At 41.4% G+C, this 454,112-nt stretch overlaps 23 protein-coding genes, 2 long non-coding RNA genes and 3 other non-coding genes across 61 annotated transcripts; 18 read left to right on the top strand and 10 right to left on the bottom strand.

Annotated features, from left to right (window-relative positions):
* The first annotated feature begins 686 nt into the window (after positions 1-686).
* cd2bp2 (CD2 (cytoplasmic tail) binding protein 2) lies at positions 687-5,169 on the top strand. The gene is made up of 7 exons (XM_020094117.2): positions 687-809; positions 1,119-1,197; positions 2,727-2,859; positions 2,961-3,118; positions 3,199-3,784; positions 3,868-3,953; positions 4,895-5,169. The coding sequence occupies exons 2-7, from the start codon at positions 1,123-1,125 to the stop codon at positions 5,003-5,005; spliced, it is 1,149 nt and encodes a 382-aa protein (XP_019949676.2). The 5' UTR covers positions 687-809; positions 1,119-1,122; the 3' UTR covers positions 5,006-5,169.
* Positions 5,170-6,312: 1,143 nt separating this feature from the next.
* prr14 (proline rich 14) lies at positions 6,313-18,695 on the top strand. 2 transcript variants are annotated; one of them, XM_020094670.2, is made up of 11 exons: positions 6,313-6,441; positions 7,868-7,896; positions 8,068-8,177; positions 9,064-9,226; positions 9,330-9,395; positions 10,039-10,079; positions 11,326-14,235; positions 14,331-14,472; positions 15,040-15,149; positions 15,960-16,028; positions 16,951-18,695. In XM_020094670.2, exons 1-11 carry the CDS (start codon positions 6,324-6,326, stop codon positions 17,261-17,263), a joined length of 4,071 nt encoding a protein of 1,356 aa, XP_019950229.2. In that variant the 5' UTR covers positions 6,313-6,323; the 3' UTR covers positions 17,264-18,695. The 2 variants fall into 2 exon arrangements, with proteins under 2 accessions (XP_019950229.2, XP_019950230.2); XM_020094671.2 differs by having other exon boundaries at positions 6,334-6,441; positions 7,992-8,177.
* A 4,009-nt stretch (positions 18,696-22,704) lies between these two features.
* Positions 22,705-26,724, top strand: rusf1 (RUS family member 1). The gene is made up of 15 exons (XM_069524737.1): positions 22,705-22,859; positions 23,315-23,701; positions 23,782-23,859; positions 24,003-24,117; positions 24,569-24,614; positions 24,707-24,739; positions 24,849-24,954; positions 25,176-25,277; positions 25,428-25,498; positions 25,616-25,800; positions 25,893-25,950; positions 26,033-26,097; positions 26,202-26,330; positions 26,414-26,479; positions 26,570-26,724. Exons 2-15 carry the CDS (start codon positions 23,552-23,554, stop codon positions 26,653-26,655), a joined length of 1,290 nt encoding a protein of 429 aa, XP_069380838.1. The 5' UTR covers positions 22,705-22,859; positions 23,315-23,551; the 3' UTR covers positions 26,656-26,724.
* Positions 25,402-26,312, bottom strand: LOC138407684 (uncharacterized). Its single transcript, XR_011241011.1, has 2 exons — positions 26,079-26,312; positions 25,402-25,739 (listed from the first exon to the last, which is right to left on the bottom strand). It is a non-coding gene; the product is annotated as an uncharacterized lncRNA (long non-coding RNA).
* Positions 26,725-27,169: 445 nt separating the features above from the next.
* Positions 27,170-34,626, top strand: LOC109633964 (gypsy retrotransposon integrase-like protein 1). 2 transcript variants are annotated; one of them, XM_020094169.2, is made up of 12 exons: positions 27,170-27,349; positions 28,304-28,505; positions 28,676-28,694; positions 28,952-29,064; positions 30,229-30,337; positions 30,487-30,519; positions 30,603-30,635; positions 30,814-31,047; positions 32,106-32,209; positions 33,160-33,325; positions 33,422-33,470; positions 33,678-34,626. In XM_020094169.2, exons 2-11 carry the CDS (start codon positions 28,456-28,458, stop codon positions 33,464-33,466), a joined length of 906 nt encoding a protein of 301 aa, XP_019949728.2. In that variant the 5' UTR covers positions 27,170-27,349; positions 28,304-28,455; the 3' UTR covers positions 33,467-33,470; positions 33,678-34,626. The 2 variants fall into 2 exon arrangements, with proteins under 2 accessions (XP_019949728.2, XP_019949727.2); XM_020094168.2 differs by having other exon boundaries at positions 27,175-27,349; positions 28,676-28,708.
* Positions 34,627-35,226: 600 nt separating this feature from the next.
* On the top strand, positions 35,227-41,090 carry elob (elongin B). The gene is made up of 5 exons (XM_020094756.2): positions 35,227-35,390; positions 36,183-36,361; positions 37,877-38,011; positions 39,305-39,413; positions 39,617-41,090. Exons 2-5 carry the CDS (start codon positions 36,359-36,361, stop codon positions 39,727-39,729), a joined length of 360 nt encoding a protein of 119 aa, XP_019950315.1. The 5' UTR covers positions 35,227-35,390; positions 36,183-36,358; the 3' UTR covers positions 39,730-41,090.
* A 640-nt stretch (positions 41,091-41,730) lies between these two features.
* Positions 41,731-44,688, top strand: LOC109634239 (uncharacterized). Its single transcript, XM_020094594.2, has 3 exons — positions 41,731-42,275; positions 43,090-43,321; positions 43,416-44,688. Exons 1-3 carry the CDS (start codon positions 41,961-41,963, stop codon positions 44,126-44,128), a joined length of 1,260 nt encoding a protein of 419 aa, XP_019950153.2. The 5' UTR covers positions 41,731-41,960; the 3' UTR covers positions 44,129-44,688.
* Positions 44,657-47,255, bottom strand: LOC109634240 (uncharacterized). Its single transcript, XM_020094595.2, has 2 exons — positions 46,826-47,255; positions 44,657-46,057 (listed from the first exon to the last, which is right to left on the bottom strand). The coding sequence occupies exons 1-2, from the start codon at positions 46,917-46,919 to the stop codon at positions 45,447-45,449; spliced, it is 705 nt and encodes a 234-aa protein (XP_019950154.2). The 5' UTR covers positions 46,920-47,255; the 3' UTR covers positions 44,657-45,446.
* A 39-nt stretch (positions 47,256-47,294) lies between these two features.
* armc5 (armadillo repeat containing 5) lies at positions 47,295-53,737 on the top strand. The gene is made up of 8 exons (XM_020094593.2): positions 47,295-47,578; positions 47,841-48,246; positions 48,339-48,369; positions 48,791-48,901; positions 49,439-50,315; positions 50,437-50,996; positions 51,382-51,514; positions 51,772-53,737. Exons 2-8 carry the CDS (start codon positions 47,848-47,850, stop codon positions 53,231-53,233), a joined length of 3,573 nt encoding a protein of 1,190 aa, XP_019950152.2. The 5' UTR covers positions 47,295-47,578; positions 47,841-47,847; the 3' UTR covers positions 53,234-53,737.
* A 909-nt stretch (positions 53,738-54,646) lies between these two features.
* cox6a2 (cytochrome c oxidase subunit 6A2) lies at positions 54,647-56,139 on the bottom strand. The gene is made up of 4 exons (XM_020094446.2): positions 55,813-56,139; positions 55,413-55,488; positions 54,977-55,119; positions 54,647-54,894 (listed from the first exon to the last, which is right to left on the bottom strand). The coding sequence occupies exons 2-4, from the start codon at positions 55,486-55,488 to the stop codon at positions 54,805-54,807; spliced, it is 309 nt and encodes a 102-aa protein (XP_019950005.2). The 5' UTR covers positions 55,813-56,139; the 3' UTR covers positions 54,647-54,804.
* Positions 56,140-58,661: 2,522 nt separating this feature from the next.
* On the top strand, positions 58,662-62,946 carry LOC109634181 (microtubule-associated serine/threonine-protein kinase 3-like). The gene is made up of 10 exons (XM_020094478.2): positions 58,662-58,928; positions 59,234-59,319; positions 59,456-59,664; positions 59,751-59,889; positions 60,356-60,488; positions 60,614-60,779; positions 61,078-61,179; positions 61,458-61,672; positions 61,916-62,329; positions 62,648-62,946. The coding sequence occupies exons 1-10, from the start codon at positions 58,761-58,763 to the stop codon at positions 62,705-62,707; spliced, it is 1,692 nt and encodes a 563-aa protein (XP_019950037.2). The 5' UTR covers positions 58,662-58,760; the 3' UTR covers positions 62,708-62,946.
* A 9,530-nt stretch (positions 62,947-72,476) lies between these two features.
* LOC109633994 (uncharacterized) lies at positions 72,477-87,031 on the top strand. Of its 5 annotated transcripts, none has more exons than XM_069524726.1 (24): positions 72,477-72,643; positions 74,262-74,309; positions 74,534-74,560; positions 75,051-75,110; positions 75,202-75,234; positions 75,439-75,513; positions 75,644-75,727; positions 76,394-76,423; positions 76,694-76,738; positions 77,530-77,580; positions 79,005-79,679; positions 82,314-82,364; positions 82,491-82,538; positions 82,658-82,702; positions 83,482-83,535; positions 83,742-83,771; positions 83,896-83,931; positions 84,038-84,097; positions 84,395-84,439; positions 85,341-85,400; positions 85,755-85,829; positions 86,013-86,051; positions 86,367-86,423; positions 86,691-87,031. In XM_069524726.1, exons 1-24 carry the CDS (start codon positions 72,577-72,579, stop codon positions 86,693-86,695), a joined length of 1,800 nt encoding a protein of 599 aa, XP_069380827.1. In that variant the 5' UTR covers positions 72,477-72,576; the 3' UTR covers positions 86,696-87,031. The 5 variants fall into 5 exon arrangements, with proteins under 5 accessions (XP_069380827.1, XP_069380826.1, XP_069380831.1 ...); XM_069524725.1 differs by having other exon boundaries at positions 83,893-83,931; XM_069524730.1 differs by lacking the exon at positions 79,005-79,679 and having other exon boundaries at positions 83,893-83,931.
* A 196-nt stretch (positions 87,032-87,227) lies between these two features.
* On the bottom strand, positions 87,228-90,973 carry LOC109633970 (perforin-1). Of its 6 annotated transcripts, none has more exons than XM_069524735.1 (6): positions 90,824-90,973; positions 90,189-90,322; positions 89,055-89,591; positions 88,793-88,931; positions 88,498-88,709; positions 87,228-88,405 (listed from the first exon to the last, which is right to left on the bottom strand). In XM_069524735.1, the coding sequence occupies exons 3-6, from the start codon at positions 89,585-89,587 to the stop codon at positions 87,526-87,528; spliced, it is 1,764 nt and encodes a 587-aa protein (XP_069380836.1). In that variant the 5' UTR covers positions 89,588-89,591; positions 90,189-90,322; positions 90,824-90,973; the 3' UTR covers positions 87,228-87,525. The 6 variants fall into 6 exon arrangements, with proteins under 6 accessions (XP_069380836.1, XP_069380835.1, XP_019949736.2 ...); XM_069524734.1 differs by having other exon boundaries at positions 89,055-89,588; positions 90,824-90,956; XM_020094177.2 differs by lacking the exon at positions 90,189-90,322 and having other exon boundaries at positions 90,824-90,966.
* A 3,333-nt stretch (positions 90,974-94,306) lies between these two features.
* paqr4a (progestin and adipoQ receptor family member IVa) lies at positions 94,307-105,142 on the top strand. Its single transcript, XM_020094439.2, has 3 exons — positions 94,307-95,471; positions 98,913-99,131; positions 100,291-105,142. The coding sequence occupies exons 1-3, from the start codon at positions 95,198-95,200 to the stop codon at positions 100,722-100,724; spliced, it is 927 nt and encodes a 308-aa protein (XP_019949998.1). The 5' UTR covers positions 94,307-95,197; the 3' UTR covers positions 100,725-105,142.
* Positions 105,143-106,310: 1,168 nt separating this feature from the next.
* On the top strand, positions 106,311-115,382 carry coro1a (coronin, actin binding protein, 1A). Its single transcript, XM_020094724.2, has 11 exons — positions 106,311-106,677; positions 107,825-108,028; positions 109,457-109,579; positions 109,666-109,795; positions 111,042-111,223; positions 111,872-111,991; positions 112,649-112,753; positions 112,849-112,994; positions 113,986-114,043; positions 114,137-114,352; positions 115,064-115,382. The coding sequence occupies exons 2-11, from the start codon at positions 107,831-107,833 to the stop codon at positions 115,154-115,156; spliced, it is 1,371 nt and encodes a 456-aa protein (XP_019950283.2). The 5' UTR covers positions 106,311-106,677; positions 107,825-107,830; the 3' UTR covers positions 115,157-115,382.
* cldni (claudin i) lies at positions 115,063-119,066 on the bottom strand. The gene is made up of 3 exons (XM_020094725.2): positions 118,932-119,066; positions 117,389-117,521; positions 115,063-116,687 (listed from the first exon to the last, which is right to left on the bottom strand). Exons 2-3 carry the CDS (start codon positions 117,518-117,520, stop codon positions 116,187-116,189), a joined length of 633 nt encoding a protein of 210 aa, XP_019950284.1. The 5' UTR covers position 117,521; positions 118,932-119,066; the 3' UTR covers positions 115,063-116,186.
* Positions 119,067-121,358: 2,292 nt separating this feature from the next.
* Positions 121,359-129,894, top strand: ppp1caa (protein phosphatase 1, catalytic subunit, alpha isozyme a). Of its 2 annotated transcripts, none has more exons than XM_020094599.2 (8): positions 121,359-121,550; positions 121,810-121,920; positions 126,711-126,842; positions 127,110-127,340; positions 127,431-127,535; positions 127,626-127,849; positions 128,550-128,684; positions 128,997-129,894. In XM_020094599.2, exons 2-8 carry the CDS (start codon positions 121,866-121,868, stop codon positions 129,111-129,113), a joined length of 999 nt encoding a protein of 332 aa, XP_019950158.1. In that variant the 5' UTR covers positions 121,359-121,550; positions 121,810-121,865; the 3' UTR covers positions 129,114-129,894. The 2 variants fall into 2 exon arrangements, with proteins under 2 accessions (XP_019950158.1, XP_019950159.1); XM_020094600.2 differs by having other exon boundaries at positions 121,369-121,528.
* A 4,361-nt stretch (positions 129,895-134,255) lies between these two features.
* kmt5c (lysine methyltransferase 5C) lies at positions 134,256-148,064 on the top strand. Of its 3 annotated transcripts, XM_020094498.2 has the most exons (11): positions 134,256-134,631; positions 135,046-135,178; positions 135,606-135,771; positions 135,900-136,009; positions 136,152-136,315; positions 137,673-137,692; positions 137,902-138,038; positions 138,141-138,313; positions 139,165-140,169; positions 146,380-146,475; positions 147,594-148,064. In XM_020094498.2, the coding sequence occupies exons 2-11, from the start codon at positions 135,066-135,068 to the stop codon at positions 147,677-147,679; spliced, it is 2,070 nt and encodes a 689-aa protein (XP_019950057.2). In that variant the 5' UTR covers positions 134,256-134,631; positions 135,046-135,065; the 3' UTR covers positions 147,680-148,064. The 3 variants fall into 3 exon arrangements, with proteins under 3 accessions (XP_019950057.2, XP_069380825.1, XP_019950056.2); XM_069524724.1 differs by lacking the exons at positions 146,380-146,475; positions 147,594-148,064 and having other exon boundaries at positions 134,259-134,631; positions 138,141-138,301; positions 139,165-146,023; XM_020094497.2 differs by lacking the exons at positions 146,380-146,475; positions 147,594-148,064 and having other exon boundaries at positions 134,260-134,631; positions 139,165-146,023.
* A 2,733-nt stretch (positions 148,065-150,797) lies between these two features.
* Positions 150,798-230,754, top strand: shank1 (SH3 and multiple ankyrin repeat domains 1). Of its 9 annotated transcripts, none has more exons than XM_069524719.1 (27): positions 150,799-150,953; positions 151,074-151,225; positions 173,528-174,094; positions 188,288-188,491; positions 189,060-189,131; positions 189,545-189,653; positions 192,507-192,661; positions 193,318-193,485; positions 194,285-194,401; positions 195,337-195,414; positions 195,968-196,034; positions 196,286-196,455; positions 197,923-198,044; positions 198,727-198,875; positions 200,498-200,611; positions 201,656-201,731; positions 214,441-214,523; positions 214,653-214,777; positions 215,407-215,542; positions 215,657-215,737; positions 218,902-218,928; positions 219,046-219,102; positions 219,280-219,395; positions 221,016-221,139; positions 221,777-225,305; positions 225,781-226,671; positions 227,276-230,754. In XM_069524719.1, the coding sequence occupies exons 3-27, from the start codon at positions 173,579-173,581 to the stop codon at positions 227,361-227,363; spliced, it is 7,374 nt and encodes a 2,457-aa protein (XP_069380820.1). In that variant the 5' UTR covers positions 150,799-150,953; positions 151,074-151,225; positions 173,528-173,578; the 3' UTR covers positions 227,364-230,754. The 9 variants fall into 9 exon arrangements, with proteins under 9 accessions (XP_069380823.1, XP_069380820.1, XP_069380818.1 ...); XM_069524720.1 differs by lacking the exons at positions 150,799-150,953; positions 151,074-151,225 and adding exons at positions 172,266-172,458; positions 172,695-172,790; XM_069524721.1 differs by lacking the exons at positions 150,799-150,953; positions 151,074-151,225 and adding exons at positions 172,280-172,342; positions 172,695-172,790.
* An 868-nt stretch (positions 230,755-231,622) lies between these two features.
* LOC109634131 (uncharacterized) lies at positions 231,623-233,570 on the bottom strand. The gene is made up of 4 exons (XR_002203036.2): positions 233,483-233,570; positions 232,573-232,620; positions 231,945-231,988; positions 231,623-231,751 (listed from the first exon to the last, which is right to left on the bottom strand). It is a non-coding gene; the product is annotated as an uncharacterized lncRNA (long non-coding RNA).
* Positions 231,817-231,906, bottom strand: LOC138410022 (small nucleolar RNA SNORD88). The gene has a single exon (XR_011242818.1). It is a non-coding gene; the product is annotated as a small nucleolar RNA SNORD88 (small nucleolar RNA).
* Positions 232,056-232,146, bottom strand: LOC138410021 (small nucleolar RNA SNORD88). Its single transcript, XR_011242817.1, has one exon. It is a non-coding gene; the product is annotated as a small nucleolar RNA SNORD88 (small nucleolar RNA).
* LOC138410020 (small nucleolar RNA SNORD88) lies at positions 232,702-232,792 on the bottom strand. Its single transcript, XR_011242816.1, has one exon. It is a non-coding gene; the product is annotated as a small nucleolar RNA SNORD88 (small nucleolar RNA).
* A 1,779-nt stretch (positions 233,571-235,349) lies between the features above and the next one.
* LOC109634321 (protein kinase C and casein kinase substrate in neurons protein 3) lies at positions 235,350-251,488 on the top strand. 3 transcript variants are annotated; one of them, XM_020094747.2, is made up of 10 exons: positions 235,350-235,489; positions 238,597-238,664; positions 244,560-244,716; positions 244,913-245,148; positions 246,499-246,654; positions 247,423-247,598; positions 249,053-249,173; positions 249,302-249,372; positions 249,500-249,579; positions 250,237-251,488. In XM_020094747.2, exons 2-10 carry the CDS (start codon positions 238,605-238,607, stop codon positions 250,347-250,349), a joined length of 1,170 nt encoding a protein of 389 aa, XP_019950306.2. In that variant the 5' UTR covers positions 235,350-235,489; positions 238,597-238,604; the 3' UTR covers positions 250,350-251,488. The 3 variants fall into 3 exon arrangements, with proteins under 3 accessions (XP_019950306.2, XP_069381209.1, XP_069381210.1); XM_069525108.1 differs by lacking the exon at positions 235,350-235,489 and adding an exon at positions 235,691-235,931 and having other exon boundaries at positions 250,237-250,759; XM_069525109.1 differs by lacking the exon at positions 235,350-235,489 and adding an exon at positions 235,802-235,924 and having other exon boundaries at positions 250,237-250,759.
* A 17,577-nt stretch (positions 251,489-269,065) lies between these two features.
* On the top strand, positions 269,066-299,336 carry syt3 (synaptotagmin III). Of its 2 annotated transcripts, XM_069525143.1 has the most exons (13): positions 269,066-269,393; positions 273,986-274,135; positions 275,860-276,267; positions 281,413-281,808; positions 283,410-283,518; positions 284,051-284,227; positions 289,536-289,662; positions 292,760-292,978; positions 294,413-294,533; positions 296,518-296,689; positions 297,394-297,523; positions 298,529-298,622; positions 299,081-299,336. In XM_069525143.1, the coding sequence occupies exons 3-12, from the start codon at positions 276,120-276,122 to the stop codon at positions 298,616-298,618; spliced, it is 1,689 nt and encodes a 562-aa protein (XP_069381244.1). In that variant the 5' UTR covers positions 269,066-269,393; positions 273,986-274,135; positions 275,860-276,119; the 3' UTR covers positions 298,619-298,622; positions 299,081-299,336. The 2 variants fall into 2 exon arrangements, with proteins under 2 accessions (XP_069381244.1, XP_019949683.1); XM_020094124.2 differs by lacking the exons at positions 269,066-269,393; positions 273,986-274,135 and adding an exon at positions 274,142-274,358.
* Positions 299,337-307,302: 7,966 nt separating this feature from the next.
* On the top strand, positions 307,303-326,522 carry med25 (mediator complex subunit 25). Of its 6 annotated transcripts, none has more exons than XM_020094786.2 (20): positions 307,346-307,492; positions 308,664-308,813; positions 308,906-308,951; positions 309,054-309,178; positions 309,290-309,388; positions 309,868-309,988; positions 310,166-310,322; positions 311,585-311,703; positions 311,854-311,929; positions 312,231-312,493; positions 314,085-314,186; positions 316,893-316,978; positions 317,074-317,131; positions 317,255-317,362; positions 317,992-318,168; positions 322,344-322,454; positions 322,673-322,744; positions 324,311-324,481; positions 324,591-324,711; positions 325,963-326,522. In XM_020094786.2, the coding sequence occupies exons 2-20, from the start codon at positions 308,668-308,670 to the stop codon at positions 326,064-326,066; spliced, it is 2,262 nt and encodes a 753-aa protein (XP_019950345.1). In that variant the 5' UTR covers positions 307,346-307,492; positions 308,664-308,667; the 3' UTR covers positions 326,067-326,522. The 6 variants fall into 6 exon arrangements, with proteins under 6 accessions (XP_019950348.1, XP_019950345.1, XP_019950347.1 ...); XM_020094788.2 differs by having other exon boundaries at positions 307,350-307,492; positions 316,896-316,978; XM_020094787.2 differs by having other exon boundaries at positions 307,350-307,492; positions 322,347-322,454.
* Positions 326,523-333,833: 7,311 nt separating this feature from the next.
* lrrc4ba (leucine rich repeat containing 4Ba) lies at positions 333,834-368,157 on the top strand. Of its 3 annotated transcripts, XM_069524486.1 has the most exons (4): positions 333,834-334,598; positions 339,661-339,752; positions 360,045-360,587; positions 363,926-368,157. In XM_069524486.1, exons 3-4 carry the CDS (start codon positions 360,342-360,344, stop codon positions 365,882-365,884), a joined length of 2,205 nt encoding a protein of 734 aa, XP_069380587.1. In that variant the 5' UTR covers positions 333,834-334,598; positions 339,661-339,752; positions 360,045-360,341; the 3' UTR covers positions 365,885-368,157. The 3 variants fall into 3 exon arrangements, with proteins under 3 accessions (XP_069380587.1, XP_069380586.1, XP_069380588.1); XM_069524485.1 differs by lacking the exon at positions 339,661-339,752; XM_069524487.1 differs by lacking the exons at positions 333,834-334,598; positions 339,661-339,752 and adding an exon at positions 339,854-339,894.
* A 24,426-nt stretch (positions 368,158-392,583) lies between these two features.
* Positions 392,584-431,010, bottom strand: mybpc2a (myosin binding protein Ca). 2 transcript variants are annotated; one of them, XM_069524483.1, is made up of 29 exons: positions 430,953-431,010; positions 428,181-428,198; positions 424,657-424,671; positions 423,924-424,007; positions 423,637-423,785; positions 421,519-421,636; positions 421,231-421,279; positions 417,528-417,584; positions 417,279-417,448; positions 416,903-417,035; positions 414,648-414,772; positions 410,338-410,443; positions 408,273-408,442; positions 406,606-406,771; positions 406,019-406,125; positions 405,898-405,927; positions 404,819-404,958; positions 404,414-404,573; positions 403,002-403,106; positions 402,640-402,828; positions 402,367-402,501; positions 401,098-401,265; positions 400,532-400,620; positions 398,756-398,951; positions 397,504-397,643; positions 395,878-396,037; positions 394,092-394,228; positions 393,264-393,450; positions 392,584-392,976 (listed from the first exon to the last, which is right to left on the bottom strand). In XM_069524483.1, the coding sequence occupies exons 1-29, from the start codon at positions 430,993-430,995 to the stop codon at positions 392,942-392,944; spliced, it is 3,381 nt and encodes a 1,126-aa protein (XP_069380584.1). In that variant the 5' UTR covers positions 430,996-431,010; the 3' UTR covers positions 392,584-392,941. The 2 variants fall into 2 exon arrangements, with proteins under 2 accessions (XP_069380584.1, XP_069380585.1); XM_069524484.1 differs by lacking the exon at positions 428,181-428,198.
* Between the last annotated feature and the right edge of the window lie 23,102 nt (positions 431,011-454,112).

The following is a 454,112-nucleotide window of genomic DNA, read 5'->3' as shown; positions in this document are numbered from 1 at the left end:
ATACAGTGCATCCCCACAGTATGAATCAGGTGCTAAAATCAAACTCCAGACAACGCATGTATTCAGGCAGGAGAAGGTTTTGAATTCCTGCACTCTGCATCTGAGGTTTATCAAAACAAACATAATACAGATATGTCTGTCATGGACTTTGGTCAGGCATCCAATTCAAGATATGAAACAACAAGTTTACGAACAAATGAGACTGACAATTAGACGGTAACATTCATAGAACCGATAGATACTTGTTTCTAATTACAGTAATTTTATTTCTGAATGCTTTCCTGAATAATTAAAGAAAAAAAGAGAAAAGAAAAAGTAGAAACAAAATATAGAGTTTCCAGTGGTATTACAACTTTTATTTTCTGATTAACAAAGATAATAACGCTCCTATCACAACAAAGAATAGTAGAAAACCCTGAACTGCATTCTCGTAAACAGTTTTAATATGTTTTTTTCCTCTGGAGTTATGTTTTAATCTCAGTTTCTATATTTATGTATTATTTTTACTTTTATTTAACATTATCTGGCCGTTTTTCTTCTCCGTGTATCTGTAAAGCATGTATTACTATTATAATTATCAATATAAATATCGATTGACTAAGATATCGGTTACAGTCTTTTTATATTCTCAGTTTTCTCCATTTCAGGAGACGCCTGCATGAACTTCCATTTAACTCCTCACCAGATGGTGGCAGCAAATCTCCATGCCGCTGTTTGTCAACCATTACTGACGTTTACCACAAGCGAAGAAGAACAACACAAGCGAAGAAGAAACTAAAACGAGGGCTGGCCTGAATTGTTTTGAAAAGGTTCTGGCACGTTTTACTGCTTAATATCATTTTATACTTGTTGTTTATTTTATGTTTACACTTGTTATGTCCAGGAGTTTGACACGAAATGTTTAGACGTGTGAGACAGTGATAAATACTGTGATCGCTCTGCGTGCGCTGTTGTATGCTAACATTTAGCCACAGAGCTAAGTCACTGTTTACCGCTCATATTCACGACGTTTGAAGAATCGTGTGTGGAAACGTTACAGTGAAATCTACGCACTGACGCTGCAGCTCACGCTACGTGACGTTCAAACATTCAAGGAGTCGTTGTCTTGTCTCCTGCAGCATCATGCCGAAGAGGAAAGTTCGGTTTGAGGACGGGGACGGAGAGTTAGAACTGGAGGAAGAACTCCCAAACAAAAAGGTAACTGCGTCCCGATCAGGTGTTACTATGTTTCAATGGTAAACTCAGGATCTTTGTGTTTTAAATGTCGAGCACAATCAACGGGGATTATTAACATATTTATATCCTGCAAATTGTTTCACCGATTTCTGTCTATTAGAATTGTAGCTACGTTATTGAGTTTGATCTTTATATCTGATTAGTGAACTTACAATTTCATATGACGGTTAAATGCTGCAATTAACTTCATGCACAAGATCCATTGTATAGCCCCATACGTTTGTCAGATATGAGTCCAAAACACACCTTGTAGCCTCCTAAGGGAACTGCTTCTGTGAACCTAAGAATATACTTCTTAAGATAGGTTGCACTACAGTGTATTTAAAATCATGATTTAAAAAGTTGACCTGAGGTAAACACTTTCACATCATATCCATCTAACTTGACAATGTGCTCTACTTGCATGTCTTGTACACATTACAAAGATTATACCACGTCGTGATCCATGACGTAAACTATGACTAATTCATTTTGAAATGAGATGTCAAGAGTATCCAGACTAAACCAGCTGATGAATTTGTGTGTATATCTAATTTAAAACACAATATTACATTAAATATTCATCTTACTGTCTTTAATCCAAAGAATCTAAACCAATACCACCTTATCCTTAGCTATATAGAATGTGACCGCTCACCCTTTTCCATCTGCTCTAAAGCTTTGGTCAGTGATAACTGAGTGGGGTTGTATCAACCTAATTGAAACACTCTCTGCATGTTGCTTTGTTATAAAGTGGTTCAATAGAATTGTTCTATTGTTTCTAGAAGTGTTTGCATAAGATACACACCGTCCTGGACAATGTCTCCCACCCTCTCCATGAAGTGCTGGTCAAACACAGGAGCACATTCAGTGCAAGAATCAAATCAAATGCACCACAGAGCGCCACATGAAGTTATTCCTGCCTGTGGCCATTCAACTATACAACTCCTCCCTCTAAAAAAATCTGAGTCAACAGACTGGAGTCATTACAAGCACATTCATTTGCACTAAATATCCAATGTACAGTACGCACAATATTGTATATATTTCACATTATTATATTTTTATTTTTAATCTTATATGCTATATTTCTACCTTTCACTTGGAGCAGTTGTAACAAACACAATTTCCCCCTGGGATCAATTAAGTATTTCTGATTTCTGATTGACTGTTGCCCAACATAGTTTACAGATAGATTTCCTTTGAGTAGTCTCAGAATGTGCAGAGCCAAAACACTGCCTTACAAGTGATGTCCACCCCTGTCTGAATACCAGCGCCACATCTGCTGTGTTGCTAGCAAGTGTTTTTCAAATATGTCACGCATGAAAGAGAACCTGTGATAGAGACAATGATATAACCTGGCCTATTGTCACAGCTATCTAGAAGGCTATCATTCTGTTGGTTTGTAATTGTCACATGGATCCACGTGATATCTTCAAATCAATCAAGTCAAAACAATCGTCAGATGGTTACATTTAATATTTGTTATCTTTCTTTTCCTGTTGAACAAGACTTGTGAGGTCGTCACTGGACCAGGCTCCAGATTCAAGGGTAAACATTCCCTTGATAGCGATGAAGAGGATGAAGGTGAAGATAAAAGCAGCAGCAGCAAATATGATATTCTGGCCAGCGATGATGTGGAGGGTACGTCCTGTTAATTATTCCTTCTGTAACTATAAAGCTACATATCAAGAGCTGGTCTCATTTAATTTAATTATTATTTCCTTGATTATCTTTGTTTTCAGGGCAAGAGGGAGCAACCATCGATTTCGACGAGGGTGTTTCTATCACACCTTTCAACCTGGATGAGGAGATGCAGGAAGGACACTTTGACTCAGAGGGAAACTATTTCGTCAAAAAGGAAGAACAGATTAGAGACAACTGGCTTGACAACATTGACTGGGTAACGACATCCTGGGCACTATATCATCATGTTTGAAAACTTTCCAAGCAATCTGCAATAACATCTGTTCCTTTCTCCAGGTGAGAATAAAAGAACAACCTTTCAAGCAAAAGAAGAAAGGTCTTGCAGCTAAACGCAAACGCAGAGCAGGTGACGAGGATGAGGCAGAGGAAGAGAAAAAGAGAGAGGAGCAGCAGGCTGACAGAGAAAATGAGGAAGAGGAGGAGGAGGAGGAGATGGAGCCAGCTGAGGACCCCCTTGCATCCTACACTCAGCATCAGCTCACAGAAGCTGTGGTCGAACTGTTGCTACCCGGGGAGACAGTTGCCACGGCGCTCCGTCGGTTAGGAGGCCTTAAAGGAAGGAAGAAGGGAAAGCTGAGAGAAGAGAGCGAACCCACAGCGGAGACCAAAAGGGATGCAGAAAAGCTTGATAAGCTCACAGCATTAGCTGACAGACTAGTGGGATCTGGGATGTTCGAAATTTATCAGCAAACATATGAAAAACTGGCCTATTTGATGAAAAGCATGGGTGGTAAGAAACCAGCTGTGGGGCAGAAATCCAGCGGCGATGAAGAGGAAGACGAACTTGACATGTTTGCAGATAAATTTGATGAGACACGTGGCGGCAAATCAGAGGACAAAGAGGAGGAAGAAAACCGAAAAGGTTACACAGTGTTACTTGAGTATGATTCTCTTCACTTTCAAGATTATGCTTGTTTTGTTTAATTAAATGTTGTCCTCCTTCAGTGACTGATGAAGTGATGTGGGAGTACAAATGGGAGAATAAGGATGATTCAGAAGTCTATGGCCCTTTCACCAGTCAGCAGATGCAGGTATTTTCTTGCACTACCAATATTTTCTTGAGTTCGTAGAGAATACGAAGAAAGAACAAACTAATGTATCTTTCCTTTGTGGAAAAAGGTGATTTATATTGTTTTCTGTCACAATAAAGAAGCAAAGTTACTTTTTTGAGTCAAGGGCCAAAAGTCATAAGGATAATAACACTTTTAATATTAAATTTTTTGTATTATGCTGTTATTATACATTTAGATAGACTTTCATAGATTAAAGAAAAATGTGATGCTGAGCTATGCAAAAATTAAAAAGAAAAGACATTAACCATTTAAATTAGCTCAACGACTTTTTTCATTTTCTTAGTTGATTTTCTTAAATGTGATTTCCATCAGTGTCAGGTAAATGGCTTATAGTAGCAGTCCAGGGAATGAGATGCCAAAAATAGACCAATTTAAACTGGTTTCTGTCCAGTTGATTTGGTCCGAATCTTAGCCTGATGGTTATGATTACCAAACCAAGAATTTGCATGTGGGACACTATTGTTCAGCAGCAGCAAACTTAAAATAGATGCAAGTTCAATATGCGTACCTATATTGTTTGCATATACTTGATTGTGGCACTTGTTGAATTTGAGTACATTGTTTTCTCAAAACACAAGATGTTTGTTGGAATTCATATAGAGTATTTCTTTTGGCTTGGCTTTTCATCTCAATCAAACATATACTACAGAGGAAGAAATAAGGAGATTAGAAAACAGTGGATTGCAATTCTGTAGAGTTCAGATCAAAAATTGGGAAAGAGGTCACATCTTAAAAAGCTTTAAATGTGATGATGAATGCTTAAAGTTGCAAACTAATGTACCTTCAAACATGAGTAAATCCCATTATGTTAGATGACTAGATTATTGGCTTGCAGTCTGGCTCTACCTTTATCCTCAATCCGACGATGGGTTTTAATCTTCTTATTGTCTGTTTTGCAGGATTGGGTGGATGAAGGCTATTTCAGCAGTGGCGTTTACTGTAGGAGGATCGACCAGGAGGGATCTCAGTGGTACAACTCCAAGAGACTGGACTTTGAGCTCTATACATGATTCATGTCCACCATCAAACTGGCACAACCGTGACGATCGAATCAGCGTTCACGTTTCACTGAATTCTCCTGCTTTGAGCTTTTATCCAGGGCTGTGGCGTCAGATCTGTCGTTTAAACAGGAGCCTCTTTATGTCGTTTTTAAATAAATGATTCATGTATGTGGTGTTGCTATCTGCCATTCAGCTTCTTTCTTTAATTCTAATAGTTTATATGTCCATTCCACCAAGACATCACATTCTCAGTTATATTTGAAAGATTTTTAAAATAATTATTTTGCCATTATAAAGTATTTATGACTGGGTACTTACACTGGTATAAGGAAAAGACGCTACTACTGTATATAAACCTTACCATATGTTTTCAGCGGAGTAAAATTCTCACATCTTCAGATTTTCAAATACCACTTTTATTAGATTATAACTTCTTTGCATGTAGATACTGATACATCAGTGTTTCCTACAAGGACTATCAGAATTTGTTTTATTTTTATAAAATATTAAGCCAATCCAATTTACATACTGTTCTTTAAAGGTAGCCTTAGCCAAAGATATATATCTATAATTCAATCTGGACAAATTTCTAGTCAACCAATTGATTAGTTGATTGAAAATAAAGTAATTGGTGATGATTGAGTAATTTGCTTATGTCATTTTTAAACAAAATGGCCCCCAAAAACTATGTCATATACATATCTTAAATGTGAATACTTGGTGGCCTCTGAACTTTCTGTAACAGTTAACATAACATTTTAGGTTTTTGACTGAAAACCCATCACATAATGATTTTCCCACTCCTGTCTGAAATTGTATAGACTGATCAATGCGTAAATTACTAGAGAAAGTCATATTTGGACATATGGATAATGATGATATTTCATTAATAATGGAAAAACTCACCTTGCTGTAGGTTACTTGACATATTTACATACTAAAACGAATTTGATTTAAAAAATCAAACTATAATGAATAACCAGGATGCAGCAGTAAGTGATTTTGGCTCAATATGGAGGATCATAGTTGATATTGTATTGAACACATGTTAAACTCTGTTGATCATCCTGGAGTGTGGGGCCCCTGAGGAGTCCATCCTGGGGTGTGGGGCCCCTGAGGAGTCTGACTCGATCATTTCACTCACTTGATCTAATGGAGGTGTCTTAAGATACTGGGTCATCCGGGGACGTAGCGGAAGACCACATTTCTTACCAGCTTTTAAGTCTTCGTGCTCCTATTGGCCGACCTCCGCCTACGATCCCTCGGTGTCCTCTCTGATTGGTCACATTTCCACAGGCGGAAAGCGGGATCGCGTTGTGATTGGCTGATGCGTGTGACTGGTGGTTGGATTCGTAAAACGGATTCATCAGAGTCCCTGCAGGGCGCCGAGCGACATGTCTTGTTTACGGTGAGGATCGACCCCGCGGCCCAGCTCAGCGGCTCCGGTGAGTTTGTTCAGTGTGGGTCTCATTTAAAACACTCGTGTGGTTTCACCACGGGCTGAGATTAGACTCGCTTTCCCCTGAAAAGGCGTTTGGACGCTGGGAGGAATGACAGCTCCCGGCTACGGCTACTACCTGGCTCTGAAATTGTATGTACATTGACGGTGAATGTCGGCGTTAGCCAAACCATGCGATGTTGGCGGGGCGTCACAGTGGAGCTCTGCTAGCTAAACAAAACACACGGCTCGTGCTTTTTCTTTATAAAGTCCGCTGTGCAACTCACAGTAACATGTCCTGTTGCTAACGTGCACTCTCCTTTCTAAAACTTTGAATGTGAAACGGTGTCTATTCCAGCAAGTAGACCCCGCTCAGTCTGGGTCAAACCGCCACATCTTGTGAAAACATCAACTGAACCGACTGAAATGAGCTTGAACCAGATGTGTGTGGCTATTATGAGTCAGGTTAGTGAGCAAAGCTAACAGATGAAGCTAACTTTTCTCCAGTGATCCCAGGCTGATGATGTGACAATGACCTCAGTCGCTGCTTAAATCCAAAACATCTCATGCTGTTGCCTCCTGAGCGAATTACTGTTTTGATAGGGATTATTAATGATTATTAGTTTCATATTTCAGTCTACACCGTGGACTGTGATTAGCAAACAATCTTGGCTAGGCGTAAATGTAATTCAATCAATTGTTTTAGGAATAAGATCATTTATCAACTTAATGAAACACACTTATGCTCATTAAATTGAATATCTATGTGTCTATATCAATATGATTTCAATTCCCCAAGAATGGTCCCATAAGTACACTTTAGCAGCTGTATTGTGCCATTAATGTTTATTTTTTATCTTAATTCTTTGTTTTTCCAGCCTTTGTAACATATAGGACTTGGCACATGATTAATATTATTAACTATCAATATTTGATTTTCATCAGTATCAATATAACAAAGGTTCAATATATTGATATATTGCTTATGCATTGTGAAGCACAGTGAGGATGTATAATGCACTAACTAATTATCCTCAGATTTGTAAATTGATTTGCTGTTTATCAAGTGTTTGTCAGCAAGAAGAGTTTAAAACTACGACCTTCACTTCACAGGTCTAGCAAAAAACACTCTTTAAATTTGAAAGAATAATGTGGAACTATTTTGATAATCGATCAATCATTTTTCAGCACATATGGCAAACCCCTCCCAATTTCCAGCCCCTCAATTAGGAGCATTTCCTACTTTTGTGTGTTTTATGTGACAGTAAACTGAATATCTTTGGCTCTTGGACTGTTGATGTATAAACAACATTGGGACGGGTCATTTGGAGCTTTACAAAACAATGATAGTCAATCGATAAGACCCTGGTTATTTTACATGTGAATGTTGAAAAATAAACCATCAAGAAATTCTGTTTTATTCTTCATTTTAGAATTAACATCCATCCCAAAGGCCATACAAGTAAGTGAAGCCTAATCATTAAGACCTATTGTGAAGTGCTTTTACATTGATATGATACCTTGCATGTTTGTTTTTTCTATTGTTGTTATTTGCAGAGAAAGCCAGAGAAGGAGAAAGAGAGAGGGCAAGGGCACAGGAATGTTGACTTATCCCACTGACTTGCTCCCTCAGATAGTTTGTCCAATGGATGAAGATGCCATTCCCCACAATCCTTTCTGTAGTGCACCTCCCCACAGTGAACCTCCACCACCTCTCCTCCCCCTTTCCTCCGTCACTCCCAGGTATAGTTGTCCCGGCACCTTTTGCTTTCCTTTGCTGTCGGTGTATTTTTCCCCTTCTTGCTTTTTGGCACTTAAATAATTTATGGACATATGTGGTTAGGATTGCAAACACCTGTGAGTAGGACACACAATGGAAATTTTCATTACAAATATTTGGCGACATGCACACCACTATCTTTAAATTTGAAAACGCATCGACTTTGCTACAGATACACCTGGCATCCACACTACTACAGAGCTTTAGAGTTGCTAAAACAGAGAAGTTTGGAAATAGTGCTGGACCCGTTTTAGTTTGAAAACTCTGGGACTGTTTTTTTAGTCTGGAGGAAACTATGACATAGACACTTTGTACCACTTGCTGATTGGGTCTTTTTGGTCAAGACGTAGCCCTTGTTGATTCATCAGGCTCCTATCACATGGTCCCTTCCAGGGGTAGACAAAGATTGTTTAAATTTGAAAATGCTGTTTGGATGTAGTGTTATAAAACATTTAATCGTAAAATTATTATGTCTACTTTATTCCTTTATCACAAACTATCTAACCTATACAAAAAGCAAAGGACATTGTAAAGGGTCCATGTTCAGTTGATAGCCCCACCTCAGCTGAAGAAACGTTTTTTTAAATACTCAAGTGGCAGAATCTACTATTAGAACCTTATTAGTTTACGATTGGGTAGCAATGATCTTTAACATTATTACTACTTGTATTTATTCCTCATATATTGCCTCAGTATATGTCGTCTCAAGCTTTGATATTGAAAAATGCTTTTTTTGATACTGATGCATCGTGCATCCCTGACACTTACTGCTCTGCCTTTTTCCTCTCGCTGTATATTAAACAAGAAATGCTCCATGTTGACTAAAAGATTTGTCAAAAATCCCTCCAGCTGTACGAATGATGAAATATCTGGACACAGGAGGAGTGGTCGTATTCAAGGGAACAGAGCTCAAACACCTAAAAAGCAGAGCACCTCAGATGGTGAAGCGACTCCGCAAACATCTAGACAGAGTCCGTCCCCTGGCAAGAGACAAAGAGAGAGTGGAAGCATGGTAGAAGTTTAACTTAAAACAAATTTTAAGTATTTTTTTAGACTTTCTTGTGTAATAAATAGTCACTGCTCATGCTTTGCCTGTGCCTCTCTCTGATTTGCAGGTGCAAGTGTCCCAGTCCAAGCAGCTGAAAGTAGAATGCACACATGTATATCAGAAACAAAACAAGGTCAGTTTTATCATTCCCTGCTTGACGTTCTCTCATAGACCCTTGCTGTATCCCTGTAAGGTTCTCAATCTCCTTCTTAATGTCTGTCTGAATACACTTGATGGAGTTTGTTCTGGTGTTATAAGGCTGATAGTGTCTAATCTGTTTGTGCAGCAGCTTTAACATAGGCCTGTGTATGGCAACACTGGTGACCAGTACAGTGAGCAGGGTGTGAGGGTTAATTGAGTGATTTTAATCCTCCTTCATGGTCTGCTGCATCTGACACAGACAAGCAATCGAGTATGTGACCTACTAACGCACAGACTGTAGATACGAAAGTATCTTTATTGTCTCCTCTGTCCTTATCAGACAACGCAGTAGCTATAATAGCTTTATGTACAAGAACCTTCACAAATGACTGAATGGATAATTGTGTAATTTGGCTGAAATTAGCACCAAACTGAGTGCCACACATCTGAACAGGAGTAAAAGGGAAATTTGCGACGAGGCAAAAATAAATATGTCAGGGGCATTTGAACAATTTCCCAGTAATCATGATTGTGTGCTGCTTTCTTAAATTTTTATGAACAAGGTTTGGATAATGAGTTTATAATGCTTGTTCGTAGAAAACTGAATTTTTGAAATGTTTGTGTTTATTTTGCAGGATGGATTTGATATTAGTCTTGCAGCAGAGCACCAAAACTCGTAAGTGTGTGATGGCTAATTTGTTATTTATGTGGAGAAACGACTCACTATTATGTTATTTAAAAGGTCTAGATATTTATTTGTTTGATTTCGTAATAATGGTGAATGAGGAACTATAGTTGAATGGCTTTCATGACTGTGACTAACTGTGGTGCAGACATGGTTTGATTCTGACCCATGATCAAAAAAACTAAGTCAACGTATTCATATTGTTGAAGGTTTTCATGAACAAGGAACTTGTGAGTATTAGGAAGCCAGATTCTCACTCTTGTATTGACACAGTACATCGATGCTTTCATTATGGAAGCACTGATCTGACACTGTTATTGGATATTGGTCCAGTACTGACTTAAATAGCTGGGCATCATTGACAATGGGGCTGATCAATTCAACTCAGATATACAACGTGTTCGTAATACGTCACGCCTCAGCAGTGTTAGTGTTCACAAGCAGCACTTCAACCTGAAACATTAACACAGGGAGCAGAAGTAAATGTTAAATGTGCTGATCTGTTACTGACTCACATCGTCCTTCAAAGAGATTATGTCAGATGGAGAGTCTGCGTAGTGTGACTGGTTTTGTGCTTACATTCACCAGACTCATCTGTGGTTGATCTATTCATTTCATCGCTGTTTTTTAATTTTACAGTTATCATACTATAATTATAAGATGCACTCACTACTGTTGATGTTGTGTGTGGTATGCTGTGTGTTGTATGTTGTTGAGATGGATAAACATAGTTATTTGAATTTAATTGAATTCAGCGGCATACCTACCCACTGCCACACTCACTAATCTTAGCCTTAACTATAAACTCAAATCTGATTGAATTCAGCTCCTTGCTGATTGTGGGTAAACAAAAACATAGGGGCATGTGTTACTTTGTCTTCATCAGTGTCCACTTTAATAGTAGGACAGCTGAATACTGACCACAAATGTCTTGATCATGTTTAATATCACATGCGAGGTGAACCATATTATATTGTTCAGAACTTAAATAAGGAGCAGAGTACATTACAGGTTATCTATTGTATTTACTCTATCTTCCATTAAATGAATTACAACAATTCTCTTAAACAACCTGAGGAAAAATAACTCTACAAAATAAATGCATTTTAATAATTAATACTGGTATATTATGTTGTATCTGTCACAGCACATATATCAATATTGGAACTGTGAATAATGTAATTGTTATTTTTTTGAATATAATGACTATTCTTCCCCTTCTCCTTTTTTATTGTAGACAAAAAGACCAGAAAAGCTCCTGGAATGAACCAAAAGTCTCTGTTGCAGAAAATGTAGTCGAGCAGGTGGCTGACAACACCACACAGAATCCTGATGCTTCTAAATCTGACATGGGTTCATGGGGGGGCTTGGCTGTTGAACATGCTGTTGAAGATGTCTCTGCCCCAAAGGGGTGGGTCATCGGGCCATTGTTTCAGTCATTCAAGTCGAAGATGGCCAGTTTCACAGAGATCGTCATGAGTCCTGTTAAACTCTTCAGAGCTAATAGTCCCCCGCTGTCCATGGACCACGGAGCAGACGGAACATCCGATGATGAGCTGAGCAACATGTTTCAGCCAATAGGAAAAAGTGAGACTGGGAATCAGGAGGATGAAGTTTATCAACAGAGGCTTAGTAATGAAGAAGTTGCACAAAATGTGCCAACCAGCTCCCTTAAATATTCAAGAAAATTAATGTTTGACATGAACAACTCTGAAGAGGCAGAAGAATGTGCAATAACTCTTACAGAAAAAAACTTGCCTGATTCTGGGCCTTTGCAAGACATTCCCGGAACCTGCAGTGTCTCTAAACAAGTTTTAGAATCTGTTGGGTCAGTCGTCAGGTGCTCCACACTGTCGCAGGCCTCCCTCACTTTAAGTGCCTCACATGAATCCACTTTGAAGACGTCCAGTGCAGTGGAGGTGCAAGGAAAACAGGCTGTCCGTCCAAAACCACTGCTCAGAAAACGCACAGGAAATAGATCTGAATTTAAAAAAGTGATCTCCAAGCCTTTAACATGGGAGGTCAAAAAAGAACAGTCAGAACCAGAGGTCAGTGACGAGCAGCTTTCTCAAAGAAGCTCAGTCCAATCAAACAAAGCCGCCTTGACTCAGTTGTCATCTTCTTCCGTCTGTCAGCTTGACACAAACAGTCCTCAGCCTGATGATAATATTACGAACATTGAAAGTTGCAGCTTGGAGAGACAAAGCCTCTTTAATAACTTGAATGACAGTGCTACTGGAAGGACACTGAAATCCACGTTAGAAACTCGGCAGCTGGAAAGTCAGATAAACCCTGACACTGATGAAGCTGCAGGTGTTGGGCGCTCAAAGAGGGGGCTGAAACTTTTTCAAGAAACGGTGAAGAGGAAAAAACTGAAGGATTATACGTGTTCAGATGATATAAAAAACCAGAAGTCGTTAAAGGTGGTTGCAGAGAATGGCATATTAAGGGGGCTGAGACCACCAAGGAAGGAAGTTGGGTTAATGAATACCACTGTATACGGGGAAGAAACACTGAAGCCTCTTAGAAAAAGACAGGCTGCATCATCAAGAGCAAATAGGAAAGGAAAGGTTGGACAAGAAATGCTTCCTGTGATAAATGAAGCCATGTCAAACACACAGATGGAAAACTCCCCTGATGCTATGTTGGTTTGTTCACTGGATAAAAGCAGTTGTGTGTCAGAGAATCACCAAAATGGCAGCAGCAGGACGAAGCCCAGTGGCTCATGCAAAAGACTTAAAACAAGGTCAGGTTATGGTAAACCTGATGTGAACATTGACAGTATGGATCTGGAATCCACTGTGGCAATCACCTCTACTAGACAAGGGCAGCTAGAGCCGCTTTCCGACGTTTTCATCCATCCTGATAAAAAGCAGCTTCAGAGCAAGTGCAGGAACACAACCAAAAAACCAATAAAACGGAAATCGCCAATCCAGGCGAGTTCAAAGACAGAATCAGACAGCACTTTGGTTTCTAACCTGTCAATACAATCAGTGGTGCCCTTTGAACTCACACCCACAGATTCTAAAGCCTCTCCGCCCATTCATAGGGAGGAGATCTTGAAAACAGGACTGAACCGTCACAGTGAAAGACCCAAAAAGGCTTATAGAGGTGCTGTTAAATCTTCTGAGTCAAGTGAGACCCAGGAGTCAAAGCAATGTTTTGATAACCTTCATTTGATAACCAAAGACTGCCAGTCTAAAGGCGACAAAGGAAAAAGCACAGTGGACCCAGTGTATTTTGAAATGACGCCTTTTGAATGTAATCCCCAACCCGATTCTTCCCTCGCTCAGTCTCATTTAGAGTGTTTCGTACAATTAAATAAAAGGGTCAAGCGATTCACAGACGGCGGTGCAAAGAGTCCTCCTGTGCCAGATGAGGTGTTGCTCTCTCCCACTGAAGCCAGTAATCGCTGCAGCGTCAGTGTCTCTAGATTAAGGTTGAGTACAGGAAGAGTTAACATTAAGCCAAGGAGAGCAGATAACCAGAGGAGAAGGTGCAGAGTTTTGCGAAGTAGGACACGTAAAGGTGAAGAGATGACTAACTCGATCACAATGGAGGATGCAGATCTGGTTACAGGGGGTACTCGCTCGTCAGAAAATGACTTCACAAGGGGCCTGTTGCGCAGCTACTCGTGCCCAGAGATCCTCTCCCTCCACCTCTGTGACACGCCCTGGACGACGTCCGTGCATTCCCCACATCACAGCAGGACTCACTCGTCCCACCAGCATCAGTCTTCCCAAACCCCTTCTGTCCCTCACACCAACAAGTTCCTTCGACGAGCTCGCCGCCACACAGTCTGCAGCATAGAGGTGGAGAGGGAGATCGCTCCCTTGTGTCTTCGTAAGGAGGTGTACCCATCCAGAAGGTCTGCCCAGTATGACAGCGTCAACCACTTCCCTTGTGCCACACTTTCTCCCAGCACTTCCCTCTCTGTTCTTGCGTCCTGTTTCCTCTCAAGCCCACTGGCTTTCCTATCCAAGAAAGTTGACAGCAGAGGAGCCGCTGCCAGCCCCAGCACTTCCTGTCACATTTCCTCTCCCATCTCCTCTTTGCTGACGTCCCCAGTGGGCTCGTCCACAAGGCACCTTCCAGGATTCCTTCAAAGAAGCGACTCCTCTCTTGCTACCTTGGATTCTTGTATCAGGTAACACACTATTTAAAATCTCTAAAAACAAGATACCTCATGATAATGCAAATGATTCTCAGGTAGACTCAAACAGTCTCTGGTTTTATTTGTAGTGGAAATCCTCTGGAGTGTGAGACTAAGAGGAGACAACAGAGTGAGGAGGAGGACGATGGTGAAGACACAAGTTCATCCAGTCACGAGTATGAAGATGTTGGGTTAAGAGAGGAAAAGGCTCTGTCTGATTCTGAGATCAAGGTATGTACTAATTTACATTAGCATAAGACATTCTCACATGACTGGTGTGACTGTGTATGATTTTATATTCAATCCCCGTGGATTCCTTTATTCCTCTGTCTGTAAACGTGCACATTTGTTTGCATATTTAAAAACGTATCGATGGGGAGTGTGATTATATTTAAATATTTATCAAGATTCGTGTCAAATCCTGACCTAAATTGTATAACTTGAATTGTACTTTGTCAACAACATTTTGTAAAATAAGAATGAGATGAGGTTGGATGAAATATCAGTAATCGTAATAAGTTATTGTTTGGAGATAAGAGAAATGAATGACAGCTTAATAGTATTGAATTATTATTAGATATTGAGGTCTGAATGTAGAGATCGACAGTGGTTCATTGAGAGAAAACTTTATATTATGTTGCTGGTGAACAACAATTTGTAACTAAGAGGCTTCTATAGCACATTTGATTTTTTACACATAAGCCTTGCCCATTGTTTTACTGTAGATGCCACACTTGTTCCATAGTATATCTGTCAACAAGGATATTTTCAGTTTTATGATCTTTTATTTTATCACAGGTGGTGCAAAAGCGCGAGGAACGAGGGAAGGTTTCATCCATCAGAATTCGGAAAACTTTACCCAAACCTCAGAATAACCTGACACCCATGGGCCTACCCAAACCCATCAGGTATGTACTCCATATTCATTTTTTTAACTTAAGGACAATGTGTGATAAATAATAAAACATTACAAATTACATTCAAACCTTTTCTGGGTTTACACACTTTGTGAAACATCGGTAAGTCATTATCACCATCATCATTATCCCCCTCCATCACTTTTTTCAAGTGTATTCCCACCCTTCCTCAATTTTCTTTGTTCCTGTAAAGGTCTCTCTGCAAATACTCATTTCAGTTGCTCTAATTCTGTTTGTGTTTCCTTTCTGATCCACTTCTGTTTACCAAAGGTGCTCATTGTTGTCAAGTCAACAAATAAAGTGGATGTCACTTACTTTTTGACCCCTCCCTGCCCCATAAGTGCAAGAAGCAAGTTCAGACACATCTGTAAACAAGCTAACATGGCAAATTCTGAGGGAAGCAAGATAAATCATCATAACTCACATGTAAAAAGAAACATTTGGAAAATGGAAAATCTTGGGCAATGTAACCTAGATTGTTTCACTTATAAACAAACACTGGGTCCTACACAAAGCGTGCACTGGTTAATATGGGGTTTAAAGATGCAGCCTCTTGTGTTTAAGTGGTTAGATCATTTAAAACAAAGTCCCATTTTCTACACTCGCTCCCTTTAGCCTCAGTCTCTCCTCTGCTTCATATTAGCAAATTAACTCATTAAAGTAGGACAAGCTCCTAATGGATCACTCTCTGACCTACCCTTTTAAAGTGAATCTTTGTCAGTGTCAATACATGTCTGTTTTCCATTGAATACTTTCTGATCAATACTCAGACTGATAGATTTCCATTATGTTCCACTGCAGGCTGAAAAAGAAAGAGTTCAGCTTGGAAGAAATTTACACCAATAAGAATTTCAGCAAACCCCCCGAAAGGTAAGCTCAGCATTAGACACGTGCAGGTTGAATGATGCACATGGAGGACACATACTCCTTTTTTAAAGGTCCATTCTTAAATATATGCAGTTGATCCACATGAAATTCAGCTTCACCCCAATTTCCCTTTAGACTTTGGGAGAGTAAAACTTTATCAATGGCTCTATGCTGTGTTTCTACACATCAAGTGAAATCTTAAAAAGGCACAACCTTTTTTGCTTTCAGACATTTAGTGTGTTTAAATAAATTGAATTAAAACTTAATTACACAAACTGCAAATGTATGACATTGTACAAAAAGGTTTCAAAGAACAATAAATGACCCTTATCCTCACTAGAAGGCCCAAAATAACACCGTCGGATGAATTAATGACAAATGGTCCCAATTAGTCTGCGAATTGGAACTGTATACAGTGTACTCTGTTATTTCAAATATAATTATTGTGGGAAGAATGCAAGAATGTTTGTGCAGTTACACACATTCACAGCTGGGGGCATTTGCTGTGTACAACCAGTCTGACCTGCTGAGCAGCTGTGCTAAACAACAGCACCTCAGCGATGGTATCGAGGGAGGGGCAAGTACCCAGATTTTTCTGGTCACAACCCTGCACCTATCATGTTCTGATCTGTTTATTCTAATCTTTATATAGGTACACAGTTGTTGCAGATGATATGTAAGAAAGCAACATACCTTTTTTGATAAGCTAACAGGAATTAAGGAACCTCTGCAGTATTATTTGGGACACAGTTACAGTTTCACAGTCCTTAGTGAACAGGGGGCGGCAGGTGCATCAGCGCATACTTACCTGGCAACATACTCTGTATTGGAAATTAATAAATGTAATTTGTTCATTATCATTAGTCATTTGTGTCCCTTAACTTGCTGTACTGACTCACTGAATGGAATATGTCCCGTCTTTCAGCCGGCTGGAGACCATATTCGAGGTGCCTCTCAATCGCCGGAATGGTTCCGAGTCCTGGTTTGGCCAGAGACGTTTCAAACGCTTTTTAGAGTTCCTGGAGGTTGGTGAAGCCAGAAAACCAAAGAGGCCGCTAGTTGGTGTGGGAAAGGCCACGAGTTCATCTTCCAGGACGAGACGAGGGGGCTTCACAAAAGACGAGCCATCCCTCAGTGTGCAGGATGTGGACTCACTACTCTGTGCCAAGCTGGATCAGCTGAAGTTGTGGTTGATACATGATGATGAGAGAAAGACAGCTGCATCTACATCTTTTTAAAAAGTCACTGCAGTGCTGTTCATAAGACTCTTTCTAATGTATTTTCAACATGAAGATTCACATGCGAGTCTTTTAGCACAATCAGTGTTTTAATGTTGTAGTGTCATGTTTTTATTGAAGAATGGCATTTTTTATTCTTTACGATGTAGCCTGCAATTTGAAGAATAAGTCATAGCACCATAAATGTATTTCATCCCAGAAGTTATCAACATGCTGGTTTAACGCATTATACAGTAAGTAGCTTTATCGTCATTATAGCACTCAAACTACTACCGTCCGTTTCCCCTGTCCGCCACTTTACCTCCGCGGTATTCTCAATGTAAGCACGTGTATGGTATCACCGTATTTTTTCCATTTTGCTCCATCTCAGACTTCCACCTAGAGCATCGCAAATCTGCACAACCTCCCTCCCTCATCACATTACTGTAACGCTGTCTGGTTTGAAAGGCAGCCGTCTGTTAAAGAAGTGGTGTTGAAGCATAGTTGTAAGTTCTTTTATAAAGGCAGCTATTTTTAAAAGTTAAATGCTGAATATAACTTTGAAACATGCCAGCAAGAGATTTGTTTTGCCCTGCAAACCAATTTGACAACTACGTTTCTGTAAAGTCTGAATACAAATTGGTAAAATCGTTTTATTCTGCTCAGGGCCGACCCTGTTCAATCATACAATTATTTGTGTTTGTAAATTTATGGCTGAAGAGGTTTTTGTTGTATAAAATGTAACATGGAAGCAAATCAGCACTCCAGAGAGTGTTAATAGTGTCCAGATTCCACTGCTGATTGTGTTTTTATTACCTGTGGTTCTCTCTGGATTGTTTTCTGGTGTCTATATTTTTATTTCAAATGTATCTTCTTGACAAATTTAATTTTCTTCTGCCAAATTAAAATAAAGTTGCCTTAACTGTAAGATTTTGTTTAAATACATGTTTTGCAGGCATATGTATTTGTAAATGTCGCTGTTTCTTAGGTGGGCACATCAAGATGTTTCAAACATTGGAGAGCACTTAAGTTTTAGTAATTTTTATTATAAAATTGTCTCTGTTACATGTATGTATATGGTACAGCATATTGATACATTCAATATTAATAAACTTAATACACTTACAATGCAATAATGCCAAGATAATGTTGGTACAACAAGAGCAGGGTCTCCTAATGTTCTGACGAAGCACTGCCATGATCTCTGCCTTTTCATATTTACAACAGACCCAGTCCTCCATCAATACGTTTGTTATGAGTGTTAAATTGTAATTGCAATTAAAATATTAAGGATTGGGTCATTACTTAGGAATTTCTAATCTTTGATATATGTGTCAAGTTGTTTCATGTCTCAAACTATCAGCAATGTTAAATTTTGTATGGTGATTTCGATTTGTCCATATATATTAAATAAATATTTCAGCGTGTAAGAAAAGCTAAATTGTTAACACTATTTTCTTGAGTGGTTTCTTTGTGTAAAATATGAGGATGTATAAGCAGAAGCAGAGAAGGAAACCTGGAAAGCAACACACGAAAAGCTATAGCAGTGTTTCCTTTTGTGTTGCATGTAAATACCAGTTTCTTCACGTCTCCGTGTTTTATAGCATGAGCACCCAGTCCACTGTCCAAAGTCAGAAAGAGCCACTCCGTCTGTTATTGTCCATAGAGGTTGAACAAAGTCAATCAGTTTTTCAGAGTTGCAAGATATGAGACCAGCGCCAGCAGCACGGGGATTGAGGCCAAACAGCAAAGCCACACTGCGATGGACCAGATGCTTAATTTTCTTGCCTGTCTTAAAAACATTGCTGCTTTCTCTGGATCCGCTGTTTTCTCAGCCTGTTGGAGTGAAATCAAGACAATATGTTGTGTTAAGTTAGGTTATGCAGTTATGTAGTTTATCAAGTCTAAATCTGGTTTTATGAACATAATTTGACCTGTCGACATTAGTTTTACTCCCACAGACCCCCCCCTGCTATACATTTTGAAAATGTGTTTCCCTTTTTAAATATTTATTTTCTCTTCTGATCTCATCACAACCCAACATAAGGGAAACTGATAATCATTCCTCTAACAAAAATTATATCTTACATCTTTAAAGGTCCATGTTTTTCAGAATGGACGCACTAAACATCTTTTGAGTTCCTATGACAACTAAAGGCCACCACAGGTTCTCTTTCATGTTTGGAAGGGAAGGGTGAGGTGAGGGGTTTACAGCTGCAACTTGCAACTTCACCACTAGATGTCACTGCACTCTACACACTGAACCTTTAATTTAGCCTTAAGGAGCCGATATTGATCAAAAAATGGCCCTATCATATGATTTCATACAAGTGATGTCATCAAGAAGTCAAGTAAAGTCATGCACCATGTAGTTCATCACATTATATAGGACTTTAGGCATAAAACAAACTATAGACATAAAATGTATAGATCTATGTTTCATATCATAACACCAGGGTAATATATGGAACATGTTGTTTTCTCTCTTTAATCTATTTGAAAAGGTGGTCCTCAGAACATTCATAACAATCAGAAGTGGGCCTTGAGTTACAAAAGGTTTAGTACCCCTGCACTACATGACATCATCATAACAATATATGAAATATAACTAAGCACTCTCTGATTGGGGCATATACAGCTTGCACAGGGTCTGCATCGGCCCCTGATGCTTTTCATTGAACTTGTCTGACTCAGGATGCTGGAGCCTCATACAGCTGAACTGAGGAGGAGTGTGACCTCTGCAGACGCTGTGCAGGACGAACTAAAACCCCTCTCAGTGCACATGAGGGCATCCAGAGCACATTGAATTCACCAACATGAACTGCATGAGCTGTTTCTGCAGAGGTAGTGAGAGTGAGCCTGGCTGCAGGACTTTAACTGACGACATTTCATTTTCTCAACATGAGGAATGTGCAGCTTTAGGCTTTAGACACTGTGACTGACAGAGTGAGAGAGGAAAAAAAACAGGAGCAGAAAAGAAGAGTGAGACAACAAAGCACCTTGACTGAATGTATCAGTGCTTTGATCCCGATGCAGGAGATCCCACAGATGATGCTGCAGACGGCCAGTTTCCTGTGGTACCTGTCATCACAGCAGGCCACGGCGTCTCCTTCATTGCTGCAGACCTCTACTCTATCTTCAGCCGAACCTGGCGTGGTGTTCAGTGGTTCCATATCCATTGCTACAGACGTCTGAGGTATTTGGTTCATCTCTGAAAAACATAGCCCATGTTTTTAGCAATACCACAATTCCTAAAATCTCCTTATTTGAGTTTGTAAAAGCACAGAAGAGTTTTGATTCCTCTGCATCGCTGCTTTGTTGCTTTCTCAAATAACTCAAGTATTCAACTCAATAATGAGTTTCCTTGTTTATCTGAGGACAAGCTGTGTGTAGGTGAATGTTTATTTGATTACAGGTATTTATGAATTTAGTGTTCCACGGATTTTCAGAACAATGCACATGACCTCACATGTATTATGACTCATCTGCCTCATGGATCGTATTTTATCTATTTATATTGCTGCTCACATTCTGAAAATACTATGACAGAGTACTGCTTTGTTACAGTAGTATGACTCCACATTGATTGACTGTACAAAGTAACAAAACTCCCAAACAGAGGGGCCCCAACGAGGCACAAAGGGAAAACTTTTATTTCCACTTTCTGGCATCCGCTCATGTGCTATGTTCAACTTTTGTTTTCAGTTTCACCTGCCATTTAATATCGCTTCACCGAATGAGACAATTTCAAACAACTCTCAACACATCCTTTGAGAATATTCAGTATAGCAGTTTCTGTGAGTTCCCGGCATGAAGCAGAAAGTACCCTGAACATCCACAGTTTAAAGCCTCCCCACAAAAATAAAAAAATACACGGCCTGAGAACCTTGTGTCTTTGCACTTTGAACACATCGAAACCTCCTCTTTGATTAAAAAGCTGTCATGGAGAAATGAAAACATAAAATGCTAATTGATCTTATCTCTCTTTCAACCACGCTGGCATACTCTGAGTGTTTGTCACTGAGTGAACAACAGCGTGTGACAAATGCAGGGCTGTGAATCATTTGTGTTGAGAAACTTCTGGTTTGTGTCTTCAAGAGTTTCTGTTCTTTAAACGTACACGACACAAAAGCTTCACCGATAAACCACTCATAAGGTTTTTATCTGACAAAAATGAGTTAACAATGACAACCTGACCAGATGTCAAAACACTATTAAACCTCCAAAACCAAATTTGAACCTTTAAGTACAAACCTGATCCAGTTTGAACGGCACTGCACCGAATCCGCTCCTCAGTCTCAGTCCACAAGCGTTTCTTCGGTTTATCCAGTGTTTTACAGGATAATATTTAAGCCTTGATATTATAGTTGGCAGGTGAATCGTCCTCTTGTCCCCAGTTTAAGGTGACACCTGCCACATGAGGGTTTTCTTTTCTTTTCTTCGTTTAGTCAAGAATTCCACATGTGCTCATCCAAACACCGCTCCTGCCTCTGTAGTGGGAATGACAAGCCGAGGCCGACCTGTCCCTGTGTCATATAAGTTGCTGAATGACAGGATTGAGAAGTGGGGGGGGTGAAACTGTGTGAAACCTCCACGCCCATTTGAATGTGGTTGGCCTTTTTCTTTCTACCCCTCCCACACAGATTTGTCAAACCCTTTGTTCAGATGGTTATATTATATTCTGTTCCTTGAGTCAGAACTTCCTCTCTCCTTCGTTCGCCGTTACAACTTTTCCCTCGTGTCTTTTCCTTACCACATTCCTCAGGACCCGGGGAAAGGTGTGTCTCCACACGTCTTGCCTTGGGGTGAAACTGCCACAGTCTCGACTGTTTGCTAAGTTCATGTTGGAGTCGTAAACAAGACACTGCATGCTCTCTTTTAATGCTCATTACTACAGAAAGAATCCCTCCATCTTTCAAACTCTTGTACTTAATCCAAGGGGTCGGACGAGGCCTCTTGTTGTGCTTAAGCGTTAATAGTCACCTGCCTTCCCTTCGCTTTGATACCCAGAGATAAGAGACAGAGTGTTAACTCCACCTTGGCGGTGTGATTGATGAATACCAGACTGCATTTTTTCAGTGCTGACGTCACCCATTGTACACTGTACCACCTCATGCACAGCTGGGTCTTCCCTCATGGAGAACAGCAAGAGCATGAGGTCTGCTGTGCTGTTTCATCCTATCAGCTCCTATTGACACCCAGGAACCAGAAAGACATGACATATTTCTTGTTACCTACAGAATACTCAATGATTTAGTAACTTTTACTTTGGCTAAAACAAATATTTTTATCTTTGAGCATCCAGACAGCAAACTATCTATCTCTACTGGTTATTCTTAAAGGGGGGTAGAGGGGGTTGGCAATCCCAGCTGGCATTGGGTGAGAGGCAGGACACACCCTGGATGAGTCACCAGTGTGTTGCATATAGAGACAAAACCATTCACGCACACGTTCATTTCATGCATGTCTTTGGACACAGTAGATAAAATGCAAACATTGCGACAACATGTAAACTCCACACAGAAAGGTCCCGGACAAACCAGGATGGAAGCTTCTTGCTGTGACATGGTGGTTACCCCTTGGCCTTGTCTTCCATCAACCAAGAGTTCAAAACCAAGTAATGATTTCTAATATCTTACCATTATTGTATACCCTACTCAAGTAAATAGATACATACATACTTAATAAAGTGTTAACACTTAATTAACAATTGTAATAATTCATTTTGAAAACATATATCACTGACTGTCCGTCTTTCCCCAAACGTGTTGAGAGAGAGATATTTTATATTTTGATATCATACATCATGTATAATAAATATGAATGTAGTTATGACCCCGTGTTTCTTCTTCTCGCTTCCTTTTATGTGTAGTTTGATACTTTTACATCACATATATTTATGGACTGTTCTGACATTTCATACATTATTTTTCATGTAATTAAATTAAATTGGAGATTTTTGTATTATGGTTGTATATCTCTGTTTGACTGGAGATGCAGCTGCACATTTCGTTGTCAGAAATAATAATCATTTTAATAATGAACCTGTTGTTTGAAATGTTCGACTCTCAGGTCACGTGCATGTTGGAGCACCGACTGTAACTCTCTCCACCAATGAGCGATCCCCAAACTGTGAAGGCGGAAGAAAACACGGAAGCAACACGGACACGTCGACTGGCTGCGATAAAACGCGTGTGCGGTCAAAATGAACGCTCGCTAAGCATTCCCCGGTGTTTGTGAGACCACAGTGTTGTTCTGTTTGTTAGTTTATTCACATTCCGTCTGTTAGTTCCGCTCCCAGCTGCCTGAATGGAGAAGGACAGCGAGCTGCTTCTGGCCACAGAGAGATATGGCAGCGCGGGCTCCTGGAGGTATTCAGTGAAAGATGGAGCGGTAGAGAGAAGGAGAGAAGGCAGTGAAGGTGCTTCAAGAACAAACTCTATCGTTGGAGTGTTTAAAGTAAGAAAGATTTACTGCATGTCCGCGTCGAAACACTGACTCTTCTACTGGTTGCTGACATTTAAATCCTTGGATTTCAGAGCGTGTTTCTGCCTCAAGGCTACCCAGAGAGCGTCAGTGATGACTACCTGCAGTACCAGTTCTGGGATACAGTGCAGGTACATCACAAGATCCACTGAGAGCTGCATCATCTCCATCAACCCCCCCCCCCCACCAGACTGAAACTCTCCCCCCACTCTCTCCTCTCTCCCCCCTCTCTCCTCTCTCCTCTCTCCCCCCTCTCTCCTCTCTCCCCCCTCAGGCTTTCTCCAGCTCTCTGTCTGGGACTCTGGCCACTCAGGCGTCTCTCAAGGGGGTCGGTGTTGGAGACCAAGAGGCCACAGTGGCTGCAGCCACAGTCACCTGGTTATTGAGAGGTGATCCCTTTAAAAAAACAAAACCACACTCAGCACACCTCCACCGAGGGCCCCTGTCTCGCTACATAAAGAAAGTGATTGGCCCCATTGTCCATACCCACACTAAAACCACATTTAAATCTGCTAGATTTTTTACTTGGAGCCACACCAAGTTGCACAAACTCATAGATATCAGTTCTCAAGATATGGTGGAGATTTTAATAAGATCCATGAATCATTTCCTCTGAAATTTCTGAAAATGTCAAAAAAACTATTCCTCGCTCTACATCTAGATCCACAGTGAAATGTATTCAGTTCTTTCCCTCCTACCACCAAGTGTGGTGGACATCTGTAATCCTTCTGACACACAAAGAAACCAATGGACAGCCTCTTAGTCGTAGGTAATCAACCATTAAAATGACAGTCCTCTCGGATCTTCACTGCATCTTGTGAAATTGTGTTCCCCCTGCAGATGGGACGGGCATGTTGGGAAGAATCCTCTTCGCCTGGCAGAAAGGGTACGCTCATATTTGTGCTATTAATCTATTCAAACAAAAGCTTAACAAGTGTCTCATCCTTTCCTGGTGGAATGTCTTTGTTTCTGTTACAGGAGTAAACTGGACTCTGAGGCCAAAAAATGGAGGTACTCTATGGACGATGTACAGACACTGTACCTTGAAGACTTATGGAGTCTAAACATTATCGTAAACCCACTTGATGTCACAAGTTCGTTGCTGTCCTCGTCTTTCCAGGCTTTTTGCTGATGTGCTCAATGACACTGCCATGTTCATGGAGATATTGGCCCCATACTTCCCTGCTTTTTTCATCTCGATTGTGTGTATCGCTGGGATATTCAAGGTGAGTTTAAATTAATTTAGTCATCCGTGATTAATGATTAAAAAACTCAAAATTACTATTTCTAAAGCTGAAGAAGTTGTAAGTTACTGAGAACATGAACTTTAAATCTTAATGGTCAGAAGTCAAATTTGACACAAATGATGATTTTCTTTGTGGTGTTAATTATGTAATTAATGTGTTTTTGCTGAAAACAACTGAGCTTATGTGTTTGTCTTCTCTAGTCCATTGTTGGAGTTGCAGGTGGAGCGACCAGAGCTGCTTTGACGGTTCATCAGGCACGCAGAGACAACATGGCCGACATCTCTGCCAAAGATGGAAGTCAGGTACTTTCTTTCCAAAAGTTTTTGTCTCTCTGTTCTGTTTGATAACCCTGCACCAGGACCTGAAAACCAAAAGATTCATTTGATTTATGTTCAAGTAAAAATGTTTCAAAAAGACTGATTATTCTTTTTAATGTTTTTTTATTTTCCCAGGAGACGTTAGTGAACTTGGCAGGACTGCTGATCAGCTTGATGCTCATTCCCCTCGTCACTAATAATCCAATGTATGTGTGAATTCATTTGAACTTGAAATCACGAAGACATTTTAATTATATTCCGGAGTCTGTTGCTTCTTTAATGTCATCTCCCTCTGTCCTCATTCCCTCCATCTGCCCCCTCAGACTGACTCTCAGCCTCTTCTTCCTCTTCACCATCCTCCACCTTTTTGCCAATTACAAGGCTGTGCGTTCGGTTGTCATGGAAACCTTCAATGAGGCACGGCTTTCAATCGTGTGGCAGCAATACCTGAAAGACAAAAGAGTCCTGAGTCCACAAGAGGCCAATCAGAGAGAGACAGTTTTCTTTGGTAAAATAAATTAACCCACATTTCCTATTGTAGTTGCAAAATGTTATTTATGCACATTGAAAATTATTAATTGTGTTCCCCCCCCCCCCCAGAGTTTAGGAAAACAGTGCCAATCAGACTTGGAGTGAGGCTACAGGAGATTGTGCAAAGGTAATTTCATCTACCAGTTCTTATATGAAGAAAAAGCACACACAGTAAAAGTTGAGAAAGTTTTTAACTTACTATTTATTAGCCCAGAAGATCTTCAGATGGCTTTGTGGAAAAAGAACATGCCTTACCTCTTAGGAGTGAGAAACGGTACGTCAACGTGAGATGACATCTTTCTTCACTGACAGAAATTGTGTTCAAGAATCGTGTTAAATACTTTGAATGTTTTTAAGTCTCCTGTCGTCCTTCCTCAGGGTGTGTATGTGTTTGTTTGGGACCAGAAGCGTCGGTACATGATGAAATCAGAGCAATGTGTCATGCTGTGTGGATCAGCAGCAAGTTAAGCCCTCCAGCTTCCAAAGAACCTGTTACACAACAGCAAAGTGAGTCATTATGGCACAGTTACAGTAGTAGAGATGCTTCAAGGTTACGAATGTTAAAACACAGCAAACTTGTTTTTTTAAAGGTCACTGGGAGATGGTGCATGAGAGTCACAAGCTGATTGACACTACTTTTAATCCGTTTCTCAAAGGTGAGTCCACACAAAACAGTTTATAACTACCAGTAATCAGCGTGATCTTGTATATTTTAAGAATCATGAATCTGCTCAAATATTTTCCAGGTGTAGAAGCTGCAGGATGGGACACGAAACGAACTCTGCTGGACTGGGATGAGTGGAGGGTCACGTGGAAATCTAAGAGCAGCTGAGCTGTGAGGCATCTGCAGCCAATTGTCACTGTTTATATCACATCTAATAAACAATTATATTTTCATGTGCATTCTGTTTGATTCAATCTGTGTCAATGTCAGTGTGGATGATACATTTAGAAGGAAATCTATATTTTGTACATTCGTATTTAGATTTGTTATGAGTTAATTAAACACAAAATTGTAGAATCAGAGAGCAAAAGTCATTATTTTAATTATTTATTGAAAAAAACCAAAAAACAATTCCATCCGCCAGAGGACGGGGGCGACGTTGAACCTTCTTCAACCAACAAAACAACACGAAGAAGAACAAAAGATAAAATGGTTGTCAAGTTAGCAGCATCCAGAAGGGTAACAGCGGAAAAAGGTTTAGGCTTAGACAGTAAACTATATGTGGTGTTGAGCGATGTTGAATGTAGAGGATTTAATACTAAAATAAAAAGATATATATTGCTAAATATATTTATATACATAGATACGATACGGATTTTCAAACGTAAACCAACATTTCAAACTTGTGAGGCTTTTATTTCGAAGGCTTTAGCCGGATGTGTACACCCTTATTGTAGCTTTCATTGCTCGTTCAGAAACAACTAAATCAGTCTGTCTGCTGGTGAACGGTGTTTAAAATGGGGAGATACAAATGTGCCTACAACTGCGAGAGCTCCAGTGATTCAGATGTAAAGTTCTTCAAGTAAGTTTTCAATTTAGCAAACATCTGTAGACATAAACCAGGAAGTAGGAAGTTAGCATAGTGAGGTGAATGTAAGCTAGCAGCAATAACATTAGTTAGAAGTGTGATGCAGCTCGTCTTTAAGTTGTATTTACAGTAAGTACGAATTTTAGAAAGTATTATCAAATGTTCTAATGTACTCTGTAGGTGAATTGACTCGTACAGTCTGGGTAATGGAGGACAACCCGCATAACTGCAGGCACTGTGTTGTATTTACTTTACTCACTGTTGTTTTCATTAGACCTAATCAACCAAAACACAAACGTGGTTGGATCCTCAGGAATCGAAATGTATGGAGGGAAATGTACAAACTCTATGTAATGAAAAAAGAAGTGTAATATTTGAACTGGACACAAATAAGATGGATGCAAAGATTAATAAAGTTAAGTTCGTCACTTAACAAGATAAGATGTTTTTATTTTCCAGAGTGAACAGCTCACCCAGGTCCTCAAATCAACAATCAGCCAGTTATCACAGCTTCTTTTAACTGTAAACTGTGTTTAAACAACTGTTTACACTGACTCTGCTGTTTGTTTACATCCAACACACCAGGCCTCACTGTACATGTTCAATCAAGCTGCATCACATTTCACACACTCCCAGATATCAATGTCTGTTTTTTCCCCATTAAGATCCATGAATTATTCCTTGGGAAAACGTTGTGGTGAAAAAAAATCAAGCAATGTAAAACAACAAATCTGGACCTGTTCTGGATCCACACCAAAGTTTTATGGCTTCTTCTCTGACCCCATAATACATCCTTCCATCAAGTTTCGTGGAAATCTGCCAAGTTGTTTGTTTGCGATCTTGCTTTGAAACAAACATATAAAGAAACAGAGTGGGGTGAAAACATCAGGTTATCAGGTGCAGGACATGGCTTTAGTTTTGTTTCAGTGAGTTTGTGTGTTACAACAGGTTTCCTCTTTACAATCCCCGGAAACTGAAGAAATGGCTCGTCAACATGAAGTGGAAGGACTGGACTCCGTCCCGCTTCTCTGTCCTGTGCATCAGTCATTTTGAGGAGCAGTACATCGACAGAACAGGCAAAAGTGTGAAACTCAAAGAAGATGCAGTCCCCACCATATTTTCACCCCCTGACAACACACAGACAAGGAGGGTGTGTATTAACTTACTCAGCGTCAGTGGAACCAGTTAGAAATAAAAATCAGCTGATCATTTGTTTGGGAAAAATTGTTTCATGTCATCTCATTTTTAGTTCTAAACACAAATTCATCTTCATCTGTTTTTAATAATTAAAACTAATATTTATCTTTCTCCCTGTTGTAGGCCTCCATCAAAACCAGAAGTAAGAGGAACAAAGTGAGATTTGAGACAGTTTGGGTTTTTAAGCATGTTGCTTCATTTTCTCAAAATGTATAAAACAGCTTTTGATCAAATGGATCTTACTTAAATCTTGTTTGGAAATCAATGACAGCAAAATAAGTGCTGTCTTTATTTCAGCCATTGTTAACTTCAGCACCACAGAGTCAGTATAATAGTTTATAAGCTTTATTAATACCAACTCGATAACATTCAGTGTGTTTCGTTGTTTTCTGAATCCAGACACATGCCTCACAAACAGATCCTGATCAGTCTCAAGCAACCACCCCTGCCAAAGCAAAGAGAACTGTCCAGAACAAGGAGAGCAGTCAAACAGAGGAAGTGGAGTCTGTGGGGTATGTTATTTCTCAACAGAGACACTTTAGCCCTCCATTGTTTTACTTTCTCTATGTGTATTATGTCAAATTTTATATTTAAAACACACCAGATTACAGAAAACAATATTTAAAGGTTATATATATGATCATAAAATGACCATGACATGAAAATCAAGGAAGTTGATAAGTTGAAATACTGGCTGCTGCGACAGTTATGCTGCAGCTAGTCGATTCATTTTTTCTTTATATTGCTTGAAATCCTACTTTGCGTTTTGGCCTGTTGGAGCCACAGGCAGTTGGATACCTCAGGGTGCCAGATAAGATACAGGCAAACACACTGTGGAAGGCAAATGTACTGAAGCAAAAAAAAAACATAACATGGAAAATGAACGCACTAGAGCTGGAACTACTTTACAATAAAAAATGGTGCTAGCTCTTGGTATAAAATGATAGTAAAGCCAGTAAATGTTCTGACACTTTATAAGGTTAAATGAGATGTTTACTCAGAACACAATAATACATATTTACTGTTAAAGGATTGGGTATAAGATTTTCTGTTGGTGCAAATTAAAAAAATAACAACAAAGGCTCCAAAAACTGAAGCCAGATCAGGCTCATAGATTGTAAATAAAGATGGACAAAAACATCTCTCCACTTCCTCTCACTATCAAAGAAATGAAGCCAAAATATCCCAGATATGAATGCTAACATCTTGCGTATTTGGAGTCAGAGTCTGCACAGTAAGGATCGGGGGATGGAGCCGTGGGAGCAAGGTCCTGTTGAATCAAATGTTGGAGTCTAGAGTCTAGAGTTAATCTCAGCTGTCAATTATGACGTTTAATCACGTTTTATATCATCAAATAACTAATTAGAACCTGGAAAAAATAACAATTGAACAAACATCAGTGTGATAAAAACTTCAATGGATTAATAATGATCTTTGAGACACATTAACCAGGTCGCGATTAAGATGCTTTGGCTTACCTTCTGGAGAGCAATCATTCCACACATCTTTATTTACAGTCTATGATCAGGATCCACTGCTGCCTTCCGGCTGTTATCACTCCACTGCTCGCTGGATCTACAGATTTGTTTCCCTGGATCGACAGATTTGTTTTAAAGGCTGTTCTGCAATAATTGTTTCCTCTTTAATGTGTTGAACCTTTCTGTTTCTATGGTCAGAGACAAAGACTCAATCAAATCTGACAGATGGAGGATTATAGTGGATGAAGGGCTGATGAATATTGAGTCATTTCCTCATTTCTTCCATGGAGATTACTGCGTCCCACAGGTAAGAGCCATGAGTGCAGATATTACATTTAGTATAATTCAACTGATTAGTGTAAAGGTGTATTATTTGCTAATTCATTATGGACAAATGAATGCACATTCTGTTGTCAGATGTTTACATGCCTAATTGGACACATTTTTTTCCAACAGGATATTCAGTGGGCTCCAGATGATAATTCAAGTGTAAGTAGTCTACTTTAAACTTTTAAAATACAATATTTAATGCAATGTATTTTAATCAAATGTTTTTTCTGTATTTGTCACAGGCAGAATGTAAAGATCCTGAAAATGTGATCGAGGTATGTCTGTTGCCTGAATGAAAGTGTTTCAGCTCAGCTTTATTAAATATAATCAGCCAAGGATTTCATTGTGTAATGATATCAATCAGTCAGTGTTTATTTGTTTAGCCCATATTCACAAATCTTAATTTGTCTCATATGGCTTGACATGATATGAAATCATGTTGTTTGATTCCAGGTGAAAGAGCCGTGGCAGTGGCTTGGTCTTGATGTCAGAGGACCCCTGCCCCAAACACTGAATGGGCACAAATACATTGTGACTGTGACAGATTACAACTCCAAGTGGGTGGAAGCCGTGCCGATGCAGTCGTGCCTCCCTCCGCATGTCGCAAAGCACATCGTGGACATCATCAACCACTTTGGGTACCCGCTCAGAATCCTCTCCAGACTGCCTCATGACATAGTCCACAAAGTGAGTGTATGACTGAACCACACATGTCAGAAGAAGTAGAAAACTATTTCATATCAAAATCTTGCATGAGACTGGCAAATATATATAAATATGATTTTCATGACTGAACTGCCTGAAAATCAAATGAACACATATACCTCATGTAAGCCAGAGTCTGTCATCTTTTATTGTCCGATGCCCTGAACGCTCAGAGGTTGTAAACACTTGTACGGTTGTAAAGAATCTTTCCCATCTCTACCATTGTTTGAATGCTTTTATTAGCAATTATTTCTTGGTTAAAATAAATGACAGGGGGTTCCATTTCCCCGTTGCAACAACAAGGGTTATATGGCAATATGAAACATTAGATAAAGACCATAAGCTATTTGAAAAGACAAATAGTCATGTAGGCTCAGGGGGGTTTCTGCTTGAAACCAATAGGAACTGCCGCAGTGTGGAACAAAAAGCGGAAGCTCTACAAAATAAAAAAGAAAAGCCTGATAATGTGGACAAGCAGTGGTGCACTGACCATCAGGACTTAATCAATCAGACTGTAATACTTTGGGAAGTTTTTTAATAGTAGGCTGATATGTGAAATAATTTTGTCAGTAAAACCCTACCCGATTTTAAAATCATAGTTGTTCGTCTTTAAGTATCTTAACTTAAGTCAAGTTTTATGACATTAGCTGATGCTCTGCATCAAAAGCTAATTTTAGAGCTCTCCAACAAAAGTCCCAGATCAAAACATCTAGATGATCAAGATCAGCTACAGCCAATCAGAGCACAGGACAGGGTGACTAAGAATAAAAATCTAATAGGTATGAACTCTGGCAGGGCCACTACTTTATTGACCCTGTCATTCTCCGTACCGTTCCTGTATCTGTGTGCCTATCTTCTGACATTTGCATGAGTGTGCTGTGTATGTATGTATGTTCCTGGACTGACCTCACTGACCAATCACAACTGAAGAAAACTGTAGAGGAGAGGTGGGGAGGTCTTAAGTCAAATCCTGTGATAATATTGTACCTGAACTGCCTGTGTCTGACATAGATGTGTGTGTGAATGTGTCCTCATGCCAGATCAACAGAGAACTGAAAGATCAGCTGAACGTCACCGTCGCTCTTGTCATCTATCATCAGCAGACAGGCACCGCAGATGTGATCACACCGCAGCTGATTAACAGGTCTGTATTAATAATGTACTATAAAAAATAAAAATGAGTGCACCCCCGCTTAATATAATTTAAATTAATAACCATTTGAAACTTCCCCCTTACATTAAGTGTATTATTTGTTTTCGGCATTTATCAATAAACAACTTAGATAGACTCCATTGAAAATATGGCTCTCAAATAACAACCTTGATTTTCAATGCGCGCACATTGCATGTGGTGGGTGTAAAATTTTTACAATTAATTTTATTATCTCATTGTACTTCAAGATATAATATATAGCAATTATTCATAAAAATGCCTAAAAACAACTGGACCCATGTTATATATATTGTAAACGTCTGTACTCCATTATTTCCAGCAAGATAAGATAAGAAACAATAATCATTTATTAGTCCCACAACTTGCAAATCTGCTGTGTTGCATCCCCAAAGAGGACGGTGGAGGAAAAACGTAGTGCTCGCCAGATCACCAATTATTCACTGCTGTTTTCTGCAAAATGTGAATAAAACTTAAATAAATTTTTCTAATCCGAGAGCCTGATTTGAACATCATTTAACTATGTGTTTTATTATTGTTTGCATTGAGAGACCCCTAGTGGCCAAAGTTACATATTGTATGTTTAAGGGAATTACTCATTTTATGTATGTCACAGTTACAAATGTTCAAATTCAGGGCAATATTTATCATCCTGACTAAACTGGTGTTGCATTGATGCATCTCCCAGCTTAAAATTGACTTCATATTCAGTTAGACACGGGAAAATGAAAAATACAGCGGAGAAGGACCAATAAATGGGCCCAGAGTTACAGAGGACATTACTGATGCTGTCGCTCCTCAGTGAAATATATTCTGCTCAGTTTGATTTTAATTACTTCTGATGTTTCTGAGAAAACTCCTGTGTGTGTCTTTCATCATGCCTTCAAGTCAACGCTGTCATTTTTCTAATCTTCTCCATACAGGATGGTCAGTGATCTAATAGAGGAGCATGCAGCTGACTGGGACGTCTACCTACCCGCCAAGGTTTTCAGTCTGTGTTTCAAAGAGCATCCAGTGACCAAGCAGAGGCCTTTTTCCATGCTCTGCTGTAGAGGACTGGAGCCTGTCCAATCCCCAAGAGGACTGGACGTAAGTGTAGGCTTTTAAAGTTTTCATGTTTGGAGGAGACGTTGTCTTATAGAAACTGTTAAATTAATTTTGTCTTCTTGCCTCGCTGTTCCACAGTTTACTTATTCCAAGATCCAAGAGAGTGCTTTTGTGGTGAGATAGATGGGTGAGTTGAATAGATAACAAGAACCAAACATGTTTTAATATAATACTTAACATTTCCCTTGGGTGGTAGAAGTTGGGGAATGTCTTATGAGTTTTTAGAGGTGTTTTTCCTGAAAGAGTGAATTTGAAGACAATCTCAGAGAAGTTTGAGAAATTTTACAAACAGTTGTTAAAAGAGTTACAAAAAAAAACTATTTTTCTTTTACAGGTCAATGAAAGTGGAAACCCACTCGGACTAATAACTAACATGGAGGAGGAATATTATTGGGCCATGGAAGTATTCTGACTTAGTCGAGGATCGTCGTGCTGAGCTTTGCTGTGCTTCACTTCATGGCTCCAATTTAGGAACTCTGGAATCCTGTTTTTTTTTTTTACCTGGACGAGGACATTGCTGACAAGAACAGATCCTGGATATTAAGCTGCAATTGTCTACATTCTCAACCTTTTAAGTCCAAAATATGTTCTGGTTTTAACTCTCTTTATTTTGGTCCATTAAGTCTAAACAAGAAAACAATTTTCAGATTTGCATGGTTTTTTTGTTCACGGGCCTTTTTTTGTAGAGTGACCATGTTTTCTCTGTGTCTTTGGGTACACTGGCTTCCTCCCACAGTTCAAAGACATGCAGACTGGGTTAGGTTGATTGGAGATTAAAAATGAACTGTAGGAGTAAACGTGAGAGTGAATGGTTGTTTGTCTCTGTATGTTGGTCCTGTGATTCGCTGGTGACCTGTACAAGGTGTACCGCGGCTCTCGCCTAATTGGGATTGGCTCCAGCTCCCCCCATGATTCCTCAAAGGATATGCGGAATAGATAATGGATGGATGGATGGATGGATGGATGATATTGTACGACCATAAACTGTAAATGTACAAAATCTAGTAGAATGACAGCAGCAGACAGTTTGTTACCAAGAGCAGGTGACCAAGAGTCCATGGATTTCTATGATGAACAAAAGTGGAGAAAAGTGATGTCCAGGTTGAGACTGATAGTTACAGCATTTTGTTTTACATTAGGATTTGATTGTATCTTGTGAGCTGAGTGGTTCTTCTACGTCAGTGATAGTCCAGAAATTTGAAATGCCCAATTTCAAGCTGCTGTGCAGGAATTAGTTTTTGTAGTTTTTGTCTATAAAATAAAAAAATAAAAAAGTCAATAAACTTTCCTTTCTAGAAAAAGAGGGATAGACAATAATATTCATGTGTAATCAATACAAATTCAAGATCAGTTGTTCAAAGTCAGAATACATGAGACATCAGATGCGTCAATAAGTCGATATGAGTCGATATGTGGTGTCCAGTGCTGCATTAAAACTACAGTATCTCAATGAGAGCACAGCTTTAAGATCATGTGTTCATTTTCTAGATGTCACCTGGTAAATAAACATTATACGATTTATTTCACAAAAATAATTATTTGAAATTGTATGCTTATAGGCTGATTTCCCCACAGACATTTTGATGCCATTGCAAAAAAAAAGCACAAGTGCCAGTGACAATATTAATTAATTAAGTTTAAGCTTCTAAGTAAGAGCCAAAATATCGGGAAACTGAAACGACTGAATGGAATTCAGCCAACATTCATTCGATTAGTCATGTGAAAATGTCTGCTTTGTTTGTATCTGCTGCTGACCAGCAGACCAAATCACAAACTCCACAACGTCACAAGATTAAAAGAAACTGTCATCCCAAATGTCCTGTGACACCTCGCCTGATATGTGCGTGTCTGTTGTGCTGATGTGGGCTCAGCTGTTCCACTCTCTGGTGACAGCTGCTGTCAGGCTGAGAGGAGGAAGGGAAGTCCTCTCACACAAAAACACCTGTTTGTTTCACCAGGGAGTTTGAGGTATTTCATCCTACAAAACTGAAAAACTGCTGAATCTAAAGGGAAGAATCATAGTCCTCAAATCTGATCATCTAGAAAGGTAATCAATATCCCTAATTTCCACAAGGGGACTGTTGGGCCTCAGCAGATGTATGTGTTCTACTTAATGACATTCTAGTTCTACACCTGATTGTTATAATAAAAATAACAAGTTCATTTATATAGTGCCTTTGAATACACAGTTCCAAATTAATGTTAAAGGCAAATGATAGGAAACAACAAAAATGAGTGATGCATGTTCTTATCTAACCATGTGACTTATTTAACGCTGCCATATTAGAAAGGTCTTTTGAGTAAAATAAATCTGGTTCTCAAACTAGGGGTTGGGATCCTCTGGGGGAGGGGCCACAAGACGATTGAGAAATCAAATATGATTTTAAAACAAAGATATGTCATTAATAATAGTTACTTAATCAAAACAATACTAGTTAAATGTAAAGTAAATCCATGTGAATCATCATAAATCATCAGCCTCATGACTTTCTTTGTCTCCTCGTGACTCCAGAGCTGACAAAGACAGAATAATGACAGCATCAGTTGCAGCCTCTGGCAGATTTTTCTTCTTTTTTTTTAACCGCACCACAGGAAACATTGAAACGTGCAAACTATTGAGTGAACTAGTTCAGATAAATATCCTTTTAGAAAAATGGGGTTCAGGGGCTGAAAAGTTTGGGAACCTCTGCACATTTCCCCATTGTGCGACTAATAAAGGACTTCTTATCTTATCGTAAATAATCATATTTGTGGTTAAGTGTGCTTCAACCACATGAGAGACATTTAGAAAAGTCGTTTTATCAAACACAATAACACACTTGTTCTATTTCTCCACAAGCTCAACATGTTGGATGTTTCTTTAAACCATTGCTGACTCGTGGATAAGGCTCTCCCTCGCCCCCTGCTGGCTGGTGCTGGACCGGCCGCTGTCTGTGTCTGAAGCCCGATGCCGCTGTGAGCTGTTGTCGCTGCAGTGGAGGCGTTTTTTTTCCTGTGTGCAGCCAACCGCAAGAAATGGTGAGTGAGGAAAACAGAAACATCTCGTAGTGCCGCGGCCCGATGACTCCGCAGATCGACTTTAATCCGCCACCACGTCCTTATCTGCGGGTTCAAACCTGTGCCGCCAGTGGCCGAACGATCCCCGTCACTAAAAGCGACCGTCCAGGAGCTGCTGCCTTTGTTTAGCTAACCTATGCTAAAGGAGGCTAGCAGACCTGCGCTGGCTAATGTCAACACGTCAGTTCACGCAAACAGGACGTGACAGTACAATGTTCGGGTCGCTCGTAGATTTGGCGGAGAGGGTCGAGATAACGTCATTATGAAGACGTGACAGCTCAAGCAACAAACTTTGGTTTTTCAAGACATGCCTAACTAGCCGCTAGGAAGCTAGCTAAAGTTGGCATTAGCTGCTGTGGCTCGGCTAGCGTTATCTACGAATTAAATACTACTTAATCATATCAGGGAGTGGTCGGCGTGAAGATGGTGGTTGTAATGTTTTTCGGGGTTGTAACATTCCATAGCTTACGGGGTCTAAAGTTCTCATCTCCTGTTTTTTGAAGAAGCGACAGTAGCTAGCAGTCGGCTAATCGCTGTAGCTTAGCTACCTCGCCATGACGTTAGCTAGCAGCTGCAGCAGCACCGTGGGTCTTTAAACGCCAGGGGTGGAGAGATTGTAGTAACGTTACGGAGGAGGGCTGTGCTGTACATTTACCAACTCACTAAAGCTGCTGTCAGTGTCAGATTCACCATCTGATGCCTCACAGCGTCACTCTGTGTCACCTGGCTGATACAAGGACTTCTAAGTTATCAGCTACCCAGTTTTACTAGTTTACATTACGTTATCTTGAGTTCACACTAATGTATTAAGGATCTGGGTTCCTCGGATCCCTCTATGGTTTGGTGGCTCAGTGGTGAGTGTACAGAGCAGTTTTCATTGAGATCAGAACCACCACACATCAAGTTGGACACCACTCCCAGGCTTTTCACCATTATTTGTTAATAAACCTTCTATCTGATGATGGCAGGCCTTGTGCTGATTTATAAACTCAGTGACAGTTATATGTGTCCTGAGGATCGGATCACCGGTCTTAAGCGTGACTATAAATACCAGGTCTTAACATTAAATTTTTTGGTATAAATGATTACATGGCAATATTTCACTGTAGGAAGCGTAAAATAGTTTTGATTCATTGTGAAATGGTTGTGAGTCAGAGGAAGTCAGCTGAGTAGGAGCCGAGGTCCATTTGTGGCCCAGGACACGTGGACACATTTGCGTTCTAACAGTGAGACGAATGTTGCCAGAATGTGATCAGATCTCAGAGCACAGTTAGGATACATTTGGGTGCATTCAGACCTGAACTACAAACTGATCAATTGTGATCAGATCACTCAGGATGAATGTTAATACCAGGGTCAAAAATAAGTTATTCCACAGTCGTCATACATCATATTTGTTTTTCTGATGTGAATGTGCTTGGGTGTAAACTGTGTCTGAATTCCACTCTTCTCATCTGTCTCCTGATCTCACCCCAGGATGTGTTTCTTATGATCCGACGTCACAAGGCGACCATCTTCACAGATGCCAAAGAGTCTACCACAGTCTATGAACTGAAGCGCATTGTGGAAGGCATTTTAAAGAGGCCACCTGAAGATCAGAGACTTTATAAGGTGAAATAAATGAACCTGAAACATCTTTTCAGTTCAGAGGGAAAGTTGTTGTGTCAAATAACACAAATTGCATCTCCAGTGATTCATACATTTATGAATGACAATGAAAAAGTTTGACCATGTGTTTATAGCAAACAACTTTGTTTATTTGGTTCATACGCACCCATTTGTTTAACAAGTTCATGTAAGTTTAGAGCAATATTAGTTCAAGGAAAATGTAGAGGTGTGTAATATGAAAATATATCATTTGAGATAGGGTGACATTTTCAGTGTTTCAAGAATCAAACCGATTTGTTGTATTGATTTAATGGAAAATCAATAATCCGTGAATGATACTTGGTTGATTGATACCTTTTTCTTTCAGCTTTAAGTGTGAGGATTTGCCTCTTTTCTCTCTTATATGACAGTAAAATGAATAGTTTTTGGTTTGACATTGAAAGTTTTATAAGGTTTCAGAACTCTACCTCTTTTTTTAGTTCCCTTTAATACCTCTGGTTATACCAGACCAATGTGTGCTATGTTCAGACCAAGGTCGTAGGTAATATTTTATTTTAACATGCTGTTGCTCATTAGAGAATTTCTGGTATAATTCTTTCTCCCTGACACTGATTCTAAAACCATCCGGCCATCCCATACCAGTGCTTTTTAAAAAAAAAAATAACAGCTTGAATAACATATTTTAACAGCTGTATGCTGCTATGCTGTATGAAAGTGATGATTGCTGTTGTTGTTTTATGACCAGGCTCAGGCTAAAACCTCTGAAAAACAAATACATACAGAGAAGAAATGCCATAAAACTGGTTTGACAGACACAACTGAACGACAAAACAAATAAATGAATTTAGGAATACACAACCATTACTTCTTTTAAGTGGCTTCAATCTGAAGTCTTGCAGTTGCTGTTTTACTAGTTGGACGTTACTCGTCAGTGGTAGTACATCACAACTGCTGTTTTCGAGTGGTGAAGAAGAAGTTATTTCCAGGAAAAGAAAAATGCAGTTTTATCTGGATAAAACTAATATACTTTTAAGGTGTGGTGCTGTATCTGAGGCCTTTCCAATGCTTTTATCAGTATATCTATTTTTTTTTAGTTTGTTAAATTCACAAGATACAAACATGCCTGTTTAACTATTTTATTGCTAACAACTTTTCCAAGGATATTACAGAGAATTTATCAGATTATATCATGATATCCATCTTGATGTTGCAGTTACCAACATGATTTCTGAAAGGTTAACAGTAGTAATGTAAAATGTAGTTAATGAACTCTACTCTGTTTGTTTTCTTCACCAGGATGACGTGCTGCTGAACGATGGTCAAACTCTTGGAAATTGTGGCTTCACAAATCAAACGGCCCGACCTCAGGCCCCAGCCACAGTGGGGTTAGCTTTCCGTCTGGGTGGTAAGTAATTCACACTTTAATCAACCCCTATGATAGACCATTTTCAGTCAGTGTTGTAGTCATTGCACCAATTAGTCACTGTTTATTTCATGCCATGGTGTTACGAGCTCCAATTATCTGCTCCGATCTGATTTGCTCTCCACCTGGTGTCTCTTCTCTCCCTCTCATTGCTGTCACGTCAACCCTCTCTGTCGTTCTCCCAGATGATTCATTTGAGCAGCTGAGGATCGAGTCCTTCTCTACTCCCCCTGAGCTCCCTGACGTCATGAAGCCCCAGGACTCTGGCAGCACAGCCAACGAGCAGGCTGTACAGTGAAGGGAGGGGGCGGGTAAAGCAGAGGGACGCACAGGGGGTCTGAGGGAGGACGCACAGGGGGAGGAAGGGGCTGAATTTTGGGGAAGCAATGCCTCAGCGGGGTGAATTTTACCTCACCTGTCTTCAGCTGGGCACAAACAATTACAAACACTGATTCCCCTTGTTGTAAATGTCGGGGTGGGTGCTTCAAAATGGTTCATTTGTCCTGACATCAGAGCGCATGCTAAATTGATACTTTCACACAAGGCCCTTCAGAGATACCTGATGGACTTGTCATGACACTGTCAGTCATCCACAGGATTGGTAAAGGCTGAACATTAAGAATCGTACCTCGTATTTAATGAATTCTAGTCTTTTTTTGGGGTAAGGCTAATGCTGCCTTACTTATGTTTTTTATTTGCTGGCTTAAACGTGGGAGTTGATAAGGTGTGACATTTTTAGCCTTTTATGTTTGTGTGTTTCTTTATTAAACTATTACTAGAATTTGACATGTTTTTGGTCTTTTGCCTGGATATGTGTTAAGACAATAGGTAGGGGTTCGTGAATTTCTAAGTTACTATCTGTATTTCAAGACCTTTTGAACAATATGACTCGGAAATGAACTGGATTCACTTGTCAGCAGGGGATCTGGTATTAAGGTGAAGATTTCTTGGTACTTTATCTGTCAGTAGTTGTAGTTTTCATCCCACGACTGCTCATATAGAGACTTAATGTGCTCAGTCGTGAGTATCTACAACTTATGTAATGCTGGTATGGACCTGGTGTTTAAAAGGAAATGTGCCACAGACAAAGCAGCAAAAATATTGATTATTGATTCATTTCCATAATTAACAAAGGTGGGAACTAACCAACTTTCCTTACCAGTGTTGATTGTAACCAATGAAATCAAGTAGATTGGATTTTGTTGACTTCAATCATTGGTCCTAATTGGTCACAGTAAACATGAATATGTTTCAGTCGGACAGAGAGATGTGTGAAGAATTAGGGAACGGTGTCTGCAGGTTGTGGGCTGTACATTTCACTCTCTGTTTTCACCAGAATCACTGCCCTTTTAATTTTAGTTCATGTTGCAACTTGTGTTGTGTCATACACCATCCCTGACTTCACAACAGTACGTGAGAAAAAGAAATGAACTCTTATGCACAACAAAAAAATCTAATTAAAGTGTATAGAAAATGGTCATGTGAGTCATCTAGAAAACTACAAGAGTCCTCCATTAGTTACCACAGGAAAGGATATTCTGACTCGGATGTTGAATGAAATATCAAAACAAAAGCATTTGCAAATTGAGGCTGTTAAACAGTGGGACATGATCAAAGTTGCACTTGTAACTGACTTAACATTAAAACAACTGTTTTTCACCGTTGTGCACTGTGGTGTTTTTGATTGTAAAGTCAATGGTAAATATATATTGTGTCTTAGTGCTGGGATAAAGTTACTGCTATATGCTATAAATCTAGTGCACATGTTGAAGCTGGTTTGATGTGTTTCAAATAAAAGGCCCCCATTACCAGTCATAGGAGGCTTTGCAGTGTGCAGACGTTTAGATTTAAGACAAGTTCTAACAATTTTTAATCAACTTACATTAGGGGAACCAGTAGTAATAAGACAACCATGCACAAAGATGCAACTGAAAATCACTAATTTCTTAATTAATAGTTTGGTCAATAAAGGTCATAAAAGCTCATCACAATATCCCAGATACCAATTTTGTTTTAGTCCACTTATAATAATAATAATAATAAATAAATTGTATCTGTATGGAACTCAGACACTAATAAAGATTTAAAAGATTAAAAGAAATGACTAAAAGGCAAACTAAAAACAGTCCTCCAAAGCATACTGATCATAAATTTAAAATAAAAAAGTTTGATAAATAATAATAATATTCTGTTTGACTTATTGAACAATCAATGAAATGTTGCCGTTTAAAACTGATTTATAAAGTTACAAAATGTATAAAGTAAATAAACAAATACGTTTTTGACGATTCCGTTTTGCAAACGGTGATTTATAAATGCTCACGGTTCCTAAACGCAACTCGCATCAACTTTCCTTGTACTCAGACGGCACTCAAACGCAGCATACGTTAGCTCGTCAACTAGCTTAGCAGTGTGCTAACAACAACAACAACTGTACACACCTCGTGTTTCTGCGACAAGCGACAAAGCCGATAATCCGTGGTCTTACACCGACTCGGGGGAAGTGGGTTAAAGGATCGCCGTCCACTGATGGACGCCAGTGAGTGTGTCTTATCGGCGGGGAGAGCCGTGCTGGACATGGTGGGGCGGGAGTGGCAGCCCCTCTCTGCGGGCGAGCTGGAGCAGCGGCTGGACCTGGCGGTGGAGGAGATCCTGGAGGCTGAGCTGTTGTCCGAGCTCAGAGCCCAGCCTCCTCCGGCTGTGTACCTACACGTACTGCAGAGTCAACCACACGTGGAGCCCCAGGTTTTACACACAGCGGCGACAGCATGCGGGCCCCAAGTGGAGGAGACCCCAGCAGAGCCCCAGGGACGACTGGAGTCTGTGGACAGTGCCGCGGTGAAGGTGATCATGATGTCCTCCAACATATCTGAGACTCTTTAAAGAACAATCTGTCAAAGAGAGTTTGGCTCCACTTGTTTGCACATACACTAAACACAGGGTTCCCCCACGTGCTTCCTACAGGACTTTGGGGGCCGCCAGGCAAAAGGGACTAGGGCCCCCTACACACACGCACACAAAGCGCATGAGTCCCATAACCGAATGATTGTTATAGTTCAAGACTATAACGGTGTGTAAAATACACATAATAGACTGTATTTAAAATTGGACGTGTCTGTACTTCCTCCCATTAACAATACAATGACATCATTTGGAGCCAGAGGACTGGAGCCCTTGATACCTGCCGACCGATGGAGTCAGTCTCAGCTGTTTTTATTACCTCAAAACGAGCAATTAAATTTAAACTAATTTAGAAAAGTGAACAGTTGGAGTTGAACACACAAACAGAAACAATCAAAATTGTATTTTATATTTATTTTGGCGTTTTGCTTTGGTTCATGTACCATCCACTAACATGGAGGTGGGGTTAATGATCTATACTGAAGCCAGCCACCAGGGGATGATCGAGATGCTTTGACTTGACTTTCAAGGAGCTTTCATATCTTGATACACCGTTTATGGTGCACATTAGTAATAATGAAGCAGTAATGTTTTAGTGCAAACCTCTTAAGTAATTAGGCAACTGTATCAGCTTTTAAAAATAACTTTTTGGGGCCCACTGTGCTTGTAATCCAGCATGAATCATACATTTCACCTGATACTTGTTGAATCTGCTGATGTTGGCTAATGTAACAGGATTTTCTTTTTGTTTCATTAGTACATCACAGACCTGCTTCACAGCTCCAAATCGCGGGCTCGTTTGGTGGGTCGGGCTCGCCTCTCTCTGTCCCACACCATCCTGCTGTCCCTCACCCTGCTCTCTGAGCGTGTGAGCTACGGCTCAGTGTCCCGCCGCTTCCTTGTGGAGAAAGGAAACATCCACAAGATCTTCTTTTCTTTCTGTGAGCGTGTCAACACACTGGAGGAGATGCAAATCAGATGGCCAGTTGGTGGGTTGATGACGGAGGGGGCGGGCAATACAATGTTGTACATGATTGCAGAAACAGAACATGATAATGGTGATATTTTCTCTGTATTCTCCAGGTGAAGATGCAGTGGACGTCCTTTTCCCGATCTCCATTCAAGTGAAGGGGCAAGAAGACGGAGAGCAAAGTGTTCCTCAGGTGCTGGGAGTGTTGGGACACACTCGCATCCCTATCCGCCTGCCTATTGGGAAACATGATGTGGAGAGCACAGTGCCTGAGGTGAAGAGGATGAAGGAGGAGGCCCATCCAGACTCCTGGTTAAACCTTGAGCTTTTATGTGACCGCAGAGGCCGGTTCCTCCATTGCAGAATCAGTAAAGGATCAGACATCGACAGAGGCAGTGCTCTCAGAGACAAACTTCAACAGCATCCTGAACTGATGCCTCCAGGCTCCTGCCTTATAGCCAGAGCTGGTTACACACTCACAACTCACATTTTAACTCAATATGTCACAAGTCAAGGACAGAGAGAGGAGCTCTTCAACAAGACACTGGAGGAGCACTTTCACATTGCGGATCAGGCCATTGCCAACCTGAGAGCCAGATTTCAGAGGCTAAGGTATCTGGATATTGGGAGCTACACTCGAGCCAGAACTGTTGTGCTGACCGCCTGTGTGTTGCACAATGCGTTTTTGGACATGGGATGGGTGGTTCAAGGAGAAGTGGAGAGAGAGGAAACCATAACCCAAGAGGGGGAGGGAGAAGTGGATGATGAAGGCATATGCAAACGTGACGCCATTTCAGATTTGTTGTTGAAAAGCTTTGAATCTTGATGACATCTGTAAAGCCATTTTCAGAAATGTCCTCTGGGTAAAATCTGGAGAATTTGCTAGACGGAGTTTACCCAGGGTTTCCCTTTCACCCATGCACAATGTAACAGGAGGTTCTCTGCACAGAAGTGTGAGATGAGAGATGAAGCAGCCAGGTGCAGCAGACAGAGGCAGGAAGTGATGCATTATCTCTGCTGCATAGATCACTTGATTTTTTTTTTCCCCAGCAACCCAACACGGTCGTCAGCTCTTATCACCACAAACTCTCTTGACATTCTAGTCTGTGGCTTCTACAGATATGTCACAGCTTTACCACCAAGAGATATTTGTTTTATTTTTGTTTTTTAAAATTTTCCTCAACCCCCTACTCCCCTGCTGTGTTCGACTTCTGCACATATCGACTTCCCCTGGATTACCATGGACTTTATGGGTCAGGCTGTGGAGCGTCTCACTCTGACATTTCACTCCAGAGAAAGTACAGAGAAACTGCCAAGTTCTTCAGTGCATGTCCAAAACAACTAGTGTTCACTCTCCTGTAAAATAAAGTTTTATTTTAACAAAAATCTGTCAGGGTCTGACTACACAGACACACACACACACCTAGTCTCCTATCTACAATCAGATAACAGGAAAAGGTTTGCTTATGAAGACTTTTCATTGATTTCTGAACTAAAATGATTTACGCCACAAATATGTGAGTTATTACTGTGGCTTATCATCATGGGTATGTCAAATATGAAATACATTTTTCAAGAAAAAAGAGGTTTCTTGGTTTGAATCTTGGCATGACCATTGTCTGTCTGTGTGGTGTTTGCATGTTCACCCCATGTCTGGCTTCCCCTTACAGTCTAAAGAGACGCAGATTAGGGGTTGATTGGAGACTCATAAACTGTGAATGCGAGTATGAACGGCGACCTGTGGACCTGGGTGAACTCTGACTCTTGCCCAATGTCACCTGGAATTAGCTCCAGCAACCCTTAAAAGGATTTTTCATAGGGAGTTTCACCTCATTTGACATAAAGCATATAAAAATAAAATATGATCTGTCAATGCAGAATTAAGGACTAATAAAAACTTTTCTGTAACTAACATGGTCCTTTGGTCTGATATTCAGTTCCTCACATGCTCGCATGGCCAGACCTCCTGTCCCAAACTATTTTCCTTGAAATATGTTTAGCTTCACAAAATCTAACTACTGTATAAACTGTAAGAGAACACATTTGCCAACATGTTAAATTTCTAAAAACATATAATACAAAGTTTTCTCTGAACAGTATCATAAAAGTTTTTGGTAAGAAGTTCAGTTCCACGTCTCATTTCTTCAGGCCAAATGTCCGTCCTTCGAAAGCTGTGTGCTGTTCTGCTGAGCCAGGTTGGAGATGGCCTGGGCCAGGTTGTTGATGGCCTCTATCTTTCTCTCCTCCAAGGCTTTCTGCTGGGCCCACATGTTCATCTTCCTCTCCTGCAGCTCCATGTACAGCTGCAGGACGTCCTGTGGCGGACGGGCAGGGCAGGGAGTGGCTGTTGCAGGAGGTGTGGGGAGGATAGGGATGAACTTCTTGCTGGCTATGACCCGTCCTACTTTAGAGCCGCTGAGATTTGCTCTTCGCTGGGCTTCAACCTCCTCCCTTCTCTTGCCCAGGACCTCATGCATGGCCTTGAAGAACTCCCAGTGGACTCTGGCCTCCCCGAGCCTCTTGGCACGCTCTGCGTTCTTCCTGTATGTTGCCAGCATGTTTCTCCATTTGAGATCACACTCGTACGCCTTCACAGTGACATCCGTGACCTCCGACTCCCTCAGTTTGGCATTCACCTTTTCTGCCACCATCTCCCAAAGTTTCTTTTTCTTGCACACTGGCTGGTCAAAATCCTGATCCATTTCCAGTCGGGTGTTGATGAGGTGCCATGTGGCCTGCATTGTCCAAATAAATTCTGCACAGGAAAACAAAGGTAAATCATGTCAATTATAAATATATTTTTAAGACCAGTAAAGGGCTAAATGTCTCTGAATACCACGGTTGTCCTCAGCCGTTTGAAACTTAACCGTGTCTGAGAAGCATTGTGTACTCGAAATTCGAAACACAGGCACAGGCAGCGGTGGTCTTGGCTGCCAGGAAACTCTTGAGGCGAGAAGTCCTCGACTTCAGATGAGATTTCTGTCTGAGCAGTGTGTGTATGAGACTGAAGCAGCCATGTCTGAGAACATGGAGGGACAGGAGAGACTGGGGGACATCTCTGGAAAGTAGACAATGTGGTGGTTCAGGGGTTCAGCATAGATTTGAAAATGAGCCCACCTTTCCAGATTCCCACTCAGAGCGATCGCTGGTGGCGGGGGCCGCCCACTTTTTGGCGGTGTAAACTTTTAAAAAATATATCAAAATGTAGATGTCCCAAATGTTTACTGCACGCCAGCATCGCAGCGTCCAGGACAGTGTGAAACACTAAATTGTGATGTGATGATAAAATGGCGTTTGTGTGTTTACAGTTAAACACACATGTAGGTGTCTCTTTAAAGTTTGATCGTTTCTCTGGCAGTCTGAATGGAACATCTATGTGAAGCTCTATGTCATCAGACAATCTCTAGCTCTGACTCATGTCGTGAATCATGGTTGATGACTCCGCACTGAGCGCCGACAGCGCACTCATCGGGCCCTCCTCGCTTCATGCACCACTGTTTCACTTCAAGCTATGAATACGAACCTGCTTTAGTTTTATCTCCATCCACACTGGACACCACCGCCTCCTTCCCCTCCACTGCAGCGCTCTGTATGACGATGGTCTCGATCACCTCCATGTTGTCAAAACCGAAACCATCACAGTTAAAGTTGTTTATTTATCTATCGTGGAGTTTAACAACCCCTCGGAGGCACCGATGCAATTCCTCGCGTTGAGTAAAACGATGAGAATAACAACGTCGCTTTGCATCATGGTACGTGTAGTCTGTTTTTTACCGAAACACGAAGGCTTCTCTGTAACCGCGTCGACCAATTGAACTACAATCCCTTAACGCCCGGAGTTATTCAACGTAGGCCACCAATGCTCGCTGCCACTGGGAATGTAGTTTTCCTTAGGAGTGGAAACACATTACTGTCGCCAATGACCAGCGACGCTTTGAACTACAATTCCCATGACGTCTCTTACCGCCCCACCTCCTCGCTCCCTGCTCACTCCCTCAACCGCCCCTGTTTAGTTGTTTGGCTAAAGATGGCGTTAGCGGCTAACGCAGGCGATTGCATTCTGTTTCACAAAGATTATTCGGCCAGTGGTGACAAAACATTGCCGCAGTAGAGCTTTGGTTCGTCAGGTGTTGTGCAAAAAGATGGTACACTGAGAAAATACACGTCCACCACGCAGAATAACGCTTGTTCGGCCTCCTCACCATGTAGGCCTGTTTTGTAGGGAGTGGACCGAAGCAGCTGGAACTCCATCTCCCGACAGCGTCCGCGGCGTCAGGTGGTACAACTTCAATTCTTCATGCTGGTATCTGTAGTTCTCTGACCACAGCTGATTGTGTTTTTGGTCTAAACTTTTTTTTTTTCGAATAAGAATGAACTGGCAGTAATAAGAACATATTTCACCCGCAATTTGCTAAGTATTTTTAATCGTTATTTTGTAAACATGTCATCGCTGAATGTTTGACTGGAGGCCTTCACTGATGCCTCACTTTGTTTATAACCTTAGACGAAACTAAGTGACGCGGTTTTCTGACTTCCAGAGGGATCATGGCTGCAGCATCTGTGCAAGGTGAAGGGAAACAGTCTCGAGCAGCCTCCAGAGATGGTCATGCATCATCACCATCAACCCCAGAGTCCTCTCTGACCTGGTGCTTGGCTCACCTCTACAAACCTCGACCAGGGGCAGACCATCCCGGGAGTGGCAAGACAGACGCAGGTGGTGGCAGAGAAACGGACAAGAGGTCCAAAACGTCTCAGTGGAGAGCCCTGCTCACCATCCGCATGCAGCACATCAAGGGTGACGCTGGCATCTCCAGATTCAGGACTCAAGGGGGTCTCCCTCCCCTGCTGGACCTACTCAAAGACCCAGAGTGCTCCAGGAAAGTACTGGACCTGGCTCTGAGCATCCTGGCAAACTGCTGCACCGAGCTGAAGACACGTATAGAGGTAGAGCCTAACAAATAATTACTTTCTAAAGATGTTTTGACTAAAGAAGTAATTAAACATTTTCACGTTCAATTTTTTCCTTTTTATTCTAGGTGCGTAAACTTGATGGAATAAATACCATAGGTGAGTGATTTTATACATTCTCATGTCTGAAATATAATTATCAAACCTTTATGACAGAGAAGAGTGAATATTTTACACATTTTAACTGTTAAAGTTATTAGAAATAACTATGAATAAAAAGAAAACAAAATACAATCAAAACTTAAACAAGTTTAAATGTAAACAACGTAAAATATAACGTGAACAACGTAAAATATAACGTAAACATCATTAAAAAAAAAGACAGAAATGCATAACTTTTCCTTAATGTTTATCCTGTAACATTAATATTTTCATATCTAAAATGATGCTAAGTCTGTGAAAGGCTCACATCACCCTTTTTATATCGGCCAACCAAAAAATTGGTCAGGCTTTAGTGTTTCAGACATTAAAGCCATGGTATTTTTCTGAAGATTAAAAAAATATTTCTTGATTCTGTCAGTGGGGATCCTGAAGAGAAATGTGGCCCAGGAGACCATCCAGAACCGAGCGGCCCGATCTTTGGGGAACTTGGCCATGGATCCAGAGAGCTGTGCACTCATCCACTCATCTGGTAAGTATTAAAGGATAAGATGTTCACAATTTCAGTCACATTGTATCCCATTCTTGGTATTCTGCTTATCATTGGTAGACAGACATTCAAACAGGGTAATCACATTTTATATTATTGTCACTGTATGACAAATTGTGATGACAGTAACAGATGAGACTCATACTCAAGAATTAGGTTACCCATCCAGTAGGTGTGTGCGATATTTATTGTCTACAAGTATCTTAATTGTTGTTTCAAAAATGTGCGTTATCGAGATGCTTCTTTTCTTTGTTTTGTATTTTAGTAAAATTAATGTGTTTGGCTCTTGGGCTGTTGGTCGACAAGACATTTTGAAAATGTGTTCATCTCCATTTCCCACAGCCACTTACCATAAATGTTCAGTGGATGGAAATAACATATGTGCAATACATCCAAATATGTTATTCTCTCATCATAAGATTTAAGTCTAAGGAGACCCTGAGGTCACACGTATTTAAATTGGAAATTTCTTTTCAAATGCCAAAAGTCATAAAATAAACCATTCTTTTTTTCATATAGGTGGTGTTCCTCTTCTCCTCCTCTGCGTGTCTCTTTCCTCTGCCCCGTCCTCCCCCACTGCTGCTCTACCAAAAGAACCCTGTCCTAAACTGGAGTGTGCTCAGTCGGCTGCTCGGGCGCTTGGCTACCTCTCGGATTCTCCCTCGAACCGCCTGTCTTTGCTCACCCAGGGGACCTTATCTGCTCTCGCTCCTCTCATCGCTCCAGAATATCCCCTGGGGCTGAGGCGGGCGGCACTAAAGACCCTACACGAGCTGACCCGGGGCTGTGGCATTGAATGTGCCAGGGAAGTGTCCCGCTCTGGGGTCCTTGCACAACTTGGCGTCATGACATCAGGGGAGGCTGGAAAACCTTTTGAGGAGTTGGCACTGAAAACTCTGGCCAACATGTGCTCCCAAGGCTGCCTGCGTCCTCTGGTGGGGTCACTGGGTGTCATTCAGAAGTTCACAGAGGAAGTCAAAAAGGACCCACTGAAGTCAGGAGTCTTCCTCAAGGCACTGTGCTTGTGCTGCAAGGAGGCGGTCAACCGGGCCAAGGTTAAGGAGAGCGGTGGACTGGAGGTGTTAACTGGCTTTTTGTCCGCCCATCAGAATCATCCTCTTTCCTGGCTCATCATTGTCGCTTGTGTAGACTTTGTTTTTGATGAATCTGCCATGGAGCAGCTGCAAGAGTTAGGGCTGGTCCCTCTGCTTATAGCACGACTAGTACAGCTCACCAGAGGAGAGGAGCAATGTGCTGAGAAGTTGGATGTGAGCACAACGTCAAACATGTCTCCCACTGAGCTACTGCCCACAGCAGGCTTTGACTCTTTTGACTTTCCTGCTCCTGAGAGCTACAAGAAGGAGGAAGCTGGTTCGTCAAGCTTTCAAAGCCTCAGGTATAGAAAATGAAACACACTTCTTTCTTTTTGTATTTTTCCTGTGAGTGATTGTATTATTTTTACTTTCCACTATTGTTCATCCACATCTTTATAGTGCTCCCTCTTACTTTCTCCCCAGATCCTGGTTGGTGTCTGAGGGACTCATCTCCTCTGAGGGTGAGCTGTTGGATTCCTCTGGTGTTGATGGAGAATGGGGCAATCTTCAGATCCCTACGTCTTCATCCCTTCAAACCTCAGCCCCATCAAAGTTCTCATCCCCTCACAGAAAGAGGCAGCGGGCTCATTCGACAGCTCCTGCGACTAAGGTCACTCCTGACAATCTTCCCTCTACTCCCCGCCCGATGGCTTACCACCACCCTTACCACCCTGAACCCTGGACCACCGAGTCGCCCATCCTGCTGCTGCTGTCATGCTTCTCCCACGCCACAGATCCAAGCGCCGCTCTGATCAGCTCAGGCGTCATGTCTGGCTTGCTCTGCTACCTCACCCAGCACCAGGACCCCAGCAGCAGGTGCTTCCGTATGCTTTGCAGACTGAGCTGCAACCCAAACTGTCTGCAGGCGTTGGTCCGAACGGGATCAGTGGGATTGATATACCACTATCTCTGTCAGAGAGAGGGAGGGTTTGAAGGGGAAGAGAGGCAGACGGACCGAGTAAAAGCCAAAGTTAAACAACTAGGTAAGATGAATATCTTAACAAGGGAAGAGTTGATATGCAGCACTATTTTAGAGTACATTATTGAATTAGTTGTTCCTGCTGTGCAATTCAAAATTTGTCATTGGCATGTGTATTTTTAAGGGCCCAAGGAAGTGCAGTGTCAAATTAGGTGCAATTTGGATGCATGATATGTTGAATATCAATAAACTATGACTAAACAGGTGAACAGCAAGTGGTGTTGTCGATCACAGCATCGCCTTCATGACATTAACAAATAATTCTGTTTGAATAAACAGGTGAATGGTAGGGTTGGGTATAGTTTGGGTTTTTTTGGTGTTATCCTTTTGTGTGATATTTTCATTTTGTACATGACCAGTTTCTAACTGTTTGCTAAATGTCTGTGTAGGTGTTGCACTTCTCACTAATCTGCGTGTCCAGTGTGAGTCTGGCTTTGGCTCTGGGGTTCTTGCACATGTGATGATGTCCGGCTCCGATTCGGACAAGATGAACTGTGCACTGTCTCTGCCATTTATCAGCAGGTGAGTAGAGGAAGTGCTTTGTTATCATGAGATTTTCAAAACTGAAAATTAAAATTCCTTTTTTATATTTGACAATTTAAATTAAGTTCATATCCTGATAAAACATTTTCTTTTGTTCCCACATAATCTTTTTCTGTTGTTAAGAGAAAATTGTTGCAAAGGTATCAACTAGTGTCTGCTTTAAGTTGATGAAACTTGCGAACAGCAGAAAGAGAGGTTTGTATTTTAACTTAATGGACTGTCTTTCTCTTAAACAGCAACACATCCCTGTTGAAGAAACTTCTTTTGGACGGTGGTGGGTTGCTCTTGGCTCTGCAGCCACTTGGATGTGATGATGAAGATGGTTTGGGTGAAGACAACCCTGCTGAATGTGGAAGATTGCTTTCTGACTTTAATTCACACCATGCAGGTCAGACCTCTCAGGTCCACTCACTCTACTTTTCTCTCCTGAGTGAATGCCTGTCTGCACTGACAAGTAACATGAAAACTGAACTTGCCAAAAAACATGTAAATCTAGCTGTAACACACTCAGCCAGTAAAGTTGGCAGAGTTTTGCCACCTCCCTCAAAAAAGCCTCGGCTAACGGACAAATGCCCTTATAGTCTCTCAAACTTTGACCTTCGCTTGCTGCTGGATGACGGGACTCAGGTCCCAGCGAATAGAGAGGCTGTGGCTGGGGTGGAGGGGACAGAGAGTGTGGGCTCTGAGTACTTTAGGGCTCTGCTGAGAGGCGGATTTGGAGAAGCTCAGGGTAATGCAGGAGAACCCATCCGCATCAAGGATGTCAGCACGGGCATGCTACTACCAGTGCTGCATTACCTACATGGATGTCGTCTCACCAAGGACAGAGAATCAACAAGGGAAGAGGATGAAGGAGAGAGGGGCAGACAGTGTCACATCTTTGACTCATTGTACCTTGAGGGACTGAGGAGCAGAAGCCAGTTAGCAGCAGACTTCCAGAAAACACCTTTGGGTGAGATGATGATTGGAGCTTGTAGATTTTTGGTGACAGAGTTGCAGAGAGAGTTGGAGGATGTCTGTGAGTCGTGTCTTCTGTCTTGCGCCACCAAGGCTGCTGCTACTAGAGCTGATCTGGCTCCTACAGAGGACAACCCTGAAAAAGCTGCAGCTCAAATGGATCAAGAATGCCAAGAGTCTGCCGAGGAGAAACTGACTCAGCGAACATCTGAGCTAGAGCTGACCGGTTTTGAGATGCAGACCGAAGATTTACCAGGAAAGGCAAAGAAAGCGAACAGTTCCCCACAGCAAATGCACAGTAAAAAGGTCTCTTTTGTTGGAGCAGTTAAAAGAGGTGTCGGTTCAAGTTCCAAGACAGTCAAAAGTGTGAGTTCCAAGTCAAGCTGTGTGTCAATTGTGGACAAATCATTTAATTTAGAGGAGTCAAAGTTAAAACAAAAGAACCTAAATAAAAGTTCGTCCCAGCTTCTGAAATCAGCAGCTCAGGACTCAGACACTGATGCAGGAGGTGGGGATCTGGCTTCTCTCCTCCTACAGGTTTACTGGTTTTCCCAGCGCTACAGTTACCCAGCACTGGGCCGGGCCTGTTTGTCTCTGCTGCTGGGTAGTCAGGACTGTCCTCGACCCTTCTTGTCCTCCTCCCTCGCTGCTGATTGCCTCCGCAGACTTGCCAGAGAGGCCGACTGTGCAGAGACTCTGAAACAGGATTTACTAAGTTTGGCCACAGTAGCTCTGAGTTGAGCAGGGAGTTCATAGGCCACAGATATAATGGGGCTTGATATACAATTATTTTTAAGTTATCATTGTATTAAATTTATGAAATAACATGATAGTACATGTGCAGGAACTAATCTGAGGAACATGCTGTATGAATTTCTCCAGCATTAAAAGAACTGACCCTTGATTTATTTTCATAATTTTATTGTATAAATGGTATAAAGTATAGCCTGTGCCAGCATGAAACCATTTTGTTATAATTTACCAGTGACAGATTAACCTCTAATGACATGTGTATTGTGATTATTTTTAATTTAAAATTTTTTTTTTGGACAAAGTCTAAGCACATGACTACAATGCATCTGATAAATGTCATTTAGCTGGAAGTACTGGAATTGTCAGGGTTGATAAGGAGCCAGTTGTTTATTTTGTACATAGAGATTATATGGAAAAAAGCAGATATACAGTGCATAGGTTTAAACCTGCTGCATAGAAATGTATGTCTCTGAATATATTGTTGGAACATCACTTTGCTCTCTGTTTCTTATTGTTTGAGTGTGTGGAGTTTCTTATTGTTTGAGTGTGTGGAGCTTCTTAATTTTTGAGTGTGTGGAGCTTCTTTTTGTTTGAGTGTGTGGAAACTGAATGGTGGCAGCAAGCTGACTGCATGGCTTTAGTGAACATCAGTTGGTCATAACAGTTGTTGGCTTTAACTTGGCATACATCCACAAAGGCCCAACAGTCCCCTTATGAAAGCTACCACATTTCAATATCTCCAGATTTTAATTTAAATTTTTCTCTGAGAAATCAACCAAACTGTTCTTGCAATGAATAAGAAAGTGAGAAGTAATTCCTTGATCCACCTCCTGATCTGGACCACCAAACACTAAAATGTAATGTTTTCTTTGCTGACCCATACTGTATCCTTCCACCACATTTTGTGGTAATCTGTCCAATAGTATTTGCATAACCTTGGCAGAGCTAATGATTTTGTGTGTACCACAATGTCAGCCTCGATCGGTGTTAATATTGTTAATAATGTGTTAATAATCTCCCATGATTAATGGACTAGTCGGCTACTTTATGAGGATAGTTGACAACTACTTTATTGCAGTAGTCGTGAATACCCTATTTGTAGGACTATTTGTTTGGTTTCTGTATTTTCATGGGATTTTGTTATACTTAAAGCAACCTGATGCTTTAAAGCCCATAAATGCTTCATGTGAACATTTTTGAATTTGCCAACCTCTAGTGGTAGTTTCAAAAAGGGCCTAATGAAAAAGCGGTGCATTCAAATGTAAAACCTGATATAGTTGAAAATGGTCTGTATAATGAAATGTAAAATTATTCTTGTCCCAGAAACATATTTAAGACCACTTAAGTGTTAATTAAATTGAGTAATACTCTCAATTAAAATAATGAAAAAGGACTCATTAAGACATAGCACAAAGTAGTTTTATTCCTGTCTGGGTGTACTGCTTGATGGCGGTACTGCTTGATGGCGGTACTGCTTGGACCCCTGGTCTGGATAATTAAGCCGAGTACACTGCAGGCTGGAGTTTCTTTTTAAGTATGCAGCAGGATGCGGCTGCCCCTCAGTGATGGATGCTCTCGTAGCCGTCAGGCAGGGCATTAGTGTGAGGGTTGTGGAACAGACTGTGGTTTCCATCGCCCCAGGGAAATTTCTGGAGGGGAGAGATCATTTCCTTATTACTAGGAGTAAATCATGCTGAAAATGTGAGAGTGCGAGGGCCAGCCGGGACTTACCTTGGTGCGGATACGCAAGTGGGGATACGGTACAAATTCTGGCTGCTCATGTGAATGAGCCTGGCCCTTCATGTGAGCATTGAGCCAGCACACACCGACACCAGGCAAGGCCAGCACAAAGCTCATGATCTTCCAGGTCTTTGCTGTAAAAAAAAGAAAGCTGGCTGAAGCGCAGAACGCAGCCTGACAGTATCTACTGGAACAAAGCAAAAAACACATTAAAGTGACTGTGTCTTCATGAAAACCCATATCGGTAATAAAATAGGTTGGTGCCAAAGTGCAGGATTGTGCAGGCTGGCTGCCAACTCTGCAGCCATTTCACTTAAGGAAACAACTACAGTAAACACGACTCGGTGCAGCTGCTGCAGCTCTGGATCTGGAGGCTTTGTCCAGTTTGGTTGCATTTGATCGAGCAAGTCGGTGAAGACACACTGACCTTTTCCCTCATGGCTTGCATGTGACGCTGCAGCCAGTGCACGACGAGCCGCCACAGCCACTGGAGACACAGACATCTGTAGAGGACACAAGAAATATTAACACTTTGAGTTGAAGATACCCTTTAAAATATCACACCAGGATGGTGACAATACACTTTAATGTCATGTAAAAGAAAACTTAGTTCATGCTTATGTATTTTGAATATTACAGGAGCCTTGATGAGCTTTACTCTGAGCCAAAAACACAACAGCTGAAATGTCGGGTAAAAGGAAGCTGCACGCACTTGTTGAACAATATCTATATCTAAGGGTTGCGGCGAGGCCTACTGGTGTTGCTGTGAATCAAGAGTTGTAACAACTCTTCCCAAACTCATACAAGAAAGTCAAGTGAGAACTTACTTTTACTCAGCTGGTAATATTGTGTGTGTTTTGATCCCCTCCTGTTTTTCCGTCCAATCCTCCTTTTTACGCTTGTTTGTCCTTCAGTCTGTCCTGAGCTGAACTCACTGTGTCAGACTCCTCCCTATTTCAATCTGTCTCTATGCCAAGAAGCAGTTTATATTTGGGCAAGTGCAAAAGGCGGGCTGATGTGTGACTAAGAGAGGGAGGAGGTGTTTTGCTGCTGTGGAGGACGTCAAGCCTGCATTAACAGGATAAAGAAAGGACAGAGGGCTGATAGAACCTTGTTAATGGCCACTGTTTGGCATAGTCAGTGAGTCTGAAGTCACTTTTGGTTTCAGTTATGGAGCAGCAGTGACAGACAGGCAGTCCTCTGTTGTGGGGCACAGATGCAAAATTATATATTTTTTGTTTTGCATTTTTGAATTTATTTGTCAACCATAACACTGATATATGGTGGCCCTCTGGGTCAAAACATTACACTGATAAGATTGGCAAATATGAGGCTTTCACTGATGTTTATGTTGGCTGTTTAGCCGGGGCGGCTATGGCTGAGGGGTAAAGAGGTAAAGCGGTTGCCGTCCAACCCGTTCAATCCCAGTCTTCCCCATCTGCATGCCAAAGTGTCCTTGGGCAAGATAAGTGCTGCCCATAGATGCACTGTATGAATGGATTAAAAAACTATACTGTAATGCGCTTGAGTTTTCATCAAGATTAGAAAAGCACTATATAAATACAGACCATTATGTTTATTTTACAGAAATAAAAATATAGAAAAGATTTGTATTTTAAAGAAATCGTTTAATTTTCTAAATTCTATATCAACTAGGGCTGCTAAGCAGCATTGTGTGGACCTGAGCACTTGCAAACTCGGGACCTGATGTGACCGCCGGGGAGGGCAGATGGGGACCGGGTGAAATGGCTCCGTGTTGCATGCATTTTGTGCACTAAGGGAAGGATAAACTCTTCACTTTCTGCGTCCGTCACGCAACATCGAACCACACCCACTAATCTTGGGAAAATTCAATGTAAATCGAATTAATGTAGTAATAATAAGTAGTTGTAAATCGAGGCCTACTTCCTGTTGACAGAAGTTGCCGCTATCACAATCACTACAAACAGACTAAAAGATCTGTTCAGGTCAGGGCTCTGATTAAGCAATTTGGGATTATTTTTAACTCCACTGTTAAAAATAACTTCCTGTTTCATGGCGAATCAGTAGGTGGCTGTTACGGCGTTCTGCGTTTTCCTTGGTACCGATTAAGAGTTGGGGGAGTCTCTCTTATTTACCCACAGGTGAAGGAATCCTTCACCTCGTCTTTATGGGTGATGGCCTGATTGTGTTTTGGTCGTTAATGAAAGACTGGTGGAAGGTTCAGTTCGTTAGGCTGTTTTTCTTTGTTTTGAAACTGTCAGTCAGAGGTGTAGGGACTAAGATTAGGAAGAGGGCTTGTTTTTGGTTCATTTTATGAGTTGGTGTCACCCTCCACCTGTTACCATCTGTGCCTGAATTTTGTTCATTGTTGTTTATGCAAATATTTAGCACTTTAACAATAAAAGGCTGTGTTGCCAGACACCATGGGCACTGTGTTGCTTCCCTTTTCTCCTGGACAAAATCAGAGTTGTAACAGTGGCGCTATGACCCTGAGTTAATATTGACATATGGAGCTGTTCAGGCCTAGACTTTCGGGAGGCAGACATCTCGGCATTTAAAGTTAAACTTAAAACGTTCCTTTTTGATAAATCCTATAGTGAGGGCTGGATCAGGTGAGTCCTGAACCATCCCTTAGTTATGCTGCTATAGGTGTAGACTTCTGGGGGAACTCCCATCATTCACTGAGCACTTCTCCCCTTCTCTCTCTCTCTCTGCCCCCCCACACTCATTTATTTATTTTAATACATGTCAATGACTATGTCACTTTGTATTCCCATAGTCCCTCTCTCTCTTTTTCTCTCTCATTTCAGATATCTCTGACCCAGGAACGTCAGGAAAACAAGTACTATCATTATTACGATTATTAATTACAATATTTCAGTATTTAATTATTATATGAATTGTTCCTTTTATCGATAATAATTAATAAACCTTTACGCTGTTATTGTTTACATTTTAACTAGTCAGATCTGATACCTGATGGTGCTCAAGTGTTCCAGGTCTCTCTCGTCTCTCTCTCTCCCCTCCTCCCTCTCCCCACTATCATTCTCTCCCCTCTTTTCCAACCATCTCTCCTCTCCTCCCCTTTTTCTTTGCTCACTCCAACCGGTTGAGGCAGATGACCGCCCACATTGAGCCTATTTCTGCCAGAGGTTTCACCCTGTTAATGAGGGAGTTTTTCCTCCACAGTCGCCAAAGTGCTGCTCATTGTGGGAACTGTTGGGTTCCTCTATATTTAATACAATTTTAAGGTCTTGACCTTCTATGTAAAGTGCCTTGAGATAATGTATATTATGATTTGGCACTATACAAATAAAATTGAATTGAATTAAATAGAATAGAATTGAATAGGTTTTAATTATGGTGCCGACAATGGACAATGCACATATGGAGCTGTTCAGGCCTGGACTCTGATCATGTGACAGCATTTTGAGCTGATTGGATAATGCACAGAGGAGTTATAATAAATCCCTTTTTTTTGGCGAGTCATCAAACTTTGACACCACGCCACGGTCACACCGTGTGACGTACACTAAAAATCTAGGTAGTTTAAATCTCCATGTTGTTGAGATGAGACTCCCAGAAAATCATAAACGTTCAGTGGTGAATAGAAAGCATTACTGCCATCTACTGTCTTCATCTCAAAGTATAGGTCCTAAGATCTTCACCTTTGATCATGCCATTGATCCTATTACTTTATATTAAGACAGACGTTTACTAAAGCACTTGCATACGAGAGTCTGAAGAATCAAATATACTTTCTTATTATTGTTATTGTGAAAATTCAACCCAAATGTGCCACCAAGACATTATGCTGCCTCATGGCACCAACACCATGCAGTTCATTGACCTACAGCTGCTTGAGCTGGCTGGAGAATGTCACTCTACAATCAAGAGTGGTATGGTCAGCACCAATGACTTCTTGAAACTGGACAAGAAACTGGAGAAGCTTCGCTATGAGGTTGGAATAATTATCCTAGTTGTTTTTTAACTACACTGTCATTTGTCTTTAATATTACTATACTACTGAACAATACAGATTTAGAAGTAGTTTGTGACTACGGGTGGTTTGTGGACTTAAATTTCATGTATGAAAACCTTTCGAATTCCATTTGTATAAAATGAAAAAAATGCAGGGTTATCAGGATAAAACTGCTTTCTCTTTCTTCATCCACACCTAAAATTCTCCACCCTCAAATATTTTACTGCATGTTGTTCATTCCTTTATATCAGTACGTTTCTTAATCTTCATGTATCTGATTTCAGACCCGCTCAGCCTACAGTCCTCCTGTCAGAAAACCACAGATGAGTGACTTTGTCAAAATCAAAAATCTATCCAGCGGAGACTTTGGGTACGTAAAATTCTTCTTGTGTTTAAACAGACTCTTCAGATAAAGCCCTGAGTCAGGTTAAAGTTGCATAGAAGATGAAATGAGGATTTGATGTTTTAGAATAATCAATTGCTTTAAATTCCAATGTTTTGTCCAGGTCTGTGGAGCTTGTGAGGCACAAAAAAACGAGTAAGTGTTTTGCCATGAAATTGGTAAAGCAGAAGAGATTGAACATACCTATAGATGTCCAGGAGGTGTTTTTGGAACGCGACATTCTCACCTTTGCTGAAAACCCCTTCATTACCTCATTGGCCTGTTCATTTGAGACGGACATGTACCTTGTACTTGTAATGGATTATGTTGAAGGTAATGACATTTCTTTGAGCTATGTGACACACAAACACCTGCCACTATCTGTCTGTATATTCTCATGACTCCATCTGTCCTTGTAGGTCTGGATTGTGATTTTCAGCTTGATGTCTTGGAACGTTTTCCAGTGGACATGGCCCGATTGTATGTGGCAGAAACAGTCATGGCTGTCAAGTACCTCCACAGGCTTGGTATTGTGCACAGAGACCTCACACCGAAAAAGTAAGTCCTCAACTTGTGCCATTAAGTCAGCATTTAGCACATTTGATATTTTTCAGATTCTGTTTTCTAACATCTTGTTAAGCCCCACTCTTTTTGGTTACTGTTACTATGCCTGCCATAATTTCAATTCTTGCATGATACAGTTTATATTGTAAACAGTGGAAAATGCACCATTTAAAATATTCCTAGGTGTTAAAAGTAGACGGAAACAGCCCCTCAAGTTTAGCTGGCAACATTGGTTTAAACCAGCAGAAGTGTCAAGTGTCATTGGTTGATTTAATCCACGGTGCAGCTTTGATCATTTTTAAACCAGCTATCAGATATCATCAGCAACCACATCTAAGAAACTTTACTTCTTTTGATATACACACACACACATATATTTAGATATTAGGTTTTCACTCAATTTTAGCTTCATGCTTCAGGTCACCTCAATCAAACATTTTTCTGGTTGCTTCCTTAATAGCATGTTGATCAGCGCCACAGGTCACATCAAATTGACAGACTTTGGAATTTCCAAGATTGGTCCAGTGAACATAACAACAGAGCGTCATCAAGAATGCCTAATTGATATTGTCAGAGAGTTCACTGACGAAGAGGTCAGTCTCTTTTCTTCTCCATTTATTTAAAATTCTGTTTATCCACTGTTGTGTACAATACATATGTGCTGTAGTGCTTTTCAGTAATTTTCTCTTCTGTTATGATCCATAATTTTCTCCTACAGATGCGTGGAACTCCAGTGTACATGGCCCCAGAAGTGATTCTCGAAAAGGATTATGGGAAGCCTATAGACTGGTGGGCTCTAGGCATCATTCTGTACGAGTTCCTGTTTGGCTATACACCTTTCCCTGCAAGGTGCATGGAGGGAGTGTTTTTGCGAGTGACAACTGGTAAGAATAAGTAGTTAAATTTATGATCTTTTCATATTCATCTGCTGTACATTTATATTTCTAGCAGTTCTTCTTCAAACCTTCTGTATCTTAAAGCCAATTAAAAAAAATCCCCCTATTTAACTTGTCCATAAAACTCTTGACACACAACTTTCAGTTATTGTGTTGATTAGAATAGCGATATTACAGTTTGAATGATTCTTTTTAAGGAAATCTACTTGGGGCTTTTGCCAGTCCCTGTAGTTGCATAGATAATTTAACTACTTGATAACACGACTAATATTTGTATCATATTTAGAAGAGCTCACTTGGCCAGAGAGAGAGCTTGATGTGACAGATGATGCCAAGGACCTCATATTCTCTCTCCTGAAGAAGAACCCTATGGAGCGCCTGGGCACAAGTAAGTGGCAGCTTTCACAAATGATGGACATGTGGATGAATACCTCATGGTTTGGGATGCACTACATCTCACAGGAATGAGACTAGTCTGATGGACCTCAATGAAAAGGTCATGAACAGATAGACGAGGTCTGGAGAACTGTAAAAAGCTGCAGAGGCCTAAGAATGTGTTCTTAGAACAAAGGAAGATATCAGTGGGGCTAAGGAGGTGACATCGTAAGCAAGCCCCAACATGTGTTGATATACAAACAATGTCTGATTGTTGTTCTTCTTATCCAGGAGGAGCACATGAAGTGAAGAACCATCCATTTTTTCAGAACCTCGACATGAACAACCTCCTGAGTGAGGTTCCTCTGTACATCCCCCAGTTGGAGTATGGGGATACCTGCTCTGAGAATGTAGGCGAATCAGAGGTTGATGTTCCTTCTGTCGATGAAGATGAAGAGAAGGAGGACAATATATCTTTCAGCTATTTGGCCTTCCGCTTCCGAAAGGTAAAGTCTTTATCCACTGCTGTTTGAGAGTAGTTGAATCTATCTCTTACTATTAGATACTCACTGATTCAAAATACCTGAGAGGAATCAACTTATTACAGAATTTGTGTGAATCACCAGTGTATCATTATTCAGGACCACAGGCATAAAGAGCATGCAAATTGAGATTGTTGTGTGGTTTTTCATTCAAGTTACAATTAATCCTTAACATGATGTTAAACTGTGTTTCTTTGAAACTTTTAGGCGTATGACAGCCCTACACCAATCAAGCAGAGCCATTCCTCTCAGCTAAACCTCAATGAAGGAAATATCCAGGAGTCTGCTGAAAGCCTGAATGAAGAGGACGACACAACCTCCAGTGGAGAAAATTTCGAGGATGCAGTTGAATACCTTGATGATGAGGACGACATGACCTTTGATGAAGGAAAAGTAGAGAAGGCTGCTGAAATCCTTCATGAAGAGGAAGTCATGCCCCACAATGAAGGAAATGTCAAGGAGGCCACTGAAATCCTGCCTCATGGCACCTACTCCATGTGGTGCATTTATCTACAGCTGCTTGAGCTGGCTGGAGAATGTCACTCTACAATCCAGAGTGGTATGGTCAGCACCAATGACTTCTTGAAGCTGGAGGAGAAACTGGAGAAGCTTCGCTATGAGGTTGGAATAATTATCCTAGTTGTTTTTTAACCACATTGTCATTTCTCTTGTCATTACTATACTACTGAACAATACAGATTTAGAAGTAGTTTGTGACTACGGGTGGTTCGTGGACTTAAATTTCATGTATGAAAACTCTTGAATTCGATTGTATAAAATGAATTTTTTTTTAGGGCTGTCAGGATAAAACTACTTTCTCTTTCTTCATCCACACCTAAAATTGTGTGATGGTAAAAATTTTAAAGTAGCAAAGACGATGAAATAAGGATTTGGTGTTGTAGAATAATCAACTGCTCTCCATTCCAATGTTTTGTCCAGATCTGTGGAGCTTATGAGGCACAAAAGACAGGTCAGAGAGTAGTTGAATCTAAGACATGACCTCCATTAAAGGACATGATGAGACAATGAGGAGACAGGGGATGGGCAAAGGAGACAAGAAGCGGAATAAGAAAAGTCAGGAAGAACCAGAAAGTTTCACCATACCTCCATCACTCACTTTCTCCTATGGCTGTATTGATAGACATACTTCTTATGTGCACTTCAATTAAACCTAGCATAAACTGTTAAAATGTCAAAAAAAAGACCAAAAACCATAAAACAATTAAAGACATTGAGAACACTGGAGATCCTCATGTGATATGACACTTGCCTACATGTTGACTTTTTACAACTTCGCTGCGGTCTATTCTACATTATCACATGACTCACTGCTCATGAATCTGACTGCACCCATCTTCAAATTCAGCTATAATTTGGCACAGTTGTGTCGCTTTAATGTCACAACATACACACAGACACACCTTCCTCCACACTTTGTTTAACCGTGAGCCGGTCAAAGATAAAGGCGGTTGTGAAATGTGAATCAAAAGCATCAAAATAGTCCTTCTCCAGCTGATTAGTCTCGATATCAACCAAATACTAATGTATTATTACTTATGTTTTCCCTGTTACCCCTATAAAAAAAAACCTTTGCTGAAGCAACTGTCCTTTTTTCATGAAGGCTAAAGTAGATCCTTAGCACCTGAGTAACATTTTGCAACAAGAGCAAAAAAAAAGAAACTATTCCAATACCAACAGTCAGTGTGGATCTCGTCTGCTGCAGAGTAAACGTGTCAAAGACAGTCTTTGTCTCATTATTAAGTCAAATAATGGACTTGAATATATTTTGTTAATACCCAATGATAGAAAAGAAAGCACTTACTTAACAAAACAGTGTCTAAATAAGAAAATTGAGGGTTGAGAGTTAATTCTGAATTTGAAAACAAACAATAGTCAAAGGAAAGACAGTGAGACAAAAAGGAAATTCAAATGTATGTAAATTTAATTTAACTTGTAAAATGAGGCTTATTTCCTGTGGGCAGTAGGTGGCGTTATCACTACATACAGACTAATAGATCTGTTCAGGTCGGGGCTCTGATGAAGCCAGCCTGAAGTAAAAAAATCGTGGCAAATCAGTTGGTGGTGCTATGACCCTCTTTAGTTTTGACTAAGGGAGCTGTTTAGGCTGAGACTTTGATCTTAGGTTTTAATTATGGTGCTGATTGGACAATGCACAGTTGAGTTAAAAAAAAATAATCTTCCTTTTCACAGTGAATCAGTATAGGTGGTGCTATGACCCTGAGTTAATATTGACATGTGGAGCTGTTCAGGCCTGGACTCTGATAATGTGACAGAATTTTGGGGCTGATTGGATAATGCACAGAGGAGTTAAAATAAATCCCTTTTTTTTGGGTCATCAAACTTTGACACCACGCCACGGTCACACCGTGTGACGTACACTAAAAATCTAGGTAGTTTTAATCTCCATGTTGTTGAGATGACACTCCCAGAAAATAGTATACGTTTATTGGTGGGGTTGAAAGCATTACTGCCATCTACTGTCTTCTTCATATCAAAGCATAGGTCCTAAGATCTTCACCTTTGACCATGATGCCCTTGATCTTATTACTTTATATTAAGACAGACGTTTACTAAGCACTTACATACGAGAGTTTGAAGAATCAAATATACTTTCTTATTATTGTTATTGTGAAAACTCAACCCAAATGGGCCACCAAGACCTTATGCTGCCTGATGGCACCAACACCATTTGGTTCATACAGCAGCTTGAGCTGGCTGAAGAAATATTCGAGGATGCAGTTGAATACATTGATGATGACTACGACAGCTCCAGTGAAGAAATATTAGAGGATGCAGTTGAATACCTTGATGATGAGGACGACACCTCCCGTGAAGAAAAATTCGAGAATGCAGTTGAATACCTTGATGATGAGGACGACATGACCTCCAGGGAAGAAGTATTCGAGGATGCAGTTGAATACCTCAATGATGAGGACGACATGACCTCCAGAGAAGAAAACGTCGAGTATGCAGTTGAATACCTCAGTGATGAGGATGACATGACCTCCAGAGAAGAAAACTTCGAGTTTGCAGTTGAATACCTCAGTGATGAGGACGACATGACCTCCAGAGAAGAAAACGTCGAGTATGCAGTTGAATACCTCAGTGATGAGGATGACATGACCTCCAGAGAAGAAAACTTCGAGTTTGCAGTTGAATACCTCAGTGATGAGGACGACATGACCTCCAGAGAAGAAAACTTCGAGTATGCAGTTGAATACCTCAGTGATGAGGATGACATGACCTCCAGTGAAGAAAACTTCGAGGATGCAGTTGAATTGCTTGATGATGAGGACGACATGACCTCCAGTTAAGAAAAATTTGAGGATGCAGTTGAATACCTCAATGATGAGGACGACATGACCTCCAGTGAAGAGAACTTTGAGTATGCAGTTGAATACCTCAATGATGAGGACGACATGACCTCCAATGAAGAAAACTTCGAGGATGCAATTGAATACCTTGATGATGAGGACGACATGACCTCCAGTGAAGAAAATTTGCAGTTGAATACCTTGATGAGGAGAATTTCATGTTTATTGTATTTTGTCCTCTTTCATAAAGAGTTTTCAGTTCAAGTTTAAACTGTGTTTTTGTTATGTTTTTGAATTCATGTTTTAAGTTTGCTCCCTGTCCCCTCTGTGTCCCTCGCTTGTGTCCCACTCTGCTCCTTTCTGTGTCCCACTCTGTGTATCACTCTCTGCGTCCCTCTCCTGTGTACCCCTCCTTTTCCCTCGCTGTGTTCATCTCTGTGTTCCACCCTGTGTGCTTCGCTGTTCATCCCTGTGTTCCTCTTTCTATGTTTCACCCTGTGTTCCTCTCGTATTCCCTTCTGTGTTCCTCTGTGTTCCACCCTATGTTTCTCCTGTGTGCTTCGCTGTTCATCCCTGTCTTTCCCTGTGCTGCTCCCCTGTTTTGCCTGAGAGCATCTTTTGAGTTTTTGAGGATTTCTTTTAGTTACGTTTGCTCTGCCTTAAAAAAAGGGACACCTTTTGTTACATTTGTTACAAATGTTGAGTACTTGCTCCACCACTGTTCGATGACTTAATTTGTTGGTTAATCAGAGTTACAACCTGTCATTACTTGTGAAATAGTATAATTTGTATTTTGAAAACAACTGAACATGCCCTTTTATTTGAATACAAACAATCCACCAGATGGGGCAGTGTTGCTGTGAGTAAACACTCTGCTTTGAGGGAACTTGGATTATCAGGATTTACTTCTGCAGATTGAAGGGTTCGGGAGTTTATTATTTCCACTGCTGCAGTGACTGTTTAACCTCAAAGTTAATTTGTATTGTGCATTTAGATTTTGGTTGATTTCAAACAATTATCATAAAAATAAGTTAGATAAATGGTGGCATCTTTGTGTTTGTGTGATCTTCACATTTTTAGAACTGCTGTGTCTTTCCATCCATCCGTCTGTCTGTCTGTTTGTCTGTCGTTCTGTTTGGGCTGATTCAGGCTGCAGTGCAAACAGAAGCAAGGGCCAGAAATGATGTCAGCCAGTCATGCAAGCAGCCAGTCTGGACGTCTGGCACTTGTGTTATTGTGGGCAGATGTGAAACCCCATCTCACTTTGATGGCTCTGCGCAGAGACGTGCACTGGCGGACAGACATGCAGAGGTGCAATGTGCATGTGCAGCAGGTGTGCTGCTGCAGCTGCTGAGGCCCTCCAACCATTTTATCAGATTTTCACATACTGTATGATGTATATGCATTTGTGATTCAATACAGGACAGTGAATCTGGTTGTTTTGAAATAGGGAACACTATGAAGTGAGCTATGAGGGAACAAACTAAGATCCCTGTATTATCCATAGCACCTATCCATTAGGGCTGCTGACATTGAAGTACCCGAGAGCACATAACATGCACACTCCACACAGGATGGCCCCTGTCAAATCAGGGTCTGAACCACAGCTCTCCAAATGTAAGGGCAAATCATTTTCATCTGCCCCTGGTGGTTGGCTGCAGCATAGGTAATAAATCCTGCCTCCCCCATATCAGCAGATGGGACATCAGCCAAACCAAAGAGTCCCTGCCAACATTTTCTTAAAGATGGTTTCTGTTATTTTCTGTAGTTCTTATCACATTGCTGATTGTTCAAGTATTATTTTTGTGGCAAATTTGGTTTTAATTTGTCATTTGATTCTATAATAACATAACAACAAAGCTGAGACTGACCTACGATTGGTCGAGCATGTGTATTGACGGGAGTTCACTAAAGTTGCTCCACAATCACAACTGCACAGTCTATGGCTCCAAAAGTGCAAGATGTCAGCATTAATATCCGGGATATTTCGGATAGTGGTAGGAAGTGGAGATGTGTTGTCCATCTTTATATACAGTGTATGGTTTGAACCCAGAGCCTTCTTGCTCTGAGGCGGCAGTGCTTACCATCACAACGCCATTTCTTTTAACTCTACGCGTCTCCTTATAACTGTAAAATGTAAAGTGATGATGTGCAGCTTCCCTCTATTTTTCATGACTTCCACCCCTCCAGTGTCCACACCTTCCTCCTGAGCTGAGTTTCTCTGTGTTGAACACAGCAGCTCTTCTGTCGCCAGGATGACGGGCGGCCTCATACAAAATGAACTGATTCAACAGGTTTTCCACTTGAACCGGATGAAGAGCAGCACTTCCATCAGTGGGTGAGTTAATACGCACACAGCAGCCGGAGGAAACGTTGTAGACTCAACACAGCAGAGTGCGGACACACCGAGTGATGTGTAAATAAAAAGCAATCACAAATTAAATAGACGTCTATTTTTTAATATTATGGTTTTCTTTTCCTGACTGTTTCTTCTTTGATGCCATTAGGTTTACAGAAAAGAGGGATTTAATTGATTCATAAATTGATAAAAGTAAGACTTTTAAACTGAGTTCATGTGGGGTTTCTCTCCACAACATCCCTTAACACCCACACTACCCTCTCTGTATACATCTGACGCCATGAGAGAGACAACTGTGGACTGTGTGCAATGCAGTAAGTGTGTGTGATGTTGGACCGGAGTGAAAGCAGCCTGTGCCAGTTGCAACAGTCTGTGCCGTCTCCCCCCTTGTAAGACTGTGCGGCTCTCGCTTCTCTGGGCACCTCACCATATTGCTGCGTTCACTTCAGAGGAGCTCACATCTCAGCGCTTTGTTGAATTTATACTGGTTTTGGACAGTGGTGTCATGGCAACCATTCTTCTGGTGCATTGAAATCATTGGGATTACAGTCGCTGTGTTTGTATTTTTTCAAACCCACTTTGCCTTTGAGATCAGAGTGATGGTTTCTTCTCACAACACAATATTTAACTGGAACCATAATAATATATTTTAATCAGAAGTTATTTAGAGAATAATTCATGAGTTTTAATGATCCTCAGGCCAGTTTCTTCTTGTAAAACCTTCCACTTAATGATAGTCATTGGCTTCTTTTGACAAAAGGCTAATGTTAACTTACTATTTAGAGGTTATTTAAAAAAATGGTAAAAGACACATTTCTTAACTGACTTCCTGAGAGAGTTGATTTCGTGATACCTTCAAGAACAAAATTATTTTTGGCTCCATCATTAATTCATTGTAAGTTAGGTTGAGCCCTCACCACCCTCTGACTTTACTAAATCCAACACTTTCAATAGCAGTAATATGTACAACTAGAATACCTCCACCAAGGCCCAATAGTCCCTTTGTGAAAGCACATTCAAATTCACTAAATCCAGATTTTTATCTGGATCTACTCCAAATTGCATGCACTCATCGATATATGTCCCTTTAACATTAAGATTCATGAACTATAATCTGAGAAATCAATGAAAATGTTGAAAAATGCCAATTTTAAAGTAAAAATAATAATCCTGGATCTGCCTTCTGATCACTAAAATGTAATATGTTCTTTCTTGATCCTTACCACATCTCTTCCAGGTTTCATGGTAATCTACTGTCATAAAAGCAAACAAACAGATGAAAACATAACCTCCTTGGCAGATTCATTGGTGATATGTAAAGTGTATACATTGTTTATCATCTGACGTGTTTTGGCCTTAGTATTTGGAAAGCTTGAGACCTCACCTTATAATGATGTGTCTCCCACATTTACCTCTCTCCTTATCGCTGTTGCACTTAATGGGTGTAATAATGTAGCCACTTTGTTATTAATTTTAAGATTACACTCGCAAATTTATTTTAGATATTCTGTCATTTAATTTGTGTAACATGACAAAACTTCTAAACACTTTTAACCAAATCATTTCATCGTTTGCCTCTTCCTCAGAATTAACAGAGATCACCAATTAAGATGAGCATGGTCTTTTCATCAAAACACAACAGACACACACACACACACACACACACACAAATGTTAGATTCCAGCGGTTACACTAACACCTGCACAAAGCTTTGCTCCTGCATGATCGCTCTGTAGTATTTGGGATATGCTACATGGACCTGAAGGCTAAACATTAACCCTCCCAGGAGGTAGCCCACAGTCTCTTACAACAGCGTTAAACCTGCAATAAACACTGATGCTCCAAAAACAAACAAAACAAATGACCAGGAAATTAAAAATTCAATTCAAAGACCAGTATGAAGATTCACTTTATGTGCACAGGTTATGAATGTTTCCAACTTCCTGATGAAAATGACATGATGCAAAGCGTGGGAGCCATTCAATTTATATTTACACCTGTGGATCACTAAGGTTATCATAAATGTAATTAAGGAAGCTAAGATGTAGCTACTTTATTAAAGACTGTGTTCCTGTGCACTGCCCAGTCTGTGTTTATTTTCCTATTTGTGGTTTCAAACTCTCTGTGGAACATTTTGGTTTATTTTAAGTGAAAATGGAACATTGGAGTCCATTTCAACAGCAACTGGTGAGCTGTATTCAGCTGTGTATGACATTTAACTGGGTAATTTAGTGTAAGAACAGATGAAAACCAACCTCACTGAGGCGCAAGTGTAGAAAATAGTCCCAAAAAGAAAATTAGGTTGTTGGCACCATTACTCTCAAGTAATATTGTATAAACATAAACTTGACTCCAAAAAGTATGGTTCGACGCTTAGACAGTTAATCCAAATATTTTCCAGAAAATAAAATGATTACTTTTATTCACTGTAAAGCTTTATAGGAGCTCACCGGTCCAATCAGTGCCCCTGCTGAATAAACCTCTTTACGCCATAGTGTTCCTCATGTTTGCATCTCAATTGCCTGATTTATAGATGTAATTGTTTGTCCTTGGAGCACATGTATTTAATGCCTCATGTAAACATGCAAAATGACCCAAGCAATTTGCACGTGAATGTATTTGAAACACATTCATAAGAGGGTCTGGGCAGTTGGCATGTTAATCATAGAAGCTGACATTGTGGCACAAACTGTAATTACCTCTGCCAAGGAGATTTTGATTTCATCTGAGTCTGTTTGTTAGTTAGCAATACAGATGTTCACGAAACTTGGTAGAAGGATGCAGAATACTTCAGGAAATAATCCATTAAATGTTGATGCTTTTCTAGGTCAGGGGGTGGATCCAAGTTTTTCACATTCTTTAACATTGCAAGATGTTGCATTTTTCAATATTTTGTGGGTTTCTCAGAGAATAATTCATGGATCTTGATGTTTAGGGGACGAGTATGTATGAGTGCATTTGATTTTGAGGAGATAACTGGTTTCATAAGGGGACGCATTCAATCAAGTAATCAAGTCATTATCTGCCATAAGCCATATGTAGTCACATCTGTAAGTTTACCAACAGGATAACTCCATGTTAGCATGTGTTAAAATAATCCTGGCTCTACCCTAAACCCTCAACCAGTAACCAGCCTGTTGTTTCAGTTCAGAACAGCCTTTCTCCTCTTTCATTGTTAAAGGACACATGAGGACAGGACACACAGATTGTAATTCCTATACATTGGTGCGCAGAGTGTTTCTAATATAAAAACCACAGTGAAAACTGTCGTCCAGATGTTCATCTGTTTTCCAGTTAATGAGCCAACGCTGTCTGCACCTCTGTCTTTCAACCATCAGCTCTTCTTCTCAAAGCTTTGACATTTCGTCTTGAAAAATTGCATACACTCTCCTTATGGATCAGTTTTTTATTTTTTATGAAGACATCTCAAACATGCAGACGGATAAATGTTTAGAGGGGAATCATGGGTGAGGGAGTCATGAGTCAGATGTGCAGGGTGATGTTATTGTCTTATGCTCGGTACCACCAGGGAAGACGATGCGGTGGTCTGCACATGTGACTTCAGTTCTCCTCAGGTGGACTGAAAACAACTGGTCTCTCAAAGCAGAACTGTCGTATGTGGTTCTTGCATTGAGAGCTACTGTGCTCGAGTTTAAAGAGAAAATTTAAACATTACACAAAGAAAGGTTTTTGAACAACGTACCTCCCACACTATACGATGTGAAGATCCCACAGCTCTGTGTTGATGCCACCATGGGCCGCTGGTTCTCGTGCACACTCTCAGCAGACTGTAGTGACACACTCTGATTTCCCTGAAGAGCCCGGTGAGGGTTTACACCCACCATGAGATTACAATGAGGGTCTCTAGAAAATTATGGACAATAATGGTGTTTTAATTGAGGCCTCAGGTGTCCCTCAACATACGCATTAACACCATCATGATGTAATATTTACTCTGCAATTTCCGCAGTATGTTTTCCTCACTTGGATATTTGCGCTGCATAAACATTATGATTGCTCTCACTCATTAATTTCCCAACCGGTTTTCAGGAGGTTTCGTATTCGCAAAAAAAAAATCCAACAAAAACTCATCTGTTGTTAAACAGGTGTCGATGCAGGCGGGTTCATTCGAGTTCAACCCATCCATCATAAAAAATAAATCCTAATTTATTTTTCCTGGATAGTGTATTGGCTTTATGAGTGTGTCTGTGAGGCTTTTTTTATGTCTGCATCTGTTTTTGTCTTGCTTTAAAAAAGAACCACTGTTCATGGTGCTTTTCCGTCCTAAGAGCTGTACAATCATGGAGAAAACACTGTTGTGTGTGTAGATCCTCCACTGAGGTGCTATGGAAACATCCTCATGTAGGTCACCATCAACTGATCTATGAACAATGAATGGTGTGTGTCAGCTGCGACCCTTAAGAATAAGAAACACAGATAATAGATGGATTTTTTTCTTTCACATTTGCTTTTTGTAATCCTTTTCACCCGTGTATGTTACACAAAAACTACCGAACCGACCACGTGGGTCCTGATCGGGGGGCAAATCTAGGATTTATGCATTACTTTCGCTGACATCTATTTTTCATAAAATTGTTACCCCCAGGGAATAAATCGTGGACCTTTACGTAATCAGAAAAGGGATATTCATGAGTTTGTGAAATTTGATGCAGATTGAATTTATGGGACCTGTTGGGCCTTGGCAGAGGGATGTGCTCTACTTTCTCATTAATCGCCTGGAGCACGCCACACTGCATTTCACCACACGAGTACATTGTGAAGCACATGTGACAAATTAACTGCTGAATCATGGATCCCTGAGTTCCTTTCAGGTAACAGATCAACAAGTGGCAGAAAGGTCAGACAGAAATGCATACATGCCAAACTAAGAGAGGGTGTGAATTTTCAGGTGCAGGAGAAAATAATAAATTTCAGTTCCCTTGTGTGTGTGTGTGCGTGGTTTCTCAACTAATGTAAACGGCACAGAATAGGCCCAATCAGACCGGTTTGTGTATGTGTCAGTGGGAGTGTATCAGAGAGAAAATCATATAAAAGACATTAGGGGCTGTCTGGTGTTTAATACCCATCCTTCAGTTTGTGTCTCGACGTGTCAGCTGGTTCCTCTGCTCTCGGTGCTGCAAACGTTTTGTTTTTTGTCTCCGCTCTCCTCCATCATGCTGTTTCGAGCACTGCTCCAGACTTCGCTGGTTCTCTGGTTGGTTCAGCAAACTCTGCAAGGCGGTAAGAAAGACATGGTATTTCAACTCTGGTTGTATCCTGAAGAAAATTACGGCTTTATGATCTATTCTCTTCATTTTTTGTCTAGATTATAGTTCTATAATACAATATATGCTTTTCTTTGCTGTTGTTAAAAAACATCTACTTGCATCTAACACACATTTGATGGAGTTTGCATAGACATAATATATCTCGATATTTGATCCCCCAAAAAAAATATTTGACTGAAAAGACAATATTGCTGCAAAAGTCAAAAAGTTGCTGAAATATACAAAATAATTTTGACTTTATCAGAATAAATAAAAAAATGAATAAACAATATAATTATAGTAGCACACACAAACCTACTTTGTCTTCCTTATTTCACTGAATATAGTTATTAATTATAAGTTATACCAACATAAAAATGTAAAATTAGCCAAGAAATGTAAATGTATTTATTTATTATTCTGATCAGGTAAAAATGATGGGTATCATTATTTCCCCCTAATTTTCCAAATACGTAATTATTATTCAGTTCTCAGTGGTAGGTACATGCATTTTAGTCAGTACCAAATTATTCCTTTTTTTATGAATAGCTAGAAAATGTGGACATTTAATAAAAATAATGTTTACATACTGAAACTATTTGGCTAAGAGGACAATATTGCTGCAAAGTGTGTGAAAAGTAATGTAGTCAAGTAATTTGTTCTAATATGTGGTTTGTAACATATAGTACAAATATGATGTACAGTTCTGTTGGATCAGTGTCTTCAATGACTCTCTCTCACTCACTTGTTAAATATCACTTGTGTGAGATGGAGGGAGAGAAAAGTGCTGAGCTCTGTAACATCAGTGAGCCCTGCGCCAAGTCCCCACATTTCATCTCAACTTATTTCTTTGAATCACAAAGATCCAATGAAAAGGTGGCAGAGGTGGTAAAATAAATGTGACGACCAATTGTGAGAAGAACAGGCACCACAGAGCTGTCTGTCTGCCTGCCTGCCTGCCTGCCTGTCTGTCTGCCTGCCTGCCTGCCTGCCTGCCTGTCTGCCTGCCTGCCTGTCTGCCTGCCTGCCTGCCTGCCTGCCTGCCTGCCTGCCTGCCTGCCTGCCTGCCTGTCTGCCTGCCTGCCTGCCTGTCTGTCTGCCTGCCTGCCTGCCTGCCTGCCTGTCTGCCTGCCTGCCTGCCTGCCTGTCTGCCTGCCTGTCTGCCTGCCTGCCTGTCTGCCTGCCTGTCTGCCTGCCTGTCTGTCTGCCTGCCTGTCTGTCTGCCTGCCTGCATGTCTTTCTGCCTACCTACCTGCCTGCCTGTCTGTCTTGCTGACTGCCTGTCTGTCTGCATACCTGGCTTCCTGCCTTCCTGTCTGCCTGCCTGTCTGTCTGTCTGTGTTTTTGTCTGCCCACCTGCATGTCTGTCTATCTGTCTGTCTGTCTGCCTGCCTGCCTGTCTGTCTGTTTGTCTGAAATTTTAATTAAGTATTAGTTATCACGCTATGACAAATGGCATTATGTTATTTGCCTAAACTGTTCTGTTCTGCATATTGTCATATGATCTTCTATTTTGGCTTTGATGATAAATTCAAAGAGCACATTTTAACAAACTTTGATGGCACAATGTTGATGTGTTTTAATTTTTTCAGGGGTTAAACCTCAGAGTGTATCCTGGGGGAGAGTACTGCCAGCCAGAGGTACGTCACATGTGCCTTTAAAACTTTAAAAATGTTTTCACCTTAATCACTGTGTATGAGTTTTGCTGCTAATTACACTCAAGTCAAAGGTCTGTTATTACTTTGGAATGCATCGGTTGTGATTACTGTATGTATGTAAATTCAAATAAGAAAATAATCATTTTCTTTTCATGTGAAAGTTGCTCATGAGTGCATCACCTGTGTCTGTTTTGTTTTTTCTTCAGGTGTCGGTGTTGGAGTAAAACCAGGAGGTCAGTGGTTTTCTCAGAATGCGTGAAAACTCATGACTGATCTGCAGAAATGTTAAAATCAAAACCATAAAACGTATGGATGCATGTTGACTATTCAACTCCAAAGTGTTAATAAACCAATCAATTCAATATAAATTAAGAGGAAACAAACGATAAGAACAAATTGTGGAAAACAAAACAAAATGTGGTAATGATTATATCTTTTTTTAATCAATATAATCATATATGATTATAAAAATAAAACATGACCTGAAGTGCTCTGATGAAGAAACTCAAAAATGGAAGAAAAAAAGACTTTTTAAAAGAATTAAATGAGTTTAAAAAAATTATAATTCTGTTGTTATGAATATTAATTATTAAATAGAATGTCATAATAATAGATTGAGTTTGAATTATTTTCAAAACTGATTGTTTTAATGACAAACATTACACAATTCATTCATATGATAATGTTATATTTTAATAAAATATTGAACATTTTGAGCTTCAGTTGCAGGTGCACTTGGAGCTCTAGGGAATCGTTATGGCAACAAAGCGATGAAAACTGGAAGTACGTCAAACCTTCTGCACTCTGCATCTTCTAACATTAGTTTTCCTTCAGATCAGTCATGTTTGTATTTTCTCTTTTCTTCAAACATTAGTTGGACGTTATCCTGGGGCTCAGCTCGGTCTTGGTAAGTTTCATCAGTTTACCTGTGTGACCTCAGAAGCAAAACCGAAACACAAACATATGTGGTCATTTTGTCCTGTTGTATTTGAGGGTATTGCAAAGTGAAAAACTCCTCGCTGGGGCTCCTCAATCCAGTTCTGCAGCAGAGATTCAGCTTGTCCTAATTCTCGATCGATTCTGCCGTCTTTTCTTTTTATTACTTTCACAGGGGGTTACAGATCTCATGGATTAGGAGGAAGAGCAGGCCTGAGACAAGGTGGATATGGAGCCCAGGGAGCTTATGGTACATCAGTGTAACAACTTATAAAACCCTCAAACCCTACGATCACTTAATTTCCAATGATTTTGACTTCTGCTGTGTATGGCCAATGAGTTCAATGTGGTATATTTTTTTATGTTTCTTGTGATTACAGGTGCCAGCCTGGGCACAGGAATGGGTCTGGGGACTGGACTTACTAATGGAATGGGACTGGGCTTGGGCCAGGGAGGGAAACGAGGTAAGAATGATGTATAAAGGAAGATGCCCTCTTCCAATTGATACTTAATGTAAATGTAGTGACTGAAATGAGATTGCAGATACAAGCGGCCCAAATTGAGTTTCCTCTGTCGGACGGCTGGGCTCAGTTTTAGGAGACATGGGGCGATGAGAGGCCTGTCGTGCTCCTTCAGGTATCTTCTCAGGACACCATCCATTGGAGGTTTTCTAGGTTCACGCAGAAGACCAGGGTAGACCCAGAACTCACTGGAGGGATTAGATATCCCACCTGGCCAGGGAATGTCTTGGACACACCCTGTGGAGGAAAATAGATGGATGGATAGATAGAAGTTTTATAGAAAGTAATAGTGAATATACACTTAACACTCACGGTGTTGTTTATAAATAAAAATGTAATTGACACCAAATTCCCTAAAAACCTGTTAATATCCTCATCTTATTTAAAGTAGTGTCCAACTCGAAGATGTAAATCTCAAAGGGTGCAATAAAAGCACACATTTAATCATTTCAAAAAGAGGATTTAAAGACTTTACACTAAAGCATGTAATTGTCAAAAAGTAAAGTCACTGGATGATCTGTAATGTTTTAGAGGAAAAAAAAGGTTCTCGCATAAACAGTAGAAATCTTTGTAAATAGAAACTAATTCTTTGTTTTTCTGACTTTTCAGTTTATGGTGCTGGCCTCGGCACTCTGCCAGGTGAGTGATTCCACAGTTTGTTTTATCGATTTCTGTGCAGTGTTTTCTCAGATGAGAGTTAACACAGAGAATTACACCCTCTGTAAATGCTCCACTTGTTTGTTTGATAAATCTCAGCCGAGTGGCACTTTATCATCGTCTGTGAACACGATGTCTGGGGCAGGCTGCATCTTCAGCAAATAAAACACGTGCCCTTGTAAAACAGAGAAAAATCCAGGGCTTCTGGTCTCTCCACGTCCTCTGAACTCGGCTCTTTGTTTTTCTTGATAGGATATGGGGCTGTGGCTGGCATGGGCTATCCTGGAGCCCGACCAGGTAGGTGATGAATCATGTCTCACCTCGAGAAACGTGACTTCTTCCATTCAGTTTAGATTTGTACAGGGACACTTGGGTTGGGATGCTGAGAGAAGATCTATAAAATGCCACGTGTGATATTGAATTGAATGGTCAACAATTGTTTTAGTTTAAAGACATTTTATATTTCAGCAGACAGTTAACTTAGCTTTATGGAAATCAAAGGAATCAGTTGTTTTATTTTTGAGATATCTAACCCACTATTACCATCACTAGAATGTTTGTGCATAACAAAATCAATGTCACATCTCTGTGCATCGTATAGAAAATACATTGAATGTTCTAAAATGAAATCAAATGTTATTAAAAAAAATGATAGACCTAAAAACAACATTCAAAATACAACTTTAGTAAATCAAATTTGTTTTATACTGAATTGTTTACAAACTTCTGGCTTGCAGTTACAGCCACTTGCAAGTAGAGGAGGTAGAGAGTGCTGCAGCCCGAGCAGCACTCATACTTCATTCTTGGATTTGAGTTTAAATGAATCACCCACACTAACTCACACTCATGGTGTTAGTCATGGATAAACATGAGACTTTTTAAATGAAATTATTTATCATCTACATCAAAACTATATCCAAAACCTTCCGCTTGTCTCCTTCCAATGAGCTGGATGCCTTTTATTTTATCACTGTTACAGAGATGCTCAGCTTTTTAAACCCTTTAAAATCTAAAGACTGCAAGTGTATGTGGCCACAGTGTTGTTTGTCAGTGAAATCAGTGACAGTCCCCTTGTCTGCTGTTATTAGGAATTGGACTTGGGTATCCCACTGGACAGAGGGCTGAGGAACAAGTACCCGGTAAAGCCTCTACCACAGCCACCTGTGGTGTTTTTGTGTCTTTATTCTGTGTCCAAGATTCACATGCAGATGTGAGTGTTTCATACAGTCTGTGTTGCATGTTGCATGAGTTCTGCTGCTCTTACTGCCACAGGTCCAGTCTATGAGTTTATCAGCCTTAATGATTGCAGTGCACTGAGAGCTGTGGTTTACACAGACTGAATGAGGCAACTGGAAAACAGGTTCTGTTGAATGCATGCACCCCACAGACTTTATATATAGACAGTAGGCAACAAATCTCCAGTTCTTCCTATTGTACAAAAATTAAGCCAATATATCCCGATATCGAGGTCCGGCTACACACAACCAACCAATCACAAGTCAGTCTCACCTGTCAATCATCAGGTTTCTCTCCATTTTAATATAAATATTAAAAATATTTATTTGGAAAAATAAAACACTTCAGTGTGAAAAGAACTACCCAAAATGACAGAAAGCATCTTTGTGAAAATTCTATTTAATGTGTGCTTTGACTTTTTAGTTTGGTCATTGTCCTGTCTGCTAACATGGATAAGGCAGGGTTATTGACCTATACTGCAGCCTGCCACTTTGGGGGGGGGGGGGGGGGGGGGATTTAAATGGTTTGGCTTAACATTTGGGGAGTGATCATGTCATCCATCTTTATATAGAGTCTATGACACACACTCATAACCTGATGATAGTAAGACTAAGAGGATCCTTTGATCATTGAGAGAGATGCATTTTGATCCTTTCAAACACCTTTTTTTGGATGCATAGAATATCAGGTTCCTGTGCTTTACTCTGGTTCTGGTTCACAGTCAGTGATTATAGTTTGAATGCAAAATCTCCATTGATAGTGTTGTGAAAACTGGAATTCTTTAAGTCTATTGTCAAATGTTTTTGGCTTTTAAAACGTTTTCTGTGTACTACTTTAGTCTTCTGCTTTTATATCCCATCAGTGTCAAAGCTTTGTTTCTGCTGCACACTGATGTCTGAGTAAGGCGGTGTCTTTGTCTTGTGGTGTTTTTTATGGCATTTCAACTGTTTGAGGTGGCAACACTTTGTTGTGATGTCATGTTGTATGCGTTGAAGTCATTGCACCGATGCAATGAGAAGTACAATATTTGTCCTTCCGAAGCTTCAGTTGCGTCTTGTCTTCTTTCCGTCTCAGTTCCTCATTATGCTGACGATTCTAATTTCAGCCATAATGGATTCTATTGTTTCTTGATTCAGTCTTGAATGACCTCTTTCTGAGTGACGATTACTCAATGGATCATGTGTTATATTGCATTGAAATTCAAAGTAGACTTTGAATTAAAACACAGTTCTGTCACTGGCCACTAAAGTGTGCTGTTGACCCTCAAAGAAACACTGTTGTCTGTGAGCCACGAAGAAGTCACGAATGCATGATATTTTTCTGCCAGGTGTGTCTGCAGCAGATTTGGGTGGAGCAGAGCTGGCCAGTCTGGGCCAGGCTATTCAAGATCTGATGAGAGAAAAGGGCAGAGCACTTGCTCTCTTGAAGGGGAAAGGAGACAAAGGTCTTGTTCCTGAAACACCAGTTGGAGGTGGCAGTATTCTTGGTCCTACTGCACCTGAGTTACTTGCAGGAGGAGATGTCCCAAGCTTTGAACCGTTAGTAAAGTCATCAAGTCTTGGATCCACAATCCCTCTTGATAAACCGAGTAAAAATCTTGGTCTTGCTGCTTCACAAGCACGAGGAGGAGAGAGTCATGACCCTATGGTCTTGAAAAGAAAGAGCACCACAGGCCAAGGAGTCATACTGGCAGCTGGAGGAGTAAGACAGCAGCTACCTCTGAAACAAGACAACACCAGAAACCCAGTCTATGCCTCCTCTCAGGCACAGAGTGCTGGAGATTATGATTCATTGATTCAACAAAATCAGCGAACCCCAAATTGTGGATCCACTCGTGATTTGTCAGAGATATCAGAAGTCAATCACCATGAGATTTTGGGATCAGAAAGGACTCAAGGTTTTGTGCCCCAGCTTCACTTTGGTAAAGGCAACAAACATCTTGGACATGCAGCTCCACAAGCACAAAGAGAGAAAGCCTATCCACTGCCTCAAGATCTCACAGGTAATATACTCTCTCATCCAAAGGGTCAGTGAACTGGAAACTATTGACCTGCTACAGTGGATGGGCAAGGTGTCAGGCACCTTTGGCTTGTGACTAAAGACATTAATGGGCTTAGGATCTATGGAGCTGTTGCTGTAGAAAACGATAGTGGTTCTGGACAAACTGAGGAACTTGAACTGGTAGTACAAGTTGAACCAAAAGTTTAGGCGTTGCCTCAGTGGAAGGGCAGGAAGCTTAAGGCATTACTGCCAATGGTCAGGAAGCAAAGCACCTTAACTCTCAGTATCATAAGCCAAACTATGAGCAATGCTTTCTTTTGTTTTCCACTTGGGTAACGACAGATAATTTTATTTGCCTATATAAGGTTTCCCATCACTGATATTTTTCCCCTTTAGATTAATTTCTTGCCATCATCTTTTTCAGGTGTCTAGGCAAATCTCTTCTCAGATTACCCTTTTGACATGGTGGCCTTGTTTTTATAAACATTAAAACCAGTACATAGATCATATAGGTTGCATTTACACTTTTGCAACCTAGGAAGCCTTAAAGTTATCCAATGCTGTTAGAGAAAGTGTGGTGAAGAAATCCTTTGTCTCACCCATGGCACATGATCAATGCGAATACTCCGTCTGTTTACCGTAGTTCAGTCATTGTCCAATTAGCTGCACAAAATGTAAAGTGTCTTCTCCATCTTGCATCATGATGGCAGAAAACTTTACTGATTTCAAGTACGATAACATTTACTTGTATCCAGGATGGGAAAACCAAGGTAAACGCATTCTATCCGACTAACGGAGATGTTTTTAAAAGGAGTTAAGTGTAAATAAAAGTATTAGAATGTTTTCTTGATATTTATGTGGATATGTATCACATGAGAGTGAAACCCTGAAAAACAGACATTGGTGTGATCTTTCAATCACTCACTTGACTTGCGTTAATGTGCAGGCTTGTTTGGGATGACACTGGATGTACAGTCAGTACTTGATCAATGGATACCTCAAATGCAGCATTGTGTGTAAAAAAATGGGCTAGAGCAGTTTAACATTGCACTACAACTAAAGCTGATGTCACAAGCTAAAGCTTACACTGTTTGATCCTGCTGATGGCTTTGTTGTTTCGTTGTGTATTGGTGCCTTCAGTTCTGTTTGCGTATCTCTTTTTCTTTAAAAAGCAAGTGGAGGTGCTATAAATGGTAAAACTGTTGCCTTAATGTGTATTCCTTGGTACACTGAAGGCCGTCCCTATGCAATTTCATTTTTATATGGATAAAGACTCATAGTAGTCACCCAGCATCAATTATTGGGAGATTCAACTATCTAAATCATCTAACAGATCCTTAATGTGAGCAATGATAACTTGGGGTTTCTAGTTTGACTCTGTTTGCCATCAAGTTGGAAATGATGCAGATGATCAAAATTTGAGATGATGGTAGCATCCACTCTTACTGTCAGGATTGACAGGAAATTGTGCTGGCTGATCTAAGATGGTCTTTATTTTTTAATTATTTTAAATTACCCTTAAATTGCCATTTAATCAAAAATACTCATATGTAGAAGTGTTTCAGTGGCAGACCCACTAAAAGTTAAACACAGAACACTAGCACTCTATAGATTGAACTGTTGAGTGTTAGTTGCCTTGCTGCATAATCTCTTTCTTTAGTAAAATTTGAATGCTATTGGTGACAGAATGAATGTGGTTTCTAATCATACTAAATCATCTGCTGGAAAACACAAGCTGATTTTGTGATTTCTGTTGGTAAATCAAACTAATTATGAATAATTTCATATCTGCAATACAACGATTTAGTCCTGTTCAAGATCTCATTCATTATGAGAGCGGTCTGTTGTTACAAATTCCCAGATGGTCGGTGTTATTACCAGTGGCACACATTTTGTTGGAAAAATTAGTTTGGGTTTCTTGGATCTAATGCAGAAATTGTAGAAAAAGACCAAACACACCCAACTATACCTCTGCATCTCATGGGCTGGTTTGCCTAAGATTCAGGGAGTGTGTTTCAGGTTGTCAGTCTTTTATTTTGAAGGTCTTTGGATTGTGCCTAAGGTTGTCATAATATCTTATTTTGATTGTCCACAACATCTGATTTATTTTCAGGATGTAGTCAGTGAGAGTCAGTGCCCAGTGGAGAGGCTGAAGAAATGTTGAAATGTACTGTGAGTCTCTTTGTCCTGCTGTTAAATTGTGTGTTCATGTGCAAGCAGCAATTCTGATTCAAACCTGATTCTGATGTTTGCTGTCATGGTAAAGCTGAGTTTGTTTCTGTGGAAGCTGAAGAGACTCTCAACCCAAGCATCACTGTGTGATCAATATTATATAAGAATGATTATAAATGTATTTAGAGCAACTCGAAAGAGAATAAGACAAAAGAACACAAGCACGGGAAAGAAGAATAAAGAAAATCTATATCAAATAAATAGAAGTAATAAATATAAATTATAAAATCATATCTGGGATCTGGGAGTAACCAGCAGAGCTCTGTTTTAGACCATAATTATTGTATTTCAGCATAAATATAGTAATAAACTAGTGTTATCTAAGACTGTTGGACATCATGTCCCTCTGGGCCACATTAAATTAAAGGGGACTTTGCTGAACTTCTGCAAACTTTCTTCACAGGTTATAATGGTGGAGCGGGAAACTACCTTGGCCCTGGAGGCTACGGAACAGGTAACGTTGGGCACTGACACATCACACAATAAAAGTAACACTCTTTTTTTTTTTAGCAGACTGAGATGTTGATGTACTGTATATTTACATTGCCTGTGGTAAAAATTTCCAACGCACTGTCCACAGGTTTGGGGCAGGGAGCATACCTGGGTGGTGCGGCTGGCAAACTTGGAGGTAAACACGTACATTTTCCATTTTTACCATCCTTTCCTTTGTTGTGACTGAGGGATGTGTGCTCATTTTTCCTTTTGCACCGCGTCCTAACTCTAAACTGTCTGTGAAACACCTCTTAGCTGCCGCTGCGCTCGGACAGGGCGGGTATCCTCAAGGTGCTGCAGGCAAGTCTACCAGTGAGGTGGAGGAAAATTCTTCCATCTGTTGATTTGCATCCTTTCCTTCTGCAGCATGTTCTCCTTCAGTCTTTGCTGCAGCTCTTGAATTCTTTAAGGAATTGTTCAACATTTTTAGAAATATCTTTATTTATCATGCATCACACATCAGAAAATAAGCTCTAACTATGTTCACACCAAACAAAGCAAATTCTCACATTGTTAACTTGTTTGAATTTGTCTGCAGGATCAGGGCCCAGTCACATATAAGCAGATGTTTCAGTGGTGATCCTTTACCTCCCATTCACTTACAGTCTGTGCAAGTGAGGAGACATATAGAACATTCACTTCCTGTGGTGAGGCAAATCGCAGCATAGCTTTGTGTAGAGTTCAAGTTTGGTGAACATTGACCCAAACTATTTGCATATGCGTGAGTGCCATTAAACAAATGACTTAGTATGTAATCTCATTCCACAAAGATTTCACTTCACATGTGATCTGAATGCACCATACTTTACTTTTATTTGATCACATGTTAGACCTACTTTTTCTTTACCTTGCTTTAAATTTTACACAAGTATTTTCCTTCCCTTTCTTCTGAATAATTTGCCGAATAAAAATAATTACTCCCAAACTTTTTCCTGTGAATCTACTTTTTTGCGTGCAAGTCAGTACAAGGCAATAGTTTCATATTTGCTTTAAGATAAATAATGATATCTTTTGTTAAACAAGTGCAATAATTATGTCTGCCAGTACATAATTTTTGTTTTAAATGTGTTTTATCACAGGCTATGGTGACGGAGCAACAGGGCTGCTGGGTGCTGTAGCAGGAAATGGCTATGGTAAGTGATAACTCATCAGTTGAAAAAATTAAATCCTATGCAACACAGTTTAAATCAGCAAACCAAAACATTAACCTTCAAATGTGAGTGGCCAAGGATCATTCTTAATTCTGTATCAAGGTCCTCATGACTGGAGTGATGATTGACAGCTCAGACATGCTGATCCTTGGTGTTCAGTGGTTGTTTTTGTTCTCTTCTCTTTGTAGGTGGAGACGCTGCAAAAGCTCTGGCTGCAGGTAGTGGGCGTGCATAAAATTTTTAAAAAATCCTTGTCTTTTCATCAGAAATGACTAAAACAAATGTGGATTGAAAATATCAATTGACAATATTTCCTTAACTCATTGCCCTTTCTCTCAGCAGGTTACGGGAATGGTTATAGCGACGGTTATGGAGCTGGTGAGTGCTGCTGAAACAAATTGTCGAGAAGAGTCGGGACTGAGTGTTCTTAAAGAGTCAGAGGCTCACAGAAATTGTTATAGTGCTAATTAGAACTATGTTTCAGGGCTTGGTTACCCAGCAGACTTAGCTGATGGGGCTGAGAACAAAGCAGGGAAGAGTAAAGGTAACGGTTATAACCAGTTATAACCAGCTGACACCCATAACAGGGGATGGCATTAACCCATAGATGCTTAACCTGCTTAAAATAAGAGGCCATAAGGGGAGCGTCCTCTCCTCTGCTGAACATGTCCAGTTTGGTCATTCATCCACTGGGTGTAGCTGTTGTCTCTTATTTCTAAAAGCTGACCACCTTAATCTGTCGGTTTCTAATTTCCTGCTCCTTTAGATGCTTTCTCATGCAGTTTTGCTGTGAATTGGTTAATTAAGCAGCAGAGTGTGACCTACATGTTTATTTTTTCAGCCCTCAGCACAGGAGGCTACGCTGGGCAGGCACAGGGGGCATATGGTAAGAGATTTATGGAGCATCACATACACTAAAACACTGGCTGCAAATAAACCATCACATGGAATTACTGGGAATCAAAATTATCCTCATCTTTTAACAACACACACTGTAGAGAAACATAGAAGACATGTCTCTACATCCCCCAAATCAAGCCAAAATATCTGATATGTGTGCCATGTTGTTTGTTTGATGTCATTTGGAGCTTAGGTATCAAGGTCCATGATACACATGCTTAACCAATCACGAGTCAGTGTCGGCTGTCAGTTATCACACAAGTTTTACAGCATCATATAACTATCAGCCATGGCACTGAGAGAATTATCAAGAAACATGAATTATCAATGAAAATGTTGAAAAATATCTTATCTAACAATGATAGAGATGGAAAGCCTTCTTGCTGGAGTTAATTACCTAAAATGATGAATCATTTTTAAGATTTTTTAAGATGTCCTTTGACTTTTTAGTTTGGTCCATGTCCCATCCACAAACATGGAGGAGGCTGGGTTTTTAGACCTATACTGCCCCTAGGTGGCAATCCAGATAAATTGGCCTCACAGGGAGCTGTCATGTCATCCATCTTCATGCACAGTTTATGGTCAACAATATTCCGGCCAGGTCTGGTCACTTTGTATGAAATTATTCTATCAAACCAACCAATAAATTGGAGAGGAAATGATTTTACAAGGATTCCCCCTCTCTCTTGTCAACTTTCAGGAGCTCTTGGGTGGAATCAACTAGTGGCAAATATTGTGGGCTGTGCTGACATGACTTCAACCGTTTGTCACACTATTGGTTAGAAGTTGTTTCCATGCATGAGTCAGACAGCAGGGCTTGGTTGTTACTCAGAGCAGATGACAGGGTGAAAGAATCTGTTTGACCGTGTGATTTTTCTTTTCTGCAGGAGCAGGAGCTGCTCAGGTTCCTTATGGGAATGCTCCAGTGATTCCTACTGGACTGGAAGGTAGGAGGAGTACATTTGTATTACAACATTATGAGAAGCTCTACCATGGCACACGAAAATGCTACTTTCTGATTGTCTGGCAGGTGTCCCTTTTAAATCAAAAGACCAACCAAAAGCTATCAGCATTTGATAGAATGTAAACTAACATGAGATTTGATTAGTGAAATAAAATCAAGTCCGTTTATTTGCACAGCCAGTCACAGTTTCAAAGGCCTCATGATGCTCTAAGAAACAAGAACAATAGCATAAGCAGCTGCAGCATTTATAGAATGTCACAACTTATTTCACACCTCACTCCCTCATCCTGTTACTTTACCATGAGCGCACAGTTTTAACAGACCTTTTTTCTCTTAGGTGAAGGGGGGTACCCGTACGGCGCTCAGTCACTCAGCCTCAGTGCTGAAGGTGCTAAAGCCACCAACAAATATGGTGAGAAAGACTCAATGTGTAAACAATGGTGACAGTGACGGTAACGGTGTGATGGAAAAAGTAATGCATGATGTTGTCTTGGTTTTCATGTTACCCATCAGTAACATCAGTCATAATCTTAATATATTTTGTGTGTTTGTCCTGGTCTTAACAGTGTGGTATTTCTTGCATGTGTTTGACCAGGTTATGGTGCACATCTGGGAGCGACTCAAGATGCTATGGGTGAGCGAGAATACTTGTGTGCTTTCCTATTCACATGCACCGTTTTCCTGAGTAGGACAAAAGAAGCACAGCTATTTTTGGAAAAGGAACTCACAATTGTCCTTGTTACATACGCTGAACATTTATATGAATTGCTTGCACATGAAAACTACAGCTGCATGCATTATGGATTATTTTGCACTCAAGGGTCTGGAACCTGTACACTGAGTTGGCTGAGTCGTCTTATAAAGGAAAAGAAAAAGAAATTGGTGTAAGACAAGCTGTCAAACCTCTTTTCTTTGGCACATTTGTAACATAGATTTGATCTGTTCACAGGAGAGCAGGCTGGCAAATATGGTGGAGTTAACGGTGCCATTGGAAATGGATACAAAGGTGAGAAGGAAGGAAGGTGTAGGTGCATGAAGATTAAGGTCCAGTTAAAACATCATACATATATTAAAAGATTCCACACAATGGGTAAAGCAAGTTTTTTTCAGTTTTTTTGAGTAAATCTCTTTAATTTCCTGTCAAAATGATGTTTTATGAAACCCACTGATTTGTTTAAAAAGGACATTGTGTGCTTTAATGGTTTTGTGTTCATCACCATCCAATCTCTTCCTAATTATGTATCTGTCCTCTTTGTCTCCCCTTTTCAACCAGGCTAATTCAAATGACCTGAACCTCTTCAAGTGGATCATTTCCCTGATGTGTTCACTGTAATCTGTTCTAAAAGCTTTTTGTGTGTGTGTTCAGTCCATTTTGTCCTGTCCTGTTGTCAGTTTTGTCCTTGTTTTATCCTCTTCGTCTTTTCTCTGTAAGGGGACTTTGTTACCCGTGTCTGTTTGTCACTCTGGTCCAGAACCTGCAGTGCCCCACCTGTCTCATTCTTTTAATGCTGAAAAAAATGGTGGTGAACATAAACAAGAAAGACATTTATGTTTTGAGATGAATGTTTAAATGAATGTTTTAATCAAATAAATTATATGTCCAGTGATGCTGAATTGAAGCTTCAAACATTTGGTTTGTTTACCTGAACACTTTGTTCCTCTTAAATCGCATCATCAAAGCCTCATTTGCACACAGGAAGTTTTACCACTTCCTGTCTCATGTTGGGCAGCACTGTCTGAGATAAAGTGAACACCAGCACTCAAATTGAAACTTAAAGTAAGAAGATGAGACATGGAATACAACAAGCAGTACAGATATGATGCTTTTATTGTGGATAAATGAAGATCAAATAGGCACAATGAATCACAAATGCATACAGTATATTGATAAGAAATAAAAATGTATTGTCTGCCACAGCTTTTATTTATTATTTGTTATTTTTTACATTTATAACATTACATTTTAATAATCTATGTAGCTTCATTAACAGTTCATGCATAGAAACTGCTAGTTGAAGGCTTAAAAGCAAAGCATACTGAACCAAAATTGGACATAATAATAGGAACGTTTTCCACAACTGAGTTGCAGCTGCTACATTGGCCTCAGATTACACCACGTCAAACATGTGACTCTTAGCTGTAAGACTCTGGTTTCCCTGGGAACTCGATTTGTCCACAAACACACCCATCTTTAACAGGAGGGCCTTTGGAATTGGGTGGGCATGACGGGACACATACAGGCTGTTCAGGCTTGAACTCATAGGTGAAGACTTATACTCTGTGCATGTATTTCCACTCAGGCTCGGGGCACATCTCACCTCCCATTTGTAGTACAGCAAGCCGTGCTGCAGTTGACACATTTCTTCCTTGACACCAGCAGACAGAACTTGCTCACATGCTCCCAACAGGTCGTCATCCCATTGGTTGTCCCTGTCCCACACTTCAAATCTCACCTTAGGGAGTGAGGACAGATCCTGAGAACCCAGGGGGACCACCATGGCCCAGTGTGGGTTGTTGTTGTTGTTAATGACAGGAGACTGCTGCACTAACTTTGTGTCTAAGGACACTTTCACGTAACCATCTGTGGAAGTTGTGTGGTCACCCCAAAGACCAGTGGCCCGCTGTACGGTTATGATGACCTGTGCCATACCCACACGGGTCGGGCAGCAGTTCTGGTTAACAGCTGGATCGTTGTGGCACTGACAGACACAGGGATCCTTCGAGCCGCTCTTGATCCCGGCCCGACAGCTTTCACTGCAGTTCCTCAACAGGCCTTTCTCCAGGATGTAATGGCTGATGGCTGAGCGCAGGTTCTTCTGGAGAGGTGGGTTACGCGGTAATAATTCATGAAGTGACTTCAGGGAATATGAGAGGATGTCTGGGTGCTCTGGGAGTGTGGTTAGCCATTCCTTATAGGCTGATGGATCTTTGTCAGCAGAGAAGAGAAGATCAGGCTCTGTGGTATGGCCTCCCTTTATTTCTGTGAACCTGCAAAGGAAAGTATAGTTTCAACAAATGAGTTTAGAGGTGCAAATGGAGAGAAAACATTTGATTTAATACATGAAAAAAATGTTCCCTACCTGTCACCGAAGTGGCTGGAGAACGATGATTTACTTTCCATCTTGTTAGCGTCCCTTTTGCAGAATTTATTTTGAGCTTTTACCTCAACCACAAAGTTGGCAGATGCCTCAGCCTCCAGGCACATCTGCACCTCCTCCACACTGAGGCCCTCCAGGCTGGCCTGGCACTGCCTGATGCTGGTCACAGATTCAACACTTCCCCCCAACTTCACCTGGAATTATATTATATATTTGTTATTATTATCTTATATGTGCTATTTTTGTATAAAATAGCTTATTTGGGGTTTTCTTTCACCTTAGTGATGTAATGTGTGCCAAAGTTGTCAATCAGATTGTAAAATTGTTGCTTGGATTTAGAGCTGTACTCTTTGGGAAGCTGTTTCACCGCTTTTTTAAACTCTTTGTGCAGTTTGGGGGTGTTGCTCACTCTGTAGCTGTTCCCAGTGAGAAACCAGACGTGAGGGAAACACAGACCAGAATGTTAGAAGTGAATAAGAGTTTTACATTTTTTAAGGAGTGTGTAGAGAAAAGCTTACGCTGATTTGTCATCTTCTTACCTGTAATACTCACAGGATATGCTTTGACTTGTGAAACTGAACTTGTCCTTCTTGGTCTTTTCCATAGAATACTCAGCCACTTTAGAATGGGCACCAGCCAACATCAGTGAGCCGCTTCTTGGACCCACATTAACGTCTAGATTGATCTGCCAGTTGTTTTCAATAGATGCAGAGCTAGAACTGACCAGAGACTCACTGGACCGGTGGAGTTTACTGGCCACTTTATTGCTGCAGGACTGCTTTGCCCTCCAGTCCAACACAGACAAGGGTAGCTTTTGCCATTTGTTCTCCATGTAGGGATTGGTACACAGGGTGCAAGTTTTGTCTCTGCGTTTCCACTGATTCATGTCGATCACAAAGGCACCCTTACGCTCCAGTTTGGTGATGTCGAAGCCTTCCCCGGCCAAATTGGCACCCGGAGCGTACTCTGCATTTTGACACTGCATGGGTTTCCCGTCAGTGCATGACTGATGGGTGTGCTGAGGGAGGGACAGCACAAGGCCGGCACAGATGACAAAATTGAACAGAAACATGCTGCTGGGATGGGAGATGGAAACAAATATAAGTAAAGCAGTTTAACACAGTGAACAGTGGCTCACTGCATGTGTCACTCTCCTTTTTAAATGCCACACATTTCCCACTAATCTTAAAACTGTGATTTCTGTGATTTGTGTCTTTTGACTCTGGAAATCATGTTATGTTGTTTATTGGGCCTTTATGCTGCTTTTGCTGAGGTGTAGGATTCAATTTCCTCGGCCATCCATCCATCTTTCCATCCATTATCTGTATTGCTTATCCTTTAAGCATTGCGTGGTAAACTGTAGCTTATCCCAGCTGACATAGGGCGAGAGGCAGGGTACAGCCTTTATAGGTTGCCAGCATATCACTTGGCCAACATAAAAAAAACTTTTCACACTTGTGGACAATTTAGAGTCTCCAATTAACCTAACCCCAATCTGTATGTCTTTGGACTGTCTTCGAACTGCAAATTTAATGGAGTCTTCCCTGACCGATACTACACCCTTCCACCCAGTTTCTTGGTAATCCGTCCAGCTAATAATGGACAGACAAATAAATGTAGACAACAATAAAACCATATCTGTCTTATAGGAGACTCGCTAGCCTTCTTCCTACCTCCACTAGGCAGCCTGGCCCCTTTGCTGTCCTCCTCGGACAGACGCTGAAGCTCAGTTTTATTTTTCCACCAATCTCTCACTCTCTTGGGGTCGACAGAGAAATGTCTAGCGGCTGCTTCCCCAAGTTTTTCTCTGCATATTTTACGACAGAAAGTTTGAATTTCAAGTGGTACTTTTTATTTTTTTGCTGCACCGGAGCCATGGCGATCATCAGAAAGCAAGAACAATACATGAAAAAGGCGAAAAAGAAAAACGTGCAGTGTCAGTGGTCATGTCTTCTTCTTTGATTTTAAAAAAATTAATTAGACCCGGCATTTATTTGGAACTGTCGGTTATTAATCAAAATATACACCTGCACCCGGCATTTAAAGGGGACCCTGTGGGTGTTTACAGAAGTTAAAAAGTTAAATGTTGTTTTATGAGTTCTGCATAGAAAAACGAACTGAGTTGAATAAAATTCAATATTTTAAGTTGATTCGACTTTATATAGACAGACATACAAATGTTCCTCTTACAGCTCTCATTATTACATGTATCTATACAGTAATGGACTTAAAAACGTGACATGACTACAGAAAGACCAAGTAATACATGCAAGGATATCTTAATATAAACACGTCAGCACAGACTCACCTCAATCTTGCCTGTAACTGCTGCAGAAACTGACTGCGAGCATGAATGTCAGAGCTTTGAATTTATACGTTTAAAAAAGCAGGTTAGAGGGGGCTGATGGGGACGAGGTGACGGTGGTCTACAAGAGAACAGAGGAAATGTGGTTGGACAGTTTCATCGATGTTGAGCAGAAGTGTTGTTGAGTGGGAGGAGCTGGTTGTCTGCAGATAAACTCAAACTAATGGTGACAACATGAAAGTAAAGGCTGGCTTTCCAGTCACTAACGAACCAGAGACCACAAACCTATCATTTCTCTGTAGTGGTGGTGGGCTGTGGTCGAGGACTATGAGAACAGGAGAGTGTGACACATTCGTGATTAATTGCCAAAGTAGATCTCAAAGACAAAGTGGCTACGGTAAAAGCATGAGCTTTGAAGAAGACATGGTGGTGAATCAAAGCAACACTGAACAATGACAATCTGAGCTACAATGGCACTTTGTAGAGAGCACCTTATTTCACACTGTTAAAGAAAGTGGATCTGGCCTTTTGTCTGAATCTGTGCTCAAATATGTTACTGAACAGAATGTTAGGAGTGAATAAGAGTTTTGCATTTATTTAAGGAGTGTGTAGAGAAAAGCTTAAGCTGATTTGTCATCTTCTTACCTGTAATACTCACAGGATATACTTTGACTTGTGAAACTGAACTTGTCCTTCTTGGTCTTTTCCATAGAATACTCAGCCAGTTTAGAATGGGCACCAGCCAACATCAGTGAGCCGCTTCTTTGACCCACATTAACGTCTAGATTGATCTCACACTGTTAAAGAAAGTGGATCCGGCCTTTTGTCTGAATTTGTGCTAAAATATGTTACTGAACAGTGGTTGAAAAAAGCCTACTGCCCCTATGAAACCACCATTTAAATCCACTATTCAGTTTTTTTCATCTACATGAAACTTCCTGTATTCATTGATATCAGTCTCCTAAATGTGAAAATAATGTAAAAATTTTTCTCATTAAGATCCATGAATTTTTCCCTCAAAAACCAATGCTTAAATAATCATTCAAATCTGGGGGGAAATCGGACCATAAATCAGAGTTATAAATAGTATTTTCTTTCTCTGGTCTACATCTAGACCATTGGAGATATCGCTGAAGGGCTGACCTATTTTTTAAATCTGATATTACTACAGTAGATAAAGATGCATGTTGCTGCAATTAATTTATTTTTTATTAGTGAAAACTTACGAATAATATTTTACAACAAAAATAATTTCTCTGGTGATAAGTAAAATGCTTCTAAATCAGTGTTGGCATTTACACAACCAAGTCGGTCAACAGCCGGTCAACCAAAATAAGACCAGAAGTGGAGAGGGTGCACCTACAAAATAAAATGTACTCTGTAAAATAAAGTATTTTTTTATGTGCTTTGAAAGACCGGACTTAGTGATGCCAGGTATTTTATTCCAACAAGGTAGTACTGGTTCACAGGTTCAATATGTGCACAATCATACAAAGGACAGGGGGTGGAGAAGAGAGGGTGTCAGGTTCCAATGGTGACTCATTCTCTATGTTTCAAGTTATTGTTGCGAAATCACATTAAACCACTTTTAAGAATACTTTTAATTTCCTGAAACTTTAACTGATACTAATGAGAACAAAAATGCAGTTTACTGTTGCCTCCTCCAAAGTAATAAAAGGTTTAAAGGGATGTTTCACCCAAAATTGAAATTTCACTCATTATGTACTCACCACTATCATGCTGATATAGGGGTGGGTGAAGTGTTTGAGTCCACAAAACCCATCTGGAGTTTCAGGGTTAAACATTGTTGCAGCCAAATTCAATATAAGTAAGAACATCTTTACTGCAGTTATTGAACATCATCATGTGCCCCTTGGGCGAAAGCATGGAGGTGTGAGTTTGTGCGGTGTGTGCGAAGCAAACATTTAGGCTAAAAACATGGTGTAAATCAGGGGTCACCAACCCTTTTGAAACTGAGAGCTACTTCATGGGTACTGAGTCATACAAAGGGCTACCAGTTTGATACACTCTTCTGAAATAACACATTTGCTCACTTTACCTTTAGTTATATATTACACTTTATTATTAATGTTTAAATTTTCAGATGATCACTACAACATTTCATAAGAAAAATGTTCCATTTTCACTAGCCACTGACAAACCCTTTTAACAAATCATAGTCAATAGTCAAATTCAACATGAGAATAAAAATTTGATAGTATTAAAAGTAAATAATTACATTTAATTAGAAACGCATATCAAATTTTAGACGCAGCTCACTGGTGAGTTGTATTATTTTTAGAACAGGCCTGCGGGCTACTCATGTGGTCCTTGGGGGCTACCTGGTGCTCGCAGGCACCGTGTTGGTGACCCCTGGTGTAAATGAAATGCAGTTTCGAGTCGAATTTGAATGTCAGTGCTTCCAGACACTTGGATAACACCACAAGAGCAGTACGGAGGTATGTTGTGCTTATTTTCTGTTGTTCTTTTCTGTTTGAAGATGCAACCCCTTCAATCTATAAGATTTGGTTGCAACGCTGTTTACCCCTGAAACTCCAAAAGTGTTTATTCACCCAACCCTCCATTTACATAGTGGTGATGAGGGGGGTTGATGATGAGTGAATTTTCATTTTTGGGTAAACTATCCCATTAAATGATCTGGATTTGGTCTTGGTAAGAAAAAGCTGTGAAATTAAAATTTAAAAAATGTGTGTTTGATTAAATACAGTAAATGACTCAAACTGTACTTGAGAATAATTTTACACTGCTCCTTATTTGACAAATCTAACTATTATGATTTTTGATCTCGACCTCATCCAGTGTTGTCGAATTGGGAAAACATTGTGAAATTACCGTTTACCTTTATCATATTAGTGTTTTCACAAATATAATTAAGGTTTTACAAGCCAAAATATATATTTAAAGTGTTTTTACACTCTCACTCTTACTCTAGGCCTGATTTAACATTCTAAATATAGTGGATTTGGATCTAAACATAGACCAATGTGGTTGGATTGGGATAACCTTTTTGATGTTTAAACAAATTTAATAACAGTTTAACAAGAAACTGAAACTATATTATTCTCCTCTACAATGTAGGCCTTATTTGAGTGTTTTTTGATTTACACCCCAGTCCAATGTGGTCTGATTGGGAAGAAAACACAAAAACATTGCTTTTGGGGGTATTCTCACAAATGTAATAAAATACGTTTTTAACAAATCTAAAGATTTTTAAAAAATAGTGTATTGTGGGTTTATCTCATCCAGATTTGACAAATTTAGATGAAACTAGTAGTGTTTGAAGGAGGTCTGGTCCACACGGGCAGGGAGGATGGGGAAAATTGCCCTTTTTTGCGTTTTGACTGTTAAATTAAAGGCCTCACGTGTCTGAAATGGCTTTTAAAAATGATAGAGGCTTTTAACGAGTATGTGTAAAACAAGGGAATGAGTTATGGGAACCAGAATCAAAACTTAACATCGTGCAGATTCACTGATTCGGGTTTTATTTTGAAAATGCTTGACCGGACGTGATTGGTTGATGAATCCAGATAACTTGGCGGTGGCGTGGAGCGGTGCGGGAGAGCTGAGGCCGCCGGGAACACTCCGCGCTGCAAGGGACACAGACACACTGGAATAATGGCGGCACCTAATCTCATCAAACTGCTGTTGGAGGAGCTGAATTCAACCTGTCCGGACTTCACCGCGTGTGCTCGGGGTCAGTCGGTTCAAACACCAGCCCCCTCGGCTCCACTCACAGGACGTCGGTAGCCGACTTTCCGGCTCGCTAGCCCCGCAGTCATTCCCCAAATCTCCGCTTCACAATCACGGAGCTCATCATTTTTTTTTTTTTTTAAATAGCCTTATGAAAGCTAGTCACCATCCCACTGAGCGGACCTGGGCACATGAACCCTTCCATTGAAGTGAGTCCGGTGTGACCTGCTAGTCCTCCACTGCAAGTGTGACCGCTAGGACCAAGCTAGCATCCTCTGGAGGCGGATGGACCAGCGGCTCACACAGCATCCCTGTCCGGCACGCGTTCGAGCCTGCGCTGCCGCTCCTGCTGCGGAATGCTAACCAACGAGGAAGCGGCGTTAACATGACGAGGAGCCTCCAGTGTCTCTTGAAGGTGCCGCACTGACTTTTTGATTTTTCATGCCAAGTGTAATGACCGTGCCGAGGCTGCACCATGTACGTGGCTGCCCGTGTCTGTCTCCAGCCCCGCGGATGACACTCGCACAGGTACCGGCGGTTCAGAGCAAACAGCGGCAGCGCGGACACACCGCCGCCGGGTAGCCTAGAGACTTGACGGGAGCCCGCTAGCGCCAAGCTAGGCGGCTAACAGCACATTATAAAGAGCCCCAACAAACACCAACACCAATGGTATCCCATAAGGTTTTCGTTGCAATAATCTTACTCAACGTGTACATAGGTATACAGTCCGTTTTCTACTTGTTCGGCGGCGTCATTTTAACCGTCCTGTTTGCTATGGCTTTTTTAAACGGACCCAGGCTGCTGGACTGGGCGAGTTCACCTCCACATCTTCAGTTCAACAGATACGTCCTGACGGGATACCGGCCTATCTCCTCCGTGCAGGACTGCATCAGGAGCCTGTTCTACCTGCACAATGAGCTGGGAAACATCTACACTCACGGTGAGTATGAGAGCAAGAGAGGAAAGATGAGCCCGAGCTCTGGAGCTGCTTAGTCAGCAGGTGAGATTTCTGTGTGACTTTCAGTGTGAAGCCCCCCCCCCCAGTACAGATGCACTGTAGCTGCAGGAGGAAGGATGCCAAGACTCTGCACTGAAGCCTGCACACCCTGCAAAGTGTTCACATGAGTTTAACCCTTGCTATTTGACCACATATACATATTTCATGTGGGTCCGCCGAGAGTCAGTAAAATATGGGCTTGTTTTGGTTTATTAAACAGTCCAAAGTTTCAGAAAACTCAAATAACCTTCATATATATCCAAGTGTCAAAGTACCTCCAGTGAATCTGAGAGTAATAACAAGTTTTACATGCTTTGAATTTTTTGGTGAAAGGTGTGTACTCCCGAATACACATTCATTAGTGAAAAAGTAACCAAGTACTGTACTTGAACAGAGTTAGAATATTAGACAATTAATCAATTAATCAGTTGACAAAATATGCATGGAAACAATTTTGATTATAAATTACATTCATATTTAAAAAGAGACTTTGTTGCTTTCAGACTTTCCAAGACATGTTATTTATCATTAAGCAACTAAAACATCAATCAGAAATGAACATATCCCTGTGTGCATTTATTATATTTACATGTAACTTTACTGCATATCAACTCAAAGAAAAACATTTCACCTATTACTGAACTTAAACTTTAACAAACATACTTAAACAACTTGATACCTCTCTGATTATGATTTTACATATGAAATAAACATGTGTGGTAAAATTATAAAATACACTGCACTGTTAAACACTGAACAACCCAACAGTAAATAACATGAAAAGGCTGCAACTTACAATTATTTAAGAATATGATTGATCAATCTGCAAATTGTTTTTTAGATTAATCAGTGTCATTTGTTTTAAGACACATAAAAAATTTCCAATACCCGAAGCAAGTCATCTCACACGAGAAGCTGTTACAAGTTAATGTTTTACTTTTTTGCCCCCCCACACTTTTTGCTTTCAATGATGTAAAATAAATATCATTATGTATATCATTAACAAATTATCAGCCATGTCACCAGTTTGACTGACTGGTTGAATAATCATATATATATATATATATATATATATATATATCTATATCTATAGAAATATATATATAATTTACCCTGCCTCCCAAGCGGCAGTAACAATGCTACTTCAACATTAACACATCTGTAATATTATAATGTGTGTGTGTGTGTGTGTATATATAAATACATAGATATAAATATATAGATATAAATATATAGATATAAATATTTCATCAAGCCACTCACACTTTTCCTAGGAAGACAATTCGGGTGAGGATGGAAACAGAAAAGCACTTTTTAGATTAAAGCCATTATAGATTTTATATTGTGTGTGCAAAACCGTTCATTTTAGATGATATTTACCAGCTTTGTTGCTCAACTAATAACAGTTTTAGTTTTTTTTAATCTGGTCCAAAATGTCATAGTTACACAACCTGCCATTCTTTTAATAGGTTGGAGCAATCCAAATTTGATTGCAGTAATGTGTCAGTCTGATCAGCCAGAGGTAAACTGGGGTGTCAGCTTGATAGTGATCTGGCTTCCGTTAGTGTGGTACGCAGTGCAAGACTTGTAACCATTTGCCCTCTTAACCTCCAACTAGACATACCCTATAGCGTGAGAGAGTGTATCACTTCATCTGTGCTCGCTGAGTCTGGCCACTTCCTCAGGGTGAAGGTCGTTGTTTCACAGAATAAAGCACCGCAGTGATCATCGGGGAAGTGGAGCTTGGAAGTCTTTATAACACTCCAGTGACGTCAGGAGCATGTGACGTCAAAAGCACCATTAACATCATTGCCTATTTAAGTCAGTGATGTTTAATCCACCAAGCTTTTGTCTAATTTTCCCAAAATTCTGTAACAACAGTTCAGCTTAGATTAATGAGCTGCTTTGTTTTAGACCTAAGAACGTCAGCCCACAGCTGCTTTACCACGTACGTGCTGTGGGCCTCTGGAGGAGGTCCTCTCCAGCCAGTTGGCTCAGGACGAGTGGGGGGAGGAGCACAGATAACACACTTAAAATAGATGTGTTACAGTAGATGCCGTCGCCTGCATCACCTGGCGAGGACACACGCCTTGACATTGGGAAAGGCAGAGTGGGTGAAAATAGGTGGAAGGGAGTGGGATATATGTGTCGCAGGGTGAAAACTGATAGTTACAACTGTACATGGATCAAATTTCACGGCGCGCCCCCCTGTTTGTAGCCATCAGCAGTATGGGCCCTTTGCTGCATCAGAAAAAGGTCTTAGTGTGAACCTTGTCGTTCTTTCAGGGTTACACTGATAAGTTTGTGCCAATCATGTAGCATTCCTCTGCACTCCTGTGCATTATTCTTGCTGGTGTCTGCACACACTCAGCAGGAAGTCCCTTCACACCTACTCATTCTTGTGCAGTTTTTAAAAATCCAATGTCCACAGGCTCAGAGAGAGCCAGAGTGAGACAATCCATCAAAATAAACATGACACCGTAATTTGCTTTGGTCAAAGTCTCCTTCTTATTTAATCGCGCTCAAGCCGATGGTCTTCATACCAGCATGCACATTACCTCAAGCTCTTGTTTCTCGTCAATCGCAGGACGCCCCCAAGAAGAAACTTCAAACAGGATCAATCTTTCTAAAGTTGTTTTACAGATTTTATTGTCAGAAATGTGTAATCACACACAGAATATTTTGCAAAAAGTAAACTACCTTTGTCAGGTGCGTGACTTATTGTGTTTCAGGTGTTTTGAGATGCAAAACATGAGCTTGATCTGTAACAGCTGAGGTGAAGTTTACTTTAACTGGAATACCTCTGCCAAGGCACAACATATTTTCTCATCAAGATGCATTAATTATTCCCAGGGAAATCTATGAAAATGTCAGAAAAAATGTCCAATCTTGCAGTGTTAAAGGAAGAGAAAAAAGAAAACGCCAAAATTGAACAAGTTCTTCTAAGGCACATGTTCAACCCTCCCACCAAGTTTCAATTAAACAAGTTCAGTATTTCTTATGCAATCTTGCTGACAAACCAACAAGCAAACAAAATAATGTGTCAACCCACCGTGATGTCACCATTGGTTTGTGAGCTGCCGTTTTTAAGCCTTGAGTTAAAAATGTTGTCTAGCGCCATCTTGTGATATTTAAACCAGAACAGCCCACCACTGTGACCTGCTCCCATTGCACGGTAGTACTCGTCAGTCACATGCATACAGTGCTTTATTGTTTATTTGACTTTAAATGGGACTATAATTTACAAACTGTAAAGATGTACTCCAGAGGATACAGGTTTCAGGCTTGCATTGGCCTCACCTTCTGGATGCAGAGTCTACGTCCATTATTTTATGAAGTCTTTGGTAATAACCTGTGTTGTGTCTTCACCTTTCTGCCCCTCAGGCATTCCTTTGGTTTGCTTTCTGGTGCTGCTGCCTCTCAACATCCCCTGGTCTCAGATCAGTGTCACGTGGCTGGGCGTGGTGCACTTCCTGGCCTGCCTGTCACCCCAGCTGGGTTCTGTGCTATACCACCTCTTCATGAACCATGAGGGAGGGGAGCCCGTCTACCACACCCTCCTCAAACTCGACGTGTGTGGAATCTGCATGATCAACACGCTGGGTGAGTGTCTTATCTCGGAAGCTCAGCAGATTTCTTGACCGTTTATCATCACTGAGTCATTGTGAGCTGCTGTTCTGTCTGTTTTACTTTATGGGTGGAATTTCCTTTATTGATTGTGACTGATTTACCAGGGAAGTATTGCTTATATGCTTGGAGGTGAACCAAAATTGATTTGTCAGAACACATCTGACTGCTTAGTGCTTTGCTAAGTCATATGGCCAATGCAATAAATGATCCAAGTTCTGAAATGATTATTGATCTGTCCTTGCTGCTTATATTACCATGACAAGTGGATTATTTTGCATTTATTACTGTATGTACTTAACATACAAGCTTTATAGATTGGCTCACCATCCACATTATACTGATAATACAGTAAGTATTAGAAGTGTGACATTAGATCTCTGGTATTTCAGTGTGCTCATTTAACTTAAATGCTATATTTTCCAACATTAACGTAAAGCAACTGCACCAATTATGACAAGTAAAATGGGTTAAAGCATCAATTATACTTTTTACCAAGGAGACTGTATTAAGCCTCATTTATTTTGAGATATGTTTGTTTCAAATATTGTAACCGTGCCAAAAAACGTCCATGAATCTTTTACGTTGGCATTGTTGTGAAGCAATACACCCACTAGAGGGCAGCACAGAGTCAAGTTGTGTGAGTTTACCTCTTCAGAAAGAGGAGGTACACTATCTCCTCATTGGCCAAATGTATTAGTTTGTTTTCAAATTATTGGCCTTTTCCAAAAAGATGTTACATTTACATAAATCATTGAATTATTAACTTTGACAGGAGAAATTGGCATGAGAAAATACTTGGCAGATTTGCCTAGAATTTCTTAAATGATCCGTAACAAAGTAGTTACCCATGAAAAGACTGAAGGCTGAATAAATCAAGATTAATCCATTTAATACATTTCAGCAAATCAGGACCTCTCTGCCTGTGGATGTAGTGAATTTTTCAGGAGACTGTGACGGAGCTTTCACATGAAAAGACCATTCAGGACATGACAGCACATCAAAAGATCTAAAAGCTGCAGTGTTTCGAGGTTCAGACAGTTTGACCTCTTTTGTCCATCAGGTGTTTGTGTTGCTGTTGAGTTGAGTCCTCGGTGTCTGTGCTGACTTTCATGTGTGTGTTTTCTTGTCTCAGGGGCTCTGCCCATTGTCTACAGTACGCTGCTGTGCTACCCGTTCATCCGCACCGTTACGCTGTTAGTCTACATCCTGCTGTCCAGCCACGCCATCTACTGTGCCGTGACGGCTCGGAGCAGCGTTCGCCGGCTGCGCTCCTTTGCCTGGCAGGCACTTTTTCGCTTCTCCTTCTTCCTGCTCCGCTGGGTGGGTGTCGGTGGTGGCAGCCCTACATCGTTACGCCACTTCCTCATGATGGACGCCCTGGCTGTGCTGGGCGGGGTCATCAACATCACCCGCATCCCGGAGCGCTTCCGCCCGGGCCTCTTTGACTACTGGTGCAACAGCCACCAGATCATGCATGTTCTAGTGGTGGGCTCCATCCTTTACCTGCACTGGGGCGTGCTGGACGACCTGCTGTGGATCAACAGCTACAACTGTCCCTCAGACTGACCCCGCCCCCTCACAGGGAACGCTGGGATGAAAGATCACAGGACCTCATGGGGGGAAGGGGGGAGGGGTTGAGAGGGAAAGGGAAGTGGGTGGGAATCGGGGGGGAACTGATGCTGCGAGGTGAGACGATGTGTCGTCTGTGCATGTGTTCATCTCATGCTCTCAAACTCAGAATGTCCATCTTCATCCGTCTCAGTATTGTGTGCGATGCAGGCTAAATTATGTCAAGCAACACGCACAAGCATTTTATCTGTCACTTGCCACAAACATGGACGCACAAGCGCAAATACACACACACACACACACACACACACACACAGACACACACACACAGACAAACATTTCCAACACTATGTAATAAATCAGTATTGAACACTATAAAGTCTTAGGTAAAGGCTCAAGTCAAAGGTAACTGCCAAGTTTGCCTTTACTTAGTAGAAGTTTTACTTGAGCGTACGTTGATGTGATTGATTGACAGTCTGTGGCTGAATGGTATCACACGTTTGAGTCGCTCAGATGTCACTGTTGCTACCTATGCAGCACATCCATACTTCAACCCACATACACACAACACAGACTCCCTCACTCCTATATTTTTATACTACACGTACAAACTGTAGGTGCTGCACAAAGCACTCATAGACTTTTCACTTTGTCCATCTGACTGAATTTTACTGTTTCTGTTTGTGTTCCCTTTGTGCCGTTGCCTCGCTCTTTTAGATTTGTCCTCTCTGTCACATGATGAGATAATGATGAGGTGAGGGGGTTCATTCCTGAGACAGACAGCATTTTGGTATTGAGTTTTCTTACTGTCGGTGTCCATTACCGCACATTAGAATCTATCAGTCAGTGTTATCTGGTTCGTTTGCACCCGAACACAAGTGCCAATGAAATTCAGAAATGAAATCGCACACGTTTACAAACGGTGTTGTTCAGTCGCATTAGTGTTTGCCAAACGTCCTGTTTATGGGACTCCATGTCCTATTTATTATTTATTGTTGTTCATCTATGACAACCTTGCATTGTGAGGAAGATCTTTGCACCACTATTTCATTTTATTTAAAATACTTTTATTCTAATTTGTTTTTAGAAACCCATTTTATGTACAACAGAGTTACAGTATATGTTATGTTAATAGTATCCAAAGATGAAACTGTTTATGTTTAACACTGAAATTGCTACTGTATGTACATTAAATCTTAATGTACATGTGGCAGCAGCATGCACTGAAAGCTGAGGGGCTTCCTCAGAACAGTTGCCAACTTTTACAGCAACTTAAATGCAACTAAAAGTAAATATAAAAGGTTTTTACACTGTAAAACTCCTATTGACACAATATGCACAATACTGGAGTTAAGGAATATGTGCTATTTATTTATGCTTTGTATTGAGTCTTGATTATTCACTGACACAGTGTGCGTCTGTCAGCTGCTTGAAAAGTGTTGTTGCTGTGCAGGATCACTGACTGACAGATCAGAGTAGAGGTCAGAGAATATCTTTTGTGCAAATCCTGAGGATTAGCTCTTCACACAATCAATTTTAGACTCCTGGGTCACAGTACTAGTGTAAAAAAGACCTGTTTCCAGGAATATGGCATTTGCCATATGCATGATGGCTTGACTGAACACAACTCTACTGTATTTGGATGTTTACTTTAACACCAACTCTAGATATTGAACGTTTACAGGGATTTGTTATTTTTACCACTTTATACGTTCTTGTTTAAATGCACTGCTTTTGCTCTGCGACTGGATTTGTGTTCTTGCACTTTTTATTTTACCCGAACAGAGTTTCAGATGCTTATGAGGGTTTTTAAAGTGGTGGAGTATTTCACTAAGCTGACCTGACTGAACAGGAATGAACCCCTACACCCTCTTGTCATGTGTAAATTACTGTGGGAACGTTCACGATTACTTTGTCTTAAGTATTTGCCATTTTATTTCAGTCACTACTCTTGAGTAAAAGTAACTGTTGCTCACTTCTTTCATAAAGATGGACGACGCGTATCTGCCTCCTAACGGTTTACACACACTAATCCTAACCGTAACTTATCATGGTGTTTCACCCTATTCTTATAGCATCGGATAAGTAATTAAAATCAAACCTATCAGAATCAAGAACACTTGAACATACATCTGTGTGACAAGAACTACCTAAAATAATTTAAAAAAACTATATACTGTAGCCAGCCACCGGGATGATCAAGATGTTTATGTTGTCGTGTTATGTCGTCCATCTTTATATACATGCTGAAGACTAGTGGCTGAAGCCTGATTTCTTTTCTAGCGTCAGACCCTTTTAATGACATTGCACTTATTTCCCATGCAAACAGTCGCATTCGCCTACTGACTTGTTGCCAGTCCCGTCACCCACACTCTTGCCAAATTAGTGTCAACTGAGGTGTAGCACGTCCTCTGCTTCCTGTGCTAACACTGACTCATAGGTGAGGAGGGAGTTCCCTCAGTCTCCATCACGTACAAAAGCCTCAGACTGCACCCCACCCCTGCCCTCGCCTTGATTAAGAGTCAAAAACTGTGTCTCCTAAATCTCACTCTGTCACCCTGATTACTTCCTGAACCATGACCGTGGTACGATGTAAAAGCTGAAAGTAATGTATTTTTGGCCACTGAATGAAACTGACAAAATTGCATGAAAGTTGCTGTGAAGATGAAACTGATGTCTCATAGTGTTAGCTAATGGTTTGTTCATTGCAGCCATCTACAGGCTGTTCATTCACTTTTGGAAATGACTGTGTGGGTAGTGTGGGGGGGGGGGGGGGGGTCATTACTATAGGAAGCTGATTGAACTGAGCGGATCGGAGGCAATACATCACGATCAAATAAACTGCACTGTTCATCGTTCTCAAAAGGGCTTTGAATCAAAGTAAACTATTCTGAATCATATTTAAAGTCCATATAAATAATGTAAATATGTGTATGTAGATTATATATACATACAGTGCAGAAACTATACCTTTATTCATTTTTACATACATACACAATATGTTAAGGGAAGACACGTGAGAAGACATGGGATCAGTGGTTTGCCATAGATAAGCTGCTGCTCTCCTTCACAGCTAAACCCAGAGACATGAGGGAGGGAAGCGAATGCAGCGAGGTGTGGTGCTGCAGATTAATATCAAAGACGTGTGTTTGCTTAGCTATGTATGTGAACACCACAGGAAAAAAAGTGCTGATGTAGACCTTTTGTGACCCTAACTAAGAATGCTTTTGATCATTTAAATTTAAGCGCTCTTTCAGACACGTGGGAAAGACATTTGCGACCATCGAGGGGGAATCTTGGCGGGCTTGTGAATACCTCGTGACTACCACTGGTCTATCTATGCATTATCAGCCGAAGGATACGTAACAGTGAAGTCAATCTGCGTCTGTTCAAAGCAGCTCTCTGATCCGCTGTCATGGAGGGTGTCACTCCAACATCCTGGGTCTCCCACTTCTCAGGGTGCCATAACAGTAGCTGTAACATCCAAGGCCTGACCTCCGCTGTCTGAAATATGGCTGCGAGACTTCAGTCTAGCTCCATCTGCCTTCTTTGTCCAGACTGTTCACATAATGAACAGATCGTAACAGGTTGGACAGAAGGGAAATGGAGGAAAACTCTTAAAACCATGTTACAGTAGTGGAACCTGGCCAGAACAATTGGTCTTTGTCCTTTTGTCTGTATGTTAAATGAAAAAAAAAAAGACATGATGTAATAAGAAAACTAAATTCAGATTTTTTAATATAACACAGGTGCCGGATAGCCTGTTAGCGACCTGTTTATAATGGATTACCTGTATTGTTATATACTAATTTATTATGATAACTGTTATTCTGTGGATCCTAATAATGACACTGGTCTATATGTACAGATAATGAGATGATCCTTTTCCTTTAGAATGAAGGGAGCTTTCTGGAGGGTCTGTCTGTTATCGTTTCTTCATATCTGCTACATTATGGGATTTTTGAAATGACAAAGGAGTCACAGTGGCTCCATCTAGTGGAACTTCATGTGCACTGATGCAGGCATTACTGTAGCGATACTGCAGCCAAATGAGCCCAAATGACAGGAGGTTAAACTGTCATTGCTGGTTTGCAGTCATCCTGCTCCATTTTTCATTTACATTTCCAGACCGTGTGTGTTCACGTATGTGTACAGGCCCATTCAAGCATGTAATCTGTATGTTGTCCAATTTACTTTCTCCCGTTGCACTGACGGGATGCTGATTGCATCCCCAGAGTGCCTCGTAACCCAGTATGTGTGCTTGCAAATTAATGTGCACGACCACAGATGCACAGTTTGTCCCCTTCCTACAGTTCACACGTCTGCCCATCGTTAGTGTCCTGTGTAACAGACAGGCTCTCACACTCCTCCAGCAACGATTGTGCAATAAACTGAAGTCTATATTTTTAAAAAAACTGCCTGTAGTGTATCTGTTATTTACTGAGAAGTGTTTGTGTGTGGTCCAGGTATGTTCTGGGGACTGAAATCTGTTTGGACAGTCATATTATGGGGACTTGTCTTCTCATGGGGACAAAAATTAAGAGAACTGGAAAGGTAAAGAAATGATAGGGTTACGGTAGGCAAGTTATAACTGTACAGGTAAGGTAAGAGTAAATCTCCAGGAAATCAATATATGTCCTCTGAAGACACTACTGTGAGTGTGTGTGTGTACACAGTCCACATGAAAAGGAGTGTGTGTGTGTGTGTGTGTGTGTGTGTGTTCACATCTCTAAAAGGCTGTTAGAATATACATGTACTTAGTTGTGATGGTTACAGTTAAGACTTGTGTCGGGCTGTGTTGCCTGATTGGGCGCTTTATCACTTAATTGTCCCACTTATTGTCTGGAAGGGTTTGGCAGCTTGTGATAATTTTGGTTTTTGTAACATATGGGTGGATTTTCCCGCTTAAAGGTTGGTCCATATTTTAATGAATCTGAACTGCCTATTTTTTTATTAGTATTTCTTATCACCTTATTTTGTAATATGTTTAGTCAGCACTGTGATTAAACACTGAGGAAACCCTAAGCCTGTTTATGTAATGAAATACAGTGGGCCTGGAAATGCATTATATGTCAATGAGGGTATAAATGTACATGTATCATTGGGATTGAATATCTCCAGGGTGAAAATTTCACAACTTGGGGACACTACTCGACCTCAGCTCTTCAAGTGGTAAACTAAATGAGGGTCCTCACAAGTATAGGTTTGCATGAATGATGAGGATGAGGATTGAATGTCTTCACAAGCATAAGATAGATAAGAAAGCCACAGCTCAGCTGTAGGTGATTACTTAGGACTTAATCAAATGATAATATGATACCATGAATATGGTAAAAAAATTGGTTTAGTATTGGAATACATCAGTCAGTGTCAGTTATGTGTAATATTATTAAGATTATAGATTATAATTTTTATAGGGTCCTCACAAACACTGTTTGATAACGTGAAAGATTAAAAAAAAAAAGTCCAACAAGTGATCATGAAGTTCTCTCAGCCGTTCTCCAACTGTCTCGTCGTCACGTCGTAGTGATCAAAACCTTTCAGATTTCAGCGTAAACTTCCTCTCTGCCTCGACACTGTCTATCTCAGCGATGCGTCACTTTCATCTGAAGCTTTTCAACCTTTTTACGATCGTTCAGATTAAGTCATTCTGATGCCAAGGTGGCACCTGAACAATCACCTCTGACTGAACTACAACAATACTGTATTATTATTGATATTAAAACTCACACAGTCTTTCCATTCACTGCATCCTGCAGTTTTTCAAACCCCAAATGTGAAAGAAGACACCTCCCACTTCCACCTTCGTTTGAAACTCTCACTTCCTCCATGTCGTTCTGTGATGTACTTTAACCTACACCATCTACTCTAAGTCCTTATTCTGGTGACAGGGTGTGTGGTGCAGCGCCGGAACTCCTTGAGCTGAATCGCCCCCCCTCACAACTCCCAGGTAGGCCTTCAACATCTGTGTTACACCTGCACATCATCCCTGAATATATACATTTATGTGTAATAGATTGATTTTGATTAGAATTTAGTCTTTGTTCCACATCTCACATGAGTTTCTTCTATTTCGAGTTCGAGTTGTTTCCTACTTTGTAGAGGGAAGTGTTTTCCATCACAACAGAGAGGGACAGTGATAGAGCGAGATTATTTACATGCATTTAGGCTCCTGATAAAATTAGGGCCCACTCTATAAAGGATTATTAAATTAGAGCAGAGCAGCCGGAGAGGTCTTGTGATGCACATGCAGCAAAACTGTTGCAGGCTTCTTCTGATTCCGAGCTTCTAAGATTAGGCGCGGCTGCATGTTTCAGGAAGTCAAATCAACAAATGGAGGTAAAGCAAGACATATTCAGTGTTTTTGATTGGTGGCTCTGTTGCTGGATGATGCAGGGTTTGTTCATTTCGCAGCAGGTAGCGATTAAAACACTTAAATGATTTGATCTCATAACTCATTCAAGTTCGATTCCTGCTTTGATGAAGGATTCATTCATTCTTTTGTATGTGTTTTAAGTTGCATGCTGAAAGACATAAAGTGTGTAAACCTGTGACAGCACAGTGTGTGAATGAGAACTCAGAAGGGCTAGTGGTTTTGTTGCTCACTCTGAAGGATGTGGTTTAACTGTCGCTTTGGGAAAATTCATCTACCCATTTTAAGCACAGAGCATGTGCAAGTCAACTTTTGAAAAACAACATTGCGTTTTGTATGTCGTCTACACACTGCTGTCCTCTATTCTCGTGTTCAGCATATGCACAATTATTTAAGCAGAGTAGAGCAGGAGAGAGTGCCAGTTTCAGACAGACGAGAGGAAGCAGTTGTGAAAGCTTCATCTTCCTCTTTTTTTGTATGTGCTTTCATCTGACGTGTATTTGAAATGTGTCGTCAGCTTTTTGTCTGTCAGTTTATTTCCACATTAATTCATAGATAATAAAAAGTAAGGGACATTGGTGGAACTTCTACCAGTTCCCTGTTTTTATTAAAATCCACATGACAACAGTTGATCAGATCTCAGATCAGAACTTCAGCTTGTCTGATACACATACAACTCTTTTCCTTTTAATTGTCTCCTCATATTGATCTCTTTATGTCTCAGTTCACCATGTCCAGGAAGGTTGTTAGGTCCAGTAAGTTCCGTCACGTCTTTGGCCAGGCTGTGAAAACTGACCAATGCTACGATGACATCCGAATCTCCCAGATGACCTGGGACAGCGGCTTCTGCTCCGTTAACCCCAAGTTCGTTGCCATGATCGTGGATGCGAGCGGCGGAGGAGCGTTCATGGTGCTGCCCCTGAGCAAGGTAGGTCACATGGCACATCCATGGTTACATTGGCTCAAAGAAGAAAAACATCTCTGACTCCTCATAACCCTATTATACTCATACTTATAACTACTTTTGACCATTTCAGATGCAGGGTGGTGTGATGCTTTTTTTCTGTAACACCATGCCTAGACTTTAAAATTTGAATACTGCCAGTTAACTTCACACATTAAGCTGAATAAGGAAGTTTCATGGCGACATTGAGTCTTTCTACACGTCACTCGCTCTGCTGCTGAGAAGTTTTCACCATATTAGGAGTTTGCTGTCAGTTCAGTCTGGGCAGGATGTGGCCTCAACCCGGTTTCTCTGCAGTTCTCTTATGGAGGATGTTTGGCGCTTTGCAACTTGTTTCTTCCATTTTAATGCATCTGAAGAAAGTGGAGACTAGCAAACCTTGTGACCTTGTCAATGGTCAAGAATGTCAAGATGTGAGGCTTTTGAATTTGATGTGTTTAGGGTCTCTGCAGTTATTGGAAAGTCCTAAAAAAAGGTCTGAAATTTGAATTTATCTACATAAACTTTAAATATTTCTCTTCCCTGCTTTAGGTAATAATGAGGTTATACATTTTTTTATTTGATTTGGGGCTGTTATGAGTTATTACATAAGTATAAACTAAAAAGCTTAAATAACCATTATTAAATCCATATGTTGTTTTAATTACACCTATTCAGGGTCCAGGTCACATTAATTAAATTTGTGATATATCATCAGTTATATACTCCTGGGAAGTGCTGACAGATTGTTATATACTAATCAATTATTATCTTAAGATCTTCTATCATACTTTAATAAAATTGCCATTCAATTTCATTTAAGGTGGGATTTTAGAAGTCCAGTGAACCCAGTTGAAACCACATTATTCATGGTCCCATCACAATGTAATATTTTATTCTCATGGGACAAAATTAGTCAACAGAGCAGTGGGTGTAAAATTACAGAGGAATCTGCCTTGAACACATGGGACTTCATCCTGTTTTGAGGTAAATGTTGGTGGTGTGTCTCACCTTGTTTTAGGATCCAGGGTCCATGTGCAGTATCTCAGTGGAGCCTGATTTGACTGATCGAGTTTGCTATGATTCCTTAAATCAAACAGATGGAGTGTAACTGTTGGGATTTTAAAACTGCCTGGTGCCTGCTCAGATTGGCCACAGAAGAACCAAAGGAACCATGGGACTTTGTCTTCATGCTCCTCATGCACTAGACATTAGGAGTAATTGGAGGCAAACCTGTGGAATTTGCATCAGCTGACTATCAACATCTTGTAGTTGTGTGTAGTTTCTTTGCTTCATCCAACCAGCTGCTTTCATTCTTTCTACTGTTTGCAGTGGCCTTGGTGATTGTTGTATTTTTTTGTGTTTCATTTTTACGTGTATTCAACATCGTTCTTGTTGTGTCTCTTTCTGCAGACAGGGCGTATCGACATGACTTACCCCACTGTGTGCGGCCACACAGGTCCCGTCCTGGACATCGAGTTTTGTCCTCACAATGACAACATCATCGCCAGCGGCTCTGAGGATTGTAGCGTCATGGTAAAGCTTCACAATATTTCAACAGCAAACATGAATAAATCTTGTTTGCTGTTGATTCATGCCCAAATATCTTTGTGAATAAATAGATCTGGGAGATCCCGGATGGCGGGCTGACAACTTCTCTCACAGATCCCGTTGTGAAGTTGGAAGGCCACTCCAAACGTGTTGGCATCCTTTGCTGGCACCCTACTGCCCACAATGTGCTGATGAGTGCAGGTATTACCCACGTTTCGTCCTCACAAACCTGCTTAAAACACATTCACACTGAGCTCCTGCACAGAAATGTAGCTGCTGCATTATAGGAACCAGGGTGGGATAAATGTGACTCATTAGATACATGAACATAAACACATTTAAATATCCAGCTGTTGACAACAGCGCTGAAAACATTTACTGCTAATCATTGGTGGAGGAAGTTCAATAAAAGCAACAACCTTCGTTGAACAGGAAGTTCTCAGAGCTCCCACCCAGAGTCTTCATTCTGAGAACTAACTAGCATTTGTGTTGACACTTGTTTGACTTTGAACCACTAAGTTTATGTGTTAGACAGTAAACTCTTGCAGAAATAATACTACAATAACAGCTGAGGGCTGCAAGTACAGAAAAACATACATTCAAATATGATAAAGCAATATGCATACAACAAAAATAGAACTTCTTAATTTGAACTACAGAATTATGTGATCAGGATCAGAGTACAATTATTTCATCATTTCCACTGAAATTAAAATATAGACTGAATAGAAAGATCGGGGTCTCCTCTTCCACCCACTACCGAGAAATTAAGCCGAAAAACTCTGGATACCAAAGCTGCCATCTTGCGCATTTGGAGCCAGACTGTGCATTAGTGATCGGGGGATGGAGCAGTGGTAGCGCGGTCTTGCCGATATACATGCACTCACATATAAGAGATGGGCTTCATGATCTACACTGCAGCTAGCCAGCAGGTGGCGAGCAAAGTGATTTGGCTTCACTTTAGGGAAGCCGTCATGCCATCCATCTTTATGCACAGTCTATATAGTAGAAAGTAAATATGAGATAATATTGAATTATTTTTCTCTTTCTGCTGCTCACATACAAACATTTAATTCATCAGGAGACATAATGACATTCATCATTATGTCATAAATTTCATGTAAAGTGATTTGTTGCACAGTCAAGAATTTTTCACCGGCTCTGTTCATGGTGCTCTTTTCTTTTTTCCGTAGTTATGGCAGCAAACATTGCAGCTCTGTTTATTAATAAGACTCTGGAAATGTAAAACATGTCACCTCTGGAACTCTGACTGTTAAGGAAATTGAATGTGATGATTTTACTCAGCTGGCTCCACGTTGAATTGTGTCTATTTGTGAAATAATAAGACAGAGTATGAGCTGATATGTGTCTAGATTTGACTTATACTGTGTTTATAGTGATTCCACCCTTACCCATCTCTCCATTTGCCACTATTGTGTCCATGCAGGCTGTGATAACGTGGTGATCCTCTGGAACGTGGCTCGTGGGGAGGCGGTGGTGAGGATCGACAGCATCCACCATGACCTCATCTACAGCGCCTGCTGGAACAGGGACGGCTCCAGGATCCTGACCTCCTGCAAAGACAAGACCATACGTGTGCTGGACCCACGCAAGGGCACCGTCCTCTTTGTAGGTTTCACTGTAGAGCAGCTGATCTGGGCTGAATGTGTAAAAGATCAGATAATATTGAAAAATACCAATCACCATTTCCAATCATTGATTTTTTTCTGATGATGAAACAGATGATCTAATTTTAACAACTGGAAGCAGTACATGTTTGGATGTTTGACAATTGTTCTTAAAAAACTTTTAATCACTGATTTACTTTATATTAATATTTTCAATATCAGTTGACGTAATAATATCACGCTTAGTTTAGTTTAGTTTAGTTTTTTGGTTTATATTTTGTGAATCAGTTGATGAAATGGTCTATTGTAAAAATAGCTCATAATGGGTTTGTCCCTCTGCTTCTCTATGTGTAGAAATGTGCACTTTGATTTCTGTGTAAAACTGCATGAATTTTGAGTATGAAAGTGAATGATTATATAATTAATATATAATATTTTCTTAATATTTACTATATAAGAAGTAATTTTGTCATTTACTTTCGTTTGACTGTTTGTTTCTAAAATGTCAAAATAGTAATTACTTTTTTTTTGCTTTCATAGTTTTAACTATTATTATTATTGTTATCATTATTATCATTATTACAGTTGTTAGGGCCCTAATAGAAACAATGAGTGGAGATGAATTGGACTCTGCCTCTCACATCAACAGGAGAAAGAGAAGCCTCATGAGGGCTCCAGGCCTGTCAGGGCGGTGTTCGTGTCCGACGGCAAGATCCTCAGTACGGGCTTCAGTCGTGTGAGTGAGAGGCAGGTGGCGCTGTGGGATCCGGTGAGTGTCAAAACCTAAATATCAGTATTCCTAAAAAAATGTTTATAAAAATATTAGGTTTCACATTAATGGATCAGATAGATTAGTATAAATGTGAGATTTGGTGCAAGTTTTGGGAAATTTCACAGTTCAGTTTCACAGTCTTACTTTCTCAGAGTCAGAAACCGATAAAAGCCTTATATTAGCAAAAAAAAGGAGTGTCAATTGGTTTTTTTAAAGTTTTTAAGTAATTGCCGGAAATTTAAAGTTCAACCTCGTTGTTTGTGTGCTGGAGGTTCCAAGTTGTGATGTGTCAAAATCTGACTCATTCACTTGATAAATTCCACACATACATTATCAAAGTAACGAGCCAAAATGCTTCTATGATCAGACTTTAGATCGTAGATATGGTGAGAAAATATCTCCAGTTGTACTTTATGGTGGATTCAGACTGATAATTATTTGTCTCAGCAGTTACTTATAATGTGTACATCTCTGTTTCACAACAGCCATATTACAGCATTAAGGGCTGTGTTGCTATGCAATATCCCACATGAAGCTCAATTAAATAAATCCTTGGTTTACCTGCAGATTGCCTGAGCCTTACTTGTTTTTATATGGGATATTGGATTAGATGTGATTTGATGACTAATTGTGTATGTGAATGTCTTTTCACAGAAGAACTTCAGTGAGCCGCTGACCCTGCAGGAGCTGGACACCAGCAGCGGTGTCCTTATGCCGTATTTTGACCCGGACACTGGCATCGTCTACCTCTGTGGCAAGGTTAGCTTTAGATGATGACATGAGGCTCTCACTCTGTGGCTGTCTCACCCAAACGGACACACACGGCTGACTTGTTTGTCATGTCTTCGTCACAGGGGGACAGCAGCATCCGATACTTTGAGGTAACGGACGAAGCTCCTTATGTTCACTACCTCTCCATGTACAGCAGCAAGGAGGGCCAGAAGGGAATGGGATACATGGCCAAGAGAGGTCTGGAGGTCACCAAATGTGAAATTGCCAGGTTTGTGTGTCTTGAGTTTTGAGGTGTGTTGGCTGCATGACTCTCTGTCTGTCAGTTAGCTGATGCAACCTGAAATATCCCAACATCAACTGCACGTGTTGTCACAGGATCTTGTACAGACGGTCATAGCCACCAGAGGAGGTATCGTGATGATTGTGGTGATCCCCCACCCCGCCCAAGGTGGATTTCGTGATCCCTCAACATTTCAACTAGCACCTTGAAATTTGCCAATTTCTATGGTTTATGACCTTCAAAACAAATCAGGCAAACCCTGACGTTTAATACCAATGAAACTACACTGGTAACACATGGTCAATCAGTTACAGTGTTTTAGAATTAGTCTTTGTGAGATACAATGCTAATTTTAGTGTTTAGCTCAATTAAGAAGTGGTTTTACTCTTAAAATAAGGAAAACAATCCCTCTGCTGGAATAATTTTTCTGTCTTATCACTAGTGTTTTTCAATAATTATCTAGATTGATCTGGCGCATCTGTATTCTAACTGGTCCTTTCACAGTTTCATAAAGAACCAGAAAAACAAAAACAGATCGCTAACGTTACATTTTTGGCTCCGGTGCTGCACTAGTCATGTGCTCATTCGTGCTATCGTCCATAAAGTTGTTACTGTCCACGCAAACAGTCAGACCTCATAGTTTCAGCTGCAGTTGTGCACATACCCAAGTGGCATGCAAAGCAGTTCTCTCTCTTATGCACAAACAAATGTTTTTTTCTCTTTGGTCTGTGCACCATCACCTGACCCCTGCTACCGCCAGGGATTGAATCAATTCTTGTGGCAAACGCTGTTGTTACAATTAGACATTTTCATAATGATAATCAAAGTTAGATATTTTTTCAGTCCCTCAGTCTACTGCTTTGCATGACTGTAGACTCCTAGTGTTTTTATTGTGTTTAGTATTTGGAAGTTAACGTTCACTTCCTCTTGAAGTTGTGAACAACCAGAACCTGATATGAACCAATATTTCCACCATCAGGTTCTACAAACTCCATGAGAGGAAATGTGAGCCCATAGTCATGACGGTGCCACGCAAGGTAAAGTTTGAATCAAGTGTTAACAAAGCAAAGTTAGTCCAGATTCATCTCAGCATTTCTGTGTTTTTTAACTGTCTGTCTCCACCTGCATAGTCTGACCTGTTCCAGGAGGATCTGTACCCAGACACCATCGGCCCTGAGCCTGCGGTTGAAGCCGACGAGTGGTTTCAAGGGAAGAATGCCGAGCCTATTCTGATATCCCTAAAGGATGGGTTTGCAACAACCACCAAGGCCAAGGAGTTCAAAGTTCACAAGACTCTCCTGAAGACCACGAGTGGTACTGCTGTGGCTAAACAGGAAAACAGCGGGGTGAGGCTTTTAAAACCAAACTCCATCTTATTATTAAGGTCAAACTGTTTTATGTAAAGTATCCACTGGATTTTAAATGAAACATAGAATTTATTGCATTCCTACTGATTAAACTACAAATATTATATATATAATATAATATAAGGTTTTTTAATCTGTCCAAATTAAGTTTATGTATTGTAAGATAAGAATGATAGAAAAAGAAATTTCTGTATAATGAGTACTTTGATAATTAAGTACTGATAATAATGTTTTCATTGTTGTTTGTGAGCAGGATTACGTAAAAACCACTGAATTGATTTTAATCAAACTTGGTGGATGGGTGAACATGGGCCAAGGAAATATTCCTTCACTTTTTGGGCAGTGTCAGGATTTTTTTGTCTTTCTTTAAAATTGTGAGATGGGGGGTGTTTTAAAAAAAAATGTTTACATCTTCCCCAGTTTCCCAGGAAATAATTCATAAATCTCGATGGCACGAGTGTGTGCAATTTGGTGCAGCTTGATTGAATTTTAAGTGACTGTTGGCCCTTGGCGGAGATTCCACTGAGTACCATTCTAGTTAAAACTAGTAGTTGCTTTTGTTGAACTTCATCCACCAACGATTAGCAGTAAATGTTTTCAGTGCTGTTGTCAATAGCTGGATATTTAGATGTCTTTACTTGTATGTGTCTAATGAGTCTCCATCACATCCCAACTTTGTCTGCTACTCAGGAGGTCCAGTCCTTGAGAAAGGAGGTGAAGGACCTCAAAGCAGCGATGGAGGAGCTGACCCAGCGTGTGAAGGAGCTGGAGAGCAAGAATTAAACTAGAGAAATAAATCCAGAAAGAAGCAGATGAACAAACAATGGGAGGGAGAAAACTGCTGTTACCTTCTGATTGCAGTGACACAAAGGGAGAGATTAGGGCAAAAAATGTTATTCATCATCCATTTTAAGGCCTTGAAGCTTGAATTTGTTTAATTGATTTTTTTAAAATTCCTTTTTTAATATATGCATTAAGTTTGAAATAAAATCTGTATTTCGACAATTCATTTCTGCCTTTTTTTTAAACAGACACACCGAACACAAATTTGAATGAGGCAAACTTTTAATCATGTGTACTTACAATTTTACAAAACAAAAGGAGCAAAAACAAATGTCATAATATGCTGAGAAATGTCACAAGAATGTTTGTGTCATCAGAGAAGTGCACACAGATGCTCCCTGAGGCCTCCTTCGGTGCCTTTGGTTAAAAACTATTTATACAGCTTTATGAATAATGATAAAGGAGGAACAGAAGAATGAAGACAAACACCGGAGGCGATGGTTGATCCAAACTATGTGTAAAACATGAGCCAGTAGTGCATCTAAAGGAGTCAATTTACTGTTATATCTTTAAATCTTGAGCTCAGAGCTGAGATTATCAGATCATCTTCTCACAAACACATTTTTATCTTCTCTAGATTTAGAGAGATTTCCACTTGTTTGGTTCATTTCAAGAAAATTATGAATTAAGAAAAGGTGAATTGGATAACTTTGATAATGTATATTTTGAAGCAGTAACCCAAACACCTTGTGTTTCATTTGTAATCTATGGCCTGTCCAGTATTTGTCTTCCATTTACAAAGTTTAAGCATAACCCAGCACCTAACAATAAAACAGCTTTAAAACTGAAGGCATACATTTGAATATGAAAGAAATGAACTGGAGCCAGTTATGATAAGAATTCAGTATATTTACACATTTACTCTGATTTTCCCCACTGGTGTCGTCTACTTTGCTCCTCCCCAGTCTTTCCCCAACTAAATCCCCCTCCCATCCTTTCTCTCAGACTCCAGTCCCTTTCATTAAAGGCCCTATACGTAGTTTTTGGCAGGGGCAGAGGCACTGTTGCTGTAATACTTGGCGGTTCCCCCTGAACCACCTGATTTGGGCCTGCTGAAGCAGCACAGCAGACCTCCACCCAGGAGGAGCAGAATGCCGGCCGCCCAACCCACAAAGATGCACGCTCCCAGCTCCTTCCTTCCGGCATTCGTCATGGGACTGTTGAAATTTTGCACAGTGGTGTGTGCTGACCAGCTGACAGGGATGATCACCAGGAGACCGGCCAGCAGCAGGCCCACCCCAGCCACCAGGCTGATCTTGGGTTTGGCGTCCTCGTTCTCGATGCAGGTGGTGAAGTCTGCGCCACAGAACAGGATGAGGAGGCTGATGGAGCTGATCATGCAGGCGATGATGATCATGGCCCGAGCGGCTTGCTGCTCAGAGGGCAACACAAGCATGGAGTCGTAGTTCTTGCACTGCTGCTGGCCCGTGCTCTGCACCACACAGGTCATCCACAGGCCCTCCTGAGAGCTCTGCTCACACACACACACAAAAAGAGATCAGTCTCGTCATGTTCAGTGGTTAAGTATAACTTATGCTAAACTTTTGTTTACTTCTGCTCCACAACAGTTCAGACGGACATTACTTTTTACTTCATTTTATTTATCTTACTCTTTTAGTTTTGAAATCTGATTTACAAAAAAATATGATGATCTTATACATGTGATGCACTGTTTTAATTAAACCACCCAACAGTACATTGAATAATTTAAATCAACTGCACTTTGACAAAATACAACAGTAAAATACCACTTTCACAATAATGGCTGATTAGATGATAATCGAATGATTAAAAAACCTAATAATGTGACACTCACAGGGGGACGATGAATACTTTAACTTTATCTATTGTAAGTATGTTTTCATCATAAAACTTTTTAGTCTTTCGTCTATTGCGATAGTTTCATGTTGCAGGGTTATTACTTTTGCTGGAGTAAATGTCCTGAATATTTTTCAATAATGACAGTATACTTTCATTAATTCTTTATTCAATATGAATAATCTCAGTGTGGCTACAGGAAATCATGAAAAAAAAAAACAACACCAAAACATAATGAATAGATTTTTATGGAGTAAAAGCAGGTTTCAATGCTTTGAGGAAAATATTATGTGTGATATCTTTCTTCCCACTCATCAAGATTCTTATCATGTGGTTGTTGAAGTTTTTATTTACCTGTGCCGTCACAATGTTGGCTCCTGTGAAAGAGGAGACCTTCCAACGAGGGACAGCGCAGCACACGATGGCCCCGACCAGGCCGAGGACCCCGAGGGCCACACACACAATGTGAACTCCAGTGGATCCCATTCTGAGAGATAAAAACAGAGGTATGAACAAGATCATTGGGGCTGTTCTCTCTTCTTTCCCCTTACATTTTGTATTAGGCCTACTTAATAGTTAACTCATATTTTTGATATTTTGTAAAAGTCTTTTTCCTAAAAAAAACCCTACTCGCATCAAACATCTGTGGAGGGTGGAATCCAAATCCGAAAAGATTTGTGTTTTTGTTTGATTCTGCACATAAACATAAATTAATGATATATCAATGGTAGAAATCCTACAAATCACTGCATGCTTTTATTTCCTGGTTCTTCCAGTGCTTCCTCCTCTGTGTGTGTGTGTGTGTGATCACATAGCTGAACACACACACGCTGCGTGCCTCAGACAGACAGGTGTTCCCTCCAACAAGCATCTGAATAATGTTACTTAGGGCAACATTTTTTGAGAGAATCTCATGTCCCAACAGGCCCTCGCCTCCTGAATCTCCACCCAGGACTTGCTGAACCACTCCTTAAAATCTCCTAACTTCGAAAACCTCGGCCTCACTCATTTGTTAACGGTGACTTTATGATTAATCTTCATAACAAATAGAAAAGTAAAGGGAGCTCGAAGTAAATCTGAGGAACAGAAGACTTCTTTGCATTAAAGTGCTGCAGTTTGATAACTTTAACTGTAATTTACTATTTAATTTGTTTAATTGCAGTTTGATATATGCTGCATATCTGAAAATTGAAAACAAAGATAATGAAATCATGGATCACTGAGGAAAATCTGAATTTAAAATCTGAGTAAATGAAAAAAAGGAAAATGTGAATCCCTTTCTTTTGTTCTCCGACCAGTTTACAAAAAACACACTTTTTTGTTGCTTTTCATAAATCAACAAAAGTCACACAAACAAAATGACTATTATTTATTTACTATTAACCTTGTCTCCTAATAATAAATAACAAATAGAAGCCAATAACCCAGACACGGCAGGGACAGCAGGGCAACCTCTGCTGGATTTAGAACCGGGATGGAAATATCTTATTTTCAAGCATATGTGACCCACCCCAATATCACAAACTCTCAGAGCAGATTAAACACTGGAGACTAATCTGACGTGGGTCAGTGGAATTCAATTATTTAAAGTTTTTTTTCTGTCCCTTATAGATCTGAAATTTCATCCTCAAAGTTTACTGAAGTTACATTTTCAATATCATTCATTAGACGGTCTGGTCAAAACGTTCCTTCACACAGGGGACACAGACAAAATTGAAAGCCTTAAATACATTTTTCCCCTTTCAGCTGTTAATTTGCATTTTTTCCCCCAAATTTTTGCTGGTGCACATAAAGAGATATGACTCACTACTCCTCAAACAGTGCTCTCATCCTCACTCACCTCAAGCTTTTGCAGAATCAGAGTTCACCCTAAATATAGAAATGAAGTGTTGCGTACCTTTTATTCTGTGTCCTCTGAACCTGATGTGAAAATGTTTTCTTGTTGTCCGTGCGTTGTTTTGAAGAGGCTGTTGTCTGATGTGCATTAGTTGTGTGTTGTAAGATGGAGGTATTTATAGAGGAATATAAGGTGTAGGGTGGGGCTGAGCTCGAGTAGGTGGAGTACACATAGAGGGACAGACCTCACGACCAGACTGGACTTGTCTAGTGATTCTATAGGGAGTTTCAGTTTTTTTTGGTGAAAACTCACAGAAACTACTCAGAGACAGTATTGCGATTACACGATGATGATGATGACGACTGTGAGTGAATCATTTTTGTTTCCATCACAAAGATCTCCAGAGGAAGAAAAATGAGTCATCTGTATTTTATCTCTGTGCTCCTGCAGTCCAAACAAATAAATACATTCTGTACCTGCACATCCTGGCTCCCCCTCCCCCCTACACCTATGCACGTGTGTCGAAACTTGTGGTGACAAAGGTGAGGAGAGATTTAGAAAACCCGAGACTGAGTGGGATCAGAATTTTTTGTTACATCATAAGCAAGGTTACGTAGATCATGGGAAGAGGAAAAAATTAGAAAAAAGGAATATTGTGAAAGCAAATATGTGGAGCCTCTGTGAACACAGTCAGAAAGTGACACATGCAGTGAGTAATACATGTACAAATTCAGATCCTCTCTCTGAGAGAAATTATATGTTCAGAATAACACAAACTTAATATACGTGGACAACAATGTGCATGTATATGCATATTTCTACTAGTATCTTATAATATTACCCCACTAAATAAATCAAGTATTATTATTATCATTATTATTATTATTAGTGGTAGTATTAGTAGTAGTAATTGTAGTAGTAGTATAAGTATCATCACTTCTAGTGGTAGTATTGCTGTCATTATTATTATCATAATTAAACTTTCTTAATAAAAAAAACTTTATTAATAATAAATAATAGAATATAAGTTTCAACATCAACATTAAATTAATGTATTGCAATGTGCCCTTTCTGCCCGTGTGCTGAAACTCTTTTTGAAGACTTTTTTTTATAATTATAACACACTGACGAAAGACAAGACCACAAAAACCATGACAAAAAGTACATGGTATTATAATGACTAGTAGAGCATTGATTTTAAGGCTCTTTTAATTTTTTTAAAAGCTTTACATGGCTTGGCGCCCTGATATCTCTCTGAACTTCTCTGCCCCCTTTCCATCCCCAGGTCCCTTAGATCCTCAGACCAACTGCTCCTGGCTGTCGGCCTTTTTCTAGGGTCAGGGTTAGGAGCATGAATTGGGCTTAATGGTAAGGGTGATCGTTGTTTGCTGAAGCGGCCCCAAACAGCTCACCACTTCCAATTCAGTGCTCACCCTCTGTTGAGAGATTTAAATTGAAGACCCACCTGTTCTCTCTTTTGATTGCCCTTAAATATGTCTTATTTATCTTTACCTTATTTATTTCGAGCTTGTTCACTCTATCTGTTTGTCAAAGCATTTGAATTGTGGATGCACTCTAAGCTTATTGGGTGGCTTTTACTATTTTATAATTTGTTTTTACCTTTTCTATTCTATTTGTTGAGTTATTTTAATCTCTTATTCTATTGTTATTTTATTGTACAGCACCTTGGTCAAAGACATTTATAAAAAAAACTGCTTTTTAAAAAATATTCCTGACACTTAAAGGTACAGTGTGTAGAATTTTGTGATATCTAGTGTTGAAATTGCATGTTGCAGCTGAACACCCCTCACCTCACCCTCTCCATCCAAACATGAAAAAGAACCTGTGGTAGCCTTTAATTGTCATAAAAACTCAAAAGGTGTTTAGGTTGTCCAGTCTGGACTCATGTAAAAAACATGGCGGCCTCCGTAGAGAGGGTCCCCTCGATCTAAATATAAAGTATTTGAATATAAAGGGCCTTTTCTGTGGTAAAGAAAACTACAATTTAGATGAAATTCATGAGAATTATTCTACATTAAATTTCTGCCAATAGTTCCCTTTCACCTAAATCTCACACACTGGACCTTAAAGTATTGTATGTTACTAATTACTTGCTGATGTCTTCTTGACTCTTGCTGGTTTAATATCGCAAATATTAATATTCCATTGTGGGACAAATTGGGGACTTCTTATCTTATCTTATGAATAGACTTGAGTAGATTTGATTTGATGTGACTATATTAAGGGTATATATTTAATTTAGTCATCGGAATCGACCACCTTGTTAAATTCTAGTGTACTTTTAGGTTCCCTGTTGTAATTCCTACTGTAAACACTCGGTGGCGCGCTTCCGGCTCTGATCTATTGGACGACGTGGTGACGCTATACGCGACTGGGGGCGCGGTCTGAGACGGACCCAGCGTGTGTCCAATCAGATGCGACAATTCGGGCTGTAAATTCTGTCACGGGCCAATCAGTTTGTGAGAAAGGTGGGGGGGGGGGCTCGGTTTGATTCGGCCTCCTTCGGCACCGTAGACACGTCGGAAAGAAACGATCCTCCGCCGAAGTTCCTGGGGGGCGAGTGAAGGGATCCGGGCGAACCAGTGGAGAGGGGCCAGGATTCACTCATCATCCACCCAGAGCGCCGGTGACACGAGGTCTGGAGCATTTCACCTCATCGTGAGTCATATTCTCTCGCTAGCGTTAGCCGCCTAGCCGCGGTTCCGCAAGTGAGCAGCTTACGCTACTTGGCTAGTAGCTACCTAGCTAGCTGGGTTAGCGCAGGCTCGCATGAGCTCATTGATTGTTCCAGTCCGCCTCCATTGCTCGGTGAGCTCTGCCAGACCCCCGCCAGCTCACCGACCGGAGGCAACGCGCATTCGATCAGCGGCTGTTTAACGAGTCCGTGTCTGTTTTGTCTGTGCTCTTCAAACCCAAGGTGCTGCGCGGAAAACCAAGGTCTCCACCGCCCGAGAACGTCAGAAAATAAAGAAAATGGCGGAGCCGGACAAATTAAACATCGACTCTATAATTCAGCGTCTCTTGGAAGGTGAGGAAGACCAGACCCAGTGTGCGGCTCCGTCCGCCGCTTAGACAATGATTTATCTCTGCTGTGGGGAAATGTGTATTTTTATGGACCAGGTAAGTGGGTTAAAGTTAAAGGCGGCCACGTTAGGTTGAGGCAGGCTACTTGTCACTGGTTGGGTTTGGATGAAAGGTTGAAGTAAAATCAAGCCCTCTGGTTCCACATTTAGTTTGTTATATTAGGTGATTTTCTGAAGCTCACTCGTTAATGTCTCTTTTCAACAGAGATGCACTTGTTTGGTGTTACACTAATTCTGGGGAAGTGGGGGGCGTTACATCACTGGTACTTCTGATGCCAATGCTCAGCCATTACTGGCTTTTTGTTTTTTTTTTGATTCATTCATCAGCCAGATTTCTTGTATTTCAACTCAGAGAAATCCCCACTCTGAAAAACTCTTACAGTGAGGGATTCTATTTGTGGCTTGTACATGTTTACTTTCATTGGTACTTGTTTACTGAGAGAACAGCCTTGCTAAGTAGATCTTCTCCCCTTCCCCAAGAGGGCTTCTCAGTTACTTGGGTAGTCTGCCCTGTGTTGTGCTCACTGTTCCTGTTGCATCGTGCCAGGATCTGATTACAATTATACAGCCACAACTTTCCCCCAGAGTGACTTAAAGAGGTGTAAGAACAAAGATGCTCTGAGTGGCACATGTTAGCTCTAATATCATGTGAAACCTTCGGTCATCTTTCGCTACGGTTTAAAGCGAGACGTGAACTGCTTATATGAATTCTTGCTGCTGTAAAGCAGTGTCAAGGTCCTGTGGTGGGAAAACATAAATATGTACAGTAGAGCTGTTGTAAAACATGTTTCGTGTGGATAATTCAAGTTGCGAGCAAATGTTGTGGAATGGTTTTGACGTGCAAACGTTTTAAGGCAGATTCGGAGTGATTGTGATATGGTGACCCTACAAGTTCAACACAAACCATTCCTACGTAGAGAGTTTTAAATGTCCAACTGTGTAGAGTCTGTGGAGACAGATTTGTTATGGTTGGGGTTCTGAGTGTATGAGGGAAAACAGGGCTGTTTTATCTTCACATCCACATGATGGTTGTGTAACTGGAGGCCTGAGGACAATAAACAGAAGCATTAAATCTCTTCAGACTCATCTGTACAGTTCATCTAAAGAGCATTTGAAATAAGAGCGTGACCTCTGTAGTTGTCCTTGCAAGGCAGGTGTGCTGGGAGTGTAAATTCTGCCCGATTCACACACGCATGTACGTGTTTCTCCAGAACTGTTCTTTGTGGGATTTTTACAGGAGCAGCATTGTGTTTGTTGGCTACAGATCCAAATTGCACATTACATTTCCGTATCAGAATATGGTCAGTAACTAAGGAGTGTAGGGTATAGAGAATTTCCCCAGACATAGCTCTTATAATAAATGTGACCGGAGCCCCCTGTTTTTTTCCCCATCTTAAGTATAGACTGCGTGTGATTGGCCTAAGCTGAGCTGGTGGAGGTGATTGGGATTATTGACAAATATGCGTGTGCACTCATAGTGCCTACATGGAGTTTGACTTTGACTGCAAACCATGCTGGAGTGTTTTGTACATGGACTGTTATAGTCAGGTTTGTGATAAGGTTGTCTGCCAAACATAGAAGAAGACAAACAAGCCTGATAATGGCAGTATTTATATCCTCTTATGTAACTCACTTGACCTTTTTTCAGCATTAGCGGTTTTATTACTGAGAATAACCACTAGCCAGTTAATGTTACTGTTATGTTGATCCACTTTAAGACTACAGCAGACTCAAGAATAGCCGTCCCACTGCAGGTGCCACGTCAAGAGGTAGGAAATCGAGCTGCTGCTGTGAAATAATTTTCCAATGTGGACACCGAGGTAACCCCCTGCTTGCTGACCAAACCAATTAAATGTGCTTGGATAATGAGTAGTTTCAATAGGATTACACCTAGAGTTAACTGTAAGGAGTGAGAGTTGTTAATAGCATGTCCAAAGAACATGGCATCACATAAGCCCGAGCAGAACGCCCAACAGAGTCGGGAGTACTGGACCAAACTGTTGATTACAGCACCCCTGCAACCGCGACAGCTTTTCTGTCGTGCCGGTCCAGCTCTTTGTTTTCCGTCCCCTGATCAGCGCAATGGAAAGCCTTTTGTCTGTACCCCGCATGATAAGCTCACTGTTGCCCACTGGCTATGTGGCTAACTTTGGAGTAAGCTCTGTCAGGGCTTAGCCATCTGTAATCCAGGTTAAAGTGACATGCAGCACTGCAGTATTTATTCCTACTTTTCACTTTTTAGGACCTTGCTTTTCGGTGTCACGTCAGGATAAGCCACTTTTCCTCACCCATTTGTCTATTTCTACTCTCACCCTCCCTCTCCCAAGTGCTTTGCAAGCACTATTAAGACAGATGCGATTGCATTTGCTATTTAAACAACATAGACACGGGATGGGAAAATGGCTACTGTGTCAGTCTGAAACTAGCAAACACATTTACGTTGCTTGGGGTGATAGCCCTGAGGGTCAGCTGCTCTGTGTGTAACACAAGAAGTAATCTGTGACCTCCTCCAATCATGGCTTAAAAACACATTCTGTACCTCTGTTTACAAGAACATTTTCTTATACTGAAATTATCTTTACTATTATCTCTTGTGTTCAGAGTTTTCACATGTGATTCACTCCTCCCTTGGCCAAATGATGGGAAACATGGGACTTCACTTTATGGCAACAAATTCTTTCAATATTTAAAAAATAATCACATTGTTCCGTAGTGTTAATTATCACAATAAAAGTTTCAATACGTTGATAAAAAAAAATCCTCCCGAGTGAAGATTGTGGTTATACACTTTTTTAAATAAGCAGAGAATGATAAACAGAAAAACATTTTACATGTCTGAGGTTGGCTCATTATGTTTGCATACACACGTCATTGTACATAAGATTCATATATATTCTTACATGCTATTCGTAAATTATATTGTGATAGGTGTACAAGTAACTTTTTTTCCTTATGAAAACTATTGACTCGTGTCTGGAAAGCTGCCTGATCCTTTTAATAAATCTTTCATTGAGTATGTCAAGATTGATGGATTTACACAGTTGTCTTTGAAGACACGTTGAACAACGAAACAGCATGTTAGAATCCAGTCTGGTGATGGTATTGTGGTTATTTTGCTCATGTTTTGTTATAAAAGTGATATGAACTTAAACTGAACCTGGACACGGTGGCACTGCTCTGTTTGTTCAACTAGAGTCTCTTGTTTGTGGATGGATAACCACTGTGAGCAACTGTGATCTCAGTTTTGACCAAGAAGCAGTTCAGACACAATTTTGCAGCTTTCCCTTGAATAGCACCAAGTTACATCATATATTACATACATACTGTATGTATTGAAGAGAAACCCAATAGTTTTCACAACGAGCAATTATCTGGCAAATTTTGAGAGAAAAAACTCTGAATGCTGAAAAAAACGGTTGTGAATCTCATCTATTTTTGCTGTTTTGCTTTACTTGTTAACATTCAAATGCCTGTGTCTCTGTTAACCTGTGAACATCTGTTTAATCCATTTCATAAACCTATTTGAGGGATCTCTGTTTACGAATCACCGAGATAGTCAGAGGCAGCCTGTCACCGCTGTACGTACATTAACCATTCAGTAGCCTGTGTAGTATTGGTGGGGTGGGAAGGAGACTCCTCATTGGTCACTCGTGCAGTTTATGTCAGGAGGTGCTCTGCAATCATGCAGCAGACGTAGGAATAGAAGTGCAATTGAGCCTTTCAATGTTACAAACAACCCCAAATCCATCTCCACCAGCAGTGGTCTTACACAAGGCCACACACAGCATCACATTCACACCCAGTGGGCAAATATTTTGAAGTACCAGCTTCATATATCGACGGTTTATTGATATGGTAAATGGTTTATATAGCTTTACTAGTCATTAGTACAGTTTTACATCTAACACAGATTTACATGCACACACACATTCATACAGTGAATCTATGTACAGCACTTTGCTCTATGAGCTAGAGGATGACCGCTCTGAGCCACAGCTGCTTGTTGTATGTGTACCTTTTAAGACAGAAATTCAGTCAGGTTATTAACTTATGTTTCATGTTCAAGACCTGATCATTTGTGTGACTCTATTCAGTGCGTGTGTGAGTTCTACGTGTAAACAGCGAGACAGGGAGAGACTTGATAGACCTGCTCAGTTCTTCAGATTGTATCAGTGAACCTCTCTGGAACAGAAAGTGTTTGTTATATCTGTGTTGCTCAGCAGACTATATCAAGAGTGTACTAATTATATGTATGCATTGCCTTTGCTGCAGCTACGTGAGCCAGAAGGGGGAAGTGGGTTTCATGTTTTCTACCTAGCTTCGATTTAAAGCGCCACTTCAGCAGAACATTTTGCCTTTGAGGCTCGTATCAGTCTAGTTTCCACTGGTCAGGTTTTGTCAGATGTTGCATCTCTCTGCATGCGACACTAGCACGTTGTGGTTTGATGAACAGTGAAAAGGGGAAGCTTGTGTGACAGTGTATGGTTTCCAAAATAACAGACTGCAGTCTTACCTCTGAATTATATGGTTACCTGCTCAAGTTGCGTTTGGAGTGGACGGCTCACGGAATTCACTAGCATTTGGCTGGTGGGAGGTGTTAACTCTCCAGTCTGGTGGTCAGGCTCAAAATCTCAGCTTCAGATTTCATTGCTATTCTTTGTCAGTCTTTCTTACAGCTCTGACCATCGGTGTGTCTTTATTGTGCCTCCAATAAACCATGTCTCTTTTTTTTCAGTCAAGGGCTCTCGGCCTGGGAAGAATGTTCAGCTGACAGAAAGCGAGATCCGTGGCCTTTGCCTCAAATCCCGTGAAATCTTCCTGAGTCAGCCAATCCTGCTTGAACTAGAGGCACCCCTCAAAATCTGTGGTGAGTTGTAGTTGTCAGTGAGTATCAGTGAAGCTTTAAGTCAGAAATATCAAGAATAAGAGGCTGCTCTGGAGTCAGACTCTGATGCATGGCATGATGGTCATCGTGTGAGGTTTTGTTCATGATTTGCCTGACCGTTTTATCATCTGTTATTACCACATGAATCACTTGCGACTGTGTCGACTGTGTCGACTCTGCATGTGGAACCAACTACACCCAGCAGCAAAGTATGGCTTTTTAATGATTTTTCTCTGCTGCCCCCTGCAGGTGATGTCCACGGCCAGTACTATGATCTGCTCCGACTGTTTGAGTATGGAGGCTTCCCCCCAGAAAGCAACTACCTGTTCCTGGGTGACTACGTAGACAGAGGGAAGCAGTCACTGGAGACTATATGCCTGCTTCTAGCGTACAAGATTAAATACCCAGAGAACTTTTTCCTGCTGCGCGGCAACCATGAATGCGCTTCTATTAATCGAATCTACGGCTTCTACGATGAGTGTAAGCGCACAGAACCTGTTGTTAGAATAAAACATACATTTAAAATCTGTTAATCATCACTAAATTCTTTTTTTCTCCTTTTGTTAAAAGGTAAGCGACGGTATAACATTAAGCTGTGGAAGACCTTCACAGATTGCTTCAACTGTTTACCTGTGGCTGCCATCGTAGATGAGAAAATCTTCTGTTGTCATGGAGGTTGGTCTTGTTAATATAAGATGCAGTGAAGCCCACATTAGCTAATGAGAACCAGACTAAGTGTGTGTTTCGTGCATGTCCTTGTTACAGGTCTCTCTCCCGATCTCCAGTCGATGGAGCAGATCCGAAGAGTAATGCGACCCACAGACGTGCCTGACCAGGGTCTTCTGTGTGACCTGCTGTGGGCCGATCCAGACAAAGATGTGCTGGGCTGGGGGGAAAACGACCGCGGTGTCTCCTTCACATTTGGGGCAGATGTGGTGGCCAAATTTTTGCACAAACACGACATGGACCTAATATGCAGGGCACATCAGGTATGTTTATGATTTCCTGTGTAGAGATTAAAAGCCTTAGTAAGGAATTTGATTTTCTGTAGAAATGAACAAAAGTGCAGGTGGTTAAATCAAGTCCCTAAAGTGTGATATTCTGTACAATCTAAATAGCACTCAGAGGTTATTCCTCCCAGGACTCCAGAGCGCGACCATTTTGGTCACGTTTGAGAGGTGCAACTAAAAATTTTCCTTGACGGCTGCCAAAAGCCCTTCCTCTACTAGCTGCAGCAAATCAGTCCTAAATATGCCAGATTTTTTTTTCCATCAAGATCCATGACCTGTTTACTGGGAAACTGGTGAAAGGTCAAAAGACATTACCTGCATCTGCCCCTGATCTGGATCCACACCAAAATTGAATGGGTTCTTTCCTGACCCATACTGCATCCTTCCACCTTGTGTGGTAATCCATCTTGTAGCTATTGTGTAGTGTTGCTAAAGGACACACAAACAAATACAGATGAAAACAGGATGTCCTTGGTGGTGGCAATAAGCTATACAGTGACATCTAGTGGTATTTAAGATCATGTCCTTCTTCTAAATAATCTGAGAATCTTAATCTTCTCAAAACCACCTGGACCAAAAATGGAACCAACAATCCAAGCGACAGACAAACATATTTGTTTGTTTTGCTTCTTATTCATTACACTGTGTGTAGTATTGACTTCTTCATCTCCATCCTCAGGTCGTAGAAGACGGTTATGAGTTTTTCGCAAAGAGGCAGCTCGTCACCTTATTCTCGGCTCCTAACTACTGTGGAGAGTTTGACAACGCTGGTGCCATGATGAGTGTGGATGAGACGCTCATGTGCTCCTTCCAGGTCTGTGTGTTGAGTGACTGTATTGTTGTGTGAATATCGCTGTGTTTCTGTGTGGGTTGTGTGCAGGCTGAGAAAACAAATCTCCTTGGGGAAATTAAAGGGTTATCGTATCTTCAAATGGAGCGTGTGCTAATACTCCTCATTGTGTAATGAACCTAATTTGCTTGGCATGTTTCCCCTTTTCAAAGCTTGTATCTGTTTCACGTCTTATCTTGTTTACCTTTATTGTACAACATGAATACTGAAATACTGGTATATCTCTACCTGAAGTGAATTCATGTGAACCTAATCGTTGCTCTTTGTCTCTCACAGATTCTGAAACCAGCAGATAAGAAATTGTATCCTTATGGCGGAGGGGGAGGAATGGGATCTGGGAGACCGGTCACTCCGCCGCGAAATTCAGCCAAGGCCGCCAAGGCCAAGAAATAACACCCACTGGGTTCTCCTCCAACAACCTGCCACCCCCCTGTCGGCCCAGTGCTCTTTTTTTCCCCTCTACCTCCCAAACTTGTTTCTCCCTCGTCACCAAACAGCAACAAAAGCAAACAAGTGTCCAGGGTTCAATCATATTTCTTCTCTCTAAAACTATTTTTAACAGTTTGTTTGGCTGTTTGCGTGTAATTCCTTGTGTGCGGATGTGTATAAAAAGTGCGACTGATACAGAAGTAATTTCTATATTCTGTATATGCGTTATTTTTTTCTTCCTTCAGTAGGCTACCCTCTGTTGTTTCCTGTCATTTTGTAGAGGTTGGTTGGAGCCTATCTATGATGTAAATTCAAACCTGGGTGCAGGCGGAGAGGAAGGGGGAAGAGAAAGGAGCCTTGGCTGTTTATGTTAAGGCCCTGCACTGTTTAATGCTAAACACAAGCTTTTGTACATCCTGTTTCAGAGGTCTGTGTGTGTGTCTATGTGATGGGGTTGGGCAGGGAGGGCACAAGGGTGGGCACGGGGCAGGTGGAGTAAAACAGAAATGGCACATAAAACACACTGGGTGCACAGGTGGAAATATGTGCAGGTGAATCCATGAGACATGTTATTTCTTTCTTTTTCTTTTCCTTTTAGAAAACTGATTTGAGAACAGTCATGGATGTGAAATGGTTTTGCTTCTGTTGTAGATATATGAAACCGACATGGTTTAATTCTTTTTCTTCTTCTTTGGTTTTTAGTTCACTGAAAGTTAAGATGAATAAAAATAACCATTTATTTTAATTATTCTACCACGCTGATCACTCTGTGTTTGCCATTGCTTCCAAGGTCGAAAGTGTCATTTTTGGCCCCAGTTTACCTGCAGTTGAAACAAAAGGGCAATTCACATGTTTAGAAACCCAAGGAAAGCTCTTTCACTGAGCTGCTGCTGCTAATGGCCTCGTAAATACCATGTGAGATCTGACATCTCTCAGTTATCTGGCATTTATTCTGCTCTCAACTTAAACATAGTGCTGTATACTCTAGATGCCTACTGAGGAGAAAATGGCTTAAAGCTTCTTTCTTTATTTAGTTTTCAAAAGGAGATGAGATGGTGAATCACTTCAGTCAAGTCCTTTTCATTTGACAAAAGAATGGGCTTGTTTAACCATAAAGCCACAGCAAACCAGGGGGATGCATACACGATAGAACAATGTGGAAGTGAAGACTTGTTGGCACAGCCCTTTAAATCTGATGGAGAATCTGAGCCCAAACATTCCCCTGTGATTATATCTCAAAGTTTTGGATTCAGTGCCAGATGATTCCCTGACAAAAAGCTCCTGCTGCTCAGCAATTAAATAAGTTTGATGTTGCGTAGGATCGCTGTGTAAAATACTCGCTTTTAACAACATCATTCTCTTTCAGCAGCTCAGATGCACACAGATCAAGTACACCCAAGACAACTGAACCCTCAGACATCACTTTCCTTGATTCAAAGCAGACTCATGAAGATTTTAAGCTTTATCTCTCCATCACTTTATGTCACGTTCTCCATTTTGCAGCCCCTTTAACTTCAGCTGGCGTACAGGGTTTTGCCAGTGAAAGCAGTCCATAGGTCAGCACAGGCTGTTGCAACTGGTGGGAAAAAAAAAAGTGTCTCACTGCTCATTTATAGTTACCCAAACACCCCCTCCCCTTCCCATCATTACATAATTGGTCTGTCTTTTATTTGCCTGCTGTCTGTCCTCACTCTTCAGCCCTCTGTCCAAGCGTAAACACACAGGCTCACAGTAATCGTTGATCAAGCTGAGCGTGGTGCACGAGTGCAGACTTTAGCAGAGGGTATTGAAGATGTAGTTCAAGCTTCACCTCCATTTTCTCTGCCAGACGTTTTCACCTCAGTACCTCAGAAACGAAATGTTTTTTTTTTCTTAAAGAAATTATTGTAAGTAATGTAATAAATTACAAAGTAAGGAATCCTGCTGTGCTTTCTAACACAATTAACATTAAGCGTTGCGTCGGTTGTTGTGTCAGGGTGGGGCGGGCGAAGACAACATTATTGGAAATCGTAATCAATTTACATCCAGTTAGATCAACTCAGGAAGTGATATTCACATGAAAATGAAGTTCAGTGGTGAGATTAGTTCAGTATAGTATGAATAAAACACATGCTTTAAACACCAGTATAACAGATAAGTCAGATGACCGCAGATTTTAAAATGAATGAAAAATACATTTAAACGAGCTCAGCCCAGTCTTGACGCACTGGTTAACCTTCACAGTGATCTGTTGCTTTGACGCTATTTTCTTTTTACATTGTTAATGATGCAGACTCACCATTCTTGTATTAAGTTACATATCACATATGTTGTTTAAGAAAATGTACAGAAATGTCGGGTATTAAATTCTGGTAGCATAAGTCAATGTTAATATAAGGCCTGAGCATTATGATGTGGAGATGATCTCCACTGGGGAGACATTGTCGTCAATAATTTAAAATAATGAGTGACTCATGCAGGTGTTAATATAGTGCTATAAAAGATGGAACGTCTCTGAATAAAAGTTCCAATAAATGCCACTTCCATTCCCATTTTCATAGCTGTATAACCTCTGCTTTATTATTTTTTCATTTCTACATTTACTGTTATCACCAGTAATCTGCTTTTAATCACCTTTTTTCATATTTTTACTTACTAAATTTAATGCTAGACACTGCAAAGCTTATAGTGTAGGGTTTTTTTAATCAATCAGGGATGTTTTGCACCAGGCACTGTCACTGGTTAGATAATATGAAATGATTAGGTTATTACAACTAACAGAAAAAAGGAAACAGCAGAAGTTAACAGTATTTTTTATTTGATTTCATAACAATCACAAATTGTCTCTGTTACATGGTAGAAATAAAAACATAGAATTTGTACATCTGTGTCCGCTTTTCTTTTTCAGTGAAAGAGCCATCGCCTGGGTGGGACTTGAAGTCATTTCCCAACAACAACTTTCTCCTTTGGTTTTGCATAGGCTGCCTCTACTGTCTGATAAACATCAGTGTATTATAATATAGATTCAAGGATTTATCATTTGTCACATGCACAGAGATTTGAGGCAAAACCTGCAGTGAAATGTGAAGGGTGTTCTGTTTCTGTAACAATAAACAGTAAATAGATGAAATAAGGATCAATATTGTTAGAGAAATTAAATATCTACAAATTTTAAAGTTATTTTCCATTTTTCAGGTGGATTGTTGAAGTGAGGTGTGTGTGTTGAAGGTCTGGATTCCCTGAGGGTAGACACTCCTTCAGTCATATAGTGCATGTGTGTGTACTGATGTATTTCTCAGATGTGTCCTGCTTAGATGCCACATCACCTTTATCCAATCAAAAAGAATCTGTCAGATAAACATGCTTGGAGTAAACTGGTCCATAAAGAGTAAAACTAACTAAGGGAAGACAGTTTGTCTCCATTCATGCTCCCAGCGTCTTCCTATATATAAGTGAGGCTCGAGCAGGAGCTGGGCAGCATGTCTGTCCTTGCACTCTTTATCTGTTCACTTTGGCTTATCTCTTATGGTTTTCTGTCACTCGCTGGGATACAAAAATTCAAAGCATGCTCTGAGAAAGTCTCTGAGGCAATGAGCCTAAAACAGCAGCTTAAAAACATGTTAATAAGTGACTCTAAACTGGGCATCAGTTCATTGCTTTCCTGTAAAATGCAGCCAGAACAAAACATACATTGTTTTATGCAGCCCTTCACCAGTTGTATGCGACAGAATGAAGAATGAAAAAATAAGTTGATGAATTTGCATTACTTTTTATAAAGTACTTGCTAAAATGTGGCAAAAGTTTCTCATGAAACATCTGTAACATTCACATCAGGCGGCTGAGAGTTGCCAGTGGTGGCTGAGAGTTGCCAGTGGTGTCTGATAGTTGCTGCTGATTTATGACAACGAAGCCTGAAGAACTTCCTCCATTGTGAAGTCACCACCCACCAGCTCGTAAATCATCCTGCTGATTTATGAATCAGACTCATGTATGAGTCTTCATCAGGCGGCAACGTTAGATCACCAAAAATAGAAAAACATAAGTCTGTTAATGAGATGGGAAAGGGAACAAGTTCAAAAAACCTAATATCTACAAATCATTAGCAGACAGTGATGATGAGTATCTTTTGCCCCCAGGGAGGCAAAAGAGTCATCAGTCTCTGTTTGAAAATAGCTCATCATGATCTGACATGAATTCATTCAGGAATCTGAAACACTACGGTGGTGCCTTTGTGGTCACAAAGAAGAGATGCATGCTTTCCAGTTAAAGCTGTAGGTAGCAGTTGCTTGGGACTTGAATGACACCCTGTAAAATATGCAGTAGCACTCCTCTGGCTGGTTTACTAGTTGAAACCTGTCCAAAGAATGGAAGGGGTGGGGGTGAGGGTACAGGGAGCTTCTTGAGCTCGATTGAAAACATTCCAGATGAGCTTTTGGTCAAAATACAAATTTGTTCACGAGTATAACTCTGGATAAAACCTAATCTAATGAGGTAATGATGAATAATCTCATTTTCAATTGATTTATGTGGTCACATGACTGCATGTTGAGTAGATCATAATGCATTATATCGTAGTAATGTAAACATCTGCCTCTTAAGTAAATTGATCATTATCAATTAAATCTAATAAAGTCAATTCTAATACCTGCTCCACCAAACGTCTACATACAAGATAAGAATTGTCACTGTCAAGCTGATGAACAGGTCGTGATACAATGGAATCTCTCAGTAATGGGCTCTGATGATCTGGTGGTTTTGTGCATTGTTGTGTATTAAAAGCAGAAAATGATCAGTTGAAAAATACAAGATGCTGACAAAACCTTTAATTTCAGCTGTTCGTCTTAAATTCACAATTAGAACTGGCTAATAACGAAGGCTCAGTATCTCACTCCGAATAACAGGACTGAACAGCTTTCATTTATTTATGTTCATAGTGTTCATGTCTCTGATCTGTGGTTTGACTCCCGGTGAGAGAATCTCTGATGAACTGATTTCCTCAGTAAACACTGAGTCCTGTTATCAACACGGCGAACCTAACGATGTCACAGGCTCCGCCCGTGTAAGAGTCTGGCCAATCATGGGACAGCTCTCAGTTTGATTTGTAAAATTAACCTTGACCTCAGCAAATAGCGCAACGCGTGGGCGTGGCCTGCTGATAGTTCGGTTGCGCCGCACGCAGCTCATCAACTTTTGCAACTAAAACGAAGCCTGTGCTCAACCAGCGATCGAGCTGCACAACACCGACCTGTCAGCCCCGGAGCTCACCGTGTGTGGCGCATTCCTGCCCCCTGACGTCCGGGTTGGGACTTTTCAAACGTCAACAAAGCAGCAAATTCCAGAAGTGACGAGGAGACTCCATTTTCGCAAGCGGCAGCTCGGGCTAGCGGGAAGCTAGCTGCTAGGCTAACTTTCCCTGCTAGGCGGACGGGAGCCAGAGCAAGCGACGAGCTTGCGATTAATTGTCCATCCGACGAAACTTTCGTTGCCCACACAAGACTCCCAGGTATGTTTGCAAATGCCGCTTGTCCAGAGTGCATCCTCCACAGCTCGGCTCTCAGTACCTGGATTTCGCGATCGGGTGCAGTCATGTTACGTTAGCTGCAGTCAGCTGGTGCTACCATGTTAGCTTCCTCATCTGATAACCCATTTCCCCAGCAAGCGGACATGCTAATCTAATGTGCTATGGGAGCTATAGGGGAACCCAGGCGCGTTCCTAACTCATACACACCGTGATGATGGACTTATCACAGTGAGCGTGGTGGGCTTCGTGTGACTAAAGTAACACAGCCGGCAGCTAATGTTCTGTAATTTCCAGAATGGATCTGCATGAATAAACAACTAATTGTTGATGGTTTGTTGTTGTTGTTGTTGTTTTTGATGATGATGTCAGAGCGTTACTTTGACCCTGTGATTGCAGCATGCTGATGGTGGGAGGCAATGGACGGGTGCACTAGAATGAGTGTGAAGGAGCTGTGTGAGACCGATGACCTGGCCACCGGTTTGGTGCTGGACCCTCTGCTGGGCTTCAGCACCCACAAGATGAACATCAGGTAACGTCAGGTCAAATGAAGCAACATGACAGCACAACCAACACTTCCTCAGATCAGTTCTTTTCAAATCCCGATTAGGCACTTCTATTTCACATCAGTTCAGTCTTTGCCTGTTTACTCTGGTCGAACACCCGTTTGTCTGTGTTTTGGTTGCACTTATCCAAAGCTGTTGCAGTCTAATGCAGACTGTCCTGCAATAAATCCTACTTTCTTGAAAGTTACATTGTTCAGTTTTATTGTAAATGTTTCAGAGAGTTGTCGATCCAACTTGGATGTTATTCTTCAGGATACAGTTGGTGCTGCTGCTGAATTAAAATTTTATATGAACAGTTGTTAAATAACAGGAGTGCCTATCTGTATAATGCAGCAACAGCTTAAACTAGAACTCCTCTTCTTATGTGCTGTTATCTGCTTTTCCCTCCTTAAGTCCCCCTCCAGAGATCCGGCGATGGGGGAACCTGAAAGAGACCCTACTGCGCTTTCAGCGTACGCATGACTTCAATGCCACGTTTGAGGCGCTGACAGTGGGTGAACTGGCTGGTGACTACTTCAGTGCTTTGGGAAGCCATCGGCAGGAGCTGCTGAGACAACACGTAAGCTCATGTTTAAACTTACAAATCAGTATCATATAACATCACAGGTTCACTGGAAGCTACCATAAATTCTTGAATTTGCCACTTGAATGTATTAACACAATCTACACCATCTACAATGTCTGCAGGTTTATCGCTACCTCAGTGCCTTCCTGTTGGATAGCGGCGTGAAAATAGACTCCTGCGACAGATACTCGTCAGAGACCAATGGGGCGAAGATAACCTCAACCAGGCACTGGTAATCACTCAGAAATGTAGCATTGCATTTGATAAGGCAGCATGTGGCAGAATAGCAACTGTCGCTGTCACAGCAGAGTTTCCTAGATGGTGTGTTACTTTTTAAATTGGAGATTCGTGACCCTCATATTGTTACTCCGCAGGTTTGCAGGAGAGCGGGTGGAGGTCCTGCTGGGCTGCATTGCAGAGCTGAGCCCCACCGACAGTGCAGTGCTGAGGGCAGGAGTCAACGACTTCAGTGTGATGTATTCCACACGCAAACGTTGTGCTCAGCTCTGGCTTGGCCCTGCAGCTTTTATTAACCACGGTTAGTTTGTTTGCATTCGAGACTCACTCTTTCCCAGAACACACACATGCAAACAGACTCGACTCAAGTTGTCATTGCTGATAGGAAGGCTAGTCTGAGTTTAATCAGCACTACATTTCACCAGGAGCGCTTTTGTAAAGATGCAGTCTGTAATCCAAATGTTAACACACATACCAATAATCAAAACACAAGGTTGGAAATTTTAACGCAATAAAACTGATTGACACCTATTCAATTACACATGCTCACACAACACAACAAACAAGGCTGAGTAAATTGTTTTCTAATGCTTGGTGAATACTGTAGTTAATGAAAGAGCCATAATAATTTTATGTACAATCTGATCTCATTATATATTCAAAAAGTTTTGATATGGTTTACAATGATGATTCGATCTTTACATGCCATGTTTATACTGTACAAATTAGCAAAGATAAATTCTTTGATATGTTTGAGAGCTGGATTAGAGCCAAATTCTTCTTACTGTAGAAACGTAGAACATAATTTATACATACAAAAATGCCAAATATGTTAAATCTTCCTTGCTCTTCCCATATCTGACTTGTGCAGTTCCCTGATTTCCTTCAACCTTTATTTTATGTCAGCTCTTATACAGTTCCTCGTATCAGTTTACCTACTTTACATAGGTAAACAAGTATGTTGCATAGTTGCACTAAAAATACTGATTTGTCGTTAATTATTTGTAAGCACCACCAGAAAATGTGTAATCATTGGTAGAGGGCGTTTATTTATTGTGATGACTTGAGCTGAATCTTAAACATAATCTAAAATCAGACTGCTCAGTGTGGAATTTATGAGGTGGTTAAGTTGAAAAAAACAGAAATGAATTTCCAAGTTATTTGGTTTGTTATTGAATAGTTTTATGGTTTAAACAAAAATGCACCAATGCCATATTCTAAAATGTTAGCATTTCCTGGTTATAGTCCTCACTGATAATAAGTTGAATATTTTTGGATATGGGACTGTAAGAAGAACAAAACAAGACATGTAAGAAAGTCAATGAGGGCAAGTGGCTATGGACAAACTTGAATAACTGGTTGATCACAATAGGCAGCAGATAACTGTTCTTTGCAGCCTGAACTATACTTGTAATATAATTATTTGAATTCATAATTTGATCACATGAATATGGAAATTAGAATCGAAATTTTAGTTCTTCCAACTGCGTAGGGCAGTTTGTGACAGGATATGTCCATAATGTTTGAGAGTTATTAAGCTAAGCCTTCGACTTTGCAGAAAGAATTCAGTAAAAAATGCAGGACTGATTAATTCTAATTGTTAACTTAATCTGGTTTTTCTCTGTTTGTCTCTCTTTGTTTGTCTTTCTCGGCTGAAGACTGCAAACCAAACTGCAAGGTAACCATCAATATTCACTTCATCTCTGTCACTTAAGATTTTGATGAGTTGAACATTTTTTTTTATTACTTCATACAGTCTAATAATTGTTTTATTTATAATTGTGTGTTAGAAACAGAATAACATTGTCAGTGTGCTTCCTATCTGCTGTGTTGAAGTATCCCCTGGGTGAACCAACCTTTCTTTGTCTTTTGTGCTATTTTTTTCAGTTCGTCCCTGGTGAGAAGAACAACGCCTGTGTTGAGGTGATTCGTCCCATCTCACCTGGGGAGGAGATCACGTGTTACTATGGTGCCAGCTTTTTTGGCGAAGGCAACGAAATGTGTGAATGCTGCACCTGTGAGAGGTGTGTCCATCATTGGATCAGACAGCTACTTTATTGTAGTTTTTGCTCAATACTGAAGATTTTCTTGCATCCAACATGAAAAAAGTACTTTTGTTATTTTAGGAATGGAGAGGGTCACTTCAGAAACAGAGGGAAACAGCCTGAGTGTGAAGAAACAAATGACTCTGTGGGCCAGAAATACAGCCTGAGAGAGCGATACCTTCGTCACCACAGAGAAAAGTGTCACCTTCCTACAAAGCCGATCATACCAGGAATCCACTCAGGTATCTTTAAAGGTAACCAGTAAAGGATTTTCTTTCTCAAATCAGTCACTTGTAATGTTTGAAAATAAATATTGTCTGTCAGCTACTTCAAATAGAAGATATAATGTTGGCTTCTTAAAAACCCAGTCAGCACTACAGAGGTAGTTTTAGAAATGCCAATTCTATGATGACATGTCCAAATGTCATTGAGATTTCGGTTTGAAAATCAGCTTTGCATTATCTCGTGCAGAAATAAATCATTATCGTCTACTTGACACCTCAGCTCAATGTTGCACCAGAAAGCTCAGTTTACTGTGAATGATCAACTTTGTGTCACTCTGTTTAAACAGTAAAGAGTGTAGAGTTGCTTTGTAATTAACTGTGAATGTAATCATCCAGAACCAAATACTGTACATGGAATATGATATTTACCTGAGACTGAATTTGAACTCAATAAGATGTTCTTTTGAGAATTTAAAAGTAGCGCACTGCAACAAGAGGATTACATGCAACATGAGAGCTGTTTTGGTTCTTACACATTTTATTTTCAGATGCTGGAAGCAGCACTTACTTTGCGAGTAGCTTTATATACAGTATGTCTTAATGAGGTTATTAGGCTATTTCTAGTTTCATTTACATTGTTGTCTACTTTCATTCCAATTATAAATTGATGTGGTAGAACCATACCATTTGTAATATATCACAGTGCTGCTTTAATGTAATGTTGTTTTAAAGCTAAAACATGTATTTCACAGTCAGTGTAGTCGTTGTACACCCTCAACACTATTTTAATTTGTTAACTTTTACCCACACCTTACTGAAATGCTGTACTATAGAGCAGCTTCAAGTTCAACCGTTGTTTTGTTGTTCTCTTTCATTCATAGCCATCCCCTCAAGGAATTCCTTTACCCAGCAGATGAGGAGAAACGCCTTGAAGAACAGAAAACTGAGTCAAACAAAGAAGTGGAGACGAGAGAAACACAGACGGTCAGGAAAGCACCCATTGAAGTCCCCCACAGTCAGTCAGCATCGGGCGGTTCCTCTCTTGTCCCAAGTTACACTGAGAGACCTCAGAATCAGAATACGGCGCCACTCAGTGGATTTCTTACTCAGCTGTAAGGATCCAAAAAGCAAAGAAAGGGCCTTGCTGCAGGGACTGGAGGAAGTGCAGCCAAAAGATAGCGGGCTGAGTATTCTAAATTCCACTGGTGACGAAAATAACAGCAGTGTGGTCAACTTGAAGCCTTTCACTCTAAATTCCCCCATATCAGATCAACAGAAAAGAGGACCTTCAGTAAATAAAGCCAGTCTGAATGGGAAGTCTGTCAAAGTAGTGGACAAGCCACCAGTCCATATGAGGACCTCTTCAAGAACAAGGAGCATGGTTCAAGCCATGCTCACTCAGCAAACTGGGTCCAGTAACACAGCTTGCAACACTAAAGTCTCTGATCGTGTGGAGGTTGAGAAAACCTGCAGTGCAATAAAACAGGAGAAGATTGAAAAGGCAATCACAGACAGTCAAAGCAACAAGGGCAGCAGCATTGAATCAGCTCAAAGTCCAGCTGCTGAGCAAACAGCGCAAAAGACCATCAGCGCGCCATCTTTTTTAGAAGTGTGTCAGAGTGTAACGGGCAGATCGAAGAAAACTGGGGACAATCCATTGATATCATTGAAGCAATACCTTACAGTCAACCTAACGAGGTTATCAGTGCCACAAATTGTAGAAGCAGAAAAGACGTGTGAAGACAGGAAAGCAAGAATGGAGATAAGAGGAAGGAGCAGGCAGAGCCAGTGTTCGAGACCAGCGCCTCTGACAGTAAAGTCAGAAAAAAGAGTGTCAAGATCTCAGCAGAATCAGGGAGGAGCAACAGAGGTCTGCACAGCTGAAGGTAACAGAGGGGTGAGGGAAATGTTTTTTAAGGCCACCGATAGAGTAAATCTAAGAAAGCGACATGCAAGTGAAACTGTTGGTGACTCCTGTCAAAGCGAGAACAGGGGAAATGACAAGGTCATTGAGATACAAACTGTGTCAGAAACAGAAAAGGGATGCACACAAAAAGAGCAGCACGATATTGTAAGAGGCAAAATTGAAGTGGAGAAAGTAGAGACAAATGCTGCAGCTACAGTGATAGAATATAAAAGTGACAGAGCCCCAGAAGAAGTGAATGAGTCTGAATGTAAAATAGTGTCCAGTGAAAAAATTACAGAACAAAATAATGTGCAGTGTGTTACAAATGAAGTCAAGGACGCGTGTACAGAGGAGGGAGTTGTTAAACTCTCCGAACAATTGGCGAGTAGTGTGAGTAAATATCCCCTAAATAGGCAAAGCGATATTGTCATTAAGCAGGCAAAGGTACTGCTATCTGATTTTTTAAGAAGAGAGAAACCCTTAATAGGTAAGAGACTACCAGAGGAGGTTGTAGAAAGAAGGTTATCTACCCAAGCCTGTATAGAAACGCAAAGTGCTGTGGAGGAAGCAGAACAGACAGAGATAAATGGAGGCACAGAGCAGAGCAGCTGTAGGAGGAGACGAAAGCTGAGGCCCAGAGCAGCAAAAACGAAAGATGATAAACAAATCACCAGGGGACACTTGAGCAAAGAGGTTCCAGCTACAGTTAAGACCAAGTTGAGTGAGGATAGTTTACATCTTCAGTCAACACAGAGGCATAAAGACCCACTGGGCTCCTGCCTCAGCACACTACCTCATAGGTCACTCATTTCAACAAAGGCTACAAATAGTTTGCATGCAGACACCAATCCACAGGCACACATACAGTCCAACATACCTCTGAAGAAACGTACATTTCGCAGTTCTGTGGAGATAGACTCTGAACAGGGTTTGAATTCTGCTTCAGATCAAGCTCCTAAAGAAGGAACTGAGTTAAGTTCGTCTGCATTGCTGAGACAGGACTTGACGTCATGTTCAGGGGAGGGTACGAAAGTGAAAAGAGAATTTAAAAGAAGATTTAGAAGAACAGAACTCCAGAAGTTAAATCCCAAGAGCATCACAAAACAGAACTCCTTAATCAGAGTGCTTCGCCCCCGAGCTAATGAAGTTCAGCGAGGCCATTTATCGAGGAAGTTTCGAAGGTGTAAACCTGAGAAGCTAGATTATGACATTGACAAAGCCCGGACACTCAATAGTCATAAGCTTGCAAAGGACAAACAAATGGAGAACCCAGAAAAAATCCAAGAGATTTTGGGGAACAATTCACATTCAAACCGATTTTTAAAGAAAGATGAGGATGAAACATTGATCGATCAAAGTGATCTTGACGACACGAAGCCTGGCATTAATTTTAAGATTCGTTTCAAAAGGAGGAAAGGCAGAGTATGGGAGATGCAAACTGCAGGACTTGAAAATATAGCGTTAAAAACAGAGAAGGGGAACGAGTTGGTGACGTGCGATCCTTTTAAAGCAATCATGGATTCTGTATCGCTTTTAAACACAGAGATGGAGGCAGCCCAGGCTCATGTGCAGGCTTGCAAGAAGTCAAAGAACAGATTGCATCGTTTGAAAAAACGAGGCAAGAGGTTGTGTGAAAGGCAAGGAGTAAATCTCGCCCAAGAAGCAAAATTAGAGAAAGGCGGAGACGTCCAAAATGTTGAAATTGCACCTGAAGCATTTGGTGACAAAGTAGAAATCACAGAGAAGCGTGATGGGGAGCTTTCGGCTGGCGTCGAGCAGCTGCCTGAAAAAATGGTGTGTGAAAAAAATTACAAGGAATCTTTGCCGACTGTAGTTGAAACGAAAATAGAAGATCGCTTCATAAAGAATTGCTGCTTGTATGAAACCGGGTCACAACAGAAACAAGAGCCAGAATTGGATTTTAATGGTTTTTCGCTACCAACAATTAAACTACGTAGAAAGATGGAGGATATTTGGGAGGTGGACAGCAAAGAGGAGCTCTTACAGACAGAGCTTAAAGTAGAGCCCATAGTTAAGAAAGAGATGAAGGGTCACCTTTTAGGGAAAGAAATGAAAGAATGTCTTGAGTTTACTAAGTTCAAAGAAGAGTTCCCATCCTCCCATGTGGACAACAACCCTGCCCTGAGGAAAACAGAACAGCCACCGTTTTCCTTATCTCTGTCACCACTGTCCCTGTCCTCCCCGCTTAATGACAATAAAAGTGAAATGATATGCTTGGCTACAGATAGAATCAGTGTAAGGCCAGAGATCAACAGTGGTGGAAGGAAACAGAGGCACAAAATGGAGAGAACTCGAAAGTGTGGGCCTGTAGAAACGCCCACCACTTGTCTTAGTCACACTCTCCAACAAATTGACAACAGTCTCTCCAGGCTCTCCGAAGGCTTGTGTTCCTCTCAAACGCTGGAAAAGCCGACATCCATTTCCAATAATTCTAGTTCTGTCATCCAGCCCCCATCCCAGTTTCCTCTATTCACAACAGCAGATAACATGCTCTCTGTTGAGCCGAACTTCACAAACTGCTGCGATGATATTCTGGACTTTCAGTGTCTCAACTTTGAGGGTTATTACCAGCCACAGAACATCCTTCCATCTTCTCCATCAGATCTGTGTTCACTGGATCCACCCACAGATCCTTTCAGCAGTCCCCTCTCTCACAGCCCATCTGATACATGGACGACCGAGACGCCGTACCTCGGCCCTCCCAGTCCAGGAAATAACTTCACCAGTGAGGATCTTCAGTTTTTTCCTAATCTAATTTCTTCCAAAAGTGACTATGTTCCCCTGGAGTGTGAAGTGAAGGATAGCTCTAATTACAGAAACCCACCCAATCCCAGTTTCAGTTTCTCAGCTTTAAGCAACTCCGACTTTACTGCAAAGGATCGATGTTTGGGTAAAAACCCAGCAATGAGGCTGTCCAAAGAAGACCTCAAAACTCAGTCCTTGCCTGTAGTTGGCAAGCATCGGCCGTTTGGTGCAACGCCATCATCGGTTACATCTCAACATCCTGTTACTATAACACAGCCGTCCATCTTCGTCAAGCCGAGCACCAGCCAGTCAAAAGGCCAGACTAACCTTAAAACCCCGGCCCCCTTCCATCGCATGACCATGCCGAGTAAAACTCAGTCTTTTTCAAGTAGTAGTCAGCCAAACACAGTCAGAGGAGTGTCCCACAGTTGCTTGACAAAGTCTGTTTCTTCACCTCAAATGTCTAACAAACTCCTATCTCCTCAGCTATTCACTGTGAAAAATCCCAATCCTCCAGACAATCCGTTCAACTTCCATGAGAAAACCTCAACAGTTATTCACAGGGTGCTCAAGTTTCAAGGGGGGAACCAGAGTCAGAACTTGTACAGTGCTCCTTGTAAAGACACCATGGCTGCTGGCAGCCCGACCATCGCGTCCAGAACACTCAGTGCAAAATCAGGTGCTATTGAGAAACCCCAGCAGAGTCAGAAACTTGGTTTTAGTGTACATGGCAAAGGTGTCATGTCTGCACAAGGGTTTGGAAAAGATGTTAGCCACCTTGTTTCACCCAGCACCCCCAACAGGTCCACCCCTCATTTCAACAAATCCAGCACCTCTTTTACTCAGTCTTTTTGTAGAAGCAAGATGTCATCTGATAAACATGAAAGTGCAGAAACCAACATGACATACAAAAACTTTTCTGCCCTGCCAAGACCCTTCTTCTTTCCTAGCAAAGTAACACATAGTGATTCATTGCCACAAGACAAGAGTTTGAAACATGATAGAACCACCCTGTCGACTTCAGACAAACACCAGCCATGTTACACTCAGCAAGACCCCTTTGACTTCAGCTTCAGCTCAACTCTTTCACCCATGACTCAGCACAACAGCCCCCAAGTGATCCACAGTACGCAACCTGGTACGCCAGCACCAGCACACAAGTCCACAACGTCCTCAGCCTCTTTCCCCTATGGCTGTCAAGGTCCTCCTTATGTACTCAATTTCAGCGGAGATCATTCATTGACCCTGGGTCTCAGGGATGGGGCTGACTGTTACCCAGGACTCGGCTCAACAAACTACACCTACCATTGCCTGATGGAACCTTCGGGCACACAAGGGCGGCTAGTTCTTGAGCCCCGTGGGCCCCAGCTTTCAAACCCAGCATCTTTTTCCTTGGGTGGATTTTCAGGACTCAAAGGTCAGGACGAACACTGCAGGAAGGACATGCAGCAACAGTGCCCACCTGGGGAACACCAGGGTGCACCACACTTTGGACCTGTTACAACATCTCACTCCATGGGTCCCACAAAACCCAAGCGGGTGAGGTTAGTGGTGACAGACGGCACAGTAGACTTAGATCTTCAGTACTCGGACTGATTAATAGACACTGCAAATATTGGGATTATAGTGTCTGGCAAAATGTTTTGGTAAACATGGTAATTCATAGTCTACCTGTTATTCAAGCCCACTGACTGACATTTTTATATTGATCATTGTTTTGATGGACTGTTTGAATGACTTGTACAGGGTTTTATGTAAAGCTGACCTATCAGTGTGTTTTAGCTACTGTATGAGTTAAAAAAAAAAAAAAGGCAGCGTCACAACAAATTTGCTGAGAATACCTAATTTAAGAGAACAATGTATTAAATATATTTGTGAGTAGGAGTTTGAACCTAGAGGCCCTGTAAACACTGAATGCCCTCTTACTATACTGTAACATACTTGTATGAATCTTTCTATGCCATGTATGGCAGTAGAGACGAGAGTGCCGTCTTTGGTTGCTGGTACTTGTATTGGTGGGTTTTAAAAAGGCAGCTTTGTGCCTCAGTCTTTGATATGTTCTTGTGACTTTTTGAAGTACCTGTTGAAACAGTCCGCCCTCGTTTTTTATACTCGAATTAAGCTCTTTTCTCACTTTGTGTGTGTGCATGCATTTAGCAGGCAGGTCTTGAGGGATCAAACTGAGGTGTGTTGTCGTCCACGATAACGTGACTGTCACTCTGCCAGATGTAAGAAAGACCATTTGTCATAAGTGCATATATGAAAGGTTTGTGCATGAGCAGTGTAAAGTAAAAAATGATTCCCATAAATGAAATTCTATATCTAGACGACCGGGTGAAGATGCGTGACACGACTTTTCACAGCTGCTCTTTTGAGTGAGTGGGAAATGTTTTTTATGTTAACGGATGGAGGGATAGTACAACACGAGTTCTCCAAATTGGAAATTTAAGATGAATATTAATGAACATTTCACGCCACAAAAAGTGACAATCTTCTCACAGAATATCTCACTTTTTCATTTATTTGGTCCTTTTTTTTCCCAGCAAAACAACAGAAGAATAAGTTGTGCGACATCTAATACCGTGACACATGATGGAGATACACATTCATAGGTTTATATCGTAACCATAGTTATTTTTAGTTGTTTGTGGACGTCAAGTGAGCATTACCCTCATGTTATGATGCTCTGTACGTTGAACCACCTGTGATTTGGCAGTAGTGCTCAGTGTGACTGCATATCCTCACAATACTACCATAAAAATGTACTGTCTTGATACGGAAAGGCCAATTATTTATTTTAATATCCTCATTCTTGAAATGGTGCTTTAATGTAATTTATATTTCACATTGATTGTTGGAAGATGTAAATGTTTTTATTTATGGGACAAAATACTGAACTAATTATTTACATTGACTATTTAATTTCACAGCCTTTGACATCTAGTTTGTGTCGGTTGTTACAGGTTAAACTTTGTCTGTCCTCTTTTCTAATAGACAGTTAGTCTTACTGAAAGTCTGCTGTAGAAATGTACAAATGTAGCCTATATCATTAAAGACACTTAATTCTTTTTTGTATTTTCTCTCTTTGACTCTTTTTAAAAATGTTTCCTAAAAATTTGAATGGTTAACAATATTTCTGCAATTTTACGACATACATACATACACTTAAGCAGGATGTATGTTCTGTGTGAAATGATAGACAATATGGAATTAGAACATTTTGAAAAATGATTAATCACTTATCCAAAGCAATTATGTTTTTGGTAATAATGCAAATGCAGATTCATCAAATCAAGATGCTGAATCATTTTTGCATATTTAAAAAAAAAAAAAAAATCCCCTGCAAGTTTACCTGAATGTAGTTTATAAAACAATTAAAAACTAGAATATCACTCGATATTGATCAGTTTATTCTTCTTATTAGATTATAAATTCCGTTTGGTTGGCAGCACAAAGTCGGAGAGAGGAGGAGGGAGCGAAGGCATGATGGAGTCGGCCGAGACAGAGCAAGAAAAAGCAGGTGAGAAAGAAGTGAACACCACATTTACTGCAGATTCAATACACTGGACTCCACTATGATTTCACCTGATTAGACCTGATTCTGAAAATTGAAGCTACAACTATCAGTCAGTTCCTCACTTCTCACGGGAAATCGTACCCACTCACCAAAGTTACATAGAGCAGAACAGATGTTCAGGAATGAAAGGAAATATTACCCTATTCCAAGTGAACATTCAAACTCATTTTAATCAATCTGCTGTTTTATGGTAAAAACACTGCATGAACTTTTTTTCACTTTGTGTGTGATCAACCACCACAGTAAATAAGCAGAATACATTTTTTCATTTTTAAGTCATTCTTATAAGCTTGAAGTGTGCAGAACGTTCTTGTTTTCGCAGCATTATTTCGTCTCTAAGGTTTGATTTTGCTTCATTCTCAGTGCTCTCACACATTTCCCTGGTTATTTTTTAAGCCAAATGTTCATCTTCCTGGTTCATTGCCCGGCCTTTACCTCCTTTCTCTCAACAATCCAACTCAACCAGCATTTGTCGACCATCTTCTGCTTTTCCACTCAATCTTCTCCCTTCCTCCAGCAACATGACCCACTTCTGCTTTTCTTTTTAGCTCTCAGTAGCAGCCGAGCAGATAAGTCTGATGCCAAGTATAACAGTTTTCTCATAATGAGGACGTAGAGACGGATGGAGAGATGATCCGTTATAGCAGTAAGACTGGGTGTTTTGGACATGGTTCAGTTAAAGGGCTAGGAAACAAAGGGGGTTGGGGGTAATGAATATTAACACCAAAGCACATAAAGATATTCGAGTTTAATATGCACTCATTGACAGTGAAGCAGAAGTCCCTGTTCTACTTATTTTAATTCATTATGTAAAACTTTTTCAATTTAACTTCTTGAAACCTGTAGAAAACTTGACAATTTACAATATTTCCCTCTGAGGTGTGAAGGAAGTACCATAAAATGTAATTTAAAAAAGTTGAAGTACCTCAAAATAGTATACAGTATATGTGAACCTATGAAGTAAATCTACTTGAATCTGACTTTCCATTTTGTGCCACATGAAATGCATATCTACCATTTCAATGCTCATAGGTTTCTCTGTTTTAATTATTTATTTCCAGGTCACCTCACCCACTCTTCATCTTGCTCTTGTGTGCATCATATTACCATTAAACCCTGTAACCACATGCATGATGTGGCCACATGACTCCTGTGTTCCCCCATGTTCTGCACTCTGGGGATTATAATCCGTCATGGGATAGAAGTGTTGCACAGCAACGGTGCAGCCCTGTGAAATGGCTGACTCTGTCGGGTCGCTGTAAGGAGTGTAGAGTGCGTGAACCACCATCGCCATCAGCAGTGGTGAAGCAGCAAGGAAGCATCTGAAGCTCTGAAAGGAAGAGGATCACATCCAGAGAAGAGAGCTTTAGAAAGGTGTCCTGGAGTTGGACATTATTTCCCAGGTGTCAGGTGGCAGATGCTTCTAATGACTGGCTACTGACTGAGATGTCAGTGCATTAGTGTAAATTATGACTGTAAAAAACCCTGTGTGTCTGACAGAGGGGGCTGAATAAATATGTCAGGGAAATTGCTCTTATTATCATGGCTATCTTTCTTGATTAAGTCTGAGTCTGCTATTAAGGCCACTTCCCCCGTCTCCTTGTACGAGCTGTGGTTGCCCGTCTTGTTTTGATGGAGCACCGCAATCCTTTTTTTTTTCTTTTCCACTTGCTGCCACTGATCATCCAATTAACACTATGGGTTCAGCTTGAGCCTGGTGAACAAAACTAAAAAAATGTAAACGCACCCTCCTATGCAACATGTAGACTCAAGTCATTTAGAGGAGCCTGACCAGGCACATGCAGCCCGATGCCAACCTCATTTAAAGAACCCATTAGATCAGATCGGTGTAATACTTTTAATATTGTGTCAGAAAGTTGCCTCCGCATGAGTCACTGGCTGAGTAAAGAGGTGGGCAGGCTCCTGCTGTGTGAGGGTGGGTTTCATTCACATTCAATACTAAATGCTCAGGTTGGAGCTAATGGATGTTGTGTTAATGAGAGAAAACATAATGAATGACGTGATATTTGTAGTCATTACCCTGGAGAGCTGAGATGTCAGGGTTTTCCTGTCAACGAAACAATTAATTCAACTGCCTCATTGATCCCAAATTAGACGCCCTGACATGGAATTAGCGACACTAATGTAGACATGCAGTATGATATTTGTATAAATGTAAAGGTAAAGGTAAATGTCGTCCAGATGAATGATGGTTAAATAAAATGGCAGATGATGTCTTAGGCTGCAATTAGTAGTCAGTTAATCAATGTTAAATACTTCATGTGTAACTTCTTTCACAAACGATAAACATTTCAAGCAAAAACGCAAAAATAGTTGCTAATTTCGGCATCTTCAGTGTGAAGCCGTCTGTCCAACTAGTGAAAAAAAGTATGATCCTTTAAAGGAGGCGGGGTTTATAATCTGTACTGCAGTCAGCCACCAGGGGGCATTTGAGATGCTTTGGCATCTTTTTTGGGGAGCAGTCATATCCATCTTTACAAACGGTCTATGGGCCAAATGATGAATAAAATAATATATTTACAACAAGTCAGTTGCAGTCCTAATGAAATAAGCCCCATCATTAATTTGCAACTATTTTAATAATTTATTTTAATAATGAATATATTGTATTTCGAGTTAACACCGCAGACATTTTCCAGTTTTTCTGTTTCATAGGCCAAACAATTAATTAAAAGATAACAATTGTCAGATAAATTGATTCTTAAAATAGTAATAGGTAAGTCAGTTGCAGCTGTAATTATATTGCTCCACTGAGTTATTTGCGTGAGTTTTTTTAAAGTAAAATGCAATGTTTCAACCTGGCATGATTTATTATAAAAAACCGCACCATAGTGTGAGATTTTGCAGATACACATCTCCCCAGAAATACTGTTTCTCGAGTAGCGAGAGGAATTCACAAACAGGAAAAGTGTTACTATGATATCACTATAGGATGAGCTGCAAAAATCAAATAGATGAGCACAGAGCTGGAACATATTTGAGGAGAATGAAAATCAAATCTGAAAAATCCAGGAAGAGGTCCAACAGTTTAGGATCAGATACATAAAGCTGAATTTACAGGAGAGACTGATGAAAATTCTCCCTGTTAGGTCTGAGAAACGACCACTTTTTATGAGCTCATAATGAATTTTCATGATGTGGCAGTGTAATACAGGAGAGCTTGTCATCTTTGATTCATCGCTGGATTATGTCAACATCTGACATGTCGCCTGGCTCTTGTCAACGTACCCAGACAGTTTTCCGTTATAAAAATTTCTACAGCAGATGTTTTTTTTGTAGCCTTTGGGAGCTGGAATAAAATGTCAAGGGAGCCAGCAGCTCGAGTTCTATATTGATCACCGCTAGTAACAATACAGCTACCTGACTGCTGCACTGGGATTATTGTTATTACACATGTACACGATCATCATAGCTGGCCTCCTCCCTCATTCCCAACCATTAAAGGGGTGTCATCTCACCAGTGCCCGTGGGGCAAGTTTGACATGCTTCACTCACCACTGATTGGTGTAATGGAGTTGATTTCTACTTGCTATTCAATTCAGCTCGTCAGTAGAAAGCTCCTTCTCCACCCACAGTGCTCTCCTCTCTCAGCCACCTCTATGTATGGTAATAAGCATTGCAGCAGTGGCTCCCTTCATCCTCTTGTACACATCTCTTTCATTCCTAATTCATAATTCTGTGTGTGGGTGTGTGTGTGTGAGAGAGAGAGAGAGAGAGTTGATATGGATATAAATGTAGGGTTACGGAAGGAATACATAAAATTGTCTCTAATCGATGTATTCTTTTGTTTTTTGTTTGATATTGTGGAGTAATTTTTGGATAATCTTGTGTGTGTATGTCTCTGTGTTTGCTCTTGGGGTGGATCCCTCTGTGTTCTGTGATGCTTCAGTTCTGCGAGAAGGGAAAAAAAAAAAAAAAAAAAACGAGATTCTTTTCACAGCTGAGAGTCAAACTCCACAACATCAAAGATACAGAGAAAGAGAGAGACGGAGAGATAGAAAGAGAGGGAGCGAGAGAAAGAGAGCGAACAGGAGGGATGCAGGGAAGGGTATGCCTTGTATCTGAGTAATGATGGAGGAGAGAGAGATGGAGGGAGAAGGGGAGGGAGCAAAAGGGAGAGCGAGAAAGAGAGCGATCGAGAGACGTATGGGGGGAGGAGGTGATGGAGAGAAAGCAACCAACCAGTGCAAGAAAAGAGAGAGCAAAAGAGAGAGAGGGACACTGAGAACATGCTGAAGGGAGGGAGGTGGGGAGGACAGCGAGTGAGCGAGCGAGTGAGTGAGGGGAGGGATGGGGAGATTGCCGGACAGAGCCGACAGAAGTGTTACTACAGAGCTGCTGCTGCTGCTGGAGGACGGGCAGGGAGCCGAGGATAATGCTCCATCCCTCAGAGTGCAGTGGTACGCTGGACACCTTGTAATATCCCGTGGCGGCGGTGGCAGCTGTGGAGGAGGAGGAGGGTCGTCATTGTTGCAGCAGTGATTGTCCTTTCTTACCTTTTTCTTCTTCTTTTGCCACAGTCTTCTTCATCCTCTTCCCGCTCGCCCCTCCTCACTCCTTATTCCTCTGCAACTGGCAACTGCTGGGCTCGCCCCCTCCTCTCTTTTCTTACTTCTGTCCCCCTTTTTTCTGAGGAGGGATTTCTGTATTTCATCAGGGATTGTAGAAGACAGTAAGGATGTTTTCTGTCTTTTCTGCTTTTTCGCTCTTCTCTTTTGTCATGCATGGAGATGGAAAGGGACAGCTTTTGGGGGTGGGGTGCATGGCAAAGCAGAGCGGAGTATGATTTTCTGTTTGTGGAGGGGTAGTGGTGGAGTCAGAGGGGTGTTTGTGTGTGTATGTGTGTGCATCAGGGAATGGAAAGGGAGGGTTTGCATGTTCTAGTTTACTGCATTGATGTGAAACATTCATTCCTCTGTCACATTTCTTTTTGTGCACGCAACACCCTGGTTTTACATGAAGATATGCATCGGTTGTTGGGAAAAAACAAAATGAGAAAGACGATCTGCTGAGGGATGCACAGACATGGGGAAGGCAAAGCGAGCAGTGCTTTGCTGTGGATTGCTCCTTGATACCAGCAGATGAATGCATTATCCCAGCTTCTGCAGAGAGGCAGAAGACGAGAGGAAGTGGGAGGAAAGAAGAGGTGGCACTAGGGGAGACACATATGTGTGGATCATGCAAAGACAAGACAAGACAAGATAAGACAGGGAATCACACAATTTATGTGGCATCGTTTATAGATAGCTAGATGGATGAGAGATGCTGCCTGTCAGTTGTTTGATTTGTCATTGTGTCAAACTGATAATCCCTCCCACGTATGTTTGCATGCATGCCAAGGACTGCAAATGATCTGGTGCATGGAGCAGCTAGCTGCTTTCTGTTTACAGTGAGAGGCTACCCAGTGCACTAAGTCACCCGGTAAATCACACTTTGGACATATTGACTCGAGCGCGTGAAGGCGGCGTGTGCATGGATGAACATGGACACAGATGCACCCCAGCATTTAAAATGTGTGTTGTGAGTCACTCAAGAGACACAGTGGATGCCTCGCCATGCATTAAACAGCAGATGGATTTGATAGCGGATGTCCAAACTGCCATCCTCTCACTTGAGTGGCCGCCTCTACAAGAAAGAGGTCATTGATCCAGCAGGGAATAAGTGTCTGCTCTGCCCCTGTCATTATCTCCCTACCTCAGTCTATAGTCTTTCTATAGATGCTTTTGTTTCTATTGAACGCATCCCACCGGAAGGTGATGGCAGGCCACACATAATTATACCCAGGCTTCTGAATACATGTCATATGGAGCGGCGAGGAGGATTTCAGCGAAATGTAGCAGAACTTAAACTTGCTCTTTGGAGGTGTTCAGGCATGAGGGATGTGTTCGGTATTGGTTTTACAGCGGTGTGGAAAGTGGCATATCGCCCACACACAGTCATCGTACTCACACACACACACACACACGCGTCATCCATGACCTGTATGTGATTTGTAACAGAGCGACAACATTACATGCCATGAGCAGGATCTGTAACAATGAAAAGTTTGAATGCAATTGGTGGGTGGTGGGTTTGTTGAAGTGTACCGTCTGTATTGTTGTATGAAAGTGAAGTGCATTTGTCAATGTGCAGTGTTGAGTGAGGTGACTCAGTCTTTGCTTTGAGTGGTGCTCCGAGTTCAAACATGCTGATGTCAAGCAGTCGCTACACGCTACCTCATCGCTGCAAGCTCTCCACTGATCAGATTGAGTGTTGCTTCACTCACTCATAGAAGAGATGAATCTCCCTGACACATTCGACTTTGATCAAAGCAGTTTTAGATGTATTTGTGATTGAGGCTGGAGGTGTGCCTCTCCAACCAATCACTGACTGTCTGCTGATCCGAGAGCTGGTCATTTCAGATGAGGCTAAGGAGTTGAAATGGCATCATTTGAAAAAAAAAAGGCTTTGTTTCGAACTTAGTTTTGGCTGATACATCATCACAGAAATAGAGCTGCTTGATGATATTAGCTGTTATGTTATGTAAAAGTTACTTTGAAAGATTAGCACTTCATTATAATCAACACTTTATCTTGTACTTCTTCATATAGAGTCACAATCATGATGCTAGCAACTGTCCCGCTAACATCAGTGACACACTACAACCTCTCGCTTAACATTTCTTTCACAGTCTTTAAAAAACAAAAATTAGATCTGCTCTTGTGGTTTAATGTTCATCTATTAATTTAATTAATCAACCATTAAGGTTATATAAAATAATTAATAAATATGATATGTTGACATATATATATATATACATGCATCTTTGTTTCTCCAATTATCTAAAGCAACGGGACACAATGCTACGTTTTCACACCTGAATGTCTGAACCAAGCTCTATGTTGTTTTTACATTGTTTGCATTTGATCTGGTTAGTTTTGGTTTCACATGTAATTCATGGAGTGCACCAAAGAACTTTGTATGATGTACGAACATCCTGTCATGATCTGTGTAGGGTGCGTCTACCTGTACTTCACAGTGATTGGGTTGTAGGTGGGTGTGCATCTGACGTTGAGAGTTCTCAACAGAAAAAAAGTAATTTTCCCATCAGGATGGAGAATATTAATGAACACTTCATTAACTTTGGTACCACAGACAATATCATTATGGTTTTACTACCAGCAAAATGACCGTCCTTCTTGTTCAGACAATATATCATCGAGGCAGAGGCTTTCCTGCGAGCTGCTTATGCTTCTTTTTTTCTTTTGTTGTTTAATGCTGTCTCAACTTCCTGCATTAAGTCCTAACTATCCCAAAGTATTTTTTTACACAGTAAACGAACTGAAGTTGGCTAAGTCCATCATCGTTTTTTTTGGGGGGGGTAATTGTTCGTAGGACTTTGTCTTTTTATTTTGTGAACATAATGGTCTGTCTCTTCGTGTATTCATTCAACTCTATGAACAATTAACCTATGAATTAACACTTATTATAAAATATGTATTCATTCAGTCTGTCCTCACTCCATTCGCTCTTTTCTCTCTTTCTCTCTCTTGCACTGACACACACACTTTGACACTGACTCAGCTGACGTCTCTGACCGCACACATTTTTTATATGCATATTTAGCTTCTCAGTGTATATATGTTGATTTAGTTGTAGCCACCGCCATAATATCATTGCTGATCACCACATAATGACAGTATGTCTGCGGAGATTCTCAGTCATCCAGGTCAGGGTATATCCAAGTACTAAAAACAGGTCAACCGGTTTCTTGAAACTCAACCAAGTCCAGTTGACCTGTTTTAGCACTTGGACACATAATGACAGATACTTTTCTTAAATGGGTAACACACAGAAACACACCACCACACACACACATAAACACACACACATAAACAGAGTGTCATCGGACACATCTGTAAACTCCGACTGGGTAAAAACAACATAATTTGGTCGACAGAACACAAATTAGGTCTTTATTGTTTGCATAGTCCAGGGGAATTCATCATATTAGAATATTTTGCTGCACTACACTCATTTTGCATCTCTAATTTATGACCTGAAAAACTGTTCTATTCTGGTAGAAAGTAAGAAACAGGAATTATGACAGGTGAATTCTCCGTCAATGATCTACGACCACTTTACACTGTTATTTCTTGTATGTACATGTCGCTCCTCCCCAGGTTGTCCAGCTTTTATATAAACCTCTGAGTGATGGGTAAACACAGAAATAGCCTCAGACTAATGGGCTCAGTCAGTGTGAAGTCTGGCAGTTTGGCCCAGTTTAGCTCAGTTCACATCTGTTTAGTTTGACTTCCACTGTGGTCAATTAATTTGGTTTATGGAAGTTGCCATGATCGCGTTGAACACGCTTATTCCACTTCTGTTGAGTGATCAAGTGAACACCCCAGATGAATTAACATTCAGGACACGTTAGTGAGGGAAATACCTGTCATTACGTCTTGGTTGGGAAGTGTTATGGAACGTTACACTTTAGCTTCACTACAGGCTCAGAGGACACAGCACACAGTTGACATTTCCGCCCGGGCAGATCTCTCTCTGGGGATCAGACGACCAGAATCTCTTCTCGCCACTCATTCAGCTCAACAAAGCTTGACAAAATGAGGGTTTATCAGCGCACTGAGGCAGAGCTTACCTGACTCAATGAGAAACACAGGCCTTAGCAGAGATAAACGTTGGTTAATTGGAATTAATTGGATTATTTCAAGCTTGGTATTTGTTCAGAATCCTCTTCCACAGGGTGTGGGAAGGAGAGAAAGGGAGTAAATGCAGTGTCTTTTTCGCTGATCATCCCTCTGTTCTGAGATTGCTGCTGTGCTGTCAAAGTCAGGTCCTCCTCCTCGCTGCTCAGAGCGGATGTAGTTCATAACTCCAGATTTAGCCATCTCGTTTACTCTCTTATTCCTTCCTCACTTTTTCCTATCTCACTCATTCCTCCTCCCTCTCTTGCCGGTGGTGAACGACTGATCTGGGACAGACAGGCCTCCCCTGCGCTCTGTCCTACTTCAGCGTTGTCCTCTCTTTTGTCTCTCCTTATTCCTTTTCTCCTGTCGTTTACCTCTGTCCACCTTTCTCTTGGAAAGATGCTCTGTCTCAGTCTTTATTACTCATTTCTCTGTCTGCATGTGTTTCATCATGGCAGAGCGATAATTCTGTCCGGTGGAAATAGGCTGTCAGGGTGTTTGGGAGACAGAGGCACCATCATTACCCACTGTACATGGCGTGATGCTGAAAATTGAGGTTTGTCTGCTGTTTGTCTGAGACACCTCTGATCTTAGAGAGAGACGATCAGGAGTAAATATAGCTTACTTAGCTTAGTGTTGTTTTTATGCCTCCGTGTTGTGGATAGCTGTAGATGACTGTTCCACACAAATCTCAGAATTTCCTTGAAGTCATTTCATTCGATTTCGCGCAAACTTGGACTCAGGGGAGAAGTGATAGGATTTTGGTGGTCAAAGGACAGACATCAAAGTAATCACGACACCAGAAAACATATATTTTTTGACATTGCTCGAGTGATGGTATTTTTTATCTAAAAAGTCAAACTTCGGACCATTATTCAGCGCCATAAATCAGAACAGAACAGAAAAGGGAGATAGTGACAATATTTCCCATTTGGTTGGATAATGAATTTGTCTTGGCTGAGCCCCTGAAGCTGTCCTGGTTATCTGGATCTTCTGTGTTACCGCTGGGTTGTAGATGTATGTGTAGTATTCATGTTTTAGAATTTCAAAAACTTATTTTCAGTGAATTCCATTTTAGTTACTCCCCCTGTCATGGCTTCAACATTGTGTTCTATCATAGTTTTATTGGCCAAGCATCACTACATATAAGTCTGGGCCAACCATAGACTGTATCTAAAGATGGACGAAGCAGGAAGGCAGGACCTATACTGCAGCTGGCCACCAGGAGGTGATCAAGAGAATGTGGGTGCACTTTCGGGGCAGCTGTCATGTCATCCATCTATATACAATCTATAAGACGTCTAGAAGATTTAAATTTCAACTTGTTGAAGGCATACAACCATGGGGTGGTAATTCTAGTTGTTTGAATTGTTCAAACTTATCTAAATTACCTATAATGTCATCCATATATCATAGCTGAAAAATAGTCAAACAGTGTGTATAGTTACAAGATATTTTTAATATAAACATTGATATTAGTATCAGCCTAAATTGTTCATGTCTGGTTTGAATCCAGGATGCCCTGGTTTTGTTTCTCTGTGGAAAAAAGACCCAGCCTGGTTTTGGTTGCCAAGAGGATACCCCCATCCTCTCTAACACACACACACATACTGGATCTCTTTATCTCCATCGTTTTTTCTGTAATCCTATGTTGCTCTCTCTCACTTCCTCCTGTCTCCTCTCCTCATGAACAGAGTTTTCACATCTGTCCCACTGCAAAGGCTCTATTCATCGTAATTAGAGGAGAGGATGGTGGCGGCAGGGCGGGCAGGCTGTGGAGGGCCATGGCCAGACTCCTACATGCCATGAATGCACTCTCAGTTTATCAGGGCTAATTGCGCCATTGAGAGGCAGAGAGGGGGGATGAGTTTTCCCAACAGTCACCGCTGCATCATCAAAGTGGGGATGCTATTTTTAGCAGCAGCAGCAGATGCATGGTGACAGTGTAGCAGTGCTGGCCCGGTATGATGATTAGAGTGTAGGGTGGGGTATGACTTGTGTTAGTGTGTAGTGCTTGTGCAAGAAGCAGTACAAGAATCAGCTGCAGGATCTAATGCTGCATTCAGCTCCTGTGGGAAAGACAACAGACACGAAGTTCTAACAGTGTGAATCAGCTTTCAGGTGGTGTACAACTTGCAAATCCAAGGATTGCCAACAACACTGACAATACAGTAAATTATAAAATGCTGTTTTCACTTCCAAATGAAATGAACAATAAATGATTGTGTATTAGTTGAGTGCATTAGTCTCTGATTATCACTTTTTATTTATTTAGATTTTTTAGATTTAAATACCAGTTGCATTTTTGTCAGCCTCTTACTGCATGTGTGTCAATGGCAAAATTCTATTGAGGATCAGACAATTTGAGGAGAAAAAACAGAATGTATTTCTTGTTTTAACCTGAATTGAGTTCAAATGCAACAACACTTCATTGTTGTTTGCTGGATATCCTAAATTTGTTCTCACAGCTATTCCCTAAAGTCTTGAGTGCAGCACTACAGGCTGATGGGATCGTGAGCTGTGTTCTGAGTAACCAACCAAAGCTAATGCTTCATGTACCTTTTTCTCTGGGCTCATTTGATTCAGCCGAACACTGAAATGTGTAAGATCTGTGTGAGCTGTAAACGGCACAGAGACATACAGATAATCTTGTTTGTCAGTGCTTGTCACTGCATGTCACAGTGTGAATGTTGTTTCCTTTAATTATTTTATAATGTAAATGTCAACTACCTTGTCAGTTCAGACCTGGACCTTTTTGATGAGGTTGTTACGTCTGCTGATGCTGCTGCCATTGTGTGTGACTCGCTGCTTTGTGCAAACTCCTCTTGGTGTCAGGTTTGCTGCTCGTGATTGAAAGGTGTCAAGCATCATATAGGCTTGTTTTTGTCATAGTGTTAACCTGCGGGGAAACCGCTGCAGCTTATGCAAAATGCAATCTGTGTGCTTTAGCTTTTGACTCTATGTTTTCCAATTCAGTAAAAGCTGATTATTTCCCCTCTCTCTCTCTCTCTCTGCAACCTCTTTAAATGACAGTCTCAATTTGTAACCCTGGAAAAGCACGAGACAATAGACCTCCACTGAGCTGTGGTCTTCTGTCTTTGTGTTGCAGAGTATTTTTCAAAACAGTAACTGATCTGTCATCAAGTTGCGATGGGTTATTTTTCTCTCTCTCTCGCTCTGCTTCCCTCCTCCACCAATGAACTTGCCATGGACAGTGTGTGTTGGTGTGTGTGCATGCACCTTATCTGCTTTTTGATGTGTATCACTATGAACCAGCAGTAGGCAGCAGTGGGTGTTTTAAAGTTTATGGGAGATGATGAATCGGCAATGTTCAGGGGCCAGCGGAGGTTTGGGCATCTTGCTGCATTAATAATGGAGGCACCGCTGGCTGTATTTATAGTAACAGTGGAATTGGGCCATGGCGGCATGAATGGGGGGGGGATATATGAGATACCGTACATCCTGCCAGCTCTGCTGGGATATCAGACAGTGTGAGCTTCCTCGCGGCGGTAGGCAGTGCTGGATGTGAAATTGGCCGTAAAAGGGGTGGGAGCTTAAGTTCAAGTGCATTATGACCAGTGCGTTGTTGAGCGTTTTGCTATAGCCTCAGAATGAGTGGAACAGTGAGAGGAGAGGTGAGGGAGGAACACATGGATATAAGGAGATATCAGATTTGTTTGATGTGAAGCCATATTGATTGGCCTACATAGCTTCGATTAAAACAACTAGCATGTGCCGGATTTCCCTCCGCTGTAGCTGCAGTTTATAAAGTCTGATTCAATCTTTTGCTCAAAGTCGTTCAGCTCCTCATCTTCTTTTGTAGCTTATCGAGATAACGAGAAACAAAGATGAGACAGAAACGAGCAAATCCCAGTGGATTATGGAAGTGAAGGACAAAGAGGTTATTCTGTGTTTGTACAAGACAGCTTGGATGTAAGGAAATAAAGGACAGTGATGTCAACAACAACAGTGAAGCCCCATGATAAGTTTATAACAATAATTTAAAGATCAGCTGATGTGAATGGGACAGAGGAGAGAGAGAAGGACTCAATGGGCTTGAAATGTATGCAGATCCTTTACTGAACTAAAAGGACACATTCCCCACTTTACAATACTCAACTACAAATACAATGCCTGCATTCACAACCTTCCTTCAGCAAAAATGTACTTTAAGTATGAAAAGTGCAGTAAAATGTTATTCTAACTAACTGACTATTCTATCTGATATTTGTTTTCATTACTGCATTAATGTGTGGGTTTTTTTGAGCTCATTTTATTTATATACTGTTTTTTAATCTAAAGCAATGCATCATCTTCTTCAAGATCATCATCAGTCTTTGAGAACCATGTTTCTCTATGTCGTAACTTTTAATGAGCCTCAGAAATCATCTTGATTTCTGCTTCGTGATGATGCATTTTCCAGCTCATCCAGAGGCTCTTAAAGGGTTTTGATTTAGAATCTCCTCAACACATAAAGCAACACAACATCCTTCAGTTTATCACAAACATTCAATATCAACACATCACAACATACATGGTTTACACTAACATCTGAAAAGTAACTAAATCTGTCTCACAAATGTCTATGAGTAAAAAGTCCAATATTTCCTTATGAGATGAAAGTGAGCAGAAGTAGAACGTTGCATAAACGCTAAAACTAATGCTAAGTACAAGTGCAGTACTTGAGTTAACTTTAGTAAATGTACAGATGTGTTATGACCAAAATATTCCTTAAAAATCTAAATCAAAATGATTTATCATGCAGAAAATATAGCTGTTTTGATCATATTGTATTAAACATGTATATTCCATGAATTATAGGGTTGTTTGAACAACTATATAACTCCAATACTGATAAACTGTTGGACATGTCTTTATATATTCTCTCCGCAAAATTCAACATAAGTGAATAATATGTCAAAATTCTATCCTCAACTGTGTCAAGTTGCCTTTTGAAAGAATCCCACAGCACAGAGCTGCTCAGTGTAGAGTGGGTGAGAGATGTGTTTAATAATGTGTCTGTTCGGGAGGCTGTATCCGTCTGAAGGGATAGATATTCCATTTGAAAGCCTTGAAACATGAAACCACAGATCTTCCTGGAAGAATTGTTGACTCAGCCTTTCCTGCACCACAGGGATCTAAAAAACTCTCTCCTCTTGGTCAAAAGAGGCTTTCTCACCCACTGACAGCTTTGTCCAGCTATTTAGTCCTCTGCTCATTTCTACATCAGTGTTGGTGAGTGTGTAGCACAGCTCTCGCAATGTGTCCTCGTTGAAGGTGCTTAATTACAACCACCTCATAAAACTTTTTAGTCTTGTCAGAGCCGCGCGCTCATCACAACCCCGGCTTTGGTCGACTCCCAGTGGGTGGAGATCAAAACTCCCATGGCTGCACTCACTCTGCTGACGGTTGGCACTTTCTGACAGGGCTTCAAAGGGATGTTGTTCTAAAGAGGGAGGCAAAGCAGAAATCCAGCAGTCTTGTGTGAAAGTGACCCACAGTGAGATGAGTGGAGTTGGACGGCTGATTTGCTTTCTGTTGGCCTGTAAAAAACAAAAAGGGATGACCCGGAGGTTGCCACATGGCCAGGCTCCTATTGGCGCCTGAAGCCGGGGAGCAGCATCCACCTTTTAATATTTCACGGCCCCTCATATGTTCAGGCGGTCTCCGCCCCTACGGCTACTCCCATTTATTCATGAGCTCCCAGTGTGCTGCCAACTAATAGCCCCAACATGGCCCTCAGTGAGGCCCTAGATAACAGCAAGTGGGTCCTGCCACTCCGAGCCTAGCCACCACTTCAGCTCCTCAGCCAGACAAGAGAGACAAGTCTGTGTGATTTAGGATGGAAACAGTGCATAACTGCGACAGGAGAGCGAGCACTGAGTCTGCGCAGTCCCACCGAGATTTACCACCAATGACGAATAAAGCTAATTAATTAGCAGGCTATTTGAATGTGATCTCAGCTCTCTGGCTCCCTGGCTCCCTGGCTGATTGACTGTCTTCGTCTCCTCTGTGGAGAGTAGAGAAGCTTTAACAAACACTGTGCCCCCTCACATACATGCAGAGAAATACTGTTTGTGCTCGCACAAGATTGCTTTATGAAACAATTAGGCTGCTTTCAGTTATGCACTGAACTCCGCAGTTCCTTTTATTTTTCAAATTTTTTCTCCGGAGGTGCATGTGTGAAGGCAAATGTCTGAGTGAGATGCTCTGCAGTCTCTGTGGACTCTCTCCGCCTGGCCTCCTAGTATAATGTCTGTAGAAATCCAGAATAATCCAATGTGAGAACACAGCAAGGGATCCTGCGGATGGATTCACTGTGAGCAAGCGCACGGGTTGATGACAATTCTTACACGCGACAGACACAAAAATTATAAAAGTTTGTGTTCTTATAATCAGAAATATAACTTTAATATCAATATTTGCATCTAGCAGGAGAACTCATTTGACATCTTGTGGCTTGCATGTTTAGATTTTGAGTTAGAATCTGTGCAATGGTTCAGTTTTTCAGTTGCTTATCTGTTACATCCTGTGACATTGTCACATACATACATACACCTACACAAACTACTGCATCATTCAATTTAACCGCTGACATTTCACATGAAAACATTAAGATTTGTTGTTTGAAAAGTCTCTCTGTGACAGGACATGAAGTATTTCCATTTCAGCTTGTTTGGATAAGAGAGTCATGATGACTCACCAGACAATAGAGCGAGGGAGATTCAGTGAAGACCCACTAGTATTTGAGTCATATTTCAGGATCAGGTCTCATTTATGATTCAATCAATGCAATGATATTTTTACAACAAGAATGGAACTTAGTATACAGTCCATCCCTCCGCATGGCAGTTCTCTTATCAAACTACTTTTAAATCCACTGAATTCACATTTTTATTTGGATCTGCACCAACTATACACATCATAATTTCTAAATAAATATTTTAATCATGATCCATGTATTGTCTTCTGAGAAATCCATGAAAATTTTCTCACCAAGTGTAAAACTATTCTTGGATCAATCCCTGATCTGGATCCTTACCAAAATGTAATGGGTTCTTTCTTGGCCTATGTCTCTTACACCAAGTTTCCTGGAAATTATGTTGTATTATCTTGCTAACAAACAAACAGAGAGAGTTGAAAACATTGCCTCCTTGTTGGTGGTAATAAACAAAGCTAAAACAGTGAGCGGTATGGTGCAGCGGTTTGCTCTGTTGCCTCAAAATTGTTTAAATCCCAGTTAGGCTGGGGCCTGTCTCTCCATCTCTGCGTGGGTTGTCTCAGGGTACTTCAGCTTCCTCTCAAAGTCCCCCTGCTACCCTCAAAGGATAAGCAGTATAGATGATGGATGGATGAAAAGCTAAAGCAGCCTTTATGCTGTACTATCAATGCAGGGACTATCATTTTTCAAACAGGAGTCTCAGCTTGTTTGCTCAGTCAGTCAGGGAGCTGCTCTCTGTGTGGTTCTGACAATCATTAGCCTTCAAGATTTGACAAAATCATGTAAATAACCCAGCCTCTCTTCGATTAATAGGTTTGCAAATGAACAAACGTGTTTAAATGAGCGACCTTGATAAAACCTGATAATATCACAACTGACCTGTGGAGGACAAAAAAGAAGCTCTAGGACAGAGAGGAGAAATCTTAATAAAATAGGCTGCTGGTTATATTTGTGTCTGATTTGGCCGGCTCTGCTTCCAGCTACTATTTATTACATTGAGCTTAATAGTCTGGAAAACAAGATTTTAAATGGAAAATACCTTAAAAGTCTTTGTTTTTAGAGGCAGGGTTTGTTTGCCTGAGGTAAACACGGTTTGATCCACAGGAAAATAGGCTAGGACGTCACTCTTATCCCTCAGGAAGAGCTCACACGTTCGATTCTTTCCTCATGTAGTCTCATACACCCACTCATATCTTCACTATAAACCACTGTTGTCTATATATAGGGATCCCTCTTGGGGTTTGTTTTATTGCTTTACCCCAACATGTCTCCTCTTCCTGTTCTACAGCGCTGCTTCTTTTGATGTTCAAAATCAGCGAGGCAGAATTGGTTAGATGTCTCTGGGCTTATTTACGTGAGAGGTTTTTGATTTCTTGTAAGCATAAATGTCTTGACTTCTGTTGTGCCTTGTTTCTCATTACATGATGGGTTAAAGCAGCTATAGTATCATTGTTTTCAAAGCAGAGAAGTCTGTTGTTTAAGATATTTTAATGTTTTTATCATATTTGAGGTGGAGTTCCAGAACATTTGTCTGTTGGTCCAGACTGAAATATATCTAAATTTTTTACCTTACTTAACATTTTGCACAGACATGTATGGTGCCCAGAAGATGAACACAAATGAGTTTGGTGATCAGCTGGGTTATTTTCTAAAGCACCTGCATGAGGTTCACACCTGTGGTTTTTAGTGAAATGATAAACTGTTAAAAGGATTGATTTGAAATTGGATCCATTCATGCCCTTCAGGGTGTTTAGAAATAACTAGGTGTTAAATGGACTGGATTTGTTAAGTGTTCTTTTAGTCGTATCAACCACTCTAAGCACTTTACACTACAAATCACCTTCTCAAACACACATTCATACAGTGCTTGTATATGCAGCTTTTTCTATCACACATCATCAACACACTGACAGAACAGCTGTAAGGGTTAAAGTGGGAGTTCAGCGTCTTGATCAAGGAGCTGGGGATTGAACCACTGACCTTCTGGTTATTGGAAAACCCTCAGTAACTCTGGAGCCACAGCTGCCAACATGGCCAAAGCATTGCTCTTAATTACAGCCATGCTAGCCGAGCATGGCTGTAATCTCTGCAGTCTCGAAAGTAGTAGTCTTGTTAGAGGTGTAGTTGTTGTAGTTGAGCTGCGAGTTGAGTGTTAAGACAAGTTGATGATTTTTCATAACCACACTCATTTAATGTTCTGTCTTGACCATTCAGGAAATCAAAACATGTTTATTAATTGTTCCAAGCCAGTCATCATAGAGAAGTGATATTAGAAGGTCTCTCCAGGAAGACATTCTGCAGCTCAGAGAAGGGTTTTAAATTCACTTCAGTCTTCTTTTTTTGCACACTGAGTATAGATCTGCTGAGATGAGTGACTGTAGAAAGAGAGATTCTAAGACACCAAATGTGCTGGGGTTCTTTTCAGAGGTATCCTGGGCCCAATTCTGCAAAATTTCCATGATGAGAACACAAATGATGCAGTTGTACACTCCGCCCTTTCGCTCAAACTCAAACCATTCCTCCACCGGCACTCACCCTAGTTTTATAACACAAGGGATGGTTACATCAGATTGTGGATCATAGATAGTAGAACACGTGGCTTCATTCTCCTTCGCTCGAGCTCCGCTGGGTCCTTGCAGTTCAGATTGGCATAGTCTGTGACGTACATGTCCCATGCGAACGCTTTGGTGCTGGAGGATGATTACACTTGTGCTCAATTGACCAGAGGGTCAAGGTTTACACACATTATTAGCCTTTATCTGTCTCCATCCACAGCTTCAAAATGCATTGTGGTAATGGTGTAGGTCCTTGTTATTGTACAGAGACCCAGAAACAAACGCACTGTGCGGGGCATTCAGGTCCATTTGTGCGCATCAGTGTACCATTTTGTGAGTAGCCGTTCCAGTTTAGTGGCAGGAAAGTGGGCCGATCTGTTCTTTGGAAGTTTCCCAGTGAAATTTCCTGGGGACCAAGACACTGAAAATATCTATCTATATACACGTTTTGTCCTACATAAAAGAGAGGGTGAATCAGAGAGAGAGGGAGAGAGAGGGAGAGATAGAGAGAGAGAGAGAGAGAGAGAGAGAGAGAGAGAGAGACAGAGCACATGTGGATATGAGTCTTTAGGAGAGATAAAAAGAGTGAGGTAGGTTAAATGTCACCATGCTGGGTGGATATCAGTCTTTTGATGTCGTCACTCAAACAACTGATAGATTGAAGCTTTATAGAACCAGGTCAAGACTCCATGAAATCACCCAGCAAAGTTATGTGATTTCCTCCGCTCACTTCTATCAAATGAAAGCCCTTCACGCAGACGCAGAAATGCCGCCTCATTACAACATTTGCCTCCGTTTGTTGTTTTAAAGTGCTGCACGACCATGTGGTTATGTCTACGAAGCAGGATTAAGTTGGATTAGGTTCACACCTGGCAACTGTGTCGTGAGTGAACAGACAGAGATCAAATCCACCTCTCCCTTGCCAAAACACAGATTTGCAAAACATGCCACTTGCTCCTGTGAGCATCTTTTAAAATTGATGTAAAAAAGCATGTCTCATTTGTTCCCCATCCGTGGATACCTTCACATTTCATTTTGTGACAAGTGTGTTTCTACCTGAGCTGCTAGCCAACTGTCTCATTTATTCATTTGAGCTGGAGGGTAAATTTACACCTGCAGGTTTTTACTGATGATTATAAGACAAGCACCCTCAGTGCATGTGACAGGGAAGACAAATACCAGCAAGGGATGGCGGGTCTGTTCCATCTGGGTATGTTCTTGTCTCATTCCTGCAGATGACTGACCAAATGTGAATTTAATGATGTCTGACTGAGGTATGTCCAGTTTAAATTCATCATCAGTTAACAGATTTTGGTGGTGACATTTTTTTACACAGTTTTATGTTAAAGACTACTATTTGGAACCAATGTAGGGATCACATACTGTAAATGATACACACCCTGAACACCAAACATTTGACACTGTGACAGAATGAAAAAAATGCCAGAAGCCATCTTTGTGAAAAATGTATTACAGGTGTATTTTCGTTTGGATTATTGGTTTGGCACATCTCCCATCCAATAGCATGGAGGAGGGAAGGTTTATGACCTGTATAGCTGATCAAGAGGCTTTACCTTCACTTTAGAGAAGCCATCATGTCAGATATTTGGGATCACTTTAGTTTCTGAAATGTGAATAAGTGGATAGATCATTGGGTGTCACATCAAACAAACCCATGAGAACCAAGTGCATCATATATATTTTTACAATGTGCTTTCAGAGTAGTGATGAATAACCAAACTGCTGTTTCACATAATGTCAAATGCTACCAGTAGGTGATTAAAACTGATAAATATATGCACAACACATCTTAAGCAAGGATGAAATGGACTGTGTGTGTAACAAACACGCTGCTGTGTCTTAAATCTGAGAGTCAACACGATGGAGAGTGACACTGACGACTGAGCAGATAATTATGAAAGCTGTCAGATGTTTGCAAGCGTACAAATTATTCTGCGGAAAATTTGCCAAGGCACGGGCACGCAATCAAACACAACCCTGCCAGCAGTAGCATAAATAAAGTGCAAAGTAGCCATGGTGGGATGGAGGTGCGGTAGCAAGGTCCTACCTGAAACCGTTTCTATAGCTTTAAAATTACTAAGTGAGATATGATCTTCCTGTGATCCACCCATTAACATGGAGGAGGCAGGATATTTGACCCACCAGTGGGCGACCAACAAAAATGCTTTGGCTTCACTTTTGGAGAATTTTAGTCCATACAATATGATCCCAATATTTCTATAATAAAATAAACTGCAGCTGCAGCCATTTGTATTTATAACCCACAGCTGAATCATGCAATGTCTCATCCCTTCACTTTTCTGATGCGGAATAATAATATAACTGAAGTAGATTTAGGGGAAAAGGCTCCACAAAAACAACTGCAACAGTTAATCAGAGCAGAATATCACAGAGTTGTAGCACTCTCCCCTTCCTTTGTGCATCAGCTACATTTTAATTTAGGGTAGGTGTAGCTAACATCTCTGATCGCTCAATGAGGTGGGGGTTAGCAGGGTTAATATAGTTTTAAGTTGCTGAGCTCACTGAAAGTGTCAATGATGTGACCTGAAACTGAAACAGCTCTCCAAGGAGAACAGTGAGAGATCGAGGTTTATGATAGCGAGATATGAAGCAGAGGAGATGATTATCACTTGTTTGCATTGGGCAATATCTAATCACTCCATCACCGAGACACAAGTACACACAGAACATTCATTATGAAGGTCTTTTATGTGCAAGTCGTGACATTTCTCTCACTTTCTATCTCATAATTTTCCTCTGTCCTGATCTGTTCCGGCTTAATTGATGGTGAGCGATTCAAAAAGGTAGGATTCAGCCTTTTTTAACCCCTCTGTTCTTTTCTCTGCTCCGCCCTTCCAGGATCATAAAAAAATATGATTTCACAAGAATGCATAACAAACAGATCTGTCACGACCTCCACTTTCAGATTATCATTATTTCAGTAGGCTGGTGATCACTGTGTGGTGTGGGCGGATTCTACTAAATAGCTTCAAAGTGTCAGTCTGTTAAAACAGGCCTCAGCTTTTAGGAGCTCCTCAACATTAAATACATTTCATTGTGGCTTTTAACCAAAGCATTTTTGTGTCCAACCAGGCTCAAATTCCATTTCAAAGCCTTTTCTGAAATGCCAGTTTTATTTTGGGCGCAAAAATTGGGAGAAGAAAGTCTAAATTCAAATATAAGGAATATCAGTATTAGCTTGTTTTTGGCAACATCCACCAGAAAGTGTTGGCATTGGTATCATGGTTCAAACCTCGGTGTCATCCTCTCCGCCCTACGCTCCTATCTGCTCTCAAACATCCATCCCTGTGGGTTCACGCCTCTGATTTCACAGCCACCTCTCACATTCAACTCCTGTCCTCGCTCTATTTCTTCCATTTGATTCCTACTTCTCTTTTTTCTCGCCCTTCTTCTCTTTTCCACACGTGTGTGATTTTCTTGTTGTCTCTTGTATCATGATAGTCTCCCACCCCTTGGCTAAAACCCTCTATATGTCCATCAGGTTTGCTAGTTTACCACAATCATTTATGTGTAGTTGGGCATCTAGTGTCCTTGAGCTGTTAGTACCCCCAGCTCCTGCAAAAATGGTGGGAAAAAAACAAGATGACGCTGGACAAAAGCTCACAACAGAAGCTCACTAATGGGTGACGTAAAGGTGCACGTAGTTATGACCAAACACACAAAACTACATACACTATAACAATTAAATCAGCTGTAACATGTAATTATGGCCATTAGATTAAATTAAGACTGAGAATTGTGAATACAGGACATTTGGACAGGACAGGAAACAAATTTCAGCTTTCCAGTGCCACAAATTTTTGGCAGACCTTTGTGGACACGAGCTGATGAAAAAACTTACGTCACACAGACCTTGTGTGCAAAATGAATTGGTGTTCAGATGTGTTTGCATTTAGTCCCCGGGCCCACTTGGCCTGAGTCCAGCCTAACAGAGCCACTCACATTGCTCTTACCTTACTGTCTCCTCCTTTGTTCCTCTTTCCTCCCCCTCCTCTCAAGCTTCCACTATCTTTGATTACTCAGCACTGAATGCAAAAGTATGGATTGCTCTCTTCCATTATTATCATATCTTGTGTAGGTGCCGCCTTCTGATTAGTCAGACAACGCTGATGCTCTTCCCCCTTCTTTCTCCCTGTGCCCTTGTGTTCATCAATCCCCTCCGACTATTTGGTTTCCAGCCTCCTCCTCCTCCCCTGTCATCTTCTGTCTCTCTAGCTGTCTCTCACTGTCTCACAGGCTCACTCTAATTTCATTGGTTTTCTTTCAGTCCTCCAGCACTTTTCTAAATTGTCAGAAACAGCTTTATGTAAGAAGCCTCATTAATTCTCATTTACATTTTTAACCTTTTCCAAGGCTCTAAAAATGCAATAACTGGAGAAACTTAACAAGTGCCCAGTTAATTCTCATTTATGTTTGCATTAACTCAAGTGATTAAGGTTGTTTGTTTAATGCAACTTTATACTATGCACTGCACTATTTGCTGCACTACATTCATTTAACGGCTGTATTGTTACTATTTACTATTGTAGACATAAAGATTTTAGATGCACAACAATGAGACCATTAAATATGGTATATGGATGTGGACACTTTAAAATGTCTAATGATGAGGAAGTAAAAGATTATAATAATGATGAATCTCCCATTTGTCGCTGTGCATCAAGTGTTACAAGTCAAAGCCTCTTGTCAACATTTGTGGGTGCTGCAGTCTGGATGTTGTGCCTGTTTAACTTCTACAGTTTGCTGCACACTTCTGCGCCATCGGCGTCTTTCTCCGTTACTGTGAACAGACGTTTGCCTGCTAATTGGCGTTCAAACGTTGGGAAGCAGAAAACCTGCCACAGAGTCAGTGTTTGTCACAACCAGTCCTGCACTCAGTGAGTTTGTTTGTGTGAAAAGTGAGGTGTCATCGAAAGAGAGAGACGACTGACATATGTTGTTCAAGCAGGAATGATGTCAAGCCATGTAACAGATCATTCAACCAACATTCAGGTCTCAAACTGGTATTTTTTGAATAAAGTGAAATATTTAAGGTATTAACTGCATAGGTGTAACAGAGAGGAGCTCCCTTTACCACAGATTTTATGCTTTTTAAGTTTGTAGAACTTTTACATTTACAAAAAACCTGAATATCGCACTAGAGGAAAAAAAACATCATACAGCTCCTTGAACTCCAGCCTCAATGACGTGCTTAAATACAGTTTTTTCCCCAAATGCTAGGTCCTGTTGTTCACCCTAACTCCCCCTTTCTTTTTAACTTTCTTGTGCCTCTTTTTCAGTTTTTATTCTCCCTTCTCTTTTCTTGTAGTACTGGACAACTGGTAGTTTTAGCTCTTGCTCAGTGTCCCCTTAGGAAAGCCTTGATATGTCTGAAGCATTTTTTCTCCCTCTCGACAGAGCTCTCATTCCTTTATGTCTCTCAGTTGCCTCAGCAGAGCACACCACACAAATATTCACACACTGCCAAGTCAATTTACAATTTAAAATGGCCTCATTATTCTTGCATTTGAAATTCATATGAAGTGAAATGAAAACAAACAGCATCTTGATACCGATTTTTTTGCATGGATCAGTTTTGTACAGATTTGTCTTCCCGTCAGTGGTGCAAGAGATGTTAAGATTTGTAGGAAAGAATATGCAAAGTAACAAGTTGTTTAAAAGTGCAGTGAAATAAAAATTATATTTCTATCTGAAATGTACTGGTGTAGAAGTATAAGACACTACCTGAACAATCATACAAAGACATGTCAGAAACCATCTTTGTGAGAAGTTGATTTTACATGTATTTCGATATGTTTTGTAAGTTCCATGCTCCATCTATTAACATGAAGGTGGTGGGGTGAGCTGTACTGAAAGCAGCCTGGGGGGGGGGGGGCTTTATGTACAGTTTATGGGACACGCACAGCCAAATCACATAGACAAGTTACAAGTGATTTTGCAATGACTTGACAATAGTCTTTAAAATCCATGAGTGAAATAAGAGATTTCACTTTCCAGGTTCTCTGCAGCTTGTTCTGTTTGTAGGGAATGTGTTATTTCTCCCAAGCTGGGTTAGAGCATGTGTTACAAATAATGTTTAAATATCCCATGACCTGATATTGTGAGAACTGTTTTTGTAAAGCCAAAAAGCAAAGAGCCTTATGGTCAGTTAAGTAGGATAACCCCACCTCTGGGAATGAGGAGTGAGGAGTTTATCCACAGTGATGAAGAGCAGTGCTCTCTGTGATACAAAAGGTTTTAAGGTGTAGGGAGAGGCTAAATTTACACTACAGCACCACGAGTCACATACACAAGCGGTTTGGCAATTCCACACACTGTGGAGGAGTCAGGGAATCAAACCAGGAATCCTTGTGATCGCTCTATGGCCGCTGCCCCTATAATCAAGAGCAGACAGAATGGCAGTGGACAATGTAGTGTAGGGAAGGCCGTCAGGTGAAGTCAATCCCCCTGTGAGTTTGAGCATCGTCCCTCTGGCCATTTATTTTGTGCAGAGCTGTGTGGAGTGTAGTGGTGCTGAAAATCCAGAAACCGCACACAAAGCCGATCAGGTGCTGCCAGGGACTGATCTGTTATCTTCCTCAGCTCGTTACTTGAATGCAGTGCTGCGTCAGTGGAGCTCTGAAGTGGCTTCACTTGGCTTCCTCAAGGGTGATGGCAAGAGCAATAGAGTACAGTTTATCATATGAAGAGCTGTTATCCACTGAGAGTGTCTGTGTTGCAGATGTGCAGTGATAAATAATCTGCCGCTGTGCAGACTCTGAGTTCACAGAAGTCATTGTTGGCTTCAAGGGACTGAATTAGTAAAAACTGACATATAATTTTATCCTGCCTCAAGAAACTGTAGTGAAAAAAAAGATATTTCTGAACATGTCTTTCAATTGATTTTGTTTTAGTTTAGAAAACTGTTACCTTTAAATGGTTCGTGGATATTGATTGAAACTGCACTGCAGCTTTAGCAAAGAAAGACTTGAACTCTCGATCTTGGTAGCGGTGCCTTGAGGCAACCTTTTTATAACCGACAACATGAAAGTGTTGGAAATAACAAACTAGAATGGCACTCAGTAGCTGGTATACCCCTGACCAGGCCCTTTTAATTCAATCAAGCTGCACCATTATTTCTCACTCATAGATATCAGTTCCTTAAACATGCCTGAATCTTTTTATCAAGATCCATGAATTATTCCCTGAGAAATCTGTGAACATTTTGAAAAATGTCCTGTCATGCATTTTTAAAGAAAGGAAAAAAAAAATCCTGGATCCACACCAAAATTTAATTGGTATCCTTCCACCAAGTTTCATTGAAATCGGTTCTGTAGTTTCTACTTAATCCTACTTACGAGTTACAAGCTGTCCTGACAAAAGAGATGGAATGGATTTAGAGTCACTAAAGTATCAGTGCATATTTAAAAAACGTTATTGATTTCTTGGATAATAAATGATTGAGCTTATGAAATGTTTTTTTAATGTGAATTTAAATGTGGTTTCCTGAGGAGACTATTGGGACTTGGCAGAGGTATTCTTTACTGAGTGTCCTTTATAATATGAAATTTTTCCCTGGGGAATAAATGTGTGCAGTGTTGTTCTTGTAATTATTTTGTGTATTTTTTTTGTCATATCCTGTTTTATTCTGTACTCACCATCGTCGTCGTCGTTTACGAGCACTTCACTTCCTGTCTTGTCTGCCTTCCCGCCCTTTGTGAGTACCTTAGATGTGTTTCACCTGTGTGTGTTTTAAGCTGTCAGTGTGTCTCCCTCAGTTCTCTGCCACCTCCTCTCGTCAGTCCTCTGTGAGTTTATTTTTCAGCATTAGCTCTTTGTGTGTGTTCGACCCAGTTTAGTTTTTTGAAACTGTGTTTTTGGCTACCCCCAACTTTTCTCATTCCACACCTGTGTCCCGGGCCTTGTAAGTCTGATTAAAGACTCTTTATAGAAACGGTCCTCAAGTTCAGTCTTGTGTTTGATTCCTTGTTTCTTCTCTTTAGTTTAACATTCCCGGTAGGTTTCAACATCACTGTGTAAAAGGTGTCAAACTAACTTTTTCAGTGGTTTCCAAAAGTTTGGACATATTGAAACCAAATGGGGACAGAAAGATATATCAAAAAAGAAATGTAGTGTGACAGTCTTTTTATATATCTACAGCGGAACATTTCCCCCTTCTAAAGGCCTCAGTCACTTACGCCTCAGAAGGTCGTCCTGACTTCAGTGTACTCATGTGCTTTGAAGTCAGACTGTAGGGTATGTGGATAAAATGTTTTGTATTTATGATCCAGAGAGTTTAGGGATCTTTTTTCCAATATTTGGACTATAATGAGCACAGGAAAGGGATCAGGTGTGATAGCCCTATAAATAATTTAAAACGTATCCATGTTAATCATAAAAATGTTTGTGCTGGCTAAAAAGTCTTGTGTTGGGTGCTGGTGAGAGATGGACGTCAAGTTCACATCAGAAGCTTCTATTTAGAAATGCCTGTAAAGTTCTGTAATTGGTTTGTGTGATGATTTCAGCAATATGTGTACCAAAGGTTTTTCTGTTGGTGTCTATATGATTATTCCTAATATAGGGAACTCATTTTGGATGATCCCAACACTACATGAATGCATAATCATTGCAAATATATTACGTTGTGTAGCACTGGCCTCTGAAATCATACCTGTTACAGTAGAGCTGTCAGTAGGAGCATATTCCGATAAAGTATAATGCTATCTGCCGTAGCACTATTTTTGAGTCAATTACTGTTCAAATAATGTTTCATGTGTCTGAAGGCTCATTCATGTGCATGGAAATCATGTCAATCAAGTGTGAGCGTCTGGTGGGTGTGAAAATGAAAAGCACTTATAATAATATACATATGACGTGTGTGGAGTATGTCATCATGCACTGAGGGTTAGAAGTACTGCATGTCTGCAGTTTGGCAAGAAACTTTTCTTTATCCGTTTTAATCATGTCCTCTCCACCTTTCTCTCCCCATGCAGTGTCTCACTGGGAATGATGGTGTTGACACTGGTGCCCCCCTCCCTGTCGCCATGACGATGCCATTCAGCCCCCTGTCCAGCGACGAGGAGCAACAAAGGATGCTGGGAAACAATCGACATCTCTATCCAGGGGCAGAGGAGGAGGAAGAGGAGGAGGAAGAAGAGGAGGAGGAAATGGAAGAGGATGAGCGCGATGAGGATGGGGAGGAGGAGGAGAATGGCGAGCTGGAGGGGGAGGAGGAAGATGATGAGGAGGAGATGGTGGAGGAGGTCAGGCGGGGAGGTCTGTTGAGGGGGGGCAGAAGTGATGGACACAGGCAGTCAGGGAAACTGGCTGCGCGGCCTGGTGGGGACAGACAGGTCCGACCAGCGAACCCTGGACACACCGCTAACCCCTATTCATCCAACCCCGGACCCACACACCAACAGCCAGCCAATCAGATACAGCAGCAGCAGCAGCAGCAGCAGAGGAGGCTGAAGGAGCGCAGCACCAGCTCGGTGCCATCTGAGGACGCCCACATCGCCATGATGGTGTTTCGCATTGGGATCCCAGACATTAAGCAAACGGTCAGTTCTGTCTCTGCACTCACCCACAGAACCTGACAACAAACCCTGAAAGTTCACAAACACAAAGAGTCCCACCAAGCTTGAACCCCATTACTTTGACCCTCTTAGCATTTCTGCTCACACATGTTGTAATTATTATTTTCACCATTTAAAGAATTTATCTTCTTTGTGTTTCATATTCTTGCATTCCTGAAAAAAAGCTGGTCTTTTCTACAAAGATCTGCTTTTAAAATATAACTTGCATCAGCAAGTGTTTTCTTTACATAGATGTTTGACATTTTAGTAAATGCTTTGTTATTTCGGGCATAAAAGCTGTAAACGGGGAAACAGCTTGCTTAGCTCTGTCTACAGGTAACAAAATCTGCCTGTACACTAATTAAGTAATTTAGAGTTAGATTAAGTTAAATCTTCATCTTAATCATCGTTTATTAAATAAAAAAGTATAAAACAACTATTTGACATTTAAAGTTGGTTCTAATGAATTACTTCATATATTTACTCTTTTGTTTACCTGCCCACGGACGACAGATGCAAATTAGCAACTAGCTAAATCTAGAGGGATTACTTTTAATTGTGTGTATGTCCCTCCAAAAATAAACAATTCAAAAAAATGGAATAATATGCTGGACTATTTCTAAAGCAAGCTAGTGGTTTACCCCTTTATCTGGGGTTTGTGCAAAGCCAATCTCATCTAACTTGTGGGAATAAAAGGGAGTAATTTCCCAAAAATGTCGTACAGTTCCCTTGATATACAAACGGTTCATTTTAACTCAGATCATTGTTGTGATAAGTCGGTACATTAAATGAGTTGGTGGATTAGAAAATAAAAAGCACCTAAGAAGAGGCTTTAACCTTCACTTGTGTCAAGAAAGCCATTATGACACAAGCATTTGTCCCCTCAGGTTTTTTGTAGAACATTTATGGCTCCACAGAGGACACAATATTGTGTCAGCCTTAGGAGTCTGACGACAGATGTTAGGTGAGCGGTAGACATGTTTGGTGTCTGTGCCCATGGGCCTATCGGTAGTCTCATTATCTGTCTGAGAGCTTATGACAGTATATGTGGTCAGTTTAGTCAAAACCTGCAATGTTCTGTGCTCCTGAAGAACTACAAATCTCAGAGGATTTTACATATTATGTCAAATAGATTTTTTTTCTCACCATCACTGGCAGAAAGCTGAGAGGAGCAGAAATACTCATCAGCAAAGTGATTGTTCTGAGAGGCTGAGCGAGACTTTCAAGGTGACCGAGGGAAACAGAGAGACGGCGAGAGACGGAGCCAAATTACATACAAGAGCAATCACAATGTGAATATATGAGCCAGAATTTGATTTTAAAACACACTAGGAGCAAGAAAGGATTTAGAGGGAGTGACGTTGAATTGAGGACAAGAGGGGGAAGTGCTGCCTCTGGCTTTGTGTTGCAAAAGAGCTTTTAAAAATGGTGTGATAAAGCATGCCGTGAAAAGCCCTTTTCAGAGTGATTGGTTTTAAGCATGTTGTCCAAAATCATGATAGAACAAGCCGCCATCGCTCTCCATTTCCCAGATGCGGTCTTGCATCACGTCAGCACGGAAGCCTGCAAAGCATGTCGAAATTGGCTGGAGATGCACCTGCCTCCATGTACAGAAGCCACTCTCCCACATTCCTGGCAATGATAAAACCCTTAGAAACTCACCTCTGCTCCCCAAATCTATATTAAGAGGTGTTTTCCTTCATGCCTGTAAGATATCTTTGCTCTAACACTACATTTGCCTTATTTAGTATTTGCTGATCTATGATTAGTAAATTTAGCACCATGTCTATCTCCAGCTACCCTTCAGCTGCTCGCCTGCAGCTCGGGATCTGCTCATTAAACACATGAACATTTGCTGTTTTTTTGGTTTGTTAGCTATTGGGAGCTACTCAGTGGCAAAACTGTTTTAGAAAAGAAAGTCAGGCCTACATGTTGAAAATTAAGAGGAGCAAATTGTTGGCTTATGATTAATTTGCAGCAGGGTGGCCAGATTAGGCAATGTCCTGGGGCCTTGAGTCAACAGAAACAACAATTTGGTAGGACCCCCATTCAGACTACATGCCCCAAGCTTTCTGCAAAAATAAATTTAGTCCGATGCAGAGCCACACCTGGTTTCTTGTGCCTGTGGCCCCAAAAGTTCCTTGAAATGTAACATATTTTAAGTATCTCTCTAGAACATGAGTCTATAGGTCAAGGCTCAAACTGCTAAAAAAAATTGTTGCTTAAGTTAGATAAACCTTGGTTTTTTCTGACGTAGCTGCCTGAGCTTACAAAATACCATTATCATGCTACATCTGGCTATGTGGAAAAACCCTGCAAATTGCTACACTGGAAATACTCATGCAGCCAAAGTGCTGACTGCCTCTTTTTCTCATCCGTATATCCACATTTAAAACTCCATATGGGCTTGATAATAATCCAATGAAAATCTTTTGTTAGTTGCCAGTCGCTTGGCACAAAGTAGTTTCTCTCTTTTTCCTGTTTGTGCTCTCCTGCTGAGCGATATGTCAAAGAGAATAATCAAGTGGCAACCCTCTGAGATGTCAACCATTGGTTTGTAAGCGACCGTTTTGAAGCTTGAGTTCGGCATTTTGTGAAGCGCCATCTTGGTTTTTTGAATCCAGACGTAACCGCATTTGAAGCAGTTAGAGCTGAGAGCTGGAGGACACTGCATGCACACCCACACCTGTGACCTGCACCCAAATGGATGGTTCTAGCTGTCAATTTCACACTATATCCACACTCCAATGTATACCAAGCGTTATCGTCTTTTTGACTCCAGCAAATTATTGATTGAGATCATGAACTCCTTTGGTAAATGTTTAATGACATTATGAATCAATAGAGAAGTATTCATTTTCTCTTAAACCTCCAGAAAGACTTCTTTTTGCAGCCAGTGAAGTTGTCCTTTGCAGGTGTTGAGAGAGGTGTTGAGTACAGGTTCCAGGCACATTGGTTTGACTTTCTGGACGAGCAATCTGCTTCCATTTATAGCTGTAACTCAAATGAACTGGTAGCTGAAGAGCGAGGAAGAACATTAATTAAGCCCACAGTAGTATGAGGCTGCATCCAATTTGTGTGTTTATGAGCAGGACAGACAAAACTGAGAAAAAGCAGTGGAAAAGAGCGTGCGTCTTTGTTCATTGCCACATTTGTTGAAAATCATCCGTCTTTGTATTTGACAATCAGAAGGCTTCTCGACATTTGCTGTCTCTCCTCTTTTCTCCTCTCTACTAAGTGATCAAGGCCTCTGTGATGTGTTGGTTTGATAAATCACCAGCATGAATAAAGCTGCAAATGAAATAAATGTATTTGTATGTGGCTGTGGAAATGAATGTCCATATTTTTTATTTGCCATCCCAGTGCACTATAAATGCCTCGCTCAACGCTTCGTCCTCCCTCTTGCTGCTGTGTGATTTATTATTGATCTGTGCATGGGTGTTTTCAGCAGTGTGTGTGTGTGGATACAGAAGCGCGCTTGATTCAGTGTTTTTTAAATCCAACCATAAATAATTCACCGCTACCTATTTATTCTAACAAATCGACATTAAAGTTTAATTGTAGAAAGAGGCGAATGGGGTTAAAACCTCAGGAATATCTTTATACTCCCATAAAACATACATGTGGCACATACAGTATGAGTGGAGAGAGAGATGTGGAAAAATAGTGACAGAGATAAATAAAGCAAGACAGAAATAGGAATGGATCAAAGTAGATGGAAGGTAGCTGAGAAAGATAAAGTTAGATGGAGGATGACAGAGTTAGAGATAGATGCAGAGGGATAAAGTGAGCAAGAAATAAATAAAGACGGAAAGTGTTTCAAGCACAGAAAGCACTATGTTTTCTCTTTGAGCTGCCTGCAACTTGTGTGAAAAATTCCACAAAACAGCATTTACACTGTGAAACAATAGGCGTACTTTGCCCAAAATTAATTGGAATGAATTCAATAAGTTCACCTTAACATCTTTGACGATCAACACAGTAATTCATCCTAGTCACAAAAACATCTTTGACATCTGTCAAAAATAAAGGCCCTATGAAAACAACAAATTCCCCTCTTCTCAGTCTTTTAACAGGAAAGGTGTTCACACTTTTAAGTAGTTAAGTGCTTATGATTTTGACTTTTGTGCCAATATTTTTTTTACTATACTCTTTTTCTTCTCCTTAACTAGAAACTTATATAAAATGTCAGAATCTTTAAATGGTGCAGACATCACCACGATGTGTAGAGTGCGTACCTCTGCCACAGCTGATTGGCCTGTTTATTGCATGTTTTCAGATCCAGATCTTAACTGGATCTCCACCAAATATCACCTTTGCACAGATATTAGCACATACCTATGAATGATGATTTCCTTCCCAGGCATTATTACCTCCACCAAAGGTTATGTTTTCACGCCTGTCCGTTTTTTTATTGGTTTGTGTGCTTTGTTTTTTTAACAAAGCCAGGAAAGAACCCTTTAAATGTAAAATATAAATGTTTTTAAACATTTTCCTTGATAATCTATAATTTATGATAAAAGAAACAGCCATGTTTAGGGAGAGTGATATTTATGAGTATGTTCAATTTGGTACAGACCCGAATTAGAATCTAGATCTGGTGAATTTAAATGAAGTTTTACTGTTGGGCCTTGATAGAAGAGAGAAATTTACAGAAATGCCAAAAGACCTATCCCTCCGTAAAATGTCATTGAAATTGGTTTGGGAGTTTTTCTGTAATCCTGCAGACAAATAGACGGCAATAAAAAAGGTCATTATCAGATTTTCATCTCCTTCTCATCCTTTTAATCTCTTTCTTTTTTTAAACTCACACACTCAGACAAACATTAACAATAAAAGCTTAAACTTGTACTTTAGACTTCCTGCCAAGATGTACTGACTCGGTCCACATTGTCACATATTGCTTCTCAAAGTCACAACATCACTCTGCCCTGACTCAACCTCTTCAGGCCATTTTCTCTCTTTCTCTCTCATTCACACGCTGCTCTTTCAGATTAAAGTGCACTCAGATGTCCTTTTTCTTCCTTTTTTCTGCTTGGTATCTCCTCACCCTCCTCATCACCTGGCTTGGGTAATATCCCTTTGCTCTCCCAGTACATTAGGTCTGTTCTACATGTCAGCTAATTCACCCTCAATAAACTCTAATTGCTCGTTAATTGCGTTGTAATGAGATGAGGGAGTGACTGTAGCACACAAATGCAAATATTATGAATTGAGAAAGGAGGGTGACGAAAGAGCACCCACATTTGGAGAACACACACACACACACACACACACACACACACACACACACATAAACACAGGTAATTAGCGTTATTCTGTTTGAATAGAAATGTTCTGTAACTCTGTGATGTCGGATTTTCATCAGTCAGTGTTGAACATCTCTGAGATGGTGCTTGTCTTCACCAATCCACTTTAATACATCAGCTTACATGATTATTCCAGTGGGTCTCAAACATATGGCTGCATTTAAACCTGAGGCACTAAACGGAACCTGGTGATTCAAGCCTGAAATATATCTTTTAGTACTGAAAACAAATCTGATGTCAAATCATTGTGAACAACTACATTTTTAAGTCTCAAACACAAGGTAGTTAAATGATTGATTCAGATGTTTCTGTATCTCTTGAACCAATATTCAGGCTCCTGTATGAACAATGAAACATGCTTTTTCTTGCTGTAATAATTCTTCCTTTTCATTCAACTGCGGGATTCAAGATGGCAGCTCCCTGCTGCTACATTACAAAAACAACTACTGCTGTTTCTGCATAAAATAAACTGCTTTTCTGATATACTATATTCACTAGAATGACTTGACAACATGAAAAAGTGCCAAGATGTGGACTAATTCACCTCCACACCAACCTTCAAAAAAGGCCGGCAGTTCCACTCACTGGACATTATAAAACTACTTCTTGATGCACATTCAGTTTAAATGATACAAAATAAATCTGCAGACCTCATTTTGAGCAAAACTGTATCAGGCTTCAGCAATCAGAAATAATCGAATCTGGAATCAAGTGGTTTCCTTTTTTCAGTGACAAAGTTTCTTTGCTGCAGCCGAACAGTAACAAGAACATGGGAAATGACCGACTATAAAAAGGCTGTAACACTGTAAAATATCCACATACTTTGTCTGACTGAAGCTAAAGTTGAAACTGAGTTCTGAAAACAGAGTAATGCATTGGAGCTGTGTATTGTTACACATATTAAGTTCAAGCCATAGACTGTACGTAAAGTTGGCTGGCATGACAGCTCCCTGAAAGTTAAGCCAAGGAGTCTTGATCGCCCCCTGCTAGCTGGCTGCAGTATAGGTTGTTTACTCCACCTCTTCCATGTTTGTGGATGGGACATGGACTAAAATAGAAAGTCATTTAATACATTTTGTTCTAAGATGGTGTCTGTCATGTTAGGTAGCTCTCATCACACTCATGTTTATTCATCTGGTGTTTGTTATTCGATGCTATAAAAACCTCATGATTGACAGCTCAGTTGGTCGTGTATCAGCACGTAATCGACACCTAGGCTTGCTCCCTGATTGCTACTGTGCAGAATCTTGCTCCAAATGATGTTACTGCAGCAAGATGGCAATATTCCTATCATGTCATTTCTGGACAGTGGGAGGGGATGGAGATGTCTATGTTACGTGTGCCATTACCTTTCTTTGTGCACTTATTGAAGAGCTTGACTCACTTTTCTGCAGCCATGACTGTTATTTTGTGCATTCTGTTGCAGTGGCTAATTTCCTCAGACCTTTATCCAGTGGTCAGTGCTTGTTAATTTCTTCTGTTAAGTTTCCACAGAGAACTCAGGAAAATAGTTCTGTTGAATGTTTTTGCAACCACCACCCCCTCGGTGGCATTAACCTTTGCGGCTCTAAAACTTTAGTAAAGCAGCACAAATCAACTGCGGAGATCAGTCACAAGTCCGTGTTGATGAAGACTAACTGCTGATGCACAGATCTGACAGACAGAGGCAGAGGTCTATGGGTTCTATCAGTCCGTCATCAGGAAGGGGTTATGACTATTGCTGCACACAGACAAAATCTGGGTTTCAGTTGGTTGCTGTTACAGGTCAAGGAGAAGTTTAATTGGCTTTATTTGTATCAACTCATGCTGAAGAGAGAGGGTCAGATGAAGGTTCTCTGCAAACATATTTTTGCAGCATAAGAATTGATGTTTTATTCCATTATATCTGCTGAAGGTTACTGGCACTTCTGGCAAACCTGCAAGCGGCAAGGCTGTGTTGGAGAAGGCTTCTTATACAACCCGCTGTTTGCTAACTGAGCATCATATTTGTGATTTGCAGGTCAGATGCGCAGGAACAGGCTGCTGTAAAAATCATCAGCTTGGAAACAGTTTGGAAGTGACTGCTGATTAACTTTTAGTATTAATGTGGCAGAGCTTTAATCTCTATTTTATACGTTCTGTTGTTTGTTAACAGAAAGTGCAAAACAAAACATGTAAATGAGAACAGCTTTATTGGGAATTGGGCTGTATTAAAATTCTGTGTATGTGAGCACAGAGAGTAGGAGGAAAGAGAAATAGATTGAACGGCTCAAACCGAAACTAGAAAATGTATGCAAGCAAATATGATGCAATGATACACTTAAAATGGTGTATTGTGTTTCCACTGCCACTTTTAACGCCACATTCTGCACATTGACCTTCCACAGTTCTGCCATACACTAATGTTTGACCTTGTCTTGTTTCAACATCAGAAGAATCAGTTACTGTAGCGACCAACTTGAGATTTAACTATTGGGTCCCCAAAGTGATGCCAAGACACAAGTGCATGAAACCTGTATTCCCTTAGAAGACCAGAGGAGGGCGACTCCACTGGCATTTAAAAGCTTCTATAGAAACATCCCTCTTGATTTATAACGTCAGTAAACATTCTCCTAAGGAGTTTATGGTCTCAATCTCTAGTTTTATGGCTTCTTCAATAGAGCATGCTGTTCGTTTTGTAAATTATGGTTCCATTTAGTGTATAAAGCACCATATGCATTGGAGTGTGGATGCCGTGTGATTGACAGCTGGCACTGTCCAATGGGTACAGGTCACAGGTGTAGGTGGGTGTGACTTCTGGTTTCAAAAAACCAAGATGGCGCTGGACGAAACACCAAACTTGATGCATCACAATGGCAGTTCACAAACCAATGGGGGACATCACATTGACTCCGTGATTACTGGGCCATGATAGTAGTCATCCAAAGTAACTAACTCAAATACTCAGTTTCAAGTTATCTTACTTCCTTGTTTCCATTCTATGTTTCTTTATTAATACAGAAATAATAATTCCTATCATAATATATATCATAATAAGTATTTTTACTGCTTTACTATTTTTACTAAGCACATATTGCTTATTTATATCTTTACACCAGTAAGATTTTGAATTCATTACTTTAAGTCACTTTAGTATTTCCATTGTCCTTAAAACATCTGCATACTTCACACTGTTGAGTGTGTTTTCTGGGTGTATTATGGTTGTGGACCTTGATCCTGCCTCTAATACTGCATCTCATAAAATATGTAAAGGTCCATTAACTCAGTTACGTGTGCAGTGACAGGCAGGTGTGTAGCAGAAGCTGTTGACACGATCCTGTCGCAGCAGGAGGTCAAGTCCATTTTGTTTGCAGGTTTATTATATTGTCAGACTCTTGCACACGCAGACATGTTGGCATTTTCCTGCCAAGTGCATAAAGCAGCGTGAAACAAATTAGTTTTTCTCCACGGTTTTACTTGAGCTGAAGTTGTGCAAACTATGAAGTATGATCAGAAGCCCCTGAGGCAGGATTTGGCCTTGCAAACACTTTGCATGCTGAAATACAGAGACACCCATACACGCAAGGACTCACACGCTCATATTCCAGTGTCTACTTAGGCAGGATATGTGAACTACTCAGACTGCAAGACGCAGACACACACTCCACAGTGCCTCTGCAGCAGTGTAAAGGTTGCATGTCAGTGAAAAGGTGAGCCCCAAAGGTGAACAGAGGGGGTGAGATAATAGAGAGGTAAGTATGGGAGGAGAAGAGGAGGGAGGGCTGCATCAGAGAGAGAGAGAAGATGACAGAGACAACAAAGAGAGAAAGAGCGAGCACAAGGCAAAGAGGGGATGACAAGAACACTTGAAAGAAATTAATTTGCTCTTCTTACGAACTGCAGTAGAGAGGAAGGGGGTGGCTGGAGTGGTTAAGAGACAGAAAAAAAGTGAGGTATGAAGAGAAGTTGACTTAAATGGCGACATGGCTGGCGAGGGGGGGTTATTTCCCCGCAGATCTCATTAAAGGCTTCTATTCCCTGTGCACTTGGCTTGCAGAAAAAGGACAGAGATGGAGAGATCTAGAGACAGGAAAAAGAAAGAGTCTTATTCCTGCATAGAAAGGTGGCAGAGCTGTTGCAGAAAGATGCAGAGAGAGCAGGAAGGAGGAGGGAGAATGAAGGCAGAGATAGGCAGCAGGAGATAAAGAGCAGCATGGACAGAATGAGTGGGCGCGTGTGAGTGGGAAAGTGTGATCACGGCTTCAGGAGGCACGACAGAATTTTTGGTCTGCGTCCAAAAGACAACAAGAGAAGCAGAAGGACTTAAGAATTTAATCTACAAGTGAAACTCATGTGAAAGTCAGCTGTGGCACTGACTACATTTACATACTAGGACCTTGATTATGTGTAAAGTACACTGTAAAAATACTGTGAAGTCAAATATGATCAGCTTAATCCAAGTATGTCAAAGTACTCATGCAAAAAAAGCCTAATTCATTGTATATTATCATCGTTAGTGTTGCATTCACGTATAAGTGGCCTGTTACTACTTAGTAAATATTAAGTATTTTAATATAAAGGGCCCATTCTAGGGTAAAGAAAAACAACTATTTGTACAATTTAGATGGAACACACTAGTAGGACCAATAGATCCCTTTCACCAAAATCTTACACACTGAACCTTTAACTTAACTGTTTAGCATACTGATGTGCAAAACCCTCTGTCTCACAGATATTTCTGTAAATTATTACGACCTATTTTGTAGTAAGAATATTTGACTTTAAATCAGTTTGTTTAAACATTTTCTGGAAAGGAAGTCTTTAGCTTGAAACAAGAAATAATGAGCAGTTTGCTGCACCAGGGCTATAAAAAATTAATTTGTGTTTTGAAAAAACTTGAAACAAAGGGATTTGGTTGAAAATGTTTGGAATGTTGTTATTAGATTGTCCGATTTTTGTGTTTACATTTCCTCTATAAGGAGAAAATAAGACTCAATTACAAACATACAATGCATTGAATTTATAATTAATTGCCCCAGGCAATTGCCTGCTTTGCATACCCTGTTGGAACAAGAGTATAGTAACATACAAGAGTACCTTAATTTCTTAAACACAGTAGTTGAGTTCTAAATGACTTCCACCACTTGCAGATTATCTCACCCATCCCTCTATTCGTTTTGAGCATCATGGGGGGGGGGCTAAAGCCAGTCCCTCGTGACACTGTTTGAAAGGTGGAGTACATTGGCTGTCACATGGACACAAATGACCATTCACACTTATATTCACACCTATGTGGACAATGTGGACAATTTAGAGTCTCCACTTAACTTGCATGTCCTTGGACAGGGGGAGGACGCCGGAGTCTATAAAACCCCCGCTGACACAGGGAGAAAATCCAAACTCCTTATTTAACCCATGTTATCATATCTTGGTTTTAATTAATCTGGATTTACAGTAGTAAAACAAAAATATGTTAGTAAATAATGTAATGATGAGCAGCAAACTCAAGAATTGAACTCAGAGTGCATTCGTCCACCAAGACCCAGTAACAGTCCCCTTAAATTTAATCAAGCGGTGCTGAATTGCACACACATATTTGTCTCAGTTCCCTAAATATGCCTGATCTTTTCCATCTAGATCCATGAACTATTCTCTGAGAAATCCAGGAAAAACACCCTATCACGTAATGTTAAAGGGAAGTGATTAAAAAAAAAAAAAAAAAAAAAAAGCAAAATTTGATAGGTAACAAATAACCAGGTTGCATGTTGCTCTGTATGTTTGTTCTGTTTTGTCTAAATGAAAGAGGTGCCCCGGATGGATCCTCTGAGGAAAGTTAAAAAACTAGAGACAAACAGCAGTGGGTGATCCACTCTCCCACCTCTACCTGGCTGTGATCTCATGAATAATTTAGACAGTGTGATTTTCAGTAGCAAACTGTAAGAAGGAGAGATACTTTGGCTGAGTGTAAGTGTTAATCCTGGTTTATCTCATCTGGTGGGAAGCAAATATATTCAAGTCTAACGATGATGTACTTGAGCATTTAGATTTCTCCCACTGCATCTCAGGAAATATTGTTTATATTCCTCTACATGTTTCTGACTTGCAGCATTAAATAAAAAGTTGCATTGCTAAAGATCAAAGCAGTGGCCTCTAACCTTTCAGGCTTGTTACTGCTTACAAATAGCAGTGTGTCAGATGAGCCCTGTTTCCATCAAAAGAAAGATTTCCCTTTTAGATACCTCTTTGATGGTTTTATTCAAATAACAGATTAAGGCTCAAAGAAATCACATTATCTAATACTTAAATCAAAAGTACAGTCCTCCCTGCAATTTCAAGTATTAAGGTGATAATATTTATGTGCTCATAAGCAGGTTTCTTAGTTATTGAGTATTTTTACATTGTTACACTGCTGTTTTTAAAGTATCCGAGTACTACTTCTAGACCCTGGCCCTCAGCGGTTTAAGTGCTTTGTGTAATTTACCCAGTGAGTAATGATCCACCAGTCTTCTCCCAGGGACAAGCATTAATCAAGACAGGAAAAAAACAAAACATCTTGGCATTTATATCTTTATATTCTGGCATGGAAACAATACTGTCATTGAACATTAACGGTTTGCATTCAGCCTCAACTTTTCCGACACACAGCAGCTCCACTGGAGGCTAAGTTGCAAGGCTGTCTGATGTTAGAAAAGCACAGTCTTCAAGCTGCACCAATGAATTCAGTACAAAACTGTGAGTAAAATGAGTTGAATCGGTGGGAAAAACCATCTGCTCACAGAACCTGGGTACATTTATTTCGAAGACCCGATGAGGATAATGAATCCGTGATGAGCTGTAATTGGCTGGCTGGTTCAGGGCTGTAGGATCAGTCATATTCCCGGAGGTGTATGGATCAATAAGCTGCATGATGGCCGCCTCAGTAAAATCTCCAACTCTCTAAAGCTTCTCAGGCTGTAAGCAAAGTTAGAACACAAACTAAAGCTCCGTTAGTTTATGATAATTTTCTCTCATCCTTTGAAGTGTGTGTGTGTGTGTGTGTGTGTGTGTGTGTGTGTGTGTGTGTGAGAGAGAAACCTAATCTAATAAAAACAGACACACCTGTTCATCCTCTTTCAATCCCATACTCATAATCTTAGACATCCCCCCTCCCTTTTACTCTGCTCTCTCGCACTGCACGCATGCACACTTGGAAAAAAGAACCATGCAACCCTCCCAGTACCCCATCTCCAAGGGAACACAGGGATGTCTCTATGGCAACAAGCAGCTTGCTCCACTAATGAACCCGGTTGCTGTAGCGACCGGGTTGGCTGTGCGCGAACGCTGAATAAAGCAGAGAGAGAAAATGCTGTGTTACTCCTCTGCAGGGTTTTTACCTCTTTTCTCTGTAGGACACACACAGAGACACATGTGTGTGTTTGTGTGTTTGTGTAGAGAAATTAAGATGAATGACATGACTGAGCAAGCATTGTGGGTTACAAGTGTTGGCCAGTGACTAGAGTCTGTGCAGTAATGCAGCATGATGCATCTGGCTGTACTCTGCATGGGCTGCTCGTCCTGCTGCTGCCTCAAGGTCAGAGAACATCCCAACTCCACTTTGGGCAGGGAGAGAGAGAGAGAGAGAGAGAGGCAAAGAGTAGTGCCAAACACCTTATGTCAGCCATCTGTGTGGTGAGTTATGCTCCACTTTGCTGACTGGGCCTCTGAGCTGATATGCATTTGGCCATTGGTGACCCCAGCGGACACACTTAAAGCTGCACCAAACTGCCATTAATATCCAGGCTGCAAACCGAGGCCACTGGGGATCACCCCCTTTTTTCCTCTGCCGCTGTCTCCCCCTGTTGGCTCAAGAGGGTACAGCCTCAGTGTGCTGCAGGCAGTCCGCTGTGAGCGTCCCCTGCCACAGACTGAAATCTCACAGGGAGATCATACAGGATACAGGATGATTTGATTCATTCTGACACATTGATTTATAAACAGAACTTGAATGATGTGGCTGTTCAAGTGAGATCCAGTTTTTAAGAATAGTAATCCAGTGGTTTTCAAGGACCTGGGCCCCTTTGAAGAGTCCCAGAATAAATCTGTACATTGATTATTGGGAGAGGAAAAGAAAGGAAAACATACAAACAAAAATAAATGTGGTCACACATGTACAAATGGTCTTTCTTTTTTGTAAGACATTGAATAATTTTACTTTTTCAGATTAAAACAAGCATTTAAATTAAACCAGCTCAGGCTTTATTTGGAGAAATTACTCTTTAGTCGCACTAATAACATTATTAGTAATAAACATAATAAACATGAGAAGGGGCCTCAAACAAAATCTGCTTTGTTGTGAGGTGCCACAACCCGAAAATCTTTCACCTTAAACTGGTGTCAACTTTTACACTGTGGTGTACTCTATACACTTAATTTGTGTTTCATGTAAAATCATTTTGTGAAAAGTAAATATTGATTTCAGCTTTAAATTAAATTAAAATTTCTTCTGAAATATAGAAATACTTGAAGAACATCACATGTTTGTTGTCTGAGGCAGTGGCCTGTTTTGAAGTTTACACATCGGTTCTATTATTTTCACAATTTATTCATTTATGTAATTAAAAACCTCCCTGTAGCTGTTTTAAATCACAACATTCCTTCTGGTTAACAATCTATAGATTTACTGTTACGGCCTCTATTAGAAGATCAATGTGTATGATGAATTCAGCCCAGTTGCATCCTTGTCATTTTTAACAAGTTCTTGATTCTCGTGTTACTGCTGCTTCCCCTTTTGATTTCAAACCACAACTGTTTATTAATTTATCCAAAGGTCACATTTAATTTGTAGACATTTAGAGTTTCTCATTGAACAATAATCATTTCTTTGTGAACTGAAAGCTTAGCTCATGCCTTTTGCCCAATGTATCTGCTGCAGAAATGTTTGCGGTTCAACCCAGATGCCACGGTGTGGAAGGCGAAGCAGCAGGTGCTGTGCTCCCTCACCGAGTCGTTACGGGACGTCCTGAACTACGGTCTGTTCCAACCGGCCACGGACGGCCACGACGCCAAATTCTTGGAGGAGGAGAGGCTGCTCAAAGAGTACCCACAGTCCTTTGAGAAAGGGGTGCCATATTTGGAGGTGCTATTTGCGACTTTCTTGACACAGTTGTAAGACAGAAGTGATGTGACCTGGATTTCCTCAGGATGTCACTTGTATTCGTGCATGCACCGGTTTAAACAGGCTCTCACAAAGTCCCTCCTCCTTGAAAGTTTGAGAGTGTTTTAAGGGTCATTGCAAAATAGTGATGTTTTAATCAACCGTTTGTCCTGCAGGGAAGATGATGGAGTTTATTTTTTGTGAGTTATTTCAGTTTCACAGACACACTTCTTGGAGGAACGTCCTCTATTTTCATGTTATACCTGCTAACTTCTCCAGTCTATTCTCACACCGTATTTTCATGTTACATAATGAGTCAGTGGAGGCTCTTAACCATCTTTAACTGCTTTAAAACCAGGCCAATTTCTTTCTACATTTCTTGTCATCAGTGAAGTAGAAGATCAGGTTTGTTCAGCAAACCAGATAAAGCTTCACTGTAAAATAAATCTGCAGGCCCCGTTTTGTGGATCTAGGCCAAAAGAGAATTGAGGACAAAGGCGGCCCTTCGTTAGGATTAACTCTTCCGTTTCCACTCTTTTTTCTGTCTTAGTTTCGATACAAGACCAGGGTGTACAAACAGACCAATCTGGATGAGAAGCAGCTGGCCAAACTGCACACTAAGGTCTGGAGATCTCCCTTACATGATATGTGAGCTGCATGTTACATGTCACAGTGTGAATGAATGAGGGTCAGTACATTAGTGTTTGTGTAGGTGTCTGCATGAGGATGCATTTAACTTTACATGGTCTCCATTCACACTTATTGAGCTTGTCTGCACTGCAGTGCTGTACTATACTTGTGTACTGCAATGTGGTGTCTGCTCCGTTCTGTGCTTGGTGCTGTTTTCCCAAGACAGAAAGAGTAATACAAGAAAATAACAGCTAAAAAAAAATAATCTGTATTTGTTGATGTAAAACAAAGAAAAACACAACTTATATTTCATAAAATAATATTTCACATTCTGTGATGATACCATTTTCTTCTTTGAGTTCGATGTCTGAGCTTGTGCTGTGGCTTTCTTCTCTCTACATGTAGGCCAGCCTGAAAAAGTTCATGGATTATATCCAAACCAGCGCTGTGGACAAGATGGTCAAGTTCTTAGACAAGGGCCTCGACCCTAACTTCCAGGACGGGGACACCGGCGGTAAGGAAACAGGAAGTGTCACAAATGGTTTTCAATGGACCTCAACTCCTACACAGTCCCCTCTATGTCAATCATCCAAATAGTTATAACAATAATGCACTATCCTAGATCCACACCAAAATGTAAAAGTTTCTTCCCTGACCCATACCACATCCATACACCAAGTTTCGTGGAAATATGTTTTGTAGTTTTTGCATCATGATGTGTAAAATGCTACCAACCAATAAACAAACCATAAAAGGTTTAAAGCCTTTAAGAAATAGTAAGTCTTTGACAGGACTCAAGTGAAATTGCACTTTTTACTCTCCTTACATTTACACACAAGTCCTTCATCTCTGTCAGTTCATTGATGTGTCATGTCCATGGTGTATAATCTCAGATGAGAGTCACACTGTCGCACTAAACATTCTGTATAAATGTGGGTTGGAGATTCAACGCCCCCTGAGTGGCTTAAGAAACACTTTTGATTAACTTTATAACAGAAGATATGCACAGACTGTTTTCAGTTTATACAGAAGGAACATTTAACCATCAGTACCAACACAACCGATTTTATTAAAAATAGTAAACAAAAAACATTTAGAAAATGTTGAAATAATATAATAAAAATTAGGAATATTTGTGGAGAAAATCTTACGAACGTGGGGAAAATTTGTGGGATAGGGTTTGAAATAACTTAGTATTTAGTTCTGAAGATTATATTTACAAAGATATGTAGTTCTGTTGATGATCATTTTGTTTATTATTATATTATTCATGCTTGTTGTTCACTGGACAGATGTGACAGAGAAGAAATCAGTAGCTCAGATGATCATGTGAGGATTCACGAGTTCTGGATTGTGTCAGGAGAGTAAAACAGCTGTTTGTTTGTTTTATACTTACGTGGGTCTGTCCAGGTGCAACTCCGATGTTGCGATGCTTCAGGTGGTGCTTATCATTTAGAGGATTCAAACACAAACCAGCTCTTATTATGACGGCCGCTGAAATACTTCATTTCACCAAGTTAGGAAACTTCTAAAAAATGGGCGATTAGAACACAGCAGTTCTGTGACCTGTGGCTCTGCTGTATAAACTTGATTAAACTCTTTGCACACAACAACTCTCCCGCTTCCTTTCTGCCCTCAGCTCTGCAGACTGTCGGCCTCACACTGTCAAGGATCGGAGCCAGCGCTGTTCACAATTTGGTGGCTTTTCTCAGGTCTTTTTAGTGCCGGGGGGGGGGTGTTGCAGCAGATGGCTCATTTGCAGTTTGTGTGTGCTGCTCTGTGTCACTTCAGCCACTGTGGGAGCAAGTGTCAAAACATAAACACAGCCTGTCATCATGGGTGTGAAACACACTTCCACTGCACAGCATCAGGGCGGAGGGAACCCTCGGGCTCGTAATATACCTCCTCAGTAATGACGACTCCCCCAACCCCACCATCAGCTCATGTCACGGGATGATCACAACCTCAGACTAATATTCATGGTGCAATAGGAATTGTCAACATATTCAGGGCTGTTACTTCTTTGTCTTTTCACTATCTGGTATATAATCACACTCTACACTTGAGGAGAATTTTTTTCCCTTTTGATGATAAAGCCAAATGGTTAGAATAAAGTAGAAATGTTGAGTGACTTACATTTATTCAAGCTGCCAGTGTTCCATCTCTCTTGTATACACAATCTCTCCAAAGTCCTAATACTGATCACCTCACTGTTTTACTAAAAAAAATCATTTTTGCCATATCATTTACTCATGGTGTTCTGTAGAGGCATTCATATGCACTGTTAGGAGTAGTTTAATATGTTCTTAAAAGTTTGACCAATATCTTGAAATTTTAAGTTTAGTCTCGACATTTTGATTTATTTTCAATATGCAAAAATCTTATGTTTATGCTATACACTGCTTAGGGAGATGTAAGTTTGCTATGGACTATAACTTGAACAACTTTTTTAGATTATATGCACTTATATCTTGGCAGATTGGCACAATTTGAAGTAAGCTGAATTACCAGTCACTGGCTTACACTGATACTGAAGAACACTTACAGATTATGAACTTGTTAGCTGTATATTCTTGTGTGATTTATTAGTGTATTTGTAGATGTTTATTTGTGATGTATATATATTTACAAATGGTTTCCTCCGCTTTTTTGACTATGAGGTTGTGTTACGGTGTCCTGACGTCTTTTCCATGATAGATGCAGCATTAGGTCAGTGCAGGCAGAGCGAAGACGTCATTAAAAGCCTTTGGAGTGATGCTTTATTTGGGGCGATCATCCTGCCAAGTCTTGAAGCCTCTACATTTATTAAAATACCAGGATCAGCTTCCCAAATGTGATTTTAAATTGATAACATTTCAATTTTCTAGTTGCGAACTGTTGGTCAGATAAAACCATGAAGCAATGTGAATGTGCCACTGCAGTAATTGTGATGAGTGTCAACATTTTCGAAACATAATAATATGACATTAAAAAGATTAGCTCCTCCTCCACCAACTGCAACAGTAAAATGCAGCTTTTACATGCATCAATATTAACAAAAGTTGACGATGTAATATTTCCCTTTTTCATACCTTTTCTTTAGTTCAAAGACTTTCTCATAATAGAGTATTTTGCTTTATTTTGTACCAAAATTTTAATCCTAAAACAATGATTGACCAGGAAGTGTCAAGAGAGATGAACAATGTATGATTTCTGTAGAGTCTAATATGACTTATATCTGTCTCATCTTCAAGGGCAAGGTTGGTATTCTCCTTGAATCTAAACAAGGAGCAAAAAAAAACCCAGCAGCTGTGGGTTTGACTTTCGTTCTTGAGAATAATCTCTTCAACCATAAATAACTGAATGTGAATCTGTGTGTGTCCTCCAGAGACTCCTCTGTCCCTGGCTGTGCAGTGTGAGCCAGGTGGAGGTGAGTCCATCCGCGTCCTCGCGGAGGGAGGGGCTCATATTGACTTCCGCGCCAAAGATGGACTCACACCGCTACACAAGGCTGTTCGAGGCCACCGCCATACAGCCCTGCTGGTAAACACTCCCACATCACAAGAACAGACAGCTTTTATCTCACCATAACAAGTGACTGAGAAAGAACCAGCCGACATACTGTATATCTGCAGGATGGATACGTGCCATGAATCTGAGACTGCCATCCTCATGTGTTTCCTTATAAGTTAACAAGCTGAAGACAGAATCAACAGACCCTCCTACTCAGCCATCCACACCAGCCCACACACAAAATGCACATGAACTGAAAAACTATTCTTCTATTCAACCAGGTTGAAAAAAAAATGTAAAATTCAGCTCCCAAATCACGACGAGTGCAGGCACCAGTGGACAGGAAACTAATTCAGGGGGGAATAATGTGTTATGTCAGCACTAAGGAAAGAATCAGCTGCTATACTGCAGAGAAGTTTACAGCAGACTGATTGAAAACGTAATTATCTCCAGCCTGGGGTGTTGCATGACCCCTCTGAACCCCTACCTTTGAGTTTCCTTCTTCATTTTAAATCCACTCCTTGACTACCTTAAGACATTTTGCCCCGTCCTGTGTTTCTATTATTGTTCTTTTTCATGAATTATAACAGCATAATAGCTGCATAGTTTCTCAACTTCCCGACATCATCATCACTTCTAATTTTTCACGACCTACACATGAGGTTTATCTCTTTGTCTTCCTGCAGGGCCTCCTGTCTCTCGGAGCATCTCCAGACTATAAGGACCGACGAGGGCTAACGCCGCTCTACCACACTGTGCTGACAGGGGGCGACACCTCCTGCTGCGAAACACTGCTTTACCACCACGCCAAGCTGGGTATCAGGGATGAGAACGGCTGGGACGAGACACACCAGGTACACCAGTGTGTGTTTGTGTGTGTGATGTCATTCCCTTTAGACCTGCAGGGTGTCCTCAGAGTGTCTTCACAAGGGTTTTAAAGGGGTTTTTCTGAAGATATAGAATAATATTGAAGTAAATTAGTACAATTCATGAAAAATGAACTTTTCTTTATATACCATGTGCACCATGTACTGTTAATTCAAAGTAAAACATCATGTTAGAGGATAAAATATTCAAATCTAATGTGGTCAGTCGCCTATTTTGTATTTATTTGTGGCTTGTGACGTGAAAGCACCTGCCTCATGTTATTTGGGGTTTTAGTTTGTGTTGTTTGTATCCTGTGCGTGCATCCCTTTTGTAATGTACCAGTGTATTCTGTGTTCCAGTGTCTGCATCTGCCCCCACATCCAAAACCATTCCAACACTGCACCTCTCATCCTTTATCTCGGACACCTCTCACCCTTCACCCCACCCATCGTGCTTCCGTGGCCCCATGACTCGCAGCACTGAAGTGGATTGTTGAGGCCAGGGAAAAAAATATATATAATAAAGGTATCAGCCTCTTCATCTCAGTGTAATCACCCACACGTCACTTCATCAGCATCTGTCTCTTCAGTTCTCCTCGCCACTCATATCCTCCATCTTATACTTCCTGTGTGTTCACTGGGATTTGACTCATACTTTTAACATTGATACTTTGGTATTTTGGTTCACCAAAGCCTGAACTTGATGTGTGATGTAGGTGTGTGTCCAAATAGAATTAAAATGATTTTTGGCTCTCCTCTCACTGTTTTCTGGCCCTCTCATCATCAGGCCTGTCAGCATGGTAACTCGCAGCATCTGGAGCACCTCCTCTTCTATGGAGCTGATTCTTCCTCCCAGAATGCCTCTGGAAACACTGCCTTGCACATCTGTGCTTTATACAACAAGGTACACATTTTTTTTATTGTGGCTTCAGTAGAAGATAGACAAGAAAATAAATGTTCCTTATGTCTTTGAACATATAGAATAAGAAGGTAAAAGTCAGAAAAAGCCACTTATTGTAGAACACCAGCACTGACCCCAGCCACTTCACCTACCAGCCAGACAGATGCTGTTTACTATGCTGAATATGTTTTTCATATTTGTACATCTATCCTAATCCTAAATCTCATAAAAATGTAGGTTTCTTCCTTGTAAGAAACAACAAGTTTAGATTATATAGTTACCTGAAACTTCAAATCTACACTTTTTACCTGAAGCTCAAGTATTCCAATGCTTTTATTGTCGTTGCACAGTGGACAATTAATGTGAATGTCCCAGTTGCACAAAGTAACAGTAATATTACTCACATACAAGTAGACACAGTACAATCTAATAATCAAACATAAAAACAAAAAAAAGTATAAAACACAGACTATTAAAGCAGATGAGTATATGATGCCCATAGTTAAAATGCAAATGATAATATTGCACAGTTCATTTTAATATTATTGAACTTGGTTAAGTTTTCTAAATGCACTTGTATAAATGCTTGTTAAGAGTCTGGAAGAGGGAGTTTTTAAGGACCTTTAGCACCCTCCAGAGGGGAGAGTGTAAAAAAGTGTTGACCTGATGAGATGGCTCACTTATGATAAATAATTGAAAAAGCTACAGTATCTAAGAAACCAAATGCTTATTTGACATAATTTTACTTAATTTCCACCTAAATTTGTTAGAAAAACATATTTGACATGAATAATAAGTCAAAAGAAGGAATATGATACCATGCTCTCTAAAGCCACTGCTTAAACTCTTATAAATGACATACCTTCCTACAGTAAGCAGTAATTAAAGTATTTATATGATATGACAACTGTGCATTAATTCAGCAGTGTCTGTTGCAGGAAAGCTGTGCACGAATTCTGCTCTACCGGGGAGCAAATAAAGACACAAAGAACAACAGTGGGCAGACCCCGTTTCAGGTAATGGCTGAGTGCTTGGCTGGGTAATTACTTGTCGGTAGATGTGTGGTTCAATGTTTTATTAAGTTAACGTAGCAGAACGTGCCGGGGCCTAATTTCACTTTAAAGCATTATTGTGCTGCGATGAACACACAGGTCCCAGGTGACAGGAGAGTGTGTGACCCCTTAGTCTGGATAAATTAACTCTGTCAGTGCAGAAAAAGCCAGCTGAGACTGTCCTGTGTGTGTGTGTGTGTGTGTTTAAAAGGAAAGAAGCATTAAAGTCTTTTTTAAAGCATTTATGCACCAGGGGAAATAATTCTTTGTGGAAACTATTCTTTGTCAAGAAATTATGTAGTCTCATTTGTCTTTGATTATGTACTTATTAATATCCTATAATCTCCAAAGAGATAAAGTTGGATGTATCAAGGGAATGATCTGTAGGTTTGTGTTGATTATAATCTAAACAGGCCACAGCCAGTGCCTACAAAAATAATACATATTTGTAAACCTGTTTCTCCCGACTCCTTGATTGTATCCAAAAAAATAGAACTTTTATTTTCGTTTATATTAGGTGGCTGTCATGTCCGGCCATTTTGAACTGGGAGAAATAATTAAAAACCACCGGGATACAGATGTGGGTAAGTAGCTGAGGTCTGGTCTGATCTTGTCATGTTCAGTCAAATGTTCCAGTTTAGATATTTGGTTTAAAAAGACAAATATGATCTTCATGAGGGAAGTAAACAAAAGGAACCAACATATAGAAAAGGATATAAAACTATAGCAGTATGTCTGAAAAAGTCTGGATAAAGAACATAAAGAAATATAGGTGAAATCCTGCAGGTGTCTTAACTGATAATTGTTGTCTGTACCATTTCCCCTCACCTACCAGTTCCCTTTGTGGAGTCTCCAAAGTACGCACCACAGAGGCGGGAGAGCGCCCGCACGCTGACGATACCCCACCCCCATCCCTTCCTGCGGGCCAACAGCGACAGCAGCATGAACCTGCCGGACTGGATGGCGGTGCCCAACGCTCCGGCGACCAACATCGTCTCCGTGCAGGTGTGCCCCTGTTTGTTTGTGTGTCCATAAGTGTTTAAAGTTAGAGTTACTTCTGAATTGACACATACACGTATTACAAATGCATTATATAAGTAACTCATGTATTGTATACTAAGTTTTAAGCTTTTACCGTCAGCATCAACAGATACTATTTGTATATGTATATATAAGTATTATCTGTGTATTACTGTGAGTATTTTGATGCAGAAAATCCAATTAGAGGACATAATCTTGCTCAAATGTGTGTCACATTTTCCAGTGTGGACGTTTTGATCAAGCTAAACTTGAATTTACCATGTTGTGATATTCAGAAAGTTGCTTGAATTTTAATTTGGTTTTCATTTATTTAGTTGTTGGACAGCTTAATGTAGATTGATATATATTCCTTTTACTTGAATTCAACAAGCTCTTGCACTCATTTTATTTATACATGTTTTGTATGGGACTGTAAAAGGCAGATTAGCAGTTCAGACTGGACTAAACCAAATTTCACCTGCTCATTGATATTGGCACTTTACACACAAATTTTTTTTTTTTAAACATACCATCTCACAACATCAAAACCTTTCCACCAAGTTTTAAGGGAATCAGTTTGGTAATTTAACAAAATCCTTGTTATGTTTAAAGACAATTTAAACATAACCTCCTTAGTGGAGGCAATAACAAAATGTATTTGCAAGCACTGGAGAAATGACAGTGCCTTCTGTGAACTACTTAAATCCATGAGATATTATGAAATGCTTGCTTTCTAAGCTGAAATGCAATGCGTGTGTTGCTGGAGACATTGTATTTTGAACAGTCAAAGTTATTGATTATGGGATGGGATGCTTGCATCTGAGTGGAACGTTTTACCCACTTTGAAGTCCAAAAGTGATCTGTTTGCTCTGGTGGAAAATGGAGAGTTGGAAGCATGAGCAGCTGCAGCCCACATAATACTATAATGAATGATATTTATTACCATCTAGTGGTTAAAACTACTAACTGCAACCTTTTTCTTGCTTTTCCACACATACCACCCAGATGTATTTTAGTTTTATGATAATAATAATTCACTTCAGGATTTTATCCTGAAGTGAATTTGATCCTGGTGTTTGATGGATAAACTTCATGATTCATGACCAATTTGTACATGCATTTAATTATATGATATGTTGTTGTTTCTTTCTAGTAAATAGTCACATTAAATGTTTTTAAGTACAAAGAAAAAACGGACTGAACAAAATACAGTGGTTGGAGATTTGATGTGGAAACATTATCATTAAAAAATGTAACATTGCAAATACAATGACCTGTTTTCCTTTTTTCAAAACTAATGCTACATCATACATGGAATATTTGGTTTAGCTGTTGATTTGAAAGCCTCAAGTGCATGAATGTAAACCAGAATATTTCTGACAGGGAAGGTGGCAGTAAAATCATTTTAATATAACATACACATATCTTTAATTCTCTCTCTCTCTCTTGCAGGGCTATAAACATACTGGTACCCTGCGGAGCTCCAGCAGTCCCAGAGGAGCGAGGACACGTTCCCCGTCCAGAGGGAGAATTGGAGACAAGGAGGACCGGAGCAGGCAGAGTCGGAGGCAGGGGTGAGTGGAGGAGGATGAGGTGTTTCTATTCAATGTCTTAAAAACTTTTTAAATGGATCTTATGGAGACAAGGCCACAAAGGGCTGTAACAGTGGTTAAAGATTCAGTGTGTAGGATTTAGTGACTTCTTGTGGTAAAGTGGTATGTTGCAGCTGAATACCCCTCACCCTCCCCTTCCAATTAGGAAAGAGACAGTGTCAGGTGTTTAGTTTGTCCACTCTGGACCACTGTAAAAAAAAATGTCTATGTCTGTGAAGGGGACCTACTCCATAAATGAATAAAAAGTATTTAAATATAAAGGGCCCATTCTCATTTAAAGGTTGTCCCACAGTCATGTTTCTCACTCGCTGAAGTGTAAAACTTAGTGCGACAAAACATGCAATATATAAACACAACAGTAATGCTGGAGTTATTGAGTGTATGCTACTTTCTACCTCCAACATGTTTTAAAACCTCCTTTTGATAGCAAGTATTTGATTCATTAATTAAAATAATGCATTGATATAAATGACACCATCCAACTATATAAAGTAGTTCCAACCAGCTTCACCTCGAGCAGTTCTAATAATTTTATAAAAAGTCTCCTTTTCATATATAACTACTTCTTACAGTATTGTGCTATAAGTCTGTTTTGATTTATAGTTTTTAATTGCTGCATATACTTCTGCTCCTGCCTACCTAGGCCTGCTCCTGCCAGTACCACCACACAAACAGCAGGGCAGCGCAGACGCCTCTACAGCGCCGTCCCAGGACGAGTCTTTGTCGCCACTCGAGCCCACTCCGCACAGGGAGAGCGAGAAATCAGCTTCAGTAAGGGGGACAGGGTCAAAGGTGAGTATACCTGTGTATTTTACATTAGGATAATCTGTGTATGTGTGAGTTTACATATGTCCGCGTGCTGGAGCATAATACTGCATTTTGTCTTCCATGTGAGCTGAAAATGTCTTTCTGGTTTGGACTCAGTGTTTGTGCTGCTGGATAAACACATGACACAGTGAACCTCTGCTCTGTCAAAGCACCTGCAGAGGTGTGTGGAGGGGCAAATTGGCTTTGAAACAAGAAAATGTGTAAATGAAATGAACATGTGCGTGACCCGAACCGGCAGTTTTAATAGCTTCACATGTGCAAAGCAACTTTACTCACACCTTGGAAATATGCAATGTAATATGAATTGTGTGCAGTGTCTCTGTTTGGCTCAGAACATAGCCCCACATCGCTACGAACAATTTGTAAACTGCCGACTGCAGAGGGTCAACAGAACTCCACCAACCTCCACCAAGGCCCAACAATCCCCTTATGTAACCACATTTGAATTCAGTAGGTCTGGATTTAGATTTAGATCTGCACCGCATTGCACACAGTCATAAATATTAGTCCCCTAAACATGTCTGATTTTCATCAAGATTCATGAATTATTCTCTGAGATGAGATGAAAAACAGTGTTAAAGAAAGTGGGAAAAAAATATTAGATCTGTCCCCTGATCCAGTTCCACGCAAAAATTCAATAAATTCCCTGACCAACCCCACATCCTTCCACTGGGACTCGTGCCCCCTTGTGGGACCCTCCCACATGTGAAAGGGGCAGGCAGCTGATGACTGTGGTGAGATTCAGCCTTTCGTGCTACATTCAGACCAGAAAACCAAAAGACTAGAAAAGATTTTAAAAATACCCCCCAAAAAAATGTATTCTAAAAAAATCACCATCACCAGTAAAACTACAGATTGACAGAGTTTAATGCAAAAGTTTGATATTCTGGGAAATTTGCTTGTTTCAGAGAGTTGGGGGAGAAGATTATTATTACTCTCACATTTGTCCAACTGTTCCACAGATTTAACAATGGTGGTAGAGGGATTAGGTTGCATTTGAAGAGAGGTGGGCAAACAGTTTTCACCTTTAACAGACAGTATTCTTCATCACTCATAGCAAGAGCAGATGTAAATTTTACAAACCATGCATATAATAAAATCTCTTGATGATAAAGGCACTAATCCTACTACAAATGCTCAAAATGAATCAACCTCGACACTGGTATATAAATGGTGACTGTGCATGGAGACAGATCAGTATCCAGGCCAGGAGAAGTGTCTTCAGATGAGTTTGTAAGTCATTTCCCTAACATGAGTGTAAGGTCTCTGTATATGTCTGTATTTAATGTCTGCAGGTATGAATATGTGTGTGTTTGTGAGTGAGTCTAAGGTGTCGCCAGGTATGTATGTCTTGGTGAGTATGTAGGAGGTTTGCATGTCTGTGTGTGTGTATCCGTATTATTTATTTTCTGTCTGTGTAATGTTGTCGTCTTTATGTGCGTGTTTATTCATTTCTCACTGTTATCTGTGTGTGTGTGTGCGTGTGTGTGTGTGTGTGTGTGTGTGTGACAAGTCACCCTTTTCCCTCTGACACGCTGGTCTTTCCTGCACCCCCTCCTCCTCCATCCCTCCCTCCCTCCCTCTAGTGTTGAGTGTTGGCGAGGGTGGTTACTGGGAGGGGACGGTCAGAGGTCGCACAGGCTGGTTCCCCTCCGACTGTGTGGAGGAAGTGATGCTTCGGAGCCAAGACAACCGATCAGGTGATCACAGCCGGTCACACACGCACAGATAAACATACACACCCTGCATCACTTCAGTGGGAAAAATGCTCATTATTATGCCCTTGCACTGTCCATCCCTCCTCACCAGAGTGGGATGGATTGATGGACGGACACTGTGAGGGAATCCCTTCAAATTTGGCAGAAACACTCAGAGATGGACTCATTACATTTTGGGGGTCGAAGGTCAAGGTAACAATAGCCTTGTGTATCGTGAAGGCGATTCATCTGGACTTCCCAGAGGCAACTTTTGGCAGACTATAGAATTAAAAACACACCTTTATACCATTAATTAAATTCCTTGTCAATGATTTAACAGACATGGATGTAAACTGCAACTTGAGGGGGTTATTCTATTTTATACAAATATGTGTATGATTTTAATTGATGTTTAACTCTCAATAAAAACAGGAAACCAGATGTGAGGCTGGTGCATGTTAACATGACAAAATGAACATGCTGATATTTGGTAGATCACATGTTAACACATGTCAGTTAGCACCAAATACAAAAATGAGATTCTAGTTTATTAGATACAGTGAAAAAAAGTATTAAACTTGTATACAAACATACAAATGATCTGATTTTGACATTTCAGTTGGTGATTGTTAACATCCCTAGATTTTAAAAATCAAATATAGATTTATACATACAGCATGCTAGCAATTCCTCTGAGACCGAAGTAGCATATACACATTTCTTGTTTTGTCCAACCAACATTTGAAAATCAAATTCGAGTGACAGTGACATAAATGATAGTAAAACTGCAAATAATCACTCTTGAGAATCTGGTATTTTATTTTTTCTTACTTAAACATTTGATTCATACAAATATTTGTCAGTTGAGATTGTTTTGTTTCACTGTACTAATGCACATTGTCATCATAGCTGTAGGTTGCAGATCCCAAAAGCCACTTGTGAAAGAGCGATGCTCCAACGATGGATATATCCGGTGATCATTAAATCAGTGAACAGTGGCTGTATAATCCGATTAAATGTTGCTTTCTGTGGTTTTTCTGGTTTCAGAGAGCCGCGGAGAAAGAGCCAAACGGTTGTTCCGTCATTACACGGTGGGATCCTACGACAGCTTTGACGCTCCCAGGTAAGTGTCATGTACTTGCATGTACTCATGTGCAGTAAACTGATCCATATTTGTCAAAGAATGGTATGAATGCGGGGCACTGCGTCCACATGTTGAGCGGTAGGGGTCAATCAGGTCACTTAAGAATGGTATCAGAGGCGTATTTGGGCTGAACACAAAGGCATTCTGGGGCACGTAGATGCAGTACTGCCTGTTCACTGTGATATTAATTAGGACCAGAATAAAGTATGAAATATCCCATCAGGACACCAACATTTCCTGGTTAAATGAAGATTATTATTATTCACCTGAGTATGTAACTAAGGAGACAATGGTTTTAGTGAAGTGCTAAGGAGTGTGATAATGGACTGGATACTGGAACTCAAACTGACAGCCCTTTCATTGGGACCTCACAGCTTCATTGTTTAAGACACAGCACATGCTGGCAGCGGATTTGTTTGTATGCCAACATACTGTACACATCTGCCCAGATAAGATGATTCATGTAGTGATTCATAAGTTCCAGTGTGTCCACAGCTTTGTGCGATGTGTTGTTGATTCATGCGGCAGGATGACGATGTGTGAGGATTCACCGCCTCAGGTCTAGAGGCTGATGCGCCTGCTTTTGTACTGGAGTCATCCTCGAGGCAGCCGTTGACCAGTTAAGTTTTGACTGGTTGGTTTTGCTGAATTTAACCTGTGCAGACAGGCAGATTTTTTTTGTCACATCAGGGTTTTAGAGTCAAATTCCTTGCTCTGTGTGTCCTTTTGGCTCTGAGGTGCAGAGCTGTGTTGCCAGGCTGCAGTTTTTAGGTGGGCTGAACTAAGAAGTGATGGCGAAGGTTCTTTCAGACCACTCTGATGACTAAGTGTGAAATTTCTTTGGGTTGATCAATGTTATGAAATCACCAGATGACCACAACTGACCTTGATGCCCACCCTGTTTGAACTGATGCATATGTATCACTGGAATCTCAGAACAGCAGCTGAGAGCTTTTAATTTGAACAGAAGGTCATTATGTGTTTCGTATTAACTAGTGCAGTGCCTGTTGTCAACCTCTGTTTGAAATGGGCTGTTTGCTTGTTCTGTGGTAATGCTGGTTGCTAATTGATCTGCAGCAAATATACATGTAGACAGACTACAGGACTCCAGTCCACAGAACCATGAAGCTGCACCACTGCTGATACAGATATTCCTCCACATACTGCAAATTTACCAGGATCAAGTCTTGCACATTTATTCCTGCTTAACATGTAGTTGTTGAATTCAGATTTCTACCCATATCTGTGGAACTGCAGTTGAGCATTACTAGAAAATGTTCTTAGTCAGCTTTTTGAATATCGACCCACATTTTTTCGAGACCCTCTGGAGGTGATCTGTTGACTCACAAGTGCGTAAAACTCTCCTATATTGACTGTGGCCATGTGACTTCTTCTCATTTAGTGAGACTGATGTAACGTCTTTCCCTTTAATGCCTTGCATCTGCACCGCGGCGAAGATGGTGTCGCTCCGAGGCAAACTCATTTGACTGTCCAGGACTTGGCTGAGCAAAGAGAGAGAATTATTTACATAGAAATAAAGCCATTGTCAATCACATGATTAAGTTATGTGAATTCTCTCTCTCTTTCCCTCTTTTATCACCCATCATCGTTCTTCATGATTCCTCAGCTCTCTCAGTAAGGCCTGCATTATTTTCTTTTCATGCTTTATTCTCTCTTCATCCCTCCCTTTAAAAGCCTTACTCTCAGTCATACACATGGTATCATTTATTATTAACATGCTTTTGATCAACAGTGACATTTTCACGCATGCAACACACTCAGCCATGCAGACTCACATACTACGTTTGCACACACGCAAGCATACACATCATGGATAATTAAAGCTGTGTTTACCGCAGCATAGAAGGAGCCCGAGACTGTTTGTTTGGCCGAGCAGTCGGGCACAGCTGACTCAGAGCCGCCCTCACATGGGCCTACTTTCGCAGCCTTTATCTCTTCATGTAATATCTCACCTATCCCTCTTTTCATCCCTCTATATTTGGATGCATCTCCTGACCATCTCTTCATCCCTCCCTCGCTTTCTATTCATCACTGTATTGCTAACCCCCCTGTACTTTTTAATTTTCTTTCTATCACCCTCTCTCCCCTGTGGTGTCTCCATCTGGAGGTCATACACTGAAGGGCACTCTAAAGGCAGAGGAGTGTCGAGGAGCTTGGGTGGAATTAGAAAGGCGTCCCATGTTTCAATGAAAAGAGAGCCGTGTATCGCTTGTGTTGTCTCTGCATTCATATGGAGACACAAACAGGAAAGAAAAAGAAGATGATGCCCTCTGCTATGTTTTAATTAACATAATTTTGTCTATGATGACGAAAGCAACTGACACAAATTTTCACGACTCAAAGGATTCTGGTTTGTTTGATATTAGTGATCAGTTTGATCCTCCACTTTGGTCCAAATTGAAATATGTAAATATTATTCTGCTGTGGTTCCCCCAGACATATTGGTGACTTCCTATTTAGCCTTATCAGAAAAATGTTTTTTTGCAAAAACATAGATTCTTGACTAACATGCAACCCCAGCTGTTCTTTTGTTTCGTTTACTGCCCATTACCACCTCTTAGCATGCTAACATTCTAAGCTAAGGTAGCGAAAACCTAGTTTTCATTGCATCAAATTATTAATTAAAACCAAACTTATCAGAAACATGAACACTTGAACTTACATCTGTGTGATAAGAGCCAACTAAAGTGACATAAATCAGCTCCTTGGAAAAACTTCTCTGACGTTTATACTTTAGTTTGGTCCATGTCCCTTCCACTAAGATGGAGGAGGCGGGAGTTATGGCCTATACTGCAGTGGTGATCGAGACACTTTGGCTTCTCTTTTGGGAGCTGTCATGTTGTCCATCTTTTTGGGTGAACATGGTATAAGTTCCTACTAAAGATCAGCATGTTAGCATGGTTAGCGTTGTGCTCAAAACAGTGCTAAAGCATAGCCTCACGTGGCTGCTAGTGTGACTGTAGACATTACATTTTATTTATTTACTTTTTTCGCTAAAAATCTGCCAATATTAGTTAATGTACACATGTTTTATTTAGAGAGTTTCTCCCAGCACTGTGCTGTTTTAAGTCAAGTCAATTTATGCACATTTAAAACAACAAAAGTTGACTCACATAACCACTGTAGTAGCTCATATGTAAAACCTTTTAACCACAGTTAAATGCCAAAGGAAAGAGGTGAGCTTGAATGTCTCAATGGAAGGGGCAGCGTTTGTTCCACAATCTGGGGTCCTCTTTAAAGAGGAGAATCCTCTGAATCTGTATTTAGGTCACAGAAAATTAAAGCTCAGTTGAAGTACATACATTTCTTTCCCTGGCAGATAAGTGGAAGCGGAAGCAAACACATTAGATAAAAAACCCCACCTTCAGCTCTTTAAAACATTAAGGAAGCATTTAGAAAACATAAGCGGCATTTGCTAGAAATAAAACACTCCCAACATTGTTTTTCTCAATAAAAGTGAAGCTATAAGCGCACAGTTCATCTGCTCTGTGTCCTTGCCACAGATGCACCGAGCTAGTCCACAATCTGTACATGCTGCTGCCCACATGAGACCACTTTTGGGCCAACAGTGGGTCAAATGAGGACGAGCGAGCACACAGTTTGGAGAAGAGTGGCAGAGCACCCTGCTAAATGCTGCTACTGTGGCTTGTTGTTACTTGTAAGAAACATTCATTGCCTCTTGTATGTGCAAGTGTGATATAAGAGTTGGCTGACATGGTTTTTCATCAATTTCAAACTTGTACGACTTCACCTTATCTGACCCAGGGACAGAAAACGGCCTCTAAGAGGGTGTGTTCAGTAAAATGGGTGCACAGATGCTCACAAGTACATGCACACTCACATACACATACACACACACACACACACAGGACTGAATAGGCCGACATGCACATAAAAATGACACCCAATCATGTGGACCTTCTTTATGCTCCCTTTCCAGTCCCCCTTCCCCTCTATCGCCTATCTATCTATCTCTCTCTTTCTTTCATGCCCTCTCCCTCATCACACATGCACACACACACACACACACACACACACACACACACACACACACACACACACACACACACACACACACTGTACTCACGGAATCACAGCAGTATACCCTGACATGCAGGCAAACAGGCAGAGATGAGAGGGTAGAGAGGACAAGAGTTGTGATCATCCTCATGCAGGAGGGAGGCAAGAGGGTTAGAGAAAGAGAGAACAAGGGGAGGAGGGAGGTGTAGGGCGAGTCGACGGAGGACAACTTGGACATACATGGACAGAGGCTCTGACAGAAATGATGTGAGTGCCCATTCGAGAAAATCTGTACCTCTCCTCTCTCTTTCTCTGTCCTCCTCCTCCTCCTCCTCTTCCTCCTTCCGCCACTCATCCACCAGCTGTTTCTCTGTCCTCTCCCCTCTTCCTGTCTGCGTGGATGCGTCTCCTCTTCCTCCTCCCCCCTCCACCCCTTTTTGCGTGCTCTACCCCCTCATTCATGCTTTGTTTACAGTTAATGTGTGAAAGGATTGTGTTTGTGTGTGCGAGTGTGTGTGTGTGTGTGTGTGTGTGTTTGTGTGTGCGAGTGTGTGTGTGTGTGTGTGTGTGTGTGTGTGTGTGTGTGTGTTAGGGGGTGGGTGGGTGAGGTTAGTTAGGTGTGATTTAAAGACACATGGGGTCAATAACAGCAGGAGAAGCAGAGGCTCCAGAGGGATCTGAAGTATTCATGCACAAATAAGAGCACATTTAAAAAAAAGGTTTTTGTGTAATATAACATAATAATAATAATAGTAATAACAATAATGATAACACATGTCTTTAATCGCTAAGTCACATGATTACACCTCCCCAGTCTTTTAAACTTCACACGCCTCCTGTCATTATGTGAATGAATTATTCCAGTTAGGACTGTATTGTATATCAAAGACTTATCTCAGCTGAATCCATTTTTATGAATGGAGAATCATGACAGTGACAGATTCACAAAGTGAATACTATACATACAGTATAAACTATAGGACGTGGGGGTGTGAGGAAAAATGGATGTACAGTAGGGGGATAGGAGGATAGAAAAGAGGAAGCGTGTGTGTGGTTTGGGTGGTTGTGTGCATGAACGCACAAATGTTTGGACTGTTATGTGTTTGTGTGCGTGAAGCCCCTTGCGAAGAAACCCTATCACCTCTCTCTCTCTCCAAATTACCTCATTTCTCTTTCTCTCCTTTTTTAAGTCACCCTATCCCCCTCCCTTTCTCCCTGCTCCTCTTCTCTCTCCCTTTCTTTCTCTCCCTCTCTCTCTCTCTGTGTCGCAGTCACAGTGAACCATCTCCATCTCTCTCTCTCTCTCTCTCTCTCTACCATTCCTCCTCTCTCTGTCTTAAGTATGAAGGGGCTGGGAGAGCTCGGCCCTCTCCCTTTCCCTTTCTCCATCTCTCTCTCCTCCTCTTCCTCCTCTCCTCCTCCTCCTCTCTCGCGGCTCGCGCTTGCTGCTGTCTCGCTGGAAGACGAGAAGGAGAAGGAGCAGGAGAAGGAGGAGGAGGAGAGGGAGGGGAGGAAATGGCGATGGGGGCATGCGGCGAAGAGGATCTCTCCCTCTCCCTCTCCCTCTCTTCTTCCTGGCCGTCGCTCGGCCCTGTGAATAGGAGCGTCTGGTTCATTTACAGGTACCTGCCATGGCATTTTATACCACCCCCCCATCATCCTCTCCTCCCTCTCTCTTTCTCTCCCTCTCTCCCTCCAGTTGCCAGGGGAGATGGGGGGGGAGTTGAGGGAGGGACGCATGCATGTGGACATCATGGATGGCAGGGCAGGATCGATGAGATAGATTGACAGATGTTGCAACACACGTTTGCAGAGGGATGAGTTTGATTCAGTGTGTGCGTGTGTGTGTGTGTGTGTGTGTGTGTGTGTGTGTGTGTGTGTGTGCGTGCGTGTGCGTGTGTGATGTATGTGTGTGTGAAGACGCACGGGAGCTGCTGCTGCTGCACAGTGCAGCCGTTCTGTGTTTAACTGTATGAACATGTGTGCGTGGCATCTTCTTTCTTTCTGCTTTGAGTTCGCTCTCTGAACAAATATCCTCCGGCAATGCAGCAGCAGCAGAAGTGATGCTTGTTCTTTTTTTCCTGATGTGCAGATTGATTACATGTTCATGTGCATGCATGTGTCTGTGTCTGGGTGCGTGATTGTGTGTGTGTGTATGGTGTGTTTTCTATTGTCAATCAAAACAAAGGTATTTGAGTAGCATTTCTCCTCCTCTTCTGGTTGTTTGCATGTGTTCTTGTGTCCTATGTGAATAGTGCCCTGTCTCTGTATGTTTACGTGTGCATGCGTGCGCGCGTGAGACAGAGAGACTGTCGACAGAATGGAAGCAGTGCATGGTGAGGGAGCTTTAAAGATGCAGTGTGCATGACAAGTTACAGATTCTTTCTGACACCTCAATGTTGCCTGCTTGACTAAGCCTGGTCAGTGGTGTGCCCTCTTACCTGTGTAGTGAGAGAGACACTGTACGCTGTGCTGGATCGCCCAGCTCAGTTGTTTCTATCTGAGATAGTGATGATGACCACACTGTGCTGCGGAAACTGAGGAAGCAACGCTATCACTGTGTTCCAGTTCAGAGGCTCCCCTGAAGGATGCAGTCCACATAAGTGGAAGCATACCTGCTCTTCCTCTGATAGTTGACAAACACTAATGGTGTATGCAGTTGCATTCTCATAAAGAAAACAAGTTAGTCACAGGAACTTGTCAATTATAAAGTAGATTAAGTGTAACAATAACCACAGTTCAGTTCTGGACATGTAGCAGACAGTCTTAACCTACTGCACATGATAATATGTGTGTGTGTCTGACTTCCATGATTCACCCCACACTAAATTCCTATAGTCCCAGACATGCACTGAATTCCAGATAATCTACAGACTTGTATCTTGTATCTGAGAACACAAATATATATAAGGGGAGAGGCTCTGGACTTTCTCCGGAGTTTCTCCTGCCAGTGTCCTGGTAAAAACTCTGGATAATGTCCAAATGAGCCCATGTGCAAATACAGATCCTCTGCAGAATAACGTTTCCAACACACAACAGGTGCAATACTGAAAAAAATCATCAATTTGTATGTTTACCACTATCTGAATATAAACACCTGCTAATGACCATGTCACGTGATATTCTTAGATTTTACATGTTTAAGGCGATTGCATGAGCATTCTAATGCAGAACTAACCCCCTCACATTGGATTGGTGATGCGCTGGCTGGGATCAAAAGGAAGCTGCTTCTCTTCTCAGCTGCATGTGGAGGAGCTGGGACAGGCCTTGTTGGTGCCTTTAGCCATGTACTCTGTGTAGAAACTTGGACTTAAAAGGATCCAGGCTCTGAACTGTAACACAGTGACTGTCACTTAAAGTCAATGACATCCTTGAAGGCAGCAGAGTTGGAGTTAGTCATTGGTGTCAGTTAATAGGATGCAACCGCTCACTAAAGCACATGTAAACAGACGATGAAGGAAAATGGGATGAGCAGCAGAATATACATACGACAGCTCTGATGTATATTCCGGTGATTAACTCTGGCTCAGGAGGTAGAACGGGCAATCCACTGACCAGAGGTTCAGTTCAATCCCAGTCTCCCTCATTCCGCGTGCCTAAGTGTCCTTGAGCAAGATATTTACAATTTAACACTTGTTCACACAATTTGTTCACATTGAAAATGACTTGCATTGATGCTTGTCACTTTGTTCTGTATCTTTAGTTGTTGGATGTCAAATGGTTCAGGGTGCATCTCTGCATCGTTCCTTCTTCATATTGCAAATTCTGCATTTTCTGCTGCTTTCCTCTCACCTTTCTGGCAGTAACAGGCAGATAATAACAAATGTAGTATATTACATCAGAGCTAATTATTCCCCCCAGCGAAGGATGCAGTATTCAAGGGTCATTTTTAAGTCCCATCATTATATAAAAGTTGAAACACAGAAACTTGAAAAATCTGATTTGGTGTTGCGTGTCCTGAACCTGTGCTAACGCTGCATTTTCATGGTTCAGTTCAGTAAATGAATGAGTTCCAGTGACCTGTTGCTTGTGTTGCCTGCTGGGACGGAGCAGGCCTGAGGGGTGAATTTGATATGTGCGCCTGCATTTAACCAGTATCGGATTTAACTGATCTTAATATGTTGGTGCAGAGTTTAGCCAAAGTAGCTGTCGTTTCAATGCCTCCTGTTGTAATAAGAAAAAGTGAGATTTCAATGTTTTGTTTGATTATGAAGCAGGTCTATTTCAAATGCTTTACTGGGTAAATTACCTCAATACTTATCCAGTCTGTTGATACTTGATTCCAGTATCTACAACACTTGACAATCAGAAAAAATCCTTCCTGAGGAGAACAGACCTGAGTAATTCTGCTTTCATGCACCACACATTAGGAGTGAGCCACTACACATCCCGCACTTGGGATCATTACCCTCTCCTTGCATCTGTAAAAATCTTAAAATAAGATTTCATAGAACAATGTCATTGCTTTTGTTCAAAACTTTGGTTCTCTGTCTTTTCTAGGCTTAAGTCTGTTTACAGTGTTTTTATGTTATTTGACCCTGCACACAGCTCATAATCATGCTGCTGTAACAAGGCAGCTTTTTTGTATCACAATTATACAGTCACCCTCATCTACACCCCCAGCACTTCCCACCCACATCCACCGTCCAACCTCTTTACCATGATGTTTTCATCTGTGTTTGTCTTTAAGAAGGATTATGCAAAAAAACTACTTGACGGGTTAAACTTGGTAGAAGGATGTGGTATAGGTCAGGAATCTGTTATATTTTGGTGCAGATCCAAATCGGGGTGGATTTTTTCCCCACTCACTTTTATATTGTAATTTTTGTTGATTTCTCAGAGAACAATTCATGGATCTTGATGAAGAAAAGCAGGCATTTTAAGGGGAATGATGTTCATGAGTGTGTGCAATTTGGTGCAGATACAAATGAAAATCTGCATCTAGTGAATTTAAATGTGGTGGACGTACAAACTATTATTGCTCCTCTAGTTTTTTATATAGTAGCTTTATTAACAACATAACAGCAAGAGGTCATTACATCACTGAGATAGCAAGTTAGACATGTTGAGGAAACGCTGCAGAATGGTTGGATGTCAGGAAGCCAACATATAGTTGCATAGCTTTTCACAGCCTTCCGACTGATAGTAATATTAGAGACCAGTGGCTATACAGTGAATATCAGAGCATTTTTGTCTGAATTTGAATTTGTTTTTGCTGTTCGCATATATGACTTTTACCAAACTGCAGCTGTGGACTACAGACCGTTATACCTGTGATGGGCCAGGCTTGGAAAACAGTGAGCCAATCAGACGAGAGGCTCAGAGACATAAAACAGTAATCTATATTCCACCACTCACTCCTTGTGTGAATGTGTTTTTGTGCACAGTGTCCTGTATGTTCATTTATTCACTTGGCACTTCAGAGCATTTGAGATGTGAGCTGGGCACCAGAAATGGACACAATAGGAATAAGAAAGAGACAGAGTCTTGGCAGAGACAGAGGGGCCATCTCACTCTGTGGAGAGCGGGATGCACTTAGAAGACTGAATGGAAAAGATCATGACGGATGGGGGGAAATGTGATTAGATAAAAAATGAGTGAATGATTAGAAGTTTGGAGAACAGCAGAGGAGAGAGGGATGAGATGGAGCCATGAGGATGGAAATATGAAAAAGAAGAAAAAGCCAGTGAAGAGAGAGGAGGAGGAACAGATGGTGTGGGCTGGGACAAGTTTGGTGCACGATGGGATTATCAGCATGCATTTACCGAATGTTGCAACTGACCAGGTTTATATACATGTGACTCACCCACTGACAGACTGAATGACTGAACGGCCTTTCCATTCATAACTAGACCATCATACCTGACAGGTGCTGTTTTCCCTTCTGGACTAAAGTGAATAAATTGAACATGGCCAGACGTCTGTGACACACTCGACCTTACATGTTAGTGGAATTATATATCACTGAGCGGACCTACTGGACATGTCATGTATATGTTTTTATATATGTACCTTTATTTATTATAGTAAAGTGCCCTTTCTAATTCTGCCTCTGTGAATGGGCTGTTAAATGGGCCACTTCAGAATTATTCCTTGTCATCAGTGAGTCCTCCTCAAACAGTTTGATGATATAATGTCACTTTTAATTGTTTGTGTGCTGGACATTGTGTGTAGAGCTTTTTATAAACAGTCAATGGTGCAGAGTGAAGTTGAAAACTAAAAGATATTGGCAGTCAAAGGTCATAGGTCAAATCCATACGATTTTCAGACCCAAGTTTACATCTTTTCAAATTACTCAATTCAGCTCGATAGAAAGCAGCAAAACGAACAATGTACTTTTACTTGAAGACAACTTTCTAAAGAGGAAGTGACTCTGTGAATGTTGTTCCCATGATGAAGATCAGCACCTGCGATACCCATTAGACTGTGTCAGTCTGCTGGGTTTGTTTATCTGAGGACGATGAAGAAGATTCACCTCGGTCCACTGACTGCTACAGAGCACTGGTTGCTTGTTTATAAAATAGTGAATATATCACATGTCCAAATAACACCAAAATTCAGCACTGCACTTCCTATGACCACTGAGAATACATGTACCAAGTGTGAAGCTGATAAGATAAACAGTTCATGAGATCTGGTTACACATACAGGCAGAAAAACAGACAGACATTTGTGGAATTAGTAGGTAGAGTGTGACATTAGGCAAATCGATCCAACATTTGTCTCTAATATCTTATTGAAGATCATTCTCTGGCCCACAGAACTGGCACATGTTGAATGTGCAGCACACACAGGTGATGCTGATGTGCTCGCAGAAGCTGGTCAAGATGGAACTACTTTATATACTGCTTTTGGTCCATTGGATCTCAACTTAGGGATCTGGACCTTCCAAAAGCTCACAGGGATCACAGAGGGTGTGAGCTGATTAATGGGAAAGAAGGGGGAAAAACAGCTAATATAAATATTTTCCCCTGAACATCTTGTTTGACGTCACACAGAAAACTGAGGCGCTCTCTCCTTGCCAAAGTGTCACAATTCCCTCATTGCTGATTGGAGCCAGGGCCAATAAAAACCTGTCTATTGCAGAGTAGTTTGTCCGGGGACTAAATGCTGATTGAATCCAGTCCTATTGCAGACAAAAGCCAGATGTTAGCGGGTGTTGCTGTTTTTTTTTTTGACCCATGGAAAATTTCTGAATATCGAAAAATAAACGTATTATTTACACAGGTGCCTCAAAACTCTTTTTACATATTTCCCATCTGTTTGTGTCACAGGACAGAGCAGATGATATACTGCACTACAGTATATGGGCTTCACCTGTGATCACACAGCGCCTGTCCTCTGCTGTGACTAATGGCATACCATTACATGGCTTGGCTCTGGTGTGGACCTTCCCGAGCAAGTTTCCCTGCGTCCAGTTCTATCTGTTGCTGAGGCAACAAGCAGTGGCTTCATGCTGTATTTAGCATCTCTCACTGAGGTTCTGGTAGAAACTGGTTCTGGTCTCACTGTGGAAAACACACAACAAATAGAAGCAAAACGTGGTTTTATGTCCCCACTGTTGTGTAGGGGTATATTATACTTTAATGGTGGTGTAGAATGGAAGCTGCAGTTTTAATGTTTGGTCACTGAAGTATTTATTGTCTCCATTTCAGTAATGTATTGTCATCAAATCAGAAGTGTTCCATGTTCTAAACTGCATCATCTCAATGCTCTATATTTTATCTACATTTTTTTTAATGAAAAATAGAAAAACAAATACATACCACTTTTACAGTTTCTTCTGTTCTAAATTTTCTCTCAAAAATAACAAGCAAGTGCTTAACAACCGCAGCAATTAACACTTCCCTCCATTACCATTATAAATAGTACAGAATTAGCGGAGGCCTTTCTTGGAAATATCCCAGTGATTTACAGCAAAGTCCCACCTCATGTTAAAAGAAAATAGCTTGAAAAATGTGGGACACGTAAAATAAACTGCAACAGGTTTAAACAATGAATAAATGAAAAAAAACGTTACAACAATCTGCTATCAAACATAAACAGAAAAAACAAGATGAGACTATTCAATCCATCAATTAAAGATAATTTATTCACAGTCTAGGTATTGTAAAAAAAATCTGTATGTATGCGCACATTGAGCTCCTTGTTTTAATCTTATATGATAATAATACAAATAATTAATTTGATTTTTATAGCAGTTATCTAAACAAAATGCTTCACACAGAAGTCCATGGAAAAATTGTAAAAAAAGATATTCTGTTCAGTCCAATTTAAGAGCCAAATCATAACGGTCAAGACCTTAAGTTTATAGAGAAACCCAACAGTTCCCACAGTTCCCAGGAAGTAAGTTAGTAATAATACATTTCTTTCTGCCTCATATTGGTGGTGATGTCATCAGAAAGGGACACAGTAAGTAGGGAGCTGACATCAGAGATGTGGAGTGTATAGGAAGAAAACCAGCAAGATAAATGTGAAGATCTGTTGGTTTTAAAACTCAACTTTCCAGTTATCATCTCCATTGAAGGTGAATACAGACATGCAAGGACACACTCTACATGTCCTCCTCGTCTCCTGTCTTTCATTTCTGTCTTTTACTGTCATTTCATACTCTATGTTTGTCTCTCCTCTATCCTCTCTGTGCCAGTGACTACATAATCAAAGAAAAGTCGGTGCTCCTGCAGAAAAAAGACAGCGAGGGCTTCGGCTTTGTGCTGAGAGGAGCCAAAGGTAAGAAAATATAAAATAAACATTCTGCCCGGCAGTCCTGCTCATCGATTTACATCATATATTACATGTTTTATTATGTGCATCGTTAATGCTTTCATCTCCCTCCATATTTTCATGGTGTGTCTCCAGCTCAGACTCCTATCGAGGAGTTCACTCCAACCCCAGCCTTCCCCGCCCTGCAGTACCTGGAGTCAGTGGACGAGGGAGGAGTGGCCTGGAGAGCCGGTCTGAGGATGGGAGATTTCCTGATTGAGGTGCGGCTGTGTTTCACCAGTGTATCATCAGGATGAAATTAAAAGCACTGTATAATTTCATGTGGAGGTTTCTACACAAGGAAGAAACAAAATTTCCAAATGTCAAATTAAAATATAAAGTATATATGGAGTAAATGCAGAACCAATGTCTAATAGAAATAACAGAAATAAAAAGTTACATGAGACAGAAAACTAATACAAAATGAGAGTGGCAATAAAAAGTACTAATGATAATATGAAGTACTATGGAAAATTGCACATGATATTAAACATAATATTATGCTAAACATAGTAACATTGCACATAAAGATAAAGTAATATTGCACATAGTTTTGGTATTATTTCCCTCATTGTTTAAGACAGTGAGCAGCAGTCTTTCATCAGTGATCAAAATGTAATGTAAAAGCTATTGTATAAAAAGTAAGTGAAGCACATACAATATAAAGTTGTATACCCACATATTCTGTATACTGAGTTTTGTCTCTATACCTTCCTTTATCAATATTTTCCTGACACAAATGTTATTGTAAATTGTAAAAATAAACCATCACCTTCTGGTAAATGAATAAAAACACTATTACTGAACTCAGTCATCCTTTTATCTGTACATCTCTGCATCTCTGTCCCAGGTCAATGGTCAGAATGTGGTTAAAGTTGGACACCGGCAGGTCGTCAACATGATCCGGCAAGGTGGCAACAGCCTCATGGTCAAGGTTGTCATGGTAACCCGCAACCCAGACATGGAGGAGGGTTCGAGGAAGAAAAGTAAGTATGTCCACTGCCCCTAAGGGTGGTGGTGTTTGTGACTGCTGGTGGTGACTGAGCCTTGGTCCTCAGCAACTTGACTGACCACTGCTTTTCCTGTTTGCTCCTCTCTAGTTCCCCAGCAGAGTAAGAGGCTGAGCACTCCCGCCATCGCACTACGATCCAAATCCATGACCTCTGAGCTGGAGGAGATGGGTAAGAAACAGGTTTATAGATAAACTTTCTTTTAGGGGCAGGGTGGATGGCAAAGAAAGAAGGAGCAGTTTTACAGGGAGGTGTAGACATAGTAGGGGAGTGCTTTACCGCTGAAGAGGAGAAAATAAGTTAGTGGGTAGAAATAGATTGAGGTGATGGAGACTAATGGAAACAGTGTGAAACCAGAGTGTTGGGGGTTGTTAAGGATGCTGAACGTGAGAGGGGGAGCCGAGCTAAATTTAGAAGACAAGAAAGTAGAGCGGGAGATAGTATTCTTACTCAGTGACAAAAGGAAAAGAAAGAAGAAGATTGACCATCGCCGTGGATGACGCTCTCCATGCATTTCACTGTTCTTTCAGAGGTTCCACACTGTCACTACCAGCACCCCCACTACAGGTAACCCCACCCAGAAAGAGTGTCGCCATCCACCCTGTGATCCCCCCTCTCACTGCCCGCCTCTCTTACCTCTCTTACCCCCCTGAACCCCACCACCGCTCCCTGGCCCACCCTCAGCTTTCACCCCAGCGTCCACCGAGCAGCCTACCTCTGCTCAACACACAGACAGGACACACAAACACTGACTGACACAAGTATTTGTTGCCAGGGTAACACTGCAGGGGAATGACAAGAGTTTCCAGGTGCCACAATCATCACTGCAAAGTGGTTTTAACGTGTCTTAAGTTTTATAACATGTACGTCTTTTGTTCATATCTCCTGTTAAAAATATTTCTGATTTGTTTAGAAGAAATCTCACCCAGGATGAATTTATGGAGATGAGTAATTTTTGAGAAAAAAAACAACAACTTTGTTCTGAGTATGTCGCTATGGTAACAGCAATATGTGTGGTTATGCTTATGCCGTCTCTATTTGAGGCAAAATAGTGGGAGGAGAGTGCATGGTGAGGGTCAACACCCCCATTTGCAGATCAGAACGTTGTTGTTAATGGTATTTGGGTTCTCATCTGCGAAACATTTATGATGCTTGCCGTTTGCTGTACCTGTCGCTGCTGTGTGGATCTGAGCATGCCCAGTGAGCAGTTGATGATGTATGAGCATCGATGACATGTGGAGCTGCTGAAAAATGAATCTGCAGAGCTGGTTTCGAGTCTGTTCTCTAACAAACAACAATCGCATAACGCTATTACAAAAGCAGCAGCAGCAGCAGCAGCCGCAGCTGTAAGTTGGGATCTGACAACTGTAAATCGTGAGTGCAGAGATCGGCCCTTTGCTTCATCCCTATCCCCAGGCTCCTCCCCTCACCTGCCTTATCTCTGTGGTGTGCCCTCACCTGACCAGCACAAAGCATGAGCACTCAGTCTGGTACCAGTTTCCTGAACCCTGAACCCACCTCCACATTGAAACACATCAACCAGTGCTAACTATCTAATACTCTGTGATCTTCCTGCCAGAAAAGTTGTACATAAGCGGACAAGAAACTGGAAGTCACTCAACACCAGCATAGAAACTGTACCGCCACTAGTGTTTTGGCGATGTAATTGCAGCGTGACTCACACACACCTACGCACAACCATGAATGCTCAGCTTGGTGCGGAGGCTACGTGCGTACCTGTGACGCTTCGATGCAGAAGCATGAATTGGCCTTTAGTTGTGCATTATGCAAATGTAGGGCATCGTGTTTGTGTCACATGACATCACAATGGTGTGGAGGTATGGTCCAGACTACAGAACCTCAGGAGCTTCTGTGTTCTCTATGGAGGAGAGGAGCTCCCTTTACCACAGACCTCGAACTTTTTTCCAGAACTTTAAGATACACTATATAACACACTAGAGTAAGGAAACACTAAAAAAGGGTCATACGTCTCCTTTAAACTGGCTCTCAGTGATAAACAGATGTGAAACTGTGACTGTATCAGAGATATACGTTTGTTAGGCTGATATAAGCTTTTTGCTTTGTGTTTGTATGTCGGTTGATAAGTAACAAGAAATTGCAGTAGTGAAATAAGGTCAGAGGTCTTTTAGAAACAGAGCTCCAACAAATTGATCTTTCAAATGTAAAGTTAGTCCAATCAATCCATATTAGTACTGCATAAATTTTGATTCTATTAAAAATTGCTGATAGGATATATTTTAATTGTAATATTTTAAAAATCCAAATGTTACTATCATAAACAGCATTAAAAACTCCACAATCGACCGAGCTCTACATGTTATGCTGTTTGACTCAATATAAAGTGCAGTAAATAACCGAGGTTGCTTGAGATGTAGCGGCTTCATTTGAAGTCAGAGCGCCTTTTATAACTTTGCTTGTGCCTCCTTCTGGATCAAGGTGAGAGGAGCACAATGTGTGACGAAGCCATGTCAGCCGCTGCCATATGCTTATTCAAATGCATTAGAATTCATTTAGCTGTGACGCCTATTAAACTATCTCACCCCTGTGATTGGTGCAGTGTCCCAGTTCACCTAGAAGTCATGCTGCAAGATAAGAAGGGCATTCAAATGGAATGAATCATGCACTGCACTTTAGTCCATTGTTTTCACACACCCTACAGTTCATGTTTTTACAAAACTCTAATTTATTTTTAATTATATGAAATAAATACAAGCTCGAAACCCGTCTAGGCTTCGTTGAACCATCGGACATTAAAGTTTTACTTCTCCACAATTTAGCTCATTAATCTTCAAATGATCAGTACGAATATGGCAGATAACTGTGTCCCTGCTCAGTACGCACACACTCACTCACTCACTCACACCAGTGGATGCAAACACTAAAGGGTCACCTTCAGTTCTTTACTCCCTAATGGACTTGTCCTTTTACTGTTCACTGGTTTAACCACTAACTCCGTCTTTTCTTTGTCTCCTTTGTCCACACTTCACCGCCGACGGGATCTAACCATTATACAGTGGAGCGAGGTGGGATTCCGCTTCAGACTAATTCCGCATTTATGTGTGTGTGTGTTTTGAAGTGTGTCAGTCAGAGTAACTGTGTATGTGTGCAGCATATTTACTGGATCATAAGTGTGCATGCTTCAGCTGTCTTTAGAGCCTGGGCATGGTGTGCGTTCTCTTACATGGACGATTGAAAAGCCTTGTGAGGTGACTCAGTTTGTCAGGCTCCAGGGAATATGATTAGTATTCAGTGTAACGATGCTGTCGCACTTTCACTCCTGCCAAAACTTAAGTCTCCTTTTGTCCTCCTTCCAGCTGCTACCCCTTGGAAAAAAAAATCAGGTACGCTCTGGTACATCGTCGCCTGAGGCGTTGTATTTACTGTACGTCTTTCCAGAATGACTTGGCGCTCACCGCTCCAACACTTACTGAGCTCATTCTCAGTTTCTCTCCTTTCAGAATTCGAATCCTCCCAAGTTACAGAGAAGAAGAGGACAGTCTATCAGATGGCTTTGAGTAAGGCAGCTCATGTTTGTCAGTGGATGTTTCCCAAGTCTCTGCCTCTCTTCCTTATCCACCATCACGTGTCCCTTTCCACACAGTTTCCTTCATGTTGCTGTCCATGTTTCTGTTTCATTGTCCTATGTCCCTCTCTCTTTCTGTCTTTTTCTCTCCTGTTTTTTCTTCTCTCAGATAAACTAGATGAAATTCTTGCAGCAGCTCAGCAGACAATCAGCACCAATGAGGCACCTGGGACACGGGGACAGGGGACAAAAAGAGACAGAGGGCGAAGCTTCTATGGCAATGAGGTGTGTATGGTGAAACACACTGCATATAAATGTACATGTGCTACAAAGTAAGAGGTAAAAAAATCCTGGTTTTGCCCCCTGATGCGGATCAGCATCAAATGGGTTCTTCCCTAACCTGTACAACATCTGTTCAGCTGCTTTTGAGAAACCTTGCTAACTATCAAACAAACATACAAACCAACTAACAAGTGGACAGGGATGAAAACATAACCTCATTGGTGGAGGTAGATGTGAAATAAATTAATAAAGAAACTGGAGGGAGAGCAGGGTCTTCCAGTACCTTAAGGTGCGTGGTTTGATCCCCAGCTCCTCATGTCTGCATGATGAAGTGTCCTTGGTCAAGACACTGAACCCTAAATTGCCCGTGATGGATGTTCCGTCAGAGTGCGAATGAAGTGAGATGTGAAAGTGCTGCGTATAATTTCTGTGTGAACGGGTGAATGTGACCTGTAATGAAAAGGGCTTTGATTGGTCAATAGTGAAAAGTAATCAACTAGATCGCCCTTCATTTCTAAAGCAACAATTTCAATTCCTTCGACTGAGACCCATTAGTTAACATTATTTAATCCAAGTATAAACTACCTGTTGGATAAATTATAAAACAACAACCATTCTGAGTGATTTACACCTGTCACATTCATTCATTCACATACATTCCTACAGTGCAGCTGAATAGGGAGCTGCCTATCACACATCCCTGTTCACACATTACTGGCAAAGCCATCAGAGGTAATTTAGGGTTCTTCATCTTGCCCAAGAGCTGCTCCACCTCCAGCCAGGTATTACCACCTGGCATCTTTTTTATCAAGTGGCACAGTGGTAATGAATAGTGAAGCTTCTTGGTTTGAATCCCTGTTTTACTAGGAGAGTGGAGTTTGCATGTTTTCCTAGTGTCCATCTATCACTTTTTTTCTGCGAGTACTAGGGCTTTCTCTCATCCAATCTCAGCTGGGGTTGGCTTCAGCCCTCCTGTGACTCTGAAAGGATAAATGAGATGGATGGATGAAACAATCTGAGGACAACAGCAGGAGCTTTTTGCACATTCATGTGGAGCAAAATATGGAGTTCAAAATGTTTTGTTTCATTTCAATTTGTACAGAAAGTGCAGAGCTGCTCTGTACAAATGCACCAAAGAAGAACATATTCTAAGTACTTTATTCTTAACCTGCATCGAGGATTTTTTTGGTATTAGCATGGAATCAAGAATAATTAACAGCAGACTGCAACTACACAACTTTATTCCCTTTTTGATCCATTATTCCAGTTCTGTGGTCCCCACAGAGGGATGGGGTTCAATAGCTTATTTTGAATACAGTTGGGAATCATCTCATCGGATCTTACTCCTTGACATTCCCTGATTGTACCACTTTACATTGTCTGAAGGGGAAAGAGGATGTGTGTTTGTTCTCACTGCAAATGTTGTGAATATTTAAATTCAAACCTTTATTTGTTGGGCTTAAATAGTATTATTGCGGATGCCTGTGGTGTTAGAAGAGACAATCTAAACAGATGAATCAATAAGTCAATAAGAGGATTGTGGGACCAACGCACATGTTTTTAACTGAGTCTTTGTTTTACTTTCTTTCACCTGCTTTTCTTTGTTTATTTTTTCGATTTCAGCCAAATTACGGGGAACAGCCTGGGATGGGGATGATGTCATCGGGCTTGGGCCTTGGCTACGACCGAGGACAGTACGCCTCAGGTCACGGCCCACCGCACGGTATGCTACGGCAGAAATCCATCGGTGAGGCTGTCTGTTTTTTCCGTCTGCCCCTCTGTCCGCCTGTCTGTCTGCCCTCTGGACCAGTTGAGGTCAACACTGTGCTGAACTGTTTGTCTGTGGCCAACAATGTCTCGTCTGTGGCCAAAATTTGCCCAGTTTGTACTGCAGATGATTGTACGTGTCTTATTGCTGTACTGTAAGAAATAAGATGTCTGTATGTTTTATACTCACACTACTACTATTTGTCATGTAGAAAAGTGCCACTAATCTGATTTTATTCTAATGCTTATTTTCTGGTGTGTTGCTTACTAAGGCTTTGCTAACTCTCCCTTCGATAGTTCTGTGCTCTCTGCTGTCCAGTAAAAATGCTGCTTTGTAATGATGTCAACTTGCTACTTGTGGAATATAATAAGACTAACTAATTTACATACTAACAGAGCTGAGGACCGACTCGCTGACAGGTAGATGGGCAGGCAGATTTAGACAGACACTCTCACTGGTTACATTCAGCTTTCCTTTTTTTCTGGCTCCATTTCCTCTCTTTCATCAGCCTCTTATTCTCACTCTTTTCCATCTGTACCTTCTCTACTTGAACGGGCACAGCCGTGTTTCATCCCTATGTGTTTTTTATTCTCTGTTTCTGAATGCTGTACTGCAGGGGTGCCTGAGGAGGAGAAGCAGTTCCTGCATCCTCCAACCATGAAGTTTGCACGCAGTCTCTCGGTGCCTGGTCCCGATGACATCCCCCCTCCTCCCACCACTGCTCCACCAGACCCTCCCTTCTCCTCTGCTCCACCACTAGGTTGGAGAACAAAGTCTTCTCAGCAGCCCTCTGTCTCCGTGTCCCAGTCCACATCCACCTCTGCGCACTACCAGCCCTTCTCCCAGTCAGTGCACTTCACCCATGGTGGCAGGGAGAGGGCAGGTGGTCCCCCCACCGGCCCCACTGGAGGAGCGGTCGACCACACAACCTCATATACACATGCTGCTGCCCACACAGCTCAAAGCAGGACTGCTTCGCGGAAGGTTGCCTATACTGGGGAGACTGTTGGAGCTGGTGGAGGGGCAAAGACAGGGGGTCTTAGGAGGGGCTACAGCACGGCCGTCCCCCCATCCAGCATTGCCACTGTAATGCCTCAGCAACAACAGACTAACCAGAGTCAACCCCAGCGAGCAGACCGCAGTGCAGGCGGAGCTGGAGCAGGGGGTCCTAAAGGCGGAGCCCGGAGAGGTAAGGGGCCCCTGGTGAAGCAATCCAAGGTAGAGGACCTGCGCGTTGGCCAAGGTACACTTGGGGGCAAAGGCTCAGTGGAGAAAAGCTCCATCCCCATCCCCACCATTATTGTCAAGGCTCCTTCAACCAGCAGCAGTGGACGCAGCAGCCAGGGCAGCAGTGTGGAAGCTGATGCTCCAGCACCAGGGGAGACGGATGAAGGCAAAACACCCCACGGTCCGCCACCCTCCACTCCTGCTCCCCAACCCCCTGCTCCTCCTTCCATTCCAGCACCGCCACCTCCATCTTTGCCTTCTATCCGTGCCCAGGATAACTTGGACTTTACCAGCCAGTTTGGAGCTGCCATTGTTGGCGCAGCTCGCCGAGACAGAGAACGGTTTCATGAAGCCCGCAGAAAGAGTGCATCCTTGTTTATGTCTGCTGAAGAGGACGTGAGTCTTGAAAGAGTGAGTGATGGAATAGGAGCAAGGACTCAGGTGTCACAACAACAACTTAGCACACAGGCTGAAAGTTCATCCACACGGCTGCGCCCATCCAAGTCTATTGATGAGGGCATGTTCTCTGGGGACACCTTTATCCATCACACCCGCAGTATGCCTCCAGCCTTTGGTCTACCTGAGTACTCCTCTTCTGCCCTGGATTATCAGCCTAAATCTGTGCCTACTGACTTGTACACAGCAGCAGGCAGGCAGCCAGCACCCTCCGCAACCACCACCTTTATTCACCCACTAACAGGCAAGGCTCTTGACCCCACATCACCATTAGGCCTCGCCCTGGCTGCCAGAGAGCGTGCTCTGAGAGATGACAGCAGGTACAGGCGGGGGACAGAGCACCACTTCAGCCGCCAGATGTCGAGTGTGGTGTTTCCTTCATCTGCTGTCACCTCTCAGCCGGTGTCATCTGTTGCTCAGTCCTCCAGCACCTCCTACCTGGTCACTTCATCTTCTCTGGCTGCCACTACACCAACGGTTGGCCGCCCGCCATCACCCAGAATCCTCAGAGGAGTTGGGAGTGCTTGGGGTGAGGAGGGCAGTGGAGGAGAGAGGGAGCGAGAAGGAGGAGGGTCTCGCGAGGGGCTACGAGTGCGCTTCTCTGAAGACAAAACGGTCCACACGCACCACTACCAGTCTCAGCCGTATCAACCCACCTACAAGGAGAGGGAGCGGGAGAGGTCGAGGGAACGGGAGAGGGAGCTGTCGAGAGAAAGAGAGAGGGACAAAGAGAGAGAGGGTTACATGAGGAGGGCGGAGCAGGCTGCCGCAAATGCAGCGGCTGCTGAGAGCTCCGCCCAGCAGGGGTCCCAGTCTCAGCAGCCGCGGAGGCCGACTTTTCTCAGGATGGAAAGTCAATCTGATGCCTATATCTTGTCCCTCACCCCTCCCTCTCCCCCACCTACCAGTTCTCAGCAGACAGCGAACACTACCGGGAGCACTGGGACTGGTCTGATGGTCCTCCCTCCCCCCGCCCCTTCAGTCGATGCAGACGATGGGTTTGTCTACGCCGATCCCCTACCACCTCCATTAGAGTTTGCTAACAGCTTCGACAGGGGAATAGGGGGAATGTCAGCATACGCAAAACGCGGGATGCTTCCAAATAGCCTGACCTCCCGCAAACAGCAGGTACCGCCCCCTCCGCCCCCTCCTCCCCCACCGCCACCGCCTCCACCCCCCCAAAAAGAGTTTGCAAGTGGGTTTCCTGCTCATCAGCCCCTGCCCTCACCTCAAGCAGGGGACTCCACTGCCTCTAGCCTCACATCTTATGACAGTGAGGTGGCTAACCTGACTCAGTCTGCTCCCTCACCCTCCCAAACATCACCAAACCCTCTGCCACCTTCCTCGCCCTCTACCCTGCAGCCCACCTCAACAGCAGGACCTCCCCCTCCCCCATCAGTCTCACCACCGCTTCCTCCCGGAGCCTACCACAGACCCTTCTCTATGTCACACCCCCACCACCTTTACAACAGCACTCATGCTCCTGGGCGCTCTTCTCCAACGCCTCCCCTGCACACAGTTGCACCACCCCCTTCCTACCGTGGACACCCAGCACCCTCCTCCACTGCTGCCACCTCTGCTCCACTTAGGGGCACTGCCTCCCATGCCACGACCGCTAGCTGTGCCACTATAACCACCGCTGCTGCCACCACAACAAGCACCTCCACTCAGCTCTACCAGGAGCGAACACATACAACATCATCCACCGCCATCACAGGCAGTCGAAGGACTGGGGAGCACCACCGCCCACCCCCTGCTGCCAAGAAAGGAGAGTCCCAGGAGACAGTGGTGGACTCTGGGATTGAAGAGCTTGACAGCCGCAGCAGCAGTGACCACCACCTGGACAGCATTCTCTCTCTAAGCGGAGCCGGTGTCCGTGGTGACAGGCTGGACCGAGGGGAGAGGGGAGTTGGTGGACGTTTGGGGGGAGGCGGGGCAGGGGAGTCAGAGAGGGGAGGAGATTTCCTGGAGTCCTACATGAGCTACTTGGACGGACAGACTTTTGAGATGCAGAACGCCACAGCAGTAGCTTCCACCTACCCAAAAGCTAACAGGTTCAGAGAGGGAGGTCGCATTGGGGATCTGCACAGACAGACCAGTACTGTTCCTGCATCCTTCCACTCCCACCGACGACGAGATGAGCAGGAAGATGACGAGGTCGAGGAGGGAGTGGTAGAGGACGAAAGTGGCCAGGATGGGTACAGGGTGAGGGACATGCAGACCATGGGACGTCCCTCTTCACCATACTTTGATCGACCACGCACGCCTGAGATGAAGCCTCTGTGGGGCGAGGGGCAAATGACCGGTGATGGCGGCGGCCAGTCCGGGACACTTTTAGAGGGGAAGAGGATTTACCCACCTGCATCCAGTATGAAGCCCAGCATCATCAATGAGCTGAGCAGCAAACTGCAGCATAGAAGCAGGGACAGCTGGAGCAGCCAGAGACCACTGAGCAGACACAGGTACATATCAGACAACTTTAGCCTCATATTTATCACATCATAGACTTTTTCATACTTTGATACTTTGTCATTTTATCCATGTCTCAACTCCATGCATCCGTGGGACCTCTTCACCTCCCATGATTGATGTCAAAGCCTTCTGTGTATTGTGTGTTAGTGTCCTGTGTCTGTGTCTATACTGTGTAAATCTTTTTTATTTCTCTGGCTTTTTCCATGTGTTTCTCTCAGAACCAGAAACAGGTAACAGAGCCCGTTCCACAACACTTTTCTTTCGGGAAGAAAATAAAACTTTGACATTTGCCTGATTTACAACCTCATATGATGCCATAAGAAGGGAGAGGAAACCATGTTAACAACACAATCTTAATAGCTGGGTCATTTTTCACTTTGTGTGTGTGTGCATGTTTTTCATGTCATTGTTTCTGGTTCCTCTAATGCTTTTCCTTTCTAACAAATTTGCTCTCTCCGTCCACAGATTTTCAGAAGACTCAGCCTCGGCTCTGAGCCCCCCCTCAGCTCGATCCCTGTCCCCGTCTCCAATCTCGATGTCACAGCCATCATTGTCCCCGTCCCCCACACCTGCCTCCCAGTACCACAACTGGGGACGATCCCCTTCTCCTCAGCCTCCAGCCGCCTCTCAGCCTCCGCGTTCACATTCTCCGCTGTCCCCGACATCTTATTCCCCTTACCCCACCTCCCCCAAACATAGACCTGTCTACCGGACCAAAGCCCTTGAATTCCAGTTCATCCCAAGTCGCGAGTCCCGTAAAGCAGAATCACACATACTCCAGCGCAGGCGAGCACCGAGCCCCCTCATCTCCCCATCAGAGAGGCCGAAACTGGGCCCACCTCGTCCATCATCCCTTCCACTCCTCCCCACCACACCCCTATACAGCGCCATCTACGACCTCCGAGGTTCAATTACCCCACCATCCCCTGGAAACCCTCTAGGTGATCCTTACTTCTCACCTTCTCCTCCCCTGTTTGCCCCCTCTGGGGCCCCTCCTCCTCCAAACTCCACTTTAGTTGTTTCACGATCCCTCTCTCCAACACACTTCCTGTCTGGGACCTCATCTCCCCCACTGCATCCTCTCCCTCCACCTACCTGCCTGAGTTACCCCCATCTACCACCCCCGTCCCCTACAAAGCCGTTTGCCTCCAAGCCGCTGCCCTACTGGACCAAGTATGACGTTGCAGACTGGCTGGGATACCTGAACCTGGGTGAGCACAGAGAGCGTTTCCTGGACAATGAGATTGACGGCACCCACCTGCCGTCACTAACCAAGGATGATTTTCTGGACTTGGGCGTGACACGCGTGGGCCATCGCATGAATATAGAACGGGCCCTGAGGACTATAATGGACAGGTATGACTGCACAGTTCACCATTGCTCCAACAGATAATCAGCACAAATGATACTAAAAAATGTCCTTGCATCATCTCACATCATACTTACAGTTGACCATTCATTTCTCTCTGAGTTCACTTGCTCAAACGTTTCTCTTATCATATCTAACTGTACTACTGCAAACAAAACACTATTTTATGATGAAGATCTCTTAATCACTCATTGTTTTATGTTTTAAAAACATTAATGACTATTAAGTTCTAACTTTAACACGTTCATGTTTAAATAAAAGACAGGTTATTCCCCCTCTTACAATAGTGTTATAGATTTATTGCTTTATATTTTTTCTGAAAGATTTGATTAGTTGTACGCCATGGTGCATGACGTGTATATTCTTATCTCTTGGTATTTGATTAACTTGGATCTGGCTCCTAGTGATGACCAGTTTTCTCAGTCCAATTAGAATCCACAGCACAAGAGCTGCCATAGTTTCCAATTGAACAAATAATGATCTCCTTTTTGAAAGGTATGAATCACACAAGAGAACAACTCCGCTACAAAACACCATTCATGAGCATCAAACAAAAGGCACTAAAAGTCGTGTTTGTTCTCCTGTCCTCAGGCTGTCCAGCAGCCCGTTCCCCATCTCTGTTCTCTCACCTCGGGAAGGACAGACTGAGAGGAGGAGGGACGACGGGAATAGGAGCTGAGTTTGGAAGTGCAGAGATGAAAGGAAAGAGGAAGGAAGGAAGGAAGGAAGGAGGGAGGGAGGGGTTGGAGTCAATGAGGGAGGAAGACACAACTGCTGCTGTCCATGGTGGATTCACACAACAAATGAGGGGGGAACAGATTTCACATAGAGAGCGACAGAACGAGGGAGTCGAGTCCCAAAGGGAGATGGAAACACAGGGACGGAAAAAGGGCTGACGATCCATAAAGACACCGGCTGGCGCTCCCTGGATGTGGCAGGCTGATTTACACCCGTACACTCCCCACATGCACGCACGGTCACACCAATCGACTAACACAACAAACACCCTCCCATCCAAAATGCGTACGAAGACATGTGGCTACAGCAGAGTGAAGAACAGTGATCTTGAGAGGAACACTGAAACACCAGATTGATTTTCAAAACAGAAGGGTTGAGCAGGTTGCGTTCAGATTAAGGTGTCCCTCATTGTGCAGCCGTCTTTGTTGAGGAGTCCTGTAACGCCTCGGGCCCGCTGGTTGAATCTGCTCGAGCTCAAGAGTGAAACCCACCAAGAATATTTGGAGTGCAATCAATCACAACCCCTCCCTGCGTGAGTGGATGCTAGATTTATTTTTTAAATGTGTCTGTAGATTACGGAGGATTATGAGTATTTGAGGGTGAATGAGCGTGAGTGTCTGCAGGAACGAGGCCGTGTCTCTCCATAGGTAAACGATAGGAGGATGCAGAGCAGAATATCGTGACGGCTTCCACGTCTTCTGGAGGGGGCGAGGTTAAGTTGCGCCCTCGCTCTGTGTGTGGCTGTGATAGGTCATGTCTTGTTTTTTACCTCACCGCCGGTAGGGCTCTGTCCTCACTGCAGCTCCTATCGTCAGGATCTTGTGTGTTCCTCTATAGCTCTTTATCAACTTAAGTCTTATAATGACGTATATACAGACTGGTCACTGTATCACAAATTTGTAGCAAAAATAAGTGCCCAGACCAACTACATAAAAAAAAAATAAAAGAAAGAAATACACCGCACACACAGGCACCCGAGTTACTACTATAACCTGCCTGCATGCATACACCAACACGTAGACACACACATACACACAAGCACCTACCTGTGTTTGTGTTAGAATTTATGGGACACCTTATATATAGACACAATATACATTTGGATCGGATGTGTACAAAAAGAAGACAGACTGTGCTTTCAACTGTTAGACGGGGACACACGTGACGATGTGAAGAGAAAAAATCTCCCAGAGGATTTTATTTACCAGGAACAGACTTCCTCAGCGTCCAGGCAACTGTTGTGCACCCATTCAGACCTTCTGCCCGGGGGAGGCTGGATAGGAGAGGGGAGGGGAAGAGGACAAACTGCCATTTTCTTGCTCTTTCCCACCCAATCCCCCCTGCTCCTTCCAGGAGTGGCCCCCTTTCTCTCTCGACTAAATCCAGGAGGAAACACGCAGCCCCCTGGCCCAACGGGGATCTGAGAGTAACGCTTATATTGAATTTTAATACTATGATTGTTCTTACAATTTTTAAACTTTAAATGAAAATACTGGAATACCGATACGAAGAGATTTATTGTTACTATTTATCATTACTATCATCGTCCTTACTGTTATTGCAGCTGCAGAGAGTTCCCGGTTCTCGCCTTGGGAGGCTGAGGTGGCGCTCTTGTGCAGCCAGTGCTTTTTCTGACTGTGTGGTGAAGATAATGGCATTGGTAATATATTTAAATATATTCAGTATATATATATATATATGTATATGTAGGTATTTTTTAACTGAAAGATTCATTCTATTCCGTGCACTGTACCCTTAACATTGCTTCTATGTGAAAAGAAGCATTGCAACTTAAATGTGAAGCACATTTTCAATCACGTCTTTCCATCCTTCCTGTTGAGGCTTTATTTAAAATGACACTTCTAAAGCCTCAAAACGTGAATTTTCTCCCTTTTTAAAACTTACTTGCCACTTTAATATCATTATGCAGATGCTAAAAATGTAGCAACTGTTACTGTGGGGATGCCCAGGATTCACAAAGGTGATTAATCACTTTATTCAAACACTTCCTAACAAATGCTAACTTTTTTTCTTCCAATTCTGGACAACAGCCGCCCGCTCGCCATCGATCACACATTTAAACCTTTTTATCGTTTCCTCATCAGCTTTCATAGCACATTTCCATCCCATCACAACCTCAGTCCTGCTTTTCTCACTGTTGCTGAGATCAAAAATAAGGGCTCTCTCATGACCTCACTACCTTGAACAACACTTCACCTCTCCTGCTGCTTCCGAGTCCTCGAACACATATCGTGCATTTTACATCAGGGGGGTCGAAGGGTTTCCTCTGACCCTGCTGTCCTTAGTCTATTTTTGCAAGAAGATACATGGGTTTACATAGATCATGTCGCTCAGAGTGCACACACACAAAGGCTATAAATGTGAATGAGGTCAGTAAAAGGGATTTGTTCATGTGATTTATCTGTGCTGGTGGTTGAGGGAAGATTATATTTGAAGGCAAGAGAAATAGCAATAAGGACGATGAAAATAATGGTCATCTAATTATGGTTTAAGATATAAAAAGAAGTCTCAAAAGTTCTAAAGAATCTCTGTCTTCCAAATAATGTTTAACATGAAAAGGTAAAGATGTATTTATTTAACTGTTCTGCTTTCTATCCAGTTGGACCTGTTCTCTGCATCTGCCCCCTTCCACTGTTAAACACCTGACAGCATCATGAAGAGCTCCACTGTCTCAGCTCATCATTTGCTGCTTCTCGTTCGAACAAAGCACCTTCTGCAATCTCATCCTTTATTACCAGCATATTATGCAATGACCCTATTTCCATTAGCAACTGTGACTTTTTGCATTTTCCCTTTAGAGGTTTGGAAATGTCAGCTTAAAACAAACGGGGGTGTTTCTGAAAAAGGTAAATAAGCAGAATGTGGCCGAACTCATTCTACAGCCAAGATTCTGCTCGTTTTCTATCAGGTTTCTGAAACAGGTCGCTGGTGTAAATAGGGACGATAAATAACTTTGGATGAGAACGTTTTAAAAACATCTCTTGCTGATACAGTGATGTTCTATCGTTCAGTGGCTGGTGTTTTTAATCATTTCATTGCCACGTTCACCGGTTGTGATGAAGAGTGACGGCTCGTTGCTGCTGTCAGGAGAAAAAGTTTTAGATGCAGGAATCGGTCCGACTCCATAGAAAGTGTTTCTTTTCCTTTAAGAGATCTTTTTAAAAAATGAGAATATGAGCTGACGAAAGGTAACTTACAGAATATATATGTATATGTGATATGCATATACGCACATTCATATAATCATATGAATTTCAAATGTTTTAAGAGATAATAAATTGTTAGAATTATAATAAAGATACAGAAACAAAGTTCTAATTTATGTTCTGTGATTTTTCTTGAGTGAAAAAAACATTTCTGCTTAATAGGCCCCAAACATGTCAGGACCTCAGCAGATGGTTTGAATTTGACAATAGTCTTCAACTGTACTAACACTGAGTGACATCAGATAGATTAGAGTTGATCTGTTTTAAATAAATACAATAAATACCACTAGTAGTTTCCACAACTACATTATACCATATGGGCTGAGAGTATTGCAGTAAGATGTACATATCTAATAGTTTAGTTTGCTAATTTAACTGTTATCCAAAAAACTAAGCTTATGCTAATTTAATATTTGACCCACATTTTAAATCATGTCCACAGAATTCATAATATTTTAAATCAAATTGTGGAGTTTCAACACATGATTTGATAAACAGTCTGATGGTGTCTTACATTTCTTATTGCTCTTATATGTAAAACATACAAGGATCTCATTAGTGAGACCTCGACAACTTTTACATTTTGTCAAATGGATCTTGGGAGTACAATGGACTCAAATAACTACAGCACTGTTCCCCAGAATTTAATTACCGAGTATGCCATATTTACAAAGTTAAGATATTATACATATTTCATTGCACCATTAATGCCATGATCCTGTTTTCCATATTTTATCTGTATTCAGTAATTATTGTTTCCAATTTACTTCCACTCCCTCAGATATAACAAAATGGTGCAGCCACTAACACTAAAAATTGGAAAACTCTTTAGTTATTGTCTAAAACCTTGTTGACGACTGAGATTTGTCATTTAACGTACACCCAAGAAACCCACTGACAGTGGTTCACATTTCAATAATGTACTGTTGCATACTCTAGTATGATGTTTGTAAAAAGGTGCAGAAACGAAATATTTAAAATTCAGACTTTTATTTGACAAGCCAGAGCAAAGAAAACATAATTCATTTAAGAATATTCACAATGAAAAAAAAAACAAAGACGTGCTGACAGGCAGATGATGTCCGTGTCCGAGAATCCGTACCTGGAAAAAAAGAAAAACATCTGTCACCAAAACTCAACATCACAATCCTCCAATGTTTTAACCATCATCTGCTCAGACTCTGCCTTGTCAAGGGCAGAGGTGCACTTCTGTCACCACTGATTTTCAGAGCCCAGTGCTAAGCATCACTACAGATGTGTTGAGTGTCTGCTGGACACAGCGTTACGATACATACCTTATTCAAGTCCAGACGAGGAGTGATGTCACCCGTTAGAAGACCTGAAAAAGGACAAAACAAAGTGTTAATGTGTTGTTTTTAACTAACGCTCGACCATCACTGGTTTAATGTCTCCTCAGAAACTCTGGCTTGTCAGGGCCAAAGATGCACGTCCTCTCCATACAGAGTCAGAGCCCAGTGCAAGTCATCAGGGGAGAGAAACTGTTTAAAGCCACATAAAATCGAACCCAATCAGCTTGAGGGAAAAAGTACTCTACTGGTATAAATCTTATCAAAACAATAAACTTCAGTATTGACATGCAAAGTTTTCTAACGGGATGTATCGATGCTTCGCTTCAGCACAACCCCAACAAATACGTGTTCTTTAAGTCTGCTTCGAATGCAACATCCCTGATGCTACAGTCACAACACTGGACTAAATGCACTTAATGTAAATTGGATTTGTGTTTGTGATCCATTGAGGTGTCAATACCAGTTCTGACTTCAATTTCTATTGGGTGCACCGCCCTCTAGTGGTGACACTTCATTACAACACCTAGGTTCAGTAGAATATTTAAGACTGTGGCTGCCTTCACAGTTTGCAGAGCTGAGGACACTTAGAAGAACACAAAGAGCCCAGACTTACCTGTGGAATCAGATCAAAGGCAAAGCTGGACGTGGTGTTCAAAGTGACCTGAAAAGACAAAGACATTAGGTGTTACTTGATGTGTTGTCTCGATTGCTTGATGAATCGCTTCAGGAGTTGATAAATGATTGTCTCCTCAGAATCGCTGGCTTGTCAGGGCCAGAGATGCACGTTGTCTCCATTCAGACTCAGAGCCCAGTGCACGTCATCAGGGGAGAGACACTTCAAATCCACTAAGTGCTGGACATTACAGCTACACATTGACTACTGAGCTTTTTATTACACTGATAAACCTAATATCTCTAAATATACATAATATGACATATATAATATAATAGGATTGAGACACTGACTACATTTGATAACATTGTCTTCGTTCCCTTAGCTTACAATGACTATCTGGATCATCACACTGTTAGCTAACATGCTAACAGCACCTACCAGGCTCACCACGTGGAAACAGGCCCTGAGTTTTCCTGCTTCTCAGTGAATCAGCAGCGAATGTGAACATGGACAAACTAATCACAGGTAACAACCGAACTCCATTAAAGAAATGCGGCATTTAAAGTCGCCGTATTCTACAATCAGACAGCAGGAGGTCTATGGATGACCACGTGCTTTGAGTCGTATCCACACGTCCTTGTGTTAACTTCGGCAAACAACACAACCAACAGAGCCACAATCTGCGTGATATAATCCACTAATCTTCCACTTTAACGTCAGGATATTTGAGCATATTTCACTGTAGAGTCTATTCTGGTGAAAGACACTTGGCAGCTGTGATGGAGGTTGTTCACTGGCTGGAGAGAAAATCAGCAGATTCCCTGTAAACACTTCTTACATCTGTTCTGATTGAATCTGTCGCATGATCGAGTTAAACCTGACATTCATTAAATACATGTTGACTCACCGTTAGAAGCGACTGTGTCACCACCGAGGAAGACAGCGACCGACTGACCGCTGCCGCGTCTTCTTACTCTTTCCAGTATCAGCGGCTGGCAGCCGGTTTATGTCTAATGTATTGTCGCCATCTAGTGGGCCGGAGTGGAAGTCTACATCATGTTTGCTTGACAAACATTTCATTTCCACTAGTTGAATTGGAAAATGACATATTTTGTTGATATTTGCTAAAAGTAGAGAATGAGCCAGTGACACAGGAACTGTGGCAAGATGAGATGATGATCTGGGCAGAGCAGCTAATGAACTGAATGAACCCTGTGTCACTCTCCAGTTTTGAGACCTTTCTTTATTTAAAATAAAGAGTTAAATATATGTTTCATTTTTTCAAGATAGCAATAATCAGTATAGGATTCATAAAAATGAATTGTCTTGAATACGCCATTAATAATCCATCATCATGAAGGAATTGTATCTTGAGCCACATGTTTTCCATTATTTTGCAAATGTGACTTTTGTAAAATCATAACTTAAACTGTTTCACTTTCAGAAGCAGATTGTTTGTTCTTGTCTCTCTAAGTTATGGGTGGCCTAAGATAAGCCTTTTGAAAAAATAAAATTATAAAGTCTGGATTGACCATAGAAACAAAGTTCATGAATTTATTTGATTAAACATTGTAACATTAACACTGTTTTTAACTGTTCAGTTTGTAGACTTGCCTTTTAGAGTTTTGTGTTCTATTCATTTATTGGAGCCAAAACATTCCTTAGTGCTGAGAAAGATACACACTCATAGATTTGAACAAAAGTAAACTTGTCCCGACTGCACCAAAACATTTTGTGACATATTTATACCAACACATGAAGTTATTTTTAACATCACGTAATATGGATCTTATTCCACTTGTTGACGTTTCCTGTCTCCTGGAACTATTATCATTTTTAATTACAGGCCCTCCCAGTGTTGTCATGATATCTGTCTGCCGTCCTTTAGGATCTGATTACAGGATCTCTAACGTAGGATTATTGTTTCCTAAGAGCAGGCTGCAGTTGGGCGTAAGCAGTGCAATGTATAACAGCTGTTATGTACATGGCGTGTTGTGGCATGACAGAGTTTCACAAGTTCAGCATAGTATGGAGTTGTTATGTTATGTCACCAAGAGCGGGATACAGTGTGAGTTTGAACAATTCCCTTCCTCAGGGGCCTCTGACTCTTCAAAGTTGTATGTAACACACACACACACACACACACACACACACACACGCACACCGGATGTGTCCTCCAGCTGTGGAGGCAGGCCTAACAAACTATCCTGAGGGAATGTTGTGGCTTGTGGGGTGGAAAAAGGGGGTTTGAAGACAAGCAACAGAGGGATAAAGTTTCCCTTATCTGGTCATGTTGCTTTGTGCTTCTTCGTAAAATAAAAAAACATAGTTGATCGGCCAACAAACACTCACACAACCCAACATGCAGACTCTGGTTGGGTGACTCACCTACACATGCACACACACACAAACAATCCCCCCCCAAAAAGAAAAAAAACAACATGGCCTGCTTTATTAACACCACTCTGAGGGAGGTGACGCGAGTCAATGAAAGCAAAGAATCGAGAGATGATCTCCGGCAAGTGGTGAAGTACAAAGAACAAGAGAGTAAGTTTCCTGCAGCTGTTCTGGAGAGAGAGACAGAGAGAGAGACAGAGAGAGAGAGAGAGAGAGAGTAGGAGGGAGGGAGGGTGTGAGGTAGGAGAAGGGAGAGAGAGAGAAAAAAAAGAAGCCAACTCATCTGACACAAACAGTGGGCCAAAGAAAGGGGAAGAGCAGGAGCAGCAGTGTCCAGAACGAGTGGAAAAATCAAAGTTGGAGAGGGTGAAGAGTAAAAGAAGACGAGTCAGGAGGGAGAGGAGCCTGAGAGTCCGCACACAGATTGGAGAGAAGAGAGAGAAAAGAAAGTTTTAACCAGCACAAAGGAGGAAAAAAAGGGGGTGAAAGCAGAGAGGGCCCCAACATTCAGAGAGAGGTAAGAAACTCCTGCCAGAGCTGGACGTCTGCATTTCACAGAGATCTGATGGAGTGATTGAGCTCCTATTTCTGCTCCGTGTGTTCATCTGTTTCTAAATATTTCCCCCATGCCATATGTGTGTGTTGAGTTATGTGTGACAGATGAAACGGGGACAGGGGGAGGAGTGATTGTGCCAGGGTGCGTTCAGAATACTGGGGTGAAAGAGTTCGGTTGGTTGGAAGCTCCAGATGGGCTCTTACAACCCTGATGAGCTTTAGCTGGTTATTGTTACTGTCAATCTGGAGGTTTTTTTACTCTCTGGAAAGTCTGGACTCATGCAAGCTACTTGATCACTGGGAGAATTTTGAAAGCTCGGGGACCAAATTTCCTGTCTGACCCAGCAGGAGATCATAAAACGTTTGAAGGATCCATGGTGGAATCAGATCTGTGCTTGTAGGTGGTGAGTCATAGAGTATTCCCTCTGTTGTACTTATAGGAAAATTGAGTCGTATGCAAAGTTATACACTTTTAACCACTTACTGTCAACTTCTGTTGCTCAATGAGTAAGTTAGGAATATGGAGATCAACTGAGCAGACACCGCAACCAACCACAATCGGTTTTATTTATGTAATTTAAGATGTCAGACTTGACTGGGAGAATCCTGACTATTTAGAGCACATTTAAATTGAAAATACAGATGTGAAATCCTATGTGAAAGGCCCATGTGGCAAAGTGATTCCAGTCAAAACTCTTGCACAAAACTGAAGCCTAATGCTAAGAAAGAGTACAAAATCATATTTGAGTGCACAAGTGGATCACAGCAAAGTTTTCACCACACACACACACACAAGTTGAACGTCAGAGAGCATGCAGTGAAACTTGCAGGAATGCACCACATTAATTGATATTAGCAGATCTCCCCCCACCCCCCACGCTCTTCTGAAAACTCAACCATATACCCGGAGGACAGCCGCTCAGTGATGGGACAGGATGTCCAGGTCAAGGGTTAAAAGGGAGAGGGGAGGGGGGTGATTCATTTTTTTTGTGACCTCCTGTGGATCCCAGGGTTGTGTAATTCTTCGAGGCTCTTGGTTTCTCAGGGATACAACAGAAGATCCAGACAGGGAGAGAGACATGGCATTATGCTCTCAGTGGAGCATGTGATGCCCCGTGAACAGCAGGATGGGGAGGAAAATCATGGAATCTAATTGTGCTTCTAAGAGGAGTGTGAGGGGACATGGCTGCGGGGAGGGAGCACAGGAACCAAGGCTCCACGTTCAGTGTGCGCATGCTTCAAGGGTGTGAAGATGCCAGGAGGCAAAACGCTGGTGTGAGCTTAAATATTAAACTGGTAAAGGTTCTTTTTCAGAAAGGGAACTGAATGAGCGTCATCACAGAAACTGCATGTGGAGGACTTTATTTTGAGTGAGACAGAACTTCAGTGTTTCAGTGTCCATGTGAGCTTGTGTCTGTGGTTGGGTTTAGGAGCATTCGAGGTCTGCAGGTGTTTCTTTATGCAATAACAGAAGAACAGACAGGGCGGTCAGCATTGGGGAATTAAAGTGAGTGCGACTGATATGATGTGTGTTGACCTGTAGCCCCTGTTTATTTTAGGATGGCTCATGTTTCAAAGCTGGAATCGCTGTGAGAAGTTGTCATGGTTCGTGAGACGCTGCACGGCTCCTGGTTCAAATTGACTTCCACCTTTAATGGGTTTACAGAACCTCCTGACATCTGCTCTATATCATAGGACTGACAAGAGTGCACTGACGTCAGCTGAGTTCATGCTTTCCTATGACACAACCACAAATAGACAAACATTAGAGCAGTGATTATAAAACAGACTGTAAATACAAATGGATGACACGTCTCCACTTTCTTCTGTAGAGCGAATAGAAGCCAAAATATCCAAGTTTTAGAGTCAGTTTTACATCTGTGCAGTAGTGATCATGGCGTGGAGCTGCGATATCGAAACCCAAGCGACACACACACTTCGAACAACGTATCGTGAGTCAGTCTCAGGGTGAGTCAGTGTCGGCTGTTTATAATCATGATTTTGGTGCATGTCTCATCCACGAACAAGGAGGAGTCAGGGATAATGATCTATACTACTTCCAGCCACTAGGATGCACTTTTCAGGAACTGTCCATCATTACACAGTCTATGTCACAAAGCAGACCTATTTGTATGTGGAAAGATTGATCAACAGCTCACTTATATATAAAGTCAGCTGTAACACTTGAACACAACCGGCTGTGAATAAGAGTAAACTATAAATTATAGTTTAAATAACAAACCAAAAGTAATAAATACATTGTTGAAATAGTTTGCTGAATGTAATAGATGTACGATTGAAATGTTCATGTTTAAAACTTACCTGAACATAACTGTTCTATGAGAGTGGATGAAGACAGGCCTGTGGGATCTGTCTGACAGAAACACTGCTGGCATCTTAACAGACCTGACATCTTCACTGAATCTTATTCAAGCTCACATTTTTATCTCCGCCGAAGAAGGTGATGTTTTCATCATGCATTTGTTTGATAGTTGGCAAAGTTACACAAAAACTACTGGATGGATTACCATGAAACTTGGTGAAAGGGTGTTTTATGGGTCAGGGAGGAACATTGAGAGAGAGCATGTTTTTTAACATTTTCCTTGATTTCTCAGATAATAATTCATGGATCTTGATGAGAAAAACCTTTGTTAAGGGGACTGATATTAAGTGTGTGTATTTGGGTGCAGATCCAAATATAAATCTGGATCTAGTGAATTTAAATGTGTTTCCTTGTTGGATGTATTCCCCCCTACTGAGTGAGATTGTCCACAATGTTGGAGAGATAATCATATGAGAATAAAGTCTGTTATCAGTGTAGTTCTTAAACTGATAAGCTGCAACATTATACTGGTTTTATGTCGGTGTCGATAAGTGTATATGTAGTGTGCCTGATCAATACTCAAATAGCTTTGTAAAGGTTGAGACCATTCCTAAAGGAAGGCTTCTTTTTAAACCCTCATCATCTATGTTGGGAAGCCAGTAACAGAAAGGTCAGTGTGCAGATTAACAGACAAAGTGAAATTAATCATTTATTGTTTACTAATCATTTATTGTTTACTCTGTCAGAAAACAGGATGTCGACACTGCCATCAGAAACCAGCCCTGAAGATGCCAACAATCGCAGCTTCTGGATGGTAAGAATAGTGTACTCTATCTGTGTATGTGTGTTTTCTGTTTGAATTCTTTTGGAACGATGATATACACAAGATAGCTCGTGCCTCCCTCCCTCTCTCAAGCCTGTGACCTTCCAGTCAAAACAAACGTGACAGTTTTTTCGTTCAGGCTACGTATCAGTGTAAACATGGCTGTGTTTTCATTTTTAAAAGTGAATAGTGACCATTGTACGCAGGGAACCTTGCTTGGGTTGAACTGAGCTCAGGGACGGTTGTTATCAGCTTTAGGTATTTGATTGTCAGCTCTTGCTTGACAAAGATGTCTGTTCAGGGTCTCGTCTCTGGGGATCTGGGACATGTTTTCTCCATTTACATTGCTCTCGGCAACTTCATTCATCTGCTATCATTATATGGCTTGGTATATTTTTATTTGTGGCGTCTTCTGCTGGATAAGGGAAAGTATTCAGCTCCTGTCCAAAGACATTTTACATTTTTTAAAGATTACACGTTTGGCAGATAGATTTGTCCAAAAGGACTTATAAATGCTGTTTTAGAAAATACTCTTTGTTGGAGAGCCTTTAATGGTAAGAGGTGGACAATTTTTTCACTCCAGCATTCTTGAACTTGCTTTCAGACATGCACCAAAGTCTGGATATTTCCCTGAAAGGTTCTGGAGAGGCTGTATGTGAGAACAAAATGTCCAGAAAATGTCCAAAACAGGATGAACATGAAACTTGAAGAATACAAACAGAAAAAGAAGATCCATAAACATACAATATTAACTTGGAGAGACAACAACAATCAAGATTTTTTGTTGACAACGGAAGACGTGTCAATGTGCTGTCGACCAAAACTTGTGATTTCTGCAGCAGAATTCATACACTATGTGAATGTTTCACACATTTTCCCCTTGACTCCTTCTATGTGAAAGATAAACTACGGAAAATGTCCGGACCCAATTTTCTGGACTCCCAAAACATCGATCTGTCCCTTTAAAATAAGGATCTCAACCATTAAGTCGCATTACATGAATTAAAAAAACCTGACATCTTTTATGTTGTACTAAGTGACAAACCAGGACCACAATCTCTCACTGAATGCAATATTTTATTAACAGGATTCCGTAAACGAGAAAGATGATGGGGAACTATTCCATGGAATTAACATAGATGGAATATAGAACAAAGATGTAAAGAAAAATAAATCAATATCCAATAAATGAGGTTACTAATAAACTTAATAAATGGCAAGCCTACGTCACAGTGTATCCTCTCATTGAGATTCACACTGACAGCAGAAGATAAAAAGATTCAGTTTCATTTTTCACAAGAATCGTATGTGATATTATATTTTAGTATATTTTATTCCTTGTGACTGTCCTGTTTTAAATGTCCCCATTCAGCAGCATGTGACAAACGTCATCCTGTTGGACTCCAGCACTTTGTGAACCACAGTGCGCTCCGTTTACGCGACACAGCTCTGTTCAGCCACTGTGTTTTAAAGCTGAAAACACGTCCAGCATTCAAAGTGGCTGACTGTCTAATTTGCTGTGTGCTGCCACTTTAATATTGGCTTTGTCTCCCGTTGGCCTCGATGGGCCGCCCCACTTTCATCTCTCCTCTCCTGTAATTTTGGCAGCCTCCCGCTGTGCTGCGTGTGTTTCCAGGCCTTTTCCTGTGTGCTTCATCCTGCTGCCATGCTCAGGGGCTTTCTGTCATTATACTGCAAAGTTAAGCCCCTATGTTTTATATTTGCAAAGTCACACAAGAGGTGAGCAATCACAATGGATTCTGTGAGAGTATACAAGTGGGCCATTCATTCTAATAGATCCATACACGTGGCTGTGACGCTTTAGACTCCGTAGTCTATTCATGTCCAATCTGCATCATCACGCTCTTGTGTTGTGTTCTCCTTCCACTGCTGTGAACAGATCATTTTATGCAGTTATAGATATAAAACAGAATGGGATTGTGTTTTTAATTAGCAGCAGATATTGTAGCTGGCTTTGGCATTCTCTTAATCTGTTGTGGAGTGCTGTGCAGTGTCTCATAAAATGGCCATGTTTTTTTAAAAGCCCCTAGGAAGGAGATTAATTCAAAACACATCAGTTCAACTGTTCTGCTGCAACATGTCTCAAACTATATCTACTACTATTCTTACTTTTAGACACATTAACCTACAAGTGCACAGCAATTCTTTTATTGTAACTTCACCTTTTGAAGTGTGTCTCACAACTGCATAATACACATACAACTTACTAGACTATCTGCTGCTGCAACATCTAAATGTTTATGGCGTGGGATCAATAGAGTTTATTTGATCTCATCTTTCCTATCTTATCTTATTTTAACATTGTACATCACTGACATCATCAGATGACTAATCCTGAGATTTAAACAGTCTGTTGGCACGAGAGAAAGAAGAAGCAAATCTCTACTTGTGGTTCTCGGCACGTTTTGTGCGCACTGATACGCTTTGTAGTCAGTAATACTTGTGAAATGTGATTTTTCTGCAGAGGGCCGTGGCCCCATTTCCTTTGACGCTGCATTTGGTTGCTTGGACAGATTCTCTACCAGCAGATTTGCATCTGCCTCAGAGATTGGCCGAATGAGTCTTTGCAGCGTTGCTGCTGGCCTCAGACTGGATTCCTCAGCTGTTTCTGTTTAACTCTCAGACGAGTGAGGGGATTCAGAGAAAACCACAACAGAGGCAGAAAGAAAGAAAGAAAGAAAGGAGAGAGGGAGAAGGGGGGGCAGCACTGATGAGAAGAACCCCCAGTTGAGTCTGATTAAGGCTAAAGGAAACTTAAGTGTTTCATTCAAAGTAGGGTGAATATGGGTAATCTGGGACTTTGGGTAAAGTAGGACACCTAAACCTTGACAATAGGTTAGCATGGACATCATGTGACTGAGATCACAGTCACATTCTGACAAGATTAATGTTAATGATAAAAATAAGACACTGTTCCAGTTGTTATCAAATTATGTTGGTGATGTATTCATGCAACAAAATATGCATTAAGATGTTGAAATGCTTTGGGTGATCTGGGACAGACATTGAAGTTCTCTAAATGGTGAAATATGCATTTAAGAACTGAAGAGATGTAGCATAATGTCTGCAGTCAGACAGGAGTTAATGGTAAATACAGTCTCTCCCTGTCTGTTTAAACTGATAACTAGCACATAATCAGTTTGCTCTCTAGGACAGAGATGATCCAAAAAGCAGATCAATGATGATAGTCCCTCATGTTGTTGAATGTTGAATTTAATATATTTAAAAAATATATGAAACACCTTAAAAAGAATGTTTTACTTTAATATTATAGTTTCTTTGTTTAGGACAGGCCCCTTTATGAAAAGAAAATAGGACTTTTATATGTCAATATGAATTCATTATTCATTTATATGAATAATATACATTTTCTTATTCAACTTTCTGTCTTTTTTTCATACTGCTTTAAAAAAAAATTATGATATTGACCTTGACATGCATAAAGCAAGGTGATTTGGGCTTTTTTAAGACTATACAAGTGTCCCAGATTACAAAGTGACCTGTCCCAGATGATCAAATTCATATACCTTGAACAATGCTTAAAAACATAAAATAGGTTAATTAACAAAAGTTGAAAAGTAAGAAAAGAACAAGAGAATTAAACATACGTTTATATTCTGTGGCATATTTGAACGATGGCTGTTAGCAACACTAACTTGTTTTAACATGTAAAGCCGTAACTGACTGACCTTTCCAATGCATTTACATTTAATTAACCACTAATTGAGAGAATGGGATCGAAGAGCTTTCAATTAGAGGTAAAAAACAAAGATTCAGGTCATTGGTAGAACAGTCTAACAAACGAGAAAGAGAAAAGAAAGAGAAAGAGAGTCATTGTGGAGAACTGCACATGAGACTGAGCAGTTGTTGTTACTCTGGGGAATGAAACTTTATCTTGCAGAGAATCTGGCAAAGAAAAAAAAAGTAAAGTAAAAGTATTGTAGCGTCCAAAATCCAAAAGGCATGTAAAACCGAGGGAAGCTGTGCATTGGGGACTGTGTGATGTATTTAGCTCATATGAAAAGCATGCATACAGTCATAGCATTAGTTATAGGGCATATTTATATTCATATAGAATGCTGGTGCGCGTGTAACAAATAACATTAAGGATGGGGTTTAACTGTAAGAGTAAGCCAGTGTCAGTGAGCCAGCGTGCAGCAACACCAGAAACTGGAGCACCATGGCTGATGTGTTTGACAAGTGAAAATGTCATGAGAAAGTCCTGCTCTTTTCTGTAATGTTACGGTGTTTACAATAAGCGCACTGCCTCCGATGATCTAACGCAACATGACAACATACATCGAGTCCAGATACTCTGGAGCAGCTGTCTAAACGTGTCAACGACAAACCGACATGAGTCTGACAGAAAGTGAAAAAGAGAGTAGGAGTGAGTGCTGAGTAGGAGCTGATGGCGGCTGCCAGGAAAATTGCAGAGAGATTTCCAGATTCCACATCCACAAACAACATACTTGCTTCAGATACGTTATTACACTCAAGGCCACTGCCTCTGCTGCCCTCTCGTCCTCCTGCATGTGTCTGGCCTCTTTTTATGGCCAGGCCTCGTCCTCGTGTCCGCCGGCCACACCCTGTGCTGCTGCCAGCATCAGAGTTTACCACAGGAGCCTCAACGAGTAGAGTGTCACTTGTGGCACGTGGGGGTTGACCTTAAGGCGGCTGCGCCACTGTCACAGCTGTGAAAGGAGATGAGAGCATAGAATATGATACAGACCTGCAGTCACTGGAGGCGCTGTCCTTATAGTAGTCACACTATGCTAATAATAGATATTCATATGATACTCACTGTCAAAAACTGGTCTAATGGCTACATCCCATTTAGGTGTTGCTGTTTCAGTTCATGGTTTTGTGTGCGTTTGTAATGGGACACATGGTGTGGGACAGTTGTAAGTCAAAATAAACATCTTTACTACCTCAATGGCTTTCCCCACTGTACAGTTAGAAAGGTCTATTAGTATTAGTTGCAGTCAGTTATTTTCAGTTTAAGTTTTTTTAAATCTATATTTCTACATTTCTTTTTGTTGCTCTTTCTAAAGTACACTTCTTGTTTTGAAAAGTGCTGCATGAGTATTGTTGTGAGCTTGAAATAATAACATCATAGAATAGCAGAATGAGATTGGTGATGTGTGAGTGTCAATGCTGTTAGTCCAAGCTGCACTAGGGATAATACATTTATTAGAAACAGAATCAGAGTCCTGCTTTAAGAGTGCAATATATGTGTTAGGACAATGCAAAGTCGTCTCAAAGTAAAAAGGTTTGCAGTTGTAATCCAGCTGTGACTGGGGTCTTTTTTTGTGGAGTTTGCATAATCTCCTCAGGCTCCTCAGGCTTTCTCCAGGTACTCCAGCTTCCTCCTAGTCCAATGACATGCAGATTGGGGATAAGGTTGATAAGAGATTTGAGAATGTGAGTGTGGATGTTGGCCCTGTGATGAACTGTAGAGGCCGCATCTCACCCAATGTCAGCTTGGCTCCAACAGTACAGATAATGGATTCACAGAAACAGCAGTACAATTAATGATAACAGTATGAGAAGTAGTATCACAAAGAATAGTTGTTCTGGTTTATTGATCAGTTTCAGTTTCTACAGTTGTCTAATTATATTTATGGTCTATGTGCTGTTTCCACTCTGCTAGGAACTAACTGTGAGCAGATGTACTATTTTGTATTTGCTGGCTTTGCACTGGTAAAACTAAAAAGAAGTAAAACCTTGCAAAATAGGAAATCTGCTTTTTCAATACAGTACAATGTTTATTGTGTATTAGAATGAGGGTTCAAAGCACAAAGTCCACTCAGCCTCTGTTTATCTGGTGTGGACAGTAGATCTTCCTCTCTCTTTGTGTCCTGGCAGCCTGGGAACTATCAGCGCACTGTGAAGCGAACAGAAGATGCGTTCCAGGCCTGTAATGACATTGTGGCATGTTTCCAAGAGAGAGCTCGGGTGGAGAGACAGTATGCCCAGCAGCTCAGTGAATGGAGCAACAAGTGGAAGCCAGTAGTGGACTCCAGTAAGTACAGTCAGTGCCACGCCAGCTTATTTCATCTGCAGCACGATGGACATGTAAATACTGATCATAAAAGACCACAAGAGATGTTGTTGTGCAACTTTTTATTTGATTTACATCTAAATTCGGGGTTCCTCATCAGAATTATGACTAAAACTAAAACATTTTTTTCCCCCTGGCCGTCCTCCTCCTCCCTCAGGTCCTCTATATGGATCCCTTATGAAGGCCTGGCAGTGTTTCTTGTCCTCCGCTGACCGGCTAGCATCCCTACATGCCTCCATCTGTCGCTCCCTGGTGTCGGAGGACGGAGACCAGGTCCGTACCTGGCAGAAGGACACCTTCCACAAGAAGTTATTCGGAGGCTTTAAGGAGTCTCAGGACATTGAGACGGGATTTGCACGTGCACAGAAGCCGTGGGCCAAGCGACTTAAAAAGGTCAGCCTCTAGTTTTCTACTCAGAAACATTTCCTTCAAATGATAGTTTGTTGAAGTTTACTGAGGATTAAACTGGATGCACTCAAGATGGCTCAAGTGTTGCTCTTTTGCATTCAGAAGCAACAAGCCACTTGAATCTGTGCCTCACTGTGATTCTAGAGCAGCGAAGGACAAGAGGACATCCATCAAACACAGAATTAAATATCTGCATCAAAAACATACACAAGCATCTCATGAGATCAATACTTGAAGAAACTACGAACAATGACTTTGAAATCACAAATGGCTACTCATCAAGTAATGGCCTCACTTCAAGGTCTATATTTGGACCACAGGGATTTAATGCATCGCAATTTAGGAATGAGTTTATTCTGGGTATCAGTAAGATGCGTTTCAAAGGCAGCTGCATCTCCATTTTCAAAATTCAATTTAGGTTGAAATGCTTCGGAGTGGAGGGTTTTCAGGGACCAAGCAGTCAAAGAAAAACAGGAGCACAGGATTACTTTTCAAAAGATGTGATTTATTTCAAGGACAACAACCAAAAAAACTAAATATGAATAAGAATAAAAGGCATTAAAAAAGAAAGGTGAACCAAACAGAACTCTACTACTACAATACAGCTACCAAAGCAGTACATTAACACAGATGGAGACATTTAAACTGACTGATCTAACCTTTTGGAAACGATAGGGGAAACAAAATAGACAACAGCTGAAACTTCAGACAAAGAAGCCCCATTTCCCCCCATGTTGATGCAGCACTTGGTCTGGTCCATTTACTGGGCCTCTATTTAACCAGGCTCCACCCTCTGCCACATCTTTTAGCCAAACCAGGAAAAAGGATTTGGGGCCTTGTCACACATATGCCAGTATGGAGCTGCAGATTGCTTTACCCCCTCGCTTGCACGCAATGTGAGCAGAAGGAATCGCTGCAGCAATGTTGGTGCATGTGTGATGGTGCCCTGATGCAGCTGACAAGGTAACACAAAGACAAAGAAACATATATTTATACAACTATTGAGGAAAACCTGCGTAAACTAAATGTGTGCATCTCATTTACAATACAACGCTGTGTCAAATAAACAAGAATAAAAACAAAAAGACTGGTTGTGTTTGTTAACTAATGTGACTGCAAAGAAAATAACAAAACCTGTGATGATGTGCATGTGGAACCTTAATTGAATCCATGTGATGTGTTTATTTTACCACTGATTTTGATTGTTTGGTGGAAACTGTCTTCACAAGCTGATGGTGTTTTATAAAGTGCTTCCTTTGCAAAATGCTGGTCCAGAATTCTCCTATTATAGCCATCACTGTGTACATTTACATGTATTCTTTGGTTGATCCACAGCTGGACAAAGCCAGGAGGGCATACCACAAGGTGAGCCGTAAGGAGCAGATAGCCAGAGAGCGAGAGGCACACGCTCAGGGGAACCCGGATGTTGCCATCGACAAGCAGAAGAAGATCCAGGTGGAGCGAGAGCTGGCTCAGCAGGATGCTGATAAGGTAGGAAATACACGTGTGGTTTTGATTTTTGACTGAAACAGTGGATTGGCTAAAATCCATTTCACTGGCCTCATTGGAAATTGTCATTGATTGGGGAGTACTGTGATTAAGCTGCATTTTTGTGTGTGGTTCTTTAATTTGTTTATCCTGTGCAAATACTTTTCCTGTGTTGGTGGCGCCAATACGAACTACAGAATAACAGCACTGCTAACTAGCACACATCTGTGAACCATGCAGGTTTCTATAACACGTTTTGAGTGTCTTTAGTCAAAAAGTAATTAAGTGTTGTAGTTTTTTGTGTTGAGTATTGTATTCATGTCTGATTGAAGTGAAGAGAACATGGGACCACACTGAGAACTATGCATCTAAATAAAAACTTTGTGAAAACTGTGTAGTTTCATTTTGTTCCGGCTATGACATATACTTATATTATTAGGTCCACCTCTGCTGTCTAATGCTGTTGTATAATAAAGTCTATTTTTATGTCTACAATGCAAAAAAAAAATGAACTGTGCATGGCCTCAAAAGATGAGTTGTATAAATAATGGTTATATGGTTTTTATAAAGGTTATGGCAGAGCTGTATTGCACTGTTGTGTCTAATAAAGTTGCAACTGAGTCCAAAGCTTTTTAAACTTTAATTTTCAGTCTAGTCTTATGTCAACCCTCAGAGTTGGGGTTTGGATCTACTGGTAACCTCTGTGAGTGTTAATGTCAGTCCATGTGAGCTGTGAGTGGAAACGTGACCGTTTGATGTTAATGTTTACAGGTTCGCGTACGCTACGAGAAAGTCCTGGAGGAGGTGAACCGCTACGCCCCTCGCTACATGGAGGAGATGGAATCCATCTTCGACCAGTCGCAGGACGAGGAGCGGAAGAGAATTGTCTTTCTCAAACAGGCCTTCCTCTCCATCCACAAACATCTGGATATCACCACCAACGAGAGGTGAGCCACAGTGTTCAGTCTGCTGATGAGATGATCAATGTGTGTGCCTAAACAGGTAGAACTGATTTGTTTTAATCTGATGCTATCCTTGGCTGTGTATTTAAAGCTGGTGTTATCCTTGGCTGTGTATTTAAAGCTAAATGGGTTAAAAATCTATAATTTCACTCCATTTAACCGTAATGAAAAGCCGTTCTACTACAGATTAGCACGAGTCTCACTGACTCACTTTTACTCTAATAAAGAAAACAATAGCCAAGACAACTTCATTATTTTATATAATCTGCAGGAAACACAAGGGATGATTGTTGGATGAGAGACATAATGTATATTCTATATCTGCTTAATTTTTAGGTAACATTCAATACACACTCAAAATGCTCTGGATGGTAGCAATTGAATAAGTTTTATTACACTGTTCAAAGAAACAGTTAGTTAGTCCATACCTTTACATCAAACATTCTTGCTCATAGTTTTCAATATATTATGTCCACTGTGATGCATTGTAATCCTTTTAGTCAGGCTTTTAACTGGATTTTATTTATTTTTCAGTTTTATTGAAGTTTAGTTTTTATTTTTCCTCTGCGGTGGTGACAGCCAGTGGCCGGATGCATTATGTTTATCATTTAATTGAATGTATGGACTAAGGCAGTGGTGTCAAACTCAATCACATAGGGCCAAAATTAAAAACTGGGACTACGTCGCGGGCCAAACAGGGTCAACATTTATTAAACGGGATATTGGATGAAGTGCAAAAAGAAAACCTATTTAGGTGGGCTACATCCTTTAATCATTTTTTTTAGCCAGTTCATTAAAGTTTGGGTTTAGGGTTCTGTGCTGTGGAAACCCTCCAAGAGTTGGACATGTCTGGACAAAGGGATGACCTGCTGTAGAATTTGGTGGTCAAAGGTCAAGGCCACTGTCACAATACCTCAAGAGAATCTATTTCAAATTTGGCACAAATGTTCACTCTGACTTATGGTTAACTGTTTAAATTTGGGTGGTTGACGGTCACAGTGGCACGATATCTCAAGTCTGCCTTTAGGAAATGTCTTCATATTTTGACCAGTTGTCACTTGGATTCAAAGATTCACTGGTTAGTTTTCAGAGATCAAAGGTCAAAGTGACCTCATGAGTCTGGACACAAAATGTCACTCAACTGAAACAGCACTGATCAGTGGTGGCATACCACTGCACACGGTGGTGATTCTACTTCTCTCCACTGTTGAAAAGTATTTGCTCTTTGGAAACTTTTTTTTTCTCTACATAGTTGAGAACTTACAATATGACAAAGTGCCTTGAGATGATGCAAGTTGTGATATCCAAATAAAAAATTGAATTGCATTAAAAATGAAAGAAAAAATGTGAAGCAGGTGTTAAAACATATGAGAAATTGATTCTGTCTTAAACACTAAATGCTGAATCAAATCTTAGTCTGAGTTCTTTTATGTGTTTAGTGTGAAAGACGTGTACAACGAGCTCCACAACAAACTGTTGGCCATCGATGACCAAGATGACCTTCGCTGGTGGAAAAACACCCACGGGCCTGGCATGCCCACCGACTGGCCTCACTTCCAGGTTCTTAGTGTTTGTTTTTCTTCACCATTTTTTTTATAACGCATGTTTATATGACGCTTAATTCTTCACTGTATGTTTATTCAAGTGCAGTTAAACATGAGTCAGTTTTTTATTTCAACGACTTTCAGGAATGGACACCTGCAAAGAAATCCAAGAAAGGAAAGAAAGATGTAGAAAAGAAAGGAACAATAGAAAAGAGGTGAGACTGATCTTTAGAGTTAACCCAAAGCAAGTTGTTATGATTCTGTGTTCAGTGTTGGATTTTGTGTAGCTGTTTTTTGTTGATCAAATGTTTATCTCATCTCTTTGTCACTTTCTTCCTCCAGTGTGATGATTGGAGGAGTGAGAGTCAGAGCTCTGTATGACTATGTTGGACAAGAAACAGATGAGCTGTCCTTTAAAGCAGGTAAACACAACTTCATCAATACTGTGTATGTACAGATCTGAAACAATATGCAACAGCACTGTGTATACTGTATGAAATGACTGTCATTTAGAATAAACTTTAAAATTAAATATATATATATAAAAATGTGTAATTATTGTCTCGTTTCCTAAGCTTGATGAGTTGACTAGTACAGTTTAACCTGCAACTCTTTTATTTAAATTCATTGGCTGTTTAGTTTTTAAAGAAGTGCCACAACATTCATAAATGGAAATATTTTCTGGTTTTGTCACTGATCACATTAACATGAACACCACTATTCTGTTTAGCACATTAATGTAACTTTATTGACATTAATGTCTTCTTCATAATCCGACCAACAGTCAGATTATTGGTGTCCATGTCAACATAGTCATTGATAATGGATTAAATATCTTTGAGTTTTTGGTTAGTTTTGTACTGTTGCTCATGTAAAAGACATTTTGTTGTGTATAATTGTATAGACCAAAAACAAGTTATCATTTGATTGATACTATTTAGCTCTTTCTTACAAAGGAAAACAATTTGTTTCAACCTTGATTAAAAAATAAATAAATAAATAAATAAAATATATATATATATAAAAAATATGAGCTTCAATTATGAGAGAAATGAAAGGTTTGTTTCTCTTCACTACAGGGGAGGAGTTTTTGAAGATCGAGGATGAGGATGATCAAGGCTGGTGTCGGGGGATGAAGGACGACGGGGGGGAAGGGCTTTACCCCGCTAACTACGTGGAGGTGGTAGTGTAGCTATGACGTGTCGTCTGAGAACGAAAGGTCTTATTAGGTCAGGTGCTTCATGTCACTGTGGAAGTCGCAGCCTGGTTAAAGAACACTGAGCAGCTGTTAGCCAAAGATGTGGTCTGTGACAACAGGGTGGTGGATATTTTAGCATGTCGAGGTTTTTAATGTGTAATCTCTTGAAGGATTTTGACAAATGTGTTAATATATACAGTGTGCATACACCACTTGTATTGAAGCCATATGATAAGCAATGCTTTAATGTAGAAAAAGATAAATATGCTGGAGTCTAAAGGTACTATATATATCTAACCATCTGGTGCTGAAATTGCATTACAGGACTGCAATTGTATTTGAGCTCTTCCGTTTATTTGCACCTCAACACATTGCTATTAAAGGGCTCACAAAGCCTCGCGACATATGAAGTGATGCTAATACTGTGATTTATAATGAATCTGGAGCAGCTGTTCGAGTGGAGTCAGCTTGATGGAGGCAGTCAGCTGTGAGACCTGTTTCCGTGTTTTAAAGGAACAGGCTGAAGTGTTGAGGAAGGTGCTTATTTGTTGTTTTGCCCTAAATTGAGACATTTTCAGACATGAACTCTGGAGCATGTCTGCACAATTTCATCTGGACTTTCTTCAGTTTTCCTTTCACATAAGTCACCTGGATATTGTCTGTTCAGACGCATCCACAACAACACTCTTTAGAGTGTTCAGGTGTGGGGTGGTGCAGCAGGCAGGAGACAGGACGTACTAATTCCACTGCAGAGATGGTGTGTGTTTGTCTACATCACGTCGACACCAGCTTCTGCTCTTTTCACCAAAGCTTTTCTGACATCTTGGTCTGTGTCTTCTACCTGTGTGGCACCACTTTTTTATCCTGAGATTTATTCCGGTTTTTACATTTTTGCGTCGGCCTTAAGCTCACTTGTGGTGAATCCTCTGGAGGATCCTCTGTGTTCTCACATTGGCTCATTCAGACATTTTAAAGAATTCTTACTCAGGGCTGGAGATTTATATACAGTCTATGGGAGAAACTCTGGAGAAAGTCCAAATTCTCTTACTTGGAAAATTGCGTTCACATACAGCCCTGTCAGATTCTTTGTAGTTCAGTGCATGTCTGAAAACAGCTATAGATAAAAAAAAATTTTTAAAAAAATCCAAAAAAGCATGTTCATTTCATCCAAAGTACAGAGAAAAACTGCAGTCTTGTGTAACAGCATCAACACATTCCAGGAACTCTTTCTTAGTTTATAGTTATAATCAACATTTTACTCATGTTATATTACTTTCACAATTCATCATTGAATACTTTTATGTTGAAAGGGGGAAGGAGCCCTATCCTTGTTGCAAACCCAAAGAATTATCACCCACCTCCGCAGCTCCTTTCAGCTCTGTGGAGCTTTAATGGATGCTTTGGTTTCATGTCTTGAGGCTATTGTTTTGGTTCGCTCCCACTGCTCTTGTGACCTCGATTTCATCTACAGCAGTCAGCCGATTTCATCAAGAAAGCTATAAAAATGCCCCTGTACACTATATCCTCAGCAACAAAAAGCAGACTGGCACAGTTAGCAACTAGCTGGTGAACAAAATTATTTGATTTCTGTGTAGAGGAAGGAAGTGGAGAGACATTGTCCATCTTAATATAAAGTACAAGCTTCAAATCCCCCCCCAAAAAACATATATCGGTGCTAAAAAATGAAGAGATTTGTAGACTAAATGCTCTAAACATGTCACTTAAGTATTCTCTGTCCAGAATATTTACAGATGAAACTGGTCACTCTTCTTCAGCAGAAACCAAACATTCATATGTCAGACTGTTCCTTTAAGATACATAACAACAAATAGTTTTCCTGTCTGTGTGAAATATCTAATCATACATTGCTTTACCAAAAAGAAAAATCTAGGTTTGCCTTGCCCTTGTCGTAAAGCCTTCTTCTGTATCTTTGTATGTGCTGTGCCTGTCATGTATATTCCCCAAGAACACTATCTTTTTTGCAAACTTGTTTTGGAAATAAAATTTTCAGATGTTACACAAGCAGAAGCAGTGTTTTTGAACCTGTAGCGGAAAGAATGAAAGTATGTGTGTTTGTGTGAATGAGACAAAGGGGGAGTTGTTGAATCATCATGCCATCATCGTCTGTCCAGTCCTAGAGTCCTGCCTGTGGATGTTATTGCACAGAGCTGTCAGCTGACACACAGTCACTTTTAAGCCTTGTCTCTGTCAAGGGAACTGTGTCCAGGTCAAATGCTGCTCTTTATTTCAATGATGCCACCACAGAGTCATATGCAGCCTGGTATCAACACATGGCCATCAGCCAAGCACAATGCCCTACACCAGAGTGTGAGGGCAATGAGAAATCTCTTGTATATTCACATTCTACTCTGCGCAGCCAGGCACCTTTTTGTCGTAAATACAAACTGACAGGGGCATGTAGGAATATCTGTTTCCACAGCAGCAATGGAAATGATGATGTCACCTTAGAAGGAATTTTCTCACCTGATGACAGTTTCCTTGCTTGCAGCAGATGGAGACTTATCTGTAATCACAGACACATACAGCAGAGCTCTAGTGCCGTGCAGTTTCTAAAAAAAAAAAAAAAATACAGGAAAGCCTTCACAAGATTGAGAACAAGGATTACATCATGTGATTTAATCTATTTTATCAAGCATTTTGATGCAAAAAATCGTATCTATGGCCACTAGGGTTAGGTATTTAAACCTGTCTGGGTCTCAGGTGAACAGGGAGTGTGCCGTGTATTTTCCATAGCTTCTCCACTAAAACCTGAATCTACAGCAAAGTTGTTTTCCAAACAGTTGAACGAAGAACTAAAACTCGGCATAAAGGTTGACAACTTTGACTTGTCACAGTGTCCTCAATAGTTTTTTTATTATTCTGATGGTATTGTATGTTGATTATAATGTATTTCTTTATAACCTGTACTATACAACGAAGTGTGAAAATAAAAAGTTGTTGAGAATTGGATTTGTTCTATTTGTACTGCCACATTAATTTATATTGTGTCAAAGACTTCAGAGTTTTAATAACAGAGAATTATGCTTTCAAGTTGAGTATGTTTGCCCAGCTGTAAAAGATAAATAAAATAGCAGTATCCTTTCAAGTCCTTTTTCTTATATCTTCTCAGCAAAAGTATTAATTCATTTGTAAATGATATACTGTCATATTCCCTTATTTATTTTAAAATTTGTATCAAAACCTGCAGTAATTAGTGTCAATGGAAAGTATGACCACATCAATACTTTTCTACACACTGTTTAAGTGTGGTGAAAAGAAAAATCTAATTGAAGCAATAAATTGATTGATTATGCAATAGTTACTGTTTACATGAACCGTTTTTTGATCTGCACAACTCAATATAATGAGCAAATTAACCTGACATACTGTCAACAGACTTTAATTTGTCAAATAAAATAAAAATAAATAAAAACTTTGGGGAAATTGACAATATTTCAGTTGCTGTCAACTTTTTGTCAGTTTATCAACTATAAGAGAAGAACAGACGCCACATCCCCTCAAGATCATTTGACTTTAATATACACTGAGTGAAAGTGGCTCACTGTGAGAAATGCAGAGGCAGATTCACCCACGACAATCCATCAAACAGACTCTTACCGATGAATAAAGCCCTCATGACACCTTAAACTGCACTTTAGAGGGAGAAGTGGCACAAAGGCCACAGGCGGCGGTCGACTGGCAAGTGGGGAAAAAGTCACTTTGTCAAGAGTCATCCCTCATCCTGTTTTCAACAAGCAGACGAGTACGTTTATGGGGAATGACGAACCGAGTCCACGACCTGAGTGCTTGTTTCCCACAATGAAGTGTTCTGCCAGGTCTGTTAAGGTGTAGACTGTATTATGTCTTGGCTCTGGTCCACAGAACCCTTTAAAGAAAAAGATTATTACCAGGAAATATGCTGCCATCCAGAGCCATCACTCTTAGTGTTTGGAAGTTGAGCCTTGCAGAACAAAACTGACCCTTGTTCTTACTTTACAAAAGTAAAAAAAACAATGCAAATAATGCAACATAAGGAACAAATCATTTATAGTGGGGTTTTGCTGATAAACACGCTCGATCAGTCTCAGCTGTCAATGACGTTCTACCCTGTTCTTATAGCATCAAATTACTTAAAATAAATAATATGAAGTATAGCCTGTACATTAACATGGACGTCTCCACTTCCTTCCACTCTACAGAAATTAAGCTAAGATATCCCGAACACAAACGCTGCCAGAGCCTGTGCAGGAGGGTTTGGGGGATGGAACTGCAGTAAAGAGATTCCGTAAGTAGACCAATCACGAGTCAGTTTCAGCTGTCAATCATGATGTTCCACCTCATTCTTATATCATCAAATAACTAATAAAAACCTAACTAATCAGAAACTCAAACTGAACAAACATCAATGAGATAAGAACTACCTAAAATAACAGAAACCATCTTTGAGAAAAATCTATTTAACTTGTGATTCATGTGGTCCATGTCCTATTTGCTAACATGGAGAAGGTGGGATTTATGACCTAAACTGCAGCCAACCACCAGGGGGCAATCAAGTTGCTTTGGCTTCACTTTTGGGGAGCCTTCATGTTGTCCATTTTTATTGGCAATCCCTCACCAAACTTAGTGCAAAGTACACACACACACACATTATGTAATGACTGGACACAGCTCGTTTGCATGTTAATGATCTCACGATAGTCACTTTGATGCCTCTGACCTCAGTGAGGTCAACAGCTGGACACTCACCCTCAGACTATGCTCATGTTGCTCCATCATCCGCCGCTGCGTTGCTGAGGTCATGTTGACATCTTCTGCATCCTGATGCTGAGGGCGACGAGCTCCGTGGCATTGTCCTCCAGCAGGGGGAGCTAAAAGATCATCAGCGCAGCCCTTGGCTGGCCTGTGGAGGAGAAATACATTTGTGCACACTGGGGTGACAGCGTAACGGGAAAACGTCTTTATTCCCTCATCTCTCATGTGGTGACAGGCAGAACTTTAGGTTGCCATGGAGAGCGCTGCTGAGCAGGGCCATAATTAACAGAGCCACAGAACTCGGTTCAATGACTCATTACGTTTGGAGAAGTTAATGAGGAAATCACATAGCTCCTCGAAGGCAAATGACTCCGTGTGTGTATAGTGTGTTACATATGATGAATGTTTGAAGTAACATCATGAGGCGAATATTACAGCACACTGCTGCAGCCGCTTCTGCAGAGCTAATGATGAGCATGTGATCTGCCCCCGTGCAGTTGGGTCGAGAACTGGATGTGTATGTGTGAGTGTATATGAGTCTATATAGATGTGTGTTTGCATGCTTGTTTGAGAGCATCGCTATGTGTGTGTTTGAGTGTGTTCTGGGGATGACTCACCTCCTTGTCAGGGAGACACAAAACATATGAACATTTTCTCAGGCTGTCACACACACAAACACTCCCCCAGCTCCTTCCTCCAGATGTGCTTTAATGTTTCCTACTTTCTCCTTAAAATACTCTCTCTCCCTTTTTCTTTATTTCTCCCTCTCGTTCCCCCTTACTCCCCATAAGGTGCCCCAGGGAAGCTCCTGTCACGGCTAAGGGCCACCAGGGGGCCTGCTCGGGGGTTTACAGAGTAAGCAAGAACATAGGCGAAGCTACCCAACCACCTGTAGACCTGCCAAGAGCACTTAAGCACAAACTGTCTCGTACCATTTGTCTCAAGGACATCTGGAAAATCCCACTTGACTCTCTTGCTTAAACAACACTAACGCCACCGGTGGGGGGGGTGCGGAGGTGAAGCTGCAGCTAGAATGCCAAAGGTGCAGGGAGTAAGAAGAGCAGAGCAGAGCAGGGCAGGGCGAGCAGGGAGACTTTAGGCCCTGGCCTGCAGGGGCCACATTCATCTGCAGGAGACAGCAGGGTAATCTGAGGAGAGAGGTGAGTCCGCCTCTCTTGGCGTCTGCATGTGTAGGATGCTTTTCATCTCAAACTGCCCAAAAATAATGAGCAATCAAGAAAATGGTTATTCTCGCATTTCAATTAGCCTAATTAAAGAGAGGGCAGCGGACTACTCTGCAAGCAGTACAATACAGTATATTTTTATAGGTGTGTGTGTGTGAGAGAGAGAGAGAGAGAGAGAGAGAGAGAGAGAAAGAGATAGAGAGTGACTCTCCAAGGAGTTCAGCTGGAACACTGCATCAGCAGTCAGAGTGAGAAATTAACCATTTGCTCTCTCATCTGCAGCCTGGAGCAGATACACAATCTGGCCAGCGAAGTGTCTCTTAGAGGAGAAACAGAATCACACAGCGTCTCCATCAAGATATTATCTAATCATTTACATTTCTGATTCTGTGGCCTGAAGTTTGCCCCGGCCATGGATGCTTTTGTCTTCAGCTGTCCACGGTGACAACAACAGTGTGGCATGTGTGTGTTGTAAGGATGTGAGGGGGAGATGCTGGGAGTGAGAGAGTTAACTGTAAGTTCAGAATCCAGTCTGACAGTGAGAGCCAGATGGTCATGTAGAGCACTTATGTGACATGAGCCTACACAGCTCCCCCTGCTGGAAGACACACACACACACACACACACACACACACACACACACACACACAAACACACACACTATGTGGAGACTGGAGACTTATTCAAATCCTAACTATATTTACTACTTTCATAACACTAACCCTTAACCCAACCTAAACGTAAACTTAACATAAACCTAATCTTAACACGTCTTCACTTTTAAAATTAGTGATCTCTTTTGCATATTTGCTTTTTGTTACCATAACAGTAATAAGTGGACCACCCCCCCACACACAACTCATTTCTCAATGGCTTACAAACACACACATCTCTGACAGATATCAGCGCTTGTGATTCCCAGCTCATTTACTCATTTATCACTCTCCCTTCTTTCCTCAGCTCCCCCCACTCTTTATCTCCCTTTACTTACTTCCTCCTTCCTCTTCTTTTCATTTCCCTTGGTCTCAGTCTGGTGGCCAGAGTTAATTGGCTGCTGTCTAATTGCTGCTCATTAGCCTGAGTAACAAAACATGTGAGACGTAGCAAACAAAAACCTTCCTCTGACTCTCACTGGGCTCTGCTCGGAGTCTTTGGAATTCCCATTCCGGTGCAATTCCCCGTCCCTGCCTCATAGTGGCAGTGAATGCAATACCTGTTCTGTGTCGCTTCACTCACCCTGAAGTGAACATCTGAAAGACACAGATGAGTAAGTTTGATGCACAACTGGAATATTGTGCCATTGAAATTTAACAAATCACCCTTTTTATGCCGTTTTCTTACACTCGTGATGAAACTAGAATGTGCGGACCTCTGCCAAGGCCCAACAGTCTGCTTACGAAACCACATTAATGAGATTCAGTTACATCTGCGTTAGTAACTGTAAATCCATTAATGCATCTTATCTTACATCTTATGCACAGCTCCATCATTACACTGCTGTCAAACTATAATATCTTATTGGCCAACTTTACACATCATTCAGTTCACTATAGAATACATTGATCAAATCACTGTTAAATTACTTGTTAACCTACTGCGATTCTAACTTGCACATTCTTTTTTGCACATTTGCTTTGTTACATTTTTCAATTTCTTTTCTTCATATCTACTACTATTTTTAATTATTGTAGCTTTTTACTTTTTAAACACATTTACTTCCTTTTTCCCCTGATTCTGCACATAAAGAATGTGCACACAAGCTATCATACATGAACACAAGAACAGGCATATGTATTGGTTTACACACATTGTAGAAATCCTCATGGTGCATGCAAGCACCCACCCACATGTACAGACACACACATCAGAGAGGCCAGCCTCCTCGCCCACACCCTGTTGGCATTTGGCACGTTCTCTATATTTGGGTAATGCCCCTCCCAGGAGCCCGGCCCTCTAGGCTCCCCTCCCTATTTAATCCATCATAGAAAAACCTTGGGGGTTTAATTTCTCTCAAGGCAAAGTGCTTTGCTGGCATGGCAGCCAAATCCATACACAAGGAGTGTATCAAGCTTTAAAGTGAACATCTCAACAGCAGAGCAGTTTAGTCGGAGTGACATGAAATATAGACTATAGTGTGTCACCACAGAACAAGGGTGGACAAAAAGAAAAAAAATTGGTCTGGGGCTGCTACTGTCCTCAGGGTGTGTGGAGCGCTGTGGTGAGAAACGAGAAAGAGTGAGGTGGAATACACAATAACCAGAATAGTACACAGACACACACCCGCAAACCTTGTAATATGCCAAGAAAATTATTTACTACTCAAGAGCAGCCCCTAAATGATTAGATTAGTCTCCTGGCTCCGTGGCTTCTGTAGCGCAAAGAGACAGGATGGGATGAGACATTACTAATGTTGCAGAGACATCACAAGAAAAGAAAGAACAGTGAAACAATAAGAAATGAAGCAATATACATATCAAAATAGATCTAAAATCAACCCAACATAGCCTTCAGTGTGTCCGAACTGTTTCTCCCACCATATAAACCAATGTTTGCAGCCTTCAAAATATTTATAAAAGAGATCAAATCACTCACTGACACTAAATATACATCGTCTAGCCAGAGGACGCAGAGATCTGCGGCGCCACTCAACTAATCATTAATCAAATGAAGTACAAAAGGAAGTTTGTTTAGTTCGGGACAGTTCAAGTGATTTATGAGTAAATGCAAGTTCAACAAATATAAGTAAATTCAAGTGCACAGATATTTTTTAAACTGATAATAACAATGTGTTCAATGAAAATGTGAAAATGATTCGACAATTTAAAAGGGGTCACCATAATAATGACCCTGCAGAGTTATCACCTCAATGTGCTGCTCCCCTCAGTGTTGAGTAGTTTTATAGTCGCCTGGCCCATAAACTTTACTGTTTTAGATCAAACTCACCACATTCATGCTGCCGTTTTCTGCCGTTTTGAAGGTAAAAAGCTAATAAAAGTCCAACTGTACCTGTACCTGTTAAGCACCAAACAGAAGTTAGCTCTGTTCTTGGTCCCCATTAAATCCTGAGGGAAACATCTGGCTCTTTTGCTGCTAAATGCACCAGCTAGTAGCTTTCAGTCCTTTATTAATGATCTGAAAGTTATAAATCTCCAGGTGAGGGGAACTGCAAAGTTGATGATGATTCTTTATGGGTTGGTCAATACTTGTTACGATTCCTTTTTGATACAAATGTAAATACGGACTGTAGCTGCTCAAAGTAAATTACTGAGAGATGTGGACATTTTTATTGGAAATAAATCAACCAACTAGAATGGCATTCAGTCCTGCTGCACCAAATTGCTCACACCCATAGATATCAGTTCTCTTAATGTGATGATTGTTTTTTTTTTCAAGATCCATGAATTATTCCCATGGTGAAAATGTTGTAAAATAGCGTATCTCTCAATGTTTGTTACAATGGTAATAAAACATTTCCTCGATCCACCCCTTGGTCCCGTCTTACCACCAAGTGTCACGGAAATCCATTCCGTATTTTTTTTTCTCCCCTTTTGACAAAAACAACTTTCAACCCACATAGCAAAATGATTTGGCCCAGATTTGGTTCACATCGCTATACTGTCATCCAGCCAACAAACCTTGTGGAATTATGGCACTTGGGCGGTTTGCTCCTGTTTGCTAGACATGGGCCACAAGTGAGCCATACCAGTACTGCATGTCGACCAAAAGTGCCAGAGAGCCTGAGTTCTTCTTGTGCTATTTGGACCATAGTCACCATTTATGACATGGGCCACTAAAGGTTCATGTCCCGATTACACTTGCGTTTGCCAAGAAAGGCCCTGAAGGAGACAATATTTTATTTTGTTTTGGGATATCTGGGCTGGTATGGAAGTTTTCTGGAAGCTGGTGAAAGGAGACCTCAGGCAGCTGGGGATGTTTATGCAGAAGAATTGAATGTATACTTGATGCATCAAGGAGAACAGAAGGTGGAACAATATAGAAACGCTAACAGACTAACAAGAGCAATTGTCACCCACAAGTCTCAAGATGTCTCTCCCCATATATCTTCCTCTACTTGCGTCAACCATTCCAACAGCACATCCATGAATGGCTAGAATTGCTGTCACTCTCTATGTTACATGTTGGTGTTCACATCCTATTGGACAGTTAAGCCTAAAGCATGCAATCCTCAACCACATTGTGTCGTTACGTCTTCACACTGGTGAAGAGTTTAAGTCGGTGCCTCTGATGGGGCACCTGATATAGATATGAAAGTCCGTAGACACTACAATGTACTGTTGGTTGGTCCTTTATCTATAACCTGACCTTGGGTACTGCTTAGAGAGAAGGGAGTATTTGTGGAATTAGACAGGATGGTCAAAAATCTCTCATAATGGGCCACATTTGTAATCTTATAAGTGGGCCGCTTTAAGCCCACAACATTGTTCGGGCCACAAGAAGGCCAGAAGTGCCACATCATTGCCTTTAGTGGCCCACATCTGTATGCTATCTGAAACTCAGTGCTGTCTCAACAAATGTTCTTCTTGTGAAGGGCAAACTTGGATTCAAAATTCAACAGTGCAAGCCTACCTCTGCACACTCCACTAATACTCAGCGCTCAAAACTCACAACATCAAAATACACTGGCAACAGAAACAGCATTCTGCCGCAGCGGTAGCCATGCCGGGTGGTATAAGCTCCATGTCACCTTCTTCACAGTCTACAGCCCTATGTACTCTTGACCTCTGCAAGAGCAGCTTCTGTGAGACTGGACACCTCAAGCACTGGCTGCGGCCACTGGGGTTCACCAGAGGACTTTGAGGTTGACCCTCACACATACCACATACAGGGCCTGTCCACACTGCTGCAGGCTAAGAATCCCCCTCACCCCTTGAAGAGCCCAGCTGAGAGGCCAGACTCACCGAAGCTGCTGGAGGGGTTCTCTGCCAGCAGCTGTGAATGAAAGAAAGAAAGGATAAAATCTTGAAAGCATTGAATCCTCTGATGAGAAATTAAAGTGGGGGTTGGCAGCGGCACATGGGTGGGGGGGTGTCACGACAGAGACGATGAAGAGCAATAGGGTTGGTGAGTGAAGAAGAGAAAGAAGGAGAGCGTGAGGAAGAGAGAGGTGGGCGATTGGTCCTATGAGAGAGTTGTCATGGTAACAAGTGATCATGATGAGCTTGAGGATGATCAGAGAAGACTTTTGGAAAAGAAAGTGCAAATACATACAGATGACACGAAATCACATTAGACAGGAAATGCAGTGTATCACAGCGTCAAGTCAGAGTGGGCTGCGTGGGACAGAATCTCATTTTAATTTTACAGTTGCGTTTCAAACTTTATATTAAATACACAAGCACTTCATTTTCTGGATTACGCTGGAGTACATCAAATAAACTCTCAAATTAAGTGGCTTGTTTGTGCTCATTGATAATGTGTGTGGCTGCATTTGCAATCAGATATATCATACAGCATTCAGTGTCTACAATGTGATCAGTCCAGTCAATTCACTTGACCTCAAATTGTTGCAGTGCAATTTGTTCATATCTGGCAAATTAAATTTTTATATTAGCCTTTTTTCATTCCCTATGCAACTGCAATTTAAACAACAATGATAACTGTCTCATTCCCACTAAACTTGTTATACTTAATGAGCGAACACATAGATATGAGAAAGGAGAGGGAGTCGCTTGGAGAACAGTAGAGATGCTGCAACCAAAGACAGATTGCTGGCGAACCTATGTAAGGGTTTTTTTTCTTGGTCAGGATATGCCTGCTCTGGAGTTGAATTTGCTTTTCAGAAATTTGGGTGTTGGAATTGTTACTTCCTTGTATTTGGGCTTTGATTTGGACTTGTACCTCTGTCAAGGAGGTGAAGTTTTCGTCTTTTTTTATTTTTTGTCTGATTGTTTGCAGGATTACGCAAAAACTATTGGACAGATTACCATGAAATTTGAAAGGTGAAAGTATAGAGTATGGATCAGGAAAGAACCCATTAAATTTGGCTGTGATTCTGGATCAGGGAGCAGATCCAGGAATTTTTTGACACATCCACCAAACGATAGAAAATGTACCTTGAAGCCTGCTGCACATTGGTTCATTTAAACCTGTTGTTAGACCCACAAACTGGGGAAAAACAAAATGTTTTGAGATTGAACATGTCCCTTGTTTCCCTCCTCTGAGATTGTCTGCTCCATCCTGATTTGTTTCTCCTTTGTTCAGTCAGCTCTACCTCCCCTGTGAATTCAGTCCAGTGCTGCCTGCTCTCCTTTGTCGGTTCATCTGCTCAGTTCCCTGATCTTCCCTGTTCTCTCTGTGGTTCCTGAATTTTGCCTGTTTGCTACCTGAGTAGTGTTGAAACCACTGCCTGACTGTTTCCCGGCCCATCTGCCTCCAACAAAGCCTGTAAGCTTTTTTATAATCCATATTATTAAATTGACTGTTATTTTTTGCTAGCCAAGTGTCATGTTTTCATCCTGTTACATTCAAAACATTCTTTTGGACATAATTTTGGATGTTTTTAAGTCTTTGAGGCCAAAGATGTGAAAAGAAGATAAATCTTTAGCAAAGTTTTCCTTTAACTCTTTGAGGGACAGCAGCAGGTTTCTATTGTTTTGCCACAGGACTTGAAGTTAAATTCAACCAGTGTTCTGTTTTTTTGGTGCTGCTGAGAAAGTAAAACTTGGTGAGCTATGGGCAACTTTGACTGTCTGTCCCCTTTAGCAACACAAGACAGAGCATACACACTGATCTGAAAGTGATGTCTGTGTCTTTCGCCTTTTTATTGCTTTGCCAAGAGGGACACCCCCCCCCCCCCACCTCTTCTGGTGAGAGTCATAGTATCAAGTTAGGGAACATGGCTGATAAAGGTAAGAACAAACACAGCAGAAAAGTGTCGAAATCTAAGTGGTAGCGTGGATTGATTGTCTCATAGTCTCGTTGGCCTAAAACGGTGGTAAACATAAGTGCTTTATAAATAAAGTTATTGTTATCATTATTTTTACCACAGATGACAATTCGGGGACCTTCAATCTCACCACACTCAAGGAAGAGTGTGAAAGTGTTGCTTGTTAACTGTCAGATTTCAAAGTGCAGGAAGTTTGTATTAAAGCAGACATATGATTATTTTTCACTGTTTCTTTACTCTAGCGTGTTGTACAGGTTTTTTGTGAATGTAAAGTTCCTCAAGTTAAGGGGACCTTAAAGAGACAGGAGCTAATTATCAACCTGAATGAAAATTATATTTCTCCTTTAACTTTTGAGTGTAAATGCGCAGATCCTGAATCATGTTGGTGCTAAACCTTTGAAATGAGAAGATCATGGAGAAGTACCTATATCTAGACCACTGGAGGTCATATGAAATAAATCCCTCTCTCTGTTTTTATTCTAAGGTTATACATTTGGTTATTCTGGATCCTTGTGCAGAATATACTGTCTATGTTACAGAGCAAGTAGTTCTTTACCCTTTAGCTGCTTTATTGTTTTGAGGCGGCCATCTTACAAATGCAATTAGGAAGAGATGAAGAAGAGTAGAAAGAAGTCCTGAGCCTTCTACCAAAGTTCCCCACACTGCACAGAGCTCTGAAAAAAAAAAAAGCTGGCAGTCCCATCTGACAGAGTCTTGTCCCCACTGCTGAGGTGAGGTAATGTGGCAATAACCAGCAAGAGTCTGTGGGCTGATGTCACAGAGGTAGCGAATCTCAACCTTTGTCGGGGAGGATGCATTATTCATTTGACTTTTACTGCTTTAGATAACAACATGTGTCAAATTGAGCAGTAAAGGATCTTTGTGTCGAGAGTCTCCCCAAAGGAAATATTACCTCAAAAAAGACCCGGCCTGTGGTGAAGCGCTGTCTTGAGGATAAACGAAGGGAAGAGAAGTCCCCTCTCATGACATTTTTCTTGAGGCATCTCCTAAAGAAAGTTCAGTGTAGCGAACCGCAGGGGTTCACAAATGTTGGTACCACCATTAATCTTAACATGCAACCTGGTGTGTTTTGGTCGACCGCAGCTCTGTGCTAAAGGAGGGAAAAGTTCAGGACACATGAGGCCCAGACAGTAAGACCCTGAATCCTCCTCACGGCTCACTTCATTGGGATTTGAGCTGCAGCAGAATATCTAATATAATTTCTCACCAGAGATTGTTAAATCTATGAACTGATTAGATTTTATTGTTCAAAGGTCACATTTCCTATTGCCACACAGAACACGTGTCTTGTGTACACAAGAACGCCTGGGGGGCTTTCTTCAAGTTTGGTACAAATATTCACTTGGACTCACAGATGATCTGATAAGAATTTGGTGATCAAAGGTTAAGGTCAGAGTGACTTATGAAACACATTTTTGGTCTTGGGAACGTAACAGGTCAATGAGGGAATTTCTTCAAATGTGGCATGAACACCCATAGATGAATTGATTCAGAATCTCAAACATTCACTTGGGGTGCGTTCGTAAAGTCCAAATAATCTCCTTTCCTAACCACTGTCCCTTGACCCAGCTGATACACATCACCAGGTCAATAAAAGATGTTAGGAAAGGAGAACCACTGTGCGGATAAAATCCAACTCCACTCCTCTGCATTTAAAAAAAACTACTTTATGTATAACAGAGGACATACATACTGTGTTCTGTATACTGTGCACTGACATGACAAAGTTTCCTGTCCAAAACAGAGGGAACATTTATTCATTCAATTCATTTAACATTTTCATCACCTTCTCACAGGTAAATAACCACTAAACGGATTTAATTGAAAATGAAACAAACAGGACTGAAATGATAAAATAGTGTGAGGAAAATATGCAGAGAAAACCTTTCATAAGTGGAGGAAAATGATTGTGTCCATTCCTCAGTCAAGAGGTTGAAATAACTTTTATATCTGTATTTTGTTGCGTTGATGATGTTGTGAACTATAAATTCATTCTTTTTGTTTTTTATGTGACTCCTGACTTGACAGATGTGACAGAAGAAATCAGGAGACCAGACGAGATCATGTGAGGATTCACATCAGAACTGGATCGTGTTATAAGAATTAAAACAAATGTTTGCTGCCACAGAGAATTGTGGGGATGTTACAATGTTTCATCTGCTGAAGGAGATAGGTTAGGAAGAATTGAAGCTCTTTTCCTTATCCTTTAGAGAATTCTAACAGCTCTTATTATAGCGGCTGCAGAAATACATCCAGGTCATTTCACTCAGTTAGGAAGGTTCCCAATCAAAATTCATAAAATCATAATGCATGGTCAGTGTGAAAAATAATTGGGGGACATTGGAAACCCCTTTATGCTCCTTAGTTTTCTTTTGGGTTGTGCAAATAACCTTCTGATACATTTTGCAACTTCAACAACATTAAATTAAGATTGTGTTTTATGATGTTAACAACCACAGTCTTAGTCACTCCTAATCTTTCTCTGTAGGCTTTTCTCCCCTGCAGCATCGCTTAGTCTACTCCCTCTAATAAATCGGCACGTGTGTCGTGATGTTTAGATGCATGTAGTCTCACTGTGTGTGTGTGTGTGTGTGTGTGTGTGTAAAACAAGTGCCTAAGTTTGTTTTGTGTGCAATTGTCAGAGGGGATAATTTGCCCCATATAGCGGGATATTGTCATGCTGGGGCTTGTTTTAGAGGAAACAAGGTTTCTGGGCTGACAGTAGCTGCTGCCCCTGGCCGAGCTTTTACTTTTTCCTCTCTCGGTCACATCTGGTTAATTTTCCTTCCTCTCTTTTCCTCTCCTCTCCTCTTTTCTGTATCATCTCTACGCATCCCTGTCCACCTCTGTTGTGCGTCTCAGCCTCCCTCTATGCTCTGCTGTGACAGCTAGCAGAGGTCTCTGTTTACTCTCATTCATCAGTCAATCATCGCTCCCTGCAGGGTTCCAAACACAGCTATTTTCCATCCTTCTTTTGCCATCACTGTTTTCACATTGACGACAAAGAGGCTGACACATAATTATGAGATATTACTTCATCGAGCTACGAAGGACTTCTACTTTCTTTACGTCTGTACGTTTCAATTTGCAATAATTTCCTGCCACAAACCCATTCCTGCTTAATTTTTCGGGGAAATATGCAGTGATGGACAAGATATTATCATCTTTGTTAGTGTGAAAAGCGGGTCAGAGAATATATTATTATGTGGTCAGTGTAATAAATTATCACACAAAGGGATTCCTGAGATATAATTTTGTCCATCTGGTAATTGTTGGATATCAGAAGCGACACTATTATTATTTTGTCAGCCTGATAACAACCTTAATGTAGATCACTATAAAGGCTCAGCAGGAAGATAAGTCTTGAATTTCCTCTTTATGTCATGAATAGATTTCAAACATTTTTCTAAATCTTTCTCTTGATCATTTCTCTCCATTAAAACGCACATCTTTATATTTAGATTTACTTAAATTAAAGCTAATTCAAAAATTAAGTTTGCTCTCATCTGATGCCTGCCATCAACATTTATATGAATAAAACCCAAATTGAGAGCTATTTCTTAAAAATCTGATTATATCATAGTTTATGAGCAAAATGCATTTCAAATTTCCATACCAGCGTTTTTAATAAGGCCTGGATGTTCTCTGTGTTGTGTGCCCCATTAGATTTTTCGGGCACAGTCTGGGGGAATGATTAATTCATCAGTAAGCTGTCTTTAAATATGAAGGTGCCTGCCTCTATCTTGACAACAAAACTCACAGTTGGAGGACTTTTCAGTTTGACTAAAAATTAATAATGCGCTTCCAGTTCTTACCACAAACACAGCCAACGACTTGTTTTCCTGTGCAGCAAAACAACGGGACCTGAAGTTACTTTAATGAGAAATATCTGCAGCGCTGTAACAAATGAGGGAATGCCGACAATGATTGGTGATCCTGGAAACATCGGCTATGCATCACATGGAAAACAAGAATCAAAAGCACTCACTATTCACCATGTAAATTTATAATGGCAACAGAGAATCTCCAGGGGCAGAGGGATGACTTGCCTTAATATGTGCTAAGGCTGGCACTGTCTCAGCAGGCAGAGTAGACACACTAATGCAGGGGTTCACGTATGTTTTCAACTTTAACCCCCAGGATTACAACCCACCACAGAACACCTGATTATCTTGGCTAATAGATTGTTTGTGTTGATGATTGTGATGTGACATCTAATTTCACATATGGATATCAAAACTACAATCATATTACATCTTCTCACTACCTAATCTACTGTACAAATTCAACTGTGGCTGAATATGTGTTCTTCTCATTTTACTGGACAGTGACCCCAAAGGAAGCCCTGAGGGACACTACTTTAAATGTCTTCCATATAAGATTTTAGATATGAATATAGCAACTAGTGGCTAATACCTATGTAAAGATATGGTGGGGTAACAGTCCTGAACAAATAATCAATTTACCTTCCTTCTGTGTGTGTTGTGATCCAAACTTCCCTGTGAAACCATTGGACCTTTCAAAGTTTATGAAGCAAGATGGCTTAAATATGTGGACTCACTCATTTTCATCCTTTTTAGGTGATGGGATCTTTCAGACAAAACTATTGAACCAGAAATACTGCACTAGAGCTTATTTTAATACAGTCTGTGGACTAGACACAGCATGGCAGGGCTTGGCTAACAATGTTATCATAGACTGAATGTACAGATGGAAAACAGCTGTACATTCAGATATTTTTACTCCATTTTGGTACTATTGGAGGAAGTGAAGAGGTGTCATCCATCTTCAGATACAGTCTCTAGTTAGCTAGCTGGATTAATCTTTTGATGGGTCTACCATATTCAAGGTAGCTTTATTCAGTTAAGCTTCTGGTTGAAGGGTAACTGGGCCTCACAACACCCATGGACTATGTAGGTGACACCTTCAAGGCAGCACAAAGGTCGAGAGGAGGAAGCTTACGAAATATTTTTGATCTCATATCTGTGAAAATTCTATTGGCTATATTACCTTTAAAGACAAGTTCTTTGATGCAATATCCAAACTATTCCTGACCGACCACAGAGGGTCATCGTTATCCCACTGGTGATGTTACCATAAACAAGAGAAACATTTTATGTGCCTCCTCTCTACTTATATGAGGCCTGCAGGAATATCATAATCTAATCATGACTCCAATAAGACTGTTTCATTCTAACTAGATCATGGCCTCTGTATACCTCAACTGCATTTCTCATCCAGGTTTCCATGGTGCACACACACACACACACACACACACACACACAGGCCAAGATCCATGTCCTTTTTTGGCTGCGCTCCAAACTAAATTGGCTCCTCCGTTCCCTCTCTCCACTGCCCCCTGCTTCCAGCAGGTCCTCTTCTTCTTCTCCTCTTCCTCCTCCCGTCCCCTGGACACTACTGTAAATAGGGGCAACATTTTATGTGACCCCCTCACCCCGAAAACCACCAGCTCCAACCCACCACCACCACCACCTCCCCAGGGGCATCTGCAGAAGTATCATTATCTAATCAAAGCTCTAATAAGACCAAACAAGATCCTGGGGCCATCTAACACACACACACACACACACACAAACACACACCCCTCCTACCCTCTGGGACGAGAGTGGCCATTACCCCCCCCCCCCCCCCCCCCCCCCCCCGGTTCCCAGTAACACACACACACACACACACCTTCCCTCTGCACGCCCCACATCAGTCTTTAGCACTGGCCGGGCTGTGGAGGCAGTGAGAGGAAAGACACAATATTAGTATTCAGAGCACAGGGAGGAAAAATAGAAGAGGGAGCGAGCAAGAGAGAGGGAGAAAGAGAGAGAGGGAGGGAGGGGATAGTGAAATAGAGAGGAGGAAAAAACAGCAGGAGGGGGTAAAATATAAGAGAAGAACACAGGAAACGGGAGGGAGAAGAGGGGAGGGAAGAGATATCATATTGTTCATTTCTCCCTCCCAGTCTACACCATCTCCTTCTTCTTCCTCTTCTTCTTCTTGTTCGGTGCGTCTCGTAGAGAGGAGCGAGAGAGGACGGCAGATAGAGGGACGGAGAGGAGGAGGGCGGAATGCCCCTTTAACAAGCGTCGCATCTGACTAAAACAGTGGAGCGGCTCGTAAATCGGGAACCGGACAGGGAGAGAGGCGGGTTTCTGCAGCGCCAAGGTAGGGAGACATTCCCCATGTTTTTTGTTGTTGGCTCCTGCAGGCAACGATGCGTCCGCGGCTCCGTGATGTGATGCGCGTTATTCGCATCATCCATGTACCTGCTTCGATCCCGCACGGGGCTCTGATGCTGAATGTGCCCTGAATCCAGCAGCATGTGTGTGTTTTCCATCAATATTACATGTGTGTAAATTGTGCCTTTCAACATTTTGCATTCTGCCATTGGCGGCTACATGTTACGAGCACATATAGTGGACATGCATGTACAGTCAGTCCATATAGAAAGGGTGCACGAGCCTGTGTAACACGTAACATGTGAATCAATGGCAGCTCTCCTCACTGGTGATGATGGTGATTGAACTTTCTTCTTCCTTGATCCCACGCAAATGCTATTAGATGCAAGCCGAACAGACAGTGGGGTACGCGCACGAGCACGCGGAAAACACACAGAAGACAGGTTGACGTGCGTAAGACGTGCGTAATCCCCCACCCTCCCCATCCCCTGCACCCTCCTCTCCACCCACACCCCACCATCAGAGAGGCATCAGGTCCTCTGGTTCTCACCACAGAGAACCATATTTATGCAAGTGGTCAAAAAAAGAGAGAAAAAAGACCCACTGAGACACACTGACTCACCGACTCTGACATAGCAGGAGGTGAAAAATGAAGTGAGGGCGGCCGTTGTCTGTGTGTGTGTGTGTGTGTGTGTGTGTGTGTGTGATTACACTCCCTGTCTGTAAATAGGTCCCACTCTGCAGCTCCATTGGCTGTGTGCAGGAGAGACAGGAAGAGCAGCACCAGTATCTCAGGGTTTTCCTGGCTGCACGGCCACTCGCTTTCTATTTCCTGTCTCATGTTATAGATAATTTAGACCCTGGCAGCTCCAACAGGCCCAATGTGTTGAGAAGCTCTGAAAGCCTGAATAGCAACCTTTTTGAATGTGTAAATGAATGTGCGATAGAAATAGGTGGAGATAAAAGATCTTGCTCGGATGTGAGCGCATGTTCGATTGCATGTTTATAGAGATAGATGGTCTTAAACAGATATAACGGCCCCCTGTCTCCCATCTCACGTTATTTATTTGCTGAAAGGGTGTCCAGGAGCTATTATAGGACAGGCTAAATTGGAACAACCTCGAGGCCGAGGCTCAGCAAAGCTATTACCTCTAGTCAATAGACATTAATATCCCCATGCTCAATCTTGGCCTCATATGGCGCCGTCTCTGTCCCGCCGAAGCACAGCACTGCTCCACTGGAGTAACCAGAAGGATGGGTTGTAGTAGCCCTATCTGTTTACCCCCGTGCATCAATCCGTCACAGACGAATGAGCAGAGAGGAGCGATGATAGCATTGTGTCACGCAGACATCACTGTGGCCTCGAAAGGAAGTGATGCAAAACAAAAGGGTGGATATGCCAGAGCCGGTGGAGCGAGGTCATGACCTCCATGATTCAGGGACCTTCCTGGCAAATGGCGGATGATCTAAGGGTACACAAGTACATTGATTTGAGGTGGTACACAACATGATGCGGCTCAGCAGGGTACAACAGAGCAGACAGCATCAAAGTCTCGAACAGAGAGGAGCCGGGTCACAGGGCCAAGTCGCCCGTCTGCGGCGCAGCAGCAGACTGGAACCGACGTGAATTTAAAGGGAAGACTGTTAATGTGAAAAATGTCGTGAAAGCACAGACATGGGAAGTGTGAAATTTGCTTAAACACTTAAGCACATTTGCAGACTTTATAACAAATAACAAATAAAGCATTCAGGGCAAGGATGAGAGGTTCAATTAAAGATGACTTCTAGGTACAGATGAAAACAAAAGAGAAAGCGTGGCAGCAGATAAAAGGACTTGAAAGCAGGTTCAATGAGATCCGCCTGAAACATCCTATTAGGTATATCCAATGGATTAGTCTCCTTTGTCTAGAGAAGCATTATGTTCAAACACAAAAACCAGTCTGACTGTTCTCAGTTAAATTTTGCGATTATGAAAGATTTCAGTGTTCATAGACAATTTGACTACAAACTAAAAGCCAGATGATGATATAGGGTTGCAATAGATCACAGGGCTGTGGTGAGCATCTTCTGCTTCTCATTCAGCAGACAGCAGCGTTTCAAATGCCTTATCACTGTAAATCCCAAACCAAGCTGAGGTGTGTGATTCATCCCCCGGAGATAGATTCCACGGACAGATTTCAGGTTTCAGGCGAGCTCTCTAACATGATCCTTGTTACTGAAAAAAAGCCTTTGATTTTTCCCTTTTTTTTAAATCATATTCACATTCGTGCCTGCTCCAGGATTTTTTTTGTGTGCTGACTGTTTTTGTTGGAATTTCTGAGCGAGTAATAAAGACCAGTGGAATTCTTGTGTGAGGAATGCTGAGCCAAATAGCCAAGAAATCCAATGCATCAACTCAAAAAAAGGGAGCGGGAGTGCATTCGATATTAGATAAATATTTATTGGTGTATGCCCAGGCAATAAGAAATAGAGGTATGGTGTCGTGTTTTTTTTCCCTTTGCATTTTGGATGTGCCTCCTCACTCTTCCTCACAATTGTATTGGATTTTTGTGATTCTATTTTCTCTGCTCTCTATGCACCTGAGGGTGGCTCCAAATCTCCCTGTCCTGTGCAAATACAAGAATGATCCCTTCATTATAAGGGAGAACAAACATAAACGCCTCATCTGCTTTATCGCCTGTAAGCTAGGTTGAGGATGTAACGGCTGGACAGAGCCATTAAAAATGAGACATTTAGCTGATGCACTTATCTCTAAGTGATCAACAGGAGGGGCCGGCCAGGGGGCTCAGTGTCTTGCTCAAAGACACCTGCACCTCAAAGCAGCTCTGACCTCTGAATTTCAGTTGTCCATCCAGTGGGGCCTTGTTTCCGGTGTTTCCCTCGCTTGTTTTCTGACGGACCAACTTCTTTTCATAATACCACCTGCGAACACAGATTTCTCTTTCTCCGTCGTGTGATTAGACGGTGACCTTGCACGCAGACCTGTCTTACCTGCCCAATTGGACAGTGACCTTACTGGTTGACTGGTCTGTGTTGTGGCGTATTTGTTCCCCGGGAGTATTGATCCCAGGCAGAGCAGCAGTCAATGGAGCATCTGTGGGAGGTTTAGTGTTGCTCTCAGCACTTCAGTTGAAAAGTGTGTTTCTGGGCATGACGCTACCTAAGTGGAAAGGTTCGTCGACACGTGTCGGAAGACATATTTATCAGTAACTAACTAGCCTCGGTAAATAATTTGTCTGTAGTAAATTTCATCTTCAAGCCATTGATTACCATTGTTGCTGTGTCACCCTTGCCGGTGTGTTTTTTTTCTGCCCATCTTTACTCCAATTTCTTTCCCTCCCTCTTTATCTGTCTCGCCACCAATTTAATGTCAGCATCTCTCTTATCCCTCCCTCCCTTTCTCTCTCTTCCTTACCACACAATCGTTCTTTCTGTCCATCTCATGCTTTTCTTTTCCTCTCCCTCCTTTCGGATGCTCTCGCTGGCATTTGAGGCGGCCAGTTTTTGTGCCAGACAGCCATTCCTCAGATTGAGATATCTTGGGTTTTAAAGTCACTCAGACAGATTTAGTATCTTAATGGGGGGAGAGTGGGGGGGGAGGTGCAAGAGGAGCGCCAGTGTTGGGATGTTGGGTGAGGATGGCGTTTTTTGATTTGCTAATTTGAGATTCACTTCACTGCAGTAGGCTGTGCTGTGATGGACAGATAAACAGACTCTGCAATAAATTGAATAAGACTGAGTTAGACTGACACACTATCCTAATGTGACAATCAGCCTCTCAAAAGAGACAGAGACGGAGCTGGAGACAAGAGAGGAGGAGTGTGTTTCTGTCCTCAGCAGGAGAGACAGAAAACTCTGAGGGGAGTGGAAGTATTTCTTGTTTCGGATCTTGTTGGGAGTGAAATGTGTCTTTGCCTAATGTGGTGATTGATTGATGGCCGGGAGACAGATGGACACATAAGTTGGTCATTGCTAGGGAGGAACTACTCAATGCACAAAGACTGATACTGACACCTCACAGAGAAACATACATCAAATGATCAATAGCCCTTCCCCTGTCGACCAGGCCCTTTCCTTGAGAAATAGGCCCGTTGCTTTACAAGGACAAAGCATCTCTGCTGAGAAGTGAGCTGACCTCTCACCATGAACATTGTTTTTTCCAGTGATTTATTCTCAATCCAGATCAGGGCATGTGCCTCCTGGCAAGGCATATTCAATACCAGGTTTTTTTTTTTTTTTTAAACCAATCTGTATTATTAGACACAACTTTGCATATACTCCCCTCAGACAAAGTCCCCCGAGCCTCACAGACTGTGAGAAACTGGAGTTTGGGCATTGACCCGCTTTTATTTCGACAGAATGAGTTCAAAAATAAAGACAGTATGCTAAAGAAGTTTGGTTTGTCTTCAATGAAAGGACACAGATCACACACATTCAGACTTTCAGACTTAATGCGGCTAATTATTAGTTAATCTGATGTTTTATAAGATTTTGTTGCCTTTCAAAAAATCACTGTTCCTGCTGTTGTTTGTCTCTGCTGCACTTGTCTTGTTGATTGATTGATTTCTTTTATTTCAGGTGATGTTGGAGAGCTTCAAAAAAAGAGTCTCCACAAATCCACCGCTGACACCAAATCTATGCTGATGAGACCACAGAAACGCACAAGTGCCACCGTTTCCTGTTGGAGCTACATGACCAAGAGCTCATCTCTGTCACCAACTTGTGCAAGTGAGGAAAAACAAAAAGATCCACTTGTCTTCAGGCGCCCATTTCTGGGCTGGGAAACATTTAGGAAAATAACAAGCTAAAGGTTATGCATGCACTGCAGGCATAACTCTCCATTCTGCAGCCAAATATATTTGGAAAGAAATCTTTACATGTACAGAGAGTCCCCGCTGCGGTTTTGCAAATTCACCATGGCCCAGAACTTTGAGAGTCAAGCTCAATAAAGGTAAAACACACTAACTCTGGCTTAATGCGTTATTGAAGCAAATAAAATGCTTTATTTTCTTCCCTTTCAGATTTACAGTGAATAGTGAAAATGCGGAGCTGAATCCTGGTGGTTCTGTCAGCCAAGAGACTTGATCTGTTTATTCTAATCTTTTGGCGTTTTTGGATTTTGTTTGAGCAGCTTGTGGCCCTCACTCTCACACTGTTTTGGTTTGGTGTGTTAGAGGCTCAACGCTAGACAGCTCAAAATTATCGAAATTACTCTGTAATTAGAGTAAACAGTGCCTTGGGTGGAAATTTTACATAAAATGTCAGAATGATTGACTCATTGGTCAGTTTCAGACACCAAACTCGTCACTGTTTCCCCAGGAGGTCACTGACAGTGAGGTTCTGTTCAATTAAGTACCACGTAGAGTGAGAACTGAATTATCTGGCATTGTTCAAAGTATGAAGATTGATTATTAAGTATTGCTATGTAATCTGTCTGTATATAAATTGGGAGAATAAATGATTTACTCAGTGTAATGTGTTTGAGGAAGGTTTGTGTTTGGAACGCTATAAGAATCAATACACAACTGTGCAGAACTGTGCAGCTTTCAGCCACTTTTAAATTCAGTTCGACTCAGAATACTTTATTTGTACCTCAAGGGGTAATTTAAGGCTCATTAACTCATCGGTTTGGTTCTTGCAGCCACACAAAGACTGTATGGTGTCTTTATTTGCCCAAGAGCCTTTCACTGCCACCCCTGCATAGAGGAAAATGAAAATGTATTTGTGGTTTGAAAGATGAACAAGAAATAACAATCCTTGAGTGGTGTTCTGTCATTCAAGATAATCCACAGATCTTGTTGTCAGTGTTTTTTCAAGTAGTATTTTCTACCAAATGTTTAACCTGGTTTAAACTGGTTTGATACATAATTTTAGGGATGATTTGGGTGAACTGAACCATCCCCTAATCCCTCCATTTTTTTTTTATAGCTTATCCTTTTGAGGGTTGTGGGTGGAGCTTGAGGGGGGCAGGTCGCCAGCATATCGCAGAGCTGACATATAGAGACAAACAACCATTCACAGACTATTAAGAGTCTCTCGCTAACCTCAACCCCAGTCTGCATGTCTTTGGACTGCGGGAGGAAGCTGGAGTACCTAGAGAGAGCTGGTGTGCCTCATCCTAAGCTGAACTGTAGCTTTACTGTAAATTACAACAATCTCAGCAGACATCTGACTGATTTTCTCACACACCAGGAGAGCCGTGACTGTAACAAGATCAGATGTTCTCACCTTGTACTTGATGCCAGTCCCTGAGACGTACCACTCTTTATAGTGTATGCTAAAGCAATATTATGTAGCACTGAAGCCAATGATCTATCGGGGACACACCAATGGTTTTGGCATCGGTGTTCCCACTTTAATGGTTAAGGTGACCAATCTGCCAAAAAGTTGATTTGTACACTTTTATGTTCTTACACTCACGCTGCCAGTTTCTCTCCCTTTATGTTTTTCAGTGTGGGAGGTGGGTGTCGCTCAGTCAAACATGGGCACGTCAGTCTGGTCTCTGTGATCCAGACCAAGACACCCTGCAGAGCTCCTTCCTCCATCGCTTCCGCCCTCCCTCAGCTTCCTCTGCCTCCTCCTCCTCCTCGTACCTTGTAAAAGGTGGACGGGCCAATACTCCACTTACCCGAGCGCCGTCCGATAGGTGAGGGCGGCGTGGGCTGCGCTGTCATTGGCTGACTGCTGGTGAGAGTGCGATGCGGATTGGAGGATGTCGGGGGACTGGGATGAAGACCTGTGTAAGAAGGCGCTGGTGCTGGTGGAAGAGCTGTGCTTCAACTCCCCAAGGGGCTACAGCCAGAGCGAACGTTGCCAGGAGTTCAGCTACCTGCTGAGAGGTCGCAACAGACTGGACACAGGTAACTCACAGCTTTCAGGAGTGTGCAAAGTACATACAAATACATACAAGTGCAAACCCCCACCAGACATTCAAGCCTTCGACCAAACTTTAAAGATCACAAAGCTACAAAGTTAGTGGCATGGGGCTCATTGGTGTCAGTGGAGTCGCCTGTATATGACTGATTTCAAAGATGAGGTAAACGATTCAGGAGAATGACTGTTGATATTTAAACTGAAGACCAAAAAAATACACCCCTCTTTTAATTGCCTGGTCAGCCCCCCACATGTATTAACATCTGATCTCAAATACCTGGAATTAGCCAGCACAAACCTTAGCAAATGGGACAACACAATACTGAACTAATTGTGAGCAAATTAAAATGAATGTGCTCGCCTGTCAAACAGAAACAGGAACCTCTTTATCCATCTCAGGTCATGATGGTCTCTCCACTGTTGATGTGGCTCATCAGTGTTGATACAGTTTACAGATGTTCATGCAGGTCTTCATTCACTGCAGTCTGTGATGATGGCACTTAGCATTTGCAAAACTGTGAAAATGACTGTGAACCTCTTGTTAGGTAGCGGTGTTGGCATTTCCACTGAGTAACAGTAATTGTTACCCACTACTGAAACAGTATGTAATCTGAAGCCACTTTTTCAGCTCGTCCTCCCATCCCTCACAAAAATCCTTGCTGCTAATTGGCTGGAACATGTGTCATGCTGCTTGGGTACAGTCCAGCTTTCTTTGTTTTGCAAATATAGAGATAGGGCTGTGTATTTTCTCTACACACAGAATGTAGCTAGTGGACTGTGAGGAGATATCATCAGACTTTGACAAATAAAGTATTGGATTAAAACCGCTAACCCCACCTTTCAGGTTGTCACAAAACTGTCATTGCTGTAGGGTTATCAGGTTATCACAGATTATAAACCATTCTCAGGGCCCCCCTCTTAGCTCGAGCCTCAGGCAATAGCTTGTGTGCACATGTTTCATGAATGTAAAAAACACTTTTATCGCATTTGTTCTCAGAGGATTCCACAGTTTGTCAAGCCTGCCTCATCCTGCCTAAAGCAGTACCCCACTGTAGTAGTAAAGGGTCATCTCCTGCAGACTTGAAAGGTGGTTTATAAAAGCAAGTAGTGTCCTCTGTCACTCAGAACAAAGACTGTGGTCAGCTGGATTCATGTCAGTTGGAATGTAAGCTTTAACAATTGAAGAGGTGTGAAAACGTCCAGAGGAGCTTGTCAAACATCTCCTGATGTATGAGCGGCTCTGGGAGAGACATAACCATGAATTTAACAGACACCTTTCAAGCCTGCAGGGGACGAATCTTTGATACGAAAAGATTTGGGGTATCACTGTTACTGATTACTCAGAACTGTAGTCTGGGCTTCAGCAGAGATTTCTAGTTTCCCACGCCAGTCTGAATTTAATGCTAGTGATTTTGTGGTGGAAACAATAATACTCAGAATACTCACACAAAACTTGAAGAGAACATTACCTCTTGTGGAAACCCACAACATGAGTGTATGTTAGACTTTCAGATATGAAAAGGCAAATGTGAAGAGGAGTGCTCATGTTTAAAGATGGTTAGAAAAACTCTGCACTCAGAACAACAAACTATGAAATATTCATCTGATGGCAACGGTACAAGTCCATCCCATTTCTTTTACGAGCCTCAAAAGAGTCTCAGTAGAATCCGGAAATTGTTATCACAGAGCTGGGTTAAGCACACACACATTTATATATATATTTATATATATATATTCTTTTTTTACCAAACTAGGCAGATGGATGTTGCTGCATTGTGGAGTGCACCGTGTGCAGAGTATTGTGTGGGTTTTCATTGAAGCATTTGGAAATGCAATGCGTTGTTATGCAGATTAGCATGGATATCTGTGGCTCAGTGTAGATTAGCCTGGATTGGCTGCGTGTTGCCTCTGGAGATTTGGATGGCTCTGTGAAGAAATGGCACACCGTGGTTTGAGGCGTTGCCCCCCCTTGCTCGCCAGCTGTGATTTTTTTTTTTTTTTTTTGGTGTTTGCTGACGGAAGTCTCCGAGCCCTCCGAGGACTGCGACCGCCGAAAGCTGTCAACGAATGGCTTGTGTAAGCAGCAGAGAAGTGTTTGATGTGGAGCAATGTACAACTCCCAGTGGGCTTGCATCAGTCGCTGATTGACAGCGAGTTTCGGTCGCTCTTCGCGGTGCACTTCAGAGGCCTCCATCCCACCCACCTTCCCTCCCGCTGACTCGCTCTTTATGCTTTGTGGATTAGCAATGGATCTTTGGCAGGATCAGTGCTTGGGAAGGCACAGCGACTGCCCTAAAGAGAGACAAATGGAGGAGAGTGGTTTGGCCTCCGACAGTCCCTGTGCACGTTTGATCACAGTCGCGTCTTATCAGCGATCCCTGATCTGCCAGCCACATTCAACCTACTCCTCTGCCTCCTCGCTGTGTTTTACCCCCTCCAGATCAATACATTAACCTTTCTCATCCTTAAACCCCTCCCCTCTTTATGTTTTGCTCTAAATCATTGTCAAGTCTTTCTCACATGCTGTGGTAGTAGGATCGACTTTATCAGTCCTCCCCCTTTCTTCATCCACCTCTGAGGAAACAAGAAAAGGGAATAAACCCAGTCAGCTTATATGTCTGTTCCAACATGTGCACCAATCCATTTTCACCCCTCTTTTCCATCTATCCCAGCCCTGCAGGCCATTCTCTGCTCTGGATGGTTTTTTTTTTCTTTTCCTCCATTCCAATTCATCACTACTGTCCTTTCTTCCCTGATTGTTTTTCTACCTAGTCCCTACCTTCCTTTGCCTGCTTTTCCTTTCCTTGCGCTCCATCACTTATCCCTCGCCCTGTCTCCCAATCTCCATCGTCACGTACTGTCTTGCCTCCCTCTCGTTTTCCCTGTTCTCTCCTGTTCCATCCCTTGTTGCTCACTTCCCACCCCTCCGTGTTCTCCACCTTGACAGATCGATGTCCCCCATCGCCCATCCCCCATCTTGCCCCCCTCCCCCCAATCATATCTTTTGAACAAGTGCTGATTAATGACATACACAGACTGATGAATAATTCACACTAGAGAGAGCGAGGAAAGGGAGGAGGTAGGGGTGACAAACAAAAGAGACAGTCGCCGTGGAGAGGAATAAAGTCGGAGCGTGCAGAGGCAGACAGCATGGGAGAAGAAATGACAGCGAGGAATGAGGGGTGTATGAGGGAATTATACTGAGGAGAGTGTGAGAGAGAGAGAAAGAGAGGCAGGGGCGTGTGAAGACGGAAGCGAACAAAATTCCAGAGGACGTACCCAAGGGCTGGAGGGTTTACTGCTGCTGTCATGTTTTCATTCTGTCGCAGATAAAACTTAATTCTCTTTGTGTATGATTTAACAATGTTGTTGTCATTCACTCTGAATTGGAGTTAACGGAAGGAAAACCGGTTCAAGAAAAGGAGGCATTTGTGTGAAACTGTAAAACCGTGTTGCGGTAGTGGGAGGGAGGGTTCAGGAAACATTATCCTCTGATGTTAAGTACACTACAGCAATGATTGGCCTGCCCACAGACTGGAGGAATTGTTAATTAGTGGCCCCCTGTCTGGACGCAGCCCAAATGGCGACAGGGAAAGATCCCCATTAGATGCTGTATCTGTATCTTCTCTTCCTGGTATACTTACATAGACTATTAATGTTCAGGAACATGTGTCTAGATTTCATTGGGGGCTATCATTGATTGTTTTTTTATACAACCATAACATGCTATTCATAAAGGAAAATACTTCAGAGGAATTATAAATATTCATTGTATATTTTGTCTATTTATTTATAAGCCTTCACAGAATATTTTTAGGGCTTTTACCAATTTATGAATTCATTATGCATTTACATATGATACGCTCCGACACATGCAATCGTGTCCTTCTAAACCACAGAGTGAACCACAAAAGGTTCCCGAGCTCTGGAGCTGACGTGGACTCTCTTTCATTCCTGTTGCTGGAGCTGTCCAGCAGTCTGGTGCTGAAACGGCGCTTTTTTCTTTTTAGTAGCCTACTTTTTTTTCCTCTTCCATTTGGATGAGTCATACTCCACCCTCGCAAACACCCACATCCCCACCCTCGCAAACACCACCCCCTACCCCTCAGACACAATCCTTGAGCCGTCACAGATTAAAACGCTCATAACCATGAGGAAATGCAGGACGACATTGAATAGAGTCTGCGGGGGAACTGCGGGGGTGTTGGTATTTCTTTCTTTTTTTAAATTATTTGTGAAATCCCCCTCATCCCATCTCACCCTCCTCACCTCCTCTCCTCCCCTAATAATATCCACTCCACCGACGTTTGCCCCCATTTTAAGATCAGGATTTAAATGTGGGATATGAGCTCCTTGGGATGGTTGCATTATATCATTTTATAGCCACTGCAGGTTCCCTCTGCTGCTCCACAATGTGTGATTTTTAGATCCAGCGGTTGTGGTGAAGCGGCTGTGTGGTTTACAGTTGATTTGAGGCATATGCTCTGCATAATGTGTAAATGTGTAAATACAGGACACATACTCACTGGCAGCCCAGCAGCATGGGATTGTGTTGTAACTCTTTTGGCTAGTCAGTCCACCGCTTCCCTTCGGCTAGATGGATTGAAAGGAGTTTCACATTTGTGGTTTTTACCATGGACTCACACGCATGCGTTGCCTCGACAGTTGGCATGCCCAATGCCAGTGAGATTGTCTAACAACACCAATCACAGTCTCATGCTTAGGACAAACCATAGCCAGGTTTCAAGCTTACGTTCCATGCTAGCTATCAATGCTAAAGAGAAGTACACAGGAATTAAAATCAATTAAAATCAATTCACAACTAGACACACAACATGTGTAAATGTGATTGAATTGGCTTGTACCTGTGCTTGATTGTTTGTTTACATATAATTTGATTAGCTCAAAGGTAAATGAATATGCGAAACAAAAGCAACGCATCCATTAGGGGATCAGACACCAACGCAGGACACATACATGTGCATTGGAGGCTTCAACTGAAACGCTGCTCATTCACTTGCCGTCATGTCGCAGTTGGTAGCTGATCTGTTTCTGAGATGTTTTTCTTTCTGTGTGAATATAACTTTTTAATCTGTATTTCCTCGCCTTTACCTTCTTCCCTTCTTTTGCAGAGATCTCTGTCAGTCTGCTGTCGGTCATCGTGACATTCTGCGGCATCGTCCTCCTCTCCGTCTCCCTCTTCGTCTCTTGGAAGCTCTGCTGGCTGCCATGGCGGGACAAGGAGGGCGGAGGCCTGAGCCTGACGTCAGGGCTGCTGCCCGGAAGCGCCGGCGTCGGAAGCCTTGGAGGCACTGGGGGGTCGTCGCTCTTGCCGCCTCTGCTGCAGAGGAAGGAGGGACACTCTTCATCCTCGCTCTACCCCTCCCTGGGCCAGCAGGGCCAGCACCACCCCCACTTCTCTGACCTGGTGGGGCTGGAGAGGGGGGAGGTTGGAGGTGTGGCTGGGGGGCCACAAGAGACCCAGGAGCATTCCTACCTGGACATGGACTCCTACCCCAACAACGCAGGTGAGAAATGAACCTGACATTCGACACTGTTCATCCCAGTCTGACTGTGAAGCTTTAGCTGATAACTTCTCATTTTAATAAACTCACAGCAGTGAATTTAGTACATTTATCTACATACAGTAAAAATAATTTACCTGTGCTGCACCACTGTGATGCATGCTGATCATTATTGTTCATATAAATGGGTTTTCTTTCAGTATATATACATTCAAGTACTATCACTTTTTCACCTTACTGGCCCAGTTTCTCATTTCAGAAATTTAGTTATGCAGAAGTAAAAAGTTTAAGCTACAACAAATATTGCCTACATTTCCAATTGAAGGATGAATTTGTTTATTCCTTAAGGCTGCATTATGAATTTTTGGCAGTAAGCTGCAGCTAACAGACTCCCAGACTGATATACAATCACCTCACAAGGTTGTTGGATAACGTGTTTGCAGTCATAAGACGTGTGGACACCTGATGATGATAGCCCCTCCTTTCACTTTCCTTTCAGCTTTGCATTGGTCTCTGTGAACTCCAGAGAAAATATGGCTCTTTAGCTACTAAACGTTTACCTTTCTTCACCATTTAGTTTTATCAGAGCTTGTTTGCAGAACACAGCTGCCTGCTGCTGCTGCTGGAAACGAGGCTGATGTGAGCAGTGAAACTGAACCGAAGACTAAATGTGCCCGAACAATGAGCTCGCCAAAGCTGCAGCATTGGCCCATAATTCTGTGTGGGTTTGTTACTACAAACAACCCCTCCACATTACACAAAGTCATTTGATTTAATCGTCAAACATGAGAAATACATACTCAGATTTATAGCTGCATTAGCTGGTCGACATCAAGCTGCTTTATGTCACTTCACAGTTTGATGACTTCTCCAATGGGAGAACTGGCTTCTTTCCCTTGTGTTACATGATTGTATTTTTAATATTATCTGTTTCTGAGCTGTTGTGTGGACAAAACAAGACATATTAAAAATATAAGAAAACGTTTCACTTGCATTCACTTGCTTTAGGCAGTTTTTTATGACTTAAAGACCAAGCAGTAAAAAGAGTTATTACTTGGAGCTGTCACACAAATACACATAAATAAATTGATTCCCTATGAGATTGTCTGCATTAAGCATGTACATGTTGGTGTGTTTGGAATAGGCCACAAAAGTCCAACATCAACCCAGAAAATTACAGCAAATGTCCCAGTAAAATGAAGTTTTAAACGGAGGGGCCCAGGCAGCAGCTCTGAGTTGATTCTGTTGTTGTATTTGTGCTGGCTGTCAACACCATTGCAGGTTGTTTATCATCGCTCACAGTCAAATATTTGCTGGCTGTCTGTATTGCAGCTGGATATTCGCTCTTTTCATGTCTCTGGGTTGTACTGCGCTCAGGCTGGCTCATGTTCTGCTGCTGTAAATACGTCTGATCATTTCTCCCCTTCTCTGCGCTGTTAAATCAGTGTCTGTTAAATCAGTGTAATAAAATCAATGAGATCAATGATGCCGCCCCCGGGTTACGAAAAGACACATTGCCTATGCTGTTAGAGTCGCTGTAACAAGCGTCTCCAAAGCAGTGCTCACAAAAGAGAACGATTTTACCTGTTTTCTCCCTTCGGTAGGAACTCTGAAGCTGAGTCAGACGTCTCCGGATGTGCCCAACTCAGAGGGTGGAGCCCACCCCCCAAAAGACCTGCCCAACGCTCATTCCCAGCAGCAGGTCACCCCACGGTCAGTGTATCATTTTTATTCAAATCCAGAAGTTTCTAGTTGTGTGTTGCTTTTAAATCAGAGATGTAACAGTGAATAAAACCCGGGTTCTGTATCTTGCTTCCCTCTAATGAACACTTCTTTCTGGGTCTGTAAAAGCAAAACATCCCTTTTGTTTTGTGCTCCTCCAAATTGGTGTCATCTTGAACAACATATTATTTCTATTTTCAGATTTTTGAAACCACAGCTACAGATAATTCAACCAAGTTCATGCAGCATATTCTGATGTTTTGTTCTGGGTTATTTGTGGTTTTAAACTCAGAACCAACATCACACAACTAATCTAAAGTTCAGTGCATGCAGGTGTAAAAATGGTGTGTCAACTCTTTTGCAAATGCAGTGTAAACAGTGGGAAAACTCATTTAGATGATTTTAGCCTCTAGAGCTCTGATTAAGCTGCTGAACAACAGAGTGTGTGTTTGTGTGTGTGTGTGTGTGTATGCTGTGCTCTTTATTTAATATTCACCCTCTGAGCTCTTATGTGTCTGTTTAGGCCCAAGCCCATGACTCACCAGCTCTCCAGTCCTGATTTCCATGGTGAGGAGAAGGAGCAGGTCACCAGTATTGGGCAAATCAAGCCGGAGCTCTACAGACCCAAGGGCGACCAGGGCGAAGGCAAACAGGGCGACACCTGCGGCAAGATCAGCTTCCTCCTGCGCTACGCCTTTAAGTAGGTTTACACCCGAACAACCGACTCCTCTGTAAACATTGTAGAATTCTAACATACATCAATAATTACAATAAATCATTGTCAGATATAATTTCAAGAACTAAAGTTTTACCTGCCAAGATAAGGGCTGTTACAGCACAGCCATGTTCACCTAAAGGTGATGCATCATCATCATTATCAATGTTAGTGAAAAACCTTTCTGTGTTGCCTAGGAGCTAGATTCACAAAACAGGCTCTCATATATTTGAGGCTTGAATACTCTAGAATCTAAAATCACAAGCCACAACAGAGTTACCAGACATGATGTTGTTGTCATTATCCTCAGAGTTATAAAGAGGAAAAATGATGTTGACTTGAAATTTTTCGGACTAAAAATTACTTTTTACAAATAACTACACCACTGCTGCTTTTTTCAGGAGCGGCTGTATGTGAAAGCACAAATGTCTGAGTCAGTTGTCATGGACATTTTCTGGAACTTTTCCTGCCAGCCCCCTTGTTAAAGGTCTGGAAAATGTCTCAGTGAGCAAGTGGGTGTGTTGATGATATGTCAAACACAAAACAGGCGCAAAACTCGAAGAGTACAATTATGTCAGGATGAAATGCAGATGTCATCTTGGAAAGACAATGAGATTCGAGAGCTTTTGGTGAACATGTCTGATCCAGATTATCTCTTGCTGTGTTCTTCATATGTGAAAGACAAAGTCTAAGTAGTTCATATCTGAAAATGGCTTTGGTTGCATGCTGGAAGATATTTTACCGAAGTGAAATACACTCCTGGGGTTAGGTTTTTTCTAACTTTGCCATATATGAACAAATGTGTGGTCTCGATGTGATCTACGTGACTTGTTCGTTCTGGTTTTACTGAATAAGGGAATGCCTTCCTGCACGTTTGGCAGGTCCAAACAATTTCGTTAGAGTTCTTTGGAATAAGAGAAAATAGAAAATGTCTGAAAACAGCTTGGGAGTCTACAGGTGTGTTAGTGAGCTCTAGTGTGAAGCTGTGCAGCGGTGCTTTGAGCTGAATGCTCACATTAGCATACAAACATGGAAACGACTCACTGGTTTCAGTATTAACAATTAATCATTTATTAACAAAGAAACATGGGACCAATGTAATTACTCTATTGGTTTATATTCAGGCTACTAGTTTGAATTATTTTAATTAATTTTGGTATTACAGTAGGATCTAATTATTATACTACCCACAAGCCATTGCTGCCATTGCCACGGCGAAGAAGCCAGAAACTTGAATCCAAGCATTTACAAAAGACTGGTAAAGGTAACATAGCACTTAGTTGAAGAATTCCTCCATAAATGATGCAGAATTAAAAAATGAACAGATTTAAGCAGCATCAGTTTTCTCAGCAGAAGTCACATTCAGCTGTCGCTCGGCTTATCGGCTCATGTTGAAGAATTTTGGGCTCAGTGATTAGATGCACCTTGGGAGTCACTGATAATGTTTATCTCTGTGTTTTTTAATGTACACTCTAATGTACCTTTGACTTTTTATCACAGAGCCTCATATATTCTATCGCCAGTGCTTTCTGGCCAACACTGCCGTCCATGGAGTCGTAGCGGGCCAGAAAAAATATCAACAAACACATAGTCAGTATTGTGTGGGATACAGTGATAGCAGAACAATGTGAGGAGAATTTAAACCTTTAAACGAGATCTGAACACCGTTGGATGAATGCAACAATGGGTGTTACTGCCTACACTATAGCTTTGCGTGTCTGCGGTGAATGTTGATGCATCTGTTTTTGCACCACTTTGATCACACTTCTTCAAGCGCTTAAATCAAAGGCCGGTAGCAGACACTGGTGTTACTGCGTCTCTTTATGGCACACAACAGAGAGAGCAGGGTGGCTCTTGGGAAAATACCTTTCAGCGTGTTTATTCTCCGCACTTCATCCTTACTCTGAAAAACACAATGGTGGCATTAGATGAAGCTCAAAGGTGATCTTGTGTGTTTGTAATATCAATGTAGAATTAGTCGATCAATACAAATATATAAGGATGAAAACGACGTAGGAGATGACAACAATGAATTTGGAAAAATGTTCCACCCCCTTGCCTGATGTCTTCCAGATATTTTCCTGTTCAATATGTCTCACCAGCACGATCTCCTGCTGTGCTCCTCATATGTGAAAGACATTCTAAGTAGTTCATGTCTAAAAACTGCTTTGGTTCCATCTGGAAGATCATTTTTGACTGGCTTTTCCCAGTGAATTACACTCCCTGGGGTAGGTTTTGCGAAGTTTGCCACATATGAACAAATGTGTTGCCTCCGCCACCCATTGACTTTTTCACAAGAAATGTAGACGTCAGAATTGATCCATCATGCCCTGCCTCTTGCATGCTCTACTCAGACACCAACCCTCACTTGAGGGAAATGTTCCTTTGGTTTGAACAGGTCTGACCCAGACAATCTCCCGCTGCGTTCTTCACTAGACACACAAAAATTGAGTTTGTTACACTGATTGGATTCATAATCATTCTGAACAACAAAATTGAACATGTTGATTGTATGAGACATGGCTCAAATGTGGTCTTGTGTGTGCTATAATACAAAATTAATCAATGAATGTTTAAGGATAGGAAAGTGGTTCTATTAAATGTAAGAGACATAGCAGTGTTAATGTCTTTTATGTGCTGTGTGGCACAGATTGCTGTAGTTCCTTTCATTTTGCTCCTTTGAGAATTCTCCGTTGAACATTTCCTGCTGGAGAATTTGGGTCCACGTAAGTAAGTAATTGGTTAGGTTCCATGCTGTGAGGACTGTGACGATGTGTGTTCGTACTGTGAGTTGGGGTGGCTGTGGCTTGTGGGGAAGAGCGTGCAGCTCGCTGTCTGCAGCTCAGCTGGCAGTCGCCCATTTTTTGCCTGCCCCGACATGTAGAAACATTACAACAGGCGAAAGTGCTGATGGTCAGAAAAGAAAAGAAGCGAGAGGCCGTTTCAGGCATGAATTATAAATGGGGAGCCACTTTAAACAGCAGCCCCTGTCAACACATAATAACAGCAGACTGTGTTATAACCGGAGCTACAGACATAGAGAATTAGCAGGAGGGTTGTGTGGAGAGGGAGGGTAATGATGAAAACTGTTCATGTGTCCTTTTTTTCCCATTTATTAAGTCACAGGATAATTTATGTCGTGCTGTAGTTGCCTGCATGTCATTACACTGGAGGGGAATTGTTTTAGTGAGAGGAGTAGGACCGAGCGAGCAACTGAGGAATAAAGGAGAAAGGTTAGAGATGTAGCTGCAAGACGAGTGTGTGCTTATGTGTGCAGATACTCACGTGGAGGTGTGTTAGTGCTGGGACTGTGATAAGATTGGTATGTTAATGTGTGAAACCCCGCTGTCGGGAGCAACAGTCAGAACAACAATGTCAATCTTCCTCAGCTCCTCTGGGAAAGGCATTTCTATTGACAATCCCATTAAAAGCTGACACATTTCCACTGTGCGAATAGCGAGCTTTCGGGCATTGTCCACCAGGAATAAGGCTGTGCTTAAGCAGTCACAGGTATGTTCTGTGCAGTATGCCTCAGAGATTGTGTAAAAACGGTGGTTTTGTTTCAGACTCCTTGTTCTGTAATGAGACACGTGAGTGCAGGGAAATCTGCAACAGTGTCTCTGTAGCAAACAACAACAGCTGCAGGAAATTTTTGCAATGATCAGGAGAGAGGTGTCTCTTTTTGTTGTGTACAAGCTTTCTGTTGTGTCGTGTTATTATACATTCAGCACTGGTGACGGCTGAGTCTCCACAACCAGCATGTCACAAAATTATACTGGATTAAAACATCATTAGACACATAATTGAATTGGTCAGGGTTTTTTAGTTCAAATATTTCTCTGGCTGAGCTGGAAATGTAATTTCCGGCTCCAGTTTGCTCTGTACATCACCTCCCTGATTTGATGTGATTGCAGAGTGGGCATGTTTGTCTAATTGCCTTAATTGGATGATGCAGAGGTAAACACGTGCAGCGATTGGCCACGCTTGTTTTGTCAACAAGCTTCTTATTCATGGTCGGTACTCGGTGCACAGAAGACATTACCAGCGCCAGGGTCACTGTTGGTGTTTGCCCTACTGATCCTTCCTCAGCCCTGACGTTCACGCGGCACTGCTGCAGCAGCTAATGAAGTGCTGACACACTGGTTAACACAGGGAGACACAGTCTAACGAGGTCTGATTAAAGGCCTCCGAGCCGTCTTCATCTTCATCTGGTAATTAAATACATAACAAACTGCGCGTGAGACACAGACATCAGTGTGAATGGAACGGTCGAATGTAAACATGTGTGTGTCGGCTCGCTCATGTATGTGTTTATGCAGGCACACAGACTTGCAGTCCTGCTGCAGTGCTTACATGTGCATTTGTGTATTTGCTCAGTTTGTTGCTTTAAGGGCCAATAATGCTGCTGTTATATATTGTTAGTTAATGTTCACATTTTCATTCTTATGGCAAAAATATATATGTAATATTAATAATATATGCTTTTTTTTCTTGGCAGTGAAACAGCACATTGAGCATAAGTAAGAGTTTGCCAATCATAGAAAAAATGTAAATGCATAATTTCATTTTCATATGAGTCTGATCTGAATATCTTTGGGACTTGGATAAATATATATATATATATACAATTTTAGATGAATTATATATATATATATATATATATATATATATAATTCATCTAAAATTGTACTTGTTCTGTCCTTTACCTAACTTCTACTTTCAGTCGAGCTGCTAGTTGCAAATAATGTCCTACTAAATCCTTCATTTGTAAATCCCTTCTTCCTCAAGGCTCACAATTTATCCACCAAAGTCAAATATTGATACCATTGATAATAAAATATTGGAAAATAATTAACTGATGAACTTTCTTTTGATCAACTAATTAACAAGTCGTCTCATCTGTATTCTTGCACATTAACAGCTGTTTGCATGAAGTTCAAAGGGACGATAGAATAACAGGTACCATGTTCAGGATTACTAATGAGCTCAGTTTCACCAAGGCACCGTCTCACTGTCTGTAAATCTATGCTTACATTTAACATAGTGCAAGCATACAGCTGCAGGAATGACGCACACAAACACACAATAACTATTTTTGCTACTATTTGCTCCAGAGACACAGCACCACCCACGCTATTATGTGTGCGTAAAGCCCTGCTCAGGTGTTAGGGAGTGTGGGTTGATCCTGTCTGGGTTGCATTTGTGTATTTTTGTAATTTTGTGCGCCCCCCCTGCCTTTTTATGAGCATGTGACAGTCTAATAGAGTCTTCTATTTGTGTTTTTGCTTCTCAGCACGGAGCAGTTGGTGGTGAAGATCCTCAAAGCTTTGGACCTGCCAGCGAAGGACGCCAACGGCTTCTCCGACCCGTACGTCAAGATATACCTACTGCCAGACAGGAAGAAGAAATTCCAGACCAAGGTGCCTCCCACTCCCAAAACATTCACCTGTATCCTGGCTGTTAAACAAAAAAAACACACCCCCACATTAACATACTTTAGCCGTGGTCAGATGTGAGTTGCTGTTTTCCTGTGGCACTGATGACCCAGCCTCCTCCTGGGGAATCATTTCAGGTCCACCAGGGTAATCTAATATAATCTAGGGCATAATTTATTCAAGATAAAGTGCTTCAGACTATTACAGGGCACTGATACTCATCTCCACTGTGTTATTCTGGTGTTTGAGGACAGCTGAGTCAATATTTGAGTGCTTTCTGGGATGTTCTGTACCAGGAAATGTACCCTTAGCCCTCAAAAAAAATCTCTCTCCAAATTTAATTTCTGTTCAGAGGCTCAAGGCATGTGAGCTCAGTGGCTTCACAAATAAGAGTTGTAGTTCTCTGTTGTATATCTATAAATATGGGTGTTTTTTACAACCTTGGAATAGACCTGGGAGAAATCCTGAAGCTGAAAAGGGTCAGAATTGAACTGTAATGCAGGGAAGACTGTAAAGTGTCTTTCAGTGATAATGGAGCTGCACCAGTTTGAAAATTCCTCCCTCTGGTTTTTATTCCCCCCTTTGTGCGAATGTCTCCTGTAAATCACAAAAGCCATTGAAAAGCATGAATGCCTCCTTCATCTGTATAACACGACTCCTCTTTTTAGATAGAATTTAGACAATTGTTTAACTTCAATCTCGTCATTAACATGGAATTCTTTCACCATTCATACTGCCATGCTTTCATCCATCAAAAGCGACATAGACATCACCTAGTAGACGTTGGAGCTTTGTGTTTCTGGTTTCTAAAGGCGTGGCATCTCCGTCAGCTGCTGTTTAATCCAAAGCTAACAAGTAATCATCGAGTGCTAATAAGCCAGAGTGACAGACCCACTTATGCAGCAACAAAAGTTGGATTTTGAATATCAAGTGTGTCGCGCTGTAATTATCGCCAGCTTTATTGCATGACGGCATTTGCACCAAATGATTTCATGGCACCTAAATCCCACCAGTAAATCAGCAAATACTAAAAAAAAAATCGTGCAGGAGACTGAATGAGATTGAAGACAAATTTGCAAATTTAATCTGCGACGTGCTTAAATATGATGAGTAGGAAATTACAGCAGCTTTCTTTCCATCAGGCTTATACCCTGATTTATCCGTTTTATTTGACTTGTTATGGAGGCGACAGACGGAGAAGTCAGAAAAAAGGAACCACTGAGTCACAATAAGGCGTAAACTCTTGTAGGGTAAACATAGTTACCTTTTGGAAACATTGAGAAGAAAGAACGTCCTCACCTTGAACTTGTCTGGGAAGAAAATTTTGAGTTTTGAATTTAGTTTCAGGTCTATATTTCATTCAAGCATGTTTGATTGGATATTTGGTCCCACATGAAAAGGTGAAATTTACTTTTCTCCCTGCGGCTGAGGAACAAGGTCAGCCTGTGCACTGAAGGTTAATTATGTTGCCGGAGGACATTTCAGTCGGCACAGCCGCTCTATTAATCAAACCTTTCCAGAATGTTCTGCATCTTGATTTGTTATGTTTCTGAGGGAATGCTGCTCAGTCAATTTAAAATACACAGTCATGACATTTACATGTGATAATATCTCTTCTGTTGCTTTCAGCACAATGTGATTCATCCCGCAGGCAGTTAATCAAAGTTTTCATATTCACACTGAGTCTGTGTTAAGGCTTTCTGATATGTGAGGAAGTGATGCTTTCTATGTTTCCTATTTGTTTTCTAGTCAGGTGAAAAAGAGCTAGGTGGTTTACAGGAACAGAAAACAGGAAAAAATAAAAAACACCACTTATGGAAACCCAAATGCAGCGATACAGATTCAGATTCAGCACAAGAAACATAACAGCAGTGAAAGATTTCACAGAAAAGCATTTTGACCCACTGCAGCTCTGTTCTGTGCTTCTCAGGTAAAGTGCTGTTTTCACAAATGAGACTCTTGCATTGATAGCTACAGATTTTAAAAAACTCCGTCAGCTCGTTTGACAGCAGTAACTGCGTCTGTGAAGACACGTCCATCCTCAGTGACTCCTCGGTTCTACTGCAAAAAGCATCGTTTTGTTGAAGAAATAGAGACGAGAAATCCACTTAACTGCTCAGCAGATGGAGCTTTTTTTTCTTTGAGGATCATGGATTGTGTCTTCAAAACAGCGTCGCTCTCATGTGTCAATGCAAAGTCTTGAATGTAAAAGCAAGGGTTACAGGAAAAAAACATAAAATAAGTGTATTTTGTATCTGTGTAATAGGGACAATAAAATATTGATATTGTATGTTAGTAGAAGGGAATAAGAAGCTTTGTGAATACCTATCAAACTTCATTTATATGGCACCTTTTAAATAAATCAAGTGCAATTCAAAGTGCTTTACAGGTGATTGACCAAATACAGGATCATAAAATTATTTTAAAATGAGTTATTTATGAGATACTAGTGTATCCAAAGCAATGAATGATAGGAATGACTACAATTACAGAAAAATAAGATGATAAAATAATAAATAATGGTCAATGCTAAAGCTTTTGTAAAACAAAATTGAATAAAATCGTCATACTCATGATTGATTGATTGCAGATGCACATATTCTGCAAGGATATGAAGGGTGTACCTTGGTTGTAGCTATGAACTGGTTATTTGTAATAAGAAGTATCCCAGGCCAGCTTTAATGTTCTTTAATATTATCTGATCATAAACAAAGGGTCCACACGTGCAAAGATAAAGTTTAATGGATAACATATATTCATTAATTCAACAGAAAATATAAATTTTCTCTATGTTTTACCAGTTTTTAAAACATATGTATGAGCAATTTCAGTGTTTTTTTGTCATTACTGTTTATAGAACTTCAGAGTCAAAAGAAAGCACTTTGAAGTTTGATGTGGGTGAGCTGTAAAGTGAAATAATTGTATTAGGAAAGGCAAGTGATCATTACAACCCTTTCACTGTAAAATATTGTCGCTTGTTGTTACCCTATGATACCCTGTCCTAATGCCCACATACCCACAGAGCACTACCCTGGTATTTTCAGTGTTATTCTAAATTGTCACGGTGTCTGTCTCCTCTCAGGTTCACAGAAAGACCTTAAACCCAGTGTTCAATGAGACATTTCAGTTCGGCGTGCCGCTGAATGAGCTACATTCCAGGAAGCTGCATTTCTCTGTGTACGACTTCGACCGCTTCTCCAGACACGACCTGATCGGCCAGGTGGTGGTGGACAACCTGCTGGACTTCAGCGAGGGCAGCGGGGACAAACCCGTCTGGAGGGACATCGTGGAGGGCACCGCGGTAAGGAGGAGATGCCCGCTTTAGATTTGATTAGATCAAAAATGAAGGAGCCTTGAGGCGAAATCAGGCCAATGCGGTCGCAAATAATTTGGGCTAGAACTGTGAGAAAAAGATAGAAAGAGGGAGGAGGCATATCAAACATGACACAAGTGATGGTGTCAGTTCCAGATTCCAAGTAGAAATGCATTCCACAACATTATGGAAATCCAACTGAATTATAGCTTTAATGGGAAAGCAAAATGGTAAAACTGGAAAGATGAATAAAAGTACAATTATTTATGGCAGTGTGACGACAATTGGTAAATAAAAACACGTGTGTGTATTTAACATGATAAAGAATATGAAGATATGTGTTGACAAAATTGCCCTATATTCATATTAGAATAGCTGTATGAAGGATATACAGTCCATGCATACCTGTTCTTCATTATTATAGTATTTAATTTACCATGTAAACTCATCCTGTTATAGCAGTGGTGACTCAGTGGGATATAATAAACAATTAGATACTTTACAGAAATAAAGTCATGTCAAAATATCAAGTTGCTCAGATTTTTGAAGTTCAGCCACACAATTTAAGATTATTTTTTGGGACATTTTATGAAATAGGCATAACTGTTGGCTGTGTTCAGATGGTGGATGTGCAGAGAGGATGCTCATGATTTTTGCAGTCTAGAAATTGCCTGCAGTGGCCTATGGATTAATTCCGAGGCTGCTAAAGTGAGAAACCAGCTCCGACAGATTACTGGAAAGGCACTCCTGACCACGTTCAAACTTTATATCAAGCGGTGTCCAAGCAGATTTATATGAAATACTCATAGAAGGCTATTAGCAAATTAGATAGAGCAAAGTCTTAAAATGTTTTGGCAAAGGCATTTCATTTATTAAATAAGTTTAAAACACTGGCGTCTCAGTGTATTTCAGTGTTTCACTCGGGGAGATATTGATTAGTGAGGCTCAGAGCGGCCGAGGAGTCATCACGCCGCAGTGTGACCCGAATATCACCGGTGTCATTAACGTTGTGGCACTGAGACCACAGGCGGCGAGGAGATCAGTCGATGGGAGTGGAGGGAGGGATTTAAAAATCCTGGAGAATCGTCACCTCTACTTAACACTTTCCTCTACTCGGGGCCATTGACAGATTGGCATATGATTCATTTACAGTGAATCCACACACACACACACTCACACACACAAAACACCAACGCTCTGCCTGTCCACATTAGGACGCCTGCTGTCACTCGGCGTCAGTCACAGACATACAGCAGCTCTTTTCAAGCAACACACAATCATTGAAAACCAAGGGATGTCTGCCCGTTTTTTTTTTCCAGTGTCTGTTACTGATAAGTGTGTGTGTGATGTCAGTGTCCCTGCTCCATTTCTGATCCCCAAATCTGTGTGTGTGTGTGTGCGTGTGTGCATCGTGACCCACAGGAGAAGGCTGATCTCGGGGAGCTTAATTTCTCGCTGTGTTACCTGCCCACTGCGGGCAGGCTCACTGCTACAATCATCAAGGCCACCAACCTCAAAGCCATGGACCTGACCGGCTTCTCAGGTAACGGATTAACACGCTCGTACACATCATGCTGCTGCGAGACCTTCAGCAAGTTCTGACCAGAAAGTCATTTCAGGGTCAGATATGACAGAAGACAGCTTTAATGCTACATGCTGCTTTCCTCTTTGAGGCTGATATCTAAGTCTGGTTTATAACTGGACACACACTGTAAAACATCTGGCATGAAGCTGTGCAGAGATATTTACATACATTTTTTATCATATATGCTGCCTCTGGAATAAAGAAATACATTATTTGCAATTCAGCAACAAATCAAAACCTTTTTTCCCCACCAATAGCAATCTCAATTAGAGTGGCACTCAGTGAGCACACCGCTAAGGCCCAACTGTCCCCTTATGAGGCCACATTTAAAAAAGGGATAGTTCGCCCAAAAATGAAAATTCACTCATTATCCACTCATCACTATGCCGATGGAGGGGTGCAGGAACAGCATGGAGGCGTTTTCAGTTTTTTTCTGTTTGAGGAATCTATCACCATTTACATAAATTGGATTGGATTTGGTTGTAGTGTTTACCCATGAAACTCCGAAACTGGTGAGTAGGTAATTTCATTTTTGGGTAAACTGTCCATTTAAATTGACTGGATCTGTATTTTTATTTTGATCTGCGCCAAATCACAATGTTAAAGAAAGTAAAACAAATTAATGAATTCATCCACTGATCTGCATCCGCAACAAAATCAAATGGCTTCTTCCTTGTGTCATGCCCCACCCCTCCACAAAATTTCATGGAAATTGTTTGCATAGTTTCTGCATAATGCTGCTAACAAACAAACAAACGCTGCCTTGATGGAGGTAATAAACCAGTATGCAAAGCTGATACGAGAAACCCAGCATGTTGTGTTTCGCTTCAGGAATACATGTTTATATTTATTTTCTTGTCATAACTGTTTCCTCCTTCTACGAGTAAAATCATCAACTTTACGAAAACTGAGAGCGATTCCTCAAAACCTAATAAATCCCCAACTCAAGTAGAAATAGACGAAGCATGTTATACAGAAGGGCAAAAAAAAAGTAAATTACTTTAAATCTTTGCTAAATAAATCCTGGAATGAACTGAGCATCAGAAGATTGATCATTTTGTAAGAGAATCTTGGGGTAGATTTTTCCTTCGAGAAATAGAAGTAGAGTTTATACATCAAGAATATATTACCCAAAGCCTTAAACTTCATTTGTTATAAAAATGACATCCAGTAAAAATGTGTTTCCATATTTTGTTGCAACCACAAGTAGCTGCAGGTGGAGCAGCAATTACTGTACGTCTGCAGATATAGAGGGAGAAACATCGATAGTTTTACCCATGAGACACGACTGCTAATGCTAATATTGAATTAACAATGTTGTTATATAGAGGTTTTGTTCTTTAGTTACCTCTCACTTAGAGACTTGATGATTGCAACGGCCATGAATTCTAAGAAGAAATTAGATCTCAAATGATAATGACCATTATTGCCACAGCGATCCCAGGATAATTGCAGCTGCTGAAAAATGCAGGTTTGAAAATTGAGTCTATTGTGTATGTGTGTGTGTGTGTGTGTGTGTGTGTTTGTGTGTCTGTGTGTGTGTGTCTGTCTGTGTGTGTGTGTTGTCACTGAGCTGCACATGTTGAATGGATAACTAAAGTGATTCAACCTGCGCTGCTTTTCTCCCTTTGTGCTCTTAATCCAGCTTTGCCAAGGTGACTTGATTCTGATTTTCATGCCTTTTATGTTCCAGTCAGAGAAACCTGTGAGCATGATAGTGAACAGTGTTTGCAGGAGCCCCCCCACCACCACCGACTTATCTTATGCTCTGTCTCCCTCTCTTTCTTCTTCCTCTTTCTTCTTCGTCATTTCATATCCTACCTTTCCGTGTTCCATATTTTTTGTACACTGCTCCCTTTTCTCTTCCATCCTCTTCCTCTTTTCCTCCATCTTTTGGCTATTTCTCCCTCCCTCTCTCTCTCTCTCTGTGCTTCTCCCTCAGACCCGTATGTGAAGGCCTCGCTGATATGCGACGGGCGAAGGCTAAAAAAGCGGAAGACCTCCATTAAGAAAAACACGCTGAACCCCACGTACAACGAGGCGCTGGTGTTTGACATTCCCAATGAAAATATAGAAAGTGTTTCCATCATCATCGCAGTGATGGACTACGACTGGTGAGTGAGCGGAGCCGTTATGATATTGTTGCATGCACCGGGGACTGATCATTACTGTACGAGTGGGCTGTTTATTGAATGTGTCTTTGCACATGCAGCACGACGTTTGCAATTGCATCACTCTCGTCAAATGTTGGTGGGGTGGCGGCAGTGTTGAACACGGCGAAGGGCCCCCTCATGAGTCAGCCTCCTGGTGGATCTTCCTTGTTTTACAAAGACGGGCACCTCATGAATAGGCATGGCTTATGCTAATGGTGTAAGAAGAAGATGTGTAAACCTGCCAGCGTTTGTCTGCTGCTCGCAGCAACACTTGGCTGGCTGATGTGTTTGTGTATAGATGCACCACCTCCCTATTATAGTCTGCCCTCCATTTGGCATCTCCATAGGTGTGTGCTTTTGTTATGTTTGTGCTTGTGCCGGCTCCCCCTGCTGACATCAAGCTTTTACACAGCGCTGTGTGTATTTGTGAGCTGCTATTCAATATCCTTCCTCAGCCGCTGTACTCTTTTCCTAATACTCAAGGTTGATAAATGAGACTATCTATGCCTGTTTTTTACAAGCCCTGTCTTCCTCTCTCTCTCTCTCTGCTTTTTTATATCCTCACTCACTCTCCCTCTCCGGCCCCCTCCCTCTCATACTTTCTGCTCTGGCGTCTCTCTCTCTCTGTCTCTCTTGTCCATCCCTCATCCCTTGCTGCGTGTCAGTATTGGTCATAACGAGGTTATAGGGATGTGTCGTGTAGGCAGCGAAGCTGAAGGCCCAGGAAGAGAGCACTGGGCAGCCATGCTGGCTAATCCACGCAAACCCATAGAGCACTGGCATCAGCTTGTGGAGGTAATCAGCATACTATTGTGTGTGTGTGTGTGTGTGCGTGCGCGCACTCCACTCTTAAGTATGATCTCATACCACATATGTTATGAGTGAAGCTTAGTGCTAGGCATATACAGATTTTATCATCTGTTTATCATTAGAAGTAGCAGCAGCAGTGATATTTGAAGAAGAGCAATAGTTGTAGTGATTGTAGTATTTAAATACTGGAACCATAACAGGAGCAGTGATGGATGAATCATTCACATGTAACTGGTTTTACCGTTATTTAATACATTTACTGTAAATACACAATGTGGTATCAGTCTTCTCATTGAACTCTCGGAAAAAAGTGAATATGTGTATTTCTATTCAAGACTTGAGTAGCTGAAATGTACTAAGTTGCTTTTGTTTCCTCTATGTTAGTACTGACAATACTAGTACTATAGTAAAAGACAATTATATCATATGAAAGGACCAGTGTGTATGATTTCGTGACATCTAGTGTTGAGGTTGCAACCAAATGAATACCTCTCACCTCACCCTGTCCCACGTAGTGTGTATGGATATCCAAGGTGAAGTGAAACGTGAAAAGCCCTTTGTAGAGCCAGGGTTTGGTTTGTCCAGTATGGGCTACTGTAGAAACATGGCAAATGGTTTATACCACATAGCCTCATACACCTTGAGCAGCAGGTCTAGGTTAGATTGCACCGCCTGGATCTCCATGTACTGAATGTCATTCCCCTTCTCTTTACCTTTGTCAATGAGGTTATGTTTTCATCTGTGTTTTTTGTGTCTGTTAGTTGTGTTTACTGGGGGGCATTGTTGTTGTCATTGATTTCTCTCTGACTGTTAGCAGGATAACTCAAAATCTACTGAGCGGATGAATATTATATTCCATGTCTGATGATAGATCCTACTAAATCCTACACACTGGACCTTTACATTTGTCAGTTATTTCAACCAAATCAATAAAAAGTGTTATTTTTTCATAAAGAATTGACATTTATGAAATCTCTTCTTTCCCTGCAGGAAAAAGCGATTGGTACATTTGTGTCGAAGACCACTACAGCGTCCTCCCCTAAGCCTCACATCGTCGTGGACAGTCCTCACTCCGATTAAAACTGTGAGCCTCCCCCCACTCTGGTGTTTTACAGCATTGGTTTTACACATTTCCAGTCGACAGTGTATCACCACTCCTCAAACGTTCCAGTAGCGCCTTGATTTCTGCTGGTAAAAAAAAAAGAAGAAAGCAGTCTCTGTGTTGGAATCCTAAAGTTCAGTAAGCATCCACATAGTGAGCAGCAGATGCTCTCCAGTCAGATTGACATAAGAAAAGTAGTGGAGCCTTTAAAAGCATGACCTGACTGTGAGTGTGTGATAAAGAGAAGGCTGTGGAGCTGTCAGATGTAGGCACTCTGAGGCAGAAGCATCTGTATAATCTAGATATTATAGGTTATGTAATGCTTCGCCCCCTCCTCCCCCAAACTTACAGTGCTGCATACTGTTTATATATTCTCTCGCCCCCCTACTGTCTCTCTCTTGCTTAATCTGCCTCTTCTCCCTTATTCCCTCTTTCCTCAGGTCATTACCATCTCTCCAGATCCAGACGTTTCTTTCGCTCCTCTCATCTGTGAATAATTCTCTCCATCAAAGAAAGAGAGACACGGAGACACTGCTAGTGTCCGACTGCTAGTTGCTGTTTTGCTCCTGCTAATGAATCCTCCACGTCCTGTGCCGACTTTACTGAGGCGGAACGAAAAAAAAAAAAAGAAAACACACACATCTACCCCAATCTACACTTTGAGCATCAGACTACACATTTACAAACACACACGGACGTTAAACAGAACATCGGGGCTGACATCAGGTGTAGATTTGGGTTCTAGCACACACATTACACACACACACACACACATACACACTAAAAAAATACACAGCGAGTTTGTAGTATGTGCGTAGTTCATGTGTGCTTCACATTAGTGTAGTTTTTCATCTAGGAGGAGTGTGATGTGACAAACTGTTAAAAAAAAGAAAGCCATCATAGAATGGTCATTTCAACCAGGACCAAAGGTTCATGCCCTTGTACAGACTATAAAAGAAGAAAATCACTATGTCGATATTTTTCTTTGCAACATTGTTGTACAGTATAGATGCCGTAATGTACAGGAAAGCAGACATTTTCCTGCACAGTACGGACAAAGCATCCATGGAGGATTCTCACGGCCATTTTGGACGCCTTCTCCAGGCTCCGTACCCTCTGGTTTCGGACTTATCTCGCTTATTTTCCCCAGAGGAAAGAAGACGAAGCATCCAGCGGTCTTTATTGATGTCAGAGAAGCGAAAAATGAGAACAGACTCATTGGTCTAAGCATGTTACACAACCTTGAAATGTGTTCCTCTTCCATATGCGTTTTGTCACGGCCCACATGGTGCTCATCAGCATCAACTTTTATTCTTTTGAATGATTTTGCTCAGTCTTTTGCGTCATAGAGAATAAATTCAACAGGAAAGGAGTTTCTTCATGTCAGTTTTTAAACATCCACTGAGGATGAGATGGTGTAAGCTACTGAGAGACATGGACGTTTTTTGATTCTGGCCAAAGTGGCTGACTTTTCCTAATGTAGGTCTACACAGGTTGATCGCAGCCTGCGTTTAGGATCGGACCAGCATCTGTTTGGAGTGCACTCGCTGGACGATTTATCCCACAGGAAAGGATTTCACCACTCTGTTTTATTTTTCTATCACTCCAGGACTTATCGATTTCTTTTCTCAAAAAATAATCATCCAGCTTCAACTGAGAAAATTGTAATCGTCGAGTCCACATCATCATCGTCATCTGACAAGACTTTAGAAGGACACACACGTCTGTGTTGCTTTTATTAATGTGTGTTTCTGTGTTTGTGAGCGTGTTTGTTTTGTATTTGTGTGTTTGCGTATGCCTGGGTGTGTCACTGTGACCTTGTGTGTGACACGTTTCTGTGTTCCCCGCCTCCCTCGTCCTTTTTTCTGTCGTCGCCCTCACATCCCAAACTCCTGGCATCCACAGACTGAAACGCTTGTCTCGGAGCCAAACGTATCTCCTGTCCCGTGTCTTTACAAGGAGCCATTTTGTGTGTGTGTGAGTGTGTGTGAGTTTGTGAGAGAGAGCATGTGTGTGTGTGTGTATGTGTGTACTATACGTGCCTCATTGCACTAGGTGGGGAAACACTGTCTTTCATAGACATTAGTTTGTATTGTCTATGTTGTCTCAGCTGCCAATCATTCAACCCTCCTTTCCTCTCTTACCCTTTGCCTGATGTAAGTAACTGTGTTGACTGTGTACTTCTTTCAGTAATTTGTGTACTGTATGTGCGAGGGGGGAAAAAAAACTGATGGCAGAGTTGGTTGAAAATTAAATTGTTGGGTGTGAAAAAAAGCCTCATTTGTTACGGCCTACAGATCATGAGAAATTTAGTTCCCCTTAAAGCAAGACATCAGGGAGGAGGTGTTGTGAGGAAATAGGCGACTGGATCTTTCTGCACTTCCTGTGTAAACCGTTACAGACTTATAAAGCCATGTCTGTCACTGCTACTACGACTACTACCATAACCTCAGCAAAACAACAGTACAACACCTCACTACAGCTACTTGTATTGCTGTCGTTGCCCCCTCTCTCATCGTTTCACACCAAAAACACACACCGTTTTTTTGTCGTGGAGTGTGTGTATGTGTGTGTGTGTTTGTTTCAGGGGAGGGATCCAGTTTATTTCTCTTTACATTTGGACGGTGAAAGTGCAGGGAGACTTACGGGCGTGCTTGATCAGGTATTCGGGAGGTGACACATCCCGCATAATACCCGGCAAGTATTCAGCTGGGGGGTTATTGATCTGCTTGTATAAGTAGATATGGTATTGATCCATCGGACTCCAGGCCCCATAATTCTCTCCCTTTCCCCAGTCTCTCTCAGTCTCTGCTGTGTCTACCCTATTTAGCCCTTGTGTTACTGCCTGGTGATAAATTACAGAACTCATAGTGGAACCAGCACATTCCCTTATTCTCTCCCTCTCTCGGTTTGCCTCCCCCATCTCTGTTTCTGTCCGTCTGATTACTGTCTGATTACTCATTCTCTCCTCCAGCAATTCTTACCTTTCCTCCTCTCCCTTCACCTATTCATTTCTCGCTCTATTTTACCTCTCACCACCACTCCCTCTCCCCCGTTCCCTCAACATCCCTCCATCTTGCCCTCTTTTTCTTTCCCTCGTTCGTTTTTCCGTGCCCCCCCCTATTCTCTTTCTCTCGTTGTCTTCTCGTGTTAGTGCAGTTCCGAATGGTCATGGGGAAACATGTTTGCATGCTTATATTAACATGAATGATGTCAACTTGATGCAATGAAAAATTATATAAGTGATGCTTTAAGCAAAATCTGACAATGAACTTGATACTAATACTACTAATGACGACTAAATGGAGACCTAGCAATTGTTTATCTCTGTGGTCAAAAACAACAATGATGAAAAAACATTGTTTATGCTGTATTTATCTTTTTCGAATTGGTATTCTTTTTTGATTTTCAGTTGTTTTTTATATATGATTTATTCAAGAGGTTTACTTTTTTATTGGTTAATGCTGAGAATTTGAGTGAGGGGTTCAGTCGGGGGGATTGTTTCAGTCAGGACAGATATATCAGGTCGCAGGATGTTGGTGAATGTGTAAGTAACAGTGTGACTGAAGCAATGATAATGGAAATAAAGGATATGTATAATCCAGCCTTGTGTTTCTCACTTCTTTTCATCTGCTGGCTTTTGAAGGTAGAAAAGGTGGAGAGGCCACTGTCACATGTGTCAGGTGGTGAGCTATATATAAAATACAAAGCTGTGAGCAATTCAGAGGCACAGAGTCTATATTTGACTCAGGTATGGGAGGTAAGACACTCCTGGACAGAAAAAGCATGAACTTTTTTTTTTTTTAACCACCAAGCTCTGACTTTCTGCTGTGCATTAAATTGTGTGTAATTATTCAGCCACTTTGTCATGAATTCTTTATTGTGGCCGCGTTTTGCCTAAATGCAAAATGGAGCACGGAGGCCTGCCCTGTGTGCTTTCCTCTATCTGCCCCCCCTGCATCTGTTTCACCCCCAAATTCTTGTCATTATTATTTGTCATGAAGCTAATATCTCCTGTTTATGTGAGGAGGCCCAGTAGTAGCAATCCGCACGATGGAGGGAGAGAGAGTCGAGGAAGACCGAGCTCAGATGTGCAGGGGAATGACAGAGGAGGAGGAGTGGGAGAGGATTAAACAAATGAAAGAGGATGAAGAGCAGGAGAATGCCAGTGAGGAGGTGGAGGAGGAGGAGGAGGACACAAATGGGAAAACCTGGAGAGGAGATGGCTGCATGCAGGATGTGAGTGGAGACTGGAGGTGGAGGAGGATATAGGTTCTGTATATAGACACACTCATCATGGGGCTTCTGCAGCATACTGACAGTGTTAACAGTTCAAGAAGAGCGAAACACACACACACACACAAACAGTGATCACACACACGTGACAGCGCACCAGTTAGCACAGCTTTAATGCTGTAGACTGTTGAGAGAGAAAAGTGGGAGGAGGGGCATGTGGGGGGGGTCTCCATGGCAACGTTCCCACCGTGCAAAAAAAAAATTCATTTAGTCGGAAAGACATTTCACTCAGTTCAGTGAGCTGAAAGAGGCAAAGAGGGAGGGAGGGGGAGCAAGTTAGAGACCGGGGGAGGTGTGCGTGTGTGTGTGTGTGTGTGTGTGTGTGTGTGCTTGTGCTATATAGAGCTGTTTGGATCACACTGGAGGGATTTATCTCAAGTGAGCTGACAGAGAGGCATTAGCTCTTATTGCTTATATACCTGATTATTATACAGTACATATCGATAATGAACTCCTTCGTAACACTAAAGATGGATGCGGTAGCTTTCTGTGATTCTTGTGTTATTACATTTGCATGTATCTTTATCCTAAAATGTATTTAAAAGCATCAGATTATAGCCATAAACCTTCCGTGACTGTAACTCCAAAGTTTTGTTTGCCTAATGGAACCCTGACCTCTTCATAAAAATCCTTATTATGCCATGCACACAATTTTTAACATTTTATTCCATCACTATAAATAATACCCAAAACCTTTCAAAATAATGAATTCAATGAATGCATGCGAGTGGAAACCTCAGCCAGTATTAAAGTAGCTTGCCTCTTCAGGGGAACAGTGTATTAATACGGGAGTGGGGCCCCAGGATCTGACCTTCTCTATAAATTGCTTTCAAGGAAGAACTTAATGATGTTCACCTTACAAACAGAAACTTCTGTGAAACATCCTTTGACAACTCGTCTCAGGCACCATGGCTTTGAAGGAAGAATACTAAAGAGGAATTTATGAGTGTGGAACTTTTCATCAAATGAGATAAATATTTGATGCTATTTAAGAAACAGAGGCAAAAAAAAATCCATATTTAAGCTCTGTTCATTACTCACTACCTGAACTGCATCGCACCAGTGGCAGACTCGATAGAAAAAGCCCCAGAGACAGGCAGGGGAGGGTTTCTATCACTGCATCCCAAATACTCTGGGTAGTTCTGGTAACCCATTTGTGTGGATGTCAGTGTATCAGCATGCTGGCTGTGATTACCTGTTGTGAGCGGACCATCTGGCCCTCAGCATCCCAGCTGGGTACCACGGTCAGGAGAATGATTGTCTTCACCACACCACCTGGACCTTGCAGACATGAGGCACGGACCATATTCCTCATTCATATTTTATTATGTCATTTTCTGACCAAACAAAACAGAAATTGTGCAGTTTTCCGGAGGTGCACCCGGAATGCAGGCTTTCTGTAATTGCTTGGCAACTGCTGGCACTGTGCGTGTTGAAGTTCAAAGCAGCGATACACACAGTATATTCCTCTGAGCAGCATAAAGCATCAGAGTTGCAAAGTGAAGGGTTGCCTACGCAGGCACATTCACACACATAAACACACACACACACAGGGAGAAACATTCATGAGCCATTCTATCAGTTTAATTTGGCCACGTTGCTCAGTCAGAATAAAAAGCTCTTTTGGGGCGGGGAGGGGAGGGCAGTGTCTATGTTTGCATCCATGCAGGGGGTGGGTAGCCTTAAGCATAAACCCTCCTCAGATGAACTTTTCTCAGGTCACCAGAAGCGCCCCTGCTCATTGACGCCTAAATGGAAAAGCTGCTCAAGCCCACAGCTTGTTGGCCTTCACAGGATTTGGGTTAAATTGACATGTAGCATTGTTTCTGTGGGAGGCTTTGAGTTTGATGAGCTCTGAAGCCCTTTGCTTTGCTGAGCAGACGAGCTGGCATTGCCACAAGGGAGATGATGCTATTGTTGGACCCACAGAAAAAGTGCGACCAATGTGTTACGACCATAGGTTATAGGCTCTGGTGTACTCCACTGATTTGACAGCGGGTTCACATGCTGAGAGCTGGTGCAGTAATTATCCAACTGTTTTTTGCACCGAAGCTTTAAAGGAGGTTTATTGTTGTAGAGGAAATATTGTTTGGGATAGAAAAGCTGCAAGCCAGCAATGCATGAGGCAGCTTCAGCGATTCTGTCAAACCACAACATGTTTTAATAATTTAATCACAATTTAAAGAAGCATCAGATCAGATTCCACCAAAGGATCAGGCTGTTGTTGGTTTTTGTCTCTGGAGCTTTTCCTTTACGTAACTTTACTCATTCTAAACATAACACATACGTTCTAAAGATAGATCCATCTCAAGGCTTTCTGGCTCTCTGTGAGAGCAAGACCCTTTAAGTAACAATGTGTAACATCGTCTTTGTGATAAAGAACCAGCATCTACTGTATTTACTGTAGATATTTGCTGACATCTCCTGGAGATCTGGCTCAACAGCATTTTGAAACCTCCAGTGTTTGTGTTGAGAACGTTGTGACAAACACACTCAACAGAGATCTGTTATCCAAAAAATAGAACAATAAAAAATAGATTTCACCTACGAATGTCTCTCACAAGACATAATGCTATGTTTGCTTTCAGCAAATCTTAAGCTGACACCGGTAGTTTTCTACATGTTATGTTCAGAATACTTTAAATGGTGCATATTTCCCACATCGCCCTGCTTTCTATGCAAGAAACATACTCAAGGTCAATCTTCAGCAGGGGCTGGGTATTCAGCAGGTCTTGTAGCAGCATCAATTCTGCTGCTGTTCACGTAATGCCAGCAACATGTCAGGTTTTTCTCTCCCCTCCAGGCCGAGCATCACACCAGCCTCAGTTAGATTTTTATATAACGACACATCTGAACGTGATCTTGAGTTGGTCAGCAGAGCAAAACTGAATTGAATATCATGTCTCTGTCATTGCCATCATTTAAAAGTCAATGGTTAATGCAATGCAGCCTTTTCCCAGTCATTTAGGATTTTAAATGCCTTGCACAGATTTCCAGTTTTACCCTTGTCGGAAGTCGTCTGTTGGCCCCCTGCCCTGTCTCGCTCAGGATGGCCATTAGATGGATTTGAAGCAGATACGATAACAGATGACCTTTGTAATGACTAATGCCACCGGTGGAGCACTTACAAAGAGTGAGGTTTCAAGGTTTAATCCAAGATAATGCTGTGTGAGTGATGACCCGGTGCTTCCAAGCTTCATTCAATGTCAGCTTCTGCCTCTAAGGGCATTTGTTTGAAAAGAAAAATGCAACTAGACTTGGAATGAATTCAACTTCACTGGATGCACATGAAAAAATACCCTTCTCAAATACGGAAGAGATTGTAATACGATACGGTCTCTTTTAACAGCCTCAACAATTTCAATCTCAAACACGCTTGGCTGCTAATTGTGTCTTTGGAGGTCTTTGCAAAAAGTCAATGACAATGAGCCTATTCAAGGAAGTGGAACATATCACACCACTTCTCAGACCTTTGCATTTTCTTCCTGTTCATCAAAGACTTTTTGAAAAACCCTACTGTTGGATGGTTTGGGGCCAAAATAAAAATGTCCTATTTTGTGAACTGTCCAGATGTCAGGTCATCTGAGACAGTTGTGTTTCCTGCCCAGAGGCAAAGCTCAACATAGGGATGATGTGTAGAGTTTATTTATGAACAACATATCTTGAATAACCTCTTTCAAAAGCTATTCTTTTGGCCACTGCCATATTTTCACATCTGGAACTATATTCTCATATGTACTGCATTGTGTTTGCACAGTATTTTTTTAAATATCCCTTTATGTAATTTTTATTTTCTTGATGTTTCCCTTACATTTTATGTAATGTAATTAATTTGATGTATTAATGGAAAGCACATTGATTTCTCTTGGTCTTTAAAGTGCAAATAACTAAATATGAGAGTGATAAAATGTTTTAATAATTTGGCATAACCACAACCACGAAACAGCAATTCTTTCAATTTAATGGATGCTGCAATAAAAGAGAGATACTGGGTGTCTGTGGACTTCAGTAAAAATATTTGGCCCCAAAAACAAGTTTTTACTTTCATAGTTTGCATCATGATTTCACACAGATTTCCCAAAGGTATGAACTGTGTTAATAGTACATTGAAACATTTTACATATATAGATGTAAATAAAATAGTAGAATAGTACTAAACTTTATTTATATAGCACTTTTTCAAAACATGGTTACAACATGCCTCACAATGAGCAAGATAGCAAATCAGTGGAATCAACAGTTAAATAACACAGACAACACAATGTATTTTATTATTAGTGTTCTTATCGTGTGATGAGCAGCATTTGCATCCATCTTGATTGCAGACAGTAGGTGGCAGCACTCTGCCCCGGTGCGTCTTATCTTCACAAGAGACGAAGAAGATGACCCCTGCGTCATATTTTGTAGGCGTGTCGTTGTATCACTTCCGTCATAAATACAACAAATGGCTGATGCTAGCTGCTCCGCTTCAGTTTTCTGTCGATTCAAGCTCTGCCTTTTCTTATTTGTGTGTGTTTTCTGAGCCCGAGTCTCCATTAGCAGCCTCTCACCATCAGGTCAGTACATAGCATGTACCTGCCGGATGCTAGCTGACTAGCTCAGGCTGTTTTAGCTGAGTTAGTTCAAATAGCACCCAGACGTTTACCCTCAAGTAACCCTTAAAACCCCGAAACCCGTTAAAAACTGTTGTGGATGCGCGGTGTTCGTGTTTTCTTGTGTCCACGCGTGAATAGATAGATAATATTAGTTTTAATGACATTAGCGCTTTGTCTTAGGTGCTGGGATGGAAGCTAGCTTGTTAGCATGCTAGCCCCAGTGCTCACTAACTTTTGGTAACAACAAATACGCACACGCTTACTCCACAGATGACACCAGGTAGCATCAGACTTTCAGGAACAGGAGGCGGTTACAGATACAAAGTCAAACTTTGACACACGTGTGCTGCTTTTGTGTTTATAGCCAACAGAGGAATAAAATGTCCCAAAAGATTCAGTGGCTGTATTTTTCAACTTGTACGCGGAGAAGCATGATTGGTATTTCCATGTCAAATCATCAGGCTCATTATTCCATTACAAATAGTATTGTAAGTGTAGTTTAGCACCAAATTGAATTGATCTGTAGCTTAAGCGTATTTCTTTGAACACACTTTAAGTGTATTGGACTGACCAAGCACTGATCAACATTTTAAAGGATTACTGACGTGATGCTATTTGAGATAAACAATGATATCCAAGCAACCACTCTAAAACCAAAGACTTTCTGGATGTTCTGATGACATTACAAATCAACCTGCTTGAAATTGTTACCAATTTTATTTAACTGCTGTTTTTTTCATTCTTAACGTAAAATCACTCATACGCTTTAATATTCAGGATAGGGTACTGTTAAGATAAATATGGAGCTGGAATAGAGCTTTAAACTGACATGATCATTTTTTCTCTATGACATATTAAGGAAGATGTGACCAGTTTAACTTACAGAATCCTAGCAAAACGTTCTAAATGAGCTTTAACTTTAATCGAGACCTGAGGCACATTCAATTTTGGTTCCATGGTTTTCTTATGAATGACCCAGTTAGATACTGTAGTCAGTGTTAATGAGCGCTAAAAATGTTTGGCTGCTGCCCGTCTCTCCCAGTTTTTTTCTTTGCAGATAATCAACATAACAGATGAATGGATTTTCGAGGGAGGCTTCTCTTTAATTTAAATCTGCTCCTTCTTTGTCCAGTTCCATGGTGGCAGGTTCTGCACTCATGGAGCCATCAGCTAAGCCTGGGACCAACCAGGTGGCCGATGTGGTGTTTGTCATCGAAGGGACAGCGAACCTGGGACCCTACTTTGAATCTTTAAGGAAAAATTACATTCTTCCAGCTATTGAGTAAGGCCACAGCAGCACTTCTGTTCTAAGGTATTCATTTTTGATTCATGTATTATTTTAGTTTATTTTATTTCTAATATTTTTTGCCACAGATATTTCAATGGAGGGCCCCCAGCAGAAACAGATTTTGGTGGAGATGTGAGTGTTTTTCCCTTGTTGTTATAATTATTACATTTTTACTGGGTAGTTAAAAAAAGTAAGTGTTACTAATAAAATGACCCTATATTTCTGCTGCTCCAGTATGGAGGGACACAGTATGGCCTCGTGGTGTTCAACACAGTGGACTGTGCTCCTGAGTCATACGTTCAATGCCACGCACCAACCAGCTCTGCCTTTGAGTTTGTCTCATGGATTGACAGCATCCAGTAATACATCTATTATCTAATTAAATATTAAGAAGTTGATGTTCTTACACATTGACAGCAGACATTGAAAATTGTTGAATATTAAATATTATCCTGTTTTTTTCCACACAGGTTCATGGGAGGAGGAGCAGAAAGTTGTAGTCTAATTGCAGAGGGCCTCTCTGTGGCCCTGCAACTCTTTGATGATTTTAAGAAGATGAGGGAGCAAATGTAAGACAATCTTTCTTTTACACACTCCGTATGAAGTAATCTAGTTCTCTAGAGTATTCATCACTCAGCCTATAACTATTTGGCTGTCTGTCCTGTTTGGTCATAATAACGTAATGTAATTAACATAGTAACATTACCTTGTTAACGAACAAAACTATGGTCGTCTGCATGCTTGATAAGTTCTGGCTCAGTCAGGTAACTCAGTTATGGGTTTTTCTGCTTTTCTTAATTGCTTAATTGAAGCAGTGGTAACAGATCTACAGACGGCTCTCTGGCTTCTTTAAATGGAAAACACCACGACTGAGTTTAAGTGGAAGTGTTGCAACTGTAGTTCCAAGTGTAGGATTTATTCATCTAAAAAATAAATGTTTAACACCTTAGTGAATAAGTTAACAGTCAGTAGTTAGTTCACTTTTATAGGGACACTAGTCAGGAGGAAACGCCTAACCTTTTGCCTTTTCTCTTTTTGCCTTTTTCAGTGGTCAAACGCACAAGGTGTGCGTGCTGCTGTGTAACTCTCCTCCATATCTGCTCCCTGCTGTGGAGAGTGTCAGCTACACTGGCTGCACAGCGGACAACTTGGTCAAAATCATCAGAGATGTAAGTTATGAGTGATATGTTCTCCATTAGGGACATATATGGCAAAATTACCTAAATAGTTATTTTTTACTATACATATTCTTAGAACAGAGTCATTTTCTAGTTTTCTGTGTTAGATTGATATAGAAATAGATTATTGGGTTTCATTGAATGTTTTTTTGTTTTCAAACTTTTTAGAAAGGAATTCACTTCTCAGTGGTGGCCCCTCGGAAGCTGCCGGCTCTCAGGTCTTTGTTTGAGCGGGCGTCTCCTGCAGGTGGCGTGGTTGAACCCCATCAAGACTACAGTCAGGACCCTTTCCACATGGTCCTGGTCAGAGGAATTTCACTTCCTGGTGAGAAACGATGATTAAAACCTCTATAAGTCTGTTTGTTCAATTAAAATGTCTATGAATAAGCAGTGTTTCTGGTTGGATCACAGGTAAACTTAATACAAACTACAGCTACAAGAGGCAATCAAAGCTGTTAAACAACCTTCAACCTGTGTACTGAAAAGACCTGGTCCTCATATGGCCTGTAGTCATTATTATAATAATCTCTACTAAAAAGCCTCTCATAAAATTGGTTTAAGTATAGGCTGCTTGTCAAGCATTTAGTATCAACACAGTTAGCAAGTAGTAAAAGACCATCTTCTAAGTGATGGAGAGACAGATGTTTTTTATCTCAAGAGTTAATTTTACATCTTGTCAAAATGAAATCTAATCTTGCTCAGTGTCTGAAGAGTGTTTGAATAGGAAACTGTTTGCCAACACATTGGCCATAACATTTATGAGGAGATAACATTTCAGTGTTATGTGTCTGTCTTCTGATTGTTCTTAATCAAGATGCTGCTCATCACATGCCCTTTCACCTAATTCTTTAAAAGTTTACGGTTATGCTATCTGTAGAGGGCTTCAGTTGTCTCTTAACTTGGTCGTTATTTGTTACTTAGTCTGAAATGACTGCAATAAATGCCAATTAAAACAAATATTGTGAATGACTTTAACTTAACACTCATACAGACTTCAAGATAGGAAGAGTGTTTTTGAATTGATGATTCAGTTTAGTGTTTGATCACAATGCATTGTCCTTTTTGGTTAGCAGGCTACTCTGCTGTTTTCTATTTCTTCAGGCTGCAAACGACATGAGTAGACCTGGCATTAATGTTGTTTATCTCATTCTGTGCATTCTTTGTTCAATCGAGGCTCAAAATTGCCCTTTTCTTTGTTGTACCTCCGCCATCAGCAGCAAACTCTTCCAACTTCCTCTCTGATTTAGTTTTTAGTTTCATTTGGCAAGTTTCCTTTAATCACATCCCCATAAAATATATTAGTAGTAAGCCACCAGTTGCTAATTTTACATGTGTTAATTGCTGCAGGAGATATAAAAAATGTGTTTAGTTTGTGTTATTTGTTATTAATAAAACCATTTTGAGCTCTTCCCATTGGTTACTCCTACACTTTTTAGTGAGGTGGAGTGAATTCCCTGATAATTATGTATTTTTATCTGCCTATAACGAGCCAATGTTGTACTCTTACTCTCTGAATTCTAAATGTTCTCAAGTTTACATTGCAAAACTGTATGACAACTCTAAGCATCTACTATTGACTGTCTCCAGTTTCCTTAGGACCCGGACCACTCAAACCTGTCCTCCCTCCTCAGGTGCTCGCTGTCTCTCAGCCTCTCGTTGGAGCCTCACAGCCCCCTCCACCCATAAACCCACCCCACTCTTATCAGGTAATTGGCAAGAAGCCATACAGCGCAAGGCTGCCTGGAGATTTAATTCCCGCTGCTTGCTTTTGGCTCAGTTTCAGACAGTGTTGTTTAAGTTCCTTCCCTAAAATGTTTCACCCTTCTTTGTCTTCCTTTTAATCTGCTTGCTGACAGAATTCGGCTGCCATGAGTGCAGCTCAGGTGGCTGCACAGATGGCCGTGGAGGCAGCCAACGTCCAGAAGAGTCGCTGTGAGTTACCAGGGGGACTCTGTGGGCATCTGCGAACAATTCATGTTTGCCAAGATTTTAATTTCATTGCCTCTGTGTTTACATACTTTAAGTGGGGGCTTTTTACAGTATGGCCTTTTATCTCTTTTTCTGGAGTTTAGTTTTCTTAAAATACTGTCAATGTATTGTTTCTGCAAAAATAAATGCACTCTCAGACTTGGTTGATTTTGGGCATGATAGCTTTATTGTCTCTTACCATCAATAATGTTCATGTTTTTAAATGTGGTGTATGTTCTGACTTGTTTTCTCTCTCCTCCTCCAGTCCCAGGAATGGTCAATCAAGGCCCCCCCTTCACCAGTCAGCCAAACATTCCATCAGTCCCCGTGGTGAAGCTCAGTCAGCCCAGCATATCGACAGTCACTACAGCATCGCAGCCTATGATGCCACAGCAACAAATTCCTCCAAATCAGCAGCAGCCGGTCCCACCCCCAGGGCAGCCTGTACCCAATCAGCAACCACAGCAGCCACCTCAACAGCAGCCCTCAGCGAATCAGCCCACAGCGCCTTCAGTGCAGTCCAACATGGTAAGACAATAATCAATATAAATCCAATGAAATGATATCAGTTAAAACTTCCAGGACAGGAACTTAACACCACCTAACTCAATCCTTAGCCATTGTCACACTTTTTACTTTTTACCTTAACCTAAATATATATATCCAAAACATAACGAAAAGCAGAGCTAGAGCTTTAAAGTATCTGTTGAAACTAAGTTTCTCTTAAAATAATTGTCAAATACCCGTATCGGTAATTGGTTGCTGTAATCCTTCTTCCTGTCCATGCTGGCCTCGAAACAATCCCCTTATACATGCAAGTGTCCAAGTAGCTAGACAAATGAAGAGGACACATTTCTACATGAGTCTGGTTTTGTGCCAGATTCCCTCTGTGCTTCCCTGTGGAGCAGTAGTTGAGGGATCCTAATGCATTGCAGGAATTTGTAGTAAAGACACCGTAAGTTAGAAGAAAGCAGCCTGATTTGATTAGCTCAGACTGCTTAAACCTCATGCTACCTTCAACTGAACCTGCACAGAATGGGGACTGTAGATTCCGTCCCCTGTGTCTTACATTGGAATTGTGCTTGGAAATCATTTAATCTTTGTTTAATGTACAGAAGGAACAATTACGGTGACCTAGAGTTGTGTTTAGTTGCTGTTTAAAGGTGATATAACATGCTTTTTTTTAGTGTTTCTTTCCTGTCTTGTGGTGTACAGGTTTTTGTGAATATAAAAGATCTTTTCAACATTACAAATTCAACTTAGATTAACACAAATTCAGCTGGTCTTGCTCTGTGTATTTACTCACAGTGCGACCAGCAGACATTGAATCTTGAGCCACAGAGTTTCTGAAAATCTTTTTATCCCACTTAGTTTACACCACTCACGCTTCTAGATGACCTGTCCGTAGATCAGGTTCACATGTAGACACATCACTGGTCACTGTCAGTATTTTCTACAGAGACATGAGTTGTACATGGGCTCTTGATATAAAGGCAGTATTCAGGATGTTTTAGATAGATCAGTCAACATTCAGTGGAGTTGTTTCGCAGCAATCAGTCAATTTGCTATTTTCACCCCCTTGTAAACAATATTAATGCTTAAATCATATTGGTATATTTGAATGGAAATGGCCCAGCTCAGTCTCGAGTCAGACTACCAAGACTTCACTGATCTGTAATGCTGTATCAACAGCTGCCGGGAGTGGATTTTGCAGACGAACACACTGTCAGAAGTCTGATATCAAAACGAATTTTAAATGTTATTACTACGATCAGATCAAAACCAGAACATGTTCCACTTTCACTAAAAAAATCACAGAGGGTACAGTCATTGTTTTTTTTAATCTGTTTTCAAATTCATTCATTGATTCTTCTTCCGAGTAGAAGAACATGAATTTTATTTTAATATTGATTAAAGCCAAACCTAATATTGAATGATGTTCAACTTTAATCTACTTTACAAAATGACATGCTTTGTATTATTAACTTAATGAGAAACATAATTGATTCTGTGTCTTTGTGCTTTAACGAAGGTGTTTGACAGTCAAAGGTTCCGTTCTGTTTTTAAATTGCACCTGTTGACTACATGTAACCACCTCCTGTTCTATTTCATTTGACAGCCTGGTGTGTCTGGACCTCAAAGCAATGCAAATGCAATTGGACAGCAGCAAGGAGTGGCCAATAAGATTGTTGCTTGGACTGGCGTTCTTGAGTGGCAAGAGGTAACACTCAGCAAAGTCTAATGTTAAATAGATGTCCTTTTTAGTGAAAACATGACTCCCACTGACAGAATGTCTGATACCTTGAAAGAAAGGCTGTAAATTAATGCTTTGTTAGGAACTGGATTTTAGACAGTCTTTCAGTCTTTATGCTAAGGTAAGCTAACAAGCTGGCTCCAGATTTATATCCAACAGACAGATAAGAGAGTGGTATCGATCCTCTCATCCTACTCTCGGCAGTAAAGTGAATATTTCCCAAAACGTCAAACAGTTTTTTTTAATTAACTTTGCTGGTCTGATGTCCCAGCTGCCTGTAGTAGAAAGCTGGATTCAAAACTTGAGTTGGTATTGACTTCTCTGCCAACATACTGTGATCATCACCACTGTGGTATGTCTTTAATAATCATTTGTCATTGATTGTTATGCACTGTGATTAATTGCACATCATTATACCAACCTTTTTCTATTTGTTTAGCTCAAGGTCATATTGATTTAGTTTACAGCTGCTGTGCTGATCTTGGAGAGTGGATGTTAATGGCTTTTATGCAACACTCGTAAGGCCTTCAAGTGTTTGTGTTCGGTAGGACAGACTCAGATCAATCCCCCCCTATTGACTACACCCTCATCCTCTCTCTTCTACTTTGTCAAAATTATTTATGTCGGTTAAATGGACAGCAATAAGAGTGTAAAGCTCAGGAAACTCTAAATCTTGCAAATTAAAATGTACAGTCGCAAAATAGCCTGAGAGGAAGACTCTGAGCATGAAACGCTGCTCGTGATCTGCTGTTTCCTCTTCACTCCTCAAACTCATTTGGCTGGATCTTGTTCTCAGCACAGTGTTATCAATATGATGCTGTTTTGGCTGAATATCAGTCTGTTGATTCTGGAAAGATTTTGCCGTGCAAAATGTAGGATAATGTTTCAGAATGTCTTTTTAAAGCCACCTATAACTGAAGGGAGATGTGTTTAGTCACTGTCCATCCGCCTCTAATATGTATCCCATGTGTCTGCAGAGAAAGCCAAGCACAATGCATTCGTAATGGACCGCACTGGGTGTACAGTAGGCCTGACTTATATGTGATTGATTGATCATTGATCCTTTATTGATGCTCTGAAGATTAAGAGTGATGGCATTTTTCCCAGTAGGATTGCTGCATCGACATGCTTTTTTGTGTTTCTTGACATTTTGCTTAAGAACAGGTTATCTGCCCGTCTCTAAAAGTTCATCCATCCATCCTTATTTTAATTGCTTGCCCTAATTGAGGTCGCAGGGGCAGAAGGGTGAACAGTGCAGCTCATATACTGTATGATAATTCTCTACTATATTCTCCAACTGCTCCCAGGCCAGTTGAAAGAATACTAAATATTCCCTCAGCATATCCCTGTGTCCTGTACCAGTGTGTTTTTTTTATCCTAGAGAAACAATACAGAGGCATCCTTTGCTTAACCACAAGTGAAATTATTAGCTACTAATAGCTGTTTTACACCAAGAATAGTGGGTATACAAAGGTTTTTTAAACATGGGTAAACCAGCTAGAAAAGGAGATCAACTCCTTTCCCATCGCCAGTTGAGGAGTGTAGTTTCTTTTACCCCAGTGATTCATGTTTGACATTACAAATGCATCATTAGCTATGGTGCTCTTTCACCTCACTGTTTTGCCAAAGTAGCGTTCACCCTGGTGTCACATTTCCATCACTGCTGATTGGACCCATAGTCGTTTAAAATCAGTGTGTACTGCAGAATAATTTGACCCAGGAGTGAAGTCAAGCTTATTCCTGCAGAGAACCTTGATGTTTGACTCACAAATGCCGTTCCTCATCCCGACCTCCATCGCACATTGAAAATGAAAACAGTAACGCAATCCACAAATAACAGAGGTGTTACTCCAGTGTCACCAGCAGCACCTTGTGGTCCTGTCCATAAATATTACAAACACCAGAGGTGACAGTCTAGCTGGAGTCCAGAGATCACGTTGAACATGCTTTATCAGCAGCTAGCGTGCTACAGACCACATCGTAATCTTAAAATCTCTGGCTTGATAACCCTGTCCTCCTCCATACTTTCTGCCAGAGGCTGTGAACTAATGCAGTCCTTCTTTCATGTCATATCATCACAGTAAAAACAATCCAAAGAGCGCTGCGTTGTCAAAGCGTTTTCTTGGTGTGTTTCCTGAACTCGCTACATGTGTGTTTTTTTCATTTCTTCCAAAATCAATGCACATGGTGCCTGGACCAAGGTTTTTATGACAGGTGACAGTGGAAACATTACTGCTTTTGTCCACAGAGGCGCCAAAATCAACAAAAAGGAAATGTTCCTTATATGACCTTTAATGGATGTGGTATGGTTCAGAGGAGAATCAATTTCATTTCAGTGCACTTCTAAATCATGGGGCAGATCAAGGACTTTGTTTTTAATACTTATTTTAACTTTGCAGTGACTTAATTTTGAGCCATATTTGTTTTTATGCCATTATAACGTCCTTGTCTTTACTGAGCACAACAGTAATGTGTCTATAATTTTTGTAAAGTTAATTAGTTCTAAGAGCTTTGTTTTGCTAAAAAGTTGTTCTAAAGCTCTCAAAACCCTGTGAGCTCCATGTAAAGTTATGTTACCCATGTGCTCCTCCAGGTATTTTTTTCAGACTCGCTTCCTAATTTTCATTTTATTGTTATTCCGCACCCATTCCCCTCTGAATCAATTCCCTGCAGAAGCCTAAAGCCTCATCCATGGATTCAGCCACCAAACTAACGCGTTCTCTGCCATGCCAAGTGCACGTCAACCAGGGTGAAAATCTGTGAGTAGCCACTGATATACTGGACCTAATGTGTATGAAAAGAATTGGTTTTAAAACAAATTTGGAATTGCTATGCTGTATGTTTCTCTTTACAGAAACACAGACCAGTGGCCCCAGAAACTTATTATGCAGCTGATTCCTCAGCAGTTACTGGTGAATGCTTTATTTTTTTTTTTTTTTTAATGTGTGAAAGTGCTGTGCTGACTCTTGTTTGCAGCAGTGATTTCTTTATGAAAGATGCATAACTAAGTCCTTTCTCGCCTGCTCTCTTTGTAGACAACCTTAGGTCACCTCTTCAGAAACTCTCGAATGGTTCAGTTTCTCTTCACCAACAAAGACTTGGAGTCGCTGAAAGGCCTCTACCGCATTATGGCCAGTGGTTTCGTAAGTTTTTAATCACGCATCCTCTTGATGAACCTCAAATGTGCATTTCCTCCATGTCCCTTATCTTATACATCATTCAGTGTGCCTCAATACATTTTCCATGAGTGACAAATGAGTGCAGCTCCAACCTCTGTCCAGTAGATGGGCTGAACACGAAGGTGTGTTGCAGTGTTTTGTTCGAGACTCTAGAGGGGGTTCCAGGCTATACATCCAGTCACATTCAGGCTAGATAATAGGATTTGAAATATGCTTTGCAATCCGTTCAGACAAAAAAAGCTTTAATTGTTTAGTTCTGATTCAGTTCCAGAAGGCTAGCATAATGATAGGGGTTTTGTCTGTGTGGTGCATTGATAATAAGGTAACACCATTGAGAAATAGCATTAATAGTATTCATTCCAGCTGAGCTCTGAGTCTTTGCCTCAATTTGATTTACGGCCTAGGGAAAGCACTGTATGAATTAAGTTAATACCATTTCCATTCAATTTATAAAACCGATATGTTTGATTGAGCAAAGGAGCTCAGGAGCAGGTTATGTCCCCATGCTCGCCCCCACCCCATAATTACACCGGAGTCCCATGTCAAGGTCTTAATCTGACCTGTGACCCCCCCCCCTCTCCCCCTCTCCCCAGGCTGGCTGCGTCCACTTCCCCCACACTACATCACCCTGTGAGGTGCGGGTGCTGATGCTTCTCTATTCATCCAAGAAGAGAATATTCATGGGCCTCATTCCCAACGACCAGGGCGGTTTCGTCAACGGCATCCGGCAAGTCATCACCAACCACAAGCAGGTCCAGCAGCACAGAGCGGTGAGTGGCGATAGGAGGAGAAAGTGGAGCGGGGTGGTGGGAAGAGAGGGAAGGTTTCAGTGCGGGTGAGAAAATGAAACCAGAAGGAAGCGATAATAAGGAGGCATTTTGGAGCGGCACCAGGGAATTGAGGTGCATTGTTTAAGGCATTAAGGTGCATTGTTATTGACATTTCATTTATTGAACCCAGTATCTTCACAGCAGCCCCAAAGTCTCTCACTCTAGTAGAGGCTCATGGGGTTAGCTGCAGCTGCAACATTAACTCTCTCACTGCACTCTCATTACCTGTGCTGAAGTGAGGGAAATGTAGATGCAATACATCCGTGCTCTTTATATAAATTACATTGCATTTTTTGTGATTAATAACATAATCCATTGGATTAAAGTTACCTGATCTGAATACTAAAATATTGCACCCTGAAGAAAAGGATGTAGCCTCAAAATTTTGAGTTTAACAACTATCTTAATCAGCATGTTAGAGCTAAGCTATTGTCACCATCAACAACCATTCTATTACTTTGAAAGATATGAGCTGATGAGCTAAATTCAAGCTAAAGCCAAAAGCAGCTAAACCCTTCCCATATTTATCTTCTGCAGTGTTTTGCAGCTAACTTGTTTTGCAGGAAAACTTGCCGCCGTTTTTTTTAAAAGTCAAAGCGATGGTGATGTTGTCAGGAAAGGCACTTATTTTGGCCGGGCTGCTGCAATAACACCTTTTTTTTCCCACCTTGTCACACAATGGAGCACTTTTCTAAGAAACCTCCATGTGCCAGACACACAATAACATCATCATCATTAATCAGCATTAGTTAAGGTAATTTATAAACATTTAGGACTTTTAATAAAGCTGCTTTCAGATTTGCACTGGACTCTAGATATCTCCTGACATGCTGTAGAGGGTTTTCTATGTGAGAACACAGCCAGAGATTCACTGTGAGTCGGTGCGTTAAAGATGCCGACGCTGAAGTTCCCATCTCAAAATGGATTAAGTCACTTAACGTACTGAGAATTCTTTTGAACATTCATAAACATAACTGATAAATCATCAGCAGATTGATCAGAAATAAAATTAGATACAGGCCCGGCCCTCTTACACCTGTCTTGTTTTTGTAATACCTGTTCGGTGTAATGTCATTGCAGTAACACAATTTGAGGAGGATGATATCGTATATCAACAATAAGGCTTAACAACTTAGAGATTCAGTTTTAAAAACAGCTACATTTTGTACAAATTTAGCTTTGCAGGGCTCTCAAGATGTAATTGTACATGAGATGCCACTATGCAAAGTGATGGAGTGGCAGTGGTTTGTGCCCGTCTTTAGGGACAGGATAAAGAAATCTCTAATCCAGGCCCTTCCTTCCAACCCCCACAGACCAAATGAACCAGTTCCTGTTGCTGAGTTCATCACAGGTCACAAACTGCTGCCTCGTCCACGTGGCAGAAAAACTTCACTTTCCCTCCCTGCTCATCTTCATCCCCGGAGACGGGATGATTTAAAATGTGTCCTCTGGATTAGCTGTCTGCTCCACTGCAGCTTATTGCATAGTTCCATGTGAGACAATGCAGCATCCAGCCACAGAGAACCAGCATTCCTCGGTTTAAAAAAGAATGAGGCCTGCTGTTGGGTTAACACGAGTTAAATCACGTATCTTGTCGCAGTCTGCTCTCATCAACGGCGATAGCATTTGTGTACTCAGCCTGCTAATTTTATGTCCTTGCAAAAGCGCGTCGGCCCTATATGTAACTTGAATCTTTGTGTGTGAGCATCAGGGCATTCAGAGAAGCCAGAAGACATAAAATTATAATGAAGATTTTTTTTTTCTACCTTTTGTGTATCATCACATATTCAGTGCTGCATCGCTAATAGGGAAGCGCTACAGCAATCTTAACGTAATTAAAATTTCAATTTGGACCAGTAGTTAAGGTTTCTCTGTACAAAGCCCTGGAGTGGCATTCTTCAGGATGGAGATTGTAGTTTGTTCTGTTCACAGCGTGGATAAATTGAATAATTTCACCCTGATCGTGATCCAGGATGTTACAGGTTACTGGGTTAAAGACGTGAGATAAATCACAAACAGTATATAAGAGAAAAAGAAGCAGATGTTATCGTCGGTCAGAAAACACACCATGCATTAGCACATTCCCTGGGTGACTTTTTCAGATTTGGCTCAATGAATCTCCTTTTTTTCTGAGTCTGTAGTTAATAATTTGTGGTTCAGAGGCAGAATGAAAAACCCTTTTCCCTCTGTATGGAAACAAACAAACCCCCACTGCACCTGCAGAGCACAGCTAGGGGCAGCACAGTTTTCGGATTTCCTTTAATCCTATTTAAGTCCAGGACTGTTCAAATAAAATGTGTGTACATACTGTATATGTTTTAAATATAAATCTGCATTGTTAGAACCTACTTAGAGGTGTGTTTCGGTAAGTTAGAGCAACAGGTTGCCTCCTTGCTCCTCCTTATTTTGCCTTCCACTGTGGATGGATAGGATTTTTTTTTACACTCCAGACTGCAAACAGCCGAAGTCTTAAATCATCAATTTGTTTAAAAACCATGAAATACAAAATAGCAAACACCTCAGTGGGAGGTGGTTAAAGTTGAATCTCCGCTGGTGCATCATCATCCTCCACGTACCTTTTTGCTTTCCGTCTGTACGCCAGCGAACAAAAGACGTGTATACGCAGATTCAGACCAACACTTTCAACACAGAAAACATCATAAACGTGCAGCACGTGTAGAATTTACATATTTGTTTGGACAAAAAAGATAATGGGTATGATTGCTTAACCCAATGCTGCTCATTATGTTGAAAGGATTATTGGTCACTGTAATTCTTCTTGCTGTCCATTCTGGCCACAAAGGAAAACCTCCTAAAGTAATTTTAATTTAAGTATTAGGGATAGAATCCACAGCCCTTGTTTCTATCCCAAGAATACATAGACACAAATTTCTGTAAAAGACACATGAAGACGGTATCTTTCATGTTCTCTCCCCCTGTGCTTCTTGGAACAGCGTTTTGTGGAGGTACGTTGATGACAAAAGCTTTGAGAGTTGTGAGCGCTCACTTTTCTAAGAACAGAATCAGTTTTGACTGTGCGTTTCCAGTCATACGTGCACTCCTATTTTTCTCAAGTTTCTCTGGAAGCCTCTGAGCTCAAAACATTGATGGAGCAAGCTGCAACAGGACACACACTCATCCAGATGTTACGGTCATCATTTTTTTACTCTTAAACAACCAGACCTGTCTCCACAGAGCTGGAGGATGGAAAGCCGGAAAATAAATCAATACTTCTGGGCTTATAAGGGGTGTCTTTTTTACAGATATGTTTACAAAGAACAACAGAGATAAGTTATACTCAGAATGTGTAAATTTGACTGAATCTAAATGATCACGGGCACATTCACCTGTTTGTTTACTCATCATCGAGCTTCGTACATCTGTATTAAAACAAGGATCTGCTCTGTTTTACAAGTACTTCATATATTTGATCTTATTTGTTCCACATTTAATGGTTCATTCATTTTGCTACTACACAAATCTGTGTATTTGAATGTTTATGAGGTGTGAAAAACGAAAAGGTCACCTTGACCTTGTTATTTTCCTTTCCTACAAGTACTGATGTGATGTGCTTTAGCAAAGTGGTAAGACACCATCACCTTTAGCCCAGAATGCAGGAAAATAAAGACATTTGTAGTGGGCATCTTAAAGATATCAATGGTGATAGAGGTAAGGCAGAGTAGTACTTGAGAAGAGTATGCATACTAAGTAGAGCCTGGCCGATTAGGATGCGGATACTGACATAAGAGAGTAAAAAACGTTCAATTCTGATATAGATTTTTAGAAATTGTGTCATAATCAAACCCTTACAACAAAGAAATGTAATATTCATATTTTACAGTTTAACCATAAACTTTATTAGGAATAAGATTTTTTTTTAATGTAAACATAAACGCACATCTTTTCTGCATTGGTTATTTTGTGGAATAAAAGTTATATTGGCAAACATAAACAAAGATACAGATTTGTCAGTGAAAAGCTCATATTGGCCATTAATCAGTTGGGCTCAACTACTGAGTTGATAAATAAAGGTGATAAAATGTTACATGTTTCCATGTGATGCTGTTAGAAAAACGTCTGTCCTCCTGTTACACATTCTCTCTGTTTCCATGCAGCAGCTGGGCGGCGCAGGTGGTCCAATGCAACCTGGTCAGGTCCCACCGAACCAGAACTTCCTCAACAGGCCCTCTGGTCCCATTCCTGTCTCCCATGGCAACGTCCAGCAGGTAAGTGAGCCCACACTGTGCTGGCATGTGTGCCTGTGCTTCCACATCAGTTCCCCCTCTCACACTGCCTACTGTTGACACCTTTACTACCCCCGGTGCCTGCTGGTTTTCTGCATGTCTTACTAGTAACACTCTCCTCCGCTGTGCTCCCTTTTTTTCCCACACTTCCACCACTCTTAATCCATTCCTCCTTTCTCTCTGATCTGTCCTGTGTCCAGTCTGTGGTGGTGGGCATGCCTCCTGTTAGTCAGGTTTCTATGATGGAGGAGCAGCAGAGGCAGAACAACATGGTGAGACCCTCAGGAGCCTCTTATCATACAATGTGGTCTGGGACTCTGATTTAAAGGCTTTTAAAGTATTAAAGCATTATTCAGTTGTGATAGGTTTTCTGTTGTTCTACTATGCATTGACAGGTTTTACTGAACCACATAGATCATCACACAGCAGATTCATCGATACAACACAGTCCTTCCGTCCTATTTGCCTTTTTTTCCTCTATGATGCTCACACAGTATATACCAATGGGTTCCAATAATAATGATAAATAATAAACAGTAAGTTCTTTTTATTCATAGCAATATAACAAAGTGCAGTATAGAGATATGTTGCATAGACATTGTGCATAAAGCACAAGCATAAAATACATCTGAAGATTTCAAGATGTTATTTCCACAGTTTCAGTGCATGTGTTTGTAAAAAGTTTTCAATTAGGAGCAAAAATCAGTCTTTAAACCTAGAGAAAGAGATTTTTTTGTTATTATTTGATTTGATATGAAAACTAAAATTGAAAACTGATATCAAATGTATTTATTTTTTATATTTTATATTGCCCAGCCTGACACCAGTTCCAGTTTTTGGACATGTGGTTCTTTTGTTCCATATACAATTATCTATCACAGCATTTAAACTGGAAACTGTTTTTAATGCAGATCGCTGTTTTCTGAACCATCAGATTTACAACATATTCTGTAGTTTCAGTTTTTTTACATGACTCGATGGTCTGAGTCAACACTAAACTGATCAACCATAACAATAAAACCTTTAACCTGCATTAATGTTGTGATAGATCAATAAACCCACTGCTCAACATCATGCTGGCTTCCTATTAGCATGTGTTGACTTGAATGCTCTGCTTGTAGCATGTCTCTGAACAAAACATATTAAATGATAACATGCATGCGTGAGTTTGTGCTATTGAAGAGCAAGTGTTTGTTGGTGAGCATGAGGGGACAGGCAACACAAAACCAACAGGATAGACAGACCTGGTTAAGACGTCGTCTGAGCTGTTTGTACACAAAGTTTGTGTTAGTTTCATCCTTAAGGTGGTGAATATAAACCTGGAAAGATTTATTATTAACATGGGTTGGGGTTAGCATAGTATCCTGGTCATGACTTCCAAACTAGATGCAGATACTCGTTAGTATTTTCATGGTTGACACAGTTGTAACATTCAATTGTGTAAAAGCATACAGCCAAAATCTGTAGAACAACTCATTCACTGTGTCTTCTTGTATCACCTGATAGATGGAGCTTAAAGGTACAGTCTTATTAAATTTCCTTCTATCGGATATTTGCTCCATCACCTCTTCAATTCTGTTGAAGCTCAAATACAGGCATGTATTTCCTGTTTTGTTGTGACGTTCAAGCGGTTTTGGTGAATTCACAGGTCAGGTCTGCCATTAGAGGCACTTTTGTGCTGTGTTTGGAAATGGGGTTATTGTTTAATTTAGTTGGCATATTTACTAAATGATCACAAGATAGTCTGTAAACACACTGATCAGTGTCTGGGTAGAGTGCAGTGTAACTTATAATGTGACCGTATCTTATGTCTGGTTAAACTGTGTGGCTTTCTTCAGATGACAATGAGAGCAACCGGACCAGCTAACCAGCAGCCGCCGGTCAGTGGTGTTCCACCCAACCAGGTGGCACAGAGCGGACAACCCCAGCCCCAGGGTCCCATACTGCGCCTCTCGAACCCAGGAGCCAATCCACAGCTTCGCAGTCTCCTCCTCAGCCAACAGCAGCCAGTAAGAATGCAGCAAGCAGCTTTTTATTAGTGAATGTCTCATACTGTAAATTACTGTTCCAGAGGAGTTTCAGCAAAGCTAACGTTCTTCTGTCTCTGTGTCCTCGCAGCAGGGCGGCGTCACTCACATGCCGGGCATAATGTCTCACCAGGGTTTAGGGCAGCAGTTGGTCCACTCTGCACCAGGAGGGGGGGCTCAAATGCAGGCACAGTGGAGACAGCCCCTGGCAGGTCAGCATGCACCCCCCACAGCTTTGGAAGGATTCAAGTTGACATGGAATTATTAGAACATAGGACTGTTAATGTCCCTCAATGAAAGGTCATAAGGTTGATATCTAAAAGGATATAAACACATGAGTCACCCAGAGTTAGATATAGAAAAGCTTTTTTTTATATCCTATTACCTACACTGCTGTCATATTTACATTACGCTAATATGTTTTCCAAAGCAAAGTAATATTCATTTAATTTCCCGTTTTTATTTTCTAATTTCACACTGTAGCACAGAGACTGGCTCGAGTTGGACGTTCCATTCCAGTGTGCATAATGCCAGATTTACATTTGTCAATTATTTGATTTAAATTCTTCTTCTCATTGAGCAATAAAGTTTGCAGAACTTTAGGTACTTTTAGATATCGATTTTGAGATTGAAATTTTTTTTTTTCGTTACCATGGTCCCACAAACAAACAAAGATGCACTGAAGATGAGTTACATATTGTGACAGTGCATATTGGTTTCCTCAGGCCCCGTGTCTGTCAGTGTCATCCTATGTGGTTTGACAGGTTATTCACATTTCATCTCCTCAAATCTTTGTGTCGTTCCGTGTGGCATCTTTTGACTGTTATTTGTGTTTATTTTAAGCAACATGTGTGAGAGCCTCACTACTTTAACACCACCTTTGTAATTCTCGTCCGTATTCGCTCATTGTAAGTTCTTCTGGTTTGTTTTTCTGACAAAATATTACACAAATATGTTAAATTCATTGATTTCAATGTCCTGGAACTTTGAGCCTCGCATCAGTTTATCACTGTATCATGTGAGCGCCATCAGGTTCACATTTCAGGAAAATGTGTGGACTTCAGTGCATGTCTGGAAGCAGCTTGAATGAATGGCTACAGATGCTGCACTAAGTTCAACAAAAAACAAATGTGAAACAGTTAAGTTTGTATTAATGTCAAGAGTGTGTCCAGATAAAGATGGGAAATATAATTTGTAGCTACAGTCATGATTTAATCCACAGATGACATTCTACTTTTCATGTGTAATTAAAGACAACATTAAAAAAGCACTAATCCTAAATAAGCAGCACATTAGTACATCACAGAAACAGAGTTAAACAAGATGGAGCTTTTATTAGGTGTACGATCATGCTTCAAGTCTCTCTGATGGTTAACATTAGTTGGATTCTTGTAGATATAAAGAAAATCCCTTGAATACATTTCTGTTCTTTTCTTTACCCCCCCTTTCAAATCCACGTGCAGGTCCAGTGCTGATGTCTGGGGGTCAGAGAGGAGCGGTACCGCAGCCCGGGATGCCCCAAGTCTCCAGCGTCATGGAAGATGAAATCCTCATGGACCTTATCTGACCGAACATGGTGCACTCTGGGTTTTTAGTGAACACTCTGCGGCCATTTGCCAGTTTTGACACATACATCCACTCCGTTGCTTTATTGCTACAAATGTTCAACATAATTAAGGAACAAGTCATGAGTAGTTTCTCCTGTTTTTTCATGAGACCGAGCAGCTGAAGTTAATTAGGGGCAGACAATGCAAGCATTAGTTTTTCTTGTAAATGGTCAAACCGACAGGACGCTGATCCTCCACGTTACACACTGGATGGAGCCAAAGCCGTGGAAACGGTCAACTGTGTTATGCTTCTGAAAAATCGACTATCTTATGATTTTTACATTTTGTCAAGGAGATCTGAGAAGTGTAAGTAGTTTTTTTAATTGAAATTTTACTTCTTTTCTGTTTTTTTCTCTGTTTATTATTCATGAAGTTGTTGTTTTCTGAGGATTAAATAAAACTAAGGAGCATAGACATCTGAAGAAGTCATATATGATTGTGAAGAGGTTGATGTTGATGCATGCACATGATGTTGTGCTTTTGATAGACGACCAAAGACTCCAGAGTCCTTCCTCCCCCTGCGTGAATGCAGCGTGGACCCTTAAGGTGAGAGAGACTGATTTAGACACAGTAATAGATAGTACAGTGTCTTTTTCTGCCAAATAGTGTCACAGTGTTAATTTTAACTACTACAATATGTCGCGGAACCACAGAGTCCCCTTGTGCCAAGTAGTCCTACCAGATGGCATCAGTTGGCCATGTTTCCTTTGGCATAACATACTGTCAGTGACCGCATGCGCACATGGCACAGACTCCACATACATGCCCACAGTCTGCTTTATGAAATCGCGCCCTCGCATTGCACCCGCCATGCATGCAAATCAAACCCTGCACGCCAACAAACGCCATCCCGTCGCGGTGTGGTGACACGGGTGCTGAAACTGCAGGGACTGTGCGCGGGGGAGAGAGAAGAGCACATGAACTTTGCACAGCTTCACACGTACGTTCATGACACATTCGCGTATCAGTTCGTGCCGGGGTTTGTTTTTTTGTTTTTTTCCCTTACCCCCCCCCCCACACTTGGACACTGTGTATACACACACTCACCAACAGGAAGTGATGTCAGTCCCTGTCACCTGGGAGACAGAGACGGTTGCTAAGATACCGTGACAGTGGGTTCTTGTTTCCGAGCTTTTCCTCAGCCCTGCTTTCACATTGACTCACACAGATAGACACTAGTCCCTCAGTGGCTGGTGTTCATCCCTCCCATCCCTTAATCACTAGCTGGCCCTCGGAGCCCGGCTTAGCTTCACTTTATCTTCCACTCTCTCACACACACACACACATTCTCTCTCTCTCAAGCCATCTCAATCTATCTGCCTCCATCTCACTATCACGCTATTAGCGCCTGTCTGAGCTCATAAGTTTTCTTTTATTAACAGTGAAAAAGTTCACATGATGAATAAAATTGAGACTCAACTGGCCTTGATTTATCAGGGTTATTTGGCAAACATCTACCATGTTAGTTTAAAAACTCAACACAAATCATCAAAATGATGATCGGACCTGTGGTTCCGTTAAAGAACCACCACCAACATGTAACACCATTCTTCCAAAATACACTCCCTCATTGAGCTCCACAGAAAATGATTCAAATCTTTTTCATGCACATTAAACCACTCAGATATTTAGATACAGTGGCTTAATAATACATTCACTTTGTTGTGTTGTAGACTTAAATAGAGTTTCCATGGTTGAGCATCTGTCTAGCCTCAATAATCCTTCATCACAATTTGTAGGTATTTTTTACAAATCTATTAAAAGTCAAACTCACTGAAGCCGCTGTATAAACAAAAAAATGTTTTTATTATTTTTTTCGAGCAAAACTCCCCGACATCTTTTGATTAGACTTTATTAGAAGTAAGGATCTGATGCATTTTCTTTGATAAATGATAATTAACTTAATACATTTGGGGTTTTACTTGGTCTGACTAAACTAAAACTAAAGATGTGACTCTGAAAATTAGAAATAGGTGTTCCTCCTATGATAAATACATTTAATAATCAAGAAAATAATCAACAGATTAATCAACGATGGAACTCTTCGATCTTTGCAGCCCTACAGTGACCTTGTGCCTTGTCAGGAAGCACACACGATTTTTCCCTTTAATGTGTCAAAATCTCTAGATGATTGTTATTAAGTTCCATATTGCCTCGTGTGCACAGTGCAATGTTATTGTGCAAATGAAGATAACACTATGTTGTTCAATGAGATGGAGATAAATAACAGAACGTTTTACCATTAAAAGATCTTGGTTATAAAGTATGATTTTAGCTTCAGCCTCTCAAAATCAAAGAAAATCCCTCCAGCTTTAATATCTCCGCTGCTTGTAGTTTCTCCATATGTGACCTGCAAGTGTTCAGATACTCTTCCAACAGCGGCTGAAATCCAAATAGCGCTGTTTGTAGAAATATGGATGTGCCATTGATTTATTTTTGCAGCAGACACATCAAAGTGGATTCATCAGTCAGTAAAACCCATGAAAAAACCGAAGGGGTGAAGAAATAGTCATTTAAAAAATGTAACACAATAACAATAAAAAATACAAATGCTAAGTAAAAAATGAGTAAAAATACAATTACAACATGTAAAACCATACATTAGGTTTTATAACCTGCATTAAACTCACCGTCCAACTCACTCCCACTCCAATGGGACAATTTTCTGGGGGACTCTGTGGTGGCACCAGGAATCGTGTTGAAAAAAATCATCCTCTGTTGTTTTCAACTTTTCCAACCATGTAAAAACTGCGTCTGTGCACTGAGATAAAGACTCTGCTGTTTCAAATATGGGACGAAGCCGTTTTCCAAAGACTACACCGTTTTTTCTGAGGGGAAATCTCTCACTCACTGGGTGCGAGGCCAAGAACATGGAGGAAAGATCTCCCAATCCGGGCCAAAGTGGTGCTTTTGGTTTGGATCTGGCACCATCACCTTAAGCCAAAGATCAGTATAGAAATGCGACCTGATCTGCTTCATCATATCTCGGCCACTCGCATGAACAAAGCCACAGATCTGACAACTGCTCAGCACCCGTTGATGAGTCGGGTCTAACTGACCGACCTGTGTGGGAGAACTGGGAACTGAGGGGGTTTCCCACTCAAGAAAGGTTTCTGCCATTCTTGGAAGAGGCTGGAGAGACTAAAACTGAGTGGACCGTGTTACAGAGGCTGCCGTCTACACAAGCTCTGTGGTTTTGAAGATCTCGACCCCCTGGGATGTCATGTAGGGAGCTACTGTGGGAATGTGGAGAGGTGGCGCTGTTAGGAGGACTCATAAAAGCCATCTGGGCTTTGTACACCTGGAGAGAGAGCCACAGCGTGTTGTCTGTGGGTGGTGGGCTTTATCAAGTAATACTTGTACTGAAAGAGTCATGAGAATATTTCGATTTCAGTCAAATCTTCTTGTGCTGCAGGTGCTGCTTTTCCTCTGATGGGAAACTTATTGTATGGCAGCAGAATTTCCTATTTCTAAGACGAATAACACAAACTATATCAAAACCTCGGTTTTCTACCGAGGTAACTTTAGGGCAAAACTACTTTTTAGTTTCTCCTGAAGAACATCAGACATTGCTCAGCTCCCTATGGACACTCAAGTGTGCCACAAATGTGTAGACTCACTAAAGTATACTGCACTTCGAACATTGTAGCCAACAGTCTTAGGATACCTTAGATTTTCTTTAATTAGAGATCATTTTTCATCTTAATGCATCAAATACTTAATATTAATTTGTATAGATCATGAGAGAAGTGATTTAACACCCACATCTGATTGGTGAACTGTGTAATATGACAAAATTCTTTATAAAATAAACTTAAATTCATTTTTGGTTCTAACGGAAACTATTTTGTTCAGGCTGACTTTTTTTTTTTTTTTAAACTTAAACTGAATTCCCTAGAGTGACCTATTTTACCTCCAGATCCTGGTGGCTTCATCTCTGTAGACCATAATGCAATGCAGCAGCACTCACTCTGCTGCTGTAACTGTCCATTTCCGCAGCTAACGTTCGCTCCACGTTCACCTGCAGCTGAATGGAACACGTTCTGGCAGTTACTTGTGAAAGACGATCTAAGAGATGAAGCCCTGTTCCACATGTATAAAATATTTCCACCATATACATGGAGTGTGTAGAATGTTAATGTTGCTGCCCTCTGTAAAAATCCAGGAATGCAAACCAGATCTATCTCCCAAAGAAACACACAATGGAAATGCTGGACCTAACTTTAGGTGAAATAAATTATGGAGGACAGTGTAATTGCATTGATAATGATAAAAATAAATTGACAAACATTTACGTTATATATTTCATTTATATACAAACTGCCAAACCCAATTTTAGTTAATGTGTATTATAGCGGTAATAATATAAACATAGGACAAAGCGGTGGAGATCTCTCAACTATAAACTGTAAAATATTAAATATCTCAATAAAGAATGTGAGTAGGGGTATTTCCTTTAACATGCGGATTTATAACATATACATTAAATGTCTAATTAAAAGCATCGAGTGCACTTAACCTCAGTCATCCCTGAACACATCTTTACATATGATCGTAGCCTGGTCTGGTCTTTACTGTGAAGTGGTTTGGGTCAGAGCAACATTGGCCTGAATATAAAAAGCCCCTGCCACGTGTTGATCGTGTGGCATTTTGGCTGTTGTCTCACCCTGTCGTCACACGAGCAAAAGGCAGTGGACCAGTTTAAAGGCCAGTTAGGGAGGCTGTGGGCGAAAGATGAAGATTATACAGCCTGGTGGCAGGAGTGCTGCTCAGCATAATGGGGTTTATAGGCCTGGGGGCAGAGTTTGTTTTACGCCCTGCCGGAGGAGGTGATGACAGGAGCGAGCGATGGAGAAGCAGGAGAGACAGTCTGATTATTAAACCTTGCCACATGGAGAGTGGATGTGTTGTAAAGGTCCTGGTGGTGGATGACTTTAGCCGGCACATACGGAGGTGGAGGAAGGTGGCGGTCGGAGGAGCACATAACACCAAAAATTGGATTTTTCTTTGGGGGCCTGGTGGTTGAGGTCCACTTGGCCTGGGTGTGGGAAGATCAATGGCACTATCGGCCCTAATGGATGCGGTTGCCAGATAGGGCTGTTTCTGATAAGGGACGAGTATTGGCTTTAGTTGTGGAGACACAAGCTTGGTTAACTCTGTGTTTAAAAGAGCTTCTCCTTTCTCTGTGGGAGAAAACTTTGTGTTTCGGGGTGTACACAGGCATAAGCGTTCAAGCATTCAAGCCTCGCTCGCTAGTCACGGCAGCCCAAATGTTCAGTTTGGTATCACACAGGTTGGGATCCCTGCAGCCGGTGGCATGCTGTTTCACCATCAGATACGGATCAGGGCTCAGTTAGGGCCTCGGAGGCTGTGGAGGGTTTGGTCTTGAGATAGCGTGTGAGGTTGGAGGAGGGAGGGCAAGATGCAGAAAGGGCAGGAGGAGAAAGACAGTCGTTGTGTTCTTAACCCCAGCGGCGTATCTGCCCCACTTCCTCTCACCACGCCATTCCAGCACAGCGATGGCAGAGGTTTCACCCCAGGGCAGTAACTGCTGCTGAGGGCCCGGAACCTGAACATAACTCAGAGCAAAGACAGCGGCTGCATGTCTCTCCAACCAATATGCCAGCGCAGCACAACACACAGCAACACAAGGCTGAGGCACGGGGAGGCGTGAGCGGCCTTATCCATGGAGCAGGGGCAGAAATACTAGATGGCAAGCTTTCCGTCTTCATATGAGGCGCATTAATCCTCACAGTGGCTCCCATCTTTATTCATTTATCGGCCTGTGGTGTCCACTCAATCAGTGAGTTAAAGGCTGGCCTGATGGAGCGAGCCCTGCACACCCACCGGAGGAGAGGGAGGGGAGGTTTGTACTCCACAGCCTGAGCAGACACTGCAGTACAGAGATACAAACAGAGTGGGTTGGGGAGGAAGAGGAGGAAATGTGAGGGGGCTCGTTTAAATAATGAGGCAATGGGAGTGTGTGTGTGTGTGGGGGGGGGGTGACAACTGGAGGTGAAAAGAGAGCAGCCTTGCATCAAGAGTGAGCGAGATTGAGAGGTTCAAAGTAAAAGGGGGGGAGAGAACAGTCAATATGAAGAGCGAGTGGTGGGGGGAGATCCAGGACGACACCTCCACAGACTACTGAGGTATGTATGTGTGAGGGAGAGGGAGGGAGACGAGGAGGAGAGGGATGTGGTGGTGGTGGTGGAGAGTGTGTGAGAGTTAGAGAGAGGGAGGGATATCCACTGCACTGTTGTGTGACTAGAAATTTAATAGAGAGAGAGAGGGAGGGAGGCAGGAAGGCAGCAGGGGAGGGGGGAGTGAGAGAGAGAGAGAGGAAGGAGCGACGCAATGCAAAAGCAGCGAGTGGGAGCTGTTGTTGTTGGAATTACAGAGGACTGGGACGGGCTGTGGACGCTGCTAGACCCTCACTGCAGAGTGTGGAGCTGTGGGGAGGGGGGGTGAGGGTCAAGTGAGCGAGAACATATTGTGCATAAAGTGGAAAAGGGCAACCAAGGCCATGTGGCGTGTGTGTGTGTGTGTTTGTAATGTTTAATAAGAGAAACAGGTTGGCCACCCTGTTGCTGCATCTTGACTAAATATGTTAGGGTCAGTCATTACCTTGTTTCCCATCTACATCATGCTTCTCTGAGTGTGTGTGCATGTGTGTGTGTGTGTGAGTGAGTAATAGAGCAGTGCTGGAAGCAGGACACGTGTGAGGAGTGTGTGTGTGAGAACACGTGCCCGTGATGGAGAGCTGGCGTTGAGGTGCGAGGATGTGAGAAAGAGTGATCCTCGGAGTCTCGATATAGAACGTTATCAATCCAGCACTAATCACCCGTCTGAACACCCCACCACCTCCACTCGTCCCCCAACGTTCACCCATCGCTCTCCACCTCCCCCCTTCTTTCCCTCTGCTATCTGATGGACGCACCCACCCACCCACCTACCCGCCACTCTTGCATCCTCGTGAAGACGTCCCGCTTAGGTGATTGACAACTCAACCCTGACCAGATCTGTGACCTTAACCTGACCTTAACCCCCCCCCCCCCCACACACACACACACACACACACACACACACACACACACACACTCTCTTACTTTACATGAATTACATAATTTCTCACTTTCTTTGAAAATGAACTCTCGCACACTCACTCACCCTCTCTACCTCAGCAATGTCAGTCAATACATGCTGTATATATAGAGAGAGAGATAGATATATATTTGATGGGAGCTGCAATGGCAAGCAGGACGCAAATCCAATGAGGCGGTGCTGTACAGGTGGGTGTATGTGTGTGCTTGAGCGTTGCCAAGGGAACCGGCCAAGCAGCAAATGTCCCTTGTAACAAGCTGTAAACACCACCATCATCGTATTATAGAGACATGAGCGTATGGACACATGTCAGGACTCAAATGCTACATAAAACAAAATGAGACAAAATGTGCAGTTTAACACTGTAGAGGAGAACTGTGGGGTTCATACAGCTAATTATAATTATAATCATTGTGAGGATTATTATTGCCATTAGAGCTGATGCTTGTGTCTTATGTCATCTAATGTTGATATTTAAACGCAATGGCTTGTGTGCAGGTCTGGTGCAAGGTGCATGGTCTGCAGAGAGCATTGTGATGTTTGTTTGGTTATTTGCATGTAAAACAAAGAGAAGGATGCAGTAAATAAATATATTAAGCTGCATTTTCACTGTCCCAGCAGCAGCAGCAGCAGCAGCAGCAGCAGCGGTGCAGCCTGACATCCCCTCACCGTCCTGCAGCAGTGGTTCCATCCACCTGAAGATTTCTGAGACAATTCTCATTACCAGCGGTGGCAGCGCAGCACCTGGAGAGGGTGAATCAATCTGTGGGAGAAAGAAAAGAGAGAGGAGAGAAACAGTGAGGGAGATAGAGGGGGAGACAGAGGAGAGAGAGAAGAGGGAAACGGTGTGTGAGAGAGAGAATCAGTGAGGGAGACAGAGGAGAGAGAGGGAGAGAGGGAAACAGTGAGGGAGACAGAGGAGAGAGAGAGAGAGAGAAACAGTGAGGGAGACAGAGGAGAGAGAGAGGGAGAGGGAAACAGTGAAGGAGACAGGAGAGAGAGAGAGAGAGAGAGAGAGAGAGAGAGAGAGAGAGAGAGAGGGAAACAGTGAAGGAGACAGGAGAGATAGAGAGAGAGAGAGGGAAACAGTGAAGGAGACAGGAGAGAGGGAGAGAGAAGAGAGGGAAACGGTGAGGGAGACAGAGGAGAGAGAGAGAGGAGGGAAACGGTGAGAGAGAGAGGATAGAGAGAGAGAGGGGAGAGAGGGAGACAGAGGAGAGAGGGAGAGAGAGAGGGAGGAGAGAGGGAAACAGTGAGGGAGTGAGGGAGAGAGAGAGAGAGAGGAGAAGACTCTTCTCTGCAGTGGAATACTCGCTGGTTTGAGGGAAGGCGAAGCTCTCGGAGTTATCGGAGCTCAGATGCGTTTCAGGAGCGGATCGTGGAATAAAAAGGTAAGACAGACGATGACATCCACACAGACGTGATGCACACGCATGTGCGCCCGTTCTCCTGTTGGTCATGCGTGTCTGTGCGTGCGTGCATGTGTGCGTAACCGGACAGTTTGTGTATTTGCCACAAAACTACTAATTAGAAATCCTTGTCCACGATGTGGTGTGCGCGCCCGCGTCCGTGTGCTGGTGTGCGGCTCAGGGTTGACATGTTCGACGCGTGTGAGAGAATTCTTTTGGAGATCAATACATTTCTGATTGCTTTATCAATACGCACGATTTCAAACTTTTTCAACGCCCTCATCGTTGTAATTGTGAGTCTTTTCTGTTTTCTTTCCAGATGTGCTTGTGAATACTAGTTGATAACACTAATCTAACCTTGGCGTTAGCCGGAGCCTCCACTGGAGCACAAGCTGTTGACAGGGTTTAATGTGTGATCCGGTTTACGCGCAGCTCTCACTCACACACACTCAATCCAAACCTGCCTAATCGCACCAGTTTACAGTGTTAATTTGTGCGTCGGGGGCTCGGTTACCCTCGGTGGCCCCTGCACGATGACCCCAGATTTGGAGGAAAAAATGCGCAGCCACCTTGCGGCTTATGCGCGGTGGGTTAAGCTCTGAGTCAGAGCCCGGGATCCCTCAGGCTGGAGAACAAGGAGCAGATAGATTAGGACAGATGAATGAAGATCTACTGCCTCTATCTGCAACACAATGATACGGTTATGAGAGGATTTAAATGCTAATGTGCAGTGTTTCAGGGAAATCCGAGCAGGCTGGGAACTGGCGGGAGGAGGTGTGTGTGCGTGTGTGTGTGTGATGTGGACCAGCCGGATGATCTCCTGAGTTTTATGATAGACAGAATAAGTTATTAATGGTGGAAGGTGAAGTGGGGCACTGGGGCAGGATTTGACAAGAGAGGGGTGTGGGCTCCAACATGGAGAGACATGGAGATGATGCACTATAAGAACCCCCCCCCCCCCCCCCCCCCCCCCCAAATCCTCCTCACTCTGCAAGTTTTTCCATCTGAAGGAAATTGTGGTGCTGAGCTTTAAAGCATCTCTGCCAGACGCTGTTCTGGACAATGGATGTGGTGTCATTTTTGATGTTCTTTTATCCCCCACGGGACGATTATTCTCTTCTGTTTTGCTGCTTGTATTTTACGACCTGTGTTTTTTATTCATGCGCCCATATTAGGTTTTATGCTTGTTACAGTACCTGTAAACTCCTACACCGTCGTAGCCCAGCCGTCAAATGAGAGACCACGACACATACCATTTACGAGCCCCTGCTTCAAGACATATTCTCTCCATTAGATCCAAAATAGACCCAGTGATGTAAAACTTTAAGAGGACGGTATACTTTTATGTAGCCTGTGAAAGTATGTATTTTATCCACTCGTATTGTGGTGGCACTGAGTTCATATAGTGAGGAAGTGAGGCTTCATTCTCAGCTGATCATTTGTGCAACAGCACCAGTCACTGCAAGGCCTCGGCTTCATGACAGGCTTGTCACATGGTATCATAATTAAAAAGCAAGGCTGGGCTCAAGGAAGTGCATCAACTATCAAGATGCAAAAATGAGGCCAAAATATCAGTATCACTAACCTTTTTCTGCTAGTCGAAACCAACGCGTTACCAAATGATTTCAAACCTTGGTCAGGTAACTTAAAGCCGACCATTTATGAGAGACCAGCCACTGTCAGGGAAACAAAGTATTTATTTAACATCTGTGATGTGTTTTTTAACGTCGGAGGGATTTAAACTCCTCCAAGCCTCATTCGGGAAATTGGTGGCAGAGAAATTCAAGAGCACATTGTCCTGAATAAGTAAAGGAAGTGGAAGTGGAGGGAATCTTTTGCACGACTAAGGCCCATTCAGCTTTTTAAATCCTGAAGGTGCAAAGCCTCGCCACCTCTTGACCTAATATGCATGTTATTAAAATTGAACAATGTCACGATTCACAAGGAAAGGTTAACATGGATTAGTTAATGGGATGCATGTGGAATGTTTTATTCAGTTTTATTCCTCCTTTAGGGATTCTGCCCCTGTAACAGGCTCCACATTCAGACCCACTGGAGGCTTCAGTCTCTTCATCGTGGCGGACAAAGGGAAAGATGTGGCAAAATTATCAATTACAACATGTGAGAAAAGTATAACCATCAAACATTATTTTAATAACTTGGATCCACTTTTATTCCTCTGCAGCGGGTGGAGGGAAAAAAACATCTTTTTTAACTTTTCCACCATGATCTTACCTGGTCATCTTACTAATTTTAACTGTCATCTGCTAATTTTAACACATAGGTGCACATGTCCCACAAAACCGAGCGCAGAGTCCTTCCTGGGTTGCAAATTAAACAGTGGTTGATTGATTTCAGTCATCTGAGGAATCAGGCCAGGCCGCGTTTTAATTTTCCGAGGCTCACAACTTATGCATGGCCGATGAGCTTGATGAAAACAAGCAAGCAGGTTAACAGGGACATGGTAAATTACACTTGCACACCTGGCCTAGAGGGAAGGTGTGACTTTGAGATAATGCTCGGCCCTCCCCTGCTCCACCGCCGTTGGATTTGTGGAGCCATTGCGATTTATTTCCGGAAGAGATGTGAAGAAGTCGCAGCAAATTCTCCGAAACCAAACACACGAGGTGGGAAAGGGCACGGGAGGAGTCCAGCATATAAATGATTACCCCCAAAACATGGCCCAATGTCAATGATTTGTGCGTCTCTCAAATGACGCCGGGATGCTTTCAATCTGTTTTGTCTACTTTGCCTTTCCTCGTCCCCGTACTGTACTTAAAAGGACAAAGGACTGCATTAATTCTGAGGGACATCTCTGCTGCTACATTAAAATGCAAAGAGTGAAACTGTTGCCCTAAATTTGGTGTCTGTGTGCGCATGCTTTTGGGCATGCACGTGTTTTAATGCACATTTCTGTGTGTGGCAGAGAGCCAGAGAGAGACAGATTATAGATGACACTAAAACTGCTCTAATCAGGGCAAGCTGGTCGCTGATCTCTTCATAGGGCGAGGGTGTCATTGATTGATGGCTGCACGACTTGCTGATGTACACAGGTTGAAGGGTGAGGAGAGACTCGCTGATCAGCAGGAGAGGCTGAAAATTGAGGGAACAACCTCCGGCTGTCCCTTAATAATGCAGCACTACAAGCCCCCCCTCCCCTCCGATCTGAGACACTGGGATCATATCACACATGTCGCTGTCGGCCACCACGTGCTGAAGCCATGCCTTAACCCGCAGACGGAGATCTGAGATTCTGTTTTTGCGCATGATATGGCACAATTTGAATCTCGGTAACCAGGGGGACAGGAGTGCATGAGCACTGACCCATCCGCAGCAGAAATGCTAAGCTGCCTATGATGGCTGGGTGGGTATAATTAGCCAAGATTGGTTGATTGAGTTTCCCCATCCAGACCTGGGTGTTGGCCCTTCGGGGATCATGATGTCTGCCCGGATATTAATTATTGAATAATAGTTGGAAGAACAGCAATGGTTAATGACACAAAATGAATGCAATAATCCATTGAATTGACATAATTAGAAATGGAGAGATTTCCCCAGAGGAATATATCCTCATCATGACCTGAAGTGGAGAGGGATGCCTGGAAAGTGGACCGAAGCGATTCATTTCCCTTCCCTACTCGTGTCCTGTGTGTCAGTGCTCTGCCAAATATCTTCTCATCTGTTTAGGGAAGATGGTCCAAAAGTGGCCATGCGCTCGCGTGTCATCGCAGTAACTCCGCAGACTGAGACAGTCCGGACGCAGTTGGGTGCGTGCCGTTTGAAATGAGCCGGCCAGGGAGAGAGCGGTCAGCCCTGCGTGACTGATATTGAGTTTGGCAAAGAGAGGAGATATTATCTTCTCCTGGTTAGATTAAGTATTAGTAAATGTGATTGGGTAATGAAGGCGGTCAGGCCTCGGTGACCACCACGCTTTGCGGCTACTGCCAGCTTGGCTGCGTCTCGGCACAGAGTCTTGAGGGAGTTTGTTTCGGGTCAGTGACGGCATAAGAGCTCAATACAGCATTGCAGAGTCAGGCTAAGGCCTTTCCTCTGTCTGCCTCACTGACTGGCTGTGCTGGCTGGAGGCACAACGGTAGTGGCATACTGATGCTGCTGATGATGACAGTATAAATATTGATGATGTAGATGGCAAGAAACAGATACTGCATGAGAGCAGTAAACATTAAATTATAACTCTGATGACCAAAGTGTGATGCTTAACAGGTTTTTTTTGTTGTTGTTGTTATTTTTTCCTCTCCCTGTGATTCAATTCTGACACAGACAGGTTTGGTTTTCACGGCACTCCGAGAGATCACGATGAGGCTCCCGGAGAGAAGCGTGGGCGCTCTGTCGCACAAGAACCAGACGTCCTTTTTGGATCTGGTTGGAGGTTGTCGTATTTTCAGGGGCGGCAATTTGGTGATGTCACAATGAGATGGTGGCGATGAGACATGCCAGGAACAGTCCCCGGAGGCTGCTAAGGGCCACGGAGGAAGTAGTTAGGGAAGCTACGCCCCATCGACGTGATAAATCACAGATTGGGCCGTGCGGTTGGGACGATTACTCTCAGTGCCATCACGTGAACCCGTACATGCCTTCGCTATTTGTTTTCCAAGTCCCTGGACTCTCCGCGATATATGTAGAGTGTTGACTCAGTTGTACGAGTTTATTTATATATTTTGCCCTTCTTGCACTTTTCTGTCGTCATATTGAATTGGGAGGTGCAGTGGCGAGGCATCCAGGCTCAAATTTCACTGTGTGGACGATTGAAACTTTGGTGGATAATTGGTGAGGTAAGGTGAATGTGATGTGCCATACCTAAAGCCCGAGTGAGTCCTAATTTGGACATTTTATTAAAAGTTGGAAGTCATAACAGCCTATCAGGAGAATTGAGAGCCAATTTTGCTCTCAGCTGTGTGCCTCTGGTGACCTCTGTCTAATGACATAGCAAACTAACCTGCAGATAACTACAGTCATCAGTCACTGACCTCCTCAGAAGCGTGGTCGTCTGGAAGTTTACAGAGACTTTTCCATCACGTTGCAGGGTTTACTGAAGTGGCGCCCCGCTTTGGGAGCTGCAGAGCAGGGCCGCGGACACCCCGAGCCCCCGCCAACGTGACGGAGACACGCAAGATGGTGAGTGGTTACTATGGCAGGTTACTATGGCAACCTCAGGTCTCTGTGAGAGCTTCCATTTCGCACAGCGTGGGAGAGAGAGGGAGAGGGGTGGAGAGAAGAACCCGCAGAGAGGGGAAGGGTGCAGAAATCGGCAGAGGAGGTGAGGTGTGGAAATAAACATGCCGTAGGTAAGGGAAGGGGGCGCAGAGTGGAGCAGTTGCGGAGGTTCTAAGCGGAGAAAAAGTGATGGAGAGGTGTGAGTGATGGGGTGAGACTGAGGTATGAGAGGAGCTGATCGGAGGGCAAGGAGGACGATCACATGGCCCGCTAGACCAGATCTGCATCGCATCCACGCATATGCTGGAATATTTCGACGGTGCTCTGTAATCATTCTGCGGCTGCACAGTGTGTTTCCACTCTTTATCTCTCCTTCTCTCCCCCTTCCTTCTCGTTCCTCTCCCTCACCTCACTGATTTAGTCGGCAAGGCGCTCGGCTGCGAGAGACATTGTGTCAGTCTTGGTGACTGGTCTCCATGGAGACGTCCATCAGTCAGTCCGTGTCAGCGTTTCGTGGGCAAAGCCTTATCGTGTTTGTCAGTGTGAGTGTTTATCTGTCTGTGTATTAGTCAGTGTGTCACTCATACAGAAGGCTGGGGCGAGGCCTGGATCGATGGGAGCCAACACAGTGTTGCTTATCATGCATGCACGCACACGCTGTTTGTTTGTTTGTTTGTTTGTAAAAAGGCAGCCATCTATACAAGAAACTGTAAGTTCTGGTGGACGGTCAAGGTGCCGGAGATGCACTGACAGATGGACACATAATTAAGCGTATGCACCTCTGCTCCACATGTTGCACCACACTGTCTGAATGTTTATTTCCCTTTCTGTTTTTTCCCTCCTCAGAAATCCTAATTAGACACAGAGCCCCCCCGCTACACTGTAAAATCTGTTGCCGCACACTGCACACCTCGTTACACAACCTGCTTTTTTCATGTGATTTAATGTTGTGTTAACTTGTGTGGTATAGCAACATGACACTGAAGTCATTGAAATGAATAATGGAGCGTTTTAGCATTAGCTCTCTTTTTTGACACTTGCATACAGACACGTGAACTCACGCTGCCATTTTACCATGTTTGTGTGTAATATAGTTTTAACCTTGACTTATATTTTAAGTTATTGTTGTTAATGTTTAATTCTCATTTTCTGATGTGTGGCTTCAGGGGAGGCAACACCTCCATTTGTAGAATCTTGTACTGATGACCTTGACCTTGAGTATTAAGGGAACTTGAAATCCTTGAGACGACATTGCTTATTTTGATTAGAAGCTCATGTGTTTGCACGTTTAACACGCTCACGTGGAGCACCTGGGTGGAGTGTGTGCATGATGGGACAATTTAAGGGGTTTAATTTGAACTTAACAAAATCCACCTATTAACAGGAGCACTGCATGAAGAGGAAAAGTTAGGACCATTCCAATGGCCTGTGACTGAAGTTACTTTTGTTGCCTTTACATTATTTACTTAAAAATGACTTGATGAATATTATATATTTTGTTGACTCATGTAATTACATTCATCCAAAAAGTTTTTTTTTGCCCGTCTCTGCTATAACTTCAAATGATCTACGATGAAGGAAAAACATGCTGCTAGCCAGTTAGCCACTCAGCTGTTTAGTCCTTCCACTGTTTGTGTTGATCACTTGTAATGAATCGCGACGAATTGCTGCGTCACATGAATAAAACATTAACTTATTCATAAACATGATTTGCGCCTGAGTTACACCAATGATCCCAAGCTGCTTTACAATGTCATAAAACGTGGTCTTTTGTATTGTTTTGAAGTTTCATATTGTATGTTTAATATCGTCACAAAGATTTCTGAGTTTTAATAATGATCATCAATCAGAATAATTTAGTAATGACCACACAATCAAGTCTGTGGAATTCTTCGGTGCAGACTGATAAAGCTCATATTTACTTTAAAAAAATCACAAAGACATCGTCATAGACAGTGATGACACTGGACAATACGTAGACAGGATCATTTCATATACAGTAGAGTGCAACTCAACTTGAGTGTATGTCCATCATGGTTGTTGCAAGGACATCAGAGTCCTTATGGTTGTGGGGGAAACTTTTTGAAATGAGACAATTTGGTGGATAAAGATCTGTTGCGCCTCTTAGATCATAACAGTCAAAACAGATGGTAAGCAGGATTGGAGACATCAGAGAATTTCTGTGCCCCTGTGATGGTGTGTTTGTGATGTAGTGATTCAATTGATGTGAGGGGGGGGGGTGCCAGTGATCTTTGATGATTTGTCGACCATGCATTGTATTTTTTGACGTGATTGACTGTTAAGGCTGCCGTACCAGACTGTTATGTGCCTTCATTGATGCCTGTGTAGAACTGGAGGAGGAGGTTCTGTTTGATTTTGAACATTTCGCTCCTCTTCTAGCCAACATTGAATCATTGCAGAAGTTTTAGAAATTACTAAATCATCCTATCCGGTGCCAGGCCCAGCTGAGCCCTCTTTCCAACCCACATACCCCAACCAATGAACCAGCTTTACTCCCAACTGAAGAGGGAAGTGGGCAGCTTTGAGCTGAATCATGTGTCAGTTGGTATAATGGCAGGAGGTTCGTGAGGATTTCTTAACTTTACTATAATAAATAGAAAATAAAAAAATAGAAATGGTTAGATCCTTATCAAAGAGAAGAATTCACACACTGTAGTTTCCCACACAATCATAATCGTCCTCTTGCACCAACATCACATCCTGTTTTAATTCCAATTTTACAACTGCTTATTTTCTACTTTAGAATATTTATGCTCACTTTCTTCTTTTGTTTGTTATATTATTCTGCAGAGGCTAATGTACATTTCAGTTGTATTTATTAAAGCCTACATTAAAAATTAAATGTTTGCCCTAAAAGCCACCTTAAGCACATTTCTTATAGAGTTTGTCAGTTCTGCATCAAATATTCCACTTGATGTGCAGAAAGGTGCATGCATGTCTGCACACTGTTTTCAGGACTAGTGTGGTGGTGGGGCCCACTGTGACATTTGTTTATGGGCCTCAAAATCCCTGGCAGCGCCCCTGCCGTGTACCTCTGCAACTGCACTTTGAGAATCAGGGAGCTGTGTCTTGGTATGTGGTTGGTCAGCACACCCGTCTCTGACCATTAGATTCATATTTAATAACAAGAGTGCACACTCTGGGGCACTGCACCACCTAAATGGTGCAAAATATAAATCCCCTCAGAGTGCGTTACACACAAATTACTGAAAAAAACCGCAGAGGATGACACTTACTGTACGTGCTGCTCCGGAGAAGCTCAAAAAGGAAACTGCAGTGAAAATAATGGAAGATAAATTAAGCATTGCCCAGACAATGTGTTCAATCCAATATTTGTATTTTTCAATGTTTAAAAGAGTCAAACCACATAATAATCACAATTATGTTTATATTAGTGTATAATCACCTAAAACTAGTAATCATTGTTCTCATTACCTTTGAATGATCCCTGATCAGCAGCCGCTCCTCTTGCATGGAGTCTGCCATGTTGCACCATGTTTCTACAGAAGCTCAGAATGGACAAATCTAACACTGGCTTTAAACAGTGTCTTTTGCATTCTTACTTTACCAACAGGTTTCCATAGTTTCTACACACTTGGAAGGGGACGGTGAGGTGAAGGGGTATTCAGTTAGTTGCAAGATTTACCTACACCACTATATCCCACACACTGAATCTTTCATACATGAGGTCACCTTATTAGCTGTGTATTCAGGCTTCATCCGTCGGAGGATGCGGTCCACCCATCCCATATAGACAGCCTCCTCCATGGGCCGTGTAGACTGCAAAGTCAGAACCAAAGTGAGTGTCCACAGACAATTTCTGTGATGATGTCTAGTGTCACCAGATCGTCCCGCCCTTATTACAGTAACCTAGCAACAGCGCTATAGTTGGACATGCCGAGAAAGTTTTCATGTCCCTTGATTTCCCTTTTCACCATGTGTAACGTTAGCTGTTCAGTTGAGGGTAAAGTGTGGTACTCAAGCATTGGATGTCTCTGGTTGCCTGTCCTCGCCATTACCTCTTTTAAAAATGTTTTGTCACTGATGTGCAATGAATCCCAGGATTCATAGGTTGGGCCGGGAATAATCCACCAGTTGAAGTCATCGTTTCTCAGGGATGTAAGAACATATTTGTCTGCCGCGTTTGATAGAGTCTTCGAAATGAGACAGTCTAGTCATGTTGCTGTTGTGCATTCAGTCTTCAAATGCAGCCTCCGAAGGATGTGGCCCATGAATTGAGACACAGCTATTGTTTTTTGATGATGCATTAAGTGTAAACTCTTTTCAAGCATATATCACCAGCTTGATGATGCGTTCATGCGGGTCAAATGAGATGTGAGATGTAAAAGTTTCCTGCAGAATAACGCTTGATTCAGAACCAAATTGTATTTTAGAAAATCCAATCCAAAAACAAGCCATATAAATACATTTATACTTATAAAAGAACAATGTGAATTTGACAGCCAACAGCTGTAATGTTTCAATCTTAACTGATTGTAGAACAATTATGTTTATGCATCAATAATCCAAGAAGTGTCAGTGAAAGAAAGAAACACTCCTCTCCAGTTTTATCTAAATAAGAGCAGCTTTTTTGGTTCAGTAAATGCTCCCAGTTATTGTTGCCCGAAAGACAAAAATCAATAGATTCAGTGGAGGAAATAAAGACAATTATATACAGATATATTACACCACCTAAGCAAACCATATAAAATGTTGTATTATTTTATCATCTTTGAAGAGCTTTGTCTTTGACCCTAAAGCTAATCTGCAATTCTCTTAGTCTGTTGATCACAAATGTAACTAAAAATAATTTTTAAGTAACAAACCCTGCTCATGCACATGGTACACAGGTATAAGAAATTCTTGCACTTTCACACATGTTCCATTAACTTTATCTTCACACAAAATACTCACTGACCCCATCACCGAAATATCACCAAGCACACAGAGGCGGTCACATGTAGTCAGAGTTGACACGCCACAGTTTGACCTCCTGAAAGAAATCACGCACACATTCACATGCTTCCTCGTGAGCACAGAGGGAAAAACTGTAAAAGCGAGGGCAGCAGGAAACACAGAAACGCTGAACCTTGCCGTCTTCGCCAAAAACAGCTGGGAGCAACAAACGCTCAGCTCAAAAACACCGGCAAACTGTTTTACAGCAACCCCCAAAAAATCTTGCAGTTTACATTGCTCTGTAAATGTCTGAGAGACATTTTGATTAGCTGCTGGCTCTGGCTTCCCCCCTCAGCGCACAGGAATTGAGTGTATCAACACACTTAACAACCTTAAATACGGATTAATTGTTCACGAAATCGGCGCCCCGACCAGGCGGTGCCACAGAACGGACAGTAATAACTGGATTTCATTTGAAGTTGAGAGCTGGTATAGTGAATGTGAAAATGTTAACATTAAAAAGACTTTTATCCCAGCATGTAATGACAAGTGGTACGAAGCCCCCAGTTAGGGATTTGAACATGCGGGGTAGGTAATGTAATGTCTGTTAATGTGAGTGCTTTAGCAGGGTGATGAACACAGTGACTTTTAATCTGCAGCTCTTGGCCCCCTCAGAAGGGGAGGAGGTCCTCGCTCCTGTAGGAGCAATTCTGAATAGATCAGGGCTCCTCGCCGCATCCAGCATCCTAATGAGAGCAACGGCGCGTCTTTGGACATGTTGAGTGGGAGGGCGAGGTAGGAGACGGATACAGAGCAGAGGGGGCTGCAGTATATCCCATTTGACAAGGATGAGTGGTGATTAAAACGTGGAACGCAGAATGCTCCGGTTTATGAAACCTCATCAGGCTGTTGTGCTGTTTTCCAAAAACAAGCGTTTATTGTAATATCGCTCCAATAAAGCAGCTAAACAAAATGTGAGCGTGGCGGCGTCGGAGGCTGCACGTCCTGCCATGAGATCACATTAAGAATCTCAATAAGTAAACAAGGAGGAGTTCAGTCTAATTAATAGTTTATTGTACAATCATAAGCTCAATTGACCTTCTGTGCATTCAGCTTCACAGGCCATGAGGAGACATCAAAAGTGCATTTACTACATTATAAATATGTCACATTCATTACAACAGGGCCATGATATAATGTCCAGAGGATAAAATAAATGTGTGTCTGTCCTGTACGGAGTTAAACTGGTGTAGTCTCCATCTTATGATGATTTAATTTGAAGGAAATATTGATAAGCGTACTCTGACTTTCAGAGAATCGTCAATTGACACATTTGCATTAAAAATTGATTATCTACACTGGAATGCGTAGACCTCTAACAGTTCCCTTATGAAACCACATTTAAATTCACTAGATCAGGCTTTTTGTTTAAATATCAGTCCCCTAAATATGCCTGTTTTCTTTTTTAACAAGTTTCATGAATTACTTTTGAGGACTACTGAATTATCACTTGAAAAACGCTTTAGCTCCCCCTGATCTGGATCTGCAACTTAATTTAATGGGCCCTTTCATGAGCCATGTCCCACCCCTCCGCAAAATATCATGTAAAATCTGTTGAGTAGTTTTGTGTAATCCTGTTTACAACAACAAACGCAGATAAAAACATAACTCCTTTTTTGGCGGAGTTAATAAACATGTATTAAAAGTGATGGTATAAAAATGAAGTTCGTAGTATAAATACTGGTGTGACCACTAATAGAAGAGCACTCACCTCTACCCAGGCTGCACAGTTACTTTAATATCCTCTCTCTAATAATCTGAATCACATTTAAGCCGTTTTCAGACGTGAAATCCGGGTAAAATCCGGAGAATTGGCTACGGAGTTTATCCAGAGTTTGCCTTTCACACATGCACAGCGGGAGGTTTTCTGCACAGACGTGTTCACGACAGCATCAAATCCTCCCCATTATTCAGATGAGAGGTAGAGCAGCCGGGTGCAACAGACAGAGGCAGGAAGTGGATTTGTATGGACATTATACTGGGAGGCCAGGCGTATAAAGTCCGTAGAAACTGCGGAGCGTCTCACTCAGACATTTGCATTTGTTTTTTTTGGCAGTTTGCTCTTTTGTACCTTATCTTTTTTTTCCCTCTTAACTGCAGCTCTAGAATTAAAAGTGAATACTTTCTGTGATGAGTTCCTCGTCTGCTGCTCAGGTGCAGGAAGATGATTGAGGTTGAACAGGAAGTAAAATGTGCAGTAGAGTGAGACAGGGAAAGAAGAAATTGACGTTCCTGTTAGAAAAAAACAAAACACTATCTAGTTCCTTATGCTGTTTTCACCTTCAACAAACCAACTGTTAAGTTATGTCAGTCTCCTCATGTTTATCAGGGATATTGTCTGGATGCAGGATGGAGAATAAGTCACAGTTATTGCTTAATCACGTCATGTTCATCTCAACTTCATCATGGGAGAAAAGGTCATCAACATATTAAATCGCTACTTTCATTAACAAACATCACACTTAAATGAAGAGCCTGAGTCTTATAGTAAAAATGAAATAAAACCATGAATGTGGTGCAATTCCTTACATGTAACATTTGCACTTCTTCCAAATGCACCAGATCTGTACAAGCATTATGACATTGATGATGATAATAAAATTAATAATAGTTAACCACGCTTGAAACCACATTTACCACCTGCTCCCCTTGTCCCTGCTGCCCTGTTACAACATACCTTAATGATATCAACGATCAAACAGAGACTGAGTCAATAGGTGGGCAGACTCAAATATGTTTCCACAGGAACATATACTTATGGGGAAATCACTGTGCAATATCAGGGAGAATAAAAATCTATATCAAGTACAATAGTGGTGTGTTTGGCATAACAGAGCCTGTGCTTAAACGCCTGTTGGGGGTCTTATTGACTGGCATCATTGATTCACCTGTAAGAACATCTGACGTCTCTGAATATTTCAGAAACCAGGGGGGCCTCTTCCCCTGGGAGCTAGATATGAATCAGGTATAACTGAGGCAACACAAAGGACGTAAGTACACTATTAGTCACACTGCTTACTGTGTGTGTGTGTGTGTGTGTGTGTGTGTGTGTGTGTGTGTGCGTGTGTGCGTGTGTGCGTGCGTCGGCAAATGACGTCAAGGCTTCATTCACCAGCAAGGCCAGCGCTCATCCAGGTTCCATTCAGTGCCATGGGGTGGGAGGGTAAACACAGCGGAGGAGGCCGGCAGGAGTTAGAGGGAAGGAAGTGGGCGAGTGTGGGGGGCTTCCTCTCCTGCATCCAGCACAATATGACCCAGTCCCTCCCACCCCACCGCACCCCCTGTGAATAAGAACTATTCACAAGCACCTTCTGTCGTAGTCCCATATTCCAAACCCCACCCCCACCCGCTATCATTAAAAAGAGAAAGCCCTGTGCGTGACTCGGCTATTTCTGCAGGACAAAACGGCTTTTTTTGTTTTCCATTAAATCAGGGCTTCTGTGTCCTGATGCAGAGTTTCCCTTTTCATTTTTTTAAAAGCCCCCTGGTCTTTCATCCCAAAGTCAATTTTGTCTGGCAGTTAGTCAAATGCTTTAAATGTTTATAAGGGTCTGTGAAGACTGTAAGCTTTAAGTGTGATAGACTACCCTGGGACCAGGAAGGGGCTGAGCGTGACGGAAAAAATGAGGCTAGATGAGCAGACTGGGCTGAAAATGAATGGTGGTTAGTAGCAGACTGTGGACGGTCTGGATGGGATTATAATGGGCTGGTTATGGGGAAACTGTCTCCACAGCAGGATTATCATCTGACATGACTATGAGAGGCGACAAACGAATGTTTTTAATTTAACATTTCTGAATTTTTCAACTTAGGTGGCACAATTTATATTTAGTTTGGCCTCTGCATACTGTAAGTTATTCTGCATGAGCTGCCCCCCCCCCCCCCCCCCCCCCTTGGCTGGGACAAACAAGATATTGCAGGCTGAGTGAGGAACGCCTGCTAAGTGAAAATTTAGTGTTTTTTTTATGTTAACCAGCAGACACTGAGGGTAATCATATTAGCGCTGATTTATCATATCCTAAATTTGTCTGCTTCTTATGAGCTGCGCAGCACCGAGATCACACTTGTGATAGAGCAGCGCCGCCTTGGCCTGGGAAGGCCTGAAGAAATTAACGTCTGGGAAAGTGAAAGACCTCTCTGCATCCTCCTGCTTGATTGTATTGTGGCCCGTCGTATTCCCTTCAAATAAGAAGCAGTGAGATTAGACTGCTTTGGTTTGGAACCTTGTGTTCAAAGGAGTTCACTGGAGGAGCGAGTCTTTTTGGAAACAGCTCTCACTCTGGCTGCTCCTGTCTCTTCCATCACTCCCTACAAAACTTCAAACTGATCCCCGGTCAGAAAATGCAGGAAATTACGGTTATCTTGTCTCGTAGATGCATTTTTGTTGAGCAATCTGACGACTTCATTCATTGACTTGTGTTTTTCCAGTTAAATGATTTTAATGTGAAGCTGCAGCAATAGGACATTTGGTTTGCATTAGCAGCAATTTATTTTATTTTAGAAATGTTGCCACCTTGTTCGTAATACTGCTAAGATATGAATAGGTGTGAACCTATGTATAATTATCATTTGACTCAGCAGAGACCCTCAGCTTTACAAATCTTAAAAGTGAGACTATGCGACTTTTTCAGGAGAAATAACGCATTCTTCCTCATGCAAATAAAAATTTACTTCATTAGCAATAAAACACACCATTGCTCAATTCATTACACTCAAGGATTTTACAGCTATAGCTTCACTCTTGCTTTGGTATGACCAATAGCTTCTGGCGGCTGGTGTTAGCCAAATTTAGCTAAATATTGCTGTAGAACACACATTCCTGAGTAAGCTGGTGACCTTTTTCACTGCTCTACAATAGCTTTGCATTTTGGCTCAATGCTGCAAGTAGTACATTTCAGATGCAGTAGTTGTGCGTTTACTGTCCCAAAACTGTGCTGTTTTGGTTCTTTCTTTCTGCTCTCAGAGCATTCATTGGTTTTTGGCCACTGTTGGCTGCTGTTGTCTGCAAAAAAGCTTTGCAATGCAATTAACTGAATCACCCCTTCTTAGACAACATGTGGCTGAAATAACCAATCGGAAACTAGACGTGGTCGGACTGAGGTAAATGTGAGATAATCACTGACATAGATTCAACAGAATATGATGACGCTTTTACAGAAGCAGTAAATATAAATATGTACATATTTTAGTAAATTAACATTTAATTAACATTTTTGGCTTGGAATCCCTTAAAATACAAATATGGACTTGAAAGTTTACATTGATGTTCTATCCTTAGTGGAGATATTATATCTTTGTAATATGCTTAATTTGAAGGATTTGTTAGGTGTATCATCAAGTATGATTCTTTTTTGTATCCCATTGATTTGTGTCAAAATATAATTTCTTAAAACAAGTGAAAAAATAAAATTAATTTCAGTAAATTGCTAAAAAATCTGAGCAAAATGACTAATTAATTAGGTTGATGTTCAAGCAAAAGGTAAAATTAAATTAGATTTTATAAAAATACTCAAAACAAATACATATTCACATGAATAAACTATGTTATTTGTGTAAAAAGTGCATCTGACAGAGACGCAGTCAGTGACCCTAAGATGACCATTTGGACGAGCACCCAAAACTGTGACAAAGTCCTGGAAAGCTTAAAAGAGCTTAAAAGAATCTGCTCAAAGGTGGGAGAGCGGGGACAATCCTCTATTCGACACATGGACCTCACATTTCCCTTGAGACTTTGCCCCCTAGCGATGCCTCAAGGTGCCAAGCCTCTGTCAGTTTGTGAGGACACATCCCCGTCGCTGCTGGCACTCAACCTGAAACAGGAGACGGAGGGTTGGAGGGGGCGAGGCAGGAGGTGGATCTAGGTTCTCACTTTTGCCCTGTTCATCACCCTCACTACAATAACTCTGCCAGTCGTGAGCAATTAGACCTCAAGAATTGTCCCTGTTTACTTGTGTGCTGCAAATTCTGCAGAAGATAGTTCCTGAATCGTTTTTTATTGCGATCTGTTATGTGGGCTGTTAAGGCCGATATTGATGCTGTTTAGATCAAAGGAGCCAATTTCCCCTCTGAATTCTATTTTTCTGTGGGTGGTAAAGCCTCTGAAACAGTTGTTACTGCAGAACGTGTGCCACTAAAGGTCTGCGCTGAGACACAAGATTTACGTAAATAGCCGCTCGCTGAGGAACCTGATCCCTGAATTCAGTTCTGATTAAGAGGCTCAGACAGTGTTGTCGATCAATATTGATATTGATCAGAAAAGCATTATCATATTCATCATTTCAGACACAGGCCAGCGCTAACTGAATTTTAATAAAAAGTAAATTGGGTAAATTGACTGAATCATCAGCTGCCGTGAAACATGCCATCCCTCATATAACAGAAGTATCAGCAGCTGTGGCACAGTAGGTAAACTTGTAATCTGCTGTCTGGGATAAAATCTGTTTTATGTTATTATTGTAAATGACTCCCTTGTCCCAGGACCTGAGGTGTGTGAGAACACATTTTCTACTGTCTTTAAGCATCACATGGAACAACCCTGTGACCAGGATAGATCACAGGTCTAATCCCACTGCAAACATTATTCACCCCTTTTTTCTTCTTCCTGTGGGTGAATAAGCTGCCATTTTTGTGTGTGAGGTGGCAACCCACCATGATGTCACTTATTGGTTAGTGCGCTGCCGTTTTGGAGCCTAGAGTTTGGCATTTTGTTCAGCGTCATCTTGGGTTTTTGAAACCTGCACCGATTGAAAGGTGCTATGGTGTCTCTCAATCTCACAGAACCAGGCCTAAATGCATACTGTGCTTTATCGTCTATTTGACTCTAAATGGATCCATAATTTCACAAAATGACCATCATACTAAGAGTTGAAAGTAGATGAAACCATTTAGACCATAATCTCCATGGGAAAATGTTTACTGACGTTATAAATCAAGTGAGAAGTGAGAGTAATTTTCTCATAGACTTCTATAGGAACTGAGTCTTTTTACAACCCCAACCCGACGCCCGGAACCCTTGCTTTTCATTTGATCCGGTTAGAGCAGCCACGAGAGCTGCATGTCTCAGGTGCGTCTCCTGCCTGTGAGCCATGCTGCTCTTCTAGAGTTGGGGTCTCTCCCCTTTTCTCCACATGCTGCATGTGGTTCACTGCACAATAGACAGTGAGAATGATCTTTCACCACAGTTTCAATGTTTTCAATTTCACAAGCATAATTATTTGCAACACTTGTACCTGTACCTGTTTCAAAGTAAAAGCATCCAGTTTTTGTGTTGACATAATCAATTCATGGTTTGAACCAGTTTTTTATTATTATTATCGTAGTTTTCAGGCTCTTCCACGTTGGCTTCACATACGTCTATTTATCAAGTTATTATTGGCCTTCATGCTGATGTGCAGACGGAACACTTGAGAGAGCAGCTGAACTTGTCCAATTGTCAGCTGCACCTGATAGTCACTCAGCGCATCACTTAAAAAAGTTTCCGTCTAACCATGTGCTGCACAGCCCATTCATAGTCAGTGAACCCTGCTGACAATTCCTCACTTCTGGCAACGCAAGGAGCAAAATCCTGCTCTGCTAATTCTTCCCCCTGACATTATGGCTCTGTGGTCACAGGCAGAGTTGTAGTGGAGGGTAAAATTATCCAAACTCAATTACCCAACCTTTAGAGGCTGACATAAATCTTCATGAAATAAAATTTGCGGGATACATCATTGCAGCTAGGATCAAAAACCTAACGAAGGGGGTCTTTTAACCTTTTAGGCCCTACAGGCCCTGTGGCGAATCAGGCATCAAAAATTCATATCACGCAACCAAGCATTTTCTCAAATGCACAAAATGTTATTTGAAATTCCTGTCAAGATCCTAAAGATGTCAAAAGAGTCTGACTGAATTAGAACGAAGTACTGTATCGGTGTAAAAATGCAGGACATCTGGAATTTTTATTTGATGGACTCCTTCAGCTTCCTAAAATGGTCTTAAATCTGAATATTTCATCGAGCAGAGATTATGTTATATGTGTAATGTTGTCTAACAGTGTGGGGAGACGTTTTTAATTAAACTTTGAAGCTACTCTGTGAAGCTCAAGGGAAACTTTAAAAGGAATACTGGGAACATTCTGGGCCATCAGCTTCTGACCATTTTGCAAAACATTCAGCTGTGATTTAGGAATTTGAGTGTATTTAATCTTCTGTTCCAAGAATCTGCTGGTTTTATTCATCTCCCTGTCAGAGAAAAAACTACTTGTACACTTTCAACTCTGTCACCACATCGGTCCTGCATTAACTTACACATGCAGACTCTTAACTCTACTACTGTACATTATCAGTAGTTGTATTTGACTATGCAACATCAGCAAGTATGAATCTGATGATTAGTTTTTAAACAGAAATGGATGACAACCGCAACGAAAATGACGAGATGAACCTGCGGGTTTGTCTTTACTGCACATGAAAGTGATCCATTATTGATTTTAGGTTTCAATAGAATTGAATGTATTTAAATAAGCAACAATCTTGTTAAAAGTTAGAATTTAAAATTAAAACATAAAACTGTTTATTAAAGGAGACATATTAAGCCCATATTCAAGATAATAATTACCTCCACCAAGAAGGTTCTGTTTTCACTCCTGTCCGTTTGTCGGTCGGTTGGTTGGTTGGTTGGTAGGAACGTCTGTTTATCGGCAAGATTACACAAAAACTCTTGGACGGATTTCCATATAACTTGGCCAACAGATGTAGTGTAGGTCAGAGAGGACATTAAAGTTGGCCACAGATCCAGATCAGGGGGCAGATCCAAGAAGAATTTTTTTACTTCTCAACATTTTTCCCCGGAAATAATTCACGAATCGCGACTAACGAAGACTAGGCTTAATTAAGGAACTGATAGCTATGATTTTGTGCAGTTTGGTCTTGGAGAGGTATGTGCTCTACATAGTGCCATTCTAGTTTTAATTTGTATCATTTGAAATTGTTTACATGCTCTACACTAGAAAGGTATCACAATACCCATCTGTTAAAAATGATACCTAGTTTTATTAGTATCAATACTTTAGGGATAACACCCAGGACACACTGGCTGCAGAAACAGCTAAGTGTTGCATTGGCATTTCATGGAAGCTTAAACCCAGGTTTAGCCTGCACGCTACTGTAGCCTCACAAATTAATTAAACCCGCTGCTATGACAAATTTATCACCATAATTTGTCGAACCCATTTGCTTTTACTGCAGATGTCTGGCTCAAATAGAGCAACTCGAAAAAGTATCGAAGTTGACTTGGTATCAATAACGAAACCAAAATTATGGTATTGTGACAACACTGCCCATTGTTGCAGGTCTGTTTTTATTTTTAACTTTGAAAAAGTTTAACACACTAGAGAGAAACACTGGAAAAGTATAATCCGTCACCTTTAAAGACTTGACAGGAATGCAGAATGCGGCAGCTCTGCTGGTCTTCTACCTACCGAAGTTCTAAACGGAGGACTGGACCACAATGCTCCTCTGCTCCCTTCACTGGTTACCAGTGGCTGCCCATATCTGCTTCAAGACACTAGTACTTTCATACCGTGCTGCAAAGGGAAAGGGCCCAGCATCATCCAGTATGGGTTAACCTTTAGACCCCAGCCCATCCACTACGCTCTGCATTGGTCAATTGGCTTGCTGCTCCCTCAGTGCGAGGGGGCACCTAACCACTCAAAATCACAACTGTTTTCTGTCCTGGTTCACAAATGGTGGAACGAGCTCCCCATTGACATCAGGACAGCAGAAAGTCAACACATCTCCTGTTGCAGACTAAAGCACATCTCTTCTGACTACGCCTTCATGAAGAAGATGATCTTAGTTTAGTTGCACTTAGTAATTTGTCTTTTTTGAAGCTAATGTACTTACATGACTCTTGCTGTTCTGGGTGTGTACCCTCATGGTTGAATGCACTTTTTGTAAGTCGCTTTGGATAGAAGCATGACCTAAATGATCTGTAGTGTAATGTAAAGTAACAAGATAGCATCATGAGGAAAAAAATCAACTGTCGTCATGTTTTGATTGGTTCTTGGGAATGCGTGACATCACCTCTTCCATGCCCCACAGCAAGGACACAATACACAAATATGGACATCTTTCCTGTGATAATCTAAACTGTTTTTGACTCAAATCTGTGTGTTCATGTCGCAGTCCAGTGCTCATATTGAGAAACTGATTAAGGGCCTTAAGGTGCTAAAAGCTGCCCTTTCATTTTATTATTTCTATGTCCATTTAATTTCTTTTAAGTCGCCAGAATGTCAGTTTGCTTATCTTTTAATCTGCCACAGCATCATCACTCACAGGAAGAGTGACCCTGACCTTTACGTGTGTGATTTATGGCTGTTTGTCATTTGGGCCGACACTCGGGATGAATTAAAATCATCGGTGCTAAAAACCTGAATGCGGCCTGCTGTAACGCAGACTTAATGGTCTTCCAGAGAGTCGGTGTCATTCACACTCGTGTTCGCTCCGTGCCTTTTCTATATGAATGTGTATAGGGTGCTAATGAGGGGGGAGGAGGAGCGGGGTGGATGTGGAATTGGTGGGATACAGCTGGACGGAGTGTGAGACTGTGGTGAATAGGTAACCATGGTAACTCTGTTGGCTAAGATTTGAATGCAGCGAGAGAGAGCAAAAGGGGGGAAAGGAAGCTGCAGTGTGTTTGTGAGGAGAATCGGGGGTTGTGATGTGTGTGTGTGGGGTGTGTGTGGGGTGTGTGTGTGTGTGTTGGGGTTAAAGATTAATATGCATCATTGTAGCAGATTGATCTTTCATTAAACTGCAAGGTCAGTGTGGCCACTACAGAGGGCCATATAGGTGGGGAGGGGGCGGAGGGAGGTCCCGGAAATACAGTATGTTGTACTAGGGAGGAAGAAAGTGTGAGGGGAGGCAACATGGCGGAACGAGGGAGGGGGGGGGGTGTGCACAGAGAAGAAGAAGAAGCAGCGAGTGTTCCTCGTTTTATAGAAGGAGATGGGAGATATCAGGGGAGATGGAGAGAGGAAGAGGAGGGAGGAGTACAGGTAGAGACTATTGTATCATGTGGGAAGTGACAGCAGTGAGGCAGAGCACATTCAAACAGCCTCTAACCAGCTGTCAGCTCCAACTAGTCTCCCTCTCCTCATCCACCCCAACCCCACCCACCCAACATCTGAGCGACCATCTTAACCCCAGTCTCCACTTTCTCTTTTTCTTGCACCTTTCAACTACGCTCAGACGCCGTCTACCTGAAATAGCTCTGCAACGCAGGTCTCACTGGTAGAAGGAAGGAAAAGGTGACTGGAAATTAAAAAAACGTAAAAAAAAAAAAGGTGAGAGCTGAGCCAAAAATAACGCTTGAGTGCCTCTTTATCCATCGCTGCTGGCACCGCTGTGTGTCGTGATGGAGGCGAAGGGCAGTTGCAGGGCAGCGAGAGCCGGCATCCCTCAGGTGACGGCCGCATCCCCACCGCCACCGCATGTTGCAGGTGCTGCAGTTGCGGTTCTGTCTGAGCGGAGATGATGCTGCTGATTTATCATATCGTCCTTGTGTGTGTGTTTTAATGTCATTGAACTATACTGCGTACACATTATTGATCAATCTCACCCCCACCTCTCCTCCCACTCATCCAGGACTCAAGAGAAACCTCTCTCTGTCGCTCTCTCTCTCTGTGTCTCCACCTGTTTCATATTCATCCCCTCATATTGTTTCTTGCCTCCATCTCTCTGTTGCTCTCTGTTTTATATGCGTCTCTGTGTTGTCATTCCCCTCCCTCCATCTCTCTATTTTATATTCATCTCTCTATTGAGCCCCCATCTCTCTCTCTCTTTCTTTCTCTCTCTCTCTCACTGAGCAAGAGATGATTAATATTAATGTGTCTCCTTCCCCTCTCCCTCCTTATTTTCCCTCTTCCACTTTTTTTATCTTTCTTTTTACTGATCTCTTTTTTGCTCTTCTCACTATTTATACCTCTCCCTGGGTCTTTATCCCTCATCATCCCTCTCACTCAACCTTCCCTCCATCTGTCTCCATCTCTATCTCTTTCTTTCTCTCTCTCCCTCCCTCTCTCTTTCTCCGGCCCGCTCTCTGCAGCTGTTCAGTATTCATCTATTACTGTAGTGTTGATAATTCCCTTCTCTGCCTGCAGCCATACAGTCATCTATCAGATTAATAATCCTTCTCTCTTTCTCATTCTCTCTCTTTCTTACTCCCGTCTCCTTTCTTACTGTGCCAAGTGAGGATGCTCAGCTTTTCAAATGAAACTTTGCATGTCAAAGTCCCATCATTACAACCATCATCATGGAAAACCATATCCATATTGCTGGATGCTCTTATTTGAGGTTAGAGGGTGAGTGGCTCACATGAAGGTGGAGCCGGACTGTATTTGGCCATACATTTCAGTTATTGTAAACTGCACCATTCGCTATCCTTCTCCAGCCCCTGGAGCATACAATACTGTTCTTATACAGGAGCAGAATTTGCATTTCAGTCTGTGCTCCTGCTGCAAAAAACTTTACACTTCTCCTACTTGGATTCAGGCTGGTGATGTTTTCCAGGGCTGGAACCTGCTTTGATAAGTATGAGTTAAATAAAGGGATGCTGCACACAAATATGAAAATTCACTCATTATCTGCTCACCACTTTGCCGATGGAGGGGTGGGTGAAGTGTTTGAGTCCACAAAACACTTTTGGAGTTTCAGGGGTAAACAGCGTTACAGCCAAATCCAATACAACTGAATTAACTGGTGACCACTTCTTCAAAAAACAACAGAAAAAACCCATAGAATGACGCCATACTGCTCCTGTGGTGTCATCAAAGTGTCCGTAAGCACCGACATTCAAATTCCACCTGAAACGGCATCATTTACACCATGTCTTAAGCCTAAATATCCTCTGCAACAGTAACTAGGAGCATAATGGTGAGTAGATAATGAGTGAATTTTCATTTTTGGGTGAACTATCCCTTTAAAGGCGGTCGCACATTCAAACATCAATATGTCATTGTCTTATTAATTGCCATACCCTGGTATAATTAGCGTTAAATGAAACTGTGGCTCAGATGATTGGAAGCCTCGATCTCACACTAGTGGTGTTATTAATAGTCCTCCCCATAAACCCTGTTGCTTTCAGAAAGTGATTTTTTTTTTTTTTTTTTTTACTTGAAGAGATTGTTGGGATTACCACAACCACAAAAATCATTCTGCCAATGATCAGCGTTTAATTATGTTTACCACAGAGCAACCACGACTTTCCTTTCTAAGCCTGCTGTGGTTGTTTCTACCACTTTCACACCAACATTATTATGTATAATTAGATATATGCAGGTTATTTAAATGTGTGTTGAAGGCAATTGTCTCCTTTCCCATTGCCGGGTGTTTTGCCTTCCTGTTTTTTCCTCCCTGGTGCCTCATGCTCAATGTCACAAACCCACCAAAAACTGAAGCGCTCTCTCTTCGCTGTCTTGCCAAATCGGCGCATTCACCTGGGTGTCATGTTTCCATCAGAGCCGAAGCGATTAAAACCCATGTCTACTGCAGAGTAATCTGACCTGGGAGTGAATGTGGACAAAAGCCAGATGTTATTGGGGTTTTTTGACCAGTGGAAAAGGGGGTTTAGAGATGAGGAAAAGTCCAACCGGGTGAAAATGACTTTGACTCAGGTCATGTACTGGAGTGTAGTGTTAGTGATGGACAGCATATTGGTTCACAATGGGTTATGGGATGTGTAGTTCCTTTCCCACTCTTAAAATAATTATGGACACAGTCTTGTACCTTTGCCTTTTTCCAATATTTTTTTGTTTTGAAACTAATGTTTTATGGTCAGGATTCAGCTGGGAGCTGGTCGGCCTGGTTCCAGGCTTAAAACTCTTTTTATAAGGATTTTCTCAAACGTCTGAAATGGAGAAAATTAACGTGACATTTACTTACGAAACCAGAGCTGTTCTAAAAGTGGGCAGTTACTGTTACGCTCTTTTTGTGCCCTTTCAAGAAACATAAAGATATTTATCTATTCACACTTTAAGAATGACAACATTGTGTTTCACATCAGAGTGAATGAGGGACACATGTCAATAGTATATATTTTATTGCATCAAAGTAATACATAAGAGAGCCCACACATTGCCAACATGGTAAATGTTTTCAATAGATAACTGAGATCTATTGCCAGAGGTTTGTGTGAATCATCTCTTAGACCCAATCCCATTTCACCCCTTCTTCCTAAGCCTACCCCTTGTTTTCGAGGGTTATCTTGCGCCTTGAAACAAAGTTACAAGGAGAAGTGGTTGAAATCGTTTTGCCAGGGATGTAATTGTAATAACATTGTTGAGATCTTAAATAAACCAATGTTATTGCTTGCAGTTACTAAAGTGACAAACCTATAATAAACAAATAACATCGACGCTAGTGCAGGTAAATCAAATTACCAGGACACGTTTTCCTGCTTTTTTTTAGGTTGTTTTGAAAAAAAATTAAAGATATTAAACTTAGATATTACGGTTATTATCATAATATTTAAATCCTTATTAATGGAGAAAATGCTAGATTTGTGGGTCTCTCGAATCGCTTTTGCAGCTATTTTGCCAGTGATTTGCAAAGCATTCTTGGAAATCTGTATAGACCAACACTTGCCGCTACCCCTCCATCCCAACAAGGATTGGGACACCCTACCCCTACACACGAACGCTCAAAACGGAGGGGTACGAATATATTACATTTATTAATTAAATGTATCATGAAAATAATTGCAGTACCTCCTGCTCTGAAATTAACTATGTGCAAGTTTCAATCAATTCCAAGTGGAAATTATGATAAAAACCCAATTGCTTCTGCTGTTTCAGTATGATCGTGTGTGATGCAGCTCATCTGTTTACAATCAAAAATGAATGTCTTTCTGATTTATTCATGTTTACATGCTGAATGCAGTCATGTTAAGGCAGAAAATACCCTGCTGTCCTACTTAAGATTGCATGTTTTTGTATTTCTGTTCCAGCACCTTGAACCATTAATTACAGAAATCGGCTTCCACCTGCCCTGGGTGTAAGGATTTGATTTCTGACAAAATGTCTGCTCAGGGATTATGTGGGATTTGATATGAGCAGAGACAAAGAAGTTCTAATGCTTCTCACAGATTTTTAGACAGTCTGTCCCATGATAAGCTACACTGTAGATGTCTACCTATTATTTGTTCTATTCATTCTCTGTTGGTGAAAACACGGCGAGCTGTCTGTGTTCTGGCTTTAATATCTGCTCTGTCTTTGTCTCTCTTTCTTTTGTTCTTCCACAGTAACTCCTGGGTTCTTCTCACTTCACAAAAAGCCTCAGTCGAATCCCCAGACAACACGCGGGAGAAAAAAAAGGGAATAACATCTGTTTATCTGCATATTTCTATGTGCAAAAAACAAGGGAGAAAAGCACAGAGATCGACAGAGGACACAAAACAACTCAAAGGATGTGGAATTAGAAAGAACAAATTGCCACTGGAGAACCAAAGGGAAAGTAAACCTTTTCTCACAAATCCACCAGAGTGGAGTCACCTCACCTGTACCTTCGGATTAAAGAGCAGGGTCATGTCCCAGTTGCCATGCGCATCGCCACGCTGACCTGCCTTCCCGGCCCTTCCCCCTTCCTCTTTCTATTGGCCCAGCTGCTACTGCGGCTCCTCCTCCCTGGGCCGGAGTTGGTAGGAGCCGCTTCCTCCTGCCCCTCCCTCTGCACCTGTTCCAACCAGGCCAGCCGAGTCATCTGCACCAGGCAAAACCTGGAGGAGGTGCCCGAGAGCATATCTGTCAACACACGATACCTCAATCTGCAGGAGAACTCAATACAGGTAAATACTCGCTCGTCAGGTCAAAGCATGTCTTGTCAATGGTCTCATTCACACGTACCTTGTTTGGTTCGGACCTTTGGACGTTTCAGTTTAGTCTGAACCAAAATAACTGGTGTGAAAGTTGCCTCGGACCAGCTAACTAAAATTTGTACCAACCAAAAGAAGTGGTCTCGACCCTGATCAAACTTGATCACGGTTCGCTATGTTTTCAATGTGAAACCTTTTTCTTGAGTAGGTAGGAGTTTTGCACCAATAGCAAGAAGTTCAGACAACATTAATTAATAGAAAAGGAAAAAAGAAGCAGAAGCGGTTCAAAGGATTTCTTGCAGTCTTTACCTCAGTAGATGATGATGAGGATGTTTTAATTTTTCTGATAGTAATATCATTATGATATTACTACCATTATTGGCAGCAGTAATAAACACAGTGAACCAGTTCATTCATTTCCTGCATTCAAAACAGAAAGACACATTTTCTTCGATGAAAAAAAATGTTATCGACAACACACCAACGCCAGAAGCATGTCAGTCTACAAACCAATCGGTGTTAAGTATAAGTAGACGCAGCAAACATAGGTGATGATGACAGAAGGTGCGTATGTCATAAGAAGTCACAATGTGAAACCAAAACTAACCAGGTCAAAATTTAAACAATATGTTACGAAGACAGATTTTTAGCTGTGAAAATTCCCAATGTTGATTTGTGTTGATATACACAGCAAAAAGTTTAGAAAACTAATATGGCAGAGAGTACATAGAGAGGATAAATACATGTCTAGATGTCAGTAAAATGTCTTTTAATTTAAAATAAATTCATATTTTATTGCTCTAAGTCGCATCAAGCAAAGTAATTTAATGCTTGTCTGAAAGTATTATTGATTTCTTTTGACTGCCAGTTGTTTCTCGAATAGATGATGACCGACTGGAGGTCATGGTTCACTCTCATTTTATTTACAACTGCATCACAGCATAAATCACATGGAGAAAACACACATTCTATCACACTCATACATGCCACTGTGTCTTTACCAGCTCACAGCCTGTCGACACATCTTAATACAGTTATTGATTTCATTTATTGTAAGTGTAGCCATTTATACAAGTTATTGATAGAAGGCAAAAATCCCTCGTGACAGACTGAGGATTTTCTACTTCAGAGTGCTCAAAGAAATCCAAATAGACCTGATTATACATATGTGTCTTTTTATACTTATATATGAATTCTTTTATTTATTCATTTTCTACCCATTATCATAAGAACCTTAGACAGGAGCGGATGTTAGGATTAACTTGTTGATACAGGTTTTCTCTCAGAAACTTAAGTTCGGAGAATAGACAGAAAAGTAAGCAGCGATAATGGTAGAAAAAGTGCACTTAAGCCTCCACTGAACTGAGGGAATATTTTATGAATTGAAAGCAAGGCGTATTTCTATGACATAGTGCTGCCTTTTGTATGCATTACCAATTTATCTAGAGTCCCTAGACAGTGTTTTGTGGCTTTACAGCTGCAAGGGAAGATCATTTAACCACAGACCATCGATACAAAGCACACGAGTCTCTACATTTATAAACACAGTGGCTGGAGTTTACTCTTTGCAGCAGCATTTGAAGTAATTGGATTCCTCCTCATGTTGCTGACGGTGCTTTGTTCTTTTGTGATTTAAAAATTCATTTCCACTACATTAATGAAAAGCAACGAGTATCCTAGACATTGTTAAAATTGTCTAGCGCATCTCTAATCATGTCAGACTGCTCTGTACATTGGGCAGAGCAGTCTGATATCCTCTATTCCTCAGAGGAAACATCTTATTAAACGTTATGTGACGGTAACGGAGCATAAATGGGACATCATGCCGCATGATTGTGTGTGTGACGTTTTAAGCGGTGCAGCTCACATGGAAGAAAAGAGTAAAGAACCAATAACAACATTTGTTGCGTTTCATTTTTAGCCTACAAATTTCGATTTGGTTTGTTATATCCTGCAGGCCCATTTGAAATGATTAAAAATCTAAAAATGTTTTAACACCTGAAGGCATCCTAGATTCTCTGGCTTATTTTTTCCTACACTGAGTACCCTGAGAGGAAAGCCTTGACAGCTCCCACCTCCTCTTAACATCCCCACCCTTCTCTCTCTCTCTCTCTGGCCCCTCTTTGCCTAACCCCCCCTCCTCCTGCTCTACATACAGAAGAGGCAATGGCCTGACTCCAGGAGTCTCTGTGTGTCTCACAGAGGGCTTTGGCCACACATATCTCAAACCGTCACAGATTTAAGGGCCTTTTGGTCACGCTCACGTGCCGTCTGTCTTTGACTTCTCGCCCAATGGAGCTTGAGTTGGACGGACCGATGCGAGTATGTAGCGTCCAGGGCCTGCAGCTCCCATGTTTCACAAATCGTGTCCTCCTGCACAAAAACATTTATTTCAGTTGTTCATTTGTAAAATGGGTTAAAGTGAAGAGTCACACAGAATATTTTTGACTGTTTTTCGGTGTCTTAGCTTTGTCATCTGTGGTGATTTGTGCTGACACCTCTTTGAATTGTCCAACACTGATAATCAGTTTGTTATCAGGGGATTAATGTGTCAGTAAATAGGCCCCAGAGTCTCTTTGAATCAACTGTGGGAAAAGCACTTCAGTGTCTGAAATACGGTCAGGGTTAGGAATAGGACTGGGCTTACAATAGGTTTACCATAGTGCTTATTAGTGATGCAACCAAAAGTTTACCTCCTGCTTTTTTGTCACATTTCTTGAATAAGCAGTTAACTACTAAGCGTGATCCCTGTTTTTTGCCTTTTTTTAATCTCCGTCCATTACCTGATGCATATTGTTTTTCAACAACATGGCTTTGTCACTAGGAAGCATGTTTAACTGACTCGTGTCACCATCAGCAGTCAGTGTGAGTCTTTCTCGTGTCACCTTCCCCTGCAGGCGTCAACAATAGCCGCTAAGATGGAGAGATCAGCTTTTTACCATTATGAGCAGAGAAACATTTACATAGTTTATAAAAATGTGTATTGCCATATTCAGCCTTTTTCTTCTTGGCAAAGTGTTTGTTCTTGCTTTTGCAAGACTTTTATTATAATATGATAAGACAAAAAAATCAACAAAAAACTACTACGACTAGGAAAGTTGTATCACATGACAGACAAATTAATATTTTGCTTAAAGTCAGAGCCAGAGTAAAATTTGGATGCCCTGAGTATAATTTCTATAACCTTTTACAACCTTCCATCATCAAATGTATCCAAAAAACCTATTATCAAACACTTAAATATCTGTTTGTAATCTTCATTAACTATTCTACATGTTGTATAGTAACTTCATCATCATCTCTCTTTCCAGATTATCAAGTCTGACACCTTCAAGCATTTGAGGCACCTCGAGATCCTCCAACTCTCCAAGAATCAGATCCGTCAGATTGAAGTCGGAGCATTCAATGGCCTCCCCAACCTCAACACACTGGAGCTCTTCGACAACCGCCTCACACTGGTGCCATCACATGCCTTCGAGTACCTCAGCAAGCTGCGGGAGCTGTGGCTGCGCAACAATCCCATTGAGACTCTACCAGGCTATGCCTTCCACCGCGTGCCCTCGCTTCGTCGCCTGGACCTGGGTGAGCTCAAGAAGTTGGATTTCATCTCTGATGCAGCCTTCGTGGGCCTCATCAATCTACGTTACCTGAACCTGGGCATGTGTGGACTGAAGGACATTCCCAAATTGACAGCCCTTTTGCGTTTGGAGGAACTGGAGCTGTCTGGAAACCGACTGGAGATCATCCGACCAGGCTCCTTCCAGGGCTTAGAGTCTCTCCGCAAGCTCTGGCTCATGCACTCACAGGTGTCCGTCATTGAGCGTAATGCTTTCGATGACCTGAAAAACCTGGAGGAGCTTAACCTGTCCCATAACTCCCTGCACTCCTTGCCCCATGACCTCTTCACGCCCCTTCACCAGCTGGAGAGGGTACACCTTAACCACAATCCCTGGGTCTGCAACTGTGATGTGCTCTGGCTTAGTTGGTGGTTAAAAGAAACGGTGCCCAGCAACACCACCTGCTGTGCCCGCTGCCATGCGCCCCCATTCTTGAAGGGCAAGTACATTGGAGAGCTTGATCAAAGCCACTTCACCTGCTATGCGCCTGTCATTGTGGAACCACCAACAGACCTCAATGTCACAGAGGGTATGGCCGCTGAGCTGAAGTGTCGCACAAGCACCTCAACAACATCAGTCAACTGGATCACCCCTAATGGCACTCTAATGACCCACGGCTCTTACCGGGTGCGGATATCAGTCCTGCACGATGGCACGCTCAACTTTACAAATGTCACCCTCCGAGACACAGGCCAGTACACCTGCATGGTGACCAATGCTGCTGGAAACACCACAGCAACTGCTGTCCTCAATGTCACTGCTGCTGACGCCAGTGTCAACTACACCTACTTTACAACAGTCACTGTGGAAACAGTGGAGAATGCAGGAGAGGAGGATTCTGCGCTGGTTGCCACTAATGAAACCTTCATTCGTATTCACCCTGGCCCTACTCCCTCGGGTCACTTGTGGCCAGATGGTGTTTCCACCACAGCTTCTTCTCTTTCAGCTGGCTGGTCCTCCCCTTCTCCCCGCGCCACCCGACCCACGTTCACTGTGCCAATCACTGAGCCGGGCTTCTCAGGCCTAGATGATGTGATGAAGACCACCAAGATCATCATTGGCTGCTTTGTAGCCATTACCTTCATGGCAGCAGTGATGTTGGTGGTGTTCTACAAGTTGAGGAAGCAGCACCAGCTGCATAAACACCATGGCCCTGCTCGTGCCATTGAGATCATCAACGTGGAGGACGAGCTTGGGGCCGGAGCGAGTGGCAGAGGCAGCGGAATCTCAGGAGGCTCCACCGTGACGCAGAGCGGAAGCAGTGGAATTGGAGGGGGCCAGAGCCTCCGGCTGCACCACCCGGAGATGGTCAACCTGCCAAATCTGGCTCGGTCAGAGCACCTCAACCACTACTACAAAACCCATCACTTCAACAACAACATGATGGGCCTGGGCATGGGCACAATCTCTGGTGTGGGCCTCAACAACAACAACAACCCCTCACCTTGCTCTCAGAACACATCTTTATCCTGTTCCCAGGTTCCAACCTCCACATGTGGGGGAACACTCACAGGTGGCACCTTACCCTCCCCTGTACCTCTTCCCCAGCTGGGTCTCCACAGTTCTCTGAAAGGCCTCATGGGGAAAGGCCAGAATGAGCCACTGCTCTTTAAGAGTGGCTCCAAAGAAAATGTGCAAGAGACTCAAATCTGAGTAAAAGTGAGAGTGGAAGTAAGAGTTAAGGAGGAAGTGATGCTGGATAGAGACTATGACACAGAAAGTGTCTGTGAGTATATGAGACTGATGTAGCCTTCTGTCCTCATGGACAGGTTCCAGCAGAGATGAAATTTCACATAGTCACTGCTTTGTGAGAGAGAAGCGAATAGAAAGACTGAAGGAGACAGAGGACAATATCTGATCACTAGGCCCACAATAGCTTCTGCACATAGTTTTTAACTAAACAAACATTTATAAAATACACCAGACACATCAGAGTCATTCAGTTACCTGTGTAACCTGCTAAAATCTTTGCCAAAGTCCAAGATCAAGCCAACTATTTCCATATGCGTCCACAATCAGAGTGGAAAGCTATGAATGATACACATGTGCAGTGAGCCTCTAGGTTTTATACAAATTGATTCGTATATTTCCAGACATATTCAGTGTATGTATTTGAAGGGCGATGTGATAATGGCCATTGACCATGTTGTCAGATTATTGTTTGGCAGAGACACTGAATAACAAACATATGGTTTGGACGAACGGTACGGTCCCAGGTTTCCAGGAAGCAGAATTAGAGCAGTGCAGTGATCCTGTCCAGGACACTCATCAGACCTGGAGTTTGCAGGGAGACAGACCAACAACAGTGGTTTCACTCTCACTTTCTCACTTTTTTCCCATTCACACGTAACTGGCTACTGTCTTGTCTGAAGTAGAAAAGAAATGAGTGGGTTTATCGTGGGAGGAGAAAAAAAAGACAATGAGTGATAAAAGAGATAAAAAAGTGACTGAAAGTACATATTATATATACCGTAAATATATTTTCATTCAAAGAAATAAATTATAAAGAGTCCTTATTAAGCTTCAGACTGAAAACTACAACATCTGAAGAATATATATTGAAAAAAAAACAAAAAAAGACAAGTACACACAGATGTTGTAGTGGCCCTCCCACAACTACTCTCAAGTTGGAACAAGATGGCCGCCCTGACTGTACTGCTAAAGGACACACGTAGGACAGAGGCATTTCATGAGATGGAGGCAAAACAAAAACCTTGCAAAGTAAATTTGAGTGAAATTATTTTGGTCTCACCTTTTTTTGTAGCTGCACAAAGTTTTCACCCCCCACCCGAGGCATTCACATCAACAGGGTCATTGGTGGATATAGGATCTTTGTGATACTACTGCGAAAATATGAAATACAACTATAGCTCCTCATCATTTGGTATCCAGCTCAGCTGCAGTCTTAATAATAATGATCATAATGGTAATAATGATAACAAGCTTGAGCTTTGTTTTGTTATTTAAAGATCAACACGACACAATGATCAACAGTATGTTACGTATATATATATATATATATATATATATATACTAAAAAGTTGCCCATGCTACTTTAGCATGCGCTCAAAAAACTAATTCTAGATTTGATCAGCATTCGGTTTCGACATATTAGATCCATCACAACGGCACATGACATATTATTGTTGTGTTATCATTATTAGCGTTAACATGACTATTATTATTACTTCTTGTTCTACAAATAGCTGACTACTTTTTTTTCATATGTACTTGACACTGTAGTTTTGTTATGACGGATGATGTTGGACTTCAGCTGGTGAACAGCAGTGGGACCGACTCATCGTGCCACTAAGTGAACTCCACATGCATCTGCAGGAAATAACCTGGCCCTCAAAATGGCTCCCACCATCCAGACCCCACTTACTTGTCTGCTCTGATGTCTCTAGCAGTCAGGACCCCTCATGTTACCACGCATTACAGACAGGACATGAACCTTTTGATGAAGACTGCTCCTTTGCAGAGGATAATTTCACAACTGTATCTCAGTGTTATCGTGTGTGAGTGGATTTCATGGCAACAGGGAGCTAAATGGACGACAGGCATTGCCAAACATTTTTAAAGGTAAGCGCAGCTCGTTGGGTGAAGGAGAAGGTGACATAAAGTACAGTATACAGTGGTGGGTGAATTGTTTTCTAAAGAAAAAAGACGATTAAATGAAAAAATATAGAACCTTATAGATCTCTTTTAAAAAAAACTATTATAAGTGTTTTTCATTTTGGGTTTTTATCTAGTTTTGATTATTTTCTGTTTTTTTAAATCAAGTGTTACCTTTATTGTAATATTGTTATTGTTATTATAATTAGCTAATTACACTGGTTATAATTATGAGAGATGTTCTGTTAGCAGAGGTCACTTTGAAAATTAAAAAAACCTGGCACATAAAATGGCAGTTGAAGTCTGTGAAATTTGGTGGCTATTTTTCTTTTCTTTTTGTTCTAATCAACTTTAGTTGTAGTATCACTCTCTGTATCCCTTTGGCTCTGCTCGAGAGGAGAAATAGTGAGTGTGAAATGGTTGGCACTGGGTCCTTTTTTGTCTGCACAGGGGGACAGGAAAGACCCTGCTCTGGTTTACAAGCTCCCTCACACTCGCTCTGTGCTTTCCTGAATGTCATCGCCATCACAGTGCTCAGAGTGCGATTGCGCTATGTCAACACCTCGTTGCTATGACTACAAACTCAGACCAATGCGCCAAACGGCATTACCATCGGGGCATCGTAAGGCACCTTGTTGCCCCATGCCAGTCACGTTCCTTTGAGGTGCCATATTTCGATGAGTCGGCCAGTGTTCCTTCAGTGGTAGCAAATCAACCTGAGCATTGTACCCGTGTCCTCACATAAAACGCCCCCCATCTCTACTCTTCCAGCACCAACCCTCAGCATCCTGCCATCAGGTTTCCCTGGCAACTGTTGCTGCTGCAACAGCCCTTATCACAGCGTCTTGGTTTGAGTTTCGAATGTTAAACAGACAAGAGCAGAGCGGTATAGAATTTCATCCACGTGCACAAACATCCAAAGAATTTTTTTGCTGGGTGATTCGCCCCATAATGTTCCTGGTTAGTATATTTGATTTGTTTACACCAACAACTATATTTCTTGCACCGCTGACTTTCTGTCACGGAGTCCTGTGATTTACACGCCTCTTTCACCCATGCATTTAATTTGCATAGGCCCCACACCACTGCTAAACGCATCTATGCACCCTACACTTGTGATTAACACCCTGCATCGGTCATTAACATATTCCTTTCCCAGCACAGGGGATCCATATTCCCCTCTCGAGTTATTTACATATTCATCTGCCTCTCTGTGTGCAAATGACAGAGAAATTATCATGTGGGCATGCTTATGGGTATGAGTGTGTGTGTGTCAGTTTTGTGTACATCAGTGGCTGAAAGCAAGGACTGTTACAAAAGCTATTTAACCCTAATTCCTTGGATACTGCGCGCCCTGCCTATTGCCTGTAGTAGCTCATCACTTTGGAAAGCATTGTGTAGCCCCTATAGCTCCTGTGAAGTGGCACAAACCAGAGGCCATGTTATTGATGCTCGGTGTTAGAGAGAGCATTGGTTGAGCCAGAGAGACACAGTCACGGCGCTGCAGTGTCTGAGTCACAGAGCACTGAACACACTCCCAACTCTAATGGAAATGCTGTGTTTACTGTGCAGGAAGGGACCAACTTGTCCACCCATTCAGGGAATAGGTGAAAAACACCAGAGTGTGTTTGTGTGTGCACCTCTGGATTATAAAATGCCTGTCGTAGTGTTGTATAAAGCAAAGAAATCCGGACATTTGAAGCTCTACACTGTTTATGGCAAAGTGATGTTACACCATTGTTGATGCAATACTGCTCGGCGTGTGCTCATGTTCATGCGTGTGCAGGTGGGCTTACGCTGGCTAGGTTGTGTAAGGCGGGGAGGAGGGAGGATGGGCGGTCAGACCTCCATTTTAAATCCCCAGTTAAAACCAGCTCTGTGTGTCTCCCTCTGCTTCAGGCCATTTTTATGATCCTCTCACTGACACTTCAAGTAAAAACAGGATTTCTTTTGCTTTAAGCAGCCCCCCCTCCTCTTCTCTTGCTCGCTCTCTCCATATTGGGATAAGCCCAACTGATGAAAGGTCTGTTCAATCAGGCCGACCTCTCCCTTCGACAGAACATCCCCAGCCTCTTTTAGCTCATTGTCAATCTGCCACTTCTAGCAGTGGAGGGTTAGAGGTCAAGGCTGGAGGCAGCTCTTCTTTACCTCACATCTTTAGCCAACTAATCAAGGTTAGTGTGCCCATTTTGGATCGTGCAGTTTGTTGTTAATTGTCTTGCCCTGGCTTGGCTGTACACGAGAGCACCACCTGTTGGTGCAGCCTAAGTGATTTTTAATGTGTCATTTCAGTGGCTGTGTTTGTGGTTAATCTCTTTGATTGTGAATTTGACTTTTCGTCATAATCGTAACGATGCACATTAAATGGTGTGAGGCTGCTCTCTTGCAGTGGGTGAGGTCTGTGTAATCACAGATATGAGGGTGTTCCAGGTTCAGTGTGATTCTCTCTGTGGCCGGGGGTGTTAGATACACCGGCCTCACTTGCGCCAGTCCCCAAGGGCGGTGTTGCACACATGTTAACCTGTGCGCTACAAGCCCTGTGTGAGCTCCACACTGCTGAATTTCTTTTCTGTCACCCCTCCCTTTAAGAATTGCAGTGAAGCGACAGCAGAGCTCAATGCATTATTGATACGCATGGTGTCATTGATGCATGTGCTTAGGCACCAGTGCTAATTTTCACCCCCTTGTAGAGGCCAAGAGCATCATGCCGCTGTAAATTATATGCATCGTTATTGCAATTATTTTTCACCCAGCCATCAAGAAGCTCTGTGAGAGTGGAGCCAAGTGCTGCAGCTTGTCTCCTCACATGATGGCGGCTGTGATTCCATAAAGTGCAGCAGTGTTTGTGTGCCACTGTGTCACGAGGCCCTCTCGCACCAGCAGCCCTGCCTCGAAACGCTCCGCTGTGTCTCTGCTGTGGGATGTTTGGCAGTAAGGGGCCAGTTTCATCACCATCACGCTGGTGTGAGGTCGATTTGATGGCACCAGTTCTTAGATGCCCGGGTCAATCTGTTCAGTCACGTTAGGAGAGAGTGGACAGTTGTTGTTTTTTTGTTTTTTTTTTTGTTTTTTTTTTTTGTCACTGCAATGTTGCTCATGCTGGAGCTTGAGATGAGATGTGCACAGACATTTTTCTGTGTCATCACTGTGAAAACCTTACCCTGCAGCCACTTATCAAATCTGACCAAACACACTGACATGCACACGTACACAAAACACCCCCAACACACTCACAAACACACACACACTGTCACTGACTGAGTGATTTATCGATTGAGGTGGAGCTTTCTCAAACTATTTGCAGCTGAGTGCAGTGAAGGTTGACAGCGACCTCTCAACCGCCGCCATTCACACGTGTTCTTTATATCCTGTGAAGGTGTCCTTAATTTGAGAATGGCCGGTACATTAGCACATGGCTTATTTCCCTGTTGCCTTGGTAACCACGTCGTCGGTCACAAGATGTCCGTCTCGGTCGTCTTGCGGCTTTGAGCTGTGTGGAGTCGGAGTGGGGCTTGTCAGTATGTGTGGGCTGTGATGTGAGAGTGATGAGTGGTGTCTCATCCCAGATGACTATCTCCTCTGTGTCACTCAGCTGTGGGTCAGAGAACCTCTGAGCTGCAGCTCAGAACAAAACTGAGAAAACTCCACACAGTCACTGAAATAGTGAAATGGGACATGCTCACAGCCCATGCAATTGTAAAGCACTGATTAATAGTAATGCTGGAGCACTGCTTAACACAGAGCTTCTCATGAATGCTTTATAAAGGAGAATATCATGTGAAAACTACAATTTCGAACATCAGTGTATTGATTCCATTTTTCTATACACGCTGAGAAAGCCTTTCAGAAAAAAAACTGTGTGGCACAGCAAGTTCAAAATAGCTTGTTGTTCTTAGATCTTGAAAAGATGACATTTGGGTCGATGGGTTTTCACCACAGCGTCGAACAATCTGGGATGTTGTGGCTCGTGTTGGGATTTGGAAACATTATTCTGGAGCAACTTCACGCCCCAGAGCGCTGTGGAAAACCAGTTTTGTGAAGTGTGCAAAATCTGGGACTTGTATTGGACTGTCCTGAACCACATGTAACTATTAAAGGATCTGCTGACCCAGCAGCTGTGCTCCTCTCAGAGGACAGGCTCACTGTTAAGTTTCCAAAAGCACCTTCTCCTCCATCCACGGCAGCCTGACTCCCAGATTTACTGTTTATGGGCACCTTGGCTCAGCATCATAATCACACTCTGCTGTGTCTGATATTTGTTTGAAGCTGGGCGGGGGCCATAGAGTATATTTCGATGCTTTGAAGTGTAAATTCAGGTCTGGTGTGGAGCAACATGAGGAGACAGCAACAGCCATATGGATATAAGCCTGTGATTTGATAATAGAGCTGTCAACTGCCTCTCTGTCTGCATGGTGGCAGGGGCCCAGGAGGACATGAGGTCAAATCAGTCGTCGACAGTAAGAGTGAGGAGCTTGTTGGACTAAGAAAGGTGAAGCCAGAGCAGAAACTAGCTCTGACCCAGATAAGCCTCCCCGGCTGAGCTTTGCATCAGACCTGCAACATCCTCCCAGTGAGAAAACCCAGCAAGAAACAGTTGTAAACAGTCATCAATATGAAATAAACTTTTACTGGAGATATTGATTTTTCTTTACCCTTTTTTGTCTCCACCCCCACATGTCAGCCAGCAAGGCATGCTGCTTTTCTCATCGGTACTGATTTATTTATCCAGTCTGGCCCTCGGTACCCTCTTTTCATGTCTGCTCTCATTTCTGCTCGCGGTCTATGTGACACCAACCTCACAAGTTATATTTTTACCCCTGATGTCCATGGACAGCTACGAGCGACAATCGGCAGGCGTGACGGCGGCCCGTATTGTGCTCAAGCTGCAGCGTTTCTGTGTGGCCCGTCGTGGCTGTGCCACATTTCCCAGGCGCAGCCGGCAGTGGAGCCCGCTTACCTCGCAACAGCTTCTGTCGCCTCAGGCCTCCCCACCCTCTGAGCCCAAAGGAAATAGAGTGACAGGGGAGAGCGGGGCAGACAGAAATAGAGAAAGAGAAAGGAGAGATGGATTGAGAGGAGACGAGGATGACAGGAGGAATTAAAGATGACACTGAGAGACATCTTGTCGTTCCACATCTATGTAAGGTTTAGTCTATACGTGGGAGTGCGTTCGCATGCGTGTATGGATGTAATATGTCATACCCACAGTGAAACCCCAACTGTGTGTGTTTGTGTAATATGTGCATGAGTTGCGTAAGTATGCATATTTATGCATACGTCTGAGTGGGTTGCGTGTGTACATGTGTGCACTCGGGTGCGCACGGTATCCATGTTTGTGTATCTGTGTGCAGCACAGATAAAGACATGAAGGAGGAAGGGCCACCGTGGTGCTTATATGTCACCCAGCGCCGGAGGGGAAATGACTCCTCTCTGTCCCCGACCCAGAGGAGGCAGAGGAGGAGCACGGCTGACTTCCCCTGCTCCTCTGCCTTTTTCTCACTATCTCCTTCAGAAATGTAGCTAAAGCCTCAGTCACGGCCTCTCTCTCTGAGTCCCCCACACACACACACCTATGCTTGCTCTCTGTCAGAAGAAGTACGTCTCATTATCCCCCTTTTCTTCCTCTTGTGCCTCTCACCCCCTTAACCCCCCTGTTCCCCTCCACTCTTCTCAATCTACCTCATGCTTCCTATTCCAACCCCCCATCCTCTCCTGTCATTTTCACGCCTCCCCCCTCTCCTGCAGTTAGATGTCAATGTGAGATTCTGTATTAACCCCTTGATCCAACACACACACACACACACACACACACTCACACTCACACTCACACTCACACACACACACACTGTCATGCACCTGTTTGCCCCCTGCACCACTCCAATTCTCTCTCAGGAAAATGGAAAACAAACCCAACAACAAACCAAGGCTTCTGATATTTTCTTCCCTCTGTTCAATTAAACATGGCCTCCATCTGCTTCTTTGTTTCGCTTCAACTTTTCTTCTGCAATACTGACTATGGTTGTTCTTGTGATTGTTTCTTAAAGACTGTGTTTTAACCTGTTATAACCACAGATGTGAATATTAACACTGGAGAAACATGTCGCGTGTGTGCGTGTGTGTGCGCGTGCGTGCGTTCGTGTGCGAGCAGGAGGGCGGGTTTGTTCTGCTTCAAGGTTCTGTGCCAAATCTTTTTCAGAACATTCAATCTCTGTTCATGTGCCATACCGAAAAATTTATGAAATAAAAATAACGTTTTTTCACAAAATTCAAAGTTCAATTGTGGTGCTTATTTTTCACTGAAGGTTTGTTAACTGAAATCGTAGAGGCAGAAATCAAGCGGACAGCCATGTGTGCCACATCACTAGAGCACAACAGCAAGAAAAAAAAGTGTTTGTCTGCAGGTTAGTTCACCTGCATGTGTGTATGTGATTGAATTTAATATTAAATGATTTTTTTTCCTAATACTTATTAATGTGCATGATCTTCCATGTCTGTTATTTATCCAAAGCTCCTCCCTCCTCTGTCGACATCATTTATGCTGCAGCACTGTAGCAGAGTGTGTGAGTGCGTGCGTGTGTGTGTGTTTCGAAGGCCTCGTGTCAGTGTGTTAAAGCCGATTTGAGACTGAGGCTATGGACCGGCTGGCTGCAGGGTGTGTATTGTGACCCAAGCTGCTGACCTACGCCTGCGACTCACGTCTGCCTCTATGTGTGCGTTTGCATTCATGTGGGTGCAGGAGTGTGTGTGTGTGTGTGTCTGTGTGTCTGTTTGTGTGAAAACGTTGTTCGTGGGATGTTTTGCCTGCAGTGAACACTTAGCTCATGCTGGCTGGGGGTTTGCCAAGAGGTCAGCTTCTGAATGCTACCAAGTGAGGGTTACAATTATTGGCTTACAGTGTATGTTTGCGTGTGTGTTTACCTGTGTTGTCTGTGTGGGAGCATGGATAGGGGGTGCTGGGGTGGGTTGACATTGATTTGCCATGTTTTAACAGAGCTTCTCTTGTTTCATTTGAGGCAGGAATTGTTTCATTCACCTATTTTAATATCAGAGCTCGGGTGGTTAACTGGCTGTCGATCGACAACAAAGGCGCAGAGCTCGGAAAGTGTTAGATGTGATTTCAGTGAAGTGCCTTTCCAAACCTATCACTAAAGTTTGCTGCTGACAGCTGAGCACAACCGGTGATGGATAACAGATATTCTGTGTGTGTGTGTGTGTGTGTGTGCGTGCGTGCGTGCCTTGCCTCACATGCAGCACTCAGAGGCTTCATTGGAACAACGCAGGTCTACAATGTTATTAACGATTCAACCAGTTTTCAATAGGATAATGTAATCTGGAATATAATCATGGACACTCAGACGGAGCTGCTGGCCTAATCTGGTCTTGAATGCTTTGATTCTTGAATCTTAGCTGTCCACTTTTTGACAACCTTGCTAGTTTGTCTGTCCGGCTCTGCTCAGACAAACATGCACACGTCAGACACTGTTAATAAAGATGGAGGTTGCAGCTGCACGTCGTCCGACTATTCAGAAATGAAGGCAAAAGAATCCTGTCATTTGGAGCCACAGTCTGCATAGTAGCAATTGGGTAACTCAAGGTCCTGACAATACACAATCTCACAAGTCAGTATCAGCTGTCAATCATAATGTTTCACCAAATTCTGATACCATCAAATTACTGATTAAAACCAAACTCATCAGAAACACGAAAACTTGAACATACATCAGTGTGATAAGAAACACCTAAGATGACAAACCATCTTTAAGAAAAATGTATTTATGTCCTGTCTGCTAACATGGAAGAGGTGGGGTGTGTGACCTATACTGCATGCAGCCACCAGATGGTGATCGCAATGCTTGGCTTCACTTTTGGGGATGTCGTCCATGCTTGTTTATAGTCTATGGCTCCTGTGTTAACAAAGCTAGCATGCTATTAATAACATTTGCTATTTAGCACAGAATTCAATGCAAATCTGAGGTTGGCAAATGTTTCTGTAGGGACTCAGTGGTTTCACTTTCGGTCAAAGTTAAATTTTATCAAGGCAACAGCACTGGATGAAAAATCTGATAATTACCAAAGTCATTATGATTCATCCTCTTGGGATGAAGAATGTCTGCACACAATTTCATGGCAAACAAACAAATATCTGTTAAGGTATTTCAGTTTGGACCAAATTGGTGAATTGATGTTTTCTTTGGAGCAATATCAGCTTTTTTAATACGCCTTTGTGAGGAAAACATTCAAATAAATGTACTTTCAGAGCTGAGAGACTTAATAAATAAGTATAAATTTGAAAACTGGAAATATGTCTTGGACTTCCCCTTGAGGACTTGATACCTACTCTGATATGTACATTTGTTTTAAAAGATTTAAAAACTGTTCAGCTTTTACATTTCATCTTAGTTACTTTGCGTGTATGTAGTCACAGTTCTGAAATGTCACAGGCCAAAAATATGCATAATTTAGGATGCATGATGTTTTATCACATTTAATCCAATTTTAAATGTACTGAAATGTATTACCTGCAACGAATCCTGCATATTGTCTGGATACACTGTCTCTCCCTTCAAACAGCTTTAACATGTAAACTAGAAATCATTTATTCGTCTTCTTAAAGCTGGTAATCTAGCAACTTAGCTTTCCTATTTTTTTTCTCCTAAGATTCAGAAAATTCTGTAATCAGATTATTGTAATCCAGTTACACATGTATTACTCCCCCAGCCTTTGTGTGGGTGTGTGCATGAGGAGCAGCAGCAGCAAAAAAAAAAAATGCAAACAAGCTCTTTCCTCTTTTGCATGACGTCTCAGCACAATCCACGTTAAAGCACACAGGTTTGAATTGCATGACCGTCATGTGATTGGTATTAACATTTTGAAAAGTGCGTGGCATGTTCTGTACATGGGAACATGAGCTTCGGTAAACGGTAGGTTTATTTTTGGTTAAGGTTATTGGTCATGGATCGGAAGCTCAAAATGATGTCCATGGTGGTAGTCAATTTTGCAAAACAGCCCAAAAATTGTCATTTTCACCTCATCGACACTAATCAAATCAAATTGTATTTGTATAGCCCAAATTCACAAAACACATTTTGCCTCAGAGGGCTTTACAATCTGTAAGGTAGTGACACCCTCTGTCCTTAGACCCTCGGTTCGAGTGAGGAAACTTGCCCACAAAAAACCCTTTTAACAGGGAAAAGAAGGTGGAAGAAACCTCAGGGAGAGCCACAGAGGAGGGATCCCTCTCCCAGGACGGACAGACGTGCAATGGATGTCACATGTACAGAACAAAGCAACAGAAACATATTGTATGATTACAATGAAAGACAATAATTACAGTAGCAGTGGTGGTAATATGTAACAATGCTACAATAATAAACAAGTTAATATTAATGTCATGGAATTATGACTTATAGTAATAGCAAGAGTGGATGTCAGGCAGGGCCATGGCAGTAGTGGGAACCACGATCCAATACAGGGAGCAGCCATGATCCATGAGAACCTGCTGGACGAGAGAGCACAGAAACTCCAGGGAAGAAGTTTAGTTAGTAACTTGCATTAATGAGACATGTATGTTTAGAGATGGGGATGATAATAGAGAGGGGGGGCAGTCTCTGACCCGGCAGTCTTAACCTATAGCAGCATAACTAAGGGCTGACCTGAGCCAGCCCTAACTATAAGCTCTATCAAAAAGGAAAGTCTACTCTTAAAAGTGTTCACCATGTCTGCCTCCGGAACCCAAAATGGTAGTTTGTTCCACAGAAGAGGAGCTTGATAACTGAAAGCTCTGGCTCCCAATCTACTTTTGGAGACTATGGGAACCACAAGGAACCCAGCATTCTGAGAGCGTAGTGTTCTAGAGGGGTAGTAGGGTACTATGAGCTCTTTAAGATATGATGGTGCTTGCCCATGAAGAGCTTTGTATGTAAGGAGGATAATTTTAAATTCTATTCTGGATTTAACCGGTAGCCAATGTAAAGAAGCCAAAATGGGAGAGATGTGATCTCTGATCTTGGTTCCTGTTAGAACATGTGCAGCAGCATTCTGAATTAGCTGCAAAGTCCTAAGAGACTTATTGGAGCAACCTGATAACAAAGAGTTGCAATAGTCCAGCCTTGAAGTAACAAATGCGTGGACTAGTTTTTCTGCATCTGCTTGAGATACAATGCGTCTAATTTTGGCGATGTTATGTAAGTGGAAGAAAGCAGTCTTTGAAATTTGTTTTATATGGACATTAAAAGACAGATCCTGATCAAAAACAACTCCGAGATTCTTAACGGTGGAGCTGGAGGCCAGGGTGATCCCATCTAAAGTAACTAAGTCTCTAGAAAGAGAGTTTCTGAGGTTTTTGGGTCCAATTACAAGAACTTCAGAATTTAGCATCAGAAAATTGCAGGTCACCCAACTTTTTATATCCTTAAGACATTCTTGAAGTTTAAGTAACTGATTGGTTTCATCAGGCTTGATCGATAAGTATAATTGGGTGTCATCAGCATAAAAATGAAAATTAATGGAGTGATTCCTAATAATGTTCCCAAAAGGAATCATATATAAACTGAATAGAAGTGGTCCTAACACAGAACCTTGTGGGACTCCGTGACAAACTTTGGTATGTACTGAGGATTCATCATTGATATGAACAAACTGGGATCGATCTAAAAAATAGGACTTAAACCAGCTTAAGGCGGTTACTTTGACTCCTTTCACTAGCATGTACATGACCTAAGGGTAGAGTCGCAAGTACGCACTTAAGATTAAAACAGACTGCATGAAATCCATAGCGATTAATAGGTGACAAAACAGTAAGGCAACTCAATCACAAAGCTCGATTTCTCCTTTAGCTCTTAGTAACGTTGAAGTAGTTGTGATTGAAGGGGCCAGAGGGGGAGCTAGGTCATCTGGGGGAACTGTGAAGGAAAAACAGAAGTTGATAGAAGGACAGGGACGGAGGTTTGAGAAGCAGGAGGAGGAGGAGGAGGAGGGGGAAAAAAGAAGGGAAGGGTAGTCCTAATGATGAGCGGCAAACAAGTTTCCGTTTTCTGCCTCTCCTTCTCATGAAAAGGCCAATTCTTGCAGTTGGCTGGAATCTTAAGTGATTTGTCCCCCTTCCTCTCCCCTTCTGGGGCCTGTGGCATGTCACTCTCCTCCCCGCTGCCATTTGTCTCAGGTTTTCTGCTCTGGTGCTCATGCTGTGTTGGCGTTGGCAGCGTATTCGTGTAGTTACTACGGGCAGGCGTGGGGGGGTGTGCATGCATCGTCTGGAGGTCAAGACTGGCATTAGTCCTGGATGTGAAGGTCAGAGCCGGAAAAAAGGTGCCTCTGTCTTCTTTGATTCAGTCTCGTGTGATGAACGGTCCGAGCCGCCCTCCCTCAGCCCCCACCTGCTCGCTCTTCCTCTACATCGCCACTCTCCCACTCTGCAGTGATACAGTCGTAAAGTGTAACCTTGGAGACAGGGGCTAATCATCCATCCCAGCTACCCTTTCAATCCTTCTCCCTCCACCTCGCTGTCCTCTCCTCCTCACCACATCTCCCCACCTCTTCTGCGCAACAGGCGACTTCGGCATTTCATTTGGTTTTACAGTATTTTCTCAATTATCTGCCTCCCTCTTCACCTCCCCTCCCTCCTCCCCTCCCCTCTCTTTGTTTGTCCTGTGGAAGGACGTTTGTTTTCCTGTGGGGGTAGAGGGGAATCGACATCGAGAGATGAGTTATTGATTAGAAAGCGGGTTGCAGGGGAGAGGTAATGTAACTCGGAGAGAGAGAGGGAGAGAACGAGGGCCCAGATAACACGTACAACCTATGACACATCTTGCATACTGTATCAAGGCAGCGTGCCGATGTAACATATGTGCAATGTGGTGTGTACATGTTGATACATGCACACTCTTAAAGGTGACACCAAGCATCACTGCTGTGTGAAAATCTTTGCAATTCAAATTTGGTGGATCCTAGTGTTCAACGGATTCATGGATGCATGCTGCGGAGAAATCTGTCCTCCGCTATAGGCTACTAAAACAACAGATTTTGCTTCACTTATACTGATTAAATCATATTTTTCATTAGCTTGTTTCAGTGGCGTTATCAGCAGGTGATTAACTCTTCCAAAATGAAACTGAAAAGAAAGTCGGGATTAACACATACACTGTCCTTAGCTGGGGTTTTTTAATATAAGTTTGCAGACTAAAAATCATGACAGCTGGTTTTAAAATGTTGGCAAATCTCACCTAAACCAACCATCAAAATAATTTCTGAAAAGATTTGAGGCAAACCAGCTGTAGCTCAAAGTACTACATTGCAATGGCTGTTCTATAAACCTGCCTGTTTAGAATGGATTGTTTCCTTGGCCTGTGTTTGTGCTGGTTGCGTCTTTCTTTCTGAAACTGTAAAAGTGACCTGCAGTAATTGAACTGCAGCAAGTAAAGCTCAGCAGCAGCAAGTAAAGCTCAGCTGCAGTACTCAGTCCACAAAGAGCTGTTCACCTGATTATTCAAAGTTCAGTGAACCTTGACTCACACAGAACCCCGAACTGTAGAATTTGTCTTTTCGTCGTCATCTCTTTATTCAATGTCTATAAATACTGAAACGTATCGCATGTCCAAATTGCACCAAATTCAACGCTGCACTTCCCTAGGCCCTTAAAAATGTACATATGCCAAGTATGATAGAGAAAGATGAACAGTTCTTGGGATATGTGTTCTACAGACAGAGATCTGGAATGGGTAGATTGATGTTCACGTGCTTGAAAGTTGAGATGCGTCAAGTTGGCCCTCAAACTTTAAATCCACTGCTGCTGGTGGTCGGTATTGTATAAAACACTTAATATAATTTTCTAATTTGTTTTGGTCTAAGCTGCCAAGCTCAATCCATTCCCAGAGGACCTTTTTAAGACAGAAATCTTGTTGAAAAAACTGATATCCAATCGGCTTTTCGAGGCTATGCATGTTGGTCAAGCTGAAAACAATGCCGTTTATTCTAGTCCCAGAAAGGCAGCACATGGGAGACACAATTTTCCACCTGACAGTGACACATTTTTACCGCACTGTTAAACACAATGTAACATAATGGGAAATCCTACACACTTTGGGCCACATGTGGCTCACGTACAAGGGCAGGTATGACACCGGCAGTTTGCAGTTAGACCAAGCAGAGAATGTCATCCCAGGAGAAGGTAAAAAAAAAATCCAGCAAACAACACAAGATGTAATTTATAACAAGGATTTACCCAGGGACACTATTTCATGCACAGCTATCCATGAAGAGATGTCTTTTTTTTCCCTGAGAGCAAGCATATGTTCTGTGAGACACCAGTGGTGGCATCAATGTAACACCAATCCACCAGTCAACACTCAGACCCTAACATCCAACAGGACTCTGACGAATTAGTTGAGAGGGTTTCGGGCGGTCAGATTGCAGCCCTCTACCTGGGATAATTATCTGTGATATTCAGCATTCCGCAACCAGGAGACAATCTGTACAAACAAGCACGATGTGATTATGAATGCATTACCATCCAGCAGACAGGCAATCAACACGCAATGACTTGTCGTCCAACCCTGTGGAATTAGGAGTCCTCTCAGGTTTCTTACACATTGGAGATGATCGACATGCAAACAGCAACAGCTTGTGTAGAGTCTGCCTCGCTTCAACCCTCCCATCCTCACCCCCAACTAGCTCTTAATCTTCTCTCTGTGTCTGCTAGTTACATAAAGGTGCTGTGTTCGCTTTACCAATGTGATTTGATGGGCTTGATGGTGTGTGCCCAGGACGTGATTGCGCACTTGTAGTACATTATAAAAGCCATGTACTGTATGGCGTGCAACCTTTGCTTGTGCACATGGCCACTGCTGCCACCACTTACTTCCATCCCTATGCTGCAGTGCTAAACGATTCAAGTAGTTGCGGTAATGACTTGAGGCAGGGAGGCGGTGGTTGAGGTGAATCTCTCTCTCTCTCTCTTTCTCTCTCAGTCTCATCAGCGTCTTCAATCCATCGATTAGCTACAGGGGAGCACTGACAGGCAGCAGCCACTGCGGTCCTGCAGGATTGCCTGTGTGTGTGTGTGTCATCCTGTAAGTGTGAACAACAAATGGGGATAGAAACAGCAGACACGGGGGCAGAGCCTGTAGTCATGCACACCTTAGTGAGGGAGTGCGAGAGCCTTATTTACTCCACTACCTGGTTTATTGAGTCAACCGCTGCAGTCAGGCTCCAATGCAGCTGCCTGGCCCCTCAGCTCGGCTGCCTCCACCCAGTCACCGGACCTAAGCCGCATTCATGCCGCTAGTGGGTGAACACAGCCACAAGGCGTACTCTTGTGCACGTTCAAACATCATTGACCATGCAGGGGCGCCTCACCTCTGCGCACACACCAAACACATCAGACCTATTCATGCATGGACCAGCGGCGGTGGCAGTGGTGCCTAATGAGACAACATTATTTATAGTCCAGTGTGAAGGCAGCAGCCTCACCATTAGACTGATAATGAGTCATTGAGATATTGATGGATGCTTGTCTATATTGGTATTCACCGAGGAACCAGTGACACTAGTCTGGGTTGCCAGTGGATACCAACGTTGCCAGCTAAATGATCCAGTAATAATAATGATAACAATGACAGCACTATGTGGAGAATGAGTTTTAAAACCACAGGGAGAAGGACGCAGGCTGGAGCGTGAGAGTAATGAGGATGGAAGGAGAGCGATACAATTGAAAAGAGGGAAATTACTGTTGGGTGGGTTGTTGTGTCGGGGGATTGGTTTGGGTGTGGGTGGGTGAGGGGGTGAGGGTGGGATGGTAAGGGGTGACACACACACAAACACAACAGATGATCAGTGAAGTAGCATTAGCATTGTTCACACATCCCAGCCTCGCCTCCACCCCTACACCCAACCACCCCCGCGTCCCCACCACCCCCTTCCTCTTGCGGCCTCTTTCTTTCTTGCTGCAGCGTTGCCATGGCGACCGAGAAATGTGGGAATACCTCTGTCCTTCAGAGAGAGAGAGGGAGAGTAAAAGAGAGAGAAGGAATAGATGGTATGAGATGAAAGGAAGGAACGAAGAGGGGGCAAAAGATGCAGGGGAAAGGGAGCAGATATAAGGAAGGAAGGAAGGGAGGTAGGAAGGGGGGGGGCAGAAGATGTAGGGGAAGGGGGGCAGGCATAAGGAAGGAAGAGGGGCGACAGAAGATGCAGGGGGTACAGGGAAAGCGGAGCAGACATAAGGAAGGAAGGGATGGAGGGGAGGATGAAGAGGGGGGGCAGAAGATGCAGGAGGTACAGGGGAAGGGGAGCAGACATAAGGAAGCAAGGAAGGAAGGGATGGAGGGGGGGATGAAGAGGGGGGACAGAAGATGCAGGGGGTACAGGGGAAGGGGAGCAGACATCACTCACTGGCTGAGCGCACATTAAAAGCCTTGTTTAGCCTTTGAAGGAGCAACTAAAGTATGAAACATTGTGATCTTACACACTCGTGTACACACATAAACAAATGTGCGTCAGAGCCGCCCCCCCACCCCACCTCTAATGCATTCATCTCCCTTCACTGGCTCCGCTTCCATGAAAGAGAGTTAGTGTAAAGTGTTTTGAGTGTGTTTGTGTGCGCAGACACACACACACACACACACACACACACACACACACTCACTCTCAATGCACAAGCTTGCTGCGACTCATCACCTTCATTCTCTCTAACACACACACACATACACACGATTGTGATTGCACACATGTTAATCAGTGACCAGCCAGGCTCCTATGTATTTACCTGCTCCCTGTGTTGAGTACATGGTTACTATGGCAACCCTTCCAGACTGAAATAGTCTCTGTACCTTTTGCTTTCCATTGCGTGGCATGTATCATCTCACCTTGTTTTCCTTAAATTCTTCCCCTTGTCTTCCGCCCATGCAGGTGACTGGTGCATTAGGGGAGCGAGTGTGGCCTCCCACTCTCTCTCTCTCTCTCTTTCTCCCCCATTCCTCCCTCCCCACTCTGCCGCTCCTGTCGTCCCCTTCTCCCGCATCGCTCTCACCTTCCTGCCAACCTGCTGCAAAGATCCTCCTCAAATTCATTTTATTGGCAGCTAGCATTTCCATGGAAACATCTCGAAACCATGGCAACTATGCGAGCAGAGCCAAACGCTTTCAGGACTACTGCACTCGTCCCCTCGCTCTACCTCTTTTCTCCCTCCGCCTTACACCATCTTCACTCCCTCCCTTCTCTCCTCCTCAATATAGACAAGACTGTTGTTGCAGTTAAACTAAACATGCATATATGTATTTGTATATATTTATACATTACACATACATCGTGTGTTTGCATGTGTGAGAGAGACTGAGTCAACTTTTTATGCAGCTCAACATGCCGTGTCTGCACCTGTGTACTCTTCATGCATGAATTTGATGGATTTGAGCTTTGATAGGTTTTGGCTGTGTGGCTTTGTGAGCCGATTGTCTTTAACACGTGTGTGTGTGTGTGTGTGTGTGTGTGTGTGTGTGTTTGTGTGTGTGTCTCCATTCATGTTTGCGTCCTCTCCTTGTGCACTCTCTGCAAGAACCAAACATGATTACAGAGCGAGTGCCTTATGCCTAAGCCTCCTCTCTCCTCCTGCACTACTTACCTTCAGCTTGTCCTCTCTCAAGTGTTTCAGCTGCATGCCTGTCTGTCAAACGCTGTCTCGTCCCCTGGGATGATGTGAACTGGAGTAAGACTGAAGTGAACGACTGTCACAGCAGCCGGCTTCTGACTGGGTCCGGCCCTGCTGCAGCCACCGACCGCCAGCCACGAGTTAAAGTTCAATTCAGTTCTCATTGTAAAGCTGCAGTGGGTGTGGTGTGATGTCTAATGACTGAAGCCCTTAAAATAGCATCCCAACCTCATTTGTCATCCCAATTAACTTTGGAAAACATTTTGTACAGTTAGAAGTAGAGCACGACACTTTCTATAAGATAATATAAAGTTTAAAATGATGATATATGTGCAGTCAATCCTGCACAACAAAAGAAAAGTGAGGGAAACTTATATGTTTACACAACTTAGTAGTGTATACCTCTGTCACAGTCCACCAGATTTAAATTTAGATGCAGATTTTTAATTAGATTTGTACCAAATTTTATTTCACAATTTATAAATATCCAAAAATTAATGAATTATTCTCTTCCATATTTCATCCTTCCACCATGTTTTGTGGTGATCAGTCCTGTAGGATTTTGCTTTATCCTGTGAAATATCAAACAAACAACTAAACGCAGGCAAAACACAACCTCCGCAAATATTTTAATTTTACGAGCGAAGACAAAATAAAGCAATATGAAAAAGGTTTATGTCAATAACCTTTATTGATAAGCAGGCTGGTTTGTGGGAGCACAGTGGTTTGCATTGTTTCCCTGTGTCTGTATGGGTTGGCTCCTGGTACTGTGGCCTCCTCAATCTAAATACATGCAGATAGTGGTTAGGTTGATGGACACTTTAAATTGACTGGGGGTTGTTTGTCTCTGTACGTTGTCCCTGTGATATGCTGATGACCTGTCCAGGGTTAACCTCGCCTTTCGCCCAATGTCTGCTGGGATTGGCTCCCGCTCCCTTACAACCCTCTAAGGACAAGTGTTACAGATGATGGATGGATGGATAGAATGGATCGGCCTGTAGAGAGTTTGAGGTTGGATTATGTAGGCATGGAAAAAGAAGATGGTGCTAGGTTTTTACACCGACTCTGATTTTGTATTTTTTTCAGATGTGTAAACACACAAAAGGCATTTTGCATTAGAAACTAACTGTGTCGTTCCAGTGGAAGGTGAGGCTCCCTTTACAACAGAGGAGGACATAAAGCGTAGACATTTTAGTTGAAACAGCTTTCACAGCTGACTGTCTAGTCAAACATATTTACTGCCTCATTTACCAACCCTGATAGATCCCCTTTCCTCAGATGAGACAAGAGTTAAGTAGAATGGCCAAGAATATCTGCAGCATGAAACTTTCTGCAGCAAGTACCCTGCCTCTGTTGTGTAATAATACATTTTTTAAAAGTTAAAGTTTTTGTTTACCCACCAGAGGGACTCACAACTTGACTGGACTCCTCAACGACAGTGAGCTGGATCTGACTTCTCATCTGAGAGCTATTAAAAGTTGCTTATTTCTATTTTTTGAGGCCCCTATGAGTAGCTTCTATAACACTGAGGCTTTGAATGTGACAGTGCGCTGACTGAGACAAGAGATGTGAAGAAAGCGTTTATACAGAATCTCAACCGATAATGCTTTGTGTGACTTTTCTTTTGTGTCAAAGAGGAAAAGGGGGAGTAAAAAAAAAAAAAAGTGCCAAAACTGTGAAATTTAATCTGCCCTATTTTAGATCCGTCGGTAATAATTAATATCTCTCCACAGCTCTGATGCATCAATAGGCTTTGATTTTATCGGAAAGATCTAATTGTGAGGCTGTGGTCATACAAGCACGGGGAAACTAATAACATCGCTCTTGACACAAAACTGGGCCGATAGAATAATCCCCAGCCTTAATGATAAAGGAGGAAAGAGAGAGATCTCTGCATCTCTTTAAAGTCGAGCTGCCCTTATTGTCTTCATCAAAGAAATCTGTGAACACACATCATGCAATAATCACTGTTCTTCTTGAACCATGACAATCTTCTGCTCAGCTTGTCCTCTCTTGCACTTTTTATATACTGTACTTTGTTCCAACCTAAGATTCTTTAAAATAAAGTACTTCCATTTTTTGTCTTGGCAAGTATAGTGAATTTAGCTTAATTGTTTTAATGGCGGGACCTCAAGGCATTTTTTTTTTCTCCACACTGTGATCGCAGATGAGTTTCTTTCAACTAAAGACTCTCGCCAAAAGGACACAAACGGCAAAGCAGAAAAATATAACAAATAGTAGTTTTTTTAAGAAAAAGCAAAAACAATATCCTCAAATAATAATACAATTACTAAACATAATGCAGATGAAAGCGCAGCCATATACACAAGTCTATTCCCCAAAGACCTGCTTGGGATTTGCTCAGTGGGGAAAAAAAAACAATTGCTGTGCCATGAAATGAATAAAAGGTATATTCAGTTATCTGAGCTCTTTGAAGACGGGTGAGCACGAGTAAGCAAATCTAATTCAACACTGAGGGTTTTTCACTGCAGAGGAAGAAAACTCCCCAAGTGCAGAGATTGGTTGTTAGTCGTGCCAGTTTCGTCTGCTCTGGGGAGTGTGTGTTTATGGGGAGGGTGGAGTTCGTACTGTGACAGACTGCAGAGATGATTTCAACAGTTGCAAGATTCCTGGGAGTTAATGAGGAGGAGGTGGCAGAGGTGAGGACGTTATGATCAAACACAAGCAGAACACAAACGGAGGAAGGGGGGTGAAGAAGCAACCGAACAATATGCGAAAATCAAGCAGCTCATAAGCTGGAAGGCCCGCCCTTTGGAGCCCTCAGAACAGGCCTCGCTCCCTCCCTGCGACGCTTTAATTCCAACTCTCAGACTACGAGTGGAGGGATTGTGGAGCGTCTCAGATGATGCTGAGGCTGAGCTGCTGCAGTTCATGAAATCTTCTTCAAAAAACTGCGTTGGAAAAATGATGGACGGGGCTGGATATCAGGGTCGTGCCCACCATCTCCTCCAGCGTCTCCTTTCGTCTCTGCATTGCAGTATTCGGGATAGTAGTTCTTACTCCAACATGATTTGCTCAGTTTCAGTTGCCATTGATTAAAGGACACACAAAAAATTCAACACAATGGCTAGTGTTTGGGACGTGATGATAAGCGACGCAGACGCAGATACATCAGCTCACGTATCAAGTATCAATCACAGACTGTATATAAAGATGGCCAACATGACAGCTCCACAAAAGTGAAGCTAAAGTGTCTGGATCCAAACCTGGCTCCTCTGTGTTAATCTAAAAAGTCAATTTATTTTTCAAAGATGGTTTTCTATCAAATTGATTTGTTTTAATATATAAAAATGAAGTGACACGTAATGATTGACAGTGGAGACTAATCTCTTGATTGGTCAAGTGCATGTATCGACCAGACCATGTTACAGTGGCTCCATCTCCCAATCTCTATGGTGTGCAAGTACGCAAGTAGGCAGTGTTCGTTTGTGGAATATTTTGGCTTCATTTCCGGGAAATGTGAGGAAGTGGAGATGCATCGTCCATCTTTAATTACTGTCTATGGTATAAATGCTAACAAAGGTGTAGCCCTGCCTCTGCAACAATCCTGCACTGACGTATGAAGCAGCCTTTAGTGATCATGAGTAAAATCAATCTGCACTGGAATGACATACGTTTTATAATCACAGATCAAGTCGCAGTAAACAGTATTTCCATTTTCCCTCAGTGTGTGTGTGTTGTAGTTGCGTCATGAGGAGTGTGGAGACATCATGATGGAGCAGTGTTTGCACCTGAGGCTGCTTCTGCCATTTCAAACGGCCTCGTACTCCTCGTCTGTTACATGATCATGCAGATCAATCATCAGACGTAATTCCAGTAGAGAACTGACCATAGTTACTGCTCCACATCCAGGGGCTTCTCTAGCATTCTCTGACAGAACGCAACAAAAGCTTTATTTCTGTGACTACAGTTTCCATTTGTTAACCGTCCTTCTCTCCTCATCTGAATATTTGTTAAGCTCATCATATATTTTTTTTCTCTGCGACTAAGCCGTTGTGGAGGAGTTTATTACGTGGTAATATTTCAGGCTGGCTGTTTGTACTGTGCAGCCGCCATCCTATTAAGTGTCTGTCTCAACCACTCTTCGTCTTTATCAGAGCAGTTTATCAGTGTTTTGCATACGTTTTTGGTGATTTTCACACTGCTATTCCTTTCACACTAGGCAGATGGATTTACATACGCAATATGTGACTCACTCGTGTGTGCCAAAACATTAAACTCCTACACACAGACGCACACGTGTGCACCCACTTACGGGAACCTTCTGCTGACTGTGATGTCATAATTTTTAAAGGGTTAAACTCAACTTCTTTACTGATGCTGATCTTAAAGTCCTTTCGATTTTTTTTAATCATATCAAAATCATTTTTAAATTTGCAGACGGACTCATTACAGTAAGAGCAATCAATGTTCTGGCGGTTAAGACGGTGAAGGGGAAGAGTGAGGACTAAGATGCTCTATTACCAATCAACTGGTAAAACTTTGGTAAGTTGTAGTTACAGAACATAGTGGATGTTTCACACCAACAAATTGTCAGCCTCATTGGTTTGTGAAGTCTCTAGTTTGGCATTTAATCCAGTGCCATCTTTGTCACCAGAAGTTGTCATATTTAGAGGAGTAAAATGACAGTTATGAACTTTGTGCTGCTCAAGAAATGATATCTGTTTGGCCAATGTGCACAGAAGGAATGATTGCAGCACTTTATAATACTTTTCATACACATGTCGTGGATACAAGCAGCTGAAGTGAATGAGCTTTTGAGGATCTGAGCTGCGCCTTAGTGATGTTTAAAGGAGTTCAAAACTCTCTGCTCACTTGAGGGGGTTCTCTCCTGGATATCTTACTGTGGTTTTCCACACATTTTCAACAAGGAGGAGACTCTTCCAAAGACCCAGAACACACAGGAGGGATTGTTCACCTGAGAGCGCCTCAGGATATAGCAGGAGGAGCTGAAACAGGGAGAAGGCTCCAGCTCGGAACCACTGTCGTGTCGCTCCTGCCAAAGCGAAATGTTGAGAAGAAATTGCAGCTGTAGACTTGAGTTGGGGTTTGAATTTGACACGTTGGTTATAAAACAAGTCCCTCCTCGATGTAAGTCCATAACCTAAACTCCAATCCTGCTGAGCCAGAGCAGCCTTTTGTAAAGATGTCCCTAATAAATTTTGGACAGAAGAAGCTCTGTCTCTGTTTCTCGTACACTCACAAAGGAGACATTATCACCTCTGCTAAAGAGGTTATGTTTTCGCCCCTGTCCATTTCTTGGTTGGTTGGTTTGCTTGTTTGTTTCCAAGTTCCACAAAGCTTGGTGGAAGGATGGGTCAAGAAACAAGTAAATACAGTTTTGGCAGAAGACATCGTTTGGAGCCAATAATGATTGTGGAGTGAAGCAGTTACACGCGCTCGACAAATTGTGTGTCAGTCTCGGCTCTTAATCAAGATGTTTAGTTGTGTAGTTTGGTCCATGTCCTATCTGCTAACTCGGACGATGCAAGGTTTATGACCTATATTGCAGCCAGCCACCAGGGGGCGATCAAGGCATTTTCCCTTCACTTTTGAGGAGCTGTCATGTCGCCTATCTTTATATACAGTCTGTGGGTTCAAGTTCCACAAGTATTCAATAGATTAAACCATGGGAACCAAAATAAGAGCATCACACGATGAACACAAAATGATAAGTGTGTGTGTGTGTGTGTGTGTGTGTTGTGAAGGTGGATGCAGTTCAATAGTAGATGGACAGACAGAAGAAAACTGGTAAATGTGCCTATATGACATGTGTGTGCTCTCCCTCTGTTTCGTTTAGTTCTCATACTGTAATTACACGGATGAGACTCACTGCAAGGCTGTTTTCCCTCCAGTGCTCTTCCTCTCTCCCTCTATCTATTCCTCTCTCACTCCAAAGTCTGTGATTTCATGTATAATTACTTGCATAATTATAGTTCCCTCCATCCTACTGTTTCAGGAGGTCTGTTTCTGTCTCTCTGGTATCGCTTGTCTTTCTTTTCTTGAACACGCACACACGCGCACACACACACACACACACACACACACACACACAGACACACACAGACATGAGTGCCCGCACCCCCACTGACTCTGCCTCCCGTTCGTCTGGTGGTAAGACGTCTTGTCACTCTCTTTTGTCTCGTCTCTGTCTGAGGCAGGCCTGGTCTAATATTGGAGAGACAGCAGAGCAGATACAGTGTGCATGAGGAGGCTGATGGTTTACTCCTGGGCTGCCATGCGTCCTCATTAATTATTCATTCAGGCATCACAAACTTAAAGAGCCTTAAGGTGTGTCACAGGGAATGAGGGAAAAACAAAATGCTCTATGTTATTTTGTGCTTTTTTGTTTCTGGCTCACTATACTTAAAGCTTCCTGAAACAGTGTGAGGGGAGGACACACACACAAACACACACACACACTGACAGCAGCACTGTAAACCTGCACTATCTCATGTTTTGAAAGTTTCTTAAGTCTTGCGGATGATGCCAGTAGATACAATTAGTTTGATTGCTTAGCAACTGAGCGTCAATTTCGAGAGCGGGAACAGAGGGCAAAGCTCAGGTGAAGTATCCAGGTTACACGCTGTTAGATTTTTTTTTCTGAAGAATCTGTTTTTCACAAAACTTTCATGCAAAGTAGCGTGCAGCGTACCTTCAGCGCCGCTTTCATGTGTCAATCAACAGAGCAACACACCACGCTGTGTCTCGGGTAAACTGACAATAAGATTATATCAACACCACACATAATCCACACACTGCCACACACTCTTGCGGAGTCATTTCCTGCTCGACAGGGTTCAAAATTTAAGCTTTGTGCTGCACTGCAGGTCTACTGTGCAGCCAATTGTGGCCTACTTTCAGGTATCTGGAGGATTTTCCCTGCTTTATCTGGACATTTTCTGTCCTCACCCTATTTCAACTAATCTCTCACGACATGCTACAATGTAAAGGAGTTTTCACTGTATTGTACTCTGAAGTGTTAAATGTTTCAGGGCAGGTGGCAAGAGCTGGGATTGGGCTGGTGTGTTTTGGAAGCCTTCAGGTTCAGAGCGTCAGTCAGTGATGTGGTGCCAATGTTATAGTTCTTAATAATCTGCCACTCACAATTACACCACAGACCCTAATGATGGTCAGTAGTGGTCTTTGTCACTGTGCTCTTACCCCCTCTGCTGGAGAGACATGAGACCAGGACCTAGTCAGTGGTGGAACAGGCCTGGAGAGCAAAGTGCCGTCACATCCCCAGAGGAGGCTGATGTTATTTGTTCTGCGGCTGGAAAACAGTTTGATGAGTTCTGTCAGAACTTCTGCTTTTTGTCTCTGACTCGATCTGTTCTCCAAACCCTCTTCAGTCAGATGGCGGCGTTAGGGGTGCGTGTGAGGGAGGATGGGGTCACTTGGGACGCCGGCCTGAGTTGCAGCACTTCGGTGAGGCTTTAATTTAGTGTGCGAGGCGAGCCGCGGCGGACTCTCCCAGCAGAGACGGTGCTGTGTTTGTTTTGCGGGTGTGTAAATTAGCGGTAATTCGTTTGCTCAGTAATGACGTGGGAGAGCTAATTAGGGCAGTGTTGATGGGTGCATTAATTAGTCTCTAGTGAATGATGCTAATGAGACCCTGATTTGGAGTGTGTGTTTGTGTTTGCATGAGCATGAGTGTAAGCTATGTATCTGTAAAGGCCTACCACTATAGGTCATGCCATTAGGAATGTAGCATGAGAGCACGTGAGAACGGGTGAAGGCAGAGAGAGTGTGTCTGAGAATCGGTGTGTGTGCCCTCTGGGTGTGTGCGTGAAGGACACAGCAGGTCTATATCTGTGTATAAGAACCCCTTTAATCCCAGTGGCTCCAGGATGTCGGCCATGCCTGGCTGAAGGCTGATCCCTCCATTCAACCATCACAGGGCCGACGGTGCCCTGCTCACACATCACCACACCGAACGCCACGGCGAGGAGGTGAAGGTGTGCAGCCGGCCGGTCACACTGCGCTGGTTTCAGTGCTATAGCTGCATCCCAATCATAAATTCATCCCAGCCTATAAAAACGTCCCGGACACAAAACAGACAACACAGGGAGCCGTAATGGATGAAAGGCTGTTTTATAAGTGTGCTCAGTGACAGGTCCACTTCACAGATAAGAAGGATCCATCTGTGTGTGGTCACAGCAGGGCAGCGCTACTACACTATACTGTGGTGTCTCTCAGTCAGAGAGTGACAAGGTGGCAGCTTGCTGTAAGAATCTAGAATTTATGGCATATTACTGAAGTGGCATTCATCATAGCAGTGGTGAAAAGCAAGCGTATGGGGGGGGGGGGGGGGGGGTTGGCTTTAAAGCCTCACCAGTGATCTATTCTAATCATATTTATTCATGACTATCCCATTATACATAATCCACTACTATTCCTGTTCAACTGTATCCTCTGCTGTTTCGTTCTGTCGCTCATTTCTTCGCCTCCTCTCTTTTCTCTTGTACGACTGCGGAGGAAAAGAGAAATTTGAATCAGCATGAGAGGCTGGGAGATCATCCTGTTTAAAGAAACTTGGAGTCATCTGTGGCTCCCAAACTTTAACTGACAAACACAATAAGGTGATTTATTTTTAGAGCAAAGCGGCGAGAATTTCAACTGATGTTTCACAACAAGAGATCAGTCAAAGGGTTGAGGAGATGGAGATTTGTCATGCTGAGCTTCATTGAAGACTGTCAGAGAGACTTACTGCCTTGGATCTATGGCATTATGGGAGGGAAAGTTCAGACAACGTACCTCGAACCTCCAGCTTGCACTCCACCTCGTCATGACCAAGGTCGTTGACGGCCCTGCAGGTGTATCTGCCCCCATCGAACAGGCTTGGCTTGCGTATATTTAGAGTCAATACACCCTGGTTGTTCTGCATCAGGAACTTGGGGTCTTCACCAATGATCATGTTGTTCTTCATCCAAGTGATCTTTGGCTGAGGAACAGTGTGTTGGAGGAGGATGCAAATTTGGCGGGATGGATGAGAGGAAAGAGGAGGAGGAGGGAGAGCAGGAACAGAGCGAGGGATGTCGGGGAGGGCGGGAGAGCAGAGGGAGGTGGGGAGAGGGAGAGGTGAAATTAGGTCAACATTTCGACTTGACAAATCATTGCCGATTCGTTGGGAGAGGAAAAAAAACGTGTTCAAAGATCTTTTTGCTCCACCTCTTGTTCTATCTTCAGACATAAAAATATACCCCTGCTGCAAAGGCATCAAAATCCTCTCTGACTGTTCAACACTCACTGTTTGACACTCTAAACTTGTACGCTCACTCTGAAAAAAACAAAACATGAAATATGTGGCGCACCCTTGCAGCAGAGCTACATCAGTAAAGTGTACAGGATGGGGGGGGGGGTGCTATAGGTCTTTAGTTTATTGTTAAAGGTAAAGCTGGGGCAGTACCTACTGTATATTCCACAGATTTCTAAGCTAAATGAAACACTTCTTAAAGATTTAAAAAAAAATAATGACATAATATTATATTCCTTTTATATCCTTAACTTAATCACAAATAGAGAAACAGCATCTCTGACACACACACACACATACATACACTGTTTTGCGATAGATGTAAATACCTTGGGGAAGCCACGGACGGCACAGCTAATGGCGGTGGCATAACCTGCAACCACACTTCTGTCCACCAGGGGTGCTGTGAATTTCGGGGATGCACTTATATCCTTCTCTTTGAAGGGTGGAGGTTTATAGCACAAACCTGGACAGATGGAGAAGTGATGTCTCAATTTATTTTGTATCTATTCTAACAAAATGCACACAAGCTTCTTTATGCACCGAATATTTTAACCTGCCTACTTTCCCTGCACAGGGCCTTAAGAGAATATTCAGAGTTTTGTTTCCCATTGAATCATGGGTTTTATAGTTTGTACATTTTTGCATGTGTAACTAAGGTGTATACCCGGAGGGATTTAATTTTACTGTTCCTTTTAAAGGAGGTCAATAGTTAGAGGTACACTTGACCTCAGCATGAAAAGAAAACACGAACATCTCTCTCATCAAACAATCTTTGATATGCTTTGCCTCATAGGTTTTTCGACTGTGGTTCAGTCAGTTCTCACACTACAAAGTTGCTGAAGTCATCACCCACAAACAATCAACATGATTTTACGATCAGCGTTAAACAGTAACTTGTCAAATGTCACACTTCGTCCATCTCTCTCTCCTTGCTGTTTCTTCTTATTTAAATATTGGAAAGAGGTGTCAATGTCTTGTTCAAGCGTTCTAAACACAAAAATACAACACACTCTGTTTACAGCATTTATGTTTTTTTTCCATATTACGAGTTCAAAACACATGAAAGTCAGATCAACCACTTCACAACTCAGGAAATTGAACCTTCTGAGGAGCGTGTCACTGCCCACTTTTAGAATGGCTCGTGTCTAGAAGTAAACTTCCCATTCTGTTTTTCCATTGATGTTTCACAAAATCCTTACAAAAAGATTTGGTTCATTCTTCCCCCCCGCCCCCATGGTCTCTTTGGCATGAAACTCTCCAAACTTGCCTCAGACTGATGACTTGACCTTATGAAGCCAAAGACGAATGTTTCTTGGGGCATTGAAGACAATATTATATCTTAATTTTGATGGACATGACTTAAATTAACCTTCACTGAAGTATTTGGCTGGTTTGTGTCACACCTCTCAAGCCTCCTCTAATCAAGGACTCTGTGAAACATTCTACTGAAAGGCTTAATTAATAACCTAGTGTATTGTCTTGCCTTTAATAGCCATACCACATTCTGTTACGCTAGCAAATTGTTTTAATTTGCCGATTACCATTTCAATTATGGAGACAGGGAGCTGACTTTTGTTTCATCCTGAGGTCAGGTGGGCACCATGATCAACAATTCTCACAAACGAGATTGGCTGGTTGGCTGCCAAGTTTTCTGGGAGAGTAAGCAAATGCAACAACACGACAACAGTGGCAGCATTTGGCTGGTGGCAGGTGTTAATTTCCCAGCCTAGTTGCTTTCATAATCCGTGGCCAGTATTACATTTTATTTAACACTCTGTCAAAAAATATTTGTGTTTAGCATAATCAGTGTGAATTAATTTTCTTTTAAATTAGATGCAAGCTATTAATCACGGCCAGCAATTAATCTCAACTTGCTCTGATGTTATTACTGTGTTCTATACTTAAAAATTGTATTACAGTTTGTAGTTTTAGTCATTTTTCAATGTGAAATGTTAATCACCAACACTGATAACTTCCTCTTTTCATAATGCTCAGTTCAGTTTTGAACTGAATACACTGTGGCCTACAGCTCAGCGTGCATTAGATGCTTCTTGGCATGAAAAGTGACGCCAACGTGTTACGCTGCACAGCGCTCTGCAGGGATTTCATTACCTGTTTTGGTAATGATGGCGGTGTTCTTGCTCATGCCAGGATTTTCACTGAGGCCGCAGATGTTTTCGCTGTACACTCGAAAGAAATACTCGTTCCCCATGACCAGGTCAGACACAGTGCAGCTGGGCCTACGGTTGTGCTCATAGACCATGAACCACTCCTGATGTGAGGGAGACAGATAGACAAACAAAAAAAGAGAGAGGAGAGGCAGCGGTTCAAAGAGGCTTATAGCTGAGGTTGAGATCTGTATAAGCGGAAGAATCTCCTATGCCTGTCATCCATGTTCCTCTAGTCCACCTTCCTGTCGTAGCATGAAACATAATGACCATGACAGTATAGTGAGGCTTTTGCTGATACGTGACCAAACTCCAAGCAGGAGCACAAATATAACCATCCTGAAAGTCCACTGGACACTTGTTGGAAAACCAATGATTCTGCTGTTCCTTTTTATTTAAAATTTTGAAACCCAACTTCCATATCATCTGTTTTTTTCATTCCTTAAATCCACATTCCCTCTTACCCTGTTGCCCTGTCAGTATGAGGCTATCAATATTCTCTATATGGAGAGAAGTAGCAGGCTGTTCTGAGCATATAATCACAATGTTTCCCAAAAATTATCTAGAATGTGGTAGCCCAGGATTCTAACTTGTCCCGCCACACTTTCATTATGAACCAAAACATTTTTTACTCTAACATAAGACATCTCGAATTTGGTGTGTGGAGCACTATTTGCAGCTCTGTTGACTGCATGCTCACTTGCGCTGTCTTGCCACCGTGAGCTACAGTTTGCTTCTATCTGCTACCGCTATGGTCCATAATGTTTTTACCATCCTTGCAGACAGTCAGAGCTCATAGTTTCAGCTGCAGTTGTGGAATGCAAGCAGTTCTCTCTCTATCTGTCTATATACAGTATATGCACACAGGTTAAAATGGATTTCACAAATACATTGAAAGATGATTTCTGTCATTTTAGGTCATTTTTATCATACTGATGTTTGTTGTTTTCATGTTGTAATAAGATTGGTTTTAATTAGTTATTTGATGCTATAAAAGGGTGTCACAGCTGACACAACTCGAGCCTGTGTGTCACCACGGCTCCATCCCCGTTACATTACTGGGCAGACTCTGCCTCGCAATGTGCAAGATGGTAGCGTTTGTATGCAGGATAGCTTGGCTCCATCTCTGTATTGAGAGAGGAAGTGAAGACACGTCATCTTTATAGTATATGGTGATCACATGAAGGAAAAACACATGTTCCAAGAAGGAAATACATTTGGACACTAATGAGACTCACACATTACACCATGAAAATGTCCCCAAACCACATGTGTTCCTAATATCCCACGTAGGATTATAACATGTGAGATTATTGTGATTAATAACATCTGACCATATTAGTTACGACTAATTAGCAGACCAGCATGGTGACATAAAACTGACTTAATGACTTTGTAACTAAATGAAAAAGGCAAGGCTGCATTAAACGTTTTTATTCTGTTAAGAAGTTTATTTATTTATTTATTTTTGGATCACAGTCATTATCGCAGACCTCCAATATGGCAGCCAGTGAGTTGCCTCACCTGAACCCCACATCTATGCTACCCTTCCACATCTCTTCGTGCATACCTTAGTCTTCTTGTCAGCCTTGTGAATGGTGTAGCCGATAATCTCACAGTTGCCGTCGTCTTTGGGCGGCTTCCACTCCAGCGCAGCGTTGAAACCCCAGACGTCTGTGACATGCACATCAATGGGAGGCCCGGGCTTTTCTGGTGGGATTGTGAGAGGAGACAAAGTTGGGGATAGAAATGGAAAGGATTTTGAAACTTGGAACAAGATGAGTTCATCAGACAATCATGAGCAGAAAAGAAGAAACTGAACAGTTGGTTGAGTTAACTAAACTAGAAACTCTTTTTCTCTGCCTGGGTAAAATGAAGGTAAGCTGTTAGATGTAGGGAAAGAGGGGTAGTGATGAACAGATCTGGAGCAGGGAAGTCCCACAGAGGGAAAGAAATCAACACTCACAGAGGAGATTTGGCAAAGATTGACAGATTAGCAGAGAAAAAGACAAAGGTTCAAGGAAAGGAGGGGATAGCTGCATGTATTCATAAAAAAACTGTGTTGGCATAGAAGTGACAATGTGAGAAAAAGTACATAGAGCAGAAAAATGCAGTGTGTTTATCATCAGCCCCTCTGTGTGGCCTGTATTATAGACAGTGCAGTACAGAAAGACTGCACAACATAGTGGTGTATTTCTCATTAATCTTGCTCTGAGTGCTCTCTGTGGAGTACAGTACCAAGTGTGTGCAGCGCAACTGTTTCTGCCCGTTAATCCTTCATGTAGTATCTCTTGCTGAAACAGTAGGGTGACAGATCAGCTGAAGGGGGGCCTGATCCGAGGAGTCACAGCCTCTCATTAGCTCGACCTTCCCAGAAGAAGAAGTGACAGAGTAGCCCTCAAAATCCAAATCTAATTCCAGTCTACACACAAATAATCCCAGCGGAGCCCCCCTGCCAAATAATCCAACCAGTAACCTGACCCAGGGAGACAGGCCATAAGCTGAGGAATGAGCTGGCGGCCACGGTGGCAGTGCTGGAGTCAGGATTATGCTCGAGAGAGTGGAATCAGCGCTTTGATGATTTGCTTCTTAAAGTCGCAGATCCTTAGCAGTATGAAATTAGGAATTATCATCAAATTTGAAAAAACTTGTGACATGTCAGAGATTTGGGCTCAAGCCCTCATCCCTGTTAACACAGGTTATTAAGCATTTACCTTGTGAAGTATGAACCATGCACGGTGTTCTAATCTTAAAGAGAGAACATGCAAAAGGAGAGTTTTTAGTTGAAGCTGAGAGGTTGTCGGTGCCGTGCAGAGACTGACCTACAATCTGAATGTGTATGTCAGCGCTGTCCAACATGTTCTCGATCTGGACAGACAATGTGTACTTTCCGGAGTGGGTTCTCTCTGCTGAGCGGATAAAGAGGATGGTGTCCACTTCACTGGTACGAGTTCCCACCGTACTGTCCTCCAGGGGAACGCCTTCTTTGAACCAGGTCACAATGGGGCGAGGCTTACCCTGTGGTCAACAGTGACGTAATAAATCAAAATAAAGGAAGAAATGTTTCAAAGAAGAAGGCCCTCAAAGAAATCTGGTCTGTGATGATGTTCTGTGATTTTGGACCTTTGCCTTTTTCAGTTAGGAAATTCATCTAAACTAGGCTTTTTTAATTCCTCTCAGCTGCAGTTAGAAAATATATCAGTGATGAAACCACCATTGGAATCAAGTCTTTCCACAGAATTCTAGTGTGGGTGCTCTTTTCTCCCAGGAGAACAATGTGTAGTCATGTCCTCTGTCTCAGAACAGGCTTTTCATTTACTTCTTCAAAAGCAGACAGTGCTGAGTCTCACTTTGTGTTGTCTGTTTTTATTTATAACAGTTGCTTCCCCTTTGCTACTTGAGGTCAGCTTATTTTCCCTACTACAATCATTTACAAGCTACTGTCAATGCTGTGATGATTCTTATGCCCTTTGAGCACTCGCTCTTTCTGCTGCTAGCAAAGTTTACATATTGGATTTACATTTCAGAAGAAACTAGAATTTCCACCTCACAGTTGGAAGCCTCCGCCAACCACTCAAGTTGAAATTTACATCCAGTGGGGCTTTGAAGGAATTTAATAAAAGGTATTACGTTTATTTTATGATTACAATCATTTTACTTGAATTATTGTTTTTGGGAGGTCTTGACCTTTTGCCACCAACTTCTAATTAATTCATTATTTTTAAGAAATTCCCTCAGCACTGTGCTGAGATATCGTGTTCACAGAATGATCTGACAGGCAGATTCCTGAAACGCCACTATACCAGCAACATAAAAAAACTGCCCAGTCAGATTTCAGCCAAAACAGATGCCTTATTTCCATCACCAAACATGCAGACAAAGTGCAGGTGGATGTCCCAGAATGGGCAACCAAAACTCCGATTAGTGTGTTTTAACATATTTCTTGCCTGTCTTCTTGGACCTGTTGAGTTTATACTTGAAATAAGTCAGAGATCACATGAAACCATTCTGTGATTAATTATTTTATGTGGAGCAGAGTGAATTTTTAGGCTTCAAGCCAAATCATACTTTTGGTTTCATTTTAAAACTAAAACAATCTCCATCCACACAAGAGTTTCAGCTCCATATTGCCATACCGACAAGCAAGTAAGAGCAAGGATTGCTTTGCTTGGACCTGGACAGGTGACAAGGCGGAACTGTTACTGACTGGTTAGGATCCGTTTTGACTGAAAATACCCAATCAGCAAGCAATTGTGACTGTTTAAGTCATTGTTTCCAAATGACTCCATTCCTACAATGCGGCCCTGGAGTTTTCAAACTAAATTGGGGCAAGTTTGAAAGTGTGAAAACTAGTGTGGACTGCAGGCATAACCATAGCAGAGGTGATGTGTTTTAAAAAATATATATATACAGAATATAGTGTTGTGGATGAAGCCAGAACCTGTTGATAGGCATTCAGTACAGGGTCAGTGTGAGAGCAAGCTTTTAATCTTTGAGCAGAACTGATTTTATTCTGCTATTCCAAATCTAGTCTGTATTATTAATCTTAACTGCAATTTAACTGAGAAAAAAGCCAGAGTTTGGCCACCTAAACTAACCTGGAAGGGGATGACCAAGTTGACCTTATCGCCCACAACCCTGATGAGTTTGGTTCTCAGTTGGCGCGGCAGGCGGATCTTTGGAGACTCTGGGTGGTGGACACAGGAGAAATGGCAAAGGAAAAGATGAGTAGAACTTGTGGATGTGTGGGAGGTGTGGAGGAGTGTGGACATATAAAATGTACATGTACAGTTAGAATGTCATGTTAATGAGCAAGTATGTGTGTGCCAGAAGTATCGATTATTGAGACGTGAATATACAGAGCGGAATCATTCATTCTTAACTGCAGCACATGTTTAAGAAATAATCCATGAGAAGATTTACAGTGATTTTATTACAACTAAGACCCAGTGGTAAGCTTGATAATTGGATTTTTGTTTTTTCAGCAGGCAGCACTATTCTTTAGCAATGGCTGAACATAACTATGGCATATAAGTCTTAGAGTATCTTAGAGTTCAAACTGATGTGGATTTGTATTAGATATTTTGCACCAGGTGCACTGTTGTTCATTTTATATCTGAAAAAAAAAAAAATAATGATGTGAGACTTAAAACGCATATCTGACCCATAATCTCTCTGATGGTGACGGCCTGGGAGATAGTGGCAGGGGGGCTGCGGCCTGCAATGTTGACTGCCACCACTCTGAACAGCATCTTCTCCCCCACTGGGAGATCCTTCACCCTGTACTGGTTCTTTGCCACTGGTGTCTCATTAGCTTGCACCCACTGGTCACCTGAGGGATGAGTGAAGAGGCAAGCAAGGAACAGATCAGAAAAAAACTGAACCAATCCTAAAAAGTCAGGATAATCTTTAAAGACTCATCAGGTGTGTAATTCTGTAATATCGTTATATAATAACATTGTTCACTATTTGTTTGCCAAGCCACACCACATTCTTCTTCTTTCCATGACAATGGTGGCAAATTTACCACTCTAAATTCTAGTCACGAATAAATGGGTCCTTTCTTTTTGACAGAAGTTGACAAAAGTTGGATTCCCAGTTCTACCTGGAAACCATGACAAATGTTATCAGCTAGCTCTACTTAGCTAATTAAGCTGACAATACTAATACTAAATCAAAGTGGGGCGACCAGTAATGAGAGAAATGAGAAAAAAAAAGAATGTGCTGGTCTTAAATCTTCAAAGTCTTTCCCTTTAACTTTGTAGACTGATGTATAGTTATTACCTCCTTGAGGTACTAATAATTCTTTCTGCCAAGGAGGTTCTGTTTTCACCATTGTTCAACAGTTGTTGTCAGCAAAAATCATTGAACAGATTTCTACAAAACTAGTTGGAAGGATGGGCCAAGGGCCTGAGAAGGAACCCACTCAATTTTTGCGCATTTCCAGACACAAATGTTTCACTTTCTTTAACATTGTTAAATAAGATGGGTTCTTTTTGACATTTTCATAATTTCTCAGGCAGACTACTGAGTGCTAGTCAGTGGTGTCCTTGAAAGTAAAACTTTCACTATAAGATAATGTTTGCAACTTTTAGGGAAAACCAACACACTGTTTAATCCTTTCCTTACACTTTTGTTCTTGTGTGTTTGGTTTCCAAAGGGCTTAAATGAAAACAAGACAATATAAACGTATCATTCAACAAAATTTAAGATTACTAAGCTACTCTATGATTGAACAACCATTACTTGCAAACAGTTTGCACAAACAACCTTTGCAGTATCAAAACATCTTTTTAAATGGCTATGAAGGGTACTTACACCTAAAAGCCCCATAAAGTTATGCTGGAGCAATCAACCACCCAAATGATTTAATCCTACCATAACCCTCAATTACAACTCAGTATTAAGTGGTACATATTTTGCATATATTTACTTCCTTCCTTGCAGTACTCAATGATGTAACCGTCGATGCCGCCCGCTCCGATTTTATCTGGAGGAAGCCACTTGAGTGCACAGGTAGTGTCTGTCACATCATCCACCATGAGACGAGTGGGCTCGCTGGTGGGGGCTGAGAGAGACAGGAGCTAATTAATACGTTAATACTCAGTGTAAATTGGATGGGAGGCAGGTTAAGCTGCCTCGATGAGCATTGTGTGGAAAAACCTCTGTTAATTAACCATTCTGCTAATGACAAATGGCAACGCACCAATGGGCATGAAGGGCTTTGAGTTTCCACTGGGCTGAGAGACGCCGATGCCGTTGACTGAAAACACTCTCATCTCATAAAGAACACCTTCAATCATCTTCTTAACCTCGTATGTGGTGGACTCGTAAACATCAAAGTTGAGCTTGGTCCATCTGGACGAGCCAACCTTCTTCCTCTCCATCAGGTACCCTGGAGAAAGCAGTATCAACATACGGTGAAGTCATTAAAAGCGGCTCAGCGTTCTTCAGAAAGGAGTTCAAAAGCATTGCACTGTAATAAACAGAGAGGATTCTAAACTGCTGTTTCCTCCTGGGAGGAAGACATCAGATGTGAACATTAGACGCTGTGTGTTCCAGGAGTACCTTTAATGGGAACTCCGCCATCAAATGCAGGAGGGTCCCATGTGATCGTGGCACAGTCCTCGCCAACTGATGTGCATTTGACATTCTCAGGAGGATTGGGCACATCTGGAGAGGCAGGTTACAGTTGGAAATGGAAGGGGAGGAAAGATGAAAAAGTGGGAGAAGTCGTGGGTATGAGAGAGGATAAGGAAGTAGATCTTTTTAAGCCATACAGTATTAAAGAAAGCCACAGAATCACGACTTGGAAAACCTTTTATTGGTAGATTTTCTTTGACTTTTGGTTCATCTAATTAATTATATAAACTTAAGCACCATCACCCGGTGCTTATGATGTTAAAAGCATACTTTAGTATTATAGATATTTTGTTTTTCATTCAGTCCATTAGTTAATGTTCATGTCAAGTGAATTTGCTGTGCCAAATTGTGGTATAATTATAACATTCTTATATATATTCATTAGGATGATGAGGCATAATTTAAAAAATGTGTTCATTCCATATGAAAACCTAATTAATTTCATTAATTCTAATTAAATGAAAGAGACTTGCCATGATTTCAGGGTAACTCTTACTGCCCATCATTCAAAGCAGTAAAAGCAGACTATGAAATGTATTTTTAATTTCTATGTGAAAATGATAAGAAATCAATGGCTGCCTTGAAATCCTGAAGTCTTAGGTACACATAAAGCATGGAGATTATGTTTTCATCTGCATTTGATCTTTTTTAAATTTTTTTTTTGATTGTTTGCAGGATTACATAAAATTGCTGAACCAATTTCTGTTAGATTATGCCGAGAGGCGGGGCATGGTCCAGAGAAGAACCTAGTAATTTTGTTATGGATCTGGATCAGGGGGGCCGATACATTTTTCAACCTTTTTTTTTTATTTCTCTGAGAAAAATTCATACATTTTGATGAAAAAAAATCCAGCATGTTTACATGGCTGATATTTATGAATGTGGGCAATTTGGTGCAGATCCATATAAAAATGTAGATCTATTGAATTTAAATGATGCGGTTTGTAAGGGGCAGTATTACATAAAAACTACTGGATGGATTACCACAACCTTGGTGGGGGGATGTGGTATTTGGTCCGGATCACAGGATAGATTCAGGAATTTTACCTTTTTTTAACATTATGAGAGTTTTTCTTTACGTTTTCCAAAGAATAATTGATGGATCTTGATGAAAAAAACAGGCATATTAAGGGGACTGATTTCTATGAGTGTGTGAAATTTGGAGGATTTCACACAAGGAAGTTGGGCCTCATTTATGTAAAAAAATTTTTACAAAACCATGACACAGTCTCACATCAACACCCTACAGCTCTCACTGAGCCAGGGAAAATAGGGTGGGAGCCACAAAAGGAAGAAAAATCAAGTGAAAAAGGACAAAGTGAGATCAAGCCACTGACCCACGACCTTGATAAAGAGTTCAGCCTTGTCTTCTCCAGAAGGGTTAGTCACTGTGATGGAGTAGCGGCCCTCGTCAGCTTTCTCTGCCCCCTCTATTACAAAGCTGCTTACGGTTTTCCACGTCTCTACACGGACTCGTCCCTCGGCCTCAGCCACCGCCTACCAAACAGATCAGGACAGAGCAAGAGAGAGTCAGACAGGAAAAAGGACACTGTTAAAGAGAACAATGACGGCACAGCTGCTACAATGACAGGTGATTCAACCATCCCACTCTAGTTCATGTTTCACTCTTTGTTCTGTTCAGTGACTAATGGCTGGTTGATGCACAAAGGTAGAAAGTATCTGACGCGTGTTCGATTGTTTATGAGGCAAATGGTGAGAATTTGTTCTTGTCTGTTCCTCACTTCATCTCCCTTCATCCAGCACACTGTGGGGGCTGGCTCTCCCGTGATCTCAACGTCAAGGCGAAGTTTGTTTCCAGCAACCACGGTGATCATGTTCTTGTTGCCGGTACTGCTGGTGTCCAGGTGGATTTTGGGAGGATCTTTCATGAGAGGAGAAGTCATTCAGGTTAGAAAGATAACAAGTTTGGGATAAGACACCAACATGATTTTGCTTTGTTGGTTCACATCGATGACAATCTGTGCTCAACGTGTTAGATGTGATGGTTTTCTCAGACTTTAGACATTTACATTAGGACCACCATCATGTTGAAGTAGGTAATGTTAAACAAGCAATTTAGGGTGCGTGACCACTAGATTGCATCCCTGCATTTTTCAGTCCAAATCTGTCCGAGCCCATGAGGAAACTAACCTCACATGAACCAAACCTGACAGACATTTTTCATGTTTTGTGTCCGAACCCAACCAAAGCCCAATGCAGTTAATGAACTGAGTTTGTGTTATCCTGAAACACATCATTATTGCTCGTTGCCACTGATTACAGACATGTGCAGTGTCAAAAATCTCCCCAGCCAATGTGACTGACCTGACCCTCACCAGATAATGGTGATATCAGTTTAATTTTTGTGTGTGTCATGAGCACTTCAGTGAATTGATTTTTGCTTTATTTTTGCATAAAGGGAAATCTAGTGGAGACTCTTTAAGGGAGTTAAAACTACCTACTCTACTGCAGTGACGTTAAAGTGTACAGGGCATGGCAGTACACAGTGACATCACTTTAATGCAGACTTATAGTCGCAAGTAAAACATTGAGTAAAACACTCAGGTGCTGTTTCATGTACCAGCACTTCCTTGTTTTTCTAAAGATACCTAGAGCGAACACATCCTTATTTTAAATACTGCAACAATACTATTTTCAATGAATTCTTTTTAAATAAGCTTTCTAAATCTGCTTTGTAGGTTTAAGAAATGACCTCACAGGTTTAACAGAGTTAAAGCTACAGAGTAAAAGGTTAAGGAAAACATCTGTGATATTGGCACTTGTTGATTATACATCTATACAATAAGACAACAACACTCACCTTGTCGGGGAACATATTCAATCTTGATTTCTGGAGAGAAAAAAATAAAATAAAACATTGTTAGCTCATATCCAGAAAATGCATCAAATGCTTCTCATTCAGATTGTTGGGTCGCTCTCACCCAGGAAGTTGAGTTTTGCTGAGAGAGAAATAGCGTAGCCATCAGGGACAAAAGTATAATCTCCAGCGTCTGAAGACTTCACATCATCAATCGTTAGCTTGTGGGTCCTGGGTACACGTTACCAGATGTTAGCAAGGAGACAACACTTGTTGTGACCCACAATTATGCAAAAGACAGTTGCCCTGGCAACATACTTCATGAGGCAATATTGCAGAGTGAGAAACGTACAAAATGTCTTTCACCTTGTGTGACCGCTGCTGCCTCCTACCATCGGCAGCTCTGACGGAGGGATTACTGAGAAAAACACCAGACCCTCGGGGAGTGTGTGTGTTGTGTCTGAATGCATGTGTGTTTGGACCTTAGAGCTTTACTGAATCCTAAAATTGGGTCAAACGACTAAGAACACCCTTTCGTAATAGTTTGCCGAGCCATGTGACAGACGCTGCTTACTGTGATATGATTTTGTGAGTCTGTGTGCGTGCATGTCTGTATGTGTTTGTGTGTCTGTGTTTGTGCGTGACGGCCGGGAAAGAGAGCTCAAGGCAAATGTGTTCATACTTGGACCCCCATAAGTGTAGTGACATTACCTTCCGATGTGTGATATTTTGATGCGATCACTGGGCTGGACTTCAACCCCGTCCTTGAACCATTTTCCCGTCACTTTTTCATCAGACACTTCGCACTTGAACACAGCCTGTTCAGCAGACTTCACTGTCAGGTCACTTATGCTCTGCAGAACCTGCAGCTCCTTATCTGTAGCAAAAACCACAACATAGATAGATAGTGCAGCATTAACACAATTAATATGTAACATTTGCCCACTATCATAAATGTGTGGCTTCAGGTTTTAAATTCAGAGTTTTTTTGTTTGCTTGGTGCAGATCCAGAACATTAAAGAAAGAGGACAATTTTTAACATATTCATTGATTTCTCAAACATTATGTGTGAATCTTGAAGTAAATACATGTTTTTTTCATGGAGCCAGCCTTTATAGTGCTATGGCAAGCTAAGAAGGCTGCTGGCTATAGCATCATACAAAACTAGTGTCAATAGTTTCATGTAACTTTTGGTAAGAAATTAACCGAGCGTATTCAAAACTCAAAATATTCTTTAAAACATATTTTTAGCTTTGAATACATTTCTATTTTCACTAATTGGGAGGGCATTGCTGTCATGTACACCAGTGGCTAGCAGGCCACAAGTTAATCTATTTAGGAGACATATTTGCTACGAAACATTTTAGAAATTTCCCTCCAGCTTTCTTCACTCCTGTGGATTATCAGCCACAACATGACACACTGTGGTGTTGTGGCACGCTACAATGATGAGGTCCCCCTCCATGAACTTGTGGTTCACCCTATGCAGGTGTTCTATTTAGCCATTTAGGTTGCATTACTCTGTTCATATGAGCCACCTGGTGCACTCCAACAGTGACTGGAGAGTCCATACAGACGTTTTCTCACATTCTAATCAATTTAGGAGATTCGTCTGGCTCGCAGGTTTGCAGCAACTAAGACAGCTTGTTATCTGAACAGGCGAGAGATGAGACTCCGCCATTAGTTTTGGAGGTGCTAAAGCAAATTAGCATGACGAATAGGGGGATGAACAACTGATACAAGGGATTAATGAAGTAATATTAATTATGACATGAGTAATGGCTAATCTATTGCTTTTCATGCTTGTCAAAATGGAAAACATCAAGATGCGCTGATGTGTGAATTTTTTTTAAGGTCCTAATTAAGGAACCATGTCTGAAAAACTTGATACACCAGCTGATGTCTGGAACTTTCTGCTTCTGTTACTGTTAGATTTAACTTTGGATTTATAAGAGTATTGGTTTTCTATGTTCACTGCTCTACGGTGAACCTGAACTCCAAATCTTCCCTCCAATCAGCAATGTGCTTTGTCAATAGCACGTACCTAACTTACAGTAGATAACAGTAGATGTTAATGCCAATTTTTTCTATTGTGTTTTGTGATGAGCCATTATATTTTGCACTTCATTAGTACAAGCATCATGTTTAAGCATTTAACTATACACAATTCTTCAATCCTTTTTAGAAGTCATGTCATTAAAGACCTTTAGTTTGTTGAATTTTGATTCTTCAATCTTGGTTTGATATTATCTCCTTCTTGAATCTCTTCTTGATTTTCATTGTTATGATTTCTAATGGAAGCACAGCATTAAAACACAGAACTAACTCTTAGTTTTTGTGATGAGAAATGGCAGGGACTCTACACGAAGAGGAATTACCTTCAACCTCCAGTTCTGCCTTCGACTCTCCACCGTTGGTGAAGGCGTAGTACATCCCAATATCCTCCTTCGTAGCTTCGTTTATGATCAAAATGTGCCTCTTCCCATCTTTCTTAATCCTGTACTTTGAACCTGCAGTTTCTCTGTTCAGCTCAACTCCATCTTTCATCCTGAGCAGAAAACACACAAACATATAGGTTGTGGTGACCCAGACAAACACAGGTGACAAAGAGCTTTTTGAATGCTCTGCTCTCTGCTACTTTGCTATAGAGCTTCCAGGATCACAAGGTTTGGAACATTTTAAAAATATTGCAGAAGGTGACTTTTTGTATTTGGACCTTTTGTTTTTTCATCTTTGTTTGCATGCTAAGTTAATTATTTCCTGTTTTACTTTGAAACTGTCTGATTTTCCCGCTCCTGTGATTGCCTGCATCTGCCCTATTGTGTCACACCTGAGTTTAGTTATCCCTAGTCTCCCCACTCTCCTCTGTCACTTTGTCTGTTCACACCTATGGATTTTCCCTGTCTTCTTTAAACATTGCCCTTTGTCCTTGTGCCCCATGACTAATTTTTCGCTGGATTTCCATGTGCCTCAGTCCTTGTCTGTTCTGTTTTGGACACCAGTGTTCAAGTGATCAGTCATTCAAATATACAGTAAGTGCTATTGTAATAAATAGTTTTAAAAAAAAATCAATGGAGTTTTTTGGAAAAAGGTATGTTTTTGAGACATTTTTGAGCATGTAAAAATGTGTGAATGGAAGCATGTCCTGCTCAATGAGCTTTTTCAGTGATAACACTTAATCTAGTCTGTCTTTTTCCTAACTTGCATATATCCTAAAATTCACAAAGTTTGAATGTTGTGCTCTTCAATAATTCAGATCATGCGATATAGTTTGTGTCAAATAGAATGATGACTTATGAGCCGCTACATCCCTAGTTCTTGTCTAGATCTATTTTATTTCCTCTGTCAAGGAGGTTGTTTTCACCCCTGTCCATTTGTTGGTTTGTTATGAGCAAAATTATGCAACAACCTCTGGATGGATTACCATAAAACTTGGATGCTGTATAATTCAAGGAAGAACTCATGAAATTTTGATTGAGATTTAGTTGCACGATTGGTCATTTTTCAAACTTTTGTTGATTTCTCAGAGAAAAATTCATGGATCTTGATGACAAAAAATCAGTCATGTTTCGGGGACAGATATTATGAGAATTGAAAAAGACTTTTGTTTATTTGGAATTTACTATATGAATGTAGCTGTGATTTCCAGAAAATACTTCTTGGTTTATTAAATAAAAGCAACATTCAACACTGACATCACACTTAACAATAATGATAAGTAATTTGTTAGATGCGTCAACATTTACCAACAGATATTTTTTCTTTATCTCTATTGCTGCTTTCAGACGTGCGCTGAACTCCAGAGAAGCTCCACACTTTCTCTGGAGGAGGTGCATGTGTGATGTAAAAATGTATGAATGAGAGCCTCCGGATTATCCAGAGTTTCTCCACCTGGTCCCCTACTATAAAGTCTGCATTAGTCCATAGAATCTGTAGAACCTCCCACTGCATTGTGCATGTGTGAAAGGCCAACTGCGGATAAAGTCCGGAGAATTGGGTCCGGACTTTATCAGCAGTTTTCATTTCACACATTCATTTCAACAGCTTATGTTTATCCCTTTTATTGAGGAATCGTTCTGAACCTTTAGCAACAGATTATTAAATGACTGTTCTCCCTGGCTCAGGGAGCACCTCAAGCTGAAATCTGCTGGCTGATTACTTCCCTGGTTATAAAGTCAGTAGAGAGCTGTCGAAACACATAAAGAAGAGACTGACACACATGGAGAGGAGAGACTAAGCCAGAGAGCTGAACTGAGCTGCTCCCAGGAAATGTATGTGCTGGACCAATTATGTTTGTTGTAGCATTTACGTCAATAAAATATGTTGAACAGTGAGTGGTTGGTCTCTGGCTGTCGTTGGGAAACCCCTCTGGCAACGTCCCTTGCCACAATGACTAATGCATTTCTGACGTGTGTAATCAAACCAGGGGGCACACTAACTCACCATTTGACGTTGGCTCCTTCCTCGGACACTTCCACCTCAAACTCCACTTTCTCACCCACCACAGTAAGGACATCATCCAGAGGCTTTGTGATGGTAATTGGAGGTTCTGTGCAGAAACAGAAATCCTTTAGTCACACCCCCAAAACAGCAGCGAGGTGTTGAGTAAGTTGTACTACACTGTATTGTCAAAATCACCCACTGTACATTGTACCTAAATAAGCAGAGTTATGATGCCTAAGAACATGAGTGGAGGACAAAATAAAAGTCTGGTGCACATGGGATAAACAGAGCTGGAAGGCATCAGCACTTGTGCAGAGTGAGTAATGCATTTATACACGGCCCGGCAAAACAACCAGTCCTTTAAATACTGAGCCTGGGGCTAAGTCCTGGCACATTCAAAGTTTTGATTTCCACTAAACTGTAGGCTGACTAGAGTCAAACACAGTAAACTTACTAAGATGAATTTGCTAGTGGTGGTGGATACATCGTTTCTGTCCAGCAACAATTTGAAAAAACACTGTTAAACACTATGAAAGTAATACAATTGGGGGTTTTTTGTATCTGACATTTTTTTCTAACAATGAAATGGTTTCTTTAACATCTACATTGATCATAATCACCCAGAATTAGTCAGAGCATCAATTTGTTCATTTCATTGGCAAAATACTCATTTTAATTGTGTGGTATTGATTTCAAGAATATCGTCCAGCCCGAGTAGCTCCAGCTTTAATCTAGTTTGATAGTTTTCCCATACGAGCACTGTTTGCTTTGTTCAAGCACAAACTCCTGGTATGCTCTCACCCCCATGGGTGGTGGATGGCATGTATATTAGTGTTCTCAATAAGCAGAAAACACACATAACATGTGCCCACAGTCTTCTGAGGTTGAATAGCTGCATAATACGCCCCTGAAGTCCTTATCAATGCCACCTAACACACCTGTCTCGTAGAGGTGGAAGGTATTTCGAGTCTCCTGGGGTGGTGCGAGTCACATTGTGTAACCACATGGCGTGATGCCTGATGCTCCGCTAGCTTCAGCTATTTGTCATCGTCACCATCCAGTCCCCCTCCGGATGTTTCAATTCTCTCCAACCTCAGCTGGAGCGCCCTGAAGCTCTCTGAGCCACAGTCACAGCACCGCAGACACATGCACAAATTGACAGCGGGTCTCACAAAAGTTTCGTAAAATGACTTCTACAGTGTAATTCGGGGCTTTTCTGCATTACAAAAAACTATGAGGAATTCATTCCCCTTAGGAATACGTGAAGGAGACACAACTGAAAAAGAAAACAGTGGAAAGAAAACAGTGGTTACATGGAATGAAAGTTTACTTTCAGCTTTGATGTGACCTAAATACCTGAATTGTCTTCTATGAATGACATCATTGTTTTAGGCATGGTTCCCTGTTTAAATTCCAGTTTGGAAGTGGTCTGTGTTTGCATGTTCTCCTTTATCCCCAAGGGTTTTCTCTGGGTGGCTCCAGCTTCCTTCCAGAGCCCAAAGACATTAGGTTAAATGGAGATTCTAAATTAACCGTGGATGTGAATGTAAGTGTGAATGGTTGTTTGTCTCAGCATGTTGGCCCTGCAATACACTGGCGATGTGTCAAGGGTGTACCCTGCTCTCCTTCAATGTCAACTGGGATTGGCACTAGCTCCCTCTGTGACCCTCAAAGGATAAGCGGTAAAGATAATGGATGGAGGGATGGACTGATGGATGGATCACAATTTCAAAACAAAACATTCTTTCCTACAACTAACTGCTTTATATTCATGTTGTTAGTTAAAAATGTATATATTTTGAAGAAATCTGCTTATTTGCCGTATTCGAGGCATGATTGCTTTGCACAAAAACTGAAAATGAGATAAAAGCTAGTCCTGCTAATCCAAATGTGGAAAGGGTGCCAGCAATTACTTAGTTTTTTTTGTTGTGACTTCCTGAAGTCTAGTAAGTACAAAAAGATGCAAAACAACTATTTACTCAAGAAAGTCAATGCATATGAAGCAGAACTAGTCCTGCACGTCTGAAAAAACAAAACATCTTGATCATATACCTGAGCTTTTTGACAGATGAGATATATGGTAATCAATGCATCGGAGATTCTTATCAACAGATTTTTTTTGACAAGGTAGCTGTTTTGCATTTGGTCTTCATACTATGTTGTCTCTTTGAATTTACCATTGACATTGAGATTGGCTCTTAACAAGAAATGGAATTTGTACTTATTAAGGGGTTACTGTCAATAAAGGCTAACTTTTGGAAAAAATCATGCAAAATATTTAGATAAAGACTAGTTAATGCAGAAACATATTACACGACTCATTCCACAAAGCTTTGTGAGTATTTGATGACATGTGGTGAAAAACTACAAGAATCACTTCACAACACAACAGAGCAAAAGCCCTGGCTCCATGTCCAAGTATTCATGTCTAAGTGCAGTGACTGCTAGTTTTGTCAAGCTGTCATAAGCTGAACCCTCCAATGCCCTCGGTAATGTCAAGATGAATCAGCAGTAAAAGGTACTGATGCAGATGTTTGCAAACAGCAATGTGAATGATATCTATACAGACACAAACACAGATAGAGGCCGTAGCTGCATGGGAGCAGTGCCTGTGGTGAAGAGCTTACCCTCTGATCGCATAAAAGCAGGATGGGCAGCCGTGAGCACACAGAGTAAAGCATGGGATTAATATAGCAGCAGTAGACCCAATTACATCTATTAAAACCCACATACAAAAAAAGACACCAGCGAGAGACAAAAACATCACTAACAATATGATATGTTACAGAGTTAGTTTGTTAACATACTGAAGGCCCTGTTGACCTTAATTTGTCATACATTATATGATTTAAATTGTCTAATAAAATAATTTGGCAAAAAGTAATAGTACAGTGTTCCATGTTTTTGTATACACTGCTCAAAGGAATTAAGGGAACACTTAAATCACAGATTAGGTCTTTCTGGCTATGTGAGGCAGGGCGTTGTCCTGCATCAGGCAGAACCCAAGGCCCACCGCACCAGCATAAGGTCTGACAGTTGCTCTGAAGATTTCATCCTGGTACCTAACAGCAGTCAAGGGACTGTTGGCTATGACATGGAGGTCTGTGTGACCCTCCAGCGATATTCCTCCCCAGACCATCACTGACTGGTCATACTGGCAGCATAATGTTTACCACGATGCACCAGACTCACGCTTGTCACATGTGCTCAGTGTGAACTGACTCTCATCTGTGAGGAGAACAGGGCGCCAGTGGCGGACCTGCCAATTCTGGTGTTCTCTGGCCAATCCCAATCTAGCTGCATGGTGCTGGGCTGTAAGCACAGGCCCCACTAGAGGTTGTCGGGCCCTTATGTCACCCTCATGGAGTCTGTTTCTGACAGTTTGGTCAGAAACATGCACACCTGTAACCTGCTGGAGGTCATTTTGAAGGGCTGTGGCAGTGCGCTTCCTGTTCCTCCTCTCACAAAGGAGCAGATACCGGTCTTGTTGCTGGGTTGATGCCCTTCTACAGCCCTGTCCAGCTCTCCTTGTGTAACGGCCGGTCTGCTATCTCCTCCATGCTCTTGAGACTGTGCTGGAAGACACAGCAAACCGTCTTGCAACTGTACGTATGGATGTTCACTCCCTGAGGAGCTGGACTATTAAAACTAAACTAGAGAAGAATCAGTCAGGAAGGATAAGGAGAGCATAATGGTCTGTTGCCACCACATGTAAAACCATTCTCTTTCTGGGGGTTGTCTTGTTTTTTTCTCTCCATTGCATCTGTTGTCACTCTAATTTGCACTGAAGCAGTTGAAACTGATTCAAACACTAGTGCTTCCTAAATGGAAAGATTGATATCCCTGAAGTTTTACTGAATTGGTGATATACTGTGACGATTAAGTGTACCCCTAATTTATTTTATATATAAAATAATCAAATCAAATAAATCAAATATGACCACAAATATTAATATTTCAAATGAGCAATATTAAAAATGGCCTTTCAAAACACACACTTCAGTCAAACTCTTATAAATGAGACAGCATATTAATAGATACAGCACAATGACAGTGATACATGACAATAATCAAAACGTGAAAATTTCACACGCCACGTATCCATTAAAAATGAGTGAGCAGACAACAGAGCGCCGCATGCTACTGTGTGGCATGAAAGCATTGAAATAAATAGATGACAAACACACACACAAGAAGGGAACAGAGCTGTCAAGCCTCTCAGCGCTCAAATGACAGCTTTTGCTAAACCGAGCAGAAAAAACCTTTCCCTCCTGAAAGGAGGATTCCTCCAAAGACAGTGACTCATATACCTTTGACAAAAACCTCCGTGAAGCACTTCTCCTCTCCAACCACGCACTCATACATCGCGTCATCCGAAAGGTTGCACTTGTTGATAGTGAGTGTCCGCTTGTTGCCCACGCTCTCAAACACATACCTGGACGCACAGGGATGATGGGGGAAGATTATACAAAGATGATAAAGACCAAATGAGGAGAGAGAGACAAAGAGAGAGAGGGAGGGAGAGACAGACAGAGAGAGAGAGTGAATAACTGCTTTCAGTAAATCCGAGTCACAATCAGACACAAAGGGCCTGTAGACAACAGAGTGACTCATAGTTTTAGACCAAGACAAAGAATCCACACATTCACACAGAGCATCAGCGCTCACGAGAACTGTATGTGGTGGTGGTTGTGCTTCTGAACACACATAGTGACAAATATCAAAAGACTACAGTAGTGCCTCACCCTCATCACGCAGGTAGTGATGGGAACGATTTCCATGGTTACGCTCTTTACAAGCTCTTACATCATCAGAGAACTCAGGTGAAAACTGTCATTGAGAGAGTAATCTTAAAACTGTATGAAACTTAATGTTAACTGCTTTAAGGCTGAGCTACAGTTGAGTTGTTTTTAAAAGAAAGATATGTTTTCACCCTTGTCTGTTTGCTGGTTTATTTGTCGGCAGGATTATGCAAATTGACTAAACTAATTTAAGCGTGTGTGCAATTTGGTGCGGATTGAGATTGTTCGGCCTTAGTAGAGGTATGCATTGAAGTGCCACTCTAGTTTAGTCTCTGTAAAGGACTGATGTGAGTTAGAGCATCCACATTTGTGCATACATGTGCTCTTTACTAAACAGACATTTACAAATTAAACAAATTTAGCACCTACTTTATCCACACTGCAGCTAAATTCAACTACTAAATAGAAATGAAGATATTGTGACATTCCTCAAAAAATACATGTGTCTAAGGTGAGTGTCAGTATTAATTGTAAAACAAATTTAGTATTTTTGATGCTTAGTTATATTATATGGAACAAGATTTTATGGACCATATTCATACGTAGTTTATCATCCTAAACAAACACATATCCCACAAACCACGATTGTATCATTCTGTCTCTATGTACATTTTGGGGACTTGAAATCATAATATCAGTGTCTCTGTCTGTAACCTAGAACATTTGATTTGTTAGAGTTGGATGGTCACAGTGCAAAGCCTGGAAGCACCTCCTGTGAGGCTCCATTCAGAGCAAGAAAAGACCCCTCTCCCATAGTAACTGTCTTAATCAAAACAGGAAGAGGCCTGCCTCACTTTCAATGAACAGCATGAAGCTCCTCAGAATGGCAGATGGCGGAGTCATTGAAAAAATGCCAGTTGCAACAGCTGTACTTTCTTCAATAAAACACCAATAGAAGCCTTTGAAGGAGGAGGGGAAAAGAGCAAAGAGGTGGATGACACAGACTGAGAGCTCAGCAAGCTAAAGACACTCTAACATTTATATATACTGTTAGTCATATACCAAAGTCAGAGCTTTTAATAAACCATTTACACAGCACTGTTCAGTCTCTGTAAAGTGGCATGGCATATTGATGCAGACTTTTTTTTGAACAGTAGTACTAGTTGTATTTTTTGGAATAACAGTTTAATCATCCATGTCAAGCATGGTTAGCCATTAGCCTCTGATTTAGTGTTCTCATTTAGCAATTACATTGTAAAATAATGTGATGCACCAGTTTTACAAAAGTAAAGGTTAGTTAGGGACAGTTGTTTTTGCTCTGTTTCGATATGAATGTTTTTGAATGGAACACCCTTTACCATAAGCCTGAGACTTTTTCAGATCACAGCTTGACAGAAAAGTGAATGGGTCAGGGTTACTTCACACATGTCTGAGGAACAGACCAGACTAATTGATCATAGTTTTAAAACGGTGACTATAAAGTTGGAGGGGAGGCACTTTAGAGAAGAGCGATGGTTAGTTTTGTAGATGGATGAGCTATAGGTAGGTCATGGGAGCTGTAGTTTTTATTTCTGTGCTCACAACATCATTGTTCAATCATTTCCATTGTGTGTATGATTATTTATCTTCAAATATGGAAAAGTAAAGGAACAATCTTTTTTATAAAACTTGTGCAACGCTTGATTTTGACAGTTGGCTGTCAGTCTGCAAACATGCACCCAATCACGGAGGCTGCTTGTTAAACAGAACATGCCTACCTACCCAACACATTTCACACACACACAAATACATGTACACCTCCCAAACAGTAGTAATTGGCTCACTTGGCTGATGGCTTGATTTCCTGTCCATTTTTCAGCCACTTGACTGAAGCGTTGGGGTCAGCCACCTCCACAGAGAGCTGGATCCTCTTGCCCTTGTCCACTGAGTAGGCTGAATCCAGCTTCCTGAGGAAAGCTGACAGTAAAGTATCCAGTTAGTGTAGTTCAACCACTGCTTTTATAGCCAAATAATCCATAAGTGCCAACCCAGCAGCGAGCATATGCAAGAACACATTCCACCTGTCGTCCCAGCTATATAACTTGTCCCCCGAGGCCTTTAAACACTGAGAGCTTCCCTTTCATGTCTGCCGCCTCACTCCTAGTGCACAGTCTGCTTTTGCCTCATAACCCCTCTCTTGTCTCTTCCCTCGCTCCTCACCGTCACTCTTCTTGGGCTCCACCTTCTTCATTTTCTTCAGCCTTGTCAGCATGCCCCTCAGGTCTGTGATGCCATACTGAAAGGCAATCTTCTCGTAGTCACAGGGCTTGGCGGCCTTTAGGATTTCCCAAACATCCACTTCCTCTTTGGGCCCCTGTTGTTTCTTCTCCCTGATTATATGAATTAAATTACATTTAATAAAACAGTTCAAGACAAACGATGCCTCTCTGAAAAAGTAAATTACTTTACCTTTTCTTGAGCAGTGCACTGAAGTCAAGATCACCAGCATCCTCATCTGCATCTCCACTGGAGTTAAAATAAGAATGATTTGGGAGATCATCATGGTATTTTTATAGGGTGAATAAAGCTGCATTGATAATTTACATCCAGTAACAAATTCCATTTGATTCCATATGCCTATTAATAGGCACATAAATTACAAAACACAATTATAACCCCAACAAAAACTACATGAGCAGCTACAACAGCACACAATTGTCTTCTAAAGAATTAGTGCCTATAGTTAATGCTTACCCTTTTTTCATCCTGTGTTCAGATAGACGCAAAAATAGCATGTGTGAGAACACAGAGCACAGCATTTGATGTGGACAACAAGTTACCATCATACCCTAAATTAAAGTGACAGAGATCAAAACAGACAAGCAACACATAAGCAACAGACATGACATAAATAAGCCAGAAGGAACATGTTTAAACAGAAGCTTAACAGACATTTAAAGCAAGCACTTCTTCATTAAAGCATCTGAATAGTAAAATAACATTTCGTTGTGATTATCTATATTAAGCATTGTGTATAAAAATACTCAGATATACTGTTGCTACCCTGTTGTTTTGGCTGCTGTGGTCCAAATCTAAAGATCTCATTGACTCTTAGATGAAAACTTCTTTATGAGTGAAACGCAATCTGACTCTGCAATTTTTTGAAGATGGCTGTAGTGTTGTTAGCACATATGTCGCCAAAGGCGATGCTATATGTGTATCAGTGAATAGGAAGTGCACCCTTGAGATTAAAGGGAAAAAATGACAGTTACATGCTGAATAACAAGAGGAGAACTTCACAGCGGGATATACAGTCGAGTTTCACTGCATAAGCCATTCATTTCTCCTCACATGCACGTTTGCAACTGATGGGGCAAAATTCACATCATCAGTCATCGTCTCGTACTCAACATCGTGACAACTACTATATGTGGCACACGCCAATAAAGGTCTACAGGCTCGAGTGATTGTTGTTTTCCACTGTGAACAGGCTTGGCAGCTCCTTTACAGTATAGAATGTATTTTCCTGGCATGGTTGAGGCTCATTGAACCCCTCGGAGAGCAGGATAAATGTCAATAAATTCAAAGCCATTCTGAGTGATCATGTTTGTTCTATGGTAGAACGGTTCACCCAAGGATAACATTCATCCATGTTATCCTTGCCATGCAGATGGAAGTAAATATTCCCAGGATGACAATGCTCTCGTGCACATGGTACACTTCATCAAATGGTTGAGGGTATTGACTGCAACCTTTCCTGACTCCAGTAGCTGTCTACACAATGGCTCCCACATGATTGCCACTTTGTGTTTTCTTTATTTTGGCATTTATCTGTGCATAAGACTGTTAAAGTTGAAATCCTGTATGTTTCTTACAGGCCTGGCCAACATACTCAGCATGCTTTTTCAAAAACACAGCTCCAAACACTGTGTGAGAAATGAACAGATGAGTGCCAAAGAATGGTATGTAGTCCACAGAATGTTCTCTATTTCCCTTTGAAGCCTTTTCAGCCACAACCAGTCAGTGAAACAACAACATGAAGAGGAGAAAATAGCCTAATATGCCCCAGGCATGAGATGGAGAGCTAGGGCTATTTCAGACATGAGACATATACATTAAAGGTTGGATTAGAAAAACTTCAGAGAAATAATGAGTGAGTATGCTTTCTTCATAAAGCAGTGGTTCCCAACCTATCTGATCTAGCCCTTTAGATGAACCATCATAATCACGGATCCATGCATTTTGTTTTCTATTTAAATCATGAATTCAACATCAGCCCTTTATCCATTACTTTTAACTTTTTTAATTGATCCTTTTTACCCAATTTCTCCTGCTGTTACTTTTTGCTAATGGTTCTGAACGTATTACCTTTAACTATCCGTCATGTCTTTCAACCATGTATCTGTTACATTTTGCTTTTTTTAAAGATTATCCAGTACTTCTACGTTTCAATCATTTATCCTTTACGTTAGCATTCAACAATTTATGCATGATAGTTTCAGCTACATTTTAACAATGTATCTGTTATTTTTCGTTTCTCGATACTTTTGACCATATATAGATTACATTTATCGGTTTATCTATATCAAGCATTATCCCTTTAAAGGTTCAGTGAGTAGAATTTAGTGACATCTAGTGGTGAAGTTGCATGTTGCACCTGCATACTCCTCATCTCACCCTCCCCTTACCAACATGTTAGAGAACCTGTAGTAACCTTCAGTTGTCATGAAAACTCAAAAGGTTTTAGTTTGTCCAGTATGGACGGCAGTAAAAAATGTGGCGGCCTACACAAAGTGGACGCCCCCCTCCACGTAAATATAAAGTTTTTAAATACAAAGGGCCCATTCAATGGTAAAGAAAACAACAATTCATACAATTTAGATGGAACACACCAGTGAAAACATCACTAGGATTATTTTATATTCAATTTCTTACACACTGAACCTTAAGGTGTCTTTCAAATATTGATCATTTCATTTTAGCTATCAATGCTGCCTATTTCAACCTGTCATCCTATGCTTGTATAAATTCATCTGTTACCGTTAATGATATATTTCAACCTTTTATTATCAGCTAAACATTAAGATTTAATTCGCTTACTTGTTACATTCCTCTAAACTGCAACATGTAGTGTTTCACCCAATTCAAGTACATCTTTTAGATAAATAATTTCAAATTAGTCAAGATCTTTCCTCACACCCCCTGGCAACTACAGACGTACCCTGTAGTGTGCAAGTAGCCCTGGTTAGGAATCACTGTCATAAAGAATGGTGTCAGACCACATGTATTTGGTTGGGCGGCTGTAATACATGTTAAAATGAACACAAAGATGAGCACCAAATTGGAAATAAGATCCTTCATACTTACCTTCTGGAGGCTGAGCTACATGACCTCCACATAAGAGCTGTTTAACACACTCATCAGTTATCTCTCCAGCAACATATTTGAGTTTTAACCAACTTTTCCCTTTTCATTTATCACACCGACCTCACCCCCTCCCTCAGCCCTCTCTCCCTCATACCAGCATTCTGCAAATAAGCACACTGACATCCTGTCCAAAGCACAATGTGATGCTGTCTTGTTGCATGTTGTATTTTTCTCATCTTACCTGCGCCCATATGATCAAGCTCTAATGAGGAAAGGAAATTATATTTTTAAACACAAATTACAAATATGGAGACTCGAGCTGTCAGTGTGAAGGTGTTGGCTGATTTACGATCACACAGCACACGTTCAGTACATAACAGCTAAAATAGAAAAACTAATTAAAAAAGCTACACAGTCACGGGATTCATACATAGATACACTTTTCACAGGGAGGAGCAGAGACAGAAATAGACTGAGTGAAACAGATACATGTAAAAAAAAAAAAAAGTCCCTTCAGAGACTGTCGCCAAGATGTGATGAAATACACAAGACAATAAACCATGAGGGACTCCAGGTGAAGCAAACCAGCAAGGCGGGAGACGCACCCACGCGTGACAGAAAGAGAAAGATGGCAGACAGTCTGACTCGTACAAAGTCAGCTACAACTGAGGGATAGACAAACACATGGGCAGAGAGACTCGTTGAGACTGACAGATGCCCAGAGGCAGCGATCTACAGAGGAGCATGAGGGAGACAGTGTGACGGGTGACATGTTGAGTTTGCCCTCGCTAACACTGACACTCACGATCGCTTAAACGCCTCCAAGATGTTGTCCTGCTGCTCCTCTTGTACAGCTGAAACCACACACAAAGACAAAGGCTGGTGAGAATGTGGCTAGGTTAATTCATTACACAGCAGGCTTGAGCAGCAGAGGAATAATGAACTGATGACCTCGCTAGGCCACTAAATGATAGGACCTAATGTGTATCGCACTCACTGAGTTATTGGCTGACAAAGCCAGTTACATAGTCATGGTGGATATGCTGAATGGAAGATGACAATAATGTGATTAAGTGTCTGTCCCAGGACCTACCCTGCACGGAGATGTCGAATGTGCAGCTGTCGCACTTGTCTTTGGCAGTGACCTCGCAGCGGTAGCCACCTGCGTCTGCATCCTTGGTTTTGATTATGCTCATCTCATAAGTGTAGATCTGACGGAAAGAGAATGGGATGTTATTCCATCAACACCCATAGACACACACTCTCCGACAGTACATGCACAGATATGCGGTACGTGCTCACAGACATGTGCAGTTTTATACAGACAACACAGATTGACTGATAATGTTTTGCTGATTAAGTCATAGAAGTGACTTTGGCCATTATTCGAAGATGTCTAACTCAGCAAGACGGTCAGTGCAGCTTGTTTGATTACATATTCATCATTCCTTCCATTTTATTTTCAACCATTCTTCTCTAAATTCAATGCAAAAACAAGAAAATAGCTTTCTGCATCTTTATGAATGTTCTTTTTCATGATTTAGCAAATGTTTAAATGTTAGTGTTAATAAATACAAATTGTGCATAAGAAGGGTGTCTGTGTCACAGAATGTAAGGACACGAGATGTAAAATAAATGTGAAGAGTTAAGTCATCGTGTGTACTCCCTCACACATTCAAACAAAACAAAATGCTTGGAGGGAGAATATCTTTTGGTTTAGTTTAATGAAGTGTACATGTTAAGCCGCTCTTGTGGTAGACAGGAAAATGAATAATAAAATCCTACTGTTTTTGTATTTTTTTGTATGAGGTTCTATATACAAATATCGACTAAAATAATAACAAAAACTAGATGGTTCTTCAGGCCATAGTAAGATCAATTATTTTGTTTGTGAGATTCATTAGTTGTACAGTTGTTCAATTACAGTATATTAGCTGTCTGGGAAAGTCCTTTGTTTATCGATTCCCATTTTCTCCTCTCATTTTGATTAAATTCTGCACAAGCATACATGAATGCAATGTTAAAATATCCTTTTTGATATCCTTGTCGAGCCAAAAATGTTCTGCTTCAGTTAAAAAAATCCCAAACGAAAAGATGAATAGTCTACAGCCATACTTGCAGCTCTATGAGGCCGCAGCACAGAGGCTCATAATTCTTACACCAGCATGCTAACTGGGCAAACCTTCAGGTTTCATAATTATTTATCAAACTCTTAAAGCCATTTCACTTAGGATGTGAAAATCCTTGACCTGTTGGATACGATAGAGAAAAGGTCAGTAAGATTGATCCTGTTGAGCCTGAGTTAAGAATTTCTTTCTGTTTTTGTATATTTGCAGTTATTTCCTGTTTTAGTTTGTTACTTTTCGTGTTTCATTTCAGTGTACTTCACTTCCTGTCTTTGCATTCCCTCCATTTCTTGATTGCCTACCTGCCTCCATTAGTTTCACCTGTATCTAGTTTACTTTGTGTATTTAGTCTCCGTGTTTATCTTTGTTGGCCTCGTCAGTTCTCTGTCAGCGTTCCAGCAGTTTCCCTGCGTTATCCCGAGTAATTTTATGACCAAGAGTTGTTTTTTGACCTTGCCTTTTTACCCCTTTTGTTTTGGATACCTCTGCCTGTCTTGACTGACTCTCTGTGTACCAAATGTGTTTATACTGTTTTTCCGATTTCCCTAGAAGTGAAGTTTGCATCGGGGTCCTCACCTTGCTCTCTTGGGTGACATCCTTTAAGGGAAATGTCTTTACAAAATGTCAACACAATTTATTAAAAAAAAAAATTCTTGCTGGACCAGTGACAAAGTGTATCAGTCTACAAAGAAGGACAAGATGTCTCCACTTCCTCCTACTGTAAAAAAAAATTAAGCCAAAATATCGCAGATACAGGTGCTGCCATCTTTAGCTGTTCTCATCATTAAACCAAACAGCTAAACATCAGTGTGATACGAACTACCTGAAAATACATTTTTTTTGCTAACATGCAGGAGGCAGGTTTTATGACCTCATCTGCAGTAAGCCAGCAGGAGGATATCAAGATACTTTTACTTCTCCTCTGTATGTGAACTTTCCATCTTTCAGTGCAATCTATTGTCTGGACCCAGAGGTGGACCAACTGATCTGCCAACACATTTGCCATCCACAAAGCCACACAACTTGCATGGCTAAACATCTAGTGCAGCAATGAATGCACAGACACACAGTATGAACATGCCCACCTTGGTGTTCCTGTCATAGGTCTCTTTAAACTGCAGGTGCTTTCCAGCTTTGCTACCAAGGTCGAGCCACTTCCCCTTCAGCCATTTCATGTTCGGCTTCCTTATTAAGTTTGTGGAGTCCACTTTTGCCACAAACGTGATGTCCTTGCCTGCCAAGAACAGTAATGAAATGCAGCGATTAATTAAAATTGATTAACTGTCTGAATACTAGCTAGAATTTGGCCTGAAGTGGGCCACTCCCTTCATTTGGGATATAATTCAGGATTTCTTTTTTTACAGCAGATCACCTTTTGTTACCGTGACGCTCTCCGGCTTCAACACAAACAGGCCAGTCAGCTCGGCCATCTGAGGATCCTCCCCCGGTACAAGCTCTGTAAAGTGTGTTATATGGAGGGATTACAGGGGACAAATCAAAGCAAGAAAACACAATCTGGTTCAACACTCAGATAAAGACACAACAAACAGATTGAAGAAGACAACAGAAGACAAGGCGATCAAGCAAACCACCAAATCAGCAGTCTTCTTAACCCTGATTTAAAATAGACACTGGCTGATTGTTAAATAAGATCTCTTAAATGATTAAATTCTACCTTCTGAGCACAGGGTTCTATTCACTTTGTGTAGTTATTTAACACTGAAACTGAGCAACAGTCTTTCCGCGAGTCACAACCATACAGCGTGTCTGTGTAATGCCTTTGTTGTTTCATTGTATAAACCATTTGGGACCATCTGAGGTATTATAGGCGACTAAGGAGGCCGCTGGAACAGACTTGCCCCAGGGAATAAAGAAACTCCTCAGATCACCTCTGAAGACATCACATTAGAGTTGACTCTGCAATCTGCTGCCACCCTGACAGAATATACGCTGAAGCTGTACACTGTTATCTTGACGATAAAAAAATGAGCAGCTCTTTTATCCGTTCACTTGTTTCTTTTGTAAATGAATTGATGCTCTGCAAGGTGTTTGCTTGTCAGTTGAGATGCTTTACAGAAAAACGCTAACGTATCAATTTCTCTTACCATCAGGAGGCAACTCTGCATCGCAGTGGAAAAACAGAAAGACAGAGAGAGCGGGGGAACATGTCAGTCTGTACAATAACTGTGCTGTGAAACATTAATTGGCCCAATGATGATCTTGACTTCAGGTGAGGAACACTCACACATTCAGTTAACGTGCTCTCACACTCCAAAAAACACTGACTTTCAATTAACAAATCCTGTTTTTTCCTTTTACAAAAAAGAAATCACACAACTGTTAATTGGTAACAACTTCAAAAATTGTGTTCAGACCAGTTTGATACTAACATGAATTTTTACCTCCGCCAAGGAGATTATGAGCTTGCAGGATTAAGCAAAAATATAGAACGGACTACCACAAACATTTTCGTTGATTCCTTAGAAAATAATGAATGCATCTTGATGAAAAAAATCTGGCATATTCAAGGGAATTGATATTGATGTGTATGAAATTTGTTGTGAATAAAATAAAAATCCAGATCAAGTGAATTTAAATGTGGTTTCATAAGGGGACTGTTGGGCCGTGGCGGAGGTATGCATTCTTTGAGGCTCATTCTGTTTCTTTTATTTCTTTCACAGTTTAAATCAGACAAAGTTACATTTCTTAAGAAAGTCTTTTATACACGAGCAATAGGTAAAAATAAAGCCACATTGAACCACCAATCAATTAGAGTCAGTAGCGCCCCGGGTGGACATCCATTGGACACGCACAGTTTCTTAGAGAATGGATCCAGGGTCACATGTCGAATAAGGTCATGCACCTCCATAAATTCAGAGAGCCACACTGTCTGCGCCTCTTCCTCTCTCTCTCTGCTTTTATGGGCTCAGTTAATTTGATCTTTTAATCAAAAGTGCCCCTGAGGACAGATCCAAGTTCAGATGTTCAGGATGATTTAAAAGGTTTCAGTTAGAATGCTAAGTGGGTGAAGCTGATCCTGGAATGGTATCCAGGGGACACTTTTGAATGTTTACACTCTTATTTATTTATGTCACATTGGACACTGGCTGTGTTTGGGATGAGGGTTGCTAAGTGAATTTAACTTCGCTGTCCTTGGCTCTGGGAACGTTTGGATTTTTTGGACAAGCCCCCCCCCCAGCTTAATTGACTGAAACCCTACGCAAACTTTATTAATATTTTGGGTGATTTGTAACAACCCACAATAAAAACAAAGTGGGAAAGCTTTATTTTATTGGCTCATTAATTTCTCAAAATATAGTGACCCATTCAATAAACTTTCTGAGTAAATTTGGTTTCTATTTTGGCAAAAACAGAGACAAACTTTGGAGATAATTGGAATTTGACATTACCTTCCCCAGTGCAACAACAGCAAATGCCCAAAACAACATATGTTTATGTTCAAGAGATGAAATCCTCCTATAGCATGTTTTTTGAAAAGTCAGGTTGAATAATTAAGATTATGCAAAGATGAAGGTCCTCTAACCTGAATGAGATAGTCATTTAAATCCTAACCACAATGTTTAATCCAAAGTGTAATATATATCTTCACCCAAACCATGATCTTCCCCTAAACCAAGTCAGTTTTGGTCCTAAACTTATCATCTACTTACTGAACCACAGCACCATCATTTTATACATGACAGTTTTGGGTGCATGTAACCAGCTGCTGACAGGGATATCTGATCAGAGTTTGAAAGCAGTCGCTGATTTGCAGAGATTTCAAAGAACATTTAAACTCCCCAAAAAGCTTTATCATTTACTGATCATTAGAAATTGTATTCTTCATATAGAGCCACATACGAATTGTACATGCACGAATGTTTGCTGACTAAAACAATCTCGGATGCACTAACTCAGCATGTTATTGGAATTGATTATTTGTCTGGTTGCTGACTGAACGCTGTATTTCACTTATAATCAAATCCAAATTCCACAGCTGCTTCTACGGAATTATCAGGAAAAGATCAGAAATTCATAGACTCTGTTAAAAATCTGTTAGATACCAGGTCATTTAATACTTAACCCCCATGCTGGGTATTTCTTTGACTGAAATAGTAACATCTACCCATTCCATCCATAAATTATAGTTCTATACATAGAATGTATAGTAATATAATTTTACAGTTATTACTTATTCAGTATATCATCAATTTATCATCAGAGCACCAGCAGACAGGGCACACTGAGTCTCAAATTCCCTCAATCAAGTTAGGTTATAAATGATGAATGAAAAAATCTGCAGTCTTACATTGAGCTGTGATATTCTCCAGCGGTAGTATGATGTAGTAAATCCACATGTTGAGCCCAACCAATATGCATATGGATCTTTTGCAAAAAATTGCAACACCACTGTATCAGCTGATTTATTTATGTATCACAAAATATTCAAAATGGCAATATGATGCAAATACCAAACCCTTATGACAAACAAATGTAATTGAGGCTTGATATTTTGCAGTTTAACCATAAATAACAAAAATTTGAATGAAAACTTTTTCAGATAATGGAAGCATGATTGCACATCTTTTCTGCATCGTTATTTCTGTCAGTGAAAGGCTCGTACTGGCTGATAGACAGTCAGTCAGACTCTATCCACACAACACAAACATGATATATACCCAGCAGAAGTACAGTCAGGATATATCACTTTTTTATAAACCCAACGTCATCAGTTCATTTCCCATTTAAAACATTCAAACGTTCTCTTTGATGCTTTGGTGAAACCAATTTAATAATTTGACTTTGAATCGCTTTGAAAGGGTTTTTTTAAATTTGAAGTCGCTGTCACATGCTTCTCTGTTGTGTGTTATATTTGTATTTTATGTATTTATGTTACTGTCAACTTGTTTCATTTGACGGTTTATCTGACTGTGACTTCAGTCGCTTTTAAGTTCTGTGTTTGTATTGCTTTCATCCCTTTCTTTTACTTCCCTTCATCTATTTGCTGCAAAGCACTCTGTCACTTTTGTTTGTTACCAGAATAAAGTTGATTTTGTGGTTATTTATGCGCTCGATGTCCAGAAATCTATGTCCCTGCAAAAAATGATTATCCTCATAATTACTTCATCAGCGCAGTTGAAGATGATCTAAGTGCTGGCCGTCACCAGAGCAATCCCAGGCTTCAGATGCCCTAACACACAAGTTGCTGGCAGAAAAACGGTTATTGCTTTTTCTTACCATCCCTAGGCTCATTGTTTGTTGAATGAAAAGAAAGTTGGCACATGGAAATGAGTCAATGGAGGGTTAAAACTCTTCCGATAGTACTGCTGTGGTCTCCTGAGACTGTGTGTGTGTGTGTGTGTGTGTGTGTGTGTGTGTGTGCGTGTGTGCGTGTGTGTGTGTGTGTGTGTGTGTGTGTGTGTGTGGTGTGTGTGTGTGTGTGTGAGTGTGTGTTTTGTGTTGTATTATGAATGATTTGTTAAACAAAGATTGGATTAAAGGCCATTCATATGTATAACTGCAATATCTTTAAACACAGACACTCTTCATTCACACAAACACAAACACACACACACACACACACACACACACACACACACAGTACAAACACACAAAGCAAAGCTCTTACCTACAGCAGGCTGGGCCTCTGTTAACAAAGAATAAGCACAGGTTTACAGTTTAATGTTCTGCAAGCATTTCATACACAAGCATTCATGTGCAACCAGCAGCAGCTCTGTGAGGTATATTGATTATTTGAGAGATAAATCAATGTGGGTTAGTTTAACAGATGAGTAAAGCTACAATGAGCACACACACACACACACACACACACACACACACACACACACACACACACTGTTACAACTATTAAGCCACAGGGCAGAGCTCACTCTCTACAACTGGCTGCATCTCCCCCAATAAAAGTGACAGTGATCTTAAAAATATAAACAATATTTTGACAATTAAGACTGGTGCACTAATGTTATGGGTTCATTCAAGTCAAGATGCTGTCTAGATAATACACAATTCAGTCAAGTTACATGTCAATAAGTTTGTAATATTACGAGAATGAAGTAATATAATAATATGTGAAAAAGTCCTAATAATGATGACGATAAATACAAAATACTGTGTTTTTTTTCTCAATCACGTCATTATTATTGTAATATTATGACCTTTTTCAAAAAATCTCAGAATTTGTCTTCCTCAATTTTCTCAATATGGCCCTAATATAAAATTTCGAGATAAGTTTAGTTTGAGGCAGCTCTGCCTAAAGGACAAAAACATCAAATGTCCCAAGATAACATATAGGTATGCTTGATTGACAAAAAACAAAAACCAGCTCAGTTTCAAAACATATGTCAATCATCACTGGAACCCCGTCATGTCAGCCTTAACAGTTTTGAGAGGACACAAGACAAATAACACCATCCCATCCGGTTGAGGTGTCAGATCAGAAAAGAGAAATTCCACATATTTAACACAATTTTGGTTTTTACACCTGCCATCCACCCCAGTCGCAAACCTCATGAATCTTTGAACAATCATTATAAATGCGCAGCTTCATTCATTTAATATAAAATTTACGGTTTGTTTGACACAAACATGCTCTTGACCCTATCAGAAGAAGGTGGACTTACTGAAAGACAACGGGCACCATAATATGAGGATTTACAAATGTTGGCAGCGTGCCTGATTAGGTCGTCATTGAAACATGAGATGAGCTGTGACGAACTAAACTCTTGTCAGCCATGTTTTTTCAGGTCAGGTGCTGCATTTAGTTTTTGTCCTTGATACTTGGTCCATCATAAATTTCCATGGGGGGGCATTACCGAGCGTTTGCCACTTTTCCCCTTCAAAGACAACGTGAGTCTCAGCGTCGGTATAACTCACTGCTCTACTTCCTAATTGCACCTGCAGACACTGACACACATTTAATCAGTGAGCCACATAAAGTTAATGCAATAATTCAATTAAAATGAGTGACAGCGACACACACACTCACACACACACACAGAGACACGCGTACAACTTTCTTACTCATGCAGTTGATCCAAACTATGAACTGATTTATTGCAGCAAATCATTGCGCACATTAATGTACAATGAAAGAATTTCACAGGGGACTTGTTGCTTATAACTTTAACAAGCTTGCAGCAGAAAAAATCCACATGAACTTACATATTGTGTATTCTAGTGCCAGACAAATTGAAAATATGCAACATTGCAGTGCGGTATATGATTCCACCTCGTCCATACATGTGCGATGTACGCACATGCAGTACATGGTTCACTTATCATGGAGCTATACTCTGCTGTGGTATACTAAACCCACGCAGCATCTTTTCACACATTTAGCTGAATGCATTACCCTCAGCTATGGATTGGACTTGAAAGGTCAATATTTTTCTGGCACAGTGGAAACTGAAATGAGAGGAAAAATGTGCCGTCCTCAATCTGTCTCAGACCTCTTCCTCACACATACAAAACCGCATCATCCTCCAACCTACACCAGGTTGAGCAACACACTGACCCTCATCGAAAAACTGATTAGAAAGTAATTGTCTTGTCTTAAGTCGGCTGAAATTCTGCTGCTGCCTCATTCTGCAAACACATTCATCCGTAGTAAGTCAATAATATAACATCCCACTGATAGGGATCAGTTTCCTGCCTATGATTTTACCTTATATACATTCATAGCAAATATTTATTATTCAAGTTAGGGTTTGAATGCAGGACTCTTACTTTTAGTAGAGCAATTTTATTTTGGGATGTTTCTACTTCTTTAACATAAAGAGACATTTTTGTTGATTTCTCAGAAAATAATTCATGGATCTTGATGTAAAAAAAAATCAGGACGGTTTAGGGAACTGAGTGTTAGATTTATGGTAAAATGAAATGATAAGTAGGGAGGTTTTTTTTATCTTAAAGTGATAAACAACTCTTGTTTTATAAAGGAAGGGGCGCCCTGAGCAAAACCCGCAGTTGTCAACATTTTTAAGTAGCTGAAGTACAAAAAGATGAATTTGTGTGTACAGTATACTTTCACAGATTTAAGAGCACTCGATCTGCTCTTAATTTGAAGTCAAATACACACATACACAAAGATATGTGTTTGTACACCCCGATGCTAACCCATAAATTAAACACCTTCTATTTGGCTCCTAACGCTTAATTTAATTAACATCTTTGGTGCTTAAAATAAACCTATAACATGTCCTCAGTGCCAATATAACAACAACAAAAAGTGTGTGTGTGTGTATGTGTGTGTGTGTGTGTGTGTGTGTGTGTGTGTGTGTGTGTGCTGCAGTGACACAGTGGGGATCATGCATCTCCACACTCAGTCCCATCACCACAGAAGTTCACTGCTTCTGTGTTTGTTTCAGTCTTTACATCTTACCCCCCTCCTCTGCTGGCTCCTCTGAATGAGGGGAAAGACACATTATTTTGCAGCAGCAGATGATGAGGATGATGTTGATGAAGATGATGGCGTTTCAACCGTGACATCAATGGGACAAACACAAAGACTGAAGTGTGTCTTTCTTACCCTTCGTGACTGAAAATGACAGAAGCGAGAAAAATGTATCAGTAAATTAAACAATCTTTATGGGAAGCTTATATTGAAACATTTGTTTTTCAGTGTTTATTATAGTTTAACTGTATAATTGCTGATTAGTGGACGTCTAACTCAAAAATAAATTGGATTTTTGGAGCACAGCTTGTGGCCTCAGATTAGATGTCATCAAGGCACTTACCAGCAGGGGCTGCTGGAGCCTTATCGCCCTTGGCTGCTGCAATTAAACAACAATTATGTAAATTAATTTGTACATTCTCATTATTTCATATCATGCAACACCAGCAGCATAGTGTTAAGTCAAAGTCACAGTTCTAAGAGTGGAGACTCTAAACTGTTTAAAGAGCGGCAGCTTGTGATCTGAATCCTCAGGAGAAGAAAAATCATGGTAATTTCAACACATATCTGGGGGCACTTGTTCGTCATTGAATTCATCTACAATGCTTTTTACTGTATCAAGCTTTTTTACATGTGTGCATTCTCCTCCACACTGTGGGCACACAGCCACTCAGCATTTCTAAATCACACCTCTTAAACAAACAGCACAAAATATGCACTTTAAAATAAACAGTTTAATTTGAATTACATAAACACACACTCACGAGCACCCGCACATGGAAGCTACACTCATGCAACCTTGCTTTGTGCACATCTTCTTGATTTCTGTAGGGTTCGCCTCTGGCAAAAGAGAGAATGTTGGATTTCAGCAGGGGAATAGTGCATTATTCAGATGGTTTACAGAACCAGTGAGGCTGAGATAAATATAATAAGTTGTTTCAGAGATCATGAGGAATAATTGGGCTTAAAAATTCTGAAAGTGGCGGCCTTAAGACAAAAGTGCTTCTGATAGGATAAGTACATCAAAGTTGCAGGATCCCAGATCTAGGTTACTTTAAAAGCTCAAGGGTTTCTAATGAGATGGCAGATTAGCCATGTTTCTGTCTGCCAGACAAACTAAAGTGCCTGACTGCACAGTAATAATTCAACTATGGCAGCATTCATATCTTAACCCTCAATTTCATTAATTTCACACAGGTCTGTTCCCTCATCATGACCCCTGTTTAAATGCTTTTAAAAAAAGGTTTCACTTTGCCAGAGTTACAGTTGAGACAGTAAAGCAAATTAAAAGGCGGAGACCCCAAGAGATGGACGATGACGCCATCTTGACAGCTACAATCTCTCCAAAACCACCAACAACAAGCCACAACTGACCCTGCAGAGCAAGTGTCCCATGAGCCTACTTAACAGTGGGTCTAAGATATCAAGGCTCGGCCTTGGCACTCCGCTTGTGCTTAAGGCTGGCACACTATGTCTGGAATACTGGTGGTGGGGGGGGGGGCAACACTTCTATTTTGGATAAGGTTTTTTTTCAGGCAGCAATCTGTTAATGCTTCTCTCAGCACTTCAGTCCAGGAGGGGATCCGTGACGCACCAGGCAGTAAAAACTTTCTTTAGATTCCTGCTGAAGCATCTATCCCGCACCCCTCTGTTGTAAATCAGTCAGTGAATTTCAGTTTACATACTGTATGTGTTTCTCCAGTCCTCACTTTTTCTTTCTCAGCTGTTTTACCTTGATGTCAAGGTGTTTGCAAGCAGGATTTGATCTCTGACTCATCATGACATAACAGAAAACAGGAGGAGGGTTTGTATCCGAGGAACAATCGTCACCCTGAGAGACGACTGGGGCTCGAAATAAATGTCATAAAATCACCATGGAAACAGATCCCTGCTGTTTCAGATATGTGTGATTAATAATATAACCCTTTCCCAGTAACAACCTGAAATTCATTAGGTGTGTGCTGGAGGACCAGTCCCATTGGTGTCTCGTTAATCCAAAAAGAATATTTCAGGTTCCTAGACGAAATTTTCACATGAAAAACTGATAATAAATGTTATTGAACCCCTCAGCGTTACATCAAAGTGGAATAAAATGTATCTGCTCAAACATCCCTCTTGTTTCTCAAAAATGCATCTGACGAGACTTTTTTTTTTTTAGATATTTTAAGTTTTTTTATTTTATATGAAGGTGTGAGGACAGTTTGCTCTGTTTCACCGAGCACATCCTTTCATCAGCCCGCAACTGTAATATCATGCTAATAGAAACCTGTCTGAGGACGAGGGAAGAGGTGAGTATGACATGACATTGTTTGATGGTGACAGCATTTCCGGACTAAAAATATACAAATCTTTCTCAGATGTAAAAGTTTCATTTGCCAGTGTACGAATGCTCAGTCAGAGTCTCATTTATAACCAGTGGAGTGGCTGCACGTCAATATAAGCGTCTCTAATGAGAGTTTTGGTTTGCCTGTGTCAAAATTTGAAAGAAAGATGTTGACACATCATGAACGTTAGTGGTGTAGAATGTGCTGAGACATTTGCAGTTCAGATTGCAGGCCACATAGTGGATTCTGCAAGAATCCTGCAGTCTCAAAACTAAACTCAGTATAAACAGTATATGAATAAAACAAATATTTTAGTCACGCGATGAATTGGAAAAAACTCCATGAAGAGGTAGAGGAAATTAGACTTGCTAATATCAACAGGCAAACTCCCTCTTTACATCATAGCGTGAAACTATCGTGATGAAACAACACAGTCTGTAACAAACATTACATATAATACCTTTTTACCCTGTGGTGAGGAGCTGTCTGACTGCAAAGAGGCAAGATTTGCGAGATTCTCAGCAAACACTGTGCATTTTCCTCTATTATTCCCAGCAACATTGTGTGTGCAGCAAATTGAGTTTTTGCAAAAGAATTTTTAGCCCGTCAAGGTCACTGCTACCCCCTCAAGGGATGATTACATAGGGATTTTATACATGTTATCAGGATCATCCTTTCATATCTAATTTATAAGCTTTTCACTGCTCAGTATTGCCTATTTTTTTCCCATTTAGGTTGTTAACAATGTGAGGTTGGGTGTCTGGCGAGTGCTTTAGAATTTTTCTGTATGTCCCTGCTGAAATACTTTATGCAGATGACTAGAGGGGGGGAGGAATGTATTTGATTATGCAACATCAAAATATACTGCACAGAGAAAATATTTAAAGCTGTTCATGGCACATTTAAATGTTGGCAGCTCCATGTGGCAACGAGAGGTAAGTGTTTGATTAAAAATAATATATATATATATATGGATTTGAATATCCAGAAATAACTAGGATGGGATGGCAGGAAGATAAGCAGTGAAAAAAATGCCATCTTTCAATGAACAGAGCCTTTGTTTCTTTGCTGCTTCAGAGACAGTTTGCATGTGTGCTCTGGGTTAATATGTTGTAAATGACAAGTAATAATGAGTGCAAATGGTGTTCGACCTTTGGAGAGTCCGCCGGCCTGTGAAGAGTCTCCAGCCCTGCCAGCTGCCCTTATTCTGTGTTTAGACACAGCGGACTCTCAGATCGAAAGGCTAACACCAGCATGCTAACATAGTCTCCAGTGCAGTGGCATTGCGAGCATGCTATTATTATTAAGCTAGTATAATGATTTCCATGTCTGCCATCTCAGTTTATCGTGTTAAGCATGCTAACATTTGGCAACTTGCGCCAAACACAGAGTACTGCTGTGGTCTGATGATGTCATTTGGTTTGCAGGGACATTTTTAGCTAATGAAAAGTTAAGTGATGCCTGAACAAAACATTCATGAGACAGTTGTTGGGCTACACCTATAGTTTCTGATGAGGACGATATTACAGTACTTCCAAAAGTGAAGCAAAAGCTTCTCAATCGCCCCCTACTGGCTGGCTGCCATATAGATTACAAACCCTCTCTCCTCCATGTTTCCTGATAGGAAACAAAAAACTCATCCAAAGTTAAATACATTTTTCTATAAGATGGTGTCTGTTTGTTGGTCTTTTAGGTTCTTATCTTATCACAGTAAAAATGTGTGTGTTTTAATTTGCTTCATTTCTGGATAGTCAGAGGAAACGTAGAGGTTTTGTCCATCCTACGGTCTATAGGATTACAGAAAAAGTGGTTTAATAGGTCAACGAATTCTGAAGGCAGCAAAGCTATTGTGGTTTTAATAGAGAAGTGAGGCAATAATTTGCCTTCTCCATCATTCTGTGAGAAATCGTGATCTAATTTTATCCTGCTCTCAGCATGAGTCTGTGAACGGCGGCGCACAGTGAGAGGAGCTGGTTACCTGGCTGAGAAGTTGGAGGTGTGCAGCCTGTCGCCTCCAGCTCTTCATCTAACAGCTCACAACTGTGGCTCCTCCTGACTCTTCCATCACTCCCTGAAAAATGTCAGACTGATCTGCTGTCAGAAATGACAGTTTGGAATGATAACAGTAGGAGAAAACCTCCCAGACGAAAATGTTACATTTCCTTTGATGACTCCGTGACAAAAGTCAGGTCTCCTGTTCAATGCTAGAAAATGTTCATTTTGCATAAACTGCAACTTAATACAGCATTTTTCCAGGAAATGTCTCCATAGACAAGCAGTTCATAAAACTGCAAATGTATTAACATACTTTCATCAGATTTCATTACTCTGCTACCTCAGTTGGTGATAGTGACTTGACAGTATTTACAGATTGGCACTTTCAGTATAATTGTGGGATTTATCTAATTATTTTTAGTACATGTCTTTTATGCTACTTTATACTGTGTCACTAATTATATGAAGATGGAAAGGTAACAGGAAGTCTGGTGAAGGGGCGGAGTCTATAAAAAGGGAGTGGGAAGTTCACTTGGGTTCTTCTTCCTGCATTGAGGCACACCTGAGAGAGAGAGCATGAGGCCAGCTTACGTTTGCTGTTTGAATTTTTTCTTGAATAAATAAACATGACTTTAATAGTTAAACTGTAGAACATGAAATATATATTTTAGCTCAGTATGTCAAACTATAAATGTGTTAAATAATTATTAAAATGTGTTTTCTTTGATCTTGGAGTGACTGCTGAGGCCGCTCAGCCAAGTAAGAAGGTATGTTCAATTATAATGGAAATACTTACTAATAGTGACTTTAACTAATCTGTTGGGCTGCGTTTCCTGTTTTGTTTCATGTGGGGGTTTTCTGCTATTAAAGGGGACTGAGCCTTGGAGGGGCCATTTTGCATGTGTGTTTGGGTATAATCAAATATCTGTGTTGCAGAAATTTGTTAAATTATTTTGACTAAGAATGTCTGGCCCCTGACTGTTTATTTGTGGGGGTTTGTTCATGTAATATAGAATTAGATTTTTGTGTTAGTTGTGCACGATGCCCCATCCCACCTTGATTGTGGCCCACCTTCAGCTCTCCTATTGCTGCCATCTCGTTGAATAGAGATTTTTATATCGTTACTTTTAATTTGATAAAATGTCAGAAACGTCCTGCACCACTGTTTGTTTCACCCGCACCTATCAATGTCAGTCTAATGGTTTAACCTCTGGGAAGTAGGCATTTCATGTCATGGTTGATAAGTGAAAAGTGAAATAAATCCGAAAAATTCATCCCCTGAGAATCATGAAAATTAATCAAATCTCATGACTATCCCTAAAACAGTTGGGAAGATGGTTTATACCAAATCACAAATGTCAATCTGTTGGTGATGCAAGAGGAACAATCAGATGATCACCAAAGTCAGATCCATCCTGTGGGATCATGAATATCTGCACCAAATTTAATTTAATTTCTTTGTTCTTCATAGAGTTCAAAGCAGGCATGGCCAAACTAACAGACGAACAGACCACTATGTCAGGAAAGGACTGCTATGATCTATTTTTTTTAAATGTTGAATTTAACCTTTAAGTTTCCCCAGCTCCATACACAACACTGATTTGGGCAGATGGGGCAAATCTAAAGCATCTCAATTAGTGAAGGTACGACTTTGGTCTCTAGTGTAGCTCGACTTTGTGATTCAGCCTGATAAGATGAGTGTAATTTCACAAAAAAAGAAATCTTGCCGAGTGCAGCTTTTAAAAACACTTTTTCTTCCTAATTATCCACATAAATGACCTATTTCTCCTTCAGCCCACTTTAAAAGGTCCTCTCTGTGTTTCCTGTCAGCCCGCCTGTTCGTCCTGCTCTGCGGTGAAAGCTGTGAGCGAGCCACTAAGTCACTACCAGGACAAGTGTGGCCCTTGATCCTCCCGTGATAATGCTGAAGGTAATGCACAGCTGATGAACACTCTGTCGGGGCGGATCCATCGTCGGCCTCTTTACAGTCTTCTCGTCCTGTCTGGCCTAGATAAATTCTCTCCACAGCCGCCTCTCTCCCCCATCTTCCAGGTATCTGTTAAATGGATAATGTTGCCTGTGCTCTCCATTCCCTCTTACTTTTCACTTAATGCAAATCCCTACTCTCAGCACTTTTTAGTCCCACCATTTCTTTGTCCTACTTTAATCTGATTCCACGTACTTCTGAGGTAAAAAGAAAAAAAAATGCTTAAGTGAGATGCAGTGTGAAGAGGTGAAACTAAAACTGTGAGAGAGAAGAATGAGCCGGGCCAATGGGGTCAAGGATAGCGTGAAGCGTCACATTAAGAGCCTGAGGATTGGGTTCTTCAGTTGGGGGAGACGAGATGAGATACACTGTTTATATTTAACAAATATCATGTGAGATGCTTGTTGAAAGAAGACTTTATTTACTCAGTTTTCGCTGACTCTGTCACTGTCACTGCATCCTTTAAATACACACATTACTTTATGGTCTGTGCGTCATAATTATAGACCACTTTTATTACCAAAAGCTTATCACTACTATCATTTTTAAAGTCTTGAGAGCTTGAAATGGTTCTGACCATAAACTGTTTAAGATTGAGTAAATAATATCTGTGATGAGACATGGAGGGGATCTGAGTGTAAAACAGGAATGTGCTGGCAGTTGAAGTTCAGTTATGGAGTAGAATACTGACTGTGCCTGGGTTGGGGATTTGATTCCATCCAGACATGAAAAGATGTTTGCATGCTTGAATTTTCAAGGCTATAAGCATCCTCTCAATGGCATGTAATGTTCTGTGTATGTACATAGCAGCACGATCAGAAGATTGTATTTCCCAAATCTGAAATAACTGATTTTTCGCCAGATGACGGAAGCAGAAATTGTGACCAGGACACTGTTAATATTCATGCTTAGACTGTATACGAAGATGGACAGCATGATAGTTCCCCAAAAGGGAAGCGAAAGCTTTTTGATCACTCTCAAAGATAGAGAGAGCTCAAACTCTGCCTCCATGTTTGCAGACGAGACATGGACAAAACTTAAAATTAAAAATGCACATTGAATAAAATGTTCTTGTACGTGTTTCCTGTCATATTAGATAGTTCTTATCACACTGATGTTATTTTTTTATTATTAATTTGATGCTATAAAAACTGAAATGTCATCATACTGAATTGGTCAGGCACGTGTAGTACTGAGACTCATTACCACGACTCCACTACTCTGAATGCTACAGAGCAGACTCGGGCTCCAAATAACGAGATGGATGGCAGTACCAGATATTTTGTCCATCTTTAATTAATCGATGAATCTGAAAAAAAAATGTTTTGGACAGATGGGGCAGCAGAAACATGCTGCAACAAAAATAAACACCTTTTATGCTATTTCAGTGAACTTATAAGAAGACAGTTGTCTCTTTACACCCTTATCAGACACAAAAAACAATGGCATTGTTTGTAGTATGCGTTTCTGACCATCTAGCTATACACAGTACCCTTAATTTATCATGGCATCTATTGTAATGGTGTTTGACAGATGATGGTTTTCACAGATCTCCTCAATTCTCTAAAATCAAATTTCCCTGTTTGGTCTACATTGATGAAAAGTATGGAATTGCATCAAAATAAAATCCCATCACTCCAAAACCAACATTAAATAATATAAGATCATCTTATATTTCACAACATTTCCCGAATTTGTTTACTCTGAGTCGCCCACTTCGCTATCACATCTATGAGTCCATTGGCAATACCACAAATTTACCATGTAATAAAAAATACCAAGTAAAACTAGTACCAATATAAAAATTGTAAACTAGAAGGACACTCGGAGATCGCACATAACCACCATGGCTAATACAGAATCTCTTCATTAAAAAAAAAAGAAATTCCCAGATCTCTCCATTTATCAGCATCCCCGCCCAAATTTTATTTAATGTCCCATTCCTCCACCATGATTTGTAGAAAACGGGTTAAAACGTATCCTCAGTAGTGGAGGTAACAAGCCCACACCAGATCCAAAGCATTTATCTTGTATGGGTCACCAACGTTCTAAATCGAGCCACAAAATGTAATGGAAATTGGATCAGGAGTTTTTGAGTAACCCTGCAAACTACCAAATGGCAATGAGCACATAACTTCCTTTACTTAAGTAACAATCAAACATGAGGCAGATTTGTTTTTTTCTGTATCTAACATGGGAGCAAATATCTGCATCAACAACTCCCTCTCTCTCTCTCTCTACTCGTGTTATGCTTTGAAGGGTAACCTCTGTGGAATGTGCTTCGTTAATCTCTCTTGACATTTCCCTGTCTTCCTTTGCTGGTTATGTCTCCTGCTTGTTCTGTTGGTTGAGCCAAAGGAGTCAGGCCAAGCCAAACATTTGAATCTTTGAATCTCTCTCTCTCTCTCTCTCATATCGTTGAATAAAGTAAAAAACGGGAACAAATTCCTCATATTTGTCTCAAGATGTATTTGGATGCACTTTACTGTGCAGCTGTCTCTTTAAACTCAAACTGATATGTCTAATGCTGCTGCTGAGCAATGCACCACTTAGGTGGGTTTGTTCTGCTGGAGCTTGATGTTGGAAGACTGCTGAATACATTAAGTCACTTAAGCGTGTCTACAACCGTAAGCTATGGCAACGGCAGTCGTGTTAACTAGACACCGGGGCCCATGCGGCCTCCTCTCTGGCTGAGCACAATGCCATTTGGTGGGAACATATCCCACTGTTCATACTTAGTTAATGCAGCCTGGTGCCCTTTTACACAACACTGCACTGGCAAACCTCTACAATGGACAAGTGTGTCAGTAACAGGAGAATCATACCCTCATGTTACCATTACTGAATACATGCAGATCCAGTAAATAGCAGATTGCACTTTTACTGACTATATGGAGTCAGACCTGTTAGCAAGACCTCAAAGTCTAAAATTAAGAGCCACAGGATCTCTCTCATAATACATCCATGCGTAATATTACATTACATAATATTATAATAATATTTCCTTAAGATGCTAAAAGTTTATTTGGTCACTAATGGCAACTCAGGAAACCAGAACAAAAGGAAGCCCAGATGTGTCATAAAGACGAACAGATTTTTTTCAGTCATACAAAGAGTAACATGCAAATTAAGTGACGTCAACCATTAGTTAGTGCCATGCCATGTTTATGAAACAGGGGGTGGGTTGTGGAGCTTGACTCAGAGCTTGAGAACACTGCACACCCAACTACACCTGTGACCTGCACCCATTGGATAGTACTAGCTGTCAATCATCAACTATTTTACTTTAAATAGGACCATAATTTACAAAATGAACACCAAACTTGAAACTAGAGATTGAGACGATACTTATTATTAGATACAGTCTATGGCAGGGAGGGTTTGATGAAAGAAACATTCAGACTGCATTATGGGAAGTGTAGGATTCTGCATGTTTTGGAGAGTGACCTAAAAATGCTGGCATCTTTTAAGATTGTTCTTTAGTTAGTATTAAAAGTCTGAATCTTAGAGTCTGGCAGTCTTAGTGCAAACAGTTTCGCCATAAACTGTGTAAAGTTCCTTAACCTTGAAGATGACATGTTGTTTAATCATCATTGCAATAATAAACTGAAAGCTGCAGGTTTTTGTCTCCGCCTGCATGGATTGAATTCAACCAATCGCATTGTTTTTCTTTGAGAGGAGCTCGGCCTCTTTTTTTTTTTAAACTAACTTTTCATTCGCTCCAATTTACACACATATTTGCTGCTTGAATCCAACAGGGACATTCATCAAGGCCTTAAAAGCACCTTAATCCCCTTTACAAAGCAACTTTTTCCATTATTATTATGATCAGGCCAAGCTTCTGTTACTGTACTTAAATCACATGATGGTGAGAGGTGTTTTGTATATGCATAATATTCAAATACACATCAGAAAGGTGGAATATTGGCAACGGGTATAAAGAGAAGATTAATAACTATTTATAGTGTGTGGACGAGTATCAATGGTTATTAGAAGCACTTGGCTGGCGTCCATGCTGGGGGCAGAGTGTGACTGATGGAGTTTCACCATTTTATGGTGACGATGTAGAACAGTGCTGTTGGCAGAATCAGGGTACACTTAAGCCTCTGCCTTCCCAATCACTCAATCATTTGCCAAGTTAATACGACAGTTTTGATGATCTGACTTGCTGCTAAAGTATATCATGTAGTGAAGCGTGTGAGACCCCGTGGGAGGGGTAGGTAAATGGATAAACCCAGAGTAACGACTAAATAGTAGCTTGACATGCAGATTAGTAATGGATGTTGTAAAACCAACATCATATTCCCGTAATTTCAGCGATAGTCAATGCTGCAATCGACAGATCAAATATAATAACCACAGGCTGTTTTGAGTATTTATCTTAAGTCACACCACACTGTAGCTTCCTACAAAATCAATTTTTAACAGTTTAAAAATCAGATCATCGTTAAGGTTTGAAGGATTCAGTTAAGAGCATAGATTTGGATTTATTTTTAGGTTTGGGAGACACATTTTTCATTAGTTATAGTTATATGATTGAAATGCTGCCAAAAAGACAAGTGACGAGATGAGCCGAAATATTTTAATCTCTCATATGATGCATGTCTATTCCCAGAAATCAGCTGGATTTAAGGGCACTCATACGCAAATGCAGATAATCGCCTGCTGAGGCAAATTACGTATCATCACTTGCTGAATGTGGGAAGTGCAGGATGTGACGCACGCAGTCTCTTTGACGTTGTGGTTGTTGGACGAGCGTTTTTTTCCAGTTGCAAGAAAGGCTGTTATGTTGCTGGTCATAGTTCACCAAAGTTGATCTCCACGAGAAGCCGCGCTATGGATTTGCCACAGGAAGTGCCCCCTCGCTGACTGAGAAATAAGTGAATGGGAGTGGCCCATGCTACATTCACATATTTTTGTGGCCATGCCTAGGGGGAGATATCACACCTGTCTTGTTTAGTCTGGACTTTCACAGGTGGTAAAGGTGCCTCGGACCACAGTCTGGACGAAAATGTAGTCTGAGCTAACGAGGTGGTCTCAGTCCGGATCCAACTGAACCATTATTTGGTTAATTTGCAGTTTGAAGACGCTTTGTTGTATTGTTCGATCTTTTCGACCAATTGCATATGATGTTTAAATAACAAGGACTCTCATTGATGCATTTGAACTATAGTGTGGAGTACTGAGTTGGTGATGCTGGTGGTAAAACCATAATGATACTACCATGGGAACTAAATTAACCATGCAAACAAAAAAACGACCTGCTAAACTGACAACACACCAAAATTAGACACATGCCTGTCTACAAACCTATCAAGTATAGATAGATGCAGCCCCTGTGGGTGCTGATGACAGGACGTACATAGTCATACAACATTTTTCTGCGCGCTCCCTAAATTACAATGTGAACCAAAACTAACCAGATCAAATGTAAACAATGTAATAAAGACATAAACCTTGGTTCAGACGTTCAGGTGAGAAACATCCTAAATCTATTTAATTCTCTCCTGGTTTACACAAGAGACACAAACTACTTCCAGGAGTTTTTGATTTTGATTGATAAAATGCCATTAATTTCATCATGTCTCTGACCTTTAAGCATTGAGAGAAACTGTCAGATGTTTATTCTACATGATGGATAAGAGCTCACTGTTTTAAACTTACTGACCATGAAAGAAACAGAGCCAACGTCTGAATGTTTGGATGACCTACTTTTTGCTTTTGGTTGCTGAGCTTCACCTAGGAGGGTTAAAAAAAAATGTCTTTAATATTTCAAAGGATTTTTCTTTCCTCACAAACCTGTGTGAGCTTGTTAAGGGTGCTTTGAATAATAGTCAGAGCACAATGGTTTTTGTAATACATTCTTACTACATAAATTAATTGGTTGTGGATTAACCTTCCAAAAACTTACATATGTTAACATGTAGTATTTACTGGAGTCAAAAGTTGATTCAGCTGAAGCAGTCTCACACAAATTTTTAATAAGGTTTGGAGAAAAGAAAAATATTGAAATATAATATGATAGGTCAGAAGTCCAAAATGTTGGGAAACAGTGATTTCATCTTTAAAAAAAATGTTATGTATTCTTATAACAACTTTAACTACTCCTCTCTAATACATGTTTGCTTTCAAAATAAAGTGACGTTGAAGAACAGACAAAATCTGTAGAAAATGATCTGTCAATAGTGTGAAATTTTATACGATTGCAAAAAACCCTTGCTAAAATAGCTGTGATCTGAGATCTGGTCTCAGGACAACTTTGCTGTCGTCTTTTCAGAGGCATGCATTCTGTGTTGTTTCATTATTGAAGTACTGATGCAATACAGAATTTATATGACCATGTATTTTCCTCTTTTTCCTCTGACTTCATTTGATTCTGCAGTGTGCACTGAGCCCTACTCATACAAAGACAAAGGTCATTCATAATGTTACTCCCACTGAGACAAATTGATAAACCTTTAAAGGTGCTGACGTTCTTGTGTTATTTGTTGCTTATGCATGCTGTAACAGTCATGCATTAAACCTGTTGTGGCCGAGGACAGAGAGATTAGACATGCAAGTCTGTGGCGGGAATGTGAGGGACGGGCTCGGCTGCATATAACCCTGGGTTATAGATGATGATAAGAATTATGACTTGTTTGGATTCCACCGGTGATGTCTCTGTCCCCCCTCACCTCCCCGCTCCTCTCTGCCTCACACAAGGATGAAGATTTATGGATGAACAAGGGGGAAGAAAGGAAAGGATTTCTTAATGGGGTTGGAAGAGGAATAAAAAGGTGTGTGAAATAGAAGATTCGATTTTATGGCACAGCTGTAAACTTTCTTGATGGTTTGAATGAACTGTTATAATGTGAATAAAGTCACCTCAACATAAGCAAACAGTTTTTAAATGCAGCTCTTATTAAGGGGTGAAGAATCTCTGGTGTTGGGTAAACAAAGGCGGCTTTAAATACCGTAACAAGCTGTCATCCACTTCAGCTCTCCATTCATTTCCCTTTGTCTTGCAGCTCACATCAACACAGCCTGTGCTACAAATAGGCCAAGGCCTTTCAATCACAGAGGAAGCTTTTAGAATAAAGTCTGAGTGTGTATCCTCTGCACAACACACCACTGGGGCTGTGTTTAAAGAGTCTTTGTAAATGATAGAGCAGGGTTCAGTTAACTTTTCGCTCTCTCTCTCTGTCTCTTGTATGCCCTCGTAGCACAGTCACTCGACTCTGCATCTGTCTGTAATCCATCAAGCAGCCAGTGCATACCTGTGGGAACTTGATGACGGCCTTGGTATGAGGTAATGCTACACTGGACATGCGTTTGGGCAGGGGTGGCAGGATGTTAGCCTCCTTCTACCCTGCAGCTTATAGGGGTGACAAGAGGTTTACAACTGCTTCCCTTCAAAAGCAAGAAGATTTGTTGATGCCCAGTACCTAAACACTTCAAATATGGGTTAAACTAATAATACGGACATAGCGGCCCACGATCCTGATCAGTTCTTGTCCAGTCTTAATGAAATTATTACAGACTTTAGGTTACTTTGTTCATAGAACATGTGGTTAACCAAACAATGGTTACACAATTGAATCCAGTAGAAAAATCGATGAAGAATCCAAACAAAAAACTCAAATAAATACAAATAAAACTGTAGACCTGTAGCAGAACTGAGCTGCTGTGGTTTCTAATGCTCTCAGTATATTTGCTGACTCGTCAGTCAGGCTCAGGATCATGTCTCTGACTGATGGTAGTATGGTAATTTCGGCTATGTGGTGTGACCTTATATAAAGTGTATTAAAATGCTGCCATTTTACATCCCATCATTTGAAGCCTAGGCTGTAGCGATCTGTGGATGGAACCTCTGTATCGAAATCCTGGAAGTACACGTACTCGACCAATCAGTCAGTCTCAGCTGTCGATCATTATGTGTCATCCAGTTTTATATCATCAAATAACTAATTAAAACAAACCGTGATTCATACATCAATATGATAAGAAGTACCTGAAATGATAGAAGCTATCTTCGAGAAAACATTATCTGGCTTGTACTATTACTTTTTATTTTGACCCATGTCCCATCTGCTATCACGGAGGAGAAAGGGTTTATGACCTATGCTACAGCCAGCCACCAGGGGGCTTTTTTATTTTATTTTTAACAAAATTACATTTTTTTATAACTTTTTATTGACAATGAACTTGACAACTTCTTTTTTCTACCTCCACCTAAGAGTTTAGGTGTATTTATTTGTTTGTCTGTTAGTAAGCAGAATTATGCAGAAACTACTGGATAGATCAACACAAAATTTGGTGGTAGGATGTTGTATTTCATTTGATTTCTCAGAGAATGCCATTGATCGTGATGAATCAAGGTATATTTAGGTGACTGGTATTTATTAGTGTGTGCAATTTAGTGCAGATCCAAAGAAAAATCCAGATTTAGTGAATTTAAATGTGGTTTCCTGAGGGGACTGTTGGACCTTGGTGGGCATATGAGCTCTTTGAGTGCCCTTTTTAATGCAGTTACTTGTTAATACATGTTCTGTTTTGAAGTGAGTCTAAATATACTCTGAATTCATAGCTAAAATAGGTAGGACTACCCTGTGCAACAGATGGATGGAGACATCTCTCTGGGGTCTTGCTATTTGATTTCAGTCATGATTAAAGTCTATCTTTGCAAAACTGGTCCCTGCTCTGTCCTGTACAGGGAGGAACCTGCACTAATGCCAGCCCATTACCAGTAATCCCTGCACACACTTAGCAATGGAGCAGTGCCAAAAAACTGGCAACTTCTGGCATCAACACTGGTGCTCAAGGTCTTATTATTCCATATGTCACTCATTCCAAAGAGCTCAAGCTTCCTCAGAAAACAAGTCAACAAATCAGAGCCGTTGAGAGGAACAATTATCCTGTTAGGCTCCAATATGGGTGAATCAGGGGCCATCCAAGTGGTTGCACCCCTCCCCTCCCAAAGGCGCCTTTCCCTTCATGGATCCATAAAGCCAAACCCGGCACTCCTACATTTGAGAACTATTCTTGTGGCTGTTTATTGGGATGCGTGCTCCTTCCACTACCCAAAGGCTCCTTGTCCCATAATCATTGAAACCAAGATGCCGTAGAGGGAGTCACATGAGACACCTGAGCGACAGGGGCAGAGGGGCCCAAAGGCTGATAAAGTGTCATGAAGTTCAAGAGATAGGCAACAATTTGGGATGAGTGGAAACACAAGAAGAAGAGGAGCCTGGGAGGAGGTGGTAATGTGGTGTTGAGAATATGATACATGTGATGTCAGGACGCTGGATTGGCGACACATTGGTAAGATATAATGAAATGCACGGATAAGATGACTGCCTGATGGAGAATATAAAAAGGAACTGGTATAAACTGTTCTGGAAGGGAAACATTTCAGATCTATCAAATGCACTTCACACATCAGTGCTGACAAGGATTTCCATATCTGGACTTTTAAGGATCCAATGAACGACGCATCCTGGTTTGAGGGACATGTATTTTTGAATTTTTGATCACGGAAATGTTATCAACCCATGACAGAGAACAGGATTCCTCGACTGAAATCCAGAAAAATGTGAGTTCCGATTTCTTTTTAACGTAGGCCACCCTCCAACAGAATGAGGGAGGCAATCAGGGTCAGATAGATTATGTGTCTGAGGTGCAGAGATATGACACAAGGTAGTTACACCTGACTTGGCAGAGGCTCCTCGAACAAATCATCCCACTCATCTCTTCACTTTTATCTTGTCCCTCCTCCTTTCCCTCCTGCCTTCCTTTCTTCTTTTCCTCGTGCATGTACTCGTTTCTCAGGTTTCAAGCTACCAGCTGATTTACAGTGCTTTGAGGTCACTGTTGACAAAGGCAGCCAAGCATATTTTAGACCCGATGACAGACAAGACATTATGACATATGCTACAGTCTGTGGAGTTTAATGTCACATAATACAGTATCAATGGTCGATTAATGTTTCAGTGTGGAGGTTATTAAATGTGCTAGCACCTACATGGTAAGGGATTCCTGCAGTGCTAGGACTCCAAGTGCAGTTTAGTTGATGTGCAATGAAAGGTCTTATTATCAGTAATGAAACCAGGCATTTACTGTCCTGTACACACCCTGTTTTTTCGATTGAAGGACTTATATGTATTTCAATTTATTTAAAACATCCCAGTTAATTAACTTAATATCGCATCTGGATGTGCACATTTATTTTAACAGCCCTGTAGACGACATAAGCACAAAGCATATGTACTTAATCTTTGCATAAAAGGTAGTCGCATAAAATAATTACAGTTAGCAATTAATCTCTAGTTTTAACCTTAAACGTTGTGTCTGACGTCAATGTAAGTCTGTGTGCTGACTTTTGCCCTTTTCCCACTCCTGCTGCTTTCTGCAGCCATATGCACCAAAAGGGCCAAAGAAAATTGCCCCCTACACACACACACACACACACCACACATCACATTTGTCCCTGCAGTGACCACAAGATCCATTATCACTGTTACTGGAGGCTCTGCGCTCCATTAATAGATGTTTCCTTTCATTACTTTTATCTCATCTTACATTTACCTTGTTAAAAAAATAAAAACAACTTTACATCTTCCTCCCCAGAAATGTTAAGATATGAATTATTAAGATAGTGAAGTTAAACAGAGAATGATTGATATTTGGCGTTCATGAGTCTTGTAACTAATGAAAACTAAAATAGCTTTGATTAACAAGCACACAGACTCATTTTATATTATGATAAAAGAAAAAAAGCATATCCTCTTTGCTTTGGAAAATTAATAATAATAATAATACTGCCTTGTTTTCTCCACATCTTGGTATTTAAACTAATACTATACTAATGGCATTTATACAACCCAAGCCACTCTGCATCATGATGCAGTTACAATTTAAATTATGCTAACATTTAAACATTTCATCAAGAATGAGTTTGTTATGGGTCAAAAATTATTTTGTTATTCCAATTGAACTTTCCACTGCGTCTCCATCTCCAACCTTTTGTTTTTGATCAGCAAGTTTTTTGGTTGTAATCCCTCAGGCTGCACCAGCTTACCTGGCTTCTTGGGCTCAGGCATGTCTGTGTCTGCTTATCGTGATTCCTCTGAATGGGTCTTCCTCCTTCCTTGTATGTGGATCTGCCTGTAGTTTCTTCCTTCATCCCCTTTTATCACCTCTACATCCCCCCACCCTCCCATCAAAAACACACACAGACTCAGTACCACCCCAAGAAGTGGAACAAGGAAGGAGGAGAGTGACGGTGTATGGTTGTCACTTGAAACCCTGGCAGGAGCAGCGGAGCTTTGCGGAGGAGAGGGAAGACACCATGAGGGGTAAAAGCGTTTCAGAGCCATAAAGAAAAGTCCAGCCCTCGATAATAACCTGCCAGCTGATGAACTCATGAGGCCCTGGAGGAAGAATGTTAACAATGGCCGATGGTGATCAGCTCTGACTGACACTTTGACTGGGTGATAGACCGTTCAGCATTTAAATGAGACAAAATAAAATGACTTTATATCACATATCTTCACAAGGAACAGGACCAAAGTTGATCAAAAAAGGGAGCTTAAAATTGTCATTCTATCTCTTGTAATATTTGAATTAATAAAATAATAATAAAAGCCCCTTTACCTATACCCTTCTTCATAACAGTAAGAACCACAGATTGAAAGAGCCTGCAAGCCATTTTTACTACTTTACTTGTTTTGTATTTATTTGGTCATATTGGTTTTGTGCTTATATCTCTTTGTGGTGGTTTTGCATCTCTTTTTTGTTATATTGTGTGTCTCTGTGGTCATTCTGCATCTCTTTTCTTTTTTGTGGTTATGGTTGTCTCTTCTTATTTCGTATTTATTTTTATTAGTGTGTCTCATGTAATTTTGTGTCCCTTTTGCATCTCTTATTCATTTTATGTCTCTTGTCATTCTGTGTGTCCTTGAGATGTGTGTCTTTGAGAATATTTTGTTGTAGTCTTTCTATGTTTGGGGTAATTTTGTGTCTCTGTGGTCATTTTGCACCCTCGTTGTTGTTCGGCTTTTTGTTTTTACTCGTTTTGTGTCTGTTAACTATTAACAGCCTCATCATACAGAGGCTCTGGTCCAGGGACTTCATGACCCCTTTGGCCCCTGAACCCCCTTAGCACAGAGAGGCCTGTTCAGTAATCCCTCCCTGACTCAGGACACTTTACTCTGCTTCACAACAGAAATGTATAATTTAAGAGTGAATTAATAATAATGTGATCATGTAATGTAATCTAAGTTTGGTATAACCCTACCTGGTAATAATCAATGGATGAGGTGAAAACATGAAGGTGGGAGTCTTGTTGAAAGCATTATAAGCTCACCCTTTCTCACCTAGTAATTTTCAAACAGTCCCTGGAGTGGTTGAAGAAGAGGAGAAAGAAAAGCTCTGGGATGAATATGAGGGTAAAGCAGCAGCAGCGTCTGCAGCAGCTTTGTGTGCCTACAGGCTCTGACAATCCCATTTGTTCTCCAGCAGCCATCGCTGTCATCAGGGTGTATTTTATGAGACTGGAGTCTTGTGCACACGGATTAGAGGAATATGAGGAACAAGGTCAAAGACAATGGAAAGAGGTCGCTAACCTTATGAGTTCTTGAAGAGGTATACATTTTCCAACCCATTGTAGACATGACTGTAAACACTTACACCTCGTGTTTTTATGATGAGGATTTGCCATAGATGATACGTTTTGTGCAATATATATTCCTTACACATTACAAAGAAAACACATAAATACGAGTGACAGAAGCACAATTGTAGAATCTAAATGGTAATGCATCACATTCTAAACCTTCTAAACATCAGTGTTTAATTATCCATTCAAGCTGCTTTTCCCTTTCTCATTCATCCCTTTTTTTTCAATTGTGCACTCGTCTTCTCGCTCCCCCAAATTGCCCGGGCGGCTATAACCTTGACTGTAACAATAAACATTCTTAAGTCAGAAAGAGAGGAAGAGATTGAAGAACGGCTATTCAGGGCAAGTGCAACTTGAGATTCAAATGTTCAAGGAGAACAAAACACCCTCAAGGAAGATTAGAGGGCTCTGTAAAACTTCCTTGAGTCCAATGTATATTCCAACTTTAAATTATTCAACTTTAGAGCAGAATTAACTTTAATAAATGAGGGTTTTTTATGCTTCCGCCGGTCGTCAGCTGTGATTTCTCTTCACATTTGAAGAGGTTATGATTCATGTATTCATTGCGGATTCAAAGCAGATATAGGAGACTAACTATAGGTGTCCTACATGATCCTGTGAGTTACTGTGGAGGATGACACCACAGTTATTCAACACTTGCATTAGTTAAGCCTCACTGAAGTGCACGTTAAGCCAAACTGAGGCAGGTCCTCTCTACCTTTACGGTCACTTTCCCACGAGCAACCACCACCTCTAAAACTCAGCATTCAAAATTCAATATTCATCAAAATTCAAGCTGAAGAAGTATGATTATTTTAAGGGACAAAACTTAATTGAATCCACATTTTTTATGGATCATGGCAGTGAGAAGATGGTTAACTAATCTGTTGCACAAACGGAGGCAGGCTTTCTAAATATTTCAGTAAACACACAGCTCTGTGTAAACCTGACAAATTTCATAACATGCTTCCTGATTACCAGGGTTGATTTGATGCCACATCAAAAAATGCTAATGAGATTTTAGAGTGTTTTCTGTGCGGCAGCACTGTCGGATCTCTTTCTTTAACATAACATTTAAAAAATCAAGGCCACATTCTCCAATTTTATTTTAAGAGCCTGGTGAACTGCATGTGTTTTAAACAAGTCACTGATGTGTATTTGTCTGTGTGCTAAAATACTGAGCACGATGAACTGTCAAGAAAGTGATTGATTTTAATCAGTGATGGAAAAAATCAACAACCTCATTAGACTCAATTAAGATTAGTAACTTTGTCAAGTCAAACCATTTTGAGGAATTCTTCCTTTCTGGATTAAGTTTGATCAACTCTATCAGTTGTGTTGTGTCAGTGTGTGCTGCGTCCTTCAGATAATGTTAAAGCGTGAAACATGCTCTCTTAAGCTGTTTTCACATATGCACAACGCAGTGGGAGTTTTTCTACAAAGACACGTTCAAAACAAATCCTCTGCATTATTCAGGCGAGAGATGGTGCAGCAGGCAGAGACAGGAAGTAACATATTAACTCCGCTGTGGAAATCACGTGATTTTGTTTCCGGTACATAAACACAGTTGTCTGATCACAACAAACTCTGTAGAAATCTTCGTTGGTATCTTCTGTGTGTACGACACACGCTTTTGCCTCTGTCTCACGTTAGAAGCATCATCAACCCCCCCACTCGGTCGCGGTGAATCTCCTTCTGTGTCAAACATTGAATTCTACGACCTAATGCAGACTTTATAGTATGAGGCCAGGTAGAGAATGTTCGCAGATAATCCGAAGGCTCTCACTCGGACATTTGCATTCACACATGCACCCTCTCTGGAGAAGGTGCAGAGAATATCCAGAGTTCAGTGCATGTCTGAAAGCAGCTTGAGTTTAATTTGACCATTCTGGGCTTCTGTAGAAACATGCCAGTGCAGCATGGTAGCTTATGCACAGGTGGACACGCTGGGCTTGCAGGGTAGGCCAGCAACGACCATTGTATTAGAGCCCCCATACAATTCTGTCACCTGCTATGTACGGGAGACTGCAGTTACATTATGGTTGGAAAACCCAGATGCCCCATGCCACTAACTTTCTGCCAAAATGTTTGTAAAATTAGGGGTTTGGTTGAACTCTACAATATCTAAATGTTTATATGTCTGGGATGGTGGTTACAGTTAATCACTTTCTTTTTCAATTTTCATGATGCTCCATTTTTAACAGTGCACAGTTCACACGGGACATGACAGCATCTTCCTTCAAAGAGAAAGTCCTGCTGTCTTCTCAGCTAAATATACATGTGTTTATATACTTTAGTAAAAATAGGTGACACCATTGTTTTGTTCAATGACAGAGAGTAATGGGTCGTCCCACTGAGGGGGATTAGATACTGTAGGTGTCTGAATACTTCAAAGGCAGAAATAAGAGGGGAATCACATAGTTCAGTCGCCATATGGTCCGTAGAGAGCGCCCTGCCCACCCCGCAGCCCCCACCTTCAAACTGAACAGGAGCCAGACAGACAGTAATGTCATAAGAATAATGTGTCACAATATACAATAGATATATATATATATATATATATATATAAAGGCCTATATTCATCCAACTGTAATCTGACTATGAGAGTATTTAGTTTAGTGTAAAAAAAAATCTACTGAGTGGCTCCATGGCTTTCATCGCACTGCCATAAAAGCCAGTAGCCATTCAGATTTACCTTGAGCCTCAGTGTACACTCAGGCTCAGCTTTTAACATTGTTGTGATTAAAAGGCTAAAACACATAATATTCGCCAGGGTGATATTGAAGATTATTATTATTAATTTCATTGTAACAACCAGTCTGACAAAGCTCAAATGTTATGGTTAAACAACTGTTCCTGGAGTAGCATAAGTCATAAACCCTGCCTCCCCCATGTTAGCAGATGGGACATGGACCAAACTAAAAAGGTAAAGTGAATGTCAGATAAACCAACCAAAGATGGTTTCTTTCATTTACGTAGTTCTCATCACACAAAGTTTTCCTACTTCTGATCATTTTGGTTTTTTTGGTTTGTTATTTGATGCTATAAAAACAAGGTGAAACATCATGATTGACAGCTGAGAATGAGTTGCAATTGGTCAAGTGCATAATCCATCCCCCGGTCACTACTGCACAGACTCTGGCTCCAAATGACGTCATCGGAGTAAGATGGCAGCATTCATAGCCTGGATATTTAGGCTTCATTTCTGGTTAGTGGGAGGAAGTGAACATGCATTGTCCATCTTTCTTGACAGTCAAAGCCCCAGACAATGGACTGGCTTATTTAGCTGTCTTAATGTTTAGGTCATCTGGTTTGTTGTGGAGCCACATCTTAACTCAAAGGAAATCTTTGTTTTTGACATTGACCCAACCGAACCGTTAAAAATGATTTAGTTTTTTTTATTCTTCTAATGTGAGCCAAATTCTCTCAAATGTCGGAATGGAAATGACCTCAGTTAATGGTTTGAAACCCTCAAACCAAGACTTATGCATGGGCATGAAAAAAAACGAGGTGAAATCAAGTTTGTTGTCTAATCAGACTGTAAGTTCTTGATGTTCTTAACTTTAAAGGATTAACACTTGATTCAAAAATCCTTTTCAGCACTTTGATGCTGAAATGCTGAAGTTTAAAATGATGGATGCCTTTCACTCATATCCACAGAGGTTTTATTGCGTGTCAGCAGAACTCTTCAGCCAGGAATAAGAATTGAGAAATAACTTACATCAATCACTTTTGGCAGAAACCTGCTGCTGCCTCTGTCTTCTTTCAGGGCACAATACTTTCTAAGTTATAGGCTCCTTTGGCTACGAACCCAATCGGTGAAGTGGCAGACGTTCTGCCCCGCGGTTGACCTTTTGACTGTTTAACTAATTCTGGCAACTGCAAACCCAGTTAAATGAGTGAAGCCAGGATCTGTGATCTAATTGCACGCGGGCCCAGAGGAGAAGAGCAACAACATCATCTATAAATTCTTGTTTGGAGGAGTAACATATCATAGCCTGTGCTCACTGAGTCTATATTGAGCTGAAAGAGTGCTGCTAACAAACTAAGGTCGCTGAGTCGCTGCTCTATTGAGGAAAAATGATCTTCCAGCAGCATTTTGTGCACTGACAGTTTTAAAACTGATTATCCAGTTGAGGACTGAAATGGGTGTTGAACTGATCACGACTGAGTCCAAAAACTATTTG

The sequence above is a fragment of the Paralichthys olivaceus genome, chromosome 5, assembly GCF_024713975.1.
Source record: "Paralichthys olivaceus isolate ysfri-2021 chromosome 5, ASM2471397v2, whole genome shotgun sequence".
In the NCBI taxonomy this organism is placed as follows: domain Eukaryota; kingdom Metazoa; phylum Chordata; class Actinopteri; order Pleuronectiformes; family Paralichthyidae; genus Paralichthys; species Paralichthys olivaceus.
The sequence above is the reverse complement of the archived record's forward strand: the minus strand, read 5'-3'. Positions and strand labels throughout refer to the sequence as shown.

Bases quoted from the DNA above. Each gene is read 5' to 3' on its own strand.
- cd2bp2 (XM_020094117.2), top strand. From the start codon at position 1,123: ATGCCGAAGAGGAAAGTTCGGTTTGAGGACGGGGACGGAGAGTTAGAA. The intron at 1,198-2,726 runs GTAACTGCGTCC...CTGTTGAACAAG, and splicing joins AAGAACTCCCAAACAAAAAG to ACTTGTGAGGTCGTCACTGG. The intron at 3,119-3,198 runs GTAACGACATCC...TCCTTTCTCCAG, and splicing joins GGCTTGACAACATTGACTGG to GTGAGAATAAAAGAACAACC.
- prr14 (XM_020094670.2), top strand. From the start codon at position 6,324: ATGCGTGTGACTGGTGGTTGGATTCGTAAAACGGATTCATCAGAGTCC. The intron at 8,178-9,063 runs GTATAGTTGTCC...AAATCCCTCCAG, and splicing joins CTTTCCTCCGTCACTCCCAG to CTGTACGAATGATGAAATAT. The intron at 14,236-14,330 runs GTAACACACTAT...TTTTATTTGTAG, and splicing joins ACCTTGGATTCTTGTATCAG to TGGAAATCCTCTGGAGTGTG.
- rusf1 (XM_069524737.1), top strand. From the start codon at position 23,552: ATGGAGAAGGACAGCGAGCTGCTTCTGGCCACAGAGAGATATGGCAGC. The intron at 25,499-25,615 runs GTATGTGTGAAT...CTGCCCCCTCAG, and splicing joins CTCGTCACTAATAATCCAAT to ACTGACTCTCAGCCTCTTCT. The intron at 25,951-26,032 runs GTAATTTCATCT...ACTATTTATTAG, and splicing joins CTACAGGAGATTGTGCAAAG to CCCAGAAGATCTTCAGATGG.
- LOC109633964 (XM_020094168.2), top strand. From the start codon at position 27,285: ATGGGGAGATACAAATGTGCCTACAACTGCGAGAGCTCCAGTGATTCA. The intron at 30,338-30,486 runs GTAAGAGCCATG...TTTTTCCAACAG, and splicing joins GAGATTACTGCGTCCCACAG to GATATTCAGTGGGCTCCAGA. The intron at 31,048-32,105 runs GTGAGTGTATGA...TCCTCATGCCAG, and splicing joins CTCATGACATAGTCCACAAA to ATCAACAGAGAACTGAAAGA.
- elob (XM_020094756.2), top strand. The intron at 38,012-39,304 runs GTGAAATAAATG...TTTCTTCACCAG, and splicing joins AAGATCAGAGACTTTATAAG to GATGACGTGCTGCTGAACGA. The intron at 39,414-39,616 runs GTAAGTAATTCA...TCGTTCTCCCAG, and splicing joins GTTAGCTTTCCGTCTGGGTG to ATGATTCATTTGAGCAGCTG.
- LOC109634239 (XM_020094594.2), top strand. From the start codon at position 41,961: ATGGACGCCAGTGAGTGTGTCTTATCGGCGGGGAGAGCCGTGCTGGAC. The intron at 42,276-43,089 runs GTGATCATGATG...TTGTTTCATTAG, and splicing joins TGGACAGTGCCGCGGTGAAG to TACATCACAGACCTGCTTCA. The intron at 43,322-43,415 runs GTGGGTTGATGA...TGTATTCTCCAG, and splicing joins GCAAATCAGATGGCCAGTTG to GTGAAGATGCAGTGGACGTC.
- LOC109634240 (XM_020094595.2), bottom strand. From the start codon at position 46,919: ATGGAGGTGATCGAGACCATCGTCATACAGAGCGCTGCAGTGGAGGGG. The intron at 46,058-46,825 runs GTTCGTATTCAT...TTTCCTGTGCAG, and splicing joins TGGAGATAAAACTAAAGCAG to AATTTATTTGGACAATGCAG.
- armc5 (XM_020094593.2), top strand. From the start codon at position 47,848: ATGGCTGCAGCATCTGTGCAAGGTGAAGGGAAACAGTCTCGAGCAGCC. The intron at 50,997-51,381 runs GTAAGATGAATA...ATGTCTGTGTAG, and splicing joins AGCCAAAGTTAAACAACTAG to GTGTTGCACTTCTCACTAAT. The intron at 51,515-51,771 runs GTGAGTAGAGGA...TCTCTTAAACAG, and splicing joins TCTCTGCCATTTATCAGCAG to CAACACATCCCTGTTGAAGA.
- cox6a2 (XM_020094446.2), bottom strand. From the start codon at position 55,488: ATGTCTGTGTCTCCAGTGGCTGTGGCGGCTCGTCGTGCACTGGCTGCA. The intron at 55,120-55,412 runs GTCAGTGTGTCT...TTTTTTTTACAG, and splicing joins TGCAAGCCATGAGGGAAAAG to CAAAGACCTGGAAGATCATG. The intron at 54,895-54,976 runs GTAAGTCCCGGC...TCTCCCCTCCAG, and splicing joins ACTTGCGTATCCGCACCAAG to AAATTTCCCTGGGGCGATGG.
- LOC109634181 (XM_020094478.2), top strand. From the start codon at position 58,761: ATGTGCCACCAAGACATTATGCTGCCTCATGGCACCAACACCATGCAG. The intron at 60,780-61,077 runs GTAAGAATAAGT...TATCATATTTAG, and splicing joins GTTTTTGCGAGTGACAACTG to AAGAGCTCACTTGGCCAGAG. The intron at 61,673-61,915 runs GTAAAGTCTTTA...TGAAACTTTTAG, and splicing joins TGGCCTTCCGCTTCCGAAAG to GCGTATGACAGCCCTACACC.
- LOC109633994 (XM_069524725.1), top strand. From the start codon at position 72,577: ATGCTGTTTCGAGCACTGCTCCAGACTTCGCTGGTTCTCTGGTTGGTT. The intron at 77,581-79,004 runs GTAAAGCCTCTA...TTTTTCTGCCAG, and splicing joins GGCTGAGGAACAAGTACCCG to GTGTGTCTGCAGCAGATTTG. The intron at 82,539-82,657 runs GTAAACACGTAC...AACACCTCTTAG, and splicing joins TGCGGCTGGCAAACTTGGAG to CTGCCGCTGCGCTCGGACAG.
- LOC109633970 (XM_069524735.1), bottom strand. From the start codon at position 89,587: ATGTTTCTGTTCAATTTTGTCATCTGTGCCGGCCTTGTGCTGTCCCTC. The intron at 88,932-89,054 runs GTAAGAAGATGA...CACTGGGAACAG, and splicing joins ATATCCTGTGAGTATTACAG to CTACAGAGTGAGCAACACCC. The intron at 88,710-88,792 runs GTGAAAGAAAAC...ATATAATTCCAG, and splicing joins GCACACATTACATCACTAAG to GTGAAGTTGGGGGGAAGTGT.
- paqr4a (XM_020094439.2), top strand. From the start codon at position 95,198: ATGGTATCCCATAAGGTTTTCGTTGCAATAATCTTACTCAACGTGTAC. The intron at 95,472-98,912 runs GTGAGTATGAGA...TCTGCCCCTCAG, and splicing joins GGGAAACATCTACACTCACG to GCATTCCTTTGGTTTGCTTT. The intron at 99,132-100,290 runs GTGAGTGTCTTA...TTCTTGTCTCAG, and splicing joins CTGCATGATCAACACGCTGG to GGGCTCTGCCCATTGTCTAC.
- coro1a (XM_020094724.2), top strand. From the start codon at position 107,831: ATGTCCAGGAAGGTTGTTAGGTCCAGTAAGTTCCGTCACGTCTTTGGC. The intron at 108,029-109,456 runs GTAGGTCACATG...CTCTTTCTGCAG, and splicing joins TGGTGCTGCCCCTGAGCAAG to ACAGGGCGTATCGACATGAC. The intron at 109,580-109,665 runs GTAAAGCTTCAC...GTGAATAAATAG, and splicing joins CTGAGGATTGTAGCGTCATG to ATCTGGGAGATCCCGGATGG.
- cldni (XM_020094725.2), bottom strand. From the start codon at position 117,520: ATGGGATCCACTGGAGTTCACATTGTGTGTGTGGCCCTCGGGGTCCTC. The intron at 116,688-117,388 runs GTAAATAAAAAC...GTGTGTGAGCAG, and splicing joins CCAACATTGTGACGGCACAG to AGCTCTCAGGAGGGCCTGTG.
- ppp1caa (XM_020094599.2), top strand. From the start codon at position 121,866: ATGGCGGAGCCGGACAAATTAAACATCGACTCTATAATTCAGCGTCTC. The intron at 126,843-127,109 runs GTGAGTTGTAGT...TGCCCCCTGCAG, and splicing joins GGCACCCCTCAAAATCTGTG to GTGATGTCCACGGCCAGTAC. The intron at 127,341-127,430 runs GTAAGCGCACAG...TTTTGTTAAAAG, and splicing joins CTACGGCTTCTACGATGAGT to GTAAGCGACGGTATAACATT.
- kmt5c (XM_020094497.2), top strand. From the start codon at position 135,066: ATGGACGGGTGCACTAGAATGAGTGTGAAGGAGCTGTGTGAGACCGAT. The intron at 136,316-137,672 runs GTTAGTTTGTTT...TCTCGGCTGAAG, and splicing joins TGCAGCTTTTATTAACCACG to ACTGCAAACCAAACTGCAAG. The intron at 137,693-137,901 runs GTAACCATCAAT...TATTTTTTTCAG, and splicing joins ACTGCAAACCAAACTGCAAG to TTCGTCCCTGGTGAGAAGAA.
- shank1 (XM_069524715.1), top strand. From the start codon at position 172,265: ATGTGTTTCACCTGTGTGTGTTTTAAGCTGTCAGTGTGTCTCCCTCAG. The intron at 189,132-189,544 runs GTCTGGAGATCT...CTCTACATGTAG, and splicing joins TGGCCAAACTGCACACTAAG to GCCAGCCTGAAAAAGTTCAT. The intron at 214,778-215,406 runs GTGCGGCTGTGT...TCTCTGTCCCAG, and splicing joins TGGGAGATTTCCTGATTGAG to GTCAATGGTCAGAATGTGGT.
- LOC109634321 (XM_020094747.2), top strand. From the start codon at position 238,605: ATGTCGACACTGCCATCAGAAACCAGCCCTGAAGATGCCAACAATCGC. The intron at 245,149-246,498 runs GTCAGCCTCTAG...GTTGATCCACAG, and splicing joins GGGCCAAGCGACTTAAAAAG to CTGGACAAAGCCAGGAGGGC. The intron at 247,599-249,052 runs GTGAGCCACAGT...TTATGTGTTTAG, and splicing joins GATATCACCACCAACGAGAG to TGTGAAAGACGTGTACAACG.
- syt3 (XM_069525143.1), top strand. From the start codon at position 276,120: ATGTCGGGGGACTGGGATGAAGACCTGTGTAAGAAGGCGCTGGTGCTG. The intron at 294,534-296,517 runs GTAACGGATTAA...CTTCTCCCTCAG, and splicing joins GGACCTGACCGGCTTCTCAG to ACCCGTATGTGAAGGCCTCG. The intron at 296,690-297,393 runs GTGAGTGAGCGG...GCTGCGTGTCAG, and splicing joins GCAGTGATGGACTACGACTG to TATTGGTCATAACGAGGTTA.
- med25 (XM_020094786.2), top strand. From the start codon at position 308,668: ATGGTGGCAGGTTCTGCACTCATGGAGCCATCAGCTAAGCCTGGGACC. The intron at 309,179-309,289 runs GTAATACATCTA...TTTTCCACACAG, and splicing joins TCATGGATTGACAGCATCCA to GTTCATGGGAGGAGGAGCAG. The intron at 317,363-317,991 runs GTAAGTTTTTAA...CCCTCTCCCCAG, and splicing joins GCATTATGGCCAGTGGTTTC to GCTGGCTGCGTCCACTTCCC.
- lrrc4ba (XM_069524485.1), top strand. From the start codon at position 360,342: ATGCGCATCGCCACGCTGACCTGCCTTCCCGGCCCTTCCCCCTTCCTC. The intron at 360,588-363,925 runs GTAAATACTCGC...CTCTCTTTCCAG, and splicing joins TGCAGGAGAACTCAATACAG to ATTATCAAGTCTGACACCTT.
- mybpc2a (XM_069524483.1), bottom strand. From the start codon at position 430,995: ATGTGTCTTTCCCCTCATTCAGAGGAGCCAGCAGAGGAGGGGG. The intron at 410,444-414,647 runs GTATATGAGTCA...GTTTCTGCACAG, and splicing joins CACGGAGGTTTTTGTCAAAG to AACCTCCAATTACCATCACA. The intron at 408,443-410,337 runs GTGAGTTAGTGT...TTTTCTGCTCAG, and splicing joins GAAGGAGCCAACGTCAAATG to GATGAAAGATGGAGTTGAGC.